Raw genomic sequence first — 487,587 nt, 5'->3', positions numbered from 1 at the left:
TGTGCGTTCACCACGATGTCGCCAAACACGGATGCGAACATCATGATTCTGTAAACAGAACCTGGATTCATCCGAAAAAATGACGTTTTGGCTTTCGTGCACCCAGGTTCGTCGTTGAGTATACCATCGCAACGATCCTGTCTGTGATGCAGCGTCAAGGTAACCGCAGCCACGGTCTCCAACCTGATAGTCCATACTGCTGCAAGCGTCGTCGAACTGTTCGTGCAGATGGTTGTTGTCTTGCAAACGTCCCCATCTGTTGATTCAGGGATCGAGACGTGCCTGCACGATCCGTTACAGCCATGCGGATAAAATGCCTGTCATCTCGACTGCTAGTGATACGAGGCCGTTGGGATCCAGCACGGCGTTCCGTATTACCCTCCTGAACCCACCGATTCCATATTCTGCTAACAGTCATTGGATCTCGAACAACGAGAGCAGCAATGTCGCGATACGGTAAACCGCAATCGCGATTGGCTACAATCAGACCTTTATCGAAGTCGGAAACGTGATGGTACGCATTTCTCTTCCTTACACGAGGCATCACAACGACGTTTCACCAGGCAACGCCGTTCAACTGCTGTTTGTGTATGAGAAATCGGTTGGAAACTTTCCTCATGTCAGCACGTTGTAGGTGTCGCCACCGGCGCCAACCTTGTGTGAATGCTCTGAAAAGCTAATCATTTGCAAATCACAGCATCATGTTCCTGTCGGTTAAATTTCGCGTCTGTAGCACGTCATCTTCGTGGTGTAGCAATTTTAATGGCCAGTAGCGTAAATACTCTTTTATCATCGTAAAACTACAATTTAAATACTCCTTACTGTTACTTGATATGATCAGTATCTTTAAACTTGTTATTATTAGTGTGCATTCCCTGAGAATGTGTACACAAAAGTCGGTTGTATGGTGAAAGGCCCGAATACCAATAAATAAGTTATAAACCGATAGTGTGTCTCCTTGCAGTATAGTGTTGAACAGTGTTCGTCGCAGTCTGCCAAAACGTTTCTAATCGACGCTAAAGGACGACAAATGTCCAGTCCTACATGACGTAGAGTCCCATACTCAGGATGAGCGTAAGGGAGCAGATGCAGAAATTCTGCACCGCCATCCTGAAGACAGTCCTAGTGGAGGTGGTTTGTTACCGCCTTCCTCCGACCTGTTATGAAGAGTTATTGGAGTGTTGAAGTTTTTAATCATTAGTATATTCAGAAGCCAATGTGCGTGTGCCGGACAACGGAGAATGTATACGGAGCGGACCTCCAGGCGTCTCTTCCCGCTCCAAACGCCGGGAGCCCACCAACTACGATACGTACCTGTGTGATGTTGCGCGGCACTTCAAAGTGAAATGGAGAGTCGGCATCTGTGGCGCATGCGCACTGCGTCCGAGAAGCGACCCGGGGCGGCGCGGCGCGGCGCGGCTACCACGTGGTCCGCGAAGGCCGCCGGTGTCTACGGCGGCGGCGGTGGAAGCGCCCAGTCTGCACTTAGTGTGTGCGCGGGACGGTGGCCACCGGCATGCGATGAGCGCGCCATGGAAGCCATGGACACCTGGGTGAACCCGCCCGTGCAGTGGCACGCCGTGGATGCCAGCTGGAGCGCCGCCGACGCCAAAGACGTTCACGATATGGTAGGTACCGAACGCGCTGCTCCCTCAGGGACTGCCGGTACAACTCTGACGTATCTCTTTTTTATCGTACTGTATGCTCGTCGCACGACCTTGATGCAGAAAGTCTTTAAAATACTTGCTGCTTCCCCTGCTATCAAAGAGACGACATTGTTGTTACGATGAAGTACGTACCGAACCGAGATTGTGGGGAGCTACGGATGGTATGTGTGCAAATCACGCCTTCCTATTTCTTCGTACCATCTTATGTCTAGTAAGATGACAGAAGTGTAACAAAAAGGTAATAGCTGTGCACCGGCATTGTGTCCCGATCTAATGACAAAGACTAGTCCCCAGAATGTGATGCTAATGACTCACGTCGCTTCATTTACGTGTGATTTATGTATAACATAATTAGAGTTTCCGTAAAAACATTTTAGATCAATGGTGTAAGCAGAAGAACTTTAATTTTCTGTTACTACATGTGTTCTGCTGCCCTCAGGCTGCAAGCAGTGACTTTGCAAGGTATAAAAATAAACAGACGAAGGAGATGGCAACAAGGCACGTAGTGGGAGGCGAAGATGCGCGCAAAGCAAGAAAACACTGATTGCTAGGGAGACAAGCCACCTAGCTAGCGCTCACCGAGGACTTCCGACTCTCGTCTCTGAGGGAAATGAGACTAAATCATCTACGAGAAGACGGGCGTAGTTTTCACAGTGGCAACGTAATACATGTGGAGAAGAGAAACAAAAAACACTCGTTGTTTTCATGAGTGACGTGCACGCTGTAGGGGCGAGTGCGTAGCTAGGTGACACAGTGAGACTTCAGTTCCAAGTGTTCGGAGTTCGATTCCCAGTAGGTTATAGCACTGATTTTCATGCAGTTAACGTGACTTTCAGCCATGACAGTGTTTGTGTGCGTGAAAAATTTCTGCGGTGATCGGAATTGCACATTAAACTGTAGCTCCTCTCGCCGAATGACTTGATAACTGAGCTGGTTCACACGTCAAAGGGAAAGGTAAACGAGCATTAATCTGAGTAACACAGTTCCATGTAAAAGACATAGTCTTCAGCGTCATCCTTCCTATTGATCATTCCATTACTTATTTTACTAATCGCATACGTTTACACTTTCATTTGGATAATTCTCAAATTAACTACCGCTGTCATCCGGAGAGTAGTTAATTGTATATACAGTGGACCACATATACGACAGCGACTTTGTTTCCTTTATTTGTAAAGGTGTAGTTTTATAACGATAATTAGAAATGGAACACCAATTCAGTGCTGGCGAAGAATGAGAGAAGGAATGATGTATGGTCTGGTTTAAGGTACTATGAGCATATTAATTTTGATCCACAGAAAATATTCACGGGTATGACAACACAGAGTTTCGTATCACGGTTCCCTAGATTTCGTGTCCAGCATATTACGAATGTACCTTAATTCTCGGAACATTTCGTTTTTCAGGTGCTGCAGACTTACGAATGGTGCATCAGATTTTTATGCCTATTGAAACTAACACTATATAGACAATCAAAGGGCGTAATCGGCAGGCATACGTAGTTTTACAGACGATATACCATTCTCATGGTTATCCATGAAGCAGACTTGTTCTTCTTACGAAAATAGTAGAACTTTCATAAGGAACCGGTTAATCACGTAGTGCGTGCTGCAGGCGAAAGTTCTGTTTTGTGAACACATTTTTAAGTCTGTGCACAACTTCTGCGTACATTACTTAAATAGTGGAAATAGTTTCGTAAGTTCGAAGTAACGCACTAACAGAATGAATGACTGATTGACTGACAATACGCCGAGCCTGGGTTGAAATCTCTTGCGCTACCCAAAATAAGTTTTCCGTAATTCCCGAAACGACAGTAAGCAACTGCACTCTCTGTGAACTGGCCGTAGTCTACATCCATGCCCGAAGCAGGATTCGAACCTGCGACCGTAGCAGCAGCGCTGTTCCGGACTGAAGCGCCTAGAACCGCTCGGTCACAGCGGGCGGCACATATTCCGATTTCTTCCTGTTCCATTCATGGATGGAGCATGGGAAGAAAGACTGCTTGTACTCCTCTGTGCTAGGTGTTTATATGTGCACGTTCTATACGCGACATAAGCACGTTCTATACGCGACATAAGCGTCTGGAACTGCCTTGAAAGACCATTCCTGGAGTTCTGTAAGCAAGTTCTCCGCGATATGTATGGCATCTTTCTTCGTGTGTATACAAGCATTTCAAAGTTTCTGTTCCACACTGTGGAATGCACGCAGTCCTGTGGCTATTCGCAGCCTTTCTTTGTAAACACTCGATGTCTTCTGTTTCGCCGACTCGAAACACTTTACTTCCAGAGCAGTACTTTTTGTTTAACACTGTAGCGGAGCGCGACTAATTTCATACTTTCCATTTTGTCTTCATTTCGTGGGAGATACGTTTCTCCACACGCTACCAAGTCCGAGAAATGTGTTTAGGAGCGGCTCGTCTTATGTGACGCCTGGTGGTCAGAAAGCGAAACTTTGTACCGAAGGTCGAAAAGCAGGAAGGCATAACCCTTGGAAACCAGCAACAGCTGGGTTGCTGTGGGGAGGCGAGATGGGTTACTGTGGGGAGGCGAGACGCCGATGCAAGGGGGTGGGGGGTGGGATGGGGGGAGCTGCAGGAATTGGAAGGCGGCGCTTTATGCGGCAGCCACATCCGCCGGGCCGACGGGCAGTGTGCCGCCGGCTTTTTGTTGCGTTACCTGTCCCGCGTTCCGCCGCCAGACAGTCGCCGCCCGGCACAAACTGCGCAACTGCTTCCTCACGCAAGCACGAAGCGTCCTCTAGCTTCCCATTGTTCCGGCCATACTGCCATTTATAAGCGCGACGAACCGGGGACGCAGCAGCGCCTCGAGCAGTGGGCGAGGGACTTGGTGCAGGTCAGCAGGGCATGGTTGAAGCCCTTCATGTGCTGCTGCCGTGCTGCTGTCATGGTCAGCTTCTCGGATGTCGAGGAACACTGACCAGTGGGCGAGGGACTTGGTGCATGTCAGCAGGGCATGGTTGAAGCCCTTCATGTGCTGCTGCCGTGCTGCTGTCATGGTCAGCTTCTCGGATGTCGAGGAACACTGACCAGTGGGCGAGGGACTTGGTGCAGGTCAGCAGGGCATGGTTGAAGCCCTTCATGTGCTGCTGCCGTGCTGCTGTCATGGTCAGCTTCTCGGATGTCGAGGAACACTGACCAGTGGGCGAGGGACTTGGTGCAGGTCAGCAGGGCATGGTTGAAGCCCTTCATGTGCTGCTGCCGTGCTGCTGTCATGGTCAGCTTCTCGGATGTCGAGGAACACTGACCAGTGGGCGAGGGACTTGGTGCAGGTCAGCAGGGCATGGTTGAAGCCCTTCATGTGCTGCTGCCGTGCTGCTGTCATGGTCAGCTTCTCGGATGTCGAGGAACACTGACCAGTGGGCGAGGGACTTGGTGCAGGTCAGCAGGGCATGGTTGAAGCCCTTCATGTGCTGCTGCCGTGCTGCTGTCATGGTCAGCTTCTCGGATGTCGAGGAACACTGACCAGTGGGCGAGGGACTTGGTGCAGGTCAGCAGGGCATGGTTGAAGCCCTTCATGTGCTGCTGCCGTGCTGCTGTCATGGTCAGCTTCTCGGATGTCGAGGAACACTGACCAGTGGGCGAGGGACTTGGTGCAGGTCAGCAGGGCATGGTTGAAGCCCTTCATGTGCTGCTGCCGTGCTGCTGTCATGGTCAGCTTCTCGGATGTCGAGGAACACTGACCAGTGGGCGAGGGACTTGGTGCAGGTCAGCAGGGCATGGTTGAAGCCCTTCATGTGCTGCTGCCGTGCTGCTGTCATGGTCAGCTTCTCGGATGTCGAGGAACACTGACCAGTGGGCGAGGGACTTGGTGCAGGTCAGCAGGGCATGGTTGAAGCCCTTCATGTGCTGCTGCCGTGCTGCTGTCATGGTCAGCTTCTCGGATGTCGAGGAACACTGACCAGTGGGCGAGGGACTTGGTGCAGGTCAGCAGGGCATGGTTGAAGCCCTTCATGTGCTGCTGCCGTGCTGCTGTCATGGTCAGCTTCTCGGATGTCGAGGAACACTGACCAGTGGGCGAGGGACTTGGTGCAGGTCAGCAGGGCATGGTTGAAGCCCTTCATGTGCTGCTGCCGTGCTGCTGTCATGGTCAGCTTCTCGGATGTCGAGGAACACTGACCAGTGGGCGAGGGACTTGGTGCAGGTCAGCAGGGCATGGTTGAAGCCCTTCATGTGCTGCTGCCGTGCTGCTGTCATGGTCAGCTTCTCGGATGTCGAGGAACACTGACCATCCTACGAAGAGAGATGTAGCGCCTGTGTCGTCGGTCAGCCACTGTACCGTTCGACAAACTCCTAGGGACGACGCTAAATCTCACAAGTTAACGAGTCCATAATAAATTGTTCGGTCACTAAGCATCTGCCAATAACATACAGACAGAAAAGCATCGAAGTGCTGTCGGAGTTGGTATGTAAGGTTTTCCTTTTATGTTCCTTTGCGATTAGATGATGTTGAAGGAGGAAACGGCCGTACGTAAAGCGGTGTCAGTTTGGACCATTCTGAAAGGAAAGATCAGATGAACATGTACTTCCATGTACTTCCTTGTCAAGGGTACACCAATCTTAAACTCAGATAAACATATACTTTCTTGTCAAGGTTTCACTAATCTTGTAGCGTTTGATACCTGCGTAACCCGGCCTTTCGTCACTTATTTACTAAATCCGGAGACGCAGGTTAAATACTGTACGATTGCGTTTCAATCAAAGGTCGCAGGTTAAATATTGTATAATCGCGTTTTAAGCGCTTCCGCGTAGGTTAAGTAGAATGCAACCACCAGCTCCGATTAGCAAACCAAAAGTGTCAAAAAAGAACATAATAAATACAACGGAAACACTGCCAAAGTTGCAAATTTCACTTTCGTTTACTTGGTAACTAGTTTCGGCTCGGGATCCACTTTCAAATCATCCAGATAGCCAAAATGTTATTTTCCAAATATAAGAACTATGTCAGGATAACAAACATATACGTTTAACAAACTGCAAATGAACAATTTCAGAGCATACAGATAACCCTGTAACTGTTCATGTTCAATTTATTATAGATATACGTTTGTTATCTTGACGTGGTTATTGTATCTTGGGTGATATCATTTTGACTATCTAGATGAGCTGAAAGTGGTTCCCGACCCGAAACTAGTCATCAAGTAAACGAAAGTGAAATTTGCATCTTTGGCTGTTTTTCTCTTATATTGATTAACCCGCAATTACTTCAGCATGTTGGAAAGTCGTAAAAAGAACCTAAAATTGCATTGAATACCACGGTGATATTTTTGAACGAACTGAGAGTAGCGCCTAATAGGAAACAAATAATCGCCTGCGCCATTGCCATTCCCGATAGTTGGAAATTGCTGTGCCTTAGGAGCAATTGAGAATGCAGTCCTTTGTATGACATTCACCTTTCAGTGTGGACCATATTATCACTAGTATTATCTCCTGAACTATGTTCGTGTTTTTTGTAAGATTACCATGTGATTCAACTCCTTGCGTTAAACTAATGTGCTGCATAAAACGATCTCATTAAGTAGGCACCGAAACTGATCGATCAGCACAGAATACACGTGAGGGGAGCGCGGCATGAAGATGCTATACCTATAATATATCGTTATAACGTTAGTGATGATGACAGTACATGGCTTCTCTCTTGCATGGATTTGAATATTATTCCCGCGTGTAATAAGGGCTGTGCCACTATCTATAGCCCGTCCCCCTTCTTCCACTATTAGAGTGTTCATAAATTTCAAAACGCTTGCACGCACGGAGTGAGAACTGTTGTGACATGTTCTCTGAGCCAATACTGAATGTCCGTTACTAATACTGCAGTAATTTTAAAACGAACCAAACCCTGAACACTAGCAAAACTGCACAAGTGTTGGAAAGACACTGAGCTGTGGCGTTATCAAAGGAGCCACCTGGCAATCACTTGAAATGATTTAGGGAAATCACGAAATATCTGTTTCTGGTTGGGTGGGCGGGTATTAGAAATACTCCTCTCGAACGCACGGTAGTTTTATGCATACATGATGATGTTCACTTCAAAGGTGCGCGATTGCATTGAGTTTGAGGACGTTGTCACGTAATGGTCACTGAGGACGTAGTCACGTAATGGTCACTGCGTAACTGAGCAGCGGAGTTTTCCAAAGCAGGAGCTCATTTTGGACAGAGAAGACACAGCCTTCTGCCTGACGTGTGTTTTTATTTCTTGCGAGGCTACGAAAAATTTCATGCGGAGGTAATCAATCGGTAATGCTTCAAAATTCATGTAACCATGCTTAGTCAGGAGGCTGCGTTGTGTAACGCGCGTTGTAACGGCGAAGCCAGTGATCGGTTTCGTAAGAGATGAATTAAGCAACAGGCTGTCGTCGAGAACGGTACGGTAATTGTCTTCGGCAGTAACTTCCAGCGGAAATCGAAGGGGTGCTAGATAACGGTGTGATTTACTAGCGGTAGCATGTGCTTTGAACTGCCCCGAACCGAATTAGTTTCTTTTAAAAGCTGTCGCATTTCCAGCTGTGTAGCAGTTTTCCGTGTTTTCGTGCTGTCAAGATTTTTTCCACCCACGACGGAGTCGCGCAGGACGGAGCAGAGCGGAGCTGGCGGATGGGAAGGTGGCTCTGCTGTGCACGGACTGTACCGCGAGCGGCTGGTCCGGGTTCAGCCTGCTACCTGCACCTCGCCGCCGTGCGCAAAGAGTTGCCTGCCTCCGCCTGCGCTTGCCCCTGGTCCTCTTGCGCTCGCGAAAACCTGCCCGCACAGTGCGGCCTCGTCCCTCCGACATTGCCTCGCCTCGTCATCGCACAGGGGTCGGCCAAAGTAACGTTACCAGAGCTCCTTCCTCACTCGTCTCTAAGTCGGCCTCACACGGGACGAGCCAGCTAACGTTGACCTAGACGTGACGGGGCATCTGACCTAACGAGATTTGTGCTCTCAGCGCTCTCCGGCGGCAGTTTGCACCTTTATTTGGCTCGCCAACTACGCAGTTTCGTTATGAAAATGGACGAGCGTAACATAGCTGTCTTAAATCTGTGAGCGATTGCCGAAGAAGAGCGGAGAAAATCGCGAAGGAGATTTCGGACTCGTCGATGGCTCGAACTGCGATCTCCTGGTAGACGAACATTACACAATCTCGTGCAACGAGCTGGAATACTTACTACAAGTAGTTACTCGCAAACTCAACTGAATCCCCATCTCATTTTCAGTTTTAAGTTTTTTATGGTGAATGTGTAATGTCTAATATCAGTTTGCGCATGCAAAATATACATATTACGTATGCTATATTCACTACCAACATTCTGAAATAAAAGAACGTTTTTCCAATCCGTGGCGGTGTATTACAACGACAAGCGGTAACAATATGAAAGAACAAACAGCCTTGGTTGCAAAACAGAATTTTTTTAATTTTATTTATCCTCCGATGATGCGTTTAGTCTTATTTTGACATAATCAGATCGGCCTGCGGGAAAAAAAATACGGCTTTCGTATTTTTTTCTCCTAGGCTAATCTGAGGATGCTATGTATAAGGTGAAACGCGAAATATAAATAGAGTAAAAATACAGTGTTGCAACCAAGACCGCTCTTTCACTGTGAAATGACGTGCTTGGTCACATCGATTTTAAGACCGAGATTCGTTTCGTAATTTCATTCGAATGTAAAAGAGATTGTTTCGAAGCTGCCCACCGTCACTGAAAAAGATTTTTACTAGCAAGATATAAACATGAGCTGGTCGATAAAAATGGTTGAAATGGCTCGAAGCACTATGGGACTTAACATTTGAGGTCATCAGTCCCCTAGTCTTAGAACTAAGTAAACCTAACTAACTTAAGGATATCACACACATCCAAGTCCCAGGCAGGATTCGAACCAGCGACCTTAGCAGCAGCGTGTTTCCGGACTGAAGCGTCTAGAACCGCTCGGCCACAGCGGACGGCCCAGTCGATAAGTCTAGATATAAGTGTATGTCTATTTTATAGAAAGTTTCATAATAGCAAAACCTTCCAGTATGTAACGTGTGTTTATTTTCAGACATAGACTGCCAGTCACGTTCATAGATCTCTGGCCACTGGGCACATAACATCGACTTTTGAGATAATTGTTGTATTAAATTAATAAGAAAGAACCAGAAGCTTTTAGAAAAAAAGAAATGGAAGAGAATTTGGAAGGAGAGCGACGCGAACCTGCTGCCTTTCAATGTACCACTGAAGAGCTCACGACCCTACCAACGGCGCCACGGCATTGACGTTACAGACAGGTCTCCGTATGTGATTGACGTTACAAACAGGTCTCCGTATGTGTTATAGGTATACTGTGTATAGGCTGTACCCAAAATGTCATTATATGATATTTAATGTGCAAATTATACCAAAAAAACACGCTTTTGATGGGTCATATTGTACCATAGTAACGAAACGGTATACTTTCGTAGCGCACAACTTATAACACTAAAAATATCAACTACACGAAGCCGTTACCGACCGATATACACTGAAGCACCATAGAAACTGGTATAGGAATGGGTATTCAAATGAGATATGTAAACCGGCAGAATACGCCGCTGCGGTCGGCAACGCCTATATAAGACAACAAATGACACAATAGTTAGATCGGTTACTGTTGCTACCAATGGTAGGTTATCAAGACTTAAGTGAGTTTCAACGTGGTGTTATAGTCGGCGCACGAGCGATGGGACACAGCATCTCCAAGGTAGCGATAAAGTGGGGATTTACCCGCACGATCATTTCAAGACTGTACCGTGAAAATCAGGAATCTGGTAAAACATCTAATCTCTGACATACCCGCGGTCGGAAAAAGGTCCTGCAAGAACAGGACCAACGACGACTGAAGAGAATCGTTCAGCGTGACAGAAATGCAACCCTTCCGCAAATTGCTGCAAATTTCAGTTCTGGTCCATCAACAAGTGTCAGCGAGTGAACCATGCAACGAAACATCATCGATATGGGCTTTCAGAGCCGAAGGCCCCTTCGCGTACCCGTGATAACTGCACGGCACAATGCTTTACGCCTCACCTGGACCCGTCAACACCGGAATTGGACTGTTGACTACTGGAAAGATCTTGCCTGGCCGGAAGAGTCTCGTTTCAAATTGCATCGAGCGGATGGACGTGTACGGGTATGGAGACAACCTCATGAATCCATGGACCCTGCATGTCAGCAGACACTTCTGCGTGCTTGGGGGGCCCTATACGATATAAGGTAGGTGTACCAGTTTCCTTGGGTCTTCAGTGTATGGTTTCCTGTCATTATATTAACACAAATCGTAGCTAAAACTACGCTTATTCGAGAGATCAATTTTCTGATGCTTTGAAACAGCTTGAATCATACCGCTTAATCTGTGAGAAAGAAAATCCACCAAATACCATGTTTGACGCTATACAATATGGTTGCGCCTATGTTCTGCCTGTGACGTCCCGTGAGAGAACTGCTCAGAGCTCCAACGCTGTCCTTTTTTTCCCACAGCTTTACCTGCATCCGTACTCTTCATACCACTGCATAAGCCATGACAGAGGTACTTCGCGCCGGCCGGAGTGGCCGTGCGGTTCTAGGCGCTTCAGTCTGGAGCCGAGCGACCGCTACGGTCGCAGGTTCGAATCCTGCCTCGGGCATGGATGTGTGTGATGTCCTTACGTTAGCTAGGTTTAAGTAGTTGTAAGTTCTAGGCGACTGATGACCTCAGAAGTTAAGTCGCATAGTGCTCAGAGCCATTTGGACCATTTTAGAGGTACTTCGCATTGTACAGCGTATTCAGAGAATCACGTGCTAATCGCGTATGAGGCGCAGGAGGAATAACTGCTTAAATGCCCCCGAGCGTGCTGTAATTAGTCTAATCTTCTCTTCGCTCGATCCGTGCACTCCACCCCCCCCCCCCCCCTCTACACACACACACACACACACACAGGACGTGAAAGCGATCGTGGACGTGGAGCTGTATGAGTTTTGTTACGTCAAAAAGTGGTGTTTCATGTTGCGGAGCTTCTCAAGCGAGAAAGACGGACTCAGATAAGTCATACATTTGCTTCTGGAGAAGAACGGACCTATCACATGCAAGATCGGTTTTTACGTCACAGGCGGTACTCGGGAGACTCCATAACTGATTACGTATTTTGCAGTTGAAGCAGGTATTCTACGGTTATTATATTATAGTGTGCGCGTTAAAATTATATGCTGTTCCAAAGCACACACGTCGAGGATCCCTCGAAAAAGTGTTGTTTTTGTTTCTATTTGCTATAATAAACTGACCGAAAAATCGTATCGAAGGTTAAAGGGTATTAGTAATTCGTGCTTTTTTGCATTATAACTTGCGTGCTACGAACTTGTATCAGAACTGATTGTTATAATTAAAGGTCAAGTAATGACATTGAATTTTTGTCGCAGACAGCAAAGGACTTGGAAGAGCAACTGAGCGGAATGGGCACTGTGTTCAAAAGAGAATATAAGATGAATCTCAACAAAAGCAAAACAAGAGCAGTGGAGTGTAGTTTTTAAATCAGACGGTGATGAAGCAACTAGATTAGGAACGAGACACTAAAAGTAGTTGGTGACTTGTTAATTGGGTAGTAAAATGACTGACGATGGACAAAGTAGAGAAGATATAAAATTTAGAGTTGCAACGGCAACAAAAAGTCTCTGAAGAAGGGAACTTTGTTAACATTGAACATAGATTTAAGTGTTAGGAAGTCGTTTCTCAAAGTATTGATATGGAGCGCAGTCTTGCATGGAACTGAAACGTTGACGGTAAACAGTTCAGACAAGAAGAGAGTAAAAGCTTTTCAATTGTGGTACTACAGAAGAATGCTGAAGATTAGATGGGTAGATCATATAACTAATGAGGAGGTAATGAACAGAATTGAGGATAAAAGAAATTCGTGGCCCAAATTGACTAAAAGAAGGGATTGGTTGACACATTCTAAGACAACAAAGGATTACCAATTTCGTACTGGAGGGGAGTGTTGGGGGTAAAAATCATGGAGGAAGACCAACATACGAATACAGTAAGCAGGATCAAAAAGATGTTGGTTGCAATACTTATTTGGAGATGAAGCGGCTTGTACAGCGTAGAGTAGTAACATGGAGAGTTGCTACAAACAACTCTTTGTACTGAAGGCCACAACAACAACATCACAAATCAGCAGTTAAAGCATTTTGGGTATAGTAATAACAAAGACAGAAATTGATATAACAACCCTCAACTTCAATATAACGTATATAGACACCGGCTGGGCACTGGTTTGCCGCCGGTTCGCTTTCTGCAAATATTTTATATTCAGTTCCATATTTTCTGAATGACTCTGGAGCTTTCTTATTAATTTGATAAAAGTATGTCCTTCAATGACGTAGTGGAAATCAGGGTAAAGGCATGGATATTTTTAGGAAAGTAAACATTGTGGACTGGAGCAGTTGCGCACAGTGCATATGCAGTAGCTTGAGATCCAGTACACCGACGAATGCAGTCAAATGGTATTTTGGACATCAGTAGTGCAGTATATAACAAGACATCAATGTTTCAGCTGTAGAGGGTGCAACTCATTATAAATGCAGTCGGCTCTGTGTGATGTTAGAGTGCGCGTATATGCCTTTGCTGCAGGTAGAAAACAGACACCATTAGTGATAATGCTTGTTATGTACATAAACTACGATTGTGACAGTGCCACACGGAAAACAGTTTATCATGAGATGAAAAAGCAAAAATGGATGCGTTCAAGGAAATGGAACTGTCCAATCGTCAAATCGCCAGGAAGTTGAACCGTTCAAGGACATTGATTCATAATTTAGTTAGATTGGGCGCAGGATATGGACGGAACGGAAAATATGGGCAACGTAGATCATTAGCTGAGGCATCAAAAATTTTAATTTTTGCCCAAAGCAAGGGCCAGAAACCGTCGTTCTTCTCAACGTGTTGCTGATTTACAGTCGCCAGTAACTGCTCGACGTGTACGACAAAATTTGTCAAATGACAAACAACTTGCATTCAAGAAACGACTGCAGAGATCTGCTCTAATAACCAAACCTGAACAGGCCACATTGAAACTTCAGAATGGGATAAAGTGATCTTCAGTAACGAAACGTAATTTGATTTAGATGGGCTGGATGGATTTCAATGTTATCGGCGTTATCTAAGGACAGAGCAGCCGGTAAGAATGAGCAGAAATTTGGGTGGTGGAAGTGTTATGATTTAGGAACCCTTGTGCACTAAAAGATAAGTCACACACTGCTTGGCGGAACATTAGAATGAACATGTGCGCTGAGATGCTAGAGACAGAATTGACTATACTATGGTACGAAAGTCGAATGTTTCAAAAAGATAGTGCACCTGTGCATGATTGCGTTACAACCAAAATACGGTTTGAAGATAAAGATATCGCTTTCTTGCCCTGGATTGCTCGAAGCCCGGATTTGAAACCCATGGAAAACGTTTGGAGAATAATTGCAAGGCGTGTTTATCGCGTAGAAGGCAATTTGAGGACGCATGTGAGCTGAAAAGAGCGATACGAGGAGAGTAGCCGAAAATTTCATTGGAAGAACTACAAACCTTAACAAAACAAAGCCAAAGAGAATTTTTGAGGTAATTAGGAAGAACGGAGGTTGTCCAAAATACTAAGTATGTAATAACACAACAGGAGACTGAGTGCCTTTATACCATTTTCTATCCAAAAAATGCAAACGCTTTATTTTGTTGCTGGTGACGGAAGAAAATATGTAAATCTCTCATGATTTTTATGTCTTATATGCATCCACTATTTTGATAATAAATTCGATCCATGTATGTTGCAGATATTGACTATATCTTTCGTATCAACCCTGTCTTTATAGCGAATCAATGTTGCATATGAAAAAGAGCGCTCTCCGTTCAAGAGAGTGGGTTCGAGCTTGTAAACGAGCGTATTTAAAAAATTAAAACGCATTACGACAGAGCTTATGACTCCATACGAACACTATAAATATGCATAACATGCTTCATGGTGAACGGTGTAGCCGACAACTGCAGATGGCGAGCGCTGCTTTCGCAGATCACGTTGGTGACAAAGTTCCGTATGCCGTACCATCTCTTGTCTGAGTGTACACTGCACTGGAAGCCACCGTTGGTGTGTGCTTCACGGTGAGAAACACGTCCCTTGTGAGGGAACGATATGCCGAAGCCTGTAGTATATATGCCTGGGTACCTCTTTCGGTACGGTGCTTGGAGCGTTGCAAGTACGCTTTACCGGGATAGTTGACGTTTGTCTTCAAGCATCTGCCAGTTCAGGTTTTTCGTGTCGCTCTCTCGTAAGTCAAACAAACATGGGAGCATTCGTGCTTTCCTTCTTAGTATATGATCAGTATCCCCGGTTAGTCTTATTTAGTATGAGCCTAACAGTGGATGGATTGCACGAGTTTTTTGTAAACAATCTACTTTGTAGTCTGATTCTATTTTCCCAGAATTCTCTCAGTCAACCGAAGTTTGCTAGCTGCTTTACGTTGTACTGGGCCTATGTGATCATTCCATTCCATATTCTAAAAATTGCTACACCCAGATATTTGGATGAGATGAATGACAAGTTTTATTTTTCGAACATTTGAAGCAATCTGACAATATCTGCACAATTTTGAAATCTTTTTAATATCTAACCAAATATTCTGGAGTATTTTTCAGATAGCACTTCGTCATAGATACCGGTATTTTCCAGGGACGAAAACCTGTCTCGTCACACTTCGCTGGGGGATACCTGAAACTACTTCAACATTTGTCGGTGACTCTCCATCCAGGATAACACCTTGCGTCCTCCCTGCCATGAAATACTGAATGATGTTGATGTGGTATTGAGTCAAAAGATACTTCTTTAATTTACACAGATTGACCTTAACTTTTAGGGTAAAAATTGTGCAGACGGTACTGCATCTTGAATGGGGAACACATGTGATACACGTGTTCGTAAACAACTGCCGGCTGCAGTGACACTGGTGGCGCAACCTTGAAAAACAATACAAGTCGTCCTTGATGTGTCCATGATGGAGATTACATTTGATGATGATAGTCGAAAATGGAGAGACACTCTTTACAGGGACTTGTAAACACTGATTTAATGTTTTGATCTGATAGAAACGGTTTGTGAAAGCCTGTAAGTGTGAAACCATGGGTTTGTTTATAAATAACTTTTATGCTACCAGTAACGATTTTATTTTATTTATATTTCGCACGACGCATTTCTGGAAATGATTCCCATTTTTAAATGCGTTTTTCTCTATGTACTATGCCATTTTTTGAGATGTTTTTAATGAATGAGATTCTGCATTATTCTGTTGTCTGTAAGTTGTGCATAAACATCACACACAATTGCCTGTGAGCAGTATACATCGAGAGTTACAAACATACATAAACAAAATGTTACCTACCACGTAAATCCGTTGAAAATTTCAGATATCCGAAGACTATCAAACATGTGTAAAGTTTCATTCTTCCTCACCAGAGCTTTCGTCATCGTCGGTGACATTTCTGTGCTCTAGAGGTGCTAACATAATTCTCGACAATGTTGTCGTTCACGAGTTTTCTGACAATATAGGTATTATCCGACTGCAGGCTTACAACTCGGACGAAATTGCGGTACCCGTTTAATTTATTCATCCATGGAAGTGGTTGCTGATTTACTAGAGATGTCTTTTGATACAATTGGTTCCAGAGATATTGCGAAAATTTCATTTGCTGACCACAACATGGAAGAAAAAGAGAAATTCCCAGTAGCAATAGCAGGTAAGTGAGGATGGTTGTTTCCAGTTACAAGAAGACCACTACTAAGAAATCGACTGCCTAGTTTAATTTCCATGTAAACGAAAACATTACGACGGGACCTGCATGTATAAACAAAACATTAATGGTGGAACTCCTTTCTTCAGATCTTCTGAATAATGGTTGAATACAGAAAAGATGATTCCAGCACGTAATGCGGTAGGAAGAGCATACTTTTACTCTTTTCCTTGTGAGAAGTGTTTAGACATGAAGAACGCTATTGAAGAGAGTAAAAACTGTGAAGTAAGGTGTACGAGGTTCTTTGACGGTTTTGACTGGTCAAGTGAGTCTGTCTCTCTCTCTTTTTAGCATAAGGTAGACTAACATAGTTCTTCTGACTTACAGTTGCCGCAGTAGGTCTTTTTGCACTGTTGTGGTTTGTTTGAGAAGGAACTGGAAGGGTTTCTTTAAGAGAAATTTTATCTAGGACCATATCCTTTAGGAAGTATAGTATTACTTTTCATTGATCACTACTGTGGATTTACATGCATAGATCCTCTGAATGATTCAGGCTAATTCCAAATGAAAAGCAAAAAACTGTATATTTTCTACAGTATTAATTTATTTCGTTACCGGGTTTCGGCGTACAAGGCCATTATTGGACTTCTAACAGACAACTGAAAAGAGCAACACAGCAAAAGATATTACACATGAAGAGTGAGGTACAAATACAAAGTAAATGTCATTTATGTCGTATTGCTCACCAGTATTGTATCCTCTTTGACGACGATATTAAGCTCAGATGATGGCTCTGTAAGCCGAAAAACTGTTAACGAAGTAAATTAATATTGTAGAACATCGGAAATTTCGGGCTTTTCATGTATAATTATGAAGATTTTCGATCAAGAACATTGTCTGGGGTGATGAATTATCTGTAATAATCAGGTGCCAATCTGTGGTACCTTGTATTGCTACTGGAAAACTGCATCTCATGTAAAAGTATTTCGGGTGGCATGGTGATCTCTTCTGCCTCATTGGATGAATGAAATGAAAGTTAAGAGCTCGAAGCCTTGTCTACTTCGAGGTCATTAGAGACAGGCGGTAGTTCGGATTGGAAAAATATGGGAAGGACGTGTCTATAACCTCCTCGGTGAATAATCACAGCATTCACAAGCTGTGTTGCAAGGATACCAAGCACAAGATAAACCAGAATGATCCGACGGGGATTTGAACCCGGCACCTCCCAAATCAGAGCCCAGTGTTTTAATCACTTCACCACTTCGTTCGGTTTACGGTTTGTGACCACACAATTGTAAAGTGTTGATCAGAACAAGAAAGGAAAACTTGTGCCTTACTCTAGCTGAGATTGGTTCCTATGTCTGTAGTGAACCGTACAAATGGCACGCGGTAAAACATGGTATTTACGAATTAAATTAAAAAATTAATAATAAGGCATAACAGTAGTAGGTGTTCTAAAGAAATTATTCACGAAGGTACTTTTTGAGTATTTAAGGTATTCTCAAGTAAAGAGCAGCTAACCTCCAGGAGGATTTTTGTAATATCATTTATAATAATGAAAATTTATTTTATAAACATCTCAGTTACTAGTTTTCCTGTCGTGTCTAAGCATATGTCCAACATAAGGCTGAAGGAGACACTAATTAATTTCCTTGACATGCGGTCCTGAAACTTAAGAGTTATTTCCACGAAACTTTAATAAGTGGAATTAGAATAATATTCGAAAGGACGGAACATTGTGGGGCAACACCCCGACAGAAAACTAGCTTGGTTTGGAGAAGAGAATAGACCGTGGTCTTTCAAAGGACCATATTGGCATTTTGTCTTAATCTATTTGAGGACATCCGGAAGAATGGGGACGTGAACAGCCGTCCACCCAAATACTAGTTCAGTTGCTTACTCCAGCGCCACCTCGCTCGGTAATAATATCCAGTAATGTTGAGAAAACTAAGATTATTGTCTACAGTTGCCTTACCGCCGTGCTGTTGTGGGCAGAGACATAAATGTGCTTATGACATGTACAATACGAAATTGAGAAGACTGCGGTTCGAATCCCACACTCATCACTGTTTTCCTGTACCGTTGTTTTTCTATCTCAGACAAGGAACAGTTAAATGGTTCCACACTAAAGAGATTACAGTCCAGTACCGGTCATGTGTAATTGCCTATTCTTTTTTAGTGAACTTGACAGCTTATTCAACCTTGAAGAAATGAATAATTAAAAAAAACCTCCGATTGGTTGCGACACAATTTCTTTCTAGTCATCTTCAAGACAACGTAATAATTTTTAACTTCTCTCACTCGCCTCAGCTCCCCACGTCAGCCCCCACATCACCTGAAAGAATGCTTTCTTGCAGCTGCGTTCTAGACTGCAAACATTACTCGTAGAGGAATGTGTACTGAAGCGCCAAAGAACTGGTATAGACATGCGTATTCAAATACAGAGATACGTAGAACACCGCGCTGTGGTCGGCAATGCGCCTATATAACACAAGTGTCTGGCGCAGTTGTTAGACCGGGTACTGCTGCTACAATGGCAGGTTATCAAGATTTAAATGAGTCTGGACGTGGTGTTATAGTCGGTGCACTAGCGGTAGGACACAACATCTCTGAAGTAGCGATAAAATGGGGATTTTCCCGCACGACCATTTCACGAGTGTTCCGTAAATATCAAGAACCCGGTAAAACAGCAAATCTCCGACATCGTTGCGTCCCGAAAAAGATCCTGCAAGTACGGGACCAACGACCACTAAATAGAATCGTTCAACGTGACAGAAGTGCAACATTTCCACAAATTTCTGCAGATTTCAGTGCTGGTCCATTAACATGTGTCAGCGTGAGAACCATTCAACGAAACATCACCGATATGGGCTTCCGCAGCCGAAGGCCCACTCGTGTACCCGTGATAATAGCACGACACAAAGCTGCCTCGCATGGGCCCGTCAACACCGACATTGGACTGTTGATGACTGGAAACATTCTGCCTGGTCGGACGAGTCTCGTTTCAAACTGTATCGAGCGGATGGATGTGTACGGTTATGGAGCCAACCTCATGAATCCATGGACCCTGCATGACAGCAGAGGACTGTTCTAGCTGGTGGAAGCTCTGTAATGGTGTGGGGCATATGCAGTTGGAGTTCTATTGGACACCTGATACGTCTAGATACGACTCCGACAGGTGAACGTACGTAAGCATCCACGTATGATCACCTGCATCTAGTTATGTCCGACAGACTCGCACAATTCCAGCAGGACAATGTTACACCCCACACGTCCAGAATATCTATAGAGTGGCTCCAGGAGCACTCTTCTGGGTTTAAACTCACTTCCGCTGGCCACCAGACTCCTATACATGAACATTGTTGAGCACATCTGGGATGCCTTTCAATGTGCTGTTCAGAAGAGAGCTCCGCCCCCTCGTACTCTTACGGATTTATGGACAGCCCAGCACGGTTCATGGTGTCAATTCCCTCCAACAGTACTTCAGACATCAGTCGAGTCCCTGCCACGTCGTGGTGCGGCATTTCTGCATGCTCGGATGGCACTACACGATATTAGGCAGGTGCACATGTTTTTTTCGCTCTTCAGCGTATTTAATTCAGTATCTAATTAATAGTTTAATCAGTACATTGTGGCATTAGTTTCTTGTAACTGAGAAAGTAGTTCCTAACCAGCACTGAAAGTCCATTCGTCAATAAATAAATACTTTAGGTAAGTTGGAGCATTAAGCTGCAAACCGCTGCCTTCTACCTATGACCATTTCTGAAATACACACATCCAAAAATGTTTGCGTCACCCCGGTTCCAGAACTCCTGAAAATAGACGTTGACTGTGGATACTGTATAACAGACACAGTCCCTCTGACTGTTCAGAGATGTCACTAAACCCGCCCAAAGATGTAAACTACTGTGCATGAGTAGCGCCTATTAGACGAGGGGGTCCGACAGCCGATCACTTCCAGTCATTCGACCAGGAAGGAGGTACACGGCTCGTGTTGTCTGTAATTCAACCATGGCTAGACGGTCAATACCGCGGTTCGATCGCGTCCGCATTGTTACTTTGTGCCAGGAAGGGCTCTCAACAAGGGACGTGTCCAGGAACCAAAGCGATGTTGTTCGGACATGGAGGAGATACAGAGAGACCGGAACTGGTCGATGAAACTGGTCGATAGCATGCCTCGCTCAGGTCGCCCAAGGGCTACTACTGCAGTGGATGACCGCTCAGGACTGGCATCACGTTCTCTTCACCGATGAGTGTCGCATACGTCTTCACGTTGGCAACCCGGTGAGGCTGAACGCCTTAGACACATTGTCCAGCGAGTGCAGCAAGGTGGAGGTTCCCTGCTCTTTTGGGGTGGCATTATGTGGGGCCGACGTACGCCGCTGGCGGTCATGGAAGGCGCCGTAACAGCTATACGATACGTGAATGCTATCCTCTGACAGATAGTGCAACCATATCGGCAGCATATTGGCGAGGCATTCGTCTTCATGGACGACAATTCGCGTCTTCATCGCGCACATCTTGTGAATGACTTCCTTCAGGATAACGACATCGCTCGACTAGAGTGGCCATCATGTTCTCCAGACATGATCCATAACGAACATGCCTGGGATAGATTGAAAAGGGCTTTCATGGACGACCCACCAACCACTCTGAGGGATCTACGCCAAATCGCCGTGTGACAATCTGGACCAGCAGTGCCTTGATGAACTTGTGGATAGTATGCCACGACGAATACAAGCATGCATCAATGCAAGAGGACGTCCTAATGGGTGTTAGAGGTACTGGTGTGTACAGCAACCTGGACCACCACCTTTGAAGGTCTCCCTGAATGGTGGTACAACGTGCAATGTGTGGTTTTCATAAGCAATAAAAAGGGCGGAAATGATGTTTCTGTTGATCTCTATTCCAATTTTCTGTACAGGTACCGGAAGTCTCGGAACCGAGCTGATGCAAAACTTTTATTTGATGTGCGTATATGTGATATCAATTGCAAAAATAATTTTGGAACACTCTATAGCCACGGAACACGTTACGAAAGTCAAGAAAAACAATTATACGCAGTATTCACTCTACGATAATGTATAAAACTTCAATAGTTATTTGAGTAAGTGAACGGAGCTTGTACGTTTTAAATTGAAGAAGCTAGAATGTTTGAACTAGGGCATACGTCATCGACGCAGCACACTCGAATAGTTTGTGTACAAAGAATTGGAGGCTGAAACATCGTAAATGTACCGTCTGTCAGAAGTAGTGACATTACTTGCTTTGCTTCACATTGACAGACATGTCCATCTGATGTAAACGGGGCGTATCCTCACTCTGTTGAAATTAGGAGATTTCGGAAGAACTACATGATACGATGCCTAGTTGATTTGTGCGCTCTGAAGCCGACTAGTTATGGCCGTCACCTGCCTACTTGTTAGTACCACGTACAGTAAGGTCGGGAACTTCAAATCATATTGCCAATATGTGCACCTGTGTCGGACATCTTCGTTCACCATGAAGTTTGACATGGATGAAAACTATCCTGTACTTATTTCTGGGATACTGATGTGTAATCGCGGCGCTTCCTCGTGTTTGTACAATTAGATGTGTGTTGAAGTAGCATTTTGTGTGAAGCGACGTCAGTTAGAAAACCCGTGGAATAAATGAAATTGTGATTCACATACTGATTACTGTGCTCAGATGTAGGTCACTTTACTAATTCCATGTCAGCCTTTATCTGTCTTAAAAGTCGAAGGAGGCATAACCCATGACACTGATTTTGTTGCCAGTGATAAGGATGTGCGCAGTAGGAAACTTGCTATCACAAGTCTATTTCTGTCGTTTTTATTAAAGAAAATGATTGAAGCTGCATTTTCTTTTTTTTTTTTTTTTTTTACGGAAGTAGGTTTAGTTGTCGGTGATTTCAATTTTGGGTTGGCACAATAAACCACGGAAATGTCAAGTCATGCATTAAAAGGATTACAGTTACGCACAAAATATCTCTCTTCTTTATTTAAACTTCTAAACATTCTACTTGCACCTGTGGATGAAACTGCCAATCGATTACGCGTCATCTCGTTAATAAATGAAAGAACAAGGATTTCTGGTCTTTTCAGGAATTTAATGACACTTCGTTTCATATGTATTCAGAAACTTAGGATGGCGTCGTGAATGACGAAATAAATGACAGTAAGAGGGAACGTAGGCCACTTTTTACAATTGTGATTCCTCATCAGCGCCAATAAATTCACGTTTTTGTAGTGTACGCTGCGCGTATGTGGACAGAGGTATTCCCTATTAATCCTGTTTCACATGATGCTGTCTCTTATGTACTGTGAAGATTCCTGGTGACTTTAACAACATGCCTTAACGTAGTTCATGCAGCCGAACTTTGTTTATCGCAGGTCATATTCGTGTTACACATCTTAAATTGAAACTCATCCCGTGCCTGCTTATCACCGAGTCATTGGTCGCGCTTCGCAACACACGAAATGATAATTGTTAGTCTGGCGAATTTTAGTCACAGTGCCAGCAGACTTAAGGAGGCAGTTGGTCTCTTTTTGTCGCAGTATACGACAATGCGTTTACTGGCATAGATTGCGTTTCATAAAATGTGTTTAACTGATAAATAGCGTCGTCAGTTGCTAAAAAAAGTTGTCTATTACACCCCAAACCCGGTTTCATCTTTTACATCGAACCCATTTTCTAGAGATATCAGAAACTTGCATTGTAAATGCATTCAAACTGTGTATATAATGATACGATGAATGTTTAAATCAGTCACATAACGGAAATGTAGGAATTTCGACCTGAAACAACTTCACGTTTACATATGTACGGTATACGTGTGGCGGAGAAAAAGTCAGAATGATTAAGAAAGTAAAAGTCGGGTAGATTTAAGAGTGGTCTGACCAAAAATACCGTAGGAGAAATGGGAGTGTCATGAGTATGAAACCTGTACATATTGATAAATTAAAAGTATTGGCGTGCTTTAACATTAAAATAATAGTAGTTCCTTTAATTCATCAAAATGTACAGCTTTTATAATCATGACACGTCCATGTTTTTCTACTACATTGTTGGGCAAATCACTTTCAAATTCACGTAACTTCTATTTTCTTAATCATTCTGTCTTCTTCTTCACCACAATACCATGTACGACGTGTAAACTTAAAACCTTTTACATCGAAATTCCTACATTCCTGTTACGTAAATTATTTAAATATTCATTAAATCATTATATACAAAATTTAGTTGCTTTTGCAATGTCACTTTCAGACTCCACTAGAAAATGCCTTCAATAACAACCCTAAATCGCTCGTGGAGAGAAGCAAAGACTTTTACAGCAAATGGAGTGGTCATTCAGCAATTCAGTACATAGATGCAGAGCAACAGCGTTCTCCGGAAGTAAAGAAACTAATAAAATATGTTCAGTTACTTCTGTTCAACCAAATTAAAAAGCCAGCTATGCACTCTGACCGATAGGTGCTGGCAAACAGTAGCGGGACTAGAAATTCTTGATGGGCTTGCAGACGCCACGCCTCGTCTTCCCACCCCCTTATGAAACCCATTTCTAGCGACTACCAATCGAGACCTAGCCCCGACATGAAAATGACACACAGCAGGCGACGACGACTGAAGAACTGACCGCCGTGGCGCTGTTGTTAAAGCACTGGACGTAATAAAAGCGTCGTTTTCCACGGCTTCTCGAAATCGGTAGACGCGCATTGCAAGTTGGTTCCATTGGGAAGGGCACACACAAGTTGCTGCCCCGTCCCAGTACTATCCGCGGCTATTTACGAGATGACTGGCGGCAAATTGTTGTGATGTAAAGCAGGCTGTGTGTCCCGTCGCCACTTTGAGACATCATGGTATCAGTCACAAACAGGGGTCTGCAGTAGTGTAAGTAGTGGTCATTTGAGAATGGCCGCACAAAACCTCACTCTTTGTATCTTCTCCTTAGTCCTGAACTTCGCAGTCACACGACAGAATGATAATGTAGTCACCACTACAGTAGGGCCGTTACGGATCGCTTAGCGACAGCTATTCTGATAACGCAGTAATGAAACACGGTTACAAGTCAGAAGACGTCCGAGTGTAGCTTTCAAGGCCATGTCCTGCAAAAAGGCTTCTCTGTTATTCGCCAGCCAGTTCGTCTTCCTAAAATCTCTACCTACCTTGCACTGCCCTTCACCCTCATCCAGCAGCACCTGAAAAATGACTTAGAGACCATCAGTACAGATAAGAATATGGTAACTGGCAACAGTTGGCCTTTTTATCATGAAAACACCTCCCGGTAGCAAACTGGAACATTGTTAAGAAATTAATTCTTAGGATCGTTCATTTTAAATGTTAGTTTACTTCAGTGAATAACTCGAAATTTTGTTCATAATGATGTATTTTTGAACTTCTGGAAAAATCGTAATTCAGTTCCTCTCGCGTATTAAATCGGTTCACGTGTCTGTTATGGCAGGAATTCAGCTGACGTAGCATTCGCTAACCTTGGCTGTTATTTGTTGCGAAACGTCCAGCAGTTCACGTCGAACGGAAGCTATTGTTTTCGCGCTTGTCCCATGGCGTGCACTCGACGCTGTGGTTTTTGTTGTTGATACTAAGTTTTACACTCATGGATTATTGTAGCTTACTTGTTTATTGAGAGGCGGTATCCGTTTACAACTTTTATCGCGTACGTTTCGACACAAAATGTTTCTTCACTTTAATGCATTTTCATTCTGATTGGAAAAAAAATAATACAGAGTGCGCAGTTTATTCCCTTTATCGTCAGAGCAGAACTTCCGGCAACCTAGTGTAGTCTTTAAAACATAAAACATGTAACAGCAAATCCTGTTTGTTGAACATTAATACTCCAAACGACGTTCCACACTTGTTTTGTGCTATTGCAGTGGTTGTGCGAGAGATTATTTTGATATAGCGGCATGCATCGGGTGGCTGCCAGTCAGTACAGCACACTGTTAACGTTGTGTCCTCTGCTTGTACAACCGACCGAGGTGGAGCTAGTTGTTACGATACTGATTCGTATAGAACGTCGTTCAAATCAGCTTCAAGCCATCCGGGCTTAGGTATACAGCAGTTTTTCTGAATCACTATTGATCAGTGCCGAGATTCTTCTCACACAAGTCGTAGCGATTTCTCTTCCCACCCTCGGTTAACTTAATTAGTATTCCGTCTTTGATTACATCAGTGCCGTCGTTTACTGCGTTCATAGAGTATTCCGGGTAAATACCAGGTGATCAAAAAGTCAGTATAAATTTGAAAACTTAATAAACCACGCAATAATGTAGATAGAGAGGTACAAATTGACGCACATGCTTGGAATGACATGGAGTTTTATTAGAACCGAAATAAGCAAACGAAAAACACTCCGTATTTCTAGACGCCTGAAAGATCTCTTGCGCGCGTCGTTTGGTGATGATCGCGTGCTCAGCCGCCACTTTCGTCATGCTTGGTCTCCCAGGTCCCCAGACCTCAGTCCGTGCGATTATTGGCTTTGGTGTTACCTGAAGTCGCAAGTGTATCGTGATCGACCGACATCTCGAGGGATGCTGAAAGACAATATCCGACGCCAATGCCTCACCATAACTCCGGACATGCTTTACAGTGCTGTTCACAACATTATTCCTCGACTACAGCTATTGTTGAGGAATGATGGTGGACATATTGAGCATTTCCTGTAAAGAACATCATCTTTGCTTTGTCTTCCTCTGTTATGCTTACCATTCTGATCAGATGAAGCGCCATCTGTCGCACATTTTTTGAACTTTTGTATTTCTTTGGTTCTAATAAAACCCCATGTCATTCCAAGCATGTGTGTCAATTTGTACCTCTCTATCTACATTATTCCTTAATTTCCTCAGTTTTAAAATTTATACTGACTTTATAGTCACCCGGTATATGTACCATAGGGGAACGCGAACTTCTTTTAGCCAATAGAGGCACTAGGACTTCTTTCGTTTCATATCCTTGCTGTCTGTTGTGAAACGAATAGAAAACGGTGAAGCATAGTGTGTCATTCGATCGCGCGACGACTCGCTTTCCAGGCACACAGTTTGCCGCTAGATCACAAGGCCTAAACATACACTCCCTCGAACAACAAGCGGGAGTCCCTATGCTAACTCCACGTCCTCGCGTGAATTTCTGTTGGCTTTTCAGTCTCTCAGTTCACCAACGGCCGCTCATTTGTGTGCTATTTGCAAAGGGGCGAGCGTTTCGTAATTTTCCGCATACGGCATATAACAGTCGTACACAGGGTGTTTCCATAAGAGCGTGCAAAAATGTAACAGGACATAGAGAATGCTCCACTGAACAATTTGAGGTAAGCAACCAGGGGTCGGAGAAGCCAGCTTAAGGAGATATGGAAGTAAACTAGTCTACCGCTTTGTCTTGCATTACTGTTTCCCAGTTTATTTACAAATAATATGTGTACAAGTTTACATGTACTGTGCTGTTTATGTACATGTACATTCTTTATTTTCTTCCACGAATCAAGGAGCACGCGCTCCTGATCACCAGGAAGTTATGATGCAGGTTTTATTTTCTTTACGTGTTCATAACGTGGCTTTGTTGCATTTATATCGTCCCATGACAGAACGTGCTATGAATCAACGACAGACGCATTAATTACTTAGTGCTATTCGGAGACGTACAGTACAATACGATGGAGCAGTATCAGTACAGTATTTCCTGGTCGCTGGGTTGGAAGGAGAGGTCCTATTCCATGGCCTTTATTCTTGGTGTTATTATGGTGGGTGCTTCCGTAAGCAAGAGATACGGAGTGTTTGGCGTTTGAAGAGGCACTGTATCGAAGATTTATACAGCATACATCATACACTAAGTCACAACGCGGACGGAAGTGTGTGGTGAGTAATCGTAACGGACAGTCATTGAAGACGATTGTTACGAAAAATTATTGGACGACACCTGGAAAAGTCGCTGCAGAACTGAATGTCGCACTCGCGCGAACCCTGTTAGTGCCAAAACAGCACGAGAGGAGCACCATAAGCAGGGAACTGCAGAGTGAGCTGGAATTCCAAAACCACTTGCCAGTGGTGCTGGATACGGAACAGTGGAAGGAAGTTAGTTTCACACTATTTGCAACTTATTGGCTGAGTTTACGTCCCAACAGGGAAACATGGCGTGGGTTCGCAGATGATTAGGGCAGCCGTATCGTGGCATTCCACGAGCCCCATGGTTGCTCTGCAAGGTCGCATTACTGCCAGGGATTGTGTGGCTATTTTGGCAGATCACGTCCATGCCATGGTAAGATGTTTGTTCTCCATAGATGATGCTGTGTTCCAAGACGACAGGGCCCCTGTTCAAACAGCTCGCATTATGCAGGACTGGCTTTGTGATGAATTGTCGTCTCACCAGTGGCCACCCAGTCACCGGATCTCAATATTATTGAGCCTTTGTAACATACTTTCGATAGAAGGGTGCGTGACCTCTGTCCATCTCCGAGATCGTTATCTGAACTTGTACTATGATGCAGGAAAAATGGTATAAGATTTCCTTGAAAACCTTAGAGGCCTTTTATTTGTGCACTCCTAGACGACAGAAACGGTTTTCTCTCACCATATCAGGCATGGTAATGTGCTGCATTTGTGGCGTTTCCATTTTCTCTCCAAGCCATGTACCATTATTTGCAATAGTGTACAGGCTTTGCTAGAACAGTACAAAAATTATTTCGTATGTAAACTTTAATTTTAGTGGAGCTGAGGTGGTTTCCATTGGTTTGTGTATTGCTAGGAATGTTTTGTGAGGGACGGGTCATGCAAATAACAGTGTACTATAGCTAGCACGAAATTTTCTCTAGATTTGCACGTGTGTCATGTAGCTGTCAAAATTTTGCAAGTGTATTGTTCTTGACACGGAAAAGGTTACGCTCTTTGAGTTCAGTAATTATATGTAGAGGTTTTATTAGTTAGTGCTTCAAAGTTGTCCAAAATTTTACGGTTTCAGTAAAATGGGCGGTTACAGGTTGATTGAAGTGTAAGTCTTGGAAAAAGATTGCGACATTCGCAATAAACCAAAGGAGAACTAAATTCATTTCCATCTTAATTCTGTACAGTATTGCGGCAAAGGAATCCCCGATTCGATTGACAAAGTTTCATTTCAGATCAGTAACAAACGTACGTGTCTTCAGATGAGGGAAGCTTCTGTTCCTGTTTGTAAGAAATATTATATGGATGAAAGGTGTCCTTTCACAGCAGCTTCTTAATACTCCTGCGGAACATTTAGTAGTGAACATTATTAACGTAAAGAACGGTTGTTGTTGTTGTGATATCCGGCCAGAAGATTGGTTTGATGCAGTTCTCCATGCCACTCTACAGTGCGCGCGCCTCTTCGTCCCTAGTATCTCCTGCAGCCTGCATCCTTCTTAGTCTGCTTACTTCTTCTAGCCAAGTTGTGCCACAAATTTATTTTCTCCCCAATTCTATTCAGTATCACCTCACTAGTAACGTGATCGACCCAGCTTATCTCCAGCATTCTTCTGTAGCAACACGTTTCAAAAGATTTTATTCTTTACTTCAAAAATTGTACATAAAAGTTGAATTTACTCAAGTAATTGCGTCTGTTATTTATTCGGAATCACATACCAGAGTACTGTGTTGTGTAACTGCGGCCATTGTTTTAAACGGCTATATGTTGGAGATAGGGAGAATGGGGAAGGGGAAATGGACTGAGACTGATTCGGGAAAGGGAAAGGGAGCAGGTAGGTGGTGGTAGGGATGTCATGAGTTCAACAAGAAAGGTCGCGCTAAAATTATAGAACGTATAATTATGTAAAAATTACCGTTGAACACTAATAGCCTAGAACAATTGGTATGTAAAATGCGTACGACATAAAATAATGAAATTATAAAATGGAGTTAAGCGGGATTGAAAATAGGGCAAAGAGGGCAAGGCAGGGTGGTGGTGGCGGAGGAGGTATAGGGGCAGGAATACTCAGGTTTCACAAGAAAGGTTGTTAAACTAAAATTGATAAACGTAAATTATATAAAAAAGTGCGGGTTAAGAGACCAGAATGGTATAAAAGAGTAGATTATAGAAGTGGAAATAAAGAAGCGAAAACTGAATTAGTATCTGAAGATATTTAAAACGCGCACCTTTGAAAGTATAAAGTCTAAGTTTTCCGTCTCAAACCCTAAAAATAAAATTGTATAGTTCTATTTCGTTAAAATTTTAGAAGTATTGGCCTACAACAATGGATGTATAATTTATAGAGACATAAAGATCGTAAAATTAAGGAAGTGAGGTTATTTTTAGGGCTAGAACTGCGCAAAGTGTTATTAAATATAATGAATTTTTAATAACTGAAAGTATAAAACAGTAAAAATATAAAGCAATAATTTATAAAAGTAAAACTACGTGCAGCAACTAAAGTTATACGGGAGGGGGTGTGTATTTGCTTCTGCTTGGTGGCGTTGAACGGCGCGCAGCTTTGCAGTGTGTGCACGGAAGCCACTCTGCACGCCGGCCTGCTATTACGATGTATGAGCCAATGTGCTGCTGCTGTCTCTTCTCGGTGAGTGGGGCCGTTGATCACATGGGCGCTACGGCGAGATGGACGGCTGGAAGAGGCTTTCAAAGTTTCTAAAAATTCACTGTTAACGAAGTCGTTATGCCGATATGACGTGTTGTCAGGCTCTTGAAGACGGGGTGTGAAAAATCTCAATTTCTTCCAACTTGTCCGGTGGTGTTCCTTTTGTTCATTGAGCAGCACTTCCAAATGTGTATCAATAGTTCCAATAGCATGCTTCGATGTTAGAAGATGCTCACCAATCGCTGTTTTATTACTGTCAACTGAAGCCTCTCTAGGCGCTTCAGTCCGGAACCGCGCTGCTACTACGGTCGCAGGTTCGAATCCTGCCTCGGGCATGGATGTGTATCAGTCCTTAGGTTAGTTAGGTTTAAGTAGTTCTACGTCTGGGGGACTGATGACCTCAGATGTTAAGTCCCATAGTGCTCAGAGCCATTTGAACCATTTTAAGCGTCTCTTTGAAACGTATTTTAAACCTCCTGCCTGTGTGACATACGTTAACTTTTGGAGAATTTCCACACTTACATTTATACACACCTGCTGCTATGTATTTCGAGAATTTTCTATTCACATGGTCCCTCAGTCTGAAGCGAATAACGTCATTAGTTTTAAACCCAATAGGCAAATTAGTATTGCGAAAATGCCTAGCAATAATCTCTTAAACACGTCCTTTATAACTCATGGGCATGTACACGACTTTCTTGTCTCCCTGTTCACCTGTTAGCGTGCTGTCATTGATTTTCGCCGTTGTTCTCTTTTAATTTTATACAGTAACTTAGTTACTGTTGAGATTGGATGACCGTTGCTCACTGCAACTTGCTGTATTATAGCGATTTCTTTATTCCTCTCACGCTTGTTTGGTGGCAGTTTTAACAACCTGGATCGAAAATACTCTACTTCGATCCTTTCATGGTGCCAAGGCTTTGAGTCAATAATAATGTCTGCATAGGTCGATTTTCTGTACACGCTAAAACGGTGTTTACCCGCCTCGCCTGTAACCGTAATGTCGAGATAGTTGATAATTCCTTTATTTTAGTGCTCAACTTTAAACCTAATTTTTGGCTGAATAGCACTCTCATGCTCTCCGCTATGTCAACAATATCGCTTCGATCTCCTCTAACCAACAAAATAGCATCACTAAAACAGCGGTAATAGTAGAGAACTTTACTGGCTATTGCAATCTAGGCGCCGGCCGCGGTGGTCTCGCGGTTCTAGGCGCGCAGTCCGGAACCGTGCGACTGCTACGGTCGCAGGTTCGAATCCTGCCTCGGGCATGGATGTGTGTGATGTCTCTAGGTTAGTTAGGTTTAAATAGTTCTAAGTTCTAGAGGACTAATGACCACAGCAGTTGAGTCCCATAGTGCTCAGAGCCATTTGAACCTTTTTTTTTTTTTTTTTTTTTTTTTTTTTTTTTTTTTTTTTTTTTTTTTTTTGCAATCTAGGCCACCACTTCAGGTTGATGGTATATTTCACTGTTAAACATGAAACAGTTATAAGATGTCACTTCTAGAAGCTCCATTAATTCAACTTTTTCTAAATAACGATTATCGTAATTGTCTGAACAGTTTCTGAATATCTGAGGACGATTATGTCGACTAAGAGACTTAAATCTATATTCGATGCGTATCTTCTTCAGAAATTTTCTCACCATTCCCAGTCTATATCTTTTCTACTTCGGCCATCGGGTGTTTTGCAGCCCAGACAACGAAACTCATCTAATACTTTAAGTGTCTCGTTTTCGAATTAATTGCCTCAACATCAACTTATTTAATTCGACTACATTCCATTATCTTTGTTTTGTTTGTGTTATGTTCATCTTATATCCTCCTTTCAATACACTGTCCATTCCACTCAGCTACTCTTCGGTGTCTCTGGCAGAATTACAATGTCATTGTCAAATCTCAAAAAGTTTTTATTTCTTCTCCTTCAACTTTAATACCTACTTCAAATTTTTCTTTGGTTTCCTTTACTGCTTGCTCAATGTTCAGATAGACTAACGTGTGGGATAGTTCACAATCCTTTCCCAATCCCTTCTCAAGTACCGCTTCTCTTTCATGCTCCTCGAATATTATTACTGTCGACATGCTTCTGTACAAGTTGTAAATAACTTATCGCCCCCTGTGTCTTACTCCTGCTGCGTTTAGAATTTCATAGAGAGTATCCCAGTTACATTGTCAAAAGTTTCCTAGTTATGTAGAATAGAGTAGGGTAAGAAATATGACTAGATACTTGATGCAATGTGTTCGTTCTTAAACACCAAAATAATAATTTGCCCTACATTTATTAATGAACACTACTCACCAAAGCAAGATTAAGGTGAGAAGCATGACAATATCGGTGTACTTTTTTTTTTTTGATTCGTTAGAGCTGAATTTAAAAAAAACGAGAGTTCTGATTTAAGGACAGAAAATGCATTTAAAACATTTTAAGATATATATATATATAATTACGCCAGTTGAAGACGGGCGAAAGCTCGAAACGCATATTGATATAAATAAAAGAACGTAAAAAACGTGCCTGGTTATTGCAGTTCTTAAAATAGTATAATCCACGGAGATTAATAACCACTAAAATGGATAAATTAACGCATTTAAAGCAGATAAAGTAACTAAGTGTTAGTAAATAAAAAAAATCGTTTCAGTGTGTTTTATTTTAGATTTATTCTTGATTCGAATATGTTAGATTCAGAAGGCAAAGAACCTATAAGTAGCTAAAAGGGCGATAAAAGAACTTCACACATTATGCGAGGAAGCCTGCAGTAATAATGCAACGCTAAGTTTGATATCAAGGTTAGTTTCCGAGGCAGCAGAAGATCTTGACTTCATTCAGTTAAATGTAGATAAAAGTAAATAAATGTAAAAGCTCGTTTTACGCTGCATAGAACAACACTACAGAACAAGTTGTTTCTTCCATTGCCGTGTGTATTGATCTCCACTCATCACGTAGCAGGTAGACATCCGTGCCTAGTTCAGCTACAGATGGAAGTGGACTGATCTTCAGGATACCTGCCCGGAAGGTTCAATTTCAGATGCAATGTCTGTTTAGTAATTTAATTGCAGTTCGCTATAGCAGAAGAGCCGCCGGCATTGCCCAGGCAAGCGCCTGTGCCCCACTTTGCGTCGGAGGCGAGCGTCATGGTTGCGGCGTGGCTCATGGTAGGCAGTGAATCAACTTTTACTGCATCCTTGGCATTGTCACAGCGGCGGCCGTAGGTGCGCCGTAGACAGCGCCTAGACGCGGCTAGACGGGCAGTACAGTCGCTCTCCACACCACCACTGCTCTACGCACCACGATTTTTTACACTCGCGGTTGCGAAAATACGAAAAAAGATTTCGTATATCGATCCTCCGTGAGCCGAAGGACAAGTGTTACTCATAGCAAGGTTGCTGTTGTCGCACTAGAATACATTTGTGCTCTAACTTATTGCGCAATATGTAGCAATAGTGCGCACAAGGATGAATTCCCTCGAAGAAAACGATTATTGACACTTAGCACGGATTCAGAAAATACCGTTCTTGTGAAACACAACTAGCTCTTTATACTCATGAAGTAATGAGTGCTGTCGACAGAAAGCTTCCGATACCGTTTCTCACAACCAAACTGCGTGCCTGTGGAATATCGCCTCAGTTGTGCGACTGGATTCGTGACTTCCTGACAGAAAGGTCACAGTTCGTAGTAATAGATGAAAAGTCATCGAGTAAAACAGAAGTAATATCCGGCGTTCCCCAAGGACGTATTATAGGACCTCTATTGTTCCTGATATATATTAACGACATGGGGGACAATCTGAGTAGCCCTGTTAGATTGTTTGCAGATGATGCTGTCAGTAACGGTCTTGTAAAGTCATCAGATTACCAAAACGAATTGTAAAATGATTTGGATAAGGTATCTGTATGGTACGAAAAGTGGCAGGTTAACCTGAATAAAGAAAAGAGCGAAGTTATTGACATGAGTACTAAAAGAAATCCGGTAAATTTCGATTACGTGATAAGTCACACAAATCTGAAGCATGTAATTCAACTAAATACTTAGAGATTACAGTTACAAATAACCTAAATTGGAACGATCACATAGGTAATGTTATGGGTAGAGCAAATCAAAGACTGTGATTCATTGGCAGAATACTTAGAAGGTACAGCAGGTCTACTAAAGAGACTTCTTACACCACGCTTGTCCGCCCTGTTCTGGAGTATTGCTGTGTCGTGTGGGATCCGCATCAGGTGGGACTGACGGATGACATCGAAAAAGTACAAAGAAGGGTGGCTCGTTTTGTAGTGCCACAGACATAATTTAATTGGAGAGGAAATCATTAAAACAAAGGGGTTTCTCGTTGCAAAGGGATCTTCTCATGAAATTTCAATAACCTGTTTTCTCCTCCGACTGCGAAAACATTCTGTTTGCCCCCACCTACACAGGGACAAATGATCACTATAAAATAAGAGAAAACAGGGCTCGCACAGAAAAATTTAAGTGCTCGTTTTTCCCGCCATTCTAAAGTCGAACGGTAGAGAGAAAGCTTGAAGGTGGTTCATTGAACCCTCTGCCAGGCTATTTACTGTGAATAGCAGAGAAATCACGTAGGTGATGTAGATGTGCGTTATTTTTGTGGTTTTGACGTTTCTTGCTTGTCGCTGTGTTCCAAAATGGAAAGTCCCGTGGACAATATTGATTCGTGTTGATGAGAATCTAGCGACGTGTTGATAACCAGACAGAGACTAGAAATGTACGTATGTGGGTGTCATTGCTGAAATAGAGAGCCACGGTAATGTAGACAGTGTCGTAGATTAAATGACGAAGCTTCTGTTTTGACCAGTGTTTTTATACCATCGCGAAGGGCGGCAGGTGAGTCAGGACCAGCATCGCAACGCAGGAGAGCTCTATCTTGGCTCACTGCCTTGTGTGAAATCAAATTTTTATCGTCGATTAAATTCTGCACCGTAAGGTATAATTAAGCGTTTTGGATTCAAACTTGTAGAAAATCATGTGCAGCTAGTGGCCTTTTTACTTCACTTACTTTTAATGACTTAACCGGTTTCGAGCTGATTGCTAATAGATGCCCTGTAAAAGACGTTTCGGGATATTTTAGGAGATAGGTCATAAGAAAATCAGTGAATCGTATTTTTAATCAATTTATGGATAAAACGTAGTGTCACCAAAAGCAAGAAAAGCGCAACAATTCCTGCTGTATTCTTGTGCTCACACACTGTGAAACATAATCAAAAGAAAGAGGCCAACTGCAGACAACGGCACAACGTGGACACAAAACAGCACAAGCCAGATATACAACTGGAAAGCGTGATATTTGACAATAGCCATCGAAACTGAAGTTGATAAAAGATATAAACATGAAATAACAAAAGTGGTTGGTTGATAGTTATTTGCACAGGATAGAGCTGCATCAAAACAGTCTTTGGAGAGGACCATAACAACATTTATGCTGTAGAGTGGAGTCTGAACCGATAAAGGACAATACAAATGCTCTATATTCCTCAGAACAAATATGACGCCACGCCACTGCCTTTCCTTGCATTTGGACGGCAGCCCTCGCAGCTCGAGTTAGCTTTCTGTAGAAAATGTAGGTAAGAAACTGGAAACCCACACTGAAGTCTGACACTTGAGCTCTGTTTGCCTGCATTTTAGGTTACTTCAGCTATGAGATAAGTTAGTAATGGGATTTACTTCTTATGTGACCTCTTGGATAGCGACTATGTTCTGTTGCGAGTCGAGGTCACAGCCCATTGACGTTTGGTTGGGGCTGTGCATGAGTGATTTGAAATTCAGTACAACGAATGAAGGCAAAAGAGTTTGTTGCATTGGCGCGATATTCGTTTTGGACTGCTATTACGGGGGCGTGCTAAAAAGTAAAACCTCCGACTTTTCTGTAAAAATTCCTGAAACGTCTTAAATGAAACAGATGTTATTAACATTCTACAACTTTATTCTTCATGTCTAGATATTTATTTCTCAACATAGTCACCTTGTGACAAACACATTCTCCCAACGAGAGCTCACTTGATGCCGTCACTGTAGAACGTTTGAATTTGTTGACGGAGCCAAAACCTCCCCTCTGCTTGCACCGCTTCATCGCTATCAAAATGAAGTCCTCGAAGCTGTTCTGTAAGTTTTGGAAACAGATGATAATCGGATGAGGTCAAGTCGGAACTGTATGGAGGATGATCGATGGCAGTGAACCCAAGGCGCCAGATTATTGCAGCGCTCGTGTGTCATCTGGCATTGTCATCCTGAAAGAGAGGGTGCTCCATGTATGGACGGTGAGAAACTCGGTTACGCCACGCCCTTGGTGACGTATCGACACAGTTACGCTACACACTGCTATGTTACAGCTACAGTGAGGACCAACCTGCTTTGCAACTTGCTTCAGCGAAGCGGGAAAGTCGACCGAGTAATATGCAAGACACACAATACGTCAAACGATATTGAGAACAGAATAAAACATTCGGATGCATTACTTTTCTGGACGCCCACGCAGTTTGTAAACTGTCGCAGATTCCTCTATCGTTTAAAGTTTGTACTAGGCAGTACTAGGTCAAAGTCACGTTATCTTGCACGATGAGACCTTTAATTTACAGCAGTAGTCTGAAAAATTTCGTCAATTTTTCTGTACTTTCTGAAATGCTATTTGGCAGTTAGTATGCAATAGTTGGTTCATGTAGAACAGAAATTTCGTCATCGTGTTGTTTCAGTTAGTGCTCACATTTTCTGTAAAATCTTTCAAAAGGATGTTTCCCACGTAAAAAAATCGATAGAGGAATTTTTCTTGCATACTTTTAAGTTTTACTGACGCAAGGATTTTTTACCTGTAACCAAAACTTGATGTTCAATTCGCGAAAGCCTATTGTAAGACTAGAAACTAATATAGACACCTTTACTTCCCGCTTCACCAGGGTACAAGAAATAAAATCGTATTACTTGCGACAGACGTCAGCTTCTCTTCGCAGAAGCGTCGCCTTCTCTTACGTCTTATCCAACAGCATAATTTATAATGAAAAGGAAAGGTACTGGCAGTTGTCCAGTACGTGTGTCTTAATCTTTTTGAAACACTCATTCGATTGTCATAGTTTCTGCGACGACGGATTTTCATGCAAGTGAATTCGTGTAAGGACTGCTCACACGCAACAAGTTTCAAAGGCCAAGGGCACTTCTGTGGCACATGTGTTATGTTTTTACTTTACTTCGACTCGGCCAGGAAAGCGCACTGGTATAAGACGATGTAACAGTATAATTTACAAACAGAAATTTTTAACACACCATTTAAAGCTTGAGATCAAATACTTACAGTACAGTTAACGTACCATAAAGGAAGCGGATAAATGACATGAAACTTACAGATTATTCATAGCGGAGCATGGTAATTAAACGATTACCCTTGGCCATAGCCAAAGTTGCAGTAAATGGTTCCTGTTGTCCTAGTTGACACTTCGGGTGCAAAACTGACAATTTTCGGTATGGTTGCTGTGCGATCGGCATTGCCTGCTCGTCTGATACGGCATGAAACTTTGTGCAGCTACTGTCCGAACACAGGGCGATGGATATACGATCAGCACAAACATTGATACTGTGCCAAACGTCTAGGGCAATTATTGGGTGGTCTATCAAGCCGCCTCCTGCCCCACAACACGGGCTCGCATGAATTCAGAGACTTCACGAATTATGCACGACGTCGATGTTTGAAACGGTAGACCGCTCTTCGAGAAAAAGAGATAAATTTTTATGTCCCCAGTAGTTTCATTCACAGTGTGTAGTTACTGACCCTTCCACAGCACGGGGCTTTGAACTGTTGCCCTTTCTACCTTCTATCAGTCCATAATACATTTATGGTGTTCCAGCATCATGTCTTCGGGGATAATGATTTTTCATTTTATTTCAGTGAATTAGCATCTGTAGAGGAGCGTTGAACACTGTGTATCGTTGTCTGCAAGCAGGAAACATTAGAGTTTGACAACTCTGCACCTCGTCACTACCAAAGAGCACCTTTGACAAAGTTACGAAATTGAACGTGATAGCCCTCTACACATTTGACGTGTATACGGACTGACAGACACCTCTTCAGTATGCGATGGACGGCTCGCACAGCATCATACAGGTGTTAGGAGAACACTGGAGAACTGTTATAGAAGAGCAGTAATCTTGGCCCCATACTTCACAAATGCATAGTACACCAAGGATTGTGCGGCGAATTCATTTGACCTGGACAGGCAGACATTCACCAAAGACGGCTCGTCAGGGAAGTTACCGAGTCTCATAGTACTATATATGTCATGGAGATACATTACAACACGATATTACTTGTCCACGTGATAAAGGGATGCTCGGGATTCTGTCTCTGAATGATATACGCCACTTCTGCCCTGGCCTAGCGGTTCCACATGAGATTTCATCCATTCCCAGGGATTCCATTGATGGACGAATCGCTGGTGATGATCGTCCAGCAACCAAGAGAGTTGTACTCTTTGCTCATATGTAAGCCATCCGGTGTCCCATCCCTCGGTAATGGCTGTAGACCCTTAAGAGCTACCAAATTAATAGTAGTTTATTATGCGGATAATGGAGAAACATACAAGAAAATGTCAGCTTTTGTGGCATGATAGCACAGAATATTAAGAATGTGGTTTTTGGAAGAAGTTGCTAACGAAGAAGAAGTGGCAAGATTGGAGGTGAAAATGGTCTTGTGTAACAATTCAACTGCAAGGAGAAATAAATGGACATATTCTAAGACACGAAGGAGTGATGAACATAATTTTTTAAGAGATGAACAGCACTTCGCGATCTAAATTAAAGTACGTTACCCGACTGACAGAGGTCACAGGTTGCTGTGATTCCAGTGGATTGAAGATACTAGTTGACGGCAGAACATTTTGGCGAATGGATACAGCAAAACCAAAGTACTGCAAAACCAACCTATGAGCTGATCATAAAGTAGAAGAAGACAATTATGCATAACACTATCTTTTGGGCTTATTACAAATAGCTTTTCGTCACAGATTGGAACTTCGATTGCAGGATCAGACGTTAGGGATATATTTTCTGGCTTAATGTTGAAAATTGTTTTCGTCGGATAGAACAATAAAACCTGCAGCCTCGTCGCAAGACAGGATCAGCATATCTTACCGCAGGAGCTGCCACATGTCGCTCTGCCGTTGTACAGAAATGCTAGTTCCTGTGAATGTAGTAAAGCTGCGATTTCGTTAAAACTGTAACTGGCTTCGTGAACTTACTTATACTAGAGAGAGATCCGAACGTCACTATTATCTAGTTAAAAACTTGCGACATTAAAGATCACTGTTAGGCGGGGGCAGAGGAGTGCGCTATGTAGACTGTGTGGGACATTCGGCACATCATCGGTCGAGTCACTGTATGTGTACTTGTAATATACTCGATCGATGTTACCATCAGACATGGCTGCAACATACTGACTGAAGACTGGTAGACCTGAGAGAGCGTTGCACATCATTGGGCAGCACACAAAACATAGGCGACAACTAAGAAATTGATTGAGGCATGGTTCATTTTGTGATTGGATACGGCCCTTATCCCACGTACTTTATAAAGACAGGGCGATAGATAGAGTAGTTCCAGTATTGAGGATGCAACGAATGATAGTGAAAGCACTGACGCAACGTACACACCGCATAAAATACACAAAACATACACAAGTAACATGAACATTAGTAGAAGATAGCAATTTATATCCTCATTATCCATGAGTGTAATTAAAAGTAGAAGTAATTAGAATACTCCATTATAGATATTGTTTTAGTTTTTACGTTAAATCTGTACAAATGATTGTAAAGTAAAGACAGAAATGAACAGATCACTGCACATGCATATGAATTTAATACAGAGAAGTACCACGGAGGTACTATTCGAATGGGACAGAAATCAGTAGATGGGGTGTACATGACAGACAAACAAAGGAGTTCAGTTTGAGGAAAAATGCATGATTTATTCAAGAGAAAGAACGTCAAAAACTGAGCCAGTCAATAAAGCGATGGTCCACCTCTGGTCATTATGCAAGCAGTTATTCGGCTCTGAACTGATTGATAGAGTTGTTGGATGTCCTTCTGATGGATATCGTGCCAAATTCTGTCCAACTGGCGCGTTAGATCTCGAGCTGGCGAGGGCCCTGCCCATAATGCTTGAAACGTTTTCAGTTGCGACCTTGCTTGCCAAGGTATGGTTTGACAAACACGAAACAAGCCGTAGAAACTCTCTCCGTGTGCAGGCGACCATTATATCACTGAAATATAAGCCCAGATGGCTTTACATGAAGGCAACAAAATGGAGCGTTGAATATCGTCGACGTACCACAGTGGTAAAAGGCTACTGCGGATGTTAATCAAAGGGGTCCTGTTATGAAATTAAATGTCATCCCAGACCATCGCTCCTGGTTTTCGGCCCGTATGGCGGGCTGCAGTCAGGTTGGTGTCCCACCGCTGTCCAGGGCGTCTACAGACATGCCTTCGTTGGTCATTGTGGCTCAGCTCGAAGCGGGGCTCGTCACTGAAGACAGTGCTACTCCACTCGACGAGATTGTGCCGGACACTACTGCAAACGCGCTTGTTGGTGTACAGAGGTCAATGGTAGTCGGCGCAAGGGCGCCGTGAGCTCAGCCTATTTGTCGTCCCTGTGGTCACTGAAGCACCAGTTGCACATCGGATCAATGATAATGATGGATCCGGAGTGCTGAGTGCCTCTCTGACGATAGGTCGATCCTCCTGCTATGTCGTCTCTCTAGGTCTACCGCTTCCTTTTTGACACTGTGTTACGCCATGATTCATCTATTCGTGCCAACATGGTCGAATAGTGGCATCGCCCCTGTTCACATGTCGAGCGATTCGCCGACTACTCCAACCAACTCCTTTGAGCCCAACTACACGTCAGCTCTCAAATGCTGACGTCTGCGTATAATGTTCACGCTCCTGTCTCCGAGGCATAGTTACTTGCCAACTGCGCTATGAAATTGCACTGCAGGGTCACACATTCGTCTATCGGCCACCAAAGTTTACTATTTTGCATTTTCTGACGATATCTGTGTGAATAACAGCTTGTGAGCAGTTTCCACGTCATTTGCCTTAGACTGTATAAAAGTCGTATAAAGTAACATACAAACACACAGCAGTAATTTAGTCAGTGTTAACATACGACAGTCATACAGCATGCATATTACCCAAGATATATAAAATTAACTAGTTTACTACTCAAAGACACTACTTTTATTATACAAATATGCTTTTACAAGATTAATGATTGTGTCAATTGTGTCTTGTTATTTCTTTCTACAGCCACATAAGATCTGTAAATAACTTAGTACATTACATCGTGGCGGAATGTTGTTCCTTAGCCACGCAAAATTTATTTACTTACTAACCTAGTAGCAGTTGTTGTTTCGTAACTTAACAAATATCAATGAAGATACTAACTGTTCTCGAAAGAACAGATAGTGCAGCTTCTCTAGAATAAATGATAATTAATTGAAACCCTCAGCTGCCGACAAGTGTTGTTGATATACCTCGATGGGACAGCTGAAAATGTGTGCCCCGACGGGGACTCGAACCTGGGATCTCCTGCTTACATGGCAGACGCTTTATCCATCTGAGTCACTGAGGACACAGATGAATAGCGCGACTGCACGGACTTATCCCTTGCACGCTATATCAACACCACCTGTCCGCAGCTGAGGGTTTCAATTAATTATCATTTATTCTAGAGAAGCTGCACGGTCATCTATGGTATCTGTTCTTTCGAGAACAGTTACTATCTTCATATATATATAGTTAAAGGCTACCCAGCCGTTGAATTTCGTCTGTGCGAATGCGCACAGGTTGCACGAACTCTTACGGGAATCGTCGTGCACGAGTAATGAGTGGATGGGCAAATATCTATTAGGTTCATTACGTGTGTAGAGAGTGGACAGATGGGAATGTGAGCTCACGGGAAGCGTGCAAGGGATGAATCCGTGCAGTCGCGCTATTCATCTGTGTCCTCGGTGGCTCAGATGGATAGAGTGTCTGCCATGTAAGCAGGAGATCCCGGGTTCAAGTCACGGTCAGGACACACATTTTCAGGTATATCAACAACACCTGTCGGTAGCTGAGGGTTTCAATTAATTATCATCTAACAAATATCAACTCACGCTGCACGCTAACAAACAACACCAACATATATATGAAATCAGATCCACATGGGACGAACAAATGGAATTTTCCCGTGGAGTGATGTTCATGCGGATAATACTATCACAGGTAGCACCTGACTGGGACGCTGGACTTGAAGTTCAATACCAAGTCCTCTTCCCCGGGTGATGTTGGTGAAGGGACATCTGTATCTACTCCTTCCTGTTTTCTTTTTGTTCTCTTCTTAAAATATGGCGTAAATTTATAATTTACTACTTTCGAATTAATGTATTTTTTAAATAATTATAATTTCTGTAAGTAAATAAAATATAATGCCAAAGAGCAGACCAAAGAGCCACATGTCCACGTGGTGCTGCATGGGCAACAATGCTCGCGGCCTCAGCTGCGTAGCACAGGTTTTCTGCTACGTGATGGGGGCAGTACTTCTTGGTAAAAGGTTTGTTTGGAGCGCTACGGCCTGCATAAAGTAATAATATGGTAGGCCCTAGTAGTCATAAGGCAGAGTGAGGAGGAAAAATTATTTGAATTCACACAATAATATCGCAGTGACTGGTTGGAGGAAGGTACAGTATGTATTTTCCGTTCACGCCAGTTGTTATGTCCCTCTAAGAGGAAATGACCACATTAATTAGAATGACTTCAAGCTTGCCAACATGTAGCAAATCCGGAACAACTGTTCGAGAATAATAACTAGTTACCCATTTCACTAACGCAAGTGGCAAATTTCATTTTGTCACTTACTAAGTAAAGCATGGTTAAACATACACAGTGAAGCCTCATTAATAAAGGCTTTCCGTAACTGGAGCGAGTTCCAGTCCGAATTACAGCAGAGCTTCCTAATATAGTTATGTGAAGCTACAATTAGTGATATAACATGTATTGTATGTAGTGGATAAACAAAAACTAGACGAACTATAATACTATGTGAAATACTGTACAGTACATTTAATGCAAAAGCGACTAATGTAAATAATATAATAATAAATCAATAAACAATAGGAACAAACAAATTAAAATTACATACATATTTAAAGGTTACGTTGATCAAGCTTGATGTACACATTACTGCTATAATTTTAAGCGTCAACAGAGATTAAATGTAATTCAATTCGTCATGTGGGCTTCGACAAACGATCTGAGCTGGCTTTGACTTCATTGCGTGTCTTTGACCAACAGTGATACAGACACTATCTGATCAAAAGTATACCGAAGCCCATTACTGGACATCAGTACGGGGTGTCCCCACCCTTCGCCTTTGTGACGGCTTCAACACTACTCGGTATTTTTCCGGAAGAGGCGAAACGAGAGATGTGTGACGCTAGGATCTGGTGCGAAGTCGACGTTATAATTCAACCCAGATGTATCCATTGATTTCACGTCGGGAATGTGGGAAAGCCAGTGCGTTTCAGAAATGTTATTGCCCACGACCACTGCCTCAAAGATACTGCTTAATGGTTCAAATGGCTCTGAGCACTATGGGACTTAACATCTGAGTTCATCAGTCCCCTAGAACTTAGAACTACAAACCTAAGGACATCACGCATATCCATGTCCAAGGCAGGATTCGAACCTACTACCGTAGCGGTCGCGCGGTTCCAGACTGAATACTGCTTAATGACGGGGGCATTGTCAAAGTGTCACAATCAGTCATCGTCTCCGAACTTTTACTGTATGCAGCACATGATACTGAAAAATGTGCTCACATCTCCCTCCATTAAGCATTTTCTTAAACGCAATAAAGTGACCACAGCCTAACCATGAAAAGCAGCCCTGTACCGTGAAACCACCTCCTCTGTACTTTTCTGTTGGCACTGCACACAATGGCACGTGACGTTCTCGAGACATTCGCCAAACCCAACAAACCATTCCATCGGATTGCCACAAGGTATGGCGTAATTCATCGCTCCAAATCTCTTGTGTCCAGTTATCCACTGTCCCTACAGAAATTTGTGGGTTCTGGGGAGCAGCTTCACCATTCTACTCCATAGTTCATAAGTCCTTACCCACAGATGATGCGCTAGAACGAGTGCTGGTAGCACATCGGAACTCATGAAACAATTCCTTTCCCTGATTTCATGCGATTTTTTACAACCACCCTCCACAGTGTTCGACGATTCTTGTCCGTCAGTACATGAGATCTTCGTGGTCTTGGTTTAGTTCTACTTCACAAGCACATCATCAACAGCTTTTACATGAGGTCTACATCGCCACTGTTTTCCGACGGAGCGGGTCCAGCGTTACGTCAACAGCCTTTGAGGACCGAATTATGGCGCCGGCTGGGCAATGGAACCTCCTTACGTAATGTAGCAAGTATATCGCCGTGTACTCTCTCACCTGTCCGCAGGACGAGTAGCCTTTAGACCTCAGCGGGAAAGAAGGCAGCTACCTCATAGCCCTCTCGTTCGATGAAACAGCCACACTGTGCGCATCAGTCATATTAATAAGTTGTTCCTGTGAACTGCGAAACTACATAATTTGGTCCTAATTAACAGCTTCGAGTGGCGCAGACTGGTTGCATCTGCCCACTAATACAACACGCTTTTAAAGGAAAAGAGGCTGAACACCCCTCGATTTCGATGAGACAGAATACTACTTTAACTGGCAAAGTAAATGGAAGGAATGGGCAGTATATTTCTTGAAGACGCTATCCTGGCGCTTAAAGGAAACCACTGAAGACCTACAGGATGGTTTTACGCAAATCTGAACTCCCCGAATTCCGTGTCTCAAGTAATGTAGCAATTACCTCTTGATGTGGCTTTATTCAACACAGGATTCATAATTATATTTCTTTTATTAAAACTATTTTTTTAAGTCAGAAACTTCGAGGTTTAGCGTATCATTCACGTGTCACTGCGAAGAACTCTCGGGTTTCATGCGACAGGAACACGCGCATAAATCCTGACTGTTTCTAATTTTATATTAATAATGCCAAATTTCCCATAAATTTGACGCTTCATTGTCATTCAGTAACGCTCATTATGCGTTTCCACTCCAAGGTGTGACGTGGCGTTAATAGGTCTCTTCACTATTTTCGTCGCATTTTCCTAATACGAAGCCACTTTCCTTTCTGAGGTTCTTTTTGTGTCGTCTCGCGTCTTACAGACAACTGATTCTTCTGACGTGTGTTTTGTATAGATTACCTTAAAAAGGGAGTAAATAACAATACTGATGATGCTGTTATTCTGCGATCACCATAGTAGAAAATTCCATTTCTCTCATGTTTCTTTTTATTCTATAATCATTAACATTACATTGATTGTTTTCATTTTTGCGTACTGTCGCAATTGTTGTTGTTGTTGTTGTGGTCTTCAGTCCTGAGACTGGTTTGATGCAGCTCTCCATGCTACTCTATCCTGTGCAAGCTTCTTCATCTCCCAGTATCTACTGCAACCTACATCCTTCTCAATATGCTTAGTGTATTCATCTCTTGGTCTCCCTCTACGATTTTTACCCTCCCCGCTGCCCTCCAATGCAAAATTGGTGATCCCTTGATGTTTCAGAACATGTCCTACCAACCGATCCCTTCTTCTGGTCAAGTTGTGCCACAAACTTCTCTTCTCCCCAATCCTATTCAATACTTCCTCATTAGTTATGTGATCCACCCATCTAATCTTCAGCATTCTTCTGTAGCACCACATTTCGAAAGCTTCTATTTTCTTCTTGTCCATACTATTTATCGTCCATGTTTCACTTCCATACATGGCTACACTCCATACAAATACTTTCAGAATCGACTTCCTGACACTTAAATCTATTCTCGAGGTTAACGAATTTCTCTTCACTCGGTGTTAACAAATTTCTCTTCTTCAGAAACGCTTTCCTTGCCATTGCAACTAGTGAAGTGTATACCCAATTATCAATCCGTTAAATTGCTTTTAGATGCTGGAAAAGTTGTACATTGTGTCAGATTGGGGCGTAGAAAACAATAAGTCTTCGTTTTGTCGAGTGATTGTTCATGATCGCGTTCAGTAAAAATTTGAAGCATCATATTTACTTAATCGATGTTATTCGATCTCGCTTTTAGGCATAATTAATGAATACTGGGCTTTTTTACACCAAATGAAAGTATGGTAATTGAGTAACCAAATATAGATCCATATTCCTGCATGTCTGTCAATGTAGGTCGCTAGTAGTTGTGAACAGCGCAACAGATTTTGAGGCTATCGAGATGGTTTTTCTCTGATGCGAAAAAAGAGCTGATTCCATAATAGAACCAGATTAGTGCGGATGTGCAATGTTACTCACAGAGAGCACTCTGTGGCAGACACTGGAGGAAATGCAGTGCAGTGCCGGGGGACTGCAATCGATGGCGAGCACATTGTGAGAGCAAAGAGCACGTAACAGGGTGGTGGGAGGGAGAGGGGACGAGACAGGGGCCCCCAGGAAGGCGCGCTGCACGGCAGTACTGTGGAGCCGGCACAACGCCACACCTGTGCACCGTTTTCCTTGTCTGATGTCTGCTGCCGACTCGGCGAACGTAATGAAAGCCGTGGTTGTCATGTAACAGTCAACCAACGTTAAGAAATGGGATATAAATGCTCCTTTTTTGTGCTGTACATGAGCTAACACTATTTTTACTGTGGAGCCTTTCAGGAAATACACGTTGTCTGACTCCGGTGCACGTATTTGCAGAACTGTATTACAGCAAGTGTTATCAGAAAAAACCTTGGCTTTTTTACATCAATTTACATATGCATTCATGCTCTGTAAACCATTGTGATGGTACGTCCTGTTGTAAGATTTATTAGGGCTTCTTCCCATTCCATTCATACACGCAGCGCGAGGAGAATGATTCTGAGTAGCAGGAACCCGACTCTGGAATAACCTCTCGCATTACAATAGAGAGCTGAATAACATTTCCGGCTTCAGAAGGCAGTTAATGACACATCTACTAAGTATTCTTAGCTGGGTATTCTTAGCTGATGCAGTCCCCTTAAATTTCCTTTCCGCATAAAAAAAATGGTTCAAATGGCTCTGAGCACTGTGGGACTTAATTTCTGAGATCATCAGTCCCCTAGAGCTTAGAACTACTTAAACCTAACTGACCTAAGGACATCACACACATCCATTCCCGAGGCAGGATTCGAACCTGCGATCGTAGCGGTCGCGCGTTTCCAAACTGTAGCGCCTAGAACCGCTCGGCTACTTCGGGCGGCGGGGCTCTTTCCGCATAACTCGCTATGTCAGATACCATGTGCCTTGAACACGTATAAATTCTTTTTGTATCTGCCACTATCATTGTTGTTGTTATTGTCTTTATTAATGTAATTCTTATTACCATTATCAAAATTAGTGGCAGCAGCTGCAGTAGTACAAGCACTGCCAGTATTAACTTTATTAGTTCATATTCAGTATTATTTACTTACATTGCCATTACAGAGGCTCAAATGATTTCAGTACTATTTGTCACAGTAAAATGGTTATTTATTAGGTAACTATGATGTTGAAAAGGTACCGTATGTGCGGAACGCTGGTCCCATGTAAGAAAGGGCTTGATGGACCTGACCGGAACAGGTTAAATAAATAAATAAAAATAAATAATAAAAGCCTCTATGCGCACTCTAATTGGTCTGATTTTGTCTTCTTAATCCCAATGAGAGCGATACCTGAGGGGGGGGGGGGGGGGGGGCTCTAGCATAATCCTAAATTCCTCACTTGAAGCTACTTCTGGAATATATGTGAGTAGGCATTCAGGGGACAGTTTTCAATCATTTTCAAGTGACTGCTAGTTTGGTTTTTCAGTATATCCGTGACGCTCTCACATGCAACAAACCTCTGACTATTCGTGGTACCTTTGTTGTACATGTTCTGTGTTCGTTATTAGTCCTACTTGGTACGGGCCCCACACACATAAGCAATATTCTAGCGCGAGTGGTCTGAAGCAGCGTACTTTGGAGACTGACCACATTAGACAGTGAAGCTCAGCAATATCCTGTTGTGGTCCTCTGGGGTGTCAGTTCTCGTTTTACCTAATGTGAAGTGATGCTTATACAGTGAAAAATAGTAGGAGTCGACAAAAGTCATTGGACACCTAATATCGTGTCGGACTTGCTTTTGCCCGACATAGTGCTGCAGCTCGGCGTGGCATGGACTCAACAAGTCGTTGGAAGTCCCCTGCAGAAATAATGAGCTATGCTACCGCTGTAGTTTTCCATAATTGCGAAAGTGTGCGCACAAACCGAACCTTTTGATTATGCCCCATAAATGTTCGATGGTATTCATGTCGGGCGATCTGTGTGGCCACATTATTCCCTCGAAACGTCCAGAATGTTCTTCGAAACCAAACGCGGACAGTTGCGGGCCAGTGACATGGCGCATTGTCAGCCCTAAAGATTCCATCCTTGTTTGAGAAGTCCACGTCTCCAAGAAGCCAAACATAACATTTCCAGACAATGATCAGTTGAATTGGATCAGAGGACACACTCCATTCCATGTCAACACAGTCCACACCGTTAAGGAGCCACTACCAGCCTCCACATTGCCTTGTTGACAACTTGAGGCCATTGCTTCGTGGGGTCTACGCCACACTCAAACCCTTTCATCGGCTCTTACCAACTGCAGTCTGACCAGGCCATAGTTTTCCAGTCTACTTAGTCACGAGCCCGGGAAAGGCGCTGAAGGTGACGTCGTTCTTTTAGAAAGGCCTTCGCGTCGATCGTCTACTACCATAGTCCATTAACGCCAAATTTCGATAACTGTCCTGACGGATACGTTCGTTTTACATCCCACATTGATTTCTGCGGTTATTTCACGCAGTGTTGCTTGTCTGTTAGCGCTGACAATTTCTGAAAAAGCAGCTTCTCTCGGTCGTTAACTGAAGGCCGTCGGCCATAGCGTTGTCCGTGGTGAGAGGTAATGACTGAAATTTGATATTCTCAGCACGCTCTATGCTCTGGCTCTCGGAATATTGAATTCCCTAATGCTGGAATGACTCATACCTCTATCATTCTGCGTTCAAAATCGGTTAATTCCCGTCGTGAGGCCATAATCATGTCGGAAACTTTTTCACATAAATCACACGAGTACTAACGACAGCTCTGCCAACGCATTGCCCTTTTGTACCTTGTATACGCGATACTACCGCCATCTGTTTATGTGCATATTGCTATCCCATGACTTTTGTCAACTCGGTGTATCTTGTATCAACAATTCCAAAATTGTTAACAACATCCAAACTGCTTATGAGACGTGATCACATCGCAGGTGCAGTATTCTAGCGCGTGTGTGGAGGGAAGGAGGTATATTCTTTGTCTCTAGAAGCTTTATATTCAGTGTGCCATCAACGTCCAATGAAGAGCATACTTTCGATTCAGATATCACACGAGATGTGTAACCGGAAGGATGAGTTTTTTTAACAGGCACAAGGCAGCATGTTGTTTTGAAGGACTGTCATCGAGACATACGATAGTACTACTAATTTCAGTCCCCCCGCGCGTCCAGGGTTAGAACAGGCCCGAGGTATCCCTGCCTGTCGCAAGAAGCGACTAAAAGGAGTCTCACACTTTTGGGCCCTATAAGTTCAGGTCCCATTTAATGGTTGGACTTGCCACTTTCCAAATTCTAAAGAGGTGCGGACCATATGGGGAAGGACGCTGTGTTATCCATAATGCCCTTAGATTCGATCTCCTGAACCTCTTGTCATGGCTTTGCATCTCCACCTGCAATTTAGCTGTTTGGGCGAGGACACTTTCCAGGGTATGCCATCTTCTTCCTTTGTCTCCTGTCCTCTTTCGCCCCCCTGACAGTATTGGATTTCTCTGCGCCCAATATCCAGCACGGTAGCCAGTCCATTGTGGTGGGGCCGTCATTTACCCATTTGGTGGTAGCCCCCCGACAACACAGGGATCGCACTGCTAATGCCTGAAAGTAAACTCCCCACGTATGCCAAGGAGTAGATGCCTGTCTTCCTGCGGCATCGGGACTCCTATCATGCTAGGTGGCCTTTGCTGGGGCTGGGTGGAGACCGTGGGGAGAGCCCCTGATCGGAGTGGGTGGCACCGGGGCGAATGACCCGCAATGAAGCGGACTAAGTCATCTCTTGCTGGTGACCGTACGGCGCCAGGAGTCTCTAAGAAGAGCAAAAACGGCTGACAGATATGATCCTAAATCGTTTCCCTCCCTCGCTACACCATGGAAGGAACGTAGGGTTACAGAAAGAAGAGAGCCATATTCGCCTTGGTATTTAGTCTGTGTCACAATGGTCAGGGACTCGTTTCTACCTCTGAAGCCTCAATTTTTCGTCGAACGTCTTGAGGATAAGTTTGGGGAAGTGACAGCGCTGTCCCAGATGAGAAGTGGTACTGTCCAAGATGAGAAGTGGTGTAGTCTTGATTCAGACAGCATCCCCAGCCCAATCCCGGGCGTTACTCTCTTGTGACCAGCTGGGTGATATTCCTGTTTCCGTCACTCCCCATAAAAGCCTCAACATGGTTCAGGGGATTATTTTACATCGCTATCTGCTCTTGCAGTCTGACGAGCTCCGCGCCAATCTAGAACGGCGGGATGTTCATTTCCTCTGGCGCGTTTACAGGGGAAACAAAGACAACAGGATTGCTACTGGTGCCTTCATCTTGGTCTTTGAGGGTGAATCATTGCCTGAAAAGGTCAAGGTGATGGTTTACCGCTGTGACGTTAAACCATACGTCCCTCCCCCTCTGCAGCGCTTTAAGTGCTAGAAATTCTTCCCACTGCACTTCCAACGCCACATGTCGAGACTGCGGACGTCCACTGCATCCAGATACTCCCTGTGCACCTTCTCCCACTTGTATCAGCAGCAAAGAACAGCACTCCCCTTGCTCGCCAGACTGCACAGTACTCCAAAAGGAGGGGAAAATCATGGAGTACAAGACCCTGGACTGATTGACTTACCAAGAGGCGCAACGTGAATTTGAACGATTACACTCCGTTTGGTTGACGTCCACATATGCTGCAGCTACATTACCAGCGCCATCACAAGTACCAGTCGTGCCACACACTGTGCCACGAGCAGAGTATATCTGCCCCCCTGGTGGTAGGGGGAAAATCTCCTTTTGTTGCTCCCAAAGTACCTACTTCGGGGGCACGCCCCCCCCCCCCCAAATGCAGCGGACATCAGTCCCTCCCCCCAGCAAGAGAAGCAATAGCCTCCTCCGGCTCCTCTCGTCTTTTTTGGTTTACGAAAAGCTTACGACAAGACCTGGCGACATAAGATCCTTGCCACATTATGTGAGTGGGGTCTCTGGGGCCCGCTCCCAATTTTGATCCAAAATTTCCTCTCTCTCCTTACTTTCCGTGTCCAAGTTGGCGTCTCCCATAGTCTCCCCCTCCCCCCCCCCCCCCCCCATATCCAGGACAATGAGGTCCCGCAGGGCTCTGTATTGAGTGTATATTTTTAGTGGCCATTAACGGTCTAGCAGCAGCTGTCGGGCCGTCGGTCTCACCTTCTCTGTATGCAGACAACTACTGCATTTCGTACTGCTCCCCCAGTACTGGTGTTGCCGAGCGGCGCCTAAAGGAAGCCATCCACAAGGCGCAGTCATGGGCTCTAGCCTACGGCTTCCAGTTTTCAGCCGCGAAGTCGTGTGTCATCCAGAACCAGAACTTTACCTTAATGACGATCCACTCACTGTAGTGGAGACATATCGATTCTTAGGACTGGTTTTCGACGCCCGATTGACGTAGCTTCCTCATCTTAGTCAGCTGAAGCGGAAGTGCTGGCAGCACCTCAATGCCCTCCGCTGCCTCAGCAATACAAACTGGGGTGCAGGTCGCTTTACGCTGCTGCAGCTCTACAGAGGCCTTGTTCATTCCCGCCTCAGCGTTGCGTTTACTCGACCCAGTGAACCACTGTGTCATTCGACTGGCAACAGGAACTTTTAGGACGAGTCCGGTAACCACCGTCCTGGTGGAGGCCGGTGTCCCTCCATTGAAGGTTAGTTCTCCATTCATAGTTCTCCTGAGCATCGGAATTACCGTCTCCTATTCCCATTTACGGCGGTTCATCTCCCGTATCGGAGCCCAGGTCAGGGCTTAAGATTGCGGTTCGCGTTCCGATCTCTTCTATCTGAAGCGGAGTCCTTGCGTTAACCACCTATGCTCGAGGTCAATTCACGTACACCTCCATGGTGTACACCTAGGCCGAAGCTTCGCCTGGGCCTTTCACATGGTCCTAAGGCGTATGTTCATGGAGGACATATTGAACAGCACTCCTTGCCAGATAGATGCAGTGTTTTCACTGCAGAGGTGGTGGCCATTTCTCGTGCTCTTGAGCGCATCCACTCATGCCCTGGCGAGTCGTTTCTTCTCTGTACTGACTCCTTGAGCAGCCTACAAGCTATCGACCAGTGCAACCCCCGCCATCCTTTGGTAGCGACCATCCAGGAGTCCATCTATGCCCTAGAACGGTCCAGTCGTTCTGTGGTGTTTGTTTGGACCCCAGGCCACGTCGGAATCCCAGGAAATGAACTAGCCGACAGGCTGGCCAAACAGGCTACACGGAAACCGCTTCTGGAGATCTGCACCCCTGTAACTGACCTGCGATCATTATAACGCCGCAAGGTTTTTGAGTTTTGGGGAGACGGAATGCCATAATCTCAGTACACGCAACAAACTGCGTGCCCTTAAGGAGACTACAAATGTGTGGAAGACCTCCATGGGGGCCTCTCGCAGAGACTCTGTGCTTCTCAGCCGGCTGCGCATTGGGCATACATGGCTAACACATAGCTACCTCCTCCTTCGAGAGGACCCACCTCGGTGTCACTGCAGCTCACATATGACTGTCGTCCACATCTTGCTGGACTGTCAACTTTTAGCCGCTCTGCGGCGGACTTTTAACCTTCCAAGCACTCTACCTTCGGTGTTGGGCGACAATACCTCAACAGCAGATTTAGTTTTACGTTTTATTTGTGAGGAGGGTTTTTATCGTACCATCTAAGATTGGGCATTTAGCCTTCTCTGTGAGGTCGCCACCCTCCCTCCATTTTAACTCTGTTGCACTTTCTTTGCATTTGTTTGTCTTGATGGTCGTCTTTTCCGTACATGTGATCATCTCGCCTTGTCTTTTCGGGATGGACATTTTAATGTGTTGCAGAGTAGCTGGCTCATCCTCTTGTATTATTGTGATCAGCCAGCCCAGACCATATGCTCTATGGTTTTAATAGGGACTGATGATCCTGTAGTTTGGTCCCTTTATACTTCAAAGCAACCAACCAACTAATTTCAGGTGAAGCAGCAAAAAAGCACCTAGCGTGCTACTCTTGGTGTAGCATACGGGATTATTCAAAAAGAAGGACCAGATCTGAAGAATTTGCCTCTCATCACAAATCACGCTCCCAGACAGAGAAAGTTGAAAGTTTTGAACAGTACGTGTAGACGTTCAGTTCAGAGCCGTAGTAGCACAAATTGCTTATTTGTAGGAAAATGGTGACACTACAGGAGTCACCGTTTTGTGTGCTGTAATTACCACGGTTAGAATCCATTGTTAATGTGCAACGTCCATTTTGCTGACAAATGCACAAAGAGCCGCTTTGTCATATGCAGATTTATGAGTAGCATTGAAAATTCGTAGAACATGGTTGGATCTGCAAACGGAAAAGCAAGGATCGTCGATACACAGGGGATAAAAATGTCGAGCGCATCCGTGTAACTCATGAAAGGGTCCCTAGGAAATCCACTACACGAGTAAGCAGTACACCACGTCCGATGTTACCTGATTAACACCACTCGCGAATGCTGAATTGGAGGAGGAGGAGCAGAAGGTCAGTTTCATCATCAGTGGCCTCCCAGGTCACCACCCTCTGTGGTTTTTATCTGTGGGAATAGAAAAAGTAGGCGATTTTGTCCCATTTTGCTACCCGTGATGATCTGCGACATCGAATTATTTAAGGCTATAAATTCGATAACTAGGGACCAGCTGATACGTGTTTTTGGAGAGGAATGATTTGCCGTTTTGACATTTGGGGCATGTATCATGTGGTACTCACACTGAGTACGGAACAGTTTGAACCTTAAAATCTTAACTCTTCTCCGTGCAGGTATGCTGGCACGTGCTTTCTTTGTAGTTTGTGAGAAATAGACTTTTGAAATATGCTCCTTTTTGAATAACCCAGTATTAAGAGTTCTCAGATATTATTTCTTTTATTTATTCGTCGAAGCCTTCCCGAACACATTAAGCTTCGTCGCAGGTGCGAGTGTTCTTCGCTTTCTTATGCGCTCAAATATTAAAATTAGACTTTTTGGAAATGAAGTGCATGTATGGGTGTGGCGCTTTGATGGAAGAAAACATTGCATATAGCCACTTGAACAAAATTTCACATTGTTGAAGTATAGCCTCCCTTGCTTACACGATGAGTCACAGTAGAGAGCGGGAGTATAAAATACAGCGACACTAGTTTTCCGTGTCAGGTAATACATTTAGCAAACTTGGGTAAACCTGTTGACTATTGGAGGCTTGCATTTTACGTATGAAAGGAGTTAATTATACAACACTTGTGGAATCTATATTGCAATGCCGTTGTCTGGACAGTGTCGTCGGGATCTCTTTTGTTTCTATATTCCCTAGGAGATAATATGACAGAGATGCCGAAATACGTGACTTGCCTTACACTCGAAAAAGGTCGGAGAATATAGCTATTGAATAATTTCAAGAACTAGTTGGTAATATGAATTCCGGTAATATCCGTTAGATCTTTATGTAAGCCCGCCCAAGGTAGGTCAAGTTAAGATAAGGTTCATTAAAGCTCGCAAAGAAGCGTCTAAGAATCAGTCGTCCAATGCTCCGCCCGTGAATGGAAGGAGGAGAACGGTTCATATACGGCCCAAGGAAACTATCGTTCCTCATGTCTTTTACAGACATTTTCAAAGTGTACATTTAAAAGTACTCATCTGTTTCTATAGACTCAGATAACCAATGTCAAAAACCTTGGTCTACTGCAAAATTCCTGTGATTATCTGAACAGAAATTAATTAGAAGCGAAGTATTTTAAGTTAATTTCCAGAGCCGTTGTAGCAAAACTCACTTTCGTTTCTGAAAATCCTTTGGCTACCTCCATATGGCGTTACTGACAGCTAGTAACTCTGCAGTAGAGGTTGCCGCTGGGATAAATACATTAGTAGTAAATCAACGACTGCAGTTTACTGCGTTTCTCGAGTAATGAGACTGATAGCTGTCAGCCGGAAGGAAATATTTGTTTATTTCCACTCGACTGTCGAAAACATTAATCTGTTCCTTTCTCTTACATACTTAGCGGACGATATCGCCAAGTTCTTCCAGGAATTTAAAAGACTACATCTAAACTGATAGTGAATCAATTTCGGCAGCTAAGGAGAGCTTACTTTCGAAGAAGCAAAGGAACCTGAAAGTTTAGCGCTTTTGATAAGATCATTAGAGACAGAACATAAACTCAGATTGGAAAGGATGGGGCATGAAATCGTCTGAGTTCTTATCTAACAAACCATCGCGGCTCCTTTTAAAGCGCCTTAGAGAAACCAACGGAGCCTAAATGTGCATAGGAGGAAGTGAATTTTTCTTAATGCTAGTCCAGTGTGTTAATGATTGTAAATGTGGAATGTCCAGTGAAAATTGTTAATTATGGCTGTACTGGGTCGGATATGATCTTGCCGGGAATCATTTCGTGTCATCATTTGGCCTCAATCATTCAGTGTTCCCAGACAAAGAAAGTCGTTTTTCTCTTAAGTGAAACGAGTGCACGGCAGAGCTTATTTCAGCTATACAAGTAGGAAATAAAAATAAATGAATGCAGTGCAAAAGCGTGAGGAAATGGCTCTGGCGTAGTATGTTTGTCAGATTACCAGCACTCCCGTCGGAATTTCCCGCCTGCCGCTCACTCATGAGAGAGTTTGTCAGCGGTTCATAGTTTTCTTGTTGCTTTCCGTCCTTGAATTGTCATGTGATTCAGAAACATTCATTCTCCCTGGTCGATGTATGGGTGTACGATCTTTGTTTCCTATAGTTAAAGCGTGCTGCATCACAGTGGATGGGATACTATGCACTTAAATACCGATCTACCTTTGTAAATCGCATCGATACTGTTCTTGTAAAAACAGATTAAGGGAGTTTGCCGGTCCCTTTGTTTTAAATGAGGAAAATACGAAGTTAGCTCATTTATTATTGCAACACATACGCCTTCTAATAGCGTAAATTGTTGTGTGATTATTTGTGGCTGGCGTTGACGAGCAATCGCACCACCACTTTCGTGGCCAAATTGTTTCCCTCATGCAAAGAAGGTCCAATTTGTTTGCCTTTATTTTCCCTCGTAGTGTGGTTTTACATTTGACAACCTCGTCGTCCTGTTTTGTGGTAAATGGATTTTTTACCCTGATCTAACGATAAAAAAACTCGTTACGCGATTATGGTGCTCGAGAAGTACGCGTGTGCTTCGCTTTGACTCGAATATAATTGTGTCAAATGCATAAACACACATTTGGAATAACCATACCCGAAACAGGAATGCGACGTCGTCCAATGCTGTTCCGCCAAAATGTTTGACTGTGAATGTCGCCATTGAAGGTAAACATAAAAAAGAACTGGACTCGTAAAATAATCAGTAATTTATTTACGCTTTAAATACAGTGATTTATATACATATAAATAATATACAGCTATCCGTTATTTGCATGTATATAGATAAATTTATTGACTTAGCAGTTTCAATTGAATCGAACACTACCATCCTCATGGTCATGAAATTGCTTCTGAGGTCGAAGGGGAGCAACATGTAGACTGAGCGGTGTATGCGATATTTTGTGCTTTTCAATACCTCTCTGGACTGTGGATTAACTGAGTTTGTAACATCTTTACACATTATATTCTCTCTTTGTCAGAAAAGTTCAGGGTCAGTTTATTTTTTTTTATTTTTTTTGAGGGTTACTGCACTAACGAACTTAGCTGCTATCGAAGTAGTCCACATGGCTATTTATACAGAGTTGCCAATGTTTCTGGAGATCTTCGAAATTTCCAACTGCGATGCTTGTAAGTTCATTTGTTATAGCCCGTGGAATGTCCGCGATATCTTGACGAATCTTTCCTTTCAGTCGCCTTTCACTCGCGGGAACAAGAAAAAATCGTAAGGCGAGAGGTCAGGCGAATTTGGCGGTTATGAGATGGCAATAACAGAATGCCTGTCCAGACACTCGGTGACAGATGAAGCAGTGTGGGGTCTTACATGTAGTAAGAACCAGTCCAGAGAATGCCACAAATCAAGGCGGGGACGTCGAATTGTTTGTCGCAAATGTTTCAAGACTTTGATGTGAAGAGTTTGGTTCACTGTTTGACCTGGAGGAACATACTCATGCAGAAATATTCCCTTACTATCAAAGAATGTAATCAACATTGTCTTTGTTCTCGAAGGTTGTCGTTTGACTTTTTTCGTGGCTGGTGATACAGGACTTCGCCATTCAGTGCTTTGACACTTCGTGTGAGGTCATACTGGTACCACAAACTTTCATCCCCAGCAATAAATAACCTTTGACAGAAGTGTGGGATCACGTCTGGCTCTGTCTAGTAGTTCTGCCAAAATTCTTCGTCTTCCCTCTTCGTCTGTTAGTGTGTGAGGGACGAATTTTGCATTAAGTTTTCGTTTCCATAAATCTTCGCGTAAAAAGTTATGACACACATCACGAGTCAAATTAAGTTCTTCTGATATCGCGCGCACAGTTACAAGGCGGTCTTCTTGCAATAACAGTGATACACGCTCCACCTTTTGCATCGATATATGCTACAGGTGGCCGACCGGCTCTGGGATCGTCTTGTATTGACTCTCTGCCGTCAGGAAACCTTTTTGCCACTAGAAAACACGACTTCTTGAAAGTGCCTCGCCTGCATATGCTTGCTTAGTCATTGTCTACGTTTCTCTAGGGGTTTTCCCGAGTGTAACTCAGAACTTAATGTTCACTCTTTGCTCACAATCAGCATCTATCATGTCACCTTAACCAATGCGCTAAGAGTCCAAATAGTGTGTTGCTAAGAAAAGACCTGTCACCACTGAGTTTGCGGAGAAACATGGCCGAGAGGTCATTTCAAGGACGCACATACCAGGTAGCATAAAAACAATATTTTTTCCTTTTTAGCATTGTAAATTCAGAAATAAAAAAAACTTGTCGTAGAACTTTTATGACAAAGGGTTACACCAGTAAAATTACATTCTGCATGTCATGAACAAGTGAGCTGAATATTTTATTGGCTGCTGAACGTAGCAATCTTGTTGTTTTTTATATTGATCAAATTTAAGAAGTGAGAAAAAACGCGTGAACTTGAAAATGTGCTGAATGTACCTCAGGTGTCGTCGTGCTCAAGATAACAAAACAACAGAGACGGAAGGCAGTGGTTGCACTTGAGTTCTTGCACTGAGTCTCCTGTACTCATTTATAGCCTACAGTTCCCACTTTGGCTATATGTTGATTTAACAGCTGGATATGTTGAAACAATACTGCCAGAAACACATACCAACTTACTTGAATTTGTCGTACAGGTTTTGCGATTCGCTGATAGGAACATCATTTTTTCCACCACCAGATCAAATCTCAGTACTCAGGATTAAACGAAGATAATAAGGATTAGAAGAGCACATAGTGCGCTGCAGATCTTTCGCTGGGAAACCCTTACTCATCTTCGTAGTGTCCTAATCTCTCTCCATGCGATTAGTATGTTTTTGAAGCCCTGGAGAGAAACATTCGCGGCAGTCGACCTCTCGGACGGAGAGGCGCCCGTCTGGTAAAATCATGGTTCCGTATACAACGGGAAATTGTCCATCGAGACATTCACAGTCTTACCCCTGAATGGTATAAATATGTATACATTTATGGCGATTACTTTTGAAATAAGAAACACTCTACTTTCCTCCCATCTAAGTCGCTTTCATTTGACTGCCCCTTATACACAGAAAAACAGGCGAACCACGAAGCAATTATGCAAATGGGACGCAAATCACGAGATGTGACGTACATTTATAGACAAACAAATGACTACAATTTCAGAAAAAAATAGGATAATTTATTCAAGTGAAAGAGCTTCACAAATTGAGCAAGGCAATACCGTGTTGGTCAATTTCTGGTCCTTATGCAAGCAATCTACGACTTATCTTAGAAGCTACATTAAGGAAGGGCAAACCTACGTTTCTAGCATTTGTATACTTAGAGAAAGCTTTTGACAATGCTGACTGGAATACTCTCTTTCAAATTCTTAAGGTGGCAGGGGTAAAATACAGAGAGCGAAAGGCTATTTACAATTTGTACAGAAACCAGATGGCAGTTAAAAAGAATCGAGGGACATGAAAGGGAAGCAGTGGTTGGGAAGGGAGTGAGACAGGGTTGTAGTCTCTCCCCGATATTATTCAATCTGTATATTGAGCAAGCAGTGAAGAAAACAAAAGAAAAATTCGGAGTAGGTATTAAAATCCATGGAGAAGATATAAAAAACTTTGAGGTTCGCCGATGACATTGTAATTCTGTCAGAGACAGCAAAGGACCTGGAAGAGCAGTTGAACGGAATGGACAGTGTCTTGAAAGGAGGATATAAGATGAACATCAACAAAAGCAAAACGAGGATAATGGAATGTAGTCAAATTAAATCGGGTGATGCTGAGGGAATTAGATTAGGAAATGAGACACTTCAAGTAGTAAAGGAGTTTTGATATTTAGGGAGCAAAATAACTGATGATGGTCGAAGTAGAGAGGATATAAACTGTAGACTGGCAATGGCAAGGAAAGCGTTTCTGAAGAAGAGGAATTTGTTAACATCGAGTATAGATTTAAGTGTCAGGAAGTCGTTTCTGAAAGTATTTGTATGGAGTGTAGCCATGTATGGAAGTGAAACATGTACGATAAATAGTTTGGACAAGAAGAGAATAGAAGCTTTCGAAATGTGATATTACAGAAGAAGAATGCTGAATATTAGATGGGTAGATCGCATAACTAATGAGAAGGTATTGAATAGAATAGGGGAGAAGAGGAGTTCGTGGCACAACTTGACAAGAAGAAGGGACCGGTTGTAGGACACGTTCTGAGGCATCAAGGGATCACCAATTTAGTATTGGAGGACAGCGTGGAGGGTAAAAATCGTAGAGGGAGACCAAGAGATGAATACACTAAGCAGATTGAGAAGGATGTAGGTTGCAGTAGGTACTGGGAGATGAAGAAGCGTGCACAGGATAGAGTAGCATGGAGAGCTGCATCAAACCAGTCTCAGGACTGAAGATCACAACAACAACAACATGTAAGCAATAACTCGGCTTGGAATTGATTCATAGATTTGTTGGATGGCCTGTGAGAGATATCGTGCCTCTTTCTGTCCCTTTGGCCCGTTAGATCGTCAAAATCACGATCTGGTTGGAGGGCCCTGCATATAATGCGCCAAAGGTTCTTGACAACCAGGAGTGATGGTCTGGGCTGCCATTTCATTTCATAGCAAGATCGCTTTGGTTCTCGTCCGAGGCACCATTACAGCATAGCGGTACGTCGACGGCTATGAAACTGATACTCAAGCATTTCGATGCATGTGGGATATGTTCGTTAAAATTTCATCCTTACGCGTGGGCTCAGCTGAAAATTGTGGCAACAAGAGTAGACACGACTCCTTCACAAGGTCGTAGGGCGGTTGGGGTGGCTACGACGGATTTCACAGGCATAATTCACCGCGAATGGTCGAGACGAATTACTAGAAGCTAGGTCGAGATCTCGACTTGCCACGCTGGGTATGCAGCTGTCACTATATCGCAGCCAATAGTCTTGCGTGGTGTAGAATCAGAGTCAAGAACACTGAGTGACATTCTGTGGTATACAGTGATGAGCCTCGCTTCTGTTAGTAGCTGTCAAATCGACGCCAACGTGCCGATTGACGACCTAGAGAAAGGTCACAGGTAGCAGAATTCTCAAGACCCACATTTCTCCAACTCCTGGAATCTTGATGCGGGGACTTATTAGCTGTGGCAACAGGACTGATTTGATAAGTGTTATAGGGAGGTTGAATGGCCACCAACATGTTCAAAAATGATAAAACTCTATTATGATATCTTGACCACCAGGTGACATACACCAATAGGATAATGCAAGACCACACAATGCAAATCACACCACAGTTGCATTGAGTGGCAACCTCGTCACACGATTTGTCACCCATAGAGCATACGTGGCAAGTGATGGGAAGACCTGTTCTCTCATACCAACCTCTATCCAGTGGCGTTCATGAACTGATGCAGCTCTCATTTCAGACTTAAGACGGCAATCGGAGGGAGTTTGCTTCCACGCCACAAAGAATACAAGGCTGATATTGATGGACATCAGTTCCGAATCGAATGCAAGTTTAATCATTTAATGCCCGTTATGTGCTGAACATCTCCACCAATTTTGATAAATATTGTATAGGAGTTTCACGGTGTAAACTACTCAAACACATCAACAGTTGCGAATGTGGACAATCTTATATCTGTGCACATGAAACGTGCGGTTTTATGCTTGTGAGCGGTTCAGCGCGACATATGCCATTTGTATGTTTTAGCATCACCAATTGACATTTCGGAAAGCGGTGCAGCAACATGGTCGATCGATCGATCAAATATGTACTGAATTCTCGGCAGTTGTCCAAACGGCGACAGAGGAGGAGTGGGTGCGGTAGAATACGTACCCGAAGCAGGTGTACCTGGTGATCAAAAAGTCAGTATAAATTTGAAAACTGAATAAATCACAGAATAATGTAGATAGAGAGGTACAAATTGACACACATGCTTGGAACGACTTGGGGTTTTATTAGAACAAAAAAATACAACAGTTCACAAAAATGCCCGACAGATGGCGCTTCATCTGTTCAGAATAGCAATAATTAGCATAACAAAGTAAGACGAAGTAAAGATGATGTTCTTTACAGGAAATGCTCAATATGTCCTCCATCATTCCTCAACAATATCTGTACTCGAGGAATAATGTTGTGAACAGCACTGTAAAGCATGTCCGGAGTTATCGTGAGGCATTGGCGTCGGCTGTTGTCTTTCAGCATCCCAAGAGATGTCGGTCGATCACGATACACTTGCAACTTCAAGTAAGCCCAAGGCCAATAATCGCACGGACTGAGGTCTGGGGACCTGGGAGGCCAAGCGTGACGAAAGTGGCGGCTGAACACACGATCATCACCAAACGACGCGCGCAAGAAATCTTTCACGGGTCTAACAATATGGGGTGGAGCGCCATCCTGCATAAACATCGTACGTTCCAGCAGGTGTTTATCAGCCAGGTTGGGGATGATGCGATTCTGTAACATATCGGCGTACCTCTCACCCGTCACGGTAGCAGTTACAAAACCAGAATCACGCATTTCCTCGAAGAAAAAAGGCCCGGTAACGGTAGACGTGGTAAATCCATCTCATAGCGTGACTTTCTCGTCGTGCAATGCAGTTTCCACGACAGTTCTAGGATTTTCGGCAGCCCAAATTCTGCAGTTGTGGGCGCTGACAGACCCTCGGAGCGTGAAATGAACTTCGTCGGTCCACAACACGTTACTCAACCAATCGTCATCTTCCGCCATCTTTTGAAACGCCCACACCGTAAATGCCCTCCGCTTCACTAAATCGCCAGGTAACAGGTCATGATGCCGATGGATTTTGTACGGATAGCATCGGAGGGTACGCCTAAGTGCCAACCAAACAGTAGTGTATGGAATGCCGGTGGGACTTGCGACTGCACCAGCGCTGACTTCCCCGTGCATAGACGAACCCGCTACAGTCTTCATTTCTTCCTAAACTGTCTCAGCAGCATTACGCCTTGTGCTCAGTCGGCCACTACGGGGTCTATCGTCGAAACAACCCGTGGCTTCGAACTTCGAAATCATTCTCGCCACAGCTGCATTTGTCGACGGACCTTTACCCGTTCGAATCCCCTTTCTATGGCGATAGGATCGTAACGTTGAACTAGCACATTCCCCATTCTGATAATACAGCTTCACGCCGTTTCAGGTAACGTCAACTTGCTGCGATTGCTGGCGCATCTGATTCTCTCTCGTTACAGCTCCTTTTACACACGATTGTCATGCGCAGTCACTGACGTTTTGCTGTCCAGCGCCATCTGTTGGACATTTTGTGAACTTGGTTGTTTTTTTTTTTTTTGTTCTAATAAAACCCCATGTCATTCCAAGCATGTGTGTCAATTTTTATCTCTCTATCTACATTATTCCGTGGTTTATTAAGTTTTCAAATTTATAATGACTTTTTGATCACCCGGTACATAGCGCAGCGCAACGCAAGCGAGTGGAGTGAATATGTGGAAGCGCAGCGCATCTGCCGCGGTCGACTGGCGAGTCAGTAAGGCAGGGTCCAGGGTCTGGTGGAGGACGAGGCGCCGGCCTTGGGCGGCCGGCCTGGGTCAAGGCCGCGCCCGGCTGCGGCTGTTGCTGCTGCTGGCGGCACCACAGCTGTCCTGCTGTGCCAGCCAGCAGGCCGTCACCGTACACAGCTCATACGATGGTGCTGGCGGAGGCAAATCGCTGGTGTCGCAGCTGCGGATTGTCGGCTCATCCGAGTCTCGACACGTGAAATTGTGTCCGTACACCGGTCTGCGTCGGTTGAAGATCTTAGCAATCGCTGATGGTCTCAGGTGAGGGACGATTGTTGATATGCACTGAGGTGACAAAGGTCATGGAATACCTCCTAATATAGTGTCGGACCTCCTTTTTCCCGGCCTAGTGCAGCAACTCTACGGTATGCACTCAACACGCCGTGGGAAGTCCCCTGCAGATATCCTGAGCCATGCTGCCTCTATAGCCGTCCATAACTGCGGTAGTGTTGCCGGTGTAGGATATAGTGTACGAACCGACCTTTCCATTACCTTCCATAAATGTTTGATGGGGTTCATGTCGGGCGATTTGGGTGGCCAGATCATTCGCTCGAATTATTCAGAATGTTCTTCAAACGAATCGCTCAGTGACATGGTTCATTGTCATGGGAACATGAAGTCCACGAATGGCTGCAAATAGTCTCCAAGTAGCCGAACATCTCCATTTCCAGTCAATAATCGGTTGTGTGGAACCAGAGGACGCAGTCCATTCCTTGTAAACACAGTCCACAGCATTATGGAGCCACCACCAGCTTGCACAGTGCCGTTTGGTTTGTGGTGATGCTTGGTTTGTGGAGCGCTCAACTGCACGGTTATCAGCGCCCCTAAAATTCCCAGTCCTTACACAATTTAATCTCGCTATTTTTACGAATGGTGATGAAATGGTGAAGATAACACAAACACCCAGTCCCCGGGCGAACAAAATTTCAACCCGGCTGGGAATCGAACTGGGGATCCTGTGATCCAGAGGAAACAACGCTAGCTACTAGACCACGAGCTGCGGAATGCACAGTGCCGTGTTGACAACTAGGGTCGATGGTCTCTAACCCTTCATCGGCTCTTACCAACTGCAATCTAACCAGGCCTTTGTTTTCCAGTCGTGTAGGGTTCAGCTAGTCACAAGCCCAGGAAAGGCGCTGCAGGCGACGTCGTTCTTTTAGCAAAGACACTCGTGTCGATCGTCTACTGCCATAGTCCATAACGCCAATTGTCGCCGCAGTATCCTAACGGATAGTCTGCAGCTCGTGGTCTCGGGGTAGCGTTCTCGCTTCCCGGGCACGGGGTCCCGGGTTAGATTCCCGGCGCGGTTAGGGATTTTTCCTGCCTCGAGATGACTGGGTGTTGATGTGTCGTCTTCATCATCATCATTCATCCCCATTAAGGTCGGAGGAAGGCAACCACCTCCACTAGGACCTTGTCTAGTAAGGTCTCCCGCGTCGCTCCCCTACGCTCTATAAAAAAGTATGGGACTCATCTTCATCATCATCATCATCATCCTAACGGATACGTTCGTCTTATGTCCCGCATTGCTTTCTGTAGTTACTTTACGCAGTGTTGCTTGTGTGTTAGCACTGACAATCTATGAAAATGGCACTGCTCCACAGCGTTGTCCGTGGTTGAGGGCTCATGCCTGAAATGTGGTATTTTCGGCATACTTTTGACACTGTGGATCTGGGAACATTGAATTCCGTTACGATTTCCGAAATGAATGCCCCATGCATCTATTTCCAACTACCATTCCTCCTTCCAAATCCGCTAATACCCGTCGTGCGGCCATAATAAGGTCGGAAACCTTGTGACATGAATTATCTGAGTACAAATTACAGCTCCGCCAGTGCGCTGCCCTTCTACACCTTATGTAAGCGCTACGGCCGCCATCTGTATAAATGTACATCGCTATCGCATGACTTCTGTCACCTCAGTGTAGCACTGCAGTGCAGAATCGGAAAAGCAACACCGTGGACGCGGCATGCAACGAAAGTCTAATTGGCATGAGGTGTACTACATGCTTCGACGTGGAAATTATCGACATTTCGCTGCAACAGCACAGTGTAAGCAGGAGTACACTAGATGTCTCGTTCCTTCGAGCGTGCAGGATCGTACAGCCACGCCACGTGTCGTGAGTCTGGAAATAGGCTCGTTTGCAGCAAGCCAGGTATCCTCGTGAGCAGCGTGGCTGCCATTAACGCGGCAGCAGAGGCAGGAGCGCCGACATTGGTATGTGCTGCAGCACCGGCTACAGGAGTGGCCCCACGTTGTCTTTGACGATGGTTGCCGGGTCAGCGTGCAGCATCACGATAGGCGTCTCCATGTAAAGAGACCACGAGATAACGAAAGTAATTATCGTTGTCATACGGGCCCAGCACCTGACCTGATGGAATGGCCTGCCATTGGGCACACAGAATGATCACCTCTCGTTCGCATAGAAGGTACTTTGGACAGCAGCTGTTACATTTCTAAAGTGTGGAGGCTGGTGGCTGTACCCTACCTTCGAGGTTTCCGTGATGTTACCATTAAACAAGATAACGCAAGACCACATTTTGCCCCTAATGTCCTGACGAACCTCGATACGTTATTCCAACTTAATTAACAATCAAAATACAAGTTGATTCAAAATGAATGACACAAAAAGGACGTATTCCTGTGACTACAGTAAATACTTTATTTCAGGAATACACATATGGAGTGGAGTTTTCATTGGCAACAGTGAAATAATGGAAAATGGCCGCTGTTTTTCATCGCTGGCGTTAATATTCAAAATGATGGCAACCCGTCATATTGTGTCATAGAATACGCAAAAGCACCATCAGTAATCGTTGTTCAAAGAGTGTTTCGGACCAGGTTTGGTTAGATAACACCACACAGTAAAAACATCGCTAGAACGACAAAATAATTTGAGGAGACACGATGCACACGCAAGAAGGAAATTGCAAGACGCCATTTGTTGAGAATGAAGTGCAAATTTGTACAATCTAAGAAATGAGCGCCAGGAAATGCACACCTCGTGCCCGGAGAGAGAATGTGTCACAATCAACAGTGTGGCGTGTGTAGCACAAGCGTCTGCTGTTCAAAGCTTACAGAATTCAGAATTTGCAGCCGCAAAAACCAGCGCATAAACCAAGAATCGAAGACAATTATGCACTGATTTTCAAACATGAGTAGAGAAGGATGGTTTCGCAGACGTGTTCTCTGATGAAGCCACACTTCACTTAAGTGGCAAAGTGTGCAAGCATAATTCGGGAATACGAGCAGAATCTATCGTTACAGGTTTAACCTATGTCGATATGCTTTCTCTCTCGTTGTTGTCTCACTTGGCAGAAGGGATACCTGACTTCATTTTGTAGTAGCCCCGCCACATTGGCACAACCTCATCACGTAGTCACACCAACGAATATCTTCCGTAGACTGGTCATGCTGGGTCGAATTATATGCCTTTTACGTTGTGCACTCCCCAGATCGCCTGACATGGTTTACGTCCCCCATTTTCATAGGACTTATAAGGCTAAGGCACCTTATAGTCACCGCGTTTAACACCACTGATCGAACTACATTGGAACGGAACTGGCAGGGAATACAGTACCGCATAGACATCTGCCGTCACAAACGGAGTATACATTGAACATCTGTGAATGATCAAAGGAACTGTGAGAGTTAATCTTTCAGTGTACAAGTGTATTTCTGAAATAAAGTCATTACCTGAGTCAAAGGAATACTTTTTGTTCCATTCATATTGAATCACCCCTTATTATTATAGACAGTAGTCAACTTTGCTTAGTGCATGACTGAGAGGCTACAGATGTATATTCGTCATCCGGATCTCCACTCAACGCTAAGACTTTTAATCTATTGCTTTCAATACTGGCGATGAATGATGATCAGAATATAAGAAAGTGTGTTTGTGGCACGGTTCGAATCACGCGTAAACTGTATGTAGATGCTCTCATATAGGAGAGGGAAGCAAATATGTCCCATTATCAAAATGGTTCAAATGGCTCTGAGCACTATGGGACTTAACTTCTGTGTGTGTGTGTGTGTGTGTGTGTGTGTGTGCGTGTATGTGTTTTTAAAGCTTTTAGGAATCCACGGTATCGTTATCACAATTTCAAGAATTCCCCTATCTCCCCCCACCCCCCTCCACCAATTGTCACAGCTTTTCCTTCACGCTGATTTCGGTTAGTTTACTATTCTTCTCAGTTCACACTTCTCTTTTTGACCATTTTTCATGTCCGAAACAAACTCATTATCCGTTCTTTCGTTATAGTTTTAATACGCGTGTAGAGTGGTAAACGTGATACTAACAGATAGAAACAATGTGCCCTAAAAAGCATCGTCTTGTAAAACAGATATTCGTCACTATTTAATTGATACAATTACTGTTTGCTCATGTTAATTTATCTTAAACGTTTCAGTGTCTCCTCTCGTCGGTAAAAGTTTTTTTGTGCCTATTCGCGCCTAGCGAATAGTGAGATCATCATGTATTGGGTGTTAGATTAGCTTTTTTGCAAAGCGGGAGAGGACTACTTGTTAAAAAAAGCAGAAAGCCAAAGAGTTTTTGTGAAAAACGCCACATACCGCATTGCCTTCATTGAAATAGCTTTGGGTCTTCCGAATCCAGCATGACTTATCCCCTCGCTCCACAAGTTACTGCGATGAGGTTTGAATTTAGGCTACGAAACTACTACACGATACGGAACTGATCGCTGCCACCTCACGTTTTCTTGAGGAGCAGATTGTGGCTGCGACAATCCTCCTACCATCTGCTTTCGTTGCAGAACGCCAGCTGCGTTCAGAAACCCCGTCTGTAGAAACATATGGGAAATAGTTGGCAGTTATTTATTGGAAACAAGTATCCTGCATTCGACTAGAATGACTTCTGTAAGCCACTGAAAGCTAAATCTGGTTGTTCCCATCAAGTCTAAACATAATTCTTTGAGACCCTTAGTCGGGGTTTTAACGGTGAACCGCATGGAAGAACTGAAACATAACGACCTTTTATTGTGAGTTTTTACTTTTATAATCAGATGGCAACTAGTTAAAAATGTAATGCTCGTAGTAAATGTCACGTATTTATAGCACGTTGTCTTTTTTGTGCGTTAGCTGTCATTCTGAAGGACCCAATTTTGTTTCCCGTATACTGATCAATGTATGAAGTAAAGGTGCGACTGCTTACTAACTTTTGTGCGCACCTTTCCAGAAAATGTAATTTGTATTTAAGTAACATTTGTGGACATGTTCACTTCTTGCGAAGTTTTAAATCGAATGAGTCGGAGTGCACGTAGCGCGGAGGAAGCTCGTCAGAATGCAAGCAGGACATCGTACTACGATGGTGAAGGGATTTCAACGGTATCTCGTAGTGTCTTTAGATTACTGCTAGTGCATGAAGTTATTCAATGTCGCTGAAATTTTGACCACCTCGTAGACGTTACTCATCACGTATGCGACGTGAAGTAGCTACGGAAAAACACTGGTAGCTTGTTTGTATGCATTTCCCCCGTGTGTGCCATGGCTGAAGAAAACTATTTATTTGAGAAGCAGAGAATGTTGGTCTCCGGCTTTCAGGTCAAGCAGTGTTACTGAAGCTGTGTTTGTGAACTGGTGGCATTCCGCTTTCGTGAAAATGTATCGCCGGTCAACTAACCGCACCACTATCAATATTCGGGCTGCCAACTAAGGAGCTCCACTTGCGACTGATGTTAACGTGAAGGCGCGCGAAGGCCAACCGCCGCGCAACGGCGGAAAGTTTTCTGTGCAAATAAACCTTTATGCAATCGCTTCCGGAGGCATTCGTTACAGTTCCGCACTGTCGCGTATTGGACAAAATACGAACTTGCGGAATATCGGACAAGATTTGCCATTGGATTCGGGAGTTCCTATAAATATGGTACTTTACAAGTAATTCTTAACTGGACGAAATCGACATTGCGCGGCCCCTCCCGCCGGAGGTTCGAGTCCTTCCTCGAGCATGATTACGTGTGTTGTTCTTAGTATAAGTTAGTTTAAGTAGTGTGTAAGTCTAGGGACCGATGACCTTAGCAGTTTGGTCCCTTAGGAACTCACACACATTTGAACATTTTTGAATGAAATCGACAGGTTTCTCGAAAGTACGCCAAAGGAATATAATAGGGCACTGTTCAAGCTGCTGTAGGGCGTGTGCAGTTGGAGTGATGTAGGACCCCTGATGTGTTGGAGCTACCTTACTGTCGATGTGTTTAACTAAAAATTGCTGATGTAAATCACATCCTGTGTCAGTGCAAGCGCTGTGAGAAAGGCAGAGAGAAATTGTCAAAGGAGCTAGCGAGACTTGGGTACTGTCAGCCACTTCGCACCATCCCATTTCTTCTAGAGACAACACGAAGTGGTTATGGTACCGAAGCGAAGTTTAGAGCACAGAAGACATCCAAATCTTAAATAAAAGGTGGCAATTGAACTTAATTCACAAACTGAATAAATTGCTTTAATACAAACAAGTGAACGTGTGTCTATAGGCAACTACATGTTGTAGTTTAAGTGAATACGTTGGGTTGTTTGGAGGAAGAGACCAAACAGCGAGGTCATCGGTTACATCGGATTAGGGAAGGACGGGGATGGAAGTCGGCCGTGCCCTTTCAAAAGAACCATCCCAGCATTTGCGTGGAGCGATTTAGGGAAATCACGGAAAACCTAAATCAGGATGGCCGGACGCGGAATTGAACCGTCGTCGTCTCAAGTGAATACGTATAACATTTTAAATCTGAAGATAAATTACGAATGTGTGTATGATGAAGATGAAATGTTGTCTAGCTATATTCTTCAATCGTTTTAATTTTTGATGACTAAAAAGTATGTATGCTAGAAACCAATAATAAATAAATCTAAATAATTAAAATCACTTGTCAAATGTATGAAACATCATCAATTGAGAACGACGTGACCGATTTAATTTCTTTTTGTGTTCGTTATTTCCAGGACAAAGTTTGTAGGAAAGAAAATTTTTGGAAAATCATCCTGCAAAGTCGGAAATTAAAATCAATCCCTTGAGAAAGGTTCGACCGATTTGGTAGATTTTTTGGTAGTGTTTTAATTGTTTTCGTAATTGTGGACAGTAATGGCACTTTTTGGTATGAAAAAAATTGTAAAATTGCGTTCACTTTGACAGTTCTGCTGTCACATGTTTTCTGAACAAAAGGTTATAATATCACCCCGGTTCCAAGAACTCCTGAAGATAGCCGTTGACTGTGGATATTGTATCATAGACACAGTTCCTTTGGCTGTTCATTGATGTCACTAAACCGGCCCAAACATGTAAAGAACCATACATGAGCACCGCGGTTCGATCGCGTCCGCATTGCTACTTTGTGCTACGAAGGTCTCTCAACAAGGGAAGTGTCCAGGCGTCTCGGAGTGAACTAAAGCGATGTTAACCGGACGTGGAAGAGATTCAGAGAGATAGGAACTGTCGGTGACATTCCTCGCTCAGGCTGCCTAAGGGCTACTACTGCAGTGGATAACCGCTACCTACGGATTATGATCTCTGTTCCAATTTTCTCTACAGGTTCCGGAACTCTCGGGACTGAGGTGATGCAAAACTTTTTTTGATATGTGTATAAAGAGAAAACGTCCCGAAATTCTGTAAAAGTTGTTGAGCGATTCACTACAAATTTTTGCTCGATATTCTAACATTCGGATGGATATAGGCAGATAGGCTATATATTTTTGTAATATATGCGTATATATGTTATATGTAGCGAGGGAAACATTGTTACCGAAAATCTGGAAAAGTTTTTGACGGATTTACTTCACATTTTTACACGTACTTTACTGAACATTCAGACGGAAATGTACAGAAATAGGGGGATGAGGGTATGCACAAAGACGGGGGTGGGGAGGGGAGGAGAACATGTGCATGGGGAGGGCACGGAATTTAGGGTGTATATTCAATTCATATACATATTTAACAATTGCGAAGCATTTCTGGGTTCGCTAAAAAATAAATAAAAGTCGTGTCACTTCTGCCATCGTCCATAGGTGATATAAGTAAGTGTTTCGGGTGTGGCATGAAATCTGCGACAGCCTCCGAGATTACAGTCGGAAGAATTGAGAATCAACAAGGTGAATATTGACGTCATCATTCAGATTAATTTGGATAGGCAGAAGGCTGGTGTCCGATTAGAGCTTCACAAATTTGTGGATTATGAGCAGAAATAAAGCAGTAGAAAACTGCTTTCGATTTTGACACGTGGGATCCGAGATCCCCCCTCCCCCCCCCCCCTTCTACAAACTATCATCAGACAAGGTAATACATAATGTTGTGCATTTGATCCGGAGTACGGTAAGTAGCAATCACCCTCGCGGTGTTCTGTTGTTTATATCACACTTCGATGGGTGTCCAATGACATAGAACACCAGTAAGTCTTGAAATTCCAGTAATATCATTGTCAGCAGTTTCCGGCAGCTTTATAATTCGTGTCCAAAGTGTCCTGTAACCAGTCGACTTTATTTGGAGGACGAATAGAGTGATTCTGTTTGTAACGTAAGTTTTCTTTGCTTTACAATACCATTCACCAAACTTCTTAGACACACGCTCTAGTTTAGGGCAGCAGTGTATTTGGAATACCAACCGCAGCGTGTGTTGTGAGCAGAAACATAGTGCCTGACTAGCACAGGAGGGCTCGAGTATCTTATCGGCAAGTGGAAGAGGAACCTCGTGAGTGCCGGGAGATAACTTGGCTTACACGCCTCCGAGAACAAGTACCGCGGCGTTATCAGCCAGATGGCACGGCCAAGGTAAATGCTGGCGTGGCCCACACCCAAGGTCTACAGCTTTCTTTTGCATTCAGATCCGCGCCCGCTTCAGGCGCCGGTTAGGCCTCCCGCTTTACCACCTGTTACGTTCTGCTGACTAAAAAGGTAAAAATAGCTGCTTCCCCGTTGCCACACCGTCCTTTCGGATGACAGAAAATTATCTGAATCATAAATAACTTGCTGTTTCAAGAAGAGACTTCACAGATTTAACGAAGTGTTCAGGTCACTCCTTAGCGATGATACGTTTCCTTCAAACACAAATCATTTCACTTTCAATCGGAGGTGTTTATTAAGCACTGTCGGAGGGCATTAGCGTTCAATTTTGGATCGGCTCCTATTCTTTACAGATGTGAATGATCTTCCAGCAGACATACATCAAGCAGCGTTTGTAATTTTTAAATGGTCACATTATATAACTACAAAATTAACCCTCTTAGAAAGATACCAACAGTAGAAGTTGTTCCGAATTTTTTCAAATAATTATCAAGTGAGCGTCTGTAAACGAGCAAGCTCTTAATTTAGAAAAAATGACTATTTATTGAGTTCTGTGCTACAAAAAGAATAGGGCCAATGTACGCTCACGACAGCAGTCAGTAAATACAGCAAATTGTTCAACTGTTTGGATGTATATATTGACGAAAATATGAAATGGAAGAAACACATCATTACATTTCGCATGATTTCCAGTTTAAAATAAATGGATATCTTACCATATCCCCGCCCTCATTGTTGTGTTGTAGGACTTCATGCGCAACCGACTGTATTTCTTTCCTGCATAAATTGCTTCGTGCAGTACTAGATCTGGCGATGGTCCGTAAGTCACACTGAGATCACTTATCAAAAATAAACGCTGCAGTGATCCAAATAGTTTTTACCAGTGATTCATAACTTTTTGCGAGAAGATTCACGGATCTTGAAAGAATTATTGCGCTACCTAAAAGTGGTGCATTCACTCAAGAACGTGGTAGTGCGTCTGGGGGACGGGGGAGGATTATTTCTCCGCAAGTACTTCAGGTATCATAGTTGTGGTCCACCGTGGTAAATAAAGAGAAGAGAAAGTGTGGAGCTTGCACACTCCAGTCGACGCTGGTCAACTCACGCCAAATACTTCATAGCTTCAGTGGCAATCTCTACGCCGAACTATGCAGTTATGACACCAACAAACAGAAATCAGAGAAGCTCTTCAGGAAGGGTCTTAGTTTGTCACACGATCTGTGCCACTCATTACGAACCCAGTATCCCGACACTTCCTTCGAAGGTCCTGTCTCTACACTCACAGATGTGTGGGTATACGGAGTGCGAAATTTAGTACACAGAGTTGCCAACTCTGGCATCAACAATCGTTCGAACCCGTCCAGTCATCGAGTCGAACTGAGCTTAGATAATTTTACCGATCGAGGTGGCGCAGTGGTTAGCACACTGGACTCGCATTCGGGAGGACGACGGTTCAATCCCGCGTCCGGCCATCCTGATTTAGGTTTTCCGTGATTTCCCTAAATCGCCCCAGGCAAATGCCGGGATGGTTCCTTTGAAAGGGCACAGCCGACGTCCTTCCACGTCCTTCCCTGATCCGACGAGACCGATGACCTCGCAGTTTGGTCTCTTCCCACAAAACAACCCAACCCTTAGATAATTTATGTTAAACGCAGTACAGATCACGTGTACAAGCTAAGCTGTAACCAAGAGCATCAATCCAGCCACTTTTAAACCTAAACTGAGGTAGAAGCTTTCACGGGTACACAGCCATATGGTACTTTTGTAACATAAATTACACAATGAAGAATGTCGTATAGGCACATCGCCATAGCATCGCCAGAAACGAGCCTATTCTGGCGTGGACTTGCACGAGAGACTGTGTTACTTGTTCAGACAAGTGTGTGCGTGGCCGTTGCCGCAAGGAGGGCTGTGCTGCAGGAGTGGAGCGGCAGAGCTGAGGAAGAACATTCGGCAACGGCGCTGGACGCGATGCTGCCAGCCACACACGGATGGAGCCCAGCCTGCCGGCGCAACGCCACGCCGGTAACTAGACTGCACTCGCGGCGCTGTGTGCTTAGCGGCTGACTTCTCGAAGCAGTTTATTCTTCTAAAGGCAAACAACAAACAAATGTTAAAGGAGGCGATCGAATAATTTTTAAGAAAGAAGTACCGCCGCGTGACGCTTCTCCTCACAATCTTCGCGCAACTATCGCAGATACCTTTAACTTTTATTAGTTTCTTTCTTTTCGCTGACTAACGTTGACTAATCATTGAGGGAAAAATTGACTTTTGCGCAGAAGCATCGAATAAGGATAATTTGTGGTGTCCATTGTAGAACATCTTCTAGACAGTTGGACAAAATGGCTCTGGGCACTATGGGACTTTCATCTGAGGTCATCAGTCCTCTAGAACTTAGAACTACTTAAATCTAACTAACCTAAGGACATCACACAAATCCATGCCCGAGGCAGGATTCGAATCTGCGACTGTAACGGTCGAGCGGTTCCAGACTGAAGCGCCTAGAACCGCTCGGCCACACCGACCGGCACAGCAGCCTCACAAAACATTTTCTCCGTCATGAAGATTGTCGTCAACACTTAATCACTGTCGGCCAGGATGGCCGAGCGGTTCTAGGCGCTATACAGTCTGGAACCGCGCGACCGCTACGGTCGCAGGTTCGAATCCTGCCTCGAGCATGGATGTGTGTGCAGCCCTTAGGTTAGTTAGATTTAAATAGTTCTAAGTTCTAGGGGACTGATGACCTCAGATGTTAAGTCCCATAGTGCTCAGAGCCATTTGAACTTAATCACTGTGCCTGAAAACAACAGTAACATTTACAAATATAACGCTAGAAGGAAAAATGTGGTACTGAAAGGTATCAGGTATTTAGCCATAAAGATCTTGGACCCCCCCTACCCATTGGAGTAAAGAATTTAACAGTTATACGATTAACTTCTAATACAACCTGAAGTCATATCTGGTTAACAACTCCTTCTACTCTACAGAAGGATGTCTGAACGTGTAGCAGCGTGTGTATGTGGGTGGTCGGGGGAGGGGGAGGGGGGGGGGGTAGTGTAATCATGTAAGTTATAACGTGTTGCCATATTTTGTGCTGGCAAAATGGCCTATAATTGTGAAATTGACTCGGTCGACATCATCGGAGACAAGGGTATCGTTAGGAATGCCACAGAATAGTGTGATAGGACCGATGTTGTTCACTACATACCTAAATGATTCGGCGAGCAGAGTGGGCAGCATTCTGCAGTTGTTTGCTGATGGTGCTGTGGTGCTCAGTAAGATGTAGGAGGGTACAAGATGACTTAGACAGAATTTGTAATTCATGTGATAAATGCAAGCTAGATATAAATGTACAAAAATTAAATTAATGCGGATGAGCAGAATGCACGCTAGATCTAAATGTAGAAAAATGTAAGAAAATGCGGATGAGTAGGAAAAACAAACCCGCAATGTTCGGATACAGCATTAGTAGTGCCCTGCTTGACACAGTCACGTTGTTTAAATATGTGGGCGTAACGTTGCAAAGCGATATGAAGTCGAACGGGCATGTGAGAACTGCAGTAGGGAAGGCGAATGGTCGACTTCGGTTTATTGGCAGAATTTTAGGAAGTATGGTTCATGTGTAATGGGGACCACAAGTACGACGCTAGTGCGACCTGTTTTTGAATACTGCTCTGGTGTTTGCGATCCGCAACAGGTCGGATTGAAAGAAGACATCAAAATGATTCAAATGATTGGACTTAACATCTGAGGTCATCAGTCCCCTAGAACTTAGAACTACTTAAACCTAAGTAACCTAAGGACATCACACACATCCATGTCCGAGGCAGGATTCGAACCTGCAATCGTAGCGGTCGCGCGGTTTCAGACTGAAGCGCCTAGAACCGCTCGGCCACATCGGACGGCTAAAGCAGACATCGATGCATTTCAGAGGCGGCCTGCTAGATTTGTTACCGGTTGATTCGAAAAACACAGCAGTGTTACGGAGATGCTACGGGAAATCAAATAGGGGAGGTGGGAAGGGGGGGGGGGGAGGCGAAGTTCTTTTCGAGGAACACTATCGAGAAAATGTTGGAAGCCGGCGGAAAATGTTGGAAGCCGGCGTTTGAAGTTGACTGCCTAGCGATTCTACTGCATGCAACATACATTGCGCGTAAGGACCACGAAGATAAGATACGAGTCATTAGGGCTCATCGGAGGCATACAGACAGTCGTTTCTCCCTCGCTCTGTATTTGAGTGGAAGAGGAAAGGAAATGACTAGTAATGGTACAGTGTGCCCACCGCCACGCGCCCTATGGTGGCTTGAGGAGTATTTAAGTAGATGTAGATAGCGACAGATCGCAAATATGATCCGTGGAGCATGCAACGAACGAAAGTAACGAAACGTCAGAAGGGGAACTTGGGGGGGGGGGGGGGGGGTTGATGCAGCAGCAGAATATGGGAGCTGTAAGACAGAACCCAGGACGTTATTCTGAGTTTGCGGTCGTTCAGACACTCAGAAGTAACTTCAGTTGTGCGGCAGCGAATTATGATATGGGCGTTACTATCCATGTCGTCTATTAATGACTTGTTCTTCTTCTTCTTGTCGTGGTCTTCAGTCGGTTTGATGCAGATCTACATTCTAATCTATCCTGGGCAAGTCTCTTCATTTCTGTGTACCTCTTGCCCCTATATCCATTTGAAACTGCTTGCAGTATTCTGTTCTGTAACCCGAGCCCTTGTTTAACCCAGGTGTGCCATAAATTTATTTTCTACCGAATTCAGTACCTCTACATTAGTTACCCATTCCACCCGTCCAATCATTAGCATTATACTGCTGCACCACACACATTTAAAAATAGGTGTCTAGTAGAAAGTCTGCAAAGAAGTAGCTTTTAATGTAAGTTAAAGCCGTTATCAAGCCAAAGGTCAGTTTGTACACAGTACTTTGGTAGTCACTACATACAAATATTTGAGAGAACCAATGCGCAACAATATTACGTGAAACGATCAAATATAATGTGTTACAGATAAAGGGAATGACAGGCTCTAATTTAATGTAACGAATATGAAGAATGCAGTTTGTCTGCAAGGAAACTACGTACAAAAGATTTGCACAAATCGTACTGGATACGGATCAAGTGCGCGGGATCCACATCATGTCGGAAAGGACATGGACTGTACAAAAGTAACGGCAGCGCAAACGGTCACAGATTTTTCCGCCTCCGCAAAATTCAGTTTAGAACATTTGCAGGGCATGTTTACAGGACGCATAGTTCTCCCTGAAATCAGACAGACAAAATCAAAATAACTATAACACACACAGGTGCTTGTAAATTGGAAGTCATTCTCCCCATTTTCCCACGCTCCATCTGTTAACGCAATATACGGCACAATAGAAAGAACTGTCATACACTTTCTAATGGTTCGCAGAATATAAACGCAGATGAAACCCGAAGAAATAGACCTGCAAATATGAGGTTGGCGTTCTGGTGTCAGGTAATTTAAGTTAAGCTCAATTCACTTCGCAATCACTGTCAACGGAACGAAAGCCCTCAGGCAGATCCCAGCACATTAAGTCAATTATTACCGATTACAATGTTTGGATATTATACTAACGAGACGGCGACGTTATTTGATCGTCTAATGTAGAGAGTCCGGTCTTAGTTACGAACTGTTATTAACAAGTAATTACTCGTCTTGGCAGGTTTTTCCGTCTTAAAAAACACAATTTGCTTCTGTCGTACTAAACACAAAGCCAGTTTTGTATATAATTCACTATTATGACTTTGTTTTATTTCTATGTATTTAATAGGTTTAACAACTTTTCTTCTTTGCATTTCTTGTCCCTCAGAAGCAAATGCAGATACCATAATTACTATACACTTTTTGTATTTAAACGTAACAAAAAATTTTTTTTGACGAAAACAGAAGACGATAAGTTCGGTCCTCGTATTTGAAATTACTGCTCCTCCTTTTAAATCGGAGCTAGTGGAAGTCTCCGATGAAATTGCTCCGAATACTCCAGCTCTGACAATTTCGCCCCGTGACCAGCACTATTATAACTGATTAGTGGTAAACTTCCTGAGCTCATTATGTCGTTAAAACGTTTAGGTGGAATCCTAAAAAATGATTTGCAAAGCAAAAAACACGGGAAAATTAGTAGGAGAGTTGGCGAGTGGAAGACGCAGGATTTTTGGAGGGGCTCTTGGAAAGTACAGAGCACCACTTCAGGGCGACACAAGTCCCTAGGACTCATCAAGCAGGCATGTTAGCTGCTCGTGATGTATTGGTTACCGTCGCTGCTTCTAGATCACGGGGCCGCGGGTTCGACACCCGGCCGGATCGAACATTTCCTTCGCTGGCTGTATGAGTTGTCGTAATCACGCCTTCTCATTTTCATCGGCCGAGCAAGTCGCCGAAGCGGTGTCCAACAGAAAGATTCAGGTGACCGAATAATCCCAGGCCACAAGACCAGTTCATTTCATCAAGTAGGCATGAGACGCATTTTTATGGTCGTAACAGATTAGTGTAGCCCAGACGACAATGAAGTGTTCAGTGAACTTTTAGTAACGTTTGGAAGAAATACGATGTTGTTCTTGCGAAAAAACTTTGCGTGAATTTACAGGATTGGTCCTCTACAAAGACAGTATGATAGTTGTGTTGTCTCGTGTATGAATGTTGTTCCTCACGCAGGATCACGATAATAATGTAAGAGAAATTATATCGCGTTATTATTCCTTCGCTCCATATTGGATTGGAATTACACAGAAAATACCTTACATTCGCACAAAGTACCCTCCGCTCTGCACTGCCAGGGGAAATGCGGAATATGTATGGAAATATAGATTTATTCAAATTTAGGGATTTCTAGGATTTCAAAAGCTCTCCTTTTTTCTTAGTGAATAATGGTTCGCTAAGTAATTGCACTTACCACTCTTAAGGATTAAATGATAGAAACACGCTGTAAATGCCTTGTACGATCGTCGTTATCTCCTCCCTTTCCTTACTTTGAATGGCATTTGTCATCCGTCCAGTTCTGCGACAGAGACAAAGAGTAATTCTTTCTTTTTCACTTGAGAATCTATTACTCATTCCTATTGTTTTGCAACATGTATCTGTAATAAAAGTGACATACTGTGTGTACCTCATGTTTGAGAGTTTGAAAGGCCTCTGGAACCACGTAGTTTCATTTGAATAAAAGCACCTGTGCTAGGGTTCCTGGTAGGATCCCTCGTTTCGTTCGATGCTGAGGTGCTATTCCTTCGTTCGATGCTGAGGTGCTATTCCAATATAGCTGCAGAGCCTCTGCAACGTTGTTCGAGCTTAGGGAGACTACCAAATGGGCTGAGGCTTGAATGGGGATTTGGTTGAGGAGGGGCGTGGTTAGTCAGAGCAGTTGTGCAAAGCCACTGTGCCCGGGTGGCATAGTGGTTAGCGTATCTGCTTAGTGAGCGGGAGACTTGAGTTCGAAACCTGGCCTTCGTACAAATTTTCAGTCGTCGTTATAGTCTGCATATGTACATCATATGTAGAAGCGCCCTTCACGAGTGTGCCTAGAACTTACCTTGCACGTTCGTAAAACATTCAAACTACTCAATTTGCGTTTATTTCTTTCGTTTCAGATGCTGTTCAGTCACTGGTGGTTTCCAAAAAGCGTCCCCCAATTTGAACGGCCTGGTTCTGAGATCTGTACAAAGAGATTAATAAAATAAAAGCGAATACAAAAGAGCACGTCGCTTACATCACGGAAACTTTATTGGACAGACCGTTACATTAATATCAGAGAAAGCAGTAAGTTCGTGATTTTGTAAACGCTCGAACTGACGCAGTATTAAGATTATACCCAAGTATTCGGCTCAAACATCCCCAATAAATTCTCCGTAGTGTGTCTGACTTACGGCACTTTGAAAAAGCCACGCATTGTTTCCTTGTTCCTTCCTTGTTCTATCCTAACCTGTTCTCCAACTCGGAAGATCAAGTCGTCGACGCGACGTTGAAACTTTACGCTTGTGTTGGTCTCTCCTGGGCTGGTCGAATTTACCACAGCTCTTCTGTCAATGAAACAGAGATCGGGGAAAAGAAAACTCTCGACGGAAACTTTTGCAACAGATTGTTCTTGCCCTTTCGTAGTTAACACGAGTTGAGGTACACCCACGTTCGTCATGAACGGTGACTACTTCTTCTGGCGTACCGTACATGCAGTAGCCAGCATAATGACGCTCGTTAGTTCCGCTAGACAAATGTGTCTCCGTTTGGCCGTGACTTCTTGCTCTGGCAATGATCTTAGTTATACAGTAGTCACGCTAGGGTGAAAAATGAAGAAAATATTGCTATTGTTGGGTGCCGTGTGACACGACAGGTTCCCATCGTAGAAAAAGTCTCCAAGGCAGAATAGTCCGGAGTGAGCTATTGTGTCCTATCCTAGATGTAGCTGCTAACAAACAAGCCGAGTGGCTGCTTGTCAGAGATACGGACTTCTCGATCTCTTTCCCCCTGTCCAGATTGAACAGGCCATCGTTTTACTATCCGGAAACTGCGTAGAGCTAGACTACTGAGTGAGCTGTCTTTCTAGAAACGTCATCGTAGTGCGACGGTTGTGCCTAGACACCAACCGCAACTAGCTGGGGAGTTTTAAGTACTTGGTATTAAGTTATTCCGGTTTGAGCGTGTTAAACGTCGCGAGACAATAATACATGGGATCTTGGTTGAGCATAGTCAAAAATGGTTCAAATAGCTCTGAGCACTATGGGACTTAACATCTTAGGTCATCAATCCCCTAGAACTTAGAACTACTTAAACCTAACTAACCTAAGGACACCACACACATTCATGCCCGAGGTAGGATTCGAACCTGCGACTGTAGCAGTCCCGCGGTTCCGGGCTGTAGCGCCTAGAACCGCACGGCCACCGCGGCCGACTGAGCATAGTCTGGATTCCAAATTGTTCACTGAACTTTCACGTGACAAATTCTCATTAGCTCTTGTTTTTTCACTCTTCCGTTGTTTAAAGAAATCAGGTAACAAACTTACTGATAAGGACAACTGGTACCTCTTAAAGGAAAAAAGAAGCCGCTTATATTGCATTGTTGAATGGGAGATCCCGAGTGATAGGTTCCTGCTTATTCTAAAAGGTTTTTCTTCTTCTGCTTTCAGTGGCTCTGTTCCTCGCGGAAATGTGGGAATTGTATCGTAGGTGCATCTGCTGAGTATAGGCTACGAGCAAAGTCGGGCCAAGTCGACATACGATGAAATGAAATCAACTGAAGGACCCGCCCACTTACCTGGAACGAGGCGAGAGACGAGGAGATGCCATCTGCTGAGTGTAGGCTGCTGTAATGGCTGTATGTATAGTGTGGGGTCATGTCGGTGTTGTGTGATGAGAGAAGGGAGAGGCTAAAACACGATGCCACTATTTCTTTCAAATATCATCAAGAGTGAAGCCGAGATTAAAGTCCTCATCCGACGGACGATTCACCATCGACAGTGTCACACGTCCTCACTTTACGACGTACTGCGTAGAGTTGGGAATTTAATGCAGGGAATTGGTGCAAAGTTTGGTGATCAGGGACATTATCCGTCACCTCTCTTCCACTTGTCGGTCAATTACTTACTGGCGGTGAATACATCTTCCATCACCAACAATCAAACAGGAAACTTGCGAGTCAAGCTCCACGGGGCGATAGTGACGTTGGGAGTCCTTAGAGAAACACGCCCACGAAACTTACTGCTGAGGTTAATATGCATCCAGGCAATACAGTGTCAACGGGGTGCTTTGCTCAGTTTTGAATTGCGAAGATTTCCCAAAAGCTGTTAAGATGAGCGTTAATACGTAATTATAAAAACGCTGTTGTTTAATCGTGAAAATCAAAGACGACCGGTTGTTCGTGAAGAGATATGAGAAACTGTTGATCCAGCATTTCCGATTGGAACATGTTATGAGCAATTGTTTTTGTTAGAAAGTAACTAATGTGGCAGTATAAACAGGACAGGCATTGAAAAAAACTTCAGCGGAGCCTCGTTTACCCAGCAGTGGCGCAGCGAGGGGGAGGGGGGGGGGGGGGGTAGAGGTGAGGGTCTGTCATGCCCCGGGCGCCACTTGCAGAGGAACGCCAAGTGGTCTTCAATACAAACACGATTTTCCGGAGAATATATTATTATTAGAGTAAATTCTAAATTTATCTGAGAAGATAGGTTAAGGAAAGGCGAACCTACGTTTTCACTATTTGTAGACTTACGGAAAGATTTTGGCAGTGTTGACTGGAATACTCTCAAATTGTCAGGGTGGCAGGGGTAAAATACAAGGATCGAGAGGCTATTTACAATTTGTACAGAATCCAGATGATCATTATAAGAATCGAGGAGTACGAAAGGGAAGCGGTGGTAGAGAAGGAGTGAGGCAGGGTTGTAGCCTATTCGCGATGTTATTCAATCTGTATGTTCAGCAAGCAGTAAAGGAAACAAAGCAAAAATCTGGAGTAGGAATTAAAACACAAGGAGAAGAAATAAAAACCTTGAGGTTGGCCGATCACGTTGTATTTCTGTCAGAGACAACGAAGGACTTGGAAGAGCAGTTTAACGGAAGCGACAGTGTTCTGAAAGGAGGAAGATGTACATCAACGAAAGTAAAACGACGATAATGGAATGCTGTTGTTGTGATGTTCAATCCAAAGACTGGTTTGACGCAGCTCTCCATGCTACTCTATCCTGTGCAAGCCTCTTCACCTCCGAGTAACTACTGTAGCATACGTCGTTCAGAATCAGATTAATATATCCATCTCTTGGTCTCCTTCTACGATTTTTACCCTCCACGCTGCCCTCCAATACTAAATTGGTGATCCCTTGATGCCTCAGAACGTGTCCTACCCACCAATCCCTTCTTCTCGTCAAGTTTCTCTTTTCCCCAATTCTATTCAGTACCTCCTCTGTAGGTACGTGATCTAGCATTTAATCTACAGCATTCTTCTGCAGCACGACATGTTAAAAGCTTCATCTCTTCTTGTCTAAACTGTTTATCGCCTATGTTTCACTTCCATACATGGCTACACACCATACATATACTTTCAGAAAGGACTTCCTGACCCTTTAAACTATTCTCGATGTTAACAAATTTCTCTTCTTTAGAAAATCTTTTCTTGCCTTTGCCAGTCTACATTTTATATCTTCTGTAACTTCGACCACCATGAGTTATTTGATTCCCAAACATCAAAACTCATCTACTACTTAAAGTGTCTCATTTCCTAATCTAATTCCCTCAGCATCACCTGATTTAATTCGCCTACATTCCATTATCCTCGTTTTGTTTTTATTGATGTTAATCTTATATTCTCCTTTGAAGATACTATGCACTCCTTTCAACTGCTCTTCCAAGTCCTTTGCTGTATCTGACAGATTACAATGTCAACGGCAAATCTCTTCCAATTAAATCAGGTGATACTGAGGGAATTAGATTAGTAAATGAGACACTTAAAGTAGTATATGAATTCTGATATTTGGGCAGCAAAATAACTGATGATGCTCGAAATAGAGAGGATATAAAATGTAGAACGCGACGGCAAGGAAAGCGTTTCTGAAGAAGAGAAATTTGTTAATATCGAATATAGATTCAAGTGTCAGGAAGTCTTTTCTGAAAGTATTTGTATGGAGTGTAGCCATGTATGCAAGAGAAACATGGACGGGAGAAGAGGAATCTGTGGCACAACTTGCCTAGAAGAAGGAATCGGTTCTTAGGACACGTTCTGAGGCGTCAAGGGATTATCGGAGGGAAGCGCGGAGACTAAAAATCGTAGATGGAGACCAAGAGATGAATACACCACGCAAATTCAAAAGAATGTAGGTTGAAGTAGTTACTCTGAGATGTAGAGGTTTGCGCAGGATAGAATAGCATGGAGGGCTGACCAGTCTTTGGGCTGAAGACCACAACAACAACAACAACAAAAACAACAACAAGTTTACAGGATTTTACCAATGCTCTTTTTAATTTTTCCCACAATTTTCGGACTTGTCGGTAATCAGAATGACCTACGATCAGTCATAGTCAAGATAAACTGAAGCTACAGATGTTGTATAGACAACGGCGATTCCTTTTCCGCTAATTTAGATTTTCCCTCTGTGTTACTCATTGTACTCCGAACATCTGCAGTTGTCAACGCTGTACATCCAATCGGCGCCTGTCTTAGAGACTGCGAGAGCAGCTCAGCGCGGTAAGAAAACTGAACAGTGCCGTAGCCGGCGAGTTTTCCCCGGCAGAGCAGAGCGATCGACCGGTGCCAGAAGGCGGTCACCGGCATACCAGCACAACCACGCGCGCCTCTCTCTCCGCTCTGCCTTGCCTGGCGGGCCTTGCTCGTGTCTCGAGGCGAGGCTCCGCTCGCTGGTGCTGCAGCAAACGATACCTATTTAAAAGTATCGGGTCACCACTGTGTGGAATCGACTTCTAGATGTCATAAGAGACGGACTTGACAGGATAAAGGAAGCAGGGAGTATTGTGTTGTCTGCAGAGAAGCAGTAAGAGCAGAGTGGGTCGATTAGAACAGCTCAGTGACTTCGAACGTGTACTAGTCGCTGGATGTCATCTGAATAATAAGTCCGTCAGGAATATTTCAGCCCTTCTGCGAGCTGCTCAAGTCAGCTATTGGTGATAAGATAGTGATGCGGAAACGCGAAGGAACAACCAAGGCCATGCAGACAGTCCTCGTATAGTGGCGGACAGCGACTATCGAGCATTCCGAGGGGTGAAGCTAACAGTCACATGAAATCAGCGGAAGACATCATTCGTGTGTTCCAAATAGCTATATACTGCTACTAGCAATCCAGCTAGCCCAGTGGTTGTGCTTACGGAGTTAAATATAATTGGGTGGAATGGACGAACAGCTTCTCATAAGCCATAAGTTTCCGTGGTCAGTGCTATGCGGCGCTTGAGATGATGAAAGAGCGACACTACTGAAAAGTGGTTGATAGGCAAAAAAAAAAAAAAATGGCTCTGAGCACTATGGGACTCAACTGCTGTGGTCATCAGTCCCCTAGAACTTAGAACTACTTAAACCTAACTAACCTAAGGACATGACACACATCCATGCCCGAGGCAGGATTCGAACCTGCAACCGTAGCAGTCGCACGGTTCCGGACTGCGCGCCTAGAACCGCGAGACCACCGCGGCCGGCGTTGATAGGCAAAAGAGTGGTTTGCAGTGATGAATCACGATATATCCTGCGGAATTTGATGGAAGAGTTTCGGTTTGGCGAAAGCCTGTATAACGTTACTTGCCATCACGAGCTTTGCCAATAGTGAAGTTTTAATCAGGTTGTGCTGTGGTATGGGGCGTGTTTCTCGTGGTTAGCGCATAGTTCCCACACTGCGCTTAAGAACTCGCTAAATGCGCAAGGAGACGAGCACGGATTGCAGCATTGTGTTTTGCCTGCAGTAGAGGAACAGTTCGGAGATGATGACTGTATCAGCAGAACACTGTACCAAGTCATAAAGCTGTATCTATTAGGCAGTGATTTGTGGACAATAACGTTCCTGAATTGGCCTGCCCAGAGTCCCGGCATGAAATCAATGTAACACCTTTGGGACGAGTTAGAAAGCTGACTTTGCTCCAAAACGCCATAGTCAAAATTCACTATCTTCTATGGTTTCGGCTCGTGAGAAAGAATGGGCCGTCATTCCTTCACATGCACTCAGACACGTCACTGGAAGTGTACCCAGCAGAGTTCGAGCCGTCATAAAAGCAAAGGGTGGGCACTCTGTAGTCTATATTAATATCCACTGGATACTTTTGATTTGGTAGTGTATAGTGTTGTAAATACTTCATTTTGAGTATTAACAATGAATAACTTCAAGTGCATCAGCTCTTGCTTTCCCATATCATTAACCGTGGCAAGTCCTCAGCGGCGCTTATTTGAAGGTCTTCGACAGATTAAGCAAGTGATACGGTTTGGATCCAAACTATATAGACACATATTACAAAGTCTGAAACAAGCTCTGTCGAGCCACATTGTTATGTATCCACTTCAACGATGTGACAGCAGATGTGCAGAGTTCATGGTGTACATTTCATGATGTTTGCTGTCGGGAAGGTTAAAGGTGTTTGACAGGCCATCTCCTCGTAGCAAGCAGTCGACCCACAGTTCCGCAGTACGCGACATCATGTTTATTGAGGAAAAACACAAGTAAAGTATTAGGTTGAGATCGGTTTCATTGCCGCTAGCGGAACTTTGAAATTATTTCACGTTTGCTGATCGGAGCGTTTCTTCATCACAGAGTCAATACTTAAACCAATATTTACTCCCCCACAGAAAGCTTATGCTTCGTAACGGCAATCGCCTTCCTATCTAAAGTGCGCTAACGCAGCCTAGTGCTTGGTAGTCCCTCAGGTAGGAGATTCGAATACCTCTGTTGGAAGAAAGTTTGGAAAATTTCATCGGCGGTACTGAGGTTCAAAAATGGCTCTGAGCACTATGGGACTTAACATCTGTGGTCATCAGCCCCCTAGAACTTAGAACTACTTAAACCTAACTAACCTAAGGACATCACACAACATCCAGCCATCACGAGGCAGAGAAAATTCCTGACCCCGCCGGGAATCGAACCCGGGCGTGGGAAGCGAGAACGCTACCGCACGACCACGAGCTGCGGGCGGTACTGAGGGGGGGGGGGGGGGGGGGAGCGATGTAAAGACTCCAAACCTCGCGCAGATGTTATGAATTACATCCAAAATTTCTGCGCAGGTTCTCATGGCGACAGAAATTTTGACACCGTTGGTGGTGATCCGTCCGTCGTATGTAAATACCAGGAATTGGCAGAACGCATCCCTTAAAACCTTGCCTAGGATAACTCGCAGTGGCCACAAAAACATATGCGTCCCTCAGGACCTCGTCCTAATCTTCCTCTTTTCTCAACACACTGCGCATATACATAATACTCCGGTGTGTGGCGGTGGTTTCTTGTGGCACAACTAACAGATTCCTCCCTCCCCTTTCCCTGTTCCACTCGCGAATGGTTGTCGGTAACCTCTGTATTAGATCTAAATTCTCAAATTTTGCTGTCGTGGTCATTTCGCAAGATGTATGTGGGAGACAGTAATGTTGTCCGACTCCTCCCGGAAATTGCCCTCTCGAAATTTCAATGTAAACCTCTCGGTGATGCACAGCGTCTGTCCTGCAGTATCGGTCTTCGTTGGATCCTCTCTATCTCTTCTATCAGGCCTACTAGGTAAGGATCCCAGATTGATGAACAGTACTCAATAATCGGTATGGCATGGACTTCGGCTTCGAACGGCGTAAATTTTCAAATCAGCCAGGCATTTGTTTGATCTTTGATCATAACTGTTGGAAGCCAGTGAGCGTATATTTTAGGCGCTACAGTCTGGAACCGCGCGACCGTTGCGGTCGCAGGTTCGAATCCTGCCTCGGGCATGGATGTGTGTGATGTCCTTAGGTTAGTTAGATTCTGTAGAGCTAGTAAATTGTGAGGACGTTGACAACTATTTTTCCATCCCCTGTTCCAAATTACACTGTCTAAGGAAAAAAGTGAAGCACGCAGAAAACGTGGTCGGTTTAAATATAACTTCGTACGCATACATCACCGAGCCTGTAAATTATTAGAGCTGCAGTTCTCTGTGACAGGTAGAATGACCGCGAGAGTGAATTACTGTTGTTCGTATTTAGTATTGTTAGCAGGCCTTATAGAATGTGCAGGGTGTAATGGGTGCAAGTGCAGATATTTCTCTTGGTGATTGAGGACAGTCCACTGAACAACATTACATTAGTATTTACGTCATCTGTATACTAATGATAATAGCTATTAAAGTAGTATGTTTTTAGATTGGGTAGTACACGTGGCAAGAGCAAACTATTAATGCTTATTTTTTCCTGGGCTTCAGCTCAGAGGTTAAATGTGTACGCAAAACAGTTAGTCTAACTGACAAGCGTAATCCAGTAATGGGTGCAGTTACGACCGTGCAGGGAACATCAAGTAGTAAATTATGTGATGTGTTAGTGGGAGGGCTGTTGGATTCAGAGAAAAAACAACCAACACACAGATAGATGAACATATTAAGATACCACATATAAAAATATCTACACCTATACCTGTTACACCTGTGTATGGGTCGTGAACAGTGTCAGATGTTGATTCATCACTGTGAAGGGCAAGGAGCTTGACGTGTATCGTGTGAAACAGCGTTATCAGCACCTAACAGAGCTTGAGAGAGGAGTCATTGTGGGCCTCCATTTGGCTGGCTTGTGGAAACGTAGTACACTATCCAGATTTGTGAGGCATTCATATATAACAGAGGCCCAGTGTTAAACTGCACAGAAAAGTGAGGACAGGCATATTGGTTGTCAAAGTTCTGGTCGACCACATCTGACAACCGCAAGGGGAAATAAACGTATTGTGGACCAAGCAAATTCTAACTCCTTCGCATCTCTACTTGCCATCTGAGAACAAGTAAGGGACTTTGTGCAACATTCTTTGTCATCTCGCACCAGTGGTTAGAAACTAGCAACAGATGGACTAGGGAATTAACGTCCTTTGTGTAGGCTACTGTTAACGCCATAACACAAACGGCTGTATTTGGAGTGGAGCCTTGACTGGAAAGCATGGACTACTGATGAATGGCGTCACTTTGTGGTCAGCGATGAATTATGGTCTTGCACTATGCAGGATGACCATCCCCAGCGAGTATGGCTGCGACCTGGTGAAATGGACAATTCTTCGATTTTTTTGGAGAATACAGCGCTGTACCTTTTGGTGTCATGGAGTGAGGAGCCACTAGGTATGATTTCAGGTGATGGCTGTTAGTTATTGTGGAACTCTGAAGACACAACGGCACGTCACGGAAGTCCTGCGTCCTCATCTGTTACATCTTATTTTAACAATACTGTGGTGCCGTCTTTCAAGAGGGCAATGCTCTTCCGCACATGAACTGAGAACATGATACTGAGGTACTCCCGAGGTCAGTGAGATCCCCGATAGAACTTGTGTGGGACCAGCTCGGACATCAAATCCATCCTAGGGCCAGTATGCCAGATAACAAAGTCCATTTATAACAGTTGTGAAACAGCTTACCTCAGGAGGGATGCAATGGTTTTATGACACCCTTCCCAACACAATCAGTGCGTGAATCCAGGCCAGACGGTACGCAACGTCATACTGCTAAGAGGACTCATACTGTCAAGTTCTTTGAAAATTTGATTCAATTTTTTAATCACTGAAATAACTTCACATACTCTACCAACTTGTGAGATCTCATTTTATATCGTCCACCCCCATGTGTGCTTAAGTTTTATCCTCAGACAGTGTATCCCCGACATTTGCTAGGGATTAAGATTCAGCGGTCCAGTCGAGGAGCGATAGTGTATGAATGTTCATCATACTTAGGAACTTACGTGTGCAGCCATGTAAACACGGCAGTTGTCTTGGAAGACAGGAGTGTCCATAACATACTCTTCACAAGATGAAGAAGGAAGGGCAACATCTGATTACCCAGAATGGTGAAATAAACATCCAGGCTCGTGTTAATGGGATCCTGAATGAGTGGGCCAAATTCATAACACGAAAAACGCGGTGTTCATTTACAGACAAAAAAATCACTACAATTTCAGGAAAAATGGATGATTTATACAAGAAGAAGAGCTCCACAAACTGAGCAAGTCAATAACGCGGTGGTCCACCTATGACCTTTACGCAAGCAGTTATTCGGATTGGCACTGATTGATAGAGCTGTTAAATATTCTCCTGAGGATATTCCGGCGAATTTACTGACCAAGGTTGGGTTTGGAGAGGACAAAAACAAGCATTAGAAACTCTCGCCGTGTGCGCACAAGCATTATCTTGCTTAAATGTAGGCCAATGATGGCTTGCAATGAAAGGCAACAACATGGGGCGTAAGGGTCCCACCGATGACCACAGGAGTCTAGCTATGAAAAGAAATGTCAACCGAGACCATCATTCCTGTGGGCCGTATGGCAGGCGAGTGTCCTGTTGCTATTCCATCACCAGGGCGTCTCCAGACACGTCTTCGCTGGTCATCGGGCCTCAGCAAGTCGGTCGAAACGACGGAAGTTTATGTGCTTTAGTGTTTACAGTGACGCGGCCTAATACCCAAAATGGCACTGGCTGTGGAAGCCTACGAACGTATACACACTGTGTTTGTTTTGTTTTGTCCACTGAACTCGTGCAACTTTGTGTCCCACTGTGAGAAATAACTTACTGGAAGATACCTGATCCATTGCATGCGCAGTTCCCTTCGCAATTTTCGCTCCAAAACTGGTTGAGCGGGACCTCTATTCACTGACATCAGCGATTATTCTCTGGTTAAAAAGTGATTTCCATTGACAAGGCGTGACACTCATCTTCGTGCCATTGGTCTTTTACCTTGTTACATAGTTGTAAGTGGTACATGCTGAACAGTGCTCGTTGATACACCAAGAAATCGAGCCACTCAATCAGGGTGTGACCATGGGACACTTCCGAACACGACAGCTTGTTTCTGCTGTTCTGTCAGATCTCCACATCTTAGTGCGCTGAATCCACATAACTGACCGGTACGTACACACCACCTCACTGCACTGACGTAATCCAGCGGTAGATGCTGACACGCCTGCTTAGCACCAGCTGTATACTTTCTACTGCGCTCTAAAGCGATAAGTGTGCTCTATTCAGGGAGTGACTATGTATTTTGTCCGATGACCTTATGCCTTTGGTTGAACACAATTGCCCATACACTCGACAGAGCAGTTACTACACGTACCAGAACGTAACAAGAATGTCTGTGACCGCTTGTGAGTGTAACAGCTTTAGTTTATTTCCGATTTCTGAAAGTGTCAGTTGTCACATTGTCAGTTGTTGTTACATATGTAGTTTTAAGGAGACAGTGGTCAACAACAGTCCTTATTACATGCTTAGTATTAGCAAAAAATGCTAGAAAGGAAGGGGAAAATACGATTTTATTTGATTATTACTGATAATAAATTATTTTAGAAAATACAGGATGACAATTATTGAACTAATTCGTCATAACTTCTGAACGGTTTGCGTTAGGACATTCAAACTGTACGATTGGCCGCGGGGCATGAAGGGAATTAGTATGGTTTGGTTTAGCGACGAAGCCCACTTTCATTTGAATGGGTTCGTCAATAACCAAAATTTGGGGGAGCGGGGTGAGAATCCGAATTTCGCGATCTAGAGGTATCTTTACCCTCAACGGGCGACTCTGTAGTGCGCAATGTCTAATCACAGAATAATCGGTGCGATATTCCTTGATGGCAATGGCACGGTGACCACCGTTCAAGTAGGTGAAGGTTTTGGAAGATGATTTCATGTTCATCATCCAAAGTGACCCACATTTCGACCAGATGTGTTCATGCAAGACGGAGCTCGACGCCATCGAAGCAGGAGTGTGTTTGATGTCCTGGAGGAGCACTTTGGGGCCCGCCTTCTGGCTCTGGGGTACCCAGAAGCCACTGGCATAGTCCTCGATTGGCCGCCATATTCTCCGCATCTGAGCACATGCGACTACTTTTTGTGGGGCTAAGTTAAAGACAAGGTGTACAGCAATAACCCCAAAACCATTGCTGAGCAGAAAACAGCTCTTCAGGAGATCATTGACAGCATCGATGTTCCGACAGTTCAACGGGTCATGCAATATTCGTTTTCGCAACATCATCGCCAATGATGGCAGGCATATCGAACATGTCATAACGTAAATACGAGTATCTGCAGCGGCTTTTACATGTCGTATAAAGTGTGTGCACACTAGTTTGTACCTAATTTAAGTATTTTTTAAAATATAGTTCAATAATTGCCATCCTCTATTTACTCTGCTTCATCTTGCGAGACTTGCTTGCCTAGTGGCTGATGAACCTGTCGTGACGCGACCCCTAGAACTGCAACAGAACTTACTCCTAAAGTCGTCCTCACTCGGGACAAGGCAGCTAACGTTGACGTCGACGTGGACGCGACATCCCACCTACGAGAATCAGCGCCGTCGGCACACGGGACGAGCTGGTTAACGTGATTTGCGTTGTCTCCAGCGGCAGTCTGTTGCATCTGCCGCATGAATCACACTGTTTCAGTCTGAAAACGGACGAACATAAAATTGCTACGTTAACTCTGTTAGCGACTGTCGAAGAAGAGCGGAGGAAACAGCGAGGAAGATTCTGGACACGTCAGTGGCTTCAAGAGTGAATAGTGCTGTTCAACGATCCGATATACATACCAGCAGAAGTTATTCGTTAACTCTATTGAATCTTCATCCCACCTTCGGTATATAGTTTGCGCATACATAGTATCCATATTCACAGCACTGGATTGACTACCTTCACTCTGAAGTAATGTGCGTCATCACATAAATTTCAAGATGGAGATTCGTTTCGTAATTTCGTTTGAATGAAAGAGGAGATTTTTTTCGAAGATGCTCACTATCACTAAAAACGATAATTACCGGCATAATACAACTATGAGGCAATCCATAAAACGAGGTTTGGAACTTAAATAGTGGCAACTATTTATTTACAGCTCGTACAAAATAGATACGTGTTTCAAAGTTTTACTGACCTTCATACTAGTCACCAGCATTGTGTATAACCCGTTGGCAGCGATGCGGAAGTCGTAAGATAATCTTAGCAGTGGCAGTTCTGTTGACAGTTCGAAGGCGCGGTCTATTGCGCGACGAATTTGTAGCAGTTCTGAAGCGAATGCCGTCAATTGTTTTACTTCAGTTTAGAAATAGAGTTGAACTCATGAGGGCTTACGTCAGGGGAGTGCAGTAGGTGGTATAGCACTTAGCAGCCCCATCAGTCAAACAAGTAACAGCTTACACCAGCCCGATCCGTCAAACAAATAACAGCATGCACTGTACGTACTTCAGCACTGTCCTGCAAAATGATGGTCAGGTGCTGCAGAAAGTGCCATCACTTCTGTCTCTAAGCTGGTCGTAGATTGTGTTCCAAAAATGAACAGCGTAGAGACAGAACTGATGACACTTCCTGCAGGACCTGACAACCATTTTGCAGGACAATGCTCAAGCACGTACAGTGCAAGCTGTTACTGATTTGTTTTGCTGATGGGGCTGCTAAGTGCTATACCACCTACTGCACTCCCCTGACGTAAGCCCCCTCGTAAGTTCAACTCGATTTCTAAACTGAGGGAAACACTTCACGGCATTCGCTTCAGAACTGCTACAAATTCGTCGGGCAATAGACCGCGCCGCTCGAACTGTCAACATAACTGGCACTGCTAAGAGTATCCTACGACTTCCACATGGCAACAGTTTATACACAACGCTGGTGACTACTTTGAAGGTCAGTAAAACTTTGAAACACGTATCTATTTTGTACGAGCTGTAAATAAATAGTTGCCACTATTAAAGTTCCAACCATATTATATTTTACATAAAGTTTCATAACAGCAAAATCTTCGAGTGTGTAACTTGTGTTTACTTTCTGACATAGAGTGGCAGTTAACGTTAAGATTTCTGGCCTCTGGGGAAATATTCCAGTCGTTGATTTCTGCAACAATAGTTGCAGCATTCGGGAGGACGACGGTTCAATCCCGCGTCCGGCCATCCTGATTTAGGTTTTCAGTGATTTCCCTAAATCGTCCCAGGCAAATGGCCCGGGATGGTTCCTTTCAAAGGGCACGGCCGACTTCCTTCCCCATCCTTCCCTAACCTTGAGACTGATGATCTCGCTGTTTGGTCTCTCCCTCCAAACAACCCAACCCAATAGTTGCAGCAAAAAATTATTAATAATAACATCGACTATAGCGAGTAATAATTCCATTAAATTAATAAGAAAGACCCAGAATCTATTAGAAAAAAGTGAAAAAGAAAATAGGTAGGAGGTAGACACCAAGTCGCTACCTATCGGTACACAGATCACGACAGCATCGATTCAATTACGACTGCAAAATGGCAACCAGCTTACGTATATGGTATACTCCGAGTAAATGTGAATCTACAGATCACGACAGCATCGATTCAATTACGACTGCAAAATGGCAACCAGCTTACGTATATGGTATACTCCGAGTAAATGTGAATCTACAGATTATTTGATACTTAACTATCATAAACTGTATGAAAACGACGCGCTTTTCATAGGTCATCACTGTACCGTAGCGCTGAAACGGTATACTTTAATTCCCACACAAGTTACAACACTAGAAACATTAAATACAGTATTTACCTGCCGATATGTGGTTTCCTATTATTGTATTATAACAAATTGTAGCTAAAATGATGCGCCTGTGAGCCTCCCTCAATTTACTGATGATTCAAATATCTTTTATTCTTACCATGTACTGCGTGATGGAGAAAATCCACCAATATGTACACTCCTGGAAATGGAAAAAAGAACACATTGACACCGGTGTGTCAGACCCACCATACTTGCTCCGGACACTGCGAGAGGGCTGTACAAGCAATGATCACACGCACGGCACAGCGGACACACCAGGAACCGCGGTGTTGGCCGTCGAATGGCGCTAGCTGCGCAGCATTTGTGCACCGCCGCCGTCAGTGTCAGCCAGTTTGCCGTGGCATACGGAGCTCCATCACAGTCTTTAACACTGGTAGCATGCCGCGACAGCGTGGACGTGAACCGTATGTGCAGTTGACAGACTTTGAGCGAGGGCGTATAGTGGGCATGCGGGAGGCCGGGTGGACGTACCGCCGATTTGCTCAACACATGGGGCGTGACGTCTCCACAGTACATCGATGTTGTCGCCAGTGGTCGGCGGAAGGTGCACGTGCCCGTCGACCTGCGACCGGACCGCAGCAACGCACGGATGCACGCCAAGACCGTAGGATCCTACGCAGTGCCGTAGGGGACCGCACCGCCACTTCCCAACAAATTAGGGACACTGTTGCTCCTGGGGTATCGGCGAGCACCATTCGCAACCGTCTCCATGAAGCTGGGCTACGGTCCCACACACCGTTAGGCCGTCTTCTGCTCACGCCCCAACATCGTGCAGCCCGCCTCCAGTGGTGTCACGACAGGCGTGAATGGAGGGACGAATGGAGACGTGTCGCCTTCAGCGATGAGAGTCGCTTCTGCCTTGGTGCCAATGATGGTCGTATGCGTGTTTGGCGCCGTGCAGGTGAGCGCCACAATCAGGACTGCATACGACCGAGGCACACAGGGCCAACACCCGGCATCATGGTGTGGGGAGCGATCTCCTACACTGGCCGTACACCTCTGGTGATCGTCGGGGGGACAGTGAATAGTGCACGGTACATCCAAACCGTCATCGAACCCATCGTTCTACCATTCCTAGACCAGCAACGGAACTTGCTGTTCCAACAGGACAATGCACGTCGGCATGTATCCCGTGCCACCCAACGTGCTCTAGAAGGTGTAAGTCAACTACCCTGGCCAGCAAGATCTCCGGATCTGTCCCCCATTGAGCATGTTTGGGACTGGATGAAGTGTCGTTTCACGCGGTCTGCACGTCCAGCACAAACGCTGGTCCAACTGAGGCGCCAGGTGGAAATGGCATGGCAAGCCGTTCCACAGGACTACATCCAGCATCTCTACGATCGTCTCCATGGGAGAATAGCAGCCTGCATTGCTGCAAAAGGTGGATATACACTGTACTAGTGCCGACATTGTGCATGCTCTGTTGCCTGTGTCTATGTGCCTGTGGTTCTGTCAGTGTGATCATGTGATATATCTGACCCCAGGAATGTGTCAATAAAGTTTGCCCTTCCTGGGACAATGAATTCACGGTGTTCTTATTTCAATTTCCAGGAGTGTAGTTTAACTCAGTACAATATGACGACTCATATGTTTTGCTTGTGACTTAAAACGAAGTCGCGTCTCTTTGGCTACGGTCCTATCCAAGACGCGAAAATCTGACATGCCAGATTTTTCATTTCATGCTCCACAGTGCAGTGGAACGGGGAATTTCACGCTGCGACGGCACTAGCTCTTTGTTCACGCGCCTTTTCACGTCCCGTGAGAGGACGGCCTAACGCTCGACGATAGGTAGAGCTGATATTGCCGTCCGTCTGTAAGCCACGCGGCCGTGACCTGTTACTTTGCAGTGCTTTATTTTTTAACTGGTGTATGCTGAACAGTATAGCTAGAAGCTCTCCAATAGTCGCCAAAATGAGTGACCAGGACGATAAAGTACAACAACAAGACTGGTTTTGCTTATTACTGTAGCTTCCAAATCCAGCGCACTTAATCAAGTAAAAGTGGAAAACACCACTCTCCGAAGTAGCTGAACTGGAATGTGGCCAGACAGAGAAAGCCATGGTGTCAGGAACCTTTCAAAAGGCAGAACATTATGAAGATTACATTGTTTTTCACCTCGCCGTCCAGCTGAGTAATTTGAGCATCTGAAATAACTTCGTAGTATCAGTAAAATCTGTCGTCATGAATCTCGTATTTGGTGACACAGGAAGTCGCGCACCTCAGAGCCATAGGATTGGGCATTTGTGCTTACTTCAGTTGTTGCCGGAAGTACGGCTGGAAACACTGCTAATTAGTTCAGAGGCGCAGGACAGGCGTAGTAACACTATCTTCTGATAATTCTGGCGAGATAGCACGTGACAAAGCGAAAAGATAGCCGTTTCTTCGGTTCTGTCGTATGAGGGCAAAGAGTAAGTATTGTCTCACAGAGCTCGCAGCGCAGGACTGGTTATGGATACGTGTTTTTGGAGAGACGTTACCAGGGTATCAGTTAACACGAACGTTGAATGTTAACGACTTTGGAGGGTAGTCAAGGAAAATACTGAAACGGTAACGTTCTAAAGCACAATGTCAGCAGAACTAGCTAAACAGAGGTCTCCATTAAATGACGAATAAACCTGTATTTTTTCCTGTTTTATCGTTTGTTTCGTACGTATTCTCGCGAGAGTTGTTTCTTTTTCTGTGCTGCTCATGGTTCACTCATATGTTCGCGCCAGTAGTTTCTTCATATCAGTCCAAGATGCAGCCATGTAACTGTGTCAGTTGCTGTTAGATATTAGCGTACCATTGAGAACAGGAAAGCCAAACGTCCCAGAGTGCTTATCGTATAAGGCCCCAGAGGTCTAGGTAGCTCATTGCAGAAGTTCATACTAACATTGTATTATTTGAGCAGTGGCCGGTCTCGAATGAAACGACTGCTACTGGATCAGCTATGTGCCTGCATAGGCTTAAGCAATATATTGTTTCTTGTATAGCGAGTATGCTGAGATTCGTCTGTCTCATTGAAGTGTTTCTGACGAGCCTGTTGTTTACCAGGCAACCATTGTGAAACGTACCTAAATATAAATCCTTGATTTCAGCGATTTTGGAACTACGATGTACATCTTTGAATAGCCTCGTTAGCGCGCCATCAGCGCAGTAATATTGTCATCAGGAAGTGACGGACAGTTTCGAATTAGTGCCAATGCCGGACGGTAGTTCCTGAATGGAATGAAAATTGACTCGTGTGTTCCTGTAATTGTTGTCTATCTCGTAAAGAAAGACTGTTGAACAAATGGAAGAATGAACGAAGCCGGAAAAAGTAACGTAGACTGCTGTAATTAATTAAAGCTATTAAGGAAGAAATCCATAGGTAACATTCAAAATTAAGAAAGGAGGTAATCAGACTTCGAAATACCATTGATGGTGTACAGGGAAAAGAAATGGGAACAGAGGCACGAGGTAAGTTTCCAATCGACTGTTCCGTTCTCTTCAAAATATGAAGTCACTTGAAAATTGTAATAATAACTTACGTTTTTATTTGTGATTCGTTTCAATAACCTATCCATTACAACACAAAAAACACACAAATTTTACATTCACATTAGTAGATTTCCGTATTTAGATACATGCCGCCTGTTATAATTTTAGAAACATGTCTGGTTGCAAGGGTTATCCTTTCTGATGAACAGCCTGCTTAACCTAGCTCTGTAAATGCACGTCAGTGAGGTGGCGGCTAGTCCGGAAGTAGCCGGATAGATTTGGCAATGGAACAAAATTTCCTCCATCAATACTCGGACGGAAGGTGGAAAAGTATTCGCTTAAAGTCACTGATCATCAGACTCTGACACAGTGTAGTTGGCTACATTCCATTTTCCTTCTCTTGTCTCACGGAGAAAAAAAAATGATCGTGTGGCATTGTCGGCCGAGAATCCCTACCCACGGAAATTCCGCCGCCTAGTTGCCAGTCTTTTCAGGTGACGCCACAGTGGGCGACTTGCGTGTCGGTGACGATAAAAGGACAATGAAAAAAACACAACACCCAGTACACAACTCTGGGTATCGTTCAGACATACGAAACATTTCCGGAGGTGAAAGATTTGACAAGTGACAGAAAAAATTACCTAGGACCAACTGGTGTTGCAACCCCAAAACTTTGCATCTGCAGGCTGACGTGCTGACACCAACTGAGCTACCGAGATGCACCTTATCTTGAACTGGATTCAGAATTCTTCTGCACCCTCCCAGTGAAAATTCCCGCGGCCGGGAATCGAACGCGGGCCTGTTGCATCGAGTGACGACGTGGAACCGTCCGTCGGCTGAAGGCGCTGAGGTCAGTAATGTCCTCGCTACTACTGGAAACCACAAGACTGTATACTGGTAGGTATTACCCAGTACTGCATTGCAGGATGCGCAACCTCACCAGAAACGCAGAGAAAATGCTACCTCGAAAAATATCTTCATATGTGGAAGACAGAAAGAACTATGTTGAACAACATCGTTTTCACTAGGAGTGTGCAGACGAATTCTGAATCCAGTTCAAGATAAGGTGCATCGCGGTAGCTGAGTTGGTATCAGCACGTCAGGTTACAAATGCAAAGGTTTGGCGTTGTAACACCAGTTGGTCCCAGGTAATTTTTTCTGTCACTTGTTACTTCTGTCACCCTGGAAGTGTTTCGTATGTGTGAAAGATACGGGGTTGTATCATAGCTCGTATTTCACGTTAAATTACTTTGGTCCCAACTCATATCTGACCGCCTAGACAGCTCGCAGTTCGTAAGAAGGCTAGGGAATATCCAGTCGTAAGAAGGCCTAGGGCATATCGCCTCCAGTCGGACCGTGCTTCACACGCCCAAGACGAATTTATTTTTAGAAACCAAGCTCCGCAATCACATTCTCGTTTCGTTGGAAACACAATTACGGCTGTTCACTTCATTTCAGGAACATGGTTGCTCTGTATAATATGTAGCAAGTCGTGTGGCCGTCTTCCTTAGTGAATCTTATTGAATAGTCCGATGTAGTCTCATTTTGATCTTCGTCATGAAATTAGTCGTTTGTGTAGTGCTACACTTCGTGCAGGAAGAACGCAAAGAGCAGGTCTTAAGAGACGGCGAAGCTGACTGCCTCCGAACTAAACGTCCTTGTACGTTATCGAACCAGTTGCTCAAAGAATCCAGTAAAGTCGCCGCTAAGTGGTGCTGAGGTCGCTTGTTGTTGCGTAAAATTCTCTTGGCGTGCTTGATTCAACACTGACCTTGTCGACTAGAATTTAATAGCAGTGTCACAAATGAAGTCATAATGTGTATGTTAATTGCTTTACCTTGTCTTCAGGCGTTACCTTCGGTTATGCTGAGATTTTTATCAATGTTCTGTGCTGTTGTGTTGTTCCTCAATTACTTTCTAAGTGTGGAACCGATTATAGGTATTGAGCCATAAAATATACAGTTTCAAAAAGTTCGTCAAACTAGTAGCGAAGAAGCAACGACGGAAATAAAAAAAAATAAAGGGTTTAGGAGTGGGATTAAAGTTCAGGGTGATACGATATCATGGATAAAATTCACTGACGTTGCTATCCTCAATGGATGAAAGCATTTTAGTACTTGTCGAATGGAATGTACAGTATAGTGAGCAGATTGGGAGTAAGAAAGAAGAAAGTAATGAGGAATAGTAGAAACGAGATTAACGATAAACTCAACTTCTAAATTTAGGACCACGAAGAAGACGCGTGAAGGTATTCACCTACCTCAGAAGCACACAAGAAGAAAAAAGCTAGGACATAAAAAGCAGGCTGGCAAAGCAAAGACTTCATTCATGACCAAAAGAAGTGTACTAGTATCAAACATAGGGCTCAACTTGAGGAAGAAATTTTGGAGATGTACGTTTGGAGCACATCATTGTACTGTAATGAATTATGGACTGAGAGAAAACCGGAGCAGAAGAGAATAGAAGCATTTGAGATGTTGTGCTATAGAAAGATTTAGAAAATTAGGTGTACTGATAAGAAAACGAATGAGGATGGCTTTAGCAGAATCTGCGAAGAAAAGTACGATGGAAAACATTGAAACGAAGAAGGGACAGAATGACAGGACATGTGTTAAGACATCATGGTACTGGAGGGAGCTGTAGAGCGTAAAACTGTAAGGTGAGATAGGGATTAGAGTATATCCAATAAATAATTGAGGACATCGTGTGCAAGAGCTAGTGTGGAACGAAGAGGCTGGCACAGGAGAGGATTTTGGTCATTGTCGTACTTCCCTTCCTACCCCTTTAACGAATTCGAGAAATATATCATCCAGTCCAGCAGCTTCGTTTCTTTTCTATGAAGGATTTGATTACTACCAAGTTTTTCCTCTATTAAGAGTAAGGAGAGATTAGGTCCTCCCTTTTTTTCTGTGTTTTCCCCAAGTTGTTTCCTTTTTTTTAATACAGTATCAACTTGTACGTTTTCTGCATAGGTATTCTGTCTCCTTATTCCAACACAATAACTGACGGCGAAAAAAAAAAAAAAATGCCGTGTTAAGAAAGTGTCGCATATTTCAAGAACAATGTGGTAAACGTGACAGACGACTGATAGGGATACAAACATAGCTTAATTACAGTATTGATACAAGATCAATATTTACTGTTACTGTAACGAGTAGAATTAAAACTTTCACGATCATCAGAGATAGCAGCACTTGGTATTATGTTTATTCGTTAGTCTAAAATTCTTTGGTACCGATTACGAGAGCAAACTGAAGTCAGTTGTCGAGAGTCAATCCACGAAATGTCTCTTGGTAGCGACTAAGCTAAAGAAGAAGCCATATCTGCAAAGCTTGATACTGCGAATAGCATATAATCTGGTACAGCGCCAAAAGCCTTGAGAAGGAAGGTTACTGTTGTGGCCTCTGTAAGAATCCGAGATAGCCGTTTCTGTCGAGAATTCGTGCAGTTTGAAAGCCGAATCGCTGGTGGTCCTATCCCGCCTTCTGAACATTCAACATGTGTTGCAACAAAATGTTGGCCGCAGAAGCGCATAATACTTGTCCGACCATAACTTTAAATCTTAAGACGAAGGGGAACTCCTGCGTAAACGTGGCCTATTGCCATACCTCCCGCCAGTTTCTGTACAATTTCTCCCGTAATCCAAGATGTTAGTTGCTAATGTTTCGGCTTGCATTTTGGTTTCAATAAAGGGTGGACGACTGGAATGTTGGAGCAAAGAGCAGTAAGTATCATCAGCTGTCGTCCCGTAGTGAGACGTGAGGGTGCTCATAATAGCAGCAGCAGCAGCTTGCTTCTTCGACGACACTGTATGACACTGTAGGAGACGCAGTCGCAGCCTTCGCTGAGCACCCCTCTTTTGCCGTGTCCTATAACAAAGCCCAACTATTTGTTCTGTAGCACGTCAGGTTAATGACCGCGCTGGGTCAGTAGCACTGATGAACTTTCGGAAACACAATTCTATGTGCTCCTATTTTTAAATGTATTATTTTACTTCAATATATCATGTAACGGTAACATCAAATAAAGTTTTATTTCATTAATTTAAGCACCGACTATTCTCCTTTGTTTAAGAAACCACATGGTCACAGTACACTCTTGAAGTGAAATTGCGTATCAAGGAAATACACTAAAGAAACAACGATTATAAATAGCACACAGAACAAGAAACACATTCCAGTCACATTTACACACGACGATAAAAGAGGCAAGAGAAATACCAAGCAGGCGGTATAGACCAGTTAGAATGTCAAGATTGCAAATCAGTGTACCCGCGGGTAAAAGAAAGAAGTTTTAAAACTAGATATAAAGAATACATAAGAAGCTGGAAGTATGGAGATAGTCTTTCTATTTTAGCTGACCATCTAATAAAGCATGGGTACGAACGGTCTGACATTCAACAGTGCATGAATGTTACTGGAAGGAACAATCGCAACAAACTTGCTAACATTAGAAGAAGTCCTTTCCATGAACAAGAAAGTAATAAATTGAAAATTGAAATAAGCAACAAGTCACTGATTACGTTAGCCATCAAAACAATAAAAAACGTAATTGTACAAAAACTATGGTAAAAATGAACTTACTCAGTCTCTCCGCCACTGACACTTCCATTAAAAAATAAATAAATAAAATGACGTTTCCTCAATTCAAATCATCCTCCTCCCCTTTTGCCCAGGACGTTCTCGACCACACGAAACGCATATACATAACAAACATACAAATCTGCATATAGACATCACAACATCATTAATGAAAAACATACATGCGACAGGGGTTTTTAGCAATACACACAGTGGAAGTGAAGCGTTTAGGTGAAATGAGCGACACACTTATGACAACATGGCCCCAAAAAGTCGGAAGCAGAACCATTCTGTTAATCTTACGAAATTTGCGCTTCAAAAAGTTGTTTCTTACCTAACAATAAGAACAGAACAAAAAACAGTATTATAAAAATATACCGTATCTATAAACATTATACAACACATATATCATATGCAAACAACAAACACTGCGTCGTAAATAAATGGAACTGAAACGTGTTTGGTGTAAAAGAAATAGCCTTATGTTTAGTGGTATAGACGGACCACTCTTTGAAGAAGATAATAATAATATAATGGAACGATAGAAAATATAAAAATGACGAGAAATTACCGTTTACATACAATAAGTTTTTACTTCATAAAGTTGAAATAACATTTTTGAAACAGTCAATATAGGCCGTATGCAGTCTCTCGAATTACGGGAACGTAGAGCTGACAGTTGTCCGCCATTGAGGGTGCTTATGCAGCTTGCCTCGAAATTGATTATAAATTATTACAACTCACATTAAGAAGTAAAAAAACATCGTGTTATAAGCGCTTATTGTTTAGTGCGCTGAGTAAAACAAAATATCGCGACGCATTTCCCACAACTAACATCAAAACGTGGCGACTCACGAATTGCGAAATCCTGGTAGAGGGCCACAGACACGGGTCACATGGAGACGCCACCTCTGCGATTGGTACCACCTCCGTTGTAGTCATACTGCAAATTTATTTCTGTTCGTAATCATCCTAACAAAGCATAACAGAAAATATGGTCTCCCACTAGAAAATGACATGATTTCACCGTGCGCAAACCCTGCGGCTGTGAGGTTGTGCTAATCGGAAACTATTTCACTTTGTTCACTTTTCCGGTGGTGTGAACGTGGGACCCAAGCCCCGTGCAACTCGAATGTGTATAGTAAATTTTTAAAGTGGTTTTTAGAAGACGTTGACATTCTGCATTCATAAATAATTTGGAGTCACTCTGTCAACCTCGACTACTCGTCAGTCCATGAAGTAAGCAGAACCTGTAACAGGGAAATACTCTCTCCAGACAAACAGCTGTTCTGTGTCCTCAGCCTCTTAGTGTATCACAAAAGCAATTGGGCACACTGATGAGTCGGATGAAATTGAGGCTTGCTTCTCGTGTTATCGCTTGGATGAATATGTGCGCCAAGGAGCGCTGACAGGAGCACCGTACATAAATTTGGCAAGTGGCCTCGCAGTTTTTATGAGGCGCGCAAAGCGAACAGATAAGTTTTCTGTCCTGTAGCAGTATTAAACTCAAGGGAACAGTATTGGTCAGCCCCTGAAAGCAGCACACCGTCTTCTTTGCGGTACTGTAGTTGTATAGAGCTGGTAATAGGCGATCATGTGACCCTTCACCGCTGACGTAAGTCATTGCAGTGAAGGTGTGTACACGTGCCAGTCGGTTGTACAGAATCAGCGGCGTAAGATGCGTTGACGTGCAGATGTACCAGGCTGCCAGAAAGTAGTTGTCATGTTTGGAAGTGCCCTTACTCACACCCTAAATGAGTTTACCGATCTCGTGATGTATCAACGTGGACTGCCTAATATATCTACAAGGACTGGTGTAATACTCACAGCCACATAACATGGCATGAAATGGTCCTAACCAACAACGCCCGAAGGCAATTATCATGTCTCGTCAATGGAGGTCGATTTTAAACCCGACAGGAACTGCTGCATTGAAATGTCAGAGCGATGAAAATGTGTTGCCGTCACACGAACACTCATGTGACCAACAACAATGAATTTAGTTTAAACCTTTTTCTATAATGTCACTGAAAAGAGGCAAACTGGAAACGGGAACGGCGGTCACAGCAGAAAAGGGTGTATACGTTACTCTTCAATCCAGCGCACCGTAAAAACAGTATCATGGTTCAGTCACCAGAATCTTCTGACGAGGTATATGACGCCAGTCAGTTAGACGAATGCAGTTGGGGCATGAGTATTTTCCTCATTACGTCTATGGGATCGGAATGATACACTACACGGCATGCAGTGAACATCCAGATGACACTAAGATCTAAACCACGCCATATTCGTTCTCCACGCCAACATAAACTATGAGAAAACGTCGCGAAAATGCGGATTCCATGATAGAAAATATTAAAATATTTAACGAATCCGAACATTGTCGAAATTAACAGTTTAACAGCACGTTACCCAAATGCCCAAATGAAGCGCACTTAACAATGAAAGTATCTTTCGAGTGTACCGTTTTCAAAGACTGGGACGTCAGTACACCCATGCAACGTTATGCCTCCGCAGACCATAGCACCTGACCACTAAAACGATCATGTTCGTTTATTTTCCTGGCTCCCACCTTTTGTATTCAATCACAGTGACGTGAGCGTACTTATTGTCGTGGATGAAACAGTTATTTCTGTTCGTCTCATTGCGTATTTCTTTCAGTTACGTTCCGTACAATAGCATAGCAGTTCTTTATATGTACAGTCCAAGTTTCATTGACCTATGTTTCTTGGTAGTTCAGCCCTTCAGTTTCGCACACCAGTAAACTTACATTTGTAAATAAGTGTACGTCTCATTTTTAACTGTCCTCAGTAAACTTAATGAGCACTTTTATATGACTGTATTGTTTTCAGAAAAGCCTAATAATATTAAATGTAAAAAATATCATTTATGTATACATGGTCCTTTACCTCGTGAAGCCTTCGGTTTAGCGTACTACTCGTAATTCGCTGCGCTGTGGAGATTTTGTTACTGTTTTCCTTGCAACCTTTTCTGTCATATATATATAATTTTAGCAGCTGAATTATAATACCTGCAAGGTGTTATCGGCTTTATCTGCAGTAGGATACGTAAGCGTAAGGCTCGTAGATCAGAGCTGATGGCTGCGACACTTTTTGATACATACCCGGGACCGTTTTACCGTAGTGTCTCGATTGACTCTAGTGGAAGTCATTGTTCACAATTTCCAATATCTTCATAAACGATACCAAAAATATATTGTTGGCAGTAGACATTACGACGAATAATGGCACTTTGTTTGTTTATTCTATTTTTTTATGCCGTAGCCCAATATTCGAAACGCAATTTGTAGTACATTAAGGTGAGGGCCTGTACTGCTTTCCAGACTCGACTAGCGGACTGGAGAAGGGCTTTAAGCACAGCCTGTGACAGTGACGTCCTTGTAGGTAGATGAAAGCGTAAGACCTGAGAGGGCTAGCAAGAGCCTTCAGACTGGCAGCTAGTTGCAGGAGAATAGCGCGTGCCGTGTTTCGACGGCAACACAGACAGGGGTAAAGCTGAGGTACCCACAGCATCGCTTGCAGTCAGAGGAATATGTCAAAGAGCCACAGATCAGTAGAGAGTGGCGGAGCGCCCGCACTTTGGGAGTGTCACACACACGGAAACCTGCTGACTATGGCTCACGCAGCCGCTCTGGCGGAAGAGTGACAGTAAGACACTGGATACAACACGTTTAAAACACCCTTGGCCTGTTATAAGATGGCGCTATACAGTAGATCGATTCCGCCACTGCCTTCAGCAGTTAATACGGCCTCTCCTTAGAACTCTTTTAAAATACTTTCATTAAATTGCCAGTACCGTGTACGTCCATAATACTGCGCTATTGGATTATTTCTCCGGTAGCCTTTTGATTCCCCACGCAGCCAGTATCTCTCCCTATAACCCAAAACAGCCACCGATCGATCATCTCATCGGAGATAATATTCTCTGTCGTGTATGACTTCGTACACAACGGTAAGGAGAGGTGGGCACAGCCGGCCAGGGTGGCCGAGCGGTTCTAGGCGCTACAGTCAGGAACCGCGCGACCGCTACGGTCGCAGGTTCGAATCCTGCCTCGGGCATGGATGTGTGTGATGTCCTTAGGTTAGTTAGGTTTAATTAGTTCTAAGTTCTAGGGGACTGCTGACCTCAGAAGTTAAGTCGCATACTGCTCAGAACCATTTGAACCATTATTTTAGAGGTGGGCACAAATAGGTGCGTCAACTGCCATTGTAGGAAAGCTGGACAGGAGCATAAATGATAAGCGATCAAGTTAACACAGCAAACAGAAGATTTACTTGGCTTGTATTTCACCAAACGTGTGAAGACTCATTATAAATATTGCAGCAAGAATTAAGGGTCCAGCTTATGCAATAGCACCTTGGATGAGGGTTGCTGTACTAAGCACGAATAATGGTATCGTAGCTATGAGGCTCCGGGAGCAAGTGTATCATGGCGACACAAGGCGCTCGCGGTACAAAGCCGCTGGAGGCGTGTCTGCAGTTGTGCGCCATTGGTTCAGCCAGATCCCGTGTGACCGCTATCGGCGTCAGACGCAAACTTGCAATTCTGTTGCTATGACGTATCGATACGTGATACTGCACATTCTCCCCGTTATAAATTTTGCAGTTAAGACAGAAAGGGAAAGAAAATTGCTGTTTTTATTGATGAATAGCACGGGCATTGTGTGTGCTGCAAGGCGACACATATCAAGTGCCGAGCTTAAAACATCTGATTCAGAATAGAATGGTTTTCAGTACTTCTACTTTCATCAGTCTTTTGGTGGTTTGGTGTGACCGTGTAAATCTCTTCATCCCTGAGCAACACTTACTCAATGTTCCCAATTATTTGTTGACTATATTCCAATCTCTGTCTTTCACTACACTTCTTGCTGTCTACAATTCCCTTACTACCGTGGAAATTATTCCCTGATTTCTTCACGCATGTCCTGTCACCCTATGCCTTCTTCTTGTCAGTGTTTTCACATGTTCCCCTCCTCGTTGCTTCTGTGGAGAAACTCATAATTTTTGTCTTATCATTCCACTTAATTTTCAGCACATATAGATTCACACTGAATCGTCTGAACTCCTAAATTAGGCACATGCATACTTTACTCCAGAAGAATAGTTGTGGTGAACAAGGTATTAAATTAGTACTCATCAAACCTGGAGCAACTTAAAGATATTGAGCCATCTCAAAAAGAAAGATCTACAGTACTCCAGTTATCTGTGTTACATCTAACAACATATTCTCATTCGTGGACAGTCAAGGTAGTGGTGCTATTATTACTTTAAAACAGGAGTGTCCAACCTTTTAGTTTACCTGGGTCACATTGGAAGAGGTCGAGTATATTTGTTTCATAGCTCAGGGTTACAAGTTAGTTGAAACTTCAGGTTTCAAATATATTGCTACTGTAATCAATAGTTTATCTAGTTTATTCGCGCCATTTCTTTTCCTTCTGCTTGTGGATGGTGACTGGATCATAACATCCAGCAGAAATTAGCCTACATGTGGAACCGCTCAATGTGCTCATCACTTAATGCACCACAGTTCCTGGGGCGCATCAAGGTGGAAGTATGATTGAGTTCGTCCACAAGGTCCCTGTAATTTTCGCCTCTCCTATTTCCCAAGAGCAATGTTGTCACATTACGGAAATAATGCCACACAAGCAGCTGGTCAGGGGTTAGAGTGGACTCACAGTGTGCCTCCCTCAACAGCTGTTTATCTATGGACCAGTGAGTATCCTCTATGTGATCTTCTCTGTGCTGAGTCGTGGAAACTGCTTACACAAATACTGAAATGCTGTGCTTTATTTTTGTGCACAGCCTTAACAAATGCTGCCATGAGTCCCAACACAATGTGCAATGGTGGGGATACAATTTTGTTCGGATTCACTAGAGGTTCTCGAAAATATGTTTTTACCTCTGCATGAGAGCTGCTCATGGAGGCCATTCGCTATTCTTGTAGTGTTTTTATCTTATGTCATGTGTAGTGTAACCCCCGTGCAAACCCAACAGCATCGCAGTGACTTTGAATCTCCACATACCAGTCATTTATGCTTACTGTAATTAACTTTCCTTAGTTAAAGCAGAATATGCGACAGGGATGGATGGCCTTTCATTACTACTGTGTGACAGTTCTATCTTCAGTCCTGGTTTGGAGCCATCTATAAGTACCCACCTATCTGGTTTGTATGTAATGCTTAATTCTTTCAACAAACCATCAGTTTCACTACAGAATGTAGTGCCGCTCTCAGTATTGAAATCTCAATTTTTTTTCTGACTCTCCTGAAACACAGGCGCGCATTCTGTGTCAGTAAGGACATTCCACTGCTGCAGTCGTGAGGTCAAGAGTTCAGCTTTGCACTGAGGTCAAGAATTGAGCTTTACACTTTGGAAGATCCAAATCTGTAAACTGACCAGTGAGTTCACATTATGTGATATTGTGTGGCTGATGACTATGTCGGTGTAAATGTAGGGTCATTCTCACTGGCAGATGGTTGCACTTTTTCAGCTGCACATGTCAGTACAACATCATCGCTATCACTGCTTGATGGTAGAATATATGTATCTGGAACTGGAAGTCCTTCACCATGAGCGACAGAGTGATGACGGGTATTGAATATTCGTCTTTCTCTTGGTGTTGACTCCTTGCCTTAAGGAGCTTAACATACAAAAACTGTAATGCAATGCATGATTTGTGAGTCCACACCAAATACCAGACACGTCATACTTCATGGAGACACTTGTACCATGCATACTAGCACTCAGTGTAGAGAAACATGTGGCGTAACATTTGTGGAACCCACGATTTATCTTGGGCTCTCCAACTCGACAGCTTAAATACCAGGCATATGCTTGTTTCAATTATTTAACCCATGGTCACTTTCTTGGACTACAAATAATATCTGTACAAATGTAACAAAAGTTAGCAGGTTTGTTACTGCTGGTGCAGGACATATTTGTAAAGTGCACACATACAGAGTAACACAGTTCTTCAACTTCAGCATTTCACCGCACATACATTCACCGCCAATCGCCACGATATTCATTTCAGTAACAAGTGAACTAATGCAAAACAAGAGCATGCAGCCATGAAAAACGACAGTTACAGTCGCATTCGAAAATGCTCACGTGACTGGATGGTGCGCACATGAGTCATGGCGTAAAGCAGCGTTGCCGAACTGTATTGGAAGTGCTTATTTTTGTCACAATGCCTTTACTTGTAGCTCTTACAGAATCCTGTACGTGTGACTGCGAAACGTAGACAGTTTATTTACTTGTAAACCTGAGCTAGAAACCAATTTTAACCTTGGTATTCGTTTTCAGTGTAGCCAATCTGTGGACCAGCGTAACAACAATCACAGACGAAAGAGAGAGAGAGAGAGAGAGAGAGAGAGAGAGAGAGAGAGAGAGAGAGAGACGGTCGAAGGTATATAGTTAACAAATTCAAGTAATTTAGAACTTATTAATTTGTGATTATTGATTCTAAAATCGCAAGATGAAATCAATTTGAGATTTTAGCGATGAAATTTCATTAGTAATTTTATATATAAGCAATTAAAAACCACAAAATTAACTTGATATTAGATTTGGAATTTGGGAAACTAATGTATCAATATCACGTTTGATCTAAGTCGTTCCAATTCTCAGGGGTTCTCAAGATTTCCATCTGAGATTTTGGTTCTAGTTATAATCTTTGTGTGCTTTTCTCTTAAAAATAACTCTTTACAAATGTAGGAGTTTCCAAAGAAAGGAGACGTATATACTTGATCATATTTTTCTTTCAATTGGATGTCAGACTACAGCTCTATGCACGCCATCTGAAAATCTTCTGGCAACTTATCTATATTGTTTATAAAAGATTTTGCATAAATATAAAAAAATTATTTTTTTTCCGAAACTCCAGAAATTGAGTTTCAAGTTCTTGCATCACATTGAGAAGTGCGGCTGTGTATGATCATGTCTTTATGATTGTTTCATCAACGTCTTGAGATGAAAAAAGTCGTTTGTATCTACTTGTGCTGCCATAATTTGAGTTTCATTTGGAACGCATTTATTGTTTGAAACAATGTACTGATAAGTAGGTTTCTATCTTGAATACACTTGTTTAAGTCACCTAAATGAGAAGTCAAATGTACCAAAAGTGCTAATTCTTCCACCCAGTTGGCATCGTAAAGCTCTGGCACAGATTTTGCTTTTGATATCATGAACAATTTAATTTCTTTAATTATGCTCAAATTTTTGGCCTTGATTGAATCGCCTTACTTCTATAAAATGCACGCTATCACCATTCCCAGCATCCAAACTTATTAGGAATTACTGGGACTGACGGTGATTCTCTCCAATAGGAAGTTAGTCTGTGGGCTGTCTAATGAAGAATTGAAGTAAAGCTCATCAGTTGATCATTATTGTGGTAGAAATTGCACACGAGAGTAAAAAACTTTTATGAAAGCTCATTATAGAGGCATTCATGTTTAAATGTGGCTCTCTTATTTATTGAAATGTATATAATATAAAATTAAATTTGTTTAACATATTTACAGTACTCTTAAATGGCACACATTGGCAGTAATTTCAATCCATCTGAAGATTTCTTAACTTCTACCGGAGTGTAAAGATCAGATCTACGCTGAAAAAGGTTCATTATAACAATATTGTAGAGAAATAATACAGAATTTCCAACCACATCCATAAATTATTTTCATTAAACATTTCCAAATCTCTAGCTTTGCAGAGGCAATTGAAGTAGCCATAAAACTGAAGTAATCGAAGATAAATTGTCTCACGGATAGGCCGGTTGTAAGAACGAAAATCTGGGGTTTTCAAGTGTAGCAGTGTTAAGAACAAAATGGACTAATAAGGGAATAACATCGTTTAGCCGGAGTTTCAGATTGAAAATATTAATTTATCATAACTCTACGCAAATGAAATTTTATGTAATTTTTTTTTACGATCGTGTGACAGATTATCAGTTCTTGAGCCGCTTTGATACCTGCTTTGGACCGCATACCCAAGCTTTAAAATGACGAGAATTACGTCGGCATATTAAATAATTGAGTGCATCAATTAACACTGTTTATATGTCATTTAACGACCTTATAGATGAAGAGCAAAAACGTCTTCTTACTTATGCATACACCTTTTTTCACCACTATCGAGTATTGCGATAGGTTTCAGAACCGGCAACAGCGTGCGTAATTCCTCCTGCATAACTGTTGGCAGAACTCACACGTAAAACCTACGCTACATGATTTATGGTACAACATTTTGCTGGAAATAATTCGCAGCTTGTATGAATACATTCCGTGACGGACTACAGCTGTGACGAACCAGACAATACTTGAGTGTTATGTTATCCACAGGGTCGGTTTAAGGCCGAAGTGACCCAAGCTGCCTCTTGAGACGCCAAGCTAAGACTGGAGCCAACGGTGCCACAAAGATTTCTATAAAGGTCATATCACAATTAGTAGCGGCCGCTTGGCGTCAAGCTGCAAGGGGCGTCAGCGGCACCGAAGTGCTATATTTGTATGCAATAGTATCGTCGACATGGGTGAAAGTGTATGAGGGAAACGTGGGGCGGACGGCGGGCGCCAAATAACAAGTCGCTTTTGTGCTAAAACGTTCTCGACTGGTCATTCAAAAAGTAGGAACTTTTTTGAGAAACTATGCGCAACTGTTTAACAAATGGTCGTTCGTTCTCGACAGGCCTTTTTCAAGGAACCCTCACGACAACGTGCTTTGATTCAGGGGAGTGGTGGAAAAGGTAATCAAGACTGCACGGCAGCTATCTGAACACACTTCGTTGACATGAATCGAAGTCTTATCATTGCTTCAGTACTTTCAGGCAGTAGAGCGGGTAAACTGCGGCTGAAAGGAACAGTGTGTAACATCGAGAACCTTTGATATATTTGCGACTAGACCTTGACAGAGCGAAACGAAGCGCATCGTTGTTACCTAGCGTCTGTAACACGGCCAGCTGCTGCTTGGCGGCTCGCCACGGCCAGGCCGCGTTACGCCATCGCGTCGCGGCGGCTCGGCACGGCTCGACCTTGACTGCGCGCGCAGCAAGTCAAGTTCAAGGCCACTCCGAGCCGCGCCGCTAGCATCGGTTGCTCGTCTACGTTTGGCTCGCGAGGCTGCAGCCTCCAACAGGAGAAAAACGGAGAAAAAGGACAGGAAGCAAAACACGCACGGATGTAGTGAATGCGGAAAGCAGGGCGCGGCATTCTGCTCTGGGTTACTTACGGCTCTGCGAGGACTCGGTGCGACTGAGACAGAACGGAGTGAGCTAGGTCAATCCGTTACTTTCGAATAGAGAAAAATGGAGTGTACAGATAAGATGAAAGCAGATGCACTCGGAAGGGTACCAACTATACGTACATCTCATGTTGCAAGAATCCTAGTATTTTTTTTTTAAGAAGGTAGAGGGTTTCAGAATATGACGGAATTTATAACGGATATTCGGATATAGGCTTGAAGGCATATCCCGATCGAAGTCGTGCGTGTTTATTTTTCCCACAGCAGTCAGTATTTTGTTAGTAACCTCGACTGATAATTATTTGTTGTAGATAGAATGTGACAGTTTTGGAAATTCATATAGTCAACTTAGAAATTTTTTGTATGACTAGTTATTTACAATCTGTAGCTGTATTAGTTATTTCAGAATGCGACGTTTTGTTAACATTAACAAACACTGCGTAATAGTTACTATCAGTGTATGGAACTCACGGCCAACTGCATGACGAAATAAAATAGTGTCGTAGTAAAATTTGTACTTACAGCGTACCTGCCCAAAAAGAAAACTTATAAATAGATGTTGTGTCCCTTTTCCTAGCATACTTGGCCTTCCTTGGTTTTCTTCAGTTCATTCCACTGGAATATTGCCAACATTATACGGTGTGTAGTGGTTAAACTAATATGACGCACTATACAGCTGTATGTTGTTTCTCTAAATCACTCCAATCGCTACTAATACTATTTATAAGTTTGAGTGCTGTCGATTATCATAATATCTGTTTAGTATTCCAAGAGCGTCAGTGAGGGTTTTTTTTTTAATGTAGCCTATTTGTTTGGCCTCTAGTTGACCAGTTATTTAGCCAGTTACATCTATTTAATATATTACAATTATATGTAATCTGTTACGTTAATAGCGGCTTTTCGTTACATCTCACTATTTATTAATTACATGTTATTACTACTAATAACACAAAAATTTAACTTTTTTATTCTTGTGCTGATGAGGGTGTTAATAACTGGAAATCATTTTTCACACAAGTAAGTTTTATGGAAATCATTTTTGAAACTAAGTAAATAATCGTGTGAGTGATTAACACTGTACACAAAGAATGAGTTATAAAATGACCGCATACGATTTCTTCTTCTGATAGCAATTGCCGATGTGCACCTATGGAGTCATATCAGATACTGCATGTCGTCGTGAAATTTTTAACGTAAATGTCTCGTTCTCTTAACAATGCACTGTTGAGCCCGTATACTGTTTTGTCCTTTCAGTTGTAGATTAGTTTCTGTACATAGAAGAAGTGAATGGTTCGTTTTCGAGCTCCAGGTTTAATGATCTACTTTTTCGAAGGCTCTCAGTGAATCTGATATTATCCAAATTTCACTAATATCTGAGGGCCTTCTTATTGCTATTACCTTAGCTAGAACATTACCACCATACCGAGCGAGGTGGGACAGTGGTGTGAACTGGACTCCCCCATTTGGCAGGATGACGGTTCGAATTCCCATCCGGCCATTCACATTTAGGTTTTCCGTGATTTCCCTAAATTGCTGCAAACACTGTGATAGTTCCTCTGAAACGTGCACGGCGGACTTTCTATCCCATCCTTCCCTAATCCGAGCGTTTGCTCCGTTGCTAACGACCTCATTGTCGACGGGACGTTACACTGTATTCTTCCTTCCTTCCATCAGATTTCCCAAGTAGGACAGAAGTATGCAAATTCTGTTCCTTCAATCAACTTAGGCCAGTCAGTGTATATCGCAGTAGCTTTCGGCGTCTCCGTCAAGAAGTGGAGAAGGTCCTTGCTGATACAGTATAGATTGTTAGCAGCAGATGATTACATACGCAAATCTGGACATGGGGGGTGTCACATCAGACTATATATGGACGCTAAAAGAAGCATTTCTTTGCCACGCCGTAAATCCTTGGCACTGATAATTTCGTTGAACATCCGGAGTCCCTCAAGACGTGGATATGGTGATGCAGCTGCTCTGCGAAGTCTAAATTTCTGAGTTAGTGTGTCTACAAATTTTCATCGGCCTTTCTTTCGCTTTAATCAGTAGCACATTGTTGGGGTGGATTTCGTATCGCCTAAACAAATTTTAGCGCGCGGTTCTGCAGGGTGTCGATTCTGTTGATGGCATACCTTGGGACGTTGCTTTTACAAAATACTACCATAATCCAGTACCGAACGAATGAGGTCGCGATATAGAAAGAGTAACACCATTACGTTTGCTCCTCACCATTCACGAGCCATAGTGTAGTATGTTCAGTGCTTGCCACTGATTCTTAGGTAAGTCTTCCCGAATGAAATATGAAGTTTCGACCCCGATACTGCAGCGTCAGTAGAAGATTACAGAAATTTATATTAAAAATGAACAATTCCTCCAGCTGTATGTAAGGTGTCGATTTTATTTTGCCAACTAGTTTCAACGTTGTAACAACGTCATGCTCAGGCCCATACACTAGTTGACGTCAACTGTAATTGCTGAGTATCAGCCGCACGCAGTTGACGTCAACAAGTGTATGGGCCTGAAGATGACGTTGTTACAGCGGTGAAAATAGTTGCCAAAATAAAATCGACACCTTAAATACAGCTGGAGGAATTTCTTCATTTTTAATATAAATTTATGCCAGCTGACGCCCCACTGTTCTCCATTTCAACTACGGATGTACGAAGATTACAGAAATAGTACCTGACGTCCAAGTAGTACCAACGAGGCTTGTGATAATCAGGTCAGGCAAGTTTCTTTATTTAGGGCTGTTCTCGATCTTTAGTGACCTCGCTGCGTGACACCAAATAATGATGATAACAATATATGCTCTTATTTTTACAGAGTTCACTGGCAACAGATCACGTCAATTACTGATATGAGAGCTTTCAGCCTTGTTGTACACTGCATTGGCAATTCGTAAGTGAGGGTCACATTACGAACATTTAAGCCCATTATTGTATTACGTGTGATATTTTTGTTCACTGATGCCATAGTGATTAAAAGGAGAATCACTAAGATGAAGTATAACAATAAGCAATGTAAATTACTTTCCAAGTTCTTTACAGTTAGTGCTGTGAAACTGTGGGCACTGTGTCCACTCTTGTTCTGACGTGCGTGTCAAAGGTGCTTCTGTCACTTGTGTTCAGCGTTCATAGAGTCAAGTACAGGAAGTGCATGCTACAGCGTGGGTATTAGGTGTTCGTGGAGCAATGGAGGAAAGTGCTGAGGGAATCCCCTCTCAAGAGTACCTGGAATCGTGAGGTAATTTAAATGGGGAAAACGTGCATGTGGGGAGCCGTATCCAAGGTTGCCTACATTTTTCTGACAGGCCCCACTTTGGCTACCGGATCTTGATGTGAAACACAACTTCAGCCCTATAAGCAGTTGCACATTTTTAAGCACAGGTCCGAACACTTAACTTCGTGGGCTTGGAAGAGGTGACTTGATAAAGATTACTTGTATTTCGGGCTCCGGGGGTACTGCAGTATGCTCCAATCCAGCGGACATATTTTGTGAGATCGATGTTAAATACTGCGAAGAGGATCTTATGTATCAGCGAATCGCATTGAGCATGACAAAGCTGCTACGAGAACATTGTGACAATACATAATCCTTTTTCTCATTTCTGGTGCGTGTCATTAAAGAAGTTCACTTTTCAGGACAATTCAGGCGGTATTTGCCGAAAATTGTAAAGCTACTTCCGTATCTCTGACACTATTAAGAGTGATTCACAAGTTAGTAGATTTGGTAAGAATCTTAGGCCTTTTTGTGGGCGGCTTAAGGAAATCCAATAATAACTTGACATGACGAGGAGCGTTTCCAAGTGGCGTACTACGTCTGTAGGTAAAGGACACTGATAACATTATCCATCGTGGCTTATTTTGCAACGACGTAACTATTGTTTTGCCGACCTCTGAATTTTTCGCCAAATGGCCTCAGTACATGCTGTGACAACAGCGCACTTAACAGTTGTTTAAACTGTATTTATTGCACTGTTTTGTTATTTTACTCTGACAGGAGCATAAGTGGTAGTGAGAGATATACATACTCTCTTTAACACCTTGTAGGCAGTATGAGAGAAATTTTACACGCCAGTAAGTACAGATTGAGAAATATAATCGGTGTTTTCATTACAGTCATTTCCAAACACCTAACATTAACGCCGGATTCTTAGTATGTAGGATTGTGGCGAGTAGCAGCTTAGCCGTTATCACTCAGCACCCCTGCACTTATTCGCCGTTGTAAAGCGATGCGTCTCCAGTTGCTTCAGGTCGTGCTGTCATCTATTAATTGGGGAATCTAATGTACACAATCACAAACACGCCAGTCCCTTTGCGCAGCCACAGCATAGCTCTTTTTGTAAGAACTACAGTGAAGGGAAATACATACAGACCACAGTAGTGAACAGGCCATTATCTGTATTAATTAGTGGAAAGAAAGAAACATGGCGAACTTAAATTATGCACGCTGAGTGGCGAAGCGACATCGCACCTTCAGAGTTATAATCTGAAGTTGGTAGGAATTCAGATAATGTTTCCATGGGCTTATCGGACTCTGTCATCATAGTTTGTGATTATCCAGCGCATACGACGAGAAATGCTGCAGATTTCACGTCTTTCGTCATTATACATATTGATGAAATGGTCACACTACCTTTAAGTAAAAAAACTCCAAAAGGTGCAATGGAATTCGACAACTAATATTTTTGTTAAAATGTATACGGCAGGAATAATAGGTGTTGGTACAGTCTCAGTTTCGCTTTTCGAAACAAGTACTGGATCTGGAACTCGCCATGCCTTGGGCATTGTTCCCCACACAATGTAAGAATACCGCGCGCGCGCGCGCGCGCGTGTGTGTCTTTCGATACATGTGTTTTGAATTTTTCTATCCATGTTTTGTCCAGGAAAAATTTAACTCGATATTAGAATTACTGTGTCACGTAACAAATATCCAAACATTCTGTTCTATAAGTCCATGTATCTACACAGACAGAAATGGAAATTTTTACAGCATGAAACACCATTACAATAGTTATTTATTCGTATGAACCTTTTACAGGGTACAATAAATCAACTTTTGGTTTGCATCTTTGTGTTTAATTTTCGTTGCTCCCAGACTTACTTCGTCCTTCGATAGTGTCTTCCTTTTCTTCCTGTGCCCACTTCTTTCCTTTTCAGACCACTTTCTTCCCTGATGTCCTGCCTTTTGTGTTGCTTCTCTATTATCTTCTCTTTGATCTTAATTTGTATTCAACATTACTATTACTTCTATGTCCCAGTATTTTTCTTAGAGTTCCTGTTTCATATTTTTCCAATTTTTCAAGATCTCAAGTCTTGTGGCTCTGCTGCATATAGTGCGAAATTTATTAAACATTATGGAGATGTTCGTCACATAATGGGTATTTAATGATTAAACTTTCATTCCATTCGGAACTCATGTCCCTCATTAACATTTGTACTTGGTGTGGCCCCATAGGTGAGGATGCACTCTTGCATTAGTCGAGGTATGGAAGCAAACAGCCTGCGAATGTCTTTTTGAGGAATTCCTTGCCATGCCTGGACACATGCTGTGTTGGCCAGGACACATGCTGTGTCAGTTCATGAAGATTGCTGGCTGGATTCTGGTACGAAAGTACGTACACATCTCCTCATCGCATCCCAAACACGCTGTATGGGTACCGGGCAGGCCAGGCAAGGATCCGTACATTGTTCAGGGTGTTAGTGGTGTGAGCCGCTGTGGGGCGTCTTGTGTTATCCTGCAGGTATATGCCATTAGGCGTCATCATCACGAAGAGTATGACATCAGGGTTTACCGTTTTTACCACATACTGGCGGCATTTAGTCTCCCTTAATCAATTGCCTCAGACTTCAAGAAGAATATAATAATTCCAATCCCAAAGAAAGCAGGTGCTGACAGATGTGGAAATTACCGAACTATCAGTTTAATAAGCCACGTCTGCAAAATACTAACGCGAATTCTTCACAGACGAATGGAAAAACTGGTAGATGCAGACCTCGGGGAGGATCAGTTTGGATTCCGTCGAAATGTTGGAACACGTGAGGCAATACTGACCTTACGACTTATTTTAGAAGAAAGATTAAGAAAAGGCAAACCTACGTTTCTAGCATTTGTAGACTTAGAGAAAGCTTTTGACAATGTTGACTGGAATACACTTTTTCAAATTCTAAAGGTGGCAGGGGTAAAATACAGGGAGCGAAAGGCTATTTATAATTTGTACAGAAACCAGATGGCAGTAATAAGAGTCGAGGGGCATGAAAGGGAAGCAGTGGTTGGGAAAGGAGTGAGACAGGGTTGTAGCCTCTCCCCGATGTTATTCAATCTGTATATTGAGCAAGCAGTAAAGGAAACAAAAGAAAAATTTGGAGTAGGTATTAAAATTCATGGAGACGAAGTAAAAACTTTGAGGTTCGCCGATGACATTGTAATTCTGTCAGAGACGGCAAAGGACTTGGAAGAGCAGTTGAACGGAATGGACAGTGTTTTGAAAAGAGAATATAAGATGAACATTAACAAAAGCAAAACGAGGATAATGGAATGTAGTCAAATTAAATCGGGTGATGCTGAGGGAATTAGATTAGGAAATGAGACACTTAAAGTAGTAAAGGAGTTTTGCTATTTAGGAAGTAAAATAACTGATGATGGTCGAAGTAGAGAGGATATAAAATGTAGACTGGCAATGGCAAGGAAAGCGTTTCTGAAGAAGAGAAATTTGTTAACATCGAATATAGATCTATGTATCAGGAAGTCGTTTCTGAAAGTATTTGTTTGGAGTGTAGCCATGTATGGAAGTGAAACATGGACGATAACTAGTTTGGACAAGAAGAGAATAGAAGCTTTCGAAATGTGGTGCTACAGAAGAATACTGAAGATAAGGTGGATAGATCACGTAACTAATGAGGAGGTATTGAATAGGATTGGGGAGAAGAGAAGTTTGTGGCACAACTTGACTAGAAGAAGGGATCGGTTGGTAGGACATGTTTTGAGGCATCAAGGGATCACAAATTTAGCATTGGAGGGCAGCGTGGAGGGTAAAAATCGTAGAGGGAGACCGAGAGATGAGTACACTAAGCAGATTCAGAAGGATGTAGGTTGCAGTAGGTACTGGGAGATGAAGCAGCTTGCACAGGATAGAGTAGCATGGAGAGCTGCATCAAACCAGTCTCAGGACTGAAGACAACAACAACAATCATGTCTAACAGCCCCCACACCATGATTACAGACACTGGAGAGGTATGGGTTTCGATAATTGCTGCTTCTTGCGATCTTTCACCATGTCGTCTGCGGATACGTCTGTATCCATTTGCTCGCGACAAGCAGAAGCGACACTCATCGTAGAAAACCATAGAATGGCACTCAGCGTCCCATTTGATCCTGGCTCTCCAGCACGCAATTCTCAGTTGACGGGGTATGGCGTCATCAGTAAACGTCGCATGGCATCTAGAGATTTCAACTTAGCTCCAATCTGTTCCCGATGGCTTGTGGTGGCACTTTAATTGTGTCTTCCTTCATTTCATTTCTTGTCGTTCGTCTGTTCGCCAGTGCCGGCCGAAGAGTCTTACGATCTTCTCGTGGAGTGCACCTACTGGAACGAACCAGGCCTACTCTCTACACTGTCGTTCTGAGTCCATCTCGTCGCCGCTTGTTCTGCTGCCGCCAACTGTGTGTGCGAGCTGCTCGTATCATCCTCCACGCCCGTCATGCCAATGATTCGACCATTATCAGTGTCCGAATGATGAAGGTAAGCTGCAAGTGCACGTCTTTTGGGAATGCTATGTTGCAGTCTCAACCTGAAAAGTCGCAGTAACGTAGGACACAGGCAATCAGACCAATCTTCTTCTGTAATCAAGGCTTTTTCTGTCGCGGAAGTAAGCTCGCATAACGGTGAAATTTTAATCAACACATCAGACAGCCATGCAAATACTCGAGTATAGATTTGATAGCGATACGTCACGATGTTCTTAGTGTAACACTCCACATTTCCGTCTTTATATATACATGATATTCCTAAAATCCGACATGCAATGCATTAATGATCTTCTCTCTAACTGAGCCCTTATGTCCGATACACAAACTTAACAGCTACGTTAATCGTATTGTAGATACTGGTGATGTTTGAAACTGACCCATAACACCACAATCACAGACACTGTGCAACATTAACGTCGTCTTAAAGACCTCGAACTTTCCTCCATCAAAATTTTCGAGTAATTACTGGGTTTCCAGAATGAATTTTAACTCTACAGCGCGGAGTGTGCTCTGATGTGAAACTTCTCGCCAGCTTAAATCTGTGTGCGCCGGAGCATGACTCGAGTCTGGGACCTTTCCCTTTCGCGCACAAGTGATCTTCCGACAGAGCTATCCAAGCACAGTCGCGACCCACCCTAACAGCTCTACTTCCATCAGCCCCAGTTCGAGTACGGGACCCCACACAATTTTACTCTGCCATGAATTTTCAATTACTCCGTTTTAAAACAACTGTGACGTACCATGCCAGTACACTTATAGGATCGATAAAACAGGCATAGGAGTTATTAATGTGGACGAAAGTCATAGTTTTCATTGACGGGATGGAGGTCCAATCCTTTTGTAACTCTGTAAATGCAACATAGTAGGTGTAAGTTTGACGGATTTGTAATGGAAGCAATGTGCGTACAAGATATGGGTGTACAAGATATGGGTGTTCTTCAGAAAAAAAATCACCTGTGTGAATCGCACGAGGTTCTCTTACATACTTGGCACTTGCAAAGATTAGAAGGAGGCGAACCGGTGGCTTTCCTCTCTCGGATTTCCAACAGACTTTCGGCATTATGGCACATCATCGACTACTGTCCATGATACCGAGTATCTTCGCAGACACGTGATTGGCTCGAGTAATGTTTCAGTAACAGATCGCAGTACGTTATACTGGACGATGAGTGTTCCACAGAAACAAAAGTAACACCCGGTGTGTCCCATGGAAGTGTGATGGGACGTCTAATGTTTTCAGTGTACATAGTCGGCTTACCACGCAGAATCAGCAGGAGGCACTATGAGAATATTTGCCGACGATGCTATTGTGTATAGGTAAGTACCGTTGTTAGACTAGATAGAAGTTCCATTCGGTGTAATGAGCAGCAACTCTCTTCAAATATGGGTAAATGCAACATAAGGTCTGTAAAAAAGACCAGCAACCCGCTAGCATCCGATTAGAAGATTAGTGGTGATCATATTGAGCACGTCACATGATGTAAGAACATATGGGTGGTATTGAGAGGGCATATGAAATGAGAAGATCGCGTGGCAACAGCATCAGAGAAGGCGAACGGAAAACTTAGATTTGTTGAAAGGATTGTTGGAAAAATGCAATACATCTGTACAGGAACCTACATGCAAGACGCTAGTGCGACCAATTCTAGAGTACTGTTCCGTTATTTGCAGTAGGCATGACAGGAAGCATAAAACGAATTTGTAGACGCGCTGCTAGCGACGTAACAGGTCGATTGAACCCATACGCAAGTGTAAGAGAAACGCCCGGGAAACTAAAATGGCAATCCTTGAAAGAAGGACGGCATAGCTCTCGCGTCAACTTGTTGCGTAAATTTAGAGCAACCGTTTTCGATAAGGCCTGTGCAGTCTTACTGAATGCCTGCACTATCGCATGCCTCTCATAGGGATAATGAGAATAAGAACGGGAATTTACGGCGTTTCCATCGCTCAGTGCGGGAATACGACAGAAAGTCTCTGATATTGGTACGAAGTGCCCTCCACCATGCACTGTCCAGTGCATTGCGGAGTATACATGGTGTTTGTTCTAATTTGGAAGCAACTGAATATCTTTAAAAATGCGCGTCGTACGAAAGAAAATGTTTTAGATGCAAAGTTAATGTCTTCAAGGAGGACATCTGTCTGTGCCTAAAACTGTCCACTCCTACACCCAGCCTCTATTTATTTTCAAAAGGAAACCCTGATTGCAGATTTGAAGTCTACGCCAAAAAATACGTAGATGGTCATCAACAAAACTCAGTTTTACCGGTTTTTGCGATTAAGAAATGAGTCGTTTGAGTATACATTTTCAGTAGAAATTAAACCATTTTTGTTCTAAGCAGTTGACATTATGGTTAAAAAATTTACTTTTGAAGATTTGACTGTACAATGAAACTTAAACTTTAGACATTTAAAAGCCAGGTAACTAGGCTACATTTAACGTGACGTAGTTTTCTGTTCCGTTTCGGGATTGATTTTGGTGAGTACCCATATCATCAGGATGCTTGATTTCGGTGAGTCCTCTCGAATCTCACCATCAGGGCGACTGATTACAGTGTGTTCTTCTGTCCAACCGCTGATTTTCCCGCAGATCACAGCACCATCTATCACGAATGGAGAAGAATTGTTTTACATAAACCGTAGGTATTTTTTGCTGTAGGATCCGAATCTGTACAAAAAATGGGGATTCCCATGTGTAAATAAAATGTTGACCCCCCTATGTGGGGGGGGGGGGGGGGGTTAGGGCGTCAGCAGTTTAAGCGAAAGTGTCCCATTTGAAAATATTAACTCTTCATCTGGAACATTTTTTTTCCGTGCGATGCGTATTTTTGGAGCTGTTTAACTGTTCCAAGTTAAAACAAACACGCTGTGTATATAAACAAAGAATCAATAAAACATTATTTTTGTTCGCTTTTTCCGTCGCAACACGATATGTCACTAACGAGGCGAAGAATGTACCATAAGGAGGAGGGCGCACAAACAAGAATAGAAACGAAGCAACAGTCAGCAGCGCAAAAGCCAACGGGGATAATTTTAGACGCCAGCTCGAGGCGCTCACGCTGTGCGACGCCAAGTGAGAGGGTGCTGGAATACCGCCGCCACGAGCGCTCTCCCCGCTACACGTAAGTAACACGCCCACTTCCGCAGCTCGGCTCGCGCGCGGACTCAGTGGCCCCTGCTACATTCCTTGCTCACTGCGTGTAGGCGCAGAGGTAAACGTAGTACTTATTCTCTTCTCTCTGAACATGTAACATGGGGGATTCGTTCCGGTGGTCTGCAGTCTCGAAAAGTAAGTGTGTTCTCTACAGTTTAACAACTAACGCCTGAGTCTAGTTTTCAGCGGCTGCTTCATAACTTTGGCCTTCAATTTTTCTAATAACATAGCCGATACTTTTGCTGGCACCAACAAGGAGCGAAACGGATAGACAGTAATCCAGGCTGAGTCACAAAGTGTGGCAGAGGGTACTTTCCGTACCACTATCTGATCCCTCCAACCCCGTTGCACTCGTGAATAGTGCTTGGGAAGAATGATTGTCGGTAAGCCTCCGCACTGGCTCTAATTTCTCGAATGATGTGCATTTGTCTCCGTACGATACAGGTATAAATGGGTTCCTGTCGCCCCATATTCGGATCGGCGACGATCTGATACAGTTTCGTGTCGATCGCACCGTACGGCTCCGTGAACGCACATTGGCGTTCATTCCTCTAACAGTAGTGGTCGTCGTGGGCTGAGGTTTATGAGTATGGAAACGTCTCTGGGATACTGAAGATCCATCGTAGACACTGTTGAACACGAAACCCCAAAATCTAGTTTGATGTCTGATGCACGTTTTGTACCATACCACGTTAACTAGCAACGTGCTTCCGTGTTCACTACAAATTTGCCTATAACAGACAGCTGGGATATCGTGTCTACACTACCGCTATGCGAGACATCTAAGCCGCAACATTCCAGTGTCATACACGGAATATCTTCCATTTTCCGGCGCCTTACGTGAAACATCTTTCGGTGGGAAATCGCTTCCTGTCACTTTTGGCCACTCAGTTTATCACTTATCGATCGGGTACTGGAAGAAAGATAGATTGCAGTTTAACGCCGTCGACGTACAGGTCATTATAGACGGAACAGTAGGTGACATCGGTCGCGGATGGTGAAAACGCTCATGGTTTAGTTGAAATGACCATCGCTGGATTTGCCCGGGCTCGTCTGATAGGGATTTGAAACACCTATTCTCGAAAACGAATGTGCCTGGGTCGTTTGGTGTAGGTCGGGAAAAAACCACTCAGGTAAGTGTTTTGAATCAATCTTCCACACGCAGGCAAGGATAAGACTGAGCTAGCTCCAAGCATAGCGTCATCTGCTTTGTTAATGAATGCGTGCAGCACACTTATTAACAGCGTATGCAGTCGGACAACATACTATCGGAATAGCATCTTGTGAACTGGAGGCCGGAGCTTAAAATTACGCTTTCACAGGAATGGTTGTTGATATTGTACCTTTAATGCTAGCTATTGTGTTTCAAAGTGTCTGCATCAGTCGACTAGCAGTGATAGATCATGTCATGGGGAACAGTTTTTGTGTGAGACAATATGTTCGCTGACGCGTTCCGGCGACAACGGGTACCCTTTTGTATCTGTTATGCTCCTGAGAGGCGGCACGGCATAGGCACTCTGCAGCGCGCATATGCCTTGTGCGTTGTCTACCATCCCGTCAAAAAAATGGCTCTGAGCACTATGGGACTTGTCATCTGAGGTTATCAGTCCCCTAGAACTTAGAACTACTTAAACCTAAACCGTAGCGGTCGCGCGGTTCCAGACTGAAGCGCCTAGAACCGCTCGGTCACACCGGCCGGCTATCATCCCGCCATCTGCGTCGTATGAAAGAGTGTAGGCCCAGCAAATTTTAAGTTCCTCATCGTTTCTAACATAACTTTCTCAGCTTAAAGACACTCATTTTTAAGGGTTTCTTGTTGTAAATCTCTCTCCCAATTTATAGATGTAGAAAGTACGATGCACATCTGGTTAGCAGACCCTACTAGTTTTATGAAATCTCGTTCCAGGGCTGGCGAATACTAAAGGACACCTATCGTCGACGGGAAGCATCAGCGAAGACTTTGTCTCTAACAAAAGCTGTTCGCCATGACGTGATATTCCACCCCTACACATGCCCTTTATATCTCATTGTTTACAGAATGTGTCCTGTACATAAAAAAATAAATAAAATAAAAAGAATTATGAGCTAGATTTCGAAAGGATCTAATGAACTGAGTGTATGGCCTCAAATTAGAGAAATAAAAAAAACAAGTTACTTTTATCTCTCGAATGTAGTAGTACAATGAACAAAGAAAGGTGTTTTCAATGCAAACTGTAAGTGTTTCAGATTTTCTAAAGATAAACTTTCGATGTAGTAGCCGGGAATATGCTCAAAAAGGAAAAATTCAAAACTGGAGTACAGTGGGAACCATGAAAGCATGCGGATTTGCGATGGGTTGTTGGTTACGTGATTAAATAACATTCGGCAAATTCGTTACAGATACTTGAACCACTATTTGCCAGTTGTTAATAAGATCCTGGATTTTCAGCCGTCGCAGTACTGAATATAGCGACGTTTCGACAAGTGTCATACTCATCACCTTTTGACATATTACTCAGCGAAGTAGCGCAGTAATTAGGAGAAGAGCCTCTTTTTTTGGGTGTTGCAGAGTACAAATACCCGTCCGACGACCCACATTTATTTGGATTTCCGTCTTTTCCCTACAACCCCTCACGTATGGGATAATTCCCTCAACAAGGTCAATGGTTTGCACACTGGACTCGCATTCGGGAGATCATCGGGTCAAATCCGCGTCCGACTGTCCAGATTTAGGTTTTCCGTGATTTCGCTAAATCTCTCCAGGCAAACACCGGGATGGTTCCTTTCAAAGGTCATGGCCGGTTTCCTTCCCCATCCTTGAAAAATCCCGAGCGTATGCTCCGTCTCGACGGGACGTTAAACCATAATCTTCTATCTTTCCTTTTACCAAAGCGAAGGGGACTGTCTTCCTCATTCTTAAACTTACTGAGCCTGCGCTCAGTGATATAGGCAGATAATAAAATCTACGTCCCTTACACAGCAGTGAACCAAATTTCAGATCATTGCCATTTTGCTTGTAGAGAGTGGAAGATGGTATCCAATAGGCTTGTGGTATGCCTTTGTCAAATTGTCAATCAATAATATATGCTGCCGCTTAGACTAATCAATTTGTTGTGGTCTTCACTACAAAGATCGGTTTAATGGAGTTCTCCACAGTCGTCAATAGTGTGGAAGCCTCTTCATCTCTGAGCAATTACTGCAAACTTATTATTATTATTACGAGGGTCAGTCAAAAAGTAATGCCTCCTATTTTTTTTTTCTACGTTTAATTGTCAGGAAATTTAAATGCAATTACATAGGTTGAAAACCACAACATTGAGGATCATTTTGTCATTTTTCAATGTAATCTCCGCCCATCTCTACAGTTTTGGTCCATCTTTGAACAAGGGCATGTATCCCAGCACGGTAAAAATCACAGCTCTGCTTCCTAAGCCATTGACGCACGGATGTTTTGACGGCCTCCTCATCTTCAAAATGAATCCCACGATGAGCTTCTTTTAGTGGCCCGAACAGATGGAAGTCTGATGGTGCCAGGTCAGGGCTGTATGGGGGATGAGGCAAAACTTCCCATCCAATTTTGACAATCTCGTCAGAGGTGTGACGACTGGTGTGTGGTCTTGCATTGTCATGCAAAAGAAGAACATCTGCCATTGATTTTGTTAGGCGAACTCGCTGAAGACGTGCTTTAAGTTTTTTGAGGGTTGTGACGTATTGAACAGAATTTATTGTGCATCCCTGCTCCAAAAAATCAACCAGAATCACACCCTCTGTATCCCAGAAAACTGTTGCCATAACTTTCCCTGCCGATCGCACAGTTTTGAATTTTTTCTTCCTCGGCGAGCTTGTGTGACGCCACTCCATTGACTGCCTCTTTGATTCGGGTTCAAAAAAATGCACCCATGTTTCGTCCCCGGTCACAATTTTTTTCAGAAACTCATCTCCCTCCAAACGGAAGCGCTGCAAGTGTTGGGAGGCTATTGTTTTCCTTGCCTCTTTATTCTGATCGGTTAACATTCTTGGAAGCCACCGTGCACAAACTTTTGAGTACCCCAATTGTTTAATAATCGTGATCACACTGCCTTTACTAAGAGAAATAATGCGACACACTTCATCTGCAGTCACCCGACGGTCACCACGAATGATGTCATCAACTTGCTGAATGTTGTGTGGAGTCACTGCACTCACCGGCCTGCCGCTCCGCTTTTCGTCAGTCAACGGTGTTTGCCCTTCAGCTTCCTTACAACGACGAACCCATCGTCTAACAGTGCTGACATCCACTGTCACAACACCATACACCTTCTTCAGTCTTTCATGAATGCGTATGGGCGTTTCACCTTCTGCATTCAAGAATTCAATCACACAACGCTGTCTCAAACGAACATCGATGTCGGCCATCTTACAAACTTCTGCTGTGCTGCCACCTGTTGACACAGAAAGTTACTACTGCAGTGGATTGCAGAAGAAGGTTTGAGGAATGGCGCCAAATTCAAATTTTTCACTTAACTTAATTTTTTTAAGTAGAAAAAAAATGGGAGGCATTACTTTTTGACCGACCCTCGTATTATTATTCTGACTGGTATGACGCGACCCGAACGAATTTTAATTATAGGCCTCATTTCCGATGGATACACCTTGCGTTTCTTTAACGCAATAGTCTCCATTACCTTCTGCATCCTCATGCCGTTGATCATCATTACTGATTCTTCTTAGGGGCAATGTCCCAACGCAAGAGCAAGAGGTTGCCCTGAAACTGCCCGCTCCTTCGCCCTCTTTCACAAGGCCGTTGGCTGAACGAGTGTGACTCCTTATATAAAAATCTTCGGCCATCATTGCTATCGAAACCGGGACCCATGGCGGTTTGATTACTAGTCAAAGACGCTATCACTAGACAGCCTACATCCAGTCCAGTATCCTTACTTTTGCACTTCTTATGTCCCAAATTAATAAATTGACGATTGCCGTAAACTTCTTTTTCTCTCAATTCAGTTCAATATGTTCCCATAACTTACGTGATATGCCATTTAATCTTCAGCATTCTTCTGCAACGCCGCATTTCAAAAACTATTCTCGTCTCGTCTGAACTGTTTATCCGTCCAAACTTTGCTTCCATATGAGACTGCACTCCAAACAAAATAACTTCAGAAAATATTTCGTAACATATAAGTTTATATGAGATTTTAACAAATTTATTAAAAAAATGTTTTTTTGTGATTGCCAAAGCTTCATTTGCATCCCCTCTATCTACTACGTTTATTGTCTCATTTCCTAAACCAATTCCTCAGTATCGCGTGAATTAATACAGCTACATTCCGTTACTCCTGCTGTATTTTAGTTAATGTCCAACTTACAACCTGTTCTCAAAAAATTGTCCACTTGGTTGAACTTCCTGTCTCTGAATGAATTATTATGTTATGGGTAACCCTCAACTCCCTGAAATGTAACTGGCTTTCCAAATTTCTCCAAGGTTTCCTTCATATTTTAACTGCAAACACTGCTAATACTAGGAGGTGCAAATCAAAATGATGGATGTTTCCCTCACAGCTTATTCAGTGTACAGACTGAATAACATTTGGTATAGGCTACGACTCTTGTCTCACTCTCTTCTCAACTGATGCTTCCTTTTCAATTCCTTCGATACACTGAGGTGACAAAAGTTATGGCTGTAGTAGCGCGTACATAAGATATAAGAGGGCAGTGCATTGGCGGAGCTGTCATTTGTATTCAGATGATTCACATGAAACGGTTTCCGACGTGATTATGGTCGCAAGGCTTTTAATGCGGAATGGTAGTTGGAGCTAGGCGCATGAGACATTCCTTCTGGAAATCATTAGGAAATTCAATATTACGAGATCCACAGTGTAAAGAGTGTGCCGAGAATACCAAAGTTTACGCATTACCTCTCACCACGAACACCGCAGCGACCAACGGCCTTCATTTAACGACCGAGAGCAGCGGCGTTTGCGTAGTGATGTCAGTGCTAGATAAGCAACTCTGCGTGATATAACGGCGAAAATCGAAGTGGGACGTACGACAAACGTATCCAATTGGACATTTCGACGAACTTTGGCGTTATTGGCCTATGACAGCAGAGGACCGAAGCAAGTGGCTTTGCTATCAGCACAACATTGCCTGCAACGCCTCTCCTGGGCTCTTGACAATATCGGTTGGAACCTAGACGACTGGAAAACCGTGGCCTCGGCAGGTGAGTCCCGGGAGTGGCGCAAGCCCCTGTAAGGCATGGTGCCAAGTTGTCAACGTAGCACTGTACTAGTCGGTGGTGGTTGCATAATGGTATGGACTGTTTTTACAGGGAATTGACTGGGTCCACTGGCCCAGCTGAACCAATCATTGACTGGAGACCAATCATGGACTTCATGTTACCAGAGAACGATGAAATTGTCACTTTGGTCACAGTTGTTCACGATTGGGTTGAAGAATAGTGTGGACAGTTCGAGCGATTGATTTAGCTAGACAGATCGCCTGATATGAATCCCATCGGACATGTGTGGGACATGACCAGAGGTCAGTTCATGCACGAAACCCAGCACCGGGAACGCTATCGCAATTATGGACGACTGTAGAGGCGACGTGGGTCAGTATTTCTGCAGGGGGCTTCCAACGATTTGTTGAGTTCATATCACGTCCAGTTGCACCGGAAATAAGGAGGTCCGATACGATGTTAGGAAGTATCCCATAATGTTTGTCACCTCAATGTATAAGTACAGTGTAGTTTCTGTACAAGTTGAAGATAATCTTTCAACGCCTGTGCTTAATCCCTGGCGCCTTCAGAATGTCATTGTGCATTCCAGTTAGTGTTTCCTAAACCTTTCTCTAAATCTTGTATGAATGTCAAGAGCTCAGATGGAAACCCAGTTCTAAGCAAATAAGGGGAAGCAGAAAGGTGGAAGGAGTATATAGACGGTCTATACAAGGACGATGTACGTCAGGGCAATATTACGAAAATGGAAGAGCATGAAGGTGAAGACGAAATGGGAGATACGATACTGCGTGAAGAGTTTGACCGAGCACTGAAAGACCTAAGTCGAAACAAGGCCCCGGGAGTAGACAACATTCCCTTAGAACTACTGACAGCCTTGGGAGAGTCAGTCATGACAAAACTCTACCATCTGGTGAGCAAGTGTATGAGACAGGCGAAATACCCTCAGACTACAAGAAGAATATAATAATTCCGATCCCAAAGAAAGCAGGTGTTGACAGATGTGAAAATTACCGAACTATCAGTTTAATAAGTCACAGCTGCAAAATACTAACGCGATTTCTTTACAGACGACCTAAGCGGAAGTTCAGTTTGGATTCTGTAGAAATGTTGGAACACGTGAGGCAATACTCACCTTACGCCTTATCTTAGAAGAAAGATAAAGGAAAGGCATTTCTAGCATTTCTAGCATTTGTGGACTTAGAGAAAGCTTTTAACAATGTTGACTGGAATACTCTCTTTCCAATTCTAAAGGTGGCAGGGGTAAAATACAGGGAGCGAAAGGCTATTTATAATTTGTACACAAACCAGATGGCAGTTATAAGAGTCGAGGGGCATGAAAGGGAAGCATTGGTGGGGAGGGAGTGAGACAGGGTTGTAGCCTCTCCCCGATGTTATTCAATCTGTATATTGAGCAATCAGTAAAGGAAACAAAAGAAAAATTTGGAGTAGGTATTAAAATCCATGGAGAAGAAATAAAAACTATGAGGTTCGCCGATGATATTGTAATTCTGTCAGAGACAGCAAAGGACTTGGAGGAGCAGTTGAACGGAATGGACAGTGTCTTGAAAGGAAGGTATAAGATGAACATGAACAAAAGCAAAACGAGGATAATGTAAAGTAGTCGAATTAAGTCAGGTGATGCTGAGGGAATTAGATTAGGAAAGAGACACTTAAAGTAGTAAAGGAGTTTTGATATTTAGGGAGCAAAATAACTGATGATGGTCGAAGTAGAGAGGATATAAACTGTAGACTGGCAATGGCAAGGAAAGCGTTTCTGAAGAAGAGGAATTTGTTAACATCGAGTATAGATTTAAGTGTCAGGAAGTCGTTTCTGAAAGTATTTGTATGGAGTGTAGCCATGTATGGAAGTGAAACATGTACGATAAATAGTTTGGACAAGAAGAGAATAGAAGCTTTCGAAATGTGGTGCTACAGAAGAAAAATGCTGAATATTAGATGGGTAGATCGCGTAACTAATGAGAAGGTATTGAATAGAATAGGGGAGAAGAGGAGTTCGTGGCACAACTTGACAAGAAGAAGGGACCGGTTGTAGGACACGTTCTGAGGCATCAAGGGATCACAAATTTAGCATTGGAGGGCAGCGTGGAGGGTAAAAATCGTACAGGGAGACCAAAAGATGAATACACTAAGCAGATTCAGAAGGATGTAGGTTGCAGTAAGTACTGGGAGATGAAGCTCGCACAGGATAGATTAGCATGGAGAGCTGCATTAAACCCATCTCAGGACTGAAGACCACAACAACAACAACAACAAATCTACAAATGCTATAGCAGGTTGTCTTTGTCATTGTTAATAAGCTGTTGGTTCTGTAGTATTTACAACTGGCGGCAACTTACTTTTTTGTGGAATTGGATTATTATATTTTTCTTGAATTGCTGGGCTATTACGCCTGTCTCATACATCTTGCACACTGGATGAAATAGCTTTGCCATGATATGTTCTCCCAAGGATCTCAATAATTGTATCCCAATAAATCTGAGGGAATGCCGTCTGCTGCTGGTGTCTTCCCCCATTTCCATAATACTGTCTTCATGTTCGTTTCCTTTGCATAGTCCTTCTACATTTTCCTTGCACTGTTCAGCTTTCCCTTCTGTGCTCTGCAATGGCTTGCCGTCTGAGCTCACCATATTCACACAGATGCATTTGTTTTCTGCATCTGTCTCTTCAGTCTCCCTAGACGTGACATCTTCCTTCCTACAGTCATTCATGCTTGTATAGCCCTGACATCTTCTTTCCTACACTCATGCATGCTTGTATAGCCCTGCGTTTGTCGTCTAGTCATTCTTGCAATGACCCTTTGGGCTTTCTGTCAAAGTAATTTTTAGACGTCAGTGTTCCCTTTTTCCTGCCTCAGTTGCTGAGTTCTTATGTTGTCTCCATTCGTCAATTAAATCCAATATGTAATCAACTTAAGATTCGGAAATTGCGCCATTACATTTGTGTAGCAAGTGTATTCGTCAAGCAGGAGCTGCGCTAGGTCGTGTGTACACGCCAGATGAGCCTTTTTCCAAGCCGCTCGGGCTGAGAGAGCTGGCTGGGTAGCTTCCTGGACGCTGCGGCGCTGCCCGATAGACCGGGCGGGCGGCCCGCGCCTGGGCCAGCGCGGCTCGCAGCCAAAGGTCCGGGTTCAAGGCCGGTGCGCTGCCGCCGCCATCTTGTCAGCTGGCGGGGGCCCTCCTCCGGCCGCTTCTTCTGCGGTCCTTCACACACACACACACACACACACACACACACACACACACACACGGTGGTGTCTCCAGCTCTTCTGCAGGCACGACTCTTGCTGTAAAGAGAATTATCATTCGTCTCAAACAGAGGAAGAAAAACTGTAGAATAAAAGTTTTCGTCAAGTCAGTTTAATACTTAGATTGTAAGACGATTGGAACTTTAACAAAGACAACTATTTATTTACAACTACTACAAAGTATATACATGTGTCAAGGTTTTACTGTCTTTGAAAGTAGTCACCAAAATCGTACATAACCCGATGCCATCGCTGTGGAAGTCGTTGGACAACCTTAGCAGCACCAGCTGTAGACAGTTCAAGCGGGTGGTCTGTTGCCCGACGAGTCTGAAGCGAATGGCATGAAGTGCTGCCTTATATTTTGGGATTAAGTTGAAGTCACAACGACTCAAGTCCGAGGAGTGTGGTGGGCGGTACAATACACCCCAGCCCCACCGATCGAGCAAAATGGTTCAAATGGCTCTGAGCACTATGGGACTTAATTTCTGTGGTCATCAGTCCCCTAGAACTTAGAACTACTTAAATCTAACTAACCTACGGACATCACACACATCCATGCCCGAGGCAGAATTCGGATATGCGACCGTATCGGTCACGCGGTTCCAGACTGAAGCGCCTAGAACCCACCCGGCCATACCGGCCGGCACCGATCGAACAAATCAGTCATAACTTGTGCCATATTCGCCCGAGGATTGTCCTGCAAAATTATGGGTGGGTCCTGAAGCAAGTGTTGCCGCTTCTTTCTCCAAGCTGGTCGCTGGCTACGTTCCAAAAAATGAGAAAAAGAAGCGGCAACGCTTTCTTCATGACCGCCCATCATTATGCAGGACGGTGCTTTGGATCATATGGCACAAGTTTGACGGATTTGTTCGATCGGTGGGGCTAGGGTGTGCTGTATCAGCCACCATACTCCCGGAGTTAAGCCCTTGTGACTTCAACTCGATTGCTAAATTCAGGGAAGCAATGCATGACATGGCATTAGTCGGGCAATAGACCGCTCCACTTGAACTATGAACACAACTGCCAGCCGCTAAGGGTATCCTACGATTTACACATCGCAGGCAACGGGTACACTATGCTCGTTTACTACTTAACTTCGAAACAGGTATCTATTTGGTATAAGTTGTAAATAAATAGTTGCCACTATTAGAGGTCCAACCCTCGTAAACGAATCTTAAGGTTCAACTTCCATAAAGAAAAGCAAGGAGCCGAGGGAGAACAAAGAAACTAGGTTAATCATATATCGCTACGTGAATTAAATTATAGTGGCTTGGATATGAAGATCTTCGTAATCAAGCCCACTTCCACATCAGTGGAACACCAAATAACGAAGTGTCGTGGCAGTAATTCAGAGAAACAAATGATCCATTCCCGGAATAAAAGCTGTCGTTCAAACGTGACAGAAAATGACTATATTATACTCTGTTCACCATACCTCTCAGCTGTACGGATCATTTTGAAATGTAGGCTGGAATTGGAGAGAGAGATTTGAATACACTGTCACATAATCGCAATAGTGTAACTCTTGCTTTGCGCCTTCTACTGCAATCAGTTTGTGTGTGCGCTATATTTTTCAGCCTTCGATCAGCCTTCTATCGGTTGCGACGGAAACCATAATGAATAAAAAAATGTTTTATGTGCAACATTTAGCTCCACCTTCCAGCTATTTCTCTATACTGTTGACATTGACATTCAGAGATTACACTCTGCATAGATTGGTACAGAATGAGATACTGATTAACGTATGTAGTGGATGTCGTGGTGTATTGTACAGCAAACTTTGAACGACTTCTCAGCTCATCTCCTGCTCAATAATACAATTTCTGTTGGTATTTTCTTTGAATATGAAGCTGCACATCAGACATCTGAAGGATCGAGGCATCTTCCTGTACTCTAAAAATTCTGACTTCCATCGCACGAAAATTCAACTCAACTTATCCTTCTGACGATTTCGCTAGGTTATTTCTACGAGACCCGTGTTTTTCTTACATTTTATTTTGTCCTGTATTTCGAGGGACGACTATATCTCCTACTGCTTGTTGCTGGACCTTCAGCCTTTAGTTTGGAAGGACAGCTCCTAACTGTGTTTGCAACCAATGAGGTAAGAGATCCTTTCGTTCTTTGCTAACACCACAAACCGTATTAACGAGATACCGTCTGTGGCTGAAAAGCAGTTATCGTTGTTAAATTCCGTCATTGTGAACGAACAAAAAGAAGCTGTGGATGTTGACACTGTAGGAATCTTTCTGTTTCGCGACATTTGTACAATTTGTGTCTTCTTCTGGCGGTTAATCGTAAGTGATGTGATGAATGTATGTCGTGTTTGTGTTGGTGCAGGTCCACAGCCTACACCTCTCGAATAGAGGCAACACTTTCCCTTATTCAATGAGTCACCGTGGGGAGGTTCTGAATTTAATCTAGAATATTGACTCGTAGTCTGGTGGTCAGGGAGTTTACGACACGACTTCTCGTCTCCTAACCATCCAAATGAGGGGATGGAAAAGTTTTTCGACTGCGTGGATCCGAAATGCTCTCCTCAGAGTCGAGCACAAGCGTGCGTTAACGTACGCTACGGGACTGATGTGAGCAGCAATGAAGATTTAAGGATGTAGTAACGGAATTATTTGTGAGCCTCCTTGTAGTGCTGGCCAGTCAATAAGACTTGCGTTAGAGCTCCTACAAGTTGAAACAGCGCATCATGGTTACAAAACAGTATAATGCTCAGCTCGGTCGGTAGATTGATGATTATTTAACTTTCAATAAATTGCTTCTTTGCAACAACTAAACGACTGCGAAACGTTTAAATAATGAAACGTTTCGCAAAAGATGTTTTAGCCATTTTGACATAACGAGCCCATCGAGCTTCAAATGCCTCACTGGTTGCAAATTCTTTGAATATCCGATGTCGCGTTCGCGATGTGTATGCGAGCAAGCGTGTACGGGACGAGGCCTGACACCTCCGTTATCATTGTGCGACTGCAATATCTCCGTAAAAGTTTCGGTTTGGTTATGCTGGGATGTAAACCACCACACGGTATCGTGTTATCAGAGTAGAGGCTATGAGAACTTGGAATCTGGACCACCTCACAGGGACGGAAATAGTTTCGATATCTCATGTGAAAGTGGCACGTAACAGGCGAACAGGCGTTTGTCAACACGAGCGCCGGCTGTAAAACGTGACAGCTGATAAACTCTTGCAGCAGCGGCGCTCCTCGCTGCGCTACGCCGTCTTCTGTACTGCCGCTGTAAGTATTGAGTCGAATTTTCGGCTGTAGTGAAGGGAGCAGGCCACCTTATGGCGTCTAGCGGATGGTACTGTACGTACCACTCCGTCACGTCCCTGTTTACTGTTCGAGCCGCGATTGCCGGGCGAGCCTTCGTCTAAGCTCGAATCCCTGTAATTTTACTTTCATGCGCTGTCCGCGAGTTATACATAGGAGGAAGCAGTGTATTGCTTCACTCTTATGGCGCCACCAACGCGATTCGAGATTTATTTCATGTTCATCCTTTAATTTTCATTTTGTATTTATGTACTGTGTAACACATTGCACTTCCTGCGCAGATTTACTGCCCTCTTCACATCGCTCGGTTTCATAGCGGGACTCGCAGGAATAAAACAAGTATATAAAATATTTTACTTTATCGTTCCTCGCGATATTGTTCTTACCATATTTCTTTTAAGCTGCACACTCTTTCATTAATTTTCTCTGATAGTTACCGCTCTTTCTTGCTCTATTGGATTTTGATGATTAATTGAATTCCAGTCCGACCATCCTTTTCCGTACATAAGTAAAGGCAAATGCTGGAATGAATCCTTTGAGATGGACAAGACAGTTGTTCTTTCCCAGTCCAAACTTGTGCGGCTTCCTTATTGACCCTGTCATCGACGTAACAATAAACTCTAATCTTTCTTCCTACCTTAATGGCTAATTCAGCGGTTAATATTTCTGAAGTATTAATGTTTACACATAGAAGTAGTTTATGATAATTTTCTACGTATTCAGTACAGGTTTTCGCCGATGCATTTCAAGTTGTCCTTCTAGCCATGCTACATTAACACTATAACAGAATATATTTCCTTGTATGAAAAATATCGTGGACGGGCTAGTTGAAATTAATGTCAAGCTGTGTAGTCATCCCTTGTTTTAAATGATATATCGCGGTTGTTTACAATGAAGATAGTCGTATCCATTTTGTGTATAATATTGTTACGCACGGCATTTCGAATACCGAGACAACTGTGGAATACCCATTTAGTCTCAAACGCGTTTGATCATGTAACTGTTCCTATTTAGATTTACTCTTTACACTCAAGCAGTCAATTAAAGTTTCCCATTTAGGTACACATTTCCGAAGACTGGATTTTGTGACGTAGATACCGCTGAAATCGGTCCATATGGTGGACTTCGCCAGATGAGACAAACCGGTTCAGAACAAAAGGAAAAGGAGAAATCGTATTAGATAAGGAATTCCGCGTACCTTTGACACTCCAAATACCTAATAAACCGGTGAAGAAACGGGAAAATGGGGTTTGGCAAGTGACGGTACTCAAAATAGTAAAAAGTTTTCCAATCGGACTATGTTCATTATTTTTTACTAAAATGGAAATAATCGTATGGGATCGTTAGCCGGGTGGCCCCATTCAGGGAAGTTCGGCTGCCAAGTGCAAGTCTTATTTCAGTCGACGCCACATTGGGCGATTTGCGCGCCGGTGATTAGAGTGAAATAATGATGAGGACAACACAACACCCACTCTACGAGTGGAGAAAATCTCCAACCCGGCCGGAAATCGAACCCGGGCCCGCTTGCATGGGAGACAAGCACGTTACCAGCCAGCTAAGCAGGAGGAAATTATTTTTTATTGCTGCCAAGATATTGAAGCATCTATGATTAAAATAAAACTAGAATCTTGTACCGATTTAACGACACTCGAAGCCTGCATTAAATGAAACACTGAAATTTTAGCTCAAAAATAGCCAGAAAATAGTGTAGACATGAAGACTGTTACATATTATACGATTTTTACATAGCAGTCAGTTTATTTACTAAACACAGTCATGATCGCGTTTAAGCTGTTAATTTTAAATTTGTAAATGACCAGTTTCGATCTTTCAAAGCCATTATCATCACATCTACATTCCTTGATACAGCAGGAACCGCTGGCGTGGAGAACATTGCTCAGCAGTTCCGCGATAGCGGTTCCTACTGTATCAAGGAATGTAGATCCGATAATAACCGCTTTGAAAGATCGAAACGGGTCATCTATAAAATAAAAATTAACAGCTTAAACGCGATCATGACTGTGTTTAGTAAATAAGTTATATAAGTAATAGACAGCTGCTTTTCATGGAATAATGTTAAAAAAATAGCTCTTCTCTGTTGATTTTCTGTTCCTCAAATTCACAACCAGTCCCTGTAACTTTTGCGAAAAGTAACTTTAATAAGTCGCATGTCACTGTACTTCTTTTCAAGTGCTCTCCTGTGTTTAAAGAACAGCATAATTTCACTTAGAAAACCCACACACACGTGCTTCAATTTATTTCAGACAAATGTTAGTGCTAATGTTGATCATGTTAGTGCTTCATACTCCGAGCTAGGGTGGCTGCGGCCGGACAAACTGCGTGACTACCACACTCTATGTCTACTTCACCGACTCCTCGTCGCGCAAGCACCCCAGTACCTAGCTTCAGAGATTAAAAACCTGTCATGCCATCATAATCGAAACACGAGGTCACTCATATCTGGTATCCTAACTGTGCCCACTCACAAAACAAAAACTTTTGCAAACTCCTTCTCAGTTGCCGCTGTCCGCCTCTGGAACAAACTGCCCCTTACCTTGAGGAAAATTCAATCTACTGTTGCTTTTAAGAAGAAGTTGAAGCATTTCCTACTATCATCCGCATAAAATTCTCCACAAAATTAATGTGCAAGGCCAATCCTCTCATCTGTCAAATAGCAAAGCTAGCGACTCCTATCTTGCTCCTGAGATGCCTTCCACTTCATCTATCTCTATTAGCCACACAGTCTTCTTTTCCTTTATATTTTCCTTAATCATGTTTCATCATGTCTCTCTATTCTTCTCCTCCCTTCACCATGAGTCTCCCTCATACTCCCTGCTGCCAGCACTCCTACCTAAAATCTTTCTCTTCAATAATGTATTTTTCGAGGTGTACCTTTCTAATTGTTTATCTCACTTTTGTATTAGATGTAGTTTAACATGCCTACTAAAACATATGACTGTAAAATAAGTAGAATGCCTGGTTAGATGTAAGAGAGGGCCTGATGGCCCTAATCTTGCCAGGTTAAATAAATAAATAAATAAATAAATAAAAAGTTAAACAAGTGTAGCCGCTCTCAAGGCTTTCCGTACTGATACTTTCGGAAGGCCTTATGGATATCCACGTTATGTATACTTGTAATGACTTTCGTTTCGCACATGAGGTCCTGTGCACAACATAAACTGATCAGCCAAAACATTATGACCACCTGCTTAAAAGCGTGTTGGTCCACTTCAGGAATGCAATTCAGTAGTGGTTCTGCGTGCCATGGTTTCGACAAGTACTTGATAGGTTTCCAGAGGTTTGTGGCACCAAATCACTACGCACAGATTGCACACTTCCCGTAATTTACGCCCGATAGCGTCCGAATTGCAAATTTGATGGTCAAGATATCAACGTGGGTTCACTACCATGCTTCTCAAACCATTGCAACACGATTCTGGCCTTGCAACACGGACATATATCCTGCTGGAAGGTACCTTCGCTGTTGAGGAAGACATCAAGTGTAATGGGTTACACGTGGTCCCTAATAATGTTCACGTAGTCCACAGCTGTCATGGTGCCTTCGATTACTATCGCAGATTCCATGGAAGCCTATGTGAATGTCCCCCATAACAAATACTATTCCCACCGCTCTGCGTCCGTGGCGCACTGCATGTTTGGAACAACAGTTCGCCTGGATGACGGCGTATGTGGATACGACAATCAACCTGGTTTAATAATAAACGGGATTCATTCGACAAGATTCCATTGATCCGTGGCCCAATCTCGGTGATCCCATGCTCTCTGTAATCATAACTGACGATATTGTTGGGTCAACATGGGCACACATAGGGGTCCTCTGCTGCGGAACACCATGCGCAACACTGTGCGCTGAACGGTGTGCTCCAAAATACTAGTGCCTGCGTCAGCACTGCACTCTGCCACAGATCGGCACCTATCCTGCTTCAGAGGGAGAGCAAACCTCCGATCCCTACGTTCTGTGATGAGCAATGGACGTCCAACTTCATGTCGTCTACTCTACTTTCAGCAGTCCTCAACCACTTCTCATAGATGTTCACGACAGTAGCACGCGAACAGCCGACCAGCTTCGCCATTTCCGAGATGCTCGCTCCCAGGTACTGGGCAGCAACAATCTGGCTATGTCAAAATTGCTTAAGTCGGCAGATTTCAGCATTTGCGCCACTTATTATTGCTAGAATGATTTCCCAATTCATCTGTGTTCCGTTCTATATATTTCTCTTAACACGTCATGTGCCCTCAGCGCCTACAGGCAACATACAACGTCGCTGTGGGCAGTGGTCAAATGTTTTGGCTCGTCAGTGTAAATAATTGATATTATGTTAATAGCATCACATCATGATCGTCTCCGTAGCTGACTGATGTGCGAAGGACCCAGATTCGATTCCCGGTATTGCCAAAGAGGGGGTGGGGTGGTGCTCTTAGTCTCGTGATGCCAGTTGAGAAGCAACTTGAGAGAGAAGTAGCGGCTTTAAGATCTCGGAAGCTGACTACAACGTGTTGACTCCATGCCCCTCCATATCGCATTCGAATTACGCTACTGGCACATCATGACATGGTGACCGGTCGGAACTTTAATTAAGGGGTAATGCCATGGAAGGAGTCAGCACTTCTGTTTCGAAGTTAGCAAATTGAATGTAGACAGAACCTCTTCAAGGCGTACTAAATCAGCGTTATAGGAGAGATATGGAGGCATTCGGACCTTAACGACAAGATTATACAAGTCAACATTACAAGTTTCCTAAATACATATAAAACATTTGTAATCCTTGTAGTTGTTCTCCGAAAACTGCGATGTGATTGGTGTCGAAAAGGGGCAGATCAGCTTCGAAGAATTCGCGATGGGACATTTGTGGTATCGCGCTGATTAATAAAAACGAAGAAACTACGATTGATGACTTCCTTCCTCACCGCATATGCACACCGCGGGGTAGTGAAAGACCGATGCGATGCAAATATTTATAGAAGCAGCCGTGATTAAAGCTCAATTGTGCGACGTTGCTACAGAAGCTTCTTAACGTGGCCGTTGTCACGTGAGTGACGCACTGCTAGTGAAGGTCATATTGAGCGATTCAGAAGATTGCGTACAAATTGAAGGAAATGGACTCTTCATTTTGTTTTATGGAGTATGTCTGCAGCCTGGTGTGCGTGACACCAGTTCCTGACGAAGAAACATTTGTAGACATGGTATTTACAGCGTGTGATGACGTTTGTACTATACCTAGTGTAGGCCATAGAGTGCGCCAGATTTTTCTGCGAAGATGTTATGCCTATATTGAACGTGGTGGTCGCCATTTTGAACACCTTTTGTAATGTAGAACATCGTCGATCAAATAGTACATTATCTCTGCTGAAGTTAAGGCACGTATGAATTCATTGTCCTCATTGTTCTTGAGATTCTAAAATTTTCACTGCCTCTGAATTACTTTTGTGCGCAACCTATTGAATAACCTTGTATTTGTGCCCAAGCTGTACCCCTATTTTTAGAGGACCCTGTCATTCTTAGGTCCAATCTGCCCCGTCTGAACTTCTAACTCACCGTACAAAACCGGTAGTTGGAATTTCACAATTTCCATCTTCCGCTTTGTTCCCCCTAAATACTGAAATATGTCTTCACCTAGAATCTAGTCAATGCTTAAGTCCTGTTGACGGGTGTGGATTAATTTTAGCAGTTACTATATTTTGCACGCAAGTGAGCAATTTCTTCTACTCCGTACAATAACGTACATGCCTCTGGTGGGTAAATACTGATCTGAAATTCTTTCATTTTCAGGTAAGCGAATTGGAGGTCCTGTCGAAGGGCCGTTAGCTCTGCTTGAGATGGAAGCATCAGTACCATCCTAGTAAGTATGTTGCTTAACGAGGCATCTGTATACAGGGCCCTGGCGGGTTTTTACTGGGAGATTTAATAACATTTTGCAGCGTATAAAACGCCACCGTATTAGACTCATAAGAAAGGAGTGAATCGAATAGTCGTCCCATTGTGAGTACCATCTGCAACGCACTTCACGGCGATTTGTTCTGGACAGGCGTAGAATGCTTACAGACACAGGCTGCCAAGGACACGTGTTTTTCTGTTGCACTAAGAATTCCACCATGAAACTGATGAGCCAAGGTAGTTTCTAGATGTTTGTCCAACAGGGGTCCATTTACAGTCTCTGTTACACAGAGTGGTTGAGTTATCCGTTCCGATAGAGTTTTATGCAACCCGCAGTATTATATCTGATCCTAAAAAACCACGCGCGAGATTTTCATGTTCTCTCGCTCGCTACGCAAACTACTAGTCCTACCGAAAAAATGAACAGGACCATTTTGTAGGAAATATAATGTAGTCAATGTGCGGTTTTCGAGTTCTTAAAGAAAAACGTACAAAAATGACTTTAATACGAACCTCCATTTCCACACTTGTCCCAGACGAGGATTTCTAGTACGTTGTTCGTGGCACTCTCTCCTGCCACTATACAAACGTTTCCGATTACACGAACTATTCTCGAGATCCGACCTTTTTTGATCTCTATTCATTGGACTATTATGCCACCAGCGTAGTCGGTTATTTCGTTAATATTATTAATTTAAACGTACCCTTGAGGGTACTGAAAGAAGGATGGCGTTCGTAAACGTTACGCTAAAACTAATTATGTTGACAATTCGATCCAAACTTAAACCTTACGAGCACAGTAGTTTCGTAGCCAGCAGGCCTGACGAGTACAACAATGTAATTGTGTATTTTATGCTGCTAAAATTCAAAAAATTGTTAGGCAAACTTTGCACCAACGTCAATTTTAAAATTTATAAGGACTCGACTAATCCGGTGGCTTAATAAGGCCAGTCAGTGAAGTCAAAAGAATGTCGAATGTGGAAAGTAATTCGTGTAATCGCAAAATTTTGTACTGTGGTAGAAAGGAGTGCTATGATCAACATACTAGAAATCCTGACCAGCGAAGACAGTGTGGGCATATGTTTGAAGGTCACTTTTGTACGTTTCTCTTTAATAACACGTAAACTACGACTTCTAATGAAAACGTATCACAATACAAAATTTAATTACATAAAATGTCCTACAAAAAAGATGGCGCGTTGCGAGCGAGAAAATATGAAAATCTCGCGCCTGGTTTCTGAAGGTCAGGTACAGAACTGCGGGTTGCATAAAACGACATCATTTGGGGCAACTGAATCACCTTGTAGAATTTGTTTTCTGATGCGGTAACTATTTAGGAGATACGGGCATTAATCAATTACAGCTAGAGATGAACGTGAATGTAACAGCTTACGATTCAAAAAGCCTACCTTTTTTTTAAACATGCTTCAGGTATTGCTGTGGTTTCCTTCTGTTGTTGTCCGACACTCGTTTGTTTCAGTATCGCGGGAAGATTCCCTATCACCTAAATTAAAAGATCATAAAACAAAGTTGGTCGTTGGAAACTTTCCATCGTATGTTATTGTAGCTGACTGAAATGAGTTGCGCAGGAAAAGGATTCGAAAAGGATTACTGGCGTATCCGTGTTCTTGCATGAAGTTATCGCAGTTAATGTTTTGCAATACTACCACTAACAGGTTTCCAACTATCTCGAAATGGTACATAATGACATGCACTTCGTAAGTGTACCAAGTCCACCAGGATACCAACATAAAATAGTTCTGCGACAGGCAGCTGAAGCTATCACAAAAAGAGTAAACACTAAAATTCCCGGTAATAAGTAAGCTGAATTACTTGACACAGGTACTTCCAGTGCGTGTCGACATAGCAGGTAATATGCAACAAGTACACTGTGTTGGTTTATCATTAGCTGAAATATTTGTGAAGCACCTTACGACACCTTCACACTGCCAACCACGAGGGATGGTTTAAAGCTAAGGGACGTAAGGCAAAAATACGAATCTCTTTTGATTCACCGCAAGCACAAAAATATGGGAAACGGGAGCCATAAATACCGCAGTCAACACCAGGGAGCCCGTAACCAAATAGCTGCGCTCGACATAAGAAAGGTACCAAGAGCTTTAAAACATATTGGGTCATATACATATATATAAACCAACAAATCCAAAAATTGCTGTTACGAAGGAAAAAAAGGAAAATCAAATTAGACGAAATCTATCTTCATAGAAACTGGAAAATTATCTGGAGGAATCGACACAGTAATCTTGTACCATCTAATATTAAAGCCATGTGGTGTATGATCGTCAAAGAAAAACAACTAACGAAAAATTATACGACACCTACCTCAGCACAACTTTCACTTGATATGTAATTCACAAACTGAGAGCCGGTCTTACATCCGAACGAGGCTTGAGATCATAGACCGCACAGCCTCAAACTTTTATCTACATAATGAAAATGATATGGCAGCAAAAATTGCGACACCCAAAATAGAAAAACAACGCAGCGATTATAATGATCGGACACACACCTACTTGTATAATTCACAATCGATCAGCTCTTACAACGATTATTACACATGCGTAGAATCGGAACATCAAACAGTAAGATTCCATAACAACTATGCAGAATTATTTGGTAGCATGCTAAACAAAAAGATCACACCACCATAAAATGGCTCTGAGCACTATGGGACTTAACATCTGTGGTCACCAGTCCCCTATAACTTAGAACTACTTAAACCTAACTAACCTAAGGACATCACACACATCCATGCCCTAGGCAGATTTCGAACCTCAGACCGTAGCAGCAGCGCGGTTCCGGACTGAAGCGCCTAAAACCGGTCGGCCACAACGGCCGGAGTATTGTCATTGGAAATGAAGCTAGTACTGCGACACAATTTCAGGGCGCCGCATATACTCCTGAAACTTGGATGTCCGAAACCGATCGCTGAATTAAATAAATGTTACTCCATCACACTGTATACTACATTACAGCGATGACAAGCGGACGCTCAGAAAAAAGGCAGGAGGGCTGTTCCGGCGTAACGACAAGCGCCGACTCGAAGATGCGCTGTCTAGGACCGAACCACGACAGGAGCGGCCTCTTTCTGAAGAGAATACAAGCGCCGTTCCTGCCAGACTCGACCGTACGTTAAAAAGACAGACACTACTAGACTCGGACTAGAAGAGAGCACCAGAAAAGCCGCGATTTGTGATCCATATGAACTTGTCTGAATTATATTATAAATGTTGAACGACAGTGGTAGGTCAATGTCAAAAAATGGTTCAAATGGCTCTGAGCACTATGGGACTCAACTGCTGTGGTCATTAGTCCCCTAGAACTTAGAATTACTTAAACCTAACTAACCTAAGGACATCACACACATCCATGCCCGAGGCAGGATTCGAACCTGCGACCGTAGCAGCAGCGCGGTTCCGGACTGCGCGCCTAGAACCGCTAGACCACCGCGGCCGGCCACACCACCCTAACTAGGGCACAAAGTGGCCGGTGGAGTCATCTTTGACAGTCTCTACCTATTATTAATAATTTAGATAATTGTCCTATGCATTACTTTGTAATTTTATTACGTGCCTTATTATAAGATTACAAATATGGAATATACCTCAATAAAAAAAGAAAGCCGCAACAATAGTTGGTTAAGACTGAAATGTTTGAAAGTGGCGAGCACAAATGTTAATTTTTTGTTATAGTATCACTATGAACAATAATTGTTAGAGTCATTAATAAATTTTGTTGCATGAAAAAAATGCGAGTTTTTCGAGGAGAATTCGAGCGTTTTTAAAGAGTTAGCACAAACCGAAAATCCAGAACAGAAGCGTAGGGCGAAGAAAGGAACAGAGATCCTTGAGTGAAACAAAATCATATTACATACCGTGATTATTAAACGTTATATAAATGTCGACGGATGATAGGAAGTGGAAGTGAGATGAAACGAAACACGTTGATTAAAGAATTCAAGGGAAGGTAACATAAAAAGTTGTAAAGGAAGTTGCCCCGGATTCAAGTTAATCTAACTAAACATTAACAGTAGCGCGCGCATGTTGGGAAATGGTAATTGCCATAAAGAATCAGCTCTTTTCATGGGAAGTAGTCCACAGTGACATTACAGTAAAAATAGCTGTGTAAAGATAATGAGGAATGTGAGTGCAGAGTGAAGTATAGTTAGCTGTAAATCAATATCTAATAAAAAGTGTGTAAATCAATATCTAATAAAAAGTGATTTAACTTGGCCATTTTGGTCAAGTAAGTAAATATAACCCTTATCGTTATACTATTGTATTTATTAAATTACAATGCACAATACTTACAAGGGCAGTAAAAGATCGAAACAAGGTTCCGAAGTTGGTAAGAGTCACACAGTCACAGACCCAATCTTTTCTTGTTCACCTGTATGTAACTTTTTCGCCTTGCAAAATATTTTCGGAAGGTGTTGATTAAATTTGCGGCCACAGAAGTAAAATTTTAAATATTGGGAGGGAGATAAGTGTTACAATGTACATACACGAAGTCAACGCTGCTTCTGAGCGATGCACAAACATTTCTCCGCTCGGCTCGGGCAGCGGCTGTTCACTCCTTGTACGGTTTCGAGCGGTGTGTGTGTGCGCGTTGTTCTATAGGCGGCGTCTTGATTTACGTGGGACAGTGGCCTCCTTCCTGAAACTGTGAGAGTGTAGAGGAGCAGGTTGTCCGGTGTTTGACAACTTGCCTGCACCGTGCGTCACGCCAGGGCTGGGCCCGAGGCAGTCTCTGATGACGCCAACGCAGTATTGTGTCAGACGGAAGTGTGTTGCTCCCTGCCGAGGTCAAATGCTATCATTTGTGGCACTGGGACACGGTTCGGGAAGCGCTGTGCGCTAGAAAACTTCACATGCACACCTACCTACCGAGTAAGATTATCGCAACAATGAATTTATATCGACAACTTTACATACGTTAACTCACCGCTAAAATGCGTCTGCACCACCGATAGTGGCAACAGAAACACGGTAGCGTCTTACTCCTAAAAGAGGTGAGGATGTGCCTCGATTCCAGAGAGACTTTTCAGTAGGTGATGCTTAACTCCATTGCCTGACCTCTTTCTTGGTCTACCTATTGATCCAGTCCCATTACTCGATGATTATTTACTATTTTAGGTATTCTGACTCCATTCATTCTTGTGGCATGATCTCTCCATTTATTTATATACTCCTTGAACTGGTCATTTATGCTTTTTAGGCCTACTTCTTGTCCAACTGTAGTACTCCATGTCATATCACAGAGTCTGAAGCCAGCTGCCGTTATAAACCGTATTTTAGCAGCTTGTATTTGTTGTGTCCGTCCGTGTCACGAGACGGATGAACACTACGGAACACATTAAACTTATAGAATGATTAAAATATATTTACAATGTATACAGTATTAAGCGTAATAATTTTGTATCCTTCAGTCTCTCTGAAGTCTCTCTATTGGCCTAGTAATGTATTACAACATTCACTAGCAAGCGGAGAAACAAAGCGTCGGGCTAGGTTCTTAATGTCTCACTGCAAGTCTTCCGTGTGTTGATCGTGATCTGAAAAGAATGTGAGGATAATCTGAGGCGGATCTCCTGAGTGCAGCGGCTTAAAGACCAACCAGAATTGCAGGCACTGAGGTGATGTGAATTCGAGGTCCCCTGGTAGCGTGTGTAGCGTTCGTTCGTTTACAGCTATTATTGTCCCAAGTCTCACAGGTAAAAAGTAGTGTGTTTTGTAGAACTTTATTGAGGTTTCTGTCCTCACAATTTTACCCTTTATACATATGATTCACATTAATGTAATTGAGCCTCTCAGTTATTTAGTATGTCTTTCTCGTTTGTGAAGGAGATGGTATTTTCCAAGAAGTTGAATTCCTAATGTAATTACGATGTATTCGGTTTTTTAGCCCAATTACGTGTGGTTTCTGTGAAAATTCCTTCACAACAGTGTAAATGCCTGTAATATGCAGCAGCGAAACGGGAACACGAAAGGCAAAAATAATGCAACAACCCTCAGACGATGCAAAAGTCCGGTGATGAGGTTGCCAGACTTTCGGAGCAACTCATTGTGGCTCTTTCATTGCATTCAGCGAACCTGTACAAGATGTGCACATTGTTCAACTCTTCATTAATAAACCCATTCACACTACTGTGTATCGCCGTTAACCTACAACCATCGCTTCCGGGGAAAACAAATCCGGGGCAGAGCCGGGCAGTTCAGAATGCAAGCTTGGTGATGAAGAGCGAAGTGGGCATCACTGTTGACCACAGCAAGTGCCTGAGTGAATAGGACAAGCAAGTTTTCAAATTACATATACAGCTCGTACCGCCGACATCTGTATTGTTGTGCAGATATTTCTCCACGTCATGTATGACGAATACAGGGGTGCTTGCTTGTAAAAGAGAAGGCCAATTTCTTGCCCCATCTCTGTTCAGTCCGAGTTTGTGATTCATACAGAAATGGGCTCATAGAACTGACTTGGGCAAAGCACACTGCCGAGTCTGTTCTTACAAAGAAACCACAATTAACAGCGATACACCACGTCTACATCTACATGGATACTCTGCAAATCTCACTGAAGTGCCTAGCTGAGGGTTTATCGAACCATATCCACAATAATTCTCCATTTTTCCACTCTAGGACAACACACGGAAAAAACAAACACCCATATCTTTCCGTGCGAGCTCTGATTTCCCTTATTTTATTCTGGTTATAATTTCTCCCTATAGAATTTTATAACATACCAGTAAAACCAACGTTTGGTGAGAAGACTAGAAACTAACAAGGCAAAAAAGACAGTCACAACCAACAAGTTCAAGACAAGAATGCCATCGAAACCTTGATCACATGAAACCAACTACAGCAGAAGACGCATCTCAAGCTTCATAAGAGCGAGCGTAAAGTAAGGAAATTCTCCAATTCGTTTGTACCGCCTTGAACTTCGTGGGAGCCTCTACTGTAACTGCGAATGTTGTGGTTGGCAGGAGAGTCAACACCGTGTTACTAGAGCTCACGCAGGCTGGCGTGACGTCTGGAACAGGGCAAGGAAATTAGAATTTAGAAAAACGGACGTAGCTGGTGGAATACTTAACTTTAATCCATTAATGACGAACGTCACTCTTGACTGTGCATGATTCACAATATCAATAGTACGGATACTGGCGCCTTGCTAGGTCGTAGCAAATAACGTAGCTGAAGGCTATGCTAACTATCGTCTCGGCAAATGAGAGCGTATTTAGTCAGTGAACCATCGCTAGCAAAGTCGGCTGTACAACTGGGGCGAGTGCTAGGAAGTCTCTCTAGACCTGCCGTGTGGCGGCGCTCGGTCTGCAATCGCTGATAGTGGCGACACGGGGGTCCGACGTATACCACCGGACCGCGGCCGATTTAAAGGCTACCACCTAGCAAGTGTGGTGACTGGCGGTGACACCACAGTGAAAATGGAACAGTTGCCGATTTTAACTACGTATTATTTATTTGTCCTCTTAAGGATTCAGCGCCGTCCAGTGTGGCCGAGCGGTTCTAGACGCTTCAGTCTGGAACCGCGCGACCGCTACGGTCGCAGGTTCGAATCCTGCCTCGGGCATGGATGTGTGTGATGTCCTTAGGTTAGCTAGGTTTAAGTAGTTCTATGTTCTTGGGGACTGATAACCTTAGATGTTAAGTCCCATGGTGCTCAGAACCATTTGAACCATTTTTTTGAAGGATTCAGCATGAAGAGCTACTTAAGACTCCAATAATGGAAAATGTATCTCTTCCTATTCAGCAGCACTCTGTTTGGATCAGGAGTAATTACAGTCTCCGACCTAGTGATGAGCTATCTATATAAAAATAATAATAAAAAAAGAACCTGTCAGTGCATACATATTTGTGCTTGATATGTGATGGTGCGCCGTACAGTGCATCTGACGAAAAAAAAAAGTAAGCGGTAAGATAACGTTTCAAGAAGTCAAAAAAAAAAAAAAAGAAAGAAACAACACCCCTTGGAAGGTCACAGAACCGGAACCTCTTTCTTTACAAATCAAGCGTATAAACTCCCAGCACCTGAAGAAGACAGTTGATTCGGTCTACGAAATATTGTGCATTAAATGGAAACAGCAACTCGGATAAACACCATTAACCAGTCGCCCCACGAAAAGTAAGAGAAATAAATGTAGTGTTTATGAAATGATACAAGTTCGTAATAATCGTTCTTTTACTATCCGAAAGTGGTCATGGTGGTCTGAACGGATACAGCACAGACTCCAATATTTATTCCCAGCAAAGGGACGGATATTTATCCTCGTTCCAGTCCCTTCCTGACGCCCCCAGTGCCACTGAGCGCGCTATCAAATGAGTACTGGGGATCTTTCCCAGTGGTACAAGGCCGCAGGGGCCATGTTCCTGCCGCCCTTTCCCTGAGACTGCCGCGCTGCGCTGCGAAGAAAAGCTGCATTCAACCTGCAGTCAGATCATTAGGTTATTACCCTGGTGTCACAAATGAATTTAAATAATTACTGCTTTTCAGTGACCTGTTCGGTAACTAAACTTGTTATTGTTAGTGTTTATTTTATGTAAATGAGTATAAAGGAGATAATTATGTTGGGCAAGGGACCAAACAACAATAAAGAACCATTCACGTGAAGTAATCTTGTCCTCGTCACTAAAGACGACAGTCAGCTTCTCGTGAGACCCTAACTTTTTTATTCTCTTGTCCCTATGCCGTAAGTTATAGAAGAGTGGACCCTTTACAAGTCGCCTTGGTGGATTTAATACCGATTACATCGTACCTTATTTACAGAAGAAAAGAACGGTCTTCAAGAGTTTCTGAAGAACAGTGATTGTCGTAACTATTATAAGGAGCAAAGTCGGGCTGGTGAATGCAATACCGGGAAAATTGTAGGTGATAGCAACGTCATGAACAACTTCATTTGTCGCTCCAGCTACCCTCTCGGAACTAGCACACAGTTCTAATGTAGTGGTTGTTCGCTGATTTGGAAAACGAGAGCTCGATTACTCGCATTGCTTGAGCGCTGCGAACAGTTAACGGCGTAATTTCTGACAGTTCTTTCCAAGCACATTTCATCGCTTTATGGCTAAGCATTTGTCAGCTTAACGAGTTACTACTGTTGATGCTATTTTTGTGCTCAATATAGCGGCTGATACGAAGCGGATAACTGGCACCTAGTACCATATTTATCTGAACTGGTTTCATCTCCCTGAGTTACATCCATTCCAAGAGCCATAATCTATGCGCCTATGTTTTTGTCCCAAGAAAATTTGTTGCACAACTTTCTTTTCGGTTAAGAACTAAATCTTAGTAATAACAAAGCTACTTCAAATGGTTCAAATGGCTCTGAACACTATGGGACTTAACATCTATGGTCATCAGTCCCCTAGAACTTAGAACTACTTAAACCTAACTAACCTAAGGACAACACACAACACCCAGCCATCACGAGGCAGAGAAAATCCCTGACCCCGCCGGGAATCGAACCCGGGAACCCGGGCGCGGGAAGCGAGAACGCTCCCGCACGACCACGAGATGCGGGCTACAAAGCTACTTATTGCTTTCAATATAGTTATCAGTTTTTAAGTTAATTCTGATAATTCTCGAGATACTAATAAAATAGCCCTGTTGTTTTGTGCAGGTCTTTCATCTGGACACCATTTCGGCTACTTGGGTATCCCTAACCAACCCCCTAAATCCTACCGGAGAACGTGGACCTACCGCTTAAGATGCGGAGAAAGCGGTGTAGTTTAAAGTGGAATCCGAACCATGTCGTTCCTGTTGAATCTTCAAGTCACTGAGAGGTGAAGTGTAGGTAAAAGACAGTCTGAAATACAGGGAGTCCATAAAGTTCCTTTACAACTTCAAAATTTCATTGCAACGGCAGTTGTTGAAATATTTTAACAACATTTCTCTTATTGTAATCAGTGTTTATAAAAGTTTTTTTAACTGTGTTTAATAGACCTCTAGATGGGCGCCGTTAGTTGTACGAAGCACATCACGACGGTGCTCGATTTCTTGCCAATTCGCTGTAGCACAGCGTCATCAGTGATGGCAATGGCACTACGAATCCTTTGCTTCTAGTCAGCAATGTCCCGTATCTGTGTTTGGTACACGAAATCTTTTACATACCCCCATAGAAGAAGTCCAAGGGAGTGATATCTGGCGAACGCGATGGCCAAGGAACTGGAGCATCCTTCCCAATCCATCTGCCTGGAAATGTTTCACTAAGGAACCAGTGAACATGCAGTCCACAATGTCGTGGTGCACCGTCTTGCTGGAAAATGATAGTTTGTTGCAAGTCAATCAGTTGTGGTGCGACCCAGGAGGTCGAGGTAAACATTTGCAGCTATTGTTGACTCGTTGAAGAAAAATGGACCAATTATTCGGTTGCACATGATTCAACGCCACACATTCACTTTCGGACTATCCCGGTGAAGTTCCCTAGTCACATGGGGGTGTTCAGATACCCACATTCTCACATTTTGCCTGTTTAATGTCCCATAAACATGAAAAGTTGCCTCATCACTGAAACAAACTCGCTTGAGGAATGCTTCATCCTCCGAAACGCGTTCCAGCATGCTGAGTGCAAACTCTGTCCGTTTTGGCTTCTCATTTGGCTCAAGTGGCTCTAACAGTTGCACTTTTTAAGCATACAACCGTAAGTTCTTGTGGAGGACCTTATGCACAGTTCAACGTGGTAGATGCAACTGTCTGGCAGCAGTGCGGATGGACTTCGTTGGTGAACGAATGAAGACGTTTAAAACGCGATCGATGTTTTCCTCGGATGTTCTTGGTCGCCCGCTCCTCTCTTTATCCTGTATCCATAAATTTTTTGTGCCATGCACGGATAGAAGGGGGCGATGGTGTGTCTCCTCCATACTTCTTTTTGAAGTTTCGTTGAATGTGAACATCCGACTTTGTCTCAATAAACGAAGACACACATTGTGCCTCCTCTTGAGGAGTCGCCATTTATTTTAGTATGTATAGAAACTTTAGTAAACAGTGATTACAATAAAAGAAATTTTGTTAAAATATTTCAGCAACTGCCGTTGTAATAAAATTTTGAAGTTGTAAAGGAACTTTATGGACACACTGTATTATGTAGTCCGATCGGGATTCGATACCGCGAACTTTCAGCCTCCATGCACGCGCTTTACCATTACATCAGTAGACCCGACATGTTTCACTCTGTACGATTTTGCTTGGCGGACGTGTCCTAAAGTTACGAAAAAAGTCATATGTGAAATCAGCCCAACGGTACCCCTTTTCCAGAATGGAATTTTCACTCTGCAGCGGAGTGTGCGGTAGTACGAAACTTCCTGGAAGATTAAAACTGTATGCCGAACCGAGACTCGAACTCAACCGGCACACAGTTTTAATCTGCCAGGAAGTTTCGGTATGCCTTTTCCTTACCACCGGTTTCAATCAGTCACACTGAGAAACCAGATACGAAAGAAATATGTAGCAAAATAAGTATCCTTTATTAGTCTTTCCAAGCGACACAGTTTTCACTAACTACGATTTCTTCACACATAGTTAAACGAGTCAAGGGTCTTAAAGGTTATCTGTCTTATCTTTACCAATGGAATAGTTTACGCCCGTATCTCGTGGTCGTGCGGTAGCGTTCTCGCTTCCCAACCCGGGTTCCCGGGTTAGATTCCCGGCGGAGTCAGGGATTTTCTCTGCCTCGTGATGGCTGGGTGTCGTGTAGTGCCCTTAGGTTAGTAAGGTTTAAGTAGTTCAAAGTTCTAGGGGACTGATGACCATAGATGTTAAGTCCCATAGTGCTCAGAGCCATTTGAACCTTTTTTTTTTAGTAATTTACACAATGAAGGTAAGCAGTTGTGGGTCAAAGCGGCCAGTATTGTCCCCTGGAATAATTCAAACTGCCTACTGAAATTGTTTGATGTGCCATGTTTGTGCGATACCGAGAAAGTACGCGCTGTATAACTAACTCATATCCACATGACATGTTCTACTATCTATTGGATGGTTTTATTCTTGCCTGCTTGTCGAAGATATTGCTGCTGCATTACTTTGCCAGTGACAGATATTTTTTATAGTTGCTGAATTTTTATTCTATAACGTATAGATTCCAGCACAAAACGAATCCTGTTTGTCCCAATCTTTCTCTCGCCTTCTGCCCAGGCTTCTCCTACGGTGTACCTTTAGACCTTTAGATTATTTTTCTGCAACCTATAGCATAGTCCTCTTGTTCCAACAAACCTGTACCATGACTATTTTTCTCGGCAATGTTTTTCGTTTCAACCTGTGAGCTTATTCATAAGCTTTGGTTTCAGTTGTTGCCGCATAAGAGTTCTTCATCCAGTTGAACCTGTCACCACTTTTTACGTTTTCAGTCAATTTTCATTCATATTCAGCGACTTGTCACTTTGCTCTCACTACATTTTTCTCTTTGAATATCGATATAAGTAACTAGAGCTCGACCTCAGATTATGTGCTAAATCATTCTTTCACATGTCCAAGGGTTTCTTCTACCACATTTGGCATCTGTTCTGTGCATCGTACCTGAAACGGTTTAAGTTTCTTCAGACGTCTTATCATCGTTAGTATTCACTTGGATAATTACCGGTCCATCACAATCGTTGTTGCGTGGAACTTTGTTCTACAGTTTATCATTATTTCCGCCCTATTTTTTAATCAGAACAAAATATTTAAACAACACCTTATAAGTCTACAACTTGCCAGTGTTATACCATAGAAACGACACCGTAGGAACAATTAATATCAGGACTAGTAACTACATATATACACCGGAAGTTGTCTTACGGTGCGTGGCAAAGGTACTTCTGGTACCACTATCTTCCCATCCCAATTTCATTCACTAATGCTGCGTAGGAAGAAAGACTGCCGATAAACCTCCGTACGAGCTCTAATTTCTCTGACTTTCTCGTGATCATTTCGTTGAGACGTAAATGGCAGGAAGTAGTATGTTGCTTGACTCCTCCTGGGAAGTACTGTCTTGGACTGTCAACAATAAACCACTCCGTGATGCACAACGCGTCTCTTGTATGTAGCGCCTGCCATTCGTGTTTGTTCAGCATCTCTGTAACTCTAGCGTCTATGCGATAGTAAGCTGACAGTGATTTAATATTGATAACAGGTGGCGTTTCCTGTTGAGAGAACGGCGTCTCTGTTTTTTGTGAATAACCTAATGTTAAACGTTCAGTTTTGAAGTGTGGCGTTTCGAAGCCAAGGAGGCTCTCAACTGCACGTGTTCCTGTGTAAATCATCTGGCTACATAGTTCCTAATTATTTTGCGTCGCTCCAGTGGCCAGACTACTGTTCTGATGTACTGACAGAGCCCCTAAATTCACGTAAACAAATGACGGGGAGTGGCGAGACGGCGTCACGGGCGCAGCAAGACACCGGATTTAAAGACTTGCTGCTAGGTGGGGTTCACGTGCTTTGTCGTTCATAGCCGAGGCGTCTCCTACCTATTCCGACAACAGTCGAAGGTCGGAAAGAACCGTGCACGTCATCATACAGCAGACGGTAATCGGGAGATGTACAAGCGTTGGCTTTTCAAGGAAGTACCATGATAAAGAGAGAAACAGATTGCTCGCATTACTAACAAGGGAAACTCCACATCGTACCGCCCTCACATTTAGATGCCACAATGGAGGTCCCGACAAAAACTGAACACAGATGAAACATAGAAACAGGAGAAAGGTGTACTGAACTGTGAAAAAAGAATCAAAATATAAGCAGTGAACGGTCCAAGCGCAGGAAGTGCAATATCAAGCGAATTCCAATAGCGACGGCGTCGTGGTTATGTGGTCACTGGTGTCGGACTGCGAAGGGGGAGAACCGTGTTCAAGTCTCACTCGTGCCTCATTCTTTTTCTTACAATAAAGAGCTGTCCGTCCGGTCATTGACGTGTCTGCTCGCTGTGTTCAAATTTGTGTCTGTGCCGTGGAGTAACTTCTGCTTGCAAAAGCGAGGTGTAAGAACGGACCCCCAGACGTACGTACCTCCTATTTGTACCACATTAGTGCCTGCTTAGATGGGTGATAACGTGCTTGCCTCCCATGCAAGAGGGCCCGGATTGGAGATTTTCTCCGCTCGTGGCCTGGATGTTGTGTTGTCCTCGTCGTAATTTCATTCTCAAGTCGCCCAATGTGGCGTCGAATGAAATAAAGACTTGCACTTTGCGGCCGAACTTCCCTGAATGGGGCCTCCAGGCCAACGACGCCATACGCCCATTTCCATTTTTTTTCTTTTTTTTTCTCACGTGCTATGTATGACTTTCGCGTTCCGTTTTGGAAATTTTGACTCTTGAATTCCCTTGAACATTTCACACATGTTTATTTGTTGTTTTCATTTCTGTGAGCGGTCTATGCGGTTTCTCGCCTGCTCTCACTGCTCACTGCTCTCACTCGCCTGCACTCACACATTTACTTGCAACGGTAATATATTCTCACCGCATGGCTTATATTTTGTAACCAGTTATGGTATGAAAATTGCTAAGATTACGGAACGAGAGCAGACACGTAAATGACGGCTCGCTCAGTTCATAAATTTGTAAAAAAGAAGTTGGGCACAGAGGAGTTTCGAACATGGATCTCCCGCTTTGCAGTCCAACACCGCGGCCACTCAACCAAGACGCCGTTGCTCTTGCAATGCGCTCGACGTTGCACACCTTGAGCTTTGATCATTGACTGTTTATATTTTGCTTCTTTCTTTCACTTTTCAGTACACCTTCTTCCAGTTTTCAAGCTTGATCTATGTTCAGTTTTTGATATGGACCATTTTACAACTAAACCGAGGGGAATGTGATGGGAAGTTTCCGTTGTAACGAAATACATATCTGTGCGTATACGTGCGCCGGTATCTTGATCTTGAACTGTGTCCTTAACATGAAGACAAGTGTCAACAAAATGATCAACTTAGAACTAGCAGTCGAACAGTTTACTACACATGTGTTCTTAGCTCCGCTGGAAAGCAAGAGGGCGCAGACCTTAATGCGCAAGAGGCCAAAGAAAAGCAAGTGAAAACGTTTTGAGCGGTGGAAAAAACAAATACAGACTTCTCTGGATTCAAATGGGCCCTATTTTGAAGGCGGTCATTACTAATTGAACAAATTTGATAAATACAAAGATTAGGAGCATCAATCTCGTGTCTTTTCGTCCCAGAAACAAAGACTAAGATATAACATTCCGTCAAGAGGAGAGCATCAGAGATGGGGCACAAAATCGGTTTAGGGAAGGATGAGACGAAAATCTACCGAATCCTTAAAGTAGAGCTTTTTATTTATTTATTTTACACACTAGCAGTTTTCAAACGAAAATTCGTCAATGAAATGGAAGAAGTTACCCAGGAGAAACAATTTTAGGTCACATTTGAAACTTGCTCTACTACCTATACATTTCATGCTGTTGGTAAAACGATCAAACATTTTTGGTGCTGCATATTGAACTTCTTTCTAAGGCACTGACGGAACTTTAATAATAGGTATTACAGGTCATTTTTCCCCCTAGTGCTGCAGGTATGAACATCACTGTACTTATCTTTAAGTCACCTCAATAGATTGGATAAAATACATTTCTCGTCAGAGCAAAATAACGGATCTGTAGTAAATTGCTCGTCGACTACGAGTGAGTTTTTTGAATTTTGTGGAACCTGTCACAGCTTAAAAATTCAAGATCGAAAACCAGCCGCATACAAATAAACCACGACAAATAACTGCAATCAAGTTTCTTTTTCTTGAGACTTCGTACTTCATTGCTATAATTAGCATTAGATATTTCATTTCAACATTTGAAGCAGATGAAAACTGCTACAGTAGTGTTGGAACGCAGATTAGTCACATGGAAATAAAACAAACAAAATCAATGAGAATGCGCTTGGCAGAACATCTCTAAAATGAAGAACTGTTGTAACAACAGGTAGTGAGATACATAAGGACTCTTCTTGAGTTAAATGGTTCAATAACGAGTCAGTAAGAATGAGATTCAGTGGGAGCTGTGTATGTTTCAGGAAATTCTCCTGCTCACAGTGGGATGAAATTTCTCCAAGACTTCGCAAACATTAAATTAAATGCATTTCTTTCTGTAATTTTCTTCTTGGCAATGAAATAAATTCCTCGAATCCGTTTTCCATTCAATTATCGGCCCTTGTAATTCTCCTTGCAAACAGTTTCATATGTGGCAGCTCTTTCCGTGTATACAACAGTTCAGCAAACAATGATTTAACTTCCACTTTAAATTGTAGGCCTACCTAAAAGTGAACACGTAAAAGGGGTCTAAAGTCGGTGGAATATAGGGATACACCTCCTCCAATAGGACTATTCTTGGAAAGGTACTTGTGTTCAAACCAACCTTCCAGTTGCTGATACCTATCGATTATTGACGAGAATTTAATGAACGTATTTCAAATATGTTTCGAATTTTCCTAATATTATTTGGTTAACATAGGGACAGCACGATGTTATTGAAACATGTTTTGAATTTTTCTAATATTATTTGATTAATTGTAAGGACAGCATAATTCAAGACCCATGTTTAAAGCTGCAATTTTGCACTGTAGCTTCTTTTTTCTTTGTGGAGTCACGTGTGTGAAAGGCCTTTGTACGGAGTAACTCCAAGCAAAATTTCGGTCCTGCTTCTGTCGAGCTTTCTGAGCTGGTACGTGGATCGAAGGAAGGCAATGTCTTGGCACACGAGAGTGGACGGTAACAAAGTGAAAGACTAATTACAGTTCTTAAATCTGCTTCCGGTTGATGGCATCTGTACGTAGACCAAAAATTTAGCTCATGACGGTCACCCCTGTAGACAGTATGAATTTCGTATTATGTGGCGACTGCGCAGCATTTACAGCGATCCTCTTGTGAAAGTAAAGCAGACCTTGGCCTTGCCAGCGTTTCTGACAGCGAAGCACGCATTCTAGTCGCAGTTCAGCATCCGTGTAAACTCCGGAGCCTTCAGTCCTCGACACACCCAGTGACCTCGACACCTCTGTGTACACTAGTTCGACCAGTGAGCCACTGAAGCGTCCATTCTAGGACGCGCGCCTTGCTCAATGCTGAAGAGGTTTGTCCACTCAATTATCGCGGCCTTTGTAATTCTCCCTGCAAACAGTTTCACTGGCTCAGCCCTATTAACGTGTGACTAACATGGCAGGGTAGCTCGCTCAACGCCGCTTCCAAGCTTCTTCCCCTCGCGGCACTAAGTCTAGCAGTACCAATTGGTTTACAAGTGCTTCTTTGTGTTTCGTGATGCAGGGTTGCCTTTTATGCAAACAACGGCACAGCTACCGAGGCTCGGATCGTCGGGTAAGCAACTAACCAAGTAGTAATGACATAGTCTTAGCGGAATAAACTGATCATCCTGTATTTATTACCTGTTGTCGCTACTAAACCGACAGCATGAAGCTTTTTTTTTATATTTTCCCCTGAACATTTTCTTTCTTTCTGCAGCATAAACATATAAGTTCTTTAGTAATCTGTCGAAGGTGCGAAGATGTTAAAGAAGTACTCCTAGGGCCTCGATAGCCTCTTAGCACCGTTTGTAGGTGATCAACAGTAAACACATTTACGGACACCAACTTAACGGTCTACAGGGATGAGCCAAGATACTATGACTTATTTATAATATGGTATTGTATTAGAGCCGAAAAGGTGGCTTCAAAAAAGTCATGCAGCCGGTGAAATATGACTTTATTACTCAAACTGCTCACTGGGCGCTTTTCGGATAGACGATAAGAGCCGCAAATAGTGATTAATCTACAGACATAACAGAATTTGTAGGGCAGATAGTTGTGGCATGGTACCTGAGAGCGGAGCTGATGGGCTGTTCGGGGGTACAGTACGGTCGTGAGTATCTGTGGAAAGTGGTTGATGGACGGTGAAAGCACGAGTAGTCGATAAGGTGTTGGACATTCACAGACCGTGGAAGTCGGAGGCTTACCAGAGTTGAAAAGCATTATAGGTGGCGATCTCAGGCAGACGTGATGATTGTGTACAGTGTTGGTGCAGGCATAACTGTTTCGGAGCACTCTCTTCAGCACAAATTGTTGACCACGGGGTTCCAAGCGGACGACTCATATGTGTTCCCATGTTGACTCAAGGACATAGTCAGTCGAGATTCCATAGCGCTCGGTATCGTCGAAATTGGACTGCGGATTAATAAAATCCTGTCGCCTGGTCGGATAAATCACGTCTCGTGTTACACCAGACTAATAGTCGTTTCCGTATGCGATGTCAGTCAGGCAAACGGCTTCTCGAATCATGCAACGCACCAGGGACGTAGGCCAATAGGGGCAGTATTATGCTATGGGAGACATTCACAGAGGCTTCGTTATGAACTGCGGCAGTAATCGGAGGCGCCATGACAGTTGTGCACTATGTTAACATTATTGCGGACCACTTGCATCCCTTCCTGCTTGCTGGCGATGACAAATTCCAGCGGGAGAAATGTCCGTGTCACAGGGCCAAAATAGTGCTGCACTTATTTGAAGAGCACGACAGGTCACTCACGTTAATGTATTGACGACCAAATTCGGCTGATCTGAACTCTATGGAACACCCCTGGGCCGCTATCGGGCGCCAGCTCCGCACCCACAAACCACCCGTCTGTAACTTACTGGAACTGCACGACCCCTGTAATCGGAGGCATCTCGTGTCACATGCTTCCGGAAACATAGCAAGGACTTGTCGAATTCATGCCACGCAGAATTTCTACTGCACTGCGCACCAAAGCTAGACCAACATGCTAGTAAACATGTGGTCATACTGTTTTTCCTCATTAGCGTATAATTTCAGATAGCGTTCGTCTTAACATTTTCGGCCACTGCTCCAATGCACTGTTGTACTACGCTAGCCAGGTAAGCTTTCAACCACGTTTCACTCAACCTGGGTTGTGCAAAGTTTTATTTATTTATTAAAGATGCTAAGTTTTTAGCTTAACTTTCACTAGCATTCCCGACCACAATCCTCGAAGACTGATGTCATGTGAGAAGGTAGCAGATTACACTGAATTCTGACGTTTAGGGCTTTACATTAACAGACTCGTATGCCTTTCCCCCGCCGGAATTGCGTTATTATAAATGTTGAACGACAGTGGTAGGTCAACGTCAAAAAATGGTTAAAATGGCTCTGAGCACTATGGGACTCAACTGCTGTGGTCATTAGTCCCCTAGAACTTAGAACTACTTAAACCTAACGAACCTAAGGACATCACACACATCCATGCCCGAGGCAGGATTCGAACCTGCGACCGTAGCAGTCGCACGGTTCCGGACTGCGCGCCTAGAACCGCGAGACCACCGCGGCCGGCTCAACGTCAAAGACGTTCATTTTGTGATTTCGCATGTTTATAGTTTAGTATTGGCGATGCCTTTGGGAGAACAAAGAAGGCTTTCTGAATAGGGATATATAATTCATTGATGTTACTAGAAATATTAAGAACATTTCCATTTCACAACAGTCCATAATAACAGTTCCTGGTGATTCTACTCGTTTTTTTTCTGTTAGTTTTCAAATTATCTGATCATCACATTATGTAGCAACTGGGAAAGTCCGAATACCTCCAATAAAAAAAAATGAAAACATGTTGTGGTTCTTCAAAGAATAAAATCGTTCTACATAACCCGAAACTCTCTTATTGGGTTTTAAATACATTTTTTCTTTGTGCTTTGCCATTCTGTCGACGGAACGATTATTTAAATCGCAGAAATTGCCCTATTCTAGCGAGCAGGGGAACTAATTGCTAAATGATTCGTTCCCGCTTATAGTAATTTATTGAAAACTCAGATCAGTTTGGCGACCTCAGTTCCATCCAAACACAAATCCGTATTTTGTTTTTGAAAACGCCACCTCTCTTGGCCAGCTACATCGTTTTCACTCTTCAAAAAATGGGTGAAATTTAGAGTTTAGAGTTACGTCAGAGTCAAGGTTGTTCCTGTCAAAACTTCTAAGATTCTGTTTGCGCGTGGCTTTTTATTGTAAACTTATTATTAAAAAGCTGACGGAGGAGGCCCGATTGGCAATATTTGAATGAACAACTTCATGTAACTTTGGACGAATGCAGTGTCTAAAGTGAGACCTATTCATTAATATAGTAAAAAATATAATTTTTCAGTTTTTAAATTGCGTGCTTTGACGTTTCGCAATGCTTCAAAGGAGACAATGGGAACGTCAATCAGTCAGTGACGACGTAAATAGGATTTGTGATTGTACCAGTTCGTGTAGTGCAACAGAGAAAATACCGTCTTGTGAGATAGGAAGATAAGCCAGGCCTGGATCAGCCAAACTGCCGTTAGCTTTTGTTTTGCACCGGCCAGTCTGTGTGTCGTTTTCGAGCGGTTTATCGCCCACCCGCAAATATCGTACTGTGCCCCTTTTCCCGACTCAGAAACGCAACGTACAGACAAGCACAGAAGTACATTTTATAGATATTTCCATGACTTTCGGACAGCTGGCATACACGTCAGATCTGCACGGAGATGGAGCCGAACACAATGGCACAGTCGCTTAAGATACTGAACTTGTATTTTGTAGGACCTCGGCGTGAGCTCCCTCTGGCCATCGCAGTTAAGCTTTCCCGCGGCTTTCATGTATCACTTCGGGTGCGTACTGCGTTGGTTCCTTCAGTGTGGCCACCACAGATCTCCTTCCCAGTCTTGTCCAGATGAAATATTTCTTCGTCTCTGATGAGCTCGATGTCTATATTTAAGTCCAACTCCCATCGGTGCTTTTGTGCGCGACATTCCTTCCCGTAGATTGAGGTGACGATATGGTGCTGTAGTTGACGGCATCCGGTCACTAAAACAAATTCCAGATCCGCCGTGAGTTAGGACCCAACGAGATCGGAGCCTGAACGGCGATACAACGCCAGGGAGGAAGCAATGCAGGTTAAGAGCTTAACGATAAAATACTTCGTTTATCTACCATAAGCTGCAGTTAGAGTGATCTTGTTTCAAACGAGAGATGATCTGGTACCACAAATATCTTCTTGGCCGACGACTAAGATAAATACAGATTAGTAGCAGTACTCTTAGTTACCGTAGAAAACTAATAAAATTCCAAGGAAGTAACTAGGAGAAGGAATCTATGTTTAGCACTACAATTCTGTCTCTGTGAAGGCAAACTTATTTTCAAATAGTCTTCGGGAGAGCGGTAACAACATTTTTCTGGACGAATACGTACCGTCGCAGCGTTAGATTTCAATAAAATCTTCTCGGACTTCAAGCCTCGTCAACTGGTTCAAACTCCACCAGGTCTCAATCGAGAATTACCATAGTTACGATTAGACGAGAGTATTCGGCCGAAAGCGCGGAGACACCGAACTATGTCGTTGTTACAGGAGAAGATGACTTATGTCTTTACTGAACTTGGAAACCCGCCGTTAACACGAATTTACTAGAAAAGCGTGCCAAATGTATATTCCGCGTTCTGGCCCAAGACGGGACAATCGGACCCGACCGAGCACCGTGTCACCTTGTGCAAGAGTCGTCATCGGATGCGGGGTGCGTGCTCATCTTAACGCTCTCCCAGTCGTTTCTTGACGTCGGAACCGATACTAGTCGGTCGAGTAAGTCCGAAGTTGGATTAAAGAGGATGAGGGCGCCCGTACCAAGAAACATCCTTTGCAGTAACACGAATCGAACCCGAGGCTCCCGCTTGGCACTCAGCTGCGCAGACCTCTCAGCTAAGAAGGCGGATACTGGGAAGTAGCTAGAGAAAAATACTCGAAGTTCCCATTGGGTACAATGTAAAAAGAAAAAAAGCTGTCAGAAGAGCAGGTGCTGGCCTGAGGTTCATTAAGAGAGTCATGAGCAGATATAATTCATCCACGAAAGACGTGGCTGAAAACTCTTGCTCGACAGACTCTCAAGTACTGCTCATTTGTCTGGGAATCTTATCAAGTTGAATTAATAGAAGGGATAGAAAAGATTCCAAGAAGGACGATTCGTTAAAACGAGAGCATTTCGGAAACGCTCAAGAAATTTCAGTGGCACACGCTGCTAGTCCATTACGAAGAGGTTTACTGCTGGTATTTCGCGAGTGTACATTTCAAGAGCGGTCGGGAAACATATTACTTCCTACGACATTCGTAGCCACTACGAGAAAAAAATGTTCAAATATGTATGAAATCTTATTGGACTTAACTGCTAAGATCAGCAGTCCCTAAGCTTACACACTGCTTAACCTGAATTATCCTAAGGACAAACATACACACATCCAAGCCCGAGGGAGGACTCGAACCTCCGCCGGGACCAGCCGCACAGTCCATGACTGCAGCACCTCAACGAGAAGATGAGAGAAATCGGAGCTCATGCGGAGGTTTATGCACAGCCGTTATTCCCACACACCATTAGAAAATAGATCAGGGAAGAGGGGAAATATAGTGGTTCTAGAAGTACCCTCCGCCATACACCGCTAGATGGACTGCGGAGTAGAGACGTAGAGTTAGAACTGTTCGTTCATCTGAATGCTTTGTATTATTAGTTACCAATAACGTAAGTTGTCTGTAAGAGGCTTTCCAATAATAAATTAGAATAAAATGCTAGCTGTCGCGGTTGGAAAGTTGGGAACATTTTATAAAATCACGCAATTGTCGTCTGTCAGAGCGAACTGAAAAGTTTTCTGAGGGCAAAAAGTAGAAGAGAGGGACGTGAGAAGAGCGGTTGTCGCAGTGCAGCGGCGTGTTCCAGATGTGGGCGGTATTGACGCCGGCCAGTGCTCGGCGAGGCTTCCCCTTTAAGCGGCAGCTGGCGCGCGCCGCCCGCGCTGTTCCCCTTGAAGCGATTGCTTATGCGGCCTTGGACTTCGGCGCGGCGCGGTGAGGTGCGGCGTGGCGTGCTGCGTCCCGGCCAGTCCCTTTCAGCCATGAGCTGCCGTTTGTGCGCCCGGCCCGCCCGCTACTCGCTGCGGCCGCTGTTTACACCGACACACACTGCACCGCCGCAACACACGGCGTCGTTGCTTGCACAGCACACCACACCACCTACAGGTGTTCCACAGAGCGTTGTCAGCGTCTACATTCTACTGTGTACGGTTGCATGCCATAAACTGCCTGTGTGACCCGTTATCTTGAACTTCTCGTTCAGTACCAAAACAAAACAAAACAGAGTATCGAACAAGTGTTGTTTAGCTACCAGGGCCTGCCACCGTCGCCGAGTGGTTCTAGGCGCTTCAGTCCGGAACCGCGCTGCTGCTACGGTCGCAGGTTTGAATCCTGCCTCGGGAATGCATGTGTGTGATGTCCTTAGGTTAATTAGGTTTAAGTAGTTCTAATTCTCGAGGACTGATGACCTCCGATGTTAAGTCCCATAGTGCTTAGAGCCATTTTTTAGCTACCAGGGGGACGCTAACCAGCTTGACTGTAAATTATGAAAAGCAGTACAGTGAGGCGACAGAAGCCATGCGATACCTAGTAATACCGTGTCGGCACTCCTTTTTCCCGGCGTAGTGCTTCATCTCGACGTGGCATCGACTCAATCAGCAGTTGGAAGTTCTATGCAGAGCTGCCTCTACACTCGTCCATAACATAGAAAGGGTTGCCTGTGCTGATGTGCACGAACTGACCTCACGATTACGTCCCATAAACGCTCGATGGGATTCATGTAATGCCATCTGGGTGGCCAAATGATTCGGTCGGAATGCCCAGAATGTTCTCCAAACCAGTAGCGAACAATTGTGGTCCGGTGACATGACGTGGTTGTTTGGGAGCATGAAGTCCATAAATGGCTGCAAATGGTCTCCAAGTAGTCGAACACAACCATTTCCGTTGTACTAGATGACCCAGTCCGTTCCATGTAAACACCGCCCACACCATTACGGAGCCACCACTTGCCTTGTTGACAACTTCGACCCTTGGCTTCGTGGGGTTGCACCACAGTCGAATCCTACCATCAAAAAAATGGCTCTGAGCACTATGGGACTTAACTTCTGCGGTCATCAGTCCCCCAGAACTAAAAACTACTTAAACCTAACCAACCAAAGGACATCACACACATCCATGCCCGAGGCAGGATTCGAACCTGCGACCGTAGCGGTCGCGCGGTTCCACGCTGTAGCGCCTAGAACCGCTCGGCCGCTCCGGCTGAATCCTACCATCAGTTGTTACTGACTGAAACTGGGATTGATCTGACCAGGCCACGGGCTTCCAGTCGTCTAGCGTCCAACCGATATGGTCACGAGCCCAGGAGAGGCGCTACAGGTAGTGTCGTGCTATTAGCGAAGGAATTTGCGTCGGTCATCTGATGATGTAACCTATTAACGCCAAATCCCGCCACACTGTCGTAATAGGTATGTCCGTTGTACGCCTCACTTTGATTTCTGCGATTATTTCACGCAGTTTTGCTTGTATGTTAACACCGACAGCTCGACACAAACGCCGCTGCTCTCGGTCGTTCCATGAAGGCCGTCGGCCACTGCCTTGTCTGTGGTATTATTGCCCGATACTTGTTATTCTCGGCACATTCTTGAGACTCTGGATTTCGGAATTCCCTAATGATTTCCCAAATGGAATGTCCCATGCGTCTAGTTCCAAGTACCAATCCGCGTTCAAAGTCAATTAATTTCCGTTATGCGACCATAATCACGACGGAAATCTTTCCGCATGAATCATCTGAGTGCAATTGACGCCACGGCCAATGCACTGCCCTTTTATACGTTTTGGATGCGATATGCATATATACAGGAGGTGATACTATCGGAGTCTGTATACATGCATATCACTATCCCATGACTTCCACCACCTCAGTAAACTTTTTTTTAAATAGCACCCTACATTTTGTTATTCGCTAATGCACTACCTCTCCTCAAGACCAGTTCAAAAACGTATCACAACGCATCATACAGGTAATTAGGCGTTTTCAATACAAAATCTAACTGGAATTAGTTCTTCAGTGGCTGGTGCCTTGTTCACTAAAATAGTCGGACTTCGTTTTTCAATAGCGGATGTCCTACCACTCAAGTCTCTAATTTGAGAGTCTGGGCGGTTGACAGACACTGATGCAGCAGTGCATCGTCTTGATAAATGCATACAAATCTAAATGCCATCACAAAGAAAATGTCTATTGTTACCCTCAACCTGAAATATATACACCTAGCGAGGTGGCGCAGAGGTAAGACATTGGCCTCGCATCCCAGAGGATGGTAGTTCACATCTCTGTGCGATCGTCAGGACACAATAAAACAGTTTTCATCTCAGCCCCAATCGCAGACTTACACGGATACGAACGTCAGATAGTTGTGGGTTGGCGGATTGAGGTCCACAATAGGACTGGATGATAATTACTCAGAAATGCCAAACTCGTCATAGATGAATAAGTTTTCGTTGCTATTGAATACAAAACTGTTTAATAAAAGATGAGTACCGTTATGTTTCGCCATCAAGTGTCATATTTAATCATCCGGGTAGAAGTTCTTCTTGAGGAGAATACTAGCCTGGTCCCTTTGGAAAGGACAGGGTCTGCCTTCCCCAGTCAGAGATAGTGCTCCGTCAATAATCACTTCATTGATGTAGGGACTCTAAACAGTTTTAAAATTTTTTTTACAGGCACAACGCGTATACCGTTAAATTGACGTTTGACCTTAGTAGTTACTTTTCCTTTTGCTTTAATCATAGAACCAAACCTTTACAAAGCGCCCACGATTTTGCACAGTCTGAAGATCACAGACGGATTGTGCGTTTCCCCTTCTGTTTTTATTCTCAAGCATATCTTGCAATAGACTCCGCTAGAAAAGTAAGCACACAACACAAAAAAGTAACTGTTGGCGTCGTACCATAATTTACTCTACGGATAATCAAATCTTTTTCTCCTTGCTCATTGCTGCCTCTCCTTGCAATCACATGGTTAACAGGAAGTTTGGCAATAACAGCTGTACGATGAATGTTTGTGTAGTTCTAGTCTTATATTTTTCGTTGACATTAACGAATATTAAACTTATCAATGGTAATAATTCCCTCAATGCCCTCCTGTCGCCATGTTTAGTTTTTCTTTATCATATGCAAACGTTACTCCGCAAGTCACTGCATTGTGCACAGCGTATAACGGATCACTGATAGTCATTGCATTTCCTGTTATCTTCACAAATGGAGCGAAGGAAGCCTGTATTTCTCGCGTTTTAGGAAATTGAACCAAATACAAATCAGATCTGAAGATGACTCTGTAAGTAAATTGTATCACTGGCCGACTGTGACGTACCAGACTCCGAAGATTTTTGGAACGAAGTGCTGCATACAGAGTAACATATAAATTTTTTTATTGCTTGCTTTACGTTTGGCAATAAGAAGGGGAGGCGATAAATTCAGTCAATGACCTAGGTAACTGAGGTAACAAAGATACAGAATGACGCCCCAAATTATTACTACGCCCTCCAGCAGGGCTTGAATGCGCCTGGCATCGACAATCGATAAGGTAAATTCTTACAGCTGCGCCGTCATATTTATTCGTAAGAGCACAATGTACTGCAACGGCATCCGTGGACCGAACTAAGGTTCAGATACGAATAAATGTCAATCGATCCTTTGACAATAGTAAGGGCAAATACTTTCTTGTTCACTAGTTGCAGATTATGGTAACTACCTGTGTGATTTTAGAATGATCGGCGAATAGATGATGACGCAGAGTTTGATTTTAAGTTGGTTGTCTTGATATTCCTGCCTTTACTTAAGAGTGACTCTGGAGAATCACAGTAACATACAAGTCGATTACTTTGCGGCTTCCGAACACTACGTGACTTTCATCTAAGGAGAGTGTAAGGCATCAGATTAATCCCCTGTGCGACATGTTGGCGGCTGTGAATCATACTATTTATTTTCTTTTGCTTTTAATCAATCGCCGGCCGCGGTGGTCTAGCGGTTCTAGGCGCTCAGTCAGGAACCGCGCGACTGCTACGGTCGCAGGTTCGAATACTGCCTAGGACATGAATGTATGTGATGTCCTTAGGTTAGTTAGGTTTAAGTAGTTCTAAGTTCTAGGGGACTGATGACCAATGATGTTAAGTACCATAGTGCTCAGAGCCATTTGAACCATTTTTAATCAATCGTAAAACTGTTACTTTCAACGAAGCCGCATTTACCCTATATAAAAGTAGGTAGGAGAAGTGTAACTGATAATTCGGTCAAATGATGAAAGGTAATGCTAACATAACTGTAGTGTTTTTGCATATGAAACTCAAGCATAATTATCTTTAAGTTTAAGATTTAAAACTATGCTAACTTTTTATCTTTTGTACAGAGGTGTGCCCAGACAGTTAATCTACTGAAACTTTGTTCCTGCACCACGTTAGCATAAAGATTCGATGAATTCTTTTTCACTGTTGCCCGAAGTAGAGTTATTGTGGAGTTTTGAAGAGTTGAGATGTTTAGAGAGGAATATCCTCTTTTTGTAAACTGTAGGGCAATTATGAATGCTTGGAGTCTAGCCAGCGAGTACGCATAATAACAGCATGGTATCTGAACAAGAAGAAGAAGAAGGAGAAGACTGGTTGGTCGTGGAAATATCAGCCAGAAAAATGGAATCAACATCTCGGCTGATAGCGCACCATTCGTCAGTCACGCTAAAAAACCTTATGGATTGCCTAATAAGTTCTTGGAGGACAGACTTTGTTACATAATTAAGCATTCTCACTCCTGTCTTGATCACTTTTAATATCTGAATTAATCTCGTACTTGTCAGTCAAAGATTTGGCAGGTGCGTATTCCATTAATTCCTCAATCGCTAAATTATATGTATTGAATGTTCCGTGACGTCACAGGCAGCACAATACACTCCACTTATTTGACGACGAACTAATTTGAGACTGACAATTAATTTGAGACTGACAATTTGCACTTATTTGTCGAGGGTGCGGTACAAGTTGAAACTGTCTTCTAATAAACTGAGGTGTAAATGGTCGTTCATAGGTACATCATCACGTGACCAAACCAATGAACGTAATTGAATCAGAATGCTTTCTAGATTAAGTGGCTCTTGTTCAAAAATGGTTCAAATGGCTCTGAGCACTATGGGACTCATCTGCTGTGGTCATCAGTCCCCTAGAACTTAGAACTACTTAAACCTAACTAACCTAAGGACATCACACACATCCATGCCCAAGGCAGGATTCGAACCTGCGATCATAGCGGTCGCGCGGTTCCAGACTGTAGCGCCTAGAACCGCTTGCCACCCAGCCCGGCGCGAATGTATATTTACATATCATGCATGGGGTGCGATCAAGTTCAATGGGGATGCTGCTCCACGATGTCCTTTGAGACGGGCAGAAACATCCGAGGGTGTCAGCAGTATCAAGAACACCTTCGTGCTACCCACTGCAGTGCGAACTATCGTTTTCGACCGCGAAATGTGTGGGAATCAACGCCCCAGGAAACGATTGGTTGACTACCATCGTGCCACCCGGTGAGGCCTTTTCATGTCGACTAATAGCGGCGATGTCTCTGAAACTTTTCTTGGCTACCGATAAGAAAACCGCATGGTTTCAACGCTGGGAGTCGCCGCTCTGACCTACATCAGAGAGACGTCAATAGAAGGGGTGAAATGTGGGTAAGAGGGGTTGTGGCGACCTTGTCATCGTGCGACACGTCCACGGCGCCGTTGAGCATAATAGTGATGAAACTTGGTGCCAATGTGACATCACGTTACACCTCACATGAACTTGTGAGCTGTGGCCTTTTTTTCGCATGTGTCGGCACCTTGCCGCTGGAAGCGTCGCGGAGCCATGCTTTTGCGCCATTACAGAGGAAGCATGTAGGCACCCCTGAGCAATACAAAGAACATGTTTTAAGGAAAATATTGTGCTAGTACCCAAAATTCGTCTTTTGCGGACCACCTTCTGCTTACAGGTCACGCGTCTAAAGCTGTTCATGATATCAACATTTTGCACACTGAGAAGAAAGAGCGCAGATTAGATGTTCTCGAGGAATCAGAAATTTTTAAACATCTTTCTCGAAATGATGGCCTCGTTCTTAATGAGCTGCTACAATTACTTGATATTTGATTTCACGTTCCCTCGTGCAGTTACCGAAGTATTTCTTCTATCTAAGTCGATTCATAATTGTTTGTTCATTAAATGGTTTATATTAAGTACATTTCATGTTATATCGTTTTTCTACTCGCTGCTGAGTTATTCAGATCCCTTTGTAATTCTATAATGGCGTTTTCCAGCCTTTAAACTGTACTTCTAAGCTCTTATGTAGAAAAATTGTTAGCATGGCTGCTGCTGTCAGATAAAATATTGCCTCTTACTTCATGTATTAAACATTTCACCTGTCTGTATTTCGAATGTTAAGTAGCCGGTTTGTATTTGCGGCTACTAGATGGCATTTTTGGTATAACATTCACCTGGCCGCAATTGCTAACGCGGGCGCCTCAGTCTGATGGTACCGCAGCTCGACATGTGGTGCAGCCCTTAGTGTCCTAACGTCTTGTACACTCCTGGAAATTGAAATAAGAACACCGTGAATTCATTGTCCCAGGAAGGGGAAACTTTATTGACACATTCCTAGGGTCAGATACATCACATGATCACACTGACAGAACCACAGGCACATAGACACAGGCAACAGAGCATGCACAATGTAGGCACTAGTACAGTGTATATCCACCTTTCGCAGCAATGCAGGCTGCTATTCTCCCATGGAGACGATCGTAGAGATGCTGGATGTAGTCCTGTGGAACGGCTTGCCATGCCATTTCCACCTGGCGCCTCAGTTGGACCAGCGTTCGTGCTGGACGTGCAGACCGCGTGAGACGACGCTTCATCCAGTCCCAAACATGCTCAATGGGGGACAGATCCGGAGATCTTGCTGGCCAGGGTAGTTGACTTACACCTTCTAGAGCACGTTGGGTGGCACGGAATACATGCGGACGTGCATTGTCCTGTTGGAACAGCAAGTTCCCTTGCCGGTCTAGGAATGGTAGAACGATGGGTTCGATGACGGTTTGGATGTATCGTGCACTATTCAGTGTCCCCTCGACGATCACCAGAGGTGTACGGCCAGTGTAGGAGATCGCTCCCCACACCATGATGCCGGGTGTTGGCCCTGTGTGCCTCGGTCGTATGCAGTCCTGATTGTGGCGCTCACCTGCACGGCGCCAAACACGCATACGACCATCATTGGCACCAAGGCAGAAGCGACTCTCATCGCTGAAGACGACACGTCTCCATTCGTCCCTCCATTCACTCCTGTCGCGACACCACTGGAGGCGGGCTGCACGATGTTGGGGCGTGAGCGGAAGACGGCCTAACTGTGTGTTGGACCGTAGCCCAGCTTCATGGAGACGGTTGCGAATGGTCCTCGCCGATACCCCAGGAGCAACAGTGTCCCTAATTTGCTAGGAAGTGGCGGTGCGGTCCCCTACGGCACTGCATAGGATCCTACGGTCTTGGCGTGCATCCGTGCGTCGCTGCGGTCCGGTCCTAGGTCGACGGGCACGTGCACCTTCCGCCGACCACTGGCAACAACATCGATGTACTGTGGAGACCTCACGCCCCACATGTTGAGCAATTCGGCGGTACGTCCACCCGGCCTCCCGCATGCCCACTATACGCCCTCGCTCAAAGTCCGTCAACTGCATATACGGTTCACGTCCACGCTGTCGCGGCATGCTACCAGTGTTAAAGACTGCGATGGAGCTCCGTATATCACGGCAAACTGGCTGACACTGACGGCGGCGGTGCACAAATGCTGCGCAGCTAGCGCCATTCGACAGCCAACACCGCGGTTCCTGATGTGTCCGCTGTGCCGTGCGTGTGATCATTGCTTGTACAGCCCTCTCGCAGTGTCCGGAGCAAGTATGGTGGGTCTGACACACCGGTGTCAATGTGTTCTTTTTTCCATTTCCAGGAGTGTATTTTAATATTTTGTGACAAAATCGTTATCGCTTCACATTTATGAGCCTGTCTGCATCGTCGTGCTTCATCCGAAGTTATTTTAAGGGTATACGGAATGAGTTTTGCGATGAAAAAATCGATTTTTGGGTAAATGCATTTTCGAAAAATTTAGAATCTCCCGTTTAATGCCATGTAAAAAATATCTGGATGACGTGAATAGAACTATTTTAAATAATTTTTTAAAATAGTTTCGACACACGATGTTCCGCACCTTGTATATGAGACGCGAAATATATCTGATATAGACAGCCTTGCCAGAGACATAATTGAGCACAAGAGAGTTAGCTTTTCTGTTGGCTACACTGCTAGACAGTTGACAATAGATTCTGCACCATTTGCATTGTTTCCTTTGTGAGTACATCCATGTCATTGTTGTGAAAGTAGTATGTGGAGAAGTCATTGAGTTTTCTTTCCTTCAACATGCCAAGACCTAGTCTCAAGGTATTTAGAAAGCGTGTACCTTGGCGCAAGAAAGTAAAGTGTACTAAAAATTCGTCTGATTCATCTTCATCAGTATTTGATGTCCCAGTAGCGACTAACCTCAACACTGGTAGTGATACATTGAGTGATGCTGCTGCAACTACACCAGAAAGTGCTTCAAGAAGAAAACTAGCTGGAATTGAAGAAGAATACAAGAAACTAAATGCTGGGACTACAAAATATGAGGTAATTAACGTCTCTTTATTATCAGACGTTTTGGAGAACAATGTGTGCTGCAAACAATGTGGAAAATGTGTTTCATTGAAAACAAACTTACATGTAGGACTTTCTTGTGAATTAGAGTTGATGTGCAGTAATTGCAAACACAGTTTTACTTTCTTCAATTCCTCACATGTTACTGCAGATACAGGTAAACTATACTATATAAACATTAGACTGGTTTATGGATTACAGTGTATAGGAAAGGGCAGTGCTGCAGGTGCCATGTTGTGTGGTGTGATGAACCTCCCTCCTCCACCTTCAAAATTTAACAAACACATAATTGCAATAGGCTCTGCTGTAGAAGATGTGGCACAGGAAAACATGAAAGATGCTGTTGAGGAAGCAGTAGCTGAAAATAATAATAGCAGAGACTTGTCCATATCTTTTGATGGAAGCTGGCAGAAGAGAGGCCACACATCTCTGAATGGTGTAGTAACAGCTACAAGTGTGGACACTGGTAAGGTAGTTGATGGGGCAATACTTTCCAAGCATTGCAGATCCAAGGATAAAATGAAAACTAAACATGAAGAGGCAAATTACTATGGGTCAAGTGGTGGTATGGAAGTTGCTGGTGTAAGAAGTATTTATCAACGCTCAGTAAAATGGTACAACGTTAGATACATAAATTATCTTGGAGATGGTGACTCAAAGGCTTTGAAAGAAATTGAGGAACTGAGACCCTATGGTAACCATGTGAAAATTTCCAAACTGGAGTGTGTTGGCCATGTTCAGAAAAGGATGGGATCAAGACTTCGACGGCTCAAGGCTAGCATGAAAGGCAAGAAATTGAGCGATGGAAAAACTTTAGATGGGAAAAATAGGCTGACAGATGCTATAATAGATCACTTTCAGAAGTGCTATGGCCTAGCAATAAGACAGAATACAGCAGGTGCAGAATTAATGAGAAGAGCAGTCTAGGCTCTGTTTTTTCACATAGCTTCAAACAATGAGAATCCCCAACATGGGCTATGTCCAAAAGGAGACGATAGTTGGTGGAAGTACAACAGAGGCAAGGTAACTAAGAAACAATACAATCACCCTCATCACCAGCCACCTGCCCGAATGGATGAAATAAAACGAATATTCCGAGACCTCGCAGATGTTAGTCTACTAAAGAAATGTCTTCATGACCGGACTCAAAATCCAAATGAGTGTGTGAACCCTGTGATATGGAATAGACTACTTAAAACTGTGTTTGTGGCTATAAACACACTTCACTTTGGCGTTTATGTTGCTGTTTCATCATGCAATCAGGGCAATATAACAAAGTGCAAAGTTCTGCAGAAGTTGGGGCTCTGTGTAGGACTACAAACTGCCGCAGCTATGCTTTGTTTGGACAAGGAACGGCTCAGGTCTTCAGATAATGCCATAAAAGTATATTGAAATATGGCTAGACAGCATAGCAGAGCCATCAAGAGGAAGCTGTTGGACGATTCTGATGATACAAGCTATGGAGCAGGCTTGAACTGAAGTAAAAACTTTGAAGCTAATTTCCCGTAACTTTAGTTTTTTTGTGTATAAGGTACATTTTCTCAGGGCCTATCTATAGTAGAAAGATGAAATTTTCTGTAGTTGTTCCTTAAGACCTTCTAATATATCTGAATTAAAAGATATGTGGAATTATTTTGTATTAATGGATGTACATTTTAAAATACTTGTTAAAATGTATAACTTTTTTAACATTTACAAAATATAAAATATCTGAAAAACTATTCAATATTTTTCAAAACTAATAATTTAACATAAAAGCAGAACATATCTCTGCGTTCTGTGAAAAAAAATCAAGAGTATCGTCCAAATAACATATGAGAAAATGTTCCTAACTTTTAACTCAATTTAACATTGTAAGCATAGGGCGTTCCGTATACCCTTAAGGGAGAGGCACATGGAGGGAATAAGCCTTCACAGAAACGACATGTGAGACCAGGCGACCTTGAAGGTCCATACTGCAATGCGGGACCAGTACACCCTTTAGGGACGATTCACCGTTGAGACAACGTCTTTCTAAAAAATGCTCTTACATGTAGGTTCCAGTGCGGTGGTGCTCGGTTCTGTTGAAAATGAAATTTGCTATACGTTCCCATAATTGTGGTAAATGCCAGATCTCCAACATATCCAGGTACGTAATTCCAGTTACCGTCTTTTCAAAATAAGAATAGGATGCAAAATCTTTCTCAGGTACGGCGCAGAAACATGGAGTTTTCGAGAGTCTCACTCGTGATCGACTATGGTGTGTGTTACGTATGTTCATATGTTGCAGCGGTTCACTTTTTCACATAAATAGATTCAAATGGTTCAAATGGCTCTAAGCACTATGGGACCTAACATCTGAGGTAATCAGTCCTGTAGACTTAGAACTGCTTAAACCTAACTATCCTACGGACATCACACACATCAAAGCCCGAGGCAGGATTCGAACCTGCGATCGTAGCACCAGCGCGGTTCCGGACTGAAACACCTAGAACCGCTCGGCCATAGCGGCCGGCGCACATAAATAGAAGCCACATCACTAAGGAAGGAAAATTTTATGGTCACCCTTCTCCAAGTCCACAACGAAGCAACAAAACTCCACATGTGACTGTTTACCACAATCATATAGGGCTTACAACGACTGAATTCTGTGTGATCTGAAGTAAAAACGCCACAAAATATGCCATGTAGACACATGACGAATGGCGAACTCTCGTCTGGCCTGGTGAGCAGACCTCTGTGGACTGAGTGTGGGGAAAAAAGAACAAAAAACCTCCGTTGATCACGTTCGTGGCCGAGCACACGGGGGAGACCTGTGGACTTCCCCTTACATAAAGATGGAGTACCTTGCAACTGCTGGTTCCGTTGTCGAATGCCGTGAGCTGTAGGAGGTGCAGTGCCGTGCTCCGGGCGAAAACGACGCTGCCCAGTCGTGACGAAATGGTAGCTGTTGGAACAGAGAACGCAAATCGCCTTTTACTGCTGTCCTATCGCCATCTCGATTCGACGCACTTTGTATGATTAACGAGCGAGCGAGGGAGCTACACCAGGAATATCCCTACCGGCAACCACATAAAAGCGATAATTACATCTCATCATCATCATAATTTAAGACTGATTATGCCTTTCAGCATTCAGTCTGGAGCATAGCCCCCTTATAAAATTCCTCCATGATCCCCTATTCAGTGCTAACATTGGTGCCTCTTCTGATGTTAAACCTATTACTTCAAAATCATTCTTAACCGAATCCAGGTACCTTCTCCTTGGTCTGCCCAACTCCTCCTACCCTCTGCTGCTGAACCCATGAGTCTCTTGGGTAACCTTGTTTCTCCCAAGCGTGTAATATGACCCCACCATCTAAGCCTGTTCGCCCTGACTTCTACATCTATAGAGTTCATTCCCAGTTTTTCTTTGATTTCCTCATTGTGGACACCCTCCTGCCATTGTTCCCATCTACTAGTACCTGCAATCATCCTAGCTACTTTTATATCCGTAACCTCAACCTTGTTGATAAGGTAACCTGAATCCACCCAGCTTTCGCTCCCATACAACAAAGTTGGTCGAAAGATTGAACGGTGCACAGATAACTTAGTCTTGGTACTGACTTCCTTCTTGCAGAAGAGAGTAGATCGTAGCTGAGCGCTCACTGCATTAGCTTTGCTACACCGCGCTTCCAGTTCCTTCACTATGTTGCCAGCCTGTGAGAATATGTATCCTAAGTACTTGAAACCGTCCACCTGTTCTAACTTTGTTTCTCCTATTTGGCACTCAATCCGCTTATATTTCCTTCCCACTGACATTACTTTCGTTTTGGAGATGCTAATCTTCATACCATAGTCCTTACATTTCTGATCTAGCTCTGAAATATTACTTTGCAAACTTTCAATCGAATCTGCCATCACAACTAAGTCATCCGCATATGCAAGACTGCTTATTTTGTGTTCAAATATCTTAATCTCACCCAGCCAGTCTATTGTTTTCAACATATGGTCCATAAATAATATGAACAACAGTGGAGACAGATTGCAGGCTTGTCTTACCCCTGAAACTACTCTGAACCATGAACTCAATTTACCGTCAACTCTAACTGCTGCCTGACTATCCATGTAAAGACCTTTAGTTGCTTGATAAAGTTTGCCTCCTATTCCATAATCTCGTAGAACAGACAGTAACTTCGTTCCTCCTATTTGGCACATCTGGAAAATTTTTAGTTTACAGTGTAGGTTGAAATGTTCCTCGAGTACAGGAAGTGAAATCGGAAGAATCTTTTCGATGAAATCGGAAGAATCTTTTCGAAGCGCCCTGTTTAACAATGCGACCTGAAGGGCGCCTGACCTGTTGCGAAACAAGGGCTAGCGTGCCATGTGATTCGATGTAAAGTGAATCAGCCGTTCTGCGCTGCGTGTAGATAAGAGCTGCGGAGCCACCACTGTATAAGACGGACAGGACGCCGGTGACGCTACGAGCCTGGCGGGCGGCGTGTTGCATCACGAGGCGCTACGCTCATTATACCACATTACAAGCGACACTGTAGTTACGCCACATAATCAGTTTCGCGAGATCAGTGCCCATTACCTCGGAAAAGTAACTCTCACTGTAGTCGAACAAAATGTTGTGCTATAGAAATTATTTGGATCATCCAGAAAGTAAGTTAACCCTCAGACTAGAAACAGAAAGAAAGGTTTCACAGAAATGTTTGTTGGAACGGATACAGCAATCGGTCAGCTAATCGCAACAAATTTGCCTCCAGTAGTGGGACACTCGTGACGGCGCGGTCGTCTTTTGAATCCCTGTGCGCCGAACATTCCTGTCGGCATTAAAACAAGCCTATGGCAGCCGAAAGCGCCTTTTCGTCCCCTTGTATGTGCTGACCGAAAAACAACTTTCTGAAGAGTAACGAGGCACTAACTGGGAGAATGATCAGTACTATACGATCACCAGACACCTCGCAGCGTTTATGACTTCAGAACACATTTTGTTCTTTTCATTGTATATGAGCGCTCATTGTCGCCCTGCTCAAAGGCAAGGCGCCTGTTCGAAGGCTGCTCCGGCGTATTCGGACAGTACCTTCGACCTGCTGTAACAAGAAACTTCATTCGACCAGGCGATACGTTCCCATTGTTCCACGGTCCAATCCCCACGACCTTGTAGCCTTCGCAGTCGTAATTGACAATGTCGTTGAGTGAACGAGGAAAAAGCCCAATCTTCAATAATGGACGCTGAACGGTATGCTGCGAAACACTAGCACCATCATTACACTCGGCCATTAGATCTACCACAGATTGCGGGTTATCTCTCTTTACAGAGCCGGCAGTTCTTTGACCTCTACATTCTTTGGTGTGGCCGCCGACGAGCATCACCTTGTCGCCTATACGTGGTTTCAGTGTCTTTCAAGCACTTTCCATAGATGCTCACGATGGCAGCACGCGAACAGCCAACCAGCTTTCTCGTTTCCGTCATAACACTCTTGTTACTTACGTCAGTGGTTTTCCCCATTTGCGGCCGGGAAGCATTCCCTATTTGTCTCTCCTCTGTTTACATACTTTCCTTACCGCTTTACGTGCTCGTAATTCCACAAACATAATCACTGACCTAACCTCGGTAGCATTTGATAGAAGAATGGATCACAGGTGCCTTTTCAGCCACAACAACTGTATTACACGTTCCTTGGTCGGAACAGCAGCAAGTGGTTAGAGTTTAGTAATGTAGTCTACAGTCTTGCTTGCTTATCAAAGCGTATTGTCATTGAAAAAAAAAGGTTCAAATGGCTCTAAGCACTATGGAACTTAACATCTGAGATCATCAGTCCCCTAGACTTACATCTGAGGTCACCAGTCTCCTAGACACAGAACTACTTAAACCTAACTAACCTAAGGACATCACACACATCCATGCCCTAGGCAGATTTCGAACCTCAGACCGTAGCAGCAGCGCGGTTCCGGACTGAAGCGCCTAAAACCGGTCGGTCACAACGGCCGGAGTATTGTCATTGGAAATGAAGCTAGTACTGCGACTCAATTTCAGGGCGCCGCATATACTCCTGAAACTTGGATGTCCGAAACCGATCGCTGAATTAAATAAATGTTACTCCATCACACTGTATATTACATTACAGCGATGACAAGCGGACGCTCAGAAAAAAGGCAGGAGGGCTGTTCCGGCGTAACGACAAGCGCCGACTCGAAGATGCGCTGTCTAGGACCGAACCACGACAGGAGCGGCCTCTTTCTGAAGAGAATATAAGCGCCATTCCTGCCAGACTCGACCGTACGTTAAAAAGACAGACACTACTAGACTCGGACTAGAAGAGAGCACTAGAAAAGCCGCGATTTGTGATCCATATGAACTTGTCTGAATTACTTGAATGGGCACTTTATACAGTGGAGGACATGATTATTTGCACATCGGCAATTCCTTGCGACTCAAAGTTAAGTATTGTTAATCTACTTTATTGTAATAAATGTAATAATGTAATTTGCTTGAATTGTTGTTTAGCTATCCAGGAAAGCAGCATCCTTTAGGCACCCTATAAGAGATGAGTGGGCAGGACACTGAAAAGTGACTCTACCAATGGGATGGTACACATTTAAATATAAGTCCACAAACCGCCCAAAACGAATACCTGACAGGTCTTCGGGAATGCGACATGCTTAACCTCTCTTGCACATATGACAAATACATTTGTCACTCGTCCAGGCCAATATTCCTCCATTCTTGTTTAGTGCAGCTGCCAGGAACGGATGCTTTCCCGTCTGTGTTTTGGATCATTGTCTCCACAATCTCAGAATTTTCGGTATTGTTTTGGGTTCTTTTACTGTTTCGTTATACATTGATATGTATCGTAATGCCACCTGTGAGTGCAACAAGGCCGTCTTGCACTCTATAGAATAACATTGCCATCCCCATGTTTTACTTATGCGTCTCGCCGAATGAATTACTGTTCAGCTTTCTCCACACAATTAATCTGCCTCTTTATGGAGCGTGTTAGACTTACAGTCATCTGTAAATACAACTTTATCCAAAAAAGCAGTACGTTTGCTGATGCGCTGCGTGGTAAAATGCAATTAAATTAAGTAATGTCTCGTTTATGTGTAGAAACGCTAGAATTGTATCTCACACTACTTTCCTCACCGACTAATACGAGGTTCCCAAATTGTAATACTTGCCCAGTGGTCCACTACTTTGTGTTTTCGAAATACTCTGGAATGTATGAATAATGTTTACCAGGTAACTCTGTTCTCCTGTTAAGAAGCAAGTCTGACATAGCGTTCACTTATTTCCTCCATGATTGCTCGACAGTTTTGCGACTCTTACAATAAGTATTTCCTTCCTCAAGAAGATTGAGAATAATCGTACTTCCTTCTATTACAGCCACCTTAATTTTTCATATTATTTCTATTCGTCCATATGCAATACCATTCACAGACTTCAGTTAAGAAATTACAGCAGATGACCGATGCTGCGCAAACCGATGGTATTCATTCTAGCCTGCTATTTTTCTCATGCGCTTCATATGTATTAATACGTTTACCAGAGATCGAGAACGTAACAGCGGGAAAAACCAGTGAGTTTCAGCCAATTATCCTCTATCATCTTGAACGACGTGTTCACCACATTCAGTTAGATGTATTGTGTGGTAAGTCCCTAAGCATATTGTTTACTGACATACAACAAATTTTATGAAGGACTCTTGTTATTTATATATATGTCCATGTGTGTACATTCACAAATACGAAATGGAACTGGATACCACGGTGGTTACAAATGCCATAATACGCTTCTCGATGTGATCCAAATCTATCTGAAATGCGTTTCTCAGAGGCATTAGCAAGACAAGCTGAGAGAGGAGAGGGAGGGGAAAAGAAGTCGGCGGAGTCTTTAAAAGGGATCATCCCGCCATTTGCTATAATAGTTTAGTGAAACTGCGAAAATCGTACATCAGGATCATCTGACCCCGCTGCTTCCGATAGCTAGTTCAGCGCTTGACCAGTACTTTCGGGGTTCATGCAACTGCTGAGCAACTAACAGTTACTGTGATATTTGTCTGAAAGCATCCACTTGGAGGAAGATCGCTCGGCAGCTGCTGTTCTGCTTATCTAGAAAGATTCCCTTTGACAAAGATTCGGTCGAGTTGCTTTGCTGTTTCTCTAAAAAAGATTCCCTTTAAGAAACGTACGTTTGAAAATCCTATCATGAATAATTAGCTACGACTGTTGACCCCCCCAGTATGGGCTAACAAGTTGTAATTATTGTGTATTCCTCTTCATCTTTTGAAACAGATGTGGGTTATTTAGTATCATTTTATCACTCCACTGGTTTGTTCATTAAATAATCTAGTCAGAATCTTGCCTACCGCCTCTGCTAAGAGAATCATAAAACTAGAGCCAAATGAGAGATAGTAGCTTTGATTTCAGAGTCTCTATTGGCATAACTTGGGAGCAAATTAACATGGGAGTAAATTCTGGCGATATCTTTCAGGCAAAAGAATATGGCGAGTTAAATTATACAGAATTGTTTATACTGTTAACTTCGAAATAAACCAAACGAAATTCTGCGTGAGTGACACAAGCCCTAACGTCATGGGCAATAATTTGCAGGATGGAAGGAGGTCATTTTCGGTGTGACTGAGATTATACAGAATTTCTCATTGAGATTGCCCTAGTTCAAATGGCTCTGAGCACTATGGGACTTAACATCTGAGGTCATCAGTGCACTATAACTTAAACCTAACTAACCTAAGGACGTCACACACATCCACACCCGAGGCAGGATTCGAACCTGCGACCACAGCGCTCGCGCGGTTCCAGACTGTAGCGCCTAGAACCGCTCGGCGTGATTGTCCTGATTTTGTGTACTACGTTCAGTGGCCTGACAGGATTCCGTTCTCGTGAAGACATAAAGCACCTCAAAACATAAGCTGTACATTTCTAAAGGAAACGCATGTGGCCAGAAATTAATCACAAAGGACTGTGTAAGTAGGCTGTATACGTTTTTTTAATTGGTAGTGCCACGTAGCGCTGTGTATGGAGATCACTGGCTGTGCTGTGTGCAGTATGTGGCTGGTTGGCATTGTTGTAATACTCGCCATTGTAGCATTGGGAAGTTGGCTGTTAACAGCGCATAGCGTTGCGCAGTTGGAGGTGAGCCGCCAGCAGTGGTGGACGTGGGGAGAGAGATGGCGGAGTTTGGAAATTTGTAAGACTGGATGTCACGAACTGCTATATATATTATGACTATTAAGGTAAATACATTGCTTATTCTCTATCAAAATCTTTCATTTGCTAACTATGCCTATCAGTAGCTAGTGCCTTCAGTAGTTTGAATCTTTTATTTAGTTGGCAGTAGTGGCGCTCGCTGTATTGCAGTAGTTCGAGTAACGAAGATTTTTGGTGAGGTAAGTGATTTGTGAAAGGTATAGGTTAATGTTAGTCAGGGCCATTCTTTTGTAGGGATTATTGAAAGTAAGATTGCGTTGCGCTCAAAATATTGTGTGTCAGTTTAAGCACAGTCATGTATAATTTTTCTAAGGGGACGTTTCATATGACGACCCTGCCAGGATACCTCACTGGAATCTTCTGATTTTTTTCTTGTAGTTTGTGTAATTAGTGTATATTTTGTTTATTGCTAGTGCCTGCGCTTGCAATTAACTAGATATTATTTGCTATGTTAATGTGTTCTCTTATTTTTGCTCTTCAAATTGTGTTTTTCTGTGTTGTCATGTGAAATATTGTGACAATAATGAAGTCTGAAAAATGTAATACTAGGCTCCAAAGTAAACTGAGAAATGACAGTGAAGACGAAAGCAGTGTGTTAGCGCCACCATGTAATGAATTAACTAATGTTCAAAGTAGTAATTTGGTAATTGTGTATAGGGAAATGGAGCGGGCTGCAAATAATGGTGTAGGCAGTGAAACAATTAGTGAACAGGGAAGCATTATCGATCGATCGGTCGCCAACAGCTCGCCTCAGGATTCCGAAATGACAGGACACAATCTTGCAAATACTGTAGATTCAGGTTTTGCGTCCTCACCATTTTCTCAAATAAATCAAGACACATTTTCTGCTTTTCAAAATGCGAATATTGCCGGTTCAAATGCACTGCCGAATAGCACTGAGGAACATGTTTCAGACACCAGTGCACTGTTATTACAGTTAATGCAACAAATGGGACAAAGGCTACAAAAGTTAGACACAATACTTGAACAAAATCAGAAACAAATGAGACAAAATCTTCAAAAGTTAGAGACAGTGGAACAAAATCTTAAAAAGTTAGACACAATGGAACAAAAGCTTCAAGTTAGACTCAGTGGAACATACACTTGAACAAACACGTGAAGATTTAACTACTGAGTTGCATAAAATCGAATCGAAATGTCAAAAAGTCTGTAATGACGTAAAAACACAAATTTGTGAGCATTTCCAACCTATTTTTTCGCGGCATGAAAATACATTACAGAATCACGATTCAGCCATAAAAGAACTGCAAACTATTGTTCATGAAAATCATGAGACCTTGCAAGCTAAAATTGACTCAGTTGCATCTACCGATTCGGTTACGCAACTTGCAAAAACTCAGCAAAACTTAAAGGACATAGTAGATACGATTTTTACACAAATGGACACACTGAAATTTGGTTCAGAAAAACACACTGAGGAAATAAGTACACTATCGGAGAAAGTAGCCGAACTTTCGGATCAGTTCATTAACTTATCTGCAAAGGTAGATGATGATCTGAATGACATTGAAGAGTGCGAACAAATTAGGAAATTAAAAAAAAAAAATACATATGAAACGTCCCCTTAGAAAAATTATACATGACTGTGCTTAAACTGACACACAATATTTTGAGCGCAACGCAATCTTACTTTCAATAATCCCTACAAAAGAATGGCCCTGACTAACATTAACCTATACCTTTCACAAATCACTTACCTCACCAAAAATCTTCGTTACTCGAACTACTGCAATACAGCGAGCGCCACTACTGCCAACTAAATAAAAGATTCAAACTACTGAAGGCACTAGCTACTGATAGGCATAGTTAGCAAATGAAAGATTTTGATAGAGAATAAGCAATGTATGTACCTTAATAGTCATAATATATATAGCAGTTCGTGACATCCATTCTTACAAATTTCCAAACTCCGCCATCTCTCTCCCCACGTCCACCACTGCTGGCGGCTCACCTCCAACTGCGCAACGCTACGCGCTGTTAACAGCCAACTTCCCAATGCTACAATGGCAAGTATTACAACAATGCCAACCAGCCACATACTGCACACAGCACAGCCAGTGATCTTCATACAGAGCGCTACGTGGCGTTACCAATAAAAAAACTAAACAGCCTACTTAACAACTGTACGGGAGGCTGACTGGATATTCTGGTGCTTAATGTGTTCTTCGCAAGACACCAAATGAAAGGATTGTGGACTATGGACATTCAGAAATAAATTTTCTACTGCTACGCGGATAAGAGATTAGAAATTATCTGAGAACCGAAAATTCAGGCCACAATGTTTCTAAATGCCCTAAAATCTATTGAAATGTAGCATGAGGAATTCATGACGACTCGTAGGATTTGTATAGTACTTGCTTAATTCAGACATAAATTGTTAATATTTAAAATTAATAGAACTATTTGTTGCTGGCAGAACTTCATGTTAATCACACACAAAAAACAATTTTTTCGTTCGGAACTTAAAGAAGAGATTTCGTTTGATGATTTTCCGTTTTGTTACTGTTCGTTGTTTATACGGAAAAATCGAGCTGGCAAGAGAGAGAGAGAGAGAGAGAGACTAAACACAGCATTCAAAAAGACATCATCGCGTAAAACTGTAATAAGCCAAGAGATTAAGAAAGTTACCGTCTTAGCAAATATTTATCAGTGGTAGTATGCAGAACAGAACTGCGTAACAGCACGATTATGTAACACCTACGATGGGGACGCAAACATTTGGAAAAATTGTTGACGTTGAATAGAATTAATGTAGTTTTGTCAATGGGAAAAAAAGGAAATGAACGTGACTGTGAAACATGTGCGTGAACCACATCAGAACAGAACTGGAGACGACTGTGTGTAGTAAATGCGATGCAAAATTAAGCACTGTTCATCTGTTTGTGTGCTGAAATTCTATTTAGATACTACAGCGGTGTGAATAAAAGACATGTGGAACCTTTCAACATTGACAAATCACATGCATCATTTACCTTCTAGGGGTACTTGGTCAGTACCACCCGCGCAGCGTTCTCTTTTGTACAACACGCTCTTTGAACAAAATTATCTTGTGCTTCTATGTACAGTGTTACCAGAGTTATAGGAGAATATCCCGCTGACTGTTACAGAACTGTCAGTGTTGCAATTTTTCTGAACACTAGAGCATTTCATCGCTGTTTAGGAACCGTGATTATTATATTTTTCACCGGCGCTGTACTGACTACAAACAATATCTTGGGACTTAGCGCCAATCGAATTCTGATTGTGGACAAATATGAAGCGCTTGGTATTCGTAACCACGACAGGTCTCCAGAGAAGCTTACTGCTGTCGCTTTTGAGCAGTAGCCGTTTTGAGCGCAATCACTGAAACATTCATTTCTAGAAGAAATGGTCACCTGCCCTTTAACTAGCAATAATGAAGGAGTCCCGGGCCTATACGGAGCGGCTTTGTTGGTCATTGTTGTGTAACTGTGAGGCTCACACTTGACTGCTTGACCAAAACGTAGGTTGTTAAACCTAGGGTACTTTCCATTTTTATCAGATATATTTTAATGAAGTTTTGAAACGTGATTCACTTTTGTGTTGATCTCGCAATTTGGTTACTATGATTACGAAGGGCATTTAATACGTAACGCAACACGTTCTTTTCCAAAAGCAAGTTGATTTTATTCAGGATTCCAATACGCTATATTATTCCCCACACTTTTGCCATAAAACCCTATTGTTCAACATAATCTCCGTTCAATGCCACGGCATATATTCCCACATTGTACCACTCTACTGATCGACGTCGGAACCAACGTCTTGCTGCATCAGTATTCTCCCCATCAACCACGTACTGCTTCCCTCGGAGTGCATCCTTTATTGGGCCAAACTCGTTGCTCTTCATGGTTTTCTGTTATGCGGCGAGGAACCCAACGAGAACGCTCATTTGAGTAACCCAATTGGCGGGCGAGTTTGTCAGCATTACCAACACAGACGTCCATTTGTGCAGGTGTCTAACTGTGGTCCTTCGATCATCTCGAATAAGTATGTCCGCACGTTCCACCACTGCAGGAATCACACATGTGGATATCGGACATCTTTGCCCAACATTGTTGCGATGACGACAGACGCCTCGCCCAACGACTGACCGTGCTTTTTTTCACTGCAATGTGTGCACAGACATTCCTAAGCGCCTATGAATATCTGTGATGCTCTGGTTTTACCCCAAAAGAAAGTCAGTGACAGCTCTCTGGCTGGAACGCTCCTGCGTTACAGACGACACCTGTCGGAACTTCATGAAACTAATGGGGTTGAAGCTGGAGTATTCCACAGAGTCCCACAACGAATTCCGAAATTGGCAGAGGAAAAAAAAGTGTTGCTTTACTTAGTGAACGGCCCTTGTACTACGTTGTACTGGTGGCGTTGTTTCCGACGATACTGTGTTATTATAGCGAACTGAGACCAGTCTTCAGTCTTCTTACGAATTAAATTATTACTCTATCTTAGTACTTGTTGATGGGCTGCCCACTAGTAGACATGTTTGCCATAGATTCCCGAACACGTTATTGCAGTAACATGAAGACGGAGGAGAGGAAAACGCCTTGTGTTGCGTGAAACTGATCAGCATATCTAACTGCTTTTGTAATCTTTAAACTGCAGCCACCTGGATTATTGGAATCAGAGCTTCGTGGTTCATCGAGGAAACTTTTTTTTTTTCATTTTTCCTTGAAACCAGTTATGCTTAAACATACGTGGATCGGGAAAATCCTTCACAAACAAAAGTAGAATAAAATGGAAGAAGAAATAACTGTGGGCAATCAATAACGACACGCTCGTATAAAGATGAGCTAAGGAAGAGTTACAGCTATGATCGCATCAGTGGTGAAAACACAATGAAGGAAGCGAAGAAAATAAACTTGTAGGAGGATCAGATATTATTTGTAAAGCTCGCAAATAAGGACTTTTGGTCGAAAGTGAAGGAAATGTAGAAAACACGTTGAATGGCTTTAACACAGAAATGGTTAATGATAAAAAAGGTTAAAATGATGAAATACAATAGAAAGAGAGAATAGCCACTGGAAGTGAAGCGTATGGCACGTAGTAAATATTGCAACAGTAACAAAGAACAAATGGAATCAAATACTATCGACCCCTTGTTTTTCTAATAAACAAGGCTCTGCTTTGGAAGAGCCTTTTTTTCCAAATGGATGATTCCTTTATGATCTTTCCTGGAATTGCTTCGAAATCACAAATTACGAATATATAAACGAAAAAAAAAAACGGTAGAGGGATTCCAGTTTCCTGGAGATTTATTCTAATGTTCCGTGAAGAACTTTTTACCTAGATACTATATTTTAACAGTGAAGACTACGTCATTATGTGGGGAAACTGTTGTATGATCGATCCAGGATCAAGCGTTCATGAAAATACGTATATATGCAGACTTGTGAAATGTCTGAGAATACATATATAAGAAGAATGAAATCTGATGCCAGCTACGTAACGGTATAGATTCTGTTTGTTACGTCTTCGTTGTTGGTAGCTGCCAACGGTCATACACTCGGCTGCATTATAACACAGTCTGTCTGCGTTAGTATGTATTCAACTTTTTTATATGATTTGTTTCGGTAATTCTGGAATGCCGATAGTTTTATAATTGTGTATCTGCAGGAAGAAGCGAGCGCACTAGCTGATAACATCTGTCAATCCGCGAAGCTGACTACGCTTATAATAGTTAAGAGCGTCAAGACATCAGTATTCTAAGATGGCCGTCGTTTATAACACGCAGTGGAATATTTTATACGCTGTATACAATTACCATACCGTATCAGTGGACCTCTTACATGGCGTCGCATCAAGACGAGCGGTCAAACTGCGTGCGGCGTTGCGACATGTATACACGATCCACAATCTAACCAACGCGGTAGATAGTTAGGCCGTAACAGAAAAATTGTATAAGATAGGAATATGCAAACAGTGGTTCAAATATAATTATGGTGCTGATAACTGATGATTTACCTTCTTTTGAGATTCACTAAGTGATCATTTGGAACATGTGCTTGAAAAAGTGAATATGCTTTTGGTTGTAGACAAAGTAATCTTTGCATTCAGATAGATACACTGTTCTTAACGCACGTAACTTAAGTTGCGGGTAAAAAATGTATTGTTGATTTTTTCAGTCACAAGTTGAAAGCAGTAGATAATTAAACGTCACGAGTTACAAGAACAAAACACGTGTCTACCCGCAACACTGAACAACTGAACAGTTCGAAGTCATCCTCTACTATGGCTTATAGTTTGCTAATCTCGTGCTGGGACACTACTGCCAAGTTTGAAATTTATATATTTTATTTGTTGATGCACTTGGATCACGTTTTACGTGCAAATGACATCGTAGCGCCAGAAGACTTAGACATTAGAAAAAAAAGCTGTTCTATTGTTCATAATGTCTGCGTTAGGCTTTGGTTTTTGTATTAAGTTACCGTACTCCGTTATACATTATATGAAGTGCTATACACTGTGTGGCAAAAAAGGTGAATTCCCTGGCAGAAGCAGGACACGAAGTGAAAGTTTGCGTGTTGAGATGTGGTGTTATTTCAGTGATTTACAATGTCGAGTCACAAGTTGAAAGCAGTAGATAATTAAACGTCACCAGTTACAAGAACAAAGCACGTGTCCACCGGCAACACTGAACAACTTACTTGGCAGTAAGAGCCAACTTATCAGTGTGACGTTTCGCCCCCATTGACCACTTAGGAAGGGTGTCGTAAAGCCGTTGTATTCTCTCCTGAGGCAAGCTGGTTCACAGCTGCTGTAATTGGTCCTCGATATCCTGGATGGAGTTGACGTCCGAGCTAGCCCCTCGCAGGTTCTATGCGGCACAGATCTGGAGATCCTGCTGACCAAGGAATAACTCAACACCATGCGCCCAGTTCATAGAGATACATGCCATGTGTGGACGGACGAGTATTGTTCTGTTTACAAGTGATACCAAGATACTGTCGCATAAGAGGTAAGACACGAGAACTCAGGATGTTCTTGCCGCGTGAACACAATGCCCTATTTATCAATAGTCATGTTTCCTGTCACGGTACCGCTCCAAATGCAGCTTTTTATGTTGTGAAGTTAACGGCAGGCTATGCCTGGACCAGTAATTCCCCAGTGCGGCTGCTGCTAGTGTGTAACTAGTGGTGCAGAATGGCAACGGATGTTGCAGGGAGGCGAATACTTGTTCCCGGATAGCATGCGCGGGTGTGAACGGGTCACGACGTGCTCGGTGCTGAATACGGCGATCCTCCCTTGTGTTGGTCAGACGCGGTCGACCGTAACCTTGACGACGAGTTGTCCTACCTCCACGTTCCCAGTGTCTCGTCAGAATGCCTCACAAAATTTGGATATTGTACGTTTCGACAAGCCGGCCAAATGGAGAACCGCAATGAGGCCTCTTTTGAACTCTGTCAGGAGTTGATAACGATGTCATACGAGTACACGAAATCTCCGTGTCCTTTACAGTGCATAGTCAACCTCAAGCTGTTCACCCCCTTATGTAAATATCAAGCCTCGTAAGAACACTGAATACGAAAAACATTAATGCACTCTGGTGGCCAGACTACCTCATGCAGAGCATTACTGTTCTAAACAGTTACATACCCTCTGATGGTAAGTACGTGCACTAAATTACATTGATATCGGACCATGCCTTCTGGGTGCAACACTTTTTTTTATCGGGAAGACTTTGAGGACTGAGGTGCTATTCAATGTAAGTCCTCTCAAGGACACACCTTCACGTACAAAAATTACCGTATTTATTGTCAGATCTGAGTTTTTTAACATTCACATAATGAAAATGTTGCATACTTCGTATTTTATTTTCGTACGCAGTTTCTATGTAACTATAGGAAAGAAAATTTTCATGCGACTAAACGACATGTAGTAATTTCCTATGGTGTAATAGTTATTATTATGTAGAAAACAGAACTTTAATGGGATATCACAATATTTTCTCAAACGTCTGAACATACTAGGGTTTTTGTGGATAAACAACTGGTTTTCCAAGGATTCATTACGGAGATACACTATGTGATCAAAGGTATTCGGGTACCTGGCGGAAAATGACTTACAAGTTCAAGGCGCCCTCCATCGGTAATGCTGGAATTCAATATTAGCCTTGATGACAGCTTCTACTTTCGTAGGCATGTTCACTCAGGTGCAGGAAGGTTTCTTAGGGGAATGGCATCCCATTATTCATGGAGTGCTGCACTGAGGAGATGTATCGATGTCGGTCGGTGAGGCCTAGCACGAAGTCGGCGTTCAAAACATCCCAAAGGTGTTCTATAAGAATCACGTCAGGACTCTCAGGCCAGTCCATTACAGGCATGTTATTGTTGTGTAACCACTCCGCCACAGGCCGTGTAATATGAACAAGTGCTCAATCGTGTTGAAAGATGCAGTCGCCATCCCCGAATTGCCCTTCAACAGTGGGAAGCAAGAAAGTGCTTAAAACATCATTGTAGGCCTGTCCTGTGATATTGCCACGCAAACCAACAAGGGGTACAAGCCCCCTCCATGAAAAACACGACCACACCATAACACCACCGCCTTCGAATTTTACTGTTGGCCCTACATACGCTGGCAGATGACGTTCACCGGGCATTCGCCATACCCACACCCTGCCATCGAATCGCCACATTGTGTACCGTGATTCGTCACTCCATACAACGTTTTTCCACTGTTCAGTCGTCCAATGTTTTAAGCTCCTTACACCAATCGAGGCGTCGTTTGGCATTTACCGGCGTGATGTGTGGCTTATGAGCAGCCGCTCGACCATGAAATCCAAGTTTTCTCACCTCCCGCCTAACTGTCATAGTGTTTGCAGTGGATCCTGATGCAGTTTGGGATTCCTGAGTGATGGTCTGGATAAATGTCTGCCTATTACACATTACGATCTTGTTCAACTGTAGGCGGTCCCTCTCAGTCAACAGAGAAAGTCTGCCTGTACGCTTTTGTGCTGTACGTGTCCCTTCACGTCTCCACTTCACTATCACATCGGAAATAGTGGACCTAGGGATTTTTAGGAGTGTGGAAATCTCGCGTACAGACGTATAACACAAGCAACACCCAATCACCTGACCACGTTCGAAGTCCGTGAGTTCGGCGGAGCGCCCCGTTCTGCTCTCTCACGATGTCTAATGACTACTGAGGTTGCTGATATGGAGTACATGACAGTATGGCAGTAGGTAGCAACACAATGCACCAAATATGAAAAACATATGTTTTTGGGAGTGTCCGTATACTTTTGATCACATGGTGTGTAGTGTTAATAGTAATCGTGATAACAGTAACACATTTTATCGTCACAAGCGAGCAACAGTAGAGGCAAATCATTTGGCTAGTGTGTGGGAGAAACTGCGCTGAAACGCTGACATGGCGTTGTTTATTTAATCGAGCAAGGTAGCTCAGTGGATAAGGCTCTTGACTCGCTTTCGGGAGAGCTGGATTCGAATCCCTATCCGACCATCAGTATGTATGATTTTGCACGGTAGTTCTGACTCACTTAAGGAAAATCCCGAGATGGTTCATTTGGAAAGATCACGATCAATATCCTCTCCAGACTAGTCATTCTGAGCTAATGCCGCGTCTGTGTCCTTCTGAGCTAGTGCCATGTCTGTGTGAGTGGACGTAAAAAGAGGTCGTTTAGAATACAACATCCCGTCGACGACGAGGTCTTTGTAGACAAGTTCAGATTAGGGGAGGAACCGGCTGTGCCCCTACAGAGAAACAATATTGGTATTCGCCATAAACGATTTGCGTGTATCATGCAAAATCTAAATGTGGATGGCCAGAAGTGGATTTAAACTACCGTCTTTCCGAATGCGAGTCCGGCGCCTTACATCTGCACCACCTTGCCCGTTCTTGAATTCTCATATTGCTCCTTGCCTTCCTTAATAATCTGATTTAGGTCTCATTTAATTCTGCGGAAACTTTCACTCTCGAACAGCCAATATCTTATTTCTTCTCTGCATAACTTAACTAGTCCTGTGGGCACAAGGTACCACTGTAGACAGGAAACTTTCCAAAAGCCCTTGCAACATCTCTACATCTAATCATCAACAGAACTCAAGTGAAGGTTTTCTGACAGTAACTATTGCTATTAGTGGACCCTCGAATACTGGAAATGTAGTGTATCGTCCGATGACTACATCTAACGCTCGTACATCTGTGTTATACCTGTGTATGGAACTTATGGGCTCTTTTCCAGGCGTTCTCCAGGTCAGAGAATATTGCGTGATAATGAATGTGTTTTCTATCCTTTCACTTGAGTCCTGTTACCTGGACTAGGATGCACATGTTCTTCAAAGATGGTTTCATTATACACGACGTTTTAGATTTGTTGTAATGAGGCCCGTTATGTAGAATGGTAAAAAGCGTGCCCCGAGAACAGCACTGAACAGGGATTGGTGCATTAATGTTCTACAGGACTATGAAACATTTCTGCATTATTTGCTATTGCCAATGCGACAGATGGCGCGTGCTTTCGGGTCACGATGTGTCTGCGTTGTATGAAACTCGATCTGCGTACCTCCTCCCCCTCCCCCCACCCCCCCGCACAAGCCGACACTGAAGTGCTCTGTTGTTAGAAGTGTAGCTAATGGATGTTAGACATCGGATTGATTCAAGGATGGAGAAGTATATCGGCGTGCCCTTTCAAAGAGACCATCCCAGTTCTTGCCAGGAGCGATTTGCGGAACACGAAAAATCTACATCGGCATGGCCGGCACGGATTTGAAAATCGTCCTCCTGAATCCTGGTGATAATAGATAAGTACGATGTCAGCTCATGAAAATAATCCAGATAATGTTACGCAAAATTAATACTTGTTCTCTAGTTTAATGTTCTGCTCTATACGAGCTTTTCATACGTTATGGCAGCACTTCTAAGAAAAACGCATGACATATTCCCTAACTAGTTAGTGCATGCCAAAATCTTACATATCCTAGCAGTTATCGACGAGAAAAATAAAGAAGAGTCGCATATTTTGTTTTAGCCACCATTTCGGATATATATTGGAATGATTTATAGAAACCACTGAAAACTTAAATCTGGAACACCGGACAGTGACGACGATATTTGTCTTGCCTAACTGACCAGTTCCGTATTGCGAGTATTCTTCCCGTTTCATTCATGTTGGAGGATGACAGAATAACAACGCTGATATTTGTATGTCACTGTAGTAATTATTTCCAAAAAATGCGTATGGGAATTTGGAAAGCTAATGCCTGAAATTTCGTAAATGATTTTCGGAGTGTAATTGGCTAGTTTTTTCTGTAACATAGAACCGCGAACCAAATAAAATTGAGCCAGTGCTGTTTCCCTGTTTTTGTGTGCAATAAGTATCCCCGTTGGTAGGACGTAATGTGCTCCTTACAGCAGGTAGGAAAAAAATATTATTATGTGACATCCCGTGGGCATGAGTGTGTGTGTTGTTCTTAGCGTATGTTAGTTTAAGTTAGTTTAAGTACTGTGTAAGTCAAGGGACCGATGACCTCTGCAGTTTGGTTCCTTAAGAGCTCACACACATTTGAACATTTTTTTGACATCCCGTCAACGAAAAGCTTCCTAGAAACGGAGCACGCATTTTCGAAGGGACCATTTACGGTGAGCTATTTAGGGCAACCACGAAAAAACCTAACTCTGGATGGCTCGATGCCGATTCGGTTCGCTGCCATCCCGAATGCGAGTCCAGTGTTTTACGCCCCTGCCTCACCTCTTCAAGTGCGCATCCTATCCCAATCCCGATAATACAAGTGTTTAGTAGACATGCTGTAATTTCGGCGTAAAGAAGTGTCACAACTGGGTTATTCATGACCGAATCTCTGCAAGTATTGGGAGTTTGTGATAGGTTAACACTGTTCCACACTGCAGGCCGAACCCATAGACATGCGTTTTGCGAACAGATACTTCGTATTGTTTCATCAGAGAACAGTCTAGAGAGACCGAAAGGCACTATTTTGTCCCAATTCCTCCCAAGATAAAGTGAGTCGGTCCGACTGTTGTATTCTGCTGCCTCAATGGGAATAGCAACCGCCATAAAAGACAGCTGTCGGTGTTTGACTGCTCACGAATGATCAATACGACATGCAGCTTGACCGAAGCCTTTAAGATCAAAATTACAGAGTTGACAGATGATTGTAATTACTCTGAGATAAGGAGTCAACTGCCGGAAAGCAACATTCAGTCGTTTTGGTCCCATTTTGACTTACATCTCATAACGAAAAGTTAAGTTCATAGCAAATGTTCAAAGTGATGACTGCCAGCCATAATCCACGCACCACAACGAAATCCGTAGACGGAACTGAATCCTAGATTCAAAATTACTTGCGATTTTCTTCTGTGTGGGCAGCACAGTCTTGATAAATTTCAGGAAAGAGATTTTTCCATCGGGCTTTAGTTTAAAACTGGACTTTATTCAGCACAACTAGTTTTGGGCACAGTCCATTTTCAAGTATATCTGTAACAGATGTGGATACAGCGTTTTCGTCTTATCATGCAAAAGTCGCATGTGTGATGAGGTGAGAACGATGTGTCCACATTTGTTATAGATAGTGAAAATGGGCCATGCCCAAAACTAGTTGTGTTGAATAAAGTTCAGCTTCCAAGACAGATTCTACTTTGCAAATAACTCTTTTTCAATAACCTTGACCAGATCTCTGAAACTTGAACGGCGCAGTTTCTTGTGCGTTTGTATCCACGGTGATTACGCCTGTTGCGAAAGTTTTCTCTGTACATTTTTTTGTTCAAAAAAATGTTCAAATGTTTTGAAACCTTATGGGACTTAACTGCTAAGGTCATCAGTCCCTAAGCTTACACACTACTTAACCTAAATTATCCTAAGGACAAATACACGCCCATGCCCGAGGGAGGACTCGAACCTCCGCCGGCACCAGCCTCACAGTCCATGACTGCTGCGCCCCAGACCGCTCGGCTAATCCAACGCGGCCGTTTTTTTCGTCTTTCCTGGCCGTGCATCGTGTTGCACCATGCATTAAATGTATGTATACAAATTTCTGCAACGATGAATGCCCTACTTCGATAGAAAGCCATAAACGGTAAACGGCGGCAAATTTCACCACGGCATCGCAGACGATAGTGTATTGATTTTAAAGGTAGCGCCACCAACATTGCTGCGGCAAGCAATCGTGTATAAGGAAACATACGAGGCTTAAAACATCTGCCTTACACACATTACTCATTATGGACCGAATCTGTTCCTTATCTCAAAATACTCAATTTGGGTAACTGGGTAGCGTAGCTATGACCTCAGAGGTTTGAGACCCACTATATATTCCGCAAAGAATATCGTCTCCCCATCTTTTTATCGTTTCATATACTTAAATATTGTTACTCCTAGTTTGATAACTTTTTACCGGTGGTGTAGGTTGAGTACTTGTACTATAAGAAACCTTGTCGAAGGCTGACCTACGGCCAAATCATTTTCTGACTGGCTGGTTTATAATGTCAACTTAGATGTCTTTTTATCGTTCCATTCGAATCCAGGAGGATACCTCGTTTATTTCACTCATACACTGCACCCTGTAGAAAAGTAAACTACATAAATATATCAACCAGTCAGACATGGCCTTGCGCGGAGTGAGCAGTCGTCGGAAGCTATCGGGTCAGCTGATTACGTTCTATCAACGCTGAGTCGACCGCGGGCGTCACTTGGCTGGCAGAACAGTTTGATAAAGAACTGACATGTGCTGCGTGCAATGGTGCCAGTCTTTTTGAGTACAGTTTCCGCTGTGTTTCGGAGTGGGATCTACCGACAATGCGGTTCTTGCTACGGAAACTTGTGGTTCTGAGAAAAGTGAGTCGGAGCCATGTTTTTCTGCTGTTCACCCTGATGGCGACTGAGTAAAAGCTTTGTATTGCTGCGTGCACGGTAAGTGCACACATCCTTTTTTTGCCTCTCTTACGACATAATACAAAATGTTGTGCAGAAATCTAAATAGCTTACAGTGAGATCGTAATAAATTTTCAGTTTAGGAATGCATAATGTTGGCGAAATCCTGACTGGCCGCATAGCGCACTGCGCTGCGCGCTGGCTTCCGTTACAGAAACCGTGAATCTTCCGCGACAAGTATCGTGAATCCTAGCGGTGGGTAGTGTACGTTGGTCTGGTACATCTGCCAGCCTGAGGATGGTTTTCAGGTAATCTTATATTGTCTAGTTTAGGCAAATGGCTGGCGCCTTAGAAAATACGATACGCCTTAGAAAATACGATACGCAAACAATTAAAATACGATGACACACGTAACAAAGTTTACGTGATTCACAGACTTGCCTCCACTGGGTTAAATGACCACAGACATTCAGCCACAAAGACAAAATAAATTTGTCAAATCACGAAAACAATACACCCCGTACGAAAGGGAAAGAAAAAATCTAAGAAAAAAACCAATGCCGGCAAATGTCGGGAAGACAACTGAGTGTCTTTATTAATTAATCAATTTTTTCTAATACTCGTATGCGTTTTCGGTATATGTTATATGAATTAAAGTACCCCGCTCTAATTTCAGGAAGTACTATAAGGTTTTTGACAAGATTTTCACTAATAGATAGACTGATTAAGGGGGAAGGTTTGTGTATATAATTTATTACCCCTACGACGGAAAGTCGTCCGGCCTAGACACTTAGTGCTACCCGTGCGAAGCCCGAGCAGGTCGCTAGTTTTTAAATAAGGCTTAACAAAGAACACCTATAATAGTATTTCGTCGCCATTCTGTTTACGAGAATGAGAGGAGAAAGGAAGCGAATGATGTGAGCAAGCAGGACGCCTAGCACTTAATAATGATATTTAGATATTGTTAGACCAGATATACTTAGCAATAACGCGATCGAATCAAACAACAAGTTTACTGTTACCCGTCACTATTTATTAATTTCCACGATGCGTTTCAGTAGTTTAAATCTCCATTATGAGGTAGATTTATGTGGATTATTATAGCATGTATGTGTTGTATTATGACTTTTGGTTAAGTTGTGACACGGTCTTGTAGACTGTAGATGACTTACAATTAGTTACGTGGAGGTCTTTCACTGAAAGCATGAACGAATATATAAATGTGAAAGTAAAAATAAAAGTAACTCCAACTCCAGTGTCCACAAGCTGCTTTTCCTATCGTGTTATATCACATATCACCATCACACTTTGTAAACACTGAAAGGATCAAGGGTGGCTTGTAAAATGTAATAACTGCGAAAAAAACAAAACACATAGCATATGAAATAATTATGTCGCCAAGTGTGTGTGTGTGCGTGTGTGTGTGTGTATGAGTGTGTGTGTGTGTGTGTGTGTGTGTGTTATCATTTCGGATGGACCCTGGTTGTTGTCTTCGGCGTTTGTATATTTGGAGTGCTTCAAAGATGTTTAGTTTTTCGCCTTTAGCTTGGTTGAGTAAAATGCATGATACTTCATATTTCGCAAGAATTAGTAAGCACAAATATCATTTGAGCCACATTAGAACCAGTCGCAATTAGTAATGTCCAGGTTGTGCAGGTACACCCTAAAAAAAGATAGAATACCTCCGATTGCTTCTTGTGTAACATGAATCAACATTTGCATCGTATTCATCATATGCTTTCTCTAAGTGGTCCAAGCCTCAGAACCCTGAAGCTGGTAGGTATCTCCGTGGCTGTCTAGATATACTACTTCATTTGAACGTATTTAATATTTATATAGGTTGTCTGAAGGCAGCACTGCTGCATCTGAGATTATTTTGGATCTCTGCGTCTGTGTTCTTCAGTCTGGAACCGCGCGACCGCTGCGGTCGCAGGTTAGAATCCTGCCTCGGGCATGGATGTGTGTAATGTCCTTAGTTTAGTTAGGTTTAAGTAGTTCTAAGTTCTATGGGACTGATTACCTCAGAAGTTAAGTCCTATAGTGCTCAGAACCATTTGAACCATTTTTTTGGAACCATTTGAACCACTTTTTGTGTCTGTGTTTGCATTTTACAAAGATATATTCCAAGATAAAGTGATCAGTGTCTTCCAAAATCTGTCAGTCTATCATAGCAGAAGAGAGCCCACTGATTATTGGTGCAGGCTGATGAAAGACTGTTGTGTTAAGTACTGTTTAGTACCAACTAAAATACAATTCTCAACAAGACTTCTCTTCATAGCATGACTCTTTTATGGTAAAATGTCTGACAGCATATGCTCGTCTCGCGTCTGGTTAACTTGTCACTTCGCTTGTTTTTTATACGAACTAAAACAGGAGTGCTTGGAAACGACAAACAAGCCTATTTATACGGATATAAAAGGTTCGAAACGTAATCCCAATCGTGCAAAACACCCTTACATTAGGAAACGGAAACAAGTTAATCGATATAATTTTGTAAAAACGAGATTGTTTCGACAGGTCAAATGTACGGTGCTTGCATTGCCAATTAAAGATCTGTTTGATTTCAAGATTAAAAAACACGAGTTGAAACTTTAAACCCTTGTGTTTTCAAACCAATGTGTTTCTAGTCGGAGCTATAACTCATGGAAATATACATGCAATTGCATTATGCTTTCTTGTAACTTGTGAGTCGGCGTTTTATCTACTTTAGTAATTTCAGCATGCCGCCATTTTGTTTAAAACATTTCTTTAGAATATCCCTACGTTCTACGTTAGACAGTGTCATCATTTTCAAAGCAGTTTTTGAAGTTTTGTTTTAGATTGAAAATTGTGGCGTTCAAAGCTCCCACCAACTGCCCTCGCACTCCGCGAAGGCCATTCGTCTTTGTCGTATAGTGTACAGTGCGTGCAAGTTTTTTACTTAAAAAATACATTAAACAACCTCAAAGGTGTGCAAAAAAGGTCTAACGAAAGTCAATGTTGTAATATGTTTGTTATTTTATTGCACAAATCGTTAATACCAGTTCCAAAACTGAGCGTCACCTTGGTCTACGACTTAAGATAAGAAAGCGTACGTCTTCGATAAGCAGAAAATCATTTCGCCGTTAGGCAAATTCGAAGTTGATATTGCCTTCCAAAAGTGCCGTCTCACGCATTTAAGAACAGAAAATGCCGAAGGCCGGCTTTCCATTTCTTTACTCTCTTTAATCGATTGGTTGAGCTTTAACATAATTGGCAGAATCACTTCTAGTTTTCTCAGTAACACCTCAGCTGAGACACATTGGCTGCATAGCAATTGAGTCAGTGTATGCAAAATCAGTGACTAGTGATTTCTTCTTCAACGGGGTTGCGCGTAAGAGCATAGGAAATTAGGAAACTGCTACAGTAGCTTGCCGTAAAGGCAACTACTCGTAGACGAATATTAAAGAGAGTTTCAATCTGTTGCATCGAATGGCTGACTATGATGTATGGTTGTAGTTCTGGTCCTGTTGTTACGAATTAACTTCATCCTCTCGATAAAATCAAGGGAGCCGCCGAGTTAACGTCTTCACCCGACAGATGGATCAACACCAACAGTGGCACATGCTGATAACTATGAAACGTGCGACTAGATTTGGGAGCTAACCGAGGACACTGACGCACCTTCTACAGCTCAGAAATTCCACGCTACCTCCTCCCGCGGCCAAATCTTAATGATGGAAATTCCACCCACTACCAGGATTCGCACCGACCTTCCACGATGTCAACCGGCACTGCGCTAGCGTGGATTAGCGACCTTGAATACAGCAGCAAGTGTACAAATACTAGGTATTAGAATTTAAAGTTCTTTTACGAAAGATCGTTATTGAACGCCTGCATGCAAGAAATTTCTGCAGAGCTTAGTTTTGTACCGTCGCCGCCGAAGTGGGTAACGTGGAGCGAAGCCCGATAGCTGGTCGTATATCGTGGGCTGGGCGTGCTGCTCGCGTGAAACCGGCTGGCAGGAGGAAGCGAACGGCCTTGGCCTTGGCCGCGGGCAGGCCGCGACTCAGGCGGTAGCGTGCTGCGCTGCCTGCCAGGCCGCAGAGCTCGCAGCGCTCACCACTCTGTGTCACCGTGCCACCTCACCTGTACTCTCCGTGACTTCTAGAACCTTAAGGGATCCACGCAACATTGAGGTACGGCCTAACTCATAAGATAAAGAAGGACGAACCACGAAGGAATTATCCGAATGGAACGGAAATCGGTAGATGTGACGTCCATGTACAGACAAACAAATGATTAAAATAAAAATAAAAAATGATTTAGTCAAGAGAAAGAACATCACGAATTGAGCAAGTCAATAATACGTTGGTCCACCTTTTACCCTTATGCAAGTACTTACTGATAAAGTTGTTGGATGTCCTCCTGAGGGAATAGTGCCAAATTCTGCCCAATTGAAGTGTTAGATCACGGAAATCCTGAGCTAGTTGGGAAGGCTCATAAGGCTCCAAACGTTCCCAAACGGAGATAGATTTGGCGACCTTGCTGCCCGAGGTAGGGTCTGGAAAGCACGAAGACAAACAGCTGAAACTCTCGTTGTGTGTGAGCAGGTATTATCTTGCTGAAATGTCAGCCCAGGATGGCTTGCCAAGAAGGGCAACAAGACGGGGAGTAGAATATTGTCGACACACCGCTGTGCTGTAACGGTGCTGCAGATGACTACCAAAGGGATCGTGCTTTGAAAAGAAATGGCACACTAGAACGTCACTCCTTTTCGCCTGGCCATATGGCAGTTTGGTATGCCACCGTTGTCTGAGGCTTCTTTAGACAGGCCTTCGGCCTGGAATCTGATTGACTAAAGTAGAATTGGCAAAGACGCATCTGGAGACGATGCGCCGGACAGTGGTGGGATACCAGCCTGACTGTCACCAGCTATACAGCCCGACAATCGGTAGTGATGGTCTACAGCGACTTTTCGTTTCATAGCAGGATACCTTTGGTTGTCATCTGCGGCACCCTTACAGCACAGCGGTACGTCGACGATATTCTACGCCCCATTTTGTGTTCCTTTATGGAAAGCCATCCTGGATATAAATTTCGGCATAATATCCGCCCCCACAGGGCGAGAGTTTCAATTACTTGTCTTCGTGCTTGCCGAACCCTACCTCGGCCAGCAAGGTAGCCAGACCTCTCCTCAGTTGAGAACTTTGGAGTATTATGGGCAGGAACCTCCAACAAGCTCAAGATTTTGACGATCTAAATCGCCAGTTGGCAATACTTAGGCTAGATACCCCTCAGGAGGACATCCAACAACACTATCAATCAGTGCCAAGTCGAATCACCAACGCGGTATTGGCTTCCTCAATTTGTGAACCCATTTCTCTTGAATAAATCATGCAATTTTTCTAAAATTGTAGTCATTTGTTTGTCTCTACATGTGCGTTGTTCAGCCAGAATATTATTACCACCTACTTTGTAGCTGGTATGTCGTGGCATGGAAGCCATGAGGCCTTGGTAGGTCGCACACGAGTCACCTGCGCGCACAAGTTACTCAGTTCCCATAAATTCCGGGGAGGGGGCGGTGCACTCTAAATCCACTTCAAAATGGCTCTGAGCACTATGGGACTTAACTTCTGAAGTCATCAGTCAACACCACTTCAATCACATCCCAGATGAGTTTGATCGGCTTCAGATCGGGCGAGTTGGGGGCCAGCACATCAACTGCAATTCACCACTGTATTCCTTGAAGCATTCCATTACACTCTACGGCTTGTGACTTACCGCTTTATCTTGCTGAAAAACGTCGCTCCGTCGGGAAACATAATCGTCATGAAGGGATGTACGTAGTCTGCAACCAGTGCACGATACTACTGGTGCCTTTCACGAGCTCTACTGGACCCGTGAATGCCCACGTGAATGTTCCCCAGAGCTTAATGGAGCCGCCGCCAGCTTGTCTCCGTCCCGCAGTATAGTTCCCCTGGAAGACGACGGATTTGCGCCCTCCCATAGGCATGATGAAGAAAGTATGTGGATTCATCAGACCATGCAACGCTCTGCCGCTGCGCTAACGTCCGGTGTCGATGGTCGCGTGCCCATTTCACTCGTAGTTGCCGATGTCGTGGTGTTATCTTTTGCACATGCATGGCTCGTCAGCTGCAGAGGCCCATCGGTAGGAGTGTTCGGCACACTGTTTGTTCAGATACACTTGTACTCTGCCCAGCATTTAAGTCTGATGTTGATTCCGCCACATTTCGCCGCCTGTCCTGTTTAACAGTCTGACCCCCACGACGAATGACATCTGTAACGAGGTGTGGCCAGCCAACACGACCACGTCTGGATGCGGTTTCACGTTGGTTTTGCCACATATTGAAGACACCACAGCACTCCTCGAACACCCGACAAGACGTGCAGTTTCAGAAATAGTCGTGCCGAGCCTCCGGGCCATCACAACCTGCCCTTGATCAAACTCAAGATAGATGGCGCGCCTTCCCCATTCTACACACGGACAGCAAGCTCACTGGCACTACATGCACCGACGTGAGCCTGATAAGCATTCATTCCTCGCCAGGTGACGCTGCTATAGCCATGACGGATTTATGTCGATAGTACGTCGGTGGCCATAATGTTCTGGCTGATCAGTGTACACCACATCTACCGACTTCCGTCCCATTCGGAGATAATTCCTTTTTTGTGTCTTAGAATTTAAAATGTGCCGATAGGATATACAACAGATCCGCATGGATCAAACTGTCCAGCTTGTCTTAGAGTAATTCTTCTTATTGCTGGACAAGCGCCTCACACTCGCCATTAGACACCCAAGTGGCGCATGTCGATAACTGTGTGGTAGTCAGCACTGTTGTAATGGGTAACAATAGTGTAAGACTTACAGCGTGTCTGAGAAGTTTCCGTACCCCTGGGCCAAAATAGAATATTTTCGATTACTTAGATATGTATGAGCACGATCGTGCATAACACGGACGTCTATACGTATCCATATCGTTTTTGACATCTTGCGGAGCATCTGCATCTGTACTCCTCAAGCCACCTTAAAGTGTGTGGCGGAGGATAATCTTCGTAACACTTTCACTTCCCACCTTTCCTGTTCCAGACGCGAATGGTCTGTAGGAAGAACTATTATTGGTAAGCCTCCGCGTGAACCCGAATCTCTCTAACTTCACCTTCATGGTTTTCTTGCTTGATATATGTAGGAAAAGCTATATAGCGTGTGCCACTGAAGTTGTAGGAAAAGGAATATAGCGTGTGCCACTGGAGTTGGCTGAGTTTCTGTGACGCTTTCACGCGTACTAAACGGAACTGTTATACGAAATGCGCTATTCTTCTTTGGATCTTCTTAATTTTCTCTATCCGTCTGACGAACGATGTTACAGTACTGGTCGAACGAGAGTTTTGTAAAGTACTTTCTTTTTCGATGGACTACACTTCCCGAGCTTCCTTTCAATGAATCTTTTTGGCATCAACTTTATCTGCCATTATTTCTGTGTGGTCAATCCACTTCAGATCGCTTCTTACGCCTATTCCTAGATATTTACTGGATGCAGCTGCCTTCAGTTATTGTTCTGCAATCGTGTGATCATACATTAATGGATCGTTCTGCCTATTTATAAGCAATACGTTACGTCTGTCAACTGCCAATCTGTTCAACAAACTTCGATCCTCTACGGGTCTTTCTGTATTTCGCTATGATGTAAAATGTAAATGTTCACCGCCAGAAAAATCACAATCAATAAAATGTTCGGGCGCTATTATGCCGTGATCGAATGGATTTCATTCTAAAACACAACGATCTTTCCTCAACTGCGGAGGACATTTTCAATGAGGATCGTAACTACTTTGAATGTCCGATTCACACCCTGGCTCGCTATTGACTATATCAAAATTCCTCTTCTGCGTAGTGGCATGACGTCTCATGTTTTGAATGAGCGAGTGCAGTTGGCCGTCGTACTGCCGTCGATGGTTCAAATGGCTCTGAGCACTATGGGACTTAACATCTCAGTTCATCAGTTCCCTAGAACTTAGAACTACTTAAACCTAGCTAACCTAAGGACATCACACAACACCCAGCCATCACGAGGCAGAGAAAATCACTGACCCCGCCGGGAATCGAACCCGGGAACCCGGGCGTGGGAAGCGAGAACGCTACCACACGACCACGAGATGCGACTGCCGTCGTCCGCTGTGCTATCACCCCATGGTGGAAGACTAATACTCCTCTTTTTCAGCACTGGAATCCACATGTCATTCAGTTTCATGCCCTTGTCATTCCTATTGAAATTCCTGGGGTGTTTCACAATGTCTATGGCCTCCCTGTAAAACCTTTCATTATATCCGCTTGTGGCTGCCAGTAGTTGAGTCCTGTCAAAATGAATTTATATTTTGATATTTGTGGTAAATTCCTTTGGAACCAAACTGCTCAGGTCAAAACAGTTACTAGGCTTACACACTACTTAATCTAACTTACGCTAAAGACAACACACACACCCATGTCCGAGGGAAGACTCGAATCTCCGACGGGGGGAGCCGCGCGAACCGTGGCAAGGCGCCTAGACCGCCCCCCCCCCCCCCCCCCCCCATCCGCGGCTGACAAAATGAATGCGATGGTCTCCTGGCTGCAAAGCATGTTCCGCCAACAGCTGATCTGTGTCTCCCCTCTTCTGTAATTGCCCTTGTGCTCTGAGTGCCGTTTTTTGAGCGTTCTTTTCTTAGTACCCACGTACACCTCCCCTCACCTGCAGGAATTCTATAAATTCCTGCACTCTCCAGCGGTTGGCGAGCATCCTTGGCCGATTTTAGGTGATCTTTTATCTTCCGTGTGGGTGTGTCGATTATTGCGATGTTTCTCATTTTCACGAGTTTACCTACGCGATCAGTAACGTCCGTAATGAAAGGTGGGAAAATCTTCCGATTTCACCGGCGCTTGAGCATCGCTGTGATTTCTACGCGGTGGTCTTAGCGCTTTTTTCACTTCAGTGAACGAATGTAAATTTTTGATAAGTTGCTATGAGACTAAACTGCCAGGGCATCGGTCCCTAAGCTTATACACTACTTAATCTAACGTAAGCTAAAGACAAGACACAGCGATCGAATAACCATTCTTGAGCAACGCATTAGTGAGATGTTTTAATTCTGCATCAAGCAGTCGTGGTTCACAGATTTTCCTTGTCCTATTCGCCAAAGTTTTCATGATGCCTCGCGTCAACGTTTTCATGATGACTCGATTTTGTTGTGAGTTGTGGTTCGAATCCCGGGGTGGGTAATGGTCTGTGTGCGGAGGTTTTCGGTAAACCGTGTGGAGCAAGCTACCATCTTCTTTCTTGAAAACTAGCACGTCAGCCTCCTTCTCCATGGTTAACTGAATCTTCGGATTGATCCCATTGAGAAGTCTGTGGAAACAATCCAGTTCCTCCCTGCCATGTCGCCACAAAACAAACGTATCATCCACGTACCGGAACTAAATATTTCGTTTTTTGTTCGCAGAAACCCTTTCTAACACGGCATAATAGCCTGGAACATTTGATTAATTATTTCGCTGCAATTTTCTAAAGTTGCAACTTTTCTGTATACAAAAGCATCATCCGCGAAAAGCCTCGTGGTACTTGCGGCGTTATCTACTAGGTCATTTATATGTATATCATGAAAAGCAATGGCCCTATAACGCTCGCCTGGGGCACGTTCGAAATTGCTTTTGCGTCTGAAGGTTATTCCCAGTTAAGGATGACATTGTGTGTTTTGTTTCCTAGGAACTTTTTAAACCATTCACTCAGTTGGTGTGATATTTCGCACGCTCATAATTCATTCTTTAGGCGGCAGTGTGGAACTGTCTCGATCGTCTTGTGGAAGTCAAGGAACATGGCATCAACTGTATACAACATACAGACGCCAGGAACATGGGCCTATAGTTTTGCGGATCTATCCGACGACCCTTCTTGAAAAGAGGAATGACCTGCATTTTTTTTTCTAATCACTAAGAATGCCGTGCTTCTTTAGCGACCTACGACCAATCACTACTACTACTACTACTACAGGGGAGAACTCTTTCGCATACTCTGTGTAGAATCGTGTAGGTACCGTACGAAATCCAGTGGTTTCTCCCCCGTTAAGTGATTTCAGAAGAACACGTTCGTGCGACGATTTAAAGGAGGAGTTATGATTCGGAAGGCTTCGTCGATAATTTTGTAAACTTCTTTATTAGTCTTGTAGTGACGTTGAGCGACACGGGACTTGATTATTCCTCATAGTGAATTGTCTGAAGTGATAAAGGAAGTGAGGAAGTTCGAGCTTTGTCGTGGCCATTTTAGTGAAGCTGGAGATGTTCTGGAAAATGCCCAACCCAGCAGCGTCGAAATTTTTTATCAAGGAACTCAAGCACCTGAATGCAGTACTAATAAAGATCCGGATTACTAGCCTCAGATGTCATTCAAAATAACCAGGCACTGATTCTAAAGACGATGAAGTAACAACCGACGAAGTATACCGCATCAGCTATGTAACATTAGTGAGACACCAGAACCTTCCACCAAAACAGTGCTCCCCCAGCAAGTCAGTTCCAATGCGTGAACCAAGAACTTATGAATGTGGTTTCAGATTTGTCTCATGAGTTACGTGAATCATGTAGTGAAGCTCCTTTACAATATTTCGGAGAACTATTTGACTCTGAGGCAATAAAGCTGATTATTGAAAGGGAAATCTGTATTCTGTGCAGCAGACATCGCCATCGTTGAATGTAAGTATAAATGAAAGGGAGAAATTCGTTGCCACGCTAATTTGCATGGACATAATAAATTTAGCTTCGCATAGCTATTACTGGACTCACTCTACAACTATAGAAAAAATTCCTGGGTCATCAGTGTCAGCGTGCGAAACTTTCCGCAAAACATCATTGATATGGGCTTTCGGAGACTCTTGATGACTGCACGCCACAAAGCTTTACGCCTCGTCTGGGCCCGTCAACACCGACAAATGGTTCAAATGGCTCTGAACACTATGCGACTTAACTTCTGAGGTCATAAGTCGCCTAGAACTTAGAACTAATTAAACCTAACTAACCTAAGGACATCACACATATCCATGCCCGAGGCAGGATTCGAACCTGCGACCGTAGCGGTCGCTCGGCTCCAGACTGTAGCAGGGCAATGGCCACTCCGGCCGGCAATACCAACATTGAACAGTCGAAGACTGGAAGCATGTTGCCTGGTCGGACGAGTCGCCGGTTCAAATTCTATCGAGCAGATGGACTTGTACGGGTATGGAGACGATCTCATGAATCCATGGACCCTGCATGTGAGCAGGAGACCATTCAAGCTGGTGGAGGCTCTGTAATGGTGGGGCGCGTGCAGTTGGAATGATATGGGACTCTTGAAACGTCTAGATACGACTCCGCCAGGTGACATGTATCTAAGCATTCTGTCTGATTACCTGCGCGTGTATTCATGCCCATTGTGTATTCCGACGGACTTGGGTAATTCCAGCAGGGCAATGCGACACCCCACACGTCCAGAATTGCTATAGAGTGCCCCTAGAAACAGCCTTCTGAGTTAAAAAAGTCCCGCTGGCCACCAAACTCCACAGATAAGAACATTACTGAGCATATCTGGAATGCCCTGCAACGTGCTGTTCAGAAGAAATTTCGACCCCCTCGTACACACGGATTTATGGACAGCTTGCAGGATTCATTGTGTCAGTTCCCTCCAGCACTACTTCAGACATTAGTCGAGTCCATGTCACGCCGTATTGCGGTACTCCGGTGTGCACGCGGGAGCCCTACACGATATGAGGCAGGTGTACTACTTTCTTTGGCCCTTCAGTGTAGATTGTATTATTGAGAACTGCATCAAAATCCCTACAATATTCCCTGAGATCACACTGACAGAAAAACCTGGCGAGGGACTTTAAAATATATAATAAAGTAATCTGGAAGTAATTACTATAATTATCAGCACATTGAGTAGTTTATCATTAGTCATAATTTGTTGTTAGTTTACCCTATATAGACAACGAATAGTGCTGCTTCTGCCTGTTAAGGTTCAACTTGACCTGTTTCGCATCCCTTCACGTTGCCATTCACGGAACATAAAAGGCTCATGTTTTCATGTTTTCTCCAGTGTGTGCTGCCAAATCCTGGCGTGAATTCTTGCCCTGGCGTGACTTCTTGTAAAAGGATACGGTCCATTAACTTTGAGAATGCGTCCTCCACTTGCGAGTTCTCGACAGAGTGTTTTTTGTCACACACACCTGACTATGTCGCGCTCCGACTCGCCATTTGCCGTAAACTGCGATGAAGAGAGACAGAAGTGAGGGTGAGGTGTGTGTTGCAGGTGACGATGATGTCGCGGGCGGAGGGCCGCGTCAAGGAGGAGGTGGAGCCGCTGTGCTCGCCGTCCAACAGCGGCGGCAGCCTCTACTCGCCGTGCACCACGACGGCGCTGCCCGGCGACGTGAGTACCGCAGCCGCAGCCGCAGGACGCCCCACACGCCGTAAATATCGCACACTCGTCGCCGCCGCTACACTTCTACTGCACGAGCTTCCGCTCCCTTTTCTATCGAAACAGCCTAAACAGCTGCACCGTAGTCTCTGTACACATACACTACACACGTACACAGAGCCCACAAGCACTCGTTCACCTACATTTGGCGAGACTTCGGTCGGTACAGTATCTCAAAGTTTCAATTCAAATTACCTTGCTGGAATAAAATTGGGACAGATCGATAGCCTTCTCGTATTTGGTAGATCTTACGTCAGGTGTCGACAGGAGGCTCTCGACTTCTCCGGCCCCGCTTCTCTTCCTTAATTTGCTGGTAACTACACCGTTTTTGATCCCGTATAGTATGCTAAGCCTGCGTCTCCCTCCCGCTCTCTTGTCTGCGCCGTTCTCTTCGATGACCCTTCGTTCCAGTAAACTTTTTCGCAGTTCATGCCAAACCAAGATGCTTTCTTCATTCTCTTCGTTTATGCATGTATTCTTTCCTCACTTTTTTTTTTTTAGTATTCCTCGTTCCACATTAAAGCAGTCCATTTTCTACGCAGTTTCGTTTTAAACCCTCCAACTATTTTTCTTCTTTCTTTGGATTCTCCCGGATTTATTACTATACAGTAAAACTCCAGGTGAAACACTTCCCGAAAATCTTTCTCATAATCAGCTCTATCGAAACTCTTTTGCTGTCAACAAACCTTTCGCCATTTCAGCAGCTTTCTTTCTGTATCATTCTTCGTTCAATTAAACTTTTTGAAATTTATGTTCCACTCAAAATGTTTACCTCGTTATTAGCATTTCCAGTTGTATTCTTTCCTAATTTTTAAATTATTATTTCGGTCCTCATTGTATCGGTCCATTTCTCTCTAAATATTTTTACAACAAGCATATTTTACGCTATTTAATAATTTTTTTATTTGTTTTGACTTTCCACTATTTGTAACCATGTAATACTAAACTCAGGTACAACACTTCGCGAAAATATTTGTTAGTTACATCGAAATTCTTTTGCTGTCCACAAGCCATTCATCATTCCAACAGCTTTCTTACCAACGATACACGGTGAAGGAAAATAAAGCGATAGTAAGGACAGAGTAAGACAGGAACGTGGAATCGAGCTATGGCCAAAAAATGAAAGCCAAACAGCGACGAGCAAGCAAAAGTTTGTCTCTTGGTGTGGGTAGCGGTGTGGTTTTGTCCGAGTAAACTGCGTGCGCCAATCTCTTCTTCTCTAATATCTACTTGGGGCGATTCTCCAGGCAGGAATTTCAAACATTTGCTGTACAAAATGGGACTGAGAAAGAAAGAGTACTTAAAATTTAATTTCTGTTTTCTTCTTTGTTGTCTTATTTCACACTTGCTGATCTACCGTACTTCATTTATTTGGTTAATATGCTCCAGTACATATAGCTCCAGTACATATACTGCTGTTCTTATAAGAAGAAAAATTAATCCACGCTCTCTCTAAATTACTAGAAATTACAGTATGTTGTCTTTATAGTTAATTATTATTAATACTGCGGTTTATGGTGCCACAAGTTATCTATCTTACTGCACTGCTTGTTTTTGAAGCACAAATTAGTAGCTTTCCGGTACATTTAGCGCTGTTGATTTAAAGTTCAAGTGTTGTCCAGTAAAAATTTGCTCTAACGCGACAGTCTGTGGAAAGGAATTTCAAATTTCTCTAGCTGAATGTTTAGCCATTATCCTCAACAAATTTAGTAAGCAGCTGCGCTCTTCAGTATTACAAGCATTATAGCGTGCAAGTTATTTTAAATGCGCACACTTCCTTGTGTTCTTTTCGAGCTGTGATTCTCTGGAATATTTTATGCGCTTCGACGTCCTCTACCCTACCCTGACCTACTGCTGGCTACCTCTTATCTAGCTACTTTCTATCTCCTTCACACACTTTCCATTTTTAATAATCGAATTTCATAAGTATCAAAAACTATTTTACTTATTACAAGGGCTTTCCTTCTATTGATACCTTGACGCAACCTGTATGTTTTGCTGATTGTCACCACTTTGGTTTTGTCCTATATTTATCTTCACTGCATTTCCCCAGTTTTACAACCCTTTTCGTCGTAAGTTGTAGTTCTTCTTCTGAATCCGCTAACGCTGCCGTATCATCTGGATACTTGACTATCTTAACCGTATATATCTATTGCTCTTTCTCATGCTTTACCAATTTCTCAGCATAAATATTGAAAAAAAATTCTCTAGTCTATCACTTCTTCCAATATTTGACACCCGTCTTTTCCTCTTCACCAATCACTATAACCAATCTTTGTCTCATTTCAGCAAAAATATTGACAAAAAACACTATTCAAATATTTGACTCCCCTATTTTCCTCTTCACCAATCATTACAATCAATCTTAGTTGTAGTTCTTCTTCTGAATCCGCTAACGCTGCCGTATCATCTGGATACTTGACTATCTTAACCGTATATATCTATTGCTCTTTCTCATGCTTTACCAATTTCTCAGCATAAATATTGAAAAAAAATTCTCTAGTCTATCACTTCTTCCAATATTTGACACCCGTCTTTTCCTCTTCACCAATCACTATAACCAATCTTTGTCTCATTTCAGCAAAAATATTGACAAAAAACACTATTCAAATATTTGACTCCCCTATTTTCCTCTTCACCAATCATTACAATCAATCTTTGTCTCATTTGCAATTCCTTTATCAGGTTTCTGTTCTTCAAGGAACTCCTTGCTAATTTCTATCTTTCTGTATCCTCTGATCGTGAAACATCCAATGGCATCTCGCGTTTCTTTTCCATTCATGAATCTCTATTGGTCCTATCGCGTGTTTTCAACAATTTTTCTTTAATATCTTCGGAGTACAAGACTTCACACAACCTAGGTAATAAGACATATACAACTAATTGTTCAATAATCTTTACATTTTTGCATCACGTAGAATGGTTTGAATAGATCTTCATATAAAATGTACCAGTCATATAAAGGGTGTTTCACAAGCACTTATACCGAGCGAGGTGGCGCAGTGGTTAGACACTGGACTCTCATTCGGAAGGACGACGGTTCAATCACGTGTCCGGCCATCCTGATTTAGGTATTCCGTGATTTCCCTAAATCGCTCCAGGCAAATGCCGGGATGGTTCCTTTCAAAGGGCACTGCCGACTTCCTTCGCCGTTCTTCCCTAATCCGATGAGACTGATGACCTCGCTGTCTGGTCTCCTTCCCCAAACAACCCAACCCCACAAGCACTTTTGCAAAATTTGGGGACAGGTTCCTTACACCAAAACAAGGAAAAAATATCAAATAATCATATGTCCGAAAATTCTTTGTTTTCATGTTATAAATGAAAGATTACAATTTAGGTGACGAGAGCTCATCAATGCATAAACTAATAATAAATACTCGAAGTGCACTTCTCTTGCTTCCAAACAGGCATGCACTTGTTGAATTATAGACTGTTTCCTCCTTTCAAAACTCCCCGACGGTTTCAAATGGTGTCGCAGGCTTCCACGACACTCGACACTATGAAGAGTGCCCCAATAGATAATAATCAAAGGATTCAGAGATCGGCGGTCCGTGCAGACCTTAGTACTGGTCCTCCTCTCCGTTTCCATCTGTCAAGGTAGATAGCAGATAGCGCAACTCGAACACTAAGACTGATATTACCTGGGGTTCCATCATGCACGAATAACTTGTTTCTTCTATTTTGCAGGGTGGTCTGAATAAAATCCCTGTAGCAGCACCTGTAAAACGAGCTGGGGGAACATGGCCCTACCAGTCAGTCACCTACAATTCCACCCCATACACTAATCTTCTCTCATGTGATGTCAGCCTGTACTGTAGCATAACAAATTGCTATCGGCTCCTTCCAAACGCTGCATCGGCTGTAAACAAAACTGAAGAGATAAACAACGGACTGTCATTCTGTGCAACAAATCATCGGCAAAAGTCTCGCGTGGTAGGTTGCCGCCAGGCGTAGGGCCCTGCACGCGTTGAAGATGATACGGATACATGAGTTGTTCGTGATGTGTCCTCCAAGCTGAACTTGGAGGGGTACCTAATGCCTGGGCCGCATGTATTGCGCTGATATCTGGCTCTTCGTCGACAGCTCGTAGAAGGTGGCCTTCCTTGATCACTAGTCTGTGGTACTACGGATACAGCCTGGGGAACAAGACGACAGTAGCACCACATGTTGGACGACTCGGCTGTCTGTCTTTGGTCGGGAAACACCGATTGATAGAGTGATGCAGCATCGTGTCCACTACCATTCGAGCAGCCTTACACAAAACTTATGTCTGCCACCTCACAAACTGAATATCCTGCCATGTACGAGCGGGGCACTTTCAATTAACTCATTATATGTACTACATGTAAACAACGAGCACGTTGAAGACAGACGAATGACGAATGTAAACAGGCGTCCCTGGCGTCACAACGCCGTTTAGGATACAATGAGTTAAACGGTAGCGCAGATAAGTGAAGTTGTTGGTTTGTACGTGGAAAGCCGTCGGCCGACGGTGTGACCGAGCGGTTCTAGGCGCTTCAGTCTGGGACCGCGCGACCGCTACGGTCGCAGGTTCGAATCCTGCCTCGGGGATGGAAATGTGTGATGTCCTTAGGTTAGTGAGGTTTAAGTAGTTCTAAGTTCTGGGGGACTGATGACCTCAGATGTTAAGTCCCATAGTGCTCAGACCCATTTGAACTATTTTTGAATGCCGTCGAACGTCTACTTTCATCAAGAACTCGAAAATAAAGTATTTTCGGACATATGTTTATATGAAGTTTTACTCTTGTTTTGGTGTGAAAAACCTGTGCCCAAAGTTTGTGAAAGTATTCTCGGAACACCTGTATATTATTGATAAGATTAGTCAGTCTACATACTGCTCTATTTCCGAAGCCTTTTAGTGCTTCATCTCTTACGTTATTACAGTACTCTGAATTGATCTACTTCCAACATTAATATCTTTGGTCCAAAAGCCATCTGTTCATATATTCATATTCGCGATGCATTACATGTTCTCAGTGACGAAAAGCGGTGAGAACTTACGAAGAATTGCACTGATCTTTCGCCAGAGTCTCTGTAGATGTACTTCTGCATTTCATTTCTCTGCGTTTATTGTGGTATGGCAGGTGCGTAATTATAAATGAGTGTAATGATAACTGCTGATCTCATTCTTGTTGTTATGGATGAAAATGCAGATGAAGTTACTCGATATATGAAGCAGTCCTCACCACTCTGAGTTCTTTGCACACGAAACTGCACAGACATTTGGATTTCAGTTTATGACATTGGCACACAGTCTGATGGCTAGGATCACTCCGTCCATTTTAGGTCAGGTCGTATTCTTCGATCATTTCTTTTTCACCACTGGCGTACAAAATAGTTACATCTGAATCGAGTGCAATCACGTTTCCGCGAATGTTATGTAAGATGCTTGCTTCGAGGTATCGTCAGGCAACCACAATACGAACACATTTTGTCTAATTACGTTTTCGCAGGGTATTACTGCTGATGAATCACACTAGACTTCACACAGAAATAACCAAATTACAATCAGCTCCCGTGTAATGAAAGCAGATCAACATAAAACAAGAAGAAATCGAAGTCTTATGACGAAATTTAAGTTCTTTAATGTGCGTATTTACTGGGTAATTCTTTTTCCACAATTATATGTTTCTGTTTCTCCCTAGACAATCCACAGCAGACAGGAAGACAATAATACCACCCAACGGTAACTGTCTACATAAACTAAATATCTTTTTATTGTCGTGGTTGAATAATGAATGCGCAAATTTTAACAAGTAATCACGGTTGAGAAAACGTCAGTGTGACTAGATTTTCGTGTAAACTCAGTATTTTACGCAGTATTCATTTTGACGAATGAAATTAGGTCGTGGGATAAAGAGGTAGCCTTCTCATAGAGATTCTGTGACTTTTATGAACGCTGTCACATGTCAATGATTCGCCTAAGAGCTCCCTCAATTCTCTCGAATATACGCTCGCTACAGATACTTTTTGGAATGACACTCACTTATATCTGTGCACAACCGTCGCCCACTCCTCTAAAAATTATAATAAGCTGGCACGTTGCATAGAGCTTCATTAAATCTTTCCTGGCGGGGAAAAGGACAGGCTCGTAAAATATATTAGTGATGTGCGCTTCTCAAACTCTCTTCAGGTTCGAATAACGATTCATATAGCTTTAATGCTAGCAAAGCGCCAGAACTAGTATTGAGAAACTAGTAATATACAGCGAGAATTTTTAAAGAAGATTCTTGTTTTGCTTCTTGTATAGCGCAATGAAACTAATAAGTATTTCTCCCCCAGAGATTACTAAGTGAGTGGCTTGAGTGGCTGTGACTCTTAGAATTTTACCTCCAAGAGTCTGTAATACTGTCAGTTGTTGACCCTCTGTTTCGTGGAACGACGCAGTAATTAGATCTGGAAAGGAGGGGAGCGGGGAGGTGGTTGGATAGATGGATAAATAAATAAATAAATAAATAGACACACTCTTCTTTAATGAAATTCTTATACGACAGCGTATAATACATAGTCATAACAATTTCTGAAATTTACCAATTTCAATCCTGAACATACAATATTGTGAATTATTTTTAGGTCTTGGCATAAGCAATGGGGAAGGCATTGTTCGGTCATTCCAAATGGAAGCATAATATTGAAATTATCATTATTAAAATATCTTTCTGTTCACTGAAAGCATTATAATACTCATGGCGTACTGTGAGACATGTTGGCTTGTCCCTCTTACATAGTTGTGTTACCTTTGCCGTTTTGTGTGTACTCATGTTCGGATGATGGACTTTTTGAAAAAAAGTCTCAGAAGCGTTATACCTCTTATCAGTGTCGTCTTTATTAGAGAAAGAATGTTTTCAACCGATATCTAAAAGGATTAGGAAGAGCATGACGCGAAATTGTTTTATTACTAGCCTCTTTCCAGCAGCGTCACTCACTTACGCGTTCGACACATATCAAGCAAATCTCAAATTCCCCCGTCTCTTTGTCCATCTGATCGTACCACTTTCATCTCTCCACCTGGTACTCACTGTTCTGTCTCTCTCTCTCTCTCTCTCTCTTTGTCCATCTCTTCCACCCAGTTTCTACGATCATACTTGCCTTCCCCCCTCTCCCTCTACCCCTCCCTGTCCATCTCCGTCACCCCCTTTCACTGAACATTTACTCCTCCCCCTCTATCTGTACATCTCCCCCTCGTCCCTCTCTCTGTCCTTCTCTACAACCCCCTGTGTCTGCCCATCTCATTCCTCTCCACGCCATCTCTGTCCATCTCCTCCCTTCTCGCTGTTTATTTGCTCCTCCTCCATTCTCTCTGTGTCCATTCGCTACTCCCCTCCCTCTCTCTCCATCTCCTCCTCCCCTCCCTCTCTGTCCATCCCCTCCTGCCTCCTCTCTCCCTTTCCATTCCATCCTGCCCCCGTCCCTTCCTATCCATTCCGTCCTGCCCCCCTCTCTCTCCATCTCTTCCTCTATCCATGTCAACCTACCCCTACATTTAGCCTCTTCAAAGGATGTCGATAAAGCAGGCTGGTACTACTTCCACAACACGCCTCCCATGCAGCACAGCCTAAATATGAAGGGCTCGGAAACCCAGTCTTTCCCATGACGTATAGGCTGCTAAATGGCGGGTTGCCTACTTGGTTGCCCATAAGGGGCCTGGCAAATAATGCACACGTCTTTATCTCTGTAAATATTTGAGCTATAGCCTTATAAACACCCATTTGTTGGTCCTCTCGAGGTAAGAAGTTAAGTGTATCAAATTTGGTTCAATTCAGTCAAGGGGCCTGGGAAGCCTTCCCGGATGTATATACATATTCTCAGCTTATATTAGGTTGGTGCATAAGTTCGTAGCGTTTTTGTTTTGCATGTTGGTATTCCGGTTGCTATGGGTTTATTTATCGATTGTCATTTTTATTTGTAATTGACTGTTGCTATTTGAGTTCACATATAGTCATCTCGTCATCTAGAGATTGTGAGTTGAGCTATGGACGCTAGAAAATGGAGTACTAAGTGGAGAAATCAGGACATTTCCGACGTATTCTTCTGCTGGGGTTCAATAGAGGGGTGACAGCCCGAATCATTTGTCCCTTGTATGGCGATAATGCCACTGGACAGAGCACGGCAAGAAAATGGTTTTCTCTTTTTAAGAAGAATCGTTTTGACATTAGTGACTCTCCACATTCAGGACGATCGTCAGGTTTGACGAAGAACATTTAAACGCATAAATCCACTGCCATCAATGCCAGTGTGCTCGAGAACAGGTAGATGTGATGAACCATGGTCGTTCCACCATCGTGAGACATTTGCATGCAGTGGGGAAGTTTCAAAAGTCGGATGTATGGGTACAGCATGCTCTACGACAAAATCAAAAAAACCAGTGGGTTGCCATATGTGGATCTCTGCTTGCTCATCATCAATTGACTCGTGAACAACACCGGCCATTCCTATCTTGCATCTTCTTTACGACGAGCTAGTGATGTTGGGCGCTGCTGGAATCTGGAGCGAAGTCAACTTTCTAATTCGTACAAAAGGTATTCCATTGAGTACAGATCGGGGCTCAGGGCAGGCCATTCTACTTCAGGAATGTTACTGCACACAAACCATTCACAGATGCTGCTTTATGGCCAGATGCACTGTCACGCTGATACAAATAGTTATCGTCTTCGAACTTTTTCTCCACTGTAGACCATACACAGCACTGTAAAATGTGTTCATAACCTTCCTTACATAACGTTTTCTTAAGTGCAGTAAGGAGGCCACAGCCTAAACACGGAAAAAGCCACGTACTGTAACACCACCTCCTCAATACTTCTCTGTTGACGGTATGAGAACTACTGACCATTAAAATTGCTACACCAAGAAGAAATACAGATGATTAACGGGTATTCATTGGAGAAATATATTATACTAGAACTGACATTTGATTAAATTTTCACGCAATTTGGGTTGCATAGATCCTGAGAAATCAGTGCCCAGAACGACCACCTCTGGCCGTAATAACGGCCTTGATACGCCTTGGCATTGAGTCAATTGGTGAGATATCTGGAGAATGTGCTGACCAGGCCAGTACAGCACCTGCAACATGCGGATGTGCATTATCCTGCTGAAATGTATTGTTTTGCAGGGATCGAATGAAGGGTAGGACGACGGGTCGTAACACATCTGAAATGTAACGTCCACTGTTCAAAGTGCAGTAAGTGCGAACAAGAGGTGACAGAGACGTGCAACCAATGGCACCCCATACCATCACGCTGGGTGATATGCCAGTATGGCGATGACGAATACACGCTTCCAAGGTGCGTTCACCACGGCGTCACCAAACACGGATGCGACCATCATGATGCTGTAAACAGAACCTGGATTCATCCGAAAAAATGACGTTTTGCCATTGGTGCACCCAGGTTCGTCGTTGAGCACAGCATAGTAGGCGCTCCTGTCTGTGATGCAGCGTCAAGGGTAACCGCAGCCGTGGTCTCCCAGCTGATAGCGCATGCTGCTGCAAACGTCGTCGAACTGTTCGTGCAGATGATTGTCGTCTTGCAAACGTCCCCATCTGTTGACTCAGGGATCGAGACGAGGCTGCACGATCCGTTACAGCCAGGCGGATAAGATGCCTATCATCTCGACTGCTAGTGATACGAGGCCGTTGGGATCCAGCACGGCTTTCCGTATTACCCTCCTGAACCCACCGATTCCGTATTCTGCTAACAGTCATTGGATCTCGACCAACGCGAGCAGTAATGTCGCGATACGATAAACCGCAATCGCGATAGGCTACAATCCGACCTTTATCAAAGTCGTAAACGTGATGGTACGTATTTCTCCTCCTTACACGAGGAATCACAACAACGTTTCATCAGGCAACGCCGGTCAACTGCTGTTTGTGTATGAGAATTCGGTTGGAAACTTTCCTCACGTCAGCACGTTGTAGGTGTCGCCACCGTCGCCAACCTTGTGTAAATGCTCTGAAAAGCTAATCATTTGCGTTTACAGCATCTTCTTCCTGTCACTTAAATTTCGCGTCTGTAGCACGTAATCTTCGTAGTGTAGCAATTTTAATGGCCAGTAGTGTATATTGGCAGGTAATGTTTTCCCAGAACGCCAAACCCAAACCCTTCCATCGGGTTGCCACAGTATATAAGCGCGATTCATCACTCCAAACAACTCTTTTACAGTCATGCATTGTCCAGTAGCGTGGCTTTACACCACCTCAAGTGTCGCTTAGCATTGGCTACAGAAGTGTGTGGGTTATGAGGTGCTGCCTGACCAATGTACCCCATTCCTTTCAACCCCCTTTGCGCAGTCATTGTACTAGCTAGACAAATTTCATGTGATTTTTTAAAACCCTCCCTCCGCAATGTTCGACTGCCCCTTTCCGTCAGTACATGAGGTCGGTCTGGTCTTCGGTTAGTTGTGGTTGTTCCTTCGCCTTTCAACTTCCCAGTCTGTCACTAACAGTTAAGTTGGGCACGTTTATAAGTACTGAAATGTCCTATTGATTTGATATGCAGGTGACAGCCAGAGACTAGTCGACGTTCGAAGTCACTGAGCTCTCATGGCCAACCCGTTCTGGTATTCTGCTTCTCAGGTGACAACGCCTCCTTTTATAGTACCGGATCCAACTCTCGTGACATATAGCGGTCAATTCCGCGTTACATATGGGTGTCTGGATACTTTTGATCATAGAATGTGTTTATGATTTCTGACGGTATAACGGCCGTGGATGCAGAAGCGAGAGCATGTGTTACAGATCAAAATGCGTGGCTGAAGTCAGAGTTGGACATTCCATCTGCACTGAAGATTTTAGAGATGGAACACTAGATGAGCTGGAGGAGGGGATAGGGCTTAGATCGTCGTTAAACATTTCGCAGCATACCTGAAACGATTTAGTCAAGTTACGGAGAAGCCAAATCTTGGCGGCTGAACAGGCATGTGGGACCATCTCCTGAGAATCAAGAGACTAGCGTCTTAACCAAGGCGTCCATCATTCGCCACAGCAGTTCAGCCCCATATTCAGCCTCATGTAGCGCTTCATTTCTATCTCCAATGCAATAAGTATCATAAAGAAACTCCGGTTATCATCATGAATGAAAATGAAATTTCTTCAGTAACATAAACTGGTATGGTACAGAACAACACTCTTGGGTAACATAAAGCAACGTTGAACTTGAGCACGGATAAAAATACAGCTATCCGAGTTCGTCTTACGGTTGCCAAGCGCTTCATGACGGAAATATATGGCTGGGCCTTCTTCCATCCCAACCAGTCCACGCACGTCTTCAGTCTTGAATGACCTCGCTGTTGACATAAGGTTGGATGGTAAGATAAAACAAAAAAAAACTATTAACGATAATAGGATCTCATATGTACATCACAACGAGATTTCAAACGTTTCTGTTCGCAAAGGAGCAAATATTGATATAGACTACCACTTAACCTGAGTGAAACTAAATTTAATGTCCCAAAAATTCAGAAAAGAGGCGGCAATAATTCCTTAATTCAACACTAATGAAAACAAATCACTAATATTAGCAAACAAACTTGATAGACCCCAAGCACACAATTGAGAACAATTAAAAAGTTAACCGAAACTGTCAAGAACAAACTTCCTCTAGGAAAGTAGAAAAAAAACACACTTGATGGAATGAAGACACAAGGCATTCAGGAGATGGAATTATGACAAATAAAAAATGCACATGACACATTCATGGCAACTGTAAAAGAAGCTTAATGAATGAAATTAATTAAACTAGAACGAAATATGAGAACAGTCATTTCCTGTAACTGAACAACGCAAAATATATATGAAACAGAGACACTTCTTATAAAACATTAAAACGAATGGGTACCAAACCCAAAATCTCTACTTCAAGTAGGGAAATAGACAATTGCCACTTAACAACCAAGACGTCTACACAGAACTTCGCAGATAATTTTTAAAAAAGGCGTCTTTATTGCCCAGCTGTATTGTCCTGAGTACACATAAGTTTGCACTAGAGATTCAAAAACCAACCCAGATTCAGAAGCTCCATATGAAGAGGAAATTGATAAGAGAATTAAAACGGTATAAATGACAAAGCACCTGGCTAAGATGGAATAGTTGTAGCAGTCTTGAAATGAGCTGGAGCAAATACCTAGAAAGATATTACATTGTTCATGCAAAAAATTTGGTGAGTTAATAAAATTCCAGATTATTGGAAAATTGCATATACTATATAAGAAAGGAAACAGAACTGATTTTAATTCTATACAGAGATTTCTCTTCTTTCTGATCCTTACTAAACATTATTGTCTCCTCGATCAAGCACAACAACAGCTTGAAAAAATAGGCATATATCAAGCAGCTTTCAGAGCAATCAGATGTTGCCCAAAAGCAAATTTTAAGTCTGAAAATAATTCCCAGACATCAAAATTATAATAAAGCAGTTTGTACCTTTAATGATTTAGAAAAAGCTTATGTCTCAGTATACCTAACCTCCAGATTCTCAAAGAACAATGTATTTACCTCAAATCAGCACTAAAACTTACATAATCTGAGGTACGAGAGTCTACGAAAGTCGCTGTCAAGTTAAAACTGGAAAAATAATTTGTATCTGTGTTAGAAGGTCACTTAAATGAGACAGGAAAGACACAACTTGAATGAGCAGACTGAAACATTTTTACGCTGCAAATTCATCATTTGACAGCTGGCTTGGCAGAGAGCGGAGCAACGTGATTTGATGGGCGGAAGACAGACGATTCTGAGTGCATAATCCAATAGAGCACAAACATAAATAATAATAGTAATGATAACATAATACGAGAAATATACGTGATCTTAAAACAGCAAATTTTCACTGATGGTACTGTTTGAAGGAAACGCAAACGGAGTCGAAAACCTGTCTGTGCACTGGCCTTTTTTGAAGCCTTTTGCCGGTGATACCTCTCGTTTATTCTACAGGAAGGATAATCGAGGCGGGGTGACGACTTTCAACATTGATTAATGGATTAATGAAAAAATTAGGATCAACTGGAGTTATAAGCTTGTTTTCGGGGGAAAAAAGCATGGTACATGCGTCATTACTACGAACGGCTTGTCGCGTCTTATACGGACCGTGATCCTCGTTCCATTTTCCAGATGACGTAACACAAGAAACTGTAGATGAAGGAGAAGATATTTTGAGATTATGCCAGTCAGCGCTAAGTGAACCAATTTCTACTGTTAGTAGTTAAACTGATTGTCAGTTACTGTGCAACAATAAAACATTTCCGTACGTGGATGTTTACTTGCGAATTACGTATTTATCTGCATTAACAAGATCAGGAAAAGGCAGAGAAGGAAACTTAGTAGGTGACTATGGATTGGGGAAAAGAAATGAAAGATGAAGCCGCCTGGTAGAATTTTCCACACAGCACATTTTAATCATAGCTAACACTTGGTTCAAGAATCATAAAAGAAGGCTGTATACATGGAAGAAGCCTGGGGATACTGACAGGTTTCAGATAGATTATATAATGGTAAGTCAGAGATTTAGGAACCAAGTTTTAAATTGTAGGACATTTCCAGGGGCAGATGTGGACTCTGACCACATTCTATTGGTTATGACCTGTAGATTAAAACTGAAGAAACTGCAAAAAGGTGGGAATTTAAGGAGATGGGACCTGGATAAACTGAAAGAACCAGAGGTTGTACAGAGTTTCAGGGAGAGCATAAGGGAACAATTGACAGGAATGGGAGAGAGAAATACAATAGAAGAAGAATGGGTAGCTTTGAGGGATGAAGTAGTGAAGGCAGCAGAGGATCAAGTAGTTAAAAAGACGAGGGCTAGTAGAAATTCTTGGGTAACAGAAGAAATATTGAATTTAATTGATGAAAGGAGAAAATATAAAAATGCAGTAAATGAAGCAGGCAAAAAGGAATACAAACGCCTCAAAAATGAGATCGACAGGAAGTGCAAAATGGCTAAGCAGGACAAATGTAAGGATGTAGAGGCTTATCTCACTAGGGGTAAGATAGATACTGCCTACACGAAAATTAAAGAGACCTTTGGAGATAAGAGAACCACTTGTATGAACATCAAGAGCTCAGATTGAAACCCAGTTCTAAGCAAAGAAGGGAAAGCAGAAAGTTGGAAGGAGTATATAGAGGGTCTATACAAGGGCGATGTACTGGAGGACAATATTATGGAATTGGAAGAGGATGTAGGTGAAGATGAAATGGGAGATACGATACTGCGCGAAGAGTTTGACAGAGCACTGAAAGATCTGAGTCGAAACAAGGCCCCGTGAGTAGATAACATTCCATTGGAACTACTGTCAGCCTTGGGAGAGCCAGTCCTGACAAAACTCTACCATCTGGTGAGCAAGATGTATGAGACAGGCGAAATACCCTCAGACTTCAAGAAGAATATAATAATACCAATCCCAAAGAAAGCAGGTGTTGACAGATGTGAAAATTACCGAACTATCAGTTTAATAAGTCACAGCTGCAAAATACTAACGCGAATTCTATACAGACGAATGGAAAAACTAGTAGAAACCGACCTCGGGGGAGATCAGTTCGGATTCCGTAGAAATGTTGGAACACGTGAGGCAATTGTGACCCTACGACTTATCTTAGAAACTAGATTAAGGAAGGGCAAACCTACGTTTCTAGCATTTGTAGACTTAGAGAAGGCTTTTGACAACGTTGACTGGAATACTCTCTTTCAAATTCTGAAGGTGGCAGGGGTAAAATACAGAGAGCGAAAGGCTATTTACAATTTGTACAGAAACCAGATGGCAGTTATAAGAGTAGAGGGACATAAAAGGGAAGCAGTGGTTGGGAAGGGAGTGAGACAGTGTTGTAGTCTCTCCCCGATGTTGTTCAATCTGTATATTGAGCAATCAGTTAAGGAAACAAAAGAAAAATTCGGATTAGGTATTAAAATCCATGGAGAAGAAATAAAAACTTTGAGGTTTGCCGATGACATCGTAATTCTGTCAGAGACAGCAAAGGACTTGGAAGAGCAGTTGAACGGAATGGACAGTGTCTTGAAAGGAGGGTATAAGATGAACATCAACAAAAGCAAAACGAGGATAATGGAATGTAGTCGAATTAAGTCGGGTGATGCTGAGGGAATTAGATTAGGAAACGAGACACTGAAAGTAGTAAAGGAGTTTTGCTATTTGGGGAGCAAAATAACTGATGATGGTCGAAGTAGAGAGGATATAGAATGTAGACTGGCAATGGCAGGGAAAACGTTTCTGAAGAAAAGAAATTTGTTAACATAGAGGATAGATTTAAGTGTTAGGAAGTCGTTTCTGAAAGTATTTGTATGGAGTGTAGCCATGTAATGGAAGTGAAAGATGGACGATAAATAGTTTGGACAAGAAGAGAATAGAAGCTTTCGAAATGTGGTGCTACATAAGAATGCTGAAGATTAGATGGGTGGATCACATAACTAATGAGGAAGTATTGAATAGGATTGGGGAGAAGAGACGTTTGTGGCACAACTTGACCAGAAGAAGGGATCGGTTGTTAGGACATGTTCTGAGGCATCAAGGGATCACCAGTTTTGCATTGGAGGGCATCGTGGAGGGTAAAAATCGTAGAGTGAGACCAAGAGATGAATACACTAGGCAGATTGAGAAGGATGTAGGTTGCAGTAGGTACTGGGAGATGAAGAAGCTTGCACAGGATAGAGTAGCATGGAGAGCTGCATCAAACCAGTCTCAGGACTGAAGACCACAACAACAACAACAACAACATGATCACAACGAGTAAGAAAAAAATGCGTTTTCTAACGATGCAAACTACACGTCTACCGGAGTTCACTTATCAAGCAAAAACTTCTCCAAGCACTGTGTACATCACGATCTCAGAAGACTATAAAAGCGATTGGCAGGTGAAGGGTGATACCGCTGCTTAACAGGAATAATAGTGATTACATTCGAGGGCAAGGCGTCACTCGATTTTACGAACATGGAATGACTCTTGGTACGCTTGAGACGAATTAAACCGTCATACTTTCGAGTATTATGAAAATAAAAAGAACACTGATCTCGCAAGTGAAGAAAGCCGTGGTATCGCAGAAGTAGCTATGTGTGCACATCTTTAAGGTCGTGGACGTGTACACTTACCAGAGGAACCTAGCAAACAGCGAAACAAAAAAAGAAAAAAAAAACTGGACGACCATACCTGCACAGTCTGCATCATGCCTTCATAATCCTTCCCGTAATCATTTTACAACTGGTAGTGTTCTGCTCTGTCTCCTGCTGCGGAGTCGGTTATTGCTGAAACAAGCGGTTTTGGGTCGCACCTGTTCCTTTGGTCCACAGTTTACCCTGACTGTTAAAACCGCTCAAAATAATGTGTTTCTAAAATAATCGAGATTGGGTTTTGTACTGCTGTTACTTCCAGTAATAAAAGTAGATTTCGAACAAAGATTGAAAAATTCTAATGAAGGTGAAGGAGAAGGAGATCGTGATTAATGTGGGCTTGAGGCTGAAGCAGAAGGTCTCGTAGTCTACATCAAAGATGACGAATACGAAAGAGACGGGTGTGGCGACAGCAAGAGCGAAAGATGACAAGTTGACTTCCCAGCATAGTCGCTTTTGGACAGTATCAATTTTTCACCCTGAAGCAACCACAGAATTAGGGATTCAGTCTTTATCCCAAGCTATAGCACTTCAACAAAATTATAGGCATATCAATCAAATTTACCTTCTCTTACAAGGAACATTGTAGTGGTGTGACTTGTCCCGCTTTTAATTTTTTTAATCAAATTGAGTAAGTGCCTTCCAAACTAGGGGTCGTACCATTCTGCAATACAACTGATATCAAAGGACGACAGCAGAAACTACCCCACACACTAGGAGGGGCAAAATGCATTGAAATACTGGGTTGAACTGGGGAAGAGCACTCAACACTATTTTAATAACAAACTAGCAACAAACACGTGACATAAGACTCGTACTGGACTGCAGAGTCAATGTACTTGCCTGCCGTGTAGTGCGGCCTATCAGATGACAACACGTGTCCGTGGAATGTGCAATGCGACAAGAATTCGCCATCGCTCCAGATGCAGTTGAAGACAGTAAGGAGGTGGCGCTGGGAATCCGCTGACAAATGTTTCTGCATTTGCGAGTGGATGCGGTCTGGGCCAGGGAATGTGTCAGGACAGTCGGCAAGAGCACTGAGAAATTCCCACGCACTGGAGGAACATTATATGGCTCAGGGCGGTGTGGAGCAAAAGAGAGGTGTTGTTGTTCCACCCTCTGTTTGAGGAGACGAAAGTTGGGGGTGATAATTCTCAGACGCAGAGATGCGAGCATAATGCTCAGCAAGATGCTCTGAAATTACATCTGGATCAGCAGATACAGCTCCATTTGTGGAAATTTCAGGGACACCTGCAGGGGTATGATAGCTGAAAAGTCGGCGGAGCTTTGTCAGAACCTGGGAAGGGGAGGTTCGTGTTTCAATGGTGGAGACATAGCATTTCCAAGACTCCTGATTCCTTCATTTCATGAATAGGCGAACCTGGGCACGGAGCCGTTTGAAGGCAACGAGATTCTCCAGGGATGGGTGACGCTTATGACATTGGAGAGCCCACCTAAGGTCTCTGTGGCATGCAACACAGATTCAGTGGTGGTAGTGGATGTCAAAGTGTCCCAGTCAGCCTTGGGAAGAGCCCACCTGGGCAAGCGGCGAGATGAGGGACGCTGGGGTAGGAACAGGAAGAGTGAGAAGTGTTCACTAACACACAAATCGCCATGTGCTTTCCAGTGGATAGATGGGAGAAGGCCAGGACTGCAAACCGAGAGATCAATGGCCAAATATGTGCCATGTGCCACCCGGAAATGTGTGGGGCCTCTTGCATTTAGGAGGCAAAGGTCGAGTTGAGTTAGCAGGTCCTCAATATCCGTGCCATTGCCAGTAACCTGGGTTCCACCCCACAAAGGGTTATGGGCGTTAACATCACCCAGAAGGAGAAAAGGTGGGGGGAGCTGCAAAATGAGTGCAGCCAATATATGGGGCAGTGCATCACTGTCTGGAGGGAGATAGACGTTACATATGATAATTTCCTGCGTTGTCCTTACCATGACAGCCACAGCTTCTAAAGATGTTTGAAGGGGCAAAGGTTCGCTACACATAGAGGTAAGGACAAAAATGCAAACTCCATCTGACAGTCTGTCACAGGCGGGACGGTTTTTTTAGTACCTCCGACAGCAGCCACGAAGGATGGGGGTCTACATTGCAGGAAACCAGGTTCTGTGAAGGACAATGCAAAAAGCAAGTGTAACACTTAAGAGTTGACGTAACTTATACAGGTGGGAGAAAATACCGCCGCAGTTCCATGGGAAAATGACGCGTTCTGGAATCGGGTAAGACATGTAGTGACCAAGGAGACAGGTTATGTCGTATAATCACCCGCCGCCAGTATTTACATCCGTCGCTAGTGCAGATGAGGCGTCGGTGAGAGCCAGGTCCTCAGGGGATGCTAAAAGCTCCATCTCGTCCTCCGATGCATAACTGGTAGGGAGTGGTGGTATTGGTGCCACCAGAGGGTCCTGTTTCTTAGTAGACTTCTTCTTCATTTGCTTGTTCTCTCGCTTCTCTGTAGGAGCTTGCTGGGTGTGCATCTCCGAAGTAGCTTCAGGAATGGAGGAAGAGCAGCTTGTGGCTCCTTTAGCCACTGGCGAGTGTCCACTGTGGCATTAGTAGAGACATTCAAAAGGAGGGTCTCAAGGGACGCCTTCGGCACAAGAGAAGCCGGAGGAGGCTGTCGTGTCTCCAGCTGAGGGGAGGGCATTTGGGAGTTTGAGGGGGTATTGCTCCTGAAGTAGGTGCTTTGGGAGCAACAGAAGATGTGCCCCCTACCACCAAGGGAGCAGATGTATTTGGGTGACCCAGAGGGTCCACTGTATGTGGCAGGAGTGTGGAACTACTGGCATAAGAAAGGGTGATGTCGACATCGCTGCAGCATATGTGGATATCAGCCCAGCATATGTGGACATCAACCGAATGGGATGCAATCGTTCAAATTTACGTTTAGCCTATTGGTAATCCAGCCATTGCAGGGTCTTTTACCACATAATTTTCCCCTCCTTTTGGAGTACTGTGCAGTCTGGCAGGCAGGTGGAATGGTACTCTCCTCAGCTGACACAAGTTGGAGGTGGCATACATGGAGTATTTGGACGCAGTGTACATCCGCAGTCTCTACATTTGGTGCTGGAATTGTAGTCGGAAGACATGTGCCCAAACTTCCAGCAGTTAAAGCACCGCATAGGGAAGGAACGTAAGGTTAGATGTCACAGTGGTAAACCATCATTTTGACCTTTTCAGGCAATGGATCACTCTCAAAGTCAAAGATGAAGGCACCAGTAGCAACGCTATTGTCTTTGGTCCCCTGGAGACGCGCCAGATGAAATGATAACCCCACCACTCTAAATTGGCGCGGAGCTCGTTATCAGACTGCAAGAGGAGGTCGCAATGGAAAATAATCCCCTGGAACATGTTGAGGCTTTTATGGGGAGTGGCTTTTATGGGGAGTGACAGAAATGGGAATATCATCCCCGCTGTGTGGGTGATGCTGTCAGTATGAGGACTGCACCACTTCTCATTTTTGACAGCGCAGCCACTTCCCTAAACTTATTCTCGAGATATTCAACAACAAAAAATGAGACTTCATAGCTAGGAAGGAGGCGCCATCCGTTCTGCTGCAAACGAAATACCTTGGCGAATAAGTCTCTCTCTTGTCCATAGATCTACATTCATAGAGTGGTGTGGCTTGGAAGGGAAACGATTTGGGGTCGTATCTCTCAGCGTTAAACTGAACTTTGCCCTTTTTAGAGGCTGCTGGTGCCATTCGATCCCTAGCAAAAGATAGCTTGGTCCGCTTCATTGCGGGTCATCCGCCCTGAAGCCACCCACTCTGATCAGGGGCTCTCCCCACGGGCGCCACCCCAAAGACCACCTAGCACGATGACCGTTGCTGGAAGTACCGATGCCCCTAGAAGATGGGTATCAACTCCTTGGCATATATGGGGAGTTTACAGCTCAGGCATCAGCAGTGTGATCCATGTATTGTTAGGGGCTACCACCAAATGGGTACATGATGGCCCTACCACAACAGACTGGCTACCACGCTGGATGTTGGGTGCCAAGAAATCCAGTACTGTCAAGGGGGCGCAAGAGTACAGGAGACAACAGAAGAAGATGACATACCCCGGAAGGTGTTCTCGCCCAGATAGTTGAATTGCAGCTGGGGAGGCAAAGCCATGACAAGAAGAGATGTAGGAGATTTAATCTAATTGCACTATGGATAACCGAAGCTTCATGTAAGGCGTCCTTCCGCAAATGGCCCGCACTTCTGTATAATTTGGAAAGTGGGAGGTCAAACCATAAAATAGGACTTGAACTTCTAGGACTAAAAGGTGGGAGACTCCTTCTAGTCGCCTCTTACGACAGGCAGGAATACCTCAGGCGGAACCGGTGGACCCGCAGCAGGAACTCGGGACTGCAGATCGGGATGAGTGGCAACCGCACTTGATCTACGTTGCTCGTGTCGATTACCCGCCATCGGTCAAAACTCTGACAGTACTAGCTTGTATTGCATACGGCTGGCCTCAGCAGTAGCTTTGTGAGGCGTTTAATATTGACATGGAACCTCTCACGTCTACAGGTAAATCGATACGACGAACATTTAATCACATTGCAAGGTCTTCCGCCACTCCAGCCTTGTAATCGCATACTTCCGCCGTTCATCGAACAGAAGATGTCTACTAAGCTTGTCACCTGTTTTTACAAACTTGAGCACGAGGTAATCATTGAATCTAGAGCCTACAGTTACACCGTTACACCAGATACGCCTTTCACATTTCCTTTCTTGCGTAACTTCTTTTCTTGCTTAATTTCCGACACACAGCGAGACATCATATCGCTGTTGTTAATATAAATTGAACAATTAATTTTGTTGTGACAGTATACGTAAACTTGAGATAAAACAATGTAGAGAAAATACATCATAGAAAAATAGCGAAGCATATTTTTTTAAATAATGTACAGGTGTTGCCTCTTCACCATGCTCTGATGCACAATCTGTATTAAATCTGTGGACCCTGAAGATAGAGTGTGTGATCTGGAATATCTATTGGTTCAATGTAAAACCGAAGCACAGACAGTAAATAAAAACCAGTAGTTTACAGTCGAAGATATCACTCTGTCTATTCTGGAACAGATTTGCAATAAACAAATCGCGTGCGGGAGGCTTCAGAAAGAGGATTTGCTCCAAGAAAGTTGTTTTCTTGTTATAGAAGGTTATATGGTTCAAATGGCTCTGAGGTCTATGGGACTTAACATCTGAGGTCATCAGTCCCCTAGAACTTAGAACTACTTAAACCTAACTAACCTAGGGACATCACACACATCCATGCCCGAGGCAGGATTCGAACCTGCGACCGTAGCAGTCGCGCGGTTCCGGACTGACGCGCCTAGAACCGCTTGGCCACCGCGGCCGGCAAGAAGGTTATAAGTTACTAGTTTTAGCAGTGAAGATACTTTTTAGTATTTTCCGAAACACTGCTAAATGACTTGCCACACTTTTCGAATGAAGTCTATTTCCCACAAAATGTTTGTTTTCAAAAGACCAAGATTTCCAGTAAGTAGGGCATTTTATGCTACCACAGCATAACTCGAAACATAAGTAGAGCTAAAATAATGATTTTGTGGAACCTAATATGAAGGACGTTGTGTGGTGTTGTAATTAACTTATTGCTGTTCGCGACAGTCATAACTGACAATTCAATAATTAACATTCTTTGATAGTGCAGGTCTGATTGTACAGTCATCCATGACGCTTGAACGTTTTACATACATTTCTATTTGTACTAACTATAACTGAATGGAGGTATCAGTAAAAGAAAAGAATGCTTACAGTAAATGCAAAACGTAGTAAGCAATACGAATGACTCTACAGTTGTGTGCTGTATCGTGTTTCGAACCTGGACGTTTGAGCTTCGAGGATATGTGGTTATTGACTGTGCTCCCCAGGCACACGTCTGAGCTTTGCTTTGAGCCATCAGTCTGCCAGATGTGGCTATACAGCTCATGCTGCAAGAACTGTGCCCGCGAATTGCAACGATTGGGTTAGATTCCCATTCCAGCATACATTACAGTTAGTTAGTAGAATACACCCCGCTGCTGAAAGAAAGACTTCGTCAAGAAGTACAGAGGACTGTAAATGCAGAATGAATTCGTGTGCCTGATTTTGATAACCCACGCCGGATGGCTGTGTGAGCTACGTTACGCTGGAGGCTCTTGAGGCGGCAGACAAGTAATATATCGTTGACAGCTGCAGTCTCTTCACGGGGGGGGGGGGGGGGGGGGGGGGTGTCATTACGCCTTGTCAACGCTAAACCGAATGTAACCACCGACTACTATATACGCCAGCGACAAGGAGCGTTTCTGCATCGCGACATTGCTACTCACGTGATGTATGTCACGACAGTGACGTACGTATGGAACGTTTAAAGTAGGGATCCTAACTACTTGAAAATGCTGGTAATGAACCACGAAGTACGAGGACCTGAACTGCGTAGTTTCTTCTAGAATGTTAGCATTAGAGATATAACTGCTCTACAGTAAAAGTGTGACTTTGCTTTTCTCCTCTCACCCCTGTAGAGATCAATGCGTAAGCATACCATTAATCACGAACTGTGGTCTGTTTAACGAGCGCAGGAACAGGAAAGCAATGATTTAGTTGTCAGCGACTATATTCCCCCGTCTCTGTAGCCGAGGTGGTTAAAACATTGTTACTGTTTTGGAATATTGCAGCGTGGTTGTTGTTGTTGTTGTGGTGGTGGTGATGGTGTTCTACAGTCCAAATTCATCAGATGATCAAAACGAATTGCTAAAGATTTAGACAAAATATCCGTATGGTATAAAAGGGCCAATTCACTCTTAAGTCATGAAAAGTGTGACGTAATCCACACGAGCACTAAAAAGAATTTGTTGAATTTCAGTTACACGATAGCACATACAAATCTAAAAGCTGTAAACTCAACTAAATGCTTAGGCACTGCAATTACGAATAACTTAGAATAACTTAAATTGGAACGATCACATAGATAATTTTGTGGAGTAAGCAAACCAAAGACCACGGTTTCTTGACAAAACACTTAAAAGATGTAACAAGTCTACGAAAGAGACTGCTTATAGCAGGCATGTTCCTCCCCTTTTGCGATATTGTTGTGCAGTGTGTGATCCACATCAGACGGAATTGACGGAGGGCATCGAAAAAGTTCAATGAAGGGCGCAGCTCGTTTTGTATTATTGGAATTTTGTTGGTGCCCTTCTACACAGAGAAAAATGCTCTTCATAACAAAGTGAGAGAAATGAGGTAGCACGGGCTGGCAGGCAATTAATTGTGAATTGCAGAGTAATCATGTAGACTTAGATTTAGAACGGCTCTCAACGCTGTTCTGTTCTGTGTCAGCCTCTTGAAGAACGGCTCTCAACGCTATTCTATTCTGTGTTAGCCTCTTCATCTCAGCATAAGTGTTCCCATTTGAAGCTGCTTGCTATAGACCCCCTAACAGTTTGTACCCCCCCCCCCCCCCCACACACACACACACTTCCCACCACTACCGACCGCGCAGGATTCCGTAACACCTCAGAATGTGTGCTATCAACCGCCGACCCTTTCTTTGAGTCAAGTTATGCCTTAAAACACTTTTCTCCCCGATTTGATTCAGAACTCTTTTATTAGTTACACGATCCGTATTATTTTTATCATTCGTTTGTCACCATTTTTCAAAAACTTGTATTCTCTTCTTGTCTGAACTTTTTATTGCCCACGTTTCACTTCCCAAAAATTAAATTTATACTTAGTGTTGCCATATTTCTCTTTTTCAGAAACACTTTTCTTGCTATTGCCAGTCTGCATTTTATATCCTCAGGTCTTCAGCCGCCAGTTATATTTTTGTCAAATAGCAAAACTCACCTACTACTTTTAGCGTTTCATTTCCCAGTCTAATTTCCTCGCGCCGCCTAATGACTGAGATACACACTTGGACGATTCAGTGCAGTATTGTGTTGTTACGTATGAAAAGGAGGGTAAACTTGAGACATGATGCCGGCACGAAGGTAGGCTCTTCTCGAATAGTAAGAATACAAACGAGGCCGTCGACTTAAGGTCGCATCCAATAAACGGTCCACCATCGATGGAGTCACATGCACTCACTTGGCAAGACATAACACTGAAGACTGCGATTTAATCCAGGACCTTCGGCGCCAAGTTTGGTGATCAGAAACTATGTACCACCACACCCCCTGTCCTTGCCTGTATGATACTGCCGCTAAAAATTTCTTCTGGCCCCAAGAGTCCATCCGGCTTCGGTAGAGTTAAGTACCACTGAACAAGTACGCTTTAGCGACCTCAGCTACAGACGCGCCGGAATGTAGTTCATTCAGTTGACGAAATTGTGGGTAGTAGAACGTTGTCATACTCTTCTATTGACGTTTCTCTCACGGAATACTTTACTTCCGTTACCTTTCACCAAAAGAAAATGGGAGCCATTATATCACTTTAAAATGGATTTGTCACTGCCTTGCAGAAGTATTCTCTGCCGCGGTTACACCGGGACGTAAATAATGCCTTTCAGTTTACACTTCCACTTGCGGCAGCTTAAATACTGAATTTGTGCCAACAGTCTGAAAATATGCTTACTACCGCAGCTACCGACTTTAATTTTCATGCTATTCATAATAGTGTAGCCTATTTAGTCAAGAGCGAAAGTCATAAAACATTGAACATTTTTTAGGAATTTACTGTTGAGGGATATAAAAGATATATTGTGTACGCTTAAGAAGGTGAACCTCAACTGTAACTTGGAGTCACTGTAAATATGTGCCGTATGTTTGAGACAGCAGAATAAATCGCTCGATAAATATATCAGAGCGAATAATAAATTTGTCTGACAGTCTTATGTAGAGCTAAAATACATGCGATTTTAAGAGTCCTCTAGCTTCTGCCAGACAGAAGGCGAGGACAGCGTTGAATGAAGTACCTTTTACATTATTAGAATAGTTTCTTTTTCGGCTTTCGCTTCCATCTTAGGTTGTATCGCTCATCATCCGATTGATCTCTCCTCTCTAAATTCAGGGTGTTGGGAGTATAAGTGCAGACAGTGTACTTAACAACAGTACACCTGTATTTTCTCCACTAGCAAACTAATAATTATAGCAATTGCGAGTAGTATGTTTCTAGGTTGGTTAGTACCTCCAAGTAAACTTGGCACAAGCAAGCCATTAATGTTAATTTTCACGTGGGCAGTAGGTCGTGTATTTATGGACGGAAAACGGTTAATCTATACTGACAGGCGTAGTACAGTTCACGGTGCCGTTACAACTTTGTAGAAAAAAATCATGTAGTAAATTATGTGATGTGCTAGTGGAAAGAATGTTAGATACAGAAAAAAATTAACAATCAAGTGGGTACTTCACTGACGCACTGTATAAGACACGAGAAACTATATCGGTTAGGTCCAGGGAAAAAGGGGGATGGGGAATTTCCCTCATACTCTACACTGACGTGTGCCTTGTTTCGCCGTGCTGGCATGGAAACTGTTTTATTAAAGAAGTGGTAAGATACATGTGTCGTATTTGGGAAGACTGTAGTTCAGCTCCCCGTTCACACACGCAGATATATATTTCGGTGAGTACATTATTTTTTAACTGTAAATTTTATTTCACGCGAAGCTCCTAGTAGAGGACTCCGTTAGGAGTCTCATGGAGATTATGATTCCTAGCTTGCTTTCACATAACCTTCGACTGAGAAATGTTAATGGACTACTGATAATTGCTGGTGATTTGAAACCGGTATAGTTATTGAACAATTTAGTGAGCACAGACTGAAATAAACTACGACGGATGTCCAGAAAGTTAGTTACGATCGGTCACGAAATGGAAACGACTATGAAAATCCGATAAAGCTTTGCAAATATGTGTTGGGCAGTGTCTCTAGTATGACTCTAGGTAGAATTATGTCGCTCTTTTCATTCCTGAGCTCTTAGTGAGCGCGTAAAGATGTTATAGAAAATAGTGTCTCCCGCCAAGTACGAGGGACTGATGAGAATTTTCCCCTGAAGCTATGCAACCAACATTACATAACTGTCGTGCGGTTTCTTCTTCAAGACAATTCTCAGCCTCTTTCTGCAGGGGCAATGAAGATGTTCCTGCATCGTTTCAATTGGAAATGTTTGGTTACCCACAATACAACCCATAATTGTCTCCCACTGAGTTTCATCTCTGCTCAAACGAACCGCTGGATATGAAGACAACATTTTGGCACAGACAACGAGCTTTAGGCCAGAGTAGAGAATTGGCGGAAAGCACTGGCGGCTGCCTTCTATGATGAGAGTATTGGAAAGTTGGTATAACGCTACGACGAATGTCTGAGTCAGAACGGTGACTACGTAGAGAAGTAGCTGAAAGGTGTAGCTAACTGTTACAAAAGAAACATTTCTGATTTTCACTGTGATTTTCATTTCGCGATCGATCGTAACTTACTTTCTGGACAGCCCTCGTATAAGTTATTGTTTATTGTGAACGAAATGCTGGAGCCGTTCGCATGACTGCGTCTCGCCTTCCTCAAGCCACTAGGTTTCCTTTCATGCGTCAAGGAGTAGTGACAGACATAGGCTCCTTTTCTCTTTGCTGCCTTCCCACATACCGCGTGTAACTTTTGTTTCTCGTGCTCAGGCATCGTTATGGTTTCCTGAGTTATAGTTTTAGACGAGATCGCACACCTCCCGTAGTTTGCGCGCTTAATTCAAATCCCTGTGATACAGATTTTACGCGTCTTCACTGCAAAATTTCGAAATGGTTAAGACAATGCAATTGCATTCGGGAGGACACGGTTTGCAAATAATGTCCAGCCCTTCCGGCCCAGACATTCCGTACCTAATCTTTCACGGAGAATGCCTAGATAGTCTTGTCGAATAGGTCACGGCCGATTTCCCTCCTCATACCTCCCCACCGGAGATAGTCACCTCCTAGAATAACCTTTTGCTAACTAGAAGCTGAGGCTTAATCTTTCTTTGTAACCGATATCAACTGATACGGATGACACAGACAGTTTCCCTCCCGAACCCTCGTTAAGCGAGCCTGTGCTAGAACGAATAAGATGAAGACTATGCTCTCAGCGTCCTTCCGACACTTTCCGCTCACCTGAAATGACGACCACCGCTGCGACACGCCGTGTATCTTGTGTACGCTGAACCTTGGAGGTAGCATCACCAACATGTTAGTTCTCACAATACGCATTCGCTAATAACCAAGCACGACGGACACGCATTACTCATTGCTGTCAGTTGCCCTACCGCTCATTGTCCTTCCTCTCGTATTCAACCACTGGCGTTATTCTCGCATACAAAAGTAACAAAGTTCTAAGGCAATTGATCTGTTTACAGACGTCATCAAACGTATCAGACTTCCACAAATTCACCGAATACAGGTTCTTTGCAACCTCAACAAAACTGCAATGTTTTCAGAGTGGAAGTCACTGTCAACGAATATCTGAAACAGCGGTTTGACAACGCTTACGGTTCTTTGTGTGTTACGGAAATTCGCCAGATGAGATTCCTAATGAATGCTGCACTGTATGAATTTCGTAAATTAGAGGCTCACTAAGCTAAAAACCGAGCGAGATGGCGCAGAAGACCCTTAATTCGTTCTGGGGGAAGTGCGGTTCAAATCCCCGTCCAGTCACACAGATTTAGGTTTCTCGGGATTTCCTAAATTACTTACGGCATATGGTTCCTAGCTAAAATATGAATTTGGGTGATCGCTCTTTGATTTGAACCGCCGTCCTACCGGACAACGTGTCCAGTGTCTTACTATCGTGCCACCTACAGGTGTAAGACAAAAATATGTAAGCATCGTGAGAAATGCTTGCATGAACATGAATGCAGATGCTAGCCACACCTGCAGGTTGTGCTGTTGTATTTGACCATGAGCGGCATCTGGATCAGTTTTCTAACTAATTGTAAGTGCATTATGTCAGAGTTAAGTGAATTGAACGTGAGCAAATTGCTGGTGCTCGTATGATGAGTGTTTTTCTACCAAAAGTAGCAGAAGTGTTGTTGGTGCTCGTATAACGGAGGTAGCCGAGGTGTCTGGAGGTTCAGCAGGCACCGTACCAAGATTTATACAGGGTGGAGCAGAGGAAACGCACGTTTTTTGAACCGCTAGTACGCGGCAACGAGAGGGGGTATTGACCTTGAATAAATGTTGGCAGACTGCCCATATAATGCAGTTTCAGTCGCTTTGGAGCTTTGGAGCGTAGAGCATCGTGTGTTCGTTGTCGAGCAGTACTTCACAAACAATGATTCCATAGCCACAGTGCAACGTCTTTTCCGTCAAAATTTTAGAATTGGACGTCGAGATGCAGTCCTGATCGAAATCAGTACTCCGATGAGTTGCAACGTTTAGAAGTACTGGATCTGTGATGAAAAAGAAACCACCTGGTCTTCCCCGTACTCCGGACGACAGGCTGTAGCGCTGGGTGTGTCACGTCGTTCGCTTCACCACATCTTACATGATGATCTTTTCTAAATTTGACCCGTACAAGATAATGATCGTCCAGCAGCTTAGCGAAGGGGCTTTTTTGCAGCGCACAGAGTTTTGTCGCGTAATGGACGAAATTTTATTTAGACGGTTACGTCAATGTTCAAAGTTGTCGGTATTGGGCGCTGGAGAACCCACAGGAATTAAACCAAAGACCTCTCCACAGTTTAAAAGTAACAGTGTGGCGCTGCATTTCAAAGATGGGGATTGTTGGACCCCATTTTTTCTTTAAGAGGAAGGAACTGCAGTTACTGTGACATCAGCGCGCTATGTTAAAATGTTAAAACAACTTTCTTCGTCCAGAGATTGAAGGGCGTCAAGTGAACATGAGAGGATATGGTTTCAGCAGGACGGTGCCACAGCCCACACGGCGAGAGCAGTCACGGAAGTGGTTCGACAAATGTTCCCAGGACATGTATTTTGAAATCTGGTGATGTTTACTGGCCCCCTCGCTCATCCGATTTGTCGATATGCGACTTCTTTTTGTTGGTATCTTTAAAATCAAAAGTCTACATGAACAAGCCTCGCACATTCGAGGACCTGAAGAATTCCGTTCGTCAGGAAATTGAAGCCGTGCCGAATGAAATGTTGGAGAGAGCCATGCGTGACTTTCGGGAGAGGGTCCAAATTTGTATACAGCAAGAATGACATCATCTCCAAGATATTATCTTTCGAACCTAATTAAAGTATGTATATTTCAAAACTGCATTAAAAAATCTAGCACTTAATGCTTGCATTTATTATTTTTATCACACCGTGTCCCAGTTATTCAATAGTGAAAAACATGCGTTTCCTCTGCTCCACCCAGTACCAAATAGAGGGACAGCAGAAAAACATGATCCCCTAACATACAACGCGGCCTAAAGTGTCTTATGAGTAATCATGGCACACGGTTATTGAACAGGATTGTGACGAAAACGAAGCCACGACTGCAGCAAAAGTCACTGCAAAACTGAATGTCGCACTCGCTAACCCTGCCAACAAGCCCCCCCCCCCCCCTCCCAAAAAGAGGGAGAGCTCTAGAAGCAGGGAATTTCAGGGCAAGGTGGAATAATAAAACCAGTCATCACTGATGCAAAGCCCCGTAACAGTAAAACGTGGTGCCGGAGCCATAAAACCTGACGCATAAAACAATGGAAGAAAATCATTTAGTCGGATGAATGTTGTTACACTCTGTTCTCACAACAGTGGAAAATGATTGGGATTCGGCGACGATTTGGGCAGCTATATCGTGACATTCCAAGGTACCCATCGTTACTCTGCGAGGTCGCATTATTGGCGAGGATCGTGTGACCGTTTTGGTTGATCAGGTCCATCCAATAGTAGCGTTTGTTCCCCAATGGAGAGACTGTGTTCCATGATGAAGTGGCCGCTTTTCAGATAGCTCCCATCGTCCAGGATCGTATTTGTGAACACGAGGATGATTTGTCGCATCTTACCTGGGCGCTAGTCACTGTATCTCAATATTATTTAGCCTTTGTGGTCTAGTTTGGGGAGAAGGTTGCATGATCGCTATCCACCTCCATCATCGTTAACGGAATTTATCATTATTTTGCAGGAAGAAGATTCCCTTAAACAGCATATACGACCTGTATTTATCCATTCCGAGACGACTGGAAGATATTTGAATGTCAGTGGGTTTCCTACGCCGTATTAGACGTGGTAATGTGTGTGTGTGTGTGTGTGTGTGTGTTTTTTTTTTTTTTTTTGTTTCCATATTTCTGTCTACCTTCTGTATATCTATATCTAGATACATACTCCGCAAGCCACCTTATGGTGCATGGCGGAGGGTACTTTGTACCAATACTAGTCATTTCCTTTCCTGTTCCACTTGCAAATACAACGATAGAAAAACGACTGTCTACATACCAAAGTACGAGTTTTAATATATCTTGTTTTCGTGGTCCGTACGCAAAATGTACGTTGGAGGCATTATAATCGTTCTGAAGCAGCATCAAATGCAGATTCTAATTTCTCTAAACAGTATTCCTTCCTTGCAAGGGCTCCCATTTGAGTTCTCAAAGCATTTCTGTAGTACATGCGTATTGATCGAACATACCTCTGAATTTCTGCGATGTCTTCCTTTTTATCCGACTTGGTGGGGATCCCAAAAACTCGAGAAGTAATCAGGAATGGGTCGCCCTAGTGCTCTACACGCGGTCTCCTTTACAGATGACCCACACTTACCTCAATTTCTCCCAATAAACCGAAGTCGACCATTCCTTCCCTGCTGCAGTAGTAGCTCCGTTCATGAATTACAGTAAATGGTTTATTTTGTAAGGGTCATCCGAAACAGTCCCGAGAGCTTTATATGTACAGGTGGTGCCAAGATTAGGGAAAGCGGGGGGGAGAGAGTATCACTCCATCCCAACCGGCATACTATGCTACTTCAGTATTGCACAGTTTAAAAAATTTAAAAAGAAGATACTGCACAAATATAAAAGTAACACCCAAAACACAATACATTAATTTATTTGCAAATTGAAGAAACACGGCTGGACTGTACAGAATGCGTGAGGCTGCTACAGGTTAACCTTGTGTGTTTCCCGGCCACGTCTCTGTTCAAAACACCGCACCTGGCTTCGTGCCATACTGCGAACAGATGACTCATATGACTTATGTAATACACATTTCACTAATGGCGACGGACATGAGAATGCGTTCCCAGTTTCAGTTGCTGGGTAGTTACTTTAGATGTGACAGAGAGAACTTCCCGCATTCACCTGTGTGTCTCTCGATTTGTCCTCTAGACAAAAGGCCTAAGTCTAAATGAGGCATTGACGTGGGAAAGGTAGTAAGTCAAAACAAATCATTTTTCAGATTTTTTATGGAAAAGGTACGTAGACATGGCGCCGGTGGTACAGAAGTAGCAGGATGTCAAAATCCCGAGCGGTTGCGTTCGTAAAAACGACACAAGATGGCACTTGTAGCAGCACCACGTCAGGTGGCATAAATATGGGAATTAGTCGACAAGTTGCCGAATTACCAACTTTTACTCTATAACCAATTGTTCATTACTGATTCGCTAGTAACGTTACTGGGAGTTGTTAGTATGACGAAATCCCTCCGAAACAAGTTCAATACAAATTAGTAATTTCATTATTTTCCGTCTGCAATGGAATCTACTTGGTTACATTTAGTGGTAACGCCTAGTTAATTGCGTCTGTTATGGCGTAACCGATTTGTGTACTTCCTATGTGCAGGTTACTTGTAAGCGCAAACATAACTGCCAAAGTTTTGAAGAGAGTGGTCTTCGGAAGCTGCACTCAGAGTTTTGGAACCGAAACTGGATGAGTCAAAGAAATTTTCTTTTTCGTGTAATCAGTATAGTGCAGATAAAACGAAAGAAGGCTGCGTGATACCGACGATCCTGCTTTGAGTAGAAGCCAAATATCTGTTACTGACTATGACGGTGTGGTGTGACTACTACACCGGCTAAAATAAAAAATTAGTTGGTTTTAATGTCTTTAATCTTGCGGCGGTAAACAGTATAGTTTTTAATATCAGTTTGAAATTTCTAGTGTCGGGCGATTCTTATATGCCTTGTGACCGAAATTTCGGCATAACAGAAGAGAAACAAGATTTCACAACCAATGACTCCTGACGAAATACCTAGATAATTATAGATGCAAGGAGTGAACAACCATTCATTGTTGTAAATAAGACAGAGGAAGGCTTCTATGGTTTCGCCTCGGTCTGTATAATACAACATCAGTAAATATCAGTTCTGCTTCTTGGATTAGAATTGTGAGAGATAAACTGCCCATCGTAGAAATATAAAAAAATCATTCAATGAAATGGAACCGTGGAGGGAGCACAACATTTTGAAACAGGATAAATCTGTCAAGAACATCTCTGCAGCTCGTTCTCTGCCGCCAGCTAGACGAAGACCCCTCATTAGTGATGCTAAGGAAAAGACCTCATGCCGATGTTGGACTACGTGGCATCAAATATCATTCATTTTACCGTAGTCTTTCACACGACAATTATATTTCTTACACAAATTGTGGTATCTTGCTGTAGATATAATTGTAAAGTTGTGTTCGACTTAAACGTGCAATTACTACTCCCAGACGGAAGGGCATGATCATTGGCTTTCGGGCCAAGGATGGAAGCATTTCCGGAACGGGTAAGTTCGTAAACTGTTCGCTTGTTGCTGTGGTTACAGTACAAGATCTGTTCAAAAAATTCCGGGACATTCGTAATTTAGCGCCAATGCTGTATTGGAGCGAGAAACGGTTGGCATCCCTGCAAGCTCCGTGTTTAATGTGAATATGCCGGAAGTTTCATTGTTGTATGTTTGTTAGTTATTGTTCAGCGCTGTATTGGGTAGAGCGTTGTGTAGCACAGTTTGCCAACTTCGAAATGGCAAAGTTAGAGGAGCAATGCGTCTGCATTAAATTTTGCGTGAAACTCAACGACCCGTTAAAAGAAGCACACCAAATGATGCAGGAAGCCTACGGTGATGAGGTGCTTAAGCCGTACTCGGATTACGAATGGTTCAGATGGTTTAAAAATGGCCAGACGGAAATTAAAGAAAGATGACCTTCGTTCAGAAAGCCCTTTGACTTCTGTCGACGACGCTAATGTCAGGAATGTCAACTAAATTGTGCGTGCCAATCGAAGACTGACTGCCCAAGAGATTGTGTTTTCGCCAAGTTCGTCCCACCGCTCATGAATGAAGACCAGAAAGACCTTCGCCTTGCAACCCGTAAAGAGCTTTTGGATCGCGCAAATGAGAACGAGATGTTCGTTACGAGAATCACAACTTGTGATGAGACATGGGTCTACGGTTTTAAATCCTGTTGATGATGAAGGAGACAGCTACTGAATGCTTGAGTGTTTATTTTGAAGTGAGGGAGCTTGTAAACTGAGGAGATTTTATTGAAGCAAGCCATGACGAATGACTCAGAGGACACAGTAGCCATGAGATATCATATTTTGACTAGAATACTGTATATCTCACTCCTATGTGACAAACTGATCCCCCTTTAGTTGTCCGATAGTGCGCGGTGTGACCAACATTGTGCATATCCTATGAGATCAAAATTATTCTGACACCTACATATGTTTTTAGAAAATTAACAAGATTCCATGGAAGAAATACAACAGCTTTTGGAGATGCTCCTCGTGTCTATACAGGGACTGTACTGAGAAATCACCTTCATAACACTGACATGTCACTTAGCGGTGTGCATGGAAAGAAAGATCGTCAGTAAACATCTGTAATTCCTCGTTATAGTAACCGTGCATGACGTGTATGTGAGGTAGTAACACGTCGCCCATAACATACTCTTCTGGATTTTTTATCAACAGTAAAAACCTCTCCATGACGCACAACACTTCACTAGTAGTCTCTACCACAGAAGCTTGTTATTGACAGTACCCATATTCTCACAGCAACAAAACTGCATAGTAATAAGTTGCGTGAGTACTGTCTTTCCCACATCTAACGAGTGTTCTGGGGGAACTGTGGCATATGGCAACAAATACTAGTCTTCACAATACTTGAGATGTGATTGAGACATGCACAGAGATTTACTATTTGGTTGAGATATGCATAGAGATTCACGATTAGGTAGTCATTTGATAAAATATATCCTGATTTACATTTTCCTGAGTAAAGAGTTCGGTATTATGCTGTGTTAAGTCACATCTGTTCCCTAGGAGACATAATAATATCCAATTTGTAAAAATATTTATTATTTTTTTAGCTGACTATCTCATATATATATATAATGCTCTGACAGAGCGATAACAATGTGCATATATTGCAACTTTAAAACTTAGTCATTCTTCATTTCACATCAAACCCTATAGCCATGCAGCAATATTTCGCAAAATAGTTGTTTCTTTTGTATGCTTTGAATTCTACTTATATTATATTGAAACCTAATGGAATATGACTGCGATCTTCTATTGAATTCTTACACTTATACAGTTACATAATTCAACATCATCATTATCATAATCGACATTCCAATACACACTTCACAATATCATCAAAAAGTCTTTTAACGTGGACTCAACATCGATTCAGTCTGTCTACTACAATATATATTGCATCTGGCAAACCACATGTGTTTGCAGCATTTTGACAGTTCATAAATACACATTTTGACAGTTCATAAATACACTTTGCAATGACTTGAGCTGTTTATTTTAATGTATTCCCAACAAACACACCGGCTACTGACGCACTGACACGCTGCTGCTGACAAACATACAGATCTTGAGATGGAACAGGCTGTATCTGGTTGTTAACTGTCTCCTATTGTATTTGAATTAACCACAGTTCCATAACTCGCTGTGCATTTTCTACTTCACCTATAACTTTCAATTCATCCCAACCCATTCGTGGTCAAATGATATATATCAGTGAACAATAATTTGATTTCAGCAGCTATCTAGATGGGTGGACTGATGGTTTTATATAGCCCTCACTAGTTGCTTTCTACCAATCATGATAGTCCACAACTGCCTGGAGTGGGAGGATGGCTAGCAAGTTGAAAATTGTTGGCCAAGGGTGGACAAGTTGGATGAAATGGCAGGGAGGAGCCCTATTTTGAATTTCCTTGGCGTATTTCTTTTCATGGGATAAGGCGAGTTGTTGACAGAAACGGAAGTAGGGCATAAACTGCTTTTTATAAGCACAGGAGAGAGTTGCAATGCTCCGTAAATTATACTCGTAATGTGGGTGCGATATACTTCTTCTATGGAAAGGACATCCTGCAGTATCTATTTTTTACTGTGATATGCAAGAGGCTGGTCTGAGAGGATGGAGTGCTTTATAAGAAGATAACAATGCCAGTAGGCCATAGCAAATTGCAGAAATACATTGGAGTTACCAACCCAAATTTGAATGGATGCATAAGGTTGAGACAAAAATGATCATTCGCAAAAGATACGGTTTCAAAAACAGTACTACTTATATAGCTGCGTTACGTGATTGGTTGTGGCTGACATATTAGGTCGGTATACTTCATTCAGGTATGTAACTCGCAAAACATAAGGGCGATTACAACATGTAGGGAGGTATATAGACACTCATTTTTCCATTCTATCAGTGTGTTAGAGTGTAATGGTAGGGAGGTCTATAATACTGCTATGGTGTGCCTCTGCTATGCACAGTACAGAAGCTTGTGAGGTATTTGTTGGATGTAGAATGTTCGCAGATGATGCAGCTGTCTGTAATGTCTGTAAGAAGGCAGTAGTGAATTCCAAGAATATCTGTAGGCAGTCTGTGATTACTAGTGCAGTTGACTAGAACTTATAAGCCTACGTTGGGGCTCGGGTTCATTTGCAGGAAGCTTTAGGAATGTATTTCATCATCATTCATGAAACAAGTGGTTTACGAAACACCTGTTAGACCAACCTTTATTACGAGTATTTGCTGGAGCCCTCAAAATGTTGAATTAATAAAGGGGTTAGTGTTTCATCACATCTGTGCGAGTATATTACATAGACAATCAACAATGAGCTTCTATGGTAGAAGCTACGAGAGATGGATAGTGCACATGGAGAGGTTTTCACCTTTCAGAAAAAATACAGTCTGAGAGTATGGTATAGGTGATAAATTATTCCCTTGCACACATATCTCGCAGTGACTATCAAGAGGAATTACGGATGTTTACTGACAGCCACTCTTTCCATGCAAATGGAGCAGGATGAGTGTTAATGCACTCTCTGTCACAGGGGGAGAAGTAGTATGTTGGTGTTAAGAATCTGATTTCTCTGTGAAGTACCTATACACACACACTAGTATCTTTTCTGAAAGCTGTTGTATTTCTTGCATGGAATTCTGTTTAAGTTCCTAATAACATATGTAGATGTCTGGATACTTTTGATCAGATAGCACATGCAGAATATATATCACACAGCACACTATCAGGCAACTAAAATGGGACAAGCTTGTGCAGTATCTATGTGGAGTCGATATCTCACTATATTAAGTACAGTATAATGAAAGGTGCAGAAGTAAGCTTACTTGATCATTGCTGTGGAACATTATTAATCCGCCATCCCCTATAGTTTGCGACCAAGGAGTGTATATAGCTTTACACATGTATGATTAATATGTCAGGATGCTAGAATGTTAATAACGAAGTAGCCTTTCTAATGATTATGAGGCCATATTATAAAATTACAATGTACGACTGGTGGCATCTACAGTTAGAGTGTCAGCCCTGTGTGTGAGAACACATCTTGCTTAATCCAATATGGCATGGGGTGGGATGATGCTCGAACGCATCTGCATATTTAATCTGGAGTGTGAGGTGGGGGGGGGGGGGATGCTAATGCATGTGCACTCTGCCGCGCCATATATAATCTCCCACTCAGTAAAACTGGCAACTGTACTGGTCTTGCTGTGGAAGAAAAGCCTAGGTGATGATAGGAGGGAGAGCCTGTATAGAGAGGTTATTTGGAAGATTAAACACATTGAGAAACCTCAAAATGCTACTGTTGAGACATGACTGAATTCCTAGAGGATATATTCTCCTATAATATCTCAAAGTGAAACAGTCACAGTGCAACACAAATCCCATGTGCATTTCTTTAACTTGCCAATCACGATTTTCGAATGGTTCAAATGGCTCTGAGCACTATGGGACTCAACTGCTGTGGTCATTAGTCCCCTAGAACTTAGAACTGCTTAAACCTAACTAACCTAAGGACATCACACACATCCATGCCCAAGGCAGGATTCGAACCTGCGACCGTAGCAGTCGCACGGTTCCGGACTGCGCGCCTAGAACCGCGAGACCACCGCGGCCGGCAATCACGATTTTCTTTTTATGTTCGGCATGTATTTTGATCAATAGCGAGAGAGAGATCTCATTTTAAATCCCACTAGTAGGTGTCCAACTACTTTTGGTGAGATAGCTCATTGCTAAAACTGGAGCAAATTCTCAAATAAGTTTTGTGATGTGTTCTCTCTTTCTAATATTTACTATCAAAAACAGTCTTCATCACAAATTATTTATTCCGGTGACCGGTTTCGACCACAACTATGGTCATCTTCAGACCAATGAGCAAGAACCTCTTTCTTGAGGTAAATCAGAAAGAGAGGTTCGTACTCATTGGTCTGAAGATGACCACAATTGTGGTCGAGACTGGTCACTGGAATAAATAATTTGTGATCAAGACTGTTTTTGATAGTAAATATTAGTAATAACATTGATCACTGTTTGCTCCCACAATGTATTCAAAAGTTCTCTCTTCGTTGCAACAGTGGTAATGTGGAGTGATAGCAGTGATAGCTCTGACTGGGAAGGGGGCGTATACTGTGCAGAGACAGGATGATCCTGGCAGATTGGTGTGCTGGAGTGGCCTCGAAGGTGGACAGTGGCAGAGACATCTAGCAATTACGTGTTCTTCGATAAAGGCACAATTGCCTCACATTCTATCCCACTCATAACAGGGAAAGTTAGGGAAATTAGTGTAATTTAGCGACTTATATACTTTTCTATAGAAACATTCCTGCTGTCATTCATAAGCCCACTATAATCATTTAGTGTTAAACTCGTTTTAGGCAACCTGATACTGCTGTCATTGTTTTTTAACATACTAATAACGCAGGGATAAGTTCCTTAGAAATTTAATGTGGGATACTAGTGTACTTTGTTTAAATATTAGACTATGATATGTATATAATATTTAAAGACTTGTATTTATGTGTGTGTCTATGAATAATGGGAGAAATTTGACAAAAATGTAAAGTGTTGCCCCAAAATTATAAATTGCAGTGGAAGGAGGTGGTCAAGCTTGTAGAAGGTATGTAGCAGGACTGTTTTTGTTGTTAAATAATACATTGCACAAATTGTTTAACACAGGATATCAGTATAATTTATTAACATATTGCACTATGGTAGCTGTGAAACACTTGGTCTTGTATATCCTCAGCGTATCTCAGTTAGGATTTCAGAAGAGTTGTTCTACTGACAATGCTCTTTACATATTCACTCACCACATTTTACAAGCATTAAATAAGAAACTAGCACCAGTTGGTACTTCTTGTGACCTATCTAAGGCATTTGGGTGAATCACAATATTCTCCGAAATAAACTGAAGTTTTATGTAGTTGATGGTATAGCCAACCAGTGAATAATGTCATATCTAACCAAAAAAATGCAGAAAACTGTACTTATTAATTCAACCAATTTACTTACTAATGCAACCAATATAGTCAAGGCTCAATCTTAGGTCCACTATTGTTCCTCATATATGGAAACAATCTACCATCTAATATACAACTAGCAGAATTAGTTCTTTTTGCAGTTGACACCTGTAGTGTAACCAATCCAAGCATACACACAGAAACAAAAGAAATGGTAAACAATGTTCTTAAAAGTACTTTTGACTAGTTTTCTGCAAACGGTCTCATTTTCAATTTTAAAAAGTTAACATATCCAGTTCTGGGCATGTGCCCATATTGAGGAGAATTTGAACAGGAAAAAGCATATTTTGTAAGTCCTACAACAACTTAGTTCAGCCACATGTGCACTTAGAATCATTGCAAATGTTGGGGAGAGACATATCCGTAAGTTAATCTATTTCGCTTATTTTCATTCAGTAATATGGAATAATGGTGTGGTGTAACTCATCTTTAAGAAAGAAAATCGTCATTGCTCGAAAGCATGCTGTGGTGCTCACCCATGATCGTCCTGTAGACATCTTTTTAAGCAGCTTGGCATACCGAATATTGCTGTACAATGTATTTATTCCCTCATAAAATTTGTTGTAAATAGTCCATTGCAGTTCAAAAGGAATGGTGATGTACATAATAACAATACCAAAAGGAAAAATGACATTCATTACTCCACATTAAGGTTGTCTTTAGCACAAAAAGGGATGCACAATGCTGCAGAAAATAGAACATAACTGTGTCTTAGGTTCGAAGCTTCGGTATTTGGAAGTCTGTGAGAAAATCGGTAAAATTGCGACAAATCGTCCCAAAACTGTAAATATCAATGGAGGGAGATAGTCATATTTTGATGTGGTTGCAGAAATGCCATTAGACAGAATACTATGCTGTAAACTGTGTTTAAAAAAATCGTAAATATCACCTGAATTTGCTGCTGCTGTTGATTGACCGACGTACAAAGCATGGATGTTAAGTCCACCTCATGATGCTGACATTCCAAAGCGTGTTGTGTGGCTGGTGGTAGTACACCAGTAGATATGCACTACATGAGAAGGGAGGGAATACCGCCATTTTGGATCATAAGTGTTAATAATTAAGTTTGCACTTGAATAAATATAACTTGGGAGGGTGATGGCCATTTTGGGTCTTAAATTATGGTAACTAAGATTGCAAGTGAGCAGTTTGTTTGCATTAGGTCCATAAATTGCACCAGTCTGTTTATACGTGGATGCTACACCAAGTAGCCAGTTTGTTTGCATAAGGAAAATAATGCCCCCATTGATCCCGAACTGGTACCCAGAATGCTAAATTTATTTCATTTAAACTTTCGTTTGGGTTGAAATCGGAGCTGTGTGACAAGCCTTTTGGATCTATAGAGACTGATCTGTAGAAGACAGTGATGGTTCTGAAAATCATGACAAAGGGAATAATTCGACAACGCCCATAATAGTCTATATTTTGTAAAATATTTTGTGAATGAAATTTTCAGTGTTGCCTTAGGTCTCAGAGCATGAGTTTGTGATGAAGTAGACCCAACTTATAGAAAACAAGAATGAGCATTGCTACAGCTTGGGAAGAAACGTTGCCCAATTTGCATGTGCTAACCACCGCACTGTCACATTTAATATATATATCTTGTTTCAGCACTGCATACAAAAAGTACGCAATTAATTATCCTTTATCACATTTTTTTGTATTTCTCGAACATGTTATCCTTTTTAATACTATTTCTGGGCTCATGTGAGCACTATTCAAGCGTTTTCGTTTTTTGTTCAATTTTAGTGGGCACTAAATATGTCTTGTGCCACTTTAGTTCTTACTGTACTGTGACTCACTCCTATTATTGAACAAAGTTATTCATTCATTTTATACCACCGTCAGTTTTCGATGAATAATGCTTCCCATCACATTCTAGGCACTCAACATCCAGAAAACTTATACTGTTGACACACCTGCAGAGGTGACTTCATGTTTTTTTTCCAAAACAACGTATTCCCTGAATGAAACGTAGTACATGAATGTGTTAGTGACTTTAAAGAATTTTAAATTAACAATCTAATAATGCAATAGATATTCATATCAACTGTTTAGTGATGCTGCCAATCAATGCAATGAAAGTTCCTATAATACATTGTGACATCAGATTAAACACTTGTTGAACAACACAGAGGAAGGTCATTCCATATAGGTACTACTTAAGTCCAAAAATTCCACTGTACTAAATACTAGACGAATTTCACGAGAGAATCGCCAACAGACGAAATATCAGACCTATTAGGCGAGCGACGTTTCTCTTGAATAGGCACGCAAGGAAAGTCAATGGCATTTATCGTTGAGCGGTATGAATTAAAGTTCTGCAAATCAGTTGTGTTGACTATTGAGGGCATCCACAATTCTGCGTAGGTTCATTCATGATACTTAATGGCGCCAAATTTTAACGTTGATCATTCATTCGATATGACGTGAGGTAAAGCACTCAGGGAGGTGGCATCAATTTCATAGCAACTAATGTCGTTTGAGGGGTCTTCGGTCTGATGTGGGTATCTTGTCTTGCGCAGTAGTAACTGCGCACTTTCTCCACAAAAATCAAGCAACACTATTGCATATGAATCGCATCTTTTCAAACGGACGGCCGTTGTTGATGTGTTGATTACCACGTTGACTCGATGTATGCGTCGGTAAGGAACGAATCGGCGAAGCTAACTAGTAGTTAGCTGCATCAGACCCCCGTTGGCAACCACATGAACCAGCAGCTTATAACTGGCGCAAAGGTAACTTTTAGTTTCGATGCAGAAATTAAAATTTACCCCTCTTTCCATGTTCAAGTTAAAATGTACGTCAATTTTTTATCTTTAGTCCTGTAGAAGATATAGTTTTACGAATCTTTGTGAAGCGTCCTGCAATTTTTATCTTTGGCTAAGACGTAAGATAATTGGTTAAACCCTAATCTTCCTTCCATAATTCCATTATGCCTAAACTCAATTCAGAGTACTAGATCTGTGCAAAATATTCCAGTACTTTGTCCACAAAATAATTCTGCGCTTACCTTTTACTTATTGTGCATGGTCTCCTTCGCAATACACTGCATAATGCTGGGTTCGCACACGCAACTAATGTGACGCCACAACTTGTGGGTTTCTGTAGAGGCACCGTTCATAGAGGACGCCGCAAATTCTTCGTAGTTGCACAGCTTTCAACACGGCGTCAACTGAAATCATATGGGCGGGTATTTATATTATAGCGACGATCATGGCATTAGAGCTGTGAAAGAGGTAAACACAAGGAACAAGAAACCTTAATGTTAAATCCGAAGACAGATTTAGCTCAGGGATAAATCGGGGGTCACAAACCAGGATTGCCACAAGTATTCCCAGTTAAATTCCCTGATTTTCAGACAAGTCTTAGCATTTTCCCCTGATAGATTTTGAGATCTCAAGGGTAAGCAAAGACGTAAGTTGATAATCCATCTTTGCAGCTACCGTACAAGAAACAATAGTGCCAAACGTTGTAATTAACTGTTTTTAGATGGAGAAAGCAAGCCAATTGGTATATGTGCTTCACTAAGGCCACTGATGTTATTTTCTTTCAATAAAACGAAAGACATTTGATGACAAAAATACGCATTTTGTTGGAGTCGCAAGGCGGATTTAAAATATCTTCACTGAGTTCAGAAACAACCTCAGAAAAAATAGGCCTCTTGAAAGAAGAGTGTAAGGCAGGGGAAAACCAATAATATAGGTGACCACCAACAAAATGTTGGTTCTACTATGTTCAATGCTGTCAGCCCCTGTGTTACATCTATTATTTTACAGGTGTTATGTGAATTCTCTTTCGAGAAATATGAGCACATAGCGTACGAATCGCCAGCGACTGCCACAACTTTCTTCTTCTTATAGTCCATATTTTCTAATATACAAGCTACTGTGAAGTGCCAAAATGTACTATAATAAATAAATGTTTGTAAAATGCCACACCTTACAACGTACCTGCAATTTCTGAAATCTATCGCCCATGGCCCTCTGCACTGCCCGAGGAGCACGACAGTCCTGGGTCCATGGATAAACCACGAAAATCCGCTGCATTGTGCCACACACAAACAGACCCCAAATCCACTAATGTGGCCACCTATTCAGGAGTCACAGACAGCATGTTGATGAAACGGGACTGCGGTGATCAACCCATGCAGCAGATAGCTTGTGCAAATACGCTGACAATCAATAATAATGAGGATAGGTAGTAACACACCGCAAAGATGATCGCTGAGCAGGCACGTAGAAAAGACAAATCACACTCTCACAACTAAATTTTTGGTCATAGCCTTTGTCAGAAGACGAGAGTACAACGGCCACCGTCTCTGGCCGTTGCGTGTACAGTCTCTGAGAATCAGATCCAAACGAATCACTCCTCACACCTCCTTGCCTCTCATCTGCAGCTGCCAGGCTAGCGGCGACAAATGGTGGCACCAATGACTGCAAGCTGAGGGGAGTGGGAGGAAGGGGGGCAGAAGCAGTCGTTATGAGGGAGTAGGGAAGCGGCACACGTGCTCAGCTGCACCCACCCAATGACGATGCATGACATCTCAGTAAACAAGCCATTTCATCTACTGAGACGAAAACGAGTTTTTCCTGTGTTTTTTTTTTCTTTTTTCAAATGCCCTGACATCCAGAATGAGATTTTCACTCTGCAGCGAAGTGTGCGCTGATATGAAACTTCCCGGGAGATTAAAACTGTTTGCCGGACCGAGACTCGAACTCGGGATCTTTGCCTTCCGCGGGCAAGTACTCTACCATCTAAGCTACCCAAGCACGACTCACGCCCCGTCCTCACAGCTTTAGTTCTGCCAGTGCCTCGTCTCCTACCTTCCAAACTTTACAGAAGCTCTCCTGCGAACCTTGCAGAACTAGCACTCATGAAAGAAAGGATATTGCGGAGACATGGCTTAGCCACAGCCTTGGGATGTTTCCAGACTGAGATTTTTACTCTGCAGCGGTGTGTGCGCTGATATGAAACTTCGTGGCAGATTAAAACTGTGTGCTGGACCGGAAATTCTCTGTGGGGACGGGGCGTAAGTCGTGCTTGGGTAGCTCAGATGGTAGAGTCTTGTCCGCAGAAGGCAAAGGTCCCGAGTTCGAGTCTCGGTCCGGCACACAGTTTTAATCTGCCAGAAAGCTTCCCTGGCATGTTTGAAATTTCCTGACTTTCAGAACCTGTGGCAACCCTGCAAACATCTGCAAAAGAAATAACGTACGAAGATGAAAATGCTGTCTGCTATGGTAAGCTAACCAACAGCTGGCATGTCAATATCGGCTGCAGACACGCTACTCTTCCAAAATTTAAAGAATCTTATTGTATTCGTTGATCTAGGCATTTCGAATAATTAATTTTTAGCTGCACTCGGGAGCTATTCCCACAAATAATCCACAATGCGGACTGGCTTGGCTTCAAAAGTCGCGAAGTTTCTGTTACATATTAATTTTATTTATTTATTCATCCAAAAATCTTTCAACATCGTGGGCTACATCATTGATCTGGTGGTGGTAAGTTCCTATGAGACCAAACTGCTGAGGTCATCATCCCTAGTATTACACACTACTTAATCTAACTTAAGCCACGGACAACACACCATGCCCGAGGGAGGACTCGAAACCGTCAGGGAAAGCAGCGCGAACTGTGGCAAGGCGCCTTAGACCGAGCGGCGCATTGATCTGAAAATAATCCCCCCCCCCCCCCCCCCCCAGACTGCTACAAAAAAATTAAGCATAAGTTGTTTTTTTACTTCCAGAAGCTGCGAAAGTGTACCAGCCGACCACTGTTTTGACTTTTCTCGGTAATAAAGCGAAAACGCACCGAAATCGAATGGAGCAATTACTTCACGATTAATTGCGACAGAATGTTCGTGTTTTGAAATACTGCCACCAAGGAGCACTGGAGCAAGTAAAGTAGCGTAACACAGTACAACCAAGTTGAACTTTTTGTGGCGTGACAAAAGTTGCGTCTCTTAAGAAAACAATGTTCATACATGCAATTGCAGTGTACCACTAGCTGTGGAGGCACTTTTCCAGCCTGTGTGGTCCCGGCTTAACTCCCAGATTCACTACTGACACGGATTTATGCGAGGGTTGGATCTATAATAGTGGCAACTATTTATTTACACCTCGTCCAAAATAGATACGTGTTTCAAAGGTTTACTGACCTTCAAAGTAGTCACCAGCATTGTGTATAACCCGTTGCCAGCGATGTGGAAGTCGTAGGATACTCTTAGCAGTGCCAGTCGTGTTGGCAATTCGAGCGCCGCGTTCTATTGCCCTACGAATTTGTAGCAGTTCTGAAGGGAATGCCGGGAAGTGTTTCCTTCATTTTAGAAATCGAGTTTAACTTACGAGGGCTTAAGTCGGGGGAGTGCAGTAGGTGGTATAGCACTTGGCAGCCCCATCAGCTAAACAAATCTTCGTGCTTGAGCATTGTCCTGAAAAATGACGGCCAGGTCCTGCAGAATGTGTCATCACTTCTGTCTCCATGCTGTTCATTTTGGAACACAATCTTTAGAGACAGAAGTGAGACACATTCTGCAGGACTTGATCATCATTTTGCAGGACAATGCTCAAGCACGTACAGTGCAAGCTGTTACTGATTTGTTTGACTGATGAGGCTGCTAAGTGCTATACCACCTACTGCACTGCCCTGACTTAAGCCCTCGTGACTTCAACTCGATTTCTAAAATGAAGGAAACACTTTCTGGCATTCGCTTCAGAACTGCTACAAATTCGTAGGGCAATAGGCCGCACCGTTCGAACTGTCAACACAACTGGCACTGCTAAGAGTATCCTACGATTTCCACATCGCTGGAAACGGGTTATACACAATGCTGGTGACTACTTTGAAGGTCAGTAAACCTTTGAAACACGTATCTATTTTGTACGACCTGTAAATAAATAGTTGCCACTATTGAAGTTCCAACCTTCGCAATTATTTACGTTCGACACCTTCCTTTGACGGACCTGTAAGAGTCGTACTACTCGTGTGCTTCCTTCATGGTGTTCCACTTGTTATAAACAGCTGTCTTTATTATTCTATCTTATCGTGGAAAGCGTTTTTCTCATTCTCTTGTCTTAATTCCAATGGAGAACAATATTGTTAAATGTATGTGATACATACTTCTGTTGCAGCATCATCGTAAAATGAGAAAGAATGCGGTTACATGTTTTTCTTTCTCTTCCGTAGCTTGCTGATGAAGCAGTGGCAAGGAACGATATGCCTGCCTGCGTAAAGGTAATAACATTCAAAATCCAGGACAGCATGCATACAGCTTTAAAAAAAAGTTATCATTTCTCACCTCAAAGATGCAGCCGTGAAAATCGGTGTAAAAATACCAAAAACCAATGTTCGTTGAATGTTTATAGAGAGAGGTGTAACTAAAATCATATCCTTGTATGCAGTTTTGCTCTATCTCCGTTTCCGTACTGTTTAAGTTGCAGGCTAACAGAAACTTCTAAATTTCCGTTTAATTCGTGGAAATTTTAATTTCGAAGATTATAGCACGCTGCTTTCGTATGTAAAAAGTATGACAATGCACTTCACTGAAGCGTGGGAGTTGATCGCAGCATTAGGGAAAGGTAAGTTCAGCAAGTTCTCTGTAGCTTCTGGGAAGAGTACTGAAAAATACTTTTGTTAATAATGAAATGTGGTCGGTAAGCGTTGCGTTAGAGCCAGTTGAAAGGACATGGGAAAAGTTCACTTCCCCACAATAGTTACCTGCAAATACATCCAGTTTTTATTTATTTTCCGTGGCATTTGTATTAAGATGGGATGAAGACCAGCTATTGCACCAAAATGTGATTTATTGTGTGTATGGTTACATGTTACAAAAATAACGACCATCCTTTTCAACTGAACCATTCGCAATCTACTATAGTCTATTTAAAGTTAACTGATAGCTGACGTCTTTTACATAACACACAAACAAGGCAAGTCACTTCACAAATGCTGTTCAAGTGTAAAGTGGAGCAATGTTGGAAATGGATGCCACAACGTAGTCGGAAATGCAACATGCTCTGTTTAGAGATGAGTTTATGTGACCAATGACTGAACTGCGGCAGATGATGTGTTTTGAGTTTTGAAGCCCATGTGTCAAGCTAACCACAAACTGGTGGTATGTAACACATCTGAGAAAGATATATTTGCGGCAGAACTGAACTCATGACCATTTTGGTCACGGCGTTTAAGGCTAACCTCTACGAACAAACTCAAGTTAGAAAAAGTTCGTGATGGAAGCTGAAGAAATGAATTAAAATTGTGTCATGGCCTAGATTTGAATCCAAGTCTCCTTGATTATTAGGCAATTACGCAAGTCATTACACCAGCACAGCACACAGTTAACATAGCTACACGGACTACCTACTACAATGCCCTCCCTAATAAAAAGTTTAATTCACATCTCCAGCTTACTTTCCCCTTCTTAGATTGTCACTGTTGAAGAGGCTCTCCAGTATTGGAATAGCACCCCAGTGTTGGACGTGATGGAGAAATCCTGTCTGTGCCTCAGTTGTGTGATACTATTAGGTTTTGGCATTGTACTAGTCCGTGCAGCTACTTTAGCTTCGATGCTGTGCAAGTGTAATGGCTAGATACCTGCCTAGTAAGCAGGGAGACTTGGGTTCAAGTCCTAGCCAAGGCACAAATTTCTTATCTTCAGCTTCCATCATGATCACAGATAAAGATGAACTCAAATAGCTTCAGGAAAATTTAATTGTATCAGAAAAAGTTCAGCTTCAGCACTAAAAGCAAATTGTTATTTGCCGCTGTCGTTGGTTACCTGAAACTACCCTCTCACTGGCTACACAAGTTGCCGCGTTACCTACTTATAAGCTGTCCTGGTTGGCATTTGGTTGCAGATTATAGATGACACAGGCAGGTTCCAGACGAAAAAAGAATGATAGGTAGAAAAATAAGAGCAAATAAAAGTCGATATGATGATGAAACTGAAGTGTCAAAGTAAAAAATTACATTTAAACCGATTAGATGAATAAGAATGATAATCAAACACTTTTGATTAGATTTACCATTTTAAAAAAAATCCCTAAATATGACGAGGTTCGAGCCTACAACCTTCGAAATGGTAAGTTCCTATGCTAATCATTACATTAACGTACAACACTGAACCACAATGTTATATTTGTGACTGTAGTCACCCAGTCGCAATGATGAATTCCAGCCTGATACAATGTCATGCGAAGCTTATTGAACGTAAGCCGATGTCTATGAAAATGTTAACTGCACAAATGATGCTGAATATCACGTCTTGTGCGAAAGTATCCAGCAGTGTTTAGTTAGTGCTGTGTATGAAACATGTGCATTTCATTAGTGTTGTTATATGTATGTTTGTTGCTTGTGGTGTGATTATTATGTATGAAATAAAAGTGCCAGACCCATGATTCAGGGTCCAAAGACACCAAGAAAGAATGCTGGACAAGTAATTGGAAGTGAACCGCCCAACTGTTCTGGGAGTTTGGCAACAGCAAACGGTTCGGGGGTGACACTGAGCGCTCTGATCAAAGGAAACCAGCCCCAGCCCATGAAGTGTCAACTATCAAGTGATTTTAATCAGACTATAGTAGCTCGCAGGGACGTTTTCTGAAGATCGTGGTAACGCTCAGATTGGCTAACCTGAAATGTTCCACTGACAGGTGAGCTCTAACCAAGCTTACGACAACTGTTTATTTCTCCCAGCCAAGTGTCACTGTCAGTTAACAATACTTTATATATATAACTTGCAATTGTGTCAGTTGGGAAGAAAGGGGATGTCAAAACCGACTCTTAAGGAAAGAAAAGTAAAGACGACTAAAATCCACATTTAATGTTCAAAAATCAACTTTCTTAAAACAGTTAAACAAAAATAAAGCAGAATTTAGGAGTCATTTTGTGTTTCAAAAATTACTGGACAGAATAAGAAACCGTACGAAGACGTGAATTAATCAGAACTGCATGTTAGAAGCTGCAAATTCCTTAAGTTTCCTTTTTGGAAGGATGAGGCGAATCCACCTGTGAACAAGAAGATCCCGTTTCGCTGCAGAATTTTGCTTTCCTCGCAGAGACCACTGAAAAGATCAGTATCCTTAACTTGCAGTTTCAAGGTAAGGATAAAGATACTGGTGGAACACATTCGGAAATTGTTTCAATCTCAACAACTTATACCTGTGCGAGGAAAAAAGTATCATCCACGGCGAATACAAACACTTCGCCTGTTTGAAACAAGCCCTTCACAAGCAAGGTTCTTCGACGTCTTACACTAACGAACAATCGCGTCAAAATTCATCCATATTTGAGAAGTCAATTCAACAAATGCTTCCAAGATATCAAAAGTCTTTTAATTGTAGCACAGTTTGTCATATCGACTTTTATAGAGACGGATGCCGAAAAATTCTCTACTTGTGTCACGGAGCACTTTGATTTTCAAGAAGAAAATACTGTGCCCCTAAAGAGAAGTACCCAGTTTTGGCCCAGGCTATTTTCGATGTAAAGGCGATGTTCAGCTAAACATATCTGTGTGAGGTTTCTTATAGTGTACATAAAGTCCGAAGTCCGGGAACACTTTCAATTATAAGAACTAAACACTGTACAGCTGTCATACATATCGCATTTTGAAGAGAAATTCTGAAAGTTTTTTTTACAAACATTCGATATGCGAACCATGAGTAAGCCGGCAGACGTAAACACGGTAATCGAATTCTTGCCATACCCGTCCCAGCATGGCATCGTCGACTGCGACAGTCGCTTCCCGTATTTTCTCCCAGAGCTCTGCTTCACCACGTTGTAGAGGCTGTACATACACCAGATCGTTAATGTGTCCCCATAGAAAAAAGTCACACAGTGTGGGATCTGGTGATCGGGGAGGCCATTTGATTAAGTCTAACACACAGAAAGCTCGCTCTGCACTTGAACTCGCCATGTTTGCGACTAGCGCTGACTATCGGCAAATTTCGAAACTACGCCGTAGCGATATACATAAAGAAAAAAAAAACCTATCAGGGTTTCTCTTCAAAATGACATATGTATGATATCTGTACAATGTTTGGTTTTTATGGAATAAATAACTGAAAATGTTTCCGCACTACATTGTCTGATGAAAACTTTTACAACTGTATTCAAGTGGTAGCCTAATACCCACCCTCCCAACATTAAAATGACTTAACAAAAAGAAGTGCCATCCTTCTCATTAAAGTTAATAATTCATTACTAATAACACTTCAATTTCTTTCTTATATAAATTCAATTTCTTTGTCTTATAAACGGTTTGATTAAAAATTATTTCATATTTATTAGAAATGTAAGTTTGTAGGCAACAAACAAATTAAAGATATTTAACAAAAGTTCTTATTTCTGTGCTTGTTTCTTTTGGTAGCTGACAGTAGGATTTAAAAAGAGCCATTAGCTTAGAAGCTTCATAAGCATGGCGACTGCTGCTGTACAACATTTTAAATGACAGCTGCAGAAGTGTCAAAATATCGACTATAAATTTGAAAACTGAGACAGCATGAAAAATAATTTGATAGATAATCTCAAATATTGAAGCATATGGAGAAAATTGCATTCACTTCTCTCCAATGGCGAAAGTCGAAGGCTTGTTGTCCAAAATTTTGGGAACAGTTGAAATCAGCCACATACAAATTACTAAAGATTTTATCTGCCCAAGTACAATGTCGTAGTTGTGTTAACGTATGATTATGATGAAAATAAAAGCGTATACAGTAACAGTTATGAAAATGGAACACATAGAAAGGATGGCCCAACTAAATCCAAACTCATCGTACTTTTATGACAGAGTATTGGCAATAAGTGATTAATATTGTAGAAAAAAGGCTTGTACGTGTAGCAAGTTGAATAGATCAAAATAATTAGTGTTTGTCGCCTCCCTCCTACAGAGTATACTGTAATGACAGTGATGTGTCTGTGAAACCAGTTGGTAAATGAATACTGTGTGCGCCATTGAGCGGATACTGACTCACCCAGTAATACTAAAACAAGACATCTTGTCTGCATGGTGGAACTGACAGTGTTGATTCTACACTGGAGCACAGCCACAGGTGCGATCTTGCCTGCATCAATGGTTTGGTGCAATCACCTCCAGGTTGCCAATGCTTGTTGGCATCCATTTTATAGAAATATAACCTCCACAGATTGCAGCTGGTACGGGAACCTGTCACTGGTATGCTGAGAGACAAAATGAAGTGATTTAAGGTGTGCGCCACAACAGCTTGCTCTGTAGTGAGAGTGCATGCGTGTTAAATCATACCATGATCACTGCAGTCTGCACTGACCTGAGATGTAGTGAGAAAAAGCTATGTATGATGGTTTGGTACACCGCTGCATGCAATACATGATTTCGGAAATGTGGTTGGTCGGCAGTTTGTTCGTTAAGATTGTCCATCAATCACTTTTGATGCTTTATGGACCTGCCTGCACACAACGACATGGAGGGATATTAACTAGGATCATACAAGGCCACCTTTCGAGATTGACTACATTATGTGGGTGCTTCACAACACACTGAATTCCTACACTGATAGACAGTACACAGTTCTGTAATCATTTGAGCGTTATGTATCCAATTTATGATGCTGCATTTTTCACTAACGTTAGTGTACCTTTACGATCGACTCAAGCTCTTATTTCAACACTATAATTTCTCTTCGCATTGTAACCTTCGGTACTGTGTTCGGGACCGAACGAGGTGACGCAGTGGTTAGCACACTGGACTCGCATTCGGGAGGACGACGGTTCAATCCCGTCTCCAGCCATCCTGATTTAGGTTTTCCGTGATTTCCCTAAATCGTTTCAGGCAAATGCCGGGATGGTTCCTTTGAAAGGGCACGGCGATTTCCTTCCCAATCCTTCCCTAACCCGAGCTTGCGCTCCGTCTCTAATGACCTCGTTGTCGACGGGACGTTAAACACTAACCACCACCACCACTATGTTCGGATTACAAAAAACTTATTCATTTTTGATACAGACAATTAAGATGCAGTAATAAATTCCTCCAGAGTAGGGGAAAAGTAAGGCATTAACTTTGAGTGTGGCTCTCTATCATCAATTGGAGTTGGCCATACACTGTCATTCTTTAGCCCAACAACATAACATGATTATGTTACTACCAAACCTTTATATTAGCAGTGAGACTTTACTGAATAATAAAGATTTACGAAGTTTGATCTAATGGTTGAAACCCTGACAGATAATAACATTGATTTTATCTCCGATATAAGTCCCTTTTATTTATTTAAAAAAAAAACAACAATGTATGTGATTGATGGCCACACACAAATAATTGTTCAGTATCCGTCGCTTGTGCAAAATCTGGAACTGCTTTGTGCAGACGCAACTTTTGTACGCAGCAGCTGGTAGGCAAAAATGACACTGACAGCAAATACACTGCGCAGAACTTTATCGACTCCAGGCGAGACCAAGACGACATTACCTCACCAAAACTCCAGACACAAGATGACAGTTGAAATATCCTTGATTCAGTACAGATACTTTGGTCCTGACCACCATGCTTAATTTTCACAATAATTTCATATAATTACGTACTTTATAAAATACATAGCAGTCTTTGCAGTCGTTTGCAACCTCTTAATAATCTCACTTATAACCTGATTTCAACAATTTTAAACACATCTCAGACACATCTCACATTTGAGTCAAAACACTAATTCGACCTATTTTATTAATCAGAACTACAATTAAATACCTACTGAAAGTCACCGGAATATTAAAGGCAAAAACTCATGCTGATAAAATCATTTTTTTCTGTGGAGGATTTTCTAGTTATTCCACTATTTACATAATAAACTAAATTGAACAGTTTCTTTTATTTGTTTAATCTGAAAAATAAGCTGTTCATTACATTGCAGCCATTATTTTTTTCATCTGGCATATCACAAGTGTGACACTCATGCTGGGTTCAGTTCTTACTATTTATTACCAATGTTAATAACTATTGCTGCTCCAGACATGGATTTATGTTCAATGAGTTTGTGCCATTGTCACATAAAGATATGTAATACCAATTTTTCCAGACATTTAACTGTGCCTAAACTCATGTAATCAATCAACATGAACATTATAAATAGCAAGCATATACACACATTAACTAAAATATAACTGATGTAACCAAAGTATTGTATAAAACATTTGATAAACAGTCTTTGACTGGTCTACCAAATCATTTTACATGGAATAAATGCAGACGCAAGATCATAATATGTTAACACTACCAATTTTCTTTACACACACATAGTTGCTCTCCTACCTGCATCCAGTTGGTACAACTGGATTCTTGTGTCTAAGGCTTTCTTGGTTAGACTGTACACCTTGCACACTCATCAGTGCACAGCCAACAGTGCTGTGCCACCCATTGCCAGCCAAGTCATATCCTATCAAAATGTTCAAACAAAGCCTCCAATGAGAGAGTGCTCAAAATCTTTTACCCATAATGACCCAGTGATCAGGCTACAGAAACCCTTCCCTAGATCACCTTGTGTCCGCTGCGTTTAGATTTCAAGTGAGACTTATCAAGACAACAATACAAATGATTAAAACAGCTGCATATTCCTATAATATTAATTGATAATAAAACACTTTAAAATTTTGAAAAGGCTCCTTTGCATCCCTTGAGTTACCCATTATACCCACAAAACAAAGTCCTTCTTTCTCCTCTGCGCCAATAGCCATCAAAGTATATTAACGTAATCCCAAATCCATTGATTTCCATAATTCTAAATCGAAGATTACATTTACATACGAGCACTACACAGAACAATCAAAGTACTGTACACCCCACTGCTAATCTCACCCCAACGGCCTAGACTGACCCCCATGAGTTATTTCCCATGCCACTGTTGCCTTTCCATAATATTTAACATTTATCCACCTGACAATACAGACTTAAATTTCCCTGTGTCTACACATCTACTAATAACAAATAACTTGAATTTTTCACTTGTGCAGTACATCCATGAATTTCTTATGAGTAGTAAAATTCCTATAATCTTGATATAAATGAAACTTCTAACATCAGTTCCACTGATATCAGTTGTGCAAATCATATTACAAACATATATACACCATACTTCCAACTACATAACATGATAAATAGACACTTTATACACTCCTGGAAATTGAAATAAGAACACCATGAATTCATTGTCCCAGGAAGGGGAAACTTTATTGAAACATTCCTGGGGTCAGATATATCACATGATCACACTGACAGAACCACAGGCACATGGACACAGGCAACAGAGCATCCACAATGTCGGCACTACTACAGTGTATATCCACCTATCGCAGCAATGCAGGCTGCTATTCTCCCATGGAGACGATCATAGAGATGCTGGATGTAGTCCTGTGGAACGGCTTGCCATGCCATTTCCACCTGGCGCCTCAGTTGGACCAGCGTTCGTGCTGGACGTGCAGACCGCGTGAGACGACGCTTCATCCAGTCCCGAACATGCTCAATGGGGGACAGATCCGGAGATCTTGCTGGCCAGGGTAGTTGACTTACACCTTCTAGAGCACGTTGGGTGGCACGGGATACATGCGGACGTGCATTGTCCTGTTGGAACAGCAAGTTCTCTTGCCGGTCTAGGAATGGTAGAACGATGGGTTCGATGACGGTTTGGATGTACCGTGCACTATTCAGTGTCCCCTCGACGATCACCAGAGGTGTACGGCCAGTGTAGGAGATCGCTCCCCACACCATGATGCCGGGTGTTGGCCCTGTGTGCCTCCGTCGTATGCAGTCCTGATTGTGGCGCTCACCTGCACGGCGCCAAACACGCATACGGCCATCATTGGCACCAAGGCAGAAGCGACTCTCATCGCTGAAGACGACACGTCTCCATTCGTCCCTCCATTCACGCCTGTCGCGACACCACTGGAGGCGGGCTGCACGATGTTGGGGCGTGAGCGGAAGACGGCCTAACGGTGTGCGGGACCATAGCCCAGCTTCATGGAGACGGTTGCGAATGCTCCTCGCCGATACCCCAGGAGCAACAGTGTCCCTAATTTGCAGGTAAGTGGCGGTGCGGTCCCCTACGGCATTGCGTAGGATCCTACGGTCTTGGCGTGAATCCGCGCGTCGCTGCGGTCCGGTCCCAGGTCGACGGGCACGTGCACCTTCCGCCGACCACTGGCGACAACATCGATGTACTGTGGAGACCTCAAGCCCCACGTGTTGAGCAATTCGACGGTACGTCCACCCGGCCTCCCGCATGCCCACTATACGCCCTCGCTCAAAGTCCGTCAACTGCACATACGGTTCACGTCCACGCTGTCGCGGCATGCTACCAGTGTTAAAGACTGCGATGGAGCTCCGTATGCCACGGCAAACTGGCTGACACTGAGGGCGGCGGTGCACAAATGCTGCGCAGCTAGCGCCATTCGACGGCCAACACCGCGGTTCCTGGTGTGTCCGCTGTGCCGTGCGTGTGATCATTGCTTGTACAGCCCTATCGCAGTGTCCGGAGCAAGTATGGTGGGTCTGACACACCGGTGTCAATGTGTTCTTTTTTACATTTCCAGGAGTGTATACACTTGAGTACACTGTATTCTTTTCATTCACGTTTCATTATATCTAATCAGCTCAGTTATATTATACAGACCTAAAGTTTTATTTGACACTGGGTACACCAGTATGTAGGTGTGTGGCCACTCTGTTACTTCAAATGGCCCAAGATATAATTCAAATAATTTTTTGATTTCCTAATCAGTTTCACTGGATTTTTCTTCCGTTCTGACTAAAACCATCAGCTAATCTCATCTGCCAGAAACGAGAAGATCTACACTAGACATGAGGTGTTTATTGTTAAAATTCTGCAAAAGTTCATTAATGTTCTGATTGGTCACTCTCTTATACAGTTATTTTGTTTAGTCTCCCTGCATCTAACACAGTCCTCACAGTTGCATCTTTCTTTTTATCTGTGAGAATTGGGTTACTATACTCACACCTGCCCAACCTTCCAATCCAGCATTTATTTATTTTATTCTGGCCCTTACTGCGTCCTTGTCTGTCACAGCAATAGTGAAACATTGAACACTAATCAATGTGTGGGGGGCATTACCTTTAAGCGATATTTATAATCTTTCCCAAGTGTATCTGAAAACACATATTTATATTTACTCAATAGTTCCTTGAGCTGTGGGCTTTGATCCTTGGACAAATGTTGGATGTCATTTATATGCTGTAGAGAACATGTCTCCCTACTATACTCATTCTCTTTTTCGGTCAGCCATTAGTTTACCCTCTGTCCATTCCTTTTTAAATTTAACTATTTTTCTGTTACCTCCATCATTACGTTCCAGAAAACTGTCTCTCACAATAATATTACAATTGACTTGCTAAGAAAATACATCCCGAGGATAATATTCATAGCAAGGACAGGTGCCACAAGGCAATCTGTATCATAACACTAATCCCCCGTCTTAAAATCTGATAGAATTTTCCTCTTTACTGACTTGCTATGAGGGTCGACTGAAAAGTAATGCCTCCACCTTATAACTCTTCACTAGTTGGCAGCATTGGTATGCGGCAGATACTGTCTTGTTCCGTAGTCTCTCTTCTCTACAGCTCCAGTTGGCGGGAAGCCTTAGCATTGAACGGTTGTGTTGTTACAGTGTAAAGTATGTAACCCTGCGCAGACGTCGGTCAATGCGATTTAAGCAACGTGCAGTCATTGAATTCTTGGCAGCAGGTGTCACGCCAAAGGAGATTCATCAGAGAATGAAGGTAGTTTATGGTAACTGTGTTGATGTGAATACTGTGCCTCGTTGAGCGAGTAAGTTTAAAGATGTTGAGGCGGGAACACCTAACCAGCGTGACAAAGAGTTGGACGGCCTGTGACAGCAACCACCGAGTTTCACAAGCAAAATGTTGACAGACTTATTCAGGACGATCATAGTATCACTCAGAGAGAAATTGCAAGCACAACAGGCATTCCACACGAATGTGTTGGTCACATTATTGCTTTGCTTGGCTACTGAAAGGTCTTTGCACGATGAGTACCCCGGATTTTGACTCCTAAAATGAAAGCACACAGACTTGAAATATGTGAGGAATTCTCGCGTTACGGGAATGAAAGTGACGCTCTTCTCCATTCAATTGTGATAGGAGGCGAAAAGTGGGTACACAATTACGACCGGAGACGAAACGTCAGTCTATGGAATACCGACAAAAAGGCTCACCCCAGAAAAAGAAATTCAAGACGCAGCTCTCAGCTGGAAAAATCATGCCCACAGTGTTCTGGGACGCAAATGGTTTTATCCATGTTAATCTCCTTGATAGTGGAAAAGCAATAAATGCAGAGCTTTACATCACAACGCTGCGAACTCTGAAACGACGGCTAACAAGGGTCCGAAAGGAAAAGGGAAATGTTTTCCTGCAGCATGACAATGCCAAACCATACGCTTCACGTTCCACTACAGCAGAACTTCAGAGACCGAATCTCACCATTGTACGGTATCCTTACAGTCCAGATATAGCATCATCTGTTCCGATAATTAAAGACGATACATATGTGGGGACATCAATATGCCTCTGATGAAGACGTTGAGAGAACTGTGAGGCTATGGTTGCGGAAACAGAGTGTCGACCTATCTTCTGTGACGGCTTCAGAAAACTTGTTCACTGTTGGCAGAAATGTATAAAATTGGTTGGCGATTATGCGGAAAAGTGAATATTGGTAATTAAAGATCACATTCTAAGGATTATTTCTGCTTTTGATTTATTCAAATATTCCCATCCAAACCTAATTCACGAAGGTAGAGGCATTACTTTCCATTCAACTCCTGTACATTCCCAGTTGCAGTCTTAAAATTAACTCCAGTTACAGTAAACTCCACCGAATCTCTGCTTCTTATCTATTGCCAGAATGATTCAGATACAGCTGACACACTAGATCAACAGCCCAATAGTGCAATACTTCCTACATTTCCTACTTTGACATTAATAATTGGCAGAATCTTTTCAATAATTATCCTATTTAATTCAGTCTCTTCCAACAGATCTGCTTCAGTTTCTTCTCTGATGTCTCTATCCTTACCCAAACACTCTTACACATGTTTAAAATGCGTGTTTGACTATCAGCTACTTTGATTTTAAACCCAAAAATCAACCGGTTTCAGTCTTGGACCATCTTCATGGATCAGGGTTAAAATGGTTTAAGCCACCACATTACAGTTGTTGTTACTTAAATAATGTGTAGAACATGTCATGAATATCAATATACGACACATGACTTTGAGAAGCAAACATACAAATACTAAATGTACACAGAACAGTACACAGATTGCACATTTAGTATTCATATGTTTGCTTCGAAAGTACTGTCGTATATTGTTACTCATGGCATGCTCTACTCATTATTTAAGTAATGACAAATGTAATGTGGTGGTGTAAAACATTTTAACACTTCTCTGTGAAGATGGTCCAAGACTGAAATTGGTTGATATTTGGGTTTAAAATAAAAGTGGCTAATGGCCAGACATGCAATTTATACAGTACTTGACGGCTGTTGATAGCCACCTTCCAAAAATGTTGTTTTATACATATCCCCATATTCTATATCTGCATCTTCCGTAAGAAAATGCTTATCCACTTCAATTATATCCTGTACACCCTCCAATTCTTCAGTTTCACTAGCCACTTTGAATTTTAAACTATGCCATTCCTCAGAAATTAAGACTTTATGGATCTTACCATAAGACAGCCAGTCATTAACACCATACTCAGGTTCCTCTTTTCCCATTCAGTCTCTACTAATATTCTTATCCAGAACCATCTGACTAACTTCCATAAACACTTGTGGCTCAACTTCTTCCATAGGATAAAACTCAACTTTTACATTACTGCAGACAATCTCAACTTTCTCTCAGTAATTCACTATTACCAAACACATTATTTCAGGTGCGCCGACTGATACAGCAATTTCATGTACATCATTACCAACTACTTTACCATGTGCACCCCCTGTTACAGGCACATTATCAATATTATCATTAATAGCACATGCTCCACTTTGAGCAGGCTCGCCTACTTTAATTTTACAGAACTATTATCATTAATCATCTGCATGTTCACATAATAACCTAATTACAAATAATATCAGTTTTATTTGGTACAAATAATTTCATTATTATTTGCTTTGCCTCTCATTTCCACATCAGCACCTATTTCTGCTTCTGGAAGAGCCACTGTCTCTGTTTTAAATTTCTCTGTAATTTCACTGAAGCTAAACCCACACTATTTTCTTCATCATCTTCCAGTTCAAACATTTAATTTCTGGCAAACAGTTCCCCAACCTAATAGCCAGAATCATCAGTGTTACATTTACTCATACTGCATGTGTTGTTAATACTGTTCTTCCTGTTCAGATTACTGTAGTTACTAAACCCTTCCCACATATTTTCATTACTATTATTCCATGAATATTGCACATAGCAATTTCTCTTCTTTGTTTGTCACTGAAATTTTCTTATATATTGTAACCATGCCTGGTACTATTATTTCCGTTTCTATTTCCCCCTGTGAACCTTGAATGAAGCTCCCGTTAGTTTTCCAACTGTCTGCCATGAAAATTTGTACCATGTGCACTTACATCTTGGCCCTTGCATTACTGCCTCTTTCCTCTATTGAATATTCTACCTTCTTTCATTATAATTCCCATAATCTCTCCAATACCTATTGTGATTATTAGGTCCATCCCTTTAATTTTCCCCCATTCCTATAATTTCCACTGAAATTATTATTCTAATTACCAATCATGATTTCTATTAATATCCCTCTGCTCAACAAATTTTCGTTTCTAACACAAAGCCATATCTATGTCTTCTATGAAATCCAGAAACTCCTCTACAAATCAATAGGGCTGTGGATGGTTTCCCACTTCACTGATTCCTCTTTAAGTCTCTCTTTAATGTACAGACATCCGTAAGCAACCATAACGGCCTATCTAAATGTATTAATTTATTTAATTCTCTTGCCCAAAATTCCCTTATGGTCTTTACTGGTCTTGTATCCCGGACCATTCAAAAGTTCAAAATATCTTGTTTAGCATGCCCCAGTGTTTAAGAAAAACATTCCAAAACTCCTGAAATCAATAAATTGCAGTGCATTCTGATTACCCCATGTCTGAGCTCCCCTTCTAACTGCCTCTTTACAAATTTAATTTTAGCCATTTCACTCATGCCAGCAACAAAATTACCTTTACATACAGCCAAGAAGTCCACTGCATGGTACTTATCCTCTCCACGACTGAATAATTTTGTACACAACCCTTGCCCCAAGGGATGCCCCATCATTAAATTCCTTTGCCCAACTGCTACATTACTGATTGATGTGTTCAGTCCATATCTCTTTCGGTCTCCTGCTATCTTCCCCTTCCAGCTTTTCACCTGTACTTTTATAACATTCAGCAGAGCCTACATTCACTGATTTAAACTTTGTATTTGTGTTTATTTCATAATTTTTTTGTGCCTGAATTCGGATCATAAGGTGATCGTCCATAGTTTCCGCTTTGGCTACCAATCCCCCTTCGACATCATCAGCTAATTCCTTCCACCATTTTAAACTTATTTTCAACGTTATTTGTAATGTCAGTGAATTTAATACCTAGCTGATCCAACTTTTCCACTAACTTCAATTATCACGAAGCTTTGATTCCTCTATCTATATTCACAACTATTTTAGTTTTTACACTCCCCATTTTTTAATCTACAGTGTGTTTGAAAATTCCAATACTTCCAAGACTTGTAGAGGGGAGTGAGTACATAATATTTTGAGTAGGAAACCATGCCTAGTAACTTACCGTTTCCGTTCTACGACAGTTTCAATTCGAGACTCCTTTAGAGAAAGAGGAAGATCTACTGGCACAAATTCTGGCCGCTGCACTGGAAACCGAAGAGTCACCAGGTAACATGGAGAGTGTGTACCAGAATATTCTTCGTACGTACAATGTCTGTGACAACGTTGGTGGTCGCCACATCGAGCGCTGTTGTAATGCATCAGTACTGTTCTGTACCTTCAGTATGCTGGGTTCCGTTTTGATTTGGAACAATGTAAACAAGTAATGTTTAAGTGCTAATACAAACAAATGTGCTAGAATGATAAATGGATGTTTCTTTATGTTTCCTTCCGAATTGTCACCCAATACAAGTACTGCATCACACATAATTCAATTCCTCTAGCAGGGACGTGCTAAACATCTGTATTGAAGCCGCCGTACAACGGGAACGGTATGTTTCCAGACATGGATTCCTATTCAAAACATTATGTACTCACTTACCTCTAAAAGTTCTAAAACTTTTTAACGGGAATTTTCAAACACACTGTATATCGCCAACGATCTCAGATTTTATTCTCCCCGTTTGTAAAACTATCTTCCCTAATTTCTTACTCATTGTTTCAAATATTGCGCTCAAATCACTTCCTGACACGCAGCCTGTTTCTTCCCTTCTCCCTGGCATGCTATAGCTACTAATATCACGCCCTGTACCCTCTGACGCACAATCAATTTGCGAATTATTAAATTCATCGGCCACGGCTGATCACGATAAAATAAATTTATAATGCCATGATTGTAGTTAATCTGCGTTTTCTCGCCGACGTATGTATCCTCTGCTGCTCTGCGTTTGGTCCGATGCCACGCAATATTCCCCGGAACGTGGACGGCCGTTTGCCTTTTGTGACGCTGTGTGGAGCCGCTGCCTCTGCTCCTTGGTGCCGATGCGCTGTCGCCCGCGTGTGTGACGCTTTGTGAAGACACCGGCTTTGTAGCTCAACGCTAGTGCGATGCCGCCAGCGTGAGAGGCCATGTGGACGCAGCCTCTGCTGTTCGGTGACTTTGCTAACTTGGACTGCTGCATCGGCAATTTACCGAATAGCCGTCATTTGCTGCTACTGTTATTAACGCGATATTACGTCTAATGTCTGCACTAAGTGCGCTGTTACTGCTACTACATTTACCACTGTCGCACTATAAAGAAACTCGCAAGCCCCCAGGGTAACTGCTCACTACTATAGCTTGGACTCTAGGTCAACCAATCCCGAAATAATTCACAATAGAACAGAAAAGTAGTCCAATACAGGAGGAGCCAAACCCAACCAATCAACTTTTTTTGAGTTCTAACACCTACTTCTCACGTCATGTACCGTCTTTCTGATACAAACAATTACGACGTAGTAGTAAATTCTGCCATAGTGTGGGCAATATACGGCCATTAACTTTGAGCGTGGGTCGGCATCATCAATAGGGGGTGACCGTACACTGTCGCTCTTTAGTCCAGCAACACAATGACCAATGTCTTATGTTAGCAGTGACACATTAACGAATAATTTAATAAAAGGTATACTGCGGTTGGATCTGTTGGCTGAAATCCCAAAGGATAATAACATGATCAAAACAGGTTGATTTTAACTTTGATATAAGTCCCTTTTATTTATTTTAAAAAGCACCATATCTATCACCTGTGCAAAATTTGTAAGTGCTTTGTGCAGACACAATATGGTCGTACAAGGAGCAGGTGACATTTTCCAGCGTTCGCAGAAGGAGAGAGGTGTCAGATATGTGAATTACTTAGGTGATGGAGACAGAATGCTTTATTGCAGTACATGATGTTTCTATACAAAAACTTGAGTGTGTAGGACATGTCTAGAAAAGGATAGGAAAACGTCTGCATGATCTAAAAACCAAGCTACGTAACACAAAACTGTCTGATGTCAAGACAATAAAATGTGCTGGAAGACTAATGGACAAAGTAATAGATGAATTACAGGAATATTATAAGAAGGCCAGTAGAGATAACTGAGACAATTTAGAGAAGATGAAAAGAGCTGTGTCGAGCACTTTCTTTCATTGAATATCAACCAATGAAAAGCCATGTCATGCTTTGTGTCCACCTCCACCAAACACTTGGTGTAAATATAAGCAAACTGATTTTTCTGGAACCCTGCCTGAATTTACACATAACATTCTCTTCCTTTGGCAGTGATGGAGGCAATCAACGCTATTTACAGAGATTTGACAAGTCATGAGGTACTAAAGAAGTGTTTACATGGGAAGACCCAGATTGTGAATGAGTCCTTCAAGAATGTTGTAGTGTGCTGAGTGCCTGAAAAAGTATTTGTCGGCCTAGGCAGTGTCTGGTGCTGCAATAACTTTTAATGGTGGGAACTATGAAAGACTTAAGGTTCTGGAGATGTTAGGGGTAAGATTTGGACAGAACACAGCTAAAGGACTGCAGGAACTGGTTGAGCTTCGTGTACATGAAGCAGAGTTAGCTGCTCAGCAAATGAGAGAAGAAGCAAGAAAGAAAAGGAGCAAGCAAGCACTGGGCTGTTGTGGCACTGAAGAAGACACAGTCATTGGGCCAGGGCAATTATAGTGCATAAAAGACGCAGAAATGTAAGTCTCTATAAGAATGACTAATAACAAAGTTTTAAACCTCACCATCTCTTAACTACATTTTTTGCAATAAATGACCCGTTTTCTGAAAAAGTACTGATGGTAAAAACATGAAATTTTCACAGCATGCCAAGTGTGAGATTCAACACATATGGAACTAGAATAATTAAAATTTCCTGAGTTATTTTGTTTTTACGTTAATTTATTTACAAAATTCTGTCAAAAAACTGAGTGTTTGAAAAAACAAAGATAACATGCCCCACAATACAATTTTAGTAATTCTAGTTCAGTGTATTTAGAAATGTGCATTCAATAATCACGGAAAATTGTAAGTTGGTGTCTTAAAAAGTTTCCAAGATAATGGGTCACAAAATTCGATAATTTTAACATTGGCGGCATAGGACATACAATGTCTCATTAAGAACAAACTCTTGAATACATTACTTTTTCAAGATCTTTGGATAAAGATGTCAGAAGTGAGACTGGGCGGTAGTTGTTAGCATCAGACCGTCGCCCGTCACCGTCCTTCTCTGAAAGCTGGCGACTCCAACAAAACATTCACGCCGTCCCACAGCCGACTTGTCAGATTCAGTCTGTCCTGTGGCAGTTGAACCAGCTGCTTGTACCATTACAGAGAATTTACAATTTTAGCCCATGACGCACAATGGTTTCTTTTGAAGAATATACCGAGGCTGTGGAAGCATGTGCAAACAAAATTATCAGTACAAATTTCGTGTGAGGTTAAATCAGAAAGTAATGGGTACCTTGTTTTCAGCAAAGTATTTGTGACTGTGGCGCTTGCATTTCACAGATATAATAGGGCAAGACCACACTGGAATGTCTGGACAGGTACGCAGGCATGCATGCAACAGCTAGACTACTTCCTAATTTGTCCTACACCTTATGTAAGTTGTTACTTGTGCAACCTCTTGATAACCAGATTCTATTTCATTATTCCTTTACACAAATTATGTAATACAAATTCCTAAACCTTTTCAAAAGTATAATTTTATTTATTATATGTGATTCCAAGGCAAAAGTTGTTTCTAGAGTTCTTTTCAGCGCCAGTGATTCAACTTGTGGAGGAATGTAAAATATGCAGTACACGTGCTAATGTTTGGTAGAACAATGTGTCTTAATAATGTCAACTGACATTCAAGAGAAATTAAAATGAGCCAGCGATGGCTGTGACTCTCAGGAGAGGAGAATATGAAAGGAAACTTCACATGTTGGTAGTTTATGTAGTTTTATATCAGTGAATACAAGAGGAAAGTGCACAGTTTCGCTTGATAAGGATGTCATAGGACTGTTGCATCCATTCTCATGCTAAGATTGTTCACAGCTATTGTAACTGGCGTTTGATATCTTGGATATTGGCACTGGTATGGAGCTGATGTCGGAGCTGGTCCCACACATTTTCTGTTAAGGGTTCTTGCTGGCGTAAAGGAGTACCTCAGATTCTTGCAGGCTGTTAATAGACGTTTCTGACGTGTGTCGATGAGTATTGTTCTGTTGAATGATAATTTCATGATGATGTCTCATCAAATGTAACACAAGAGGATGCAGGATGTCTCTACTGTACCACTTTGTCATCAGAGTTCCTTGAATCACCACCAAGTGACCTCAAGTGGTAGATAATGGTTGCCCACTCCATGAAACTACATATGACACCAGCATGTCTCGCCACAACATTTGCAGAATGTTTGCCTCTCTGACCCCTCCTCAATGGCGCAATGCTCTCAGACGATTTATTGCTGAAATTGATACACCATTCATCAGCAGCCAATGCTTTCTGTTTGCAGCACAACTGTCAACGAAGCCACTTGTGTTGTGTTGTTAATGGCAGCTTGCGCTACGGATGGCGATCCAGGGATTACACAGACCGGGTCATTAATATATGTGATACAGAAATATTCTGACAGTATACACTGCTTTCGTCGAAGCACTATAAGGCGGCTCGCTACCAGGGAGCAATGTCATGTAATACGAATTTTCTGTTCTAGAATATAGTTTTAATGCTTTTGATCTAATGCTGGTTTATGATGCGGCATATACATATTTAACAAGAAACGTTTACGAGTTTATCGTGCTTCATATGTCCATCAAAAGATCCAACTAGAAAAATTTAGTATCTTTTCCCTGATTACAAAGGGATTCGTACAGCAGAGAAATTCAGTGCTCGGTAATGTAATCAATAATTTATGGTAATAGTGTTAATGAAAGTGATGGAGACACCTAAGCGCCTATAAAAATTTTGAGTAGTGGTCGTGTAATAACCTTTTAAGCCAAGATAGAACAGTGTGAACAGGATGCGACAGACAACGATAATGCAACAGTTTCGTGAGAATACGTTCATCAGCGTGATTGAACAGTATTAATAAGTACAGATAACTAACTTGGATACTCTTAATCCATAACTTTTAAACGTATAGTCTGTCGTCCTCAAAGAGACCTTAAAATATGGTGATAGTTTGTGCACTAAGGAACCCAATAACTGTTATCTACTCTATATTTTATTTAGTGTTTCACGCTATTCGATATCACTCATAAATTTATGGCTGTGGTACAGTAATGGGACAAACATCATAAATTTATATTCACGTTTTCCAACCACTAAATACCCTAACGGTCTTTTGGGCGCACTATGATTCCTAACTAGTGTCTACTCATATAAAGAAACTACTTTAATGCGCTACGTTTCCGAAAATTCTTTTATATTTCGATCGACTTATGCCATATCTGATTTTTATTTATTGACTGTAATTGTTGACTACAATGAATCCAGACTCTCATCGATTCAGCATTAAAAAGAGTTATAGGTAATTTATATAATTTTTTGGGGAATAAAAACATGATCCAAATAAGCTGCATTCTTTTTATTATCCGTCCAACTGTCCAGTTGCAGCTGCGGCTCATTTTCAAGCAGCTGTAATACTTCCAAAAATGGTGACATGTCAACTGTCCACAAGCTCCCGCATATACATATACTTTGTAATACAAAGTACTTATGTATCTTAAGCTTCCAGCTTGAATTGCGAGGGCTTGTAGACAACTGTTGCATAAACCAACGTCATCATTTTTGAACGTATTACAGTTGCTTGAAAATGACCCATGGAATTGGCCAATTGCACATATAAACAGCCTACTTGGATCATATTTTCATTGAAAGGTGTTGAAGCTGTGGACCCCCACAAAAACAAAATTACACAAATTATGTGATCATTACATTGTCTTTTTATTTCCCGTTACTAATTGCAAAATTTTAACACCCAGTGTTATTTAGGACTGTTGATGTTTTAAGAAATAAAAGGGCAATATTATTTATTCTAGGTATACTGTGCCTCCTGCTCAACTCGTGAAGGCAGGTAATTGAATAATGCATAAATGTTTGTTTGCACCCAAGGGCGCCCATATCCAGGGCCCCAAGATAGGGCCGCCCCTCTAGCTCTCAGGGAGAAGAAAAAATATACTGTAGTCAGGAGTTTTCCTTCCAAGAAAATGATTTACGGTCGGTATTAAGTAGGTTTGTAACGGGGTCGGAACTGGAACTTTATTATGGCTTCTTGCAAGTCGCCACTCTTCTTCCTCCAAAATGTTAAATATACTCCATATCCCCTGATCTAGCCCCCCCCCCCCCCCCCGGACAGATTATAATTTGGGCAGTCTTGTTTGAAACATAACTGTCCTTACACCTTTAATTCCAGATACCTTATACATATTAATTTTATGTGTTTCCTTCTAAGTTTTAACAATTTATTGCAAATTACTGCCATTTTTCAAGATAGTAACTGTTAGTAGCACTAAACTATGAAATTTGTGCACGAAAATCTGTACGAAATGCATCTGCCTGTTCAAGAAACTATCAGTCGAATTAACAGTTGCGAACATCGTGCCTGGGGCAACTACATCACGAGCAGTTATGTTCTTTTGTTTGTTGACATAAATGTAAGAATTTCGTGTGCACGAAAAACAGTTATAATCTGGACGCTGGGGTTCACAAATACATCTACATGCTGCTCCGGACAATGAATTGTGGACTTGCTGTTCAAATCATTGGACACTAACGCAACGTGATTTCTCTTGAAAGAAGATGTATAAAAAAGTACACGGAAGCATTGCCACAATCATATAAGTAGAACTGTTAGGGAAGATCGAAATATCAGCTAGTTTCACCAAAAACACAATGTGGGAAATGAACCGTAATTTTCGTCATGGGCGGGGAACATGGCCCCACCTCCAAGACGTGAGTCACGCGATGTTGGGAGCAGGCCTCTATGGTGTAGATATGCACAGCATTCTTATTAATATATGACAACGTTATCTACCGAAATATGAAAATCTGATGAGGAATTTCACGTCTGTAGATCTACAAATCGCAGGAATTTTTTTTGGTAGTGATCACCGGCATAATTTGAGAACATAATTCTGTTGCAGGTTCAAAAATAATTGAACAGAATAGCACAACATTAATGTATGACATAAATAGGCTGCTTTGCAAGGAATGCTTAACAAATACCTGCAGTTTGGCCGCAATCAGCACATTCTTGCTGAGCCGCGCGTCCCTTCCGTAAGTTTCCCATTTGACAATGGCTCCATACCAAAGATTCAAAGATGGCTGTTCCATGACGTGTGAGCAGATTGCACGTTCTGACTGCAACAGTGTAGCGAAACATTTATCGTAGCTTATTAGCAGTGCCGTATATAATTTCTCTTGAAATATTTTTTGACAGCAGAAAAATTAGTTATCTGTAAGATATATATAAGAAATAAGGTTACAGCAATATTTCTTGACTTCCAAACAACACTTGACTGGTTACCCTATCAAACACTGTCAACAAAATTACGACTATATGGGGTACCAAACAAAATTTATGATTGGGTTGAGGATGTTTTGGTAGGGACTGTGCAGCATGTTATCTTGAATGGATAGCCATTGACATAAATAAAAGTAATTTCAGCCGTGCTCCAGGCAAGTCTGAGTTGTTTCATGTTGTCTGTTAATGATCTGGCAGACAACATTAGTAGCTCAGACTTTTTACATGTGATGCAGTTATCTGTACTGAAGCACTGTCTGAAAAAAGTAGAAGAAATATTCAGTTGAATTTCAAATTGGTAAAGATTGGCAACTTGCTTTAAATCAACATAAATGTAAAATGCACTTCACAAAACAACAAAAATGTAGTAGACCTAACTTTGACTACAGTATCAATGATTCACAATTGGAATCAGACAACTCATAAAATTTCTGGGTGTAACAAGAAATGGAATGATCACTTAAGCTCAGTCACATTTATGGCAGGTAGCAGCTACTTCGGTTCATTGACAGAGTACTGGGAAAAAGGCTGTCAGTCAACAGACTAAACTGTTTACAAATTACTTGTGCCCTATTGTATCCCTATTTGATGTGGGTCCAACATATTTGAGCAAAAATTATTGGAAGATACTAAAAATATACAAATACAAATGGTCATTGGTTTGTTCGACTCACAGTAGAACATCATGGAAATGTTGGAAACCTGAATTGCAGCTGCTTGAAAATAGATACAAATTATCCCACAATTCTTCTTACAGAATTTCAATATTCAGAATTAAGTGAATTTAGAGTTCTCATTCAGTCACCTATGTTCTGCTCCCATACAGATCATGAAGAAAAGATTAGAATAATTACAGCATGTGCACAAACATTTAAGCAGTGTTTCTTCCCATGCTCCATATGCAGTTGGAATGGGAAGAAACCTCAACATATGGTACCATGCTAATCATCCTCTACTCAGCCACATAGTTCACAATGTTTATGTTTAAGGGTAAGCATATTGTTAATATTGTCTACAACATGTGTCATATCTAGCTATAAATCCCCTTCCTGCCTGTCCAGTGTAAAAGAAGACAAGAGGAAAAAACATCACAAGACCATTTGATTTTGTAGACATCTGAGGCATGTCACATTTATTTTACTACTCTTAGAACATGATTATGAGAAACTGTCCAGGAAAATGTGTTGCTATTCGTGACAGTCCTATTTCTTGTATGTCCTAAATTCTTTATTGGACAGCCTCAAGGTTTCTGTTGTTTTCTTGTGAAGGGTGTCTTTGGTCCTGAAGAGTGGTCTTATATGTTCTTATTTATGAAATTTATGCTGTGGCATTGCAACTTGTGCTTTAAGATTATAAATTTGGTGCTTTGTTCCTTATGTCATGGAACCAAGCGAGATGGTGTAGTGAATAGTAAACTGGACCTGCATTCGGGAGAACAATGGTTCAGATCCCTATCTAGCCTTCCATATTTAGGTTTTTCCTGATTTCCCTAAAGGCAAATTTTCCTTTCTTCTTTTATTATTAATCAGTAACACTTTTTTTTCTTTTGAAGTAACACTGCCCACACGTGGGAAAAAATCCTACACAAATCATTCAGAGATCTGTATAAAAGAGAGCATGCCGAGTCACATAAATTGACAGCTCTCAAGAATATGATCAACAGCATTGAAACTGCTTCTGTAGGAAAGTGTCCTCTCAAGCAAGGAGCTGTATAATGAAGTATCCATAAATATGAGTATAAACAATCACCAGTGAGACCATGATTAAAAATATAAGCACCAAGTTAGTAGATGACAAAACACAACATGCAAAAGACAAAGAATATAAGAGTTTACCATAAAGGACCTTCTATTCACAGCATTCTTTTCATGGCAAGTAGTTTGTATCACATAACCAAAAATCTTAAGAAATATGAAATTGATCATTTTCTCTACCAAGAGTAGATTAGAGCAGAACCTTTCCCTTTCACACACAACTGTTCAAAAAGAGAAAAAAAGGGTTGCAGGTGAACTGTAGTCTACAAAATCAGCTGCAGTTATGGATGTTTGTACACTGGACATATAGGAAAGGATTTTGACAGCGGATGTAGCAAACATTCTCATATGACAAAGTCACCAGTTGCAATTCAGCTAACTCGAACAAAACAAAGTTTGAAAATGTTGACAGTGTACTTGCCATACTATATACTCAACATAAAGGTCCTTAAATATCTTAGATGAGGTTGTAATCTGTAAGCATCACCAGATGTAGCTTGCCTGTAGTCTAACTGGGAAACTAGATAGTGAATTCATAAAAGTCATAGAGGGCTCCAGCAAGAATGGACATTAACTGCTAAAATACATCATTAGAATATTTGTACATAGGTATTCGATTTCTGCATAAGAATTCACTGCAATACTTCTGTGGAAAAAAACAAATGTGGAAATTGAGAGTCCATGGTGGCATATAAATAATGCAAGTAGTAAAGTTAACAGCTCACCATGTATTTGAGGTGTTGTGTAGTTAATAGGCACATACGTAAACCAGAAAATGTTGCTAAGTTTTCACACAATGTCCATAACTCACAGTTTATTACTCCAAATTCTGTGCAAGTTTTTTTGTAATCATAATGTAAAATATGTTCTCACATCTGTGTAAAATTATGTTTGAATATTTGGAAGTTATAGGTTGTACAGAGGGTGTTATCTTTCATCCTTATCATTGTCAGCTGTAGCTCATATGCATGTCACACCAAGATTATGCACAGCGTGGCTAAGACTGCACTGCAGGTGTTCACCCAGTCTTAAATTACAATTATTCTATGTACTTCAAAGGAAATTCTATATTTTAGGAATTATAATGGCATCATGTTCCCAAGAACTATGCTGATGAACTAAAATCCAATAATATTATCCTTATAACTAAGATTCTGAAACATGCTGTAACTAATAAACATAAAATTTAGTGACATGTTAATGTAGTGTTAAATTTAGAAATCTGGGGGTTTCTGCAATGACTCACTTTGTGTGAACGAAGAATTTTTGGGATCTTAAGACTGTCAGGTCTTTCCTTTTCACCTGATTCTTACACACAAAAGTTATTCATAATTGGAGATACCTTGTGTTTCAAATATAAGGACACATCTCCATGAAGAGGAAATTGCATTTGATAGTGAACCTGTTTCATGCTCTATAACATTAGTAAAGTTAAATTATGTGTATTTTTTCTTCAAATGAGGCCAAGTACTTTTTTAGACCTATTGCTATGATTACATACTCCATTCAGGAATCAACATGTGTGGTGTCTATTTTCAATGCATTTCTATGGTGGTAGTGAGAATCATACCTACTGAAATTCCTGTTTGTGACCTATTTACCAATCATCGTCAAACTAAACAAACTTTGAACAACAATAGCTCCCGATTTTTGGTAGATTTCCTTTGAGTAAACTACAATGCTACCCAGAATGAATCATACTCGTTCGACAAGTGAGTGATAAAAACTTCACAGCACGGATGTGCCTCATCACTATGCATAACAATTAGTGTATAAAAGAATACTTAATGCTTCTGTGGGAATTATTATTAAAGAACAAATCTACAACTGTTTTGTGTTTCCGGTTGACCAACATGGCATAAACTTGCCAATGACATGCACTTCACCCTTAATTATGATGACAGTGTAAAGTTGTGGCAAATCAAAATTCTCTCATAAAATCTAATAATAAGATAGATAGACTGATTGATAACGAGAACAAACAACTGTTTTAAACAGTGAATATAAGGCAGTGAGTTGCCAGAAAGAATACATAAAGGAAACTTCTGCAAGAAGCTAAAGAAAGGACATGCTTATAAGGTACCTGATGAAACATTCAGTTAGCATTAATCTGACACTGGAAGAGTAATATGGGGAAACACTGTAGAGGCAGATGAAAATTAGTAGGGGAAGTAGGGTGTAACTGTACCAATTCTTTTCTTCCTTTGAAGCCGTACTTAAAGAATGGGGCTTCCTAAAACTTTTATTCGTGACTCTGGAGCAAAATGTTTACAAAAACAACAGGAACTTTCATTTTTGCATTATCTCACACAGATTTTGCAGAATTGGAAAAATCTTTGACCCAACTTTTTGTCTGTTTAACCCCATTTGCTGGATTAACTGAATCCTATGTCAGAAGTAACTGAACTTCTCATTAAATAAATTAATTACAAGACCTTAATTACAAAAATGTATTGTGAAAACATTAATAACAATGCTAAACACACCTTTATAAGTATATTATTGAAAAAATATGGAAATAACAAAACTAGTGCACTATTAATTAAGTGACATAAATCTAGAACCAATTTTCTTAGCAAGCCCTAGGGCCATGTATTGGATTGGGAGTTTGGCAATTATCTAATTTGAAACAAAAAAAAAAGGTATCATATTCTTCTGCAGCTTCAAATTTTGTCATAAAAACAACTCTCTTAAAACATTTTACTTCACAGCCATCATTGTACACTTTTTAAAGCCTTGAGCAGTATAATAGTGACCACTCATGGCAGTTTTCCCTTCTATTTTGACTACAATGAAGTCCCTTTGTTTCACTGTTTCAACATTTTCATCACTGCTTGTGTATAGAGGAATCAATGTACTGGACATAAAGCAGCATCTTCAGAGTTGCTGCTGCTCTCTTCAACATTTGGCATTTGACTGAAGGCTGTAAATCATTGAATGTATGCTTTTTTGGCAGCTGCTTTGATCTTCTATCTTTTGCTGCTGCCTCTACCAGTTGTGTACTGGTATCTGGTAAGGACAGTTGATTTTCCTTCCTTTCTACCTCTTGTTGTTTTCCTTCTACCAATCTTACAATGGGGCAAAAACTTGCACAGGGTGTGTAATTTCTGTTTGCTGATCTTGTCTGATGTTCAGTATTCTCCACAGTGTGATCTGTAGGTTTGTTAGCATTTTCTTCCAGTGAGTCAAAGGCTGTTGCTGAATTTGTAGAGATCTGCCCATTGCATTTGATGACAACAAAATCATGGTTGGTAAATATGTTTGAATTGAAAGGTTCAATATCACTGACAATAAAGCCTTTCGAGACGTTGGAGACAGTAAAAGCCAAAGGATATGCTACCTTTACAAGGCTGCAAAGTCTTATATGATTCTGGCGACACCAGCAAGTGCTTCTATGAGGTTACTCATTATATTCATTCATCGTCAATTTTCTAGGGCTAACTGAACCATATCACCTAACTCCAATCTTTAGTGGCCCAGTTAACTCCACCTTCACTTCATCAAAAATATTCAAAATAGTGGGAAAATGGCTCCATGCACAGCTTATATTTCATGGAATATCATAATGCAATAAAATGGAATTTAAATCAAAGAAACAACATTGTGTACTATTGATAATTAAAATTTTAAGAGGATTTGTTAGATGTGAGAAAAAATAACTCTTATCGCTGGATTTCACATTTATGTACGTATTTAGCTTACATTCAGCAACCATGTAAGTTCAAATTATACTTGGCCTAAGAAAACAACTTTGTGGGCTTAAAGAAATAATTATCACTCTTCAATTGCTAATTAATGTGATGGTCCAACTAACCTCAAGGTTCAGTAAGACCAATCTGCACTAAACATAAAACAAATAACTGAGAATATTGGATTCATAAGAGGTATGTTTAGACATAAATGCTAGATAGAAAGATGACAGTAAATGGAAGATGCCATCTCAAAATGCTTGAAATACCATTGACTTAAAAAGGGAAAAAGGTGCTTTTGCAGAGAGAAGACAAATAGTTACCACGGTAAAAACTTCTTAAAGCCAAGATCACATAAATGTTTCATTTAAAAACAACTGGTTTCAACAGACTTTGCTGTCATCTTCAGGTCTGTAACATAGTGCATGTACATGGAATATATCTCATATCATGAGTTATGACATAATATATGAAATAAAAAATTTACTTAGATGTTACAAGGAATGGTAATGGAGCTGTACATTTACATATCTTCAAAAATCTATGTTATAAAATGTGTTCATTTTGAGTTGGACTTCATACCGTGTTGTTATGTTATAAAATGTAGCATGTAATATAAAGTTTTGTTATAAATAAAACATTTAAAATCAAGAAGCACCTTGTACACATGAGCATGTCCATGTACATAGCACTCGCAGTTGATGGTTATGCCATAAAAAACAGTATGTTGTAAAATACACATTAGCACATCTATTAATGTTAGCTGGATATGTTTGAATAATTGAATATTCACCTTAGACTGTGTATAAGGTACAATTTCTCAGCATGAGAAAATTCAATCAAAAACTTTTCATCTTTGTATTGGGTGTTCTGTGTCTTTTAGGTCTACAATGCACTTACAAAATCTACCAAATACCTTTCAAAATGTCCCCTAACCACAAATGTTTTTAAAAAAGGAAGGAATGAAGACTGGGTTGATCATCCCATCAACATCAAGGTCATTATAGACAGAGTGCAGGCTTGGGTGGTGTCAAAGACTGGTGAGGAAATCGGCCAAGCCCTTTCAAAGGAACCATCCTGGCATTTGCCTGAAGCAGTTTAGGGAAATAATGGAAAACCTAAATCTGGATTGCTAGATGTGGGTGTGAACTGTTGTCTTCCCACAAATGTTTTTATATGGGTTGATATTCCAGCAATCCATAGCTTAAATCTTTGACTCCTAAAAATCCTTGGAGAGCAACCGCATTATCTAGAAGATAATTTTCTTTTGAAATCCATTCTTAAGTATTTTTTATCCAGTTGCATCAGAAGATTTATGTAGCATTCACCAGTTACTGTTTTATCCTGTGCAAGGTAATCAGTAAGAACAATCCTTTTCCCATACCAGAATACAGCAGGTATCCTTTCTTACAGATGGAACTGACATGGCATTTTTGAAGCATGGCCAATGGATTCCGCCACCTGTTTTCATTACTGTTACATTTCTAGTTTGAAATGATCAACCAACTTCTAATTATGGTGACAAATAGGAGCATAGTCACTTGCATTATTTTTAATATGATGCAACCATTGTTGAGAACTGATTGCAGGTTGTGGGTCATCCATGGAAGGACTAGCTTAAAGAGAAGGTGACAAAATTTGAACTTGGTCACCCAGTTCTTAACTGTTAAAAATGAGGGGACAGACTCATTACAGAACAGTACACATTACAAAAATATTCATTTACAATTACTTCAAAAAGCCACATACGCAAAACTATTCCACAGATCAAGTTGACACTTAAGTTAATTATTATGCAGAATGCACCATCACCACACAAACAACGTATCATTTATGTAAATGTCATCTTTGTATCTGCCTGAGAACTTTTACTTTTGCCCCACAAACAGTTGAATGTTTTTGTGAGATGAATGTGAAAACCTTTGTTCACCAAAGAAACTGTTTTGTAATTATAGCTGGTGATTATAACAGCATTAGTTTGTTAGCATAGTTAAACATTTTCTCAGAGAAGCTGGATTTATTTATTGAGCTGCATGTGTGTTTCTCTTTGTAGGTAGAATTTTGTGAAGAAGAGGGGCAGAGGTACAATGTCTCAGGCACGTGTTCACCAAGTGGAGGAAGTCCTGACAGGCAATACTGCAGCTCCACAACACAACCTGGTCCTGGCAATGCTGAAGTAAGTATTTTACAAAATACAGTTTCTTCCAGTGGCAAGTAATATGTTAAATCTAATGTACCACATGTGAACATTTGTTAAAAAAATGCACAGTTTTCAATCTGACCTTAGAACTTGATTGACAAATTTGAAAACCACATCTATATTTCTAACTTATAATTCCACTTGCACAGCCTTTTCTGGTTACATGTAGAGTGACTTCACTGTAACAGGTGCCAAAACATAGGCGCAAACCAAAGGCGACACAAGTACTAGCTTTTACGTAATATATAATTCATTCATTTATTCATTCATTCAGTTCCTCATCCAGTGAAAGAGATGAAAGTGTCAAATGATGTAGGGTTATTCATATTCAGCACCTTGAGTCAATGACAGGAATCTGTAAGCCAGAATTTTGTGGTCTTTTGTGGAGCTATGTCTGTAGTTTTCCTTAACTTTGCCACTAAGCAGTACTCTCTATCACATCTTTGATGTGTTTTTTTCTGGTAAGGCTAAGACGTTCTTTTGTCAACAAGGTTGTTATGGACAATCAGTTCACTTATTACTACAGGTATGAGACCAAGAACAGATGATATTTTTTAATGAATCACCCTGCCAACTCCTGTGCGTGATTTAGGGAAATGAGCGGAAATGTGACTCATGACTGTTAGGCGAAAGACCTGATTGCAGATTTACATCTACATTTCCAAACCACTGCAATGTACATGGGACAGGATACAACCCATTGTACCAGTTATTAGGGTTTCTTCCTGTTCCATTCATATGAGGACCATTGGATGAATGATTGTTTAAAAGACTCTGTGTGCACTGTAACTAGTCTACCTAGTCATTGTAATTGCTACAGCAGCAGTACTTAGAGGGCTCTAGTATATTCTTAGATCCCTCACTTGAAGCTGGTTCTTGAAACTTTATCAATTAGATTTTACAGGATGTTTCACATCTATCTTCAAGTATCTGCCAGTTCAGTTTTTGCAGCATACCTGTGGCCCTCTCCCATGGGTCAAATGAATTTGTGACCAGTTGTGCTGCCCTTCTTTGTATATGTTCAGTAGCCTTTATTAGTCCTTTTTGGTATGGGTTCCATACACTTGGGCAATATTGTGGTATGGGTAACATGAGTTTTTTGTAAACAATCCCAATAGACTGATTGCATTTCCCAGTATCTTATTAATGAACTTAAGTCTTCAATCTGCTTTACCTATGACTGAGCTTATGTGATCATCATGTTTCATGTCCCTGCAAATATTTACACTCAGATATTACCAAATATTTACAACTTATTCCAGGAGAAATGGTCAAAATTCAGTGGTATGACAGGAATGATCATTCAAAGCAAAGAAATCTGGTGGACATAGGCTCCAGAAGTGTACCTTAAGAGCTTTGAGCACTCTATCTTCAATATTATGAAACAAATCTCTTCTACTAAAAGCTCTAGTAAATATATGCTGTAAAATTCGTACCTTAAGAGCTATGAGCATTTGTTCAGAAGAAGAGATGTGTTTCACAGTAGCAAAGATGAACAAGGGCTCATAAATCTTTAGGTATTTATTTCAGAGCCCATGTTTACTGGACATGAGTGGTCTTATATCAAAACAATGGTTTGACAGAACATCCTATGCTAGTCTATCTCTGATAAACCTAAATTCATTTGAATCTGCTTATTGATCTCCCTCTACAATTTTTATCCCTCACACTTTCTTCCATTGACAGCTGACCATTCCTTGATGCTGAAGGATCCTCTGTATTAGTCAAGTTGTATTAGTCTGTTTTTCCTAATTCAATTCAGTACTCATTAATTCATTATTCATTCTACCCGTATAATCGTCAGCATTCTTCTGTCACACCACATTTCAAAATCCCCTATTCTCTTTGTATGTGAACTACTTATCGTCCATGTTTCACTTCAAGTTCCTTACATTTGCGTGTACATACCTTAAAAAAGACTTCATAACACTTGAATTGACATGAGATATTAACAAAATCCACTTTTGAGAAATGTTCTTCTTGGTGTTGACATCTGCCTTTTATATTCTGTCTACTTGCCCATCATTAGTTATTTTGCTATCCACATAGCAAAACTCATCTGCTGCTTTCGGTTTTTCAGTTCCTAATATAATTCCCTCTGCATCACCTGGTTTAATTTAACTATGATACATTATCCTTGCTTTATTTTTGTTGATGTTTATCTTCTAATCTCTTTTTGAGACACTTGTTCTGTTCAACTGATCTTCCAAGTCATTTGCTGCCCATTATGGAATAACACTCTCATTGACAAACTTTAAAGATTTTATTTCTTCTCTCTGAATGTTAACTCCCATTTCAGGTTTCTCCATAGTTTCCTTCACTGTTTGCTCAATGGACAGATTGAATAACTTCAGGTACAGGCCATAACCCTGACTCATTCCTTTCTCAGCATCTGCTTTCCTTTCATGCCCTTCAACTTTTATAACTGTAGTTTGATTTCTGGTTTCTTTACAAGTTCTAAATATCCTTTTGCTACCTTCAAAATTTCAACAGGTTTGTTCTAGCCAACATTACCAAACACTTTTTCCTAATCTACAAATGCTATAAATGCAGGTTTGCCTTTATTTGACTTGTCTTCTGAGATAAGTCTTAGGGACAGTATTTATTCATGTGCTCCTGCATTTTTCTGGAAACTAAACTTAGTTTTCCTGCGGTCAGGTTATACCAGTTTTTTCATTCTTCAGGAAATAATGTATGTCGGTATTTTGCAACCATAAATTTATAAAATGACAGTTCAATAATATTCACCCCTCTGAACTCTTTTATTCTTTGAAATCAGAATCATTAAATTTCTTTATGGATGAAGGTATTTCATCTGTCTCTTATGTATTGTATTTTGTTATGGCTAGCTCTCCAAAGGATATGAATAATTTTAGGGACATGTCATCTACACTAGGATCTTTGTTTCAATGAAGGACTTCCAGTGTCCTGTCAAACTCTTCTTGCAGTATCATATCTCCAGCCCCATTTTCTTCTACTTCCTCTTCACTTTCTGTAATATTGCCTTCAAGTTCATTACCTCATGTAGCCTTCTATACATGTACTCCACAGATCAGCTTTCCCGTTTTTGCCTGGTACTTACTATATGAGAGTTCTTGATAATCACACAGCCACTTTTCTTTTACCCAAAGGTCTCTTTAATTTTCCTGTAAACAGCATCTATGTTTCCCACAGTTACGCAGGCTGTTAAAACATTGTATTTGTCCTCTAGCCATTCCTGCTTAGCTGTTTTGCTCTTTCTGACAGTCTAATTTTTTAGATATCTGTGTTCCCTATCGCATGCTTGATTTGCTGTGTTTTTATATTTTCTCCTTACATCTATAATACTTTGCTATTAAACTGTCTTGCTTGATCTAATCTTATCATTAATTCTGTGGTAATTTGGTAGTGGATGGTTATTTCCTCTTTTCGTACTCTTAGGAAAGCCTTTTTGGGAATCTGTTGGTTGAACATGTCAATTATACAAAAGTTGCCCAAGTTCTTAAAATTATTTATATGGCTGTGTGCTAACATTCACTAACTTGTAGCTGACAGTCTATTTCTGTTCAAGAATTTCTGTAAGATACAGTAGTATTTTTTCATGTTGAAACTACTTTAATCTGCATGTTTGAACACCAAAATTGATGTGAGTCAGACATTTTTGTTTCAATGAATACAAAGAGTTTTCTAGTGATATATTTCTTTTTTTCCATGCCTAAGTTGTATTCAGTACAGATAGTGCATAATATTTTTTTCTAAGATTGTAGTTTGGATTTTTCTATTACTTCAAACTCACATAGATAGTTAAATAGCATTTCAACAGTTAATAGATATGTTGTGAGGCTGTACATAATATCCTCATGTGCTAAAACAGATACCTACAAGATGCATTTCTATGAAACCCACACACTGCTCTAACTACTTTCTTTTGCACAGTGAATAGGTTTGGCTTAATTGAAGAGTTTTCCTAAAGTGAAATATTTTGAAGGCTAAGTCCAGGAGGGTGGCAGGACGTGAAAATACATTGGAGAGCAAGTTCTCCTCTGTGGAATTCAAGGAAGCTATATAGTTTCCATCAGTATGTATGTACAAGAAATTAGAACTTTCAACCCTGAATGTCAATTTGCCTGCAGATTCCTGTGGTGAAAGGAGGCGTTCTTTTTGCTTATAAAACAATAAGCTTGATTTTTTTTCTTATCCTTCTTTTACTCTTTCTTTTTCAAAGTTTAAAATCAATTTGTTCAAAGCCAGTTAGTAACTTTCGCAACAGTATAATTTACCATTGTCTCTGTCAGTGTTTCTTTACACTGACAGCTATACTTATCTCATCTGCTAAAAAGAATTAATTGTAATCATTACATACTTTCATCCCAATACTAAGTGTATGTTTCATCACTTCTTGTTTGGGAGAAAGAGCTTGTGAATGTCAAAAACTGTTTAATACGTGCAGCGTCGTTTATTTGCTTAGCTTTTCCCCCATCCAAATTTAATCTAAAAAACATCTGAGGATCATTTCTATACTGTTCATCATTCTTTGTGGTTTTGAGGCTTGGTGTGTCTTTGTGGTAGCTAACATTGGCAAAGGTTGACTCGATTGAGGCTGTGTTAGCCAGTTGTGCAACCTGACAGTCTTCTTGGGCTTGTTAACCTGTAGTTGTTTTGTATTTTGTGACTATTTGCCATTATGATCTAAAAACTGAATGACTCAATGAATATCCATAAAAATGCTTTCTAAAATTACAACCATACATATGAATGACTGCTTCCAAAACTCAATACTGCTCTACACCAACAACAGCCATGGCCTTCCTGCTCTTCTGTAGACACTTCATTTGTCAGTGTTGGCACTATTTTTATTACAGTTCTCATTTATATTAGTTTCTTCTTAAGACTTAGGTCTTGTGTTATTTGGCCGAAATATAAGAATTTAAAGAGAGTATATAATTTTAGAGCATTGAGCAGATGTGATGTTAAGTGTTGTGTATTCAGAAAATGAGTATTGTTTGCTTCTTAAGATGCATTCAGATTAAATAAAGCAAAGATTATTGAGTTTTAAGTTATACAGAGATGATCGAAAAACATTGAGAAAATTGTTTTGTAACACGGTAGAGAGACGCATATGACTAGGGAAAATGATTAAGTTTTGATTGCTGATCATTCCACATTCTGAGAAATTTGTTTAAACTCATCTGTTGGGTATGGAGAATGTTGAATGGCACTGTTATGCATGCAAGAGTGCTGTGCTGTAATAAAGTCTGAAAAGGAACATGGGATTGCAGGATGATTTATATCGAGTGGATCAGACACTTATACATCAACGTTGAAACTCAGATCTTTAGGCCTATGAGTACCATTCTTGATAGCCAATGAAAGACTTTGGTGAATTTCTGAGTGTTTTGTGATGTCATCAACATATTAAAAACACCAATTAGAAGGGGCTTCAAAGTCTTATCTCTCATAGCCAGTAATATTGTAACATTTGTGGTTATACAGTTTTTATCGACTGTATCAATTTCATTTGTCAATTCACTGAAGTTGGTTATGTACTTAGCAGTATGATAAAAATGTAATATTCAGGAGAGCTGGGTGTAACTACTGATTTGTAAATTTTCATCTTCCTTCTCTTCTTCTTCTTCTTCTTCTTCTGTTACTTCTTCCTCCCCCCTTGAGACATAAGCATAAACAAAAAGAAAAATGAAAGATTGAAATCACATATAGTTTGCTACACTGTGTAAAGATTTTTTCTAAAAATTATTTGTGCCTCAAAAGAGATACATGTCGACACTACGCTGTGTTACACAAGCCTGTAATGTGGCAGCTGTGGCACAGCTCCGTGATAGCTGCTGTGATGTATGATTCTTGTCTCCACCTCAGGATGTTATGCCAACCCAGATCATTGGAATATTCTAAGTGGCTGTGTTGTGTCTTTACCTTAGTTGCCTATGTATAAGCTTCCTGCCTTGAACAGCCACCAGTAGGCAGTGAGGTATCGTGCTAGGAAGGTGTGAGCTGTCTGGCCCCAGGTAAAAGCATTGTGTGCTTGCAGGAAGGTGGTCCATGGACTGCTCTCCTCTCTTCAACTGTTTCTGCTGAACTTCTTCAGATAATATATTTATTTTATTTCATTTAATAAATTATTTGATACACATCTGATTATGAGGAACTAGTCACAGAAACAAAATTAGTTCAATAAATATAAAACTGGCTTCACCAGTAACTGATGATACATTGCAAAACGTTGCAGTAGAAATTGAATTATACACCTCATAAAATGATATGTATTGAAGCATTGCAGTGTCTGTGTTAATAACTGACTTGTGTAAGTAAGTGTTTATGTATTTCTAGTAGAATGCTGTTCAGTTGATGTTACTTAATATCCACTTTAAGGTAACATAGATTAAAGAACCTTGTGACATATTGTAATTTTTTTGAAGGTTGATTAGCTTTAGTGTCTGAGGTTGAGGTGTCATATTGCATCAGTGAGGGAAACTAACTTTGTAAAAGCTACCAATTATTAAGAATGTTTGTACATGGGCTTAATGTTTTTTGAATAAGTGTGAATTACAAAAATTAAGAAAAATGCAAGGAAAGATGGTGGTATCTAACATCCGTAAACAAAGACACTTCGAAGAGACTTGTCTCCTGTGAAAAGTGTTATTAGTGCAATTTAGCTCAAGTAAACATTTTCTGTGATGTCAAAGTGTCAAAAATTTTGATTTTTTGACCTTTCGTAACTTGAGAAGGTGTTAGAGAAGGAAGTAAAATGAAGCACACACTTGCTATATTATTACTCATATTAATTGGCAAATTTAACTGTGATTTTTGTTGTTGTTGGTGCGTTTGTTTTAACCCAAAGTAAGTTGCTGTATTACAAATGACTTTGCCACGCAACAAGCGTCCACCCAGATTATTTAGATCTGTGTCTCAATGCTAATGCTTTCAAACCTCAGAACTTGTTACTTCCAATTTCTTACCTGCATCTTGCATCTCATCTCATATTGGATTTGTCGTAACTTTGCCTTATGTGTAATACCTACGCTTTTTCCTATGTTCTACACATATTTTTCTTCTACAAATGATCTATTCCAGGAATTGATAACTTGATGCTATTGTTTGCTCAGCATTTTGTAAGGGCACTTTTTTAATTTTTTATTTTGAATTTAATTCTTGTTGTATACATATACCAATTTTGGATGAAACACACACAGTACCTCTACCAAATAAAACTATTCGGCAGATGAAGTTGACACTCAACTTACATTACTACATGACATGTACCAATGTGAAACAGCTAAATTTCATCTACATCAATTCCACTTTTATTCTCATTTAACAATGGGACAGTGCCTTCTTAAAATGAAAAGAAGTTCTTTCCCATCCTTTCAAAGGCAATTCCCACATTATACAATCCAAGAGCACGTTCATTTCATATTTTCTTTCTTGAAAAATAGATGCAGTTTCCTTGTGATCAGCTCTCAAATAAAATCATGAAAGTAACTCCATTAATTAGAAAAATCTCATTTCTTTTGAGCAATCCAAGACTGACTTGTGTAGGAAGATATATGACCTACCTGTAATTGGCATGGTCTATGTGAAGGTGCACAGTAGTGAGACTGGGCTCTCATTCAGATCCAAACCGCTGTATGGCCAACCAGGTTTAAGTTTTGTGTGGTTTCCCTGGATTTCATAAGCCAAATCTCATGATGACTTCATTGAGGAGCATGTGGCCAATTTCCTTCCCTCCTTCCACAAGTTCAAACTTGTGCTCCATCTGTATTGACCTCATCGTTGGTGGGATCTGGCACTCTATTCTTCCTTTCTTCCTACTTGTAATTTACACAGAAACACAAGCTCTTTGTTCCTCATTGGAACCACATTTGCACCTACACCCAACTCTACCAGTCACTCTGAATTGCATGGTGGATGGTACTTCCCATTATTCAGTATATTATTTTTCTTTCTATTCCGTTTGTACATGAAGCATAGGAAGAACGTCTGCTTAAATGCTCATGATAATCATGAATATTTCATTTCACTAGGACTAAATGTACAGTTTGAAGAAATCTGAGAACACTAAAGTTTAAGATGAAGCTTCTTCTGTCATGTGTTCATTTCAGGGACCAGCTGTGCTCAAAAGTCTCAGTCACTGGTACTATCGCTTGGTGTTTTGTGCTTGATCTTTATATTTTCTCGTAAAGTGTTTGCTGTGTTAGTTAGACATTTGCCTGAGTTTCTCCAGTTGTACTCTGTTTCCTTGTGATGGTTCCTCATTCATTTTAGCTCAAGTAGAAAAATTAACTGGCAAGATACATTACAAGATTACCTCAGGTACATTTTATTATGTAAGTGCAACTCATTAGTTATTGTTTGGGAGAAGTTAACTTCTTTTTATAGATTCGATCTTTTTATCTTGGTTAGTGTAGAAACCTAAACCTAAGACTGGGCCTGAGCAAATTAAGTGGTGGTGAAGGAACACCCATTGAAATGAGTTGATGACAGTGTAAGTAAACTTCTCCATGAAGACTGCTCAGTCAGTTGAAGATATGTGGAAAGATGCTGTGGAACAAATACATCAAGCAGCGACAAAAATGCTGGGGAAAACCATACCTGGAAGAAAATACATTGATAAATAAACCTGGTGGTGGACAGCTGAAGTCAAGCGAGCAATCAAGGAGAAAAATATGGCATACAAGACTTGGCGGAACTCATGACTTGATACTGATCTCCAGAAATATGGCAACCTGAAATCAGCTGCAAAAAGAGCAGTAGCTGCAGCAAAAGACCAGTATTACCAGGCACTGTATGACCACCATGACACACCATCAGGAGAAAATAACATCTACCATCTTGCTAAGTCACGTCACCATTTAACTCAGGACATTGGACATGTGATGCACATTGAGGAAGCTGATGCCAAACTGCTAAGAGATAAACAATCTATTCTCCAGCATTGGACAGACTACTTTCATAACATCAGTAACAAAGAGTTTACACATCCACCAATTACTAATCCTGATCCTACCTTAGGACCCATCTTCTCAATTACACCTATGGAAGTAATGCTTGCCATTAGCAAGATGAAAAATGGAAAAGCAACTGGCCCAGCTGACCTACCAGTGGAAATCGGGAAATTTGCTCAGAAAGCCTGTTTCAGAATCGCCTCACTCTTCAATCGAATCATTGCCGAAAAACAACTTCCACAAGCATGGACAACTAGCATAACAATTCCAAACTGGAAGGGAAAAGGAGACATGAATGATTCCTCGATTTATCGCCCTATTCGACTCCTCTGTCATACTTTAAAGATCTTTGAATGGGTACTTGATAGCAGCCTCAGAAGTATTATTTCTATAACACCAAACCAGTGTAGATTTGTTAAGGATGCATCACCATCGATGCTTTCCACGCCATTCACCTTTTGAGGGAAAAACAGAGAGAGAGGCAGAAAAGTGTACACATGGCATTTCTAGACCTAGAAGAGGCTTTCAATCATATCCCACATGATCTTATTTGGCGAGCTCTTCACCGACATGGCATCCGTGAAGAGTATTTAAGCTGGGTGCAACTTTTGTAGCATAATTCCACTAGTGTTGTTTGGAGTACTGCTGGAATTTCTCCTCCCTTCGATATCACTGTGGGTGTTCATCAGGGTTCTGCCCTTTCACCATTGCTATGCATCCTTTGCATGGATACAGCAATGGCTGACATACAGACTACACATCCTTGGACCCTTCTTTATGCAGATGATGTGCTACTTGCCGACCAAGCCCGCCTTGAGCTCCAGCACCAGGTTCCAACACGGAAGGACAGACTGACTGAATATGGACTGCACCTCAATGTCCAGAAGACAGAGTACCTAGAATGTGGCTCCCAAGCCATGGGCGCCATAAGAATTGCAAAGAAAACCTGCAGAAGACCATGCATTTTAAGTTCCTAATGGTCTGTTGTCACATCACACTGCAACACAACAGTTGATACTTGAATGAGGGTAAATGCAGCTTGACTCAAGTGGAGACAGGTCACTGGACTCCTCTGCAATAAAAAAGATGCCTCAGTATCTAAAGGCAAAAGTATATAAGACCATTGTATGCCCAGCAGCAACGTATAGGACTGAGTGTCGCTCTGTGATGAAACAACAGGAGCAAATGTTACACACCATGGAGATGAAGATGCTTCGTTGGTCCATGTGGCTGACATGATGTGACCATGTAAAAAATACAGACGTCTGGCAAAGATTTGGTGTCACGCCTATCACCGACATCTTCTGGTCTTAAGACAACAACATGCATGTCTTCCCTGATGCTGTCAGTCCGCCTCTTTGCCAGTCTACCTGATAGTCTTGTTCCTCCTGGGTTGATGTGGAGTTCTGTTTTCACAACTGAGTTGTCTTGCGTTCTCATGACGTGGCCATACCAGCGGAGACGGGCTTCCCTCACTAGCACTCCTGAAAGAAAGGACGTTGCGGAGACATGGCTTAGCCACAGCCTGGGGGATGTTTCCAGAATGAGATTTTCACTCTGCAGCAGAGTGTGCACTGATATCCTTTCTTTCTGGAGTGCTAGTTCTGCAAGGTTTGCAGGAGAGCTTCTGTAAAGTTTGGAAAGTAGGAGACAAGATACTGGCAGAAGTAAAGCTGTGAGGACGGGGCGAGTCGTGCTTGGGTAGCTCAGTCGGAAGAGCACTTGCCCGCGAAAGGCAAAGGTCCTGAGTTCGAGTCTCGGTCCGGCACACAGTTTTAATCTGCCAGGCAGTTTCATATTAGCGCACACTCCGCTGCAGAGTGAAAATCTCATTCTGGAAGTAGTAGGCCGTTTGTGTGTTATTGCCAATTACTGCTAATGATCCCCACAATTTTATGTGGATGTAGAGACTATTCAAATTACAGGAAATGGTTTTTAGGTGTTTTAAAATGTTTTGGACCTTAAACACCAAGTTAAATTATTTTATCACAATGGCCCTAGATTTATAAATATTTAAGACTACATGCTGGCAAATTGCTGTTGAGGCACACCTTACCTTCACACGTCTCAACATTTGTCGTGTCTTACATCATCACCCACTGAAAGCAACAGCATGTTAATCTAACTTCTCAAATCTTACTTGAAATTTTTAAGTTTAAATATTTGTAATCAAACATTACTTCCTCAGTTAACTACTCCTTACAGTAAATAAATTTAATCTTGGTTCATAATAAGTTTTGAAGTCTCATACGAGGTACAATTAATTCATGATATGTGGTAGCCACAAAGATCTTTGGTTTTGTTTTCTTTCCTTTAGCCTGCTTTTCTGGTTACAATATCACTCTAACAGAAACAGATGTAGGTAAGGAAAGCAGAAGGCCCCAAGATGTACAGAACTTAAGCTGTCTGAACCCACTTCAAAGACTGAGACAAGTACTTGTTACACAATAGGAGTCTTGCGACTTTTATCATACGATGAATAAACTAAATAATTTTGTCAGTTGTAATAAAACATGAAGTTGGAGCTACGAAATTATTCCGATTTTCCACCATAGTAGCTTATACTGTGTGAAAAACTACAGTAATCATTTGTAGCTTCAACAAGTAATCCTTATTAATATTGTGATCATTAACATTGTTTACCAAGTAATTCTTATTAATTTTAGTGTATATTAAAAGCACATGTGCTGAGCAAAAACTTCCAAATTCACTTTCTTGGGAAAGTCTTCAAATAATTCAATAATTCATACATTTGTGTTATGAATTTTCTACAAGTGCAAAAAAAAAGGACCAACTCCTAACTTAAAATAATTCTTTTGCCTCCTTAAAAATATCAGATTGTTGATTATGAGAAGAAAGATTTTCAGAAATTTCTAACTATGTAACTTTTCTTTAGCTGCAGAAATCTCATACGCAAGGTGGATAACCAACAGCATTTGCAGAATAGCTAATCAAATTTGATTCAGTTGTATTTTCAAAGTGATGGCTTCATCTTCATTTCCAATGGTAATTTGAAATGAAATTTTAAATATAAAATGATCAGAAAGCCAGCATATGAGAACAGTTTAAGAAGTTCTCAAGCCAACAAAACCTGCATTATAGACACAGTAAAATAATCAGAACATTATATCTTGTACATTCCATCATATTCATGTGTTTGCAGAAATGTTACTTGAGACTGAAAAAAATGGTACATGCTACACTGTGAAATGTCATGTAAAGTAGAGACATTACAACAAAAGATGCTGAGCCTTCGGTGTTGATTGGTAAAATTTTATGAAGCCTTCGGTGTTGATTGGTAAAATTTTATGAATTAATTGCAGATGTCATTGCAAGTATATTTTGGTTGGGAAATCATCCAAATCTCGTAATTATAGCAGATGGTTGTGTATTTAAGTAGATACTTGGCATTTTGAACACATCAATAGTGTATATTTTGTGGAAAAAATTAGAGCCTGTAGTCACAATCCTATCACTTTGCTAATAAGCATATTCTTAAGAAATATTTAATTCTACTTGTTAACAGTAAAAGGCACCTTGCTTTGTCACAAAACAAAACAATTTTTATGAAGATAAAGAGTGCCAAATATTTAGGCAGTTATATTCTAGGAACTAGGTATTTTTCCACAACCTTGATCACTGATCTTCGCACTATCAATTTTTCAGCTAGACTATTTCCATGTGTTGCCCTATTTTCTCTGCCCGTGCTTTTATCCCTCCATGTTGCTGCAACTTCAATTTTCAGCTATCGATGTTGTATGTTCTAGTCTCAGTTTCCCTGTGAAATTACTTATTGTTTCATGTTATACTGAATTTACCAGTACTCAATGCCTAGTATGTGATTTCATCTTGCTTCTCCTTCAGTAAGAACATGACCATTGTAGGATGTAAGGTCCACCAATTATGTAACTTTTTTTCCAAGGTCCTAAACATATTTCAGCACCACTGTGCCATCATCAGTGGGTTTCCGTTTTATTTAATCTTTACACTTGGTGTGCATGATTTTTCAGTACCACTTGTATATTATTTATTACAGGTAGCTTGTCATGCTTGCATGCGGCAAGCCCTTTTATTCTCAGCATCATGGTGAGGTGTTGTAATGCACAAATAAATATAACATGTATTTTCACAAATAAGGTCGTAAAAGCATTTTGCATTTCACCAAAACACAGCACAATTACAATTATGCTCATCTTAGCCTTTTGGATGCAAGTGTGTAATGTTAGTGTTGGTGTTTGACACCAACTTATTTGTCCCATAGGATTTGAATAAGAATTTGATTAGTGTCATGATTTATATTTTCCCTCCTACCCCTCCTTCAGCCACATTAAAGATTTTTAAGAACATGAAGTTGTTGTAACATAGCTCCATGGTTTTGACAGTGCTCTGCTACAGTGTATTAGATGTTTGCATTACAGATGGTTTCTGTGGATACCTATATCCTAGATGATGGTTTTGTGTTTGACAGAGTATAAGAACCAGCTGCCATGATGTTTCTGATTAACCTCATGATTATGAAAATGTAATCTGTGTGTCTGCATTAAATGAGCAATAGTAATGAACTTTTTCTTATGTGATTGTTGTTCAGTTTAATACACTATAAGTACTCAGCACCTTCCTTCCAACAGGTGTCATCTTGTTTATACCCTGTCACATGTTCTGAAAAGAAATAATCATTGATTTTTGCACACCACACTCTTTTTCTCTATTATGGTAGCTTCCATTCATGTCACTTTCTAGCATTTTGCATCCACTATTCATGTAAAAGATTGTGACTATTGGTAACGCTTTTACCGGATCATTACACTTTGAAAATGTGATTAATTTTAAGATAGTGCCATCAGTGGTTAAATAATATGTACTCTCTTCTCCCCCCCCCCTCTCTCTCTCTCTCTCTCTCTCTCTCTCTCTCTCTCTCTCTCTCTCTCACACACACACACACACACACACACACACACACACACACACACTGCTGTCTCATTGGCATGGAGTTGCCACAACAGTGTTGCAGCAAAACTTTCTGCGAAACATAAACTGCTAAGTGTTTTAGATATCCCTGGACAATATAGTGCTTTATGCTATGAAACATCAGACAGCTACAATTGTATGGTTCAAAGTTTTTGTGAAGTTTTCTGTTATTTTCTACTGTGTGTTTTTTAACTGATATTATTTATTTTAAGTATCAGAGGCTATAAGAGATATAGTTGTAAATGGACTGTAAAACCTAAAATGTGTCACCAACGCAATGATGTAATAAAACTGCCCATTGAGATGACCAATGAGTATGCTCAAAAATAAACATTAAATCTAGAAACTACCAGTCTCTTATTTCTGAGCAAAAAGAATATGAGTAACAGCAATGTGAGGGAAATCAGATCTCAAGTATTCCAGAAGGAAGCCATATGTAGATGCGAAAGTGAGAGGAAAGAAGGAAAAAAGTGACAAGATATGGTATTCAGAAGTCTGAGGAAATAATTCTCCTTCATTGAGATTCTGAATACATGTGATTTAAAAGAAGGAAGACTTGGAAAATTTGGAGAGATAAAAGATTACTTGAAGATTTACACAGAAAGGCAGGGAAGGATAGTGTAAGAGAAGGAAAGAATATAAGTAAGCAAACGATGAGGGGTATAAGAGAGTAAATATGATGGGAGATGCGGAAGAGAGATAAATGGAGAAGAAGGGTGGGACAAGTGATATGAGTGTAAAAAAAGAACTTTGCTATCATGTGAAGTAGTCATTTGTAAAAACATTAAAGTTTATATTATTTGTACACACAACATTTTTTATCCTTACTCATTATAGTTTCTCCATTTTGAGAAGGAAATAGTAAAAAGCCTTACCTACTCTTTTAGATGGTGCAAGTTATTAAGTAGAGGGGAAAAGTATGAACTGTAACTTGTATTTTGGGCATTATTATGCTGATTATTTTTCACAGGAGGGCATGAAGGAGGAGGATCTTCCAAGAAGACTGTGCTTAGTTTGTGGAGATACAGCATCAGGGTTCCACTACGGTGTTGCCTCTTGTGAGGCGTGCAAGGCTTTCTTCAAGAGAACAATTCAAGGTTATAATTTTTATTAAATTTAACATTATTTTGTGAAGCATTAACCCAATTTTTAGATCTGAATTAAATCCATCATAACAATCTGTAACTTAAGAACTGAGGTACATGTGAACTTAGGTAGAATGATTCTTGTGATTTATGAGGATGATTAGTTGTTAATAACATACAATAATTTTTGTTATGGAGTATGTAAGTGATGTTTCTTGCATGACTGTTTCTGATCAATCATTTTTTAGAGTCAGCCATCATATTTTAAGAAAAGTATTGTGGAGGCATAATGATGATTTATTATCTCAATATAGCATACAAATTTGTAGTTAATTATTTTCGGAGTTCTTATGTATAAAGTAATAATCTACCTTTGTGTATGGGTGCAATTAAGTACAATATTATGGTAATCCATGAGTGAATTATGTTCAAGATAAGAAAGCATAATAATTAACACTTTGAAGTAGGAATTTTCTTGAGCGTACATGATGACCAAGAAGATAGTTCTGGGATTAAAGGTAATCTTTAGTGTGGGAAAATCATGATTGCTAGAGATGAAATTTTTGGCCCTAAAATATTTCAGCTCGCTAGTATATTTGGTGTAATTTTACTGAAAACATGTTTTTGCAGGAAGAATGAAAAACCAGCTATCATTCTTCATAAAAGCACTTAATTTACAAATGTGCTGTGAACAGCATTTCTTTGCACATATGTACCTGTGTCCTCCTATAGTGTGATGGAATATATTTGTTTAATTAACTATCCTTTATTATACAATTACAATTTAAAATGAACATTGGAGATAGAAGCAATGACACACCATTTAGGTGTATAGATACTGGTAATCATTATTGACTGTTATAAATAAAAATTTTTAAAAACCAAGGGCATCATTTTGATTCGCATAAAGCTTAATATGTGAGAATGGTAGAGAAATAAATATTGTGAATTTACTTCAACAATAGCTAGAGAATTTAGAATTGAACCATCAAGTTATATCTTATTGCAACATTCTATATAAAATCATGAATGGATAGATATTGAAAGGGACACAAAGAAAATTTATCTCTTTAATCATATATCATCATATTAAATTTTTGAGACTGGCTAATTAGTGAACATACTCTTAGTGATTTGGTAACAAAATAACAGAAGGACTCTGTGGAAAACCCTTGCCAGAAGAAGGGACAGGTTAGTGTGACATCTGCTACAACATGTGGGAATAGTGGTAGAAGGGAGAGTAGAGGGGAAAATGGTAAGGGCAGACAAAGACTGGAATACAAAAATTAGAGTAGATGTAATGAGACAAAAAGATAAGAAAATGTGGAGTACAAGATCTAACAGACTTGTGACTTATAAAAGTCAACTTCTATAAACACAAAGGACTAAATAAATTATATAAAAAAATATTTTACCATTTATGCTACAGAGCTGTGACTTAAATACAAAAATCAAATTTGAAATTCAGAACCACCATCTGTTGCTAGTTGTGAAAGCATAGTACTGGACTGCAGTATTATGTGCCATGACTGTATGCTTACTTAGTAAAATGCTCATAAGCAAACCTGATAATAAAATACACAATGAACTAATCATATAATATTGCAATATGGCATCTAAATCTTTCAAAATTTATAGGACAAACAGAATAAGAAGCTACTATTAAGTGCAAATTACACAAAGTAGAAAAATGTTATCAAAAATTGAAACAGGGTAATATATCATTGAATTATAACTGTTATACAGATGAATGGTGTATTGTATGCTAGACACAAAAGGAAGGGTTACACACTTCTAGAGGTTGTAGAGGGGCCTTAATAGATCAAGTTTTACATAGGAACCCATGTTCTGAAAAGGTTTGTTTCCATGTTACAAGGAAAGCAAACTGTACAGATTTCATTCTTATTTACCGTGATCTTACAACAGCTGTTTGATATGATGATCACTAAGTTTGGTGCACACATTGTATCTGTGCAGTAAGTTTGCATAAATTGTGTCCAACATGTTTGGTGTATGGTTAATCACTTCTTTCACAGGCATGATCCATACAAACAGGTCTTCCTCTGACTGAACAGGGGTCTCATAAACAAGATGCTTCATGTGGCCCCACAAGAAAAAGTCCAAAGGTGTTAACTGTGGAGATTCGCTTGATCAAGCAAGTGGTCTACCTGAACCGATCCATTTGTCCCCGAGGCTATGCTCAAATGGTTTCGGACACAAATTGCAAAATGCATTGCCATGCCATCACGCTGGAACCACAGTTCATGTTGAATGTCCAATGGCATATCTTGCAAGAACTCTACCAGCTCTTGTTGCAGGAATATCAAGTACCTGCCACCCATTAGGTGGGGAAGAAGGATGCACAGCCCAATCACGCGACCGTCCCAAATGTGGCTGTTTTGAGTGTTCAAAACATCTTCCCTGTTGAAATGTGCTTCATTGGTGACCAAAATTTGCCTTGGAACTTGAGGAAAATCCACACTGTTGTTTAAAATCCAAGTACAGAATTGACATATGATGCAAAATCTGCCAGGTGCATGGTGTGTATCTTTTGAGGTGATACAAGTGGAGTTCCTGTTAATGCATAACACACTAGACAGACAAGTGAGACACATATAAGTGATGTGCAATGGCTTGAGTGATCATCAATGGCTTCCATTCAACTTGTTGAAGCACTTTCTCTTCCAATATGGCATTGTGCCACCTTTGTGGGTTATCAGTCTGCTCTATCACTTTTCCACAGCCATTGTTCTGCTCTGGCAAACATCGGATGAGATTGAGTCACACAATTTGGAAAGTACTTGTGGTAAAGGTGTTGTGCTTCTCTTCCATTACTGTGAGCTTCACCATAAATTAACACTATATTTGTGTACTCTGTGAAAGCATACTTGGGCATCTTGTAATTGCAGTACTAATCATCGTAATGTTAACTGACACATCAGAGGAAGAATGAAAACAAGGCAGATGCAAACAGAGGACATCACATGACATCATGTCATCATACCATCCATGGATGTGAGTAGCCTACCATAACAGGCAAACTACTTAAGAAACATCTAGTGTATGATAAAGTAGCTCTTGAGTTCATTGTAATATGGAAACAAACCATTTTCAAACATGGGTTTGTGTTTAAAATGTGACCTATTGAGTCCCCTCCATAACCTCTACAAGTGTGCAACATGAATTATGAAACACCCTGTATATCTGGTTCTACATCCCTCATGTTTATTCATTTGTATAAAGGTAAATTTGGGCAAATATAGTTCATTGTAATGTTGATAACTAAGGAAAAGAGCATTAAACTGAACCCAGCAGAACTGAAACAATATGAAGAAGAGAGGTGGTGCCATCTATAGGAAAAACTGTAATAATTTCAAAACAGTTGACGTGACTACCTTTTTTAACCTAAAACTATAAGAAAGTTGTTGTTGTTGTTTTAGTCTTGAGTCTACAGACTGGTTTGATGCAGTTCTCCACACTAGTCCAGGCAGTGCAAGCCTTTCATCTACGAGTAACTACTGCAGCCTACATCACTTTGAATCTACTTACTATAATCATACCTACATTTACCTCTACAATTCCCCCCCCCCCCCCCCCCCCCCTCCTGCCCTTAACCCAGCACTTCCTTCCATTACCAAACTAACAATTCCTTGTTGCATCAGTATGTGTCCTGTGAACCAATCCCTTCTTTTAATCAAGTTGTGCTATAAATTTCTCTTTTCCCCAATTTGCTTTGGTCCATTCTCATTGGTTATATAATCTATCCATCTGTTCTTCAGCATTCTTCTGTAGCACCACTTTTCAATGGCTTCTATTCTTTCTTGTTTGAGTTTCTTATCATCCTAGTTTTACTTCTGTACAGGGCAACACCCTAGACAAAAAAAACTTTTAGAAAAGACTTCATAACATCTAAATTTATATTTGATGTTAACAGATTTTTTTCATTTTAAGAAATGTTTATATTGCTGTAGCTGGTCTACATTTTATATCCTCTGTATTCTGACAACATTTATTTTGCTGCCCAGACACCAAACCTTATTTAATACCTTCAGTTTCCCATTTCCTCATATAATTCCCCCAACATCACCTGATTTAATTTGAGTATATTCCACTGCAATTCTTTTATTTTTGTTAATATTCATCATATAATCTCTTTTCAAGACGCTATCAAATCTGTTCAGTTGCTCTTTCAAGTCCTTTACTGTCCATGACAGAATGTCATTAGCATCTACATCTGCATCTACATGATTACTCTGCAGTTCACAGTTAAGCCTCTGGCAGAGGATTCATCGAACAACCTACAACACATATCTCTAATATTCCACTCTCAAACAGCACATGGGAAAAACAAACACTTAAGTCTTTCTGTATGAGCCCTGATTTTTCTTATTTTATTATGATGATCATTTCTCCTTATGTAGGTGGGTGCCAATAAAATATTTTCGCACTCTGAGGAGAAATATGGTTATTGAAATTTCATGAGAAGTTCCTGCTGCACCAAAAAATGCATTTGTTTTAATGACTGCCACCCCAATCTATATATCATGTCCATGGCATTCTCTCTCTTACTTTACAATAATACAAAATTAAATGTCCGTTTTTGAGCTTTTATGATTTCTCTGTCAATCCTATCTGATGCAGATACCATACTACACAGCAGTACTCCAAAAGAATGGGGACAAGCATAGTTTAAGCCTGCTCTTTAGTAGACCTGTTACATTTTCAAAGTACTCTGCCAATAAATCACTGTCTTTGCGTTGCTTTTGCCACAGCATTTTCAATGCACTCATTCCAATTTAAATAATTCATTATTGCAAGCCCTAAGTATTTTGTTCAGTTTACAGCCCTTAGATTTGTTATCACTAAATGAAAAGTTAGTGGATTCCTTTTAGTGCTCAGGGGAATGACGTTACACTTATCATTATTTAGAGTCAATTTCCACTTTTATACCATACAGATATCATGTCTAAATCATTCTGCAGTTCAGTTTGATCATCTGATGACTTTACAAGATGGTAAATGACAGCATCATCTGCAAACAATCTGAAGGGACTGTTCAGATTGTCTCCTAAACTGTTATGTAGATCAGGAAAGCAGAGAGCCTGTAATACTTCATTATAGACCGCCAGATATTACTTCCATTTTACTTGATGATTTTCCATTGATTACTATGTACTGTGACTTTTCTGACTGGAAATCATGAATCCAGTCCCACAACAGAAATGATACTCCATAGGCACGCTATTTGATTAGAAGTAAATGGTGTCAAAAGCCTTCTGGAAATCTAAAAATGTGGATTCAATTTGATTTCTCCTGTTGATTGTACACATACTTTATGAGAATAAGAAGCTAGTTGTGTTTCACAAGAATGATATTTTCTGAATTCGTGCTGGCTGTTTGTCAATAAATCATTTTCTTTGAGGTAATTTATCATGTTTGAGCACATTATATGTTCCAAAATCCTACTGCAAACTAACATTAGTGATATGGATGTGTAATTCAGCAGATTACTACTATTTCCTTTCTGGGGTATTGGTCTGCTTCATGCAACTTTCCAGTCTCTGAGTACAGATCTTTCCACTAGCAAGTGGTTTTATGCGATTGCCAAGTATGGAGCTATTGTATCAGCATACTCTGAAAGGAACCTGAGTGTTTTGCAATCTGGTCCAGAGGCCACGCCTTTATTAAGTGATGTAAGCTGCTTCGCTACACTGAGGATATCTACTTCTAAGTTACTCATGTTGGCAGTTGTTCTTGATTTGAATTCTGGAATATTTATTTTGTCTTCTTTTGGGAAGGAATTTCAAAAAATCATGTATAGTAACTGTGCCTTAGTGGAAGTGTCATCAATAACATCACAATTGTTATTGTGCAGTGAAGATATTAATTGGGTATAGCCACTGATGTAATTTACATACAACCAGAATATCTTTGGGTTTTCTACCAGATTTCAAGACAGAGTTTCATTGTGGAAATGATTAAATGCCTCTCACATTAAAATTTGTGCTACATTTTGAGCTTCAGTAAAACTTCACCAAATTTGGGGATTTTGTGTTCTATTAAATTTGGCCTCTCTCTCTCTAATCCATGAGCTTTGAGATTGAGGCATGGATCAGATTGCAAAAAAGGTCAGATTATCAGAATGCACAGAAAGATACAGATTTACATTAAAATAAACAATCTCTGAACTAGAAGGTGATACTGTATGTCCATGTATAAAGCATTGCAATAAGCATCATAAAAGCTGTTGTTATTATTACATATTGAAAAAGAGCAATACTGCACAGTATATATGTACTGTACTGTGTGTACAGTACATATGTGTTGTACTATAAAAATTGAAGGTAGCCTATACACTAGTAAAAAATTACATAGGAAGTAAGTCAGGTATAGATTTTTGTGTAGCAAATGAAATTTTAAACTTAGCTGCACTATTCTTCCATGTCTTGATCCACAAAATGTCCATAAGTGTTATAGGTTCGTTCTGTTCGATGTGCTGTAGGGCAATATCAAAAGTGCTCTTGGTATCGATGTATGAAATCTGGGTGTGGAGTTCATCATCATCACTGTCTGAGTCCTTGTTCACAGTTTCTTCACCATTCTTTTACAAAACAGCAGCAACAGTCCTTGAGCTCTTCGCTGTTTTTACAGTCTTTGTCACATTGGGCAATCCACTCCTCAACCTCACTGGCAGGGACATTCAATTGTACAGTTTGTAGATCTTTAATGAGTTCTTGCATGTCAGTATTTTGCTCACCTTCAATCTGCTCATTTCTTGTCATAACATCCAGCCAAAGCTTACGCCAAGATGTCTGCAGTTTGTCAGGTTTTAGTTCCTCCAATGCTGAGAGATTTCATAGCTTCAAGTACATTACAATCCTTCATGGGGCTTTCTAAAATTGAGCTGATTTTCTGTGATACCACCTCTTTAACCATTCTATCACTCCTTGCATTGCTATCCACGATTCCCTGTATGCCCTGAACAGTGTGGATGCTCGGTGACCTTTGTCTGGACTCCAGGCCACATTGCGCCGGCCACGGTGGTCTCGCGGTTCTAGGTGCGTAGTCCGGAACCGTGTGACTGCTACGGTCGCAGGTTCGAATCCTGCCTCGGGCATGGATGTATGTGATGTCCTTAGGTTAGTTAGGTTTCAGTAGTTCTAAGTTCTAGGGGACTAATGACCACAGCAGTTGAGTCCCATAGTGCTCAGAGCCATTTGAACCAGGCCATATTGGGATCCCAGGGAATGAACTCACTGATAGCCTGGCCACTTAATTCTTGAGATTGGTATTATGGAAACAGAACTTTGATCAGTATTACACTTTCAAGTTTTAGGTGCCCATGGAATGGCTCACTCTAACTTCAATGAACTACAGGTGATAAACGAGACTATGAATCTGTTGAGGTCCTTCATGAGGTTTCTCACGAGGACTCTACTGGCCTTTTCTGGCTTCACATCGGCCATACTAGGCTGACTCATGGTCAATTCCTCCATAGTGAGGAAACATCCCACTGTCAGTATAGCTCCTGTCTGACGGTGTTCACATTTTGGTGACTGCCCCAATATAGCCACACTGTGACAGACTCATAATCTCCCCGACATGTTACCCCTGGTGTTAGGAGACAATGTCCCGGCAGCTGACTTAGTTTACATTTTATTTGTTAAACAGGCCTTTACCACTCTAAGAGAGACCCACTTAACCTTGTCAGCCCATGTAGGCGTTGGCAGAACATTCTGTTGCCTCCTCTGCCGAGACCAGGGATTCTACTGTACTTTGTGTTTATTTTTGGTGGGTTTGGACGTTATGGTACTCAGGTTCGCCATATCAACCTTGTGGTCACCAATCCTTGTATCTATCATGATGTTCCCTATTTGGTCAGGATATTTGTTGCTAAGAGCTCAAGTATGTTTTCACAGCCATTTACACTTTGAGTGGGCTGCGGAACTAATTGTTCCATTTGGTTTTCTGAGTAGGTATTCAGTAATATTTTGGATGACATTTTACGTCTACCACTGACTTTAAACATAAATTTTCACCAACCTATCGAGAGTAGATTGAAGTCACCACAAACAATAATTGTATGACTGGGGTGCCTATTTGAAATGAGACTCAAGTTTTCTTTGAAATGTTCAGCGACTGTATCATCTGAGTTGGGGGTCAGTAAAAGAAACCAATTATAAATTTATTCCTATTGTCAAGTAAAACCTCGCCCCACACAGGAGAACTGTCTACCACAATTTCACTGGATGGTAAACTATTTCTGACAACAATAAACAGTCCACCAACAACAGTATTTAATCTATCCTTTCTGCACATGGTTCCTTCATTTGTAAAAATTTCAGGTAAGCTTATTTCCAGCTTTAGCCAGCTTTCAGTGCCTACAACGATTTGAGTTCTACATCTACATCTACTTCTGGATACTCTGCAAATGTTAACTTAAGTGCCTGGCAGAGGTTTTATCAAACCACCTTCTCAATAATTCTTGTTATTCCAATCTCAAACAGCAGGTGGAAAAAGCTAACACCTATATATGTCCATGTGAGCTCTGATTCCCCTTATTTTATTATGATGATCATTTCTTCCTGTGTAGGTTGGCATCAAAAAAATACTTTTGCATTTGGAGGAGAAAGTTGGTGATCGAAATTTCATGAGAAGATTCTGTCACAATGAAAAATGCCTTTGCTTTAATGATGGCCACTCCAAATCCTGTATCATGCCAGTGACACACTCTCCCCTATTTCTTGATAATACAAAATGTGCTGCTCTTCTTTGAACTTTCTCAATGTACTCTATTAATCCTATATGGTAAGGATCCAACACTGCACAGGTGCTCCAAAAGGCAACAGACAGTCATAGTTTAGGCAGTCTCTTTAGTAGATACAGTGCATCTTTTAAGCGTTCTATCAGCAAGACGCAGTATTTGCTTCACCTTCCCCGCAACATTTTCTGTGCATTCTTTCCAATTTAAGTTGTTCATAATTGTAATTCCTAGATATCTAGTTGAATTTATGGCCTTTAGATTTGACTGATTTGTTGTGTAACTAAAGTTTAATGTTTTAATTTTAGTCCGCATGTGGATGACCTCACACTTTTCATTATTTAGGGTCAATTGCCAATTTTTGCACCATGTGTGTATCTTTTCTGAATCGTTTTGCAATCTGTTTTGATCTTCAGGTGAACCTGCTAGACAATAAATGACGGCATCATCTGCAAACAACCTAACACGGCTGCTCAGATTGTCTCCTAAACCATTTATATAGATAACGAAGAGCAGAGGGCCTATAATGCTTTCTATTAGTACCTGGAGCTCTGGTTCTTTCCCATCACACTTGCAGCAGTTTAGATCTATAATATTGGTTGTTGCTATCACACTCTTTGTCCAGTGTTTGTCCTGCACCCTATTAAACTGAAGCCCATTTTGCACTTTCCCGAGACCAAACTTGGTTCACCTTCCCCGCAACATTTTCTGTGCATTCTTTCCAATTTAAGTTGTTCATAATTGTAATTCCTAGATATCTAGTTGAATGTATGGCCTTTAGATTTGACTGATTTGTTGTGTAACTAAAGTTTAATGTTTTAATTTTAGTCCGCATGTGGATGATCTCACACTTTTCATTATTTAGGGTCAATTGCCAATTTTTGCACCATGTGTGTATCTTTTCTGAATCGTTTTGCAATCTGTTTTGATCTTCAGGTGAACCTGCTAGACAATAAATGACAGCATCATCTGCAAACAACCTAACACGGCTGCTCAGATTGTCTCCTAAACCATTTATATAGATAACGAAGAGCAGAGGGCCTATAGTGCTTTCTATTAGTACCTGGAGCTCTGGTTCTTTCCCATCACACTTGCAGCAGTTTAGATCTATAATATTGGTTGTTGCTATCACTCTCTTTGTCCAGTGTTTGTCCTGCACCCTATTAAACTGAAGCTCATTTTTCACTTTCCCGAGACCAAACTTCAAAGATTTCATTTATTTTTCCCCAAATTTTAATTTCCAAATTTCTCCTTCATTTCCTTTGCAGCTTGCTCAATGTACAGATTGAGTAAAATAGGGCATAGGCTACAACCCTGCCCCACTCTCTTCTCAAATACTGCTTCCCTTTCATGTTCTTCACTCCTATAACTGCAGTTTGATTTCTGTACAAGTTTTAAGTAATCTTTCACTCTGTGTTTTATTTCTGCTACCTTCAGAACTTCAAAGATTGTGTTACTTGCCTCGCATGTTCCTACATTTCCTGACCCCAAGCTGGCCTACACTTCAGCACATGCCTTCTTTGGAATTATTATATTCTTCTTGAAGTATGTAGGTATTTCCCCTACTTTATACAGTGTATCTTGTGCACCATGTGGAGTAGTTCTCTCATGGCTTTTCCAGGGATCTCAAAAATTCTACTCCAGGGGTCTTGTTTTTTCTTACGTCTTTCAGAGGTTTGTGAAAGTCTTCTCACAATGTTATAATTCCCAACTCATCTTCATCTACTTACTCTGCTCTCTCAATAATATTACCCTCAAGCTCATTTCCCTGGCATAGCCCTTGTTTTTACTCCTTCTACTTTTTGTCTTTCCCTTCTTTGCCTAGTACTGGGTTTCCATCTAAGCTGTTTATATTCATACAACTACTTTTCCTACAGGTGGCATCTATCTTTCCCCAACTTATGTATGTTTCTACAGTCTTCCATTTGTCCTCTAGCCATTTCTGTTTAGCCATTTTGCATTTCCAATCAATTTCATTTTTTAAATGTCTTGAGTCCCCTCTCACCTACTTCATTTGCTCCATTTTTATATTTTATCCTTTCATCATTTACCTGTATGATCTCCTGCTGCCTTTCCTATTTCTTCTCTCAAAGCTACCCATTTGTCTTCTACGAAATTCCTTTCCCCTGTTTTAGTCCAATGTTACCTTTGTGATTTCTTCAATTGTTGTTTGCAATTCATAACCAGTAAATTGTGGTCAGAATCCTCAGCTACCCTTGGAAGTGTCTTAAAGTTTAAAATCTGGTTATGAAATTGTCATCTTAAGATTGTATAATCATTCTGAAACCTTCCTGTGTTACTTGGGTTCTACCCCATATAGACCCTTCTTTCATGATTCTTAAGCCAAATATTGGTGATTATTAAGTTATGTTCTTTGCAAAATTCTAGCAGACATCTTCCTCTTTCCCACATTGCATGTTTCCCTACTATTTTCCACCTCTTCCTTTCCCTATTACTGAATTCCAGCTACCCATGACAGTTAAATTTTTCTGTTTCCCTTAACTATCTAAGTAATTTCCTTCATCTCATCATACATTCTTTCAATCTCTTCATCATCTGCAGAGCTATTAGGCATATAGACTTCTACTACTGGGGCGGGGGTTCAGTTTGTGTCTGTCTTGACTATGACAATGCATTCTCTGTACTGTTAATAGTAGCTAACCTTCATTCTTATTTTCTTATTCATTATTAGGCCCATTTCTGCATTAAGTGCATTTGATTTTGTGTTGAAAACCCTGTATTGACCTGACGTTGTGTTCTTCCTGCCACCACACTTCGCTGATTCCCAAAATATGTAACTTCAACCTATCCATTTCTATTTTTAAATTCCCTAACCCGCCTATCTGATTAATGGATCTAACATCCCATGCTATGGCCCACAAAATGCCACTTTTGTTTCTCCTTCTGAGAGTATCCTTCTGAGTAATTGCCACTCTGAAATCTGAATATGAGATTATTTTACCTTTGCAATATTTTGCCCAAGAGAAGTCATTATGATTGCTTTGTACAATAGAGCTATGTGTCTTCAGAAAATGCAACTGGTGTAGTTTCCCCTTGCTTTCACCTTACCAACATAGCAAGACCTTGTTGGCTAATGTTACAAGACCACATCAGTCTATTACAGAGACTGTTGTCCCAGCAGCTACTGAAAAGGTCACTGCCTCTCTTCTGGAATCATGTGTTAGTCTGGTTGCTCCACAGATAACCCTCCATTTTGGTTGCAATTAAGGTAGAGCTGCCTGTATTATTGAGGCACATGAGCCACTCCGTCTCAGCAAGGACCATGGTTCATGGAAGGGATTGTTACAGACCAGCAGTATACTTCAAATAATTGCAAGAAATCTTCATGGGAGTCTAAAAAAAATGAAATGTGTACTGCTATCAGTCAGTGAAGGGTAGGAAACAATAATTTGAGATGCTTCTAGTATTAATTCTTAGAAAAATTCAGGGTGGAAAGAAGGAAAGATCTAGAAATGTTATGCAAAACTTGTAATTTGAAATCATTTGTAACTTTATTATCTGCAGTGTGTGTGAAATGCCAGTACTTAATGCAGTTGGCACAGGTACTACACAGGCCATGAATGACTTGTTAACAACTGGGGAACAGAGCCCCTTGAGTCAAATAAACTCTCTGTGGTAACTGAACCATGGGCTTCAGAGCATCCAAACACATACTCTGCATGTGGCTGATATGGGCAGCTAATGGCTGAGCAAACAGCAACTCTCGACATAAGTGCATGGTTAGGTTCAGGATGAATGAATTCTACAGGAGCACTGGCTTGTTCTCTTGCAAGTAAGCTCCTCTGCCAGTGGTTCTACTCATATGATGTGAAGTGTTGACCCTCCATGGCAGGTTTCTGAGCTATTGTGCTTCTATTGGGATGTCTGCTAGTGGAGATACTAAAGTTAAATTTCATTATCATCAGTCATTTGACACTCACTGCTGTTTGAAAACTGTCTCTACAGTTTTCCATGCAATACAATCTGCAGCTTAATGCAGCAATACTTCTGCATGTTTTTTTAATGAAACCAGTAACCTTCCATCTCATTGATGTCTTGGTTTCTTGTCTCTTGGAATCCAAAAAAGAACTTCCTTGGACCATTTGCAGTTCATTCCGCATACTACTTGCCACGAATACCTCAATATCAATTTCTCATAATTACATATTACACTCTAGTCAGTTGATCCATTTCTTTGTTTTCCTGTTTCCTAGTTGTTCACACTGTGCAATTTTCCATTGGTCACTGAACAATACTAAGTTTTTTGGTAATAAACACTGTTGTAAATTTTAGTTTGGAGACACTTAAGAAGCTCATGTTGGGAAGCTTTGCTTAGTTGATCAGTGTACTCTAGACCAGAATACTCTTCCCTATATTTTGTTTACTGTCCATCCAATTATTTTCTTTGAGTACTATAAATACAAAAAATAGTGAATTAGTTCTGTGACTTCATTATTAATTTACACTGCTTTTTTCTTGATGTCTTTGTTCATTACAGTTAATTCTCAGATCTACTCTGAAACTTGCTCATTCATTGTTGGAGTTCATCTACACTAGAAGCATGACAGTGTTTCTGTGGAAATGAAGGTGCTTCAAGTATGTTCCATTAAGATGTAGTCCTTACTCAGTTTCCATGTTTGAGGATCTGAAGACTTTTTCAAAGACTGTTGAGAAAAATTCAAGTTTCAGTAAAAGAAAATATTGTTAATTGTGTGGGCATCTGACATAAAAATAGGGTATGTTGGATACATGTATGAAACTAGTGTTCCTCCATTTCTTATCAAATTCACTTTTGAATGAATGATGTTGGCACCCTTTATACTGTAGAATAATATTATTTATACTAAAGAGCTTATTTGTCTTGTTTTGATGTTGTACTATTGTGTAATGTAAGCAAATGGATTCATATTCAGATTAATATTACAAATTCACTATTTCAGGTAACATTGAGTACACCTGCCCTGCATCAAATGACTGTGAAATAAACAAGCGTCGACGTAAAGCATGTCAAGCCTGTAGGTTCCAGAAGTGCTTGCGAATGGGTATGCTGAAGGAAGGTGTGCGTTTAGATAGAGTGCGAGGTGGGCGGCAGAAATACCGTCGAAATCCAGACACATTGTTCCCAAGTACTCAACCTCAACACTTCTCTATGCAACCTGGGAAACCAGCACCAACACTTGAAGGTTTGTAAGTTCATAATCATTATCAGGTTCAAGCTGGGTGTTATCTTACGTGTGTGCTGATTACTTTTGATTGTGAATGGCATTTAACTTTACAGTAAACATATTGAGAGATTCTTGTCTCAGTAGTGAAATATTACATCCTGTGAAGAAAATGAATTCTCAAGTTATTTGTGCCCTCAAAATATACATTTTATAGTAAAAAACTCATAAAATAATTGACTTTAGTGTGCAGTGTCATGAAATATTAAAAACATGGAATACTTTCAGTACAAGCCACAGAAGTGAACAACTTTTAGATTACTTTCTTATTCTATAATAAATGGCAATGGAAGAGAATGTTGATGAAGATTAAAAGGGAGGTATGATAACGCATGTGGAATTTGACAAAGCACTGAAAGACTTAAGTTGAAACAAGGCCCCGGGAGTAGATAACACTCTGTTAGAGATACTGATAGCCTTGGGAGAGCCAGCCATGACAAAAATTTTCCATCTGGTGAGCAAGATGTATGAGACAGGAAAAATACCCTCAGATTTCAAGAAGAGTATAATAATTCTGATTCCAAAGAACACAGTTGCTGACAGGTGTGAAAATTATCAGACTATCAGTTTAATAAGTTACGTTTGCAAAATACTAACATAGATCCTTTAGAGAAGAATGGAAAAATCAGTTGAAGCTGACCTTAAGGAAGGCCAAAAGCTTTTGACAATGTTGAGCTTTTGACAAGGTTGACTGGAATACTCTCTTTTGAATTCTAAGGATGGCAGGGGTAAAAGACAGGGAGTGAAAGACTATTTACAATTTGTATGGAAACCAGATGGCAGTTATAAGAGTTGAGGGACATGAAAGGGAAGTAGTGGTTGAGAAGGGAATGAGACAGGGTTGTAGCCTATCTCCGATATTATTCAATCTGTATATTGAGCAAGCAGTAAAGGAAATAAAAGAAAAATTTAGTGTAAAATTAAAGTCCAGGGAGAAGAAATAAAAACTTTGAGATTTGCTGATGACATTGTAAATCTGTCAGAGACAGAAAAGGACTTGGACGGTCATTTGAACAGAGTGAACAGTGTCTTGAAAGGAGGATACAAGATGAACACCAATAAAAGCAAAATGAGGATAATGGAACGTTGTCGAATTAAATCAGTTTAAGGTGAGGGAATTAGATTAGGAAGTGAGATACTTAAAGTAGCAAAGCAAAATAACTGATGATGGCAGAGTAGGGAAGATATAAAGTGTAGTCTGGCAATGGCAAGAAAAGTGTTTCTAAAGAAGACAAATTTGTTAGCATCAAGTGTAGATTTAAGTGTCAGGAAGTCCGTTCTGAAAGTATTTGTATGGAATGAATGTGGATGGTAAGCAAGACAAGAAGTGAATAGGAGCTTTTGAAATGTGGTGCTACAGAAAATGCTGAAGATTAGATGAGTGGATCACATGACTAATAAGGAGGTATTGAATAGAATTGGTGAGAAGACGAATTCGTGGCACAACTTGACTAGAAGAAGGGATTGGTTGGTAGGACACATTCTGAGGCATCAAGGGGTCACCAATTTAATAATGGAGGTAAGCATGGGGGGGGGGGGGGGGGTAAAATTCATAGAGGCAGACCAAGAGATGAATACAGTAAGCAGTTTCAGAATGATGTAGGTTGTAATAGTTACTCAGAGATGAAGAGACTTGCATGGGATAGAGTAGCATGGCGAGCTGCATCAAACCAGGTCTTTGAACTGAACACCACCACCACCATCACCACCACCACAACAACAACAATAACAATAACAATAAATGGCATCGACAAAAGAATGGTCTCACCCGGAACTGAGTCCTGGGCTCTCTTTGATTTGATCTACACACCAACACCAGACCATACTAGCTATTTCTTATATGTCAGTGAACTCCCTATTACCACTTGAGGAAAGAGCTTTGAGGAACTAAAAGGGAAATTGGAAAACATGTTAAACACCATGTCTGAAAATTACCAAGAGAACTCCCGTAACCGTACCACCTTAAGATACAATTTAATACTTCCCTCTTCCACCAAAACAACGAAAAAGAAAGCTGAATATTATCTGGCATGGCAACAACTTGGGACACACAGACAAACCAACATACCAGAGTGTCACACTGGGCAAGTCACTGATATACAAATATCACTGTGAGAATACCCACCAAAAGGTTGTTGCCACGAACATCATCTTGAGGAAACTAACAAATAGTAAATGGGTAGCCCGACCAACTGTATTAAGAACAACTGTTAGAGCTCTTTGCTTTTCCAAGGCAGAATATACTTGCCACTTATGGTCCATGTCCCAGGCTTAAGTCCTGCAAGACATTTCTTAGTACTGTGCTGAATGGGGCCCTTGATGAATTATGCTGCCTCACAAGAGACGCTAAGAGGCAATAAATCAAACTAGAAGATTTGGAGAACAGTGGATTGCATCAGAACGGATGTAATACTGCTCTAAACAAATCTAATTAAATGGGGGTTCCAAAGATGAAGCAAACAACAAATGAAACTGTGGTGAAGTCCGGGACATGGAACATCTTTTACAATGTCCCAGCTACCCCACGAGATATACCATCAATGACTAATGGCTTGACAAGAATGAAGCACTGCACATACCATGATATTGGATTGAAAAACTTTAAGAGAAATTATCCATACACAAAAAAGTGAAGTAAGTTTAAATAAGCAGTAGTACTTTATTTCTTATCACTGTGATCATTTACATATGTGTATCTGCTCTCTTTTTTAATTTTAGTATTAATAATCATATGCAAAAGAACATCAGTTTCTAATAATCTGGGATAATATTATATGAACAAGAAATATTGTAGAGTAAGGCATTTCTGCATCTGTTTCTTGTTTCACTTTTACAGAGTTTTCACATCTGTTTATAACATTGAAGTGTAATGTAATGAATTGAGTCTCATGAATGGCATAATCAAGTATAAATATTTCAGGTATTGTTTACAGTTTTATTGCCAATTTTTAATCCTATCTCAGTTATGTCTTCCATGGCAGATAACAAAATTTTAGAAGCATTATCAGCTTGTGAACCTGACATGCTGTCTGCATCTCCGGACACAACAGTATCTGATCCTGACTTACGGACAATAAGCACCCTTAGTGACCTTTATGACCGTGAGCTTGTGGGCATCATTGGCTGGGCTAAGCAGATACCTGGTATGTACCATATAATGGAGCGCACATTTTTCTGTTATTTTGTTACCAGTGTAAATAATATATGTATACATAAAATTACATAATGTCAAATGTAGAGGGAAAAGTCATTAAGCAGTATTGTGTTGACCTAAACTTGGCCTTTAAGAGCTTGTGTAGATTAATTCAGTTATTTGCCTGTTCCATGGATCATAATTGTGGTCTCTTGCTGTGATGTGGAATGAGTCATCTCTTGCTATGATGTGGAATGAGTCAATTTTATAATTGTAGTTCAGTTTCACCAGTGAAAAGTATGGCAATATGTTGACCATTTATATGATTGTCATAACCTAGTTTTATTTTTCATATAAAGTGATTTATACTTAATTATGTTCAGTCTCTCACCCCCCACCCCACATCTCTGCCTCCTTTTCTTTATATTATTACACCTTTAAAAATTCTTCTATGATGTAAGAGGAGTTGTCCAGCAAATATGATTTCAGTTTATGTATTAAGTCAATTTTATTATATGTTAAATTTGTTATATCACTAAGCAAATTGTCAAAAAATTAAATGGATAAATAAACTGAGGTGGACTGAAGTGTTAAGTCCCATTGTGGATGATGCATGCTACTAATGAATAGATGTGTCCAGGTAACCAAAGAACAATGGAGCTCTATTAACACAGCACCTCAAGCAAGTTCAACAGAAAGCAGCTTCTGATTAATACAACTAAAAGATCAGCCTGATTTGAAAATAAAGTTTCACACCATACAAGATAACCATGCAACCCACTCATGGACTAGCTTCTATACCTAAAAGTACATTGTCTGTCTGTGGAGGGTACCACTGAGGTAGCCTGGAAATGTTTATACATGGATGTAGTTCGTAGCTGATGCACAAGCGATGGTTCAGCTGTTTGGATACAGTATGCAAGACTATAAGTTTTGGCTGGTTGGTACTGTGTGCTCATAAATGGAGCTCCAATTGTGTGACCAATTGTGGAGTCTGTGCTAAGCCCAGAAAACCAAAAAAATTGAATTTCTGATGTCAGCTGGCTTGCAAGTGGGAGACATCCTATAAATTCATCCAGTGGAAGAATACCAGGAAATTGTGTTACTGGAACATGACTTGTGGTGATGAGCTAGTGCTGGCTGTAGCATCACTGGGTACAGCAAACATAATGCCACCAGATACTGTGGTGGTGGCTGCTGTAGGCATGATGTCCCATGTTTGTGTTGCTGGCACCTTACAAGGGCAGGAAATATGGTACACAGCTACTATGTAGCTGTTGGTTGTGCTGCAGGTGCTAGCCAAAGTTACAGCATCCCTCTTCCTATGGAGGAAATGGCGCACCCATCTCACTGGGTTGATGGCTGTAATGTAAATGACAACCGAGGCTACATCACCCTTTCTTCCCCAAGGGAGAGATGGTGAAACCATCATGGAGAAGAATTGCCTTCCAAGGGGGGAGAACAGGAGCACTAAGAAGTCTGTCTGGTGTCCCCTGGAGAGAGCCCTGAGGAGAAGAGGCAGGCACTCAGCTGGGAGTATCAGGCCCCAGAGATCACAGCAGATAGTCGTGATCAGAGACATCTGGGGACAGTGATCAGGGTGGGTCGGCACTGGGCAGGGTCGACGAGAAGGCGTGGTGCTTGCTTTGAAGTTGCCTGTTGGAGAAGAAAGCAAAGGCATGATGTGAGTGTGACCTACATTGAGAAGGAAAGAGGCCCAGGAGAGGAAGGAGGGCACCAAGAATGTGGACTGAGTGTCGGCAGCTGGCAGCAAGGAAGGTGTAACCTAGGATGACTTGTCAGGAGGTGATAACCCAAGGACAGGAGAGTCAGAAGAGAGCAGAGTGACTCCACCATTGGATGAAGAGAGGGAGTTCATGGAGGAGATGAGTGTTGAGGGCACAGGAAGCACCAGAGAGGGTGGCGAGGGCACTGGTGACATTGGTGCCTGTGCAAGCGCCAGAGCCCATGGAGGCACTGGGGCCAGCGGTGGTGCTGGGGCCACTGTAGATGATGGAACCAAGGAGGCAATGCAGGAGGCTGAGCTGCCAGAGGAGGCCAGGAGACACTCCCTCTTTGCAGTATGCAGAGATGAGGAGGAAGTGTGCGAGTTGTGCAAGGAAGGTGATTCATTAATCCAAGGCATCATTGAACTCCAGAAGAGACGGAGATCGTGTCATCCATGCTAGAGCAGAGGCAGTGTTGGGATTGATGTGCTGCCACATGAGAAGCCTGGAGGTATGCTGTAAGAGCTGTACTTGAGGAAGAAGCTGTGTAGGCATGTCCTACATTTGAAGTGGTACTGCCACACATTGAACCAAGCAATTAATGGTGTGAAGCAACTATGTATCTGCTGCTCTGTAACTCAGTCAGTGACAGTTCCAATGCTAGCTCAGTCATGACAAATGAGCAGATAATATCCTTGAAACTTGGCTGACAGGTTTCTTTATCACAACATGTGATGAATTAATCTCTGTCTCTCATTCTCACCATTTGTATGTCTGACACTACTGACACAGTAAGAGGATTTTGTTTCATGTAATGTCTGAGAACTTCAAATTCTCATCTGAAAATCTGTGCACAGTCTACCTGTTCACACAAACACACAAGGTCAAAACCAACCAACACCAAACTATCAGTAGCTATCAGAGACTAAATTTCTCATGAGAACATTGTTTTGTCGCACACAATTACACCTCAAAAACAACAAAAGTAATAGTGAACCTAAAAACTCATGTCCTTATTGATGAAGTTCACAAATATGCATAAAAATGTACAAACAACTTCTAGTCTTCATGCACATGAAATAGTTCCCAGAATTGTCAAGTGAAAGAAATAAAAACTGAAGTTCTCAGTTAATAACACAACTTTCTAACTTCTCAGAACCCTGTCATTCTGGCAACAAAACAATTTGCACCATACAGTAAACAGAAACCAGGCAAAATATGTAAGCAATATGATATGTTGTTATTGCATGTGATAGAGTAAAAATTGTGCATACACATGTGAGAAGTGTTGCACATTGACCGAAGACCAAATAGTGAGTTACATGTAATTCATGCAAGCACTGTCTTCCACAGAAAATATGCATTAACAAAGAATTTGAAAGGATGCGATATGCAGTGACAATTGGCAATGCAGTAGCACCAGTTAGCAAAAGCAAGTAGTCACAATGTCTTAAAACGGAAGGAAGGTACACACAAAAGTCAAGTAAGCCGAAATAAGCACCAACAATAACTGTTTTATGTCTGAATGTGGGACGAAACAATGAAAATTATTGTGTGGCCCACACACAAGTGAAGAGAGGGAGGTTACTTTGTGGAGCACTAGGTCACTGGGAAAGAAATCTCAGAACCAGAAATGCTCTTTGTAGAAAAGGTTGATCATCGTCACCATTGTCAAGTTCTATAATGGGTGATGTATGCTACTAATGAATAGATGTGCTCTGGTAGTCAAAGAAGAATGGAGCTTCACTAACACAGCACCTCAAGCAAGTTCAACTGAAAGCAGTATCTGAATAACACAGCTAAAAGACCGTCCTGATCTGATAAGATTTTGACACCATACACCATAACTGTACTGCCCATGTGTGGGCTAGCTTCTATGAGAGCTGTGCCATAAGTTTTTAGCAGCAATTGAACTGGAAGTCTGATGACACTGGGATTATTTCAGTTTGAAAGAGCATTGTTTCTTGATCGTGGGGCATGTGCATGGCAGCTACCCTATCACTGGATTTCAAACCTCTCTGTGAATGGTGAGTGAAGACACAGGAAATTCCAAGTCTGCCACAGTGCAAGATGGATATTTCATGCCATGATTTTTGTGCAATGATTTATTATGACTGTAAAGAGAAATTAACTGCAGAAGAATGCCACTCTTCTCTGTTACACGTGTTTGGTGAGTCTTCCCGTTATAGGGCCACTGGTGGAAATTGATTTCATGTTTTTTCAAGGGCTAATGAGATGAACCTCATATGGTCACCCAGTGATGGCAGTCACATAAAAAAACATTGGTGCTGTGAGGAAAACAATCAAAGATGACCCTCATCCCAAATTTGGTACCATTGCAGGCACATTAATTATTGGATCCATTGTGGCACAGACTATCATTCACAATCTTTAGACCTAACTGAGATATGTGACTAGGTTGCCACATGCCTTGACAGAAGCCCAAAAACACACAAGGATGATGTCATTTTATGCTTGAAAAATTTCATGAAGGATGATACAAAGATGCAATAATGTCACAAGTGACCAAATATGGGTGTTTATGACTATAAATTGAAGAGGCAGTCTTCAGTATGGTGCTTTCCATTTGAGGAACCACCAAGAAAGTCCAGAGAAGCAGCAAATGTGAAAAGAAGATGGTGGTCACTTTCTTCACCTTATGTGTCATCTCACCTCTGTGACTTTAACATGTTGCATAGTCAATGCTGAGTGATATGTAATTGAATGTCTGCTGCAAGTCATCACCACATGCGGTCATAGTATTCAAAGTTGAAGGGTGGGCACCTTCTTCTGCATCATGATGATGCCTCAGCACATGTTGCTGCCAGAACAGAAGGGAAAAGCGCATATTTTACTGCACCCACCCTACTCACCTAACCTGGCCCCATGTGACTTCCTTGTGTTTCCAAAGCTGAAGGAAAAAATTGTTGGTAACAGTTGTTATCTGATCAAGAAGATAGCACAGCATACAACAGTGCTTAAGTGAACTTCCATAAAGAAGCTTGGACTGAGACATTTCCCAAGTGGTTTCAAAGACTGAAAAATGTATTAATGGCCATGGAAAGCATTTTGAAATTTGTAAATAATTGTTTTATGAATTTCTGCTAAAACCTTCTAGCATAACCCTCATATGTCTCAAAGTACACTATCTATTATAGTGGGATATTACCAGTCTTCAGGAATGTCTAATCTATGCAGCTTTTCACTTATAGATATTATCAGATTTTGGAGATAAAAATGCCAGAAAGTTAACTGTTAACTTACTTTTCCTATCTTCATTCACAGATGTCTTATGGTACGATATACTAAGGTAACTTGCCACTGAGGAAGAAAGAGTTGTTGCACTTAAGCATATAATAAGGATAATATATGCTCTCCATTCCAGCACCTCTTGTACGAAGTTCATTTGAACAATTGGGCCTACTGACAAGTAGCGTCACAGAACATTTGCTCCCTTGTCAAGTTTGTTGTCAACAATCAAACACAATTTGAAGAGAACAGTAATATTCATAAACATAATATTAGAAGTGGAAGTGAATGAGACTATCCTTCGTGCTGCAACCATGGATGGCACCTGCAGTCCAGCCACAATCCACACAGTGTCTTACCACAGGCTGCTGCCCTGCCAGACTGCCAGTAACACAACTGCGGGACATCACCCTGCAGCAGCTGCCATGTTAGTTGGTGGCAACTATGTTTGCCATACATAGCACTGCTATCATTGGTACTAGCTCCTCTCTCTGAGTCAAGTACTACTATCATGATTTCTTAGTATTCTTCTGCAGGATGGCTCCATAGAACACCACCCAACCACTTGCCAGCCAACTGACTTCAGGGGTTCACCATTTGCGTTTCTCTGGACTTAAATCCATCTGAATGAGTGATCCTACAATCATTCATCCATTCATGGGTATGCAGTAGCCACCAGTTGGGGCCTGCAGCCTTGCATACTGCATCCAAATTACTTGGCCATAAATCCAATGTAGTATGCCTTTTTGGAAATTACATCTTTCATTCACACATATTACTTGTTTATTCTGGGGCCTTTTCAAAACCTGTTTCTCACATTGGGAGGATGGGGCTTTGAGAATGGAGATGTAGCTAAAGGTGCCAGCTATCCTAGAGCTGAAATTACCTGGCAGATTAATTCTGTGTGCTGGACGGAGACTCGAACTCGGGACCTTTGCCTTTCCCAGGCAAGTGCTCTACCAACTGAGCTACTCAATCACGACTCACGCCCTGTCCTCGCAGCTTCACTTCTGCCAGTACCTCGTCTCCTACCTTCCAGGCTTTACAGAAGCTCTCCTGTGAACCTTGCAGAACTAGCACTCCTCTAAAAAAGGGTATTGTGGAGACATGGCTTCGCCACAGCCTAGGAGATGTTTCCAGAATGAAATTTTCACTTTGCAGCAGAGTGTGTGCTGATATGAAACTTCCTGGCAGATTAAAACTGTGTGCCAGACCAAGACTCAAACCCGGGAACTTTGCCTTTCACGGGTAACTGAGCTACCCAACCACAACTCACACCCCATCCCCACAGCTTTAATTCCGCCAGTACCTCGTCTCCTACCTTCTAAACTTCGCAGAAGCTCTCCTGCATACCTGCAGATATGTACAATGGTATAAGTAAATATGGTCTGCAAACTGCGTTGTGAGTAAAAGTACTAGTAAAAAAAGTAATAAATTAAAACATCATGTCTGATGTAAAAGCAAAGATATAGTAAGCAATAAACTATTTTCCATCCATCATTTTATGTGGGCTGTCAGCAAGGAAAAAATCTGGAAAAAGTGTGAAATTATGTGTAAAATTTGCTGGAAGTCACTAAGTGCTCTCATTATCAAATATTGGATCAATAAAGTCCAATTATTTGCCTGCGATTAGTTATGCTGCCGCAATACAAACATACAGTTTCTGTCTGTAATACTTGTATTATTGTGTTAAATTTTTAATCTCAGATTATACATCTTAATGAGTATATTATGAAAGCATTATAAATTTTTTAATTTGGTCAACAATTATGACAAATGTTGAAAATAAAATTTTTTGTGCTCCTCAAAGACATTAGACAGGCAATATGCAATTGATTTGAAATTCCGGGACAGTCAGTTATTGTACGGATATTTTTGTCCATCAACAATGGGTACATCTTTTCCTTCATTGCTTATTTTGTCAAGTATTATTAATGCAGTACCACATATAATTTATTCTTTCTTTTCACCTGTTGTACTGTAGTTCTTGATGTACATACACAATGTGAAATATTTGCTGCCAGCTCAGCATAACAGACAATGTGAATACATATTTAGGAATGATTGTTATTAATGCAAACAATGAACATTACTGCCAGCATGTTGCAAACAATGTTGCGAATAGAAACATGTTTTTAAACTTGGAGTAAATGCAGCTTTAGTGTGGCGTACCTGGCACCTTAAACTACACTATTCACTGTGTTCTCCAATTCCCAATCCTGAGTCCTCCCCTTGTCAGTTTCTTTGTCAGCTTTGAAGCCCATTTCTGTGTGACACATAGTGTTAAATCTCCAGAGTGAATTTTCGGTGTGCAGCTGAGTTTACACTGATTTGAAGTTTCCTGCCAGATTCGAGCTGTATATTAGACCAGAACTCAAACCTGGGACCTTTGCCTTTTGTGGGCAAGTGTTTTACCAACTGTGCTATCCAATCAAGACTCACAATCCATCCACACAGCTTCACTTGTGCTAGTACTTCATCCCCCACCTTCCAAACTTCGCATAAATTGTCCCGCGTGCCTTGCGAGAGTATTACTCCTGGAAAAATGGATGCCAGTTAAACAACATTTTTTACTATTACTAAAAGCTGCTTTTATTAATGTGTACCTTGACCCATTCCACATTCCTTAAGGTCCTCCTTTGTGGTGGAATATATAGAACCGGATGAACGAATATTCTCAGGCAATTAATCATAGAGCCCATCAAATTTAAGATGTACTTCTGTATAAAAGCCTTCATATTTGTGTTGATGATAGTTTACTACCAAAAATTGTTGTCAGAGTCTCACTGCTCCAACGAGTGTGTATTTGGGTGTCTCTGTGGTTTTGTGTGTGAATGTGTGCACTCTTACTAGAAAAAGAGCAAGAGCTTGAAGGCTAGTGTTAACTGATTTTTGTTACATGTTTCTGTGCACCCTGCATCAGTCCTTTATAGGTAAGTGGTTGTCGTTCCCTTATTTCGTGTACTTTTCCATCCAGATATTTCCATTACTGTTACCTCATAGTTTTAATGTACATGTACAGCTGTGCTATTGATGACATAGCAGCTGAATATGGTAACTGAAGAAAAAACAGTAACTTTTAAATGTAGTGATGTTTGCGGCAGCAAAGTGAGATACAGATTTATATACATTATAATTATAGGTCTAGGAAAAGAAATATATTTGGTTTTAATTTAGATGAATTATCAAAAGTATTATCAATAATGTTGGTCCATAACAACCAATGCAGTCTTTTTTATCATTAAAAATACCACACAGACCCAGTTAGTGAAGCTGTTTCACTCTCCTAACGTATTTTTGATTTGTTTTAGATTCCTGAATTATTATCATCATATAAAAATGCTATTTACCTTCCTTCCATGCTGTAGATGGATGCCCTCTCTTCCTTTTCATCTGTGGAGTCCATGTCCAAATTTATTTGGCCACCTATTACCATCCAATGCCCAAGCTACAATAGGTGCTTCATTTCTGTTGTGTCAGTTATCATCTGCTGGCTTATAATCTCTCCTATTGTATTATATTTTACATAATCCATTCTTGAGATGCTACAAATTCTTATTGTGTTACTAATTACTCACAGATTATTTCAGATTTTATACAAGATTAACAATATTATGTTGCTGTTCTAGGATTCATGGAATTGTCACTGAATGATCAGATGAGGCTACTTCAGAGTACATGGGCAGAAATCCTTACTTTAACACTGACCTTTCGATCACTTACATCTGGTGGTCGCCTCAGGTTTGCATTGGATTTCAGTCTAGAGGAACAAGCTGCACGTGATTGTGGTGCCATTGAGCTTTATCAGCATGTAAGTACCTTACATGTGTTTCTTATGTATTCTTCTCTTTCTTGGCCTTATCCCATCTCTTCACTAGGTTGACATGTTACTCTAAATTTGACAGTGTTAGTGGTAGCGGATGACTGAATGCTCTTCATGCCACTACCCCTTTCCCCATGGATGAAATTTATGTACCCCATATTTCTGCATCTGGTTTATCCATGTGAAAATATGAGAACTTTTGAAGAATGTTGTACCTGATGCTGAATGTGGGCGCCAACCTAGAATTCACCTAATTGGATGTGATAAACTGTCTAAAACCCACCTCAAGGCTGATCAGCCCTCATTTTTAATCCACCAGGCAGATTTGATCTGGGCCTATTGTGCCCCCTGAATCCCAGAACCCAAGCATATCTATCCATCAGGGTTTCATATGTTTCTTATACAGCTGTTTTAAAGTAATTTAATGAACAAGATGATTTTAAATTTTCCTAGGAACTTGGCAATATATTTGTAAAATAGTTTTTATTATACTTTTGTTTTAATCATTGCATATATACAACAGAAGACTTTGTGAAATGTGCTTCATAGTGTCCATACAACAAAAAGGGTCAAGATTTAGCAATAAAATTAAATAAGTAATAGAAAGAAGTCTCAGTTTGCACCAGCCATGAAAATAAACATCTGCCTTGTATCTCAATGGTCACCTTGTCTGGCTGCTATGTGGAGGCTCCGGGTTCAATTTCTGGTACTGCAAGGAATTTTTTCTTGGCAGAAGGGCTGTAATATGGTGTACTAAGTCTTGTGATGCCAATTGAGGTGCTATTTCAATGAGAAATAGCAGCTCGAAGATCCGGAAATCTGATGAATAGCTGATAGAGTGATGTGCTGACCCCATGAGCCTCCATATTGCATCCATATGATGCAGTTTACAGAAGATGACACGATGGTATGTCGCTCCCAATTTGCCCATCTGTGCCAGAATGTGGAGCTCCATACATGTTATTCGAACATGCACGTGCCCATAATCATGAACAAGAAGTCTAGCTTTTCTAGAATAAAAGCTCTTCTTGTGTGATATGAAATAAAGTGTCCTAGTCACTTTCATTACCCAGGAAGTAAGTTGAGAAGGCTTGGCCTGTTGAACCTCCTTCAAAGTTGATATGATAGTGTTGGTGATTTTTGTACTTAATCCCTTAATAATCCCATTAACTGTAATACATTCCCTTGTTTTTGCCATGTAATATTTTTGTGCCAGCTTGAAAATGTTATGAAAAGGATCGGCTGATATTCACCATAAAGATGACAAATTGAGTTGCAGACAGGCAAAATGAAAAGACTGTTACACATTTTTACACAGTTACCTTTGGCCATAGACTCCTTTAGATAAGAAAACACACACACACACACACACACACACACACACACACACACACACACACACATACTCACCCAAGCTAGTTCACCTCACACATATTTGACCACTATCTCTGCTGGCTCAAACCTGGACTTTCCATTGTTCAATTCATGCCCATTTGGTTATGTCTGTGTCTACTGGTGCAGTTGTTTTCTGTTCTTATTTGTTTGTGACTTATGATTATAGGCAATACACATGTGACTGATGTAAAGGGCTTTGTAGTGAATTATGTGCAGAATAGATGTTTGGGAAGTAATAACTGTTCCAATCATCAAAAACAGACAGGCTCTGTTAATACTAGACAAAATTCAGTTAAATCCATTGCCAATTTACCACTAGTTCTTCCATTAATAATTATTCCCCTTCATTTATGTCCATATATTCAGGAATATATTTTATGAATATAATAGATGGAAACATTCCACTTGGGAAAAATATGTATAAAAACAAAGATGCTGTAACTTACCAAACGAAAGCGTTGGTATGTTCATAGAGACAATAAAAAACACGCAAACACACACACAAATTTCAAGCTTTTGCAACCCAAGGTTGCTTCATCAGGAAAGAGGGAAGGAGAGGGAAAGAGGGAAGGATGTGGGTTTTAAGGGAGAGGGTAAGGAGTCATTCCAATCCCGGGAGCGGAAAAAAGGACAGGTACACACTCGCGCGCGCGCGCACACACACACACACACACACACACACACACACACACACACACACACAGATATATCCATCCGCACATATACAGACACAGGCAGACATATTTAAATGCAAAGAGGCTGGGGCAGAGATGTCAGTTGAGGCAGAAGTACAGAGGCAAAGATATTGAATGACAGGTGAGCTACGTGCGGTGGCAACTTGAAATTAGCAGAGGTTGAGGCCTGGTGGGTAACGGGAAGAGAAAATATATTCAAGGGCAAGTTCCGATCTCCGGAGTTCTGATAGGTTGGTGTCAGTGGGAAGTATCCAGATAACCCGGACGGTGTAACACTGTGCCAAGATGTGCTGGCCATGCACCATGGCATGTTTAGCCACAGGGTGATCTTCATTACCAACAAACACTGTCTGCCTGTGCCTGTTCATGCGAATGGACAGTTTGTTGCTGGTCATTCCCACATAGAAGGCTTCACAGTGTAGGCATGTCAGTTGGTAAATCACGTGGGTGCTTTCACACATGGCTCTGCCTTTGATTGTGTACACCTTCCGGGTTACAGGACTGGAGGAGGTGGTTGTGGGAGGGTGCATGGGACAGGTCTTACACTGGGGGCAGTTACAAGGGTAGGAGCCAGAGGATAGGGAAGGTGGTTTGGGGATTTCATAGGGATGAGCCAAGAGGTTACGAAGGTTAGGTGGATGGTGTAAAGACACTCTTGGTGGAGTGGGGAGGATTTCATGAAAAGTGGATCTCATTTCAGCCCGGGATTTGAGGAGTCGTATCCCTGCCGGAGAGCCACATTTAGAGTCTGATCCAGTCGTGGAAAGTATCCTGTCACAAGTGGGGCACTTTTGGGGTTCTTCTGTGGGAGGTTCTGGGTTTGAGGGGATGAGGAAGTGGCTCTAGCTATTTGCTTCTGTACCAGGTCGGGAGGGTAGATGCGGGATGCGAAAGCTGTTTTCAGGTTATTGGTGTAATGGTTCAGGGATTCAGGACTGGAGCAGATTTGGTTGCCATGAAGACCTAAACTGTAGGGAAGTGACCATTTGATATGGAATGGATGGCAGCTGTCAAAATGGAGGTACTGTTGCTTGTTAGTGGGTTTGATGTGGACGGATGTGTGAAGCTGGCCTCTTGGTTCATCCCTATGAAATCCCCAAACCACCTTCCCTACCATCTGGCTCCTACCCTTGTAACCACCCCCAGTGTAAGGCCTGTCCCATGCACCTTCCCACCACCACCTACTCCAGTCCTCTAACCTGGAAGGTGTACACGATCAAAGGCAGAGCCACATGTGAAAGCACCTATGTGATTTACCAACTGACATGCCTACACTGTGAAGCCTTCTATGTGGGAATGACCAGCAACAAACTGTCTATTCACATGAATGGGCACAGGCAGACAGTGTTTGTTGGCAATGAGGATCACCCTGTGGCTAAACATGCCATGGTGCACGGCCAGCACATCTTGGCACAGTGTTACACCGTCTGGGTTATCTGGATACTTCCCATTGACACCAAACTATCAGAACTCCGGAGATGAGAACTTGCCCTTCAATATATTCTCTCTTCCCATTACCCACCAGGCCTCAACGTCTGTTAATTTCAAGTTGCTGCCGCTCGTACCTCACCTGTCATTCAACAACATCTTTGCCTCTGTACTTCTGCCTCGACTGACATCTCTGCCCCAACTTCTTTGCATTTACATATGTCTGGGGATTGGAATGACTACTTACCCTCTCCCATAAAACCCACATCCTTTTGTCTTTCCCTCTCCTTCCCTCTTTCCTGGTGAAGCAGCCTTGGGTTGTGAAAGCTTGAAATTTGTGTGTGTGTTTGTGTGTTTTTTATTGTCTCTATCAACATACCAATGCTTTCGTTTGGAATATATTTTTTAGCGTATAAAAGTTATTTCACTTCTGTAGCGGTATTAGGCTTGAAAGTTTTGTTTGTAATGTATGCTCTTGGTTATTTCACTTCTGTAATGGTATTGGGCTTGGAAAGTTTTGTTTGTAATGTACACTGTTGCTGCATTGCTGCCCCAACAATGTGCATGAGTTCAAACAACTGGGACCCATTACTAGGACAGTGAGGCTTCTGTTAAAGATGACAGAAACACAGGTGCTTGATAGTCGATTGTTGAATCCTAATTTCTTAATGTACAGTGTTACAATAGCCACAGGTTTGTGAAGTGTATATTGGAAAGAATATGATTTTGTCAGTGGTATGGAGATGGGCATGATAGTTAACTGATGCAGAACAACAGTTGGGCCAGTATGATGATGAACCTAGTGGGTGGTTCTGTCTGGTCATGATATGTAAGGTGGTCGTGCCTGTGAAATTTTTCTCAAATTTCCTGGTATCTCCTACTTAACATTGTACCAGGCAGACTGATCATCTGCTGGCTCCCATGCTTAACAACAGAAGACCACAACAGTGGGGCTCTGCACTACTGCTTTTGACATAGTATGCTAAGGAGACTGATTACTTCTCTTATCATTTTGTTACAGGAGATGAGATGTGATTAATTAGACTTTGAAAACAAGAAGACTGTCAGTTGAGTGGAAACACATCCTCGCCATGGAAAATGAAACTCTACCTGCTCTGATCACTGAAAGTCAAAGTCTGTGCATGGTGTCTTGGGACAGGCAAGATGCCCATCCCACTGTTTAACTCCTAGATGCACAATACAGTGCCTATAATGCCAAATTGGGTTATACACTACCACTCCAAAAAATGAGACTAGTTGTATGTTGAAGTGTGGTGGGTTTTTTTTAAGAGAGAGGGCAGAGAGGAACTTGGCTGCCTGTTTCTCTCTATCCATAGCAATATTTACCTCCATGCGGATTGGGTAGTGCAGTGACTTATTACAGGCTGTAACTGACGAATAATCCTTTATCTCCCTCACCATTAATTTTTATCTCTTTTTGCACCTAGAGGTTTTTCTTGCAAGTGAGAAATTTTAGGATGATAGGTTGTTAATGAGATCTGAGAATGGCATCTCATTATGGAAAGTGTCTCAACGTGGATGGCAGTAATGGCGAGAAATAGTTTAAGTGCTGTAGTTTGCAATGAAATGTGGTATTTTATTTAATTTTGTATCTCAGTAGAAGGGGTGGGTAGTTGCTTGCTCTGTATGAGTTTGTCCAATAACTATTTAAGGATATGTAACACAGTATGTAATATTGATAATGAGTCACAGAAAAGGGACTGTAAAATAAGAAAAAATTAGATATGCAATGTAGGTGAATGCTTCCATCTGATCAGTGGCACTAAACTCCCCCCCCCCCTCCCCCCCAAAGTGCATCTGCTTTCTCAGGTCACTTAATTGTGTTGTTATATTGTCAGATGCATTTCATCACAGAACCTTAACATAATTTTATTAGAGCCATTTCCACCTGTCTTAAAACCTGTAACAACTGCAATAAGTATCTTTCTGTTAAATGACCATGCACAACCATTGGAAGGGCAGATTAACTATTATGAGCTGCCCCAGAAAATGCAGTTATTGTATGGCAATAACAATTTTGGATGCTTCTATTTGATTATGTGCACATACAAAGATAGCTGTGTAATTGTTTTTGAAGGACATAATGATTTATTCTTTGTTGTTGTCCTAGTTTTGTAACTTATAGCAAATTATTTATGTGATGGACAGTGTATGCAGGTTATAGAGCGACTACAAGCTGTCTCAGTCAGTAAGGAAGAATATTATCTACTCAAGGCACTTGTGCTGGCAAATTCAGATGTGCACATGGATGATGCTGTGTCACTAAAGAGGTTTCGTGATAGCATTTTATCAGCACTGAGTGACTGTGTTGCAGTCATCAGGTAATTATTTTATAGTGTGCTAATTTAATAATAGTATTAGACAAACTCAGCTTAGTTTTTGGTATTTTGCATCACCACAGCTAAATTATAATCATCAGAGTCTGTAGATAGTAGCTACGACTACTATGAAGGGTGTTCCAAGAGGAATGGCCAATATTGAGGGCTATGACAGGAATGATCATTTGAAGCAAAAAGCTTCATATGAACATGTACCCTAATCCTAAGGGTCTCTGAGGTGGAGTGTAAGTAATGTACGAGGGTCATTTTTAAAGTAATAATTAAATTGTAATGGAGTAAGAGAAATTTTATTTATAAATTAAGTTGTATCACAAACTACAATATCCACATTTTTCACTTTCAAACATAGTCACCATGAACATTTAAACATTCGTCAATTTGGACACCAAATTTTGGATCCCAGCATCAACTAACTCTGCCACATGACCATTAAACCAGTTAGTAACAGTTTTTTAACATATCGTCATTTTTCCAAGCGTTTTCCACCAAGAAATTCCTTCAGGTTTGGAAATGGATGAAAGTCTGGTGGTGCGAAGTCATGGTTGTATTGCGGTTGATTCAGTATTTCCTAATGAAACTTCTCCGGCTGTGTCTTTGTTCATGCCACAACATGAGGCCGAGCATTATCGTGAGGCAGAATGACACTGCTAGAGAGCAGACCCCGACGGTGATTTTGAATAGCATGCCTAAGCTTTAATAATGTTTCACAGTACCTCTCAGCATTTATTGTCCTTCCTCTTGGCAGAAAATCTAATAGAAGAATGCCTTTCCAGTCCCAAAAAACTGGGGCCATAGTTTTCCATGTTGAAGATTCTTGTCTGAATTTTCATGGTTCTGTCCGGGAGTTTGAATGATGCTACTCACTGGATTGACATTTGTTCTCTGAAGTGTTGTCCATGTTTCAACACCAATCACAATGTAACACAAGAACTTGTCACCATCTGTGGTGTGCGTACTGTAAGACCTTCGGTACACACACCATCAGATTATTTGACTTGTCGCTCTAGCGAAGTAGGCGAGTGTCAGCAATATGTCTCGTGGTCTTATTGTGATGTGTTTATCTTCTGCCGTTAGGTCAGACGATAGAAATGCCACATGCACGCTTAGAGTAGCAGATTGACGGTGACCAACTTTAAACAGAACTTGATTAATTTTCACATACATTTATTAAAATAATAAAAATCATAGATATTACGTAACTTGATTCTGGATGCTGTTTACAATTGACAATCTGAAGTTCCTTTGGTCTTGGTACGTTAATCTTATTCCCACATAAAGTGACAAAGTGTCTATACATTTCTCTTCATGGCTATGTACAGGAATATGATAATCTTATTAGGCGCAGACTTAAACTTGACTATAGACTGGTACAGACAAATGTAGACTAATGCGGACTAATGCAGACTGATTAATCGGAGGTCTGTACACTTGTTATAATACCTCGCACGTTCAGGTATCACTGCACGAGTGTAATCCGCGAAGAGAATAGGTTCTATATTAGCAGCAATCTCATTGGCTGCGTTACATATTAATACGCGGATCGGCGGAAGCAGAACTTGGTCTGTCTCTAAGACAGCGCCATCTCATAGTGTGGAGACAGACAAACACTGCGCCTGCGCTGTTGTGCTTAGCGGGGTGCACTCTAGTGGGAAAGTTGTGTACGCACTGACTATGCGGAACTATGTACACAACACCATCCTTGTGACAGTACTCCAAAATGGACAAAGAATGTGCCATTTGCTTTGTTTTGTGCCCGTCTGTCAACATTTTTGGCACGCATCTCACACACATTTTTTTGTAGTGAAGTTTGTGGGTAGCAGTGTGAAAAACTACTGATTTTGAATCTAGTACAAAGTTCTGATGCAGATCGTCAATAGTGAAATGCCTGTTTTGGCAAACTGCCTCATCCACATTTTGCGTCAAGTCTTCATTCGTGACAGTAGGCCATCCAGATCATTCTTCATCATGGACATTTGTTCATCCTTCATTAAATAGCATACACCATTTATGCGCATTACCACACCATAAACTTCAACAAGCTGCTGGTGAATTTCAGCAAGATGATCGTGTTTTGCATTTAAGACTGAATAAGTGAGTGCACTTCACACTCAGTGGGATTACTGATTGATATTGCGACACGCAAAACAGTATAACCATACAACCAACATGGGAGAGATATGAAATGTAATGGCTGCATAGTGAGAGACTGACTAATATTGTGGATGAATGTCACATGATGATGATGACGATGATGATGATGATGATGATGATGATGTTTGGTTTGTGGGACACTCAACTGTGTGGTCATTAGCACTCAAAAAAAGTCCCAATTTTTTTAGCAGTCCAATTTTCTTTTCACAGTCCAACCTAGCCACTGTCACAAATAATGAAGATGATGATGAAGTGATGAGGAGAACACAAACACCCAGTCCCTGGGCAGAGGAAAGCCCTAACCCTCCAGGAGTTGAACCCGGGACCCCATGATCCAGAAATAGCAACATTACCCACCAGATCTCGAGCTGTGGACATATGACAGGATGCACAGACATGACACACTATCAGTTCTTACTTAAAAATTACCCTTGTACATTGTTATTTATTTATTTTCTTTATGAGTCAGTACATTGTAAAGTTTAAACATGTACACATACGCAACATTTATTAAATTTTACAATGTGTGTTTTATAAAGTATCAATTGAAAAATGTATTTTTAATACAGACACCTTTAAGTATTATCATACATGTCACGTTACAGGTATTGCAAAGTTCACAATAAATGTCTGAATACCCCACTGTCAGCTTTATTGCATTTTTACAGTCTTAGGAGAATATATTGTGTTACTTGTCTGAGTGCCTCTACATGTTCCCTAATGATGGCAGTGGTGGTGTGATGCGTCCAAGCTGTCCATCTTGTGTATTCATCTTTCGCTTCTTTTCTACACCTTGGACTTCATCCACTGCCATAAACAAGTATCTAATGACATAAGTGTTGTAAACTCTCGTTGCCAGTTTTGTAAAAGCCTCATCACTACTGGTGGGGAGGTCTAGTTGCCACCGTTGGTACAGTAGATCGAATTTGTAAGTTTGTGAAATGGCTTCTGGTGCAGTACACTACTAAGACAATTTCAGTACACCACTAAGACAATTTCTCCCTGCCACTCTTACACAGCTATGCCCCAGTGTCAGATAACAGGATAGGAGAATGAAGGTTCTGCAACACTCCAACAATTAGTAACAAAGTCACACAAATGAGATAAAGAGGTTTACTTGTCTTGATGGCTTGTTGAATAATGAAGTCTGCAACACTGCTTGTAAAATAACACAAAAAAGGCCCTCAATTGGTAAGTGCAAATAATTGTAGGTAAACTGCACAGTACATAGCAAATGCAATTTATAACAACTGTCTATTTACTTCTAAGAGTTCACTAAATAACATTCCCTGTCTAAGGCAGCCCTGGATGATGATTTATAACCAAGTGCATGAGAGCTGCTCTTCTATCTTCTGAGTAGGCTTCTGTCCATTGTCATTTGGTCATTAGCATATTGTACTTGGCCGGTAATTGGCTGAGGCAAAGTCAATATCTTTGTCTTCAGCACTGCCTGTGGTGCTGGTGAAACTTGCACAAGTGGTGAGTCTCTACAGTACTGGCACCAGCTCGCATCTTTGTGCATGTGATGTTTTTGTCCTGGCTGTTTCTTGTTCGGATGACACAGCAATAAGGTCAGGCAATCTTGATGGCCAGCTAATTGTATTACAATGATAAATCCATCAATAAGGGTAAGTGAAGTTGGAATATTCTGTCACACATCTGGTAAAGTGTAGAGGGGCTCCATCATACTGAAGTACATTGCACTGTGACCAAATAAACATCTTCAATGTGTTTAACAAACAAATTTTCCAAAAAATGCAAATAATTCTGTCCCATAATTTGCTCTTACAAAATGACTGAACCTTGCAACATGTTACTGATCATGCTGCACCAAACATTGCTAAAAAATGAACTTGTAAATTGGTTTCCACTGTAATGTGTGGATTTTCCTGTGTCCATCAATAATTATTATGTGTGATGTTGATTCCATTCTGTGGAAATGTGGCTTCATCAGTGAATAATATTAATCGGAGGATATGATGATTGTCATTTAACCAGTGACAAAATTCAAGTTGTTTGCCATTGTCACCAGTGTGAAGATTTTGGACAAGCAGTACGTGAAATGGGAACAAGTTTTCTGCATGTGAAGTTAATGTTTGTGGGACATTGGTATGAGCAAAAATTCATCATGTGCTTGTAGCAGGACTACACTAAACCATTTAAACAATGTGCTGCTGTTTCTGCACCGGTTGTTGAAGGACACACAGAGGACAAAAATGGAATTTTGAAGCATAGCTGCTTTACGCAATGTGCTGAAAACTCTGGTGTACATTCTTTGGTCAGGAATTCCATGTCTTGTAAAGTTCCAATGGTATTCTTCAACAGCAGCAGGACCACTACCCGGTTCTAGATGCATCAGTCTGGAACAGCGTGACCGCTACGGTCGCAGGTTCGAATCATGCCTCGGGCATGGATGTGTGTGATGTCCTTAGGTTAGTTAGGTTTAAGTAGTTCTAAGTTCTAGGTGACTGATGACCATAGATGTTAAGTCCCATAGTGCTCAGAGCCATTTGAACCACTACCATTGCAGAAGCAGTAAAAATGCACCATATCTGCCATGTACCAGCCATTCACCTAAAGGGATCAGGAACCCTTTCGAGACAGAGGCATCATCGGTTTGCCTATGTGCAAGGTGTTGCCTTCCAATACTGCATGATCACAACAAGGATGACAGATGGCAAGACAAGCACAATTACAGGCCAGCCATGCCAGGAACCAGCTTTCTCCACCATGTCACTTGTGTGGAATTGGATCACCACAAATTCCTCCATGGACCGGCTATATAATGCAATGCAACCCAACACGTTGGCAGTTCACTCCACCAGAGCTCTGGGCCAATTCATACACCAGCTCTTAGCAGCCCTTCAGTCAGAGATTGGTCAGAAGCCACCAGAGCAGAACTTGTGACTTTCCAGTGATATCCAAAGATGTTCCTGTCGGTCAGCTACGCCTGATGTATAACATCTGTCATTAGGGATTATCAGTGAGATGGTCTTCACATGCCACTATGTTTTTCTCTGTGTGTTCCAGGTATATGCCTCTTAGTGTCTGTGAAGTTGTATTATTTTTCAGTGAGAAGGACACACACACACACACACACACACACACACACACACACACACACACACACACACACACACACAGGCAAATGCAACTCTCACACACGACTGCGGTCTCAGGCAACTGAAACCACACTGTGAGCAGCAGCACCAGTGCATGGTAGGAGTGGTGGCTGGGTGGAGGTAAGGAGGAGGCTGGGGTATGGAGGAGGAGGGATAGTATGGTGGGGATGGCAGACCATGAAGTGCTGCAGGCTACACAGAGGGCAGTGGAGAGGTGAGGAGGGGGGGGGGGGGGGGGGAGTAGTGGACAAGGAGAGAAATAAGAAGACTGGGCGTGGTTGTTGAATGACAGCTGTGTAGTTCTGGAATGGGGACTGGGAAGGGGCTGGATGGGTGAGGACAGTAACTAACGAAGTTTGAGGCCAGGAAGGCTACAGAAATGTAAGATGTATTGCAGGGGAAGTTCCCACCTGCGTAGTTCAGAAAAGCTTGTGTCGTTGGGAGGATCCATATGGCACAGGCTGTGGGGCAATCATTGAACTGAAGGATATCATGTTTGGCAGCGTGTTTAGCAACATGGTGGCTCACTTGTTTCTTGGCCACAGTTTGATGGTGGCAATTCGTGTGGACAGACAGCTTGTTGGTTGTCATGCCTACATAGAATGCACCACAGTAGTTGCAGCTTAGCTTGTAGACCACATGATTGGTTTCACAGATAGCCCAGCCTTTAATGGGATAGTTGATGTTAGTGGCCGGACTGCAGTAAGTGGTGGTGGGAGGATATATGGGACAGGTCTTGCATCTAGGTCTATTAAAGAAGGTCTTGCATCTAGAACTATTAAAGGGGTATGAGCCATGAGGTAAGGGATTGGGAGCATGGGTTGTGTAAGGATGGATGAGTATATTGTGTAGGTTCAGTGGACGACGGAATACCACTGTGGTAGGGGTGGGAAAGATAGTGAGCAGGACATTTCTCATTTCAGGGCATGGTGAGAGGTAATCGAAATCCTCACGGAGATTGTAATTCAGTTGCTCCAGTCCTGTATGGCACTGAGTTACGAGGGGAATGCTCCTCTGTGGCTGGATGGTGGGCCTTTGGGAGGTGGTGGGAGACTGGAAAGATAAGGCATGAGACATTTGTTTTTATACAAGGTTGGGAGGATAATTACAGTCAGTGAAGGCTTCATTGAGACCCTCGGTGTATTTCAAGCTGGATTGCTTGTCACTGCAGATGTGATGACCATGGGTGGCTATAGGGCATATGTCCATAGAAGATTTTTGCTTCAAATGTTTGTTCCTGGTGTGCCCCTGAATATTGAACATTCCTCCTGGGATGCCCTGTATGCAATCATTTAATAAGAATATTGTAATTATAATGTAATTACAAAATAAAATGTTGGTGTCTCATTTTGATTTTAAAAGATAATATGAGGTAGAACATATGATAGTGTAATATTAAATTTTGTAAATTGGGTAAGGCTGTGTGTTACAGATATGTATTTAACATACTATAGTTTATTCAGGAATTTAGATACTATGTACACTCTGGTAAAGAGAGTTCAAGAGGCAAATGTAAGCACTTTACTTCACTTTAACTTAATTGACATTTGATGTGAATGTAAGTGATCATCAATCAGAGTTTTGTGAAATCCTAAAATTTCTGTCAGACTGCTTTCTTTTCATTTTATTGTAACAGAATTATTACCTGTGGATGTGTGTGTGTGTGTGTGTGTGTGTGTGTGTGTGTGTGTGTGTGTGTGTGTTGTGCATACCCATATTCCCTTATTTATGGGATTTGAGGTTAATGTTTGATTCATGACTCTTTCAATTTGTATTTGCATTCCTCATTTCTTAGATGAACTATCATTCTTAAAATGATTCTTAAAAGATAAAACTGTTAGCATTTTCACAAACTGTGTGATGCTTTCCTAACAAGCTTAGTCTGTGTGGTTAGTGGCAATACTTGAAGATATGTGTTACTATACAAAAATTTCTTGACTGCCTTCATTATCAGAGTAATAGTTGTCTGTTACACCTATCAGACAATAGTACTGCAAAAGTGCTGCTTGAACCACTTGTTGTTCTGCAAATACTGAGTAGGGAGGTTAATGCTCCATTTAAAGGTTTCCAGGTAGCAGAAAATTCCACCTTCGGTCTCAATATTTGTTTTTAGGGTGGAGTAGTGCTCTGTGGAAGCAGTGAGGGTATTACCAACCAAATTTTAACTATTGCACCTTTATCACTTCTTTTAGAAACTGTCCAGTATGTCGATCAGTAAAACATTATTGTTTATAGGTGATGTTTGCATGATGGAGCATTGCGTTGTCTGTGGTACATTACTTGTGTGCTTTCTCGGCCACTGTCTAAATGTGTATAGGAATGTATCAAAACCAAAATTTATTTGAGAAAACTACAGAATTAAATTGCTATACATGCCTGTGCAGTACTTACCATCAGAAGATGAAATGCTTAGTACTTCTGTTAGAAGAGAACTGAACGGGTGTAACAAATGGTGTGTGTGTGTGTGTGTGTGTGTGTGTGTGTGTGTATGTGTTGTTTTTGTGTGTATCTTTTTTACTCCTAAATTATTTACATTTTGCCAGAACTTTATTTTATTTTGGCTTTTTCACTACTTTCACTCCTTTCACCCTACCTTATTAACATCTTGTGATCACTGTCATGTTTTGTTTTATTCTTTCTGTGTAAACATTATCACCACTGCTGCTCTTTATTGTAAAGCTAGATATGCAGTGAGAGTTTTTCACTTTCAGAGAGCTTTTGCATGTAAATAATGTCGAGAGTCAGCTTACTGGCAGTGTCCAGTAGTGGGGCGAGATCTCAGATAATCATGCTTTCATGTAGACGGCTACCTCCATCCCTTGTGAGCTGCTCATCATAGCTCTCAGACAAGTAAAAGTGTACCGGCAATTTCAAGAGAGCGAAGAGTACTTGAAGAGTGCTGAACAGCCTCATTGTGTCCCAGATCTGAGCCCTATTTCATAGTTTGTACACTACCACAGCTTGGTAATACACTCCTGGAAATGGAAAAAAGAACACATTGACACCGGTGTGTCAGACCCACCATACTTGCTCCGGACACTGCGAGAGGGATGTACAAGCAATAATCACACGCACGGCACAGCGGACACACCAGGAACCGCGGTGTTGGCCGTCGAACGGCGCTAGCGGCGCAGCATTTGGGCACCGCCGCCGTCAGTGTCAGCCAGTTTGCCGTGGCATACGGAGCTCCATCGCAGTCTTTAACACTGGTAGCATGCCGCGACAGCGTGGACGTGAACCGTATGTGCAGTTGACGGGCTTTGAGCGAGGGCGTATAGTGGGCATGCGGGAGGCCGGGTGGACGTACCGCTGAATTGCTCAACACGTGGGGCATGAGGTCTCCACAGTACATCGATGTTGTCGCCAGTGGTCGGCGGAAGGTGCACGTGCCCGTCGACCTGGGACCGGACCGCAGCGATGCACGGATGCACGCCAAGACCGTAGGATCCTGCGCAGTGCCATAGGGGATCGCACCGCCACTTCCCAGCAAATTAGGGACACTGTTGCTCCTGGGGTATCGGCGAGGACCATTCGCAACCGTCTCCATAAAGCTGGGCTACGGTCCCGCACACCGTTAGGCCGTCTTCCGCTCACGCCCCAACATCGTGCAGCCCGCCTCCAGTGGTGTCGCGACAGGCGTGAATGGAGGGACGAATGGAGACGTGTCGTCTTCAGCAATGAGAGTCGCTTCTGCCTTGGTGCCAATGATGGTCGTATGCGTGTTTGGCGCCGTGCAGGTGAGCGCCACAATCAGGACTGCATACGACCGAGGCACAAGGGCCAACACCCGGCATCATGGTGTGGGGAGCGATCTTCTACACTGGCCGTACACCTCTGGTGATCGTCGAGGGGACACTGAATACTGCACCGTACATCCAAACCGTCATCGAACCCATTGTTCTACCATTCCTAGACCGCCAAGGGAACTTGCTGTTCCAACAGGACAATGCACGTCCGCATGTATCCCGTGCCACCTAACGTGCTCTAGAAGGTGTAAGTCAACTACCCTGGCCAGCAAGATCTCCGGATCTGTCCCCCATTGAGCATGTTTGGGACTGGATGAAGCGTCGTCCCACGCGGACTGCACGTCCAGCACGAACGCTGGTCCAACTGAGGCGCCAGGTGGAAATGGCATGGCAAGCCGTTCCACAGGACTACATCCAGCATCTCTACGATCGTCTCCATGGGAGAATAGCAGCCTGCATTGCTGCGAAAGGTGGATATACACTGTACTAGTGCCGACATTGTGCATGCTCTGTTGCCTGTGTCTATGTGCCTGTGGTTCTGTCAGTGTGATCATGTGATGTATCTGACCCCAGGAATGTGTCAATAAAGTTTCCCCTTCCTGGGACAATGAATTCACGGTGTTCTTATTTCAATTTCCAGGAGTGTATATTTTGCCATACTAATGCATACATTAAATGAAAGTATCCCTGAAACTGTGTGTTTTGAGCCATAATATGTGTCCATGGCACATTTCTGAGTGAAGAAATCACTTGTTTTACCACATAAATGAACAACATGAGCAGTCAGCCTATTTTGAAAGTTCTAGAGTTAAATCATGCTATGCAGCAAATATCATATAATAACATAATAGAAATATTATAAGAATCAGCTAACAGAAATTAAAAAAAAGAGTTATTGAAGAGACTCGATTTGAAGTTAATGGCTTTTGAATATCTGTGGGTATCAAGATGAAATTGGCCTAACATTATTTCATTATAATTGCTATCTTACCGAATATTAAAGAGAATAAATGTAACTCATGCTGGAAATATTAGTGTAACAAGCAACCTGTCTTTGACACTAATAGAATTATGCTCAATAGTATCTAGATTGGCAATTTTGGGTCCAATTATAAAGAGTATTTCTTCTGTCACTAGTGCTGCTATTCTTGTGAAATTTTGATATTTTTGTCGGTTTTTCTATCATGAGCTGTACAATGAGATTCTTGCACATTCCTAATTCATCTCACCACCTAATCTGCTCTCTTATCCAAAACTAACATGGTTGTTTATGTGTTTTCTATGACACTAGAAATATCAAAAGTGCAGCCAAAGCCTGATGCCCTTCCATCACGACCTCTTCCTTCACGCACAGAACTACGAGAGATAAACCTCATTGAGAGTGATCTCTCAGCTCTCATTGACATTTTCACCCTGTTGTGCATATACACTTTCGACGTCCTCTCTAGAAAGACTCTCAGACACTTACAGAAAGTACTCACAAGGAAGTTTTAGAAGGCAACTATTAGTGAAAGTTCACCACAATCCTGCAAGTACTTCCTGAGAGAACCAAACTGTCAGGTAGTAAAAAGCTCTCATTTGTATTCCCTTTCTAATATACAGTATAATATCCTATGTGTTGTCTTTTATCGGGCATGCATGTTTTAATATGTTGTTGTACAGACCAGAAATATTCTAAAGCTTATTCCATTACATAATGGGCTGGTTGGTACAGCAACAGGTATAAAAATAACTTTGCAAGAGAGCCTTTTTCTTTATGTAATCACAGAAATATTCTCTTTTAATACAGGCCAGGATCACCATTACATCACACACAACACCTGTTACTGCTACTGCCTGCCTTGCGTCAAGCAGATCACGTCGTTAGACGCTTCTGGAGCATGGTGAACCGTGAGGGAAAGGTACCCATGAATAAACTCTTTGTTGAGATGCTGGAAGCATGTTTTCGATGAAGGAGTCCACACAGAGCTGCCTTGTAAATGGTGTGATGAACCCAATCTGTATCTCGTGCCTTTGTCAGTCATTGTCTGCACATTATTAAGATTATCAAAAGTAAAATGCAGCTTCCTAAAATTGTATCTGCATTGTTCATAGAATTATCATAACATGCAGTTTTACTGTTGACATTTGGTTAAACAAATGAAACATTTGGAAGCTGCTCATGTACATGTGGGATTTATTATTTGAATTGTTGTAATTACTTTAGATTTTTGTGCAGTTACAGTTTTTAACAACCTTTTTCCATCCCCAGTTACAAAAATACTGCGAGAAATTCTTTGATCCTTTCAAAATAATTTGTTGTTCTCCAGCTAAAGTCTTGTTTTAAAATGTAGTAATTACGTATCATAATGTGTAGCATTAATAGTTTTGTCACACTACTGCAAAAATATATATTACAGACAACCGTGGCTGCTACTTACATAGGAAAATTTGAAAATCTCATAACATGTAATACGAAGTGTTGTTATTATTGGAGTTACACATATCCTCAGAATTAGATGTTATTGATTTGTTACACTGTAATGTAAGACCAACTATAGGTTTATTTTTTGATAATGTTGGGAATGGCTGATGAGCAAAAGTTAACCACACCATTATGAAGCTCCTCTTTGTCCATTGTGTTTCATCTCTTGTTTCAGAATTTTTTAGTACTCTACCTTGTACCATATATGTGTGTAAGTGGTTTGCTCTAGGTATGTGTGCTAGATGTACAGAACTGAATATTTAAGAGACAGGCCTAATGGGGCAGCATAATAGAGTGAACCACATCTTGAAGAAGTCAAGAGCAGCAAATTGCAGTGTTTAACAAAGGAAAAACACAGAAGAAATGATACTGTTAAAATACAGTGAATTATGAGTGATATTTATAGCATACAAACTGAATTGGGGGCTTGTTTGAGCGTTGTGATGTAACATTTCTTGTCTGTCCTTTGTTCTGTGTTTTTCCTTATTCATTTCATGGTTCTGTGTTGCAGGTTAAACACATTATAATCTTGTGCTCAAATGTTTATCTGAAGTGAAAAATCAAACGTAAAAATTGATTCAGATTTGTCATTTGGGAGTACTTCTTGTGAAGTTGCAGTGTTCCTTTTTTTCCTTTTAATAACTGACTACAAAATTAGTTCATGTTTTGCAACAGAGTATTTCAGATGAAAAGATTCAACATGCTTAATTTGTTGTAGCATCTTTGAAGTAGCTCAACATTTTTCAAACTTGAATTTGTGAAGTCATTCTCATAAAGTTGCTGTTACTAGAAATTTCAGCAAACTGTTTGTTTGGTCTACAACTATTAGCTTTAAGGTTTTGTAATTCAATGTAAATGTAAATATTCATCATCATTAGTTAGGTCGATAGCTTGTTCCAAAATATCTATTGCTGCCTTCATGACGGCTCGGGTATGGTATAAAATATTTCAAATCCTCTTCAATATGAAAAAGAATTCATAGTTCTGAAATGTAGGAGAATGAATATTAATGGTGGCAGTTTGTAAAAGATCAGCCTGTAGTATGATGATGTGTATTGTTGGCTATAATCTGACATTTTGTGCAGAATGATTGTGATGTGTTTTTTAAAACTAACAGTGTACCCAGTATGAAATGTGTTCTGATGTAAAACAAGAATATGCTGAAAAGTTGACAGTATGAGTTTGTGCACAACAAATAAAGAAACATATGTATTAAATGTGGGGAGGCAAACATATGAGAAAGTTGCGATAGCAGTTACTTCTCCACCATAGCTGGAATGGAATGCAAGAAAGAAAATTGGAAGCTAGGGATACATCTGTCTCTACCCAATTTGTTGGATGAATTTTAAGTTCTCATATTGTCAACATAGTTGTGGGAAAAAAAAGATGTATTCCCCCACGATAATTTTAATCCACTTTTCAGGCTGTTACATAATACATAATATATGGTTTGAAAACAGATAATACTCTGTGTAAACGTGACAACTGGCTGTGATGTTAGTTCTTTTGAATCTGCAGAAATTGACTTCAAAATAGTTTGTTTTATTGTCAGAGGGAAAACAAAATTTATATTTGTTGATTAGTAGTTAGCTCTTATGGCAGGTCTGTGCACACATAATTATATGGATCAATTCACAGTGGTACATCAGTTCAAATGAAGTTGTTTATATCAATCTTTGTTTTATGATGCAAAGGTCTTTTGTAATTAGGAAACAATGTTTCATTTCACATCACCCTTAAAGTAAACATGCAGACTGAAGATCTGTTAATGCCAAGACAATAAAAACTGTGTCTTTGCTTGCACACAAAACATATTGTTCAAAATGTAAATAGTGATTGTGCAAAAGAAACGAAAGAAAATATTTATTAATGTTGTTGTGCCAGGCAAACTTTAACTTTTTTAAAAGACTTAACCATTGTTATATCTTACTTTCTGTACTTCTAAAGCCATTTTCATCAGGACTGTAATCAAAGGAAAATATTGAATGTCTGCTGCTCTGATTTTATATTATTTTGTTATCACCTACCCTTAGAATAGCATGATTTCTGTTCCAGAGTGATACATATTTTTCAAATGCTTGACTGTCTTATAGTTGCTGATTGGTGAGCCACCACAGTCTGATAAGCCTTGTTCAGTCATAAGAACTAAGTGCAATGTAAAACAAGTGTTGAAATATGCAACATGGTCTACATAATTCACAATTTCTGATTTGAAAATCTCTCTCTTTTTCTGCTACTTCTGGTACTCCATGTGATTAATATTTAGATTTTCAAGAGTGACAATTCCTCTTCTGTAATGCACTGCTTAGGGAGAGAACATGATTATAAACATCTGTTTATAGTTTTCACATTTACAAAAATTTCATATGTGGAGCTAATTTATCACTGTATTCTGCCAAAGAGATGACTTAGTGGCTACAAAGTGTGTGAAGAATTCCATTTATGCTGAAAAAGTAACCTCTTCCTCTGTCTTAACCATCCTGTGGAACTTGTATACAGTTTAAATGGAAGTATTCTTAGTTGGACTTAATGTCACAAAGTACAGTTCATGAAGAAATTTGATCACTGCCATAGTATCATCAGACTATGAGAAGCATTGTATTTTTTGAAATATGGTGTATATTTGTTGATCACCTTATCAAAATTGTGTTTATGGTAGTATAAATAGTGTGTTTCTCTTTTGTTGATTCTAACCTCAATATCTGATAATGCATGGTGACAATTGACACATTTATTCAACCTTCTTGACATAGCTGCAAAATGGAACTGCTTGTACCTGCAGAATACAGCTGGGTAATTTATATCCATTTCCCTGTAACAGTGATAAGTAATTGTGTTTCATCATACTACAGATTCACAAGTGTGCATCAGAATCTAACATCAGAATGAAACTCCCCACATTTTGAAGAGACAAATTTTCTTGGGAAAGAGACTGAGTTAATTATTTTACCTAAAATCCTGTGAACTACAGCAGTTTGTATAGTTATATTTGTATACTATTGTACAGAGCAATACTTTTTTTGGAGTAAAACTGACTTAACATATGCAAAAAAATTTCACAAAACGTGCATCATTTTCATGTTTCAAACCACTTATTACAAACCAAAATGGAGTGGATATAAGGATTCTGGAATCTTATGAAACAATAAATTTGTGTATGAACATGTGCATAAAAATGAGAAAAGATTCTCTTGCTTTCTCACTCGTCTGTAATATCCTTGTCACTGAAGTGATATTGTCTCCAATTTTCATTAATGATGATGTCCATTGCTTATTCATAGTTTTGCATATTATTATTTCTGAAGTACAGGCCATTCACTGACACTCTCAGCTACATAGTAATCACTGTACCATACTGCATATCACATTCCATCAAACTATGCTATTCATGGCCAGTATTTGTGTATTTGGTGATTTTTGTTTTGTAAGTGGTAGGCTTAGGTCGAAGACATATCTCTCTGCCAAATGTTTTATCTTCAATGCTGGAGATGTCATCTGAGGCTGGCTGAGCTTGTATGAGATTGTAACTGCGTTCATCTGAGCTGTTATTTCATCTGAGGATGTCTTGCAGCATTGGAATATGAAATGTTAGGCTGAGAAATACACTTTGGACTATGGCCCAATGTCCATAAAACAAAAATCACCAAACTATAAGACATCGTTATCATGTAATTCTAAAAACAGAAATTCACATTTAGTTAATATATCAGAAATAATGTATGTATATCAGAAGAACACTGCACAAAATATGTCATTAACTTTCAGGTATATCATTATTATCAGACTGTGGTAACTATATTCATAAGAGATTCATTTTTAGGTATTTTTATCATTCTATTTTGTATATTTGATTGTATGAGAATGAAGTCTCTTACTCAAGAGATTATGTGTTATGTCAATTATATGTGACAAAATCAAAATTGCATGTCAGACCAGAATTATAACTCAGATTTCTGCCTTTTTTAGGCAGTATGTTATTAATTGTACCAAAAAAGAAAGATACCTTGACCAGTTGAATCATTGTAATGGTGTTAGAGTTGATGATGGGTGGTGTAATTGATTGGACACTGCCTGCCAAAGGCAATCTGATTTTGAAGTTTTAACTTGTCATATAAAGTCATCAGCATTTAGGTTTGCACAAAGAATATTTTAATGATATAATAATTATTTAACCTCCTGTATCCCAATCGTAATGACATATAAGGTCTTGCTAAAAGTTTCATGTGAGATATTTAATACAGGGTATTTGTGGAACTTGACCATTCAAAATTTTCATGAAGTGTCCCATAATACTTATATACTAAATCATTATGGAAAAAGTATTCTTTTTGAAATTATGGCATTAATTAATGTTATAGTGAAAGGGGTATCAATTTGTTGTAAAAGTTCAGAGAACTTGTACTTAATAACACTCATGGACACGTCTTGATTTAGCTGTGTGTCTTCTTCCCATTGTTTACAGGCATCTGTTGCATTTAGTTTCTGTTGCTACAATTATTATTGTTAGTTTTGGTTTATGTTGACATATAAAAATTTCTCTTGAATCTGTCATGTATTATGGTATAGTTCTCCTGGACTAAATGATCGACCTGTAAAGACATTGGTTTTAATTGGAATCGGAGATTAAAATTATCTTGATATTTTGTTTGTTTAAATGATACTTTTTAGAGCTACAGTTTATGTAACAGACATTCAGTATCTTCATAGCAAAACCAGAAGTAATTTCAACTTCTGTATAAAAATGTCTTGAAATCTATAGATTAGCAAAACTTCATAAACACTTTTAGTTTTCTGATTGAACATAATATATAATTATTAAAGTATTTCCTGAAAACCATGTTATTTTGTAGTTACATCTGTGCCTATACTCTGAAATTCAGTGGTCTTACAATTTTGATATGCCCAAGCCGTATTTTTCAATGAGTGTATAACTTTAGAAATGAGATAGCAGAATTATGTGCTTCATATGTGATGAAATTATAATGTCAGTAGTTCTGATCCTATCCATATCTTTTTTCCTTACCATTTGCTATGTAGAAAACAATATTTTAATCATTCAGTATTTAAGAAAGATAGGACTTACTTTTTTATAAAGGAAAAAACCAGAATCTGGAAAACTGAAGCAAAGGATGTGCTGCATAGCATTAAAACTTAGTACGCAATCACTGAAAGATGCTCCAGTTCAAACAGGCTTAATTATTTCTGGTAAAATTTTTTTAGTGCAAGCAGATCTGTACCAATAGGCAATTCTTCTTCTTTTAAACTGTTTAATTTTGGATGATTACTTGTTAGTAAGACAAAAGTAAACATAGGACACCTAAGAAGAAAGCACTGTGCATGAAGAGAAGTAGGTTATAAAAATTAATGCTGTTCTCAGCCTTAATCATTTTGAAGATTTTGAAATTCAGAGCTGCTTCTTTAGTGCATAGCAATAGAAACTAAGAAAACAAAACAATAACGAAAAGGCGTGCATAATACTTGGTGAGGGAAAGCATAATAAATGCAGCATGAGATACATTACCAGAACATTTATTTTTATTTCTGTACCGTTATGTTCTGTCTGTGATTTCAGTAGTAGTCATTTAATCAGTCTCCCTTTATCACTTCAGATGTGATTCATAATTAACACATTTAATAAAGTACGTGGCAGTGCTGCACAGTGCACGTACTTCTGGTGTGGTTTCCCTTCCAAATTGTTGTATTAACACATTGGTTGTTAATTCCTTGCTTTATCTTTAAAGTTTTTTTGTCTCCTATAATATTTGTCTGCAATGTTTTAAATCTGCGTACTCTTGTACAGTGCCATTCTGTTTCAGCCTTAGTGTAGTTTGCTGGTGCTGTCATTTATCAGTGCTGCTCCTTTTTTTCTCTATGTTCCATATTCCTTTAAGTAGTTTTTCCATATCTTTATTTGTGCTCTGCCTCATATATTCTTTGAATGTTGCTCATCTTCACTGCTTCTGCTGAGCCTAGAAATAACAGCCTTTGTAGGTTCAAAATGTGGCTTACTCTTAATGCTTTGTTAACATCACATTTGCTACATATTTGAATGCCTATCTGTTGAAATGCAAAAGATTCTAAGGAATGTTGTAGTTAAAAAATGTTTTGTGAGAATGATCCTGTATATATGTTTGTCTTTTTATTTCTGCAGCAAATATTTATAGATCAGTATTTTGAAAACTGGTATATGAAGATGAAGAAGGAAGTTCATACTTAGCAGGATTTGTTGTAATTACAGATCATCTTACACACGCAGAAATCATTATATAAATATAGGCAGTCTATTTCCAATCAATTTTGTTCTTTTGGCTGAAGCTACAATGCAGATTTGAAAATTTATACATGCCTTTCATTTTTAAGGACACAAATTGGAAAGTGTTTACCTCATAGAATTGGGTGTACTGCAGGTGGTCAGCATCTTTCCAACACAATATTTCGATGTCATGACTCAGCGTCTTCACTAGATGTTTCCCGTCACAGGAAACAGCTGATGAAGATGCCGAGTTATGATGTTGAAATATTGTGTTGGGAAGACAGAAGACAAAAGTACACCCAATTCCACAAGATGATATGAATCACCGGGAAAGTCTAAGAAATTATTGATGTCCACTTTGTACATGCTAGTTCATTTCAATCTTTTATATTTGTACCTGTTATTTCTGATCACTGGTCAGATATGTAAATGTGCATGTACATTCCTGAACAGCTTTGAAATCTAGGTTTTTACATGATTGTGATCCAGTTGATTCGTTTCTGCACCTTCTTAACTGAGATTTAAATTCTGATGATTCTGGAAGAAGAAAATACAAGACTGAAATTAGTAACATTACCCAAAATCCCATTCTATGCTAACTCTGCTAGGCAGAAATGTTTTACAAAATCCTTTACTCTTGACCACTAATTTCCCTTGGCTCACATTATCTAGAAATACTTGTCTTCCATTTTCTCGTTTTGCTACTTCAGTCCAATGTTGCACAATACCTAACACCCTACTTGCTGCTTTAGTTTCTCGTCTTCTTTGCTATTTTATATTTTGTGCTGGTCATCTTCATATTTCATTAGATTGGCAGTAAGCCTCAATTTCAGCATGGTGCACCATGTGTTTCTTGTCCCTTTCTTCGTTTAATGTTTCCATATAGAATAATGCTTTTTCATTGCTCAGTAGTCACTAATGTAATTCCTTCTTCTTCAGACCTGCTTGAATTAAAAATCTGATGTTCATCATTGTGGATACACGATCAAGGAAATACTGGAATTTATATATTTACGTATTTTTATTCTGTGTAGGAGTATAAGTAATTTAAAAAAGTGTTATTTCAGGAACACAGCGAGGAATTTATTTTTCATGATGCAGTTTTCCTTCAAAATTAGTTTTCCCCTCTTATTTAAAGTACTGAAAAATTCTCTGCATCTTCTTTTAATTCTTCTTGCTGTTAACACACATAGCAAAATGTATTTATGGAGATATTATTTAACTTAAATTGCCATCATCATCATCATCATTTAAGACTGATTATGCCTTTCAGCGTTCAGTCTGGAGCATAGCCCCCTTATAAAATTCCTCCATGATCCCCTATTCAGTGCTAACATTGGTGCCTCTTCTGATGTTAAACCAATTACTTCAAAATCATTCTTAACCGAATGCAGGTACCTTCTCCTTGGTCTGCCCCGACTCCTCCTACCCTCTACTGCTGAACCCATGAGTCTCTTGGGTAACCTTGTTTCTCCCATGCGTGTAACATGACCCCACCATCTAAGCCTGTGCATCCTGACTGCTACATCTACAGAGTTCATTCCCAGTTTTTCTTTGATTTCCTCATTGTGGACACTCTCCTGCCATTGTTCCCATCTACTAGTACCTGCAATCATCCTAGCTACTTTCATATCCATAACCTCAACCTTGTTGATAAGGTAACCTGAATCCACCCAGCTTTTGCTCCCATACAACAAAGTTGGTCGAAAGATTGAACGGTGCACAGATAACTTAGTCTTGGTACTGACTTCCTTCTTGCAGAAGAGAATAAATTGTAGCTGAGCGCTCACTGCATTAGCTTTGCTACACCTCACTTCCAGTTCTTTCACTATGTTGCCATCCTGTGAGAAATGCATCCTAAGTACTTGAAACCGTCCACCTGTTCTAACTTTGTTCCTCCTATTTGGCGCTCAGTCCATTTATATTTCTTTCCCACTGACATTACTTTCGTTTTGGAGATGCTAATCTTCATACCATAGTCCTCACATTTGAAAAGCATTTATATTAAGAGTGAAAATAACATTATCTTTAATAGGCAGTCCAAGAGACATACACAATTGTGCACAGTGTATCCAAGGTTACATTTTTCATATTACTTGCTTTCTCTACCTGACCCATCCCATTTCAAGCCTTTTCAAAGCGGCCTCAGCATGTGACATTCTTGATTTGAAATTAAACCAAATTGATTCCAGGATTTGTCTGATCAGAAAAATCATTGATTTTTTATTTACAACTTGGTGAATTGGAGCAGTCTGTTGAACTATCTAGTTCTGAAAATTGAGGCTAAGTTTATGTATCACATACTGAGGTAGCAAATAGAAGGAACTGTATTGTAATTATGTGTATGAAAATAATTCAGCTACCATTTGAATTGCAGAGTATTGGTGTGGATGTAGACGGAAACCATGTCCTAAAAACATGTGTTATTGTTTTGCAATTTGGTGTTGGATATAGCGGATTATATCACTCTGTGAGGAAGGAAATGTAACTGGTGTTTGAAGAAATATTGCATTCAGTTTTTAGTAATGTTATCTGAACTCTTTCAGTGCTTTAATATTGGGAGTGAACTGCCTGCCTGAAACCCAATATGTGAACTAGGTATATGTCTGTGAGGTCTACTAATTGTGCACTTGCCTGTTCTGGTGGTGCAGATGTACAAACCCTTAATTCTCTTTCTGTTTCTCTATGTTCATTACGTAATTGCTACAGTTTTTCTCCCTGGTCTTCTTTATTTTCTATTTTTACATCACTGTGTGTAATAAAAAATAAATTTCCTGAAGACAGTTCATAAGTAAAAGTTTAAAACTGATTGATACACTCAGAGAAGACTTACTAAAGAAGAACGAAAAATAATTTGTTAACCGACGTGTCTCTCAAACTGAGTGCGCAACAGTTAAGTTGCAAACACTCATGTATTACCCATAAAAACTCTTCATGTAGATATTTCAATGCTCTATTACATTTCTTTCTTTTATTTCAAATCATTAATCTCTGTCTTAAACAGATATGTGAAAATGACTTCAGCTTCTGCTGCTGTAATATTTTACAACTAGATAATTGTGTGTCAGAAATCTGATATTTCTTGACAGGAGGCCTATGACAAGTTCTTACTCTTTCTGATTTGAATTCTTGGCTGACAATCCCTCCAGTCTCAGGTAAATTATTCAGCTCACTCTAAGATAATGAACAGAGGCTCTAACATTAATCACTTCCTTCAACTTCACAAAGAGTTGCAACTTACTATGAGATCTATGTCAGCTTCAGTTTCGTTCCATGAAATTTCACAACAGTTACCAGAAAAACCAAGCCATGAACTAATCGTTGTAAATTATTACAAGGCTGTGTGTTCCACTCATTACTCGAAAACTGTCGAGAGTTCATGGAATGTGTGTGATTTTTGACATCATGGTGGTGAGAGAACTTCTGGTCTAAACAAAATTACACATAATTGGCAGTGAAAGGGTTCATAATATGATATTACTACACTAATGTCATGAGAATATGATTTAAATAGTGCATGTATAGAGATAAAATCCTGGCCCATATAATTTTGTGTGTACTGTTACCAATTAAACATTTTTGAAGAAATTTAAGTACTGTAAAAATAAGGTCAGACAACAGAATCTCTGCGCTGATGCTATAATGAAGAAGCAATGTAATGAAGTGATTTGATGTGAGTTAACAAACTAACTGAAGAAACACAGTTATGCTGAGTTCCCTTCTGCAGTTTTGTTGAACTGCTGTAAAGTTCTAAACTGAGATGGGGGATCAGTTAACAGAGCATATCTTGTGTATTATTTTGTGGATGGGGAAAAATAAAAGAAGAATTTGTTGATAACAAATATTAAAAGATCTTCATTAAGAGTAGTGTTATTGGGTTTACACTTGGAATGTGTGTTAGGTTGTCTGCAGATTTAATTTTTGTAAGAATTATTTATATGCAGGAAATGAATTTTTGGTACATGGACAGCAGTTTTTTCATAAATTTTGTAAAATTCCCATTTTATTAATTAACACTAAATTAATTTGAGTAGTGTTTCTAAGGTAGATAAAGGACCCATTAATTTAAATTTTGATTCCTAAAAATGTGTTTGATATTAATTTGCTATCTAAAAGCTTTATATCTTAAAAGAATTTTCAGTACAATATTAGTGACTGTATTTCATTTTGAAATCTGTTGTTATGTCTAAAAAATTTTTACACACACTTGTCAGTAATGTATTATAGGACATTACTATTTTTAACCATCAATAATTATTTTAAGGGATTGGATAACAAGTTTTGTGGTAATGTTTCACATGTGAAACATTCATTGCAGCTTTCCAGTTATCATACAGTGCATAATATATATGTACATATATAGATAAATATTATATTTCAAAATACAGAGGTTTTATCATGTATTGTTCTACTACATGTTGTAGGTGATTTATACTTTTATTTGTTTCTAAACATAAAATATAAAGGTAATTTAACTGATGCCTGTAAGATTTTCCTGTATCTGTAAAACAAATTGTGATAGTTTAAATTGCATTGTTTCATTTTTGTGCTGTACGATATGTATGCGTACATGATTGTTAGATATTGAATAACTTGTGATACCTGCTTAAAATATGGAAACTGTTATATCTGAAAAACATTTTTGTTTAAATTTCATTGAAATGTTATATAATATTAACCAGTGTTTTAAAGAGATTTATATACTTTTATGACTTGAAAGACTGATTCGAGGCAAATACTTTATTCATACAAGCTTAGAAGTTAGCCAAGAGGGCAGCTCTGTTTTTTCTATGTAGTTTTGTTTGGTGTTAAGACTGTTATGTTGTAAATATTTGTACATTACTCATGATAACTCTTGATGTAAATATTTCAGTGCTCCAGTACATTTCTCTCTTTTACTTCAAAGCATTAATCTCTTCCTTAAATAGATATGTAGGAGTGATATCAGATGCTGCTGCTGTAATATTTTGCAACCATATAATTTTGCAACTAGTTTTGTAGCCGAAGGATAACAGCATATTTCTGATTGATTGTTACAAAACAGCACAAAATCTATGTTTTTATACCTCTCAAGGTACATCTTCCAGCCACTCAAGTCTACTAATGTACTCGAACCAATTTAATAGTATTGCCTGTCTTATGTTATGATATGTTCATTTTATGAAAACAAACTACTTTGTTTTTAAAAGTTTGCAGAAGAGAACACAGGGAATCTTGCTGTTTAGTACTAACATTTTGCAGACATATGTGGTGAATTTAATAAATAATTTAAAACTGGAGCTGATGTGTGCACTGTTTAGCTCTATAAAGGAAATAGTAATGTGAATCTTCCATATTCAGTTCTGCATCTGCACAAGAAAGAAATCTAATCACTATTATTACCTGAAACAGAGATGATAAAAGCTTTCTTTTATCATTTGTTAATGCTTTCAAAATGTGTGAAAGTGTCACAAAAAGTACTTTTAAAAAGTACATTCAATTCATAGAAACAGGACACCACAGCTGTTGTGGGCACAAATAATATAGTTTCCTTACAAATAATATGGATTGATAATATCAGTCAGATTACAATGGTGAACAGTAATGACACAACAGATGAAGTGTCTGATATTTTTGTGCAAAAGTTATTTGGGATGTAATAGATGTTTATGACCAATAAATTAAAATTAATTTTTTGCTCTCTTAGTGCATTTGGCAGTTACTTTTTTATACAAATGCAGGCTTATGAAACTCATCAATACATTTCTGTAACATCCTTAGCATGTAAAATGCGAATTTTATCCAATCAGTAACTGTGCTCCAGATGTGGGTGCTTAACAGGCTTGCATTTAGTAGTAAGTGTCATAATTATTGCATACATTATACTTCATATTATGTGATGAATCAACAAATTTGAACTAATTTGTGACAAGAAGTTTCTGAATATAGTTGTAGCATCTGTGATACTTAATATGTGAAGATCCACACTTCACTTTTAAATACTGTACCACCGATTATAAAGTATTGATTAATATTTATCTTAAGCTTATTTTGTACCAATATATAATTTATTGTATTGCAGTTGACATAAAATCTTTCCTAGCTTGTTTGATTTCTGTTTGCTAATGAAGCCGGATAATGACATTGATGATAAATGATCTCAAAATATATGAAATTATTAATCTGAAATTCAGTTAATAGGCAGTACCTGACAGCAAGTGAAGTATGACATACTAAGAAAAGGCATTTTTTTTACTTGTGACTCACAATTACAGTAAAAATTATTTTGGTAACTTCTTATGGCTACAAAAGATCTCACACAATGATTTTTAACTGCTGCCATTTTTTGGATTTGTGCACAATAATACAGTTTTACATAAAACTCTCAAAATGTGGGCAAGGATATGTGTATATTTTCAGATAAGTTCTTTTAATGGAATAACATCAGTGGTTGTTAAATTATAAAATACAAAATCAATTATATTTTTATGAAATTAAGCAAGAAATTAAAATGATATCACTGTTTCCTGAGTGTACGAACCTACTTAAATTTATATTTATTTAGATTTATGACACTGTAATTATCATTCTTATAACAGCTGCTTGCCATAAAATGTCTTAAGAATAAATAAAATACAGTGGTAAATGTATAATATAACAGCATCACATTTATAGTTTGTATTAAATTTTCTAAAAATAACCCTGTCACAGGTTCATAACTATGTAAAAGGGATAGCAGCTTTAAAGGTAATCATTTGACCTCATTGCAGATTTAATTAGCAGTTGGGATGACATGTCTCTCTATTATTTTATAATCATAGATTCAATGGATTTGGTATGTTTGAGGTTTCATTCATTTTAAAATAGCGAAAAAGCAGGTGATCATATTTCCCATTTTATTGTGCTTAGGAGCTTATCTAGTGTACACATTGCCTTGAAAAAAATAAGTGAGCTGTTAGAAGAACCAAAATTTTTGAGTATGGACTGAACAGTTTTCATTAAACTATTGTGGATTACCATTTAAGCTTCAGAATCTTATGACAGCCTGGGCACAATAGTCATGCATCACCTGGTTAGAAAAAAATGAGCTGTTAAATTTAGTATGTGACAAGCAAGATGGTGTATTTTATGTAGAGAATATGAAGCAATATTTTTCCATTGGTAGCCTTCCATAGTAAAAACATTTGACACTTCAATATTTTCTACCTTCTAATGTGAGACCCTTGGTATCTCCACATTTAGAAATTTGGTGAGGGTAATTGAGGGTAGCAGCCACCATTACAGTTAGAAACCAGTCTCTGTTGACAGTTCACTGACTGAAACAAAATGTAATTTATGTAAGTGGCCTTACATTAATCTGAGAAGAAAATAATGTGGTTACTTGAACTTATTTCAGCATACTGTTCCAAATGGCAGTTTATTTTCTGGTTGATAATCAACTTCAGGCACTGTAGGTACTCCATTACATTAAGTATATTTAAAATAAATATTTTTTTCTTTTATAATGTGGTTTAGTTGTCACAAAATCTTTGAAAGAAGTGAGTTTATGTGACAAAAAAATGTGATTTTGTTTTCATTGTGGTCTTTGATGAGGAATCTGTTGTCATACATGACAAAAATTCCCAGTGTTATTCTTGAAACATTAATAGCTGTAAACAATTAACAAACGAGAGTATTAAAACTTGAGATTGGTACTAATTTTAAAGGTGAAATCTTGACTGATTGATAAGATACTGACAGTATCCAAAGATAGTTAAGATCTTAAACATGCGAGTTATAACTGTCTTGGGTAACTCCATTTTTAATTGGTGTTGAATTCTAACAGAAAGAATCTTTGTTATGTTGGCTCAAAAATTATACTTAAGTGTGTAGGTCCTGCGAATAATGAAACAAGGCACCATTGTTTTATCCATTTTAACTTGTTCCAGTCTTTACCAAATAATTCTTTTGTTGACTTAAACAAACTGAGCACACATCTATAGCATATGGGACAATGCTGAAATTAAAAATGTCAAGTAATGTTGATTTTGTTCAGATTACTCTATTCTTACTCATTATTTCATCTTTAAAGTTGATAGTATTTTATCTGTTCAGTTCATGATACTACACTGTTCTGCTTTTATCTGTTGTTGATACTGGAACATCACAGTTTAGTTTCAAAAAGATTCCATCTACTTGTTGGATCTCAATTTATTTTGAGTTGTGAATTCATTATATGCATTAGCTTGTTTCAAGTGAACTGATGGAGTTTTGTGTTTCTTTCTGTTCTTGCTACTGACTCCCGTTGGAGTAATAGACTCTTAAGTGTCACATGGATTGCACTGCCTGCCAGGTCATGTGGCAACTAACATTTGAATTATCAGCAAACGTCTTCAGAAATGAAAGTCACATGTGTTATGAAATTTCTTGCCTTTTCACAGAGTAATTATTTATGAAATGTGTTGAAATATTTAGGAAATCAAGTGTCTTATCAAATCCTAATTACTTTTTCACTGTCATTTTCAATAACTTTTGTGTGAGCTAGAAAGATACATTAATTTTTGTGATTTTGAAATTTTTGTGGCATTGAGCAGATGTAATAACAGAAATTGCATATATTTTGTCTTATCCATTTTTAGCAATTCGCTGTATATATGATTACATAAATAACGCATATGATTGAAAAAAAAATTGTTGAAAATTATTCACCATGATAGCCACCATTCTGTTTAGCAACTTTTTTCCAATAATCGTAAATATAGAGGGAAGATTCCTAGTTTTGAAATTTTCTGCAAAAAAGATAAATTTTATTTCAAATTAATTTTGTGCTAGTTAAAATGAAAAGTATGACAAACTGAGAACAATTATAAGAAAGTTGTATCCAGTATAGCCCCTTAAAGCTGCAATCCCATTGAAAATTTGTCTTTTGGTGATACATTGATGCAGCTGAGAACAGTAACACAGAGGAAATTTGTGTTAAGTGTGGGAGGGATTTAAAATTAATTCAGGCAATGAATATTTTCAGTGGAGTTTCATGTGCAGTGTATCACAGCCATTCTGTAACTTTTATGGGGTGTAGTTTTATAAATACATATTTATATGTGCTGTTGCATACAAATAGCTTGTCTAATTTTGTGACTATGTACGTTCCCAGCAAGCACTCAGGGATTATACAAAACTGTTAGATCACTATTTTTGCCCCTTGCAGGAACATCCAATTATCATGTGAGAAATGTACTGTACCACTCATTAATTTGATTACCTCATGGCAATTTAATATACACTATATGAACTGTGTATGTAATTTGGTTCTGCACATGTGATACTGAAATAAAGTTAAAATGTCCTTTACCAAGTGGAAATTCTATGGCTGTGCTAGCTTTGCTAACGAAAGATAAGGCAGAAGATAGCCATTACTGCAAATGTCTCGCGGAACTATGCATTAGTGTTTTCAGTTATTAAATATTGTTTAATTGATTTTTCTATCATATGCTCAGCTTTTCTCATTAAAGTTGTGGTGTTGTAATGAATGTTACATAGCACTTACTATTTTCGGTATTTTTGCATCCCGTGGCAAACAATGGTACTCTCCTATAGATCTGCCAGTCCAGATTCTTTGCTGGTTGTGATGAGAAATATGTGCAGAAAGATTTTGGATACAAGTTCTGCTTTGGCATCAGTAGAACACAAAAGTTTGTGCACTGTTTTCATATACAGTGTATATACATTTATTTTGCTTTGTTAGATATATAGTGAGTACCTGCACCCATTGGAAAGCAAAAAATTTACAAATGACTTGCTGTAGAGTGTAGAGCATCTAAAATGTATTCTGTTTATAAAATTTTCAACATAAGATACAAAATAGAGCAGTGCTTTACATTACAAATAGATGTTTATTATGAAAAGGGTAGATTGCTGCTCACAATAATAGAAGAGACATTGAGGTGCAGGTAGGCACATTCACACATAAGTGACAACTGTCTCTGTTCATTGTGAGTTATCCTTATGTGAATGTGTGTGTATTTTTGCTTTGGAGGAAGACCTTTGGGGTGAAAAGCAAAATGTATACCATCCTTTCTGTTGTGCCTGTCTGTCAACATCTACTCTGTACTGTGAGTAGTAATCTGTCCTTCTCATAATATTGCTGTAATTACTTCCTGGACCTCCCAATGTTTAAAAATAAATGTTTGAATAATTAAAAACAACAGACAGTGGCATAGAAGAGGGAGGGGTGTGTTGGAAGGAGGAGTGGGAAAAATATAAAACAGAATCGTGCTGTTTTACTGAATACATGTGACAATCTCTGTGCAACAAAGTCTACTGTTCCTGTCAAATCGTCAAAACTCCTGTTTTCTCAGATTCTGGCAAAAAATAAAATAAAAAATAAAATAAAATAAAAAAATATAAAAAATCATCATTTAACATTGCATCTAAAATGTCTTTAATTTTTTCGATTTCCACTATAGATAATAATATTACTTTTCACTTGAGTAATGCTTTGTCTTACCTGTGAATGTTTGTACCTAATGATTTGAATTGATATGAGTCTGGTTGATATTTCACTGTGTTTTAGGAAACACATATGTATTCACTCCAGTTTTTGTGATCTTTTGATTTTGCCTGTTTTGTACCGCCATCTCTTCCTAGGGATTATTTGTGTGCAGAGTGTCTGTACTCGGTCTCTAAAATTTTGTAGTTATTATTTTCTATAACCAGGTGCCATTCCTGTCACCACATTGTCATACATGCTAAAGTGAGAAAGACAGCTGTGTATCCCGTCTTTCTGTGAATTGTCTCAATTTTAAATTTTGAGCTAAATGATTTAGTGTATATCTGTTATGGGGGCTAGCTCATATTTACCAATACAATGTTGGGATACCACTTAAAAACTGCGTGTGGGCTGCCAGGTATACCAAACCAATGGTCATTCCTATAGCACATAGGTTTGAAGCATGTATGTTTCAATTCCTTTTTTGGAAACTTGGAGTATTCGGCTACCAAAGCACATTATAAATTGATAAAGTTATGACACCTTCTGCAGTAAGTCCAGGTATATGTTCTTATCAGTAGTTTTAGAAAGTTTTGTATCTTGTTGTTGTGGCCTTCAGTCTGAAAACAGGATGTAGCTCTCCATGCTAGTCTATCTTGTGCAAGCCATTTCATTTCCCAGTAACTACTGGTATATGTATGAAAAATCTGCTCATGGAAAAAGTGAAAGAAGGCAGTCAGTGGTATTTTGACAAAATCAATGTGCTTACTATTTGTTTTGCTTCCTGAATTTATGCGATTGCCACATATTTAATTTGCTTCCCTACTTCCAAACACATCACAGAATATGCATTTATTATTACAGTTATCTAAACACATCACAGAATACACATTTCATATTTCAGTTATCATTTTTATGTATAAAATTGGTGAAAATGCTTGCAGATAGCTATAAAATGTAAAACAAAAGCCGAAAAGTCTACATTAGACTCATATTGTGAGGATTATATGATAGACAATCGCAGAGGACAAAACCTTGCAAGTGTATTCTTGGCAAGCCATAGAATGTTTCACGTTTATGTAAGGGAAAATTTGTTTCAGAATACTGCAGAACACGAAAATACAAAAAGAAAACTGAAATAAAAATTGGAAACAATGATAAACCTGAGTGTTTGTTGTTGCTTACATATAAAAGTGTTGATTGAAATTTAAATGTAATAATTGTATAAATGTAATGCTAAATTCACATGCAAAAAGTACTATTTTCTATTTAGTTCTACTCAGTTCAATGCAGTTGACTTCACTGCATAACGTTAATCAAATATAATGTTGTAGCTGCATATAACAGAGTAAGTTTTTATAGAAACTTGTAGTTAAACTTTCAGTGTGGAGCAAAGTGTACTAGATCTAATGAATGGGTTAAATACAAGTGTACAGCTGAGTGTAAATGAAGTCATGCTGTTTATTTCACATTTATCAAATGATTCAGTCCCATGTTACATAATTTGATTTGGTTGTAATATTAAGGTGATGTAGTAGATTATGTTGAGCAATAAATTGTTCTAAATGTTGCACTTAGAAATCCGATAAAAATTTAATGATAATTAATAATAAACAGCAGTAGTTGTTGTCCAGCTCATGCTATCAGTTGGTGATTGAAGTATATCTAATGGAACTGTTAAGCAGTTTGCTTTAAAGGGAATAGTGCATTGTGGCATATGAATAAGGACAGATTTACAGATATATTAATACATTAAACCTTGAAGTTGTTGTTAATATAAAATGTGGAGTACTGTAGTATATATGTATAAACTGAGACATTTATGTTTCTTTTTAATCATTCATTACTACAATAAGCCCATTTAACTTGCACGTGAAGGTGTGTACTCTTTGATGTTGAGTAGTTGTAGTCACCTAAATACCTGTTGTTTATTGCAGTATAAATGTTTTAGTTTGCTACGCAGCAGTCAATCTGGTGCAGTAATGAGTTAGCATATTTCTATCATGTGGTTTGTCTTTTTATGGATTGAAGTCTGTATATGCATGTTTCTATATTTACAATCAGCACTTGAGGGTATAGTGCAAAGCATGAATGGCACAACTGTGCAGGAACTGATATTTGTGTATGTCGTCCAGAATCAGATTAAGACTGACAAGCTTGTGCCTTCTGATCCTTACAAGCAAGAATACTACCTTATGAAATCTGCTATCAGGTCAGTAAAACCAGTTCAGATCTGTAAACAGATAACTGGTGACTGTATCACTGCTGATAGCATTACAGAGTAGTTGTAACACCACATAGTATTTTCTTCTGAAAAAGTACAATGGTTAATGAATTAATTTTTTGAAATTTAACTGTCAAAATGACAATAGTAATTGCATTGAAGTAAAACCTGGAGTGTAATGCAGATAATTATTTTTCATACATTTTTCTGTGTTGGCTGAAGCTGAAGTTAGCACTCATTTGGTTATCTCATGCAGATCTCCGCAGCAGCTTCAGTCATATGGAGTTTCACCATTTCACAACCATAACTAGACGTTATTAATGGAGTGGATATCATTGTCTCATTATTTTGTATACAAATTATTTCCATTGTTGTAGGACAATGAATATGTGACTGTGTTGTGAATACAAACATTTCTTTTCAAGTAAACTGTCTTTTTATTGTACCTATTCACCTGAAACCCTATCCTGCAAATATTCTCTATCAGTTGCGAAGATTTCTCAGTTCTGAGGATGCAAAATGTTGTTAAGTTTACTATAGGCTGTCACTGGACATGCACATATAAAAGAAATGTATTGTGTGTCATTTCAGATGTCACAGTAATGAGTGCTGCAGAGAGAACTTCCATTGCATAGAAAAGCTCCCTGCATGCTGTGACATACCAATAGAGCATTAAATATGTAAGCTATTAATTCTGACCATGGACAGGCTACCAAATGAAAATATTTTAGAAATTTCTCAAGCAGTTGTGCATGCTGTTCATAAAGTGGATAGAAGTAACTGGAAACTTATTATTAATTTGATGACAACTGTAGTGATCGACACTAAGAGTTACTAATATTACAGTTTTGCTTATTCATCTAATAACAACCCATGAGGGTAAAAAGTGTGATGCAAGTTCTGTCAACAAGTTATTATTAAACTTAGTGTTACAGTGATAAAAAAAAATATATCTGGTAGTCTAACGGAAATAGTAAAATTTGTCGACTGCTAAAGATTAATGGGTGACACAGAGCCACTCACAACAATCCTGCTCACAACTGAGAAATACAATGCGCACACATGTGTGCCCCCCCCCCCCCTTTTCACACACACACACACACACACACAGAGACAGAGAGAGAGAGAGAGAGGAGGAGACTGGAGACGGGGGGGGGGGGGGGGGGGGGTGAGAAATGAGGCACAAGGCATATTATGCACCTTTCCCTCCCCTGCAGGAGGCTATTATGGAAACTGACTGAGAAGTAACATATGGGAGACTAGAAGGGACAAGGAACGACTGTGTTGAAGGAAGGGGCACACTGCTAGCACTTAGTGCCATTGGGAAGGAGAATATTAGTTATGGTAACAAACACAAAAATGAAGGAACTGAGGGGAGAGAGAGAGGTTGAGATTGATTGCTGAAAAAGTAGTATGGTGAAGAAAAGGGTGGAAAAGAAAGGGTGAGGGAAGGAATGTGGGAAAGTATGGCTAGTGGAGATTTAAGTGAAGAGACTGCAAGCACATGCTGATGGAACAGTTCCCATCTGTGAAGTTCAGAGGAGCTGCTGGTGGTATGAAGATATAAATGACTTATGTATTAAGTAGCAGTTAAAGTCATTGATGTTGTGATGGGCAGCACATTCAGCAACCAGGTGATCTAGTTTGTAGCTAGCCAAAGTTTGGCAGTTATCATTCATGTGAGTGACTGCTTACTTCTCATAAGTACTAAATAAAAGGATTGATTTCAGTTGTGAAAATTATTTTGCAGTTATTTCTCTTATCCATCTACTGCTTGCTTATGTGTCAATGACGTTCTTTTGTTTTATTGAAAAAATGTAAGACTACTGCAGAATGATTACATCTACATCTACAACTACAGTCTGCAAATCACCATGAAGTGCATGGTAGAGGGTATGTCTTACTGCACTAGTTATTATTGTTTCTTCCTGTTCCACTCATGTATGGAGCATTGGAAGAATGACTGAGAGCCTCTGTGCATGCAGTAATTATTCTAATCTTATTTTCATGATACGTACATGAGTGATACATAGGGATTTTGTAGTATATCCCTAAAGTGATAATTGGAAGCTGGTTCTTGAAACTTTGTTAATAGAGTTTCTCAGGTTAGTTAACATCTGTCTTAAGGAGTCTGCCAGTTCAGTTCCTTCAGTATCTCTGTGAAACTCTCCTATGGATTAAACAAACCTGTGACCATTTGTGCTGCCCTTCTCTGTATACGTTCCATATCCCTTTAGTCCTATCTGATAATGGGTCCCCATGAACCATGGACCTTGCCATTGGTGGGGAGGCTTGCGTGCCTCAGTGATACAGATAGCCATACCGTAGATGCAACCACAATGGAGGGGTATCTGTTGAGAGGCCAGACAAATGTGTGGTTCCTGAAGAGGGGCAGCAGCCTTTTCAGTAGTCAGGGGCAACAGTCTGGATGATTGACTGATCTGACCTTGCAACACTAACCAAAACGGCCTTGCTGTGCTGGTACTACATACAGCTGAAAGCAAGGGGGAACTACAGCCATAATTTTTCCCGAGGGCATGCAGCTTTACTGTATGGTTAAATGATAATGGTGTCCTCTTGGGTAAAATATTCCGGGGGTGAAATAGTCCCCCTTCGGATCTCCGGGTGGGTACTACTCAAGAGGATGTCATTATCAGGAGAAAGAAAACTGGCATTCTACGGATTGGAAAGTGGAATGTCAGATCCCTTGATTGGGCAGGTAGGTTAAAATTAGATATAGTGGGAATTAGTGAAGTTAGGTGGCAGGAGGAACAAGGCTTTTGGTAAGACGAATACAGAGTTATAAATACTAAATCAAATAGGGGTAATGCAGGAGTAGGTTTAATAATGAATAAAAAAATAGGAGTGCGGGTAAGCTACTACAAACAGCATAGTGAATGCACTATTGTGGCCAAGATAGACACAAAGCCCATGCCTACTACAGTAGTACAAGTTTATATGCCAACTAGCTCTGCAGATGATGAAGAAATTGAAGAAATGTATGATGAAATAAAAGAAATTATTCAGATAGTGAGGGAAGATGAAAATTTAATAGTCATGGGTGACTGGAATTCGGTAGTAGGAAAAGGGAGAGAAGGAAACGTAATAGGTGTATATGGATTGCAGGTACGAAATGAAAGAGGAAGCCGCCTGGTAGAATTTTGCACAGAGCACAACATGGAAAAAGCCTGGAGATACTGATAGGTTTCAGAGAGATTATATAATGGTAAGACAGAGATTTAGCCTGCAGACCTACATAAGGTTTTAAATTGTAAGACATTTCCAGGGGCAGATTTGGACTCTGACCACAATCTATCAGTTATGAACTATAGATTAAAACTGAAGACACTGCAAAAAGGCGGGAATTTAAGGAGATGCAACCTGGATAAACTGACTAAACCAGAGGTTGTACAGAGTTTCAGGGAGAGCATAAGTGAACAATTGACTGGAATGGGGGAAAGAAATACAATAGAAGAACGGGTAGCTTTGAGGGATGAAGTAGTGAAGGCAGCAGAGGATCAAGTAGGTAAAAAGACAAGGGCTAGTAGAAATCCTTGGATAACAAAAGAAATATTGAATTTAATTGATGAAAGGAGAAGATATAAAAATGCAGTAAATGAAGCAGGCAAAAAGGAATACAAATGTCTCAAAAATGAGATCGACAGGAAGTGCAAAATGGCTAAGCAGCGATGGCTAGAGGACAAATGTAAGGATGTAGAGGCTTATCTCACTAGGGGTAAGATAGATACTGCCTACAGGAAAATTAAAGAGACCTTTGGAGAAAAAGGAACCACTTGTATGAATATCAAGAGCCCAGATGGAAATCCAATTCTAAGCAAAGAAGGGAAAGCAGAAAGGTGGAAGGAGTATATAGAGAGTCTATAAAAGGGCAATGTACTTGAGGGCAGTATTATGGAAATGGAAGAGGATGTAGATGAAGATGAAATGGGAGATACGATACTGCATGAAGAGTTTGACAGAACACTGAAAGACCTATGCCGAAACAAGGCACCGGGAGTAGACAACATTCCATTAGAACTACAGACGGCCTAGGTAGACCCAGTCCTGACAAAACTCTACCATCTGGTGAGCAAGACATATGAGGCAGGCGAAATACCCTCAGAATTCAAGAAGAATATGATAATTCCAATCCCAAAGAAAGCTGGTGTTGACAGATGTGAAAATTACCGAACTACGAGTTTAATAAGCCACGGCTGAAAAATACTAACGCAAATTCTTTACAGACTAATGGAAAAACTAGTAGAAGGTGACCTTGGGGAAGATCAGTTTGGATTCTTAGAAATACTGGAACACGTAAGGCAATACTGACCCTATGGCTTATCATGAACCTAGATTAAGGAAAGGCAAACCTACGTTTCTAGCATTTGTAGACTTAGAGAAAGCTTTTGACAATGTTGACTGGCATACTCTCTTTCAAATTCTGAAGGTGGCAGGGATAAAATACTGGGAATGAAAGGCTATTTACATTTTGTACAGAAACCAGATGGCAGTAATAAGAGTCGAGGGGCATGAAAGGGAAGCAGTGGTTGGGAAAGGAGTGAGACAGGGTTGTAGCCTCTCCCCAATGTTATTCAATCTGTATATTGAGCAAGCAGTAAAGGAAACAAAAGAAAAATTTGGAGTAGGTATTAAAATTCATGGAGACGAAGTAAAAACTTTGAGGTTTGCCGATGACATTGTAATTCTGTCAGAGACAGCAAAGGTCTTGGAAGAGCAGTTGAATGGGATGGACAGTCTTGAAAGGAGGATATAAGGTGAACATCAACAAAATCAAAACGTGGATAATGGAATGAAGTCAAATTAAGTTGGGTGATGCTGAGGGAATTAGATTAGGAAATGAGACACTTAAAGTAACAAAGGAATTTTGCTATTTGGGGAGCAAAATAACTGATGATGGTCAAAGTAGAGAGGATATAAAATGTAGACTGGCAATGGCAATGAAAGCGTTTCTGAAAAAGAGAAATTTGTTAACATCGAGTATAGATTTAAGTGTCAGGAAGTCATTTCTGAAAGTACTTGTATGGAGTGTAGCCATATATGGAAGTGAAACATGGACAATAATTAGTTTGGACAAGAAGAGAGTAGAAGCTTTCGAAATGTGGTGCTACAGAAGAATGCTGAAGATTAGATGGGTAGATCACATAACTAATGAGGAAGTATTGAATAGGATTGGGGAGAAGAGACGTTTGTGGCACAACTTGACCAGAAGAAGGGATCGGTTGGTAGGACATGTTCTGAGGCATCAAGGGATCGCCAATTTTGCATTGGAGGGCATCGTGGAGGGTAAAAATCGTAGAGGGAGACCAAGAGATGAATACACTAAGCAGATTGAGAAGGATGTAGGTTGCAGTAGGTACTGGGAGATGAAGAATCTTGCACAGGATAGAGTAGCATGGAGAGCTGCATCAAACCAGTCTCAGGACTGAAGACCACAACAACAACAACAACAACATGACCACAACAAGTAAGAAAAAAAATGCGTTTTCTAATGATGCAAACTACCCGTCTACTGGAGTTCACTTATCAAGCAAGAACTTCTCCAAGCACTGTGTACACCACGATCCCAGAAGACTATAAAAGCGATTGGCAGGTGAAGGGTGATACCGCTGCTTAAGAGGAATAATAGTGATTACATTCCAGGGCAAGGCGTCACTCGATTTTACGAACATGAAATGACTCTTGGTACGCTTGAGACGAATTAAACCTTCTGGAGAGTAAAAATCATAGAGGAAGACCAAGAGATGAATACGCTAAGCAGATTCAGAAGGATGTAGGTTGCAGTAGGTACTGGGAGATGAAGAAGCTTGCACAGGATAGAGTAGCATGGAGAGCTGCATTAAACCTGTGTCAGGACTAAAGACCACAACAACATGAAGTATTAAACCCAGGTATTTATATGCGTTGGCCAATTACAACAGTGACACATTGATATTATAGTCATAGGATACTACGTGTTTTCATTTTGCAAAGTGCAACATTTTACATTCCCAAACATTTAGAGCAAGTTGTCAATCTCTGCACCATTTGAAATCTTGTCAAGATCTGACTGAATATTTATGCAGCTTCTCTCAGATAGTACTTTATTGTAAATAATTGCATCATCTACAAAAAGCCTGATTTTAATATTAATATTGTCTGCAAGGTCATTAATATGAAACATGAACAGCAAGAGTCCCTGGGGCACACCCAAAATTACTTCTACTTCTGACGATGACTCTCCATCCAAGATAACAGCTGCGCAGGGTAGCCGCACGGTCTGAGGTGTCTTGTCATGATTCACGCGGCTTGTCTCGTTGGCGGATCGAGTCCTCTGTCAGGCATAGCATAGGTTAGTTAAGTCAGATTAAATAGTGTGCAAGCTTAGGGACTGATGACCTCAGCAATTTGGTGTCATAAGACGTTAACACAAATTTCCTATTTCCAAGACAACGAGCTGTACCCTCCATACCAGAAAGTCCTCAATCAAGTCACAGATTTCTCAGTACTCCAGATGATCATGCTTTTAGGAAATCAAGAAACAGTGCTTCATCTTTGTTGCCTTGATCCAGAGTTTTCAGCAAGTCATGTGAGACAAATGCAAGCTGGATTCGACATGATAGATGATTTCGAAATCCATGCTGGTTGACGTTGGGGGGGGGGGGGGGGAGGGGTGTCATTTTGTTCAAGATACCTGATCGTGCTTGAGTTGAGAATATGTTGCAAGGTTCTACAACAGATCAGTGTCAAAGATATTGGATGGTAGTTTTGTGGATCACTTTCTCAACACCACTGACTCTAATACTTATTTCATTCATCTTTTCAGTGGTACGAGATTACATTGAGACAATTCTCCTGTGTTTTCTTTTATAAAGGAACATTTGAAAATGGGGTTAAGCACTTCAGCTTTTGATTTTCTACCCTTAATTTCAGTCCTGTCTCATTCACTAGGGACTGGATGCTAATTATGGTGCCACTAACAGCCTTTGCAAGTGACAGAATTTCTTTGGGTTCTTCAAAATATCACTTGACAATATTTTGGAACAGTGGATAGATGTAGGGGACTGTCTTCACATCTGAAATGTAAAAATTGGAATGTAAAAATTGGAAAGACCCATGGAGTGCAGGAGAAATGGAAGGAGGAGTGGTGTATGGGTATATGGTCTCCCTCCAGTGCAGACTTGGCACCTTGTGATGTTACATCAGAAGTCACACAAATCAGCCTATAAACTTTTCAGAAGTCTTACAGACAAACAGAATCCTCCCTAACTACTATGGAAACATATTTGTCACTCCATTTCTTCATTTTACGAATACTGCTACTGAGAACCAGCCACCATCCAGCTAGCTACTGATGCAGTCGTCCGGATTCTAATTTTTGCAGAGCACCTCACATACTTCTACCATGGAAAGATTTAAAAGTGGTTTACTCAGCCTCATTATGCCACTTGATAAGTTTTTTGATAAAGTAAGTAGTGAAAATTGACAATGAAACCACTGATGTGGTGTCAAATTGAGAGGCTTGCAGGTAGCTGGAAGCTGCACAATACCTATTGCCTTGTCACTTGATATCCCCAAGCCTTGAAACCTGCAATCAGACAGAATTCCAATATTTGACTACATCTGTTCAGGTCCAGAAATGGATTGAGAAAAATCTGCTACATGTGATGATTTGTAAATGTATAACAGTCAATCATTTGTTTCATCTTAATATTTTTATAGCACTGCAGTCATCACTCTTACCAGAATTAACAGCCAAACTGCTATAATTACAGTCCAACAGGATGATGCTCAACCACAATTTATTTCAAAGTCCAGTCACAGCTGTTCATTCATGTTTTAAGTCAGTGCTTAAAATTTTATATCATTATGTAAATTTAGCCCTTACAAGTTCAAACCCTGTGTTACAATTCTGTGTTATGAACAAATCTTAAGAATCATATTGTGCCCCACTTAGTTTCCCATTTCAAAAGTAGTTACTATTGTAGAGGCCTATCAGCACAACCTTGATAAAAGATTCAGAAATTGAGGTATCTCTGAGAAATCATTTACTATTACAACAGGTGTTTCTCTTGTTATTTACACGTTTCACTTTTCTTGAGTGTTGCTGCTTCAGGTCTTAAAGAGATATCGCAATACTTGTAACACGATAGATCTTGAAATTAAAACAGTATCAGTGAGGATAATTTAAGGTTAATTATTTAGTGTTCAAATAAACATTACACCAATCAGCATGAAGCCTTACTATGAATGATGTTCTTGAGCAGGATTTTTCCTTTGTGGAAGGACTGAATTAAGGTGCATTCTTACCTTGGGATTCCAATTGAAGAGCTATTCAAATGAAAAGTAGTGGCTCCAAGGACTAGAAAACCAACAATGGCTAGCAGAGGAGTGTGCTGATCCCTCACCCCTTCATACCGCGTCCAAGTGATGCCCTTGGCTTAGGATGTCATGGCAGTCAGTCAGTTGACTTTGGTCAGAATATGAGTTTTGCTTTGCTCGCTTTAGGGAAAATTGCAACGAGAGATGAGAAGACTAATTTTGTACGCTTTGTGTGTATGCCTGGAGCCTTTGTACAATGTACTGAAAACGATGATTTGGCAGCCACTGTTGGAGCAAGGCCTGATATTGGAACAAACAATCCAAGGTCATACTTGGGTCATTCCAGTCACTGGCAGAGAGGGGTGAGAAGACCAGTCACGATCATGAAGTTTCATGGAGCTCACGATCAGCCGCATTATCCCTGGAACTGATTGAGGCCTTATATTCTGACTTAAGCAGAAGGCTTGAACCAGAGACTTTTAAGATTCTGTGATGAGCTGAGATGAAACTTCCTGCACTTGTACCACAAGTTGGAGAATTTTAAGGTCCGTCAAAATGTTTGAGTAGTGTTGTACATGCCAGAAGCTGTTATCTATCTGGCTGCCTGAATTTGGAGTAGACATAAGTCTTTGTAATTTTTTTTAGCCTACATGAATCTCCATCCATTCCAGAAAATGATCATTGTAGGAGATCTCGAAATACTATGTTAAAATTTAAAGAAATGGCTCCTATAGATAAAACAATTGATATTCCAATGATCAATTGCCAAATTATTCACAACACATGCCCACAATTTGAAGGACTCCTGAAAATCAGTGTTTCTTATGTAATGAAGGGTGCCCCTTTCAAACCTGCCACATTTGAAAGGCCGAGTTGATATAATAATGAAATTGCACCACATGTTAGAACATCTTAAAGGATTTATATTCCTGTGTAAAACATGCCAACTATTGTCACCAGAATGCAGAATGATCGCATGAAGTGAAAATGGCGAGTCCACAGCACCAACCGGAGCATTAGCACAATTTGTAGACACACAGTCACCAATTATGGTGCAAAGAAATTGTTGTATTCTGTATGGATCTGATGTGAAAACAATTAAGGAATAGTATCGGAAGTTGCTGCCAACTTGAAGTATTCTGAAACATTCTGGCAGTGTGTGTCATAATGTTTCAGGTGTGACAGCGGAGGACATCAGAAAAGCATTTCCCAGAAACCCACATAAATCAATTCAGCAGGTATCTGGGCAACTTAATGTACCTGACCAACTTTGCATGATGTAGTACACCAGCATCTTCATTTGTATGCTTACAAAGTGCAAATTCTGCAACATGAGATACTGAATGACAAACCATGCCAACAACAATTTGCTACAGATGTGCAGCTGCCAGCTTCCTAGAAAGATGTTTATTCTCAGATGTGGCGGCGTTTCTTGTAACAGGAACAGTTAATCGGCATAATGTTTGAATTTTGGGCTCCTAACATGCAGACACTATCATTTAATTTGTTTGTGGTAGCATAAACAGAATGTCTGGTATGAATAGAATAGAATAGAATATTTTTATTAGCCTTTCAGTGTTTTTCATACAATTGGCTTCGTCAAAGTTTACAGAGGGTTTTAGTTTCAGTACAATATTCAAATAGTTACAGAAAGGGGAGAAAAGGAACTAAAGACCTTTTCTTCAGCATTATGTAAAACAATGTTTATACAATAATTAAATACACACATAAGAAAAGAATCACAGTAAACAACTAGCTTATATAATATCAAAACATTTTATTCATAACTTAAGTAAAACATATATTTTGATGATTAGTTTCTAAGAATTCTTCACTCGTATAGAATTTGTTTTTTGTTTGCCAGGGTTCCAACGTATTCTTATATTTATTTAGTGGTACTGTACGAGCTGAGCATGGTAACTGATTGAAAAATTTTATGCTAAAGTACTTACAGTTATTTGGACTACAGCAAGTCTTGCGGAAGGGAAGTCCAGCAGGTGACTGTTTCTTGTACTGTGTGCATGCACATCACATCTCATGTTCAATTTTTTCAGATTTTCCCTGGCATATATTAAACAGTTATATATGTACATACTTGGCACTGTCATTACGCCAAGAGATTTAAAATAATTTCTGCAGGACTCACTGGGTGCTAACCCTTCCATGCACCTGACTGCTTTCTTCTGCCATCTGAAAATACATTCAGCCCCTGGGGAGTTACACCAAAGCAATATTCCATATTGCAGTTGGGAATGAAAAAAGCATAGCATGAGTGGAGTAGCAATTGCTTGCTCACACTGTTTCTTAATTTATATAATAAGAAAAGGACTCGTGCTAGTTTACTAGATAGATAATTGGTGTGTCCTTCTCATGAGAGATTCTGGTCTATGATTAGTCCAAGTAATTTCACTGTTTCGTTTTCATTTTAGTTACTTTGAGATTAAATATTATTTATTCTGTTTTTGTTTGATTTATGCACAGCTGTTTAGCCTGACACCAGTAATTAGCCATTTGCATCATTTCTCTATTTTTGTCCAGTTCACTCTGTAAGTTCTCTCCTGTACTTATTAATGTCATATCATCAGCATATAGTATGTTCTTACACGGTATGTAATTTGAGAAGTCATTAACATAGACAATGAACAGAAAAGGTTCAAGAACACAGCCTTGGGGTATTCCTCTTTCTATATGGAGTATTTCTGACCTCTGCTTATTTGCATATACAAGTTGTAACCTATTGCTTGGATAAGATTTGAATAGACAGAGTGTATCATCTTTAGTGCTATAGTATTTTAACTTTTTGATCAGTATGTCATGTGACATCGAGTCAAATGCTTTACTTAGGTCAATAAGTGTTCCAGACATTGAGACCCTTTTTTCATACCCTTCATAAACATTGCTCACCAAAGCTTCTACTGATTTTACAGTTGATAGGTGTGACCTGAAGCCAAACTGCTGTTCATTTAAAATTTTGTTGGTTTCAAAATACCTGTTTATCTGCTTATGCACACAATTTTCTACTAACTTGGATATGATTGGTACTACTGAAATGGATCTGTAGTTATTTGGGAGGTTTCTTTCACCTTTTTTATACACAGGCAATGTAACTGTGAGCTTAAGACAGTCAGGGAATATTCCTTTACCAAGTACTCTGTTTGATAGTGAGAGAAGTGACATTTTAATTTCTTTAGCTATACATTTTATAATGAAATTACTGAGTCCATAATAGTCTTCTATTTTGGAATTACTTAATTTGTTTATTGACTTATGAATGTCATTTAATGTGATTCGGGTCGAAATGAACTTCTCACTCCTTTCTGTTTTGCACAAGTGAGCAATGCTTCTTCAGAGGCAGAATTGATGGGTGGGGTGGTGACGCTATTTACAAAATATTCATTGAGAATATTGCAGTCAATAGGGATACTCCTTTCTTTATTGGTATTATTAATTCCCTTTTAATGACAGTCCAGACAGCTTTACATTTATTTTTAGAATTTAAAATATATTCATCATTCGCACAGCACTTAGCATTTTTTATTTCTAATCTGTAAAGGCTTCTCATTTTAGTGTAATTTTCCTTGTCCCTATCACTGTTATGAGATTTGTCTTTCATAATCATCAGTAGTATTCTGAGTTTGTTAAGTTGTGGGGTGTACCACTTGTTAGTATTTTGTTGCTTATGAGTAATATTACTCTGGTACCTTTTGGTTACCAAGGGGCATGTCATTTCTACTGTATGCTTGATCTCTGCCAGGAAAGTGGAAAAACATTTATTAATCGTTTTCTTGTTATCCATTACATGAGTCCAATCCATTTCTTTTAACTGGTTTATCATTTTGTTTACATCAGATTCACCTAGAATTCTATATACCACTTCTCTCTCTGTAGAACTGAAGGTTGACTTTTCTATTTGAAGCCATAGCCCTGCATGATCTGATATTCCTAATTCTATTACATCACATTGTATGGAGTCTCTTTGTACATTGCTAATTATGTTATCAAGGCATGCGTTCAGTCTAGTGGGCTTTTCATTGAGACAGTAATAGTTTAATGACTTCAGGGTGTTAATCATATGAATTTCATTTTTTCTCTTTGCCCTTATATCTATGTTAATATCACCTGTAATTACAATTCTATGCTGTTTATATTTTGACAACAGCAATATTAAAGTATTATTTTTTTCTATAAATACTATCTCATTGGACTAATGTATGACAGTATTGTAGGACAGTTCATATTTGCAGAAAACACAGTGAGGGGATCAGTGCATCTGGACATTCTGGAGCAGTTTATGTACCCTCGTATACAACTCACCATCATCTTTCAACAAGACATAACTCTGCTGCTTTGGTAAACAGCTGTTCGCAAGTTCCTGGATATGAAATTTCCCAATTGCTGGATCAGACAGGAGAGACTCTTTCCCAGCCATTACATTCTTCTAACATTACCCTGCTGGATTTCTGTATGCTACCAAAGTGGACAATATTCCTATGGTAAGGCACCATATCACTTATGTGATGACAATAGTGACAAGAGCAATTGTTACAAAGAATATGGCAAGAAACTAATTACAGACCTGATATTCTTTGTGCAACAGTGGTTCACATGTAAAGGTGTACTGATGACTTTTAAATAAATTCTTCAAGATAATGAAATTGCACCATGTTCTAGTTCTCATATCTGCTGCAGTTTTTTGTTTTGGACCTGTGAAGTGTGGGCTGCTTCAAAGGGAAACCCTGCATTCTGTGCAGAATGCTGTCTAAAATCTGATATTGATAGCAATGATATTTTTCAGGTAAACTGAAGTTGTGTATTGTTAACAAAGGCTAATGAGAAATGGAGCTGGTGTATTTGTTGCAGTACGCAAGAAACTCATACCGAGCAAGTATCGTAGGGCAAGTGAAATTCCACTGTTAAATGCAGAGAGAGCAGATTGGTGGAAAGAGTACATTGAAGGTCCCTAGGAGGGTGAAGATTTGTTGATCTGATAGAAGAAGAAACAGAGTTGATTTAGAAGACACAGAAGATCCAGTATTAGAATCAGAATTTAAAAGAGCTTTGGAGGACTTAAGATCAAATAAGGCAGAAGGAATGCCTAGCATTCCATCATACTTTCTAAAATCATTGGAGGCTGCAGCAACAACGTGGCTGTTCTAAAATCATTGGAGGCTGCAGCAACAACGTGGCTGTTCACGTTGGTGTGTATAATGTACGAGTCTGGCAATATTCCGTCTGACTGTCAAAAAAATATCATCCACACAATTCCGAAGATGCAAAGTCTGACAAACCCAAGAATTATTGCACAATCAACTTAGCAGCTGACGCATCCAAGTTGCTGGCAAGACTAATATACAGAAGAATGGAAAAGAAAATTGAGGATGTGTTAGAAAACCATCAGTTTGGCTTTAGCAAAGCTAAAGGCACAAGACTGACGTTACAGTTGATAATGGAAGCAAGACTAAAAAGAAAATCAAGACACGTTCATAGGGTTTGGCCACCTAGAAAAAGTGTTTGACAATGTAAAATGGTGCAAGATGTTTGAAATTCTGAGAAAAATTGGGGTAAGCTATAGGAGAGACGGGTAATATACAATATGTACAAGAAACAAGAGGGAATAATAAGAGTGGACGACCAAGAGCGAAATGCTCAGATTAAAAAGGATGAAGAAAGGGATTCAGTTCTTTTCCCCTACTGTTCAGTCTGTACATCAAAGAAGCAATGATGGAAATAAAAGAAAGGTTCAGGAGTGGAATCAAAATTTAAGATGAAAGGGTATCAACGATACAGTTAGCTGATGACATAGCTATCCTGTGTGAAAGTGAAGAAGAACTACATAATCTGCTGAATGAAATAGTATATTGAGTACAGAATATGGAATGAGAGTAAATCGAAGAAAGATGGAAGTAATGAAAACTAGAAGAAATGAGAATAGTGAGGAACTTAACAACAGGATTGATAGTCATGAAGTCGAGGAATTCTGCCACCTAGGCAGTAAAATAACTAATGATGAATGGAGCAAGGAAGACATAAAAAGCGGACTAGCAATGACAAAAAAGGGCGTTCTTGGACAAGAGAAGTCTACTAGTATCAAACATGGGCCTTAATTTGAGGAGGAAATTTCTGAAATGTACGTTCGGAGCTCAGCACTCTATGATAGTGACACATGGACTGCGAGAAAACTGGAACAGAAGAGAATTGAAGCATTTGAGGCATGGTTTTACAGAGGAATGCTGAAAATTAGATGGACTAATAAGGTAAAGAATGAGGAGGTTCTGCACAAAATTGGAGAGGAAAGGAATGTGTGGGAAACACTGACAAGGATATGGGACAGGATGATAGGACATTTGTTAAGACATCAGGAAAGGACTTCCACACTACTAGAGAGAGCTGCAGAGGGCAAAAAATATGGAGGAAGACAGATCCTAGAATACATCCAGTAAATAATTTGAGGATGTAGGTTGCAAGGGCTACTTTGAGATGAAGAGTTTGGCACAGGAGAGAAATTTACGTGAGGCCACATAAAATCAGTCAGAAGACTGATGACTCAAAAAAACAAAATAAATAAAAATTCAGTGACCATGAGGAGGTTGTAACAACAATTATTTAAGTGCAAAGGCAGCTAAAATATACATGTTCAGTAAGCTAGATAGAGAGCTAATCATGCAATATATCTGTAAGAGGAACCAAAATATGTATCTCCTGTGGGGGAGCATGTTAAAGTACTTTTGTCATGTTTAAAAGAATAGCTGACCAAACTCTGGTAGGTAGGACTGTTCATGATGGGATGGACTCTTTGTAGTATGTCACACTAAGGAGAGATTGACTGCTGCATAATGGAAGTAAAACAAAGTGTAAGGCCATAGATTCAGAGATGCTGAATCAAGAGGGCAATTCATGAATCCATCAGTGACTACCATAGCTGAATCTTATCGAATGGTCTCTCACATAAGTGAAAGAAATTCTGCTTGTAACATAAAGAGTGTCAGTGTCCAGAGCAGCGCAACAGACTATGACTTGCTGTTAGCAGTTCATGGTACACCCCTTTAGTATACATCATGATTCAAAATTATTTTGCTACATAAACACATATGTGTGATCAAGCTCAGCAGTTTATATTTATTATGACCGGGTAGTTGTCCAGAAAGGGGTTCCTCCCACCCCACTCCTGCACCACAAAAAAAAAAAAAAACGTAAATAGAAGAAATATTCATAAAATGAGACTTTTGGGGTAAAAACCACAATAAAATTTAAAATAAATCTTAACATATTTTTATTTACTTAAATGCTATTCAATATAAAAAATCTATTGCACACTTCAAAACTGTGTGCGCTTTGAATACTATGAAATAAATATATTTAACAAATCATCTAAATCAAGTTTACTGTTTATGTCGAAGTAAACATGCAAAACAGAGATATGAGTGATTCGATTTTGCAACATTGCGCAACTTAAATAAGTGTTGAATCGACGTAAAAAACAAAAACTATGTTCATTAAAACAAGATGATCCATGAAACGTAACAAGGAAGTGAACAAAGTGCACAAACTGTGGAATTAGTCCTTTGGCGCATTCATTCTTTTTTTTTATAAAAAAAACTCCAAGGCTTCCCTCAAGTTTTTTGCCTGTCTCTTCAAAAGCTGTGAAACATGTCTCTATTGCTCATCAATCTCTCTCCATCAAAATTATTTCTGAAAAATTCTATAATTTCATCATAGTGTGCAGTGGGCCCGAGGGTAAACCTTTCCAACTCTAAAAGAATTGCATAGAATCACTTTCGAGCAGACTCTTGAATGACGCCATCTGGTGGCTGAAAACTTAAAAATTCTTGGGGCGTTTTACATTTGACGGTTTCTTTATTATCCTGGAGTTTCGTAAGTTCAAGTTTGGCAAGATCAACAACAGTTTTTACACTTCTATGCCAGATTTCGTCAAATATTAAAATAACGAGAACTTGGAACATCATGAACTACTTGTTTTTCACACGATTCCATTATACATAGGCTGACTTCTGTAACTCCGCGTTTAAAATTTTTGCTTGATGAAAAACTTCAGTAAACATCGTTAAAATAGCACTCGAATCGTTACAAGTAATCATAGAATCGTGATGTTTTGGCCGACACCATACTATCAATTTCCTTACCAATAAAACTGTCATACATAAACGGCATCAGTTGTTTGTAATCTGCTCTTATGGCCACCAGAGATTTTACTAGTACTACTCACCTATAAAATAAAAGTGCATTAAACATCAAGAACAGTACAATAAAATTTTATTCGTAATATATACGTTTTGTATGCTATGCTGACAGAGAAGGCAAACATTTTTTAGTTCCTTTCTCAGCTCCAGTCTGCAGCTCTTTGAACCAAACGCTTCGGTGAGTCCCGTACAAGGTTTATTAAATATATCATTATTCCAGTACATTTTCTCGCTGGTAAAACTTCTTCAGTTCCATCCTGCACGATGATATTAAGATTATGAGCACATACAATACTCGAGGTTTTAGTGAAGTGCCTGCTCGTGGCTGCAATCGTGAAACCTACGTTTGCTATCCTGTCGTAACAATGGCTTCTGAGGTTTGAGAACAGTAGCTTGTGCAGGACTAAAAATGTCTTAGACGAAATCAAACAACGCTTCTGCTGAAGTACTGTGCGTAGAACAAAACCCGATAAAATACTCATTCGCTACCGAGTCTTCAGAAACGACTCTGAGGCAAATAGAAACTTGTTCCGGAGCATTTGTTCTCAAAGGTCACTGCAATAGCCACTTTTATAGAGCGCAGTTGTCTACCACTGTTTCTTTGCGTCCGATTTTTAATGATACTTGTTTAACTCTTTCAGGTAATCAGAAGCATTAAGGATGATCTTGTTCAATCTGTTTAACTTGTTTCTGATTGCTGCCTGTTAGTGATTCTGTGGGTGGTTTGAGGTTGCATTTAAGATAAATGGGTTTGACAAAATCCTTTATTATCCTTTTCATTGCCTCAAACCACAAACACATACACTTTATTATCTTTGATGATTTTTCTGACGTTTCTCAAGCACGAGTGTCTGGCACTGTCAAAGCCAGTGGTGGACTGGAGTCCAGTTCACGGCCGCAGATTATATGAACCTGGCGTGCCAATGTGCAAGGGCTTTTCCGTGGTCATTACCTCTGCGGTCCTCTCCTTTCTTCTTTCTTGTTGAAGGTATTGTCCTGTTTGTGTATTTGTATACGGCAACTTCCCTGAACAAGCAGGTGTCATAGAGCTTCTTTACAGCAAGATCTACCGTGTTGGCGCTACGGTCGCAAGTTCGAATCCTGCATCGGGCATGGATGTGTGTTATGCCCTTAGGTTAGTTATGTTTAATTAGTTCTAAGTTCTAGGCGACTGATAACCTCAGAAGTTAAGTCGCATAGTACTCAGAGCCATTTTGTTAAGTCCCATAGTGCTCAGAGCCAGTCTACCGTGTTGGCAAATTTTACTACGTGTTCTGTCTCTCACTGCGCGTGCTCCGCCACGGCCGATTTCTCTATCTGCCCCAAACTGCAATGCTACTTATTTTGAGTGATCCTGGTGTCGACTGATCATACAGTCATTCCAACATAGACTTTTCCACATGTACAGGGTATGCGGTGTATTCCCGATAGTTTAGCACGATTCAAACAAACATCCGACCATCCCGATTTACGTTTTCTGCGGTTTCCCTAAATCGCTCCAGGCAAATATTAGGATGGTTCCTTTGAAAGGGCACGGCCAATTTTCTTCCCCTTCCTTGCCATGATCTGAGCTTGTGCTCTGTTTCTAATGACCTCTAAGTTGATGGGACGTTAAACGCAATCTTTCTTCCTTTCTCGGTATTTCTCTTTGGTCGATTTGAGATACTCTTTGATCTTCTTTGTAGGTTTATAAATAGTCTTAACATTGTGTTTGCACAATATAGACCAAAAAAATTCTGCCCATCACTCTGAGAATGTATGGCAGAAAGGCCGTATTTGACATTTTCCAGTGTGTCACTTAGGCTGACTGATTCTGTGACACTTGTTATGTAACTGGTGGAGTACCTATTGCTCCTCAGAAACCTTTCTAGGTGTTGCATCTCACATATGAGGTGTTGCAGCTCACACATTGGTCTTGTTCGCATTATGAGCCTATAAATCATGCCTCTTTTCTGGCTCGGGTGGTGATTTCTCAGTTTGTGCAGGTACTGGTCCTTGTGTGTCGGTCTTCGATACGAGCCGTGTCCATAATTTTCGCCATCCCTTTTGACCAATATATCCTTTTTGCCTCCACAGTAAATTTTATGTTGACATGCTCACACTAAAAGCCGAAACAATTTTTATGTTACACAATAACACTTCAAAAAATCAACTAAAAATATAAAATCAGTATGAATGATGGTGATATATTTCGAAAGTTCAAGGCCATGTTTGTCAAAGATGACAAGCTGATTATTGAAATCACTATCATGCTTCTTGTAAACAGCAGAAATTCATAAAAAAAGGAAATCACAATTGCGAATTTGATCAGACACCAACTGCACAATGTACTGGTGACAGTAAAAATCATTAACCGACCTGGTCACGAACCCAGATATCCCACCTTAACTGCAGTGGCCTTCGGAGCACATCTCCAAGATTGATCCAAACTCCCGTATGTCACTGTCATTCAATGTCCTGTACGTGCACAATTGCTGTGATGCGCGCACTCGTGACTACTGTCATGGCCTTGTCTTGCCGTAAAATAATATATTACGTTTCTAGAACATACGCTGTAATATTTGTCAGATATGGCGACCGCTCACATAAAGCTGGAAATCCAGGTTCGACTCCTGGTCTGACAGATATTTTCATTGTCAATAGTAGGGAGATGGGGGCACAAGCGCAATTTTGATATCAAATTGATCTGCAAATTAATTGAATTGATCAATTAATTACCCCAAACCACGCCCATCCCCACCCTCACTAACCCTCACTCACTCCCAAATGACGTTTTCCTCAGCCTGCATGTGGGTCCCTGCATCCTCCCCATCTCTACACCTCCATCTCTCCCACCTACCCTATTCCCAGGTCTGCGCTGAAGTCCAAACCCACCCCTCCACCCTGGAATTTCCAGAAAATAAAAATGGTGCAGCAGTGCCCACGACTCAAATCCCAGTCCTTCTGGATGAAAAGCCCAAGTACACCACCCAACACATGGAAACAACCCAGAGCAGAAGAAAAAGGTTAGGTTAGTGTACTTTATTTCTTTTGGTTGGGGAACTGATGATCAGACCTTCACGAGGACTACCAAAAGTCGCAATACAGCTCAAAAATTGACGATGCCATATAACTGATGTTATCCTGCTAAGAAACAATTTTACAGGACCATTCAAAACTAGTGGCAGGCGCACTCAAACTTTACCCTTCATCTACAAGCTGTCAGGAAAAATGCTCTGGTGTAAGGTGCCATCATTATTTATCTATCAGTGTTAGACATCAGAATTCACTACAGATGTCTGCTCGAGACTCACCTTGCAGCCCAGGTAAACACAGCCAATACACGCTACCACAACTGATGGAAAATGCATCACTGTTCTAATTACACATCGGAATTGTCGTGAAAAAAACTGGCACTCGTAATGAATGGGTCATGATGGAACACATGTGCTGGGGAAAATCGTTGTCCCAAAAGACTGCAGAGAAGACGATAGTTGAATGAGCATTCTCCTCAATGAACACTCACGAACTAACCATCTTGGAGGCAGTCTTACTGCCCCACTGTACTCCCCCTCCCTCCCTCCATCTCCTCACTGTAGATGGGGATAGAGGCCTGTTGTATCTTGCTGCTGGTGATCTAAGAAGAGATCCTTCTGGTGGTATTGACGTACCATCTACAGTCTGCGGAATTCAGTCACAGATCGACAAAGAGGATCCATCTTGTAATATGTTAAACATATTTCTCAGAAAGACTGGACCCCTCTGGAACAACAACAAAATTCCGGAGAACTCTCAAGATCACATTTTCGAACATCCACTGCATGGAGAACAGGCAGACTGCTTCCGCAGCCTATGCCGGCCAAGGCCCAAGACATATCTGAGAGTAGATTCTTCACTAGCTGTGGCTGGAGCAACATCCAGGAGAGGGAACATGGCTGGATGTTTAATTCAGCATTTCTTTGCTAACACAAAAGGGAAATTTAGTGGTACACACTGGGCCATTTCCAAACCACACTACGCAAGTGACCGCCATAAAAACAGCTCACTGTATCAACTATATTTAACATCTATGCACCTCCTACAATCGAGACTCTATTAAAAAGGAATACACAATCGCGGTGATAATAAAGGTCGTCTTTCCACGAAATAGGCAGAGTCCATTTTCTTTCAGTTTTGTAGGCAAAATCGGTATAGTTTTTACATTCGACTGCAGGACACAATCCGCATCTCGTTATTTTGTGACATCCAATCAAGTGCAGCGCCGCCGATTACAAATGGTCAGACAGCAGACGCCTATACATTTCCAGCCTGCATAGCATTGGTAAAAAATTCCACTATTTCGCTGCAAAAACTACCTATCACTGCAGAATGTCCACATTATTTCAAAACTGTAATCAGAGTAAAGAAAAATCGAGAATTTAAACTCCAAAGACAAAACATCTTAAGGAATTTCTTTCAACTTGATGGACAAATTACATGGCCTGAGAGTTTCTCTTGTGTTCAAACCAGCCTCTGTAAACAAACTGTAATGCACGTCTGCATTACAGACATTTAAGACATATGGTTAACATTACAGAATACAATCATTCATGCCATTAGCTCACATGTCGGAAAAACTCAATCATTTTATGTTTGACAACAACATGCTATAATTCAAGAGGACTTTGCTGTTTTGTACACTATGACAGATTTCGTTTTATCGATGTGATGCTATATCACACCGGTGCTTATAAATCAAATTGTGAGAGCCTGCCTTGTAATAGAACCTCGTGTAAGATTTATCCACATGTCTCTCTCTTTCATTACACCGAAAACAATACCACCTGCATGTTTACATTGGGCATTTTTGATGCATCACTCACCTCTACCGACATGTCTGTAAAGTTTCTATCATACAGTAGATCCTTGCGTTTTACTTTTGAAAGCAATCATACAGCCTGTTTCACGCAGTCTACTCACTTGTCGGGAAAAACATAATCATGTCTACGTCCCACAACGATCTATAAGTCAAGTGGTGTCTATCTCATAATTGTTATGAAGTATGAAATAACACAGGAACTGCTGTAACATCTATTTTTTAAACGTGCCATAATAATGACAATTATGAAAAGAGTCATGACTGCCGATTTCTATTAGTTTTAGGAGCAAAATCGGTACAGTGTTGTGTCAACTGTCTGCATACAAACTTTAATCAGTTATATCACTCCTTGTTATTGAACATCCTATAAGATTTCATCGTGTCTCTCTCTTCCGATATATCGAAAAAACAAAGTCTGTCTGCGTATATACACGTACAGCTCCACTGGAGTACTTGGCCAGTGCTCGAAGTCGCTTGCACAGATTTGCGTAAAGTTTTGTCAAGTGTACTGGATGAAGACCATATCCAACAGACTATTAATCACAGGAGAGGGCTCTTGTATTGGTTCTTCATAAGCAGTTTAATACATCGTCTTTTTAGCTATAACACATCCAAGCAGTGTACAACTACAGCTTTGTACACCACCATATATTTTGTTTTTCTACCGTGACTGCGAGGTCTGTGTCAGCTGCTATACTGGCATTCACACATTAAGGTCCTATGGCTCTCACAGAAACCTAAACATTGTATGGTGTTAACTATGTGGCTCCCACAACAAAAAGGTTGGTAGAAATAAAACACAGAGGCGATGTTTCTCATTCACAAGAATGTGGAAGAAATTGCAACACATGGAAACTGGAAGAGTCATGACATTGTAGAGCATTTCCAACAGCTATACAAAGGTAATGACTAGACCACGGATTTTTAGGTCGTAAAAAAGTGTATTTTAGGCACCTAAAATAGGCTCCTTTAGTAGTTCATTTGGGCTATATAAAACCTAAAATAGGCTCTAATAAAAATGATGCAGAGAAAATAAAAAAAATGTTGGACAGGAATGCTGCAGTCAGGAGTGCTGGATTTTTCACTAAGTATGTCGGCAGCTGCACACAACTCCTTCTGGCCAGTGTTCTGCAAAACCAAAAATGGCTCAGAGGACTATGCAACTTAACTTCTGAGGCCATCAGTCTCCTAGAACTTAGAACTAATTAAACCTAACTAACCTAAGGACATCACACACATCCATGCCCGAGGCGGGATTCAAACCGCGTGACCGTAGCGGTCACGCGGTTCCAGACTGAAGCGCCTAGAACCGCACGGCTACACCGGCCAGCGTTCTGCAAAACCGTTTGCATTTTTGCCCGTACTTTTTCCCCTACTTCACCTGGCGCTTCATTTTCATTTTGACTTCTTCAAGCAAAGAAATATTGCCGTAGATAGGTCTCCCTAAGCCTTCTAATTGTGAAATTATTCTTAACATAAATGTGTAGTGGGCTCTTAATGTAAGATAAGTCCCGTTTTAAAGAAGAATCTTTGAGTAACTCCACTGCTGCAGTTACGGATGCAGCATCCTCCGGTATATTTTCAACCACCTTCTGGACAGCTGAGAGATGTGTACTATAGTATTCTGCTGCTATCAGCTACGTGCCCCAGCAGGTGACAACAGGCCCTGGCGGCAATTGGACATCTAGAAGCTGTTCTTAGACTGCCTGTATTCTTGATGGTGCCCTAACAAAATTTTCTTCACCACAGATAATACTTTATTTACTTTTGGAAACTGTAGCCTTACGTGCTCTGCTATGCGGTTGATCCCATGCACTACACAAGTTACGTGCAGCATCAATGGGTAGAATACTTTTAATATTTGAAACGCTGCTATCATATATGCAGCAGCATCAGTGACGGCCAGAAGCACCTTATTCTCATCCACTCCGTTTGGGTATAGCACCTTAAGCCCATTGTTCACAAACTGTGCTATTGGTTGTTGGTTAGTTTTTGGAAGCTGTTTTGAGTAAATCAAATGAGCCCTGGATGGAGCATCTGGATCTAGCTTGCCAATAATCAGGTTTGCAATGTAACGGTTTGCAATGTAACGGCCAAGACTGTCAGTAGTTTCATCCACAGAAATCCATATACAAGATTCTCCAACATCTTCTCGGATTCTTTGCAATGCAGCGTTGTAAGCTGAATCCACGTAATTCTTACGTAAAATTCACTCTGCAGGAATAAACTGATGGCAGTACTTCTCAAGAAAACCTCTGAAAATAGGGTTTTCTAGTTTCCGAAAGGAGATGTTTGCTGCCACAAGTGCATGACACAAATCACTGCAGAACTTGTTTTTTTCGGAGGATTCACCAGATATATTGGTCAAAAGAGTTTGCTTCAATTTTGACTTTCGTTCAACATTAACTTCATGTGCGATTCCATCTGCATGTTCAGTTAAGTGAGATTTCTTAACACTCGAAACCTAATACGAGAGAAAAGGAAAATGCGGTTTAGAACAGAGTATAAAGAGTATTTCGTATTACTAAAGGATAGCGATAAAAAAGAATGCTAAGTGACAGGAAAATAAGAAGTCTAAGAAAAACATCAACTAACCTCCGCCGGCCGGTGTGGCCGTGCGGTTCTAGGCGCTTCAGTCTAGAACCACATGACTGCTACGGTCGCAGGTTCGACTCCTGCCTCGGGCATGGATGTGTGTGATGTCCTTAGGTTTAAGTAGTTCTAAGTTCTAGGGGACTGATGACCACAGATGTTAAGTCCCATAGTGCTTAGAGCCATTTGAACCATTTTGAACTAACCTCCTTGTTGCATGCTTGGCGGAAAATAATTTTCCCATCTGTTGTATAATGCAGAAAATCTTGCAGCCAGTGCCTTGTATGAGTAGACTTTGAACTAGCTGTTTTCGGCATGGTGTAGTATTCTCACACAGAAACTAAATTTTTTTTTGCACTTAGAACGTCTGTAACACTTAACACGTCGGTAGCTACACAATGTACTGATTTGTTTTCGCTGGGAAAAAGTGAACGATGAACAGTTTTTATTTTTATTTCTCTGCGGTGCATGGGAGCGGTAGGGGAAGTACCGCATTCGTTGCTGGACATACGGCACCTGACAGATGACCGCCCCTTCTGAACAAGCGAATGGAATCTACCGGTGCTTCAGATGAAAACATGTCATTACTGGCAAATTATTTTTCGAACCGGAAAATTCACGTATAATACCTTTCACGGAACAGAGTAGTTTGATAGGACTGCCTGTAGACAGCAGCGAGAAAATGTGCGAAGGGTAGTAATTTAGCTATAGAGGGCCTCTACGATTAACATTGTGTGCCTATGAAACCGTTTCTTTGCGAAAATACACAGCTGGCCAGAATCCTACGAACGAAATATTTTCAAATATAACATTTAGCACACCCACGATCGATTCTAATGTGTAACTCAAATCTTTGACCGGTTCCCATTCGCTCACCGAAGTTAAGCACTGCCGCGCTCGGCGCGTACTTGGATGGATAACCATTCAACCGTGCTGAGTGCTGTTGATAGAAAGGCAAGCAAAGGAATTGTAAACACTTGCTAACGACCTTCGCCTTTGACGAGACGGAAAGCTCTAAGTTCACTTCCTTTTTCTAATCTTTGAAAACACAAGAAATCTACGTCAGATTAATGAATTGGTCCTTGTTAGGATTTTGATGCCGAAATAGGCAAAATTAGACGCTCACGTCGAAATACGCAATTTTAAGTCCTATAGAATCAACAGTATTCAGTTTAGTTAGTCATGACACGCATAAGTACCAACTTACATGCAAATTGGAGCTTAGGAAAAAAAAAAAAGGTTTTAACCAAAAGATCCGTATCTTGTAAGTAGGATGTTTAGGTTTTTTTATTGGTAACGCCGCCGCCACGTAGCGCTCTGTATGAAAATCACTGACTTTGCCGTGTGCAGTCTGTGGCTGGTTTGCATTGTTGTCTGCCATTGTAGCGTTGGGCAGCGGCAGCTGGATGTGAACAGCGCGTAGCGTTGCGCAGTTGGAGGTGAGCCGCCAGCAGTGGTGGACGTGGGGAGAGAGATGGCGGAATTTTGAAATTTGTAAGAATGGATGTCATGAACTGATATATATATTATGACTACTAAGGTAAATACATTGTTTGTTCTCTATTAAAATCTTTCATTTGCTAACTATACCTATCAGTAGTTAGTGCCTTCAGTAGTTTGAATCTTTTATTTTGTTGGCAGTAGTGGCGGTCGCTGTATTGCAGTAGCTTGAGTAACGAAGATGTTTGTGAGGTAAGTGATTTGTGAAACGTATAGGTTAATGTTAGTCAGGGCCATTCTTTCGTAGGGATTTTTGGAAGTCAGATTGCGTTGCGCTAAAAAAATATTGTGTGTCAGTTTAAGCACAGTCGTGTATAATTGTTCTAAGGGGACGTTTCATATGTCGACCCTTAGCCGAGGATACCTCACTGGAATCTTCTGATTTTTTCCTTGTAGTTTGTGTAATTAGTGTAGCTTTTGTTTATTGCTAGCGCGTAATCATAGAGAGAATTTCCTTTGTAGTTGCAGGCTTTCATTGTTGTACAGTAAAATAGTTGTGGCATGCATGTAGTTTTGCACGTAGTATTTCGCAGCTGCGCTTGCAATTAACTAGATATTATTTTCAGTGATATGTTAACGTGTTCTATTATTTTTGCTCTTCAAATTGTTTTTTTCTATGTTGTCGTGTGAAATATTGTGACAATAATGGCGTGTGAAAAACGTAATACTAGGCTCCAAAGTAAACTGAGAAATGACAGTGAAGACGAAAGCAGTGTGTTAGCGCCACCATGTAATGAATTAACTAATGTTCAAAGTAGTAATTTGGTAATTGTGCATAGGAAAATGGAGCGGGTTGCAAATAATGGCGTAGGCAGTGAAACAATTAGTGAACAGGGAAGCATTATCGATCGATTGGTCGGCCACAGCTCGCCTCAGGATTCCGAAATGACAGGACACAATCTTGCAAATACTGTAGATTCAGGTTTTGCGTCCTCACCATTTTCTCAAATAAGTCAAGACACATTTTCTGTTTTTCAAACTGCGAATATTGCCGGTTCAAATGAATTGCCGAATAGCACTAAGGAACATGTTTCAGACACCAGTGCATTGTTATTACAATTAATGCAACAAATGGGACAAAAGCTTCAAAAGTTAGACACAATGGAAGAAAATCTTCAAAAGTTAGACACAATGGAACAAAATCTTCAAAAGTTAGACACAATGGAACAAAATCAGAGACAAACACAGCAAAAGCTTCAAAAGTTAGACACAATGGAAGAAAATCTTCAAAAGTTAGACGCAATGGAACAAAAGCTTCAAAAGCTAGACTCTGTGGAACATACGCTTGAACAAACACGTGAAGATTTAACTACTGAATTACATAAAATCGAATCGAAATGTCAGAAAGTCTGTAATGACGTAAAAACACAAATTTGTGAGCATTTCCAACCTATTTTTTTTTGCGGCATGAAAATGCATTACAGAATCACGAAGTAGCCATAAAAGAACTGCAAACTATTGTTCATGAAAATCATGAGACCTTGCAAGCTAAAATTGACTCAGTTGCACCTACTGATTCGGTTACGCAACTTGCAAAAACTCAAGAGAACTTAAAGGACACAGTAGATACTCTGAAAATTGCTTCAGAAAGACACATGGAGGAAATTAGTTCACTATCTGAGAAAGTAGCCGAACTTTCAGATCAGTTCACTAACTTATCTACAAAGGTAGATGATGATCTGAATGACACAAAACCTGTAGCCTTCACTGACACTGAAGAGTATGAACAAATTAGAAAATTCAAACAGAATCAAAATCAAATCAACACACAGTACAAAAGAGAAATGCGGGAACTACAAGATCAGTTGGCTCAAGTAATACAAGAGTTACATATTTCAGAGGACACTCGTGCCCCAGTATGGGAAGAGGGACATAGAAATACAGAACAACCACAAAATAATGACACAGGACATTTCGGAAATCATGAAAGAAATTGGCAAGGTACACCGAATTTTGAGATGGAAGCGCCGAAACGCAGTAACAATGACCGATATGCGACTCGCCGACACGATGATTTTGACTATAAGTTGTTCATTACTACACGTAAATTCAAAACATTTAAGAATTCTGGCAACGACATTCATCCACAAGCGTGGCTTCATCAATTCTCTCATTGTTCCCCCCCCCCCCCCCCCCCCCCCAACTGGTCATTAGAGCACAGATTAGAATTTATGTTTGGCTACTTAGAGAATGAATCAGCTGTAAGAATGCGATCGGTCATTCATGATTCCCACAGTGAAGGAGAATTTTACCATGCCTTCCTCTCAGCATACTGGTCTCTAGTCACACAAGACCGAGTAAAACATGGAATCATAATGATGAAACATTTCGAACAATCTGAATTTTCCAGTCTTGTGAAATATTTTGAAGACATGTTGCATAAGAATCAATATCTTTCAAACCCATACAGCCCTTCAGAACTCATCCGCATTTGCTTAATGAAATTGCCGGAATATTTAAAGAATATTATTTTGGCAGGGCGTTGCAAAGATGACATTGAAGCTTTTCAGGGACTCTTACAAGAATTAGAAATTGACACAGACAGTCGCGGGATGCCAAAACAGGAAAACAATCACTACAGGTCACATCCGTCGCAATTCCGCGATGAAAGAAACAATAACTGGACACAACAAGGCTATTCTCACAACACAAATCGTGACCAAAACAGACACCACCCATATGACAACCACTGGCAGAGTAATAGTTACAGAGAAAGATCGCATTTCCGTAGTAATGAATATTACACAGACAATCATAGAAACAGACAATATGGCAATCAGAACTATTATTATCACGGGAGACAGAACAATTTCAGATGCAAGGGTCCATCGCACAGTGATAATTCAGGTAGAAATTCTCCACCACTTAACCGACAAGAAAGAAACTACAGGAACTACCGACATGACGACAGCCGATATAATCATAACGACAGACCGGAATTTCATCAGAACTGGCGGGATTCAAACAGAGCTGGGCCCTCTCGGCAAGGTGAATTCGTAGAAGTTAGGTCTCCTAATCCCAATAACGACGCACGCCAACAAAGAGATAGCAGACAATGACTCGCACGGCAGGCAGCCACGTGCGCCGGCTGGCTCGGAGAAAAATAACATAGGCGCTAACCTTGAGAAAAACTCCAGTATTCTTTACCGACGTTTACCGCATGATAATTGCTGTGAAGTTGAAACTCTGAGTACTATGAAGAGTAAAGGATTGCACCATATCACCATATTTCACATATAAAACCGTTTATTGAGTGATAATATGGCTTTTAACTTAGTCTTTGCCATAAAATGTTTCACTTCACGCTACTAGTACAATTTGTCACACTGAGAAACTGTTAACATGCAACAATGTTTTGAAGTTAACTATCCAGTCTAGAACCTAGGGAACATTTTTAAACAGAAATTACGAATGCGTTGTTATAGTGAACAGACGACACAGTGTTGTTATTTGTACATTCTTGCTTGTTAGTTGCACGATTACGTAACGACTGTAAGGCTTACATACTTAGAACATATACTGTTAATGAGGTTTTAATGCAACATTTTGGTTTAGTTGAAAAGACATTCTTTATTTGAAGTACTTTCTGTGAGATTAAAGGTGACTTAGCATTTGGTTTCTTTGATAGCTACACGATTATATCACGACACTACTAATGTGTGACACAATTTACATTGTGCCTTTGCGGTGTATCTGTTTTATATCTGCACAGTTTTTCTGAATTCTTGTGGAAAGGAAAACATGTTTTAGTAGTAACTTTTGTGGTATAGCTACAATGAGACAGCCTTTTCTGTAGCACAACAATACGTTACAGTACAGTACTTACTTCATCACAGCAATAAGCGTAGCAACTATGAATTCTATACGCAAAGCATTTCACTTTTGTTTATCATGAGGTAAGTACATTGACTTCTGCAGAACTTAGCTTTCGGAGGACGATAACTACGACACTTCCACAGAGATTATCTTACAACACGACGCACAGTTTAGCGCTACAGTACATGTAGTTGAGTGATTAATTTTCTACTGAAAACATTTATTTTTAAAGATATTTGAAGTACAATGATACAAAGGTTTTCCGTGGTACATTTCATTTCGTTGCTGTAATCTGCAACACCTGAGGATATAATTACATTAATCCTCAGGGGGGTACACTCTTACTTTGTGTACCATGTGTTTGGCAAGCACAAGGAGCCCTAGCTAATATGGTATTTGCTTATACAACTTTACACATCGGTACCATATTTCTCTAACACATTAATCACACAGCTATCTGATCATTTAACAGGGAGAGACAAACATTCATTTTACTACATCAGTAACAGATGTTTACGTAATTACACAGTTGGATAACTTCACACTTACGAAATTGTATTTTGTCTGTACTTTATGAAATGTTCATATTTTTTCGGAACCATTATGATACGATGAGAGCTTTGATTGACATATTTGGTATGAGATCATGATTTTTAAAATACGTTTGAGGCAGATGACACTTTTGACATCAGCAGAGAATTTTTTTTAGGTTTTGAAATTATTGGAGGAAGCTACGACGATTTTGAGAGTTGACTGAGGTGTTATGATGTTATTATTACGATGACTATGTGTATTACGCTGTTGCGGTATGTTTATGTTCAATAAGCTGATGCTATATGAGTTATTTGATTATGCTATGTATCTGTTATGAAGAAATATTGAAGAAGTGTCGACGAATAAGGTAAGAAATAATGAGAGGAGCTTTGGGACTCTGGTTTGTGATAAAGGTTGTTGGAAACCAAGAATCATACTTCAAGAGTTATGAAATGTATGTAAATGCGTGAATGTATTACAATGCCGACGAAAATTTTTTGGACACTGCTATATCAATAGGTTTTTGTTTCTACAGATGTGTAACGTAAATTCTTGACCTGTGAAATATTTTTAAATGGGACTGCCACTGTAGCGGAAACTGCTGTCGTAAATATTTCTGTAAGAAAGTTAAGTGACCACCTGCACGTAATGCGTCATGGGCACCCAGCTGCTCGACAGTCACCTGGAAACAAGCCATTAGTGTGTGCCTTTCAGAGGCACAGGTGGAGAAAAAAATAAAGAGGCCATTATCCTCGCTATTGACATTCCTTCGTAGAAAGCATCGCAAAAATGACACGCTCATTACTTGGAAAGATACTTTCTTACATCTGCACACCTGATAATTACAAGCGTCTTCTACGAGAGTTGAGAGAATTTGTACTACCTTATGAAATGTTACATGACTATTGAATGATATTTTTATGCTTTGCTTTTCATAGTTGCCTGTTTCATTTGATATCTGTTTTCCAGCTGTGTTACCGCATTGGTTTTATAAAATAAAATTAAATGCATTTGCTAATGTGAAAACTTTCTGTCAACAGATATGTTAAATAATAATTTAATGATCCATATTATTCATAAAAAAGGAGCACTAGGAAAGGAAAGAACAATAAGAAGGGACTAGTAACAGTAACTGCATATATAATTTTCTTTTCCAGTACTTGGTAATTTTTTGTAGAATTAGTTTTTGTAGTGCGCCACTTTAATTTCATAGACATTAAGATGTGAATATACATTTCCCTTATCTGCATTATTGTCTTCAGTGTACTATTTTTTTTCTGCTTGTGGGTTTGTCATGTTTAGATATAAGTTATTACATTTATTGCTGCTTGCTTTGCCAATTTCTATTTTTTTGTTATTGCTGTTTGTATTAATTGTTTTGTGCTGCTGCATTGTGTCGTCCCTTAGTTTAGCATCTGAGCTCAGTAGGTTTAAGTTAGCGTAAGAAAGGGTAGACTATATAAGAAACTAACTATGATGAATTGGAAGAAATGCACTGAGAAGCTATAAGAAAATGGTTTGGCCAAAAAAGTAGTGTACAGTGGATAAAAACTATTTTTGAAAGAGGATGTGAACAAAATACAGAAAGCATGCTTGGATAGGATATTTTTGGTGGAAACAAATTGTGAGATATGACGAAAGATCTACAGAATGAAGTTTTGAGTTGGACTGCAGTACCAAATGTTACCCTGAAAACAAACACTGTCCTTTCCTTTTGTGTTATCCCACTATGTGTTTGTGTACCCTTGTGTATTTGTTTTCTTCCTGTCTATGTGTACTGTTTCATAGAATTTTTTCTCTTCTAATACTAAGCTACATTCACTATGATGAGGAATACTGTTATCCTCAAATATAATTTGCATTAATAACATGTTATTTACTTCGTAAAGATGTTTACACATTATTTATTCTGTTTTATTCTAATGCTCATGTGTGAAGTTGATGTTTCAAAAGTTATTCTGATCTTTATGTATGTACTTATGTCACAATTTTTGTAACACTGATGTATTTGTTATCTCGATTCTTTTGTAAAGCCCCTATTACTACAAATATTATCTGTATTGTTATGTTCTTTTATAATGTATTTTGTACCTCTGTTATTGTATTCTTATGTTATGAAATTTATAATTGTATAGACACCAGTTCTTCAAATTAAGTATCATTTCACTGCACACATTTCTGTTGGTCATAGTATATGGACAATATGTGAGAAGTAGGGACTGTTAGTGTTTGCACATGTGTTGATAATTCAGCAAGGGATTGGTTAACAGCATTGCTGGTTCTAAGGTCAATTCCAAAAACTTTGTGCGTGCACAAGTGGTGGTTTATGGACTTGCTATATTGTCCACAAGACTCTTCGATGGTGATAGTGCACCTGCATAGTCGCAACAGTTGGCTGCTAGCCATCTCTACAAGGAATACAGTGGGTCTACACCTTTGATGACTCACCAATACCATCATTTCTACAAGGACTGCAGTGGGTCTGCACCTCTGGTGGCCCACCAATACCGTAATCTCTACCAGGACTACAATGGGTCTACTCCGTGACTACCTACCTACACATATTCTTTAAAACTTCGACTGACTCTGCTGTGGGTTTGCCCTGTTGTGGCCCATTACCTGTGTGCATGTCAAGAGTCAGCACTGTCTTTCCGTTGGAAGGATAACACTACTTCAAGACTGCATGGAAATCCACTACTTCCATGTGCATTCTCTTTTACTGCTCAGACTTTGAGAAAAACACTGCTATTTTACTGTGATGAATGATCAGGACTGTCTTTATGGACTGTGAGAAAATTTTAGCTTTTGACCAACATTGTATCGATAAGTGTGTGCATTTCATTTCTTTGTTATTGTAATTATGAAAAAATTTTTCAGACCTGTATTGGCCACTGCCCAAAACAAATTGTAAATTTTTTTGTGGGGAGCATGGGGGCTATGTAAGTAGGATGTTTAGGTTTTTTAATTGGTAACGCCGCCGCCACGTAGGACTCTGTATGAAAATCACTGGCTTTGCCGTGTGCAGTCTGTGGCTGGTTTGCATTGTTGTCTGCCATTTTAGTGTTGGGCAGCGGCAGCTGGATGTGAACAGCGCGTAGCGTTGCGCAGTTGGAGGTGAGTCGCCAGCAGTGGTGGACGTGGGGAGAGAGATGGCGGAGTTTTGAAATTTGTAAGACTGGATGTCATGAACTGCTATATACATATTTTGATTATTAAGGTAAATACATTGTTTGTTCTCTATTAAAATCTTTCATTTGCTAACTATGCCTTTCAGTAGTTAGCGCCTTCAGTAGTTTGAATCTTTTATTTAGCTGGCAGTAGTGGCGCTCGCTGTATTGCAGTAGCTTGAGTAACGAAGATTTTTGTGAGGTAAGTGATCTGTGAAACGTATAGGTTAATGTTAGTCAGGGCCGTTCTTTCGTAGGGATTTTTGGAAGTCAGATTGCGTTGCGCTAAAAAAATATTGTGTGTCAGTTTAAGCACAGTCATGTATAATTGTTCTAAGGGGACGTTTCAATCTATTTAAACATATGAATAATAAAACACCTATAAAGAGTATTTGGTATTAACAGGGATAGCGATATAAAAAAATAAAAAGAGACCAAAGTGTTAGGCAAATACGAAGCAGGAGCGCATATCAACTAGCCACCTTGCTGCACGCTGGGCTGAAAATATTTTTTTCCATCTGTAGTATAGTGTGGAAAAACTTGGAGCCACTGTCTTATATGATGAAAGAGGCACTTTTTTGGATATTAAAGGCGAAATAGGCAAAAATAATCACTAACGTCGAAATAGGCTTTTTTAGGTCCTATAGAATTAACGCTATTAAGTGTAATTAGTCATGAAATGCATAAGTACAAATATTTATGCAAATAGGAACTCAGAAACAAAATAGGTTTTTACCTAAAATCCGCGGTCTAGTAATGACATATATAGTTAATCTCATTTCCCAGAGCGATAGGGTAACGTACGTCTCAGCGCTCAGTTTCGAAGAGCATTGTTTCTTCATTTTGCAGTCACGTACATGATTAGTGTTCCAGTGTTGACCATCGCCGACAGGTGCCGTTTAAAACTCGCATAAGGTAGTAAAAATAAAAAAAGAAGCACTGTTATCTGATAGGTTAAATAAAAGTAAGATAAATAACATGTGGAGGGCATCGCAGCATATGGAAATAGGATGAGTCTGCAACATTGAGGAATGCTTCCAAACAACTGTCTGAAAGTGTTACATTTAATTCTACGCCCCACAGTTACAAGTAGCAGACATTCAGTGTTTCGCCAAGGCTCGCTTTATCTCAACCAAGTGGAGTCAGTCAATCATTATGTGGTAATCAACAGCATACCAGTGGAGAGTCGGGATGGCAATGACACTGTTGATATGGGATGATGTACGATAATACACAATGCAGTTGACAGCGCGATCAGTTTTAGGAATTTTACCAGTTTTTCGATAATTTCAATTGACACCACAGAATGCTTCCCAATTTCTGCATCGCCGCTAAAGCATCACTCCACTACTGTACAAGTACCATATACTACAACAGTTACCCAGAAAGCACTGCCCCACATTTTTCCTCGTCGACAATTCTTTATTGAACATAATGAGAATTGCACACATGAAAGAATGTTATTTTATGCACAGACCCTATTTTTCCACGTCATCTACATCCTATTCTATGACCTTCCTGCAGCACGAAACAAGGGCATGTATGCCCTGTCAGTACCAATTTTTGATCTTGTGGCGGACCCTGTGCTTCAGTGTGTGAATCACCTCCTCATCGTCCTCTAAATGTCTTTTAGAAATGGCATCCATTAATGGCCCAAACAAATGGAAGTCTGAGGGGGCTAGGCCAGGGCTGTAGGGTGGATGGTCTCCCTGAAGGCTGCAAATCGTGGAGCTCTGTCTTCTGACGACCTCACCCCATGTGCCCAGCAACTAACTGTGCTTCTGTCAACAGCAGATAGCAACTCCCTGTTGGAGATACCTACACGGAAGAGTGGAAGTCAGATGAATGTGTAAAACTGTACCAGAATTTGAGTTTCCATAAAGTGCATCGCTACATGAGTTTACAGACAAGCGCTCTGATGTGTCATAGCAGTATACAGATTTGTTTCCAGACTACGAGTTTTCAATCCGCACCGCTCGATGAGTCTCATGAGGCGTGTGTTCCTATATTTTTCGCGATCTTCCTGTCCAAAACGCATGCATGTAGATCATCGGGAAGAGGGGAGTTCTTAGCATTTTTAATAGGCTCGTGTATAGGACATGCAAATATCCTCATATAAAATCTAACAACGCATAGGTATGCCGCCAATATGACCTTATAAATATGGAAAAATACAAAAAATATGAAAAAATTGATGGGAAATACGTGAAATTGAGGGATATATGATGAAATATGTAAAATCGCGAATTAAACTTGCAAAATTACTTAAATTGACTGAGAATACATAAAATTAGCGAAAACGTACAATGAAATGCGAGGATTTTACGTGGTTTGTGGGTAACCAGACACTGAAGACCGAGAAATGCTTAAAAATTATGCTCTGGCTGCACTCGCTTTTAACGCTCCTCCTACCCTGTAAACTACGTGGGTTTTCGTAACACATACTCCAACAAAGGAGACATAAGGCGCCATATTAAAGCAAGCAAAACATATGTACCTCAATCCATAACTGTGTTTTCACACATGCAGTCGAATGTAGATGTTCCCGAATTGTGGTCCATGCTCACAGACTGTTATCCCTTAAGTATTAAGGAGAAGAATCAGTGGGTTTATCAGACTTTTGCCATTCCCTAAAATGTTCTATAGGAGAGTGTACCAATGTCACATATATCACCTTTAATGATGTGAGGGGGTGTACCCGAGAGATGTGGTGTTAGGACGAAATTGTATACTATCCTACACATGAGCAAAAGAATCTAACATCAGAAAGGACTTATTTGTGCAAGAGGAATGCTACCAGAGCTCTGGTGATGCTACTGTAAACAGCAATAAGACAGTTATATCTCCCTCAGCTACTGATTGTGCTGCTTCTCCATGTGCATTTTCGTGCAGCAGGGTGTGGGCGGTGCCTCAATGAATAAAAAAAAAGGTACAAATGGCTCTGGGTACTATGGGACTTAACTTCTGAGGTCATCAGTCCCCTAGAACGTAGAACTACTTAAACCTAACTAACCTAAGGACATCACACACATCCATGCCCGAGGCGGGATTCGAACGTGCGACCGTAGCGGTCGCGCGGTTCCAGACTGACGCGCATAGAACCGCTCGGCCACACCGGCCGGCCCAGGCAACGTGCAGGTTGGTTGCATGTCGGATGGTGGACAAATATAGTCTACTGGCCATTATAATTGCTACACCACGAAGATGACGTGCTACAGACGTGAAATTTAACCAACAGGAAGAAAATGCTGTGATCTGCAAATGATTAGCTTTTCAGAGCATTCACACAGAGTTGGCGCCAGTGGTGACACCTACAACGTGCTGACATGAGGAAAGTTTCCAACCGATTTCTCATACACAAACAGCAGTTGACCGGCGTTGCCTGATGAAATGTTGTTGTGAAGCATCGTGTAAGGAAGAGAAATGCGTACCATCACGTTTCCGACTTTGACAAAGGTCGGATTGTAGCCTATCGCGATTGCGGTTTATAGTATCGCGACATTTCTGCTCGAGTTGGTCGAGATCCAATGACTGTTAGCAGAATATGGAAACGGTGGGTTCAGGAGGGTAATATGGAACGCCATGCTGGACCCCACGGCCTCGTAACACTAGCAGTCAAGATGACAGGCACCTTATCCGTATGGCTGTAACGGATCGTGCAGCCACGTCTCGATCCCTGAGTCGGCAGATGGGGACGTTTGCAAGATAACAACCATCTGCACGAACAGTTCGACGACGTTTGCAGCAGCATCGACTATCAGCTCGGAAACCATGGCCGCGGTTACCCTTGACGCTGCATCACAGACAGGAGCGCTTGCGATGGTGTACTCAACGACGGACCTGTGTGCACGAATGGCAAAACGTCATTTTTTCGGATAAATCCAGGTTCTGTTTACAGCATCACGATGGTCGCATCCGTGTTTGGCGACATCGCGGTGAACGCACATAGGAAGCGTGTATTCGTCATCGCCATACTGGCGTATCACCGAGCATGATGGTATGGAGTGCCATTGGTTACACGTCTTGGAAACGTCGTGTTCGCATTGACGGGACTTTGTACAGTGGACGTTACATTTCAGATGTGTTACGACCCGTCGGTCTACCCTTCATTCGATCGCTGCGAAACCCTACATTTTAGTAGGATAATACACGACCGCATGTTGCAGGTTCTGTACGGGCCTTTCTGGGTACAGAAAATGTTCGACTGCTGCCCTGGCCAGCACATTCTCCAGATCTCTCACAAACTGAAAACATCTGGTCAATGGTGGCCGAGCAACTGGCTCGTCACAATACGCCAGTCACTACTCTTGATAAACTGTGGTGTCGTGTTGAAGCTGCATGGGCAGCTGTACCTGTACAGCTCTATTTGACTCAATGCCCAGGCGTATCAAGGCCGTTATGACGGTCAGAGGCGGTTGTTCTGGGTACTGATTTCTCAGGATCTATGCACCCAAGTTGCGTGAAAATGTAATCACATTTCAGTTCTCGTATAATATATTTGTCGAATGAATACCCGTTTATCATCTGCAGTTCTTCTTGGTGTATTTGTAGCTGCAGAAACGTGAAACGATCAAATTGTGTGTTTGTGCTCTATGATCACTTCTCTCATGGTGGTACCTGTTACTGACTCCAGATAGAGGAATAATGCTTCAGAATTGATAGCACGGTTGATATACGTGAAATGTTTGAAACTCCAACCATATGGAGATCCATTATGTATAAACCATATGTTTCTTCTTAACCATCTGTTATATCACCACAGCACTCTCATGTCTACTATACTCTTCTCTATCTGGACAGATCTTGTGCTTTTGGATGGGTACCTTGGGTAAGATTGGTGTTGCAGGGAGGATCGATGAAGGGCAGTGTGCGAGAGATCTATCAATCTCCGACTTTATCCTACAAATGCGAGAATACTCTGTGATGCCCATCAACACAGGGAAAGATAGCCAGTTGTAATCATAAATGATGATCGATGCATTAGAAATATGTAGATAACCTAGTTGCATCAGTAAGCTGCGTGGTATAATTTGGTGTATATTGGATGCAAAGTCGTCTGTCTGTGTTTGCAATCTGGTAGATGGTATCTGCAAAGTAGTAGAGGGGTGATTTACTGAACATACAGAAATTTGGAGGCATTCTGCCATTTCATTTGCTGGCGTACAAATTACGGAACGACTTTGATATATATGACCCAACAGATATAAAGCGCAGTCATCTAACAGCATTTGCAATCTAGTATGTGGTATCTGCAAAGTAGTGGAGGAGTGATTTAGCCATGATACAGAAACTGGAAAGCAATCTACTATGTCACTGATTGGCATTGAAATTACGGAACAATTATTATACGTTGATGTATATAACCGAATGGATTTGCTGCTCAGTCATCAATCTGCATTTGCAATCTAGTATATGATACTTGCAGAGTAGCGGAGGGGCGCTTTAGCGACGATGCAGAAACTGGGAAGCATTCTTCCATGTCAATGGTTGGCATTGAAATTACGGAACAACTGGTAAAATTAATAAAATTGATTTCACTATCAACTGCACAGTCTATTATCGTACATCATCCCACATCATCAGCATCTTTGCCATTCTGTCCATTCACTGGTATACTGTTGATTACCACATAATGATTGACTGACACCACTTGGTTGAGATGGAGAGAGCCTTGGCGAAACACTGGATATCTGCTACTTGTCACTCTTGGGCATAAAATTAAATGTGTCACCTTCGAACAGTTGTTTGTAAGCGTTCCTCAATGCTGCAGACTCATCCTGTTTCAATATGCTGCGATTCTCTCCACATGTTTTTTGTCTTGCTTTTTTTTCACCAGTCAGATAACAGTACTGAGCTGGTGCGTTGCTGGCACCAGTTTCAATCGATTGTCTTTTCATTGCTGAGTCGACTTCGATGCTTATTTGTCTTCTGCACATCTTTGGCTGCAGGGGATCTTAACTGGAGTGTGCGCGCTCCGCTGGAGGCTGGTGTGCCGGTATGTGAGGTGGAGTGACGTGGGACTGTGTTTGCATGCAGTACGGCGAGAGGCCGAGTCGGCACGATGAAGGAGCATGGACACCCGCTATTGCGAGGTTAACCGTTACAATGCAAATTTTCTGCTCATGGTGATTGGGATTACCTCGAGACTGCAAGGACAAGTCCCGTCGAGTTGGTTCTAAGTTACACAGACCGAATGAATTGGAGTCATCGAGTTGTGTTGGTGAGTGGTGTTCATGTTAACTAAATATTCCGGTGCACTAAAAACTATTTGGAACTATTCCAGTTGCTTATCACTGAATTTGGTGTCGTCACTTGATAGCTTGACGGCAGTTAAGGAAGTGTAACGATGCCCACCAAGCAGACACGAATCATTGCTAAACACGTGGCTAGCAGTGTAACTAAGTAGTGCATAAGTCTGTGTTTGGCGTTCCAAATTACGCTGGAATATTTCTTCCATTCTACCTGTTATGTCATTATTTTAGTCTAGCCTTTAAATGTGTGTCGAGATTATCCTTACTATTCTAACTTTTATGCCATTATTCTAGTAATGTTTTAAGGGATTGGCTAACCAAATTTTAGTATATCATTGAAAGATATTGATAACTATTTGTGTAGTTAGGACTGTGTATCTCATGTCTCAGAATATTGTCTGCCGCTGATGTGCTTTATGTTGCAGATAACTGGCAGTGTCTGACGCGAGCAAACTGGGATCGGACTACCACAGTGGCAAAGTGATATTCAAGGGCCTGCCCACACATTTGGGCTATGTTGTTATTGTCCTGTAATTCCATCCTTTCGATGGAGAGTTATCGTTTTTGAAGCTCAATCGCAGTGCAAACTTGAGTACCTTTTTATTTCACTTCCTGTCTCGTGGATTTCGGTATCGGTTAAAATCTTTTGGTGTGCTCGCATCCATTACTAATTCTCATGTAGAGTGGAAGCGGCCCATGTTAAGTTTTTCTTGGGAATATCTTCTCGTTATAGTCAAGTAATGAAATCATACGTGGTATATGTAAGTCATATTGTTCTAATTAGTCAGAAGTTGGGTGAGTAAACTTTAAAAATTTTGGGACTTGTTGAACTCAGAACCTAGATGTGAGTTAGTCATGTTAGTCATCTTTTATGAATCAGTGTTTTATGGACCTTGTACTAGTTAATGAAAAGTTGGCCGAGTAAACCTAAAAAGTTTGAAGTTTGTTGAACTCAGAACTTTTATCAGCGATAGTTATGTTACTTATATTTATGAGCATGCTTTATGAATGTTGTGTTTGGCCAAGGAAGTCTTAAAACGTTACTGTCTGTTGAGCTCCGAACTTGGATGTGGTGAAAAGATAGATAAAAGGGTTTCAATGTAAGTGATGAAGTAGATGTGATTTATTTGTAAGTCATATTGAATTAATTATGGGTCCATGGACGTGGTTTAAATTAATGTAAGTGGTTGAAAGAGAACGATATGAGGAAGACATGTTAAACGAGTTTTGTGTTCTATAAGACAAGCTCTGTTGTAATTATAGTTGCTGTGAATGTATTGCGATCAATGTATTTTAATAAAGAAGTGTGTGCCAACTTCAACTGATTTCGATTGTAATTTCGTTGTGTCCTTAAGGACCACACTCCAAGCACCTCTTTTTTATTTATACTACCCCACGCATGTTGTGAAGAGCACCTTCCAGCAATGGTCAACATTGGAACACTAATCATGTACATGACTGTAAAATGAGGAAACAATGCTCTTCGAAACTGAATACCGAGACATCTGTTACCCTGTTGTTGTGGAAGATGAGATTAACTACATATGTCATTACCTTCGGATAACTGTTGGAAACGCTCTACAATGTCGTAACTCTTCCAGTTTCCATATGTTGCAATTTCTTCCACATTCTTGTCAATGAGAAACATCGCCTCTGCGTTTTATTTCTATCAACCTGTGTGTTGTGGGAGCCACATAGTTTACATCATGCAATGTTAGGTTTCTGTGAGAGCCATATGATGTTAATGTGTGAATGCCAGTACAGCAGCTGACACAGACCTCGCAGTCACGGTAGAAAAACAAAATATATGGTGGTGTACAAAGCTGTAGTTGTACACTGCTTGGATGTGTTATAGCTAAAAAGACGATGTATTAAACTGCTTATGAAGAACCAATACAAGAACCCTCTCCTGTGATTAATAGTCTGTTGGATATGGTCTTCATCCAGTACACTTGACAAAACTTTACGCAAATCTGTGCAAGCGACTTCGAGCACTGGCCAAGTACTCCAGTGGAGCTGTACGTGTATATACGCAGATGGACTTTGTTTTTTCGATATATCGGAAGAGAGAGACACGATGAAATCTTATAGGATGTTCAATAACAAGGAGTGATATAACTGATTAAAGTTTGTATGCAGACAGTTGACACAACACTGTACCGATTTTGCTCCTAAAACTAATAGAAATCGGCAGTCATGACTCTTTTCATAATTGTCATTATTATGGCATGTTTAAAAAATAGGTGTTACAGCAGTTCCTGTGTTATTTCATACTTCATAACAATTATGAGATAGACACCACTTGACTTATAGATCGTTGTGGGACGTAGACATGGTTATGTTTTTTCCCGAAAAGTGAGTAGACTGCGTGAAACAGGCTGTATGCTTGCTTTCAAAACTGAAACGCAAAGATCTACTGTATGATAGAAACTTTACAGACATGTCGGTAGAGGTGAGTGATGCATCAAAAATGTGCAATGTAAACATGCAGGTGGTATTGTTTTCGGTGTAATGGAAGAGAGAGACATGTGGATAAATCTTACACGAGGTTCTATTACAAGGCAGGCTCTCACGATTTGATTTATAAGCACCGGTGTGCTATAGCATCACATCGGTAAAACGAAATCTGTCATAGTGTACAAAACAGCAAAATCCTCTTGAATTGTAGCATGTTGTTGTCGAACGTAAAATGATTTTTTCCGATATGTGAGCTAATGACGTGAAAGATGGTATTCTCTAATGTTATTTCACGTGTCTGAAATGTTTGTAATACAGATGTGCTTGACAGTTTATTTACAGAGATTGGTTTGAAGGTGAGAGACGCTCTTAGATCACGTAATTTGTCCATCAAGCTGAAAGAAATTTATTAATGTAGATTTTTTTAGTTTAAATTCTCGCATTTTCTCTACTCCGATAACGGTTTTGAAATAACGATGACATTCTGCAGTGATCAGTAATTTTTTGCAGGGAAATAGTGGAATTTTTCGCCAGTTTTATGCAGGCTGGACATGTGCAGGCGTCTGCAGTCTAATCATATGTAATCGGCGGTGGCGCACTTGATTGGATGTCACAAAATACGGAGGTGCGAATTGTATTCTGGAGCTGAATATAAAAACTACACTGAGTTTGATCATAAAACTAATATAAAATGGAATGCACCAATTTTCGTAGAGATTGTGTTTTCCTTTTTAATAAATGTTTACAGTGAACTGTTTTCATGGAAGGCACTTGCGTGGGGTGGTGTTGGTATTGTCTGGTGTGTGTGTGTGTGTGTGTGTGTGTGTGTGTGTGTGTGTGGTTGCTCTAGTCAGCTGCGTCCGACCACGGGGGCACTGTGTAGGGTTGGATGGTGCCACAAAATTTCCCTTAGCAAAGAAACGCCAAATTGAGTATCCAGCCATGTGCCCTGCCCTAGAGGGTGTCCAGCCGCAGCTATAAAAGACTTTTCTCTTAGGTAGGCTGGGGCTTCGGCCAGCAGAGTCGATGGAGGCAGTGTGCCTGTTCTCCAAGCAGCAGACATTTAAAAAAAGAAGCGTCCTCTTCTCGTCTTTTGCCTATCTGTGACTGATTTCTGCACACTGGAGAAAGTACATCAATGCCACCAAAATGATCTCTTTTTAGATCACCAGCAGCAAGATACAACAGGTGTCTATCCCTACCTATGGTGAGGAGAGGGAGGGAGAGAGAGGGAGAGGATGGGTTGGGGGGGGGGGGGGGGGTAAGACTGTCTCCAGTTTGGTTAGTTTGTGAACACCCATTGAGGAGAATGCAGACTGAACGACTACGGTCTTTTGGGACAACGATGTTCACCACTTCGTGTGTTGCATTATGATCCATTCATTATGAGTGCTGGTGTTTTTCACGACAGTTTCGATGTGTCATTAGAACGGTGATGCATTTTCCATCAGTTGTGGTAGTGTGTATTGGTTTTGATTAACTGGGCTGCAAGGTGATTGTCGAACATACGTATGTAACGAACTCTGACGTCGAACAGTGATAGATACATTCCTCAGCTTTATGCTTACAGGTAATACACTTATTAAGCCCGTCTCTGTCCAACACCTGTATCTTGTCAGTTGAATATATTTCCCAACAAAAAAATAAAGATGGTACCTTACACGCCAGCCTTTTCCCTGGCAGCTTGTATGTGAAGGGTAGAGTTTGAGTGCGTCTAGTTTCGAGTGGTACTGTGAAATTTTTTCCTAGCAGGATAACACCAGTTGTGTGGCATCATCACTGTTTTTGCGGTTTTAGGCAGTCCTTATGTAGACTATGCATATAGCTGTGTAATTGGGACCCATGCGTATGATAAATTACGTGATTGGGACGGATATTTACTTTAGTTTCTCAATCAAAATAAATAAAATACACTAACCTAACCCTCCTCCCCTGCATCTGTGCTGTTTCCATGTGTTGGCGGGTGCACCGCCATTTTTAATTTCCCGCCAGTTCCAGTGTGTGTGGGGGGTGGGGTGGGGGTGGGGGGTGGGGGGTGCGGGGGGTGGGGGGGTGAGATGTGACGGCATCACAGCCCCGAGACAAAGAAATTCTCACGAAAATTCGAAATTCCCGCCAATATTCTAAATTCCCACATAAATTCTAAATTCCTGGCAATAGGGTCGGTAAGGGAGGGGGAGAGGGATGGGGGAGGGTGCGGGGACCCACGTGTAGGCCGAGGAACACATGATGTCATGTAGGGGGAGGGGAGGCAGTGAGCGTGGTTGGGGGATAATTAATTGATCAGTTTCATGATTTTTCACATCAATTTGATAAAATTTCTCTAGTGTTCCCATCTTCCTACTACTATTGTCATCGTTACATTGTGCAGCGGGAGTCTGATAATATTCGCAATTGCGAATACGTTTCTTGTGTTTTACACAACTGTCGACTGCAGCACTGCTGTGCCTTCAGACATGCATGTCTGCCTGAAGGAAATCACAGAATACATCGTAAACCACAAGCATTGCAATATGGTACAGTAGCAGAAATATGAATTGCTGTGGAGTGCAAAATTGTAACACTATACCGTTGGATTTATAGCACAGTTGTTTGTGCAGATAGGAGTAATATTACACTAATCATCATAACTGCTCAAAAAAGAACTAAAATCTTATTAATGTAACGAGTGTACACTTACCGGTTTTGACTTCCGGCTGCCTCAGTGTGCACATCGCTGAAGTATCCAGTGCATACTGTTTCCAAAGATGGGGTAGTAGTCTGGTCCGTATTTTTCCGTCTAACTACTTCGTCTACGATCCTCTCAGTTTTTACTTTCGCACTTCATCACAAATCTATCCATGTCCTTTTACGTGTCGGTTCATTGAAACGCGGGTGTGCAACACATAAAAGCGAGCGCAGCTTTCGCATGGTGTATCACTCAAAGTAACGTATCGTGCCTCGAAGAAACTTGGACCACACTTTGCAAGTACTACTACAGCGTAATACGCAATGTCACTGAAAGGGATACGCAATGAGACGAATAGAAATGACACTTGCATACAAAGACAATAATTACACTAAAGTCACCGCGAATTATGATAATCCGCTGCTAAATGCAAAATGCGAGACGTGGCTGTTAACAGTGCGCGTAATCGCGACGGCTGGCAACTTCGTCCCAAGCTGGCCAGAAAGCTGGTAAGGAGTTGCTGTGGAAGGCCGTTCCGTTGCTACACCAGTGCGCCTGACGACTCTGGATGGCCGCTGGTACATCTGGTCGTGCCACAATACCTCCCTCCAACGCCTCCCACACATGCTGGAGCTGGTTTGAATCGCGGGACTGGGCAGGTCAGTTCATTTACCGAATAGCCTCTCGTTCCAAGAACTACTCCATCTGAGCAGTTCTATGCGGGCGTGCTTCGTCATTCTTAAAAATCGAATCAAGACCGAAAATACCACTGAAAAGACGCATGTGGGGGAGGAATACAGTGTCACAACAACGTTGAGCGGGAAATTCAGAACTTTCGAGGACTTTGACCAGTAACCGAAACGTCCTGGAATCCCGGGTTCGAACCTAGCCACTACTTAAGTTCCGAATAAAAATCATCAGCAGTGACGATCGAAGACTTCCGGTATAAGAAGGTACCCTTGTTCTGCCAACGACCTTGTCAGAGACAGCGGACGAACGGGCAGAGCTTTAGGGCGCTCTCTTGCCTGTGGGGTGGAGACTCTCCTAAAAGACGGAGGAATCAACAATGAATGACTAACTGCTTGAGGATGCAGAAGGCAAGGGAAACTACTGCATTAAAAGCACAATAATTGTATCTACAGGACATGTGGCCTGTAACTGAAAAAAATGTCGTGACGATATGTCCACTGGCAAAGAATCCACATTAGGCCCCCATTCGGATGTCTAGGAGGGAAATGCCAGAAGGGAGGTGACTGTGAGAGAAAGATGGAATAATCATTCTAGGAGTCTGAGCATGGAATGTCAAAAGTTTGAACATGGTAGGGAAGCTTGAAAATCTGAAAAGAGAAATGCGAAGACTCGTGTAAATGTAGTACGGATCAGTGCAACGAAATGGAAAGAAGATAAGAATTTTTGGTCAGACGAGTGTAGGGTAATATTAACTGCAGCAGAAAATGGTATAACGGAAGTGGGGTACGTTATGAATAGATGGTTGGTTGGTTGTTTGGGGAAGGAGACCAGACAGCGTGGTCATCGTTCTCATCGGTGTACGGAAAGATGGGGAAGGATGTCGGCCGTGCCCTTTCAGAGGAACCACCCCGGCATTTGCCTGCAGTGATTTAGGGAATTGAACCGTCGTCCTCCCTAATGCAACTCCAGTGCCTTACCACTGCGCCACCTCGCTCGGTATTATGAATAGAAAGATAGGACAGATAGTGAGTTATTGTGGACAGTTAAGTGGTAAGGTTGCTCTCATCAGTTTCGACAGTTATACTTGCTTCCTCCAGTCTGCGCCGCGCTGAGTTTCCGCGTGGTTAGAGGCGTCATGTCACGGATTGCGCGGCCCCTTCCGCCGGAGGTTCGAGTCCTCCCTGGGGCATGTGTGCGTGTTTTGTTCTTAGCATGACATAGTTTAAGTAGTATGTACGTCTAGAGACTAATGATCTCAGCAGTTTGTCCTCTTAGGAATTCAAACACACATTTATCCAATCTGCCATGAAAAATGATTCTTTTTGTAATTATCGGGGTTGCTATTCTTACTTTTGTGAAATCTGAACATTTATCGGGCCTTTGGAGGGGTTTCCCAGTTTTTTACTGTCCATGTTCAAAGTGATGGCTCAGGGCATCCATAACTGTAGTAATTAACTGGAAACAACTTACAACACCAGTTGCAGTTTTATGTTCTAACACCACAGCCTTTTTCAGCACCCAGGCTATTCGCAGGAGATTGTCTGAGTAAAGACAAAAATACTTAAAAAATAAGGTACAAATGGAATAATTTATATGAAAAAAGTAACGACAAAAGTCGTCAAAACAGGACAGCATGTCAATATAAATAGTGTTCTATAACAACTATACCACATTATAAGAACGTAAAGTGCTCTGACGGAAAAAAGTCTTAACGCCAAGGAGGAGCTGTGCGACAGAAACGAAAGTTGACAGGCGTGTTTCTCCATCTGAAAGATGACGTCTATTCAAAGTTCGCGCCAGCCGCATAAGAGTGTCGCTAGTAGAGCCACTGCGAGGATGCAAATCAGATTTGCTATGAGTACAGGCTGTGACGGTCTTGAAGCTTAGTCACCTTTGATATTGGACGTGGCGAGATAATGTTAGCCAAGAATGCCTTTAAGGCGACAAATACGCTCTTAGCAATACCAGACTGAGTTTGAACGAGGTCGTGTAATAGAGATACGAGGAGATGGATGTTTCTTCTGCGACATTGCAGAAAGACATGGCAGGAAAGTAGCCACTGTACATGACTGCTGGCCGCGGTGGTCACGGGATGATAGCGTCGCAAGAAGACCGGGCTCCGGACGGCCATGTGGCACTACCGAGAGGAAAGACCATCGTGTTCGACGCATAGTTGTGGTGCATCGCACTGCATCTGCAGCAGCAGTTGGGTCCACAGTGACACAATGAACGCTTAAAAATCGATTATTTCGAGGACAGCTCAGAGCCAGATGTCCTGTAGACTGTATTCCACTGACGCCAAACCACCGTCATCTGCAACTTCATTTGTGTCAAGCGAGAGCTCATTGAAGAGCAGGGTGCAGTTATGCTGTGTTTCTAATCAAAGCTGGTTCTGCCTCGGCGCAAATGACGACCGTGTATTGGTCAGAAGTAGGCCAGTTGATGACCTGCAACCAACCTGTCTGCGTACTAGACACACTTGGAGTTGTGGTATGGGGTGTGATTTCGTATGACAGCAGGAACACCATCCTGGCTGTCTCACGAACCCTTACTGCAAATTTGTACGTCAGTCTGGTGACTCCACCTGTTGTACTGTCATTCATGAACAGCATTCCAGGGGCTGTTTTCCGAGAGAATACCGCTCGCCCTATAAAAATATGTTCAAATGTGTGGGAAATGTTATGGGACCTTACTGCTAAGGCCATCAGTCCCTAATCTTACACACTACTTAACCTAAATCATCCTAAGGAAAAACACACACACCCATTCCCGAGGGAGGACTCGAGCCTCCGCCGGGACCAGCTCGCTCTATACCACTGTTGTAACCCAAAATGCTCCACTTAGTGTCGACACGTCGCCTTGGCCTGCTCCATCACTAAATCTGTTTCTGAGCCCATACGGCACATCGTTGGACTTAAACTCCAGCATCACCCACAAACAGCACTAGAATTTCATCCTACAAACTGATATCCGGCACCTATACAACACAATGCATGCACGTTTGCATTCTTGCATTCAACATTCTGGCGATTATAGCGGTTATTAATGAACTAGCATTTCACGAGCGCAATGGCTTGTCTCGCGCTTACATTAACATGAGCTTTTGCAATGTTAAGCACTTAAATATGTTACTTAGACAAACGTATTCCCCAATTTCATTACTCCATCTTAATTATTTTTGGGCGTTACAATTTTTTTCCGTCATAGTACAGGGCGAGTCAAAAGTTCTTGGACACCTACATAAGTAGGAAGATTAAAGGGAAAGTTGAAATGTGTTGAAGGGAACATAGGTTTGACGTGGGGGCCGCAACTATTGGAGTGAATGTCATTCATGGCGGCCATCTTGACATCCGCCATTTTGGATTCAAGACTTTTCTTTAAATGGGAAGGGGGGTTATTAATGTTCGAAGTTACCTTGATACCAACTCATGTCTCATGACGGACAAACCGTAGAACATGTGTTGTAGCAGTCAGTATGAAGGTAATTTCCCAACTTTGAACATTAATAATCTCTAAACTGGACAAGATAGACAAAAACAAATTACACCACTAAATTCCAGAGCTCAAGCGAGTGTTATTTGATATGACGTACACCCCCCTTCCCATTAAAAAAAATGAATTGAATCCAAAATGGCGGATTTCAAGATGGCGGCAATGAATGACATTCACTCCAAAAGTTGCGGCCCCCCATCAAACCTATGTTCCCATTATCACATTTCAATTTTCCGCTTAATCTTCCAATTTATGAAGGTGTCCAAGGACTTTTGACTCGCCCTGTATATAAAGTATAAACTTAAAGGGGCCTAGCGACGTGGAGATACACACGCAACAGTGTTTCCCCTCTCCCTTGTGCCGGATGTCCACCGTTCCAGCGATTGTAATTCGTGCGTGTACTTGCCGACATCGAACTCGGGGGACGCTGATCCCCAGCCAGTCGCTAGGCAGTAGCGTGAGCGTCCTCTGGCGGACATGCGGTGCAAACTGGAGGCTCTATGGCTTGGCGCCCGTTCGGCCTTCTATTTTGATCGCCGAAGTAGCGTTGTGCGGTTCCGACGTAACAGGACAGAGTTAACGGTTGTTGTCTGCGGCTACATCATTGATTTGCAGCTTTTGCAATTGTCAGTGCAGCATGATTGTGGGAGTCATCATATGGAAAGGAGAACATTACAGTAGTGTGGAGGTTCGTTGATACGTTATTGAACGGGCACCGTTCGTTTATGCTGAACGTGGTTGAATTTTTGTGTTTATCACATGTCTGCAGTTAATTGTCTTTGTTAACGTGGTTGGCTTAGTTGTGGTCGTCTGGTGCAGGCACGCTCTTGTGGAGGAAACTGTGAGTGGCGTACAGTTGGATTTTGTTCCACCGTCGCTGTCACTGCGAGCTGCTTCTCTTGCTAGTTTGCCGAATGTTCACTATTGGCTAGGGGAAAGAATATTGTAGTGAAGAAACGTGCTCTGCATGTGCAGCAACCAGGTGTCCCCGGATCGGTCTGCTACCGTGGACGCGCCGATTACTGCCTACCCTGAGAATAACTTCTCACCCGTAGCCGAGTGGGACGTCTTTCCAAGTGTGGCAGGCAGCGGAAACTTTCCGAATATGCCCTTTGTGTGCATACTGGGAGGAGTCATTCCAGATGAGGAAAGGGTGGTGCAAGATGTCATGAAGAGCCAGCTGCAGTTGGTGGCTCATGTCTGTATCAATGAAGTGTATCGCTTTGGATCGGAAGAGATTTTCTCTGGCTTTGAGCAGTTAGCTGAAATGGAAAAGACTGCCAGTCTTGCTTGAGAGATGAAGATGGAGTTCATCATCTGAAATATCGTCGACAGAACCGGCTGTGGTCCTTCAGTACAGAGCCCGATGGAAAGTCTGTATTAGAGGCTCAGACGGTCTCCGTGTAGGCTGCAGATTTCTCGTCTTGCACCATCGGGTCGTGGATTTCCTGGTTCCTCTTAATGGGTCATGGATCCACTATACGCAGGAAGCGACCACACAGGTAGCTGTGCCTGTGTGGAGGGAACTGGGTGTTTTTTTTTTTTTAGGTTAGGTCTCGGGAAACTACAAAAAGGGTGTCAGTCTAAGAGGCTGCAGTGCAAACACAAGAAGGTAGAGCTAGTTACAATCGGTATTGTAACTGGAAATTGTCGTAGCTGTATTGGGAAAGAACCAGCGCTCCAAGAGGTAATAGAAAGCACTGAAGTTCAAATCGTTATGTGTACAGAAAGTTGGCTAAAGCTGGAAACAACTTCAGCTGACATTTTTACAAAGAACCTAACTGTCTCTATAAACGACAGATTAAGTAAAATTGGCTGTGGAATGTTTATTACTGTCAGGAGCAGTTTATGTTTTAGTTAAACAGAAGTAGATAGTTCCTGTGAGTTAGCATGGGTAGAGGTTATATTTGACAACCGGAATAAATTAATAATTAGTTGCCTTGAGCGATACCCTGGGGTAGACGATACAGTTGCTGAATAGTTCAAAGAAAACTTGAGTCTTATTTCTAATAGCTACCCCACTCCTACAGTTATAGTTGTTGGTAACTTCAACCTACCCTCTATATGTTGGCAAAAATACATACTTAAACCCCAGGGTCGGCATAAAACGTCGTCCGAGATGGCATTGTATGCTATCTCCGTAAGTAACTTTGAAGAATTAGTTCAGGAGCCCAGGAATGTAAATGACTGCGAAAACATACTTGACCTCTTAGCAACAATTAATCTTGATCAGATAGGGAGCATCACGACGGATACATGGATTAGTGACTACAAGGTTGTTACAGTGAGACTGAATACCGTAAGATCCAAACCTACCAAAAATAAACTCAAAGTACTTCTACAAACTGCCGGAAAAAATTAGTACACCCTTTTCGAGGTTTCCAATTCACTCAAGATTTATTGCTGCAACAGTGCATATGGAGTATAGGCAATGATTACATTTACAGATCAATAGCACAAACTGATCTGAGGTACCAGGTATCGACACATGCTGAAACACCCATATTGATACCTGGTGTAGCCTCCATGGGCGGCAATGCAGGCGCTGACTCTGGCGTTCAGTCGATCGTACAGTTGCCGAATACTTACCTGGGATATATTACGCCACGCCAGCTCCACCTATTCACGCAGTTCTGCAAGAAATGTTGACTGACGAGTTGCACGAGTCACTTGTCGTTCCATCTTATCTCACACATGCTCCATTGGAGACAAGTGTGGCGATTGTGCTGGCCATGGAAGTTGCTGCACGTCTTACAGAACACGTTGAATTTCAAGGGCAAAGTGTGGGGAAGCATTACCCTGTTGAAAAAACACATCACCTTCCTGTTGCAAGAACGGCAAAATAACGGGCCTAACAACATTTTGCACGTACCGAGCGCTGGTTAGCGTACCCTACAGAAACACCAAAGGTGAACGAGAGTTGTAGCTTATCACCCCCAGACCATAAGGCCTAGAGGAGGGGCCAGTGTGTGGTGGACGAATGCACTCTTCGAGACAGCGCTCACCCGTTCCACGTCGTACCAGCAAACGACGATCACTTGCGTGCAGGCAGAATTTGCTTTCATCGCTGAAGACCATGACGCACCATTCCATCTTCCAAGTGATCCTCTGACGGCACCAATCCAGCCGTGCACGTCGATGCTGTGGCGTGGGTGGAAGACGGGCTGAAGGTGTGCGTGCCCACTTGTTCACAACAATTCGTGCTGACACATCTGGGCTCACAAGCCCTCTTATCTGTGCTGTGGTAGCTATACGATCCGCCACTGCTACCTTTACACTACGACGATCGTTGCGGGCGACTGTGCTACCTGGAACCTCATCTACCAGCGTGAGAATGTTCACGTGACCGGTGATACCAGCATCGTTGCACAACTGGCGCAGCAGCTCCAACTTGTGTGGCAACTATACAAAAGCATCGTCCTATCATTCGGAAGGCCCCAATTTGACCCCATTCAAACTCGCTCAGTTGACTGCAGGAAGCACTAGTGGGTCTCCGTGGCATGGTTGCCTGCTTACAACGGCGAGCCTTCTTGCTGTGAGCATTCCTTATTAAAGAATAACACAGATGACGGTCTGGTAGCTATGCCGCTACGCTACCTGATAGCGGAAGACGTCGAAACCGTTATCAGTATATCTACTATGCTCTAGGTGGCATACGCTGTCATCGGATCAGTATAGCAGTCGTCTTGCCAGGTGTATTATTTTTTTTTCGGCAGTGTATTTAAAAAAGCAAATAAAAGTTCGCTTGAAGTCTTTTTAAGAGACGTCTCCTCTTCTTCCGATCTGACTACATAATTGTAGAGCAGATGTCATTTGAATTCAAAGAAATAGTATTGACAGCATTTAAGAGATATGTACCAAATAAATTAATAAGAGATGGTACTGATCCGGATAGTACACAAAACAGGTCAGAAAACTGCTGCAGAAGCAACGAAAACAGTATACTAAACTAAAAAAAAGAAAAATTCACAATTCCCAAGACTGGAAAAGTTGTACAGAAGTTTCAAATTTAGGACGAACTTCAGTACATGATATTTTTAATAGTTTCCACAGCGAAACTATTTCTCGAAATCTGGCAGAAAATCCAAACAGATTCTGGTCATTCGTTATGTACACCAAAGGCAAGACGCAATCAATACCTTCACTGCACGATAACGATGGTGATGTCACTGATGATATTGCCACTAAAGCTGACTTACTAAACACCCCTGTGCCGTGGCACCACTTGTATAAAAAAAGAAAGGTAAATCTATGAGAACTTCGCGTAAAACATTGTTTCGGAGTATGTGTTTTCTGATTTGAAGAGGCGCGTTTCGCTGCCCGCGCTCTCGCGGTAGTTTTCTGAAGCTTGCAGCCAACTGCAGACTGGCAACGTCTGTCCACATACGCGCTGTGTGATGAACATGATGCCTCTTAAAATAAGGGGGTTTTTCGCGAGCTAATTCAGTTCAGCACGGAACTGGATAAAAATCTTCAATTTCATCTCATTCAAGCGTCAGTATTCAAATGAATTTCTAATGAACTGCTGCAATGCACATTGGAAGAGTAGCATGATGAAGTTCTTAATGAAATAAAACCTACCGATTATTTTGCAATGAGACAGACGTGTCTTGCGAATTTCAGCTGGTTATTGTTTTGCGTTTTGTAGTTGTGGGAAAACGTATTGAAAGATTTTGGAACTTTGTTAATCCAGAAAGTCAAAATGCTGAAACTATAGCTGAGTGTATTCTGAGAGAAACTGAACCATTAATTGGCGATGACTGAGCTCCGAGTTATGATGGTGCAAACATTATGAGTGGCAAGTCAAATGGGATTCAGAAATTAATTAAAGACAAACTACATCCATTGTTACGAGCGTCAGTTCAACCTTATGTCTACGGCAGCCTCTGTTAATCGCAAAGTCCGCATCTTTTTGCGTACATTTCAGGTAATTCCTCTTTCTTTTATAACTTGCCAGAGAGATTAAAACCGTTGCATAGCATTATTCAAAAACTTGTTCCGTGTGTGTGATGAGATGGACTTACCATTCGCGAGTAGTAAAAGATATTTTTGAAAAGAGAGAAAAATCTTATTACTGTTATGGAAGTCACTGAAACAAGTGAGAGCATAAAACTATCTCCTACTACTGAAAAAGCTGCTTCAAACAAACTAAGACTGCAAGATAACGAACTCGTTTTCTGGCTATCATTTTTCTGTAAGATAATGCCTCATGCAGACGTACTTTGCAATCAGTTTCATAAGAAGATAACCGAACCGATCACAGCAACGCAAGGCAATCAGAACTTTGAAGCGATAATGCAAAACATCAGAGATGGCCTTGATTCCATCCTTAATGAGATTAGTTTCGAAAATGACGAAACGATGCCTGCCAAGAGCCACAGATTCCTGATGGGCATAAAGAAGAGATGGTTTGGAGGTGTGCGATGGCGTCCTTTCTGAAATAAAATTACATTTACAGTTTACTGGACAGCTCATTGCGGCCAACTTATTTGATGTAAACCAGTTTGACAAATACATCACAGATTTTCCAGACCAATAAAAAAATGTTCAAATGTGTGTGGATTCCTAAGGGACTAAACTGCTATGGTCATCGGTCCCTAGACTTACACACTACTTAAACTAACTTATGCTAAGAACAACACACACACCCATGCCCGAGGGAGGACTCGAACCTCCGGCGGGAGGGGCCGCGCAATCCGTGACATGGTGCCTCAAACCAGACAAATACCTTGATATTAAAGACTCATATACATTTCTGGAAAAAAGAAAGATGAAGGGTGAGCTTCAAGTCTTATACGCTAGCCCTGAGTTGAGAACAGTTTCTGGAGCAGTTCCGTTTCTTTCGCTGCGAGGTACTTCGTGACACATTCGACGAGACTGTTAAAGTTTTGAAACAGCTAATCACGGCGCCTATCTCGACATCATAAGCTGAGTGGTACTTTTCAATGCTCAAGAGAATTAAAACGTTCCTACGAAACAACATGAAAGAAGAATGACTGCGTACCTTAGGGATGCTTTCCAGCAAAAAGTCGTTCGTGTGTAAAATTAAACATTTCAATCTGAAATGACAGATTTATTTGCCAACAAGAAGGAGCTACGAATCGATTTACAGTATCGTTTCTATAATATTTTGAAGCTGTCTTCCCAAAGTCAAGGAGTTGCGGCTTTTGATGAGTACAATGCTTTTAGTTTTAAATGTTGATGACATTTTCTTCGCAAAATCCAGCTTACAAGTTCGAATAATTTATACATGCTCTATTATTTCTCGCACTGGCGATCTCGTTGTAGCGGACACTTTTCTGGCAGTCGGCTGCGAACGTAAAACAAATGAGGAGCTTTGGCTGTCGAGGGAAGAAGAGCGGAGTGTGGGGACAAGCCAAGTCTCCCTCTCACAGGGCTGGCAGCCTGCGTCCGTGTTTTGTGGTCCTGGGAAGGCAGAACCGATGTAATAATGAACATATTTATCGCTGATTCCATGTGGTGTTGTGAGAGTCATATTCGAACTCTGTGACAGAGTGAGATTGCTCTCTGCACTCATTCCAAATAAGAAAATAAAAGAACCAGCAAGCACAACTCAAAGCAAAGTGGAGCACACAGGTCATTTGCTAACAGCTAGAGCGCAATTGTTAGCTGAGGTTGGTAGTGTCGTTACGTGATAGTTTAGGCCCAACCTCCACCGGTATCTTAAGCAACAATAAATCAAAGCACCCGTTCATTGGAGTTAGTGTTAGGTTTTATATCTCATGCAAACATGCGAAAAAGACAACTAAAGCAACCTCTCTCTCTCTCTTATACAATCATTTGCTATCATGCTCTCCAGGAATAGATCGATTTCTTACTGTGCATAAAAAGGGGCGCTGTTGTAATACGTGTTTATTTCTGCTTCTCTATGCGTTTTGTTTGATTTAGTATCTTATGACATATATGGACTATCGACAGAATTCCGTAATACTTTCAATGCTAGCAAACAATTTTTTTTTTTTTTTTTTTTTTTTTTTTTTTTTTTTTGCGCCACCAATGGAGAGCCTCAGCGGCCGCCACTGCTAAACACGGTTTTCCGAAACCCCTTCACTAAGGAAGGCGAAGCAAACATTCCAGAATTCGAATCTAGAGCAACTGCCAATCCGAGTAACTTGGAAGTAGATGTCCTCAGTGTAGTGAAGCAGCTTAAATCACTTAATAGAGGCAAGGCCTCCGGTCTAAATTGTATATCAGCCAGGTTTGGTTCAGAGTGTGCTCCGTCCTTAGCAATCATATAGAACCGATCGCTCGTCAGGACGTCTATACTTAAAGACTGAAAAGTCGCACAAGTCACACCAGTATCCAAGGAAGGAAACAAGAGTAAACCGCTGAATTACATGTCCATTGCCACTAACATCGATTTGCAGTAGTATTTTGTAACATGGAGTGTGTTCGAACACTATAAATTACTTCGAAGGGAACGGTTTACTGAGAAATAGTAAGCACGGATTCAGAAAATATCGTTTTTATGAAACACAACTAGCTCTTTATTCTCACGAAGTAACGAGTGCTGTCTATAGCGGATGACAAACTGATTCCATATTTTTAGATTTCGATAATGATTTTGATTCCGTTCCTCAAAAGTGACTTCTAATCAAATTGCTGCCTACGGAGTATCGCCTCAGTTGTGCGCCTGGATTCGTGAGTTGCTATCAGAAACGTTACGGGTCGTAGAAACTGACGGAAAGTCATTGAGTAAAATAGAAGTAGTATCTGGCGTTTATCAAAGAAGTGTTATACACTGATAAGTCAAAACATGATGAGCACTGGAATGAGATTTTCACTCTGCAGCGGAGTGTGCGCTGATATGAAACTTCCTGGCAGATTAAAACTGTGTGCCCGACCGAGACTCGAATTCGGGACCTTTGCCTTTCGCGGGCAAGTGCTCTACCATCTAAGCTACCGAAACACGACTCACGCCCGCTGCTCACAGCTTTACTTCTGCCAGTATCTCGTCTCCTACCTTCCAAACATTCGTGAAACATCCCCCAGGCTGTGGCTATGCCATGTCTCCGCAGTATCCTTTCTTTCAGGAGTGCTAGTTCTGCAAGGTTCGCTGGAGAGCTTCTGTAAAGTTTGGAAGGTAGGAAACGAGATACTGGCAGAAGTAAAGCTGTGAGCACCGGTCATCGTACGTTGTTGTGTAATTCCACAGCAGACTGCCGGCCGGAGTGGCCGAGCGGTTCTAGGCACTTCAGTCTGGAACCGCGCAACCGCTATGTCGCAGGTTCGAATCCTGCCTCGGGCATGGATGTGTGTGATGTCCTTAGGTTAGTTAGGTTTAAGTCCCTAAGCTTACACACTACTTAACCTAAACTATCCCAAGAACTAACACACACATCCATGCCCGAGGGAGGACTCGAACCTCCGCCGGGACCAGCTGCACAGTTCATGACTGTAGCGCCTAAGACCGCTTGGGTAATCCCGCGCGGCTGTTCATTCTCCCTCTTCGTGCTGACTGAAGGTGTTCTACAGCGACGTTTTATTCCATTGTGTGGGAACTTGATTGTAGAATATATGCATGTGCGTTGATCGGGCAGGATTTTACTGTGTTTGGAATTCACGCCACGCGTGTGACAAAAGCCAGGGATTTGCTCATTAGGAGTAATGACTGTGGAAGTTTTATACGGCTTATGCACTCTGGTGAAAATGTCAGTGTATTCAGTTGCTTAATGTCGTATTCAATTTAACTATAAGCACTATTATAACATTTTTTTGTGCCTTAATACACTCCTGGAAATTGAAATAAGAACACCGTGAATTCATTGTCCCAGGAAGGGGAAACTTTATTAACACATTCCTGGGGTCAGATACATCACATGATCACACTGACAGAACCACAGGCACATAGACACAGGCAACAGAGCATGCACAATGTCGGCACTAGTACAGTGTATATCCACCTTTCGCAGCAATGCAGGCTGCTATTCTCCCATGGAGACGATCTTAGAGATGCAGGATGTAGTCCTGTGGAACGGCTTGCCATGCCATTTCCACCTGGCGCCTCAGTTGGACCAGCGTTCGAGGTGGACGTGCAGACCGCGTGAGACGACGCTTCATCCAGTCCCAAACATGCTCAATGGGGGACAGATCCGGAGATCTTGCTGGCCAGGGTAGTTGACTTACACCTTCTAGAGCACGTTGGGTGGCACGGGATACATGCGGACGTGCATTGTCCTGTTGGAACAGCAAGTTCCCTTGCCGGTCTAGGAATGGTAGAACGATGGGTTCGATGACGGTTTGGATGTACCGTGCACTATTCAGTGTCCCCTCGACGATCACCAGAGGTGTACGGCCAGTGCAGGAGATCGCTCCCCACACCATGATGCCGGGTGTTGGCCCTGTGTGCCTCGGTCGTATGCAGTCCTGATAGTGGCGCTCACCTGCACGGCGCCAAACACGCATACGACCATCATTGGCACCAAGGCAGAAGCGACTCTCATCGCTGAAGACGACACGTCTCCATTCGTCGCTCCATTCACGCCTGTCGCGACACCACTGGAGGCGGGCTGCACGATGTTGGGGCGTGAGCGGAAGACGGCCTAACGTTGTGCGGGACTGTAGCCCAGCTTCATGGAGACGGTTGCGAATGGTCCTCGCCGATACCCCAGGAGCAACAGTGTCCCTAATTTGGTGGGAAGTGGCGGTGCGGTCCCCTACGGCACTGCGTAGGATCCTACGGTCTTGGCGTGCATCTGTGCGTCTCTGCGGTCCGGTCCCAGGTCGACGGGCTCGTGCACCTCCCGCCGACCACTGGCGACAACATCGATGTACTGTGGAGACCTCACGCTCCACGTGTTGAGCAATTCGGCGGTACGTCCACCCGGCCTCCCGCATGCCCACTATACGCCCTCGCTCAAAGTCCGTCAACTGCACATACGGTTCACGTCCACGCTGTCGCGGCATGCTACCAGTGTTAAAGACTGCGATGGAGCTCCGTATGCCACGGCAAACTGGCTGACACTGACGGCGGCGGTGCACAAATGCTGCGCAGCTAGCATCATTCGACGGCCAACACCGCGGTTCCTGGTGTGTCCGCTGTGCCGTGCGTGTGATCATTGCTTGTACAGCCCTCTCGCAGTGTCCGGAGCAAGTATGGTGGGTCTGACACACCGGTGTCAATGTGTTCTTTTTTCCATTTCCGGGAGTGTACGACCGCCCACAGTCCCTTATGCTAGTGTATTTCATTAGTTATCTAGCATGACAATACCGATTAAAACCAAAGAGCTGTTATGATTGTGTGCTTTAGAATAAATCTGTCTTAAGGCTCGCTGTTGTTGCTGTTGTGGTCTTCAGTCCTGAGACTGGTTTGATGCAGCTCTCCATGCTACTCTATCCTGTGCAAGCTTCTTCATCTCCCAGTACCTGCTGCAACCTACATCCTTCTGAGTCTGCTTAGTGTATTCACCTCTTGGTCTCCCTCTCTAAGTCTACAAATGCTAGAAACGTAGGTTTGCCTTTCCTTAATCTTTCTTCTAAGATAAGTCGTAAGGTCGGTATTGCCTCACGTGTTCCAATGTTTCTACGGAATCCAAACTGATCTTACCCGAGGTCGGCTTCTACTCGTTTTTCCATTCGTCTGTAAAGAATTGGTGTTAGTATTTTGCAGCTGTGGCTTATTAAGCTGATTGTTCGGTAATTTTCACATCTGTCAACACCTGCTTTCTTTGGGATTGGAATTATTATATTCTTCTTGAAGTCTGAGGGTATTTCGCCTGTCTCATACATATTGCTCACCAGGTGGTGGAGTTTTGTTATGACTGGCGCTCACAAGGCCGTCAGTGGTTCTAATGGAATGTTGTCTACTCCCGGGGCCTTGTTTCGACATAGGCCTTTCAGTGTTCTGTCAAACTCTTCACGCAGTATCGTATCTCCCATTTCATCTTCATCTACATCCTCTTCCGTTTCTATAATATTGTCCTCAAGTACATCGCCCTTGTATAGACCCTCTATATACTCCTTCCACCTTTCTGCTTTCCCTTCTTTGCTTAGAACTGGGTTTCCATCTGAGCTCTTGATGTTCATACAAGTGGTTCTCTTATCTCCAAAAGTCTCTTTAATTTTCCTGTAGGCAGTATCTATCTTACCCCTAGTGAGATAAGCCTCTACATCCTTACATTTGTCCTCTAGCCATCGCTGCTTAGCCATTTTGATTTTGCACTTCCTGTCGACCTCATTTTTGAGACGTTTTCCTTTTTGCCTGCTTAATTTACAGCATTTTTATATTTTCTCCTTTTATCAATTAAATTCAATATTTCTTCTGTTACCCAAGGGTTTCTACTAACCCTCGTCTTTTTACCTACTTGATCCTCTGCTGCCTTCACTACTTCATCCTTCAAAGCTACCCATTCTTCTTCTACTGTATTTCTTTCCCCCATTCCTGTCAATTGTTCCCTTATGCTCTCCCTGAAACTCTGTACAAACTCTGGTTCTTTCAGTTTATCCAGGTTCCATCTCCTTAAATTCCCACCTTTTTGAAGTTTCTTCAGTTTTAATCTATAGGTCATAACCAATAGATTGTGGTTAGAGTCCACATCTGCTCCTGGAAATGTCTTACAATTTAAAACATGGTTCCTAAATCTCTGCCTTACCATTATATAACCTATCTGATACCTTTTAGTATCTCCAGGGTTCTTCCATGTATACAACCTTCTTTCATGATTCTTAAACCAAGTGTTAGCTATGATTAAGTTGTGCTCTGTGAGAAATTCTACCAGGCGGCTTCCTCTTTCATTTCTTAGCCCCAATCCATATTGAGCTACTATGTTTCCTTCTCTCCCTTTTCCTACACTCGTATTCCAGTCACCCATGACTATTAAATTTTCGTGTCTCTTTGCTATCTGAATAATTTCTTTTATTTCTTCATACATTTCTTCAATTTCTTCGTCATCTGCAGAGCTAGTTGCCATATAAGCTTGTACTACTGTAGTAGGTGTGGGCTTCCTATCCATCTTGGCCACAATAATGCGTTCACTATGCTGTTTGTAGTAGCTTACCCGCATTCCTATTTTCATATTCATTATTAAACCTACTCCTGCATTACCCCTAGTTGATTTTGTGTTTATAACCCTGTAGTCACCCGACCAGAAGTCTTGTTCCTCCTGCCACCGAACTTCACTAATTCCCACTATATCTAACTTTAACTTATCCATTTCCCTTTTTAAACTTTCTAACCTACATGCCCGATTAAGGTATATGACATTCCACGCTCCGATCCGTAGAACGCCAGTTTTCTTTCTCCTGATAACGTCGTCCTCTTGAGTAGTCCCCGCCCGGAGATCCGAATGGGGGACTATTTTACCTCCGGAATATTTTACCCAAGAGGACGCCATCATCATTTAATCATACAGTAAAGCTGCATGCCCTCGGGAAAATTACGGCTGTAGTTTCCCCTTGCTTTCAGCCGTTCGCAGTACCAGCACAGCAAGGCCGTTTTGGTTATTATTACAAGATCAAATCAGTCAATCATCCAGACTGTTGCACTTGAAACTACTGAAAAGGCTGCTGCCCCTCTTCAGGAACCACACGTTTGTCTGGCCTCTCAACAAAGACCCCTCCGTTGTGGTTGTACCTACGGTACGGTTATTTGTATCGCTGAGGCACGCAAGCCTCCCCACCATCGGCAAGGTCCATGGTTCATGGGGGGAAGGCTCGCTAAGCTATCTAAATTATGCTGCACGAGAAATGAATTGCTGAGGCTGATGATACCTTGGGGTGCAAAGAGCGTAGCGCGTCATGCCATTCAACTAAGGCGGTGCATTGAGCACTAGTCGTTGTGTGTTGTGTAAGTTGCGTCCGGTGGTGATTGGGAAACAGGGTTCATTAGTTGTTCTATGTTTTATCGTGGAGTGAAGCAGTGACATAATCAGAAGCTGAGTGGGTATTCACACATCACTAAAATTCAGTCTTTTCAGAAATAACGTTTAGAATCAATTTAACATTTAGAATCAGTGTTGAAATTTCTTTTTTTTCTTAAAAATAATCTGTGTATTTTAGAGAATCATTAATAATGTTTTATTTCTTCAAGATGACACAATTTTGTCAGTATTGCATGATTAAAGTTTAGTCTTTCGAGTATAGTATCTATTGGAATTAGTTTTGATTTTTTTCAGTGAAAATCTGTGAATTTTGTCCGCAGCTCGTGGTCCTGCGGTAGCGTTCTCGCTTCCCGCGCACGGTGTCCCGGGTTCGATTCCCGATGGGGTCAGGAATTTTCCCTGTCTCGAGATGACTGGATGTTGTTGTGTCCTCTTCATCATCGTCATTCATTCCCATTACGGTCGGAGGGAGGCAATGGCAAACCACCTCCGCTAGGACCTTGCGTAGTCTGCTGTGGGGGACTCCCGCATCGTTCCCTACGCTCCTCGAAGTATGGGACCTCATCATCATCATCATTTGTGTATTTTAGGCTTTTAAGTCTATACAAATTTTTTAATATTGCATTTATGAAACTTCAAACGTAATATCCGTTCTGAATATTTTTGATACAAAATTGTCCTATTATTCCACATTCATCTTACATAGAGTGTTGCCCGCGGTACGTTTAAGGTGGGTGATGTGATCAGGCCGTGACTCTCACATCGATCTCAGTTACAGGTCAGTGGGCATTACTACGGGATCGGTGATGCTCAGCACCTCCTGCCAATCTGGTGATCCCGCAGTCTCGACGGACGCTCCAGTGTAGCGCGCAAAAGGATTGAACCTGCCGTAAATAAATATTCCAATAAATGGTATTCACGTCAGCCTCGTCAGTTAATAAAAGCACAGCCCTCCATTCCTAAGAACTAAAATTTCGATCCACCCTGTATTATTGTATTACTTCTGAATAGAATCAGAGCTACAATCCTCAGAAACCTCTCAGACTACTTAGCCACGAAGAATTAGTACAGCCGCCCAATGTGGCCGAGCGGTTCTAGGCACTTCAGTCTGGAACAGCGCGACTGCTACGGTGGCAGGTCCGAATCCTGCCTCGGGCATGGATGTGTGTCATGTCCATAGGTTAGTTAGGTTTAAGTAGTTCTAAGTTCTAGGGGACTGATGACCTCGGAAGTGCTCAGAGCCATTTTTGAATTAGTACATCCGTCTAAACGGATAGGAGGAAGATGCAAAAAACCACACCCGCAATATATATTGGAACATACTGCCTGCAGGAATAACAAGAGGAATAATAGGAGTTTGTGGTCGAGTTATAACAGAGACCTACCTTCCGGTTCTGCGTACCTGTAGTCCTGCCACAGGCACTCAAGCTGTTAAATCCCACCTACTCTTACTTGGTCTGCAGTCCTTCTTATAATGCACGGCATCTTTTGTGACCTGATTAATCTTCTCCAGAACACTACAGAACTTAGTAATAGGTTTGTACACAGTGACAGAAATAACACGCTACTCTTGTAAAAACACACTATATGGGGTGAATCACCTAAAACTTGCACCGGAGATATTGCGGAAATGGAAATTGCTATTGATGTGCGGCTTTCACAGAATGGATTGGCAGCCAGGGGATCGTACTGTTAACCAATAACCTAGTGATACTTAGAAAGTGTATTTCTGGCAAACGTACACTTTTTCAAACGGAACAATGCCTACTGACATTAACGAACTAAACGTTAGAATGCTAGTGGCGTTTCTTGTGCGAGTTGTTTACGAAATATAATATTTTGAGATCTTAAGACGTCGAGGGGGATTGGGGGGGGGGGGGGGGGGAGGGTGGAGAGGACTATGGACTCTTAAATACTCGTACCTGCAGCTGTAGTCGAGGACAAGAGATTATTAGTAACATGGAGAGGTCTGGTGACAGGCAGATTAGTTTAATACTCGAAGTTTAATTCTGTAATATCATCAAACACAATTAGTAAATTTCTGCAGAACAATGTGAAGCAATTATATCTGCCAGGCAAGTATGTGTTCAGGCAATTAACGTAAAATATTTTTGTAAGCTTTGTGATAATTTGGTGGAATGGACATGCGTTTTTCACATCTCATACTGATCGTTGCAGGTAGGTACATAACGCATTTTTCGAATTGGAAGCATTTTTCAAACTGCTATGTATTTCACCAATCAGTGCTACTTTTGAGTTAATAAAGTAAGCAGTGCTATAGAGAATCTTCCGTTAACAATCATAAAGTGGTATATGAGGTAAAATGATTACCTTCGCATAGGCCAGTTACAGTTGTTTAGAGTTAAAAGAGTACTTAAAAACTGAATGTGGGATATGATACGCACAACGGCGAACTGAAAACATAAACAGTGCACACTAACGCTGTGTGGCTGGTTCATGAAGCTCTGCCAATATCTGACACTGGAAATTTGTGTTAAGTTACTTGTTTGACCAAACTGCTGAGGTCATCGGGCCCTAGGCTTACACACTACTTAATCTAACTTAAACTAACTTACACTAAAGACAACACACACACTAATGCCTGAGGGAGGACTTGAACCTCCGACGGGGGGGGGGGGGGGGGGGTTTGTCAGAATCTGAGTTAAGAATATTGTCAGTCAATATTGGACCTCATAGGTTCAATATGTATATACACTCTTTCAGATGGTCGATATAGTCATGGTATGACGATATTACCGAACATGTGGGACCCATTTAGCAGTGCCTCTTCATACGTTTCGCCTGCCTGCATCTGTATACCTGCACGACGCTAGGCTCCTAGGTTCATACGTTATTCATATTTTGGACGTGTTGAGATACGTTATTTATTTTACGACACTGTATCTTTATGATGACGTTTGTTGTTACCTTCTCTTTTCATATAACTTATTCTATCTATACCTTTTTTTAACATTGTTACTTATATTTACTCAGACTCTGGTGGCTGAAACTGGTTGTGGTGTTAGAAATAAAACTGAGCTGTAATTTGTTTTCAATGAATTTCTTTATACCAAAAAACCCAGATATACATGCAACACGTATTCTTCAACTCTAGTAGCGCTTCCTGTATGCAGTAAACAATTTACCTATTAAGAAGATCCCTATAATTCACCATCAGATAGCAGAGATTGAGGCAGCTGCAACCAGTATTGTTACAGAATCGTTTGAGCATCTGGTTTAAGTCTTGCATTTCCTTTGCCTGTTCTAGGAACGATGGTGGAAATCGATAGCACAGCTTCCAAACCGCACGCGAGGCTAGTGTCTTCACAACTGCAGCCAGCTGCTTGTAGAAACCGAAGATAGCCTCGGAACCCAGACGGCAGGCGTCACTGGTGCCGACGTGACTCTCGGTTTGCAGCCGCGTGCACCCAGTGTTGTCTACTGACAGGGCCTCCTCCACATCTCAGACAAGAACCACAGGAAGCATACGGAGTGAACACTAGCCTTCCTGCTGTTTCCCAAAGGGGCTCCGTCACCCACGCAACTCCGGGGCTCCTAATGACTAGCAAACCCAGAATGTGCGCTTCTTCGGACTTTTAAGGTAGAGTGGCCGCCATCTGAAGGGCGGGACATCTTGTACTGGCTCAGATACGGTTCCAGCAATGAATAAGACTTCAGACGCATCTTAATGCTTAAAGAAACAGCCGTGCCGCCATTATCCTCTTTTGCCTCCCATTCAGAGGTTACTTTTGTCTCCCACTCAGAGGTTTTCTAATCTGCCACTTTTCACCGTTACGCTATGGTAAAATGCGGACTGGACAGGACAAGCTGTAATATCAGAGATCACAGGCGACGATATAGGCAGAGTTTTTGCCTCAGGTGTCTCAGCGCTACAACACCCCAGGGCAGCAGCCTGAAACCCGTCGATCGTGGCCAACACATTATTCACCTGTTTCTGGACAGTGTTCAATTCGCCCTGCATCCCCACCCTTCATTAAATCACGCTCGTTTTTACAAAGAATATACTAACCCAGGAGTCGTTACATGCAAACTGAGTACTGCTGCTACATTGCCTCTATCACCAGTGTAAGAAGCTAACGTATACAAGCTAAGGGTCGAAAGATATGCAAACACTTACAAAAAGTTAATTAACTGTACTCAACACTGATAACATTCAATTTGCTATATCCGCAGTCAGTGGACAGGAACGATTCTCAAGACGTAAAATAAACAAGCTCTATTTCCTGCAAGTAAACGCCGTAATTGACGTCTTCTGGCGGCTGCCCGAATGACCTGATTGACGGCTGATAAGCCGGCCCCTACTCCGTTCTGGACCCGCCTGACAGATCTGTTGTGCAGGTAGCCGGTATGCCCAGGCGCTCAGTCGAGATTTTATTACACTTCTCCAGAGATGCACGAAAAAGGACTACTAAACCAAACGTTGTGTGCAGGGAGGAACTGCTGCTACGGCTGCTGACAGCTGATCTCGTGTCGGTAGTTGGAGCATCAGCCCCTCCAGTTCATGCACTCAACAGATAAAGTTGTCCATACTATCTAGGACGTGCTCGTCCGCCAACAAAGGCAATGGAAAGTTGCGTTATTTTGCTAGGTACCAGGCGTTGTAGAAATCTGTAGCAGCTGATTGTTGGATATTGCTCTCAGTGGGTCTGCGTGATTGATCCTATCAAAGAATGTTCAAACTCGACTTCGACATCGTTATAGAAGCACAGGATTGTGCATGCGTCAGTGAGGGAATGAATGAATGTGAGAGAAAAAACGTTACAGTCATCGAGACCAACTATCGGGCTGTTCGTTGCTTTTTTCAGCCACTGTGGAGTGATGAAGTGTTCTCAACACGCTTCCAAATTAAACACTACCCTTCTCCACAATGATTCCTTCTCTGCAGATGGAAGCGATTAGTATGTGATGCTCGTGGTACGTGGATATTAGCACGCCGCCCAGTGTTAGAAATCACTTTTTTTCCCTAATGTGAGAGTAATTCATTGTTTGGTGGAGAGCTTAGAATCTACAATGACGAAAATTGTTGGGTTAAAAAATGGTTCAAATGGCTCTGAGCACTATGGGACTTAACATCTGAGGCCATCAGTCCCCAGGCACTGATGCAATATTATAGCAATTAATGCAACAAGTGAAACAAACGCAGTAACAGATTCAAAGTTAGACACAATGGAATAAAATCAGAAACAAACAAAGCAACAGCTTCAAAAGTTAGACACAACGAGCAAACATTTAAACAAACATGTGAAGACTTAACTGCTGAGTTACTTACAATCGAATCTCAATGTCAAAAAGTTTGTAAAGATGTAAAAACACAAATTTGTGACCATTTGCAGCCTATTTTTTCGTGACATTTTTTCGTGGCATTACAGAATCATGAAGCAGCCATAAAAAAAACTGCAGGTCATCGTGCATGAAAAGAACGATACCTTGCAAGCTAAACGTGACTCAGTAATATCTACCGATTCGGTTACGCAACTTGCAAAAAACTTAAAATACACAGTAGATACTCTAAAACTTGGTTAAGAAAACACTCAGAGGAAATCAGCACAATATCGGAAAAACTAGTCGAACTTTCGGATCAGCTAACTAATTTATCTAAGAAGGTAGATGATGATCTGAATGATACAAGATTGGTAGCCTTCACTGACACAGAGAAATACAAGGAAATTAGGAAATTCAAACAAAATCAGAATCAAATTAATAAACAGCACGAAAGAGAAATGCGGGAAGTACAAGATCAGTTGGCACAGATGAAACAAGAACTACATATTTCAGAGGGATTTAGAAATGCAGAGGAGTCACGAAGTAATAACACTCAGTATTTTGGAGATCTTGAAAGGAGTCGGCAAGGTACAGCGAGCCTTGAGAAGGAACTGCCGACACGACGTAAAAATGACAGATTTCCGACTCGGCGTCATGATGACTTTCACTATAAGCTCTTCATCACAATGTGTAAATTCAGAACATTCAAGAATTCTAGTAATGATGTACATCCACAGGCTTGGCTTCATCAATTTTCTTATTGCTTTCCTCCTAACTGGTTATTAGAAAAAAAAAGATTATACCACATTTCTCGTGTAAAACTGTTTATTGAGAAATAGTTTGCTTTCTGACTTAGTCTTTACCATTAAATTTTTCACTTCAAGTTACCATTACACTTTTTCACACTTCACATTCAGCGATGTTTTGAAGTCAACTATCTAATCAAGTACATAAGGTACTTATTAAGAAAATGATTTTACAAGTTCACTTTTATAGGGAACAGACGACACAGTCTCATTGAGTGAACATTTAGCTTGTTGGTTGTTCGATTACGTCCCGACGATAATGCTCATTCACTGATAATGAGGTTTTTCTGTAACATTTTGATTTATTTGAAACGACATTTTTGTTTGAGGTACTTCCTGAGAGGTCACAGATGACACAGTGTTTGGTTTGTTTAGCAGCTGCATCACTGCACTGCGACGCTACTAACGTATGACACAATATTCATTGTTGATTTCACGCTCTATCTGTTTTATGTCTACACTGTTTTTCTCCATTCTTTTGGAATGTAAAACGTGTTTTGGTAATGCCACAAGACAGGTATTTCTAATAACACAACAGTACGTTACATTACAGTACTTTCAAGGTCCGGTCATGAACGTAATAACGACATTTATACCCAAAGTTCTTCATTTTGAACATGACAAAGGTAAGTACACTGAGTTCTGGAGAAGATTGCTTATGAACGGCGATAACTACAACATTTGGTACATTTTTACCGTTAGCTAATGGCAAAAACTATCTTACAACAAGAACTATAGTTTACCGCTACAGGACACGCATTTGAGTGATTACTTCTTGTACTTGTAACATTTTTAAGAAATATTTTTGAACTGCTATGATACAGAGAAGGTTTTTGGCGATACTTTTCATTCCGCAGTTTTAATCTGTAACATCTGAGGGTATAATTACATTATCTCTCATGAGGGTATGCCTACTTTGTGTACCATGCGTGAGGCAAGCGCCAGGAGCCCCAGCTAATATGGTATTTGCTTACACAATTTTATGCATCGATACCATATTTCTCTAACACAGAATTACACAGCTATCTGATCACTTAACTGCTAGGAATAAACTTTTTTTTCTTTTTCTATGCCATTCTCAGTTGGATTAGTAAGCATTTATGAAAGTGTACCTTGTCTGCATTTTGGTAACTGTTCATATATTTTCGAAACCCTTGTGACACTGTGAGAGATTTGAGTGATGTATTTTGTATGGGATCATGAGTTTTGAAGTACGTTTGAGGTAGATGACACTACTGAAACGAGCAGAGAATTTGTTTTAGAGGTTTTGAGATTAATGAAAGAAGCTACGACGATTTTGAGACTTGATTGATCTGTTAATGATGACGTTATTATGACGACGATGTGTATTATGATGTTGAGATATGTTTATGATCAATAAGATGATGCTATATGCGGAATATGAGTATGCTACGTGTTTATGATGATGAAGGAGAAGTATCGACGAATACGTGTATGTGTAATGAGGCAATGAATAATGAGTAGTGGTTAGGGGCTCTGGTTTGTGAAAATAATGTTGGAAACCAAGAACCGTACTTTACAAGTTATGAAAAGTGTGTAAATATGTGAATCTGAGTACCACAATACTGACAGAAATTTTTGGACACTGTTATTGATGAGATTTCGTTTCTACACACTTCTACTCTAATTTTTCGACCTGTGAAATTTTTTATTGTTATGAAACTGTTCTTGTAGCTCAAACTGCTGTCATAAATATTTCGATAAAGTGTACATGTGACCTTGACGTAATGCTCTGCTGTGCCCAGTTGCGCACTAGCCACTTTGAAATATATCTATTGCTGTGTGGACTTTCAACTTTCCTCGTGCCGCTTGAGCAACTTTGAAGCTTGCCACACTCCCACGACCGCTCGCATAGCTGCAGAAAAGAGAGGCCGTTGACCTCACTATTGACATTTCTTTGCAGAACGCACCATAAAAACGACACATTATTACTTAGAAACCTATGAGTACACTTTGGAGCTCGTACGTTGTGCTACTTACTGAAATGCTTATGAAGTGATGAGAAATATTTTTACGGCTGCACACCTGATTATGGCAAGTGCCTTTTTACGAGAGTTGAGAGAATTTTTACTGACTTACGAAATGCCATATTGCTGCTGAATGATGTTTGTATGCTTTGCTTTGTACATATTTGTTTATTTTATTTGATATTTGGTTTCTGGCTGTGCTGTAGCATTGGTTTTATAAAATAAAATTCAATACATATGCTAATCCATTAAATAATAAGTTTATGATCTACATTCTTAAAAAAGAGCACTTGAAAAAAAAAGATCAATCAGAAAGTGCACTTGAAAGGACTAGTAACAGGAATTGCATTCATAATTTTCTTTACAAGAACGTGATAATTTGTTGGTAGAATAAATTGTTGTGGTGCATCACTCTAGTGTTAAGATGTGACACACATTAAGATGTGAACAGACATTTCCCTTATATGCATTGCTGTCTTTACTGTAATATTTTTTCTATTTGGGCTTTCTCACGTTAAGGTAAAAATTATTGCATTGCTGCTGCTATTTGTCAGGCATTATTGTACTGTATTTTACGTTGTATTACTGTATTAAGTTAGTTTTATCAATGATTTATTTTTCTTGTTTGCTGAATATTGCCATATATTAGTTGTAATGTTGGATTTGCTTTGCTAATATAAATACGCTGCTGCTTGCTTTGCCAATTTGTATTTTTTGTCATTGTTGTTTGTGTTAATTGTTTTGTGGTGCTTCATTGCCTCATTCCTTAGTTTATGTATCTGTGCTCAGTAGATTAATTTGAGGTGGGCTGTGCTATACAGGAAAATGAGTTATGATGAGTTCATTCAGTCCAGTTAAGATGACCAATAGGGATGTTTCATTTAATCAGGATTTATCACCAATGACAGCACAGGCTCTCAAGTGCAGACAGTTAGTTCACACTTAACACACTGAACGATAGCAAAACTCCCGACACTGGAAGTCTCGATATATCCTACAAGTAAGATTCATACAAGATAGGTAGGAGTCCAGGTGAAAGAAATGGCAATGCTCTTACTACTACAGTAGCTTGCTATTCAGCTGAATGTTAAGAAAGATTGGAAAATATTTATCACTAAAAAAGCTCTGAGAGATTCATACCACACTACATGTGCCTCCAGAAAATCAATATTTACCTTTAGGGAAGAAGGTATGTAGTACATAGGAACTCAAAAATATGTGTAATACATGCTGTGTAAGTATGATGCACGCAAGATTGTCGACTTGCAAAGTTATATTAATCATGTAAAAACTACTGCGAAACGAGAGAGCTTCGATCAAAGCTTTGTGGACGAATTATAGTTAAAATCAAAATGAAAGTAACGATAGCTGTGCGAAATGAGTCCGATGAATTTTAGAGCCAAATATCTTTTTTTCTCTAAGAAGTTTTAATCCTACACAACGAAGCAATATGAGTGTCACCTACCCAGTCGAACACTGGTCATACCGACATCGAAACGAGAACAAGGTAAGGCTGAATTCGTAATTGTTCCACTGTTGTAGCAGGGTTCCCCCTTTCTGTCTTCTCACGGGCGCCGTAAAGATGAATGAAAACACAGTGTTCTGCAGAAGTATTCACAACTATCTGCTGTAATTTCGCATGGGCATTTTGGTCATTGCAGATATCAGTTTAATAATCAATAGAACAATGTCACACATTCAGGGAATAATATAGGAATACTGTCATGTGATTGATCGAAAACAAAGACCACGTTTTTGTTCTCAGTTCGACCCTCAGTTTTACAGTGGGTGCTTAATTATTCCAGCTGTATATATAATGAAGGTAAATGTCAATTACTGCCGTAGCGGAAATTCGCTAACGCTTGATAGCTTGAAATAGTTTTGACTTGTGGTCAAATCTGATCCTGTATGTTCCATCCTTTAAATTCTCAAATGTTCAAACAAGGATTTACGAATTCAGGCTCAATATCTTCTCTTGGCATTTTACTGCACAGACAGTGGCTCCAGTTAATTTAGATCTCGGTCCTATTCACAAACAGACACGGAAAACCAGTAGCGCATTACGTGCTGATTCAGCGTGTATCGGTTACCAACGTTACTGTATCCACCAGAGCTGTGAATGATGCAATGTTATCGCACCGGTCCAGGCGATGCTGGCTACTGCTCGAAGCATCGGGGAGTAGCGAAATAGTTCTTAACTCCTAGTCTGCTTCGAAAACTTACTCTCTAATCTCTTTCTTCGAACGAGATGGCGATCGAGTGAAATGATGAAGCGTCTATAAAAAGGCCCACTTTCGTGATCAGTGAAGCAACTTGATTTGGTTTTTTTTTTGCAGTTTGCGTAATAATTTTAGATAAATGCTGGGACTGGTCATTAACGAAGGTCTCAAGTTTATTAGGTTAATACTATAATTAAAATAATCCTTAAGTAATTTATAGATCTTCATATTAAGAAATGGCCAGCCGCTGTGACCGCGGGGTTCTAAGCCCTTCAGTCCAGAATCTCGCTGCTGCTACGGTCGCAGGTTCGATGTCCTTAGGTTAGTTAGGTTCAAGTAGTTCACAGAGCATTTAAAAAAATAAGGGCCTAGCTGCCATGTGTACATAGCATTTCGAACTTGCTGAACTAGCAGAAATGGTGTCTTAATACCATACATTAATGCTATTGGAGCCTTATCTTGTGGATGCAGTTGATGCACCTGCTCACTAAAAATGATTGATGTGTTGTGAGAGTAATTGGAAATTAGCAGAATGCTTCGACAGGGGATTACAGGTTGTCCACGGACTCATCAGTTTAAAATTTATCAGGAAGAAGTATTAAAGACAGATAAGTAAATATAGCTTAATGGGAACGTCACTGGGGATGATTAACTCTACTCTTTCCCATTCGCTTGTAACCAGGTGATAACTGTCGAAGGTAGTGACGACTCTAGATATATGCTAAGAAAGCTGTTTGAAGAATAAGACAAGTGGGATTTAAAAATAAATACAAAGAATACTTTGGTACAAAATAGTGGGCAGTGAGGAACAAATTTGATGCAGGGAATACTGATGCTAAATGTTAATTTAGGCGCAACTATAACTGCGAATGAAACGACTGTATAACATATTAAAACTGAGAGTGAACAAGGGAAACGCGCTATTTGCAGTTCAACTCAATCCTTTGGAGAACTAAGACAAAAACAAATCCAAAAAGGTTGTACACAAAACAATAGTAGAAAGCATATGTATCTATGGGTCAGAAGTTTGGGAAATAAGAAAGAGAAAAAAGTCAACTGCTAGCTATGGAAATGGATGATGGGAGATGAAGTACGAGGATCACAAAGATAAGATCACATCAGAAACGTAGAAATCAGAAAACGATGGAAATGAAAAGGAAAATAATGGAAGCTTCAATTTATGGTGTGTCAAATATTTTGAGTGCATTTCCCAGAAAATGAGAGAGAGGTCATTAAGCTGTGTTTTGTTTAGCAATTCCAGTTATATTTATAAGAAATGGCAATTACTTTGTGTTGCTTGACAAACAGTTACTTCAGTTTTGATGTTCCATGTAAAGTTCGCAGCAAACTGTCTTCGTTCAAGAAGTGTTTTCGTATAATTAGTTCTGTCTACACTTCTGCTCTAAGGGTAAAAATGTACTAAAAAATCTGTAAACTTTTTTTGCACCCCTAAAACTTTTTAAACTAGCAGTATTCATTTGCAGCAGAGTGTCGTTTTATTAACATTACACAAATAGTGACATTTTCTTGTCTTTCTTTTTACTGACACAAACAATTTCTCCCACTTGCAAAATTTGAAAATTCGGGACCATGGCTAGTAAGAGAAAGACAAGACTGGCAGCTACCGCTCCACCAGAGCTACTTCATTGGAACTCGTCGAGAAATGAACTCGCAACTCTGCGTGATGTTGTAAAATATGGGCTTCTGCTAAGAGAGCAAAGTGGAGAGAATGTCAGGAATTACCCAACAGCTACTCTTGCAAAGGATATGCATTCAAACGTGGTTGAAAAGTGTGGGCTAGCAAAAGTTGTTTGGTGGAGGCAAGTTTAAATTCGACAGTCACGGTGCTGAAGAAGACAGAAAAAATTGGGAAAATGCCAAAAACATATCACACAAGAAAACTGGAAGAGAAAGAAGCTTGCATAGCAACGTTAAACAAGCTCTTTGACATCCTCAGTTGAAAATGTGAGTTTAACCTATGTTCATAATTTGAGGTCCTAGTTTAAGTACTGAAGCATAAAGTTAATTATTACCCGGAGAAAACAGGAAATGGAACTGCAGAAGATGTAGGTGGTACAAATGGAGAAAATGGGGCGGCAGTGACTTGTACCATATTTACTTAGGAAGAACTGTTATAAAATAATGTTGGTGAGAATAGGGGGCCTGATGTTTGTAGGCTATGTTAAACTTAATGGCATCTCGGAAAAAATTGACAAAATAAGGCAAGTCGAAAGTATAATATAGTAGATTGTTGAGGAAACATGTAAAAGTACTTTCAGGTGTATCAGGGCTAAGGAGGGTCTATGTCTTCCATTTCAGTATAAAACACCATAGTCCACTTAAATTGAGACTGTATAGTATCTCTACAGCAAAATGGGAAGTGGTAGACAAATAAATTAAATGTGAATTGGTCTGGAACATCATTGAAAGATCACGAAAGAATGGTTAATACTAAATGGGGATGAGAAAGGAGGATCAGTTGTAGACGTACTACATAACTAAGGATGGGGTATTATTCTGTAGGGTCAGTGTAGTATAGCTCTTCAAGAAAGATAGATCTGTAAGAATAACGCTGGATATGAGAGTAATAAATAAAATTATTAGACCAGAAATGGATAGAGTGGTAATTAATTCAAAAGTTTAATGATAATCAGATTATGGTTAGTACTAATCTGACAGCCAGTTTCTGGCTGAAGAATGTAGAAAATACATAACTTTTGTTTACTTGCACCAGCCTTGTGGTTTTAATATGGTACCCTTTGCGCTAAATATTTCTGTATCAACATTTATCAGAATGTTGGATGGTGTACTAGGACTAGAATTACTACTGAAAATGACATATTGCATAGACGATGTACTGATTCTACTAAATACTTGGAAAGAACGCAGTGAAGTTTTGGATAAGGTGTTATGTACTTTTTCTGATAATAATGTTAAAATTAACATTAAAAAAATCTGAATTTGGATGAAAAGCAATTACGTTTTGGGACATGTCATTTAAGTAGATGGTATTAGAGTGAATCCTGAAAAGATACAAACAATAAAGCAGGCACCAGAACCAGAAATAAAAGGATTACGTAATTTTTGTAAAAAATTTACAAATAATCATGCTACAAATGCACAGGCATTAACGGACTAAACTAAAACAATACCCCTTAGGTTCGGACAGCACAATGTAAACAGGAATTTTTGAAAATAAAGTAAAATTTAAGTGAAACAATAAAGCTAGCTTATCCAGAACTCTCTAAAATTATGAGAAATGCTACAGATAGTTTAGAATATGGGATTGTAGCCAAAATGTTCCAAGAATAAAGACTACAGACGAATGTGAACAAAAGACAATAAGTTGTGAGGGTAGAATACTGAATAAATGGGAAAGGCAATATTCTGTAGCCATTGTGTGGGCATTTCAAAAAATTGTAGAGTGTTTGTTGAGTAGAAAGGATATAGTATACTCAGTTCACAAAGCTTTGCCATTTTTAGAAGACTGTAGGTTGTCTCATGGTCGACTTACAAGGTGGGCTGTTTTAATACAAGAGCATAATTCTGAAATTGGATACCGACCTGGAAAGGAAAGTGTTTTGGCAGGCCCATTATCTCATTTAGCAATTGATATGGATAAAATTGACTGTTAAGATAACAATGAAAAAGGGGTGTTAAAAATGTTCCATTGGAAAACAATATGAAGAGAGTTTTAAAAGATCTCTTCCAAGAATGGTTAAGACTAAATGAGGATGAGAAATGGATGATATTTTGTCATATGTATATGATGAAGTGTAGGAATGCAGCTTGGACTACAAAACTTAGCCCAGTGGCTAACAGTAGTTCTGAGAGGTGCTTAATGTAGTTTGGGCCAGTGAACTGAAAGCATTTCAGGTGGAATGACAAGGTCCCCTGTATCATTGTCAAATATGGCCAAGAGAGTGGTGGAGTGATGAAGGAGATATGTCGTTTATTCAGAGCCTATTGTGCTAAGAAACAAGTCAGAGAAAATATGTCAAGGATTTCGAGCAGTAAAAAATTATTGTCACATTCGACTACTGGACTGTTACTTCATGAAGTCACATTTGGTGAAGGGCCATCAAACACATTTGGACAAATTATTACATTTCCACCAAAGACACAAATCCCATTAGATGACATCAGACAGTTAATATTTAACAGGTCAAAAGAAAAAGCAGAAATGAGTTAAATAAATTTTATGAAATTTTTGGAGAGGCTCTATAAAATTGTTCACTTTGCTCTTCACAATACGATAGAACTAGCGACTCTCATAATAAACAAGTCAAAAGGTGTCTACAATGCTGTACATCTCAAGCATTTTTGTAAAAGAGCATATCTTGTTTTATTGTTATGCTGGCAGACTGACTGATTCAGGAGACAATAATAATAATAAGTATAATAAGTAATGTAAATAGTGGAAAAGAATAATGTTATAATGTTAATTTAGTTTTTAAATACTATGTTTGTACAATAGTGGGTCATAGTTGTTCAAGGATGAAAGAAATGATGAAGTGTAAGAATGCAGCTTGGACTATAAAACTTAGCCCAGCGGCTAACAGTAGTTCTGAGAGGTTCCTAATGTAGCTTGGCCAATGAACTGAAAGTATTTCAGGTGGAATGACAAGGTCGCCTGTATCACTGTGTAGAGGAATATGGATGACGCTTTATGTATGATCTGCGTGAAGTCGTAAGATGTCATCCGAAATTCATAAACAAAACAGTTAACTGAAAATATCTTGAATTAAGTTAATATAATTAAATATGAAATATATATGTATAATAGTAGAATTTTCTTTTCCTCTTTTATAAAATTTGTAATTGGGTAAGTTTTCAGGAACATTGTAATATAAAATATGTCTGCTTTACTTATCTAATATTTATGTTGTTTGATGTATGTTATTGTAACTAAATTGTATGAGAACTATTGAATATGGATGCCAGCTATTATGAACATGGATCATCTGTAAATCAGCAAAACATTCTGTGAACAGGCCCAAAAGATGTAACCAGTAAATGTTCTGTGGAGGTACTGTGAACTGTAATTCAAAAAGATTTTATTATTTCAAGTGTATATCAAAACAAAATCTTACAATTAGTGTTTCAGTATATGGAGCCAAAAATGGTTATAAATAAATATTTATGTAATTGTAATTTCGACAATATGGAGAAGTTCATTCAGTGTTGAGAATAAAATAGTGGGGATCTAAAATGTGGCAGTGAAGATAATGCTGTAGTAGGGTTGGAGGTTACTTTATTATTTTAAAATTTCTAAAAGTTTCTGAAAATCCGGAAAACTTTAAAAGAAATTTTTGGTTGTGAAATGTGTGACGACTCTGCCACATTTTTTGCCCACATTACATTTTTATTTTACTTCTTCTTGCTATCAGTCTCACAAGAACATTCATCAGCAGCAAGGCGAGATGTGTGGCAGATGGTTTTAGAGCATGGAACGCGCCTGTAACGGTGGCTGTATCATCTCAGATTACTTGGGAAACAGATACTGAGCGTGGCCCAAAGCAGTACAATGTTGTTAGTTAATATTCATTATTTGAGCTCTGTTGTGCATTGATAGAAGGTTAATAATAATTTGATAAATTAAAAACGTAAAAGAGAAGAACATTTCAATTTAATCGTTACTGGTTGAAGATGATGGACCAATCAGAAATGAGCATCGATTAAGCAGTCGTAAAACTATTATCGTAACTGACACTATGAGTCTTTTACTGTATACGAGCGAGACAACACGTGCAGGGACGGTCAAGTGGAATACAATGCCGATAATTATTCGTCGCAGTTAACAGTGCCTTGGAAAACATTTGTATGTTACAACTCACTAGAAGATTTGCATCAGGTACATAAGAATGTAACACGCGATTTGGATGGTATAGAGTAAAGAGTAAGTGAGAATCATTTGTCGTGTTGAACAGGTGAATGATCGTGTGAAGTTTCGAACATCTTGTAATACTCTGAATCGTTAGAATATGTCCTTTTGCGGTACTCTGAACATATTTAGCTTAAGCGGAATTTGATTTAATGAATAAACATAATCAGGCTCTTACCTGCATTTCTTGATTACTGCTAAACTGAAGTGAATAAAAAATCAAATAGCATCCTATGTTTCGGCATTTTTATTTCGTAGCACTTCCACTTCAGTTTAGCACAGTCTGTTGGTTTGCACATCGAATGCTGCGTCTATGTGGAGAAGAAGCTAATCGGGACGAGATCTAAGAGAAAATTTTAAAAGATGCGAGGTAAGGAAACCAAAGTCAGTGATGCTAGGAAAGTAAAAAGACATACGATTATAAGCTGGAGTGCTCATAGAACCTGGCATTTATGTAATGTGGGTAGTGTACTTCATGAAACCCACCATGTAGCAGATAGGTAGTCGAACATTATAATAATAATCCACTGTCAGCTTACTTCTATTTGTTTTTGAAAAGTTACACACCTCAAGACACTAGTGAAAGAGTTCCACAAGGACCTTCACAAATATTTTCACACCTGCGACCAAATACTAGAATATGCAGGAGACGTATGTAAGTATAGTGAAAACATACATTTACAGTCTTACCAATAAAAAAATCTATTTAACCATTAGTCCTTTGTATGGTCAATTTATTTTTTTTTGTCATCAGTCTACTGACTGATTTGATGTGGCCCGCCACGAATTCCTCCTCCTTTCATCAATCAACTGCAGTATTTCTTCTGTTACCCATGGTTTCTTCGCAGCTACCTTCTTTGTACCTATGTTTTCCTTCCCAAGTTCTGTGATGGTCCTTTTTAGAGATGTCCATTCCTCTTCAACTGTAATGCCTACTGCGCTATTCCTTAATGCTGTATCTATAGAGTTAGAGAACTTCAAACGTATCTCGTCATTCCTTAGAACTTCCGTATCCCACTTCTTTGCGTATTGATTTTTCCTGACTAATGTCTTGAACTTCAGCCTACTCTTCATCACTACTATATTGTGATCTGAGTCTATATCTGCTCCTGGGTACGCCTTACAATCCAATATCTGATTTCGGAATCTCTGTCTGACCATGATGTAATCTAATTGAAATCTTCCCGTATCTCCTGGCCTTTTCCAAGTATACCTCCTCCTCTTGTGATTCTTGAACCGGGTATTAGCTATTACTAGCTGAAACTTGTTACAGAACTCAATTAGTCTTTCTCCTCTTTCATTCCTTGTCCCAAGCCCATATTCTCCTGTAACCTTTTCTTCTACTCCTTCCCCTACAACTGCATTCCAGTCGCCCATGACTATTAGATTTTCGTCCCCCTTTACATACTGCATTACCCTTTCAATATCCTCATACACTTTCTCTATCTGTTCATCCTCAGCTTGCGACGTCGGCATGTATACCTGAACTATCGTTGTCGGTGTTGGTCTGCTGTCGATTCATATTAGAACAACCCGGTCACTGAACTGTTCACTGTAACACACCCTCTGCCCTACCTTCCTATTCATAACGAATCCTACGCCTGTTATACCATTTTCTGCTGCTGTTGATATTACCCGATACTCATCTGACCAGAAATCCTTCTCTTCCTTCCACTTCACTTCACTGACCCCTACTATATCTAGATTGAGCCTTTGCATTTCCCTTTTCAGATTTTCTAGTTTCCCAACCACGTTCAAGCTTCTGACACTCCACGCCCCGACTCGTAGAACGTTATCCTTTCGTTGATTATTCAATCTTTTTCTCATGGTAACCTCCCCCTTGGCAGTCCCCTCCCGGAGATCCGAATGGGGGACTATTCCGGAATCTTTTGCCAATGGAGAGATCATCATGACACTTCTTCAACTACAGGCCACGTGTCCTGTGGATACGTTACGTGTCTTTAATGCAGTGGTTTCCATTGCCTTCTGCATCCTCATGTCGTTGATCATTGCTGATTCTTCCGCCTTTAGGGGCAATTTCCCACCCCTAGGAGAAGAGAGTGCCCTGAACCTCTATCCGCTTCTCCGCCCTCTTTGACAAGGCCGTTGGCAGAATGAGGCTGACTTCTTATGCCGGAAGTCTTCGGCCGCCAATGCTGATTATTTATCAAAATTTAGGCAGTGGCGGGGATCGAAGAGGTTTTGATTACGAATCAAAGACGCTACCCCTAGACCACAGGTCAATGTATACAGGGTGTTACAAAAAGGTACGGCCAAACTTTCAGGAAACATTCCTCACACACAAATAAAGAAAAGATGTTATGTGGACATGTGTCCAGAAACGCTTAATTTCCTTGTTAGAGCTCATTTTAGTTTCGTCAGTATGTACTTTACTTCCTCGATTCACCGCCATGATTTCTTATGGGATACTCTACCTGTGCTGCTAGAACATGTGCCTTTACAAGAAAGACACAACATGTGGTTCGTGCACGATGGAGCTCCTACACATTCCAGGCAAAGTGTTCGTACGCTTCTCAACAACAGATTCGGTGACTGATGGATTGGTAGAGGCGGACCTATTCCATGGCCTCCACGCTCTTCTGACCTCAACCCTCTTGACTTTCATTTATGGGGGCATTTGAAAGCTCTTGTCTACGCAACCCCGGTACCAAATGTAGAGACTCTTCGTGCTCGTATTGTTTACGGCTGTGATACAATACGAAATTCTCCAGGGCTGCATCAGCGCATCAGGGATTCCATGTGACGGAGGGTGGATGCATCTATCCTCACTAACGGAGGACATTTTGAACATTTCCTGTAACAAAGTGTTTGAAGTCCCGCTGGTACGTTCTGTTGCTGTGTGTTTCCATTCCATGATTAATGTGATTTGAAGAGAAGTAATAAAATGAGCTCTAACATGGAAAGTAAGCGTTTCCAGACACATGTCCACATAACATATTTTCTTTCTTTGTGTGTGAGAAATGTTTCCTGAAAGTTTAGCCGTACCTTTTTGTAACACCCTGTATACAGTGGCCAAGAAATATCTCGAAATGTCTATCAGTTAAGTCCACCCTGATGATCTCCATTAGACATAGAATGTCAAATAAAGAAACAATGCAACTGTTACACTACAACTTCCCAATAGCAAAAATAATCAAATGTCTTGGAATGTTTATAATTTATTAGCTCAAAAGGGAACAGTGTGTGAGACATATTATTTGATGTGAAAGAGTATGTAATATTACAAATGATACAAGTGGAATATGTTGGGATTACACTAGATAAACAGCAGTGACTTTGTACTGAAGTCTAATACAGACACACATCAATTATTGTCACACGTGCTGTGGATATCAGTACCAGACAGTACGCTTTTGTAGTTACAAGCGGCTTTTATGTCGATCACAAGAGCACTGTTGGTTGAAAATACGAGAGGCTGTCTGAGCTTCAACGCAAATTCCGATTAAAATGCCTACCACCCCTGACCCTCGAGAAACAGAATGCTACCATGAAGCCAGTTATACAACATAAACGCTAGCTAGTACCCCGACTGCTAAGAAATTAATGTAATGGAAGTAATAGTGACAGAGTCCGTAGATAAATTAAAGGGAAGGTGAGAAATATAACTACGAAATTAAATTCGGCATCCACGATAACACAGTTTTGATACACTGAGGTGACAAAAGTCATGGGATTCCCTGTAATATTGCACTGGGCCTCCTTTTACCAGATAGCAACTCGGCGTGGCATGGACTCAACAAGTCGTTGAAAGTCCCCTGCAGAAATATTGAGCCTGTTGCCTCTATAGCCGTCCATAACTGCAAAAGTGTTACCGGTGCACGATTTTGCACACGAACTGATGTCCCGATTATTTCTAGCAGTTTGATTCATGTCGAGCGATATCGGTGGCCAAATCATTCGCTCGAATTGTCCAGAATCTTCAAACAAATCATAAACAATTGCCGCACAGGGTAGCCGTGCGGTCTGAGGCTTCTTGTCACAGTCCGCGCGGCTCCCCCCGTCGGAGGTTCGAGTTCTCCCTCGGGGTGTGTGTGTTGTCCTTAGCATAAGTTAGTTTCAGTTAGATTAAGTAATGCGTAAGCTTAGGGACCGATGACCCATAAGACCTTACGACAAATTTCAATTTCAATTTCATGAATTCGGTCGGTGACATGGCGCATTGTCATCCATAAAAATTCCACAGTTGTTTTGGAACATAAAGTCCATGAGTGGCTGCAAATGGTCTCCAAGTAGCCAGTTAAAGATCGGTTCAGTTGGACCAGAGAACTCAGTCCATTCGATGTAAACAAAGCCCACACCATTACGGAGCCACAACTAGCTTGTTCAGTGCCCTGTTGACAACTGATGTCCATGGCTTCGTGCTGTCTGCGCCATACTCGAGGCCTCTGAATTAGGGGGTTTGTTGGAGAGGTTCCCAGAGCTTCTCTGTGATAGATTGGGGGTTACTAATACACTTTATTAGCATATTCGTCTGTCTGTTCCGTCAGGCAGTCCCCAACTCGCCTCTCACCGCCTAAGATGAAGATACTAAGGGAACAGGTCTCTAAAATGCTTGAGCAGGGAGTTATTAGGCCTTCTACATCTGCTTATGCCTCCCCTACATTCTGAAATGTCCCCTTGGAACAATTATACACAACTGTGCTTAAACTGACACACAATATTTTCTAGCGCAACGCAATCTGACTTTTAAAAATCCCTACGAAAGAATGGCCCTGACTAACATTAACCTATACTTTTCACAAATCACTTACCTCATCAAAAATCTTCGTTACTCGAACTACTGCAATACAGCGAGCGCCACTACTGCCAGCTAAATAAAAGATTCAAACTACTGAAGGCACTAACTACTGATAGGTATAGTTAGCAAATGAAAGATTTTAATAGAGAACAAACAATGTATTTACCTTAGTAGTCATAATATATATAGCAGTTCATGACATCCAGTCTTACGAATTTCAAAACTCCGCCATCTCTCTCCCCACATCCACCACTGCTGGCGGCTCACCTCCAACTACACAACGCTACGCGCTGTTCACATCCAGCTGCCGCTGCCCAACACTACAATGGCAGACAACAATGCAAACCAGCCACAGACTGCACACAGCACAGCCAGTGATCTTCATACAGAGCGCTACGTGGCGTTACCAATAAAAAAACCTAAACAGCCTACTTACATAGCCCCCATGCTCCCCACAAAAAATTTTACAAATTGTTTTGGGCAGTGGCCAATACAGATTTGAAAAAAAATTTAATAATTACAATAACAAAGAAATCAAATGCACACACTTATTGATACAATGTTGCTCAGAAGCTAAAATTTTCTCACAGTCCTTAAAGACTGTCCTGATCGTTCATCACAGTAAAATAGCAGTGTTTTTCTCAAAGTCTGAGCAGTAAAAGAGAATGCACACAGAAGTAGTGGATTTCCATGCAGTCTTGAAGTAGTGTTATCCTTCCAACGGAAAGACAGTGCTGACTCTTGACATGCACACAGGTATGTAATTAAGTATGCAGTAACTGTTATTAATCCCTTCTTATTGTTCTTTCCTTTCCAAGTGCTCCTTTTACGAAGAACGTGGATCATAAAATGATTGTTTAATAGAGCTGTTGACAGAAAGTGTTCACATTAGCAAATGCATTTAATTTTATTTTATAAAACCAAAGCTGCAACACAGCCGCAAACCAGATATCAAATGAAGTAAGCAAGTATGAAAGGCAAAGCATAAAAATATTATTCAATAGTCATGTGACATTTCATAAGTTAGTACAAATTCTCTCAACTCTCGTAGAAGACGCTTGTCATTATCAGGTGTGCAGATGTAAGAAAGTATCTTTCTAAGTAATGAGCGTGTCGTTTTTGCGATGCTTTCTACAAAGGAATGTCAATAGCGAGGATAATGGCCTCTCTTTTTTTGTCACCTAATGGCTTTCTTTTGTCAGGTGGCTGTCGCGCAGCTGGGTGCCCACGACGCATTACGTGCAGGTGGTCACTTAACTGTCTTGCCGAAATATTTACGACACCAGTTTCCGCTACAGTGGCAGCCTCATATAAAAAATTTCACAGGTCAAGAATTTGCGTTACACATCTGTGGAAACAAAATCCTATTGATATAACAGTGTCCAAAAAATTTTCGTCGGCATTGTAATACATTCAAGCATTTACATACATTTCATAACTCTTAAAGTATGATTTTTGGTTTCCAACAACTTTTTTCACAAACCAGAGCCCCTAACCACTACTCATTATTCCTTACCTTATTCGTCGACACTTCTTCAATATTTCATCATAACAGATACGTAGCATAATCAAATAACTCATATAGCATCAGCTTATTGAACATAAACATACCGCAACAGCATAATACACATAGTCATCGTAATAATAACATAATAACACCTCAGTCAACTCTCAAAATCGTCGTAGCTTCCTCCAATAATTTCAAAACCTAAAAAAAATTCTCTGCTCATGTCAAAAGTGTCATCTGCCTCAAACGTACTTTAAAAATCATGATCCCATACCAAATACGACATTCAGAGCTCTCATAGTATCACAATGGTTCCGAAAAAATATGAACATTTCACAAAGTACAGACAAAATACAATTTCATGAGTGTGAAGTTATCCGGCTGTGTAATTGTGTAAACATCTGTCATTGACATAGTACAAAAATTTTGTTTCCCTGTTGAATAATCAGATAGCTGTGTAATTCTGTGTTCGAGAAATATGGTACCGATGTGTAAAGTTGTATAAGCAAATACCATATTAGCTAGGGCTCCTTGTGCTTGCCAAACACATGGTACACAAAGTAAGAGTGTACCCCCCCCCCCCCCCCCGAGGATTAATGTAATTATATCCTCAGGAGTTACAGATTACAGCAATGGAATGAAATGTATCACGGAAAACCTTTGTATCATTGTACTTCAAATATCTTTAAAAATAAATGTTTTAAGTACAAAATTAATCACTCAAATACGTGTACTGTAGCGCTAAACTGTGCGTCTTAAGATAATCTCTGTGGAAGTGTCGTAGTTATCGTCCTCCGAAAGCTAAGTTCTGCAGAAGTCAATGTACTTACCTCATGATAAACAAAAGTGAAATGCTATGCGTACAGATATCGTAGTTGTTACGTCCATTACCGTGATCAAGAAAGTACTATACTGTAATGTATTGTTGTGCTACGAAAAAGGCTGTCACATAGTAGCTATACCACAAAATTTACTACTAAAACATGTTTTACTCTCCAGAATAATACAGAAAAACTGTGCAGATATAAAACAGATACACCGCAAAAGCAACAATATAAATTGTGTCAAATATTACTAGCGTAGTGATATAATCGTGTAGCTATCAAAGAAACCAAATGCTAAGTCATCATTAATCTCACCGAATGTACTTCAAATAAAGAATATCAATTCAAGTAAATGTTGCATTTAATCTTGCATTAAAATCTCATTATCAGTACCAGTATATGTTCTAAGTTTTTAAGCGTGATAGTCGTTACGTAATCGTTGCAACTAACAAGCAAGAATGTACAAATAACAACACTGTGTCGTCTGTTCGCTATAACAATGCATTCGTAATTTCTGTTTAAAAATATTCCCTTGGTTCTAGACTGGATAGTTAACTTCAAAACATTGTTCCATGTTAATAGTTTCTCAGTGTGACAAATTGTACTAGTAGTGTGAAGTGAATAATTTTATGGCAAAGACTAAGTTAAAAGCAGATTATCTCTCAATAAGCGGTTTACTTGTGAAGTGCGGTGCAATCCTTTACTCTTCGTAGTACTCAGAGTTCCAACTTGAACGCAATTATCATGTGGTATACGTCGGTAAGGAATGCTAAAATTTTTCTCAAGGTTAGCGTCTATGTTATTTTTCTCTGAGCCAGCCGGCGCACGTGGCTGCCTGCGGTGCGAGACCTTTGTCTGTCTCTTTGTTGGCGCGCGCTGTTATTGGGATTAGGAGACCTAACTTCTGCAAATTCACCTTGACGAGAGGGCCCAGCTCTCTTCGAATCCCGCCAGTTCTGATGCAGTTCAGGTCTGTCGTTATGATTATATCGTCTGTCGGCATGTCGGTAGATCCTGTAGTTTTTTTCTTGTTGGTTAAGTGGTGGAGAATTTCTCTCTGAATTATCACTGCACGGTGGGCCGTTGCGTCAGAAGTTACTCTGTCTCCTGTGATAATAATTATTTTGGTTTCCATATTGTCTGTTTCTCTGATTGTCTCTGTGATAGTCATTACCGCGGAGAGGTGATCTTTCCCTGTAATTATTACTACTCTGCCAACGGTTGTCATATGGGTGGTGTCTGTTTTGGTCACGATTTGTATTGCGAGAATAGCCTTGTCGTGTCCAGTTATTATTTCTTTCATCGCAGAATTGTGACGGATGTGACCTGTAATTGTTGTGTTCCTGTTTTCGCGTTCCGCGATTGTCAGTGTCAATTTCCAATTCTTGTAACAGTCCCTGAAAAGCTTCAATGTCCTCTTTGCAACGTCCTACCAAAATAATATGTCGTAAATGTTCAGGCAATTTGATTAAGCAAATGCGGATGAGTTCTGAGGGGCTGTATGGGTTTGAAAGATACTGATCCTTATGTAACATGTCTTCAAAATATTTCACAAGACCGGAAAATTCAGATTGTTCGAAATGTTTCATCATTATGATGCTATGTTTTACTCGGTCTTGTGTAGCTTAAGACCAATATGCTGAGAGGAAGGCATGATAAAATTCTCCTTCACTGTGACAATCGTGAATGACCGATCGCATTCTTACAGCTGGTTCATTCTCCAAGTAGCCACACATAAATTCTACTCTGTGCTCTAATGACCAGTTGGGAGGAAAACATGAAGAGAATTGATGGAGCCACGCTTGTGGATGAATGTCGTTGCCAGAATTCTTGAATATTTTGAATTTACGTGCAGTAATGTACAGCTTATAGTCAAAATCATCGTGTCGGCGAGTAGCATATCGGTCATTGTTACGTCGTGTCGGCGGTTCCATCTCAAAATTCAGTGCACCTTGCCAATTTCTTTCATGATTTCCGAAGTGCCCTGTGTTATTATTTTGTCTCTGATTTTGTTCCATTGTGTCTAACTTTTGTAGATTTTGTTCCATTGTGTCTAACTGTTGCTGTGTTTGTCTCTGATTTTGTTTCATTTGTTGCATTAATTGCAATAATAATGTATTAGTGTCTGGAATCTGTTCCTCTATGCTTTTCGGCAGTGCATTTGCACCGGCAATATTCACATTTTGACAAGCAGAAAATGTGTCTTGGCTTATTTGAGAAAACGGTGAGGACGCAAAACCTGAATGTACAGTATTTCCTAGATTGTGTCCTGTCATTTCGGATTCCTGACGTGAGCTGTTGCCGATCGATCGATCGATAATGCTTCCCTGTTCACTAATTATTTCACTCCCTACACCATTATTTGCAGCCCGCTCCATTTCCCTATGCACTATTACCAAATTACTACTTTGAACATTAGTTAATTCATTACATGGTGGCGCTAAGACACTGCTTTCGTCTTCACTGTCATTTCTCAGTTTACTTTGGAGCCTAGTATTACGTTTTTCACACTCCATTATTGTCACAATATTTCACACGACAACACAGAAAAACACAATTTGAAGAGCAAAAATAAGAGAACATATTAGCACAGCAAATAATATCTAGTTAATTTCAAGCGCAGCTACGAAATACTTGGTGCAAATCTACAACAATGCATGCCACAACTGTTTTACCGTTCAACAATGAAAGATTACAACTACAAAGGAGATTCTCTCTACAATTATGCACTAGCAATAAACAAAATCTACACTAATTACACAAACTACAAGAAAAAAATCAGAAGATTCCAGTAAGGTATTCTCGGCTAAGGGTCGACATATGAAACGTCCCCTTGGAGCAATTATACATAACTGTGCTTAAACTGACACACAATATCTCTTAGCGCAACGCAATCTGACTTTTAAAAATCCCTACAAAAGGATGGCCCTGACTAACATTAACCTATACCTTTCACAAATCATTTACTTCACCAAAAATCTTTGTTACTCGAACTACTGCAATACAGTGAGCGCCACTGCTGCCAGCTAAATAAAAGATTCAAACTACTGAAGGCACTAACTAATGATAGGTATAGTTAGCAAATGAAAGATTTTAATAGAGAACAACCAATGTATTTACTTTAGTAGTCATAATATATATAGCAGTTCATGACATCCAGTCTTACAAATTTCAAAACTCCGCCATCTCTCTCCCCACATCCACCACTGCTGGTGGCTCACCTCCAACTGTGCAACGCTACGCGCTGTTCACATCCAGCTGCCGCTGCCCAACACTACAATGGCAGACAACAATGCAGACCAGCCACAGACTGCACACAGCACAGCCAGTGATCTTCATACAGAGCGCTATGTGGCGTTACCAATAAAAAAAACCTAAAAAGCCTACTTACAATTCCTCGTCCCTAAGGATCAGGGGAAGGACTTTGGGCCTGTTGTTGACTACCGTCGCCTAAATAAGAAATTTGTCCTTGAGTCGGTCCCTTATCTGTTCTTCATAACTCTTTTACTTGGTTTGCCGGGTCTACTTGGTTTACTGCACTTGACCTGAATCAAGCCTATTATCAGATTCCCTTAGCCGAAGAATGTAAACACGTTACAGCATTTTGTACTGATCAGAATCCTTCTTAGGTCATCTAGTATTAGGAGAAAGTATTTGCTTTGATCAGGATCGGACTAAGGCCTTGAGATCTCATCCGATGCCCACTGGTAAGCGAGGGATTGCCAAGTTCATCGAGATGTCGAATTATTTTAGTGTTTTTGTTCCTAATTTTGCTCAGTCTGTGGCTCCTTTAAATGAACTGCGCCGCAAAGGGGGTACGTTTTGAGTGGGGATTTGCTCAAGAGGCAGCATTTGAGCACATCAAGGAGGCTATAGCCAATCCTCCAGTTCTCGGAGTGCCTGATTTTAATAAGAAACTTATCGTCCAAACCGGCGCAACTAATGCGGGAATTTCGGCAGTCCTCTTCCAGGAGGTCAAGGGTTAAAGGCAATCAATAGCATACACGTCAGTAGAGGGACAACCTATGACTTAGGGCACACTGCATTGTTGACAAATTTATTCAAGATGGCGCCGATGACGTCATCCAAGATGGCGGCATGTAGACTTGGCAACAGTGCATGATGTCATACAAGATGGCGGTTTTGGCGGGAAAATAGGCCAATTGTGCTATGTCCACTAACGAAACCATCCAGAAAAATGGCGGGAAGTACGAATTTTGGCGAGAAAATTGGCCAATTAGGCTAATTCCACTAACCTAAGCATCCACAAGAAAAAATGGCGGAAAGTTTGAATTCCAACATGATAATATATGCAAAACCGTACTTATTTTTATTATTATTCATTATCATTTATTAACATTCATTATCATTTATTATTATTTATATCATGCACATGTGTTAGTTCATATCTCAGCCACCTGAGGACATTGCCATGACATCATTTAAGATGACGGGAGGAAAGCCAATTGGGCCACATCAACGAAGTTTGGAAAGTTCTATCACGTGACATGCTAAAAGCTATATCGGTCCTAAAGTTCGCGAATTCCCAGCACTGAGAGACAGGAACCGACATGCTTTCTTTGTCCAAATCACCCTCACGCCACATACCGCGCCACCAGCACGTGTGATGGATTAGAAAGAACGCTCTCATCCCCATAAACTTTGCAAGTCAAGACCGATAGACACGAACCGACACGCTCGAACTGGAATGTTTTTTCTACCGAGTTGGAAACTTCCTTGACGTCACAACGCGCGACCGACCACTTGGCTCTGCCGGAAAAATGAACACTCTCACTAAGTTAACTGATCACCTGATTCTCATTATTCAGCCAACATACTTCGATTATCTAATCCAAAATATCGCGAAATCACTTGTCCGTACAAATGAGCCATCGCGCGCACCTATCTTAGTACCTCCGCAAGTGAATGTAAGAAAGTTTGCATGACTATTTAATTAATCTGATAAATTAATTAACCTCCCTGATGTGGAAAACTCAATTATTGCCACTGCCACGCCCACCTGGACTTGAAGTGAAATAGTTAAAGTCCCTACTGACCACTACATCCTTTTACCGACCCATGTTCGGTGGCTAACATGTACTAATGCTTGCTTCCATTTACTAACGTGGACTAACGTGCACTAACTTGTACTAACCTACATTAACTTATATCACATTTTGTCTATACAAATAAGCCAAGCTTCAATTCTGATGGTCAGTTCGTGTTTCGCTACCAACACAAGAAAATTGTGGCAAACAAAGCCACTAACCTAAGTCACCTGTGATGACTCAAAATCGTCTGCTTTGCCTCTCTCAGACACCACGAGCGAGTACCACCCACATCACAGCCTGGACCTTCATACTCGCGTCGGATATACTTCTCTGTAAATATTCTAGCTAAACTATGACCCTAATACTGTTTTTCAATCCACACGGTCTAGTACATGGCCAGAGCACACCCCCAGTACCTAAGCCGCGAACATTGCTCGCCTCATCTTTAGTTAACGGCCGAGAGACGGAGATATGCTGCAATCACATCCCTCGCGCTCTCGTAGCTACTCACCTCAGCAATTCGATCTAACAAATTCTCCAAGTAGAAAAAATAAAAACCAACTCGAACTCTCAAATATTCTATATCGTCCCACGAATACTTAACGTACATTTTATTTACGCATCGAGTATACCTATCTCTCTCATACAAAAAACTCTCACCCTGATGTACTGATGTCATGTTGTACAGTCGGCAGACACGTAAACAGCTCCTAATTTCAGTGCACAATATCAAACTGCTCCTAAATAATGCAGTACACATAACTGTAAATACCATCAGTACTCGTAATCTGTCCAAATAAAGCATAGCAAAGTAACTCAACAGACACACACGATCAACCTGTCCCACACTAAGTCACAAATCTGACAACTCTCAATTCGCTCAAAGGCCTGTGTTCGAGCCCTCAAACATGACTTGATGACATCCGCATTTACACCTAACACCTGAGAAATTCGTGTCACCTACACGCCGAACATCCAAGCCAGGCCACGCGAGGCGTCTATCACCGTCCTAACTCAGTGCGGTCCAACACACATGTTAAGGCCGCGATCCATTGCTCGCCGGCCTATATGCGACACATCTCCACCTTCACGTCTGTTGTCAGAATAGCCGAGAGCGAGTTCACACACACACCGTCCGCACACATCCCAGCGCTTGCCTCCCCTCACAATGTAAAACGATCATCTGAAAATAAAAATAAAAATAAGAACCCAGTCAATCTCTACGAAATTGTATAGTGCCCCCAAAAATAGTTAACGCTCGCTTTCGTGTTTTCTCAGCTTATTTGTAAATTCAAATTCTTACCCTAACAGAACCTGTTCACCAAAATAATACTGAATGCGCTCCACACCTCCTACCTTTGCAGCTCTCAACATACGCAAATGTTCTCAACCCTCCTATATGCCAGCACAACCGATTAATCATTCTTATTACTTCTTATCGAATATACTGGCCTAATTTCCTAAGGACGAGTTATCGAATTACCATCCTGCTTTTCTTTCTGGGGCTTCCTGTGCTTACTTTTACAGAGATCGCTCAATTACCTCCACAGCCCCCTCAATCTACACACACACACACACACACACACACACACACACACATACACACACACAGTCATCCTCTCTACTCATCCCATAACATAAGCAACAGTAACTTTACAATCCATTATATACAAACCCTCCATAATGTAAGCCACATTAACTTTACAATACCCACTACATACCCCAGTTCTCTCCATTCCTAAGGGAGCCCTGTGAACCTGCTCTTTGTTTCTACACACGCCACACTCAGCGGTAATCAGCCCTTCTACATCAATGGACGGAAGTCCCTCTCAGAACTGTTCCACAAATTCGGCGATCGCTTCCCCTCAACACAAATGCGTTACTCTCTCTTCTTCTTCCTTGCCTGCTCCCTTTTTTTCTACAAACTCATCCAGACTCATAGACTACAAGAACACACCAATTTTTTTCTAGGTACAGCATCCTGTAAACCACTGAACTAGAAACAAACAGACCAAAAAATTATATTCGGACTCTCGAATACCGAAGTCGTTGATGTCATTATATTTACAGTTAAATCTTACGATCGCGGTCTCATGTGATTGGCATTCCACAATGAGCTAAGTTTCGGAAGTACACTCTCTTGTCCGCTGTTACTTTGGAAATATCTCTACCGTTCTTACGACTTTCTCTCTACTCAGCACATAACATAAACAATATTAACTTTACAGTGCAGTATATACAAACGCTACACAATGTAAACCACATTAACTTCACAATACAGTATATACACACTTGACCCAAAATAGTGCACTTATCCAGTATATCTCTACAGCATGTGAAAAAAAATCTTATTCCTACAGCGTCTATATACAGCAATGCTCTCCAATCCTAGGAAAGCACCGTCAACCTGCTCTCTCTCTCTACAGACCCGACACTCAGAGCTAATCTTCCCTCTTACATCAGCGGACCTAATTCACCCTCAGACCTCTTTTTACAAGCTCGTTATCGTCCCCCCTTAGCACAAACGCCTTACTGTCTCTCCTTCCTTACCTGTTCGCTTTTCTACAATCATCCTCAGACTCAAAGACTGCAAGAACACATGTACTTTCTCCATAATATTACACCATTTTAGCTGTACTTCTCAATATCATGCACTAGGCTACACCCTACCCGTCACTAGTTCATCATAATTCCCAAGATATAGACTTCAAATTAATTCTCTACAAACTATGTGCAGCATGCTGTAAACCACTGATTAACTAGAAACACACGTACGCAAAATGATATTTCCACTGTCGAACATCGGTCTCAGTCATGTAACATTTTCGAGATCTTGGCTATAATTTACACGTCACCTAAGGTCTGTCCCAGGTCTAGAGAACAGACAAGCGTGTATCCAACACGCCACAACCGATCTTCACTCAGCTAAATAAAGGAAGCAAATGTGCAGAAGTAGTCAACCGAACAATCTACATCCCATCTAATAACACTCCAACCCAAATCAATCATCTTCTCAAATTCTGACTTGATCATCAAAGCCGCCCAACACATACTATTACTTTGCTATTCGGTCGTGTAGAGGATCAAAGTTAACTCTTACTGATCCATACACTTCAACAGGTCGCTGCATTCTGACAGCTGCTCCAGTTATTTATTATCATTTATGATCATTTGTTACTATTTATTATTGTTTATACGATGTGCTTGTATTCGCCACGAGGTCCGGAGACCAACTGGGTTAGTATACATCGCCACCAGCAGCGGGTCTCATTCAAGATGTCCGATTTTGGTAGGGAGTTTGAATTTTGGCGGAAGATCATACAATTCGTTTACCTAACAAAAATGGCTCCAAGTTCAACTGTGTTTAGCTCCTATCACAACCACCAGAAAGCTCTGTCATCACGTCAGCTGATTACGCAATTACCATTATTCAAGACGGCTGCATCCAGTGCGAAACTGTCACCTTTCCCGAACCTGCACGCTAGACTAAAATTGCAACTTGGCTTTAGTTACACCCTACACATCGTTCAGCTGATCAGATTTACAGATCTTTGCGCATCTTATATATGCAATTTAAGTCGGAGAAAGACATATCAGTTACCTTCTCCAGCCTGTCTACAAACAGAATGACCTCAGAATGAGATTTTCACTCTGCAGCGGAGTGTGCGCTGACATGAAACTTCCTGGCAGATTAAAATTGTGTGCCCGACCGAGATTCGAACTCGGGACCTTTGCCTTTTGCGGGCAAGTGCTCTACCATCTGAGCTACCGCAGCACGACTCACGGCCACTCCTCACAGCTTTACTTCTGCCAGTATCTCGTCTCCTACCTTCCAAACTTTATAGAAGCTCCCCTGTGAACCTTGCAGAAGTAGCACTCCTGAAAGAAAGGATATTGCGGAGACATGGCTTAGCCGCAGCCTGGGGGATGTTTCCAGAATGAGATTTTCACTCTTCAGCGGAGTGTGCGCTGATATGAAACTTCCTGGCAGATTAAAACTGTGTGCAGGACCGAGATTCGAACTCTGGACCTTTGCCTTTCGCGGGCAAGTGCTCTACCATCTTTTTTTTTTCGCGTCGATGGGGATGAAATGATGATGATTAGGACAACACAACACGCAGTCCCTGAGGGTAGAAAAATCTCCGACCCAGCCGGGAATAGAACCCGGGCCCTTAGGATTGACAGTCTGTCGCGCTGACCACTTTTTTTTATTTTTAAGAAGAACAAAAAATAAAAACCTCTTGTGTATGAAAATAAAAGACGACGTTCTTCATAAAATAAAACAATATCCTTTGAAAACGTAAAAACATAAAAGGTAGCTATATTTCCCCAACGGCCTTCCTTTTTATTTTTTTTCGTTACCATAAATGAGTATACAGTCTCACCATCAGCAGCATTTTCCTTTTTTTTTTTTTGAGCACAGGAGAAAGAAAACAAATAGGCTGCAGATAGAGAGCTATGTTTGAAAAGGATTAACATGTGTAAGGATAAAAAAAACTTAGAAGAGGAGGAGGAAAGAAAAGTGAAATAAAATAGGAATACTTTCCGCGCCATGCTCCACTTTGGCGCGCCATCAGAACAAAATGCATTCTATCATTGACCATTGAAGGGGAACGTGGGATCGTCCAGTCTTGGCTGGCACTGTTCGTTGAGATTCCAGCTTTGAGGCGGGTTGGTGAAAGTGGCCCGATAGTGTCGATGTCGGCGAAGGGTGTGGTGATGTACTTGGAGGCGTGTCCAAAAGTCCGCCGGATCGACGATGTCGTCCCGAAAGAGGTAGTTGACAGCCATGCCACTGATCCATGTGATGGCATGTCACTTAGCCGGTGGAAAGTAGGTCGTGTCGGGATATATCATCATGGTAGGAGAAACGTGATGTGGTGGTACTCGGAGGTAGAAAGCCACAATCTTCTGCACGAGGGTCCAGACAGCTGCTGCTGGCTCACACTCAAGACTATGTAAGTCTGTATCTTCGACATTGCAGTTGACGCACAGGGGTGAGTCCACCAGTGCGATGCGATGCAGTTTCTGTCTTGTAGTATACTTGCCGTTGACGAGAAGGTACCACATAGAGGAGGTGTCAGTGGTGTGATATGGTTGGTGGATCGTTTTCCAAACTGTAGGCCATGAAACCTGAGGTTGACGTGTTTCGGCGGGGCTGCGTGGTGGAGACTTTCGGAGAAGGCGGTAGATGTCGCGGGTGGTCGTCTTCATGGTCCTGGGGAGCTTGGTGCACATGCAGCTGTACTCCAAAAAGAAACGGCCGATATGTGACATCGGAGGTGGGATGTGCGCCAAAGACGTCGGTGGGCGTCTCGAAACAGGTGCGAGCTCGGTGGTCAACATTCCAGTAAAACTAGCATTTTGGCTTTTCCATAACCGGAGCATAGTATTGGTGTAAAGTGCCGTAGTCCTGGCTCTCACATTAACCAGGTCGAGGCCACCATCCCGCTTCGGTAAGGCGAGAGCTTCATACTGGACTTTGAATATGTGTCCAGAACAAATGAAATAGCAGAAAGCCGCCTGTAATCTGGCCGCCATTGTCGCAGTGATGGGCAGAATCTGCGCTATATGGGGTATCCGGGCTGCCAGATGGGTATTGACGAAGGTGGCTCTCTGGCAAATATTCAGCGGGCGTAGTATGTGATTTTGTATGTTGGCCCGGATGCGTTGCAGCAGCGCCCGAAAATTGATCGCCGAGGTGCGGCGAATGTCTCGCGTGTACACTAATCCGAGACAACGAAGGGTGTCCACCAGTTGAAATGGGACTACGCTCTTTGCGGGAAGGCCGCGGCCTATCTTCATGGCGCATGATTTTGCCACGTTCATAGCGTTCCCTGCCCCTGCACTGTAACGGGTAATCCACTGCATCGCAGCTTGCACGTCAGCCGCTGACGTGGGAAACAATGTCCCGTAAGACATGTTTGAGTAGCACTGCTAGAAGGCGTGTGAAAATCTTGAAGTCGGAATTGAATAACGTGATCGGCCGATAACTGTCGAGTCGTTTTCCTCCTGCGGGTTTTGGGACTGGTACAAGTAAGCCTTCCATGAACATTGGTGGTGGGTTCGCCGCGCCGGACAAAAGTTCCCAGTACATGTCCCTCCATCGTGGCATCATCAGATCTTGGAAGGTTCTGTAAAATTCGAAAGGTAAACCATCCGGGCCGGGAGATCGATTTAGAGACCCTTCGGCCACAGCGCATTGGACGTCGTCGGTGGTCATTTCAGCAGTCAGGAGGGTTGCAGCTGCTGCGTTTATAGTGCCAAGTGTCTCCTGGGCAATCTCAGCAATGGCCTCTGCACCGGCAGATACTTCTTGATAGAAAAGTCTATAGTATGTTGTGAATGCATCCGAAATGGTAGCTTGCGAAGTCAGCCGTCGTCCATCAGGTAAGTCTAAAGTTGTCATTAAAGCCTGTCGGCGTCGACGAACATTTTGAACAGTATGATGCATAGAAGGTTCTTCACCGTTAATCCTATCTTGGCTGCGTGCTCGTACAATGGCTCCCTCTAGACGGCATCTGGTCAAGGATAAAATCTTTGCCTTCATGCGTTGAGCTTCTTTTAGACGATCCGGGGATGGAGGATGATCCATAAGATCACGTAGAGCGCTATAGTAGAAATCAGTGGTATGGTGATTCCACCTGACTTTGGCTCTGCCATATTGTGTCAATGTGCGTCGGATGGCCGGTTTGGCGCACAGCAACCACCACTGCAGTGTGGTCTCGTAACGCATAATGCGTTGAACACAGTTGTGCCACGTGTCGGTGACCTGTTGTCCACATTCAGGGTCCCGCAGTAGCGCGACGTTGAGTTTCCAAGGTCCTGCACTGCGCCATATAGATTGTCGACGTAGGTTCATGGTACAGATGTAGATGTCATGATCCGAAAAGGCAGACGGTCAACGTTCCGCGTCGAGGAGAACTGATTTTAGAGCGTCAGAGATGTATATTCTATCAAGTCGGCTGGCGGAGTGGCTCGTGATGTGTGTATGCCCCGGGCGATCGCCGTGTACTACTCGCCAAGTGTCGAGGAGACGACGGCGGCGGACGAGGAAGCGAAGTTCCGGACATGTGGTGAAATGGGGGTATTGGTCTGTGCGCTCGAGAACACAGTTGAAATCTCCACCTACGATGAGATGATCGTACCGGGCGAGGAATAAAGGCGTGATATCTTCTGCGTAGAACTGGGAGCGATCCCTCCGTTTATCAGTGCCCGATGGGGCGCAGAGATTTATTATTTTGAGTCCTTCAACTGTTATGGCCACCCCTCGCGCTGTTGGGAGGTATGCGACAACGGAAACTGCAATACCTTCTCGGAGGAGGATGGCTGCGCCTGTGTGTTCCATAGCTGCAGGGGCGGCGTACGTCTCATATCCATAACACCCAGTCCAAGCTGCTGTCCTCAGTTCTTGTAACAGGGTGATGTCGATGTCCGCTGCTCATAGCGTGTCACGGAGCAGTGGAAGTTTAGCGTGGGAGCCGATATTATTAGTATTGATAGTAGCTATTCGATAGGCCTGATGGGAGATCCATGCTGCCGATAGGTTCGTAGCTGGTGAAGATCGTTGTGGTGGATGCTGGAAGTCCGTAGAAGTCGCAGGAGTCGCTGTAGAAACTTCCCCCATTTTAGTGTTGGTCTAACGGAGAAACAGATCTCATTTCCGCATCAGATGGAGGTGGGAAATCCGTGTCATCCGCCCATGAAAAGTGTCCGACAGGTTTGACATCGGCGAGAGGTGGGAGCGCTGGCCGAGTCGGCTCAATTGCGTCGGGGACAACAGGCGTGCTATGTTCCATGGCTGCTAGGTGCGGGGCTTGCTCACGATCTCTTTTGACGGTTCACCGTCTTGTGGATGACGCTTCTCCGTGGCAGAGGAGAAAGTGTTATCGTGTTCTGCGACGGAGTGATGTGGCATCTCTTCGTCCTGCAGAGGGGGCTCAATGGTCGATTCTGATGTCTTGCGGTTTTTTTTCGTCGTTTGGGCGACTTCTGCTTTCGGCAATGAGTTTCGGTGTCTGAGGAAGGAAGAGATTTACGTCGTTCTGGTACAGAAGCCGCGGGTGCTATGATGCGGTCGTCATTCTCCAGAACACTCTCATTGGTATCCTTGTGATCTTCTAGCGTGGGTGTGTCCGGCTGTTGGACATGTTCATGGGCGGCATCGCCGGTGTCAAGGTGCTGGGACGCCTCCGGGTGTATCGGACCAGAGAGACGCTCATGAACGGCGTCTTGTTAGGGCTGAACGTGCAGTGTCGCCGCATAGGTGACTGGAAGGGTGGTCGTGGTTCTGTCGGTGTTCGTATCGTCGGGCCTTAGTTGTGTGATGCGGCGTTGCAGGCATCCATTACGGACGTGGCCTTCTTTGCCACAACCGGAACATGTTCGAGGTTGTCCGTCTTAAATGACCACCGCACGGCAGCCGCCGATTGAAATGTACGATGGAACGTGCCGTTTGAGATCGATTCGGACTTGTCTCACACCATTAGGCACCGGATACGTCGTAAACTGTGCCCATGTCTCGGCTACGTGGCTCTGGACTTTTCCGAACGGGCTTAGCGCCGCGATGACTTCATCTTCATTCACCTCGAAAGGCAGTTCGAATACACGGATTGTCCGAAGGCCAAGTCCTGCATGGTCGACATCCACAGGCCCGACGTTTCCGTCGGAGTGCCGAAATTTCAGTCCATGTCGCATCCTTTGAATAAGATCGTTGCAGGCAGCGTCGGAAGTCATCTTAACATAAACGACGCTGCTAATGATCGATAGGTGTATGCCGATGAGTTCGTCACGGGAGATCTTCACGTCTTCGCGTAGGAAGCGTTCGACGGTTAGTGCTTTGGGTCGTGCGTATTCACTTGAGAAGGTGAACTTAAGAGTGTTCTTCCTGTAAGAGTTGGCCATTAGAGCGCTGTGACGAGGAAGTAAACAAAACACACCGCGTGCGCGCACTGCTGCCCTGCCGAACGCAGACTGTCCATCTGAGCCACCGAAGCACCACTCACGCCCGGTCCTCACAGATTTACTTCTGCCAGTATCTCGTCTCCTACCTTCCAAACTCAGTTACTGCAACAGGACCTTGTCTTGACCATTCGCCTGAAATGCGAACGCCGACGGCGGCATGTCAAAGCCACATATCTGTCCATCTAAACAGCCATCCACTCAGCCCCAGGACCAGCATGCCGAAGTGGGCTCGCTCTCTATACCTGCTCTCCAGCTGTTGTCTAACGACATACACTGCACAAATGGATTCCTGAATAGTGCAGGTCTCTATCCTCCCATGCATCTCCAACTCTACATGTAAACAGTGTATCCCTCAGCCAGCGAACCCGTCGTCATTCACACTGTGCTGACAATTTCCACTCACAAATCTTAAATACTCTCATATACAGGGTGTTACAAAAAGGTATGGCCAAACTTTCAGGAAACATTCCTCGCACAAAAATAAAGAAATGATGTTATGTGGACATGTGTCCGGAAACGCTTAATTTCCATGTTAGAGCTCATTTTAGTTTCGTCCACCTACGCTCAATGGAGCACGTTATCATGATTTCATACGGGATACTCTAACTGTGCTGCTAGAACTTGTGCCTTTACAAGTACGACGTGTGGTTCATGCGCGATGGAGCTCCTGCACATTTCAGTCGAAGTGTTCGTACGCTTCTCAACAACAGATTCGGTGACCGATGGATTGGTAGAGGCGGACCTATTCCATGGCCTCTACGCTCTCCTGACCTCAAACCTCTTGACTTTCATTTATGGGGGCATTTGAAAGCTCTTGTCTACGCAACCCCGGTACCAAATGTAGAGACTCTTTGTGCTCGTATAGTGGACGACTGTGGTACAATACGCCATTCTCCTGGGCTGCATCAGCGCATGAGGGATTCTATGCGACAGAGGGTGAATGCATGTATCCTCGCTAACGGAGGACATTTTGAACATTTACTGTAACAAAGTGTTTGAAATCACGCTGGTACGTTCTGTTGCGGTGTGTTTCCATTCCATGATTAATGCGATTTGAAGAGAAGTAATAAAATGAGCTCTAACATGGAAAGTAAGCGTTTCCAGACACATGTCCACGTAACATATTTTCTTTCTTTGTGTGTGAGGAATGTTTCCTGAAAGTTTGGCCTTACCTTTTTGTAACACCCTGTATAAAAGCCTATTCACTCCTGTCAAATAATAATAAAAAAAGCATTCTAACTTTCTAAGCATAGATGAGTATGCATTTAGAACAAATAGACAAACATAACTCAAAGCAGAATTCATACATATAATTCAAAAGAAAAAAGACCTCAATTTAGATTATCCTACATTTATTTACATGTATTAATGATACAGTCGTAGATGAGTCGTGTCATCCACTCGCTCACTCCTTCAACACACGCTTTCACAGAACTTATTCTACTTATATGCCACCCACCCTGTTATAATAATTTTGTACAAGCATTTACGCCCCCACATAGAACGATATACATATTTCTAAGACCTCGTGCATAGTACTCGATCAATCTCTCTGCCTATGGCGGTCACAGAGCAATCTCGCCTTCTTATGTTAAAAGACTATCCTCACTTTGGCATTGACCACTCTATCCTGCAACATCGCTACCCAATTAATCCTCAACCGAGCAGAGGAATATAGCTACACTTCACCTCTCTTGTCTGAATACAGCTTTCCTAGTCCTAATCCCTCCAAGTGCACCACATTTCTCGAGATGTAGCCAAGCTTAGCACACCATATCAATCCATAGTAACAGATTTCAAAGTGCCTTAATTTAATAGCATACAGTTAAGAAGAACAAGAAAGGAGTGATATTTATACGCAACGTAGTTCGACACATATTTACGTAAGTCATCCAATATATCATGTGTGAAGCGCTGTAGCTGCATACGACTAGAACGCAGGCTATATCACGTGACTAAAGCGTCCAGATAGAACACTGGAAAAAAATTGACCTTCATCAACCTGTCCTTCTCTATAATAAATGAGTCGACTTTTAAATCGTACCTAGTTACAGCTCTATCTCAATCGATCATCCCGTACACTCTCTGTTATCATTTAACACAGATGTGAGTAAGTTTAGACGTGAATGATTCTCTGTCCTCCTGAAAAGCATCAAATACAGTATTTAACTTGCGTGTATCACTGCTACCTTAGTAGACATACACAATAATACGAACTCAAGACAAAAAAAAATTATTTTTATTTTCAGATGACCTTCTTAGATTGTGAGGGGAGGCAAGCACTGGGATGTGTGCGGACGGTGTGTGTGTGAACTCGCTCTCGGATATTCTGACAACAGACGTGAAGGTGGAGATGTGTCGCATATAGGCCGGCGAGCAATGGACCGCGGCCTTAACATGTGTGTTAGACTGCACTGAGTTAGGACGGTGATAGACGACACGCGTGGCCTGGCTTGGATGTTCGGCGTGTAGGTGATATGAATTTCTCAGGTGTTAGGTGTAAATGCGGATGTCATCAAGTCATGTTTGAGGGGTCGAACACAGGCCTTTGAGCGAATTGAGAGCTGTCGGACGTGTGACTTAGTGTGGGACAGGTTGATCGTGTGTGTCTGTTGAGTTATTTTGCTATGCGTTATTTGGACAGATTACGAGTACTGATGGTGTTTACAGTTATGTGTACTGCATTATGTAGGAGCAGTTTGATATTGTGCACTGAAATTAGGAGCTATTTGCGTGTCTGCTGACTGTGCAACATGACACCAGGTACATCAGGGTGAGAGTTTTTTGTATGAGAGTGATATGTATACTCGATGCGTAAATAAAATGTACGTTAATTATTCGTGGGACGATATAGAATATTTGAGAGATCGAGTTGGTTTTTATTTTTTCTACTTGGAAGGTTTGTTAGATCGAATTGCTGAGGCGAGTAGCTACGAGAGCGCGAGGGATGTTATTGCAACATATCTCCGACTCTCAGCGGTTAACTACAGATGGGGCGATCAATGTTCGCCGCTTAGGTACTGGGGGTGTGCTCTGGCCAAGTACTAGAACGTGTGGATTGAACAACAGTATTAGGGTCATAGTTTAGCTAGAATATTTACAGAGGAGTATATCCGAGCGACTGTGAAGGTCCAGGCTGTGATGTGGGTGGTACGCGCTCGTGGTGTCTGAGAGAGGCAAAGCAGACGATTTTGAGTCATCACAGGTGACTTAGGTTAGTGGCTTTGTTTGCCACAATTTTCTTGTGTTGGTAGCGAAACACGAACTGACCATCAGAATTGAAGCTTGGCTTATTTGTATAGACAAAATGTGATATAAGTTAATGTAGGTTAGTACATGTTAGTGCACGTTAGTAAACGGAAGCAAGCATTAGTACATGTTAGCCACCGAACATGAGTCGGTAAAAGGATGTAGTGGTCAGTAGGGACTTCAACTATTTCACTTCAAGACCAGGTGGGCGTGGCAGTGGCAGTAATTGAGTTTTCCACATCAGAGAGGTTAATTAATTTATCAGATTAATTAAATAGTCATGCAAACTTTCTTACATTCACTTGCGGAGGTACTAAGCTCGGTGTGCGCGATGGCTCATTTGTACGGACATGTGTTTTCGCGATATTTTGGATTAGGTAATCGAAGCATGTTGGCTGAATAATGAGAATCAGGTGATCAGTTAACTTAGTGAGAGTGTTCTTTTTCCAGCAGAGCCAAGTGGTCGGTCGCGCGTTGTGACGTCAAGGAAGTTTCCAACTCGATAGAAAAAACATTCCAGTTCGAGCGTGTCGGTTCGTGTCTATCGGTCTTGACTTGCAAAGTTTATGGGGATGAGAGCGTTCTTTCTAATCCATCACACGTGCTGGTGGCGCGGTATGTGGCGTGAGGGTGGTTTGGACAAAGAAAGCATGTCGGTTCCTGTCTCTCAGTGCTGGGAATTCGCGAACTTTAGGACCGATATAGCTTTTAGCGTGTCACGTGATAGAACATTCCAAACATCTCGGGTGGTTGTTGAGGGAGGTATCGGCAGGTTCGAACTTGTTCAGAAAAATAAATTTGGGGTGGAACATGTCGTTTATCCAGCACGTAGTCGACAGGTTCCATACTGGCCAGAATTAAGCGCTCGCAGGCACGAAAAGATGTTTACGTAGCCGGACTCTGAGGCGAGTGCGGCTGACCGTTTATGGCTGGACTCTGAGGCGCCAATCGCCGCCTACCTGGTGCGCTGGCGGGCGCCACTGGTCGCTCGACGTCAGCTGGCGATCGAATGGCTGATGGAGCGGGCTCAACCGGCCACGTGTACGTCAGATGCGCTATGGATTTCGCTGTGTGAGCATCGAGAAGTCAGTTGGGACACACCTGCATGACCGTAATGCTTGAAATAAAGAGTCATTTTCCCACCTTGTGACTTAGCGTAGTCCAAGTGACGAGATTTTAATAATTTAGCAGCAGAAGCATAAGTGACCGCGAAATCAAACTTGGTGTACGTGGCCCAATTGGCTTTCTTCCCGCCATCTTAAGTGATGTCACAGCCACATCCTCGGGTGGCTGAGATACAAACTAACACACGTGCTTGATATAAATAATAATAAATAATAATAAATGATAATGAATATTAATAAATGATCATGAATAATAATAAAGATAAGTACGGTTTTGCATATATTATCATGTTGGAATTCAAACTTCCCGCCATTTATTCTTCTGGATGCTTAGGTTAGTGGACTTAGCTCTATTGGCCAATTTTCTCGCCAAAATTCGTACTTCCTGCCATTTTTCTGGATGGTTACATTAGTGGACATAGCACAATTGGCCTATTTTCCCGCCAAAACCGCCATCTTGTATGACGTCATGCACTGTTGCCAAGTCTACATGCCGCCATCTTGAATAAATTTGGCAACAATGCAGCGTGCGCTCGTACATAGGTTGTCCCTTTACTCGTGACTCGTCCGTTAACCAGTGCCGAGCTTAAATAGTCTGTTTACGAATGTGAGGCATTGGCCGTCTTGTTCGTGTTGGATAAGTACCGGTTTTATCTCGAACATAGAGTATTTCAGCTAGAGACGCACAATCAAGCCTTAAGCTGGGTGCCAGCCAGGCCGCGTAAAACTGGCCGTATCGCGAGGTGGGCGGTACGCATTTCTGCGTTTCAGTTCGAGGTTAAGCACATTAGAGGCACTGAGAATGTGCTCGCGGACTTCCCCAGCCGTATGTTCACTGAACAACCACCTAGTGAGGACGCCCAAGAAGCTTCGGAAGGCAACCATAGTTGTGCCGTGTTGTTGAGTGACATTGCCGACCGTCAGGATCAGGACCCCACTTGGGGACCCATTAAGCGTTTGGATGAATACATTATCAGGAAAGGTATTTTATGTAAAGGGGTGGGACGTACCAAGGAGATTAAGATCTGTCTACCAGGCGCGCCCCGTTTTCCATTATTTTCGCAGCTCGTTGATTGGCGGGCATTTAGGAACCTATAAGACCTTGCAGATGATTAAGGAGCGTCTGACTTGGCCGTCTATTGACCGAGACGTTAGATAAATGGTTTCTCGGTGTCATTTGTGTCGTGTGGCCAAACCGAATAACGCTCTTCAACAGGGTTGCTTAGTTCTGAGCGTGAATCTTGCCCCATGGACAAACTCTATATCTATTATATAGGGCTCTTCTCTCGCACCTAAAGAGGCCATCGGTATGTATTAGTTATTATTGACGCGTTTTCGAGGTTTACCTGGCTTCTTCCGAGTCGTAATGTGACTGTGCCACTACAATGGCGCATTTAACTAACGTATTTAGTGTTTTTGGACCTCTTAAGCAAATCGTTAGTGATGATACGCCGGACTTTCTTTTGGCTCCCTTCAAGGCCTTCTGTTTTCAAAGCGGTGTTAAGCATGTAACAACTACTCCGTATTATCTATAGGGGTCCTTGCGGAAAGGGTCAATCGTAACCTTAAATCCGCACTGATTATCTTTCATCAGAAGTCTGCCAGTAAGTTGGATTCTAGTCTGCCTTGGCTTAGCTTTGCCTTCTATACCACCAGCCATGACGTTTTGAAGACTACTCCAGTTTCTTTGATGTTTGCTTATCCTGTTAATTCCCCGCTCTCGAACTTATGGGGGATTCAAGATCTAATTGCTGCGGAGATCACCCCTCAGGTCGTCAAAGAAAACTGGAATCGTGCAAGGCACAATATTCTCAGGGCCCACAACAGACAAGCTGGTCATTTTAACCGTAATAGACGAGCCTTCAGGGGTAAGCCGGAAGATCAGGGGTATGTCCGTATTTTTCCCGAGAGGGAGGTGCGTGTTGGCAACATTGATAAGCTTACTCCCCGTTTTCTGGACCCGTGTACGATTATGCGGATTTTAGGCCCAGTTAGTCTTCTGGTTAAGGACAACCGTACCGGTAAGCAATAACGGGTCCACCTTAATCAAATTAAGTTTGGTTAGGCCGCTAGTTGGGACTCCTAACACACAACCCCCGTGTTTGTCCTTGGGAGGTTGATGCTGTTTTTAGGTTTCCGACCTCTGTTGGAGGCCAGACAGTACCGTCTGGTTGCGGTTGTTTGTCTTCTTCTGGTGCCATTCGGTTTCGCAAGCGTTGACTGTCCGCTAGTGGGAGCAGCGGTGGTTATCGATATGTAGTAACTGTTGCCCTATCATTGGGGCGACGCCGTTGTTTTGCCGGATCTTGTGAGTGTTCCAGTTCGGTTGAGGACTGAGGAGGAGCCAGGTCCGGGGAGCGCGAGAAACGCGCCAGGACCACTGACGGTACCATGGACTGCCGGATGGAGGGGCTGCGGTCACAAGGGTGCAGCAAGCTTTAAGACGAGTGAGTTTCAGTCCAAGTAGAGAAACCTCCACCACTGTGATATCCCGCGATTCTCCAGTGACTTGGGTTCGTAGTGTCACCGATGCGAAGGGCAGCGAGTGGAGTGCTTGGGGAAGGCAAGTCTCATTAGCTTTCCTCGACCTTTTCTAATTATTGTCTGCGTTCAAGTTTTTGCAGTTTGTTGAGTTCAACCAGTGGCAATTTTTCTTGCCTGGTGCCCGCTAACGCCCCAGTTACCTGCACTTGGAGGGAGTGGGATTAGTGTAAGTAACGGCAGTGCACATTTCCTCGCCTTGACTGTGCTGGCCTGTAAGGCATGTAGTTTTGATAGATTTCTTTATTCTAGGGCGTTTGGCGTATTGTTCCATCGTTGCATTTGGTTTACCTGATGTCAGGTAGCTTCAGCAAGATTGTTAAATTGGAAGACTGGCATATCCCTCTCTTTCACAGAATCCCTGGTAAAATTTTGTAATTAATATCCGTGGCATTAAACAGCTTCTTCCATCCTTTCAACATATTATCGCATCTCTTTCGTTGAGAACCACCATTACACACCACATGGACTGTGCTGCTGATCCCGGTGGAGGTTTGAGTCCTCCCTCGGGCATGGGTGTGTTCGTGTGTGTGTGTGTGTGTGTGTGTGTGTGTGTGTGTGAGTGTTGTCCTTAGGATAATTTAGGTTAAGTAGTGTGTAAGCTTAGTGACTGATGGCCTCAGCAGTTAAGTTCCATAAGATTTCACACACATTCGAAAATTTGAACATTACACAACACTACCGTTTACATACTCTCGCCAATTAACTGACTATGCGTACTCTTGCTCAACATCAGTTAGACGGTCTTAGTTCATGCAGCTCTCTCTCCAATGTTAAGAAAATATCGTTTTCATACTATACATTCTGCTTTCTACATATCATTGAAATCTTTAACAAAAAAAGAGAAAATGCATCCCTGAAAAGTAACGAAAGAACAACGCTATAATTTTGCATAGACAATGTAAAAAATATAATATTTCGTCACTTCACTGTGTTGTTGTACCAGGTGTTACTTTTATTACACATTGTTGCTTATTGTGAAATTTCTCAACGTAAATTATTTTATTTATTTATTTTTCGTTTGTGCACTTATTTCACCTAGCACGATTAAGGCCTTCTCTTACAACTAACCAGACTTTCTCAATGAGTAAATATTAGGATTTGTGATGTACATGGACAATATATAAAACAATAGCAGTATGTATGGTAATGAAAATACGGTATTTACGCAACTTTATTCTTGTTAACATTAAGTTGTTGCCTCATTACTTTCTTGTCGAATGTAAGAAGTGACATCTAACAGAAAGGTATGCCAACAGTATTCAAGGAATCATTGAAGAGAAGAAGTTGGCTGACCATACGAAGAGCGTGAAATAATGAAGTAAGGTTAGAAGGAGAGATTGAGAGAGGAAGCCAGAAAGGGATAAGAAAAAAACAGTTTACAGTGGAACGGAGAAAGATACTGGTCTTCTGTCGGATAGAAAGAAAAAGCTGGAATATGCCGAGGGAGAAGGTACGCCGGAGACGAAAAACAAAGCTTTAATCTCCTCGTTAATGTAGAGTGGTTTCGGATAAGATGCAGAGTAATTTGTTCCACAGCAGTAGGGCTGAACTGGAGAAGGAGATGGAGAAAGATTTAGGTTTATGCAAAGGTACAACAAAGATGCTGGACATACTACATCAGGTAATGCAGTTATTGTATGATTATAGGTATGTGATATAAAATTAAATATAGGGACTGTAACAAGTTCTGCACCGACAAACAGGACGAAAATTCACTATCAACATATAAGAAAAAGCGAAACAATCTCTGTACATTTAGAATACATCTTCGAGAAAATCAACCCTCTACATTAGACATAAGGACTTATTTATCTATTCTTCAGAAAATAGAAAAAGAAAAATATATGAACATCTTAGAAGAAATAGAAATCTGCACATATTTGTCAAAAAATCCAAATAATGTTTTAAATGAACAAACAGAACGTAGAATTAAAAAAAAATGTTCAGTTCGACGAAATACTAGAAGGTGATAGAACTCAACAAAATATAATTTCTAACTTTACATACGATAGAAATTGATTTTAATCAAACATTCAAATTTAATAATATATCACAGCTCTCATAGATAAATCGATGAGTTAGGGGGTCCAGATTTCGTCATATTAGTGCGTTAGGACTTGTATCAGTCCAGAAAGGTTACAGAATTCTTATATACACTATACCTGAATTTCTGCTCCACTTGAAGGTAATTTCCAATTAAATATAATATAAACTTAACACTACAAAAACAGAAATACAAAAAAGTGTTCGTAGTTTCGTCCCCCACAAAAATTCTCTAAAATACATTTAAATTAATAGTACTGACTATTAATTTAAATGTAATTTTCCTTTCTAACATTGTCAGGCAGTTTCACTACCATGACTCACTCGAATACCATGAATTAACACTACTTTTTTCCAAAAATGTATACCGTATGGATTTGTCTCTCTATGTAAACAACACATTACGTGATAACAAACTAATCATTTCGTGCAGCGAATCCGCTTCTATCGCCTTGCGTTTTCCCTTAGCAAAAAAGGAAAATAATCTTTATAAATAGCGAATAAAACCAGGACGAAATTACGAACATCCACAGGTCGCTCCAGCAACATTGAAGAAACCCTTGGCTAGAGCGATTATACAACAGAAACTACAACAGAAAAATCAGTTCTCACATTAGGAACAGCAGGCTCTTAATTTGACTGCTACAGTTCCTTCGTATACGCAAGATACGCTTGATCCATACAACAAGCACTCTCAACAGTACAACGGACAGAGGTCACGCATGTACGCGCAGCTTACCACTTGTTACCAGCTGTAGAAACCGAAAATTTCTAGGGGGACGAAATTGGGATAGGGGACAATATCAGGGTCCCTTACCTTATTGTAGCAGTTATTCACAAATATGATAAAACAAAAGTAGATCGTAATTGGAAAATAACATCTAAGATCTTATATCGTAATTAATACTATACGTCTAACCAAAAAACGTACGGTTATATACACACTAAAGTGCCAAAGAATCTGGTATAGGCATGCGTATTCAAATACAGAGACTACGGCGCTGAGGTCGGCTACTCCTGTATAAGACAACAAGTGTCTGGCGCAGTTGTTAGATCGATTACTGCTGCTACAATGGGAAGTTATGAAGATTTAAGTGAGTTGAAAAGTGGGGTTATAGTCGGCGCACGAGGGATGGGACACAGCATCTCCGAGTTAGCAATGAAATGTAGATTTTCCCGTACGACCATTTCACGAGTGTACCGTCAATATCAGGAAACCGGTAAAACATCAAATCTCCGTCGTCTCTGCGGCCGGAAAAAGATCCTGCAAGAACGGGACCAACGACGACTGAGGAAAACCGTTTAACGTGACAGAAGTGCAACCCACAAACGATGACTAAAGAGAATCGTTCAACGTGACAGAAGTGTAACCCTTCCAAAAATTGCCGCAGATTTCAATGCTGGGCCATCAACAAGTGTCAGCGTGCGAACCGTTCGACGAAACGTCGTCGATATGGGCTTTAGAAAGCGAAGACCCACTCGTGTACCCTTGATGACTACACGATACAAAGTTTTATGCCTAGCCTGGGCCCGTCAATAGCTACGTTAGACTGTTGGTGACAGGAAACATGTTGCCTGGTCATAAGAGTCTTGTTTCAAATTGTATCGAGCAGATGGGTGTGTACGGGTATGGAGACAACCTCGTGACTCCATGGATCCTTAATGTCAGCAGTGGACTGTTAAAGCTGGTGGAGGCTCTGTAACGGTGTGAGGCGTGTGCACTTGATACGACTCTGACAGGTGACACGTACTTAAGCATCCTGTCTGATAGCCTCCATCCATTCATCTCCATTGTGCTGTCTGATGGACTCGGGCAATTCCAGCAGGACAATGCGATACCCCGCACGTCCATAATTGTTGCAGAGTGGCTCCAGGAACACTCTTCTCTGTTTAAACTCTTTCGCTGGCCATCAAACAACCCAGACATGAACGTTACTGAGCGTACGTGGGATGGCTTGCAACGTGCTGTTCAGAAGAGATCTCCACCCCCTCGTACTGTAACGGATTTGTAGGCAGACCTGCAGAATTCATGGTGTCAGTTCCCTCCAGCACTGCTTCAGACATTTGTCGAGACCGTGCTACGTCGTGTTGCGGCACTTCTGCGTGATCGCGACGGTTCTATACGATATTAGGCAAGTGTACCAGTTTCTTTGGCTCTTCTGTGTAAAAGTACCTACTCGTACATGCTAATAATAACTTGATTGGGTTTATGTACGGCTTGAGAATCTTCCTTCCTTCACGTGCCTTGTGGTAGAGACTGACGCACAGTAGTGGCGCGGCCTCGCTGTTGCATAGCGATTCGCGGCCACGCCCCCGTTGCACCGCTGACCGGTGCCGAAATCGCGCCGTCTGAAGGCCGCAGAGGGGCCAGACAGCCGAAACGGGGCCTAGCGCGCCCGCCGGAGCGTCTCGGCGCCAGATCGCCTTGCCGCGGATCACCTTACTGCAACCCGACACCCGCCGGCAGGCGTCTATAAGAAGGTGCCGGCCACTGGTCAGGGCACCATTCGATTCCTGCTCACTGGACAAGCAGTGATGGCTCTATCTCTGGTGAGTACCGGCAGAGTTTCCTCTGCTTCTACCTCTGCTCACCAGGCACAAGAAGCACCGGCTTGAGTGACGTCTAAGTAGTTTCGTCGTAAAACGGATGGTGCGTGTTTGACTCTCTCGTAGACTGAGCTTGTAAGCTGTTTGTGCTCTCTGTAGTATAAGAGTCAAATGATAGAAATGGTTAGATGTGTGCTTGTGTGTGTGTGTGTGTACAGTGCTTGAAAACAGAAAAGAGGTAAAGTCTCTAACCAGAATTCAGCCACATTATCCCATCTCGAGATCTAAAATATGGAAACTGGAATAAACGTAACAACCATATTTCGCTTACTCTACGCAGATACGTGTGGCAGTTGCGCTACTCTGCGTATTGCAGGTATGGAAATGACCTAGTTCGGTCGGAACCAGTCATATCAATAGCATAATTTCTCTGTCCTGTGCTTTCTTTACAAGATCCTAGTGCAAGATCAATGTATTCTGCTGACGGTACAATGACCCCTTTCTCTAAATAAATGTATCGTTATTGTGAAATGAGTGCATGGAAGACATCAGTAGAAGAAGAGAATTGAAGCATTAGAGACGTGGTGCTGCAGAAGGATGTCGAAAAATCGGATGGACTGACAAGATACGAAATGAAGAGGCTTACTGCAGGATCGGTGAATGAGAGCAACATATGGCAAACATTACAAGAAGTGAGGACTTGATGCTAGGACACGTCTGTGTTAAGACATCATTTCCGCAGTAGTAAAGTGGACTGTAGAGGGTAAAAACTACATGGGAAAGCATAGATTCGGATGTATACAACAAATAATTGAAGATGTTGGGTGCAATTGCTAGTGTGAGATGAGGAAGTTGGCACAGGAGAGGAATTTGTGGTGGGCCGTATTTTACCATTCAGAAGCCTGATGGAAAAAATAGTACAGACAACGAGGGAATTGGGGGGGGGGGGGGGGGAGGAGGCAGAGAGAAGGAGACAGAGAGGAGGGTGGTGGAAGAAAAGACTGAGTCTTCAAAGCTTGTAACCTGGCTGTAGGCCCTAGTAGCCGAATACCAGTTACAATTCTTTTTATTTTAAAAACTAGTTTTCCTGAAAGAAATAGGATGTCACGGATTTCAACTGCTGACTTTAATTCTCGTTCTGTTTCCAGACCAGCCAGACACGAAAACACAGGATCCAGCGAGACGACGCATTTGTTAATGCACCGGACTGTATTTAGAACCAGTGGGACTCAAACTCCTTTTCAGTTTTCCAGATTTAGCGTTCGACAGAGATGATTCGACTGTTCCTTCAAATTGCGATCGATATATTTTCAAATAATTTGGTCTGGACAGCTTGAAGATTCTTTCTAATTGTGATTTTTCATGATATAATTTTAGCTTTTGCCATTTTCGGGCGCAAAATTATAACTTCGAAAACAAAATTCTTCTTCAGCGTATGACGAAAAGTATCTCTAAACTATATGTTTTGGTCTGGCATATGATTCGGATATATTGACAACGATATTTATCTAGGAAGTTTTACGTTTGTGTTCAGAGTTGGCCGGCCGGTGTAGCCGAGCGGTTCTGGGCGCTTCAGTCTGCAATCGCGCGCCCGACACGGTCGCAGGTTCGAATCCTGCCTCGGGCATGGATATGTGTGATGTCCTTAGGTTAGTTAGGTTTAAGTACTTTTAAGTTCTAGAGGGCTGATGACCTCAGATGTTAAGTCCCATAGTGCTCAGAGTAATTTGAACCATTTGTATAATTTGAGTTACGTGTCTCTGTGGGTCACAAATGGACAACCTATAGCGCTGGATGTTCTGATAAGTAGAACGTTCTATTACCTTCTCAGAAAACTAATACGATTAGTAAAATCAAAATATATAAGATTGATAATGCTAGACTGTAAGTTTATAGGTAGAAAGTCCCCTGTCATCAACAGTAATTGCCCAATCTTCTTAAGGGACACAGTTGCAAGAAAGAAGAAGATACAGTGAAAATCTGAGTTGGCGATTCTCAGATCCGAGTTTCTGTGTAAGGGGTGGCAGTGATATTCATTAAGTGCTTTGCAGTGAGTTTTAGTGGCAGATTTGACTTGATTCGTTGAAATGTCTTTGACATAGTTATAATAATCGAAACATTACGGGATTTGATTGTAAGAAGTGGGAACATAGTACGGCACTGAGACAGTCAGACAGAGTAAATATCTAGGCGTAAAGTTGCAAAGTGGCACGAAATAATACGAGGACAAGAGTTCAGTTGTAGGGGAGATGAACGGTCGACTTCGCTTTATTGGGAGAATTCTACGAAAGTCTAGCTCCTCGATAAAGGAGACACTTTTGCGACCCATTCTCAAGCGCTGCTCGAATGTTTGGGATCCCCACCAGGCCGGATTACAGAAAATTCAGAGGCTTCACCTCTAATTTCTTACTTATAGATCCGGTCAGTAAGCGAGTATTGTGGACGTGATCCGTGAACTCAAATGGGAGTCCCAGGATGGAAGAAACTGGGCAACTCTAGAGAATCAGTATATGCGACAGACTGCAGAACGACTCTAGTGCCACCAACATGCATCTCGCGCAAGGGCAGCGAAACATGAGAAATCGTGGCTCGTTCGGAAGCACACAGACTCTGTTTTTCCTTGTTTTATTTGCAAGTGGAACTGGAAAGAGAATTACTATCAGTAGTATACAGTACTCTCTGCCATGCACCCTGTGGTAGCTTGCGGAGTATGTATGTAAGTGTATATGTAGCATTCCTAATTGAAAGCCAGGCTCTCGAGAGAATTGGTAGGCAGTCTAAATAGCTGGGAATGTGATTTGCGCTGCTCAGTCGTGATACGCTTGCCGTGACGTGCTGTTATGTTTCCAGGAAAGTTAACAGCAACCGTAGACGGCTGGTTATATTACGAGTGCCTTCATGCCCAAGAGCGTCTCATTACCTGTGGGCAATGGGATAACTTGCTATTTAGCCCTGGGGATGAGCCGACGTGGTGACGTCATCGTAGCTGAGTGATGTGAGGAGAGGCCGCACAGCAGGTGCAGGTGGGCAGCTGTAAAGCGGGCTGCTGTCGCGCCGCAGGTGCTGACGCTGGCGGTGTGGTGCTGCGCGTGGCAGACGGCGGCCGGTGCGGGCGCGCTGCTGCCCAGCTACCAGCTGCTGCTGCCGTTCCCGGCGGGACCCGCTGCTCCAGTGGCCGCACCGGCCAGCCGCCTGGTCGTCCTACTGCCCGGGGCATCGCCGCAGCCGCTTACAGCCACCGCCCTCGACGCCGCACACCAACAGGTACACCGTGCTCATCTTATGTCTTCGCGGCAAATCAACTGTTCTCCGGGTACAGTCGTTAACGAAGTACGACGTTTCGACAGCGTACGTCGCCGTCATCTTCAGGCGATACCCGTAAAACGAGCGTCTTCCATACATCGCGCCTCAGCTTGTACTCGAGGCGCGATACAGCAAAGACGGTCATTTCACAAGTATTAGCTGAAGATGACGGCAACGGACACAGTCGAAATCTCATGTTTCGTAAGTAATTGCATCCAGTTTGACACCCAGTAGCAACACAAATACGTATACTGGGATTTAAGTCCCCCCCCCTCCAAGAAACTTGCAATTAATTCTTACAACAAACAAGAGTATCGTGTTCATGGGTGTCCGCAGAAATTTATCCAAGAGGGGGCAAGATTCTAAAATGGTCGTTTTTCATATAAGTGATTCAGTGAGTTGGAGAATGAATAGCTCCCCGAAACGTAAATTTGAGAGGCATTACAAGAAACTTGTATCAAACGACTGATAGGTATCCATCAAAAATTTTAGTTAAATGGCTCTAATACGGAAATGGTACCCGTATTTGAATGCTATATACACATATTTTAATATTATTAATATGTATGAATGTGAACGCCACCCTCTTTATTCAACAATCTAAAATTGCACCCTTCTTAAGATTAAATATATAGTATTCAACGAGCTACAAAGCAAACAAAAAAATTCATGTACCACCAGAAATGGAATGTGAACCTCCGTCAACACTAGCCACTTGTGCTGGAGAAACGTCAGGAAAATCGTTAAACAACCGTTGGCCGAAAAGCCCGAAGCAGAAGTCAAAAGGCAATAAGTCAATAATGTTAGCAACTCACCAAAAATTAAAAATCCTAAACAGAAAAAAACCATTGGGAAAATCCAGTCGTAAAGCAAAAAAATATTAACCCTCAAAGCGAAAAATCAGAATTAAACTTTAAAAATAACAATATTTCCCATGGCACTCGGTGATGCTACATCTGCGATTTAGTAGAATGCCAGACACCAGTCAATCATTGGTAGAAATGCGCGAGAATGGTATATAATTAGAATAAAGATAGATTGAAGGAGGGGGTAAGTGCCCCTCCTGTGCACCCCCCCCCCCCCCCCCCCCCCCGTAACCCGCTCGTCACCAACCAACTTGCGGACGCCAATGAACTCCAAGGTTCATCTCAGGATCTTCGGATGATGGTCGTTTAGTAGTTTTCTGACTGGTCAGCGTTGACAGACTCATGCTCCATTGCTGATGGCGGACTGGTAAGTCTATGACAATGCCAGCCTCTCGTACTTACGAGACATGCAGCTCTCCATGCTACTCTATCCTGTGCAAGCTTCTTCATCTCCCAGTACCTACTGCAACCTACATCCTTCTGAATCTGCTTAGTGTATTCATCTTTTGGTCTCCCTCTACGATTTTTACCCTCCACGCTGCCCTCCTATGATAAAAATTTTTTGCCTCAGAACATGTCCTACCACCCGATCCTTTCTTCTAGTCAAGGTGTGCCACAAATTTCTCTTCTCCCTAATTCTATTCAATACCTCCTCATTAGTTATGTGATATAACCATCTAATCTTCAGCATTCCTCTGTAGCACCACATTTCGAAAGCTTCTATTCTGTTCTTGTCCAAACTATTTATCGTCCACGTTTCACTTCCATACATGGCCACACTCTATACAATTACTTTCAGAAACGACTTCCTGACACTTAAATCTATACTCGACTTTAACAAATTTCTCTTCTCCAGAAACGCTTTCCTTGCCATTGCCAGTCTACATTTTATATCCTCTCTACTTCGACTATCATCAGTTATTTTGCTCCCCAAATAGCAAAACTCATTTACTACTTTAAGCGTCTCGTTTCCTAATCTAATACCCTCAGCGTCACCCGTTTTAATTCGCCTATATTCCATTATCCTCGTTTTGCTTTTGTTGATGTTCATCTTACATCCTACTTTCAAGACACTGTCCATTCCGTTCAGCTGCTCTTCCAGGTCCTTTGCTGTCTCTGACAGAATTACGATGTCGACTGCTCGTATCAAATATGAATCCAGTGTCCTTATACCACTACTACTACTCGAACTGGATACTTTCGGGTTGAGCGCTACTTCAATGCTATTTAGATTTTCTAAGCTGAATACGTGACCTATTCTTAAATAAAATTTCGGCCCAGCAATTCCTCATTCTTGTCCGATCCGAACTATTTACATGTCTAATGGTCTCGAAATGCACAGACCATTTAACATAAATCTCATTTTTCCCAGTACAAAGTGTCTAACAGGGTAGTACACGGCTGTGTACTACGGTGGTAGCTGCGTGGCTGGAGAGTGAGTGAGCGTCCGTGCCCTGGCAGGTGGAGGCGGCGTCGGCCCGCCTTTCGCAGGTGGAGGCGGCGTCGGCGTCGGCTCGTCTGTCGCCGCTGCCCCCGCAGCCGTCCCGCGCAGACTTCCAGGCGCGAGCCCAGGCCCAGGCTTTCCCTCAGCAGCAACAGCAGCAGCTGCAGCAGCAGCAGCTGCAACAGCAGCTGCAGCAGCTGCAGGACGAGTCCGTGGTCGCAGCCAGGACCAGCTTCCAGCCACCTGTCAGTGGCCGCCCAGACTTCCAGCAGCAGGCTGTGCGCCAGCAGCAGGCTGACTACCAGGTAACACGTCTACATCACTACTCTGCAGTTCACACTTTCTTTTTTCAGACTGAATCGGAGAGTATGCTGATATAAAACTTCTTGGCAGCTTAAAACTGTGTGTCAGGAAGTTTCATATCAGCGCGCACTCCTATGCTGAGTGAAAAAATTCATTGTGGAAACATCCTCCAAGCTGTGACAAAGCCGTATCTCCGCGATGTCCTTTCTTCTAGGAGTGCTAATGCCACATGTTTCACAGGAGAATTTCGTGCAGGTGGTAAGGTAGGAGATAAGGTAGTGGTGGAAGGTGAGCTGTGAGGATGGGTCGTGACTCGTCCTGGGGTAGCTCAGTTGGTAGAGTACTTGCCCTCGAAAGGCGAAGGTCATTTACAGCCGCTGTGAAGACGATCGTAACTGATCAAAACTAGTCATCATTGTACACATTTACACAATTAACAAATATTTACGTTAAGTAGAATTTGACCAAAACTTGGGCACTTCTAGTAGTGCATTCTCTGAGGTGTGATACCAGCCATCTTCCGCGTAGGTGTTTGGATAGAGTCGATACTGAAGCATGTGTTTAAATGTTTGATCTTCAGAGTCGAAATTGAGACTTCTTTGTTGTAGCCCCATATTGCCATACTAACCCTGGATCTGACCATTCCTGAACTCATACTATTCGAGAACTTACATGGCAGCCATCCCATATTCCAAACAGATGGTACAATTTCAGGCACTTTTTTCCAATCTGATAGAAGGGAGTCCTTAGCTCTACACAATCGAAACCAGTAATCAAATAAAATAAAAATCCTAAGATAGATTCTACAAATTCTGTTGCAGTACACTGGATCGCTAAACCCTTCACTATGATTATGTCGTACCTCATTAATTTGTTTACGACAATAAAAGACCTTTCTTCTCTTGAAGTACTCAGTTTATGAAAATCTACTCTCTGGTTTGAAACACGTGGTTATCAAGTTCTGTGGTCATGAGACGCTGAAGTCTAATAGAAAACTGAAGAAGGGTATTACCAAATTTTAACGTTGCGAAACGCGTAACTTACAGCACTTTGGATATCCATGTCTACATCTACACTCTGGAAGTCACCTGGAGCTGTCTAGTGGAGGATAATTGTTATACCACTATCATTTCCCGCGTTTGCTGTTCCATTAGCGAATGACGCGTTAGAAGAATGATTGTCGGTAAATCTCCGTATTCGTTACAATTGTTACAAATTTCTCGTCGTGATCATTTTTCAGGACGTACTTGGGAGGAAGTAACATGTTGCCTGACTCTTCTTGCAGGGTACGTTCTCGAAATTTCACCAGCAGAACTCTCCGTGATGCACAACAGCCGCCATGTAGCGTCTGCAGCTAGAGTTTGTTGAGGACATCCGTAATGCTCTCGCACCAACTTAGAGATTCCCTGACAAAATGGGTCTCTTTTCGTCGGATCTTCTCTAGCTGTTGTATTACTACTACTTAATAAGTGTCCCAGACTGCTGAATAATGGTGAAGAGCCGGGTGAAGGAGCTACTTCTTTCCTTGATGAAGGTGCTGAAGACGCTGCGAACGAATCTCTAAGTGCCATCTGCTTTCTGCTGTTTGTTTTCTCTGGTCATTCCATTTTACGTTGTTTCGGGTGATTAGTCGTGGGTACGTTACGGTAGTTAGTGTTTCCAGTGTTTTGTCGCCAACAGCGCAACCGAACAGTCGTACATCTCTTTGCCTACTTACGGGCAGTACTTTACATTTATTTACGTTTGTAGTCGCTAATTGTCGATCCTCTGCATTCCGCTACAGTCTTCCGGCGCTGCAACCTTCCTCCGCAGTCGAGGTCTCAAACGCACACATGAAAGATGGCACTCAAGTTGGAGGTAAGCCAGTTCGAATCCTGTTGGTGGACGAAGTTTTCACTGCCAGTATTTGGCCAGCGAGGCAAGAAGAGGTGGTGGCGTAAGAATCTTTGCACCGTTGCTCTGGGTTAAATTCCAAACCTCTCCGCAGTGTATCATGCAGTAACGACATGTGACGTTGTTGGTGCTGATCCGTCCGTCGGATGGTGACGTTAAGCTCTGCAGTTCCCTTGGTGCTGTTTGAGAGTAGTAGAGTATGTTCCAGCACTGGGTTTCACCCTCACCCTTTTCATTGTCGTCATAATCATATAACAGCCACCACACACCACACTACAGTAAACACTGATCCAATCCCACACGTATATATGCGATACAGCTCAGACATAATCACTAGGGACGAGACAATGTGCACTGAGGAAGAATACCCTTTCTGACTAGGCAACTGAACCCACCTCGTGGGATTTCCCAGCCAATAATGCCATACGAAATTCAATTTTTAACCTTCTTACAGGCAACGGCATCGGCCGCAAATAACATCATGGCATCTCCAACATTATCCACCAGATCCACTAGATCTTGTAAGCAGTAATGGCCCTATAAGAGTCCTTTGGGAAATTATGTTTACATCTGTCAATTTTATCCCGTTACGAACTGCAGCGATGCCGTGGAGCCGTGTGGGTGAAGGGCGAGTGCTATGGTGCTCACAGGTGGTGAGCGACGGCCGCGGCGAGTTCGCAGCTCCGGCCGGCCCGCAGCCGATGAGGCCGTCCGGCTTGGGGCGCGCGCTGCAGACGCCCTCCTACCAGGCGCTCGTGGCCGACTACCGCTTCCGCCAGCAGCAGCTGCAGCTGCAGCAGCAGCCCTCCAGCTACCAGCCGCTGGCCACCCAGTACCAGTACCGCCAGCCGCAGCGGACCTCCTACCAGGGGGTCTCCACCGGGTACCAGTACCAGCAGCCGTCGCAGGCGCAGACCGTGTCTTCGGCGGCCTCCAGGGCCGACTTCCGCCCGGGCCCTTATCCACTCCCCACGCCCTACTCTGCGGCCCGTGCCAACCTAGTGCAGCAGCAGCAGCAGCAGCAGCAGCAGGTGCAGCAGCAGGAGTACCAACAGCAGCAGCAGCAGGATTACCAACAGCAGGGGGCGTCGTACGACGCGTCGAGGCCCGAGTTCCGCTCCCTGCAGCCTCAGGGGCTGCTGCCGGGGCAGGAGTACTCTGTCAACTTTGTAAGTACCCACCTCCCCTCTCTACTATAGTCCGTGTGTAAATTCAAGAGCTATCAGCCCTAGTGGTGAGAGAACCAGCCTTTTCTAGAAAAACACCATAACTGTCGTTCAGGATGACAAAGCTTCAGCTTCCTGTGATTACATGCCTTCTCGGCGTAATTCAATGACAAAATCTTCTCGGGTGATCATCCGAGTCGTCTTATCGCAACGTTTCAATGAGGCCATCATCTTCAGGGGACTGAAGATGATGGGTACGATACCCATTGAAACGTTGCGACAAGACGAAGCCGCCACTCGGACGATCACCGGAAATTGGGCTGATGATTCGAGATTTAACCATTATCAGATTGCTGGCTTGCAGACCAGTAGGGCGTGTGGAGGTTTACGTACTTCTGTTAGTGCGCGTTTCTTCTGCTTGTTGTATCTATATTACTAAACGGCTAACCCAGTTCATGGTGCACAGATTCAGTTGCAGGTTGCCTGTCTAACAAAAATTTGTTCAATGGAACAGTACCGAAGATGAACAAGTGTTCATAGCTCTTAAAGGATGCTCTTTAGACCCCATCTTTACTAGACGGTCTTTTCTTGTTTTTGTCCGAACTACCAGCTGTCAATATTGGGAAACCAAAGAGCTTGAAGTAGAAGATGAAGAAATGCTCACAGCTATTAAGGTATGCTTTTTAGACCCCATGTTTACTAGACGTTTTTGCTTCTAATAACCGTCCCTGTCGTATCCCTGACTATTGACCATTCCTCTTTGGACATCCTGTGTATGCCTCGCGGAGGGACCATGAATACAAGATTAGACTAATTATAGTGCGGTATTTATCGTGCGCCATAAGCGGTGGAAGGGAAATAAATTTTAATACGGAGTAAAACGGGACGTATTTTCAAAATGGTATTCAGAGCGTGGATGTATACATAGATACCCACTGCACAGAGACGGCAAGGTTTCTAGCTTAACTACTCAGATCAAATTTTTATATCATTTCGCGTAGTATTGGCTGTGCTCTTCACACGTGACATATTAAAACTACGTGCAGAATGGGAACAGAGGCTCTGCAAAATAACAGAAGAAATTCTTATCTCAGTAACAACTCTACGGCTGTGGGGAAGCCAAACTCCACGCTTTACCTATGTTTGTCTTATTCCATTCGTATGTTGTAGAAGGAGAAGATACGGTCTAGCTAGTTGCAGACTACTACTTGGTCGAATATTGAACCCTGCACGAAAGGCAGACATCTGAGTATAGTGTCAGTTGTAGTGTGTTGCGTGCAAATGACTTGGGTAATGACTTCATTATCCGACTGCAATTACGAAACAGTGAATTATACGAGTATAATAACTTTCTGTTCCTGAAAGATTCGTGGTTAGTGGGTAACGTTGTAGGGCGCATTTGTGAAGGTACTAGGATCGAATTACAGTGACTATCTGTGGTGTCAGTCTCTGGAACAAGCTGTATTCAGCTTCGTGAGGAAAAATGAGAATCAGTTTGAGTAAACTAGTAATGAAGTTGATACGGGAGCCACCAAAGTGGTGCAACGATAAAAAGCTTTTAGCACGCTGGAGGCCGAGTGACATTTATTTCATGCTAGCACTTAAAAGCATCGAGTGGTGGATTACCGTTTAACGTCCCGTCGACAACGAGGTCATTAGAGACGGAGCACAAGCTCGGACTAGGGAAGGATGGGGAAGAAAATCGACCCTGCCCTTTCAAAGGAGACATCCAGGCATTTGATTGAAGAGATTTAGGGAAATAACGGAAAATCTAAATCAGGATGGCCGGGCGTGGGTTTGAACCGTCGTCCTCCCGAATGCGAATTCAGTGTGCTAACCACTGCTTCAACTCACTCGGAAAACGCATGGAAGGAGAACTCGCAGAAAATCTGTTCGTCTCTGAATGCCTACCAAAATCAATAATCTTTGCAATTTGTAATAATTTTTGTTCGTCAGTGTTTAGTCACAAGTAAACCGCTCCTTCTTTCGAATTTCGTTACATTTACTTCATTTATCGATAAGGTTTTTCGAGAGATATCGTTTCTTCCCATGCCCTGTCTATCAATTTTCTTCAATTTATAGTTAATCTCATGGTTTAGTTGTAACTATCTTTTAGTAATATCATGTTCGGAAAGTTTTAATCTCTTTTATCCGACTTTCACATTATCCACATAATGTTTCTGTTTGACAGTGTATTATGTAGAATGACTTACACGAATTTCAACTGCAATCCAAGCTCACTTGCTACTTCCTATAAGACTACTAACAAAAAAATGGTTCAAATGGCTCTGAGCACTGTGGGACTCAACTGCTGTGGTCATCAGTCCCCTAGAACTTAGAACTACTTAAACCTAACCAACCTAAGGACATGACACACATCCATGCCCGAGGCAGGATTTGAACCTGCGATCGTAGCAGTCGCACTGTTGCGGACTGCGCGCCTAGAAACGCGAGACCACCGCGGCCGGCTAGACTACTAACACATTTTATGAGTTGTTCTCTATTTTGACATGTAATTGTTGTTTTTATTTGTTCAGCTCATTACAATACTTTCGTGTCTTCTTCATTTCTTCAAAAAACTCTCTATTTAAGCCCTCTTCTATAGAGGGTGTTTGGGAATTCCCTTTACAAACTTCTGAGAATTGTGGAGCAGCGCGGGATTAGCCGAGAGGTCTGAGGCGCTGCCGTCATGGACTGTGCGGCTGGTCCCGGCGGAGGTTCGAGTCCTCCCTATGGCATGAGTGTGTTTGTGTTTGTCCTTAATATAATTTAGGTTAAGTAATGTGTAATCTTAGGGACTGATGACCTTAGCAGTTAAGTCCCATAAGATTTCATACACATCTGAACATTTTTTAGACTTGTGGAGGGGAGTGAGTACATAATAGTTTCATCAGGAACCCATGTCGAGAAACGTCATCCAACGACGCTATAGAGCACCAGAGATATAGATTTATGTACTTGGAGGATAATTCCGTAATGATGTTAGCCGTGGAAACATCACAAACGACTGTGTAATGTTTGTCAATGTTGCGTCAGCAACGGAAATGTAAGCAGTTTAGAAACAATTACCTCAAACGCACTGTTCGCTTAAGAGATTGTATCGCTGGAAATATTATTTCCGAGCATTGTTTGCCTTTTCACTCTAGGATTGTATAGGTTTTGGACGTCACATTTTGCGGATGAAAGTTCTCTGTAGTGGGGTACAGATAAGGAGGCGGCTTCGTGAGGTATTCTGTATAGAGAAAGGCAAGTGGTCAGCGCGGCTGACTCCCACGCGGAGGACCCGTGTTCGATTCCCGGTACTGCCAGCGACTTTTTTCTTGATGGGAGGAGTGAAACGGAGTGCAATCAGTCCCGTGATGCCAACTGAGGCCAGCGGCTCCAGGTCGCCAAAACTGACGCCTCTTGGAAAGTGGTGAGAAGACTCCACGCCCCTCCATTCTGCATCCGTCGGCATCATTGGCTGAGGATGACACGGCGGTCGATCGGTACTGATGGGTCAGCCAGTACCTGTGGACGCACTTAAACGTTTTACAGAAAGTGGTCGAGCATATTTTGCATTGTCGATAGTGTGCTGTCACTGTCACTGTCTCACACACACTCTCCAGCCAATGGCTATATTGGTAACTGGCGGTGCTGAGGAGAGCGCCATGTTGGCCTCTGTTTCTTCTTTTGGCTCTCGATAGACAAAAATCGAGGTTCGGAAAACTATCACTTCTGCCTGTTAACATGATACTTATCCTGTTCGATCTATACTATCCTTAATGAACACTACAGTGGGAAAGTACCCTCACTATAGTTACTCTAGCACGAAAATCATAGCTAAATACTCTTCATTTAATGCTGTTGGCTGGAGCATCAACGGTGCAATGTTCCTGCACGTCTCCCTGCTGCCTGCCTTCTCAGGTACACACAACTTTTTACAGTGAGAAGGACGACAGTTTAACCCCCCCCCCCCCCTGTCCGGCCACAAAGGCGCAGTCTTTCCGCGATTTCGTTTAGTTTTTAAACGATTTCCCTAAACTGCTCAAGGGGGAACGTCGATGAAAAACACACACTATTTCAAAAATGCACCAAATCCACAGTTTTGGAGATATGGCAATGAAATCTTGTACTACGCTTTACATGAAAGTAACACATTTACATATAAAAACCTTGGATTATGTATATTCAACTTTTTTTAATGAAATTGGTTTTCAAAAAATATTGTAGGTTCCTTTTTCTCATAAAGTATTCAAGAGATTTCTACAAAAATTTCTCTGTTTCATCTCTTTACATGTTCTGAGCTTCTCTCAAGAGGTTTTTCGAATAGTTCAAACAGGAGAATTTTCATAATTTATTAATTATAATTCCACAAGTACAATTTTAGATTCATGCAAAATTCCACGCACTTTGCCCCATATTTCAGCATCCAATCAGAATTTCAATATTTGCTCTTGAGACAACGTTTATTAGCTTTACAGAAATATGTGTACAAAATTTCATACTTCTATCATTCATAGAATCTCAGGAAAAGGTACATAAACTAAAAAACAAACATTTCAGGAAACGCAATTTAAAGTTCAACCTAACTTTTTTCCTTGTGTCACTTCTTCAGAAGGCACCACATTTGTACTCTGGGTCGTCTTTCCCTTCAAGGCTTCTCTTCTGCTTTCTTGCTGACTGTCTTCTCTCCCTCACCAGGTCTTCAAACGACTTTTCAGCTACAGAGAGGCGCTGTAAATCTATTTTTCTCAGGATGTCTTGAGTAAAGTTTCCTATCTTGAAGCCCATTCTTTCTAATACCTTCATCCTCCCGACGTTCCCACAATTAAATACAATAACTGCATCACAAGTTCCAATTCTGACAACTGTAGCAGATGCAAATATGTTTTTAGGGCATCGTTTCCATATGAGTGAATTTAGAGACTCATTTGGATTTTGGGTTTTGCCATGAACACACTTTTTGAGAAGTGCAGGATTGGCCAAAGATGATCTATAAAACCAAAGAGTATGTATCACGGCCTTTTATACGTATCCCACACACGTTTGATTGAAAATAATACACAGAATCGTTGTTCACTGAGCTGGTATTAAAGTGTTGCTTCAGAACGTGGGCGTGGCAGGCAGGCCGCGTCACACTTTTAATTAATTTTCAGGCACTTAGGATGCGATTTCAACATTGAAACTTTGAGAACTTATTTTCAGGCGCTTAGGATGCGATTTCAACATTGAAACTTTGAGAGCTTATTGTCCATGAGTTGTACTAACAAATAAAAAATAAACCGAAAATTGACATTTTTGGTCAATTTCATCAACGTCCCCCCTTAAGGAGAATGCTGGGGTGGTTTCTTCGAAAGGCCGCGGGTGATTTCCTTCCCCAATCAGTATTTGAAGACCTCTGCGGAAAGTTAAGGTCTTGTCTTCCTTCCTTCCTTTTTTTCTTGTTTGCCTAGGCAGTGGAAAGAGAATATCTTCTGAGCTGCAGACGGGGAAATGGACCCTGACTTTACTAGAGGAATCATCATGGCACGAGGTGAAGGAAAGTTAGATATTATAGTCACGTCGATGTCGAGATGATCAAAGTATGATCGCTAGCTCCGGTCGTTCTGAATGTTTAAGGAATGTGGCTTCGAAAAATGTTCAGAGGGTGGGTGCACATGGGGCGATCAAAAGTTGTCCGGAATTCGAGCTGTTTTGTCTCTGTATGCATTGATAGCTGCCGACTACTTGACACTATGCAAATCACTGGTCACTGGGCCGCGTGAAATGTGAGCCCGCTAGGTTACGTCACTGGCGGGAGTTAACGGTGCCTCGGAAGTCGGCGAACGGAACGAGGCTGTGGGAAGCGACGACACTCGATCCCGCGACCCGCTGCTCGCCTTACGTTGCGGCGCGGCTACTCCGCTTGTTGCGTTATCGAACAGGTGGCCACACACGAGCGGATTTCTGCGGCGTCCCAGTACCGCGGGTATTTACGAGGTATCAGTCCCTCCCACCTCGGGCCCGTCGTTTTCCACTGACGGGCATGCATCGCCCGTCGTGTCTAGTCTCTCAGGTCTACCTGGAGGTGGGGTCTATACGCGTGTGAGTGGATAAACCGGCGGATTTTCGTGATTTACAAAACATGCGGTCTCTTCACCTTTCTTCTCCCTAGCGACACTTGTTTCACCCGCGCCCCGCGCTCCCACTTAAACCAAATTAAGCGATGTGCAGTACACTTAGGTCTCCTGCTTGAAAACCACACGATTCCTGGACTCCTTAAGTTGAACTGTCAGAAATTGTAAGACTTCAGTTTGCCAATGCTTTGTGTTTGA

At 41.6% G+C, this 487,587-nt stretch overlaps 2 protein-coding genes across 5 annotated transcripts in view; both read left to right on the top strand.

The window, feature by feature from the left end:
• The first annotated feature begins 1,454 nt into the window (after window positions 1–1,454).
• On the top strand, window positions 1,455–362,594 carry LOC126352328 (steroid hormone receptor ERR1). 4 transcript variants are annotated; one of them, XM_050002678.1, is made up of 10 exons: window positions 1,458–1,628; window positions 209,152–209,271; window positions 255,285–255,332; window positions 284,826–284,948; window positions 299,850–299,976; window positions 313,666–313,908; window positions 316,929–317,090; window positions 325,686–325,867; window positions 331,567–331,739; window positions 342,566–362,594. In XM_050002678.1, the coding sequence occupies exons 1-10, from the start codon at window positions 1,533–1,535 to the stop codon at window positions 342,726–342,728; spliced, it is 1,437 nt and encodes a 478-aa protein (XP_049858635.1). In that variant the 5' UTR covers window positions 1,458–1,532; the 3' UTR covers window positions 342,729–362,594. The 4 variants fall into 4 exon arrangements, with proteins under 4 accessions (XP_049858636.1, XP_049858635.1, XP_049858637.1 ...); XM_050002679.1 differs by lacking the exon at window positions 255,285–255,332 and having other exon boundaries at window positions 1,455–1,628; XM_050002680.1 differs by lacking the exons at window positions 331,567–331,739; window positions 342,566–362,594 and adding an exon at window positions 330,419–330,580 and having other exon boundaries at window positions 1,483–1,628.
• A 109,680-nt stretch (window positions 362,595–472,274) lies between these two features.
• LOC126352291 (probable basic-leucine zipper transcription factor Q) overlaps window positions 472,275–487,587 on the top strand; it is a 16,547-nt gene continuing 1,234 nt past the window's right edge. Inside the window, exons 1-4 of the mRNA XM_050002676.1 lie at window positions 472,275–472,319; window positions 475,377–475,580; window positions 477,947–478,234; window positions 480,776–481,294. Coding sequence (XP_049858633.1) covers window positions 472,305–472,319; window positions 475,377–475,580; window positions 477,947–478,234; window positions 480,776–481,294 — 1,026 coding nt within the window. The 5' untranslated portion in view covers window positions 472,275–472,304. The remainder of the gene's footprint in view (window positions 472,320–475,376; window positions 475,581–477,946; window positions 478,235–480,775; window positions 481,295–487,587) is intronic.

Source organism: Schistocerca gregaria, chromosome 1 (genome assembly GCF_023897955.1).
Source record: "Schistocerca gregaria isolate iqSchGreg1 chromosome 1, iqSchGreg1.2, whole genome shotgun sequence".
Taxonomy (NCBI): Eukaryota; Metazoa; Arthropoda; class Insecta; order Orthoptera; family Acrididae; genus Schistocerca; species Schistocerca gregaria.
The sequence above is the reverse complement of the archived record's forward strand: the minus strand, read 5'-3'. Positions and strand labels throughout refer to the sequence as shown.

What these genes read in the sequence shown, in the direction of transcription:
- LOC126352328 (XM_050002678.1), top strand. Translation starts at nt 1,533, where the DNA reads ATGGAAGCCATGGACACCTGGGTGAACCCGCCCGTGCAGTGGCACGCC. An exon ending in CTGGTCCTGGCAATGCTGAA is followed by an intron (nt 284,949 to 299,849) that starts GTAAGTATTTTA and finishes TATTTTTCACAG; the next exon opens with GAGGGCATGAAGGAGGAGGA. An exon ending in GACTGTGTTGCAGTCATCAG is followed by an intron (nt 331,740 to 342,565) that starts GTAATTATTTTA and finishes CTTTTAATACAG; the next exon opens with GCCAGGATCACCATTACATC.